Genomic DNA, 420,060 nt, shown 5'->3' with positions numbered 1-420,060 from the left:
TGAATTGCTGCTTTTAATAACATTTGTTATATTAAAATTATAATTAATGTGTCTGATTTACTATTTAAAGGCTCACTTTGAAAAACTGCCTGTCATTCCCCTAGTGAAATATCAGCTATTGGGTACCAGGACAAATTAGCTCTGGTTTCCTGGAAGGTGAAGAGGAATGGTGAGACCCCATTCTCTCTCTGGCCACCATGCCACTCCTACCACCAACACATTCTCTCAGCAATATTCTCACCTTTGCCACCAGAAGGATGTGGAACCTTTTTTCTGTGAGTACCTGACCCATGGGGGCAAAAAACATTTGCTGAGGGCCACAGAGAAGTGAAAGCTGGGGACTGAATTTAGAATGTGACCCTGTGAAGATGCTTAAGTACAGGCACTGTAAAACTTCATTCAGAGTTTGCAAGCACACAGTTGTAGAAATCTGAAGTGCATCCCTGGCCTGGCTCTGCTGGTTGGAACCTGCACTACTTTGTCAGGTTCCTTTGCTCCAGTTCCTCACCCTTCACATGCCTGGGAGAATCCCTGCTGTATTCAGCACCCCAGATATTGAGGGAACCCTCTCACATATAAATGTGATGGATTACCACCTTAAATAAACTTCTCTAAATCGGGGGTAGTAGTTTAGAGAGAGAAAAAGAGGCAGCATGAAGGGACAGGAAAAAGCTACAGGGAAGTGAAGGCTATGAGTTCAACTGAACTCTGTTTTCAGAGGTTAGTGTAGCATGTTAAACCCCGAGTGTTAATGTCTGCCCTTAAAAATCTTCTTTAACTACAGCTTCCGCTTTTTCCTACCACTCTTTCTGCTGCAACCTTATAACTGCCCTTGGAACAAAACCACAGTTGGAGCTGGGGCCGGGTAGAGGATGGGATTATTCTCTGGGCTGAAATCAGTGTAACGGAATAAAAAGTGAACGGCACCAAGCATCCAGACATCTGGGCTCTAGTCCAAGTTCTACAGTGAATCGGCCCATAGACCCTCCTGAGGGCAGTGGTCCTCCCCAAGCTGGGGAGCCCCTGTTCCTGTGCGGTCTACGTTAGTGTTTACAAATTTACAACACATATCTATCTACCTTTAGAATTTAGGAGCAAGAAATTAGAATTCTCACAAATTCCCTAAATCATAACTTATTCTTAAAATACTGCGAACATTCTTCATATTTTCCCCGTTATTACAGATATCTGAAAAAAAAATTAACAAATAGGAATATTAAGCTTAGTAGAATTTAGAAAGAACTACAGCCTCTAGGGAATACTTAAACACTGGAAAACACCGGGGAACATTACTGGATAGTATTCAAATAACGTAACATTCAAATATCCTAACGAGGTTAAGAGTATATAGAATCATGTGTCAAAACTGCCAAATTAAGAGTTTATTTTGCTTCCAAAGCTTATTTCTTGGAACACTGCTCATAGGATTTGTATAAAGTACACTATGTGTATAAACTTATCTTATTTGCAAGAATAACTCACAGTTTGCGGTAGACAGGGCTAGACACACCCTCTTATGACATGCCAACAATCACAGGCAAGACTGACTAGGTGGAAACCATTTCTCTTCTACATGCTCCTGTCCTGGTTCTCTTAGTCTTCAACTCTATGTTAGCATTTCTTGCTCTAGTTTTTTATTTGATGAAGCTGGATTCCCTCAAACCAGCAACGTCTCTATGCTTTTAAGCTTTAGTATTCACAGATAAAATTTTACTACTTTTTCACATTTCCTCAACTGACTCTCCCAGGGATTCTGGGATCAAAAAACAAGTTTCCTGAGAAACGCTGGGAAGGAATTCCCGCGTGGAAACCCTGATGCAGGTCCTAGCCCCAGCTCCCACAGCATCATCTGGGAGGACAGTGTGGTAGAGTGGCCAAACCAAGTAAGTTGGAGTCACACAGACCCTAAAAATCATTAAACTCCTCTAAATCCGTTCCCTCATCTGTAGGATTGAAGATATTATTACCAACATCCAGATCTGTGGGGAGAAGTAATGCAATATATCAATACCAACTACCACACAGATGTTTTAGGAACAAACAACTCTTCCTTAGAGTTGGCTACAGCAGGTTCTCTGGGTCTTTGGCCTACAAAGGGATACATCCAACCTCTTTGAAAGAGGCAGTAAGAGCATCAGATTTAGAATCAGAGACTTGGGTTAGGAGCCTAGTTCTGCCACTTACTTTAAGTGTCTCCTGCTCTCTGACCTCAGGTTTCAACTGCAAAATTAGGATAACATTGACGTGTAAGGATAAAATAATGTTACGAACCTAGGGCAGTACCTGGCAGAGAGGGCTGGTGTTTTGTCCCTGTCTTCTCCTATTTCCTATAGCCAGCTGTGACACTGTGACAAAGGAAGGCCACCAAGAAACAGTTTTCAATGCACAGTCAGCACAGAAAATGAACCAATGAAGGCCAGAGATAGAAAGAAAAACCTCCTTTGGAATTAGTCCCACCTCAAAAAAGTTGAAGGAAAAAAAGTTGGATTTTGCCAACTCCATAAATTAGGAAGTAATTGTGGACCATAGAGAAAGCTTTAGCTATTCAAATCCTTGAAACATCAATTCAGGAAATATCTGCCAAACCCAGTGCCAGAGACCAAATGGATTCAAACATATCCCTCACCTCGAGCAGCTCACAATCTAGAAACAGGAGACTGTGACGCACAAGGATAACAGGACATCAAGGCAGGAGAGATTCCTTCCAACCGGGGACGCCAGGCCTTGCCAAGGAGACTTCTTAAGCACTCATGCAGAAGGGTGATCAGGCAGAGGGGACAGCCTGAACACAGGAGTAACAGCACAGCATACTGGAGCACCCACATGCCAGAGTAGGTGAAGATGGAAAACTAAGTTGAGGCAAGGCTCCGAAGGGCCTTGAAATCCAGACCAAGAAATTGACTTTATCGTGAAAGCAATACGGACAGTCCATTTGGGGTCCCCAGTACATTTTCGGTAGGGTTTACTTTACACAAGATTTTCACATGCACCAGAGACATCTGTCGTAAATAAAGAGGACGTCACCATTATCATTTTCTTTCTTCTCCTGAGGCAGCCCACCAAACTCCCCACTATCACAAACAGGATCCTCTGGACCTCTGGAACGGGCTCAGCCTGAAGTCGCTACAAGGTCTTCATGGAAGGGCCCTTGCAGATCCTCCCTCATTTTATATCTAGAGGAACTAAGGTCCAAGAAGCACAGAAGGTGTCAGAACCAGAGCCTGGCAACACCCTTCCCACACACCCTTCCCTCTTGAGAAGGAAGACCTAGGATACTGCAGATGTCTGTGGACTCCCACCCAAACTGCCCATGGTGTCCCCAGAGTGGAGTCACCTTGTGACAGAGCCATGGAAGCAGCCTAGATCAGGTCTCTCTTCTCATCCCACAGGGATCTTCCCCATGGAGAAGACACCCGTGGAGCAGGTTTAGGAGAGCACCAGACAGAGTGAGCAGCCTTGGCTATCCCGTCTGTAACTCAACATGCCACCCACTTTCTGGACCTCACTGCAGTTCAGTTTCCTTTCCTATAAAATGGAGACTGGCTTAAGCCACTGGTTTACAAACTTTTAACAACAGAAACTTAGCTCAATACATAAAAATAATAAAAGCACAGTTGCACTGGTTGAAGTATGAGTAGCCCCCAGGGTACCTTCTGTGAACCCCTGGGGTTCTGTGGGGCAAGTCTGAAAAACACTTGTCTAGCAGTCCCCCTGGGTTCTTCCTACTTCAGGATGCTCAGTTTCAATGCTCAAGTGGAAAGCTTAGTATGGTGGGCTCAGAACCCATGTCTCCACTGAGCAAGGCACCAGAACCTTCTGATATCTGCCCCTTCAGGCTAGGAAAGAGTCAAGACCTACTCCCAATCCGTGAGGCTATGTCTAAGCCCTAATACTCCCCTAGTCCTACGTGCACTCAGGAAGCCCACTCCTGGTCCCACTTCCTCAGGACTCAGGAATAACAAACACCATCTTTAGCTAGAAGAAATAAAATCCTGCTTGTCCCTGAAATTCCACCATTAGCAATTCATGCTTTTGGATAAAGCACTTCCAGTTCCCCTAGGAGGTGGCATTCACCCCACACACTTCTGGGTGACAGGTCAACAGGTCCATTCTTCATGAGAGGCAGGAGAGTAATAACATACTAGGCACTCAATATAGGCTCAGTGAACATAGGTGACAAACCTCACCCTCACTGCCGCCTCCCCTTGGCCCCCATACACACTCACCCTCGCCCTCCCACCCCCAGCCACCTTTACGCATGATGCACTCAGAGACAAGATCCACTGGGTTCTTGCTTGGCCTGACTGGCCCAGCGTCCTCTTCCAGCCTCAGAAGCCTTGGACCGTCATCCTCCACAAGTTACTTAACTCCTCTGTGCTGACAGAAGCATGGAATCCAGAGATGCGAGGGAGCAGAAAGAAGCCTCCCCTCCCCCAGAGAACAGCTGATGAAGGTTAGAGTCAGCCAGCAGGAGGCACAAAGAGCCCCCACTCATTCCTCCTCCATGCCCTCCTCCAGCCACTTTAAATAGTGCACATCTCCTTGGTCCATGGGAAGACTGAAGACCTCTGGGATTTCAAAAGGATGCACCAACCTTTGGAAAGAAAGCAGAGCTCTGTGAGTGACCAGGATTAGTCAGCCTATGCTATAAAACCCAACTGGGCAGCCTCACTTGAGGCCCTCCGCAATACGCCTGCAGCCCCCTGCTCTAGCCCCACAGCCCGCCACTCCTACACCTGTTACCCATCCGTCACCAAGTGATGAGTTAGGCCGGATGGCTCTAGAGTCTCACAGACATGGGTTCAAATTCTAAGCCTGCCACTTACTAGCTATGTAAGCACGGACAAATCACTTAATTTCCCTAAAGGCCCTGCAAAAGAGGGGATAAAAATAGTACCTATGTGACTGGATTGCTGAGGATTAAATGAGACAAGGTATATAAGGCACATACCTGGTACACTGGCGCTGTATGCATTCAGTAAATGTTAGCTACTGTTTTTATTACTATCCTTCACTCATCACTGTGCCTTCCCCAAACAACTCCCCCTTCCCCTGTACCTCTGTATTCTCTTCTCCACCTAGAAAGTTCTCCCTGTTCCTGCTGATAAATCAAAAGCCTCTCTGTTCCTCAAGGCTCAACTCAACCACTGACCTTTCCCCAGGGATCTTCCCTGACCATCCAAACCCACAGCAATCTCTCCCTTTTCCCCATTTCTTTCACCTAGTCCTCGGCATAAAATGCCAGTTCTCTTCACTTTCCAAACTGAAAAAACATAAGGCCTTGGGCCTTGGTCCCATCTGGCACACAGGAGTAATAATCCTCTGCTTCTTTTTTGCTGAATTAGGCACTGTAAAGTTCTCATGAGATAGGATGCTTACTAAATCACAACATGTGTATGTATAGGTGCTTAAACATTAGCAGTAAGCTGGGTAATTTTATCTAATGCCTGAGAAAAATGAATTTTCTTATTTCATGGATACCTAGACCAGTGTATGTGTTTTTATAAGCAGACATACAGAATTCAGTGTATGTATGTCTGAATAGCATTCAGTATAAGACATTTTAATAACACTTTAGTAGTAAGAGCTGTCACTGTTACAGCAATGCATGTGTATACTTGACATAAATTCTTTCCAATATGCGTAACAACCCAAGGTACTAGTATAGTCCCCATTTTATAGATGGGGCAACTGAGGCACAGAAAGTAATTTGCATGCACTTATGCTACAACTAGCAAGTGGAGGAGCCAGGATTTGACGCTGGAGGTCAAGCTCTGGGGTTCACTGTCTTAACCCTGAAGCTGTCTTTCACCAGTCAGGCTGTAATTTCTCAACAGCACTGGTTCTACCAAAGATGCCCTATTTCCACACCTCCGCTAAGGCAGTAACATGAGGGCCTTCTCTACCAATGGATCTGAGACCCAGTATAGCCATATAACCATAGAATCCTGCCTGGTTCCCTAAGATGTGAAAGGAAAGGGTTTTATCATCCAGACAGGTGACTTGCATTCTGGCTGCACAGGAGAGTCAACCTGGGTGCTTTGAAGAACACCATATTTGATCCCCATTCCAGATGAATTAGGTCAGAATCTGAGGTGGAGCCCAAATTGGTAATTTGAAAAAGTCTCCATGTGATTATAATATGTAGCCAACATCAAAAATCACTGGTTTAGGGCTTCCCTGGTGGCGCAGTGGTTGAGAATCTGCCTGCCAACGCAGGGGACACGGGTTCGAGCCCTGGACTGGGAAGATCCCACATGCTGCGGAGCAGCTGGGCCCGTGAGCCATTGCACACCGCAATGAAGAGTGGCCCCCGCTTGCCACAACTAGAGAAAGCCCTTGCACAGAAACGAAGACCCGACACAGCCATAAATAAAAAAATTTAAAAAAATCACTGGTTTAGACCAGAGAATCTCAAGCTTTTACTGTGCATAGGAATCACCTGGGGATCTTATTAAACTGTAGTTTGATTCAGTAGGTTTGGAGTGAGTGTGAGATTCTCCATTTATGGCAAGCTTCCAGGTGATGCCAATTATTACAAAACTATACTCTGAATGATAAATAAGGATTTACACCAGTGGTTCTCAAATGGAGTCCACTGACCACTGGGGAACTCCAAGCCTCTTACAGGAGGTCCATGAGGCCAAAACTATTTTCATAATAATACTAACTGTTATTTATCTTTTCACTTATGTTGACATTTGCGCTGATGGTGCAAAAGCAATGATGGGTAAAACTGGTGGCACTTTAGCATGCATCAAGACAACGGCACCAAACTGTACTAGCTATCACTGTAGCTATCACCACAATACTTGCATTTTAAAAAAGTCAAATTCACTTAAGAACATTCTTGATAATATGGTAAAAATTACTATTTTTATTAAAGTTTGACCCTTGAGTATGCCTTTTTAATATTCTGTGTGACAGAATGGGAAGCATACATAAAGCACTTCCGCTATATACCTAAGTTCAATGTTGTCTTAAACTTGTCTGATTGAGACACAAGCTAAACTAGACTTTTCCCAAAGAATACCATTTTTACTTTCAAGCCTGAGTAACCATCATTTGTCAGTTTTACAAATTAAGGTTACTCAGGTTTGAGTATTAGGTAGACATTTTCTCAAATATGAACAAAGTGGGCCCATCACTCAAATGAAGACAATTTATATCATTTAATGCCAATCAAAAAATTCATGTTTTGGGGGTTGGGGAGGGAAGGACTGGGAGTTTGGGATTAGCAGATGCAAACTATTATATATAGGATGGGTAAACAACAAGGTCCTACTGTATAGCACAGGGAACTATATTCCGTATCCTTTGATAAACCATAATGGAAAAGAATATGAAAAGGAATATATATATATATATATATAAATGAATCACTTTGCTATACAGCAGAAATTAAACACAATATTGTAAATTAAAAAAAAAATTCATGTTTTTAAGCAAAAATCAGAAGTTTGGAAAACCTGAATTTATCATCATGAGCTTAAAAGTGTCCCAACACTTAAAGATGCTTTTGACGAGATCCAGCTCTCTTATTAAGCCAGATTTTGCAAAAATGTAAAATGATGCCATTCTTCTCACTTTTTTGTTTTTTGGAAGATACGGTTACTTTCCATAAAAATACATTACTAGCATACCTTGTTTTATTGCACTACACTTTATTACAGATACTGTGTTTTTTTAGAAATTGAAGGTTTGTGGCAACCCTACATCAAGCAAGTCTATTGATGCTACATTTGCTCACTTTGTGTCTCTGTGTCACATTTTGCTAATTCTTGCAAAATTTCAAACTTTTTCATGATTATTTTATTTGTTATGGTGATGTCATCAGTGATCTTTGATGTTACTATAATTGTTTTCTGTTTTGTATTTTTAAATTAAGGTATATACATTGTTTTTTTAGACATAACGCTATTAACACACTTAATACACTGCAGTATAGGTTAAACGTAACTTTTATATGCACTGGGAAACCAAAAAAAAAACACCACATGATTCACTTTATCGCAGTGGTCTGGAACCAAAGCTGCAATATCTCTAAGGTATGCCTGTATTTATGTTAATATGTAATTGTTCTATTACTGTTAATTTAAATTAACTAAAAATACATATTTTAAAAATTTCTCAGCTTTAATTTCTAATACAGTAAACTTTGATATAACCCATATAAACAAAGGTCTTTGGGGTCCTTAATAATTTTTAAAAGTGTAAAGGGATCCTGAGACCAAAATTTTGAGAACCGCTGGTTTAAAACTCACTTTACAGATGGAGAGTCTGAGGGACAGGGCCATACCCAGGGTCACATGGGAGGCTGGTGACTAAGCTCTAGGTCTCCTACTTCTCAAGCTCATTCACTTAGTTCCCAGCATGTCCCGGCTGGGAAGAGATTGCACTATTACCTGATGTAGCTGGATAGCATATGGACCTTGGAAGTCTTTGTCTTTATTAACTGTAAAAGAAAGAAAAAAAAAAAAATCACTGCTTCAGGAGCTCAGCCCCAGCTCTGCAGCTGCTCATTCATCTGGCTGTTTAGGAGACAGCATTCCTCCGGGTCCCCAGGCCCTGTTAGTAGCTTACAAATGAACCTAGGGCATCGTATGTGGGGCAAGAACCTCAGCTAATTGATCTTTGCTAATTTTTAATTGGAACCTTGCTCTCACTCTTTCCCTATCAAGGCCGCATCCCCCGATCCTCACTCACCAGCAGGATTTCAGTGGCTTCTTCTATTTCTCCATTCCAATAGTATCTGGAGAAGAGAACAACAACAACAAAAATTATCATGCTTACAAGATGAGTTCAGTGAAATAAACCTGGCCCAATTAGGTGACTTACTAAGGTGGAAACTTTAAAATCTTTCCAAGCCCATATAAAAAAGCCTAGAGTTGGCCAAGGCCCTACAGGTCATCTAGTCTAAACATTCTAATGCACGCTTCTAGCACCTGCCTTAACCTTCCTGGAGGTGAGAGGCTCACCATCTCCTGAAAGGTTTTCACACGAGATGGTTTTTCTTATGGTGTGCCAACATTTGCCACCCAGTTGTTTTCCCCAACTTCCACATGAAGAACCCCCTCAGGACAGCCCTACAGAAACTCCTATATGTTCTCTCCTCTACACTGGGCATCTCCAGCTTTTTCAATGCTCATCCCATACTCTTGGCTTCCAGGCACCTCCCCATCCTTTGCACTGGTGCTCTCTGTATCACTGACTCTCAAAGCTGAGTGCCCACCAATGGGTAAATGAAAAAGCACAGGAAGATTCAGGGAAGAAGCAAGCCTTATAAAATATGGAAACAGGTCCAAAAGTTAAAAACAAAGTCAGTGACAATGTTTAGAAAAGAGTATGAGAACAGCATCATGGGAAGGGAAAGAAATTCGGCCTGAGAATGCCTATGCTGACCCAGGGCAAATCTAAGATGACTTAGGCCATTGGCCTCATCTCACAGAGCTGTGGTAAAAGGATGAATTACAAGGAAGGATGAACATATGAGGGGAACAGTAGGCTAAAATTCTGTTCTAGCTCCAAAGCAGTAGCTCCCAGACTGGCTTTATGTGAATCACTTACATAACCTCTTAAAAATTCAGATTCAAGCCCCATCCTCAGGAAGACTGATTGAGTAGATCCAGGAGGGAGCTCAGGAATCTAAAGCATAGCCAAATTTGGGAGCCCTAGCTATAGGTAATGTGAGCCACTGAGGGAATGACACTGCTGGGCAGGGGAAAGCTTTCATTATATAGCACTTTTCTGTTCTGACCTTTAGAGCAGACGTTATTTCTCTCCCTCCCTCCCTCCCTCTCTCTCGCTCATCAGGGGAGGAAGGAGATGAGAAACAGGCTGATCAGAGAGATTAAGGCACAAGACAAATCCTGCACAGCTAGTACTGGGATACTGACATGTTTTGATGAGGGAAATGGTGCAGACCAGGCTTAAGTAAAGGAGCTGATGAAATGAAAGGCAGACAATACACAGAAACAGCCTGTCGCATATGCTAAACTCTCAAAGTTTTCCAGAGAATCCAAAAGTAATGGAAATTATAATCTTTGATATCCCTAGTTGGCTTACTCAGGGATGGAATGCCCAGTTTGACTTCTTTGCTAAAAGCAAGCTAATTGATTTAAACAAAGAATGTGCAGACAAGATTCACTGTTCCTAAACTGTAGATTTTTTTCTCCCTTCTCTAAACACAGCCTGTTTTTGCTTTTGTTGAATGACATAAACCCACTGGTTGATTTCCTCTGAATAGAAATTGACAGTGAACTATTGATTAATTAAATGCCTTTGAGTTGTTCTTTGACAGTTCCCCATTAGTTCAGTGCTCTTTCCACCAGGCAGGACCTGACCTAGCACTCCCGCACCCTTCCACGGGCCACAGCAAAACTCACAGTGAGGATGCCTTAGGCAGGATGTTCACAGAGGCAGTCAGCTTCTTATCCAGTATAGCCCTAAAGCCAAGAGAGAGTGACAGTTACTGGGGCAAGTGTCCAGGAGTTCCTGGGAACTACTCAGGAAACCTAATTCTAAATAGATAACCATTTAGAGTGCCCCTCCCAACTCAAACCAACATGTTTCATAACTACTGTGCACAGAACCTCTGAAGACAGAGTTGTTTATAAGTCCTTCCCTGGGTGGGGAGAGAAGTAGGGAAGGCAGTTTTAAAGGACAGGCCTAGTCTGCTTGGGGAATGGGAATTTATTAGTAATGACGGAGAACAAAAAGACCTGGATTCCAATCCAGCCCTGCAGAAGGATGGCTGTGTGACCTTACGCAAGCTCTTTCTTTCATTCCAGAAATAAGTATTTGAGCACCTATCCAAGACAGGCACGACCCCCTCACTCAACCTGACTCCTGCTGTACAATCCGAGGATTGGTTCAGTCGGTGGTTTCCAACTCTTTCCACCACCAAAAACTCCTTTTATTATGTCACCTTCTTCTCCTTTTCTCTCTCGGATATGTACTAGGCTGACAGGGTTTCTGGTCTGTAGATATCATGTGACCACATGGAACTGATATAACTCCAAGGAAAAGCAAAAAAAGGCATCCTATCCTATGTCTGTCTTTGGCAAATACAGGCTCTTTTCACTTTTTATTTTTGTGAAGGTTCCTACCACAACCCTAAGAGCACAATCATCACCACCTCTGCAGACCTCTAAAAACTTCCTTTGACAGACCACAGGTTGGAATTCCTGCTCTGATAGTCTGATTCCTGTGCAGAGCCCTGGTGAACACAATAAAAAGTGCCTGAACTAGTACAAGTGTCATAGAAACAAAAGCACCACCAAGTCATCGATGCAAAGAAGTGTCCCCAAGTATCAAACCTCAAGCCCTCGGAATCAGGCAGGCCCTGACAACCCCCTCTCAGGTCTCAGTCAGCCAAGGGGGCCCGGTCTCAGTTCTCTGAAGTGTGTGGCCCCTGCCAGATAACCCTAATCTGAGCCCTGCTTACTGATCTCTCCTTCCGTTGACCGCTGCCAAGAGAACTGACCTACTTTCTCTTCCCCTGAGTTCCAGGCTGAACAGTGCTCTATTTAAGGCTCCACATTAGTGTGGTATTACCACCACCCTCATTCCCTTGGAAAGTTCCAGGTGGTAAATAAATCTCTGACTGTAAGAAGAGGCACACGGCACAAATTTGTTTAAGCAACTGCTGCAAGTCTTGCTCACTCAATCAAATGATCTGCTGAGAAATTACACTTCATTGGTTCTGAAGGTGGCACGCAAACACAGGGAGTGAGTTAAACCTCTAGAAAAAAATAATCCATTGCCTCACGGGCCTCCAGTCTCTTTGGTAGTGTGAACTCCTCAGTGAGTAATCACAGCAACCTGTCCTTGGGTAAAAGACTGTAAAGTTATGGAGGACTGTGCTATTCAAAAAGCTCCTGTGGCCAAACAAACAAAAAACAAAAACAAACACACACACTAAAGCCCAGCAGTGAGTCACAGACGGAAAGCTCAAGCCCTCATGCTCATCTGAGTAAAGCAGAAGACAGAGCTTCTGGGGTCTCTAGAAACTGCAAAGTTCACAGACTAGAGGCTCACAGACCAGATAACATGGTTTGGCTCTCACGGCATTTAAAAAAAATCTTGATTTTGCTACCAATATTTACTATCAGGGTATTTCACATTAAAAAAATACACATTACCTAGCTTCTCACCAAAAAATGAATCTTATAACGTTTTGGACCTGTAGTCCTACAAGGTCAGATTTAGCTAGAGCTGAGCAGGGGCTACTCCCTCAAGGCATGACATATGCTTCTCAGGTCAGTCAGTTTCCACTGTTCTCCCTCTCAACACCTGGGATGAGTAAGGGTTGCTAACTACAGTCATTCTTCAGTGCGACACCCCAGCCCACTTCACTCATTTAAGTTGCCTGCTTGTGATATCTTTGTCTGTGACCCTGGCCTAACCCAATTCCCTCTCCCTACGTATGAAATCAAAGCCCAGAGAAGGAAGACTTGTCTAAGGTCATATGTGGTGTTGGCAGCAAAAAGGACACTAGAATCCAGGTCTCCTGGTTCAACATTCAGGTTTTCACCCTAGCCCCAATAAGAGATTCTTCCAGTTTAGAATGTATCTGTCAATGAAGAGCTCTAAGAACACTGCCATGAACCAGAATGGAACTGAACCAGAACTGAGAGGCAGCAGACTGAACGCTGAAGAGCACTAAAGAAGAAAGAGCACTAAACTGGAGCTGAAAGACCTGGTCCCAGCACTAGTTCCATAGGCAGAGCTGGGGTTCCTGCCGGCTAACATTTATGGGGCCCTCCCCACCATGTACCCACTTACTCTCCTTCTACAAATCCTGGAAGCGAAACCTATTTGCCTCTCTTCTACCCAAATCATTCATGAAACATACTGAACAGAAGAGCTGAGGGGAGAGCTCCACTGCCACATCACTCAGAACTCCACTTGAGACTTACAGCTCAGCTGGCGGGCTGCACACACACCGCAGCCTCCCTTTTACACCCCACACCAGAAACAACAAAACATTTCTTCGCCGTGCCAGAGCACAGTAAGGAGAACGCTTTATGTACTAGCAACTAGGAGGAGGCCCTAAAGAAAAAAGGCAGCCCTGAGACATGCATGGGAGCATGTAGGGGGACTTCCTAATATAAGAGCCTTTGAATCTTTTAAACATTGGCAGTGATCTGGTTTTCTTGGCCTCCAGCAACCTGGAGAATTTTGAAGAATATAAAATTATAATTTTTTCATTAACATAGCCATAGTTTGAATCATATAAGTTGACCATCCTAAAAATTCTTCTTGAGGTGATAAATTATTCTTAGAAACTGATTTTACCTGTTGAATACTAGATTGTAGACGTATTTCAAGAATCTTCTTAGTAAGTTTTGCCTACACCTGCTATGTAAATATGTATGCCTATTATTTTATTTCCTTTGTTCCTTATTACATTTATACTGTTCCTTTGTAAATAAATAAATGTGCCTTTTTGAACTTGGGGCAGGAGTGGAGGGAGAGAAAATGAAAGCAACAGTCTGTAATCTAGATGTAATGGGAACCAGAGCAGGCAGGAACTTGGAGGCAACCATCAAGGCAAATAGTTGGAATGCCACAGCAGGAGCAGGTAGACCCCCTAAATCTCCCATGGCCCAGGCAACAGTAATGGGATGTTTGATACAGGCAGAGCAGCGAGCGTGGGAATTTTGGACAAAAGGCAAAACACTGTCCTAGTGGCTGGCAACAGCCAAGAACAAAAGGGAGAGTGCATGCCCAGAAGACCAGTTACTTGGGTACCCCAGCCAGTAGAATGTCCACCTGCCCCACACGCGCACTGCAGAGTGCCACCTAAGGTCAATTCCTGCAGCTGTTTCTGCACTTCCCCATAAGCATAGCTAAGAAGATGAGAGAGGTTACAATTAAGAATTACAACGTATTTGAGGAAAGTCAACACCATGAGAGACTAAAATTCAACAACAAAAAAGAATTTACATGAGAAGGATAATTGAAACCAAGATTTTAAAATAAGTACAATTATGTATACTTGAAAATTGCTAAGAGAGTAGATCTTAAAGAGTTCTTATCACAAAAAAAAGTAACTGAGATGATGGATGTTTAACTAACCTTACTGTTGTAATCATTTTGTAATATATACACATATAAAATCATCATGTTGTATACCTTAAACTTACACAATGTTATATGTCAATTATATCTCAATAAAGCTGGAATAAAATTAAGCATAAAATAAGTATAATTACTATCCACAGAAAGATAAAGCAAGATTATTGCATTTATAAAACAAGATCAGACAATTACAAAACAAGAGCAGTTGGTTATTAAAAACAATCTGAAATCTTGAAAAGGAAAACTATAAAATTCAGTCTAAAGAAAACTATAAAGTTCAGTCACAGAAAACAAATTCAACATCTATCTATAAGGAGTTCCAGGAAAGCGCGATGCAGAAAGAATAGAGAGAGTAGAGAGACTATATTTAACAAGTAATACTTGAACATTAAGACAAAGAGAAACTCCTAAAAACTAGGAGAAAAACCAGAGAGAAAAAGCATTACCTATGAAGGAATGAGACCCCATTCCTGACCTCTCATCAGCAACCTTGGATGCAAAGACAATAGAGACCCCTCTCCAAGCTGATACTGATCCATTTACCTGAACTGGCCTTTCAACGACTGTATTTAGAATCCAGGCCCTAGAATCCTTCTCCTCCTGATACCCAACACCTCACAGATGTCAGCTGAAGTTGTTCCCTGACAGGACCCAGAGTGGCTAATCCAGGGGTCCAGTGAATTCAGCACAGATCCTGGGTATACCAGAAGCACAGAAGGGATTTCAATTCCTAGCTGCTAAATATAATACTAGGTCATATTTCTGGAGTAATCACATGTTCTTTTAGACAAGAGCTATTCTCCAAAAGTAATGTTAAAAAGGAAAAAATAGGGGCTTCCCTGGTGGCGCAGTGGTTGAGAATCTGCCTGCCAATGCAGGGGACACGGGTTCGAGCCCTGGTCTGGGAAGATCCCACATACCGCAGAGCAACTAGGCCCATGAGCCACAATTACTAATCCTGCGCGTCTGGAGCCTGTGCTCCGCAACAAGAGAGGCCGCGACAGTGAGAGGCCCGCGCTCGCCGCAACTAGAGAAAGCCCTCGCACAGAAACGAAGACCCAACACAGCCATAAATAAATAAAGAAATAAAGAAAAATTTTAAAAAAAATAAGGAAAAAATAGACATTCTGGTTAGGGGCAGGAAAGATGGAATCAAATGCAAAGTTAACCTGTGACCATCAGTTTGGAGGCTATGTGCCCCCAAAGACCAAATTCAACACATAAAACACTATAACTTAAGCTATCATCAAACATCAAGAATGCTGAGTTGTGTAGAGCAAGAAGAAAGGGAGCCAGGAGCCAAATCCATTACCCCTCAGCCCCACTAACCCTCTTCAAAGCTGCAGCTATAAAGGAGTGAAGGGCAGGGGAGCTTCCCTAGCAGTCCAGTGGTTAGGACTCGGCGCGTTTACTGCCGTGGCCCTGGGTTCTATCCCTGTTTAGGGAACTAAGATACCGCAAGGCGCGGCCAAAAAAGAAAAATAAATTTAAAAAAATAAAAGAGGAGTGAAGGGTGGAAATTCAGATACAACAAATATTTTTTGAGCATCTACTACATTTGAGTTACTGGAATAAGGACTGTACATATATCATATAATTTAATCCTCTCAACAACCCTGTGAGGTAGGTGGCATTATCCTATTTTATAATTCAGAAAACTAATGCTTAGAGAAGGGAAGCAACTTGCCCGAGGTCACACAGCAAGTGGCAGAGCCAAGATTCAAATTGCTCTGATAACAAGTCCAGTGCTCCTTCCACCACAGCACAGCTGCTTTTAGAAATCTGCCATATACTTGGAATTGGTCTCCTCCTCCTCTTGTCATGGTGAGCACCTCTGGGACTGAGCAAAGACTATCTCCAAAAAGAGAGCTGGGTCAGGAATTAGGATTCTTAAATTCTCAACCTGCGGAGTTCCACTGTTCTCTTAACACCTTGCGCAAGCCACCTATCTCTCTGGGTCTCATATCCCTTTTACGCCCCCATGTACCACTCAGCATTTTCAGGCCCAGCAGTAGGATCCATCCAAGTGTCATTCAGCCATGCTTCTCATATCACCCCAAGCAGACAGCTGGGTAGTTCATCACTGGATGGGGTTGTCAAAAAGCAAGCGAAGTACCCCAAAGTGGCCCCTCTGGAGCATCCTGGTAGCTCCTGGGACTCCTGGGGCAGCACCTAAGCCCCTTCACCATACCTGGCAATATCTCTGGCAATCTGCTCGTTGGGACAGTTGACAAAAACGATGGAGTAAGTGCCGGAGACATAGCTGCCAGTGACAACTGAAAGGAGCTGCTGGCTAAGGGTCCTGAGCATGGGGTATGTCAGGAAAGAAGCAGTCAGGATCTACACGGTGGGAAAAGAGAAGCACAGATCAGCAGTGACATGGCCAACTCACTATTTGCCAGCTCAAGCAGACTGGAACCAAAGCTGGGCATCATATTTTCATCCCTATTTCCCATCCATAAAATAATTCCTGGGATCTGTATTGAGTTTTAGTGCTTAAAGTTTTCATGTCTAGATTATTTGCCTCTGCATTTTACAAATGGTAAAAAAAAGAAAAGAAAATATAGAGCCTCAAAAATCAAGAAACTTGCTCAAAATCACACAGCTTTGGGAATTCCCAGGCAGTCCAGTGGTTAGGACTCAGTGCTTTCACTGCCGGGTTCGATCCCTGGTAGGGGAACTAAGATCCCACAAGCCATGCAGCGTGGCCAAAAAAAAAAAAATCACACAGCTTTTAACTGAAGCCAAGATTAGGAGTCAAGTCTGGATAACTTGAAATCCATTCCTACTGTACAAAACTGCTACTGGAGGTAACGCCAACTGGCATCCACTGAACTGCTATCATCCTATGGAGATTATTATGAATGATAAGTTCTTACACCTGTCGATGTTTTAGGGAGTTAATTTCACCTTCGTTCAATTGTGTATGTGCCAGGTGCTACAGGGAGTCTAGTGGAAAAGGAAGGCTAATTCTAAAGCAATGTGACCTGTGCTACTGTGACAGACAATTGGAGGGTCCAGGAGGAAGGCTCTACCTGTTGGGGACAGGAAAAGGCTTTGAAAAGAAGGTACTATCTAAGTTGGAACTGAAATAATAAGCAGAATTACAAAAGAAGGAGATATAATAATATGTACAAACTCAAGAGGTATTTAGGGACAGATAAGCTATCTAGTCCGCATGGGTCTTAGTCTGTGGGTAAGAGATTGGGAGGAAAATGAGACTGGCTAGAACTATAAAGGGTCAGGCTAAGGAATGTAGGGTTTGTACTCAAGTGATAAGGTGCTTTTGCAGGTTTTAAGGTAGAAGAGTAATAATATGATCAAGCTGAAGGAGGATGGGGGGTGACCAGAAGGTAGTCTATTCAAAAGGCCATTACAATGTTCCAGGAAAAAGACATTAAGATCTTGAGCTAAGAAAATGGCAGTGACACCGTGAGAGGAAAAGACAGTTAAAATATCATTTTTCTTGCTTTTTTAATGACAAACTTTTAAAATAAGAGGAAATGAAAAGAACTGGAGGACATCTTCTATTCCAGGGTTCTTTGCTGGGGGGATACAAAGGAGTCATTAATAGGGATAGAGGCAACTTGCAAGGAGTCCCACTGTGACTCAGGCAAGACTGAACAAGAGTGTGCTTCTCCTGCCTCCCAGCCCGGGGCTCACATCTCGCTCAAATAAACCTCTGTCCTCCCACTCCTATGTTATTGCCTGGCCCTGCCTGGCTCCTACTTCTTGGCAGGGCCTGAGTAGCGTTTTTATGTCTTTAGCTTCAGTTTGACTAGAAGCCTGTCTGGGGTGGGTTTCTCATTCCCTCCCACTACCTCCACCAACACCTCCAATCCAACACACTAGTCCTCTGAACTAAACCAGTGACCACACAAGAAAAAAAGAACCAGGCTTTTCAATGAAGCTTTTGGTGACAACTCAATTAGATTATATAGGAAAAAAATAAAGGCACTAAAGAGCAGGATTTAAATCCTAGTGCCAGTACTGCTGCCTGTGGTCTTCAACAAGTTACTTCCTTTGCCTTCTATAAACGTTACCTAGAAATCGGAGATTATGACATCTGTGCTGCCTGCCTCAGAGTTGCCATGGGTTCAAACAAGATAGGAAAAACAATATATAATCACTAATCCAATAAAGGAAGGGACTGTGGTTTGCTCATCACTGTGTCCCCAGGACAGTTCACGGCACACAGCAGGTTCTCAAGAAATAACTTGTAGACTGGTGAATTAGTACACCAGCAAGATGTTGATATTGAGACAAAATAGCCTTGTGAAGTAAGTAGGGCTTTTGGGTCACCCACAGAGCTTTTGGCAGAGAATCGGACAAACTAAAAAACTGTAAGGAGTCAACTACATGACTCTAAGGTGGCTTCCTGTACAGACTCTAAACAAAAGGAGTAATGGTCTGTCCCTCAACCAAAAAAACCATTCCTAAGGAAGATCTAGGGCATTTCAGCCAGCAGTTATCAGTGTAACACAGAGCTAATAGGATTAACTATAAACTCACCTAAAATGTATTGAAACTCTTGTATGAACTCATAGTCAAAAAATACTAAAAGGTACTTTGGGCCCTCGGGGATTATCTAAGATAACCCTTCATTTAACAGATAATGTCACTGAGGCAGAACATACAGAAATTCTGTGACAGAGGCAAGACTTAAATCCAAGACTCTTGCCTCCTTTTCTGGGCTCTCTGAACCGCAAGGAGCACAACCAGGAATTGATACAGTGGTCTTATTTCAGCTTCACTTAATCCAGAGCCTCTCAATTTGGGGCAATTTTTCCCCCCAGGGGACATCTGGCAACATCTAGGGACAATTTTGATTGTCATGACTGGGGAGGAGATGCCATTGGCATCTAGTGGGTAGAGGTCAGGACTGCTGCTAAACATCCTTCTACTGTACCATCAATCACACTGAAATACAGACAGTTGTTTACATGTCTCCCTCATTGGACGTGAGCTCTTTGGCCTCATACATTTCTGTATCCCCAGCACTTTATAACCCCCTGACAAGGAGTATGGGCTTGAGAAATGTTTGTGGACCATATCAACAAAGAATCAGAAGCATGAAAGGTTGGTTTGGAACCAAAAGTGGACTACAGTATATTAGAAAGTGATATTACATGAATGCAAAATACACACATCACCATATTCCCTAATAGAAACATTATAACGGGAAAAGATTTACTGTAAGTTTACAGCATTTTCATATTTATGTCTTTACTATATACCTTTTCTAATTTTACATTCTTTTAAAATATTGTATGTACCCTTTCAATTATTTCATTCTTTTTTCGTCCTGCAGTATTTGCCTAGACTTTAAGAGATTATGGTTGACTTTACGATCTGTGTTAAGGTAGAAGGGGCCTCAGAAACCACCCAGTGGTTCTAAATTTGTAATCCATCTAGTTTTAAGGAATCTGTGAATACTCTGAAATTGACATTGTGTTTATACACTTTCCTTGGGTGCAAATCCAGACTTGCACTCACACACATACACACACACACACACACAAAATCAAGAAATGTCCCCAAAATGTTGAGCCACTGATTTGTGCCAGTTAATTAAGGGCCAGAGAGGGGAAGAAATGACCAAAAAGTGAGCAGCAGGACTGGGCTAGACCCCTAGGCTTGCTGCCCTCCCACACAGCTCTCCCTTCCACCACCCCCGCACCCCACCCCACTCAGCCCCCGCCCACTGCGACCACCAGCACCACTGTGGGGACTCTGTAGCCACTGCCAACCTTAACATTTTAACATACTTCAGAGATGAGAAAACAAAGCCCCCAGAAAAATGAGATGGTAACTGCACTGGAAAGAGGGAAAGAACCTATCATGTGACCCTTACATGAGAACTCACCAGCAGACACCCCTCACCACCCCAAGGACCCTGGCAGTGAAACACAGCCCAGTCACTCCTCCTCACAAGGCAGGGCATAAAGGGGTGCTGGTAATCTTCACCCTCACACCACGATCTCCAAGACACAGGGTGGTGCCTCCAAGGATTTTACCGTCCAGCCACTACCTGCCCGCCCGCAGCTCAAAATCCCAGGAAGAGTAAAAGAGAAATGCACCTTCTTCCCTCAATCCCCAGGCTGGAGGTTTAGAGGTGAGAGGGTTCATAGCACTGTAGCATGGAACACTCACCAAGAGGCATAAAAGGACAGAGGGTCGCGGGCAGCCTGGCAAAGGGCACCGTGAGCCCAGCCTGTCCATGGCGTCGCTGGTAATTTAGCAGCACAGCCTATTGGAACTGTGGCCTGAGGCCGAGTTGCTGGCTGATGGGCGGGCACGAAGGGCCTGAACTGCCCTCTCCCCTTACCACCTGCTGCCTGCCCCACTGCCCAGCCAGGTCCCAGCCAGGCTGGCCGGAAGGAGATAGTGGAGGGGGCGGGGAAAGAGGGAGTAATTTTTCACTGGGCAACTCTCCTTCTGGAAATATACAACCCAAGCACCATATGCAAACCTCCAACCCCTGCAAAAGTAAAAATACTAATTTTCCCTTCCCATTCTAACATACACATACAAAAAAAAACATAAAATCCCCAGAGATGTACAGATTAAAAGACCTAAGTTTCTTAGATATAAAATCGTCAGCCCAAACACAAATACACATACACAAAACTCTTCCACTTTGCAGGGGTCCCCAACCCCCGGGATCTAATGCCTGATGATCTGAGGTGGAGCTGATGTAATAATAATAGAAATAAAGTGCACGATAAATGGAATTGGCTTTAATCATCCTGAAACCATCCCCCCACCCCGGTCCTTGGAAAAACTGTTTTCCACGAAAACGGTCCCTGGTGACAAAAAAGTTGGGGACCGCTGTAGAGGACCATCCCACCAAAAAAACCCAAATAAATGAAGCACACACATGGCTGCCTTCCCTTCCCTGTCCCCCACACATCACTCCCTCCTCCTAGGATCTCCCTTCCAAACCTCTGGCTTAGAGCACACACTCTTGCTCCTGACTGCTCTCCCTATGAACTCATTTGTGTTCCAGGCCAGCTGCTCTGTGCAGTCTTTCCCAAGGTTAATCCCCACAGTCCTCTCTTTCCACTAAGGCACTTTGTCCACACTTCCGTTGCAGCACTTAACATCAACTATTAAACAAATCTTTAAAAGCAGCAAGCTAAGGACTGACTGTTGCCCTTTGGGGATGCAGAGTCCACTGTTGTCAGGGTTTCCAATTTTTTAATCCAGCTTTTTAATGTGAAATATCTTAATTTTTAAATGACGACACTTCAGGGGAAGAAATTGAATACACAAGGCCATAAGTAAATTTTAAGCCAAGGAAACTATTCTATAGCTTGACTGTGGTAGTGGTTACACAAACATTAAAAAATTCAACAAACTATACACTTAAGTTGGTTAATTGTGTTGTATGTAAATAGTACCTTAAACAAAGGAGGGGGGGAATGCTGAAAACCAATTCAAAATTGTTTTAAACTGGGCAGACGAAACAAAACACACCTGTTAGCTAAACTGGCCTGCAGGCTGCCAGTTCACAGCCTCTGTGTTTATTTTAATTACCTGTTTACCTGTCTGTCTCATTCCTTGGGACTATAAATTCTTAAAGGCCTGATACACTTCCTGGCAAAGTGTCTAACAAAGTCAGCTGTAGCCCTAGTCCTATCATTTACATCAATAGCTATGTGGACTCAGGCAAATAACTTAACCTCTCTGAGCTTTTTGGGGTCTTTTTGGTAAAGGAATGGCTAATACCTCCTTCATAGGTCTAAAGTGAGGATTAACCGAGAAGATTAATATAAGAATGCTTTATAAAATGTAAGACCATGTCACCGTTTCACGAGCAAGTAGTCTCATGTCAACTACCAAACAAGGTTAACTCAGAAAATCTCCATTTGTGATTGAAAAACTTAGTGTGTGTGAAAAAAACAGGGTTAGAGAAAATGAGGCTGAGTGATCCTAAAAAAAAACCTTTATATTCAAAGTCCACTAAAATAAATCAAGGCTATGATCTTTTAAATCTATTACATTAATAAGAAAGGCCACTGTTAATGACCATTTTACCTTAGATCCTGAGATGATGTCCCAGAGTTTAGCACAGGATCCCACAGAGATTATGCTCAATAAATGTTTGTTGATTTGGTGATTATAAAGATGGTCATGATGAAGACGACGCTGGGGCAGCAGGGGAAGGATGGCAAGAGATTAACTGTTATTTGGAAGAAACCGTTTCTGGATTCTCTTCTTCCTTCAACTCAGGCACCTCTACTCTCTTCAGATTCAATTCCAAGGTTAGATTCCAAAAGTCCAATTCTGCATTTATGGCCTTCGCAGATTCTTCAGATCTAGTAAGAGCCTCAGTGCCACTGCCTGAGATTATAAGCTCTTCTTCTGGAGGCTTCTTACCCTCTTTCTCTCCTCCTCCTTACTGGATTCAGATATGGACTCAGAATCCTCTTCAGATTCTGTACCCATCTCTTTCGCCCACACTACTTCCTCTTTATTGTTTGTGTCTTCCTTCTCTTTCTTCATCTCCTTTGCTTTATTTTGAAGGTTCTTTTGGGCCTCTTTATAGGTATACAACAATTTATTGAAATCTTTTTTAAAGGCCAAACTTCAATCCAGTAAAGAACCCACATCAACTGCAGCTTCAATGAGGTCTGACACCTGGTGTAAGACAGAATTGTTTCCTTAAATTCAACTTTATCTCTGGTTCCAGAGATTTGCCTTCTTCCTCATCTACAGATATAGACTCTCTGTGTTATTGCCAAAGCTTGAAACTTAAGTAGCTTATTAATTTCACTTTCATCAATATCGATGAATTTAAAGCCCATCCATTTTCAGACTCTATGATTTTTTTCAACTTCTTCATTAGCTCTAGGGAAACATGCATAATCATTCACAACATCATCCCAAAGGTTCCACCAGGCTTTATTAAGAGAGGCTGGTTTTTATATCATCCATCACCTCTTTTATTACTACCAAAGCATCAGCAAAGTTGTACTGTTGCCATGTTTCTTTCAAAGTGAGGCAAGGGTTTTTTTCAAAAAGTCGGCAAAGTAGTCAAATATATGCTTGGTGTATTACCTCCTGAATGCTTCAATTATACCCTGATCCAAGGGCTTAAGATAGCTACTGCCCTCTAGATGGAGAAACACAATATCATCATTGGGATGAGCAAAGAATGGAGTCTGGGTGACTGAGACCTCTGTCCAAAAACAACAACACTCTGAAGGCAAAATTTTTTTCTGTTAAATAACTCCAGGTTCAATGAATAAAACAATTACGAAGCCAATCCAAAATGAGGGCAGCTGTTAATGATATTGTTAGTGATCGCCGGAAAATAGGAAGGCGTTTTATACTTTTTTCCATAAAACACGTGCTGCTTCATAAAGCAGCAATGGTTTTGTCACCTGCCGCACTGGCACAAAAAATGAAAGAAATCCGGTCCTTAGCTTCCTCTAAGCTTTCCGGATTTTTGTCTTTTTCCCCAAAAGTACGCGAAGGCAAGCACTTCCAAAACAGGCTCGTCTGCTTGGCGGTGAAGACCTGCCGAGGTACAATGCCACTAACTCTGATCAGTTTCTGGCGTTGCTTGGAATACGTGGGTGCCGACTGGGTATTTAACGGTTCTTCCTCACCTATCAACCTCGAATTCAGCAGCCTATAGCGATTTCTAAACTTCTCCAACCATCCCCTGCTCGCATGAAACTTCTCTGGGTTGCCCTTGCCAGTGGTTTCCACCAGTTGCCTGTAAACCCGTTTGGCCTGGCTGCAGATGGCCTTCAGCGTCAGAGGCTGCCCCCTCCTCCTTTGGTCTAATCCTAGACCCCAAAGATTAATTCGTCTCCATCTTCTCGATGTTTACGTCCTGAGGAATGCACAGCAGCTGGGAGCAGACGGGCAAAACACTCTCCATGCTGGTCCTGACCGCCTTCTCGTTTTGCTTAAGGGTGCGCAAACTCTTCCTCCAGCTTCTCGAGAATTTTCATCTCGTCTTCCAGAGACATGACCCTCCACCTCCTCTTAATACGTGTCTAGCCCGGGAGCAGGATGCCCACCGCCTCCGCCCCGCCCCGGGAAGCCTAAGCCCCTACCCAAGCCGCAGCGGCGTCCACCATAGCCGCTGCCGAGAGCCTCGTTTTAGAGCCAGGGGGCCGCCCCCAAGGCCGTTCAACCTTCGGCTGGTCCTCATTCTCACCACTCCGCTTGCCGGGCATTTACCCAGCCTTCGCTCTCAGTGGGACAGAAGCAAACAAACCGGAGAGTCGGACTGCAAGACCAACTGAGCAGCGCCCAACATGACGCCGCACTGCGACCCCGTAACCACCAGCGACCCTAGTCAGCCCCGCTCTCGCGAGGCTTGGCAGCCCCCGAGCGCGCGCTGCCCGGCAGCTCCGCAACTCTATTGGTGCCGCCCGGGCCGTTTTGGCCCAGCCAAAACTCGGGGAAGGGAGTCTGCGCCGGGCAGATCTCGCGAGGCTTGGAAAAGCGCGCCGGGAGCCGGGAGCCGGGCGGGCTGACTGGCGAGCCCCGGCGGGAGGGGGCATCATGGCGGCCCAGGCGGTGTCGCTGCTGAGGGAGGTGTCTCGGCTGGAAGCGCCGCTGGAGGAGCTGCGCGCTCTGCAGTCGGTGCTGCAGTCGGTGCCTCTCAGCGAGCTCCGCGAGCAAGCGGCGGAACTGCGCCTTGGCCCGCTTTTCTCCCTGCTCAACGAGCACCATCGGTGAGATGACCCTGCAGCTTGAGCGGGGGAGAGCGACACCCCCAAGTATGGAGACGGGGATGGGGGTGGTGGTGACGGGGGAGGCTTTTCCCAGTCGCAGTGAAGGTTGACTATCGCTGAAATTTCAGAGAGGGAAGGATCCTGGGCTGAGAGTCTAGAGATGGGGTTCAAGCCCAGGCTCTGAGGTGGCCGTCTCCTGGCCTCACTGCCTTCATCCTTGAAATAGGAGGAGGAAAGCAAGGTTGCCCACCTACGGGGAGGACTCCACAATCACGTATCCAAGTTCTTGACTTTTTCCTACCTCTTAAGAAGGGGTCCTATCCTGGCAATTTGGAAGCATCCATCGATATTTTAAATTCACATACCTTTGATCCAGTAGTTCCTGTCACAGAAATTTAACATGCAGATATACTTACACACAAAATGTACTGTATATACAGGAATATTCATAACAGAAGGAGGCAGCAAAAAAACAAAACAAAACAAAAGAACTAGGAACCACCTGAATATCTATTAAAAGGGGATTCTTAAATTATGACACATGACTGTAATACTATGCAGCTCTTAGGAAAATTGAGGTAGATCTATATATGTGGACATAGAAGGATCTCTAATATATGTTGCTGAATGAAAGAAGAAAATTGTAGGAGTTTATAATTCCGTTATGCGTACTTTTTAAAAAGGATTACCACCCCCCACACCCACTTGAACACAGGCCAGTGTAGCTTTTGGAATATCTGAAAGATACATCAGAAACTATTAATATGGTAGTGGGACTTAGAATGGTAGGGTGGCAACTTCTACTTTTCATTTTATGTACATCTGTAGTATTTGATTTAAAAACACTTTGTATTTGATCACCTGATAGCTTAAAAGACTGTTTAAATGTTTGTGATCCAGAAATTTAAAAGTGACTTTTCTTCTTGAAAAGATAATGAATCACTGAATCAACACTGGATGATTTCAGAGGGCTTTCTTGGCTCTGACCTTCTAAGAATCCTCCCTTTTTCATATGTGTTCTCCCTTCATTAATTCTGTTAATTAACATTATTCAGGTCTGCCTATGAAATCTCTATTTGTCCATGTTAATTCAGGCCCTCATTTTCTCCCTCTCGCTAGGTCTGTTGCATTAGTCTGACTTCTCATTACCTCTGAGTTTCCTTTTCTAGTGTGTCCTTCCCATGTTGCAACCACAGGGAACTTCTCAGGATATTTGACTCACATCTTTGCCATGGTTTCGCATTGCCTCCAGTGTAAAATCATGACTTGTTAGTCTGGCACTTGGACCTTTACAATATATTTCCATCCTACTTTTCCAGCCTCACCTTTTTCCACTCTACACATATTTCATCTGCTCCAGCTACCAAGTGGCACTACTTTCCCTTGAGCATGACTTGGCACTTTCCTAACTTTGTTCATGCCAGTCCTTCTAACTGAAATGCCTTCCCCTCCAAATCTGTCCATCTTTTAGGGCCCAGGTGAAGTGCCACCCCCTCCAAAAAGTCTTTCTTGGTCACTCCAGTTGCAAGTGACTGGCCTTAGATCTCCTGAAGGACATTATCATTACTTCTCTTAATAATACTTGACACTATTGCCTTATGTTGTAATTCCATATGTGTTTCTGTCTAGTTTGTAAATTCTTTGAAGAATTCATCTCTGCATCCCTCTTAGGGTACAGCACATAATACAATATATGCCAAATAAAAGATTAAACTCATAAATTTTAGAGAACCCACCTAGTCCAACCACTTCATCTTATAGATGGAGAGACTTCCAGTGATCTATAAGTTAACACCAGAGATGCAGTAGGAACTGAAATGAAGGGGAGTTTGAAGAATAAGGTCTGTGGGGTGGTGGTTTGCTGAATGAAGGAGCAGCGCTCTAGGAAACAATTTTAATGGAAATTTAAAGACAAGGTAATTCAGAACTTAGTACATTGTAGATACCAATTGCAATTTGTGGGAATAATTCTCTGGGTAGTGGATTGGCAGTCTCTAGATATATTGCTGTTTTCCCGCACTATATATTGGTTCGAGATCTTTTCTGATAGATGTAAACCTAGAATCTTTTTTTTTTTTTTAATAAATTTATTTATTTATTTTTGGCTGCATTGGGTCTTCGTTGCTGTGTGCAGGCTTTCTCTCTAATTGTGGCGAGCGGGGACTACTCTTAGTTGCGGTGTGTGGGCTTCTCATTGTGGTGGCTTCTCTTGTTGCAGAGCACGGGCTCTAGGCGCGCGGGCTTCAGTAGTTGTGGCATGTGGGCTCAGTAGTTGTGGCTCGTGGACTTAGTTGCTCCGTGGCATGTGGGATCTTCCCGGACCAGGGCTCGAACCCATGTCCTCTGCATTGGCAGGCAGATTCTTAACCACTGCGCCACCAGGGAAGTCCATAAACCTAGAATCTTGACCGGAGTTTTTGTGAGAGAAAGTAAGTCCTAAGATTACTGCTTTACAACATGGAAGGCAGGCAAGACTGATTGTACATTATTAATTCTTTGGCTTCTTGGTACCGAAGGGCCGCATGTGACCTTAAATCTGTGCAATATACAGTTTAACCTACCATTGATTTAAAAAAAAAAAAAAAAGCTTTATTGAGATATAATTTACCTAAAATAAACTGCACATAATAAAATATACAGTTTGACAAGTTTTGACATGTATATACTCATGAAACCATCACTACAATCAAGGTAGCAAAGATGTCTCTATAGATGAGTTTGCCTTTTTTTTTTCAGTAGTTTTATATAAGTGGTGTCATACAGCATGTACTCTTTTGTTTGCTTTCTTTCACTCAGCATAATTATTTTAAAATTTATCCATGTGGTGTGAATGAATACTTCATTCCTTTTTATTTCTGAGTAGTACTCCATTGTATAGATGAATCACAGTTTGTTTATGAACCACCTGTTGATGGACATTTGAGTTATCTCCGTGTGGGTATATTACAGTAACACTGCTATGAACATTTGTGTACAAGTCTTTACATAGACACATTTTTTTTCTTTTCTCTTTGAGTAAATACCTAGGAGTGGAATGGCTGGATCATATGGTAGGTGTATGTTTAACTTTGAAGAAACTGCCAAACTGTTTTCCAAAGTGATTGTATCATTTTACATTCCTACCAGAAGTGTATGAGAGTGGATTATAAGCTTAAATATGAAACCTAAAACTATAAAACTTCTAGAAGAAAACATAGAAAAAAAATTTTGTGACCTTGGCTTAAACAAAGATTTCTTTAATGTGACACCAAAAGAATGATCCATAGGAGAACAAATTCATAAATTGGACTTCATCAAAATTAAACATTCTGCTCTTCAGAGGTCACAGTTAAGAGAATGAAAAAGCGAGTCACAAATGGAGAAAAGTCTTTGCAAAGAATATATCTGATAAAGGACTTGTATTCAGAATATATAAAGAACTCTCAAAACACAGTAAGAAGAACCCAGTTTTAAAATGGGCAAAATATTTGAACAAGAAGATGTGTGGATAACAAATCAGCAAATGAAAAGATACTCAACATCATTAGTCATTAGGGAAATATAAATGAAAATCACATTGAGATTCTACTGCACACCTCCTAGAATGGCTAAAACAAACAAAAACATTGAGGCAACCCAAGTGTCCATCAATGGATGAATGGATAAACAAAATATGGTATACACATATACACAATGGAATATTATTCAGCCTTAAAAAGGAAGAGAATTCTGACACATGCTACAACATGGATGAACTTTGAAGACATTCTTAAAAAAAATTTTTTTTCTCTATTTCTTTATTTTCTTTCTTTCTTTCTTTCTTTGGCTGTGTTGGGTCTTTGTTGCTGCACGCGGGCTTTCTTTAGTTGCAGCGAGTGGGAGCTACCCTTCGTTGCAGTGTGCGAGCTTCTCATTGTGGTGGCTTCTGTCGTTGTGGAGCATGGGCTCTAGGCGTGTGGGCTTCAGTAGTTGTAGTACGCAGGCTCAGTAATTGTGGCGCGCAGGCTCGGTAGTTGTGGCTCATGGGCTTAGTTGCTCCGCAGCATGTGGGATCTTCCTGGACCAGGGCACAAACCCGTGTCCCCTGCATCGGCAGGCGGATTCTTAGCCACTGTGCCACCGGGGAAGCCCTTGAAGACATATTAAGTGAAATAAACCAGATACAAAATGGTAAATATTGTATGATTCCACTTATATGAGGTACTTAGAGTAGTCGAATTCATAGAGACAGAAAGTGGAATGGTGGTTGCCAGGGGCTGAGGGGAGGGGGAAATGAGTTGTGTTTGATGAATACAGAGTTTCAGTTTGGGAAGATGAAAATGTTCTGGAGATGGGTGGTGGTGATGGTTGCACAACAATGTGACTATTTAATGCCACAGAAGTATACATTGAAAAATGGTTAAAATGGTGAATTTTATGGCATAGACAATTACATTTCTTTTAAAAAAGAAAAGAAACCTGTACCTATTAGCAATCACTCCCCATTCCCCTTCTCATCTCTCCCTCAGCCCCTGGCAACCAGGAATCTGCTTTCTGTCTCTATGGATTTGTCTGTTCTGGACATTTCATGTAAATGAAATCATCACATCAAAAGGAAGCCTTTTATGTCTGGCTTTTTTCACTTAGCATAATATTTTCAAGGTTCATCCACATTGTACCATGTATTAGTACTTCATTCCTTTTTCATGGTTGAATAATATTCCATTGAGTGGATCTACCACATTTATGCATTCATTAATTGATGGACATTTGGGTTTTTTCCACTGCTATGAAAAACTGGCGTACAAATTTTTGTGTGGACATAATGTTTTCATTTATCTTGGGTATAAAAACATTCTTAATTACTCCCTTACCCTTGATTGTGCAGAGTGCAATCGCTAAGTTAAAAGGATATGTTCATTTGCTGTGTATTGCTATGTACTGCTTCATCACCTTTTAGGAAGGCACCAATTTAACCGTATACTCCTATTAGCAATATATGAGTGCTCATTTATTTGTACTGCCTATTAAGAGACAAGGAAGTTATTAGTGAAACACCTCTGTATCTACATCTGGGAGTCATCAAGTTCTGCTTAATTTGCCTCCTTAATAGGTCTTGAATCTTCTCCCTCTTCTCCATTCCCACTGCTACTTCCCTGTTTTGCTCCTTCATCACCTCTCACCATCAACTACCTTTTAACTGAAAATTATTTCTCTAAAACTGATGCACAGCGATTTCTATAAGTCAGAGCTCATTGTGTTCCTTCTCTGCTTTAAAACCACTTCATGGTTTTCCATTGCCTTCTGGGAAGAGGCTAAATTCCACAGCAGGACTTAAAAGACCTATCAGAATCCAGCTTCTGTGCATCTTTCCTGTTTCATTTCTTGTCATTCATCCTTCTCCCCACCCCATCATACCAAGCGACTTGTGGTTCCTTGAATGCATAACACTGTCTCATTCCTCTGTGTCTTTTATGTGTGACTACCCCCTCTACCCGGAACACCTCTCTTCTCTTAGATAAATCCCACATTTTAGCTCAGGTGTTACCCTCTGAGAGGACTTCCCCGAACCCTGTGTTCTTTTCTGAGCTCCCTCAGCTTCCAGACCTAACCTATAGCATTTATCTACTTGGATTATAGTTGCCTTTTTATTTTTCTGTGTCATCCATTAAACTGAGCTCCTTGAGATTATAGAATATATCTTATCCTTAGAGAATGTGTCTTATATATATTATCCTGGCACAGGCATGGCACATAATAGGTACTAGGTAAGTTTGTTTCTTGTTCAGTTTTGTTTTATTTATTTATGGCTGCGTTGGGTCTTCATTGCTACACACAGGCTTTCTCTAGTTGTGGTGGGCGGAGTCTACTCTTCATTGTGGTGCGTGGGCTTCTTGTTGTGGAGCACGGGCTCTAGGCATGAGGGCTTCAGTAGTTGTGGCACGTGGGCTTCAGTAGTTGTGGCTCATGGGCTCTAGAGCACAGGCTCAGTAGTTGTGGCGCACGGGCTTAGTTGCTCCGCGGCACATGGGATCTTCCCCAACCAGGGCTCGAACCCGTGTCCCCTGCATTGGCAGGCAGATTCTTAACTACTGCACCACCAGGGAAGCCTGGTACTAGGTAAATTTGAATAAACTAGTAGAAGCTGGTGTTTCAAAGGGAAGTCTGTGTGGAGGAGAGCCTCATTAAGCTAGGTGTCAGATATTAGGTTGTTGCTTCCTACCTGGTAGGACATGAATTGATGAGATCTGTGGTGTCTCTTTTAGGGAACAGACTACTTTGTGTGTATCCATCCTGGAGAGATTGCTGCAAGCTTTGGAGCCAGTTCACGTGGCCCGGAACCTCAGGGTTGACCTGCAGAGGGGACTGACTCACCCCAATGATTCTGTAAAAATCCTCACTCTGTCCCAGGTATGAAATTTTATTAGCACATAATAAGGGAATCAACATTTAGTGACCACCTGCCCTGGGCCAGGGTCTATGCTGGGAGCCAGAGACAGAGAGGTGAAGAAAACACATGCTGTCTCTGTAGGGAGTATCTAGTCTATTCTAGTATGCGTAGCTAATAATAACCGGCAGATACAAGCTAAAGTGAGAAGTTCCACTGAGTACCGTCTGAATCAGATGTCATCAAATACTGAGTTCCTTTTATCAGGCATTGTACCATATGCTGTTAGAGCTACCAAGATAAATAAAGCCTGTTTCTTTCCTCCAAGGATCCCCTAGTCTAGAGAGAAAGATTGCCATGGTAAGTCTTACTATAGTGGCATGAGCGAAGTACTATTATAAAGGTCACTATACCAACAAATTAAGACAGTAACTCTTACCACCCTGCTAACCAAACATGCTAGTGTTTGGGTGAAGAGCTGCTGCCGAGGATTATCTTGAAGGGATAGAAGCTGAGCAGTTAGTTATCCACTAGATGTTCAAATACTATTTTTTCTTTTCTTCTCTAAAGTATTTATTCAAGAAAAGGAGAAAGGATCGATTTATCCATTGACCATTTATGTGCAAAACTCTGTAGGAGGTGCTTTACCTATTTAGTTTCATTTAATCTTTATTACTATCCTGCAGTTAAGTATTGTATTCCCATTTTACAGACAAGAAATTAGGCTCAAAAAAAGTTATTTAATTTGGTCAAGATCAAGAACTGAAAGTTGGTAGAACTAAGATTTGTATTGTTTTCACTCACTGAGGTGTCTCAAGTCTTAACTCACCTGTTTTGTTTTTTCTTTCTTTTCAAAGATGTGACTGTACCATCTGTGTGTTTGGCTTTAATGAATTTGGGTCATTTGGAATTTTTTAATGACTCATAGCTGTAGTCAGTAACTCCTAAAATAACTGCACACTAAGGAAATTTGACCATCATGTGTTTCCATGTTGCCCTACCTTGGAAGAGTATTTCTGATTGTTTTTTTCCTTTCAGGTTGGAAGAATTGTTGAAAATTCTGATGCTGTTACTGAGATTCTAAATAATGCTGAATTACTAAAACAAATCGTTTATTGTATTGGTGGAGAGAATCTATCTGTAGCTAAAGCGGTGAGTCAGCTACAATCATCAGCCTAAACATGCAGAGACATTAATGTCCTAAAAGACAGAGAAAGGCCTTCTGGATTGAGAGGTGGAAGTTTAGAATGAATGATTTGCGTAATTGAATTTGCAGCCTCATATCGATGGTATGAAATAAATAAGTGGCGTCAAAATAAAACTAGTAAACCCCTTTTATTTTCTAGAATGCACGTTTCTAAATTAACCATCATAGAGCTTACATTGGGTTGCTTGATAAGAAGCTTTTTCTATTTTCTGTTGGGAATGCTATGTATTTTTTCCAGTTATAAGTAATTATAGCTAAAATGTAGTGAATGCTCCTTGGGTAAGCTGCGTTCCATACACTAATTTTCACATAAATCTTATGTGAAGTAGAAAGTACAGTTCGGTATTTTTATGACTTAAGAGATATTTTCTTTCCTTATAAGGCCATTAAGTCCCTGTCAAGAATATCACTGACCCAGGCTGGACTGGAGGCTTTATTTGAAAGTAATCTGCTGGATGATTTGAAAAGTGTAATGGAAACAAATGACATTGTTCGATACAGGGTGTATGAGGTAAGACTAAAATCATACTTTCTGGTGCCTATAATTCAGAATGCATCAAGGCTTACATCAGAAGGCGAGATGGCTCATTTAACATGTATTTATTGAGTATATAGTCTATGTTAGGCCATATATATACCAGGTGCTTGGGATGTAGGGATGAACTCCCAGCCTAGTGTGTGAGACAGTCATATAAAAAATATTTACACTGCACTCTGAGTACTATAATAGAGGAGATACCTTTGAAATTAGACTTTGAAAAAATTAGTGTAGTAGTGGTAGTAAGAAGAAGCTTTGTACTGAGCAGTGTGCTAAATCCTCTCATATGTATTCTCTTCAGTTCTTGCAGTAAACCTGATACTTCATTATCATTAATCTCGCTGTTGATGGAGTCATTGACCCAAGGCCATGCAATTAATAGATTGTATATTCAAAACAGAACCGTCTACAGTCTAATTCCCTCTTCAGAACAATGTCCTACTTTCCATTGTTAATATTATGCAATCTTGATTTTCCTTTTGCTTCTGTAGCTGTTTCTTTTTGGTCTCCTGGCTCCTTAGCCTCTATTGAACCTTTAATTGTTGGAGTTTGTGAAGGCAAGCTAGGCCCCTTATGCTCATGTTCAAACCAAACTCCTGATCTTCTCCATCCACCTCATGCCCCTAATCAAAACAGCAGCAACAAACTGGCCCCGTCTCCCAGTCCACGTGGCTGGCTGTTGGACCTCCAGCTCGCTCTGTGTGAGGCCGTGTCCTCCCTGCCATGTATCCACTCAGTCACCACATTGTGTCAGTTTTACGTAAACTCCTGCATTTCTCTGCTTTGCTATAGCCACCACCACCCTAGTCTAAGCTCCCAATATCTCTCACCTGGACTACTGTATTTGCATCCAAACTGGTCTGCTCCCATTTTTGTCACCATTAGTCTATCGCCACATGTAGTCAGAATGATCTTTTAAAAACCGAAATCTGATTCTGTCATTCCTCTGCTTAAAACACTCGGTGTCCTAGATCTCTCAGTAAGCCCTCAGAACATACTTGTTGAACGAGTAAGTGAATGGCCGACTGATAGAATGAATGAATGAATGATTTTTACAATCTCTTTGTTGTTGCTGATAGGGGCTTTTGTCCTGATTGATGGTTTCTTTTTAAAAAAGGGCAGATATACCCAGGTATATCTGGGTGAGTGTTTCTGTGCCGGAGTAATTTCTTGTGTGTTCAATGAAGTTTTCCTGCTTGTGGAGACAAATAATGGATTTTTAAAAATTCAATTATATTAAGTATATAATTTATACTAGTATATAATAGGACGTAATATACTTCCTAGTCCTGCATTTAACTTAAAACGCCATCTAACAAGTTTTGGGCTATTTTGACCTTTCTGCTTTTTCTGTTTTCTTTCAGCTAATTGTGGAGATTTCTTCTGTGTCACCAGAATCTTTAAACTACTGTACCACCAGTGGATTGGTAACGCAGCTCCTCCGAGAACTGACCGGGGAGGATGTGCTAGTCAGGTATGTTGACGGAGAGAGTTCTTAAAGCAAAATGTCCTTTCTTGGCGGGCCAGGAGACAACCTCGGAACTTAGTGTGATCTCCCCTAGTGGAGCCTATGCTCAGGTTGCAGTCTCATGACCGATTATGTCCTGAAGAAGGGGCTTTTTGAAAATTGCTCAACTTACATGGTGACAACGTACTGGAACTTAGCATGACAATTCAGCTACTTTTGAATAACAGTGTTCCCTGTCCTTAGGCATGTGTGCTGTTTAAAAGTTGCCAATCACATGGTAACTATCATTTTGTATTACTTAATGTGTTAACATGCACATTTTATATATATATATATATGTATATGTATATGTATATGTATGTATATGTATATAATTTTTTTCTTTTTTTTTTGGCCATGCCGTGTGGTTTATGGGAACATAGTTCCCCAACCAGGGACTGAACCCAGGCCCTCGGCAGTGAAAGCACCGACTCTTAACCACTAGACTGCCAGGAAATTCCCAACATGCACATTTTTTGATGTCGTTAAATAATAGCACTACGGCATGATAGAAGAAACATGGACTTTTGAAAATGAGTGAGAATTGGGCTTACATGCATCTCTACTACTTAGTAGCTGTTTGACCTTAGACAAATTATTGTAACCTTTCTGCACCTGAGTTTCCTTATCTCCTAAATGGAACAATGACAATTCTGTAAAGAAGATAATATGAGGATTAAGTGAATTGACCATAGAGACCAATACAATGGCCAATATAGGCTCTCAAAGAAATGTTAATTCCAGTCTCTTTACTCCCAGCACCTACTCCTTAAGTCCCCTTGAATATCTGCCAAGTGTTTCCTTGGATATTCCACAATTTACTAACGCATCCCCACTGTTGAATACTTGGTTCAAGTATTTTGCTGTTATAAGAGCACTATAGTTACCTTTGTGTACACAGGACTTTGTTTTCCTTATCTTAAATGATTTTCTGATTGTCCTGTGTTCTTTAAATGTGATTGAATTTGTTGAACTCACATGCATAAACCAGTCCTCAGTCATACTGTTTCAGAGCATTTGAGTTACATTGTTTCAAAGCCTTCCTAATAAGGAAATTATTTTGTTAAATTTCTTTAACTTGGTATCAGACTTTGTGACATAGGAAAAAACCTTGCAAATAGTCAATTAAAATACCTTAGGATCAACTGTAAAAATACTTTTTTTAGTTAATTGAGGAAATTTGGTCATGGTTAGGCTTTAGATGATGCCAAAGAATTATTTTTTAAATATGTGGCAGGGCTTCCCTGGTGGCGCAGTGGTTGAGAGTCTGCCTGCTAATGCAGGGGACACGGGTTCGAGCCCTGGTCTGGGAAGATCCCACATGCCGCGGAGCAGTTGGGCCCGTGAGCCACAATTGCTGAGCCTGCGCGTCTGGAGCCTGTGCCCCGCGACGGGAGGGGCCGCGATAGAGAAAGGCCCGCGCACCGCGATGAAGAGCGGTCCCCGCACCGCGATGAAGAGTGGCCCCCGCTTGCCGCAACTGGAGAAAGCCCTCGCGCGAACCGAAGACCCAACACAGCCAAAAATAGATAAATAAATAAATAAATAAATATGTGGCAAAGGCATTATAATTTTGTGAGAAAATATTCATGTTTGACATTTCAAAATAAAACAAAGGTTTAAAAACTCTTTGAGGAGGTAGTTGTGTTATAATGGAAACAATAATGGGCCTCAAGTCAGAAGGTCATGATTTAAGTCTTAACTGCCTTGTAAAAACAATGTGATTCTGGACAAGTTACAATTTTCTCATCCTTGTGTCTTGATCTGAAAAGTAGAGCCAGGATCAGTCACCTTTCACACTTGGTGGGAAGAATTAAATAAAATAACCTATATGAAAACAGTTCATAAACTATACTAATCATATGCAAAATCTTGGCATTTCAGAGCCACCTGTATAGAAATGGTGACATCACTGGCATATACTCATCATGGACGACAGTACCTCGCTCAAGAAGGAGTAATTGACCAGATTTCTAATATAATTGTTGGGGCAGATTCAGACGCTTTCTCTAGCTTCTATTTGCCAGGTAACAAATACTGACACTTGTGGAAATGACAGTGTATGTTTTGTTTCAGAGTTATCTCTGACAGGGGAGTCCTGGGATTGTTTTCTTTAGAGCTGATTCCCTTAAGATGATACCCATAGCCCCTTAATGAGGTGGAATCTATTGCTCTGGGAGCCATGCACTGTGGATTCTAATTTTCTGGAAATATTGCTGTTTAGAGCATTAGGCTGTTTCCCTTGAACCTTAGCCAAAAGAATCATAATAAAACTACTAGTAATGATACTTACAGTATATTTCACCGATTCATCAAATCTTGAGTTGGACTCTTTATCTAATATAGAATTATTCTAGCCATTCTGTTCTAGGACATGGTTGATTAGTTTTTCTTGAGCACTTGCAGAAATTGGAAATTAATTTTAGATAGCCTCGCTCATTTCATCGATGAACATCTCTGTTTAAAAATTTCTTCCTGATAATGACTCCAAACTTGCCTTCCTATAACTTGTATCCGCTGGTCCTTGTTCTTTGTTCTCCCTCTTGCATATGACAATGCTTCAGTATTCGGACCCAGCTCCTTTGACACCCTGGGATTTCTATTCCGTCAGGACCACACATCACAGGTCCTGCAGTATCTCCTTATGGTCTGTCTGATTTCCAGGCAACACAGTACTGTAACCTTTCTCCTCTTTCTGGCCTGAAGTTTATCACTGTCCCATGAAAACCTAGGGCCCACAATTTATGCTATCTTCTTTTTCTATTAAAATATATTCTTGTAAATATCTTTAGGGTTTGTGAAGTTTTTTGGAAACCTGGCTATCATGGATAGTCCTCAGCAGATCTGTGAGCGTTATCCTGTCTTTGTGGAAAAAGTCTTTGAAATGACAGAAAGTCAAGACCCCACCATGATTGGTGTAGCAGTGGACACGATTGGAATTCTAGGATCCAATGTTGAAGGAAAACAAGTTTTACAGAAAACAGGTTGGTATGACTTGTTTTGGCTTTCCTTAAGGATATCTCTTTCTTTTTGGGGGGGGTGACAAGAATTCATCATGTAAGTTCATTTGCTTGTATGTTAACTGCATAGTAGAAACTGCTTTTACAGATGGCAGTCTTTTTACCATGACCTTGGACTAATCCCTAAAAAGTCTCATAATTATTACGGAATTTTTTTTTAACTTGGCTGGACCAAGCACTCTTTCCCCTCTACATCTTTCTTAAATAGTATTCATAGTACAAAGGCCATAGTCTGGAGTCAGAAGGACCTGGATTCATGTCCCAGTTCTAACACTAACTTAGCTTATTGAGCTTCACTTACTCACTTCACTACTCTAGGCCTCACTTTCCTTATATATAAAAAGAGTATAACAGCTACTTCTCAGAGTTGTTGTGAATATTTAATGAAAAGACACATTTGTTTTATATTTATATGTCCAGGAAGGAAAACAAAAATATGTTACAAGATTTGATGTTAAGAGTGATACTTTCATGGCACATCCATGAGTATCTTGCAAGTACTATGGATTCTACACACAAAAGTACAGCACTGTTAAAACCCTTGTGAAATATATGTTGAAAATTATATATGCTGTTGTGTATCGCAGCTAGTATCCATGTTGTGTGTACTTTTCTAACTGCTTGTGCCTACGACATATGATCCTTTTACAATCATGCAAAGAACATACTATTGTCATTCTCATTTTACAGATAAGGTAGGTGACACTCAGAGAAGTTAAGAAAATTTTCTAAGATCATTCAGGCTGGGGCAGCTGCTACTCAAATCCAGGTCCTTTGATTCCAGAGCTCTACCCTGTAACTTATATATGCTGTATTGCATATGAATGTGTTTTAGGCCTGTCACTTGGTTTCTGACTACATGTTTATTTTTATATTGGTTTAGGTTGGTGGCAGTCATAGTATATGACAGCATACTTTTAAAAATCTCATTGTTCACTTAACACCCACTAGGATGGCTATTATTTTTTTTTTAAAAAAAGAAAAGAACAAGTGTTGACAGGATGTGAGAAATTGGAACCCTTGTGCATATCTGGTGGGAATGTAAAATGGTACAGCTGCTGTGGAAACATGGTGGTTCCTCAAAAAATTAAACATGGAATTACCATATGATCCAGCAATTCCGCTTCTAGGTATATACCCAAAAGAAAGCAGGGGCTTAAATAGATGTTTGTACATCTGTGTTCATTAACAACATTATTCACAATAACCAAAAAGGGTAGAAACAACCCAAGTGTTCATTGATGAATGAATGGATAAACAAAATGTGGTATATACATTCAAAGGCATATTATTCAGTCTTAAAAAGGAATATAATTCTGACACATGCTACATCATGGGGGAACCTTGAAGATATAATGCTAAGTGAAATAAGTCAAACACAAAAAGACAAATATTGTATGATTCCACTTATACATGGTACCTAGAATAGTCAAATTCACAGAGACAGAAAATAGAATAGTGGTTACCAGGGGACGGGGGGTTGGAAAGGAGAGTTGTTGATTAATGAGTACAGAGTTTCAGTTTGCAATGATGAATAAGTTCTGGAGATGGATGGTGGTGATGGTTGCACAACAGTGTGAATGTACTGAGCTGTATGCTTAAAAATGGTTAAAATGATAAATTTTATGTTATGTGTATTTTACCCCAATAAAAAATATCTTGTTATTCTTCAAAGGAACTCGCTTTGAACGCTTGCTGATGAGAATAGGATATCAAGCAAAGAATGCCTCAACAGAGCTCAAAATTAGGTGTTTGGATGCAATTTCATCTCTTTTTTATTTACCAGTAAGTAGATTGGGAAATTAATGAAGAACAGTGGTATATCTAGGGGAGAATAAATCTGTATAATACTAGTTAACTTACTGTAAATGTTGACCAAATAAATGCCATCTTTCTCACTCTTAGTGAAAGAAGATAACCCTCATTATATGACTAGTGACATTTTAAAAGTTAAAGTGGAATCATAGAGTATTAGAACTGGATAGGACCCTAGAGATTGCTTAATCAACCCCATCAGAAAAGAAACAAGACAAAACTGGGGAAGTCTGGGCTGAGTTGGGGAAGAATGCTCCAGACTTGGCAGAGCTCACACAGCTAGTTAATGACAGGGTATGATCAGAACCCAGGTTTCCTGACTTCCTAATGTCTTGAGGTTTTCCTTTTCTGTCTTGTAGCCTGATCAGCAGACTGATGACCTCCTGAGGATGACAGAATCCTGGTTTTCTTCTTTATCTCGGGACCCGCTGGAGCTCTTCCGTGGCATCAGTAATCAACCCTTCCTTGAACTACACTGTGCTGCCTTAAAAGTGTTCACGGTAGGCATCCTCTTCTTTTCCATGCCTTCTGGGACTCTGCCAGTTCAACACATGCGTACTTAAAATGAGCTAGTCTCTCTGCCATGCCCTGGGGATGCACAAGTGCATAGGAAGTTTCTGCCCTCTACTATTAGCGTAGACTAATTAGGGAGACAAATATGTAAACAGATGGTTTCAGTAAAAGGTATTAGGTGCTGTGGAAAAATGTTCGAGGGTGCTGTGGGATCACAGAATTAATTCCTCATTCCTTGTCTGCCATCAAGCAAGCCCTTACTACCTTAGCCCTGGTCTTCCTCAGCCTTATTTCCTGCCATTCGCTTCTGGCACCGGCAGCTCTACTGATAGCAGACTGCTTGCTTCATATCTCTGGACCCTCATGTACGCTCTACATTCAACACTCTTCCCTGACTTTGCTTGTTAACCTCTTGTTTATTCTTCAAGGACTAACTCAGGTGTCTCTTCAGCAAGCTTTGCCCAAACCCACAAGGTTGAGTTAAGCAGTGCTGGCTTTCCTACTTTGCATTTATTCATTTATTCAGCAAATATTTGTCGAGTTTCTTTTCTTTGCTAGGTTCTGGGCATATAATAGTGAACAAAAGATACAAAGACCTTCCTTTCATGTAGCTCATCGTCTATTGAAGGACCCAAGCAGTAAATATAATTATAAAGTTAATTGTATAATTATAGTTTTGGTAAGGATCATACCTCTGTGTTCTGTTTATTACACTTTGTAGAAAATGTTTATTTATTGACCTATTCAACAGAGTTTATTGAAAATAGGAGCCATATCTGATTTAACTTTGTAGCTTCAGCACTTGCTGTGGTTCCCTGGGCTCATGGAAATGTAGTCATCACTTTAGTAATCTTAATAATGGGATCTCAGGCAGCATGCTTGGCCTAGAGAGGGAGGGAACAAGGAGAGTGGGGGCGACAAGAGAGGGAAGGCTGGACTTCCCTGGTGGCGCAGTGGTTAAGAATCAGCCTGCCAATGCAGGGGACACGGGTTCGAGCCCTGGTCCAGGAAGATCCCACATGCCGCGGAGCAACTAAACCCGTGCACCACAACTACTGAGCCTGCGCTCTAGAGCCCGCAAGCCACAACTGCTGAGCCGCGTGCTTCGACTACTGAAGCCCACGCACCTAGAGCCCATGCTCCGCAACAAGAGAAGCCACCACAGTGAGAAGCCTGCGCACCACAACGAAGAGTAGCCCCCGCTCGCCGCAACTAGAGAAAGCCCGCGCGCAGCAACAAAGACCCAATGCAGCCAAAAATAAAGAAAATTAAAAAAAAAAAAAAAAAGTGGGAAGGCTTCCTGCAGGATGTGATACAGGATCTGCGTCTTGAAGGATACAGGATACCTGTCAACTTCAAGAATGTTGTTTTTAGACTGTTTCACCCTTGTCAGTAGTCACTGTGATGGTCATTTTGGCTCCTGCACTGGTATTCTCATTATTTATTTTTTTCCCACTCTTCTACCTTATGCTCCACTTAGCCATAGTTGTAGAGATAATTTTTGATTTACTGGTTTGGGCAGCTGTTTTTATTTCAACCCACCCATCCTCAACTATTGTTACGTAGGCTGATGTTTCTCAAACTGTAATGTCTTGTTAAAATGTAGATTCTCATTCATTGGTTCTGGAATAGAGCCCGAGATCCTGAATTTCTAACAAGTTCACAGGTGATGCTAAAGCTGATGGTCTGCAGAACACATTTTGAGAGGAAGACATAGGCTGTAAACTTGATTGTGCCTTGTTCTTCATTAAAATATAGTAGTGAGGTTTTTAAAAATATTTTTTATAAACGTTGCTTATTCATTATTTTTAAATTTGGAAAAGGTTGAGAAGTAGAAAGTTTTTAAAGCACATAGAGTCATACCTGTTTGGTATGACTTTAAGGTGTTTCCTTTTAGTATTGGTATTAGTATTTATCTATTTATTGATGTAATATTTCAAACATACAGTCATACCTTGCTACCTCTGCCCAATCCAATTCCCCTTCCTCCCTCTCTGAATGTAATCACTGTCATGAATTCAGGGTTTACAAGTGCACGTGTGATTTTATACTTTTACCATCTATGCATATATACTTAAATTACAGTATTTTAAATATTCTTAAACTTTGCAAATGGTATCGTGCTCTTCATATCATTCTGCAATTTCCTTTTTCTCCCTAATGTTATGTTTCTAAGATTTATCTATATTTAAAGAGGCAATTAGAAAATCCTTAGTATTTCATTGTATAGCCACAGTGTGTCATTCTCCAGTAAATGAAAATTTAGATAGCATCTATTACAAATGACACTACAATGAACATTCTCGAAAATATCCTCTTATGCACATGTATGAGAGTTTCTTTAGGGTAGTCTTTTCTTCTCAAGTCTTTGTCTTGATTTTTCCACTGTTGTAATTATGCCATATGTATAATTTGGATCTACTTTTTTCATATAACAGATTTACCTATCCTTTATAAACTTTATTCTTAATGTTTATTTAATTTATTATTGCTATATACCGTAATTTACTAACTCATCTTCCCACTATTAGGGATTTATAGTGTACCTTTCACAGTGTGATGAGCATCTTTGTTTACAGATTTTTAAAATATTTTGATGATTTTCTTAAGTTAGAGTTTCAGGAGGGAATTTACTTGGGCAAAATGTAACATTTTTAAGGTTCATGTTGCCAAATTTCTTTCTAAGGTTTGTGCCATCCCATTAACAAACTTAACTTAAGGCTCAGAGGAATTGTGTTCTTTTCCCCTTCTATTTCAGGCCATTGCAAACCAACCCTGGGCTCAGAAACTTATGTTTAACAGTCCAGGTTTTGTAGAATATGTGATGGACCGGTCCGTAGAGCATGACAGAGCTTCAAAGGATGCCAAATATGAACTGGTGAAAGCACTTGCCAATTCTAAGACAATTGCAGAAATCTTTGGGAACCCAAATTATTTGAGGCTCAGAACTTACCTGAGCGAAGGTCCATACTATGTGAAACCTATTTCCACAACAGCAGTGGAAGGAGCAGAGTGATTTCTTCTAGAGTCTAGACCATTTATTGACCAAAATTTCTCCTGAGGCATTTGACTCCATCTGTATTTTACAAAACAGAGACTTCCCTCCCACCAGAATTATCATGGAGTGTCTAATGTAATTTTATCACCAACATTTGTTGTGTTTCTACATTGAAATTCAATGTAAAGCCAGGAAAGCAGGCAAACCTGATCGTAATTGAACCAGATGTTTCTCAGATTCCTTTGACTGCCTTAATCTTTGCAAGAAGATGGAAGTTTTGTTCTTCTCCCAGAAAATTTTCATGGACTTACTCACCATCTTATTTTAAAATCCACTTTAACTAAAATGGAACCAAATTGTTTCTGAATTCTTTCTATCCACCCACTCCCTTATTTTTTTGGTCTTTTTTTCCCTTCTGATTCCACTTTCAAAGTCTTGGATATAAATGTTCTTTGAAAAACAAGTAATATGCAATCTTAAAATTATGTTCCCTATACTAAGAATAAATACTTTTAATAAGGTCTCTTTTGCTTTTTTGTTACTATTATTCCTTTGAAAAATAGATAATAAATCTTTTAAAAATGTTTCTAGTGTTCCTTGATACTTTTTTTTGCTGTTTATCAAGGCATCTTACTGTGTTGTGGTTTTGGGTGGGGAGGAGTGATAACATGCTAAACCAGAAAGGTCCCCAAACTGTTATTTTATTTATTGGTGGGTCATCGTTGTTGAGAGCTTTGCTTTTAATTTCTGAGATCCATCAGGTCAATATTGAGTTGATCAGAGAGAGGGAAACTGACTCCTAATAACTAGAGTCAGAATGGAGGGGTCACTATGCCTAAACCAGAATACCATCTTACTGATTAACAAAGGATGCACTTGCTTTTCATTTTCAAAAGATGTTCCCACCTGTTTTCCAGTGCTCTGCTCTCTAAACAGCAAAGCGATCACCAATCCAGAGGTTTCTACATGAATATGTTACCAGAGTGTGATGGTTCAGAATGGAGAGATAGGTTTCTTTCAAGCCATGGTGGTGATGTTGATAAACCAGCCCTGCTCTGTTACAAAATGATTCTCAAGTGACTGGAATTTTCTTGTCCCCAGATTAGTCATCTCTGTTCCGCCATCTCTGGTATCCGTGAGTCCCCTTTTTCCATCTTTCCATATGGGCCATTTTCCTACTGCTAATACCACTAAATTTCTGTTGTTTTAAGCCACCTAGTTTGTTGTACTCTGTTAGGCATCTTTAGGAAACTAATAGAGTGTATACGTAACCTGAAATGTGTATTTGTTGCATCCCGTTTGTAAAATACTGCCTAATTAGGACTTGATGAAAATTGTTTCACAAAAAATTAGAGATCCAAGTCTTTACACTAGTGAGATTTAAGTTAATATATACTAGGTAGCTAAAACTTTTAAGTGTAATTCCACCACCCAGATTACTAAAATGTTTCCTCTTACAGACAAGATGAACATTTTGTTAAATTCCTTATTTAGTGTTTTCCTTTAATTCTGAAAATTCTCAAAAATCAGTCACAGCTGCTATCACTGAGTCATGACAGTTCCATAGAATGTGATTTTTAGAAATCCATTAATTGTAAAGAGAAACAAGACTCTTGGTTATAATTAAATTTAATGTTCTCTCTTTTCTAGACAAAAGGTATTATTTTGAAAAGAATCATGCTACACCAACTTAAATTTCTTAAAATGAGATCTCAATTCAATGTAGTACATCAGAGCACTAAGAACACTGCAACTTGCTGAGTACAATTAAAGATTCAGAGAAACTACATAAAACACAAGGAAGGAGGGACACTTTCTGTAACAAGGTAAGAGGTAATTTTTAAAGAACACACTTTTAAGAAAAACAAAGAAATCCTAATCACCATAATATATGACATTATTTTTTATGGTACCCATGTGAAAAAGTTTAAAGCTGTCAAGGTATGTCAGAAGTTTGCAGGAAATGAGCCCATAGTAGGTTTCAAACAGCGTACATTCTTTCCCACTGTTAATTTCCTTCCATGCCAGGGGCATTTCAGCATCTGTAGTTTCTGAGGATGTGAAAATGAACTTAAAGCAACATCTGTTGTATCTGATATGGCTTTTCCCAGAAAACCTTGAACTGTGTATGGGTATTAGGCCAATGGATTTAGCACAAATTCCTACAAACACATCAGCAGGCACCATAATGGGGACTTCTTTGAAAACTACGTACATCATCCGAGCCACATCTTGGGACATAACAAAGGCCTCACCACTGCAGTAATCTGGGTAGTACTTTTCTGGGTACTCACTGAAAGGGACAAATTCTTGGCTATTAGGGTCTCTGTTGGGTGTATCCTGATGGATAACTCTTCCTACATAGATATCTTCAAGGTGTTCTTTCAGATTGAGGAGGTAGTCTACCAAACTTGGTAGATTGACAAACATCTCTTCATCAACCTTGAGAATGAACTGGGCGTTAGGGCAGAAAGTCACAGCCCACTGCGTCATGGTGATAATCTTCAGAGTTTGGTTCTCAGCACTGTCCAAGAAGATTCCTTCAATTATATCATTATTCTTTTGGGACTCTTTGTCTATCTCTTGCTGGGCAGTCACCAAAACAGGCATTCCCAAAGCAAACAGTGTGAGAATGGGATGCCCTCGGACACTGGTCACGTTACCCCAGGTTTTCCTGATGAGGTCCCGCCTTGTTCCATTTCCTGGGCTACTGAAGATAAGAGAGAGCAAAAATATGTTCTTCCCTTTACACACCTCCGACTGGCTCAGGATATAGTATTTGGAAAGATTACTTCTTAGGGGCTCCATGTTCAATTTTCTTGCCTTATCCTTAATTTCAAGAACTTTCATATCTACATAAGGCAAAGCATGCAGAAAATATTCTTCCACAAAATCAGCCCCAAAAAGCAAGGCATGAAATAGAATAACGTTAAACAGAATGAAACACCACTGGTGAGTCCGAAGTCTGCAGAATGTCACCTAAATAAAAGAACACACATTCATTCAAGCTCCATCTCCATTTCTGTTTTTGTCCCCACTGAACACTATATGTACCTCTCACAGCACTTAGCGCTACACTGTTTTAAGTGTTTATTATTTAGTTCTGTTGTTTGTCTCTCCCACTATATCATGGCCCCCTGGACAGCAGGCATCATGAATAAAATGTTGGTTGTTTTCTTGCTTGGAGGAAAGCCTACTTACTATATATGAGGCACTGTGTTAGACACTGGGGAAGCAAAGAGAAATCAGACATAGACACATGGATATAAAGTAACAAGTGCCATTGTGCTAAAAGCCTACAGGAAAATATATGATATTCTTTCTGGAATTGAAGCACTTGGATCAGTTTCTTCTCTAACTACAAATGTCAAGGGCTGTTTTTCAATGGAGTGGTAGCTTTTGTTGGCTACTGAACAATGGCTACTATCAAACATTTGCATTCTTCTAGTATGACTTTTCAATTTAATAATAAATTCTGACATTGTTTTGACAATGTCCCCTAATCCATCTGATGCGTCTATCAATATGGGCAGATTCCTGCTATCTGTATAGCACCTCTTCAGAGATCTAGGACATACCTGTGCCAAGCTTACTCCCATCTCATCAAAGGAGATGGAAACTTTCCATTTGGAAGAGCATATACAATGTAGTATTGCAATATAACAGAGCCAGGGGACATTGGAGGAATTAAATCTCTATTCATTGGAGCTTCAGTCAACAAAGACTCCCCTAATGACACATCTTCCTGAGCGCTTGCTGGGGGCAAGGCACTGTGCTAAGCACTTTACATGCCTTAACTCATTCAGCCCTGGTAATATCCCTTTCAGATATGTTATCTTCAAACTGAAGCTGAGCGTACAGGCAGTATAGGAATTTGCCCAAGATCACTCAGTGAATAAGAGGGTGAGGTAGGGCCATGATTTGAACTGAAATCTGTCAGATTTCAAAGCTCACTCTTAACCATTAGAGAATCCTGAGTTCCATCTTTTACTTTCCCGTGTCTATTGAATAGGAAAAACCAACAGAGCAAAACAAACTTTCACAATTATAATCTGAACTCCTTTCCATTTTCTCAGTTCTGATGATTTACACACAGAAGAAACTTCAGCCTACTAAAAGCTTATTTTAATAGATATAAAATACTTCAAAGATTATAAGAAACTTGCCTGCATGTTGTCTGTGAACGATTTCAGGGCTTTGGAAATTATGGAGTCCAGATGCCAAAGTATGCCCAAATGTATCTCAGGATCACTCAGTCTAACAGCAATTGAGGTACAGTACCTTGTGCCTGAGACTTTAAGGATAAGGTTTCTTGTCAATCAACCTGAGCTTTTGTCCCAGAATACCTGCTGGCTCCATAGGACAGCAAGTGCTGATCATGTTACAGCTAGAGTGAATCCAGAACAAAGACTGGAAAGCAAACCTCTTCAAATGCTTCCAACCTTATTTACCTCTTGAAAATGACCCTGGTGAAGTGCCTGGTGAAGTATGTGTGGGAGTTGAAAGAACAGTTAGTTCACACATATCATCTCTTAATAGCATCATCACAGAAGGAGTGCATCTCAAGAAACTAAACAGTTGGAGTAGTTGCTGCTCCCTGGTACCTGCACATGCAACAAATGTGTTAAATATCAAGGAAAAAAAAAAATATCAAGGAAAACTTGTCATCCTTAGTGGGTGCATTTTTTTTCTACCCAAAGAAACTTATGGTGTGGTTTGGTGTATGTCTCATCAAGAAGGATTTTGAATTCCTAGTATAGGCCATGGAAGAACATTCCTAAATAAATTATATGTCATCCATCTACCTTTCCCAGGCAACTTTATCTCAAAATGGAAAACAACGTGTAGTCCATTTTAGCCTGAATCAGAGAAACTAAGCATTTGATGTTTGCAATTTTCCTATTGCGTCAATGTGTAGGAATTACTCCAAATACCATTTGAGCAGCAGGTTTATGAAAGAAGGAAGGAAGGAAGGAAGGAAAGAAAGAAAACATCCAGCATATTTTTATGTTCCTGTCACATAAGCAGTTGTACTGAACATTCTGTCCCTACGCCAGGCCATATTTCATGTTTTTCTTTTTGCGTGTTGATCTTCCTACCTGCGATTCATAGCAGTTTTTGTAGTTATTTGGCTAGGAATAATTCATTACATTTTAAAGTTGGCTATGTTTTCTCAACAATCATTGTGCAATCTTGGAGATTTTTACGAAGTGGGAATATATATCCTAAAAAAAATTCAAATGAGAGGGAATTTTTACATATACTAAATTGAATGATTACACAGGTGTTGGATTTAATTAAATACAAATTCTATTTTGCAATTTTCTTTTCATTTTTTAATGAGCCATAAATTTTGCTCTGGATAGCCTCTAGGCTTAAACTTAGACAATTTGGTTTCTTTGTCCATGAGAGGTTGAAACAATGTTGTCTCTGGGGCAGCTCCATCTGGAATTTTCAGTTTCATTCATAAAACTCCTACCATCCTGGGGTTGAGACCATTTGCTGCAAATAGATAGGGGTGCCTGGTTTTCTTGATTACCTTAGCACTGCCTTTTCTTTCATAAAGCTTATCCAATCTGTGTACCCATGTCTTCCTAAATTTTCTTGTAATGTCATCAGTCACTCTCTGGCTTCGAAGTTCACAGAGGCTTCCTGTTGCCTACCAAATCAAATCTGCTCTCTTGAGACCTGACTTTCTGGACTCCATACTTAGTTTCCACCACAAAGAATCAACTTTTTATTTCCCATGTTTCAAGTACCCTAGATGTGCTCTACCACTAACTGGACATACGGGTGTCTTACTGTCTATATAAATGTTATGTCTATGCGTTGTTTGACTTTGGACACGTCTCTTAAATTCTCCCTCTCTCCTCCGTAAAGTGAGCATAATAAGAAAAAGTGCCGCACAGTCGGTGCAAGATCAGATTGGATGACGGACATAAACCTGCGGGGCCTGGAAGCAAGCCTTGGTCCATGCGTCACAGGTTTAAGCGGACCTACGCATGCTCCGCCTCCCTCTACGCTCCTCGGCTCTCCCACTTCCCCTTTAAGGCGGGGCCGGAAGTGCAGCCGCGTCCGCTGGGCGCCGCGGGTGGAGGGACGCGCGGAGATGACGCAGGCAGCACCGGAAGCCGCTCCCCTGTGAGGCTGCGGACCCAGAGCGGCGGCCGCAGGTCCAGGTCTGTATGTGAGGCGGGGCCGGGTCGGGGAGGGGGTTGCCTGGCGCCCGCGCCTCTGCTGACCCGCCGCGCCTCGGGCTGTTTGTCTTTCTCTCCCTGCAGGCGCCATGGCTGCGGAGCGGACCCGGCCGCTGCGAGGCTCTGGCGGCCCGAGCGCGCCTAGTCGGTGTGAGCCCGGCGCGAGGTCCCGGGCCCCGGGGCGCTCGCTCAGGTCAGTGCCGCGCGGAACACGGCTCCGGGAGCAGGGGACCCGGGAGCGACGAACGGGTTGAAGGGATCTGGAGTTGATTTTAGAGATGGGAGAATTGAGTCTCGGAGTGACTGCCTCCTAGTGCCTCAGTTTCCTTAGCTGCGAAATGAGTTAACAGTGATGTCCCAGGGCTGCCATGAGTTTGAAAGATGATAAAGTGTGGAGAGGTGGTTTATGAAGTACAAAGCGCTGTACTAATGTGAGGGACTGCGCCATAATTGTGGGTATGCCATGGAAACAGGTGTGTATGTGGACTGCTGCTTGCAAGAAAGATAACAAGGTTAATGCTGAATAATGGTAACCGGCATTTCTTGTAGGCTTACAGTGTGCGGGTACTGTGCTAAACGTTTTAAGTGCATTATCCTGTTTATTCCTCGTAAAAACCCTTGTAGGGTTACCGGTTCGTGGTTACCTTTTATAAGTGAGGAAACTGGGCTTGAGATCGGGGAAGCGATTTGCCCAGGGTCACCCAGCAACAAGTGGGGTTGCAGAGCCCTTATTTTAGAAACACTATTTGTATTCTTTCAAAGCTTTTAAAAATTCAGCTTAAAACTGAAGGCGGATTTACATAGAACTGATATTCACACGGTTTTAAATTCATAAAGGGGCCCTCACGCCTATTCCTCAGCCCTCCAGCATTCTCTGGAAGCAACCAGTGTTACTAGCTTCTTGAATATTCAAAATATAAGTATGTAAGTTCATTTAGATAAGCTCAGAGCCTCTGTACTCTGAAACTGCTGGCTATACTTGATAAGAAAAGAGAGGGAAGATGAAGCCAAGGGCAACAAGTGTTTTGCTTTCTCTCTTGATTAGGCCGGGTCCTGAGGGAGGAGAGGAAAATGCATTCATCATGTTTAATGGAGAATGTTGTATCTTTAGTAAGACCTGGGAGTATAGGTTTGGTTTGGTTTTGGTTTTGGAGGGTGGGGGCTGGGAAAGATGTTGCACCTGCTCCTTCCTGTGGGACCCTGGGACAGTCACTCCACCTTTGGGGCCATAAATTTCCTCATTTATTAGTTAAGGGCAGTTCTGATACCTTCCAGGAGGTTGTGAAAATCAAGTGAGGTAATATCTATGAGTAGTACTTTAGTCTGTCAAACCAGTGCAAAGATGAGAGTTGCCTAAGAGAACATAGGGAGTTAATGGCAGAACCAGAGACCAAACCCAGGTCTCCCATCTCCCAGTTTAGGAATCTTTTCATCATCCACCTGTTTCAGAGCTCTGTGATTGTTACTATTGAGGGCAGAAGGGCAAGTTTAATGTTTAGTCTTGAGGGGAGGAAAAAAGGATGAGACACCATGGAGTGTGGAGAGGGTGGAGAGAAAATGCACCTAGTGGGAAATCATAGCCTCAAGTCAGTAACTGCCCTTAATTGTAAAATTAATTCCCAGTAAGTTTGAGCACTTGAGTTTTTTGGTCTGTATATTTTACACCATCTTAAGATAAACTGTGGTAATGTCATAGGGTTGAAAGGGATGTTAGTGGAGCTTTCCTGCCAGCTATTCATAGTAATAAAACTTACAAGGGCTCTGTGCTAGGCATGTGCCTACTCTGGTCCTGATTCTCACAGCCCTCAAGGTGAGCTAGCTTCCATTTTACAGATGACAAAACGGAAGCTTAGAAGTTAGTTGAACATGTCCATGATCACAGAGAAAGTGGCTGAATCAGTAAAAGGTTTGACTGACTCCAGAGCATTTTCATTTACCTCATTCTGCCTCTGTATCCAGCTGTCCTTGACCATTCCCAGTAATGGGAAGCTCACCACTCTGGAGGCAGCTGTTCCATTATTGGAAAGCTCTGGTGTTTTAAAAGCTCCTCCTTCAGTTGAATTGAAATCCCACTTCCTGAAGTTTTCCCCATGGGACCTTTGCTGCCAGTACATGATATTCCTAGAGGCTCTCTAAGAGTTCAGTTTAGACCAGTGACCTTAAGAAAGTTCTCTCCAGAGTCAGTTAATTTTTTAGAGAAACAAAAGGTGATTTTTTTTAAAATAGTGCATTCTGCAAAGTTAATGGGGCCTGCTTTATTTTAAAAGGATGCCTTTTTCATGACAGGGAAAGATGAAGAACTGGAAAAGAGCCTCCCATAAAGGGTTCAGTAGCTTAAAGGGCAATTTCTAATGTAAGAGTGGGAAGAAAAATTCTTATGAGGAGTTAGGAGAGTATATAAATATCAGAAATGGCTGGGTTTTTTAAGGTGCTCGTTGGAAAACTCGTCCCATAATCTCTGTGGTGTCATGGGTACATTGATTTGGCATGCTGTATGATGTCTCTTAGTTATTTTGTAATGATATTGTTTTCACGGGTATTATAAATTTGTGTTGTGTCCAGTTCATCTTACATAAATGTCAGCGTTTCTGTGATGGACCTGTGGCATACTGTGTGTGTGTGACGGTGCAGGTGAGATAGAGGAAGCCCCCCTGCTTCTTCACTGTAAAAAATGATGCCTGGGCAGATGTTTTGGTTATGTTTTTAATTGGCCAGTATTAACTAATTAGCTGTTGTGACATTTTGTCAATGTCCACAGAAACTTTTTTTTTTGGTCTTGCTGTGAATGATTTTTTTAAAGTAAAACTTTTCCAGAAATATTACAGATGAAAGGTTGTTAGGATACAGAAAAAGGAGGAGGCTTGTTATTTTGGTTTTTTGTTTGTTTGTTTGTTTTGTTTTGTTCTTTGGCTGTGCCGAGTGGCTCGTGGGATCTTAGTTCCCCGACCAGGGATCGAACCCAGACCCTTGGCAGTGAAAGCGCAGAGTCCTAACCACTGGACTGCCAGGGAAGTCCCAGGAGGCTTGTTATCTTGTGTTAAGTTGATAAAACTTTTGGTAAAATCATCGTTTTTCGGCAGCCAAGTAAATCCTTAAATTAATAAATCCTACCTAGCCCAAACCCTCAGGGTTAAAGTCCATTCACTGTTCAGAAATATTAGACAACAGATGATGTGATTGGAAGAGGTTTATTTGCTTTGACTGCTTTTTGTCTGATGACGTTCCCGCCAAATTAGATATTGGGAAATTAATGAAAATGATTTTTACATACCATAACATTAACAAAGTTGGACGATGAGATCTGGATATTTGTGTAGATCTTGATCTAGATGACATATATGGAAAGGAGTTTATTTTCCTCTTTTACCTTAATTTGGACTTAAAGTTTTTTTTTTTTAATAAATTTATTTTATTTATTTATTTTTGACTGCATTGGGTCTTCATTGCTTCGCACAGGCTTTCTCTAGTTGCGGCAAGTGGGGGCTTCTCTTCATTGTGGTGCGAGGGCTTCTCATTGCGGTGGCTTCTCTTGTTGCGGAGCATGGGCTCTAGGCACACGGGCTTCAGTAGTTGTGGCTCACAGGCTCAGTAGTTGTGGCACACAGGCTTAGTTGCTCCGTGGCATGTGGGATCTTCCCGGACCAGGGCTTGAACCCTTGTCCCCTGCATTGGCAGGCGGATTCTTAACCACTGTGCCACCAGGGAAGCCCTTAATTTGGACATAAAGGTTTTAAATTAGTATGATAATCTGATGGGAAACTGAGTGATCAGATTAGAAGGAAAGTTTTTATTCTTTTTTTTAATCATTGAAATGTTTCAGCATATGAAAATAGAATAAAAAATCTCCATGTACCCATCACCCAGCACTAATATCTACCAACATGGCCTATCTTGGGAAAGATGGTTTTTACATGATTTGCTTTATTTTTTGTTCTCTTCCTGTTAGTTTAGTCCCCGTTGTTAAGAGTGTGTTGACACCTTGACATAGTATGTGTTGCTGGATACTTGTAAGTTTTTTTTGTTGTATTTAGCCCTAAAGGGGAAGGTGGTATATCATCAGGCTCGGTGCTCCCAGATTTTATCGCCAGCTTGCAGTTCTCCTGCAACCTGATCAGAAGAGTACTGATCTTGAGAGCACTGGCTTTCAGTCTGCTCTGTTGGCTATAGGCAAATCGCTTACCTTCTCTGACCTGCAGCTTCCTCATCTGCAAAGTGAAGATGATGGTCCCTTTCTTTGGGTGTTTTTTAAGCATCAGGGTTACTGATTTGTCTTATTTGTGCAGGCCTCCAGGACCCTCATGGCTCTCTGGGGTACATGAGGTTAAGAGTTGTCACCAGCTCATATGAGGCTTATAAAAACAGACTATGTAAGGCCAGATAAGGCCTTTGGTAATTCACGTTATAACAGGCAGTGCCATAAAGGAAGTGGAAGAACCAGAATACATGAGCCGTATAACTTACTGCATCTGCTTATTTTTCTTCCCCAGACCTTTTTGCCTGAACATCTATTGCAAAAGCCAGTAGTCAGTTCTGTGATTCTAGTAACAGGTCAGGTTGTACCTAGCATGATGACCAGTGTCTCAAATTACTGCTCCGGAGACATGCTTTCTGGTTGTCACATCCTTGTGCTTATTTTTGTGATTTTAGTGCCCAAATAAAGTGTATTAAGGAAATGGTATTATGATGGTTTTGATGGGGGTTCCATTGTATAGAATACACTGTTTCATAAGGAATGAATACTCTGTAAATCTTTTACTGTGAAGATGCATGTAGCATGTGCTAGACTTCAAAAGGAGCAAATCACACACACACCAGCATAAATTTCATTGAGTTATGTTTTGGAGGTCATGATTTGTTAAAGTATGATTCCACAAATGTATTTTCTTTTGTGTGCGTGGAAATTTTTCAGATAAATACAGTGTATTAACTGTAAAGTTGTAATGTAACTAAGCATAATGTTGTAATACCAAGTTTTTTACACTAATTTTTAATACTTCATTTGTTAGCAGTCTTGCTTGAACGGTCATTTTGAGCAGAACTAACACAATATTTTGATGTGCCACAGGTAAATTTTTCCATAACCTTATGGAGAGAAAGGACTTTGAGACATGGCTTGATAACATTTCTGTTACATTTCTTTCTCTGACGGACTTGCAGAAAAATGAAACTCTGGATCACCTGATTAGTCTGAGTGGGGCAGTCCAGCTCAGGCATCTCTCCAATAACCTGGAGACTCTCCTCAAGCGGGACTTCCTCAGACTCCTTCCCCTGGAGCTCAGTTTTTATTTGTTAAAATGGCTCGATCCTCAGACTTTACTCACATGCTGCCTCGTCTCTAAACAGTGGAATAAGGTGATAAGTGCCTGTACAGAGGTGTGGCAGACTGCCTGTAAAAATTTGGGCTGGCAGATAGATGATTCTGTTCAGGACGCTTTGCACTGGAAGAAGGTTTATTTGAAGGCTATTTTGAGAATGAAGCAACTGGAGGACCATGAAGCCTTTGAGACCTCATCATTAATTGGACACAGTGCCAGAGTGTATGCACTTTACTACAAAGATGGACTCCTCTGTACAGGTAAGAGAGCCTGGAACTTTTTTTTGCATTTCATAGAGTGTAATCTTACAAATAGAACAAAATACTCCTCAGGCTTGAGAACGGCAATTGTTAATTATATAAGATATCTCTAATGGCATTATCCCTTCATCCCTGACTGGTTTTTCTCCTCTTTATCCTTTTTCACTCTGAGAAGACAATTATTTTTATAAAATTTTATGAGAAGAAAGCTCCAGACATTTTTTTAAACGTGATGTGTGTCAGAAAGCTCTACTTGTTTCTGTGCTTTTCGTCCATGTACAGTCCTCCATGTTGGGGTGTTTTTGTTTTTTTTTTTCTATCAGCTATGATTTTAGGGGAAAAAAACAGTAGAAAAGTTGCTGTCTAGTCCTAGCAAATAGGTCATTTTGGAAGAATTATGTAACCTCTCTGTGTTTGTTCCCTTGTCTATAAAATATGGAAAAGGAGATATTTCTCTCCTGCTCTAAGATCCTGTGGTGAGAAGAATTAGAAGAGTTTGGGCATGGGAATGAAGACAGTTGGGTATATTTTAAAACTAAGCAAGTAGTTAGGTAACTTTTTATAACAAATGTAATCATTAAAATTAGAATTATGTTTATCTTCCAATTATAATGGGCATGTGTTTCTACATGTGATTATAATTAGTGCCTATGTTTTAGGCAATACATTTTGATAGGTGTTGTAAATAATTCTCAAAGTTTAGAATGGCTCTAGGCAGTTCTTCATCAATGATAGCAATGCCTATTCACTTCCATCGTATATAATATATATAGTATAGGGATACTCCGTGTTCTGGATGATTAGAAATCATCCAGAATGATTTCTAATAAGCACTTGAGTATTACCTAAATTACATAGTTGTCATTTTTAATAGTATATACTGTTCCTTTGTGTAAATATATGATAGTTATTTAGCCATTTCCGTATTATGCATATTCAGGTTGTTTCTATTTTTATAAATATTTTTGTTTGCATTATTTTTTCCCCTTGAATTATTTATTTGGGGCAGAAGCCTCAGAGTAGAATCACCAGATCCAGACGTATGAATGATTTTCTAGCTCCTCTTAAGTGTCCTTTCCAGATATAGTGGATTGATGCTATGCCCACAGCAAAGTCTAAAGTAACCTGCTTCTCCCTCAGAGTCCTACCAGACTCAGTTTTAATATTTTTAATAATTAAGAGAGGTATGATTTCTCAATATTGTTTTAAAATGGCATTTCTTTATTCATTGAGGATGTACATTTTCTCACATGGTGACATTCTCTGAAATGCTAGACACTTTGTCAGTTTTATAAAATAAACATTAAATTTAAGGCATTTCATGGTTTTGTTTGTTTGCTGTCCTGAAATTACTCCGTGCTTACATTATTTTCCCTGTCCTATAAAAAGCCTGATTACTGGAACAACATCATCTGTTCTTTTATACTTTGATGTACTTTCCCAGCTGTGGTGATGGCTTTTCAATATCCTTTTCGCCTCGTGATCACCGGCAGGTAATTTTTTTTTAAAGATTAAGATGCCATATTGCCTTTGAGCTTGGCATTTATTCACACTTGGGGCAATACTGGCAGTTGACTCATTTTCAGAACCAATTCCAGCTTTTTTTTTTCTTAATTTCTTGTTAAACTTCGCATTTAAAATGCCATAAAACCTGTTACTTGGCACAGAAGTAAATGGAATACATTCACTGAATTCCTTAACTACCTGGAGAGTTAATATCTGCAGATAACTGTGGACCCAACCCTGCATTTTAAGATTATTCTCCAGGTGGGTCTATATGCTGTGTTATTTTTAATATGATTAAATTCACCAGGTTTGCATATGGAAAATTATGCTTTGTTTATTGAAAATGATCCAAAGCATTAGTTTAAAGCAGCATTCCTGGGACTGTTACTAGTGAGAAATATTTGTTAATAGAATTAAACATGTGTTTGTATCACTTTGTTACTTAAGAGCTTGTATTTTCACTGTGGTTGAATTGGGAAATTCTGAATTTGGCAATAAATTTACAGTGACTCTCAGATTAGCCCTTAAGCAAGCAATATAACAGTATTACCAAAAAGATAGATAATGCTAAAAATTAACATGGTATGGATTGAATGAGGTGGTTATTCTCCTTATTTCTGAAACGGTAAGAAATGAAACTATTGTGCTTTGTGCTGTTCAGTAGGTATTTATTTATAAAATGCCTACTGTGTGACAGACTGTGTGAGGGCATGCATAGCTGAATTAGAGCAGTTCTTTCCTCAGAGAACGTACACACTGGGATCAGGAAGGTAACCTGATTAAGTAAAAGTCTCCGTGTGAACTGTGGCTGATAAGAAAACACTGAAGTGGATAGCTGCTGCTCTGCTGTAGTAAATTATTGTCATGTGGGATTCAGGCTCAGAGTTGTCAGATCTGACTTTTCAAGAGAAGCCCCAAGTCTAAATTTTTGTGAAATATCCTCGTTTTTTAAAAAGTATTAATTTTTAAGTATTATTCAGAATTTTAAAATATTGTGGTTGGGTCATATTCAACCTGTAAGTGGCTGTGTTGTGACCTCTGGCTTACAGTCGAATGGGAAAAACGAGAGCTATAAAAGAGGTACGATCAAATGATATATTTAACTAGGCTTACTGTGATGAACATTTCACAGTATATACAGATATCAAATCGTTACATTACACCTGGAATTAATATAATGTTATATGTCAATTATATCTTAATTAAAAAGAGACCAACCAAAAAAGTGATACCGTTGAATTGTATGAGGGAATAAAATTATATAGTTGTTCAGAAGAAGGAATGATTTCTTCCATTTGGGAAAGTAGAGCAGTGTTTATGTTGGGTCTTGAAGAATGTATAGATTTTTGGAGAGTTGAGATACACAGGGCTTTACAGTAGGAATATCAGCATTCGAAAGGGCCAAGCATGAAGCATGGAGGATGAAAATAAAGAAAACCCATATTGACTGAAATCTTATAATATAATCAGGGAGAGACTCCTAGAGTATAATCTGAAGAAATAGGCTTGGGCTGTGTTTTCACAAGCCTGGAATGCCAGGAACATGTATTTGGACAGTTTTCTATAAACTATGAAAGATTTTTGAGCAGAAAAAGGGCCGAGTTCAGAGCTTTCCATTTCAGATAAACTAGTGTTTCTTGTTTCTGTCAGACCCAGGTCCTCTTTTGATGACATATTTTACAGTATTCTCCTATCATGAAGTAAAAATCATGGAAGTAACTTATCTATAAGTACACATTTAAAAAATCAATATAATACCCAAACTTTGATCCAGAGGAGAAATAAGAGGACTGTGATTTAAAGTAATACATATTGAACACGTGCTCAAGCATGGCTTAGAAGGTGGTAAAGTAATCAGATGTTTACACCTATGTGTACTATCATTGTGAACATGACAGCTGTGAATGCAGAATGTTGTGTTTGTGTCACAGATACCATCTGTGACGCCATCTTTTCAAATGGTGAAAGACTCTTAGAGTTCCCAGGAAAGTACGTCTTTCCTCAGTTTATCTGGTTGTTACACTCACAGAAAATTAGGTATACAGTTAAACTGCTAATACTCTTTGTAAAACAGATTTTAGGCTCAGTCAGATAACTAAGATTTTCACTTACGAATATCTGGCAGAACTTTATGGAATGTCATGCAGAATACAGATTCTTTTTGTGCTCTGCAAACATTGCAGGATGTCCAGCATTCCTGGACTCTGCCCAGTAGATGCCAGTAATGTCTTCTCATTGTGACAGTGAAGCCACCCTAGAAATTTCTGAAGTGTTCCCCCTAGGAGATGATACTAATTCTATTGATACCCTTTGACATAGACACATCTTGCGCTTCCAATTTAAATTACTAGTCTGTTGCAGTTTAGATGAGCTTAAATAGGTCTAGATATAGGATAGTAAGGGTAGAGATTTTTAAAAGTAGCAGTTGCAGAGAAGAGCAGCTATTGAAATAGAATTGACAGGATTTGGCAATGAATCGGATATGTGGTAAGGAATAGGGAGATTTCAAAAATGGCTGAAGGCTTCTAGCTGCGTGTATAACTGGGAAGATAGTAGTAGTAGTAAAAGAATAGAAAATGAAGGGATAAATTCAAGAGGATAGATGGAATTCAATTTGGGATGAACTGAATTCAGTTGGCTGTCAAAGTGGAGATTCCCACAGTATCTGGAAATGCTGGGTGAGAGCTTTGGAGAGTGCTCAGGGCTAGAGAGAATGATTTAGGAGTTAGTCACATCACAGCTATGGCTGTAAGTGAAATTTTAAAAGGAGATGTAGAGAGGAGAAGATAGAGCATAGGGGGGATCCTTTGAGTGTACTCAGAGAAAGGGGAGAGGTAAAGAAACAAGGGTAATGAAGAGAGTTTCAAGAAGGAGAATGAAAGTTGCCTGACTTGAAGAGGCACTGGTAAATGTTTATTCAGTTGGTTAACAGAGTCAAATAACTCAGAGGGGTGGTTTGAGAGCTGAGATCTGTTTCTACCAGTTAAATATTTAAACTTAACTTGATAAGATAGCTTACTCCATTTGGGTTACGGCTCATTTTTCTGCTTACCTTTGTTACATTACCCATCTCTGTAATTTTTATATCAAAGACTGTTTTCACCCTGTTTTCTGAGTTGAGAGGGCTTTTTCCCCTTTTTATATAATGAACAATAGTCTACATTTAGTCCCCTTTCACTTTCCTCTACGCTGTATCATTTACAACCTCTTTACCCAACCTGATTGTTTTCTGATGTTTATTAGGGTGTAAAACTGAATGACCTAACGTTTTCCTATATAAACTAGTTTAAATAATTAATTTAGATAATCTTCCCTTTTTTTATCAGATTGTGGTAAAGTATATATGATTTATCATTTTAACCATTTTAAGTGCATTGTTGTGCAGACATCACCACCATCTATCTCCAGAACTTTTAGCATCTTCCCAAACTGAAACTGTACTCATTAATCACTGACACCCTATTCCCTCCTCCGCAGCCCCTGGCAACCACCATTCTACTTTCTGTCTCTGAATTTGACTACTCTAGGTACTTCATGGGTAGAATCTTACAGTGTTTGTTCTTTTGTGACTGACTGAATTTCACTTAGCATAATGTCTCCATGGTTCCTCCATGTTGTCACGTATGTCAGAATTTCCTTCCTTCTTAAGGCTGAATAATAATCCTTTGTATGTATAGGCCACGTTTTCTCTATCCTCCCTCCTAGTTTATAACTGGCCTTCCTGCTTCCAGTTTTGCTCCCCTTCAAACCATTTCCTTTGATGCAGCCATAGTGATCTTTCAGAAATGCAGATAAGGTCATAGTTAAACATCCTCCCGACCGAGTTCTCCAGCCTGACCTTGCCACTATTTCCCAGTCATACCGAACTGTTATCAGTGTCCATGTTTTAGGCAATGCATTTTGACAAGCATTGTAAATAATTCCTTGGTAGTTTTTAGAATGGATTCAAGTAGTTCTTTATGAATCGACCCCAATGCCTATTCACATATATTTATGTAATATATAGAGATATTTAATAGGTGCTTTAATAGTTATATTCCAGCGATTGGTAAACCACAAACTGCAGGGGCTGGATCCAGCAGAGTGGAGTAATTACCACAGAGGCTCTATGGCTCAAAAAGCCTAGTATATTTACTGTCTAGTCTTTTACAGAAATTTAGGCTGAGCTCTGGCATATACTGCTTTTTTCGGTTGGGGAGAGGGTGCTGATTACTTTATTCATCCTTTAGATTTCAACTAGTTAATACCTGAAAGTTTGGGGGTTTTTTTAAGCCATGAAATTCCTTCTTCTAACAGTCCTACACCACAGCCTGGCTTAACAACAAAGCAGAGGCTATAGCTGTGGAGCCAGTTGCTCCATCTCCTGAGGCATGTTCATGGAACACCTCGATATTGAGGAGCACGATTGTAAACTCAGCGGAGCTTCATCTGGGGCGCTTTCTCCTTTTACTCCCCCCCTTGTATTTGCTATGGGCTTTTGTACTGCCCACCACTTACTGTACTGAATTATTATTGTTTGTTTAGCCTTTTTGTCTTCCTAGGAAGACTAAGCACCATAAGAGCAAGAGCCCTGCCTGACACAGAAGTTCTCTAAATATGGGTTGAATGAATGAATGAATGAGACCCTGGCTGAACACTGGCAATAAATCAGAACCAAGCTCAGATAGGATCTGAAATGATTTCTTTTCCTGCTTTGCTTCCTAGAAATATAGTCACAAAATGCCGACTGGACCAAAAAGCTGAGAGGACCTTAAAGATTATCTAGACCTGTGCTGTCCAGTGTGGTAGCCACTCAACACGTATGGCTTTTGAGCGCTTGAGATACGGCTAGTTCAAACTGAGATGTGAAATAGGAAGTACTCACTGGATTTTGAAGACTTAGAATGTAAACTATTTCATTAATTTCTATATTGATTACATGTTAGATGATAATTTTGGCATACTGAGTTAAAAATATTAAATTATTTTCCCTTTTTTGTACTTTTTTTTAATAAATTTATTTATTTTTGGCTGCGTTGGGTCTTCATTGCTGCGCGTGGGCTTTCTCTAGTTGTGGCGAGCGGGGGCTACTCTTCATTGCGGTGTGTGGGCTTCTCATTCGGTGGCTTCTCTTGTTGCGGAGCACGGGCTCTAGGCGCACAGGCTTCAGTAGTTGTGGCACGTGGGCTCAGTAGTTGTGGCTTGCGGGCTTTAGAGTGCAGGCTCAGTAGTTGTGGCGCACAGGCTTAGGTGCTCTGCGGCATGTGGGATCTTCCCGGACCAGGGCTCGAACCCATGTCCCCTGCATTGGCAGGCGGATTCTTAACCACTGCGCCACCAGGGAAGTCCCCTTTTTTTTGTACTTTTTAAAGTAGATATTAGAAAAATTTAAACTGTGTATGTGTCTTGCCTTGTATTTCTATTGGATGGTATTGTTCTAGATCATTGGTTCTCAATGCATTGCTAATACATTAGAATCACCTGGCAAGCTTTTACGGTAATTAGATCCTACCTCAGATGTTCTAAGTTAGAATCTCTGAAGATAGGGCCTTGCACGTGTGTTTTGATAAAGCTCCGCAGATGATTCTGATGCCTCATATGCCCATTGAGAACCACCAGCCAAATCTCATCTTTCATTTTATAGAGAGGAAACTGAATCCTTAAATAGTAAAATAACAACAAATATAGTCTTCATTTCAGTATGCTCTCATAGGGTTTGCCCCAGTTGAAATTCATACTCTGCCTCTTTCATAACTGATAGCTATTTTTCCATTGTCTGAAACAGTGGCTCTTGATCAACCCTTAAAGGTGGCATTGTGGCTAACTTTATTTAGTCATTTAAGCTTTTTGAAAACTGATGAGTTGGTGCTTTTCCAAGATACCATGTCCTTATTACAGGGACTGCATTTTTGTAGCTTCAAAATGGTTTTTCTTTGTCAGTTCTTTTTTTTTTTTTTTTTTTTTTGTGGCTGCGCTCTGCAGCATGCAGGATCTTAGTTCCCTGACGAGGGATCGAACCTGTTTCCCCTGCAGTGGAAGCGCAGAGTCCTAACCACTGGACTGCCAGGGAATTCCCTCTTCGTCAATTCTTATTCTTACTTTTATACAGGTAACTTGTGAGACATGAGTTCATCGTTAGGATTTTAAATGTGATTAAGACAAGGTCCTGAATTGTCACCATAATCAGTATAATATTTTCATCAGAGGCAGAAGTAAAACCTACCCTCTTTTCTGCAGAATCTTAAGAGGCTTTACAAGCTCTTTGTTGAGTTGTTGTGAATGTCTGAGAATAATTTATGTCTAGTTTTCTTTGAAGTTCCTTCACATATTTCAAGATGGCTCAAGAAATTAGCAGTTAGCCTTTGCAGAAGTTAACCAGTGATTGGAGGCTTATCTATGATTTGCCTTAGAGTAGAACATGTTCCAGCAGACAACTTTACTATTCAACATTCTTTATTTGTTCAAAATTGTTGGGTAATGGACAGGCATGCAAGTGTACACATCCAGTCATAGGTGGTACCCACCATTTTAAGCTTAAATCAGAGAGCTCATGATAGCCAAAGATTTGGGAAAATTTACAAGTGGAAACACCAAAGGGTGCTTTAGTCTAACACCACGCTATAACCTGGAAAGTTAAGGGAAAAGGACTAAACCAAAAGGCTTGGACTCAGTCCCTGGGCTGTTAACAGTATTCTGGTGACCCAGAGCAAGTTGTGTTACTGTCTCCATGCTTTGGTTTTCCCAGCTATTAAGTGAGAGTGCTAGAGGAGGTGACTGTTAAGGTTCTCCTTTAAGAATACCATGGTTTGGGGAATTGATTTTCCTTCTTTAATGTTTGTTTTCTTACTAACCTCCCTGTTTTTCTCTTGAAGGGTCAGATGACTTGTCTGCAAAACTATGGGATGTGAGCACAGGGCAGTGTGTTTATGGCATCCAGACCCACACTTGTGCAGCAGTGAAGTTTGATGAGCAGAAGCTTGTGACAGGCTCCTTTGACAACACTGTGGCCTGCTGGGAATGGAGTTCCGGAGCCAGGACCCAGCACTTCCGGGGGCACACGGGGGCGGGTGGGTTGCCTTTCTTCAAGGGTTTCAACAGCTACTTTACCCTCATTCCTTAAAGCCAGGAGCCAAGAATGTGATCCCTTTTTTGTTTTTGTTTTTTAATTTAACCTGTCTTTCCCCCAATTTCTTTCTCAGTCACTACAGTTAATCCCTTTATTCAAGTTATTCTTTTTTGGAATTTTCCCCCTAATTTTGCTTTTCCTTGGCCCATTTTTTAACTCTTATGTCCTTTATACCCTTATGCTAGGAGAGGCAGTTCTTCTTTTCCCCTGTTTCATTTATATCCTATTGAACAGTCAGCCCCCTCTGTTTTGATCGGATTCCATACCTCCAAATTGAATAAGTGCTACACTTGTAAATTCAGTCCACTTTATTTGTAGAATTAGGACTGGAAATCATTTGGAGTGACTATACAGATTATATCAAATTGGAGCTTGGTTGACAATAATTTTACAGCAGCCTTAGTTTGTAAAAAACTGGTCATTTGAACATAGCCTTCAGATCTGAGCTTCTCCCTCTGCTTCACTGTATTTTGGAGCTCTGTGCAGAAATCATGTTGATGAAGTTCCTAGCCTCTTGTGCAGCTGCTCCCTTCTTCCTTTCTGCCCTTTACCCACTGCATTAGCCCCTGAGAATCATAGTCTATGCTCTTGAGACACTTACGAGCAGCCTTCCTGGACTCCCTAAACAGGTTGAGTTTCTCTGCTGTAGGTTTCCCAATACGTGTGTAACACTTATCATATCAATACAAGTAAGTGTGATAACCTTGTTTCCCCACCAACCTGTAAGCTCCAGAAGGACAGGGATCCTGCCTGTCTTATTCACACTTAGGTCCTGAATTCCTTGCACCGTACCTGGTACTCAGTAATTCTTTAATGTAAACCTAGCTGTTTTATGGCAAAAAACCAAGTCCCCCCACATTTTGTTTGTCATCCTGTACGTTTTTCTTCAGTCTTCTCTGCTACCACTTGTTTGTTGTAGAAATTAATATTTTGAAGATACATGATTTAACGTGGAACTTATATATCAAACTGAGTGTAATATTTCCACAGTGTCCAGGGTTGTACATTGACTTCCAAGTGATTTTATACCTGGTCAGCTTTGAGAGCCCTGTTCTAAAAAATTTCCTCTTTGCTGTTCCCTGGACATTGCTGTGGCTTTACCTAACTCCATGCCTTTGCTCTTCCCTCTACCTGCAGTATTCTCTTTCTTTTCTTGATAAATTCTACTCATCCTTCAGGGCCCATCTCCAATATCGCCTCTTCCCTGAAGTCCTCCCTGATACCCCTGGGCAGAGTTAGTCATTCTCCTTGGTGTTTCCCTAGCAAGAGGTAAACATTTATTTTTTTTTTTTGGACTTCCTCTTCCACCCCTCACTTATTCTGAGTTCCTTAAAGAGAAGAGCAGTGTCTTCATCTTTGGGTCCCCAGTGTTCCTTTAGAGCTTGGCAGGCATTTAAAAACAAATATTTGAGTACTTGCTATACTCAGACACTGTTTTAGGTGCTGGGGATAGAGCTCTAAAGAAAATCAGACAGTTTGAGAGAATGGCTTAGTCTTACCTTTAAGATCTTTGTTTTGTTTTTCTCATTACACTGGCTTTTCTTGAGTATGGGTATTGTTTTGCAGCTTATACTCTTGACATTTTATCTTACTGCAGTAAATAGTACAAATATGAGTAGGTCCACCTATGTTCTGTTTTTCCTGCATAGGCTAGATAAGTTACGTGTAGTATCAGGCAGGCAGTCCTGAGAAGAAATGCCATTATCTCCTACACTGGTTTACCTCTCACTCTGAAGCTAGTACAAGTATAAGAGATTGTATTATTCCAGGAACTTTTCATCCTTAGAATTATCAGCTATGATAATAACAAGAATTTTGAAATGGATATATTTTTTAGCATAAAATTGCTAGTTGAGAAAGCATCATTCCTACAGTAGTTCTGGTTGAGAAATTATACAGTTGGGCGGCTAGGGAGAATAAATGTAATTGAACTCTACTATGAAAGACCGACAGGCAAAGGTGTATTTTAACTTTGTGTGTGTTGTATATACTAGTGTTTAGCGTCGACTACAATGATGAACTGGACATCTTGGTGAGTGGCTCTGCAGACTTCACTGTGAAAGTATGGGCTTTATCTGCTGGGACGTGCCTGAACACACTCACCGGGCACACAGAATGGGTCACCAAGGTAGGAAGACCTACAGAAGAAATGTTGACATCAGTCTTGCTGAGGGTGGGGGAGCTGGGGGTGGGATGGGGGATGGTAGATGCTGCCTCATAAGTGGTAGATGAGTCATAAGATGGGATAGATACAACCACAAAGCATGATGGTGTATAACAGTGACCAGCATGTAAAAGACACTCAGTAAATAGTTCAATGAATGAGTGACTTATGGACATGGAAAGATGCCCACAATATATTAGGTGGGTGGAGGGAGCAAATAAAACAGGTTACATACAAAAAACTATGTAGAGTATGACGACAGTTTCTGAATGTGTTTTTGCACTAAAATGTTGAAGATGATTATTTCTTGTGGGATTGAGTACTTTTTTCCCTTTAGGATAAGCATATTTTTAAATCAGAAAAGTAATTTTCATTTTAAAAAAGAAAATGCTTGCAAAAAGTGGAAGAAAAATGTACAGGCTCTTTAAAAGAACATTGTGCTGGTTTCTAGCCACTTTTATTCAACATATAATTGGAAGTCCTAGACAGAGCAGAAAAGGAAAAAAAGGGATCCATGTTGGAAAGGAAGAGGTGAAACTGTCAGTATTTGCAGATGCATGATATTTTGATGACTCCACCAGAAAACTGTTAGAACTTGTAAACTACATGTAAAGTTGCAAGATGTAAAATCTATACACAAAAATCTGTTGCCTTTCTGTACACTAATAATGAACTATCAGAAAGAGAAATAAAGAAAACAGTCCCATTTACAATTGCATCAAAAAGAATAAAATACCTAGGAATAAGTTTAACCAGTATATAACAGAAAGACGTGTATATTGAAAACTGCAAGGCATTAATGAAGAAAATTGAAGTAGACACAAATAAATGGAAAGGTATTTTGTGCTCATGGATTGGAACAATCGGTATTGTTAAAATGTTCATACTACCCAAAGCAATCTACAGATTCAGTGCAATCCCTATCAAAATTCCAATGGCATTTTTCAAGGAAATAAGACAAATAATCCTAAAATTTGTATGGAACCACAAAAAACCTCAAAAAGCCAAAACAATCTTGAAAAAGCACAAAGCTGAAGGCATCATGCTTTCAAACTATAGGACAAAGATATAGTAGTTAAAACTATGGTATTGGCAGAACAGACACATAGATCAATGGAACAGAATAAATAGCCCAGAAATAAACCCACGTATATATGGTCACTTCATTTATGACAAAGGAGCCAAGAATATACAGTGGGGAAAGGGCAGTCTCTTCAGTAAATGGTGTTGGGAAAACTGAAGAGCCACATACAAAAGAATGAAACTCAACCACTGTCTTACACCATACATAAAAATTAACTCAAAATCGAGTAAAGATTTGAACTTCTTAACACCTGAAATCATAAAACTTAAGACTAGAAGAAGACATAGTAAGCATCTTGACATAGGTTTTGGCAGTGATTTTTTGAATCTGACACCAAAAGCAACAAAAGCAAAAATAAATAAGTGGGACTACACCATACTAAAAAGCTTCTGCACAGCAAAAGAAACTTAACAAAATTAAGAGGTAACCTACTGAATGGGAGAAAATATTTGCAAATTATATATCAGATCGGGGCTAATATCCAAAATAGATAAATAACTCATACAACTCAATAGCAAAAAACCAAACAATCTGATTAAAAAATGGGCAGAAGATCTGAACATTTTCCCAAAGAAGACATATAGATGATAAATGAAGACAACAACTAACAAGTAAATGAAAAGATGTTCAACATAATTAATCATCAGGGAAATGCAAATCAAAACCACAATGAGAGACTTCCGTGGTGGTCCAGTGGTTAAGACTCTGCGCTTCCAGTGCAGGGGGTCCAGGTTCGATCCCTGGTCAGAGAACTAGATCTTGTATGCCGCAACTATAAAAAAGATCCCGCATGCTGCAACAAAGATCCCACACGTGGCAATGAAGATCCCACATGCCACAACTAAGACCCAGCACAGCCAACTAAATAAATAAATATTAGGGGGAAAAAACCCACAATGAGATATCACATCATACTAGTTAGAATGACTATTATCAAAAAGACAAGAAATAACAGGTGTTCGTGAGATTGTGGAGAAAAGGGAACCTTTGTTCACTTTTAGGGGAATGTAAATTGGTGCTGCCACTACCGAAAACAATTTGGAAGTTCCTCAAAGGATGAAAAATAGAACTTCCGCATGATCCAGCAATTCCACTTCTGGGTATTTATCCAAAGAAATTGAAAACACTAACTCAGAAAGATACATGCACCCCCATGTTCATTGCAGCGTTATTTACAATAGCCAAGATATGGAAACAACCAAAGTGTCCATAGATGGATGAAGGGATATATGTATTGAAATATTATTTAGCCGTAAAAAAAGAATGAAATCTTGCCATATGTGACAAATGGATGGACCTCAAGGGCATTATGCTAAGTGAGGTAAGACAAAAAAGAGGCAAATACCATACGATCTCTCTTATATGTGGACTCTACAGGGGAAAAAAAAAGCCAAGCTCATAGATACAGAGAACAGATTGGTGGTTGCCAGAGGCAGGGGGTGGGATGTGGGGAGTGGGAGAAATGGGTGGACAGTGTTTTTTGGTTTTTTAGTTTAAATAAATTGCAAAGAAAGGGAAGGAGGAAGGAGGAGAAAATAATGCTCGCAAGAAGTGAAACAAAAATGTACAGGATCTTTAGAAGAATGTTGTGATGTCTTCTAGTTTTCAAAAAAGCGATTGCTGTGAGGATCAAAAGGCATTTAAAAAGTGGAAATGCCATGCAGAAACACTTTTCTTGAGCTTATCACGCTATTCTGTGAGGGGCTAAGGATGCAAGAGTGAGCAAAACAGACCCAGGCTTGATGCGAATGTTAGTCTAGTAGGAGGAATAGTTATTAGTAATTTCACAAGTTCACAAATTGTGTTAAGTGCTATGGAGGAAAAGTGCAGAGTCTAATTCAGTTTGATTCAGGGAAAGCTTTTAGAGAAGGGGCCAAATGTGAAGAATAAATGGGAGGTAACTGTGTAAATGGAGTGTTCCAGAGGGTGCCGTATGTGCACAGGCCCTGGGGTGGGAAAGAGCCTAGAACATTTGATAAGCTGATGCCCTGGAAGGTCAGCAAAGCTGTGCTGTAGTTGGGGGAGGTGTGGGAGAGGGGCCAGCACGTACGCTTTACTAGACCTCATTAAGGATTCTGGATTATTGTAAGTATAGTAGAAAGCAATTGATGCGTTCTGAGCAAGAGTCTGGTGTGATTCATGTTTTAAGAAGATAACTGCTGAGTGAAAAATGGGTTAGAGTGGGGCACAAATGGATGCAGGGTGGCCAGTTAGGCTTTTGCAGTAGTCTAAGCAAAAGAGACCCACGGCTTGGACTTGGGTGGCAATAAAGAAAGAGAAGGGCGTACACGAAGGATGTGTCTTTAAGGTAAAGCCAACTGAACTTACTCATGGGGAACAAAGAAGAAGAAAAAATCCGATGACTAGTGGGTTTTAGACTGGGTGAGTGATTGTGTGAGAAGACCAGTGATACCACTGAACTGTACACTTAAAAATGGTTAAGATTCTACATTTTATGTTACGTGTATTTTACCACAATAAAAATATTGGGGGAAAAAATTCTGTACTGGGTGCATTCAATTTTAAATAGAAAAGTTATATAAGACAAGTTGGTGTTATGTTAAAAACAGTGGACTTGGGGCCAGGACACTGACTGAGATGTCTTAGATAAGTTACTCTTCCCTTCAGGGCCTGAGTTTCATCATCTGCTAAATGTTCCTGTGAGTACTAAATGCGATGATGGGACAGAACCCAGCAAGGTGCCTGGCACTCAGTAGCAGGTCTGTCAGTTTCATTTGAATCTGCAACCCAGGCTTCTGAATGAGTGAGCCTGGCCTCCCCTCTCACTTTATGCTGATTTATTCCTAAAATAACCAGAAGCTAGTGTTCACAGATTATCCCACATGCTAATGGAATGTTAGCTTCTGTTACATTATTATTTTCATTGTTTTATTTCATTTTCACTACAATTATCTGAGATAATAGGTGCCCCATCCCCTATTTTAAAGATGAGGAAACTGAGAAACGAAGAGGTTAGATGGTCCTGCCCAAGGCTGCAGAGTCAACATATGACAGATTCTGGTCCCAAGTCGAGTGCTTTTCCCTTTATGATGCACATGCTTATGAAAACAGGTCATTTGTATCTACTATGTGAATGGACTTTTTTCTTTCCTGTCCCTCACATTTTTTATGAAGTCACGTTTTATAATTTTTAAAGTCAGTCCTAGTGTTTGCTTCCAGACTAAAGCTAAGAGTAAATGCTGGCAACATTAGACACTTTTAGGTTTGCTAATAATGTAAAGAATCTGGTAATAGTAAAACTCTTAGTAAAGGTTAACTTGTGTTTTAGTTAACATAGAGTTATAGATTACTCACGTACCATATCATTTTGAGCTCTTTTTCATATTTTAATTAAAAGGGATAAGAACAGTACTAAAAGGAGCTTTCTGTAACATGGATATTTATTATTTCTAGGTGGTCTTGCAAAAGTGCAAAGTCAAGTCTCTCTTGCACAGCCCTGGAGACTACATCCTTTTAAGTGCAGACAAATATGAGATCAAGGTGAGGTTTTTTTTCCTCCATTAATTTGCCTTATGAAAGAGTGTAGCACAGGGGGAATATTTCAAGGGAGGAAGGAATGTCTTTAAGCCCTCTTAAACCCACTGGGAAGAGAATTGTTCATTTTCCTGTGTTCTAGGCAGTTTCTAACTCTGATTTGTAAATGAAGGGGGAAAAAAAATCCACAGAAATTTATCTTCGATGCGTTCTTACCTTTTTTTAAGACATATCTCCTGCTCTCCTCAGTTCTTAGATCTAAAGTATGAAAACGTAAACATTTACTTGTATAATAATAATAGCAATTTGCAAAAAAGTTTACAGAGCACTGTTACATGTATTTTTATTGCATCTTTTAAACTGTTCCATATGGTAGGCACTAACCATCTTCACGGCAGGAACTGAGGTTCAAAGAGGTTAAATATTTTACCCAAGATTACACAACACATATGTGCCAAATCAGAATTTGAACCCATGCTTCAGCTGTAAAACCTGTGGTCTCTCCAGTTTACTTCACTTTGTATTTGACGTCAACAAACACAAGCCACATTGTTTAAGGACAGGCTTTTCTATGGTGATGTGATCTCTCATCTTTCCTAATTTTCTCTTATCTGTAGATTTGGCCAATTGGGAGAGAAATTAACTGTAAGTGCTTAAAGACGTTGTCTGTCTCTGAGGATAGAAGTATCTGCCTGCAGCCAAGACTTCATTTTGATGGCAAATACATTGTCTGTAGTTCAGCACTGGGTCTCTACCAGTGGGACTTTGCCAGTTATGATATTCTCAGGTAATATTCCCTTGGACCTTTACCTTTAACAGTTTGTTGCAGTTTAATAATAAAGACAAGACTAAATATTTCCATAAACCAGTTAGTAACTTGCTTTGGGGAAATGTTTACTCCATCAGTTCTGTGCTGAAAATCTCACACATAAAAATGTTTTAAAGGTAATAATTAAATTAGAAAGAGTTATATGTTAGAATGTAGAGGGTCTAGATTCTAAGTCCTCTTCTTACTCTGAGTTACTTCCACTTTAAGAATTTCTGAATTCCCCTTCTAGCTTCTCTGGAAAATGAAGAGTTTGGATGAAAAGATCTTTCAGATCTCCTCTAGTTCTAATATTTTAAGTTCTACTTCGTGGTCAGTTGAAATTCTGTGTTGAGGGATTGAGTGGCTTTCCGCTGACTAGCAGAAAGACAGAGAAACTTGGAGAAAGTTACAACCTGCAGAGTTTCTCTCCAAAGAAAGAAATAGAGGTCTATAGACAAATAATTTTGTGATTCACTGTATATCATAGACCCCTCTTGGATACTGGTGATATCTGTTAGCATATTGGAGGCTGTTGGAAGCCAGTGACATGGTGATTAAGAGAACCTACTTTGGTGATAAATAAACCTTGGTTTAAGACCTAGTTCTCTTTCTTATGAGCTGTGTGATTTTATGTAAGTTTCTTAACCTTTCTGTGTCTGAATTGTCTCACCTGTAAAGTAAAGGTTAAATGAAATGCGTGTAATGAGGACCTAGCAGAGGACCTGACAGGTTTTTATTACTAATAGGTGTGAGAAGTCCTACATAAAGAAACCTGTTTTAATTTGTTTAACCTACTGTACCTCACATGTATTGTGCACAGAGCCCTTGTTTTGAGGAGCACATGTTAACAGCTCACAGAATTAGTGTTCCATAGCATGCTTCAGGAAGTGCTGGCCTAGGGACAGAAACTGAACATTTTCTTCATTGGTTTTATGCATGACTGTTTGAGGTCAACTTGTATGGGATCTGATCCTACTAGCCAGCAGGACTTTGGTGGGCCCAGTCTCTCTGGTCGTAAAGTTACAACCTCATTTATGTCTTCCTGGAGTTAGACCTACATTTCTCACCAGTTAGATTTCCAAGCTTTCAGAATAATTTCTAGAAATGATTGATAATTACATTTTGACAAAAAAAGACTGGAACAGATGCCAGAAGACATTAGTCCAACCTCTTCATTTTATAGATGGGGAAACTGAAGCTGAAAGAGGATAAGGGCCTTGCCCAATATCCCACAGCTCACCCTAGTCCAGCATCCATCCATCCATCCGTGGTTGGATCATCGGGCAGGCATATGCTTAAGGAACCAGCAAGCCAGAGAGAAGGAACTTTTGAAAGAACTTGATTCTTTGCAAAGTAAGAAATTGAAGTACATTTGGCCATGGGTTCTGCACCCACAGATTCAACCAACTGAGGATTGAAAATATTTTTTTTAAAAAATGTCCAGAAAGTTCCAAAAAGCAAAACTTGAATTTGCCGTGCACCAGCAACTATTTACATAGCATTTGCATTGTATTAGATGTAAGTAATCTGGAGATGGTTTGAAGTATACAGGAGGATGTGTGTAGGTTATATGCAGATACTGCACCATTTTATACAAACGACTTGAGCGTCCATGCATTTTGTTATCCAAGGGGGTCCTGGAACCAGTTCCCCACAGATACGACCTTAGTCACCGTGGGAACATCAGATCTTTGATAGTTTAATATTGTTTTTGTTTTGAATTAAAATTTGGGAGACAGGGGTGAAGAGGTGAGATGGAATAGAGGTATTATAATCTGATTAATGCTTAGAGTTTGAGAGTCTCTAAAGGTTTAATTTGATCCTATATTCTCGTGTGTGCTTCTTACTCAGAATGGCATATAGAGTCCAGAGTCCCAGATGAAAGTTCTGTTAATTTTTGATGTTTGGATATACTAGCTGTAACCAATAAACCTGCAAGATTGTTTGCTGCTAGCAAGTACTAAGTTCAGATTTTTTTTTTTTTTTGAAAAGGGGCTATTTTATCTCTTGCTTTTTCCCCTCAAACATGAATATAACAGCCTCCTTTTGAAATCTTGGTACAAATCCTGTGGCCTCAGTTGCCAGGACCAGGTTGCATTCTGTAAGCTTTGATGCTAATTGAAAAGAAAGCACAAATAGTAGCATGTTGCTCCATAAAGCTAAGTTATGGTGCAATCCCTTGAGCTAGGTTATCTCAGTACAGCAGGTGGGGTCTTGTAGGTTTAAGGGCCCAGAGTGCACAGCAGGGATGTCTGTTTACAGTTCTAAAGTAATCAAAGTAGAAGGTGCTGTGAGCCTGTCAGGACCTGTGTTCTGTCCTGCAGCACATTTGTGCTGGGGTCTTTGGAGTCAGCTCAACTTCCTCAGGCTTAAGTCCTGTCCCCTAGCCACTCTGTTTTCCAAGTTTCTGGTCATTTTCTGCTGGTGTTGATGATGTGGGACTTACTAGACTTTCCTGCTGCTTTCCCCAGTTTCCTTTGGCTCTCTCGTAGGAATTTGTATTTTCCCACGCTTACTGCACCACTGCTCTAGTCGTTAGCAGATACTTATTTATTTAACCTGTGTGTTAGGCACTGTGATATACGCTAGGAACCAGCAGAGATACTTACCAAACGTGTGGAAATGGCTAACCAGGGAAGGCTGACATTAAACAGCTGACTACATGCAGGTGTTTTCATGGTTGGGATAAGAGCAACATGGTTCGGGGTACTTTGAGACCCTGCCTAGTTTGAGGAGTAAAGGAAAGCTTCTTTGAGGAGGAGATTCAGGCCAAGCTCTAAAGGATGAGTAGATGCATTTAACTAAGTGCCGGGGCGAGAGTGCAGTGAGGAGCATTGTAGACTGCGAGGGCAGCCTGCTGAAAGGCCCTGAGATGCAGGAGCCCGGTGCATTTGAGTGACTGAAAGAAGGCCAGAGTGGCAGACGTGCGTGCAGTAGAGAGCCGTTGAAGGGTTTAAAAGTTTAAAATCTGATAGGATTAGATTTTAGTGTGAGGTTAACTGATTGGGAGGGGCCAAGGGCAGATGTGGGGGCACCCATTGAAAACTCTTGGTAGCAGTGCAGGCACAGGTGATGTCCTGGGTCAGAGTTGGGGCAATTCAGGTAGTAGTGAATAAATTAAAGGAAAGTTTAGGAGGTAAAATCAGTAGATCTTGGTGATTGGATCTGTGGTTTGAGATTTGCATGGTTGCCATGTTTCCTAGCTTGAGCAGCTGGGTGAATGAGCAAGCAAGGAAATGAAGACGAGAAACAGGTTAAGAAGGTTGTTTTGGACTGGTTGAGTGTGAGGAACAGGTCTTATTCTTCACTGCTAAATCCCCTCCCTTCCTGATACCAGACTGAAATCTGCCCCTTTGTAACGGTCTTTCCCTTTGACCTTCGTTCTCTCTGCTAGAGCGCCTCATGCCTGGCCTCTCACACGTCCTTCACTATTGAAAGGTGATGATCGTTTATAGCTTCCCTGTCCCTGCCACTGCTTTCTCCCCACCTCAAGCTCATATTCTTCAGCTGCTCCTTGCTTGTCCTGGTTACCAGGCCCTGTCCCTTCTGGTTGACCTCTTGGACATAACACTAGTTGGTAGTGCCCTTGTTAAGCTGTAGGATAAACTGGAGTCTCACCTAGGCTCAAATATGTTGTCACAGCAGAATTTGAATATCCCTTGTCTTGTAGCTCTTTTCCTAGTGCCTCCAAAGAGGACGTCAACTTTTCGCCTTACTAAATGTGCAGATAAGAGAGACGGAGGGTTTCGTTTTGTTTTGTTTTGTTTTCATTTGTGTTCCTGTTTGGCAAGGTCCCTCGCACTTTCTGCCTTTGTTGTCGATGTTTTAGGAACTGCCAACCTGAGACGGTTAAGGCTGTCCTCCCAACTCTCCCAGTTTTCTCTAACTTATTATCAATCTATTAATAAATGTTTCTGAATTATTTGGGGGAACTTTATATTTTCAGCCTCTGCTGTTCTTAGAGAGGAACCTGTGTTTGCTACGTGCCGAATAGAGAAGCACTGAGTCTGAGTCACTTGGTTTTTAGTCTTTGTTCTGGGCTTGGGGAGGTTCCCCTAGGCCAGTGCCATCGGCTCTCCATATCCGTGTGCTCTGCATCCATGGATGTGGAGGGCCAGCTGTACTACGCCATTTTATGTAAGGGACTGGAGCATCCTCGGATTTGGGTATCTGAGGACGTCCAGGAACCAATCCCTTTGGATAACAAGGGGTGACCGTATAGTAGTTTTTACCTAGTGGTAAGAGTTGAGTGTTACCCTCTTGTTCTGACTGGTAACTAACTAGTTGTGAATGCTTAGCCAAATTATTTACCCTGGCTGTACTTTAGTTTTCACATCTTAGAAGTGAGAGTATTAAACGAGATAATCTGTAAGATCCTTTCCAGCTTAGATGGACATTTTGTGCTTTTATAAATATTCATCTCCTTATATGCCTGTGTTATATTACCTTATCATTATGAAGGGTTCTTCTCCCCGGCCTTTTTTCTAAAGGAGGGTGAGCTTTTTGTCCTCATATTTTCCTTTCTATAAAAATGTTTCATTTAATTCTAAATTTGCTTGAATTTTGCATTGGTTTTAAATGTCTCCAGAAAAGATTACAGTAGCATAAACAGAAGCACAGTTGCCTTCTGGTTCATGTTTATTAACTTTCATCCTTGTAGGGTCATCAAGACTCCTGAGATAGCAAACTTGGCCTTGCTTGGCTTTGGAGATATCTTTGCCCTGCTGTTTGACAACCGCTACCTGTATATCATGGACTTGCGGACAGAGAGCCTGATTAGCCGCTGGCCTCTCCCAGAGTATAGGAAATCCAAGAGAGGCTCCAGCTTCTTGGCAGGCGAAGTGTCCTGGCTGAATGGACTGGATGGGCACAATGACACGGGCTTGGTCTTCGCCACCAGCATGCCTGACCACAGTATTCACCTGGTGTTGTGGAAGGAGCACGGCTGATGCCGCGAGCTGCGCCGCTGACTGACTTCGGGCGCCGGGGCTGCGGGTTTTGAGTGCAACCTCTGTGGCAGCCGACTGCATGAACCAAAGTTCTCACCTAATGGTATCATCACGCAGTGCACAATCATTTATCTCTGTTTGCCAGGGGGCCAGGGCTCGGGGTGGGGGAGGGCTCGTTTTGTTGACCTACACCGCAGCATGCTGATGGGGTGCACCATTGACTTCATTCGTACTTAGTTGGTCAGTATAAGAGGCTGCATTTGGGGTTCATCTTTCTTGAATATTGGTTTTAAGTAAAGATATTTAAATGGCTCATTAATCTGCTAATTGGTTGCCTATGAAAACACATTCAGTCAATTATTAAAGCTTTTTACCATTGCCTTTTTCTCTTTTGAAGTTGAAGCAAAGGTGCTATGATGTTGTTACAGCAACTTTTCTCACATGGGGCTTAGCTTTTATAACAACCCGTGTTATAAAGACCACCAGGTTCTGTGACATTCATACTCTCCACCAAATACCAGTTCTAAAGAAAAGTTGTCTTCCAGTGCAAATCCAGTTGTATAAATTAATGGTTTGTAACACATTCTAAACCCTAGTTCTTGACAGAGTGAAGGTGGGCCATGTCTGAGATGTGAGGAAGGTATGTAGTTTTTGTTTCTAGGTGGAGCAAGCTGGTCCTTGGTCCCCCACAGCCTAGGTGACTGCACAGAGGTGACATGGTACAGTAGAAAGAGCCCTGAGCTGGCAGGTTGAAGACTGGCTCTGTTACCTAGGAAACCTGCACCCCAGGCATATACTTCTCTGGTCCCCATTTTCCCTGTCTGTATAGCTAGCTGTTAGGCTGTCACTTGGTTTCTAAGATTCCTTCTGGTCCTGTGTCTGCTGAGGTGTGCAAAAGTTGATATTTCAGTTTTGTCTGATGGCTGATTCATTACTTCTTTAGGTTTGGAGATAATATATAAATGAAATCACTGATAGAAAGTTGTCATCTATAAGGAAATCCAAACGTACAAAAAAGAATGGATAAGAGGGAATGTAGAAAATGTTACATGTTCCACTTTAAAAATGTAAGTGATTGGTAGAAGAAATGCTGAGAGCAGCTGTGGTCCTCTAGAGAGGCAGTGTGCCGTATTAGAAAGAAAGATCCCTGACGCTGACTTTCGTCCTCCTGTGCCTCTAACTTGATGTGTAGCCTCAGGCAGGTTAACTTTCTGTTGGAAATGAAGGAATTGCCCTAGATGAAGGTTCGCAAAGTCACACGCCCCGGGGAGCCACGCAGATAAACATGAGTGCAGCATGCTGCGTAGGATGGGGCTGCACCTGGGGAAGCTTCTCTGGCAGGGCAGTCATGGAGCCCTGAGTGTTAGGTGGAAACAAGGCCAGTGTTTGGCAGGTCTTCTGATTTTTCAGGAGGTAGAACTCCAGAATTGTATTTGTAATTCCCTAATTTTAAAAATGTTGACAACGACTCGAAGATCATTCAAGATGTAGTGGGCTAAACAAAGCATGTCTGCGGGCTGCCGGTTTGTATTCTCCACCCTCTCATTCCTGTAAATTAGATAATGCTGTGATTCAGCAGTGGAACTGCTTTAACGTAACTGTCACAAACATTAGGGAGAAAGTCGAGGGAGCAAGTCGTAGGAAGAATTCAGCTCTTCCCCCTTGTGTTACAGAGGAGTGAGGGGGGCATTTCATTCACAGACCGACAGGAAACTAGTTTGAAGATGAACTTAACGGGAACCGGAGTGAGAGCCTTTGCCTGGGAATATGAGGTATTCATTCTTCTTCTTAACTCTGATATAAAGCACATACGTTTTTCAGGTAGGAAAAGGGTTGCTGGCAGAGCTGAGAATGATTCAAAGTACGGTGGGGACACAGCTCTCCCAGAATCCTGTCAGCCTAGAGTCTGACAGTGGACCTCTGAATGCTGCAAAGTTAGGGTTTCAGAGAATTCTGATGGTTGGTTTCAAGGACGGGTTTAGTTAATATCCATGTTGAGGCTCTGAGGGAATTACGTAAAAGAACAATTATCTTTCTCCATCCCCCAAATCCATTTCACATTGAGTTCTGTGTGTGAGCTCTGCTCAGTCCTTCAAGAAGTGGAACCAGATTAGAAGCTGGAATCTATCTTGCAGGAACCTCAGGAGGCTTTGGGCCATGATAAGGGTAAACAACTTAACTCCTTTTCATCCAGCCAGAACAAAAAAACTGAGATTACTGATCTAATGACCATCCCTATTCCCACCTCACCATCAGATATATCCAGTAGCTTCAAAGACCAAGCGATTATAACTATAGTCATTTGTGGGAAAAATTTTTTGAAAATGACAAACCTGAAACCTGTATGGCATGTCCCATTTCAGTTTTCAGAGGTGAATACCAAAGTTATCATCAAGGTGGTACAGCTGATTTTGACAGCAGTGCTTAGAGTCCTAACTTTGATCCTCCTCACAGAGATCTTTGTTTCACCTGAGCATTTTATTTAATTGCTTTATGGATGCTAGCTTTATTCATAGTATTGTCAGCTTTTATACAAATGGAAAACTTATCCTTTAAAAAGAAATAAAGCAAGGTGGGGAGTCAGTGAGAACAGTGGGTAGGGGATAACTCAGTCTCCCTTCATGGAATTAGGGGGCTCTCTCCCCTACACACTGACTTCTGCTTCCTTAGCTCAGAGGCAAGGGATTTGCCTTTGCCCCTTCTTTTGTGAATATTCTCATTTCTGAAAAATTCTTAATCATAAGCAGATAGACTCCATCTTTCTTTGTGAGTGTTGGATTTCTTGAGTGGCCTTGGTGCGGTAGAAGCGGGGCTTCTTTCCTCTCCGGTTTGTGTAGGGAACCATAACAACTTAAGGCTCCGGGGGAGGACGGGGTCCAGGAGAGCTGAGCGAGTGTGGTTTTAGCAGACTTTGTTCCCATTCCAAAGGAAGCTAGTTTCCTCCAGCCAGCCCCATTATTTGAAGTAGTAAGTGTTGTCAAACCTGACCTCTTAGACCTATCAGAGAAGTAGGAAGAAGGACTTCCTCCAGGACAGGGGCTAGACTTTGAAGACGTTCCACAGGAAGTACACGTGTTTGAATAGCTTTTAAATGGAAGATGGAGAATATTGCTATTTTAAGCTGTGTACTTCATTTTTCATAGTTTAAAATTAATCTGTGCTGGCCACTAAAAATGCTCAGTAAAATGTGAATGAGGGTTATGTAATCATTCTAGTATTTGCTCTCAGGAGAATGATTACTGCTCTGCATTTGTAAATCTTAGGGAGAAAAGAAATACTTCTGGAAACAGTATTACATTAGACATGAAGAATTTGTTTCTGTTAGGTGAGGCTTTTCAACCAAACAGAAGTAGCTAAGGAGAGTAGAGCCTGGCTTTACACGTTGCTTTGGCCAAACCCAGCCAACTCCTTGAAGCCACGACTGTTGCCCTGGCTTCTTGGGAGCCTAGAGGTGAATCTTCCCATCGTCCCTCTTCTAGTTCTCCGTGCCTCCTCCTTGTCTGGGCCTCTACTGGGCCTTGGTGTCTGAACCACTTGCCATCCTCTGTAGGGAAGTGTGTAGTCAGATTGCTGCCCTAGGATGCAGCCTGGGCCAGGGCACACTGTGACCTTTGCCTTTAGGGCCATAGAGTTGTCAGTATAGGGGAGAGGCCCCTTAGGTCTGTCCCCTTGACACAGCCTTCCTACCTGGTTATGCTGGTGCTTGCCAAGATACTTAAGATAACCAAGACACTCGAGAATTCTGCAGTCCCCAGATAAGATGTCTCATGGAGAGAACAGGTTAGCATTCTTGACAGAAATGCCTACCAGCCATCTTTGGCAGTGTCCTGATCTGTAGCTCCCTGTACTTACTGTAGGAAAGTGAATTTCTTTCAGGATAAATCCTCACATGGATTACTGGATAGTCTTTGTATCACTCCCTTCAGCCTAATCAGGCTGAGTGATCGCGCTCAGTGCAAAAAGGTATTTTGCTGTCAAGTTGTTTCAATGCATTTCCAGTCTCCCCCAGAATGGTATAGTTGCTTAAAGCTAGTACTACAGTCTTGACCAGTGTAAACATACTTAATTATTGCAGCTTAAAGAATCCAGCTACTTCTACTCTTCATGAATATGCTCAAATAAAAATGTGTTTTTCTATGTTTAAACCTGGCAAATTATGAATTCAGATGATAAAAGCTCACAGTTGTTTGGTGTCCATATACTCACATTGTGAACGTATCTCACTCATTTAGACTTAGTACTCTTGATGAGAATGCTCAGGTTGAAAAAGGCTGGCCTCACCAATCCAACATCTGTGGCAACATGGAACTTATGTTTCACTTATTTGATGTATGTTGTGATCTAGGGGGAATGAAATGAAGTTTATATTTGAACTGTCTGTGGGGTGGGTGGGCGGGGGAGAAGGGATTGCTTAAGCAAATAGTGGAGTGATTGTGGAACAAGATGTCTCTATAAGACGAGAAGTTATTTTCATGCATCATAGAAAGCATTCTTCTACCTGTGAGTGATTGTGCTAACTGTAAATCATTTATATCTATACATTAAAGCAGGTTCCCTTGATTAGGCAACATTTGGTTAGCCAAGCCCAAGTTATTGTTTGTACTTGAAAGAAATAAAGCTGCATTTCCTTAAAAATTACGTTCTGTAGTTAAGACTATTTTCTTACTTTTTTCCCCCAACCAATTCTAAGGAAACTTTTCAAAAGCGAGTGTTTTAGAATGCATCTTTAGAAATGAACTGCCCCTCGAGTGATCTAAAGTGACTCTGTTCTTCTACTGTTTCTGCATGTTCTAGAATGTAAGTCTAACAATGTAACAATTTCTGAATGAGATCCAAGAGGGAAGACAATAAATTTAAAAGTAAAATGCAGGAAGGATTTTGGTGACCTTCATGAATAGATGCAGATGGAGGGAAAGTACGTTTATGCAGGGTCGAGACCTTGGGATCAGCTTCCTCTCTTTTGCCCTCCTCTGTTCAGCACATCCGCAAGTTGGTTCATTCTTTCTTCTTAATTTAAACTTGTAGGACTCCTTGTCATCAAACATGGTCCTGTACTTTTGATCCCCAGCAGCGCCATGACAGGGCAGATTGTCCTTCCTGTTTTACAGATGAGAAGTTGAGGCTTGCGCGGAGCAACTAAGCCCGCGAGCCACAACTACGGAAGCCTGGGCACCTAGAGCCCGTGCTCCATGACAAGAGAAGCCACCGCAGTGAGAAGCCCACACACCACAACTAGAGAAAGCCCGCGCGCAGCAACGATGACCCAATGCAGCCAAAAATATAAATAAATAAATAGATAAATTTATTTTAAAAATAAAAGGAGTTGAGGCTTGAAAGAGTGGCTAATTGCTTAGAGGAGTAGTAAGTAGCAAGGATGAGGCTGGGGCCCTGATGTTTAGCCTCTGCAGACCTGGATTTTTCCTGCCTTTCCTTGTTTCCCTTCCCATTCTCTCTACTTAAGTCTCTTCAATCCAGACCTGGCCCTCTGCCCTCTGCCTTCACCACTCATATGTGCACCTCTTGAGCCACCATGGACTCTGCTTCCAGGGCCCCTCCCCAACCACTCTTTTGAGCACGTATCTCTGTTCAACAACCTTAATGACTCCCTGTTATCAGCAGGGGGTGTCTAGATCTATCAGTGTAATTGAGTCCCAACTCATCTCTTCAAAGGACTCTTGCTCTTTCATTTCCTGCCTTTGCACCTTGGGTCTTCCCACGTCCTTGTGGGGAAGCCCTCTGTGCTCTTTCCAACCTGTGCTTGGGCCAGCCTGTAGGATCCCATTAACCTCCCACCATCTTTAAAGCCTCTGGTGACCACCACCCCCACTGGGCCTGACTCAAGTGTTTTGTTCCAGTGTAGGTAGGTGTGCAATTCATTTGGCAGTTCATCATGTAGTACCTTTTGCAGTTGGTAAACCATTAACTTTTACCCTTAAACCATACATTTTTCAAAATTTAGGTGGATGCTTTGTCTCTCCAGTAACATTTTAAGATTGAGTTCTTACAAGATGCTCAATAAATTCTTGATATTTTAATAAATTCCATGAATTATCTTAGGGGCTACATGTTATGGAGGAAAAACAACTTTTGAGAATGTCAGGGCCTTGAAGCAAAATGAAAGACCAATTACACACAGCTCTCCCTCTCTTAGACTTCCCTGCTCTGCCGTATTTTTTTTAATTAAAGTATAGTTGATTTACAATGTTGTGTTAATTTCTGCTGTACAGCAAAGGGATTCAGTTATATATAAATTCTTTTCCATATTCTTTTCCATTATGGTTTATCACAGGATTTTGAATATAGTTCCCTGTGCTATAAGTAGGACCTTGTTTATCCATCCTATATATAGTAGTTTGCATCTACTAATCCCAAACTCCCAATCCATCCCTCCCCTACCCCACTACCCCTTGGCAACCACAAGTCTGTTCTCTTTGTGAGTCTGTTTCTGTTTCGTAGGTAAGTTCATTTGTGTTGTATTTTAGATTCCACATATAAGTGATATCATATGGTATTTGTCTTTTTTTAATTTTTTAATTTTGCTTTTTTATATGCAGGTTCTTATTACCTATTTTATACATATTGGTGTATATATGTCAATCGGCATTTGTCTTTCTATGTCTTCATTTAGTATGATAATCTTTAGATCCATCCATGTTGCTGCAAATGGCATTACTTCATTATTTTTTTATGGCAACGTAGTACAGTAAGTCCCTTGCACACGAATGAGTTCCATTCTGAGAGCGCATTCTTAAGTTCCATTTGTTCGTAAGTCCAACATAGTTAGCCTAGGTACCCAACTAACACAATTGGCTATACAGTACTGTACTGTAATAGGTTTATAATACTTTTCACACAAATAATACATAAAAAACAAACATGGTTTTAATTTTACAGTACAGTACCTTGAAAAGTACAGTAGTGCAGTACAACAGCTGGCATACAAGGGCTGGCATTGAGTGAACAGGCAAGAAGAGTTACTCACTGGAGGAGGGAGAGGAGGTGGGAGATGGTAGAGCTGAAGGATCGTCAACGATAGGAGTTGGAGGGCAAGGTGTGGTTTCGCTCATGCCTGATGTTGATGGCACAGGTTCTGGTTCCTTGCTGGATTCAATTCTATCTACCCTCTTGCTTCCAGACATCCTGGGCTTGAAATAAAGATACTGTACTACTGTACTCTATTCAGGACTGTACAGTAAAGTACACAAAAGCACAACCACTTGTAGAGGATGCACGCACATTCACATCTTTGAAAGTTTGCAACTTGAAGGTTTGTGTGTAGGGGACTTAACTGTATTCCATTGTATATGTCTACCACATCTTTATCCATCCATTTTTGGACATTTAGGTTGTCTCCATGTCTTGGCTATTGTGAATAGTACTGCTATGAACATAGGGGTGCATTGTTCTGCCGTGTTCTATAAACATCTAAAGTGTTCTGAGTACACTTGAACAGAATGTTTGACGATCACTCTGTGATTAGACAAGAGTAGTCCTTGCCAGTGGGATGTTCCTGTCCTTTGCATTTTTTTTTTAATTATTATTTATTTTATTTATTTATTTATGGCTGTGTTGGGTCTTCGTTTCTGTGCGAAGGCTTTCTCTAGTTGCGGCAAGTGGGGGCCACTCTTCATCGCGGTGCGCGGGCCTCTCACTGTCGCGGCCTCTCTTGTTGCGGAGCACAGGCTCCAGACGTGCAGGCTCAGTAATTGTGGCTCACGGGCCTAGTTGCTCCACGGCATGTGGGATCTTCCCAGACCAGGGCTCGAACCCGTGTCCCCTGCATTGGCAGGCAGATTCTCAACCACTGCGCCACCAGGGAAGCCCTATCATAACAATTTTTAATATTCTCTTCTAATCCTTATGCATATATGTATAGATTTATGTAATTACAAATCATTGTTTTGTATTGTGTTGTCAGAATTGTGCTCTGTCTTTGCAATTACCATAATACTTTGTAATATTCCTTTATTACATATACTTTGCTAAACCATTCCTGTTTTGGTGAATAATTAGGTAGTGTCTAGTTTTGTTTTTTAGGTAATGCTACAGAGAACTTCTTTGCGCATGATTTCCTTAGAACAAGTTCCCAGTAGATGACTTATTGGTAAAAGCAAAGGAAATTTTTTTCTTAACATTTTTCTGTTATAGACATGGAAGAGACCATAAAACACACACAGTTTATTGAGTAGTTATAGAGTGAACGCCTGTCTAACCACTGTCCAAGTCAAGAAAGAACGTTTCTGGGTTCCCAGAAACCTCCTCTGTTTCCAGGAAGGAACACTTTATGGCTTTTGCTTCATATTTATCATGTGGCTTTCCAAATGGGTTAAAGGGATTTATGTTGTCACCTTACTGGATTGAGTGTACATGTTTCAACACAATATCATCAGTGTTGAGTGGTTATTTGAAACGGCCAATTTAGTAGGTACAAAGAAGGTATCTCAAGGTTGCTTTAATTGTCATTTCTTTAACATGTGAAGACAGATATTTTTATGGCCTTATTTGTATTTCTTCTGAACTCTGTCTTCTTCTTTTACCCATTTATTTTTATTACATTTTCAAAAACTTGGGAAACATTGAGATGAATTATAGTCACAAATAAAATTTCGCTAATCTAGGCATCACTTGAAAGTAAGAATTCAACCCAAGGCATGCATTGAAGTTTTCTTTCATTCCATAAAAAGGATCCATGTTAAGTAAACCTATCAACAATCGCTGTTTACATCCCAGTAATTAACATGATATGTCACAAACTGCATTGCCTGTCAGAGTAGGTCTAGAACTTCAGAAGAGGGCCAGTCAACAGTACTGGATATATAGAGCTGTCTTAATTTAAACTTTTCCTAATGAAGATATACCACAGGTGATTAATAATATTTAAAGGAAAATGTGGGCAATCATGAATCAAAAGGTTTTCTCCAAAACTGTGTTGAAATTTAAAATGAGGAACTAATTCAGAAGGAAACCAAGTGCAGATTCCAAGAACCTAGTCATCCTAGTGTTTTATTTTTACTCATTAATGCAGAGGGTGTTGTCAGGTGTGCTTTTATATTTCAGGCCTCTGTGAATTCAGTGAGGAGATTTTCCATCTGTGAGGTTTTGCAGGAGAGCAAACATTCCTGAGGTTGTTAGTTCAGCAGATTGAGCTTGTTGATCATTCGAGCTTTAAGGTCATAAAGCTTGATCTCTTTTTTTTTTTTTTTTTTTTTTTCTGGCTGTACTGCGGGGCTTGCAGAATCTTAGTTCCCTGACCAGGGATTGAACCCAGGCCACAGCAGTGAAAGTGCTGAATCCTAACCAGTGGACCGACAGGGAATTCCTGCTTGAACTCTTTGAGAGGGAATCAGAAAAAAAAAAAACACTTAGGAAGGCTATGTGTCAGCTTAAGCTGACAACACTAAGCATTGTTTTCTTAATTTCTTTTTTTCTACCCCATAAGACTATGTCTTGCGAACAGGAACTGTGTCTTACTCTTCTCTGTGCCCATATTGCCTAGAACTGGCTTAATATAAACTCGGAAGGAGGGGCTGGATGGATGTGTGGGTGAATGGACTTTGGATTGGTCTGCATTGATTCCTATAATCCAGTGTTCCCAATGTGTGTGATATCCTCCCAGCACATTCATATCACCTGGGAACTTGGTAGAAATGAAAATTATTGGGCCAGACCCCAGACCTAATGAATCAGAAACTCTTGAGGCTGGAGTTAGGCAGATGGTTCCTGCGCCCACGAAGGTTGAGAACCATGGCTGTTACCTAGCCTGTTCTGCCATCTAGTGGAATCCTTGGGAATAGCATGTGGCAATGAGTTGAGCAGAAGTCGGTTGCTGTAGAATACATTAATTATACTAAGGACTTTCTTGCACTTAAAATTAAAGCCACTCTGAATGTGTTCTAAAACTGGAGTTGGCTTCTACTTTATTTTCAGTTATTATAGCGCATTTCATGTCAAGACATCAGTAGGCAGACTACATAAACTCTTCCCTATTGTTTTATAAATAAATACCTTTAATTTTGTATTAAAATGTCTCTTATCATACACTGGAATAATACACAGCTGTCAAATAATGCTATGAAGAATAATTTGTGGGGGAAATGGAAAAACTTAAGGTGAAAAAAACAGGATTAAAAATGGCATACACACCCTGAGAAAACCATAATTCAAAAAGAGTCATGTACCATTGCAACACTATTTACAATAGCCAGGACATGGAAGAAACCTAAGTGTCCGTCGACAGATGAATGGATAAAGAAGATGTGGCACATATATACAATGGAATATGACTCAGCCATAAAAAGAAACGAAATTGAGTTATTTGTAGTGAGGTGGATGGACCTAGAGTCTGTCATACAGAGTGAAGTAAGTCAGAAAGAGAAAAACAAATACCATATGCTAACACATATATATGGAATCTAAAAAAAAAAAATGGTTCTGATGAACCTAGGGGCAGGACAGGAATAAAGACGCAGACGTAGAGAATGGACTTGAGGACATGGGGAAGGGGAAGGGGAAGCTGGGACAAGTGAGAGAGGAGCATTGACATATATACACTACCAAATGTAAAACAGATAGCTAGTGGGAAGCAGCCACATAGCACAGGGAGGTCAGCTCGGTGCTTTGTGACCACCTAGAGGGGTGGGATAGGGAGGGTGGGAGGGAGATGCAAGAGGGAGGGGATATGGGGATATATGTATACATATAGCTGATTCACTTTGTTATACAGCAGAAACTAACATAACATTGTAAAGCAATTGTACTCCAATAAAGATGTTTAAAAAAATTAAGTTATTATAAAAAATTTTTTTAAATGGCATACACCATGATTCAAATTAAATGATTTAAATATGCACAGGAACAAAATGAAATATACCAGAAGGGTAATAATGGTTCTCTCTTGGGGATGAGATTATAGGTGAATATTTTCTGTATGCTTTTTTCTGTGGGGGTGTGGTATTTTCTAAGTGTTTTATGATGAACATAAATTATTTTTAAGAATAATTTTTAAAAATTTTAGTATGAGTATGTAATATAGCTGCAGGCATCATTTAGCTCAAATTCCTTCTATCAGGAAATGTTAGGTCCCTACTTTGTACCAGGCATTGTGCTAGGGCCTGGGGATACAGAGATAATTGTGTATGGGCCCTGCTTCTAGGGGCTCCCGGTTCTCTGGGATAGTACACACAAAATCCCAAGAGGTGTAATGAAGGAAGCTCAAAGAAGGGAGAAGTTCTTCTTGGGGTGATAACCAAGATTTCCCAGAGGAAGTAACCCTCCATCAAGTTCCCAAGCTAAGATGAGGAGTCTAGATGCAAACATCCTGTAAATTACCAGCCTTTGTTAGAGGGCTGCAGGATACATGTGGTTGGCTGGACTGTATTACTCACAGGGGTCTTTACAATCAATGCAAGTACATATAGGACACTACCAGAATTTGAAGACAAAATCATTGTAAACAGCTGGCACTCAACACAGAAGGAGCAAGTGGTTGGTGGTAGCGGCATAGTTCTTCAATCTTTTCGAATCCCCACATAAAAATAACAACTAAATAGCAAGACCAAAAAATCAGACAATACTTACAACAAAATTGATAACAAGGTAACCCCATGAACCCCTAAATACAAGCTAGAGGGGCAAACCAAAAACTGCCACAGGAACAGCATTTGTGTAAGAGGAGAAGGAAAAAAAGAAAGAAGGAACAGGGCTAAGTATATCATGGACCTGAGAACAGAACCCAAAATGGGCAACGGTGATCACTGGAGAGTTGGGCAACCAACCTGAAAATGTCAGCTGAAGCTGGGAGAGGGTTTGTCCTCCCCAACAGTAGGTGAGTGCAAGTGCCTATGGTAAGAACACCTGAAAGGACTGAAGCAGCGTAGCCCTTATAAGCTCATGAGGCTGACCTGCTGTCTTCTGGGACTAAAATCAGAATTGAGCAGGACTGAGATGAGAGAAGAGAAACCGAGAGAGACACAGAGAGAGAGAGAGAGGCTGTATTACTCATGGGGCGCGGGGGGGCAAGGGAGGGTGGTCTTTGTAGCTGACAGAGGAACATGGAAGACACTACCAGAGTTTGAGGACAAGGAAAGAATGAGATGGACCAGACCCAAGAAGGGGTAAGGACAGAGGCAGGAAATCCCAGAAATCAAGCTGCTTTATTTTTACACTCCACACAAAAACAACAAAAGAGTGGGCTCTGTGAAGGTTGAAAATCTTTCCTGAATATAGCCTCATTCCAAAAAGGAAAAATAATTTCGCATAAAAATAAACAATAGGAAAGTATCAAGGCCAATTTCCACCCAAAATTATTAAAAGGATAAGAGGGAGCAGAATGATAGCCCCATAGACAATGAAAGCACACCTCGGAGATGTCAGAAGCAGTTCAAAACAGTTATTTAAGAACAAACGAGGGCTTCCCTGGTGGCGCAGTGGTTGAGAGTCTGCCTGCCAATGCAGGGGACACTGGTTCGAGCCCTGATCTGGGAGGATCCCACATGCCGCGGAGCAACTGGGCCCGTGAGCCACAATTACTGAGCCTGCGCGTCTGGAGCCTGTGCTCCACAACAAGAGAGGCCACGATAATGAGAGGCCCGCACACCACAATGAAGAGTGGCCCCCGCTTGCCGCAACTAGAGAAAGCCCTCGCACAGAAACGAAGACCCAACACAGCCATAAACAAAATAAATAAATAAATAAAAATAACAAAACAAAACACTAAAAAAAAACCAAAAAACGAAAATACATTGAACAAGTGGCCTAAGACATGAAAGAACTGCATAAATCAGAATTAGAAAACCTCAAAAATGAAATGAAGAATTCAGAAAAGAGTTAGAAATTATTTTAGAAGCGAAGACTAAACTAGAAGCAACATAAGAACTAAACACAACAGATGATGCCTTGTGAGCTACCACCTACTCATCCTGGGGGTCAGTGGCACAGTCCTTCACAAGGCGGCCTTCCTGGCTTCTAGGCTGGCCAAGCTCAGTGGGCCCTACTGGGCCAGAGCCCCTGATCTGAGTCATTTGATGTCTGCCTTCCGCATTAGACTGTAAGTTCCTTGAGGGCAATGGGTGCGCTTTTCTGTTTCATGTCTGTGTCCCAAATGCCGGCCACAGTGCCTGGATCAGAGGCACTTGGTACTGCTGACTTTGTCCAGTGGTAGGATCTGTAGGTGGCTGTCCCAGGACCTAGGTTACTAGACTGTTCTGTGCCTCAGGGCTAGTGACGCCAAACTTCCTGACATGCACGACATGTTCCAGCACAACAAAGAACTGCCCCATCTGGAATGCCAGGAGCACCTCCCTCAAGAAATGCCGTGAAATCCTTATAAAAGAAAAATCATCCTTTCAAAAATACAATCAGCATTCAAGTAGGCATCTCTTTCTTGCTTATAGACATCTAACATCTTCAGCACCACAACATTTTGATAGACATGATTTTGAGAAGAGCTTTGATATAGCAAAGGCAAAGACTTTTTCTAGAGAAGTATTTAATGATCTAGGTCTCAAATACAAGGTTTTTCTTTTCTGCTTCCAATAACATTATTCTAAAGACAAAAAGAAAGAAAAATTGAAATACTGTACTTTTAATTAAATGTCTTTGGAAAAGAATGTCCTTCAAATATTTATAGAGAACCTGTTAAGACCTAGGATCATCTCTTTCCCATAGATTCAAATGGATGAAGCTGGATGTTTCTGTCAGGTGACTGCTCAAATTGCTGACTTTCTCTGCTCTTCTAGGGAGTTTTCCACTCAATAGTAATTGTATTTCAGAAGTCCCACTAGAGTCTGGTTTAGCTGTATTAGATGACTTGGAGCATCTGGACCTGACTTTGGGCCTCCTGTCAAAAGTTAACTCAGGGTTCTCTCTCCTTTTAAGAGGAAATCTAGGAACTTTTTTTGTCAAGTATAATTTACTTAGCACAAAGCCCACATTTTAAATTACAGACTTACTACTTTGCCCTATTGTTTCGTCCCTCAGGAGGGGCTTTCTGCAGTGGTAAAGGAAAGCCAGCATCTGGATCTCGGGGCACGTCAAAGGAGGGACCACATCTCTCCAGGACAGTGTGTGCTGAAATTTGAACAACTTGCTTTGGTTTAACCAACATTTTCTTGGATTTCCATGACTTAAACCAGTCCTGCTCCTTATAAGTAGACTGCAGCACACTCACCCCCAAGGAGATGCTTCCATGAAGACCTGTAAAACTGGGATTTATGTTGAACAGTACTGGGGAAGACTCAGTTTTTAAACAGGAAAATCCCCCCATCCGGATGTAAATGCCTGAGCTCCCCGACCATAGCCTTCCACTCCCGGCACCTGATCTGCAGCACCGTCTCCTCAATGTCAGTGAGCAGTACAGATGGGCTCCTGTGCATATTCCCATAAATGTGCTTGCTGAGGGCTGTCCTCTGGCTGTAGTAAGCAAAGTCACTTTTCTTCAATAAGAAGTGCCAGGAAAGAGACATGTCAGGCCGTGAATTACCTCTCCTGACCCTACTGTGATGTAATACTGCAAGATTCTTCCCAGAAATTTGCTGCAGCTGGTTTTGTAAATTATCAGGTTTGAAGAGCCAGAAGTTTGCACATCTCTATGCTTTGTATAAATTGTAGAATATTCTTATAATTTGCCCCCCGAAAGAGGTGAAATGCACACAGTGAACTCTGCAGGATCCACGGGAACTGGGTTTCTGACTTCAAACCTTGGTATGTGGCTGTTTGTCATCTTGGCCCAGTGAATTGACACATCCCTGAGCCAACGGGGAGGAATTCTCAGGAATCTCACATAGCACACGAGCTGTATAGAAAATAAAGCCATTTGCTATCACTGCGGAACACCATCTCTGCTCTTATGACGGAAGTGTTACCAGCAGGCAGGCAGCGCAACAAATAATACGGCTCTTGCACTTCTCCATGGTGATCGATTCCAATGACATGGATGAGATTTGGTTGAGATGGATTAACAAAACTAGGGGCTATTATAAATGTCCTTTGATCTCTGAGAGGTGTGCTTTTATCTCTGGCAAGCTCCCCTCTGCAGCCACAGATTTCTTTTTTTTTAACTTACTAATTTTCTTTTATTAATTAATTTATTTTATTTTTGGCTGCGTTGGGTCTTCGTTGTTGTGCGCGGGCTTTTTTTCTCTAGTTGCGGCGAGTGGGGGCTACTCTTCATTGCGGTGTGCGGGCTTCTCATTGCGCTGGCTTCTCTTGTTGCAGAGCACGGACTTTAGGCGCGCGGGCTTCAGTAGTTGTGGCTCGCGGGCTCAGTAGTTGTGGCGCACGGGCTTAGTGGCTCCGCGGCATGTGGGATCTTCCCAGACCAGGGTTCAAACCCATGTTCCCTGCATTGGCAGGCGGATTCTTAACCACTGCGCCACGAGGGAAGACCCTGCAGCCACAATTTTAATTTTCCTTAATTCTCTTTTGGTTTTATCATATAGAACTGTATGATGTACAGAATCAAAATGAATTATGTGACTGTAAGCAAAATCTGTAGTAAAAAAACTAGAAGCATCCTGATTTCCTGGACACATATGAGAGAAAAAAGAGAAGACCAGGTCACCATAAATGTAGTTAAAATTCATTCCTCCCTCCAACAAACACTGGGGTAGCTTCTTCAGGATGAAGCAAGGCCAGCATTTTCTGGCAGTTGGCACTGATTGGCTAATGTTGATCATGGGAGTAGAACCTGAGATAAGACCAGAGCAGTCCTTCTCCTGAGGGTGACTTCCCCCAGGTGTAAACTGTGCTGCCTCCAATATGGGTGATGCCAGGGCAGAACCTTCATGACAAAAGTCTTGGAGATGCCAGTCCCAGGAACAGACGCCAGAGAACCGGGATTCAGAGGGATGAAGACACAGTGACACACTGGATGGGGAATTGGCAGGCTTCCTTCGTTTTCCTTTCACGCAAACAAAATGTGTGAGCTGGAAAAGTCATGTCTGCTCTCTCGGCCTCAGTTTCCCTGTCAGTAAAAAGAGGAGACTTGGGCTAGGTGGCTATTCAGAACCTGTCCAGATATAACATTCTATGAGCTCTATATTTTGGAGCTGTCAAACAATTTTTCACTCACCTCTGTATTCTGTGCCCAGAAGATTGCCTGAAAGCTAGAAGCTACTCAATAAATATTTCTGGAAAAAATAAATGAACTAAACAATGTTTTCAAGACCTTTTGGTATTCAGATACCACCCTGGAGTTTTTATCATTTTCTGCACACTTAATGTTTTTATTTGAAACAACTGCTTTTTCTTGTATGAATTTATTGTAAAGGAAAGCTATTTATCACTTGCCATCAAGTCGTATTTCTAAGAATCCCTCAGTCAAATGTCCCTTTATACACTGAAAGCTTCCTGACACCCAGGATATATTTAAAATCTTTTCCTGTCTCAGGAAAAAGGTGGGCATAAATTATGATCGTTCTCAAACTAAAATACATATGGACCTTTCTCAGAAAGATCCATTTTACATCATTGCCACAAATGAACCATGTAGCATTTGCAAAGTTTCTGTGAGAAATTTTAGCCCCCAAATTGTGCCTTCTTACTGTTTATAAAGTTGCTACTAAATAGCAGAGAACGACCTGCCCATTTAACCTGCTGGAAATGAAATAAAGGAATCATGATTGGAACTCTGTTCTTGCCTCAGATGTTATAAATGGGGCCAGGACACCTCCCCCCAATTTTGAAGCAGGTTGACAAAACTGGCTTTCCCCTCCAAATTGATGAAAGGTTTAGATCTGCTCTAGTATGGAGAAAAAAAACAAAAGCCCTCTCCCAAGGGAGGGCTGAAACCAGTGAGATAATATCTGACTTTTGTAAAACACGTTTTTGGGTAGAGAATAAAAAGCAACAGAAGTCTTGGGACCTCCCTGGTGATCCAGTGGTTTAGCCTGGGCATGGGTTTGAACCCTGTTCAGGGAACTAAAATCCCACATGCCACGGTGGTGCAGCCAAAAAAAAAAAAAAGCTATAGAAAACTCTTTAACTGGTCTCTAGTCTCTAGCTATCTTGGGGTCCGGATATTTCCACCCCATTCCTTATTTTAAAAGAAAAAGTCTAGCCTAGAGAAAGTTAAATGATCTTTGATTTTGGCAAATGCCAAAGTTAAAAGCTACTAAAAAGAAATATAGTAGGAATCAAATAGGGCTATTCATCTCTTAAATTACAAATTTTAAATTCCAATGAATTACAAGTGATAACAAATCAATTGACAAAAATGCATACCTGAAAATCAGTTCCTTAAGAGAAGGAATTGTTTATGATCAGTTAATATTAAAGGAATGTTCAGTTCAATATTAGTTGTTTTTTTAAAGATGAAGATAAATTCTTCATCAGTAATCCAATTCAAAATTTTAGTTTTGACGTTAACCAGATTGGAGAATCTCAACTCATGTATATATATTCAGCAAGGGCAGAAGATATTTAACCACAGTTTCAGATTTAACGACCAAGAATTATCTACTCACCAAAAATGATGTAAATGACTTCTTTTTTTTTCAATAAAGTTTTGTTCCAAGAAGCTCTCTCATGGGGCTTCTGTTTAAAAAGATGGCAAGTTTATCTTGCCTTTATTTTCTCCCCTTCTATAGACCCAACATGATAGTAAAGAATAAAAAACAGTCTATAAACACACAAGGGCAAAGGGAGCTGAGGGGAACGCATCGATAAATGGGAGACTCCTGAGAATATTTTTGAAGTTAAAAGCAGTTGTGTATGGAGGAGTGATGACTAATTTAGCAGATGAGGATGCTGAAAGGACAGTTCATTCAACAGTGCTAAATCCTCACGTAGGAGATGAATTCCTAAGAAAGAAATAGCTGTATAAACACACATTATTTAAAAATATGGAGTTAAGTATGTGGGGCGAGGAGGCAATCAGCTCCGTGGCTCCCTGCAGAGCAGGACTCAGGGATGGGAAAGAATAGGGCAGAAACTGCCAGTTTTATTCCAAGTGTATTATTTCATTCTGAGTGTAAAACTGTTTTTCTTTTCAAGCTCTATTTAATTTTATTTTGAATATTTAAATTTTTTTTAACATTATGGAAGGTAGATTTGGATCTAGCATGGGGAAAACTGCTTAGAACTATCCTTCAGGGTAACAAGAAAAAAGAGCCCCTGTGTCCCCAGAGACTTTCAGCACTGGCGTGTCAAAAATGTGGTCAGTGGAATTAATATTGAGTATCCAGTCTATGCCACACACTTCTACAGATGTCATCTAATGTTTTGTCCCCACTAACATTTGAGAGCTGAGGCTTAGAGAGCTAAATTTGCCCGAGACCAAGGGGCTGGTAGCAAACATAGGTCTGTTGATCCACAAACCAGAGGTTTTCCCATCTATCTCGTAGCTTCCCCATCACAGAGATTCACTCATGCCTTCCTGGGCATTTGAGTGCCTCAAGGTTTCCCTCCAGAACCTGGATGAGATCACAAGGTGGTGTGGTCCAGGTAGGAGGTAAAGGTGCCCTGGGGAGAAACAGGACTTTCTGGAACAGGATGCACTTGGGTGGAGCACTGTTGCAGATCATGGGGACAGCCCTGGCCCAAGTTTCTCTTTTCCTTGGATGCTGGATCTCTGGCCAGGCTGCCTTCCTGGGTTTCCCATTAGCGTCTCTCAACTGGGGCAGGGGGGAGGCGTGAATGCCTCATATGACTAAATACTGTCAGATTATACCAGAATGGCTGCCCCCGTCTACTCTCCCACCATCAATGAATGAGGGTTTCCATATTCCCACAATCTTTCCAACACTTGTCATTAACTTACAATGTTGTGTTAGTTTCAGGTGTACAGCAAAGTGATTCAGTTATACATAGGCCTGGGGCAGGAGAGAATGAGAAGTTATTGCTTAATAGATACAGAGTTTCTGTTGAGGGTGATGAAAAATTTTGGAACTGGATAATGGTAATGGTTGCACAACATTGTGAATGTGATTAATGCCACTGAACTAAGATGGTTAAAATGGCAAATTTTATTTTATGTACACTTTACCACAATAAGAAAAAGTACCAAAAAAGTAAGTTAGCATCACATATAATTGCAAATCTGGCTTTAGAGCTCAGTAGTATAGGCGTTTAATTATTTCATTATTTTTTTTTAAAGAAATGCTGCAAAACCAGTGCTCTTGATATCATAGGGGAAGATATTATGTGGAAAATCACAGACATTGACAATCTTGACTTGAAAAGTGATTTAGAAGAAGTGGACTCAATGTGCAAAAGTTTTAGGAGTACCTTAACCGATGTGTTTTACTGTTTTTAAATGGATAAACAAATTGAGGTATATCCATATGGTAGAATTCTACTCAGCAATAAAAAAGGAAGAATTATCATTATATAATAACATGGATGAACTTCAAAATTATTATGCTGTGTGAAATAAACAATACTCAAAAGAATGAAAACTATATGATTCTATTTATACAAAATTCTCTATGTAAAATAAAACTAACCTCAAGAGACAGAAAACAGATCAACAGTTGTATGGGGATGGAAGTGGAGGGAAGGATGGATTAAAAGGGGCAGGAGAAAACTTTGCGGGGGAGGTGATGGAGATCTTCATTATCTTGATAATAGTGATGGTTTCACAGATGTATATTTATGTCAAAACTCATCAAACTGAATACTTCCAACATGTGCGTCTTATTGTATGTTAATTACATACCATTCAAGTTGTAAAAAAATGATTTCCTGTTCTTGCTTTATACTTTAAAAGCCCTTATTTTCCTAAGTGTATTTATCAAGCATATTCTTGGCCAGTCTATTCCAATCATCTTGCTTCAGATGGTAGATGTTTGTCCTGGTAGTTGTTTGTCCTCTTTTACAATGGTTGTGTTTCTCAGGTGGCTCATTAGTCTGGTCTATGAGCTCATGGTCCCCTGGGACAGCAGCTCCTCTGTAGTGTTTTGAGGGGGAAGGGCTGAAGACCAGGCTCTAGTCTCTGTCTCTGCAGCTGGGTTTAAGGAGAGAGGAGGGGATAAGTCCCAGAACACAGGACCCCAGGACCCACAGAATCACTCTTGACCCCTCTGGTTTAATACCACCTTTCTAGGTGGGATTGATTCTCTGGGCAGGGATTTGTCCTTAAATATTCAATAGTAAGGACTGGGAGGGGGCAGTCTCTCTAGGGTGTCATCTCTAGTTCCATTTTTTTTTTTTTTCTCATTGGGGGCTTTTTGCTTTTCTGATAGGCTGACCCATGTGGCTACCTGTGCTGCTGGTTTCTAATGGGAAGGGGCAGGCAGTGTTTATCCCAAGACAACACCTGGGTGAGGCAATAGCTGACCTTAAAGGCCTCTCCTCCGGTCTATCCTCTCTGCTCCCTCCATCAGCCTTTTCCCCAGGTTGCAGGTACCCACCTCCTCGCTCCCAGGTACACATACCAGATCCAGACAGACTTCTGTCTCCACAAAGGCCTCTTCTTATGTTTTGTTTTACAAGTTCCACCCTTCCATTTCACTTAAATAATTTCTGCAGAATGGATTTTGAGGGAGATAAAGAGATTAAGGCAGTGGTCCTAAACTTTAGAATGAGTATGAGGTATATAGGGAACTTATTAAGAACAGAAGATTCTGACAAACACTTTCAACATAAATCTGACAACTGATTTAAAAAAAAAAAAGAGCAGAAGATTCCTGGGCCCCATCTCAGTAAATTCAGTAAGTCTGGTTAGGTCCAAATTTATTGAGTCCTGGGCTTTTATTTAGGCTTTGGGATGAGTGGTGCTGGAGGGCGAAGCTCTGTGTAGGCTACAGGACCCTAGGCTTAAGGGCAGAGAGACATGCATTGGAAAACAGCTCTGCCACTAATTATCTGTGCAATCTTGAGAAATTCTCTTTGTCTCTCTGGTTCTCAGTTCTCTCATCTGTAAAATGGGGTTAATGATAGCTGTTTCATAGGGTTGCTGTGAGATTAGAAATAGTGCCTATGTAACCATGCATAACAGTTAGGCCCTAACTCGATAAGTGGGGATTAATACTATTGGTGTAATATGACAGAGAGATGTCTGTGAAAACGTAGCGTGTATAATAGACATTCAGCAACCATTAGCAGACTTTAAATACTGTAAGACAAGAAGAGCAAGAACCATATCTGTTCATCATTGATTACCAGGATCTAGTGTGTCAAAAACGACATATAGCAGGTGCTCACAAATAGTTTTTTTTTTTTTTTTTTTACAAATAGTTTTTTAATGAATGAATGAAGTTCTCATCTCCTATCTCTGCCAATGTCAATGTTTCTTTTCCCAGGGTATGTTTCCCCATTAGCACTGGTTGTATCGGAAGTTTGGGGAGTGTGTGCATGTGTGTTTTAAGTTATTTTGAGTCCTCCATACACGTTTTGTTTTGTATTCACCTCAACACGGACTAAGTTGTCAGAGGTGAAATTGTTTTTAGAAATTTGAGGGAGTTATTGCCGAGGAGCCATCCTGCTCTAATGTGTTAGGATTCTGTACATCTGATTCAGCGTTTTAAATAACCCCTTTATTATAAACATAACATATATTCATTGCAAAAAATTTGAAAAATACTAAAAAGAAGAAATAAGGAAGTAAAAATCACGGCTTACACCACTGTTAACATTTTGGTGAATATTCTTCAAGCCCTTTTTATAACTCTGGATAATTTTAAGTGAAAAAAAATTGGAATTAGATGATAAAAGAAATCTTCACAGATTGAGGGATGGGGAAGTAATTCTGGCTTATACATGAGTTAACTTGAATTTTCTGCTAACTAAAACAGCCTGTTTGTACATTGTACATCTGCTTTAATTATTAAAGGAAAGGGCACATTGACCAGAAGTAAAGAATGTCCCTGTTAAAAATCAAGATTAAATGCCTTCCTTCCTGGGACACCAATGCCGGTCCTCCTTCGATAATAAGACTCCCTTCCCGGGTGTCAAGGCCATCCTGACTTGCTGTGCATGTGCTGATCTGCTTTTTTTGAAACCTTGAAAGAAATATATCCCTGACATGTTTTTTTTTGTTTTGTTTTAATATTTATTTGGCTTCTCTGTAAAATTAGCAAGCTGATCCTAAAAATAATATGGAACCTCAAAGCACCCAGAGTAGCCAAAACAATCTTGGAAAAAAACCCCAAAGTTGAAGCACTCAAAGTTTCCTATTTTAAAATTTACTACAAAGCAACCATAATCAAGACAATGTGGTATTGACAGAGGGATAGATGTACAGGTCAATGGAACACAGTAAAGAGTCCAGAAATAAACCTGTAAAAAAAACAAAAAATTTTTTATTTATTGGCTGCGTTGGGTCTTAGTTGTGGCACGTGGGATCTTCGTTGTGGCATGCGGGCTTCTCTCTAGTTGTGGCGTGTGGGCTCCAGAGCGCACAGGCTTAGTTGCCCTGCGGCATGTGGGATCTTAGTTCCCCAACCAGGGACTGAACCCGTGTCCCCTGCATTGGCAGGCGGATTCTTAACCACTGGAGCACCAGGGAAGTCCCCCTGATGTGTTTGATGTTCCTTGTTCTGACAAGACATAAAGCTGTGCTGAAAACCATGGTTCTCCAGAGCAGTTCCTCAGAGTAATCTGAGAGGCTGTCTTCTGGCTATAGTTCTCACTTTGGCTCAAATAAAACTCTTTTCTGTTCCTATTGTAGATTGTTTATTGATTATTTTCATCAACACAGACCACATATGCTCTTTTGCAATGTGTTTCTCTCAGTTAATATATTATCATAATTTTCATATCATTAATGTTCTACAAAAGCATGATTTTTTTTTTTTAGGTATCTCAAAGTTTCTTTTTTTAATTTTTTTTTTATGGAAGCGTAGTTGATTTAGAATGTTGTGTTAATTTCTGCTGTATAGCAAAGTGACTCAGTAATACACATATATATATTCTTTTCCATTATGGTTTATCCCAGGATATTGAATATAGTTCCCTGTGCTATACAGTACGACCTTGTTGTTTATCCGTTCTATATGTAATAGTTTGCATCTACTAACCCCAAACTCCCGGTCCATCCCTCCCTCACTCCCCCTCCCTCTTGGTACCCACAAGTCTGTTCTCTACGTCTGTGAGTCTGTTTCTATCTTGTAGATAGGTTCATTTGTGCCATATTTTAGATTCCACATTTAAGTGATATCATATGGTATTTGTCTTTCTCTTTCTGACTTACCAAAATCATGATTCTAATGGCTGTGTGGTAGTCTATCGTATGGATGGATGGGTCATAATTCATTTAAACAATTTCCTGCTGTTGATTATTTAGATTGGTTCAGTTTTTTAGCACTATAAATAAGGCTTTGGTGGCTAGCCTTTTATACAAATCTGTATACACACCTCCGAATTTTCCCCCTTAAATTTGTAAAGCCTTTGTGATGTATCATCAAATTGCCCTCCAGAGAAGTTGCACAAATTTACATCCTCATTAGTAATATTTGAGAGTGGCTATTTCTCCATCGTTTCCCCATCGTTGGCTACTGTGTTTGAAAAAAAATCTTTGCCAACATCACAGATGAAAAATAGTATATCATTTATTTTAATCATGTCATTTTATTCTAGCAGAACGTAAATTGCATAGACACTATTTTTACAACTTTGTAAAAAGATATGTACATATCAAGTGTGGAAGGAACCATAGAGAAATGTCAGCAGTTGTGTGAAGTAATATAATTCTATTGTTACACATTTTTTTAATTAAAAAAAAAAAATCTCTTCTGCCGATCCCTGGTTGTTCTCCCAAATCCCTCCTCTCCCTCTTCCTGGGCAGAGTAGAGAGTCCATTTATGAGCCTTGCAGCTGGATGTGGCCATGATTAAGTTCGGACTAGTAGGATATAAAAGGAAGTGATGTGCGCATTTTCTGAGTCATGTCTAACTTAAGCTCCTTATTTTAGATGCTGGCTCCTTCCTCTTTCCCAGGAGTAGCAACCCAGCTTTGATTAAGCAAATAATGACCCCCTAGGGGATGGCAGAGCAACAGAGAACCTCGTACCTGTCCATAGCAAAGTCACCTCACCAGCCCAGACTGGCCGACCTGTTTTTAGGAGAAATTAATTTCATCGCTTTTGGGCCACTCTATTTTAGTATCTCTTTGTTATAGCAGCTTAGCTGTGACCCTAACAAACACAACCTTAAACCTCTGCCGAAGATTTGGGAGATTTTGGAGGTCATTTCACAGTTCATGGAGCTGAGTAAAGGCTAGTAGCAGAGCATGGAGCTGATTGGAAGTCACTATGCACTTTACAGACTACCATAAAATATTGGTCTTTTCTATTCCTTCTTATAAACTTTGATTTCACAAAAATTATATATTTAGTATATTTTAAGTTTAGAATGTTTAGAAATAACACCTGTAATCTGTTGCTATTTATTATAACTTATAACCTAAGACATAATAGATAATCAATATAATCTAAGTGTATTGATAGAACCCATCACAAAAAAATCACAAAAATCACAACTACGAGCATACAGCCAACATCCTCCATTGGGGCTAAATTTTTCCCATTAATATTTTAAAGACTGCATGTTCATCACTGGTTTTGCTACATTGTATATTCTTTTTTTAAATTTATTTTATTCAAATATAGTTGATTTACAATGTTGTGTTAATTTCTGCCCAGTGATTCGGTTATACATATATGTACATTCTTTTCCATTATGGTTTATCACACGATATTGAATATAGTTCCCTATGCTATACAGTAGGACCTTGTTGTTTATCCATTCTATATATAATTGTTTGCATCTGCTAATCCCAAACTCCCAATCCATCCCTCCCCCACCTCTCCTCCCCTTTGGCAACCACAAGTTTGTTCTGTAGCTGCATTGTGTAACTTTAATGGCAATGACTGTAGTATACATGATTATGACAATAGAAAGCATACATTGAAAAAAAGAGATCCACATGAATACATTCACAACTGCTACAGTTGAATGTATTTGCAATCACTACTCTGGACAGTACAGTATCAAGCAGCACTCTAAGAAGGCAGCCTTTGTCCCAGATGCTGAATGCTGGCAAGAGACTCCAGCATAGCACGTGGGAAGTTCAGAGGGTACCCACCACAGCAGGTCACCCATTACCTCCACGAATGACTGGTTCCACAGCCCCAAGATGACCTTGATCCATGATGCTCATCACAGCTACACAGCCAGCTATGACCCACCCTCTGACAACACAAGGAGTTGGCATCTTAAATCTAGGGAAGGCACTGTCACTGCTGCTCCTCCACTGCTGAGTGATCCTCTCATGGCATCCTCAGCAGTGCAGGGTGGCAGTGACCCCCAGTCTGCTCCTTAGAGAGGAAGCCCAGCTTCTGTTTGTCATGGTGATGTGGCAGAGACGGGACACTTGAGGACAAAGGGCATGGGTGTGCTTCCCAGCCCCATGTCTTGCTATTGTGAGAACCAGCGTGGGCAAGTGATGCCATTTTGCATTTTGTTGTATTTTCTTTTAAATTTAAGATCATCATTAGCAATTCACTCGTTGCTCCATTGCCTTCATAATTTTCATTTTTACTGACTGTACATTATTTCATCAAATAATAGAACTTATCAAAAGAGCTCCTTATTGTGGACTCTTTAAGTAGTTCCATTTGTGTTACTGCAAAAATTGCTTCGATTAATATCTTTGTCAACATAACTTTTTGCTTCAGTTGAATAATTTCCTTAGGAAATGGGGTAAGTTTTGACTACCTGTTATGGAAGACCAGAAGGATGTTGTGGCAGCATTTTTTGCATTAGCATTTTGCACCGGCCCCAAATGGCAAAGACCAGAACTATCCTTAAGTAGGAAGTACTTAAATAAACTATGTTACATCCAATCAATAGAACACTATGCATTAAAAAGAATGGGGATTACTCAGAATAGCCCAAAAGTAAAAACAATCCGAATGTCCATCAAATAATGAATAGATAAACAAAATGTGGTATAATATCCATACCGTGGGATCTCATTCAACCATAGAAAGGAATGAAGTTCTGATACATGCTACAACATGGATGAACCTTGAAAATATTACGCTAAGTGAAAGAAGTCAGACACAGAAGGCCTCAGATGATTCCATTTATATGAAATATCCAGAATAGGCAAATCCATAGAGACAGAAAACAAGCTAAGTAGTCACTGGAGGTTGGTAGGAGGGAAGAATGGGGAATGATTGCTAATGGGTACAGGGTTTCTTTGGGGGATGATGAAATTGTTCTGGAATCATACAGTAGTGATGGTTCCATATCCTTGTGAATATTCTAAAACCCACTGAATTGTACACTTTAAACTAGTGAACTTGGGACTTCCCTGGTGGCGCAGTGGCTGATCCTCCTGCCGATGCAAGGGACACAGGTTCGATCCCTGGTCTGGGAAGATCCCACATGCTGCAGAGCAACTAAGCCCATGCGCCACAACTACTGAGCCCGCGTGCCACAGCTACTGAAGCCCGTGCACCTAGAGCCCGTGCTCCGCAACAAGAGAAGCCACCACAATGAGAAGCCAGCACACCACAACAAAGAGTAGCCCCTGCTCGCTGCAACTAGAGAAAGCCCATGCACAGCAACGAAGACCCAACACAGCCATAAATAAGTAAATAAATAAATAAATAAAATAAAAAATAAGTGAACTTTATGGGATGTGAATTCTATCTCAGCTAAAAAAAGAATGAGGAAGATGTCTATTGACATGATCTCTTATTCATTGAAAAAAGCAAAGTTGCAGAGCAATATCTAAAGTATACCATTTTGGTGAAAGTCTTTTTTTCTATCTGTAGCGGTTGATATTGTGAGGCTTCCCCAGGACTATGTCGGTCCTGCCCTGATTCTGCGATAAGTTCAGCTGCCAGAGCAGCCCCTTATTCTTTTTTTTTTTTTAATTTTATTTATTTGGCTGCAGCGGGTCTTAGTTGTGGCACTCGGGATGTTCATTGCAGCGTGCGGGATCTTTTAGTTGCAGCATGTGGGATCTAGTTCCCTGACCGGGGATCAAACCCAGGCCCCCTGCATTAGGAGCATGGAGTCTTAGCCACTGGGCCACTAGGGAAGTCCCAGCCCCTTGTTCTTGAAAGCAGGGTACCTGCTGTGTGCTGGGAGCTGAGATGGTGTGTAAGGACCTCTACATACTGTGTCATTATTCCCATCGTTTCAGATAACACAACTGAGAGGGTAGAGAGACGAGGGGCTTGCCAGGGCTATACAGCAAGGAGAGCGGCTCCACCGGGAACGAAACCCAAGCCTGTACAGCTCTGGGGAAGGTGAGCCAGAGGCTAGGATGCCTGGAGGAAGCTCTGAGCTTCATTTATTCTCTGTAGACCAGCCGGCCAGGGGCGTGGAGGCTGATTCCCTCAAGGTAGCACAGATTGTAAGAATGCTAGTCTATGAACTTACACTAAGTCCATGAGGGTCCTTTATTTGAGAACAGTAGAAAGGGGATTTCAGAGCGTCATCTTGCCTGAGGCAAGGCCCTTATCTCTTGATGGGAATATTTCAGTAGTTCCTGACTGGTCCTCTTATGCTGCCTGAACATTCCATGCTCCTTCACGAAGCTGCTCTTGCTGTTGTTCTAACTAGGAAACTCTTCCTGCCCACCAGCCACTCAACAGACTCCTACTTACTTGTCAAAACCCAGCTTATAAGTCTCTTCTGTTGTTGTCTCCTTAAAAACACCATTTATAGTTGCCCCTCCTAGAGCCTTTACAATAATGCTAGTAATATTAATACTAGTAATTATCATTCAGTGAGACCCCACTATGTGCTAGGCAGTTTTAAGTATTGATGTGCTTTGTCCTTTTCATTCTTACAGGAATTATGCAATAAAAACATAATTATTTACATTTCTTTCAGATGAAGAAACAACCTATGTGAGGTTAGGAAATTTGCCCGAAGTCACACTACCAGGATGTGAGGAAACGGGTCTTTCTGACTCCAAAGTTCATACTTTTCCCCTTTCCCCACATCCCCTCTCCTGCAACAATCACCTTGAATTGCAAATGCTACTTGTCACTGTCTCCATCATTGCCTGTGAGCCCTAGAAGGCATTTGGTGGCTCTGATTCCAGGACTGTGACCCCACTGCCCAGTACAGGGTCTGCTGCCAAGTGCCCAATCCTAAAAGTGTAGTAGGAGTGAATTGTTCCATTTGCAGAAACCCGGCCTGGAAAGTAAAAGCAGTAAGTTTGTCCAGTCTCTACAGATGGGACAGGCCCGCTATCTCCTCTGGAAAGGCGATAAAGGAGCAGGTCTTGCCTCCTTGAGGACTTGCAGATGTTTCCTGAGGCCATGAGAGCATTTCTGCTTCTTGCCAGTTCATGTGGCTGCTGGGAAAGCTGGTTCCATGGTTCTGCTGGTGGGAATGTCAACAGCCACCTCTAGCCAGCCCTCTGGAAATTGCCCTGAAGTATGAAGGCCAGGAGAGGCCCCCAGAGGATGGAGGCCCCATCGCCACTTTGGTGGATTCTTGCTGAAGCCCAGAAGGACCTTTGTTGTCGAGAGAGCAGGACCTGGCAATGCAGACCTCCAGCTTTGTAGTCTGTTCTAGCTTTGAAAACCGTCTCCACCACTTACTAAATCTCTGGCCTTGGGGCAAGTTTCTCAACTTTTCCAAAGCTCGATTACTTCATTTTCACCAGAGGAATTGCCTCCTTTTCAAAGTTATAGATAAAAAGAAATAATGCATTGAAAACCCTTACCACCAGGCCTAGCAAGTGCCCGCATATAACAGCCGTGACACTAATGATGAAAATAACAATAATAATAGTTGTTATTATTAAACTATCCAGGGTAGATTTTTGTTGTTTGCAGCTAAGAATCCTAACTGATACAGTTAAGGTTATTACTTGGGGGAGCAAGGCAGTTTTCTAGGAGGACAGGCCGCTTGGGCCGGATGGGCAGTTTCCCCAGGTCCAGCACAAGTGTAACGGAGAAAGCGACCTCCCCTCCTTTGGGTGTGAGCATGCGCTATTTCTTCTCTGTAACCCAACTCCCAGAGTAACCTGGGAAGGGGAGGCCTGGTCAAGACTCCATCCCCACTCTTCTGAATCTTGGGTAGCAAACGATCATTTTTCTGTCCCAACCACCTAATGCAGAATTGAGCAATTAGCAGTTATTAAAGTGATGTTTTACTTTTTGAAGAAAGGGAATAGTAATTTATATTGAATAACACTTAAAAGTTAGAAAGCATTTTCACAGGGATTATTTTATTTACCTTATCTAAGCACACAAATACCCATGAAAAAGAAGATGGGCTTTATTTCAGTTTTATTTAAATCTTTCTTGAGCTCTTCAGGTTTCCATCTATAAGCCTCCAGTCAGCTCTCTGTATCCGAGGATGGGAAACTTGTAGATTCTGAGAGCTGTTTATTTTTTTTTTTATTTTTATTTTTTTAAATTTTATTTATTTATTTATTTATTTTTGGCTGTGTTGGGTCTTTGTTTCTGTGCGAGGGCTTTCTCTAGTTGCGGCAAGCGGGGGCCACTCTTCATCGCGGTGCGCGGGCCTCTCACTATCGCGGCCTCTCTTGTTGCAGAGCAGAGGCCCCAGACGCGCAGGCTCAGTAATTGTGGCGCACGGGCTTAGTTGCTCCGCGGCATGTGGGATCTTCCCGGACCAGGGCTCGAACCCGTGTCCCCTGCATTGGCAGGCAGATTCTCAACCACTGCGCCACCAGGGAAGCCCAAGAGCTAACTGTTTATTAAGGACAAGTCTTAGACATGGTAAAAAGTAAATTGGAATTGGTACTGGCTGTTTTTCTTCATCCTTAAAGAAAACTCTAGTCATGGGGCCCAGTTCACACGGGGCAATGTCTCCCTGAATTCAGCCATGAACAAGAGGAAACTTAGAACAGTAGACAGGTGGCCTTTCAAGGGCCTCTCAAGGGCACAGTGAGGAGGCTTAAAAAAAAGAAAAAAAAAAAGATAGACTTGTACAGTTTGGGTTTCCAATATTTTCATTGGACATTCCTTCACATATATTTTTCCATGTCTCGACTAGATTTATCTTTATCATTTTTAAGCTTCTCATAGTATTCCTTCAAGTGAATGGGTCAGAGTTTGTTCATCCACCTGTCATTTGGTGCCTGGGTAGTTCTAACTTTCTGCTATTATATATATACTATCAACCTTTATTAAAACAAGATTTTCAACCAATCTTTGTAAGTATGTCCTTGGCATAAATTCCTGGAAGCGGGCTGAGGAGGCAAAGGATAGGAATAGGGCTTCTTGGCCTTTCCTGAAGGTTAGATCATCCTGAAGGAAGATAAAACCAATGCGTGGAGATTGCCCACATGTTCTTTCCAGTCTGAAATGGGAAAAAAATGCAGAAGCAGTGCCAATGAGGTGACAGGACAATTTGCTGAGCCAGGCAGAATTTTCTGGAAGGGGCTGGATTTTTCTTTTCTGTGAGAACATCCTCAACTGATATCCTGGTCCTTAGACCCTCAGTCTATCCAGGGCCACTCCACCTCCTCCACTACCTCTGCTGGAATTGTACCTTGGCAGTTAGCACAGAGCTGGGTGCTCTCTAGAATTTCCCGTGAATTCCCAAGAGAGAGTCAAATGCCTGTTTGGGGTGGGAATCAATGTTTTACCAGAACAAGGCAACATGGTGGAGGGAGCACAGCACCCACCCCGGAGTGAGGAGCCCAAGCTCCAGGCAGGGCCTTGCCATCAACCTGTTGACTCAACAAGCGCTCCCTCCCACCCCAACCTGGGAGTGCTGATGACTGAAATTACACAATTTCAGATGCATTCCTCTGGATCAGGACTTTGACTCTTGATAAAACACAGGAGAGGGCACAATGCCATTTATACCCCAGGGTGAATGACTGTATCATCTCTGGCTCTGAGAACAGGCCTGATGGGGGAAGGAGGTGAAGAGTCCCAGTGAAGACCCTGAAAGCAAGAGAAAGGGCCCCAGGAAGCAGGTGAAGCTGAGTCCAGCGTTTCACAAAATCTCTTAAAACCTAGGCTTCCTTCTCTACTGCCTCTGACCTGTGGGACTCCCCCAGGAGTGCAGTGCCCCCAGGGGAGTTGCAGACAAGGCCCCTCAGGGTTGTTGGGCTTCAACAGAACCCTGGGATGGATGTTTCCTGTTGGATTTGAGACTAGAACCGCAGGCCCCAGTGGAGTTTTCCAGTGACCCCATCCCAGCCACATTGCGTGTGAGCACCTGGCCTTCACCGTTATCCTCACAATGATGCTGTGATCCTGCTCTGTGGAGGCTCTGCTACTCTGGCAGGAGACCTGGCACCGTGATTTAATCTTTAGCCAAGCCCAGTGCAATACGCTGTGGCTCAGACCACGACTGCCTCTCAGATTTTATCTCCTCCCTCGCTTCCCATCATTCATGATGTTCTATCCTGGCTTTTCTCTTCCTCAAATACACTAAGCTTGTTCCTGCCCCAGAGACTTTGCATGCCGTGTTCCCTCTCCTTAGATCATCCCATGCTCACCTCCTTGTCCTCATTCAGCCTTCAGTTCAGTGGGCACCTTTCCCAAGAGGTCATGCTGCCCCTTGGGTCCTTTTACTATCCCGTCATCAGCCTGTGTTTTCTTCTTAGCACTGTCATTTCCTCAAACAATTTTATTCATTTATTTGGCCACATACTGTCTGACTCCATAACCAGAACATCAGCTCCACAAGGGCAGGGTCAAAGGCTATTCTGTTCTCTGCTGAGAGCTGGCAAATACAGGGGAATCCGTCCAAGAATCCCAGGCAGAGCTGCCCCCACTCTTCTTCATTCGGTTTTCTCATTCCTCTCCCGAGTGGGATAAACCAGGTGAGAGAGCCCTGACTGGACGGCATGCAGATCGGGGTTCCTGCCTAACTTGGTAGTTTCACTTACGGGGTGACTTGGGCCACCTCCTCTACCCAAGTCTGAAGAAGCAGCAGACTGGACCCATTGGGCAGAAGCTCATAGGGACAGACTTGAGGTGGATGTAAATCGTACTTTTGAACAGAGCTGCTGGAGGCTGAAAGATTATGCTGCTGCTTACCTCGGCTAGCTTTACACCTGGTCCATCCCTCCATGGCCCATTCGCAACCCTCTGTGTCCATGGGGCCTGCCTGCCAACCTGCAAGCTCGCTGAGCTCACAGGTACTTGGAACTGGCCTCAACACGGATGCTAGGGACTTTGCATTGCTGAGGGAACTAGATCAGATGATCTTTTTGAGCCATTTCATCTCCAACTTCAGGGCCTTGGCAGAGAGGAGTTTATTTCTAATCCTCGGCCTGTGGCCTGCAGGGCCTTCAGGGAGTGACAGACTGGATTAAGATGCTAATTTTGTGCCAGGGTTAAAGTTTGGTGACCCACAGCGCCAGTGCACCGGTGAGTAACCACATCTGTCCCACCTGCTCTTTGCTTTGCACTGAAAAGCTGATTAACTGAATCAGGAGTGCAGCACCTCGAAAAAATATGAGTTCCAGACCTGGTTCTGTTGCCAAGTTACTGTGTGAGTTTGACTAAGTTCTTTCCCTCTCTGAGCCTTGGTGTGTATTTCTGGAAAAACGAGAATATTTGGATTAGACCTAGATGCTTTCTAAGGGCCTCTCTTGGAATCCTAACATTCCAGGAGGCTACCCAGTGAACCTCAGACCTGTGGCCAGGGCTCGTGCCAGGCTCCAATTCTTCAGCAGGACATCTTTCTTAGTGGGCAGCCTGGCAAGGAACCAAAACCCCCGACGTCCGTCATCAGAAGGTCAAGTCTTCTCCGAGTGTCTGTGTTTAGTCACAGCGTTGGCTGGGCAGATGACATCGGCATGCAAGCTTCTCAGTGGACAGAGCCCGGGATGTCCATCAGGAGAGAGATGAGCTGAATCTGGTCCAGAGTCACCCTGGAGGCTGTCGCTCCAGCGCCCCCTGACTGGGCTGCTCATCCAAGGGGCAGGAGAGGGAATTTAAAAAAAAAAAACTATTTTTAATTGGTGTATAATTGATTTACAATGTTGTACTAATTTCTGCTATACAGCAAAGTGACTCAGTTATACATATATACATACATTCTTTTTTATATGATTTTCTGTTATGATTTATCCCAGGAGATTGGATATAGTTCCCTGTGCTATACAGTAGGACCTTGTTGTTTATTCTAAATGTAATAGTTTGCATCTACCAACCCCAAACTCCCAGTCCATCCCTCTCCTTCTCCCCCTCCCCCTTGGCAACCACAAGTCTGTTCTCTATGGCTGTGAGTTTGTTTCTGTTTTTTAGATAGGTTCATTTGTACCCTTTTTTTAGATTCCACTTATAAGTGATATCATATGGTATTTGTCTTTCTCTTTCTGACTCACTTCACTTAGTATGATAATCTCTAGCTGCATCCATGTTGCTACAAATGACATTATTTTGTTCTTTTTTTTTTTTTTTTAAATAATGTGTATATTTGATTTTCTGATTTAACAAACTACAGCTAACCTCAGGTCTGTTTTGTTTATTTATTTATTTATTTATTTATTTATTTATTTATTTATGGCTGTGTTGGGTCTTCATTTCTGTGCGAGGGCTTTCTCTAGTTGCGGCAAGCGCGGGCCACTCTTCATCGCGGTGTGCGGGCCTCTCACTATCGCGGCCTCTCCTGCTGCGGAGCACAGGTTGCAGACGCACAGGCTCAGTAGTTGTGGCTCACAGGCCCAGTTGCTCTGCGGCATGTGGGATCCTCCCAGACCAGGGCTCGAACCTGTGTCCCGTGCATTAGCAGACAGATTCTCAACCACTGCGCCACCAGGGAAGCCCTATTTTGTCCTTTTTTATGGCTGAGTAGCATTCCATTGTACATATGCACCACATCTTCTTTATCCATTCATCTGTCCATGGACATTTAGGTTGTCTCCATGTCTTGGCTATTGTGAATAGTGCTGCTATGAACATAGGGGTGCATGTATGTTTTTGAATTATAGTTTTGTCCAGGTATATGCCCAGGAGTGGAATTGCTAGATCATATGGTAGCTCTATTTTTAGTTTTCTGAGGAACCTCCATACTGTTTTCCATAGTGGCTGCACCAACTTACATTTCTACCAACGGTGTAGGAGTTTCCCTTTTCTCCACACCAGGAGAGGGACTTTGTGCCTCTGTCACTGACAGCGTAGGGACTCCTTGGGTGACCTTTAGCCCAAGACCTCCCTGGGTGTGGCAGCCTCCCTGTGTTCCTGCATCTGGAGTGGAAAGGGGATGTTGTGAAAAGGAGACTTTTCATGATGCCCTGTGGTGATTTCATGATGTTTTATAGTTTCATTCTGCTTTCCTGAAATTCATCTGAATTAATCTTAAGCACAACCACTTTGGAAGAACAGGAAAGCCTAGCACTGGGTTCCTGGGACCATTCTCTGTCCTGAGCCAGCTCTTTCTTTCACCCTGTAGTGTTCTTATAAGAGTGAGAGGCTCAGAAAACCCAGTTGTTGAGTAAACATTTCCCAAGTATCTTCTCTGAGCTAACTCCAGGCTGGGAATTGGGGATTAAAAATGAACCATTACTTTTTTAATGCTCTGTGTAATACACATACCTATGCAAACATGGGGGTTAGATTCTCAGAGGAGAAGACTTTTCATAGTACATAAATCTTTCAGATCACCACTAAAGGAACTGATACACTGGTTTCATGAGAATATACCTCTCCTGTTTACAAAATAAATGAATACTAAAATTTTAAAAATGAATCAGACATAGTCCATGCTCTCAGGGAGTTTGGATAAATACTTTCACCCCACTGAGCCCCAGTCCTGCAAAATGGGGTTAATGTTCCCTGTCCAGGGTTGTTAGACTTTGCAACAATTTGAATTTCAGATAAACAATGAGTAATATTTTAGTATAGGTATGTCCCGTACAATATTTGTGATATACTTATGGTAAAAAAATTCTTCATGGTTTATCTGAAATTCAAATTTGACTGGCATCTTGTATTTTATCTTGCAACCCTACCCCTGTCCAAACAGTTGGAATTTTATGAGGTACCAAAGGAATAATATGTGAATTAATAATGTATGAATGTGCTTTACAGTTTACAAAATTCTACGTCAGCAAGACAGCATTGGATTGCATTGCTTTGATGGAAAAGGTTCTCTTGCAGGCCTGTGAATCTGTTCTCACTATGGAGATCCCAAGACGTGAGGAGAAAGATCCCATGCTGCATCCAGATGCACACTTTTTACTCCAGGGCAGTGGACCCAAACCAATCATGCAGATGGAGCCTGGAGCAGCACATGCAAAAAAGCCCTGAGGGTTTGGTTCACAGAAAACTCAAAACAAGACCCCCTAGGATGTAAAAGCATCTTCTGGCTGCATCCTCAGAAATATACTGTCTAAAATGCTGTCTGTGCTTCTCAGACCCACCCCTGGAAGATTAAAAAGGATAGGAATGGGCTGGATTTGGGCTGGGCGGGGTGCTGGAAACCAGCATCCTGGCAGGGACAGGAGGGATGAGAGGGGTTTAACTCAGAGGTCTGTGGACTCAGGAGACATATGTCATAGGCTTCTCATCTAGCATGGGTCCTGCTTTCTGGAAGGTGCCACTCCCATCTGAGGTGTCATTTTTGCTTTGGTAAAGGGCTCCAAGCAGACATTCCTTTTTTGTCTAGTCAAGAAGCAGGGCACCAATAGCAACAGCAATTGTTCAAAATGTGAAGACTGGACAGGCCCTTGGAATCCCCACTCCTCCTTCCTTCCGTCTTCCAGACGGGGAAACTGAAGACCAGGCTGAAAAGTGACTCACTTGAAACTGTGTAATAAGTCAGGGGCAGAACTGGGGCTGGAACCCACACCTACTGCTTCCCAACTCAGGGTCGGATTCACTTCAGCCCATCCTCTCCTGAGATCCCCTCTCTTTGGGCAGCCCCCCAAGCAGCCACAGTCCCCCAAGGCCAATAATCCAGAGACACTGCTGAGAAAGCTTTGTCTCTCACACTGTTTAATCGCAGTGGTGATCATACGCTGGGGGACAGTACTTACTAGTTTGCAAAATACTTTCAGGTCATTTATCTCCCCTTCCATCCACTCCTACCTTCCTACGCGCTATACTTTCTGCACTTGTCAACCCCTTCACATGCAGTGCTCTCCCAGGGAGAGGCAGTTTTTGTGGTGGTAGGAGCCTGACCTCTGGAGCCAAACTGCATGAGACTGAAGCCTGGTATGAGATGGTGTGGCCTTGGGCAAGTGATAGAACAGGGGTTAAGTATGCCTCAGTCTCCTCATTCATGAAGTGGACATGATTATAATAGTATCTACCACACAGAGTTCTTATGTGAGGATTAAATAAGTTAACTTACACCCATTTTTTTTAAGGGTTTTTTTTTTTTTTTTTGGCTGTGTCACTTGGCTTGTGGGATCTTAGTTCCCTGACCAGGGATTGAACCCAGGCCCTCGGCAGTGAGAGTGCACAGTCCTAACAACTGGACCACCAGGGAATTCCCTTAACTTGCACTTACAACAGTTCCTAGCACATTGTTAGGGCTTTACAAATATCACCTACCATTACTATTATTGTTGTTTTTGTTGTTGTTATTTCAGAGCTCTGTTCCATGACCCCAGAGCCCTTCTCCTCCTCATTTCTGTTCTTCCTTCAAGATCCAGCTCAGATTCCTCTCCCCTAGGAAGACCTCTTTGATCCTTTTCCCTTAGCAGAGTTAGATGTTCTCTAACATCTACTAAACTTATTTAAATGCATGCATTTGCCTATTTTCCGGTCTACCTCCCTGACTAAGCTATGCTCTTCGTCCCTGTCTTTGTCAACAACACCAAGCATAGGGTCACGCAGATCTACGTGCTTCATTGATGATTGTGCAATGAGTGATCCTATTGATTTCCCCATCTAGGAATCATTCTTGTTTTCTTTCTTTCCCCCACCCCACACCCAACCCAATAGCAAGTCTTGACACCCCACGTCTAAAATTGATCCTGGATCTCCTCTAGGCCAGTGCAGGCCACCGCCTTCTCACACCTGGACCACTCAGCCTTCTCACCGTGCTCCCGCCCTTGCCGCCCTCTGATCCACCTCCATCTCCTCCTGAAAATTCTCCCTGGACTTCAAACTGCCCTTAGAAGAAAATCCAACCTACTTACATGGCTACAGAGCTCTGCATTTCCAGCTCCCACCTTATTTCGTACCACTTAATATGCTCTCCCTCAATATGCTTTGTCTGTTCTGGCCTCCTTTCAGACCCTTTCCCACCTCATGGCCTTGCACTTGCTGTTCCTTGTGGTTTTTGCAGAACCAGCTTCTTTTGGTTTCGGATTGAATGCTACATCCTCAGAGATGCTCTCCTTGACCACCCTAAGGGAATGTTTCCCAGTTTCTCTGTGTCACAGCACCCTTTCATCTCCCTTGTAGTATTTATCATAAGCTGTAAATACCTTGTTTATTTACCTGTTTATATGTTAACTGGTTATCTCACTTGATATATTGTAAGTACCATGAGTGCAAGGTACTCTCCCTTTTTTTGTGTTGTTCGCTAGGGTATCTCTCGATCAGTGTTTAATACATTTCTGCTGAATGAATGAATGAATGAATAAATGAATGAATGGATTGAATCCTCCTAGCAGCACAATGAATAGACCAGGCATTATATGCTCACTTTACGGATGTCAAAAATGAAGCTTAGAGAGGTGGATTCTTGCCTTAGTCACATAGACTGGAAGTAGCGTAGCCAGGCCCTAGATTATGAACTCTTCCCGCTAGACTATTTCACCTTGAGGGGAGATAGACTCTGGGTTGGGAACCCACCTTGGCTGATTCATAGACTAATTCCACAACATGGGACCAGATGGCAGAGATTCCAAAGTTCCTATCTCTAAAGAGGTGTCTGTATGTGGCTAAGGATTACAATCAATTCCGAATTCCAGGCTGCATTGAGGCATCACACATACCTAATAAACACCCAATGATCACAAGAAAAGTTCAGTGACTGCTTGAGGAAGAAAATCAAACCCACAGGCCTGAGAGCTGGCCTGATCTCCCAGGGTCCTCTTCAGAGCTGTTCTAATTTAGGCCTGATGGAATGGGAAAGATGTTGTTTCTAGTTCCTTCAGTTTCATGTGGCCTAATTTGGCAGATTTTGCCATTCTTGAGGTCTCAAATACTGCCTGAGAGCAGACCTTGATTATTGTTATCATTTAAAATACTGCCTTGGCCATTGGTAAAGAGCTGACAGCAGGGTACCATTTCTTTGATTCCAGGAGTAAAGTTCCTGGCGAGGGAGCCTGGTGACATAAAAAGCCCTGGACCAGAAGCCAGAAGGGCAGTGATGTGGGTGGGCAGGCCCTGGATTTCCCAGCCAGCAGACACTTGGTCCCTCGCTGGCCCTCAGCTGCCTCCTTTGTAAGGAAAGATTTGGGTCTGTTGGTGGCCTGAGAGGCAGAGGGTTTGGATCTGACCCCAGCTCTGTCACTAATGTGCAGCATGGAATCTGGTCAAGGCCCTTTCCTTCTCTGGGTCTTGGTTTATCACTGGTCCAAGGACAGGTTTGGAGGGGCTAATTCCTGAGTCCTCTTCCTGCTCTGACATTTGCTCTTTCTGTGGCTTTTTCAGGAAACATTTGCTCCCCCCTAGGACTGGGTTTCCTTATCTTCCAGCCCTCAGAAGTCAGCATGAAATCAACATGGCTACCTTAAAATAATTCAACAAAGAGCATCTTAGTCCCAAAGGCCTGGGTTTCTCAGGGACACCCGGGGAGTCAGGTGTGCACTCCTGCCACTCTCCCAGCCCTAGATACTAGGTATACGTTCCAATGACAGGTACTCACTCCAGTGAAGGAGGCTCTTCAAGGGGGCCGAGGTCATGGAGAGTATGAATACTGGGCATTGACCCCCAAGGTCATTGTATTCTCCTGGCCTTGACCCACTATGTGAAGAGACAAGGTTTAGGAAAATCAGATATGTTCCAGTGTCTTCTGAGTGTTTACTATGGGGCAGGCTTTAGCTCAACACTTTGTATACATTGCTTTGTTTGACCTCGACCTGTGAGATAGATATTATGATCCTCATTCTACAGAGGAGGACGTTGAAACACGGAGCTAAAGTGACTTGTCCAAAGTTATACAGCTAGAAAGACCAGGATTGAGCCAGGCACTCTTTTTTTTTTTTAGATTTTATTTATTTATTTATTTATGGCTGCGTTGGGTCTTCCGTTGCTGTGCGTGGGCTTTCTCTAGTTGCAGCGAATAGGGGCTCCTCTTTGTTGTGGTGCGAGGGCTTCTCATTGCAGTGGCTTCTCTTGTTGTGGAGCATAGGCTCTAGGCGTGCAGGTTTCAGTAGTTGTGGCACGTGGGCTTCAGTAGTTGTGGCTCGTGGGCTCTAGAGCGCAGCCTCAGTAGTTGTGGTGCACAGGCTTAGTTGCTCCTCGAGCCAGGCACTCTTTTTTTTTTTTTTTTTAATAAATTTATTTATTTATTTATGTATTTTGGGGTGTGTTGGGTCTTCGTTTCTGTGTGAGGGCTTTCTCCAGTTGCGGCGAGCGGGGGCCACTCTTCATCGCGGTGCGTGGGCCTCTCACTGTTGTGGCCTCTCTTGTTGCGGAGCACAGGCTCCAGACGCGCAGACTCAGCAGTTGTGGCTCACGGGCCTAGTTGCTCCGCGGCATGTGGGATCCTCCCAGACCAGGGCTCGAACCCGCGTCCCCTGCATTGGCAGGCAGACTCTCAACCACTGCGCCACCAGGGAAGCCCAGGCATTCTTTACTTCTGCACTAATGTCTCTCTTAATAACAATAGCAATAAAAATTAAAGTTGAGGAAGTTCAGTAAGCAGTTGTGGAAATCACTCCGGACTTGAGGACAAAAAAAATGGCTATGAATCCTAGTTCTTCCATTTATTAGTTTGGTGACCTTGGGCAAGTCATTTGAATTCTTTAAGCAATAGTTTACTGACCTATAAAGTGGGGATAATCACTCCTGCCTCACAGTATAAGATTAAAAGGGATAGTGTGCATGAACTGTTTTGCATGGATGTGTGGCATATAATAAGTGCTCAGTAAATGTTAGTCACTATATTATTATTACACTACTACTAATATTACTACTACTACTACTAATACCACCACCACCTTCTCTCCAGAGTGGTTGCAAAGCTCGAACAACACAATGATTAGGAAAGCTTTGTGTGTTCTGCACCTGTCAGTAATCCCCTGTATTACAATTATAGCAACCTAAGGGAAAGAGTTATCTGTGAAGCTCTGACCCCATTCCTTCTCTAGATGGTTCACATTCTTTGCTCTGCAGCCAGTGCTGATGACGAGTGAGGGTTTGATTTGGTGCCCACTGTGAATGACGTCCTTCAGTGGATCTCCAAGAACTGCAGCAAATGCTTTTCTGAGCTTATTTTAGCATCAGAAGGACTTTGAAGCAGGATTTCAACATTTAGCTTCCTTGGGGAAGGCACTTTGCTGTTAATGTGAGTTTACAACTTAAAACTTTCTCTTCCTCATTATCTTGAGAAGAGATACCATGAAGGCAGATCCAGGATGTGGTTGGCAAACATATCCCCAGATCCAAATGAGTTCTATTGTGGGTTATTTCTGATTATTTAAGTAATATGTGCTTACTGCAAAAAAAAAAAAAAAAAAATTGAAAAATGTGAAAAAGTATGAAGGAGAAAAAAATGTAAATACCCATAATACAATCAGAGACAGAGATTGTTAATGTTTTGGTATATTCCCTTTTAGTCTTTTATTTTATGTATATATAAAATGTTATATTCATATTAATATATAGTTAATACTATATATAATTAATAATATATTCATATTATATATAATTAATAATATAATCATGTTATTTATACTATGTAAAACAATATATGAATATAGTAATATATGAATATATATTTGCATATTATTTTACATAATTGAGATCATAGTACAAATAACCATGTAACCTATTTTTTAATAAAACTGTTTTTTTATTGCAGTTTTTGCTTCACAGCAAAATTGAGAAGGTATAGAGAGTTCCCATATATCCCCTGCCCCACACATGCATAACCTCCCTCACTATTAAGAGAGAGCAGTACACTTGTTAAACTTAATGAACCTACATTGACACATCATATTCACTCAGTCCATTATGGTTTACTCTTGGTGTTGTACATTCTATGGGTTTGGAGAAATATATAACGACATGTATACATCATTATAATATCATTCAGAGTAGTTTCGTTTGCCCTAAAAATCCTCTGTGCTCCACTTATTCACCCCTCCTCTCCCCACCGCACCCTGGCAACCACTGAACTTTTAACTGTCTCCATAGTTTTGCCTTTTCCAGGATGTCATGTAGCTGGAGTCATACAGTATATGGACTTTTCAAATCAGCTTCTTTCACTCTGTAATACTCATTTAATTTTCCTCCATGTCCTTTCATGGCTTGATAGCTCATTTCTTTTTAGTGCCGAATAATATTCCATTGCCTGGGTGCACCACAGTTTATCCATTCACCTACTGAAGGGCATTTTGGCTGCTTCCAAGTTTTGGCAGTTATGAATAAAGCTGCTGTAAACATCCTCGTACAGGTTTTGGTATGAACATAAGTGTTCAACTCCGTTGGGTAAATAAGTGTTCAACTCCGTTGGGTAAATACCAAAGAACACAATTGCTGGATCATATGGTTAGAGTATGTTCAGTTTCGTAAGAAACCACCAAACTGTCTTCCAAAGTGGCTGTACCATTTTGCATTCCCACCAGCAGTGAGTAAGAATACCTCCTGCTCCACAACCTCTCTTGTATTTAGTGTTGTCAGAGTTTTGGATTTTGGCTATTCTCAGAGGTGTATAACCTATTTTTTCCACAATTTTATATTGCAAGCATTTCCTTCGTGAATATCATTTTTTATAGATGTATAGTGTTCCAACATAGGGAGGGCATAACAGCACAAAGTATTTAACCTCTCCCTTACTGTTATCTGTTTATTTATTTATGTTTTGGCCGAGCCACTTGGCTTGTGGGATCTTAGTTCCCAGATCAGGAATTGAACCTGGGCCCTCGGCAGTGAGAGCATGGAGTCCTAATCACTGGACCGCCAGGGAATTCCCTGTTATCTGTTTAGATTTTTCTAATTTTCATTATTATCCATAACACTCTGGTGAACATTTTCATACATAAAGCTTTATCTACATCTAATTGTTTATTTCTCTTGAATGGATTCTTAAAAGTGGAAATAACGAGTCAAAGAGTACAAACACTTTTAAGGCTTCCTGGAAAGGTTGTATCATTTTACATTCTCATCAATTATGTGAGGCATTCCCTTGCCAGCAACAAGTATTACCAGTTTTAAAAAATTCTTGCCAAATCAATAGGTTAAAAAAAATGGTAACTTATTGTCTGTTTGCAAATCTTTGATGACTTAAGTTGAATACACAGTGCTTTATGTGTCTTAGCCATTTGTATTTCTCTTTCTGTGACTCTGCTGAGCAGACTTTGCTAATAGTGGCCCCAGTAACTAAAGCTGTCTGCAGATGATGCCAAACCTTGCATCTGGCCACATCTTATAGGAGCCCAGGCTCTGGCAGGATTAGAAATAGTCCATGACACAGACGTAGAGAATGGACTTGAGGACGTGGGGAGGGGTAAGGGTAAGCTGGGATGAAGTGAGAGAGTAGCACTGACATATTTACACTACCAAGTGTAAAATAGCTAGCTAATGGGAAGCAGCTGCATCGCATGGGGAGATCAACTCAGTGCTTTGTGACCACCTAGAGGGGTGGGATAGGGAGGGTGGGAGGGAGATGCAAGAGGGAGGGGATACAGGGATATATGTATACATATAGCTGATTCACTTTGTTATACAGCAGAAACTAACACAACATTGTAAAGCAATTATACTCCAATAAAGATGTTAAAAAAAGAAAAAAGAAATAGTCCATGTCAGCATTGCTGTTTCAATGAAACCAGAAAGGGGAAAGTTTCTGTGTTTTATTGAAATCTGGAGATGAAGTTATTTTGCTGATTATATTATTATGCCTTCTTTCCTTACTCTCAAAGCTTCTCTTTTCTTAAATGCTGCTCTAGCAGGAGGGTTTAATTTGGTGTATACCTGTTCTTTCTTTGTGTTCCTTGAGCTCCTACTATGTGCAAGGCATAGTAGCCACATAAATGGCCTGTGGAGTCTGGAGAAGAGCCTGGATTTTGGAGCTGGGCAGATGTTGGGCAAGTCCCTTAACCTCTCAGAGGCTCCGTTTCTCCTTCTTTCAAGGACAGATGATAGTCCTACCTTTGGGGAATAAATGGGTTACGAATGCAAAACTCCTGGAACGGTGTCTGCCACATCATAAGGCCTTGTTTAGCTCAACATACAATTCACTTCTCTGTGTTTGCCACTGTGCTCGGTGCCGAAGATACAAAGAGGGATCAGCCCTCTCTGCCCCCTGCTGTTCTGCGCCTCCTAACCACCCCCCATTAAGTCCAGAGGCCCCGGATACCATGGATGGGTTGACAGCTCTCTTTAGAGCCCTGGGCCTCAGCTGCAATTCTGGAGCCAGAGGCAAAGTACCAAACGACATTCTGTTACACAGAGAGTCATAGCTCCAATTTTTATTTTCAAAGTTTCTTAAAATTATTTCATAAGCATTTTCCCTTTAGAGCAGAGTTGTTAAGGGTGCCGGCTAGAGCCAGCCAGCCTCAGTTTGATTTCCGGCTCTATCATTTACTCAGTGACCTTGGGCAAGTTGCTTAACCTCCTTGTGGCCTAGTTTCCTTAGCTGTAAAATAGGGATAATAATAGTACCTACTTCCCGGGGTTGTTCTTAGGATTAAACAAAAGAATTAATGTGTAGCTCTTAGTATAATGTCTAGCATGTAGTAAGAGCTCAATGGTCGATTATTAATATTCACTATAATGTCTTCAGAGCCACCCTTACAATGACTTTATATGATTAAATTGAAGAGATTTAATAACAACTTTCCCTGATTTGGATATTTGGAGCATTTCCAATTTTTAAACACAAAAATAAAATACTATTCCTAAGAAACAAACAAACAAAAACGTTATCTTGCACTTTAGAGATAAAGGCAGAACAGGAAATTTAAGGATTAAATGTTGAGTGGATCAACGTTAATACACTTAAATCACCTTTCCAAAAAATTCAACATTTTCTATACTTATTACAGGGTAATTAACTCGTTTTAGAACCCATGGTGGGGGTGATCCCTGTCTGAGGCAGGGAGCTGGCCTGGATTACTTTGGCAAGGCCTTCTAGTCTTTTCTCTGTGATTCTCCAGGCAAAGAAGCTGCATCAGCTTTTCTCTCCTAGTGCCATTGAATCTCTGATATAGCACAGCTTAGGGCCAACCCAGCATTTTTCAGCTGTCACTTGGGATATCTGGTAGGGTGACTGTCAGGCCATGTCACCTGATGGGGAAGTTGTTTCTGGTTGTGGTCCTTAGGCCAACAAGACTCAAAGTTAGCACTGGTATAAATGAAATGACCCTCCACAGATCGGACAACTTCTGTGTGCCAGGCTCTGTAAAAACATTCTCTTCAGGCCTCAGCTCAACTAAGTGAGACAGAATTCATTGGTCCCATTTTATAGACGAGGAAACTGAGGCTCAGAGCGGTGAAAGGTTTCTTTCAAGGTCGCACAGCTGGCAGAATCATGACCCAGATCTGTCTGACGCTAAAGATACAAGCTCTTCCCAGGGCACCACAGGATCTCTTTTCAATTTAATTCAATTTAACCAGCATGGGTCAGTGCTCACACATATTAACCCTGCTAAGCACTGAGAACAGAGAGAACAGCCTAATGGGAGAGACAGACACAGAAATCACAAGTTCTAGTATTCCCGCTGATGCAAGCCTGTGAGAAGTAATAAAATCACGTGGGCAGTTCTATTTATCCTGTTGTATGTATTTCTGAAAGCCATCCTTAATCCTTTTAGGAAGAGGCAGGGGAGAGATAGATTGATAGATCAGGGCTATAATCAATGAACAAACAAACAGCAGTGGGAAAATGGGGAGGGGGAGATTAATTCCCACTCAGAGATCCAGAAGAGTCTCTTAGAGGATATGGTATTTGGGTTGGGGTTTGAAGGGCTAGAAAGATTCAGCAAAAGAATATAGGAAAGAGGCATGACCTGTCCCCTCCCTTCCCCAAGAGAAGTAAAAACAGAATCTTGATTTGTGCTTCCTAAATATTGGTCTGAAACCAGAACCCATACACAGCCCTCCCAGTTTGCCCTCTCCCCTTACATATATAGATGGACCTACCAAGACACACTCATAGGTACTCACAAATGCAAAAACACACAGAAAATACACATAAAACACACATCAGAACACATGCAGATACTTAAAATATACAATATGCAAAAATAGATACTAGCTCCCATACTCATAAGCTCATACAAATACACATAATACTCATACACACAGACTCACAAACATGTTTATGTTTTCATTACACAAGCACAAAACTATCCTCTCCCCACCCACTCCTCATGCAGGTAAAGAAATGCATTTTTAATTCACATATACACGGGTTCGCACGCAAATCTCATCGCCCCGTTCTTGCTGGAGGCCAGTGACTAATGGAAAGCCATACACAAAGCGAGCATCACGCAGGGGAGGCCAGGAATGGGTTGGCGGTGGGGCTGGGATTAAGCCCTGTCAGATGACAAACGCGCCCTGCCCGGCTGCCACTAGAAGCTGCTGAGCCGAGGCTGCAGCGCCTGAGCGAGCTCTGAATCCTGGGCGATGGTGCGAGGCTGCGCACCGGAATTCCAGCTTTACACAGGGTTGAGTGTCACCCAGGGTCAAGCTCTGCTATCAGACCCACCCCAAGAGGCAGGCGGCTTTGGGTACACGCAGGGCTGCGGCATGGGTCTTGTCCTAACACAGTACACTGAGTGTAGTAAGCATAAATGAGGGTTTACTGTGGGCCAGGCACTGCGTTAAGCCCTTTCAAATCATTACTTAATTCTCACATCAGCTCTGTAAGAGGGGGATGGGGGCGTTGGGAGTGTTAGCTCTGTATCCACTCCTTTTTAGAGGTGAGAACACTGCGCTCAGGCCACAAAACCACTCAGCAGGAAACTTGGAGCTGAGGTTCAAGCCCACCCGATCCCACTCTCCCCGGGGTTTTAGGGTAAAGTGTGCATGTGAGCCTGTCTCCCCCACGCAGAAAGCTTGCACCTCCGGCTCCTGACGGGTCTCTTAGAACCCCCGTCCTGCCAGGCACAGCACCTGGCCCACTGCAGGTGTCTGATGAGGGCGTGGGTCTTGGTTCGGTGAGGTCCTCAACAAGGACCTCAGTTTCCCCATCTCTGAAATGGGAATGCAGCGCAGACCTCGCAGGGCCGAGGCCAGGTGCTCTCGGGCAGCAGAGGTAATGCTGGGCTCCACATCCTCACTGCAGCCGCCCTCACCCATCGCTGGGGTTCCAGCTCCGTCTCCACCCGAGCCCGGGCGCGCCGCCGGCGCCCCATTGTTCAAGAGGGCGGGGAAGCTCCCGAGAGCGGACTCCCCGCTCCGGGTCGCGCTCGCCGCCCAGCGGAGCAGACGACTTGGCCCGGCTTCTGCCGCGCGGGGCGCGTCCTTTGTCTGCTCCGTGGCGCCCGGTGCCCGAGGCCCGCGCCCCGCTCCTTGTGCAGACAAAGCCGTGGCTGCCGCTAGCCGGACCGGCTGGTGCTGTGCTCGCACCACCCTCCTCCCGACTTAGCACCGCCCCCACTCCTTGACGTCCTCTGATTGGCCCGCGGGGCCACAAAGAGGCCGGGAAGCGGGTGGGTCACGTGAGTTAGCGTGGCCTCCCATTGGTCGGGTCAGACTGCCAATCGGGGAGGGCGGGCTGTCCGCGCACGGCCCGGTCGCTCCCTCCGCGCTGGGGCCCGCCCGCGGGGCCGGCCGCCTGTCAGAGGGAGGTGGCGATGGTGCGCCCGGTGGCGGTGGCGGCTGCGGCGGCTTCCCTGGTCCGAGTGCAGGGAGGAGAAGATGACTGACCGACCGACTGACTGAATGAATGAATGGCGAAGCCGAGCGCGCCATGAGGAGCCTGCCGAGCCTGGGCGGCCTCGCCCTGTTGTGCGCCGCCGCCGCTGCCGCCGCCGCCTCAGCAACCTCAGCGGGGAATGTCACCGGTGGCGGCGGGGCCGCGGGGCAGGTGGACGCGTCGCCGGGCCCGGGGCTCGGGGGTGAGCCCAGTCACCCTTTCTCTAAGGCCATGGCTCCCACGGCCCAGGCCCCGAGGACCGGACCCCCGCGCGCTACCGTCCACCGACCCCTGGCTGCGTCCTCTTCAGCCCAGCCCCTGGCGACCACCCCTTCTCGGGCCAGGGCCGGACCCGCTCCGACCACCTTTCGGGCGCCGCTCGGCCCCTCGCCGATCACACCTCCTGCGGTGGAACGTACTCGGACCACCGCTCGGGCGACGACCAGACCCGCGCCGACCACCATCTCGACGACCACTGGCCCGGCGCCGACCACCCCAGTAGCGACCACGGTGCCGGCGCCCACCACTCCCCCGATCCCGACCTCCATTCTCCCCGGTGGCGGCAGCAGCAGCAGCGTCCCGCCCACCCCACCTGCCACCGAGGCCCCCTCGCCGCCTCCCCCAGGTGAGTCTCAGTGCTTCCTCGCCCGCCGGACCCTCCCAGCGGCTGCCAGTGCCTTTCCCCAGCCCCGGCCTCTAGCGCTGGGCTCTTGGCTGGAATGGATCATTTCTTGCCCCAAAGGTTCCCCAGATTTCGACTCTCAAGGGGAGGTCCAAGCTCCAGCTAGCCTGCCCCCCAGCCCCCAATCTGGAAAGTCTTTTGTCCCCCCTTGGGCTGTGCTTCCTTGGGAGGGGGGCGGCTGCTGCGTGGAAAGGCATCGCACCTCCTTCCAAACAGGGCTCTCTGGCCTTTGTCAGACAGGCTAATGGGCGGAAACTTTTGCGTTCGGTTCGCTCACCTTGCCTCTCCGCCTGGGTGATTTGGGGAAGTTTGAAAGCCAGCCCAGTACCTCCTGAAACCAACTGGTCAAAAACTGAGTCTAAGGGATTCCTCCTATAGCTCCACTTTCCTTGTTCATTTCTCCTTGTTTATGTAAATATCAGATGTGCATGTGGCAGGTGGAAAAGATATTGAGAGGATTTTGTTTACAAACAGTAGTACAGACCACATGAGGCCAAAAAAAAGACATTGTAATCCATGTTTTCCCTGCAAATAAATAGATTCAGTAGGTCATTTGGGGCAGGTGTGTATCTAGGTTGAGCACATTTATAAATTAGGTTAAATCCCTTCCTTGCACCATTTTTTTTTTCCCTTCCTCAATTACAAGGTCAATATGTTTGGACAAATACACATTTTAAGCAGGGATGCCAGGTTTTTTCCCCCTTAAGGGGAATGTTCAGTTTTGCTGATGCTGATAAAAGCCAATTTCTGTCTGAGTCCCCGTAGAAAATAAAGCTCTTCTTCCTGCTGATTGAAGTCTTCAAGCAAAGTTAGAGACAACTTCTGTTCTTTCCCCCTTGAGATCTAAAGTGGGCCTGGAACTAAACAAATAAAACCTACCTTGTCAAGATGTTAGTCAAGAGTTTCTGAATTCCTTTGCTTTGAGTTGGGGTTTGATTTGTCCAAACCATTTTGTGTAGCTGTATTTATATTAATGGATCTCTGACCTAATTCTTAGGCTCAGTGATTTACTGTGGAGTCAGGTATGGACTTTGGACTATAATTGAATTTGTAGAGAGTTTTCCCACATGATTATGAGCCTTAATACAGTCACATCTTGGATTGGAGCTTGGCATTGACATAAGAAGGAATGCAGATTATTCACCCATAAAAAGCCAAGTTTGTATTTCTTCCAGCTTCAAGGGCTGTACTAACTAGCTGGATTTTGACTGTAACCATTTTTGGCCTTCCTATAGAGAGACTGACATATTACTGAGAGGCAGGAAGCATAGAGGTTGAGAGTATGGACTCTGGGGTCCATTCTTAGGTTTGAATCCTAGTTCTGCCCTTTATTAACTGTGTAATCTTGGGCAGGTCACTTAACCTCTCTTCATCTGAGAAATGAAGATAATGATAGTACTTAGCTCATAGGATTGTTGTGAAAATTAAATAATTTAGTACATTTATAAAGCTTAGAACAACCGTTCCCCGTGCAGAGTAAATAAGCACTGTGGGTGTGTGTGTTAGCTATCCTTATGACTAGGTCTTTTTTTTTTTTTTTTTTTTTGTGGGATAGAAAGCATTTGAGAAACGTAGTAGAGACTTGTGGTGATTTTTATTTGTTTTAGTAAAATATAGTAGAAAAGGATGAATTAGATTTTCCGAAGTTTGAAGCACACCGTAGTGTTTATGTAGGAAGATTGCTTATTTTGAATGGTTAGTGTATGTCTGTGTAATTGATGTTATTTTACCTTAATAATTTTTGTATTGTTATTTTTAAGTCACAAGGGTAACTTTTTCCTTTTTAAGTTGCTTTTTCATTGTGATATAATATACATAACATAAAATTTGTCATTTTAACCATTTTTAAGTGTACAGTTTAGTGGTATTAAGTACATTCAAATTGTACAGCCATCACTACCATCCATCTTCAGGACTTTTTTATCTTGCCCAACTTAAACTCTGTATTCATTAAACAATAACTTCCCAACCCCATCGCCCTAATTCCTGGCAACAACCATTCTACTTCCTGTCTCAGTGAATTTGCCTACTCCAGGCTCCTCGTACAGGGGGACTCATACAGCATTTGTCCGCAAAGGTAACCTTTACTTGCAAAAATTATAAAGAACCAGAAGTCTACAAAGGAAAGAGTGAAAGTCACTCCTTTACTGCCTCCCAGGTCCAGTCAGTTCCTAAAGGTCACTACTGTTAGCAGTTTGATCTTTTCTCAGACATTTTTCTAGGCATATATGAACATAAACACAGGGTTTTTAAAAATAGGTTTTAAAAACTCAAAATGAAATAATTATATATATGTTACATATATTAATTATATATGGTTATAGCAAGTCGTAGAGTTTTGCGACTTGCTGTATCCACTTAACTATGTATCACGGACTGTTTTTTTCATGTCAGTACCTAAGGTCTACCTTATTCTTTTCAGCAGTTGCATTTTTCGTTGTAAGTGTATACCATAACTTATTTAACCAATCCCTTGTTTATGGACACTTAGATTGCTTCTGGGCTTCACTTTAAAAAGCACAGGGAAGAATGTGTTCTTGTTCAGTCCATCACGTATATATTATATTCTCTAGTACTTTGGCTGGAGTTTTGTAGACTCCAAATCAATTTCAAGAGAAGTAAAGCTGGATTGAGTAATATTTGCCATCTGAGCTGTTTAAGGCTTTTAGTTACTTCCATGGACTACCATATATCTATGTCTATGGTGGTCTTTGAGCAACAGAAGTTTTAGAAGGATGTCCAATTTTTTTTAAATTAATTAATTTATTTATTTATTTGGCTGTGTTGGGTTTTCGTTTCTGTGCGAGGGCTTTCTCCAGCTGTGGCGAGCGGGGGCCACTCTTCATCGCGGTGCGCGGGCCTCTCACTGTCGTGGCCTCTCTTGTTGCGGAGCACAGGCTCCAGACGCACAGGCTCAGTAGTTGTGGCTCACGGGCTTAGTTGCTCCGTGGCATGTGGGATCTTCCCAGACCAGGGCTCAAACCCGTGTCCCCTGCATTTGCAGGCAGATTCTTAACCACTGCGCCACCAGGGAAGCCCAGGATGTCCAATTTTTGTAGCTCTCCTGCGTTTAAAATTTTTCATAGCTTGTAGTTTTCTGTGAATTCACTATGGATTGCCCGTGTCTAGTTCTCAGAAGCTGAACTGCCTCTGTGGACCTACTGATGGGCAGTTTTAGCTTTACAGTAATGTAATCGAGTATGGCCTTTCTATCTGAGCATGGGTTCTAGTCTACTTCAAACAGTAAACGCATCTCTTTGACAGAAGGAAAACTTCTAACTGAATTTGAGAGACCTAGTTAGGTTGGCAAAGTTGGATTCTCTGGCATTTGGGAAGACGGGTACAGGGTGTTTTATTTTAATGTTCCTGTAAGGGCTGAACACCATAGATAATATATTACGTGTTTGGATGGGTCTTCTAGCTGCTCCTTGAATTAATAAGAATTTCTTTCAAGGAGGTCTAGCTCGGAGCTCTTGCCTGCCCCTCAATTAGGGCTGTCTTTTGTTTATAGGGACACTGATCTGCAAACTGAAACTAATTGCCCAGCAAGCAAGCATTTTCCTCCCACAGACCTGGCAAAACATTTGACTGATTGGTTGGCTGGGTAGGACATTCTAAGAAGGGTGAAGGCAGAAGCTGTGATACTAGAGAATAATAGTTATCAACAGTAAGAGACTGAAGAGATGACAAATGTTTGATTTTTAAAATTACGGACCTTCAGGGCTAGATACGACTTTAGAAGCCACTGCGTCCTAACGTGGCTCTACATTGCAAGAAACACTTCCATGGACTTAGCTGAAATATTTCTCACTGTGGTTAACACCAGCTGGTTCTGGCTCTGCCCTTTGGGGCCATACAGAACAAGTCAGCTCTCTCTGGGCCATGACAGTTCTTCAGGGATCTGCAGACAGTGATCATGTTCCCTCTGAGTCTGGGCTAAATAACTTCAGCTCCCTCAACTGTTATGTGAAATGGTTTCAGATTCCCTTACTATCCTGGTTACCCCTCTTCTGGACTTTTTCAGTTTTTCTGTGTCTCTCCTGGAGTGTTGAGCACAGAGCTGAACGTATTGCTCCAGATGTGCTCTAACCAGCTCATAGTAGAGAGGGCGGTTACCTTGTTCTTTCTGGATGCTGTACTACTGTTGATACAGTTAGTTCCTCATCACAGTAGCTTTTTTTTTTTTTTTTAAATTAATTAATTTATTTATTTTTGCTGTGTTGGGTCTTAGTTTCTGTGCGAGGGCTTTCTCTAGTTGTGGCAAGCGGGGGCCACTCTTCATCGCGGTGCGCAGGCCTCTCACTGTCGTGGCCTCTCTTGCTGCGGAGCACAGGCTCCAGACGCGCAGGCTCAGTAGTTGTGGCTCACGGGCCCAGCTGCTCCGTGGCATGTGGGATCTTCCCAAACCAGGGCTCGAACCCGTGTCCCCTGCATTGGCAGGCGGATTCTCAACCACTGCGCCACCAGGGAAGCCCCCACAGTAGCTTTTTTAGCAGCCACATTATGTAGTTGACTCATTGAGTCCATTAAGATAGTTAAGTCTTCTTTTTTTTTTTTTTTTTAAACATGTAGTAGATGAGTCTTTCTTCATTCTGGACTTGGAAACTCTTGTTATTTTCTTAAGTATAAACTGAGACATTTGCCAAGCATGTAAGATTTATTGTGTTAGATTCAACCCATCATTTTGGATCCCGAGTCTGTCAATGTACCCCACCCAGTTTATTCACATTCACCTACAGGGTGTTCCTATAGACAGAGTCTAAGGACAAGTTAGGGCAGGTTGTTCTTACCTCATAGGGGAGAGTACATTTATGGATGATAAAACAGTTTGGAAGGGAGGGAATAATGATTTAGATTAGTTCTCAAGGGTCTCTTCCAGCTGTAAAGTTCTGTGATGATTTGGTACCCATGATTCAGGGCACATGAATGCCCCCGAAATGAGCCTTAATCATTTATTTGTGATCTAAGTTAAGAGAATAGGCTTTTTTTCAAACAAGTCCTAGAATTTAGAGTTTGAAAGCACTGACTACTATGGTGTGTAAATAAAATATTGTGAATGGATTTTATTTGAAAGGAGCATTCTGGGAATTCAGGGCCCTCCTACCTGTACTGGGAAATGTTTTCTTCATCCTAAAATTCTGTACAGCTAGGTTCAGGGTGTCGTTTGCTTATGGTTGTTTAAGAAGATACCATTCATTTTAAGGAAATAGAAATTGTTCAGGCTTCAAAGATAATGTATGTTCATGATCTTTTATCAAAAACCTGTGGGGCTGGGTGTGTTTCAGAATTTAGAATTTTTCAGATTTTAGGAAGTTAATAAATACACCCCAGTGAAGTCTAGGGCAGCATCCTGTAATCAAACACATGAAGATACTTGCAGCAAAATGCATGTATATTCACACTGAGTGGATTTTTAAAAAAGCTATAAATAGCCTTGCATTTGTTCAGGTCAGGTTTTGCTGCCAAATGAATAACAGAAAAAGTTTTGGTTTTTTGGATCTTCTGGTATTTACATCAGGTCTGAGGGATTGTGGACCGCTGTAATAGTAATTGCAAACACATATAGTACTTACTATGCTACATGTGCTGTTCTGAGTGCCTTACATATGTTACTTTACTTAATCCTCACAACAGTTAGGTATAATTGAGTTAGGTACTATTACTATCTTCATTTTATAGATAAGGAAACTGAGACTCAGAGAAGCCCAGCTATGGTGGAGCCTAGATTCAAACCCAGCCTTTGTGGTTCCAGAATCCATATTATTGGCATTTAAAGAAATAGTTATATAGAAGATAAGAGAAGGAAACCATTTTGCTAAAAATATTTGCCCTTGGATACTAGTCTGAAAATTTTTCACCTGTTCTTTGGCATTTACTCTCTTCATTCTCTTGTGTGCTATTCAGTCACCTCCTCAACATTTCTGTTTTACAATGTTGTACAATTATAGCTCTAACTCTTCCTTTGATTAGGTTCTAATATGGTGTGTGATAGGGAGGATTGTCTGTAGTCTTTTTAGGGCTAGGCCCAGGGACTTCTCAAATTCACTATATCTTATTCCTGGCCTGAGTGCCTAGCTTTCTGCAGAAATTCCTTAGTCTGATTAGTTTCTGGAACAGCACAGTTAAACTCCAAAGCATTAGTTTCAAATCTACTGAATTATGTCCCCAGGAAGCCTTCTGGCTAGTTGAAAATTTACACATTGAAATAATCTAACTAGGTCTTTTTATCTTGATTTTTTTTAAAGATCCATAAAATTAAAGTGAGCATTACTTTTCATCTCAGCATTTCTAAGCATGTATATATTAACTTCCAGACATCTTGGCACCCTTATAAAAAGAATAGAAGAAAAGTATCATGGTGCTGTTTTTACTGATGGGTAAATTATGGGTAGAGAGATTACTGCTCTAGGGCGCTTAATAGATCAGAAGAGAATAGAAATGTAAGATCTGTTTGGCTGAAAGACAGTGTTAGATGATATTTTTAGTTAAAAATAGCTTTAATTCATGCTTTTTGCCTTGATCTTTATTTTTGTTTGTTTTCTTTAGATGTAATATAAACATCTTTAATACTAATGTTGAGATTATGTTATAGGTATCTCTTTTGGTCACTTAGTCTTTTTTAAAAAATTTTTTAAAATTTTATTTATTTATTTTTGGCTGCATTGGGTGTTCGTTGCTGTGCGCAGGCTTTCTCTAGTTGCGGCGAGCGGGGGCTACTCTTTGTTGCGGTGCCCGGGCTTCTCACTGCAGTGGCTTCCCTTGTTGCGGAACATGGGCTCTAGGCACGTGGGCTTCAGCAGTTGCAGCACGCGGGCTCAGCAGTTGTGGCTCACAGGCTCTAGAGCGCAGACTCAGTAGTTGTGGCGCATGGGCTTAGTTGCTCCGTGGCATGTGGGATCTTCCTGGACCAGGGCCTGAACCCGTGTCCCCTGCATTGGCAGGCGGATTCTTAACCACTGCGCCACCAGGGAAGCCCCTCTTAGTCTTTTTTTCAAGTATGCGTTTTGGTATATCTGTTTTTCACTAAAAGCAACTACCCTAACTGCACTCGTAACTTTGAAGGGAGATATTTTAAAAATTGTCATGAAAAAGATAAAGATTATGTCTGGATACATATGTGTTTGAATCACAGTAAAGGTTTACTCAACTCTTTTTAACTGTATCTATTTAAGTACATGTGATAAATGTGTGTCAGAATAATCCCTCTAGTAATGCCACTGTTCCACAGATAAGTATTACTGTCTGAAAAATCTTTCCCTATTACTTTTTCTTCATTAAAATAAAATCTTCTGTTCTCCTTGCTCATTTTTTTTCACTTTAAGCTCCTCTGTATGTTCTTCTTACTCCTGTCTCTTATTCTTGAACCCATCCATTCTTTCATGTTCTTTAAGGAACCAAATTATCCTCTCTACTTAACAATTTCCCATTTGTCCTCCTTCAATGCCTCCTCAAAACCTAATTCTTCCAAGAAGTCTTTCCAGGGGAACAAAAGGTCCTTGAAGATGTCCTGGTAACAGGGTGCACAGGGTTGAACACTTTGCACTCAGAACAAAACCTGTCTTTCTTTGTGACTTTGACTTTTTCCCTATGAATTTGTTTTTAAAGTCTGTTTAATTTAGATTATTAAGCCCACTTGATAAGAAAGTGACATAGTTTATACAATATTCAAGATATGGTATTAATTCTTTCTTTTAGAAAAAAAAGAAAGAAAAGATTTTCTTTTTGTTCTGGATCTTCTTTATTGTCCAGTTCTTGTTTTTGTTTTTTGTTTTTTGTTTTTGTTTTCCTTCTCCTGAGGAACAATACAGAAAAAAAAAACTGTCATAACAGAAGTTATCTGCCTCCAAAAAAAAAAAAAAATCCAGTACTTTGAATAAGTAGCAAATTTCTTTTTCTATTTATGAATAATATGAGCAGTTTTTGTTAGGTAGGTGGATTTGGGCTAAATAGCAATATAAAAGGTTTAATTTGGTTGAGAAGCAAATATTTGATCTTTTGAATGACAGAATTTCCCCTGTAGAAATCTGATTAAAGTTAATAGTGAACAGAGTGCTTCTAATAATTAACAAGTGTGCAGTGCTTTATGGTTTACAAGGTGCTCTTAGAATCTCTGAGACTTCGGCATCCATATTTTGTAGATTTCTGGATATTATATGAGTCAGTAAAACCTCAGATTCTGACCTCTGTTGGTACTTATGTTGGTGAATATAGACGAAAACTTTATAGGTTTTTGGTGGGTTTCACATTTGGTATTTTGTATTTCAAACTGTTGTCTTGGGGAACTAAGATCCCACAAGCTGCATGGTGTGGCCAAAAAGAAAAAAGAAAAAAAATGAAATCAAACTGTTGTCTTTTTTTTTCCTTTTTATTTTATTTTATTTTATTTTATTTATTTATTTTTTTGTCTGCATTGGGTCTTCGTTGCTGCGCGTGGGCTTTCTCTAGTTGCCGCCAGCGGGGGCTACTCTTCGCTGTGCACAGGCTTCTCATTGCGGTGGCTTCTCTTGTTGCGGAGCATGCGCTCTAGGCCCGCGGGCTTCTGTAGTTGTGGCACGTGGGCTCAGTAGTTGTGGCTCACGGGTTCTAGAGCGCAGGCTTAGTAGCTGTGGTGCATGGGCTTAGTTGCTCCACGGCATGTGGGATCTTCCCCGGCCAGGGATCGAATCCGTGTCCCCTGCATTGGCAGGCGGATTCTTAACCACGGTGCCACCAGGGAAGTCCCAAACTGTTGTCCTTTAAGTTTATTTTGTTGAATGTAAATCTTTGACTGGTTTAGCTGCCCATATTTATGGGATGGAAAAATAGCATTTTGGGAAGAGGATTACTTACTTTATATATTTTTTCCTAAGTACTGTATGGGGCTGAATGTTATGGAAAGAGCCCAGTAATAATTGAAAGTAAATGGTAATGGAGGTAGCAATGCAAACTACAGAACTTGATTGGGAGAACTCATGTAAATTTCATTTCTTCAGATGGAAATATTATTTACTTCTTTCCTAGTGTAGGAATCTGTTTGGAATTATTTTAACATACTTGTTCTGTTGCCTCAAATCAGTGTGAGTAGCAAAGGAACTTGGTACTCTCTCACCTCTCATTACCAATCTAATATTTAGCGCTCTGGGAGGAAAGGTAATTAATGTTAACTGAGCACCTATTATATGCCTAGTTACCTACCAGGATTTTTTTTTTTTACTTACATCATGTTATTTAATTCTTAGACAAAGCAGTAGTTAAATATTATTATCCTTACTTTATGGGTGGCAAATACTGAGGTTCAGAAAGAGAAAGCAGCTTGCTCAAACGGTCAGGCTTATGAAGTCCATGAGGGCAGGGACTTCTGTTTGTTCTGTTCACAATTGTATCCCCAGCGTCCAGCCCAAAATAGATTCTGAATAAAAATTTAAGGATTGAATGAGTGAAGAAGAAGGAGTGGTTTGTAGCTACACTAGATGTGTAGTGTATTCTTGAGGAAAATAATGTAATCTCATGGCCTTTTCCTTAGTTTAGAAACAGACTTTTCTCCTTTTCTCCATTACTCATAGGAACAGTATGAGAACCTACTTAGGCAAGTGGAGTTCTTTGAGATCTAGCAAATTACATTAATTATTCATTTTTTGTTACATAACTTTGTCCCTTCTATTTTTCTTAAAGGAAGAACAGCAATATACAGATGTAAATCTGATGCCTTTTGTAGAGAAAGTAGCTAAAGTTGGAAAACAGAGCCCTTGTATGTAAGACATGGGACCCTAAGGTCTTTCACAGTTCTCTTACTGGTTCTGTAATCTTGGGCAAGTAATTTCATCTGTAAAATGAGAGAGGCTAGATTTGTTGTTTCTAAACTGTATTATTTGGGAAGCCAGGGTTCCTTAGATGTGTTTGGGAGCCAGTATAGGGACTCAGGAGGCCAAGTGGGTCTACTTCCGGGCCCTCCACCCCCACCCTCACCTCACACCCCCGCATCACCGCCCACACTTTAATCAGCTCTACTCTCATCTGGTTTATATATTGGGTTTGTTTTTTTCAGTAGAGATATTTGAAATAGGAATTTTTCTACTCTAAAATTCTATAATAAAGAAATTATGGTAATCTCTGAACTATTATGCATCTATTAAAATGCTTACATTATGTTAAGTAGCAGTATACATAGAAGGAGAGAAATACACCAAAATATTAAGTGGCTAAAGCTAAGTAATGGGATTATGGGTCTTTTTAATTTCCTTCTCTGTGTTTCTTTGGATTTTCCAATTTTTTGTTTTCAATGAATGTATCCAATTTTAATTTTACAATCATAAATATAAATGAATAACATGAAAAAATGAATAAAAAGTTATGATAAGCTTGATAAGCCTCCACTTATATGAGATCAACTCACGCGATATTACCCTGGGCCACTTTCTAATTTCTGTGATTGACTCACCAGTTTTGATCTGCATCAGAGATATTTGCTTAGTCTCAGTGAGTTGTGGTTCTGAAGAAAGGAGATTGCTGAAGACAATACCCAAGAAAGGAAACTGTTCCTGACACCTGACAAGTCAGGGTAGTGAAGACACATCTAAGATTTGGTACCTTTAGGGAAGGTTTAACTGAGATCTTAGCAGAGGCTGAAAACAGAGCTGATTCTTTATCCATTTCATTCTGTCTAGGGAATTTAAAGCATAAACTTAAAAGTTAATTAAAGTAGCTTTTTGAAATAGATCTTGCTTAAATTGTGCAGAATTTGAATTCATGACATTGTTCACAGCCTTTACCAATAGATGGTCTTTGGTTATCTCTTCCTTTAAAGATACAGAGCTCCCAAAAGTTTGGTTTCAGTCTATCCATATGTTTTGCAATTAGATCAGATGGGATTGCTTTTATACTGGTAATACAACAGCTGTTCTATATGATATCCTTGCCAGGGAGACAGCTAAGCTCTGAGGGAAGGGGAAATATATTCAGTTGGAAAAAGGAATGTGTTCTGCCTAGTCACAGGGAAAATGATAAGGGGTAGGAATGTTTTCAACCTGGCTGGAGAATGTTAAATAACCTTTATTTAGTAAATTTTACACTCTTTAGATAACTGATTTTGGAAACTTTTGTTTCAGTCTTGCATGCTTCCTAGAAACTGGCATATTACCAGGGATCTTATTAGATTTTTATTGTTTATTTTTTAAAATCTATAGTTTTTATTTGATGTATTGAGCAAAAAGAAGAGGTTAGGAGTAACACTGTTTATTGTAAGGAGAACATCATATTCTCTAGTTCCTTTTAATTTTAGAATGGTCTTTAAAAGTGAAATTCCTTTAAACATATTCTAGGGATAGTTGTCTCCTCTGAAGGAAATTACATGAACTGAGTAGCTTTTAGGTTCTCTTCAGTCCTATCTGCTGTTTATAGGGATGAAATGGCAGTTTGGGAAGGGTTAACGGTAATAATGAGGGAAAAGATGGAATGCTTCGTATTCCAACATATTTATCCTGTTTTATATCTGTATTGAGGCTTGATTAGAGGAAGGCATTGGGCTTTTTTTGCTGTAGATTTCTCATTTGACTTCATATTCCTTATAACTCTACAGCGTGTTTTGATTACCTGTTCTATATGAACTGCTTTAACAAGGTAGCCCCACCATCCCTTGATGTTGTGTGGGTTAATGAATGGTTATAAAATGTACCAAAACCACAAAGCAAGCTAGCTGTTGGGTATTTATTATTATACTGAATTGTTGGTGTATTGCCTACAAACCTATCCTGTTCAACTGGTTTTAGTTTTTAAGTTAGTTTGTTGCTTCAACTTGTCCACAAAGGCAGGGCTGAATGGTCCAGCTAATCAGTGGAATAGCAGTCACAAGAAATAAATTCCAGTCTTTCTTTTCATTCACTTTGTAAGTTCCGTAGCACATTTATTTTTTTAATGGCTCTGTGACTTAGTTTCTCTAACTATAAAATGAGACCTGTTACATGCACAGACACAGGGCAAGTCACATAATCTCCCTGGGCTTCTATACTGTTTTCTGTAACATGAGTATAATAGTACCAACCTAATAGGGTTCTTGAGTGTTGACCTAGAATTCAAACCCAGCTCTGGCTGACTTAAAAGTCTGTGTTTTGCTTTTTTTTTTTTTTTCTTGTGACTAAACTGTGCTGCATTGCCAAAGCAGATGGGAGTAGCAGAAAATGAAATGAAGCATTCAGTGGTTACAGAGCACATTTTGGGTTCCATTTTTGTTGCCTTACCTAGCCTCCCAGAGCCTCCACCAGCAAGCCCATACATTGTCCTTCTCAGCGCTTGTTCTGAATAACACAGTTTTGACTCAGGTTTGATTTCAGTAGCTGCTGTGAAAATCAAACTTAGATCAAAGAGTGTTTCTCAGAGGTAGATATGGGTGTGGAGTGGAGGTAGGGAGAGGAGATAATGGTAGAAATTAGATGAGGGTAAGCAGGTAGACTACATGTAAATGTAAAGCAGAACTGAACAGTAACTATGAGATTGTCTACTCAGCGCCAGAAGGATCGGGGCTAACAGAGACAATGTGATGCTTATTAGCATTTGGCAAGAAATACCACACACTGCAAAATGATAGTATTGATTGTTCTTGACTTGACAATAAAACCTTTCATCTTTAACTTAATATGGACTCTAGATGAAGATGCTGGTGCAAAACAACATGTTGTAAAAAGTGGCAGGTGATATTTGATTATACAAAAGTCATAGAAGAATCTCAGACTTGCAAATGTGATTCATACTTCTGCCAGTCACCCGAGGATGCATTCCCCCTCCCCATTTTATAAACTTCCCTCCTCACTGAAGGGCTAGTTGTCTCTCAGATCAGGCAAGGAGAAGCTATTATTTCAAGTATAGAACCAACCTCTTCTGATCCAGTTGCAAACATATTGACAGAGGATATACACAATGTTGGAGGATTTGATTTAGAATCAAATAGCTTCAGTTTGTATGGCATCAGGACTCAACAGTAGCAATGTATAATATATTATTACATCCTGCAAGTGCACAAGTACTATGGTCAAGTAGAACTATATAACTATAGCTGTGGAGAATACACATACAGCGCAAAACCTGGTCACATCAGTCTCCTAGTTAATAATTTAATACAATATTTATACTTTAAGATAATTCTCCTATGTGTTCACCATGAGTGACCCCAGCGCGTAATGCTCAAGTTTCCCAATGTGATTTAAAACTTCTCTGTAATCTGTCTCTGTCCTCATTTCCTACCACCCCTCTCCTTGTGCTTTAAACGCCAACAGAATCAGATTGCTTTTATTTACCCCCGAATATCATGGTTATTACATCATCAGTATTACTAATAAAACAATTATCTGTGGAGGTTTTACTCTGTGTGAGATACTAAGAGCTTTAAATGAATTATCATCACCTTGTTTAATTCTCAAAAGAACCTATAATAAATATGTATTATTATCTCCATTTTACTAAGCAGGAGTTGAGGCTTTGAGAGTTTAAATACATTGAATTAGGTCTCACAGCCAGTAAAATGTAGAACCTTGATTCAAATTTAGATCTATCTAGTCTGAGAGGCTCCTCTCTTAATCACTAAGCTAACTGGCCTCTCGTTTACTTTGCTTCTGCTCTTCCCTCAGCCTGGAATGCCCTTCTCTTCAGTTTTAATACAGGCCTTAAAACAGAAATGAATGCTTGTTGATTTAATCAGAAATGGACTTTACTAAAAGATTGTTAAAGGGTTCACAGAATCTCCAGGGGAACCGAGTTCAGGACATGGAGCTAGAGATAAGGCCCAGTCATACACAGAGAGGTGCACTGAATATGCCACTGCCATCACCACTGAGCATTAGATGCTCTAGTTTTGCACCATCAACATTCCTAACACTGGGTACTGGATGCAATAGCAAGTACTACTGCCACTTGTCATACTGCAGCCATCACCCCCTCTGCCACCAGAGAAGGGCCTCATGCTCATTCCTTAGAATCATTAGTTTCTAATTACAAGCCAGGTGAGGGTGCTTGTGCTTACTGGGGCCTCAATTACTTGCTTATGCCCTGGATGTAGGGGAGGCAGGGAAAACAATAATCTGGCATTGTGAACCTTTGTGGTGGGATAGCAAACCTTAAAAGATGGAGAATTTCCCAGAATACGAAGGAATTAGCAGGATGCCAGAAAGAATGACAGATGTCTACCATATCCCTTTCTTTTACCTGAGAAACTTATTTGTCCTTGAGAAACATCACCCATGCAGCCTCCCATACTGTTCTACCTTATACGTTCTAATATTACTGTACGTATTTTTTGATTACTTGCTTTTTAAGGCTTCTTGTTTTAAGTGTTACTTGTTAATGTAACTGACTTCTCTATAACCTATTCTCAAGGTTATAGGCTATATTCTCATAGCTCATAGGCTATGTCTTATTGATGTTTGTACTAACATCTACCTACCTAGGATAGTGTTCAGCATTCAGCACATAGTAAGTACTCAATAAAAAGTTGAACTGAATTGAGGCGTAAATCCTCCCTCCCCACCACCACTAGAATGTAAGTTCCACAAGGGCAGGGATGTTTGTATTTGTCTCTCTTTCTGTTTTTTTTTTTTTTTTTTTTAAACCACTGTCTCCCCAGCACCTAGATGAATTACTAACATGTGCTGGGACCTCAGTAAGTGTTTATAGAATAAATGAATACTCCTAAATAGTACATTCTTTATTTCTGGGAATGATGCTGTCAGAAAAACCTTTGAATGTGAATGGCAGATTCAAAGAACTATATCATAATTTCCAACTAGACCACATACAATATGAAGCCAGAAACTGCCTTGTTCATCTCTAGTTACCTCTTCCTCCTATCCAGAAGCATAACCAGAAAAGGGCAGTTTGGAATTCTTTCCCAGACCTACCGCCATAGTCACTAGCCACAAAAATGGCCTAAAGTACAATACCTGCTTGACATGAAATCTTTTTTGTCTCCTTTTGTATAACCAACTATGTCTTGATAGATGCAGTCTATTCTGGGAAGAAAAGGCTTTTAGGCAAACTGTCTTGTATGCTGTTTTAAAAAGTTTAATAACCTATGGTGGTAGCATTTCATTTTGAAGAAATGAAGACCCATAATTGTGGAATGATTTATACAAGGGTAGTGGAGTAGCAGAGATGTACTATATGTAGACCAGAGTTCTGTAGCTTTTAGAGGTTCACTTTTTGGAGGGACACAAGCATAATTTTGTCAAGCTGAAAGAGAACTTTTGTTAAAACGAACTGAAGAATTATTGTTATGTGGTAACTATCAGCTCTGGAGCCAGGTTTGAATAATTTTTCTACCACTTACTTATTGTGTGACCTTGGGATGTGTCTCAATTTCCTCATCTGTAAAATGGGCATAATAATAGCATCTACCTCACAGGGTTATTACAAGGATTAAATGATAACATATGTGAAGTACTTAGGCTGCCTGGCATAAGTAGGCCTTCTAAATATTAGCTGTTCTTTTCATTTGTATATTTTGAATACCCATTTACTTATTGGAATGCTACTCACAGTCTTTTTAATTCTTCACTACTGCTAATCCTTTCCATTCTGAATTAGTATCATCCCATTTTACAAAGAACCTGAGTTTGAGATGAGGTTAAGTTGTTTGCTCAATAGTCACAGAGCTTGGAGATACTAGTTAGCTGGAATTCAAACCAAGATCTCTCCTTTTTGGAAGCGCTTTTTTTTCTATCATGGCAAAATAGTATGCTAAAAGTAGATTGTGCTCTGTTATATCCTTCTAACCCCTGTTAGTTTTTTTGTTTTGTTTGTTTGATTGTTTTTTGGCCGCACCGCCTGGCATGCAGGATCTTAGTTCCCCAACCAGGGGTCGAACCTGTGCCCCCTGCAGTGGAAGCATGGAGTCCTAGCCACTGGACCACCAGGGAAGTCCTTGTAACTCCTGTTAGTTTTAATGCCTCTTTTTTCCCCTGCCGCCTTCACTCTCTTTCCTGACTTGTAGTCATTGTTTTTCTGTTCATACCGTAGGTCTGTGTACTGCCCTCTTTGGTGTTCTTCTTGATTCTTTTTGTAGTAGAAAGTATGTATTTTATTTGAAAGATCAAAGCATATCCTCACATACTACTATGACTGTTCATTTTAATTTCACTTTCATTTTTTTGTTAGCTTAATTGATCTGTACAGTGGATTGTTGCCAGAAAAGAAGACGTAGTGTTATGAGTCAGATGAGTAATTTTATACATTAGCGAGGGTGGCGTTTAAGGACAAATAGAATACGCCCAACTGAGGGCCATTTCAGCTGGTGCAACAGGTGAAACACAAGATTGTCAGAAATAGAGACAGTAACAAATAATGATATTGAGTTGCTACAAAAGCTTTGCAGCCTAGTAAAGTACTTTTCTGTGCATTAATCATTGTTTAACTTGTGCATTAAACTTCTATTGAGAAATTAGAAATGGACTCCAGACATTTGTTGCAAAAAAAAAAAAAAGTTTACTTAAACTTAGTTTGAGGGAATTCTTTTTCTTAGCATATGATCTTTCTTGTTAACAGCAGTCGTTTTAACAGTTTATCAGAAAGTAAGCATTTATCTTTGCTATATTTCTTTTGGTTGATAATCTCATATAATAGATCACTCGTTTAGAAAATCAGTGATTAAGTAGTCTTCAGGGAATAAAGCCACAAGTGTCACAAGCTGTTACTTTGTACTTCCTTATTGCTTAACCAATCTGCAATGGTATCTTCCTCTTTCTTTTCTTTGGTTCCTTTCTTCCCTCCCTCCCTCCCTCTCTCTCTCTCCCCCTTTCTTTTTTTCCTTCCTCCTTCCTTCCTCCCTCCCTCCCTCCCTCTCTCTCTCTCTTTCTTTCTTTCTCTCTCTCTTTCTTCCTCCTTTCCCCTCCCTCCCTTCCTTCCTTCCTTCCTTCCTTCTTTCCTTTCACTGTTAATCAGACAAGATTTCAGATCCTTTTTCACTTGGTTTTTTTGGGGGGGTGGGGGTGGTCTCACCATGCTTAAACTGGCCTTCACCTGTGTTTCACTAGATGGTTCAGCTTAAGACTTTGCATTCACTTTTATTTAAGTAATAGGGAAAAGGGTATGCTTTTTTAAAAAATTAATTAATTAATTTATTTTTGGCTGAGCTGGGTCTTTGTTGCTGGGCACGGGCTTGCTCTAGTTGCCGTGAGCGGGAGCTACTCCTCGTTGCGGTGCGCGGGCTTCTCATTGCTGTGGCTTCTCTTGTTGTGGAGCACGGGCTCTAGGCGCGCGGGCTTCAGTAGTTGTGGCTTGCGGGCTCCAGAGCGCAGGCTCAGTAGTTGTGGCGCACGGGCTTAGTTGCTCCGCGGCATGTGGGATCTTCCCGGACCAGGGCTCGAACCCGTGTCCCCTGCATTAGCAGGCAGATTCTTAACCACTGCGCCACCAGGGAAGCCCAAAGGGTATGCTTTTGTCAATAAGTTTACATTGGGCTTTCTATGTTAACAAAATAAGGTTCTTTTATTCATCTATCTGATCGTCGTTAATCACTTGCTATGCACCTAATGCTGGACTGGATAGATGCAAGAGAGACAAATGAGATGTGTTTTCTGTCCTTGAGAGCATAGTGGAGGATACAGAAAGTCAGACTACAGATGGATAAGTTCCACCATAGTGGTATGCATGTACTACAGGAGCAAAGAGAGGACTCCTCACCCAGACTTTTGCGGGGGCGGGGGGTGAAAGATGATGTCCTTTCTGGAGGAAGTATTCTCTGAGCTGAGTCTTAAGAACAAATTGGAATTAGCCAAGCGGAGGAGGGGAAGGACACTCCAGGAAAAGGGAACTGCACATGAAAAGTATGGAGCTAAGAAAGCACATGCACGGCCTGTTCAGGGAACTGAAGTCTTGGATGGCTCCAGTAGGAAAGGCGAGCATATGTGAGTGTGGAATGGGGAATGGTGAGAGTTGAGGCTGGAACAGCTGGCACTTGTCAAATCATGAAGTGCTTTATGTGTCACGCTCAGAAATTTATTCTAAAAGCAGCGAAGAGTATAAGCCCTGAAGTGATATGGTAAGGTTTGAGTTTTAGATCAGTATGGAAACTGCAGGGTACTCCTAAAAGTGATCCCCAGCAAAGATAATTAGAGGCCACTGACTGCCCCTCTAAATCTTTCCCATCATTAATTTTGGATTAAAGGGTTTAAATGCTAAGATAATGTAATAATAGGAGGGGACATGAACTAGTTTTCTATTCTCTCTTATTAAGCAAACATTTGAAACCTATTTTGCTTGTTGGTATAACACACAGACCTAGATGACTGAAATTAGAGACTTGACAAAGTCAGTAATTGGTGCTGGACCTCTTAATGGATCTGGTGTAAGACTGAACAAACCCAAGTACTTCCTGTGTGACGGGCACTGTGGAGCTGAGGATAAAATGGTGAATGACTTAGGTGTTTACAATCTGGTGGAGGGATAGACTTGTATACAAATGCTTTAGGATACTTATGTATTAGATTCCTTTACTTACATTTTCACTTTCTATCCTTATTGCTTTCTCAAACCTTCAAAGTATGGATGAGGAAATCCAGGATAAGAGAGAGATTTTTTTTCTAGCTTTATTAAGACATGATTAATGTATAACATTGTCTAAGTTTAAAGCCAGAATGTGATGATTCAGTGCACATTTATATTGCAAAATGTTTACCAGGATAAGGTGAGTTAACATATCCTTCACCTCACATAATTACCTTTTTGTTGTTATTATGGTGAGAATTTTAAAGCTCTACTAAGAGAGGTATTTATGTAATAATGAATGGTAAATAGCTACAATTCAATATTCCATCTACCCAGCTCCAGAGTGTTTCTTACCCTCCATCATATATTTAGCTTTCTCTGACAAGATAATGCATATATATTATTTTCAAGCCTGAAGTAGTTTTCTTCCCATATTTTCTTAACTCTTTCAAACACTACCCAAACCAGTTGAGCCTCAAAAGATCCAGTCATTGGTGATTAAAAGTGCAGGCTCTAAAGTCATATTGTCTGTATTCAAATCCCAGTTCCATCATTTACCCTCTCTAAGTCTGTCAGCCCACTTCATAGAGTTGTGAGTACTGTTATGAGATAATGTTAAAACAGTGGAAGCATAAGGAAAGAATTACCTAAATGTTAGCTGTTAAAATTGTCTTTGGAATAGCAACTCATCTTTTTCCAAACATTCAGGAAATTTTGTTAAAATGCATTTAAATCAACCTACCTTATTCAAATTAATCTCGGTGAAGAGCTTTTGCCTAGCATGCATGTTTGAAATCTGACCTCTGGTTCAGGGGATCAGTGAATGACCTTGGTATCACAAACACCTATGAAAATATGCCTGTGAAACTAGCATAAAGACACTCTAAACTTTTCTTTATTATGGAAAATTTTGAAAATAAACAAAAGTTGACAGAACAGCGTCCTGACTTCTCTCATACCTATCACCCATCTGGACAACCATTCAGGCCAATCCTGCCTCATCCGTACCCCATCCATTTACCCCTCTCCTATTTTATTTTGAAATAAATCCTAGACATCATATCATTTTGTCTGTGAATATTTCAGAATGTGTTTCTAAAATATGTCTTCTCTTATTTTTCTTAAATAGCCAGAATACTGTTATCATATCTAAATGAAAAAATGAACAATTTCTTAATATCATCAAAATGCTTTCTTTATGATGAGGGGGAAAATCTTTCCTTTTTTTTTTTGGCCATGCCACATGGCTTGTGGGATCTTAGTTCCCCAACCAGGGCTAGAACCAGTGCCCCCTGCAGTGGAAGCACCGAGTGCTAACCACTGGACCATCAGGGAATTCCCCTTTCTATTTTTTTTTTCTTTATTAACATTTAAAAAATAATTTTATTTATTTACTTAGGCTCCACTGGGTCTTAGTTTCGGCCCGCAGGATCTTCGTTGTGGCATCCCGGATCTAGTTCCCTGACCAGGGATCGAACCTGGGCCCCCGGCATTGGGAACACAGAGTCTTACTCACTGGACCACCAGGGAAGTCCCTCCCGTTTCCATTTTTTAAAGCTAAATCTAGAGACTTGATCGATCAGTTTGGGGGAGTAGTAATGAAAATTGGTAGTCTTTTTGTTATCATTTCTGACATTGCTAAATACCTCATATAACCCAACTAAGGATGAAAACTAGCAATATGAGGACTCCTTGAATTGTTTGGGTAGAACTGGATGCAGATTATTATCTAGTTTTTACGTGTGAGTAAACTGACTCAAAGAAATGGTTTGTCAGTGGTCATATAACCTGCAAACAACTTGTGCTGAAATTTGTCATTTGAACCATGGTCATTCCATAAATATTTGAGTTCAAGAAACTTACTATTTATATTTCTTTTTAAATGTCTATGGCCCACATTATTTTTATAACAAGGACATTCTTCCCTTTGATCACCTAATTTCTTTTATCTTTTGTTGTCTTAGAATTTTAAAGTACTTTCTCCCTCCTCTGTCCTATCCTAATTTTTAGCTGGTGGAGTGACTTTAGGGCTAATACAGGGAAAATTTTGGTCTCCAGCAGAGGATCAGTTGCAACTATGAAAACAACTCAAGCAAATGGTCTATTGATAGTAGAACATTTCATTATAAAAAGTTCTTTTCAAATTCCAGGATATTGGTTGCTTGGTCACTGAAGAGTGTGTGCTACCATTCACCAGCACCCTGGGTGTCTGAGCAGACCTGGTTAGGAATGTACTGCTCATTTTGAATGAGAAAAAAGGATAGTGAAGCTGCCTCAAACATTGCAACACAAGTCAAACATTTTACATCTGCTGTATAGGTGATATAAAACATTAGTCTTTTAGAGTATACCCTAACATAAAAATAACTTCCATTTTGAGTGGTGCCAATTTTGATTACAAAATACCCCAGTATACAAAACTTTTTTATTTCTGTTCTTTAATTTTTAAGCCCTTGGACCTCATAATTTCCCCAAAGTTTTATATACCGTCGAGTCAACAATTAACAGAAATGATAGTGCTGCTGAAATATGTCTTTGATATTAGTTCAGTTATATATCTGGAATGTTTATTCCCCTGGGCTTTCCAGCTGAGGGAGCCCAGCGTGAACTCCTACTTTGGGAAATATCTGAGTGGGCAGATTTGTTTGCCACATTGCCCTCATTGTCTGTCTTTGTTTATTCAGCTGAAAAGCTGTGCTTGTCTCTTATACAGTCAGGCGTGAATCTCAAGGTCTCAGAAGCTGTTAAAATAGGTGGAAAAATTGTTTTGGGAAGGGAAAGGATGAAAATTGTTATCAGATATTGACATGATGTGCGATGAACGCGCTCTCTTAGGGAAGAGCATAATGACTTTAAGGTTGTTATCAAGCACAACTCTGATAACATTTTCATAGCCCTGTTTTATTAGGGTCTTTGATTTAATGCAATTTTCCTGTCTTCTGGGTAAGAGACATTGATAATTCATTGGCACGTATGATTTGTTTTTGCAACAATAGAAAAGCAGGTTTTTAGGACATGAGCATACCATCTGGCCCAGGTAACGATAAATTTTCTCTGATTATAATAGTGTTCATATGCTCTTGGCACTTACTTTTCTGGCTATCTTTGTCTGTCAACTGGATTATTTCATTTTAGCAGGCTGCTGAAAGACCTCTTTGCCTTCATTCTTTCCCAATCCATTCTTTGCATGCAGTCAGTTATTTCTAAAATGAAGGTATGATCATGTTATGCTCTTTTGTATAAATCTCTTCCATGGCTACCCAGTTGCCCTTAAGAAAGCCCTTAACCTGTCACCACTCCTGCCTCCTATTCTATGTCAGAGCTATAATGAACTTTTCTCAGTTCTCTGTGCCCTGTTTTACTTCCAGGTCATTACACAAACGTTGGCGTTTGGGATATTCTTCCTCTCTACTCTTAGCATGGCTAAACCTCCTCATTCTTTATGTCCCAGTCTAGATTTCTTCCTCTGGAAAGCCTTAATTAGGTGTTTCTCCCTGTGCAGACATGTACCCTGTTTTCCCATAACATTGTGGCATATTTCCATTTTAGTACTTATCACACTATATTGCTACTTTGTTTTTCTCTCTATTAGACCTTAAGCTGTATAAGGGCAGGAACCTTTTCTTTTTTTTCCACATTGTTGTATCTTCAGCATCTAGAAATTATACTACTCATTTCTGGTACAAAACTAATATGTTGAATGATTGAATTAATAATCATGTGCATTGCCAAGAATCTTTAACAACATCAGAGAAAAATTATGATTTCTCTGTTTTCACGTTCTTGATATTTTTCTTCTCATCTTCTAGTCATATTCATTCATTCACTTATTTATTCATTTAATTATTCAACAGAACATTGCTTTGAACCTCTTCAACCTCCATACCTTGCCCAGAAGCATGTGGAAAGTACATGTGTGTGCTTCCGTTGTCCATCCTATCGAAACTTGGACTCTTTAATACACACATATATAGTCCTTCCTCTCCCCGCCACAACCGCTATGTTTTGCTTCCTTGTATTGCTTTCCCTCGTTACTATTTAACTCTTCTAACATACTAGATATTTAACCTGTTTAAGTTACTTATTGAATGTCTCCCCCTGCTACGAGGTGAGGGCTATGAGGGCATGAATTTTGGTTTGTTTTATTTACTGCTGCATCCGCAACACCTAATACAATGTTTGGCACATGGTGAACCGATATATATATATTTGCTGAATGAATGAATACATTCATACCCTTAAGTGTGCGTCTCTTTCTTCTTTACTCTTTCGGTGCCCCTGATTCAGTCCTGCTTCCAGTACTGTGCTGTTTATTTTTTCTGTCTTTCATTTTTGGGACTTTTACATTTAGTCCTATTTTTGAGGCCATAATCTTGGCTACCCCAGGCAAATCCTGTTTATCCATTTTATAGCCTCAGGTGACCATTACTCAACTTAAATCTGACTTCTGCATCTCCTAACCTGGTATCTGAAGCCCAAAGAGCCATGTATGTGTGTATTGGGGAGGGGTGAGTATACATTCAGAGATAGATCGGATGTGAAACCTGTTCTTCTAGAACCTAAATATGACAAGTAGATAAATAACTATAGTACAAGGTTGAGTAGGATAATATTAATAATGAGGAATATTAATCATTGGGGAGAAATGTATGTCTTGTATATCATATTATATTCAATACAATATTTCATATTGTGTGAAATATATCAAGCTTCCAGAAAAGCATAGAAAGTAATGTGGTAAGCATCCCCTGTATACCTACCTCTCAGCTTTGTAATATCTGAATTGTCTCCCACATTTGCTTCGGGTTTTTTTGTTTTGTTTTGAATTAAAATACTAGATATGACTAAAGCCTCCAGTGTTCCTCTTTTATCCAGTTTTCTTCTTTCCCTACTTAGATGTAACTGCTATTCTGAATTTGGTTCTGTGTGTGCTCGTGCGTGTGCGCACACATGCATACGCACACGCACACAATATAGGGTTGTTTTAATGTTTTAAACTTTGCGTAATGGCATCTTCCCATGCTTTTTTCACTCAACATTTTTTTTCGAGATTTATCTTTGCTGGTTCATGTAACTCTAGATTGTCTAAGTTGCTGTGTAGTTTACCACTGTATGTGGTAAACCAATACACCACAGTGTAACCATTTTATTATTGATAGCTATTTCAATTAATGCTTTTCTTTACTATTTCAAATAAAGCTGCAATGAACTTGCCCATGTCTCTTTCTTCACAAATAGGAGGCTTTCTCTGGGGCAGTGTGTCGCAATTAATGTGCATAGGAATCACCTGGGTATCTTGTTAAAATGTAGATTCTGTCTCAGTTGGTCTGAGGCGGGCCTGAGAATCTGCATTTCTTACAAGTCCCCAGGTGATGCAGATCCATGGACCACACTTTGAATTGCAAGGCAGTAGTTGGCTGTGGCACATCATTATCTTTCTAGATACTGCCACGCTGTTCTTTGACGACGTCATACAGGTTTATATTTCCAACAGGAGTGTATGAGGGATTTGGTTGTCCCAGGAGTAGCCTCTTCTAGGGAACTATTTAAGTGTAATCTGCAGCCATTCTCTTCTTAAAATTAGAAAGATTTTTGGGTGGGAAAACATGAAATAATAAAATTATTTCAGAGGATAGTTAGCTTAACTACAATATTTCTTAGGAATTGATCTAAATTATATAGATAATAGATTTTAATTAAATAATTTTCTAAAAATTCACTTGTTTCTTTTCAAATACACCATTTTCCATTGTCAACCCAGACAGGGCTCAGGCTATAAGATGGACTATCCCAGATGCTGAAAGGGAAGGAGAACTGTGTGTCAGGCACCGTGCTACATTGTTTCATTTAATCCCCACATTTGTACAAGCTCTCAGCTAAGTATTACAGCCAGTATTTGTAGTCTAACCTGTCTGGCTTCAAGGTTTATATGGGAAATTAGTTTACTGCTCTTAGTTTCAGTTACCTGTAAAAAGGGAGTAGATCAGATAATTAGATCCTTAACTCCCAGCACTTAAGATTTCCTAGCTTCTTTGATAAATTAAGAAATGCATACACACATATTGTATGATGATAGCTTCTACCCACCTGTTTTTTCTGTTATAATTAAAAAGCACACATAAAATGTACCACTGTAACCATCTTTTAAGTGTACAGTGTCAGGAGTGTTAATTTACATTGTTGTGAAACAGATCTTCAGAACTTTTTCATTTTGCAAATTTGAAACTCTGTACTCATTAAACAGAACTCTCCCTTTTCTCCTCATCCCTGGTAACTGCCATTCTGCTCTGTTTCTCTGAATTTGACTCCTTTAGATACCTCTTATAAATGGAATCTTGTAGTATTTGTCTTTTTATGACTGATTTCATTTAACATAATGACTTTGTTTCATCCATGTTGTAGTATGTGACCGGATTTCCCTGCTTTTTAAGGCTGCATAATATTTTATGGTATGTATAGCCCACATTTTGTTTATTCATTCACCTGTTGATGGACGTTTGGGTTGCTTCCACATCTTGGCTATTATGAATAATGCTGATATGAACAGAGGTGTGCAAATATCTCTTCAAGACCCTTCTTTCACTTCTTTTGGATATATACCCAGAAGTGGGATTGCTGGATCATATGGTAATTCTATTTTAAAATTTTGGGGGAGCCTCTATACTGTTTTCCATAGTGGTTGCAGCATTTTACAATTCTACCAACAGTGTGGTGACATCTTTTAATGGCACAGAAAGTAGCGAATGGGATATGTGAAATCAGAAGTGAAGTAGGAAGAATAGGTAAATTCTACTGGTGTGAAGGTAAATTTCACTTTGCCAGCATCTATTTCCCTTAGATATTTTAGCTAACATTGCTTGCTTCTCCAAGACTATTATTAATACTTTAGGAGTGGTGGAGGAAGCCAAATTATTTCTTTTTTTTTTTTGGCTTATTATTGACCACTGGTCCCTGAAAATTTCTGAGATTGTTAACTTCCAGTAGTGCTTTAGCAATGATTAGGAAAAGTTTGAAAGTTGTGTTTTGTATTGTTTGCAAACTTGAACAAGATCTTTGACATCTTGGTGCTCCCAAATTCTTGTTAAAAAAAAAAAAAGAAGAAGCCTCCCAATCCATGTTTTAGAACTGTGACTTCTGACCATTTCAGTTTTCTTTTGAGGATCCTGTGAGTGTATGCGTGTGTTTTCGGAAGGAGGGACAATTGGATTCCACTAATGGTATGTACAGGAAGAGCAGGAGTGAGCAGTGGAGTTGGAAGAGGAGTTTCTTCTCTCTTGTGCCCTTATTTTTGAATCTGAAGTGTTACCCAAATGCTTAGTCATGATGATAAGGCAAAGAACTTCACAGCTTGCAGTGTAGAACAATGCTGATACTGTATAAGTGTTTGATAATAGTGAAGTGTGGCAGGAGAGTGGGAAGAATTTGTCAACATGTTTTGAGGAGTAAGAGGATTAGATAGGGAACACAAAGTAAGATAGCCCACATCCAGTTCCAAAAGAAAAAAGTGCTTCTTTCAAGTGTCCTTTGGAATAACTCAAGGCTCAGCTATTTCACTTGGCTCTTAACTTCAAATCTTTTAAACTTTTAGCACTGCAGACAGCTGCAGACAGGTATATTTTCCACCTTGCAGTATTTATTTATTCTGAAAGCAAGCAGACTTAATTTCACTTTATGACATACAGACAGGTATCTGTATGTTTGCAGAAGCAATTTTTACTAGTGAGACTGCCTCAATTCAGATTTTCATGTTAGGCTGCTACGATATTTATCAGTAAATCTATCATCTCCAGTCTCTCCTCTCTAATCCTTCCTTCACACTGCTGCTAAGGATAACCTAATCCCAGCTGGGCTCCTTATGGCCATCTGACCTTGAGGAAATTATTTTTCTGTGCCTTCATTTCCTTATCTTATCCCCTGTATCACCTTATACCTACCTACCTTATTGATTCCTTGAAAGTTTTAAATGTCAGTGTATGTAGAGTACATGAAACAGTGCCTGGTATGTAAAAAGTAAATAAGTAACAAATAATGAATAGTAGTAGAGAGTGTTACTATTGTCATTATTATTGTTGCTATTTTGTCTTTGTTGTTGTTTTTACTTCTGAAGCCCAATGCTGGCCACATCATTACTCTGCTCAAGAATTTTTCATAGTCCCTTTTGCTTATAGCAAACTTTTTGGGTACATCAGAATCACTTTGAAACTTGTAAAAAATGCATATTCCTGAGTCCCCTGTCCCCTAAATAGAAATAGAGGTTTCTATTCAGTAGGTCTAGGATGGGACCCAGGAGTCAGAATTTCAATGTGCTCCCCAGGGGATTTTGAAGCAGATGGTACTGTGACCTTATTTGGAGAATCATTCCATGTAGGATGAAGTGCAAACTCCTTAGTCTGGAGTTCAGGGCCCCAGTAAACCCTTTAGATATGTATTTTCTCCTATGTTCCTTCCTATTAGTCTGTTGAAACCATAGTAAGATTTTCTCTCTACTCATGCTTCCCTGTATACACCAGGTATTTTCCCAGGATGGTATGGCATAATTTTGTGATCAAATATATATTTCTAGTAATCCATAAACCATCTATTTAATAACATGTTTAAAAATTGGCTGGGGATGAATGTTAAACTATAATATGGGACCAACCTTCCCTTTTTTGAAAATTAGGAAACAGTTCCTAGGTTACATCACTGGGTGCCTTAAGATAGTATTTTTAAATTGACCTTTCCTCTTGCTCTGTTTGCACTCCTTTTCTCTGAACTCATTTTTCAGGTATTATAATGAGCAAACAGTTCTAGCCTTTAAGTTGCTCAGCTGTGCTCTGTAAATAGAGAGCAAATCTAAGTCCCAACCTCAGAAGCAATCAGCAGTACTTGAAGTTCTTTTATTTTTCTTACCTTTTCTGTTCTGTTGCTACAAAATTAAGGTATTAATGAAATTATTTAGGGTAATTTGAGTGCATTCTGAGATTGCTGATCCCTTTTAGTTCTCAATTCTTGCAATTTTTAGTAACATCTAAGAATGCTGCTTTGTTAAAAAGATTACTTATAATAAAATTGTAGGATGGGGAGGAGAAGGCCCTGTCATAGGTGTTTTCTTTGCCCTGTCTCCTCTAATTTTTAAAACATTCTTATAAGTTAGGTACCATTATCCCAATTTTATGAAAAGAGGTCATGAAATTTAAGATCATAGAGCTTATAAACGGTGGTTTCTGTATTTGAACCCAGGTCCCTTCACCTCATAGACTGATCTTTTTCTACTATGGCCTGGAACTAGATTTCACATGTTAATTCACTTTCTGTATTTGCTCCCCTCCCCACTCCTTACCTCCCCTTAAACTCAAGGATACTGTAAAAATGCTGTAAATAAAAAAGCTCACAGAAATTCAAAGTTTGATAGAATAGTTATTCTTCCAAGCCATATGGGCAGTATTTGGTTAATTCTGTCAGTGCATTCTGAATTTGATGGTGGCCTGAAAGAATAAAATGCACTTTCAAAAAGTTAAGCAATTGACTCTTATTAAATGGCAAAATTAGGTTTTTTTTTTTTAAAGGCTTGAAAAATGCAAACAAATGGGAAAATGTTGGCACATAAAGAAAAAATTGTTGTTTAGGTTCAGGTAGCAGTTTGGCAGTTTAGCATAGTCCATATCCATAACCCTTGACTCCTAAATCACTATACTTCTTTTAGAGAGATACTGGAAATATTAATTAGCAGTATTCTTTTAGCTATGAGAAGGCATTTAAATGAACAGATCCCAAATACTAAATCATGAGCATGCATGTTTAACTTTGAGCAATATATTAAGACTCTCCAGCCCAAAGCATATACAAGGTGTTGTGAGTCGCCAGTTGATAATTATTTTTGTAGCTGGAGCAACTGTTTCTCCCTACCATACTGTTTGGCAGTCATTTGACTTGATGTTACTTTCTCACAAGGAAAACAGATTGAAAAAAAAAAATTGCTTTTAACAATACTAGGTGGAATTTCTTTCTTCTTCTTCTTCTACTACTACTACTACTATTATTACTGCTACTACTCCTTCTCCTTCTTCTTCCTCTTCTTTTTCTTCTTCTTTCTTTCTACCCTTCCTCCTTTTTTCCTTTCCCTCCTTCCCTCCTTTCTTTTCTTTCTTATTTCCTTCCTTCCTCCCTCCCTCCCTCCTTCCTTCCTTCCCCCCTTCTCTACCAAGGAAGAAAGCTCTGTGGTGAAGTGGAATGAGGAAGGGCATTGGAGTAAGGTGAACCTGTGTTTGAATGCTGTCTCAACCACTTACTGTAACTCTGTGGCCTTGGGCAAGTACTTACCTTCTTTAAGTTCTAGTTTTCCTATTTATAAACAACCTTTGCAAGGTTGTTGTGAAGGTAAATGTTCATACAAGTAAAATGTGTGACAAAGCCTGAGACATTGTAGGTAATAGTAAGTGGTAACTACTTTTATTATAATTAATAATAAAGCTAACCTAGGGATTAAGATAAGAAGTTATATGAAATGGCCTGCTCTATTTTACCAGCAAACTATTGTGGTTGAGGAACCTCAGAATTGTATCTATTTTTAGCCAAGCAAAATATGACTTTCAATGGAAGACCTCATTCCACGTAGCTTAAAAATAGAGGCCTTACTCAAAAGAATCAATGGAAAAACCATTAGAAATAATGAGACTTCATCAAAATAACTATGTATATATACCAAGAAATCCAAGTTAGTAAGTTTTACTAACTAAAACTAATTAGAAGAGATAATGGAAAAAAAGATCACAGTTCTAACCACTACTGCTATCACTACCACTAATGATAAAAGGTTTAGGAATAATCTCACCACCATAATTTCACACTTATCTCACCACCATAATTTCACACTTATGTGTGAAACTCATATAAATATATTTTTAATTATGAAATTTCACTGAGAGATTTAAAAGAAGACTGAATAAATGGAGAGGCATGCCAGTGCTCATAGATGGGAAAATTGAATATCGTAAAGCTATCAGTTCTTAACACATTAAGACACATTATTTAGAATAAGTTGAATTACTGGAAAAATTACAGTAGGGACTTTTTTGGAGGAAATGTGGCAAACAGAGTTCAGATGAAAACATAAGTACTATGAACTGAAAGAAAATGTAAAGAAGAATAGCAGTGAAACATATTATAAAGCTGTAGTTATTAAAACCTTTTTTTTTTTTTTTTTACTGTACTGGCACAAGAATAGATCAATTTCAAAATCAGAAACAGATTCTGATGTGAAAAAATATATTAATATATGTTATAAAAAGGACCATGGTTTATTTAACAATTCACTGGTTGAAGGACATTTAGGTTGCTTCCAACTTTTAGTGATGATGAAGCAAACTGCCATAAACATTCACTTACACTGATGTGTGAACATAAGTTTCATTTCTCTTGGGTAGATCCATATGAGTGGAATTGCTGGGTCATATGGGAGGTGTAAATTTAACCTTATAAGAAACTTGTTTTCCAGGTATTCCTCTCAGCAACATATAAGAGTTCTAGTTGCTCAGCATCTTTGTCAGCTCTTGGTATTGCCAGTTTTTTGAAATTTAGCCAATCTGTTAGGTATTTAGTAGTATGTCATTATGGTTTTAATTTGCATTTTCCTAATGAAAGATGTTGAACATCTTTTCAAGTGCTTATTTGCCATACACACATCTTTGGTGAAGGGTCTATTCTGACCTTATCCCCATTTTTAAATTACATTGTTTCCTTATTGAGTTTTGAGAGTTCTTTGTATATTCTTGATACAAGTCCTTTGACAGAAATGTGATTTGCAAATATTCTTCCAGTCAGTGGCTGTGTTTTCATTCTCTCAGTAGTATTCCAAAGAGCAAAAGTTTTAAATTTATTTTAATAAAGTCCAATTTATAAATTTTTCTCTTACGGATTTTGCTTTTGGTGTGTATCTAAAAGTTCTTTGCCTGACCCAAGGTCAATCAGATTTTCTCTTATGTTTTCTTGTTGAGGTGTTATAGTTTTACATTTTACTTTTAGGGCTATGATCTATTTTGACTTAATTTTTTACAGGGTGTGAGGTTAACTCAAGGTTCAGTTTTCCACATATGGATGTCCAGCTGTTCCAACCCCGTTTATTGAAAAAAGCTTTTTTTTTTTAAATTTTATTTTATCTTTTATTTTTGGGTGCGTTGGGTCTTCGTTGCTGTGTGTGGGCTTTCTCTGGTTGTGGTGAGTGGGGGCTACTCTTCATTGCGGTATGCGGGCTTCTCATTGCGGTGGCTTCTCTTGTTATGGAGCACGGGCTCTAGGCGCGCGGGCTTCAGTAGTTGTGGCATGTGGGCTCAGTAGTTGTGGCTCGCGGGCTCTAGAGCGCAGGCTCAGTAGTTGTGGCGCACGGGCTTAGTTGCTCCGCGGCATGTGGGATCTTCCCGGACCAGGGCTCGAACCCTTGTTCCCTGCATTGGCAGGCGGATTCTTAACCACTGCACCACCAGGGAAGCCTGAAAAAAGCTATTTTTTCTCCATTGAATTGCCTCTGTGCTTTGTCAAAAATTAGTTGATGATATTTGTGAAAGTCTATTCTTGGGCTCTCTATTCTATTCCGTTGATCTTTGTGTTTATTCTTTCACCGATAACACATTGTCTTGATTACTGCAGCTTTAGATTGTCTTGAAATCAGTTATTGAGACTCCTCCAACTTTATTTCTCTTTGGCTATTCAAGTTTCAACCAAAAAATCCTGCTGATATTTTGATCAGGGTTCATCAGCTCTGTAGATCTAATTGTTATGGTATGTCTCTCCATTTATGTAGGTCTTTCTGGTTTCTTTCATCAGTGTTTTTCAGTTTTTAGCATAAAAACCATACACATACTATTTTACTTTATATCTAAGTATTTCATATAGAGAGATGGCAAGAATTATCCATATTTTATAGACTGAGACACTGAAACGCAGAACAGTTAGACTTACTGAAGGTCGTGGAGATAGTTAATTAGCAGCATATTCTGGTTTTCAGGTGTCCTGGGTCTCTCTAGTGTTTTGTTTTTTTAATTTAATTTTATTTACTTTTTTATACAGTAGGTTCTTATTAGTCATCCATTTTATACACATCAGTGTATACATGTCAATCTCAATCGCCCAGTTCATCACCCCCCCCCCACCCCTGCCGCTTTCCCCCCTTGGTGTCCATACGCTTGTTCTTTACATCTGTGTCTCAATTTCTGCCCTGCAAACTGGTTCATCTGTACCATTTTTCTAGGTTCCACACATATGCGTTAATATACTATATTTGTTTTTCTCTTTCTGACTTACTTCACTCTGTATGACAGTCTCTAGATCCATCCACGTCTCTACAAATGACCCATTTTCGTTCCTTTTTATGGCTGAGTAATATTCCACTGTATATGTGTACCACACCTTCTTTATCCATTCGTCTGTCGATGGGCATTTAGGTTGCTTCCATGACCTGGCTATTGTAAATAGTGCTGCAATGAACATTGGGGTGCATTTGTCTTTTTGAATTAGGGTTTTCTCTGGTTATATACCCAGTAGTGGGATTGCTGGTTCTGTCTAGTGTTTTTACTACTCGTTTTCATAGGCAGAAGCTTCTTTTTTTTTTTTTTAAACATCTTTATTAGAGTATAATTGCTTTACAATGGTGTGTCAGTTTCTGCTTTATAACAAAGTGAAAGCAGAAGCTTCTTATAGTGAAAAAACGTGTACTTTGGTGTTATTTAGTTTGAGTTCCAGTTTGTTCTCCTGTGCTGGTTAGTTGTATGATTTGTTTCATCTGTCTAAGACTCAATTTCCTCCTTCAAAGAATCTTCCTCACAGGATTGTGGTGAAGACTAAAGGAGGCCATATGTGTAAAGTTTCTAATGTGAAGTTTGAGATACATACAACACATGCTCAATAACTGGTAATATCATCTCTGTTACTATTTGTAGTAAAAGGTAGTTGTTATAGCCTTTCCCAGAACTTGCTGTCTTGTCTCATTAATTAGATGAATTGTCTTTGAATTGTGGAAAACTGGCAGTGAGCCAGGGACAAGCACTAACAACATGGTCCTTAAAGCATGAGACAGAAATTTTTCAACAAAACCTATGTCATGCTACACTTTTTTTTTTTCATATGTCTACCGTAAAGTAGAAGAAATCTTTTGCAATAGTGAATTGTGATTGGGAATTTTAATGGATATATTTTTATTTTAAAAGGTAAAGCTTTCTTTAAAAGTGGTGGCTTTAAAACTTTCCATATTTCTACAAAGCCTGGTTTAACTCAAAAACTCATCAACTTTAATATTGTTTCCCAGCTTTGCAAAGATTTGTGACCTTACACTGGCATAACATAAATGTGAAATATAATTTGAGTATCAGTGTTATGCTAGAGTAGGACCTTTTATAAAAATAAGAACTCTATGTTGATAATTCCTTTTCCCTAGAATGAGGCCTTTCTGAGATTCCTGTACTCTAAACCTACAAAGATGAAATATGGGCCTAATAAAAACTACGTTTTGAAATAAATACCCCATACACTTAGGAAATCAGGTCTATAGTCAAGACAGTATAATTTGTTGTTGTTGTAATTTTCTGTTCTTTTGATGTGCAGGCAGAGGTTTGAATTAAGTATTCCTATTCTTGTTTCCAACAATTATTTTTCCTTTTCTTTTCAACTTGAACATCAGGAGAGATGTTATTTTTGTAGATGCTATCCTAGGTTTGTGAAAAAGAATGAAGTTTTATGTTGGATAGATTCAAAGTTGTTTTCCTGGTCTTTGTTTAAATAGAGTAGGATTTTTAGTGATCAATCTCAAAGGGAAATAAGCAATTGTCTATGAAAAGGGGTTGGAAATCCTATACATCTTTATCTTTCATTTTTTCCCTCTTCTCCCTCATTCTACACAGGAGCAATTACAATCCAAGGCTTTAGTTGAAGCCAAAGGAAAAAGGAAAATTCTACTTCTTTTAGTTAAATAGCATTTTAAATCCTAAAATGTTCCACAACTCCTTATGCAGTGATCAGCTGAAGCGTTAATCAGTTCTCGCTGTCTTAATTGTAACATTAGCTTTGAAAAAGACTGAGTTATTAGTTGGGTTCCTTGTTGACTTTAGTGCCACAGTCCAGCTAAAATCGTTGCTTGTGGTACAACCATGGCTTCCCTCTAGCAAAATTTAAGAATCTAGTTTAGTAAAACCTCATTGCTTTTTTTAAAAGTTTTTTTTTAATTTTAAAATTTATATCCAATAAAATTTACTCATTTGGTTCTCGGTTTTATCAGTTTTGACAAATGCACAGTCAAGATACAAAACAACTTCATTACTCCCTCAAAATTCCCTTGAGCTTGTAGTTAGCCCTTCTCCCTACCCCCGCCCCCCCCCCCCCCCCAGTTCCTGGAAAACCCCTGATCTTTTCTCTGCTCTTATAGTTTTGCCTTTTCCAGAACATCATGTAAATGGAATCATATAATACGTACCTTTTTGAGTCTGGCTTTCTTCATTTAGCATAATGCATTTGAGGTCCATCACATCCTTGCATGTCAATGCTTCCTTCCTTTTCATTGCTGAGTAGTATTCCATTGTAAGGAAGTACCACAGCCTATCCAGTTCACTAGTTGAAGGACATTTGGGTTGTTTCCAGATTTGGGTGATTATGAATATAGCTCTATAAACATTTTAATACAAGTTTTTGTGTGAACATAGGTTTTCATTTTCCTTGATAAATACCTAGGAGTAGAATTGCTGAGTCATATGATGAAGGTATATTTAATTTATAAGAAACTACCAAACTATTTTCCAAAGTGTCTGTACTATTTTGCATTCACAGCAATAGTTTTTGAAAGTTTCAGTTCCTCTGCATCCTTCCCAGCAATCGATATTGTCATTTTTTTGTTTTGTTTATTTAACTTGAGCCATTCTAATAGGTGGGTATTCATTGCCTCTTACTGTGCAATTTGCTCTTTGACTTCCATTCAGTAGATGCTGTTATAATGGTTGCATTGTGTGTGTAGAGAATACTTTTAAACATTAGAATACAGTTAATAGAGAGAGAGAAAAGAAGGAAAAGGAGAAAGTAGAGGAATAAGAGGTTATTCTTTGGGAAGTTGGGAAGATGTGTTTTTTTTCTTTGGCTTTAGGGTACAAAGCAGGAGGTGGTGACAATTGTACCAGTATGATGAGTGCCGACGTAACTCTTGTCATATGACCTCCGTTCATAAAGCTCCCCAAATATTTTATATCCTGGAATCAGCTTATTCCCATCTAATGATAAGCCTGAGAAACTCAATTTCTCCATAATTATAAATGACCTCTAGTTAGTGCCTTACAAAATAATTATGTTTTCCTGAAGGAGATACTAAAGTGTATTTATTTTTTACTTAAGTGTATATTTTCAGATAATTTTAAACTTACTAAACTTGAATTTTTAATGTTTTAAATTTTCATTATAAGATTAAGTACTGAGTCTTAATATATTTTAAATACTTATCTTCTAGTTTTTGCTGCTTTGAGATTGAACAGAAGATGCCATCATTATTATAGTACATTTACTATGTCTTCTGAATATGGGGAAGAATGAAAAGTTTTAGAATAGCCCAAAGCAGTTTTTCTTTCTTTCTTTTTTTTTTGGTATTCTTAATAGATATATTTTTTGTATTCTTTCAATATCTGAAGATACTGAAAAGCAAGAGTGAAATCATTGTTGAAGGAATGGAGTCAGAGATTGAGTTTTGCAAAGGTATTTCCACAGTTTTGCAAGAGGCTATAGATAGAATTTCAGGCTATACTCCTGAATCAGATTCCTGTGAGTGCTCTGTGTTAGTTGTATTTACAAGTATTTTTTTCAGTATCTATGCTTAAGTGCAATACTTGTTTCGTAATCATTTTAGTTCAGCAACAGTGCTGCTATCAATGAACATTTCTTTATGAGATTTGCATCATGAATTGACTGAGGACACAATGTTTTTCACTTTCTTCTTCAATCTTATTCAAATCTTTCACTTCTTTTATAGTTCTTTTTTATCTGCAAAAGGCTAACACACTATTGTATCAAACTGCCTTAGTCTTCAGACATCATAGTTAATTACAGCACTCAGAAAGGACTTCAGAAACAGGCACAGAGAAACAAAGGACACATTAATTAGGCCATATTACTACAATTAATATTTTTCTAAAAAATCCCATCGAAGTAGCTGCAGATACCAAAACATAATTAAAATTCTGTAGATGATATAATGGACTTTTTACTGAGCTAAGGACATGAGTTGGTTAAAAGTTGAATGCAGAGAGAAGCCTACCAGGTGTATGAAACAGGTGTTTGATGAGTTACAAAACTCATCATTTTTCTTTAGTGCTAAAATTTTCATCTTTTGGCTTTGGTAAGGGATGTTTGAAAAGTGCAGTGTTTAATTAATTAATTAATTTTTAATAAATTTATTTATTTATTTTTGGCGGCGTTGGGTCTTTGTTGCTGCGTGCAGGCTTTCTCTAGTTGCAGCAAGCAGGGGCTACGTTGCGTTGCGTGGGCTTCTCACTGCGGTGGCTTCTCTTATGGCGGAGCACAGGCTCTAGGCGCGCAGGTTCCAGTAGTTGTGGCTCGCGGGCTCTAGAGCATGGGCTCAGTAGTTGTGGTGCACGGTCTTAGTTGCTCCATGGCATGTGGGATCTTCCCAGACCAGGGCTCGAACCCGTGTCCCCTGCATTGAGGTGGATTCTTAACCACTGCACCACCAGGGAAGCCCTATATTTCTATTTTTAAACAGTTTGGTTCCAGATTTTAGTTTCTTATTCTTCTTCGGGGTTCAAGTCACTGTATTTCATTGTTCTTCAGAAGCCGAACAAAAAGAAAATGTCTCCCTGCTAATATATATGTTACTCTTCTCTATTTTTCTGTAGAGTTTTCCTAAGAATTATAGGGCACTGAAAGGAAACATGCTACTCAAATGATGGCGAGTTTATTCCATATTTACTCATAGGCAACCAAATGAGCCTTTTGGCATTTCATTCAGACTTGTCTGTGATTAGTGTTTTGTGTCCTCTTCATGTTGTTTCACTCCCATTAACATACACACTAGTGCCTTACCATCAGTCATGTCACAGACTCCTTTGTGCCGCTCTGGTGTCTAAGATTCTACCTCATTAAAAAGTCAGCACTTCATCTCCTGTCTTTGGCTATAGGTCCTTCCCACTGCTTTTATCGATTGACATGTCTTTTCTTTTTTCATATTGCCAGTCTCCTAGAAAATTGCATTGTTTCTGCATTAACTCCTATCTGGTTCCGTATGAATGTCAAGAACTGTGAAGGCTCTGAGAGTTTACTTACAAGCTAATGAGTTATCCTGACACAATTTAACACATGTTCATAGTCCTTTATATTTATTACTGTTGCTTATACTATTCATTTAATTTGGATCATTTCATTTGAGGTTAAACACTGGGATAGGGCCTCAGATTCTGAGCTCCAAACCGAAAAGATGCATATGTTCCCTGGCACTTGGTATGCTTCACTTTAGCTTCCTTCCCTTTGGTTAATCTGGGGAGGAATGTTAATGTGATAGTGTATTTTTGTCTTGCTGTATCAGGTGATAGCACTTCACCCTGGCACTAGGTGATCTTCTCTTCTCTTGCTGAAATATTTGCAATTCACCACACTACTGTTAGGATGATTAGTACCAAGGGCATATAATCAATAATGCTCCTTTTTTCTCTCTGAAGCCATGTCCTATACCCTTTTGTTTTCATCGTTGTATTTGTAGGCACCCATGTTGGTAATGTATGGAGCCCAGCATATGAAGGATACACTGTTCTTCTCTACCTGACCCACAGCTTGAATTCCTGAATGTCAGGACACTAATTCTATTTCACAGACATTGTCCAAAACTGCCATAGTAATAAACCTAATCCCAGGCTTTCAGATCTCACCACAAAGCTGTGGCCTGTGAATCTGGCCATCTAAATTGTGTTTCTATTATTTTATTTGGAATCCCTTTCTTCCAGCTATTGTAGTAATTATTTCGGCTTTCAGATCTCACCACAAAGCTGTGGCCTGTGAATCTGGCCATCTAAATTGTGTTTCTATTATTTTATTTGGAATCCCTTTCTTCCAGCTATTGTAGTAATTATTTCGGCACTCCAAACCACTTCCAGTTTATGTGTTGGGCCTGAGTGTTATAGGTACTGTATTATGCCTGTTTACGGATGAGAAAAGGAAGGCACAAGGAGGTTAACTAACTTGCCCAAGGTCATAAAGTTAGTAAGTGATGGAGCTGGATTTAAACCTGTAGCTGTCTGCTTCTATAGTCTGTGCTCATATCTGCTTCACTTTATTGCCTCTTTAAATTACTGTCGTATGAGGGTCATAGGTGGTAGTTGTTGTTATGGGTTCAAACAAGGGGCAATAGAATTAGAGTTTATGGAGGAGTAAATTTCAGCTGATTCTTGAAATAAGGGACAGATTTAAATATGTGGAGAGGAGAGAACATTACAAGCAGCACAGAATGGGACTGAAAAGAGTATGTTCAGGGGATAATGAAAAGGCTGAATCAGTTCTATAGAAATAATAAATAACCAACAAACTTGGTTACTACTTTTTATCCATAAGACTTGATTGAAAAAAATACTTAGTTTTTATCTCAAAGTTCTTAACAGTTTTACTAAAAATGTTATTCATTGGGAACACTGATTCAGGTTTCAGATGGAAGCACATTAGTAAGGAAATAATAGAATAAAATTCTCAGTCTTTATTATAGAGTTTTTTAGTCCATTCATTTTTCTTGAGCTAATTCTGCCCATACCAGCACAATTTGCTTGGTTTAACTTGTGATGAAATTGGTCCAGCAGGAGGAATTGAATGTATGTTGGAATCCTGCCAGATTTTGGAAGAAAATGTTATTTTTAGCATTCTGGTCATTTTTGGTAGAGTGAAGGCCTTGCCATGAAGTTGTTATTGGCAGGTTTACAGACCACTAAACACGGCTTCCTTATTTACAAAAACCACACACACACACACACACACACACACACACAAACCCAGAAACTAGAAATAATGTGAAAACATGTAACTCTATCACAGAAATGTCATGCTTATGTAGCTTATTAGTAAAAATAAGAATCCTGACTGAGATGGGAAGCTTATTCCTTTCCTAAGTTTGGGGCTGAAGAAATCTGAACTCTCCTCTGGGTTTTGTAACTAATTCACCACTCAAGCTTAAAATATACATAAAATAAACAAATCACTTACATATTCATTCATTTGGTATATTTACAAATTAGAAGAGGTGTGAAGAGCAGGGAGATAAGCTGACACCAAAGGTTAGGAACTGAAGAAGTGTGGGCCAAGAGTTGGCCAAGTGAGAATATCTTTGTGGAATCCTTTGTTTGGACTTGTGTGCATAAGCTATTTGTGATGACATAAAGAATTTTGAAGGTTAATTTCCTTGTCTAGAATAGAGAAGCAAACTTCTTTATAGCTTTCTTTTTAAGACTCTGGATCCAGTTTATCCAGTATCTTTTTAAAAATAATCAAAAGTTATGTTAAAGATTTTTCTTCAAGCTAAACTTTTATCTATATGTATAATGTCATTTTTTTTTAATAGGGTTTGTTGGGTTTTTTTTTAATAATCTTTTATATTATGTAGTTACTTTTATTTATTTACTTTTGGCTGCGCTGGGTCTTCGCCTCTGTGTGAAGGCTTTCTCTAGTTGCGGCAAGTGGGGGCCAGTCTTCATCGCGGTGCGCGGGCCTCTCACTATCGCGGCCTCTCTTGTTGTAGAGCACAAGCTCCAGACGCACAGGCTCAGCAGTTGTGGCTCACGGGCCTAGTTGCTCCGCGGCATGTGGGATCTTCCCAGACCAGGGCTCGAACCCGTGTCCCCTGCACTAGCAGGCAGATTCTCAACCACTGCGCCACCAGGGAAGCCCATAATGTCATTTTATATATTGATAGTTCCTTACTTATTCAGAAGTATAATTTGTCATAGATTTCTCTGAGCTTTAGGTCCATAGCTACTTTGGAATGGGGGCTATTCCTAAAATATGTACAAGGTTTTATCTGCAATTGACTTTAACTACATGTTTCTGTATATGGTTAGAAAGTCCTATGTTGATACTTTGTCAAACTATGTTGAAAATACTTTCTTCTTAATAGAATGAGTATAAATAATAGCAAAAAACAAATCCTAACTGACCTTTAAATGTATCTGCATTAAAAAGCTAAAGCCGCTAACACATATATATGGAATCTAAATTAAAAAAAAAAAAGGTTCTGATGAACCTAGGGGCAGGACAGGAATAAAGATGCAGATGTAGAGAATGGCGTTGAGGACACCGGGACGGGGTTGGGGTGGGGGGGGGGAGGGAAGCTGGGACGAAGTGAGAGAGTGGCATGGACATATATACACTACCAAATGTAAGATAGCTAGTGGGAAGCAGCCGCATAGCACAGGGAGATCAGCTCGGTGCTTTGTGACCACCTAGAGGGGTGGGATAGGGAGGGTGGGAGGGAGACGCAAGAGGGAGGGGATACAGGGATATATGTATACATATAGCTGATTCACTTTGTCATACAGCAGCAGCTAACACAACACTGTAAAGCAATTATACTCCAATAAAGATGTAAAAAACAAAAAAAAGCTAAAGCTGGGACTTCCCTGGTGGACCAGTGGTAAAGAATCTGCCTTACAATGCAGGGGACATGGGTTCAAGCCCTGGTCTAGGAAGATCCCACGTGCCGTGGAGTAACCAAGTCCACGTGCCACAACTACTGAGCTTGCATGCCACAATGAGCGAGCCCGCGTGCCACAAACGACAGAGCCCACGCGCTCTGGAGCCCACGAGCCACAACTAGGGAAGAGAAAAACCCACAGGCCACAACTAGAGAGAAGCCCGGGTGCCACCATGTGGAGCCCGGGTGCTGCAACGGAGGATCCCGCATGCTGCAACTAAGGCCCGATGCAGCCAAAAATAAATTAAATAAATAATAAAATAAATCTTAAAAAAAAACTACGGAAATGATTTTTTTTTAAAAAAAAGCTAAAACCAACTACTTCTAAATATTTTCATTCAAAAAACTGTTTGAAATATCTAAAGAAAATGTTTATTTTCTAAATCTTTTAATTTGGGAAAGAGATTCAAATTGTGATTGGTTTTAACCCACTGATCAGGATGCCCCTGTAAACGTTCTTATCTGGGATTTATTGTTTGTCATTTCCTCACCTTAAAGTTTCAATTCTCCATTAATTTCTTCCTGGGAAGAACATACTAGTTCATGATTCCAGCTGTAGCACAATCTTGTCTGACCTGTATAAGTTACCACAGTCAATCGTCTGAGCTCTTGCTGCTATACAGCGGGATTATTTATTATTTAACGTGTTGTCATTTCCAGCATGTGCTCTCAGTGCCATGTAGATAAGCATAGGCCCTGCCTTTGGAGATTTCTAATCCAGAAAAACTAGTAATATACGGACCCACCCACACATTGGAGTATAGGGTAAGAGGGCTAGAAGATGAAGAGTGCTGAAAAAGAAATTGAGAATGTTAGTTTTATAATTAGTTTATGTACTTTACTGCATATAATTCCCAATTTAAATAAACTAAATAGGATAGAAAGTGAATTTGAACTAGACTTAATTTTATCCATCCTTACAAAGTTGTCATGAATATTTATTAAGAAAAATAAAATAGAGCTCATTTTATTAGGAAAGCATTAAACCTTAGTTGATATCTCTTTCCCTCTTTTCTTTGCAGGATATGTGTGTAACTGCTCTGTGGTCGGAAGTCTGGACGTGAATCGCTGCAACCAGACCACAGGACAGTGCGAGTGTCAGCCAGGTTATCAGGGTCTTCGCTGTGAAACCTGCAAGGAGGGTTTGTACCTGAATCGTACTTCCAGGCTCTGTCTGCCATGTGACTGTAGTCCACATGGAGCCCTCAGCATACTCTGCAACAGGTAAGCAGCAGAAGTTGAAGGTAAAATTAATTTTATTTTATCACACACACAAAAAGGCCTCTGCGGGCTTCCCTGGTGGCGCAGTGGTTGAGAATCTGCCTGCCAATGCAGGGGACACGGGTTCGAGCCCTGGTCTGGGAGGATCCCACATGCCGCGGAGCGGCTGGGCCCGTGAGCCACAACTGCTGAGCCTGCGCGTCTGGAGCCTGTGCTCTGCAACAAGAGAGGCCGCGAGAGTGAGCGGCCTGCGCATCGCGATGAAGAGTGGCCCCCGCTTGCCGCAACTAGAGAGGGCCCTCGCGCGGAAGCGAAGACCCAACACAGCCATAAATAGAAATAAATAAATTAAAAAAAAAAAAAAAAGGCCTCTGCTCTCAAGGACCAGACTGGTTTAAATAAAGGGGCCATAGATTTACAAAATATTTCACATATTTTTATCATTTTGTGAATTATATTTAATGTCAAGATTTAAAAGCTTCTAATTTACTGATTTAGTTCTTCAAAAGCACCTTGGTAACCAATTTTGCCTTGTAATAGTTTCTCTAAATTTCATGGAAAAAAAGTATTGAGAAAGCAGTCTGCTTCCTGGAAACAATAACTTCCAGGCATTTCCAGTGAAAATGTCCTTGTTATGTTTATTAACATACCATTAGAGTTTCAGGAAACTTATTCTTTGGTTTATCTTTTCTCTTTTCAAAATTCTAAAGCTGTTTCTTTGCACATGTAAGGCTTAAACTTGGTAATATCCTAATTTCTTTAATTAGTGTGAAAAAGACTGGTTTCACTCTATGTACCAGTATATACATTTTGGGGGACCAAAACTAGATTAAGCAGAAATTGTCTGGAAATTACCTTTAAAATAGTAAATTATTTGTAGGTGACTTAATCTAGTAGAACAGTGCCCTGTAATCTAAGGATTTGCCTTCTACTCCACTGAAAGTAATTATCATTTGACCTTGTGTGAAGTACTTAGCTTTCTGTGGACCCCAAGTGAAAAAGCTGAAGAGGCAGTGTTATGTGATGAAAAGAACAGAGCTTTAGGATCAATCTAACCTGGGTATGGATCCAAGATCGGCTGCCACTTAGGAGCTTTGTGATTTCAGCAAGTTATTTCACTTCTCTGCACCTCAGTTTCTTCTCAAGGTTGTTGTGAAGGTTAAATGAGTAGAATCTATGTAAAATACCCAGCACACATCACTCAATTAATTCTGGTTTCTTTAAATTTCAGAGGAGTATTGTTGGCTTGATGAGGGAGTATTTTTTTTTTTTTTTGATGAGGGAGTATTTTAAAATAATTTTTAGCTCCTTGGCAGAAAAGTTTCTTTATACTTAGCAGTAGATATTTTGGATGCTTTATAAATCATATAGTACAGGGACTTCCCTGATGGTCCAGTGGTTAGCACTCCGTGCTTCCACTGCAGGGGGCCTGGGTTTGATCCCTGGTCGGGGAACTAAGATCCCACATGCAGCGTGGCACAGCCCCCCCAAAAAAATCATATTGTACAATACTGTATCATATTGTACTTCTATTAAAAATATAGATGTGAACTTAAGAAGTTTATAATTTCAAATACAACAATAATCGATGTTTATGATGCTTGGTATTTTTAAATAGTTAACTATCTAAATCCTCATAGCAACTCCTTTTATGTAGGTTATTAAATCACAAAGATAGTAAGTGGCAGAAAAGGAATTCCAAATTTGGTCTTCCAGTACTAAGTCCAGTGTTCTTATCATCATGCTGTATAGCTTCTATAATGAGAAAACTGATAATCACTTTGTTACTTGAGTTTGAGAATATAACGGTTGCTTACCATTGCTCCCTTTACTCCCCTAAAACATGCCGACACAAGTTATATTCAGAAGGCCCACATTTCTTACCATTTTAAAAGGTGAGATTTGCATAAGTTTGTTCATTCTGGTATCTAAAGACATGTCCACTACTTTTTTTTTTTTTATAATATTTATTTATTTATTTATTTGGCTGTGCTGGGTCTTAGTTGCGGCACTTGGGATATTTGTTGTGGCGTGCGGGCTCTTCGTTGTGGTGTGCGGGCTCCTCTCTAGTTGCAGCGTGTGGGCTCCAGAGCACGTGGGCTCTGTAGTTGCGGCATGCAGGCTCTCTAGTTGTGGCACGCAGGCTCAGTAGTTGCTCCATGGCATGTGGGATCTTAGTTCCCCGACCAGGGATCGAACCCGCGTCCCCTGCATTTGAAGGCGGATTCTTAACCACTGGACCACCAGGGAAGTCCCCTGTCCACTACTTCTTTTAAAATAAGATTCCGCAAACACATTTGCTTTGAGTACTTTTGGAAAGATAAAAAAGTGTTTACTTCTAGGCCAAACTACCTTATTAGAGGAGAAAGAAATGAGAAGAGTGAGAGAGAGTTTGAGAAGCTGGAGAAGAGGGAAAAAAGTAATACTAATGTTTATGTAGTATACTGCTGTTTTCATAGGTCTTTTACAAATTACTTTTTATTTATCTTTTCCCTGACAGTGAATGTCATCAAGTGACATAGGCTAAAACACCATTCTGAAAATAGGTAGTAACTATGAAGTAGTGGAAAAGTGCACTGGACATTCGAAGGTCTAGGGCAGGGGTCTGTAAACCAAATCCATGAACCAAATCCAGTCCACTGCCTGTTTTTGTAAATAAAGTTTCATTGGAGCACAGAAGCCTCATTTCTTGATTGTTTTGGCCCCAAGGATAGGCATATTAAAATTTTGAGATAAATCCATAATTCTTTTCTATGAGTTACTACAGAGTAATATTTAATTAAAATTTTAAAATAATATTATTTCAAAATGTCAGACAATTTGTCAGAGCAAGCAGTGTATCACAAAAGTCATTTAAAAACTTGTACTTAAAGAAAGTCATTAAAAGGAAGGCGTGGGAGCTCAGAATCCAGCTCTAAGCACTGCATTTCATTTTTTTTTTCTTTTCGACTTTTTATTTTATTTTATTAAAAAAATGTTTTTAACATCTTTATTGGAGTATAATTGCTTTACAATGGTGTGTTAGTTTCTGCTTTATAACAAAGTGAATCAGCTATACATATACATATATCCCCATATCTCCTCCCTCTTGCATCTCCCTCCCACCCGCCCTATCCCATCCCTCTAGGTGGTCACAGAGCACCCAGTTGATCTCCCTGTGCTATGTGGCTGCTTCCCACTAGCTATCTGTTTTACATTTGGTAGTGTATATATGTCAATGCCACTCCCTCACTTCCTCCCACCTTACCCTTCCGCCTCCCCGTGTCTTCAAGTCCATTCTCTACGTCAGCGTTATTCCTGTCCTGCCCCTAGGTTCTTCAGAACCTTTTTTTTTTTTTTTTTTTTAGATTCCATATATATGTGTTAGCATACGGTATTTGTTTTTCTCTTTCTGACTTACTGTCACTCTGTATGACAGACTCTAGGTCCATCCATCTCACTACAAATAGCTCAATTTTGTTTCTTTTTATGGCTAATATTCCATTGTATATATGTGCCACATCTTCTTTATCCATTCATCTGTCGATGGACACTTAGGTTGCTTCCATGTCCTGGCTATTGTAAATAGAGCTGCAGTGAACACTGTGGTACATGACTCTTTTTGAATTATGGTTTTCTCAGGGTATATGCCCAGTAGTGGGATTGCTGGGTCGTATGCTAGTTCTATTTCTAGTTTTTTAAGGAACCTCCATACTGTTCTCCACAGTGGCTGTATCAATTTACATTCCCACCAACAGTGCAAGGGGGTCCCCTTTTCTCTACACCCTCTCCAGCATTTATTGTTTGTAGATTTTTTGATGATGGCCATTCTGACTGGTGTGAGGTGATACCTCATTGTAGCTTTGATTTGCATTTCTCTAATGATTAGTGATGTTGAGCATCCTTTCATGTGTTTGTTGGCAATCTGTATATCTTCTTTGGAGAAATGTCTCTTTAGGTCTTCTGCCCATTTTTGGATTGGGTTGTTTGTTTTTTTGATATTGAGCTGCATGAGCTGCTTATAAAGTTTGGAGGTTAATCCTTTGTCAGTTGCTTCATTTGCAAATATTTTCTCCCATTCTGAGGGTTGTCTTTTTGTCTTGTTTATGTTTTCCTTTGCTGTGCAAGAGCTTTTAAGTTTCATTAGGTCCCATTTGTTTATTTTTACTTCCATTTCTCTAGGAGGTGGGTAAAAAAGGATCTTCCTGTGATTTATGTCATAGAGTGTTCTGCCTATGTTTTCCTCTAAGAGTTTGATAGTGTCTGGTCTTACCTTTAGGTCTTTAATCCATTTTGAGTTTATTTTTGTATATGGTGTTAGGGAGTGTTCTACTTTCATTCTTTTACATGTAGCTGTCCAGTTTTCCCAGCACTGCTTATTGAAGAGGCTGTCTTTTCTCCATTGTGTATTCTTGCCTCCTTTATCAAAAATAAGGTGACCATATGTGCATGGATTTATCTCTGGGCTTTCTATCCTGTTCCACTGATTTATGTTTCTGTGTTTGTGCCAGTTCCATACTGTCTTGATTACTGTAGCTTTGTAGTATAGTCTGAAGTCTGGGAACCTGATTCCTCCAGCTCCATTTTTCATTCTCAAGATTGCTTTGGCTATTCGGGGTCTTTTGTGTTTCCAAAATTGTAAGCACTGCATTTCTTACTACAAGAAAGGAAGTTAAATTGACATGAGACTTGAGGAACAGAAATGGGAAGTTGTGGGACTATGTACTTTGGCAAGAACATTTGGGTGAACTCTGAGGAAACACCTCTGTGTTCTGCTCTGCTATAAATTATATGTGGGTAAGTTAAGGGAAAAAGGAAATTGTAGGCAAGTAATGTGATATGTAGCAGAAAGGAGGTGGAATCTGAAATTAGTACTTTGATTCCATTCTTGATTTAGCCACTTACTAACTGTACAATCTTGATTAAGATATTTGACCTCTCTGAGCCTCAGTGTTTTCATCTGTAAAATAGGATTCATAAATGTAGCATGAAGAATTTTTGTGAGAATTAAATTGTGTGTGTGTATACCCACTTACATTGTAACTGGCACCTAGATTCAACTCAGTAACCCCCCAGTAGTTGAGTCTGTTTTTAAATTTTTTTTTAATTTTTAAAATTTATTATATTTATTTACTTATTTTTATTTTTGGCTGCATTGGGTTTTTGTTGCTGCACACGGGCTTTCTCTCTAGTTGCAGCGAGCGGGCCTACTCTTCATTGCAGTGCAAGGGCTTCTCATTGCGGTGGCTTCTCTTTGTTGCTTAGCATGGGCTCTAGGCGCATGGGCTTCGGTAGTTGTGGCACGCGGGCTCACTAGTTGTGGCTCGCAGGCTCTAGAGCTCAGGCTCAGTAGTTGTGGCACATAGGCTTAGTTACTCCGCGGCATGTGGGATCTTCCTAGACCAGAGCTTGAACCCGTGTCCCCTGCATTGGCAGGCAGATTCTTAACCACTGCACCAACAGGGAAGTCCCCTGTTTTTTTTTTTAAATGAGGAATAGAATTGGTGACTCACAAAAGAGAAGAATTAAGTCACCCAGTCTTGGGTATGAGTAGGGGTTGGGATATCTGTTTCTGTTGGTAGGCTAAAGAAGAAATTGCTCACTGTAGAAGAAAAAAAAGTTTAGCTTATTTTCTTCCATTTTAAAGAAACCCATATATGCTTTTTAAAATTGGACATTTCATGCTTTAGAATAATAACAGCTAAAATGAATTGAACACATGCTAGGCACTATCCTAAGGCCTTTGAATGTAGTGATTAATTTAATCCTCACAGCAACCATATCAGGAAGGCACTATTATTATTATTCTCATTTGTACAGGAAAAGAGTTGCAAGTTAGGTAATTTGCCTAACTTATGATATAATAGCCAGTAAATAAGAGTTGGAATTGAAACATATGCAATCTGGATCTATAGTATATATTCCTATCCATTGTGTTGGTATAGCCCCTCTCAAAATCTCAGATATTGAGCAAAGTGACTGAGTATTGTAAGAAACTTTGATGCTGTGGTGCCAACTACTTGATATTTTATAGGAATTTCTTCTGATTATGTAGTTGGTGCTATATAAATAGCTCTTCTTGGGAAAGAGTAATCCCAAGTAGACATTGAGAACATTACAGGAAGTTTATAAATATATGCTAAATTTCTAAGTAGAGTAGTTTAGAGTAGGAAAAAAGCAGGAATACTTAGGAAAGGATTCCCAGAGGAGGTAGGAACTGAGTTGTGCCTTACAGGTTATGATTTGGGAAGAGAGATGAGAAGAGAAAAAAACATGTGAATCTAAGAGAATTTCCTAAGTTTATACAATGAGATGAGAAATATGATCTCCTAACACATACGCAAATTCTCTTCTGTCATGACCTTCTTGTTCTCTTTTTTTTAAAAAAAAAAAATGAAAGTAGAAATGTGGACTCAATTCTATCCAGATTCTCTGATACATCTACTGTCCATGAATGAATAGCTGGCTTTTTAAAAATTTATTTGCCTGTTCTTTTTTTTTTGCCTGTTCTTTATGCCCATATATTTCAGTGGGAGTTGCCCCAGTGAGGGTAGAATTTGGCTGCAGGAGCAAGATGTGGGTTGAGCAATGTCTTTGTGTGCAAACACAAGTTCCTTTATGTACTGACAGATGGCCACCCCTCACATCAACAGTGGTGTTCCAACCTGTTTAATTGGGAAGGATTTGGTCTACAATATCTATCTTTTCACTTTTGCTTTTGGAATACATTTCTGATATTTTCCTGGTTCACATTTGGACATATGTTTAATAAATGAATGGAGAAATCAGATAGCATTTTATCTCAATAAAGCAGTATGCCTAGTGAGAGCCTGACTCTCTTAATATAGCCTTAGAATGTCGTCAGGGTTGACTTATATGTAGGCAGTCATATACTGATTTGAGATTTTTTAATGTATCCATAGTAGGTTAGTATACCAGGTGCATCATTTAAAACTGTCTCTGTGAGATAACGAAGTTCTGTCGTTGCGTAATATCCTTTCCCATAAAACCTGTGGTTGCTGCTGTATAGTGTATGTTGAAATATTTACTACTTTGCATTTTTAATTATGGGAATATGCCCCAGGGCAGAGGGCAAAATTTTACTCATGAAATAAACTTAGGCTGAAATAAATGTCAAATAGAAAGATGACAAAATCGCCAAGACTTAACATTCATATGGGGCTCTGAAAATCATCTGTTGTGTAATAAGGAGTAACAGTTGCTTGTGTAAACTCTTACTTATTACTTTGCCTGTAATTCTGGGACATCAAGAAAAAGTTATTTGATCATTAGAAACAATTAAAACTTGAGGAAACCTTTGTCATTTTATTCACTTACTTCATTTAACAGACATTGCATTTGCCAACTATATGTCAAAAGATATTATTCCTGTGCTCAAGGAACTTGAAATGGAAAGATAGAAACACAAACATAATATGAGTATTTATAAAGTACACAGGAGATTCAGGAGGTCTTGAGAGAGGAAGTTGCATTTAAATTGAAATTTGAAGGATGAGTAGAAGTTTGCATGAAAGAACAAGCCATCTTTTAGTAGACTGCAAGTGGCTCACTATTTCTTGATGGCAGGGAACACTTGGCAGTGGTAGAGAGGAAAGGTTGAAAAGATGAGATTTTTGTCTGTTTGTTTACTGTTGTATCTCTAATACCTGGAATAGTACCTGGTACAAAGTAGACTCAGTAAATACTTGATGAATGAACAGAATGAATGAATGGTTAAGAGTAAACAGGGCCAGACCACGAAGGGCCTGATATGCCATGTAAATTAGTTTGTCCATTGAAGAATACTGAGTAAGGAGTAACATTGGATTTGCTCGTTAGAACAATTACTCCATCAGAAGTCTGGTGGATAGAGAGAGTGAGCTCAGGCAGAGGGACCAGGGAGAAGGCTATCGTGTAACTCTCGAAGCAAGAGAAGTTAAAGGCATTGACGCTGATCTAAGGCATTGACACTGGCATTGGCAATGGTGCTGGAGAGGAGGGAACCAGCGTAAGACAGAAAATCTACAGAACTAGATGGTTGATTGTATTTATAGAGTAAGAGAGAGATAGATATGACTCCCATGTTTCGCTCTGGCTCTGGCTCTGGCACAGGCACATGAGTGAAGAGATACTCTATTAACTAGATAAAGAATACAGGTGGATAAGCAAGTTGGAAGGAGATGATTATGATCTTAGGCTTCAACATGTTCATTTTCTATGGGACATTCAGATAGTGGTGTCTGGTAGACAGCTGCATGTGCATTGTGTGCCAAACTCAAGAAATCTTATAAACTAGCTAGCATATTCTTAGGAAAGGAAACTACCATATTCTAAGGAAAATAAAACAAAGCCTTATAGCTTTAATTTTACTTAAAAATAACTTTATTCTATACCTCCGTTATTATTCTTGCAATTATACCAATCTCTAGTTTAAATTACCTTTTTTTTTTTTTTTTTTTTTGGTACACTTCAGTAATTTTTTTCCTTGAAGGTAGAATTTTAAAAGGTAGCTGTCTTGGTCAGAAGCAGGTAACTGATCTCAGCCCTTATCCTATATCGTGGTTCATTTGTTTCAATAAATGTTTCTACAGTTCCAAATGGTTTATACCTTAGAAAATAAATCATGTAAAGTTCATGGTAAAACAGATTAGAATAAAATTTGAATGTTAATAAATAGCCAGACAGGGGCTTATTTAGAAAAGGCACTGAGTGCATTGAGGTTTAAGTGTAAATAATGCATGTCTATTACAGTTTGGAAAGCTTTGTATGTTTTTCAGTGCACTCTGTCTTTAATCCTCCTTTCAATACAGAGCATGATCTGCCCTCCTGGTCTTCTAATTATTAACTAGATATCATCTGTAGTCAAATGAAAAAAACAAACAAAACACTTTTTCCTCCCAGCTATTGGTGACCTTTGTGAACATTAACGTAACATGTCACAGTGAATTGATGTAGTTGCTGTTGATCAAATGCATAATTTTTCCTAAACCATATTGCAGAATCCTCTGCTTGTTTCATTTTATTAAGCCAGTTTTAGGTCAGTTTGGAATTTTTAAAAGAAATCTTTTAAAGTTAAAGTTTTATTATTGATAATATTAAAAGATTATTTATTGTGCTTCTTTTGAGAAACTCCCCCAAATCTGTAGTTATATATATGCTAATAGTACAGATAATCAAGTTCATATAAATGTAGTATTTGGTACCAAGGTATTTATTTGTTTAACAGATTATGTTCAGGATACTTTAATAGACCTTGTGGGAAATAAATAAGACAATGCGAAGACCAAAGGAGCTTCTGGTCTAGTAAGATCATTAAGAAATACATATATAGGGCTTCCCTGGTGGCGCAGTGGTTAAGAATCCGCCTGCCAATGCAGGGGACACGGGTTTGAGCCCTGGTCCGGGAAGATCCCACATGCCGCGGAGCAACTAGGCCCGTGAGCCACAACTACTGAGCCTGTGCGTCTGGAGCCTGTGCTCCGCAACAAGAGAGGCCGCGACAGTGAGAGGCCTGCGCATCGCGATGAAGAGTGACCCCCGCTCGCCACAACTAGAGAAAGCCCTCGCACAGAAACGAAGACCCAACACAGGCAAAAATAAATAAATAAATAAATTAATTAATTAATTAATTAATTAATTAAAAAAGAAAAGAAATACATATATACATACATATATACATACATACATATATATATATAAATAGAAAGATAAAATGTTAAGGGGATTAAGAAACTGGGAGATATCACTTATAGCTGGAAAAATCAGAGATGATTTCATTGAGGAGATAGCTTTTGACCTCAGTTTGAAGGAAGGAAAGGATTTAGACATACAGAAATGCAAAAGGTGGAAAAGAACGTTACAGAATAGAAACAGCAAGATTAACATCTCAGAGATGTGCTTACACAGGATGTAAGGTGGAAGAGCAGTGGGGCAGAGGAGATAAATCTGGCAAGTCCTGCTGGGGTCAGGTCCCAGAGGGCCTTAAGGGCCAGACACATGATTTGGATTTTATTCACAAAGCAATTTTAAGCAGGTAAAAGATCAGCACTGTGTTCTAGCAGTAGTAGATTGGGTGGATATAAGTAGGGGGAGATCAGAGGCAGAATGAAAACTGTGAGAATGGAGAGACTGCGGAGAGAAAGGAGAATGGTGATCTGCCCCATGATAGTGTTTCCGTGCATAATTCTCTAGAAAGTTTATGATTTTTGCATTAATACATACACACAAATCTAAAGGCAGTTTGTGTTTCTAAGTTGAATTTAGGGAAGTGCTCAGTCCCAGGATTCCTTCTTAGGCCCGTACCCTCACTGTATGCTTACCATTCTTCCTTTGTTGCAGGCTGCAGGAATTGAATCTGCTTTCCTATGCTTCAGTAGTTGCTACCACCCACTGTATCCCATGGGATTTTTATTCCCTCATAAGCCTTGCTGCTAAGTGTCAAGCCATGTCCCCATACTCATGTTCTTTCTGTGTTGCTAAAAATAAATCCAGGGGCCTTTTGCCTTTTAAGCATTTTAAAAACTATTCGTCTTTATAGAGAGGCCTGTGGGGGTAGCAAACAATAGATATGGGGAAGTTGAAAGCTTATACAACTGATAAACTTTCCGCAAACGCGCTTCAAAAATAGGCATACCTCTTTTATTTTACAATTAATTACTCTGACACTCATATGCCTCAGTAGCATAAATCCAGTGCCCTCTTTTTGCACCAATCCATTCCCCAACAATTAATTACTAATTTTCCGGTAGCTCTAGGAGTCAATCCCCCTCTAATGCTGAGTATCAGGGGAACATGATTCTGATCAGTTCACTGATCTTGTTGTTTCTTACTCTTATATTGAATTTTGGGGTTGAGGCCTGACCCTGAACAACCTGACAGATGATGCTTGCTCACTACTGAGATGATGCTTTTACTGGTCCAGAATCGTTGGCAGCAACGCTTCTTTGAGGTAGGATGAACCCACTCCCTTGGTTCCAAGTTCCTTCAATTATACTCTAAATTGGGGCTCGGAAGTTATAGAGATTTAACAACTGGCTCCTTCAGTTTATACGTGCAGCTACATCCCAGTGTATAAGCCAGTTCCAAGAGTACTGGTTGAGGACATTTTGTAGACTCTTTTACCTAACAAACTATAAATCTCCCTTCTTCCGCAACACAAAAGGTCTTGATAAACCCTTCTCTCAGGACAGTGGGGCCTCTTCACTCTAAACTTACTAAGGGAACCCTAACTTAAATGATTCTTTTTTTATTTTATTTTAATTTTTAACATCTTTATTGGAGTATAATTGCTTTACAATGGTGTGTTAGTTTCTGCTTTGTAACAAAGTGAATCAGCTATACATATATCCCCATATCTCCTCCCTCTTGCATCTCCCTCCCACCCGCCCTATCCCACCCCTCTAGGTGGTCACAAAACACCGAGCTGATCTCCCTGTGCTATGCGGCTGCTTCCCACTAGCTATCTATTTTGCATTTGGTAGTATATGTAAGTCCATGCCATTCTCTCACTTTGTCCCTGCTTATCTTTCCCCCTCCCTGTGTCCTCAAGTCCATTCTCTACGTCTGTGTCTTTATTCCTGTCCTGCCCCTAGGTTCTTCAGAACCTTTTTTTTTTTTTTAGATTCCATATATATGTGTTAGCATACGGTATTTGTTTTTCTCTTTCTGACTAACTCCACTCTGTATGACAGACTCTAGGTCCATCCACCTCACTACAAATAACTCAATTTTGTTTCTTTTTATGGCTGAGTAATATTCCATTGTATATATGTGCCACATCTTCTGTATCCATTCATCTGTTGATGGACAATCAGGTTGCTTCCATGTCCTGACTATTGTAAATAGAGCTGCAATGAACATTGGGGTACATGACTCTTTTTGAATTATGGTTTTCTCAGGGTATATGCCCAGTAGTGGGATTGCTGGGTCATATGGTAGTTCTATTTTTAGTGTTTTAAGGAACCTCCATACTGTTCTCCATAGTGGCTGTATCAATTTACATTCCCACCAACAGTGCAAGAGGGTTCCCTTTTCTCCACACCCTCTCCAGCATTTATTGTTTGTAGATTTTTTGATGATGGCCATTCTGACTGTTGTGAGGTGATACTTCATTGTAGTTTTGATTTGCATTTCTCTAATGATTAGTGATGTTGAGCATCCTTTCATGTGTGTGTTGGCAATCTGTATATCTTCTTTGGAGAAATGTTTCTTTAGGTCTTCTGCCCATTTTTGGATTGGGTTGTTTGTTTTGTTGATATTGAGTTGCATGAGCTGCTTGTAAATTTTGGAGGTTAATCCTTTGTCAGTTGCTTCATTTGCAGATATTTTCTCCCATTCTGAGGGTTGTCTTTTCGTCTTGTTTATGTTTTCCTTTGCGGTGCAAAAGCTTTTAAGTTTCATTAGGTCCCATTTGTTTATTTTTGTTTTTATTTCCATTTCTCTAGGAGGTGGGTCAAAAGGGATCTTGCTGTGTTTTATGTCATAGAGTGTTCTGCCTATGGTTTCCTCTAAGAGTTTTATAGTGTCTGGCCTTACATTTAGGTCTTTAATCCATTTTGAGTTTATTTTTGTGTATGGTGTTAGGGAGTATTCTAATTTCATTCTTAAATGATTCTTTACCCAGTCAGTAGGATCTGCTTGAAGGTTATTTTCTACCTCTGCCCAAATGGCAAAGCAATTGCAAACTTCTCTTGCTAAAGAAGAAAAAACCCACATATTTAATCTCTAGTTAAACATCTCTCTGATAGGACATTTTAATACACTTAAAAAGTTTAAAAATCTTATAAACACGTAGTATTTTTCTGGTCTGTAGTTTGACTTCCTTCTGAGATGAAAATAACACACAACACAACTTGGCAAATACTACTAACATTATTACTACCACCATCAACCCCAGAATGAACAGCATTAACATTTATTGATTATTTACTATGTGCCAAGCTAAGTGCTTTATATATACTATCTTGTAAGGATAAAATAACAACTGGTTGAAGTGGTATTATTCTCATTTTACAGGTGAAGAAACTGAGACTTGAGTAATTTGCCCCCCAACAGACAACTAGTAAGTGGCAGAAACAGACTCAAACCAACACCTGTTTGACTATACTACCTTCAGTAGTTCCCAGAGTTTCTTAGTTGAGCAGCTGAACCTTTGCTTATTTTCCAAATAAGGGTGGTAACCATCCTAGGTTTAGCTACCATATAGACAGATTCCTAGCATGAAAAATTATCCTTTGAGTGGTAAAGATAACATCATCAGTAATAAGTCACGTGAGTATCCTGTACTCTCTGATATGATGAAATGAGAAGGGCATGTTACCTCTATGATATCCTTACCCCAAATTCATAACTTCAGTCTAATCATGACAAAACATCAGACAAACTCAAATTGAGGAACATTTTACAAAATACCTGACCAGTACTTTTCAAAAGCTTCAAGGTAGTAAAAGACAAAGAAAGACCAAGAAACTGTCAAATTGGAAGAGGCTAAGGAGATGAGTAAATGTAAGGTAATATCCTGGATTGGATCCTGGAACAGAAAAAGAACCTTAGTGTAAAAATTAGGAAAATCTGACAAAGTCTATAGTTTAGTTAGCAGCAGTGTAGCGATGTTAATTTTCAGTTTTGATGAATATACCATGGTTACATGAGAAGTTAACATTAGGGGAAGTTGCATGAATGGTATACAAGAACTCTCTGTACTATCTTTACAACTTTTCTTTAAATCTATTATTTCAAAATAAAAAGTTAATAGAATTGTTATTTGGAACAGTCAGTCAAGGGAATATGGATAGTATTACTGTCTTATTATGAGGGCAGAATTGGTCCTGGTGACAATTTTTAGCTTTAGATCCATAAGAGGAATCAGGATAAGGAAATAAACTTACTTTGTTGTCGTGGAGATCTGCCATTTTAGATGTATGACGTTGTGGTTAGAATATACGATCAAATTCGTAGCCTACTTTAATATTTTAAATATCTTCTTTCTCTAAAGTTTTAAAAGAAGAGCTTCTAAAATGTTAGTAGACTTAGGCTAAAATAGAAGGATGCTTGTTCCCACAGAGAAGGCTTTGTCTTCCCCTGTGTCCCTTGAAAGAAAACTAAATCAGCATGACTTTCTCCGTCTCAGATGGTTTTTTCATAGCAAGAAATATGTTTCCTGTAGGGTAGAGAGAAATATGGGACTATTCATCTTTTTTCTCCTTGGATTTGATTTACACTCAAAATATCTAAATTTCTCAATCCCAGTTAGAGATTTGGGCTTGAAGTTTCTCAAGATTTCCTTTAAAAAGGAGCATAAGTGCTTCAGCCATGATTATTTTGACATTCAAAGTGTATAGGACTAGTTTAAAATTATTAATTTCATTATTATTAAAATCATTATTATGCTTTTTTATTTATTAAGATAATTCTCTGGTATGATATATTCCATTAGTTTCAATAATTTGGATTTTCAAGCTTGCCCCTGTGTTTATAAATTCAGTAGGTTTCCAGAGAATGTTAATAACTAATATCTGTAAAGTCATTTACAAGTAATAGTGTTCTTTTCTCCTGTACATTTTCTCATTTGATTCTAACAACAACCCTGAGAGGTAGGTAAAAATTGTTATCCACCAAATTACAGATGAGAAGTAATATTTGAAAGGTTACATGATAAGCCCAAAGTTGGATATCTATTACATACCAGAGTGAGAAGAGTCATCTCAAGGTCTTCTGACACCATATCCCATGTTCTTTCTGTTGCATTAAACTCCCATGGCTTGCAGTTCTGGGTAAGTATACTCCCCTGTGCTCGAGGTCAGGAGTTCTTAACCTAAGAGGGGGAAGCACATGAAATGTAATGGTGAATCTGTGCATTTTTCTGTGGAGAAGGTCTGCAACATTCAATCGATTCTCAAAGGGATCTGAGATACCATCAAGTTAAGAAGTTTTCTGAATACTATACAGGAAGGGCATAGATGTTCTTCTCACATTGCCAAAAGCAGTAATGAAAATATGGCTTATATTATCAGTACCGGAATCCCTTTGTCTCTTCTGCCAATTCCCAACACATACACTACAACCATCTCTTTAATTTTTATTTTTCCTGGTCTTGAGTTGATTTTTAAAAAGTTCTACAGTTAAATAGAATGTCCAGTAAAACAGATACTATAGGTATTTGAAAGAAAGGTTTTTGCAGGGAAATAGTTTTAGCCTTCTTGACTAAACCGTTTACCTAAGGAAGCTGCATAATTTAGCAGGAGGATCAGAAGGAAACTAACATCTAATGAACACTGTTGAACCTCTATGCTTGATGCTTTACACATATAACCTTGCTGACTTCTCAGAACAACTTAGCTATCTTGCTCTTAGAGGCTAAGTTACTTAGCAATATGGCATAACTAATAAGTGGCAGAGCTTAGATTTGAGACTAGGTCTGTCTGACTCCAAGGTTCTCCCCACTGTACCCTAAAATAGAATGGGCAAGATTAGATATGGCAGCAGCTCAGTGTAAGTGAAGTTCTGGGTGTGGTTAGCATGATTCATCCACCTAGGAACTGGCTCATGGAGACATAAATCTAGAAGTCAGATCTGGGCACAATGAAAATAAATATTGCATAGAAGAAGACAATTTGAAATAATGAGAGTATGTGTAGAGAATCATTTGAAAGGTAGGATTTAGCACATTAATGAATATCAAAGCTGAGTCCACCTGACTTGCTGGAGCCTAAATGGCAGGCATTTGACATGCAGGAGAGCTAAAAACAAGTGTCATGGACCTAGCCATTGAGGTGGGAAGTGGGGAGGCAGGGCAACTGGGACCAGGAGCCAGGCATTGAGAAGCTAGGGACAATAGTTGTAATTCAGTCATTGAGAATATAGGGGACTGAGGTCAAAGGAACCAGTAAGCAAATGGAACTTGATGACAGACATCACTGAGGTTGATTGCTGTAAGTACCCTCTCCTTAGGTCAGAACTGATACCAAATAAAGGGTTCAGCACCAAGCCTAGAGGTGGAAATTAAGTCAGGGCTAGGAGTATTAAAAGTAGGGAGTGAAATAAGAACAATGATATTTTTCCAGTTAATCTAGTGCAGTGGTTCTCCAAGTATGGTCTTCAGACCAGTATCAGCATAACCTAGGAATTAATTAGAAATGAAAATTCTTGGGGCCAGCCCTAGACCTATCTGAATCAGAAATTCTGGGATAGGGCCGGGCAGTCAGTGTTATAACAAGCTTTCCAGATGCATGCCTAAGTTTGAGCACCACTGATCTAGTGGACAACGTTGCCCCCTAAAACCTAATGTCAACTTATATGCAGGAGAAAACCAGAAGGCATTCTAGCCTCTGTTCTTTGTTTATATAAGGGTTATAAACATTAAAGAGGCCCTTTTAGCAGGGTCATAATAGAATACTGAAGTTAAGTAAAATAGCATTTTCTTTGAGGGCTAGTAATTTTATTTTTATCTGCTCTTCTTTGTCCTACTTTAAAGAACAAACCCAAGGGATCACTGTCTTCCAAGGTTGATTGACTCATCATGGACCAGTCATTAAATGTCTCATTTTTCTCACCTAGAATAAATATCCTATTTCTAAGATTCTAAGAGGTTTATTTAAATGTGATATAAAGCCTCAGGATTAGGTGCTTGGAAAATATTAAATGGACTAAATTGAAGACAAATAGTGCACTCAGAAGGCATCAGAGTTAATGAAGAAAGGTACATAGATTTTGGAGCCAGATTACATAATCATTAAACAAAAAATTTGAGTGTCTGTCATGTGCCAGGCACTGTGCTAGGCCGTGGGAATACAGCAGTGGAAAAAAACAGATAAAACACCCTGATTTCATAGAGCTGACATTCTTTTGTTTTTTAAGAGCTGACATTCTTGATGGGGAGAGAGAGAATAAACAAGGAAATAAAATATATATTATGTTAAATAGTAAGAGATATTATAATTTTAGATAGTGTAGCTAGCCAAGGCCTTGTTGAGAATATGACATTTGAATAAATAACAAAAAGAAGTTAGGGAGCATGCCATATGGATCCCCTAGGGAAAGGGTATTGCTAATAGAGGGAACAGCAAGTACAGGGTTCCTGATGCAGGAATGTGCCTAGCATATTTGAGCAAAAGCAGGGTGATTGTGGCTGAAGTGATGTGAGTTGGGAGAAGGGGTTAGGGGAGTACTAGGTAAAGCAAAATATATACACAGATACTCAAAATACTGTTCTTTCAATATATCTATATTTTCAAAAAATTTCATGTGAAAAATGGGGGGGAGGGAAATAAAGCTATAGTAATTAAGACAGTGTGGTATTGGTTCAGGAATAGACAAACAGATAAACAGAATAAAAAAGAAAGCTCAGAAACAATCCATGATTGTGAAGACATTTGACATATGGCATAGGAAGTATTAAAGCTTAGGGATAAAAGGATGGACTTTTCTATGAATTGTACTAGAGCTTTGATTATCTGTAAGGAAGAAGATGAGATTGGACCTCTGACTTTCTTCATATGCAGAAATAAAGATGAGGTGGATTAAAGACCTAAATGTGAAAGGCAAAACATAAAGCGTCTTAATGACCTTGAGGTGGGGAAGGATTTCCTAAACAATAATGTTAGTGTTATGACAATACTTACATAGTCTTTACTATGTGTCAGGCAATGTACTATATGCTTGACACATTAACTAAGTTAATCGTCACAACAAACCTATAAGAGAGGTACTATTATTTTCTCCATTTTATAAGTGAGGAAACTGAGGCACAAAGAGTTTAAATGATTTACTTAAGGTCATATGGCTAGTAGGTGATAAAACCAGGATTTGAATCCAGGTGGTTAAGCTCCAGAGTTCATATCTTAACACTTCATTAAACTATGAAACTTGTGAAAAGAGTGAAAAGACAAGCCACAAACTGAGAGAAGATAATTGTAGCACATTATACTGATAAAGGTTTGCTTTTCCAGGAATACATAAAGAATGTGTACAAATCAATGTCAGAAATACTTGGGCAGACTCTTCATAGAAGAGGAAGCTTAAATGGCTAATAAACATGAAAACATGTTCCATCTCATTAATAATCAGGAGAATGCAATTTAAAACCAGAACGTGATACCACTTCAAGCTGCCAAATTGCCCCAAATTTAAAAAGCTGACGACATCAAGCGTCGGTGAGGATACAGAACAATGAGACCACTATTCCACTGGTAATGGGAGTGTAAATTGTTGCTACCACTTTGGAAAACAGTTAGGCATTGCCTAGTAAAGTTGATCATGCACAAACTATTACCTTGCCGTTCCATTCCTTGGTAAATACCCTAGAGAAAAGCATGCTCATGTGTACCAGAAAGGACATACAAGAAGGTTCACAGAAGCCTTTGGTATCCATAATAACAAATGAAAACAGCCCAAATGTCTAGAAGAATGAATAAATACATAGGGTTATATTCATATGATGAAATATACAGCAGAGAAAAATGAATGACTACAGCTATACAAATTTACAGTGATGAATTTCAAAAACGTAATATTCTACTGAGCAAGAAAATAGTGAATCGAACTGTACATAATTATTTTTATTAATGAAGTTTAAGAGCAGGCAAAACTATATATTATTTAGTAATGCATACAGAGATGGTAAAACTCTTAAAAAGCTAAAGAATGATTAAAACTTAGTTGCTTCTGGGGCAAGAGAAAGGGTGCAGTTGAGGAGGGCCACTTAAGGGGCTTCAAATGTCTCACTAGTGGGTATCAAAGTTTTAAGTTTATTGTTCTTTAAATAACTCAAAGATGATTGTATTGTCTTTAAATTTGTCTACTTCTGTTTTTTTTTTAAATAAATTTATTTATTTTATTTATTTATTTTCGGCTGCTTTGGGTCTTTGTTGCTGTGCGTGGGCTTTCTTAAGTTGCAACGAGCCAGGGCTACTCTTCGTTGCGGTGCACGGGCTTCTCATTGCGGTGGCTTCTCTTGTTGAGGACCACAGGCTGTAGGCACGTGGGCTTCAGGAGTTGTGGCTCGTGGGCTCTAGAGCGCAGGCTCAATACTTGTGGCGCACGGGCTTAGTTGCTCTGCGGCATGTAGGGTCTTCCCGGACCTGGGCTTGAACCCATGTCCCCTGCATTGGCAGGCGGATTCTTAACCACTGCGCCACCAGGGGAGCCCTAAATTTGTCTACTTCTGAAAGAATATTTCATAATTTAAAAATGAAGACTGAAAAACTTTTGCAAAATTATATCAAAGTTGGTAGGGGGAAAAAGAAAGCTTTGCAAGGAAACTGGCTGTTATGGGGGCATTTGCAAATAGTGCTAGATACAGGTAGGAAACAAGAGCTCCTAAGTCTTGTAATTGTATTGAGACAGATCAGAAGCAATGTCTTATTTCTTTGGCAATTGTTTTAAAGTCTCATTCAACTGAGGAGATATTTAAATGACTGACGACTGAGCCAGGAGAAGATCAACATAAAAAGCTTCTAGGAGTTTTGCAAGTCTATAGAGATGGGCACATTAAATCCTTCTGAATTGCTTTCATTATGTACATAGAGGTAATCTGTAATATAGAAGAGAGAGAAAAAAACATTGTATTAGTAGGCAGAAGACCTAGGCTCTGATTCTGATTACTCTCTGGCTGTGTGACCTCGAAAACTGAGTCGTTCACATTGCTGATTTTCTAACAATTGGGGATGTTGACAATATTAGTATTTTACCATATATAGAGCTACTAATATTTGGAAGACACTTAAATATGTAAATTTATCCAATGATTACAATCTTTTGAAACAGGGCTTATTATTCTTATTTTTCAGATGTGGAAACTTAACTTGCCCAATAATCAAACAGCAAGAAAGTGACAAAACTGAAACTAATGAATGTCATATTGTAAGGACAAAATTAAGTAATGCGTAGATAAATATTGCTCTATGCACTTTATTTATAACCCCATAGTAGGAATTCAATAAATGTTAATATTGCCCCCCGACCACTCCACCCCCTACAGGTTCAGAACACAAAGGCTTAGTTAAGACTTGGGTATAAAGGACTTGGTTCTCAGTACTGTTGATATCAACATTTTGAGTTAAACAGGTTTCTGTTCGCTCATCTGGAAACTAAGCCACCACTTACGCTGTCATTTCTGTGAGAAAATGAGTTCTAAATTCTAAGCTCTACAAGTTAGTTTTTAGAACTCAGCGTGAAAACAAATTAAGTATTAATAATTGTCGTTTTACTAAGCAAACCTTTTACAATAGTTACAAAAGAATACAGATGTTAACATGTGAGAAGCATCATCTTTTCAAGAAGATGATACTGGGACTTCATGCTTTTTCTGTTTTCAAAATGACTTCTGAAATGCAGAAATCACTATCAAATAATGGAGTAATTGTGTGGGTCTGCGAATTCTTATGGCTATATTTCTTCCATTAAAAAAAAAAGTGAAGGAAATAAGAAATAACTTTCCTAGTTTAAGTTTGCCCTCCCAAGTTGTGGCTCTGGAAATATGATACTTTTATTTTTTTTACCATTAAGTTTTACTTCTGGCTTTTCAAATAAACTTTTAAATTTGATTTTGGTAAGACCAGCTATCAGAAAATATTTTTACACTTAGGCAATGCCCTTTTTGAGTATTAAGAATTTCTGTTCAAATATGAATTTCCTCTAAACATATTTTAGACTCGAAAAAACAAGGAATGTTTAGCATAATAGCCCAATGTTTTCAATAATGAAGCTATCTTCTTTTTTCCTCCAGAAAAGGAGCTTTGCTCATTGCATAGTGGTCTTTTCCATGATGGTAGAAAGACAGAGGAACACTAAATGCAAATAGTCTTTTGCCAAAATGTCTGATTATTGAGTTTCTTTCACAAAAAGGAGAAATTATTTTTTTCATTACCTTTACAAACCATGAGCCAAACATGAAATTAAGGATTGTTAATAACTTTTCATGTTGTTTATTTTCCCATGTACAAGCTTTTTCTGGTTAGAAAAACTTTTGCTAGCTGCCTTTTAATATTATTTTTAGTATATTGGGAAAGCTTGCAATCAGCAATTTTCTAATTTCAGACTCTGTTTTAACTAGTAGTTTAAGTCTCTTCCTAAACTAAATTGCTTTTAGTTATTAAAAGAGGCAGAAGAAGAAAATTGATACATTTAATTATCTCTCTTTTTCTGTTTCTTGTTTTTTCCATGTCAGAGTGCCAACATGTAAGCTGTCTGAGGAAGAAGGAAGGAAGAAAAGCAAGGCTTCTGAATAAATTAATTTCCCCTAATTAGAACTATACCTTTGTAGTTACTCTGTGACTGTTTGAATTAAAATTGATAACATTATATATAAAGGTATGCCATGCACATAATTTATACCTTGTACATCTTAGGAAGAAAATAGACAATGTTTTTGATAATGTAAAACATGTCAAGACATTTGGCAATTTAGAAAAAAGTTAAATCAATTAGCTAGTTGGTACAAAAGCATATCAGTTCTTGCTGGCTTTGGTCCCACCTAATGTAGGATTTTGCTGATTCTTTCCCTTCTCAATTTTTAAATTTTCTTTCCAAAAACTGTTTCTACCATGTGTTCATAATGTGCTCTCTTTTCCTAGCCACATTTTTGCTCCAAACTAGTAATTACCCCATAAATTCTTGCCATTTTTCTAGGTTTGTTAACAGAATTTTAAAAGTAAATAATCTTGTCTGTTTTTGCCTAGTAGAGATTCTAACTCATTCTCTTTACAATTCACAGAAAAAATTAAAGATCTAGGACCATTGTCATCATCTTCGTAGTTCTTTCATTTTTGAGTACTGATTATGTGCCAGACACTGTGCTAAGTACCCTGCATATGTGATCTTTAATCCTCACAAGGACTTTACAAAGTTTGGTATAATTATCTTCATTTTACAAATGAGAATACTGAGTCCAAGATAGAATAAGAACTTAGTCCCAGCTAGTTACTAGCAGAGCTGGAATTTGAACCAAGCTCTCTCTGTCTCCTCAGGCTATGAATTTTCCATAGACCCTGATACCTCCCTTCCTGTGTTCCACCCTTCCTACCCTAGTAAAATAATGGAAATTCTGAAGATTCTCCACCCACTCATCTTAAAACAGAACCTTTAAAATGATATTTTGGTTAGTACTTGTATGATATAAATATGTACAATATCTTGAGATGACACACCATTGAATTTCCTTTGAAAAACGAGTAACTTCATGTCAGAAAATACATTCTTTGTTTACATTTTAAGAGAGAAATTTTCAAGTGTTTAAACCTTGTAATAGTTGTTCACACCTGTGAGTGTGATAAATTCTATAACTAAGCACTGACACCATAAGAAAATCTGATAATTCTGTCTGGGATAATTTAAGAATGTATAATATATGTTTAGTTATACTTAGTGTAGCTTAGTTCCACAATGTTTGTGCTTCCTTTATAAATAATTCCATATTCTTCTTTCTGATATAATTATCCATACTTCATTAGTTCTTTACTAGCAACTAACTCATGTCTATAAAAAATGATGCCAGATGAGGAAATTCCATCTTAAATTCTTTGCTAGTTGATCTCAGTAGTATAGATTTCTGACTTTTCAAAATCCAGCTCTGTGCCCTTATTCTCCAGATATGAAGATGTGAGTCTTTGGTTCTTTCATTTTAGACCTATGGATAAGCACAAGTGGTCTGTTAACAGGCCTTTTTTTTCTTTTCTTTTTTTAAAAAATTTCATTGCATTTATATCATTGACCTTTGCTTCAAAAAGCATTCAACGGTCTTTAACAGAGGGAGACCATGAAAAGCGGTGTTGTAAAGGCTTTATTCTATAAAAGAAGTCACACAGGGAAAGCTTTATATTTGCTGAGTGATTTAATTCTTATACATGCAGAAATTGGCCATGGGCCATGAGTAACATGATGGAAAAGCACTACTAGTTGCAGGCTCACAACCAAACTTCCCCACTCCATTCTATATTTTTTTTAAAAGAGAGAAAAAACACCTCCTTTCTTGTTGTTTTAAAATCTACCCAGGAAAAGTGATGCATGGTATCTAGACTAGTCAACCACCTTATCAAGATTCATAAAGCCACTTTTTTTTTTTTTTAAATGAAGAACTAAGGAGCATATTCTCCAGGGAGAAAGATGCCTGCTTAAATCAGTCTTCCGAGTGTCTAGAGCAGAACTATGAAGAGAAAGGTCACTTATAGGAATAGCAACTACTTTGGGAACACTGGCTGTATTACGGTTATGAGATGTTATTAGGTGATTAGGTATTCCAAGGTAATACCTTTTTCTTATAGATGGTGGATTGGGCAGACACTGTCATTAAAAGTAACTGTTTATTCTTTTGTATACCAAATAACCTAATGTCTATAGAGAAATGGGGAGCAAGCATTTTTTTTTTTTAATTTTTATTTATTTAGGTGATCAGCGGGGTTGTTTTTTTTTGTTTTTTTTTTTAATTTATTTTTTACTTATTTATTATTTATGTTTGGTTGTGTTGGGTCGTCGTTTCTGTGCGAGGGCTTTCTCTAGTTGCGGCAAGCGGGGGCCACTCTTCATCGCGATGCGCGGGCCTCTCACCATCGCGGCCTCTCCTGCTGCGGAGCACAGGCTCCAGACGCGCAGGCTCAGTAGCTGTGGCTCACGGGCCCAGCCGCTCCGCGGCACGTGGGATCTTCCCGGACCAGGGCTCGAACCCGTGTCCCCTGCATTGGCAGGCAGACTGTCAACCACTGCGCCACCAGGGAAGCCCGCATTTTTTGATTAACATTTTTTCCAAAGCCTTGGAAATTGGCTAAGGCCAGTCTCCAAAAGGTACATTATATCGTTTATAATTTTCTGACAGTATAGTGAGACTTAAGTTGACTGATTCCTTCTTGTTGAGTCATAAGATAATCCTGAACTTCATATTTGACGAATACAGATTTACTTTGCTAGATCTTTAAATACCTTGGGGTATTCTGGTGTAAGACTGCGTATATGTATGCAGGTGGGCTTTTGGGGTTTTTTTCAGTTGTTTTCTTTTTTGCAAAGTTACTTGAGAGACTTGGAAACGTACATTTCTGTTGCATTTTTAAAGAGAATAATCATCTTCTATAGTATGATCGATACAAACTTTAATTAAGTTTTAACTAAACATCAAAATATCTGGGCTTGTGTCTCTGAGAACCTTGGACTTTGTTAGGCTGCAGTCTCTTCAAGCAGAAAGAACTCTCAGCTTTTGTTAAGGAAGACCTGAAACTTACTGGCAGTGAGAAAAGAGACTGGGATTTATTCTGGGCAAGGCAGAAACAGCTCACTGGGGTCAGAACCTAAATAAATGGTGAATTTTGGTGCTTGGAATCTACAGAATGAAGCTTGATACGCAAGTAGGTATCAGGTTATTTGGCAGTCAGATTTCCTGTACAAATATAGAGTTAAACTGAGGAAAGGGTCGGTAGCAGAGTGGGAAAGTCTGGCTTTGTATAAATAAACCTGCCTTTACTAGGTGTGGACAGTAACTTTAACCCTCTGAATTCCCTCAGGAGTAAAATGAGGGTTGTGACCGCCACCTTGTAGAGTTATTTTTAGGATTAGAGAGAATATATATTTATTGACATAGACCCTCAATAAATGATGACATTGTTTTTATCATCATCATCATCACTCCTGCTTTCAGATGCTTCCATTTTACATTTTCTGTAAAATTATTTGTAAGTCAAGAAATTACATAACCAAGTATATTAGGCAGCTTTAAGATAGAAATACAGAGTTTGATAGGTGACTTCTCAGGATATAAGGCTTTAAGATATGTTAAGTATTTATAATTTACATAAGCCTGGCTTTCTTTCCTTTCTGGAATGGTTTTGAGTTATGCCTTAAAAATATACCATGTAGAACTGTTTTTCTACTCCTTTTTGGCATACCCTGGGATATTGCAAAGAACCATGGTAAGTGGGAGAGAGAAGTAAACTTCAACTCTAGCTGCTCAAAATAGTTTTTTAGGATAGGAGGCAAAAGCCTCATTATTTAGCCCAGGGCATGCTGATAAACAGAGAGGCACATCTCAAATTAAAAAAATAATTCTTAGGTTTGTATGCTACAAGTAGAATACACACAGCTGAAAATTGCTTTACTTCCATTCTGCAAAGTTCAACCCAAAGTTCCAATAACTCAAATTTAGAACTTCTATTTTTATTACAGAAATAGGAATATGGGAAGCAGTAGGGGATTACTTTAACTGACATGTGTAAGAGCTGTGTAAGTATTAATAATTTTAGCTTAGTCTTCTGAACTAAAATGAACAACCCCATGGGGGCTCATTATTAGGAGCTCAGTCTCTAAAATAATTATATTGAAATGCAGTTCTACCTTATACTGTCTCCCATCCAATATGACTGGTGCCAAAATGTTACTGAGATGAAGTCTAAAAACTTGATGTCCAGAATGAGCATATAAAGAAAGGTTGAAAAAGAGAAAGTACTTTAGCTGTTTTGAGAACTCTAGTAATTAGTATAGTCTTTCATCTTTCTTTCTCCCTTCCAGTGCTTAACTCTAAAACTCAATTTGTGTATTGAGCATTTATTTATCAAGCATATATTAAGTGCCTACAGCAAACCAGGAACTATACTAGAATCTGAGCATACCAAGATGGCTAAGATATGGTCCCTGAACTCAGCAAACTTACCGAGTAAGATGTATGACATGAAAATAGTTAGAGTACACTATTCCTAGGCGCGTGCTAAATCTTGAAGATAACCTTTTAAAAAACTGCATGATATGGCCTTTGCCTAAGGTCTTTACCAATCTAACTAGAGAAACAAGAGTTACATATATGAAAGAATATAGAAAAGTCCATAATTAGGAATAAAATGTATGGTATAGAGTGTGTGATATCAGGAGGCCAAAAGATCTCTGTCGACCAGTCAGGGAAGAGTTTCATGGGAAAAGATGAGCCTGAAAGCAGGAAAAATTTTGAGAGGTGAAGAAGAGGAAAGATATTCTAAGAGGGGTGACTATAGAGTAAATAACAAGAGAAAATTTGAAAGAAAATTTGACCGAAATTGGTGATATATTGGATTTGAGGGAGTGATTGGAAGAGTATGGGGTAGAGAGAGAAGAGGTGAAAATTACAACAAAGATGTAAGTTTCACTGAATAGAGAGAGATGATGTCACTGATGTAATTGACACCTAAGAAAACAGGTTAATAGGAAGAGATGGGATACTAAATAAAATATTTTTCTTACTTTAGATTTTTAGTGTTCTTTTTGGGTTGACCATCTAGAATTTTTATATGGATTTAATTCAGAAGCCAATAGAGGTCCCCATTATAGTCATATTTACTTAGTTGTGAATTCCAGTTAATTATCAGAAATATTTTAATAAAGCATTGACCTAAAGTAGAAAATCATGTTGAGTTTCCAGCACATTCATTAAGGTCCTGGCCTTCATATTCTTCAGCCAAAAGCTAGATTGCATGAGGGCTGGGTGGTATTTCTTCTCCAGATTGGGCAGTGTGGGTGCTGAGGGAACTGTGGAATGATTCAGGAATGAGATGTAGCAGCAGTGCCAGTTCTATGCCCCAGTGCTGTTAGTAAATAAAGATTTTGAAGGACCAGGGACTTGTACTCTCCATGGTTCCTTTATCATCTATTATAAACTACCCAAGTGCAGAGGATTAAATTGTCAAAAATGATTAGTGTTAGTACTATGTTAATTGAATTAATATAGTCATGAAGCTGCTCAACTTCCAATTCAAAATAAAAATCACTCAGTACATCTAGTGAATAGAATCTAGTTGAAACTATTTCTACATTAAGATCATCTATGATGGGATGTTAGGCAACAAAACTTTCAAACTTATTTACTTTTGTTCATTGTCTTTGCTTTTATTTGCAGTTCTGGGAAATGTCAGTGCAAAGTGGGTGTCACCGGCTCTTCATGTGATAGATGCCAAGATGGATATTATGACTTTAATAAGAATGGCTGCTTGCCCTGCCAATGCAATAATCGGTCTGCCAGTTGTGATGCCCTCACAGGTACACACTTTCCTTACCTTTTTATATAATTAGTGCACTGTTCTTTTCACTTTGAAGTCCTTCATCTATGAGTTGATTCTCCCAAATAGTTTGTAAGGGTCTTTCTTTTCTAAGTAGGATGTAATAGGTCATAGCAAGCCAAACTCCTGCTACAACAACTTAAAAAAGATATATAAATTTCAAAAATCATATTGGTTGGAGATCCATGGAAGAAAGGAAAACTATATGCACTAAAATTCCAGACAGGGTATTCCTAAGTAAGCTGATGATCAACCAGCCTTTTTCCTTTCAAGGGACATTGCTGATTCTGGGCACAGACTAAGGAGCAGGCTTGGTCCAAGTAAAAGAATTCTTCTTGAGGAAAGAGATACAAGAAGAGCTTCTGGCAGTCATTTGGGGCTCGCATGATGAATTGGAAACTAGAGGAGCCCTAAACACAAGGCCAATTTTCCCACAGGACATAAGCTGACTGTGCAGGAGATGGAAGGCTGTTCCAAAAGGTAGAAAGAAATTTCTCAGTCTTGTGGTGCTTAGGAGACAAAATCTCTTTAGAAAGAGAGGACCTGCTACAACATACAACCATCTCTCTCTCAAGACCTTGCCAGATTCAAAGGTGTGTGGAGTGGGACTTAGGCTCACATTACTTAAGGGAAGTACTAATCTGTTGCAGTCTTTCAGAGCTGAGGAGACACATGCCTGCTAGGTTTTCAGTCAAAAGCCTTAGAGGGTCATGACCAAGAAGTAGTGATGAACCGTAGGTGAACTGATTCATACTAAAATTGCAGTCCATCCTCAACCTATCTCAATTTTTGATTGAATTGAGGTGATCCTCTCATTGTATCTGTCTAACAGAGGAAAGGGGAATCATCTGTGGTTCTTTGTACATTGTGTCTGGCAATCAAAACACTAGACAATGCTCAGGTAGGAAAATGTGACCAATAATAAAGAGAAAAACAATGGAAGCAGACCCACAGATGACCCAAGTGTTAGAGGTAGCATAAAATGACTTTAAAATAACTAAAATTAATATTTTAAGAAAATAGAGGAAAAAACAGACAAAATAGGTGAAAAGAGGCAAAATTTCAAGAGATTTGGAATCTATAAAAAATAATCAAAAGAATAATCTAGAACTGAAAAATATGTCTGAAATTAATACCTCATTGCATGGACTTAACAGCAGTATACAGTATATACTGTGAAGACAAGGTTATATACCATTGTATACAGTGAAGACAAGGTTAGTAGATTTAAATACAGCTCAATTTGAAATATCCACACTGCAGCATGGAGGAAAAGAATGCAATGTAAAGAACAGAGCAGGAAAGACATGTGGGAAATAGCCAAAAGGTCTCACATAAATGTTGTACTTGAAGGCTCAGAAAGAAAGGGGAGAGATATTGGGACAGAAGCAAATATCTAAAGAGATAATGTCCAAGAGTTTTCCAAATTAATGAAAGACATCAACCCACAGATTCAAACAGCTCAGCAAACCGTAGGCAGTATAAAAACAAAGAAGGGCTTCCCTGGTGGCGCAGTGGTTGAGAATCTGCCTGCCAATGCAGGGGACACGGGTTCGAGCCCTGGTCTGGGAAGATCCCACATGCTGTGGAGCGGCTGGGCCCGTGAGCCACAATTACTGAGCCTGCGTGTCTGCAGTCTGTGCCCTGCAATGAGAGGCCGCGATAATGAGAGGCCCGCGCACCGCGATGAAGAGTGGCCCCCACTTGCCGCAACTAGAGAAAGCCCTCGCACAGAAACGAAGACCCAATACAGCCATAAATAAATAAATAAATAATTTAAAAAAAAAAAACAAAAAAAACAAAGAAAACCACATCTAGGCAAACTTAGTTAAACTGTTTAAAACTAAAAACAATTAACTTTTCTGCTCTTCAGTTTTCCTGAGTGTAAGGATTAGAGATACTTCCTTGGAAATCTTTTTTTCCCCAACAAAAAAAATCACAACATACTAGTCTGACAAGTACAAGTGTTTTTATGAGACCAAGGTAGCAGAATATTTGAAAAGAAAGTACCCTGGAAAAATGTGTTGAAATCTTATTCTTCATTCTAATCCTGTAGTCTGTGGTGAAACAAATTGATTTAGAAGAAATTGTGTTTTTTTTTTTTTCAATTATGTGATCTGGTCCCTGCCTACTTGCCAGTTCTATTTTGTGCTATTCTTTTTCTTTACTGTTTGTGATCCAGTCATACTGGCTTCTACTCCTAACACGTGTTATGTTCCCCTGTCCCAAGATTCTCATACATGATCTTTCCTCTGCCTAGAATGGTCTTTCTAATATACCTGTACCCCCACCCCTGGCCCCTTTGCCTTATTAAACCATATCCTTCCTTCAGGCCTTCAGTTAAAAGTGACTTCATTAGAAAGCAGTTCATGCTCCAGGCTAAATGATAATTCCCAATTACACACTCTCATATACACTTGTATTTTTTTCATAGCACATATCACAGTTTGTAATTATATATTTATTTGTGATTATGAGTCATATATGGTTTATTCACTACATTGTAAGTTTCATACCAGTTTTGTTCACCATTTTATACAATATTTAGCAAAGATATTTGCACATAGTAAGTATTTGCTAAATTTTTGTTGAATAAATGAACAAATGAATGGAGAAACTTACAGAGCAAAGATGAGTTTCAATCCTACAGAACGACAGAAATGCTTCATCATGCTGAGTTGATTTAAATTGCTCCCTAGGTCGTTTATGGTACCAGGAAGCAGTCTACATTGCTGGTTCTCATTTCTAATTTTCCTTGCAGCAGCGAGGTAGCTTTCTTTAGTGTCACATAAATCCCAACCTGTTTTTGCTCAGGAGATAATTTAAGGCAAAAGAAATCCTTTTCATGGTTATGATTTCTAAAGCAGCTAGTAATAAGAAATAAATGGTTTCTCTGTTTGGAAATATAAAAAAAGTGGAATCTAATGTGAAAGAGTGCAAACACTTAATATAAAACTGCCAGCTTAATATAAAATCAGTCTTTCCTTTTGTCTCAAATTTTGAAAAGATTTTTTTCAACAGTGTTGTGATACGGTTGCCCTCTGGTGGCCACTTACTGTGTTTTTGCAGTTCTTATTTCCCCCACCCGCCTAGTCTTTATCTATACCTTGTGTTTTAGATTGAAGTAGATTTTTAAAGTAACCTTTTCATGATACAATATATTGAGAAAAATATTTTGGAAAGCAATATGTCTTAAAAATATTTCCCTGATCCAGTAATTCTGTTTCCAGGAATCAATTCTTAGGAAATAATTTGAAATTCATAAAAAGCTTTATGTTCAAAGATGCTCACTACAGTGGCAGTTATAATTCTAAAAAATAAGACAACTCTATTTGTAACAGCAGGGAATGAAGCAAATTATGTTATCTAGGCAATACATGATAAGAGCACAGAAAGTGAAATCTTGACTTACCTTGTACAAATTACTTAGCCTTGTTTTTTCACTTAGAAATTTGGGATTATAACAGTAACTGCCTAATGGGATGTTGTGAAGATTCAATGCAATATGTTTATACAGTGCCTGGCTAATTACAAGCAGTCAATAAATGGCAACTATTGTTATGTTGCCATGAAAATGTTTTAAAGAATGAAATATAACGACATGAGAGAGTGAAAGAAGCAGGGTATACAACGACATGTGCCATATGTCTAGACTATTTAAAAAGCAAAACCCAAACTTCTCTATATAAGGAGAGATGCAAGGAAAAGTATTCAAAATCTTAATAACAGCTTTCTTTGGGTGATTTTTATCTTGTTTCTATTCTCCTGTATTTTTCTAGATTTTCTTTATTGAACACAGACTTCCCTTAAAATGGAGGTGGGAGGGACTGTCATTTTTAAGCTAAAACTTTATGTTCACATAGAGTACTTCTTTTTAAGAATTTAAGGCGACTTTGTGTATTCATAGTGTCTCATGGTGAGTACCTTGACTGGTCAGTAGCTTGACTGAGTTGACCACTCCTTCATCCTTCATTCCTCAGTGACTTTCTTCACTTTAAGATATCACACTTTCCTGTTTTTTTTTTTTTTTCCCTCCTCAGTCAGCTCTGCTAGATCTTCTTCTTTTCACCTATAAGCACTGGAGTGCCTCAGAGGTTTGTTTGTCTTGACACATTTGTCTTCTGCATTTATACTCTCCCTAAATGATCTCATTCAGTCCCTTGGATTTAATTTAAATGCCATCTACAAATGAGCTAATTACCAGATTTACATTTCTCCCTTGATCTCTACACTCAAAGATCTAACAGTGCACTTGACATCTTCATTTGAATGCTCTAAGTCAGGGATCCCCAACCCCCCGGGCCGTGGACCGGTACCAGTCTGCCGCCCGTTAGGAACCAGGCTGCACAGCAGGAGGTGAGCGGCGGACGAGCAAGTGAAGCTTCGTCTGCCGCTCCCCATCGCTCCCCGTCGCTCACATTACCGCCTGAACCATCCCCCCACCCCCCCACCCCCGTCCATGGCAAAATTGTCTTCCATGAAACCAGTCCCTGGTGCCAAAAGGTTGGGGACCGCTGCTCTAAGTGGCAAGGTAGCCTTAACACATCCAAAACAACTCCTCATTTTACTATATAAGCTAAGCCCGCTTTACTCCTAGTGTTCTAGTGTCCTTCACTTTGGTGACTGGCACCATAGGAGTCACATTTGCTTCTTTTCCTTACTGCAGATCCAGTCCGTCAGCAAGTTCTGTCAGCCTGACATTCAACATGACCTTCTTTGCTATCATCCTTGTCTAAGCAGCTGTCATCTCTCTGAACTACTTTGACACGCTCTCATCTGACCATTCTGCCTTCTCTCTTGTCCTCTCATCCTCTGAACCCCACCCCACCACAGTCCAGTCTCACATAACAACCAGCGTGATCTTTTAAAAATGTAAAACCAAATCATGTCGTTCCCATGCTCAGACCCTCCAAAGTCTTCCTTTCCCTCTTGGAATAAAATTCAAACTTCCTTCCATGACTACATTTTTTTGGCCTCTGCCTTTCTCTCTGACCTTATCTTCTGTTACCCTCTCCCTTGTTTGCTTAGGCTGGCCTTCTTTCTGTTTAACAGGTTGAAGTTTGTCTTCTGTTGCATAGAGAAGATTAGGCATTTCTTTTTATAACAAAGTACCTTGCTGCATTTCTGACAGGTTTATATGTGAATTAGAGGTAATGAAATAAATAAGGAAAAGGCTTTTTACAGGTGGCAATTTATGCTTTCAAAGCTTTGTCACTGAATTTGGTTGGAAAAGAACCCTACATTCTTTTCTTTGACCAGTTATTTTCTTGGTTACCACCACCAGATTTTTTTGATGCTTAGCCAAGGAGCATGAGATCATCTTCAGGAAACACTTATTCTTTTTTTTTTGGATTTGCTCCTTTGGCCATCTTTCAGCAAAGAAAATGTGAATTTTAAGGCAGTATTGTTATATTTGGGAGGTTCCAGGCAGAGCATAATGAACAAAGTTACACTTCGCCTAATTTTTATATGTCATTTATCATAAAAGATTCTCAAATTTCAGATTTTAAAGGGAACTTAGATCTCATCTAGTTCAGCTTTCCTAGTTTGTAGATGAGGAATCTGAAGCATTATATCCTATGGAATATTTACATATACCCTCTGAAATGTTTACATTACATTAAATCATTGGGCAAGGAATTATTATCCCATTTTACATATTAAAAAAGTGAAACTCAGAGAAGCTATTTGCTGAAGGTCACATAGCTGTAAGAGGTTCAGCTGAGAATGGAACTCATATCTGACATGAAATACATACCATTTTTCTTATGTTATGTTGCCTCCCAAAGAGGAGTTGTAAGCTGTTAGAAAAGCAAATTCGGGCTTCCCTGGTGGCGCAGTGGTTGAGAATCTGCCTGCCAATGCAGGGGACACGGGTTCGAGCCCTGGTCTGGGAAGATCCCACATGCTGCGGAGCGACTAAGCCCGTGAGCCACAATCGCTGAGCCTGCGCGTCTGGAGCCTGTGCTCCGCAATGGGAGAGGCCACGATAGTGAGAGGCCCGCGCACCGCGATGAAGAGTGGCCCCCACTTGCCGCAACCAGAGAAAGCCCTCACACAGAAACTAAGACCCAACACAGCCATAAATAAATAAATAAATAAATAAATAAATAAAATTAAAAAAAAAAAAGCAAATTCATATTATTAGTTCCTGCTCTATATGGACTTTAAAAGTTATGATCTTTATTTTTATTGTAAAAATCAATCTTCAATTTTGTACATGAAATGTTTTAAAATTGCTTGAGTTTTTGAAATATTTTACAATATACATGTGATACATTTTACAGTGTATTAATTTTGTAATCAGAAAAAAATTAAGATAGTAAAAATAAAAGTGCTAAGTTCATAATAGAGACAATTTAAAAATTAGAGGGGAATAAAACACTTAAAGGACTGTTGCCCCTCACAACTATTGTTAGCATTCTGGTGTATTTATGTCTTACCGTCTTTAATTTATTAATTTTCTTTTTCTATAGCTGTGTTCCAGATGCATGCTATTTTTAAAGCAATGTAGAGTGATGAGTTTTTAAAAACTGATGAGTTTTATTGTTATACTTGTTTCCTCCTTTACTTTTCAGATAACATATTTACCATGTAGGCTTATTTTTTCTTATTGATTTCTCATTGCGGCTTGTCGCGTAAAACAAATTGAAATAAGAAATTCTTCTGGAAAAAAATATTAAATATTCTAATATAAATGGTTTAGGAGAGTGAAGCTGTATTGTGATAAGCACAACAACAAACGTTTGAAGGTCTTACCTAGAATAGTAGAAAGCCCCAAAATAATAAGCATGTAGGTCCAGTAACATTGTAGGAGCAAAGTATTAAAAGTGTATATATATATATATATATATATATATATACTGTTTTTTAATAAGACCTTTTCTTGCCACATTGCAAATGGCGTGTTATTGGAATGCATCCTTATTCTGTTTCAGAACTATTAATTTTTGAGATATTTTTATATTAAAGTTTAGGACATTATCAGAAATTTTTCTTGAAAATTATTTCCATTGGACATTTTTAATAGGGGGAGAGCAGGTAGACAGATTTTATACATAAAGCAGGTTTTGACTTTTCCAACCTGCAGAACACTTTGACATTTATTTTATTTTTAGAGCCCAGATCTACAGTTTCCTAGTATGTATTTTTCAGCTATTTTTATTGTCACAATGATACATAGCTAAAGAGGGATCAGGATATAAGAAGATCTGCGAAGAAATCAGTACCTTAAGTGTTTATCAACGTATGAGGATATACTACTTTGTTACATATATGAAATACATCATTAACACTATCAGGCCTTAAAAAATTCTATAATTAAAAGTGATATTTACATGCAAATTTGATTTAATTCAGAGTTAAGTGTTCATATAATAAACTTAAAAAAATGTCTTTCTGAATAAGTTCATGAAGTTTCAAGGAACTTTGCTGTAATCACATAAGAATTGAGATTTGAGATGTATGTTAATAATTTCCATTCTTTTGGTTTTTCAAATCTTGTTCCAGTTGTCAGACCATTTTATTCCACAGCCTCATTCTCGCTCCCCTTTTTTGTAAATATTTCACTAGTAAGGAAAAGAAATCAAATAAAATTACTTATGATACTTTTGCACTGAACTATATTTAGCTTATCATGTAAAAATTTCATTGTCTTCCTAGATTTCTTTGTCGAGTTTACTCACTTATTTCTGTAATAGGAGTTCTGAGTGTCCCTTTGAATCTTTGTGGAATGTAAATTACACTACACATTTTTGTTTCCTGTTTGCAGATGTTATGCTGCTTCAGTGCCTGTAGAATGTCCTTACTAGTAGGGAACCAAAGGAGTATTATTAAGAAACACATAACTTTGCTTGCCTCCTTCCTTTTCATTTTCTTTATTAATTGTTTTCATTTTTATTTTGAATTTTTAAATATAAAACCATATGGAGAGGGACTTCCCTGGTGGTCCAGTGGTTAAGACTTTGCTTTCCAATGCAGGGGGTGTGGGTTTGATCCCTGGTTGGGGAGCTAAGATCTCATATGGCTTGGGGCCAGAAAACCAAAAACATAAAAAACAGAAGCAATATTTTAACAAATTCAATAGAGACTTTAAAAATGGTCCACATCAAAAAAAAAATCTTAAAAAAATATGGAGAATAATATAACAAAGAATTAATAAATATTAACACTTTGGTATTTTGCTTAATATTTATACCTATTTATAATTACATATTTGAAATAGAAAATTTCAAATAGAGTTGGAATTCTTCCTCTTTGTTTTCTTCCCTGCTCTCGTTTTTCTCCCTCCCTCTACAGAGACATATAACAGAGCATATAACTTGCCTGTACCCTCTCAGTCTGGATTTAGTTTTTACTGCATATGTATGTATCCATCTGCCTAGAGTATTATGTATCCATTTGCTTAGTATTGTTTAGTGTGGTTTTTAAAATTTTTATTTCAATCAATCAATTTTTACAAAATAAGTAAGCACTCTTCTTCTTTATGTATCATTCTACAGTTTGCTTTTTTCAACCAACATTGTTTTTAGGATTTATGTGTGTTCATACATATGGTGTAGTTCACTAATTTAACTACAGTATCCCAACTATTAAAATAATACAATTTATCTATTCTTTTAATAGGTCTTTAGGTTGTTTTTATTTTTTCTTTGCAAATTGTTGGCCTGCTTTTGGTATGTAGTCAATCAATCAACAAGGGCTTATTGCGACTCTAGTCATGTATCTAGCCTTTCCCTAAAGAGTTTACAATCTAGTAGGGGACACAGAACTGATAGGCCTGTTTAGTATAGAAATAAGATGGGGTAGAAACTGAACTCTGTGCAATCTCTGGTGGATAACTTTTTCTGGTTAACTCTTAAGGTTTTTTGGTTGCAGGTATGATCTATTTAAAGTTAACTGTGCTTTCAGAGTAAATCTTTAACTTCTTGAAATGATTTGCTTCTTTTAGGTGCTTGTTTAAATTGCCAGAATAATAGCAGAGGGGATCATTGTGAAGAATGCAAAGAAGGATTTTATCAGAGTCCTGATGCCACTAAAGAATGTCTTCGCTGCCCTTGTTCAGCAGTGACATCTACAGGCAGTTGTATCATAAGTAAGGCCTTTCCCTAAATCTTCATTTTTAGAGGAAAAATCAGTGAATCAATTATCAATAGGTAGAAAGTGTGTTGATAAAGTTCTAGATGCTGTAGGTGAAAGGGAGTTATAAAAACAGTATAGGTTTTCCTTTCTAGGAATTTGCAGTTCAAATCCAAATACATATGTGAAATGAGACATGAGGGAGGGATGAGCAAGTTTTTGTTAAAACTGTATTTTGTTCCATCTGACATGACTGAAGAGGAAGGAATAAAAAAATTTTGAGTGCCTATCCATCTCATTACTCAGATTCTTTATGTAGGTACACTTCTTTCCTTCTCTACCTAAATAGATTTTCTGGGTGGCCCTATCATTCTCACAACAAACTGGACAATTAATAAATAAGGTGTAAATTATTAGTTTGAATTCCATGTGTTTCTTAAGTTTGAGAGGAGATAGTAGGCAGGGTGTGTAAACTGTTCTGGTGGGGGGACTAGTAGTAGTTTTGCATTTTCAATTGTAGCTTGAAATTTTACTAAATTATTTTGATGTTCTCTCTCTTTCAGAACTGGGTGAATTGAAACCTGAATGTGTCCGGTGTAAAGATGGTTACATGGGCCAGAACTGCAATGAATGTGACAATGGCTATTACAATTCTGACAGCATCTGTATGGAGTGCCAGTGTCATGGCCACGTGGACCCAGTTAAAACTCCAAAGATTTGTAAGCCTGAGAGTGGTGAGTGCATCAACTGCCTCCATAACACCACTGGGTTTTGGTGTGAGAACTGCCTAGAAGGTTATGTTCAAGACCTCGAGGGAAATTGCATCAAGAAAGGTAAAGCTTCACCTAAAGTTGTAAATTTAATATTTAAACCTAGCAGTGAAAATTTCAGGACAGCTACTTTTAGCTTTGTAAAAGCTTCCAATCCTACCAGAGAAGTTTTCTGGAAATAGATTTTGATAGATATTTGCCTAAAGAGATTTCCTTCTATTCCTGTTGCTCTCCTGAGACTCCAGAGTCAACTCTAGAAATCTGAGGACCAAGACAAAGTCATTGCAGTGTTCTCACATTTTCTCTTCATCTATTTTTTTAAAAATATTTTTAAAGTCCTGTCATTTCTTTTATCCTTTGCTTCCTGTATTCTCATCACTTCCAGTGATCATCAAAGGTCTTTTTAAGTAGAAATCTATATCTGGTTAGAAGTTCCAGCTGAGAAACAAGGGTTTATTCTAACTTCTGTCCTAACTTTGGGCTTAAGTTTTCCCAGGTGTGATGGAGGAAACAGTAAAAATATTCCTCAATTTTTAAAATAAAAAGTTATTCATATGGCAAAATGTTTCTTACAGGGAAGTTCAGTAAGGGTTTAGATAAAAATTAATGATTAGAAATTTAGGCTGAATTAGGGATATTCAGGCTTTATTAGGTCATAGAGATTAGGCCATGCTCTTCTATAAACCATTCTTTGATATTCTGACAGATGCTGAATACTGGGCTGATAGGCAGTTGGTCTGTGGCAAGGGTTATCCTTCTGCCATTTTCTTGATATCCTTATTCTGCTGTTATCAAGGCTAAAAAGCTCACATTGAACCCTATCATTAGCCTGGAGGTCCTGTCACTCAATTCTCTTTCCCACTGGAGGCATACCTTGTCCATACTTAGCTGACAGGGCTGTGATGATTTTTCTTATTAGTTATTAGGAAATGTAAAACATGCCTCTTTTTAGGATAGATTGATGTGTCTGACTGTAGTGATGAATTGTAATGATAATAGTAATCATTTTGTTGAGTGCCTACTATGTGCCAAGCACTGTAAACATTAAATGTGATAATGTTATATAGTACCTTATCTAATTTAATCCTTCCCAAGAACTCTGCAAAGGAGATATCATTATTCCCATTTTATTGGTGAGGAACCTCAGTTTTAAAAAGATTAACTGACTTATTTATTACCACACAGTTCTACTTGATTCCAAAGCTTTTGGTATTTCTACTGAGCTATGCTGCATTAAAAGTACAAAGTATAGTACCTTAGTTATAAAATAGCTATAATCTACATAAAGGAAGAATCACTACGCTTGCAATGGCTGTTTTCTGTCTTGGCTCATATCAACTTTGGATATTTAAATTGTGTTTTTCAGAAGTAACTAGAAATACAATTTTTCCTATTTTGTTTTTGCCTCCATTGAAGAGAATTTTACCTTTATGAAATGCCATCAGACATGTTGAACTTATCTTAGTTCAAATGATTATTATCTAAATCACTTTTAACCAAGTGATTTAGAAGTCTCTAGTGACATATTTACTACCTTTTCAGGAATTTGTATGAATCTATACAAGAGTACAGAAGGTTGGAAAACTCCAACATTAGAATTTTCCCAAAGATTGTAGCATAGATATTATACATTTTGGATAACAGCCATGGATGTAATAATCTAGCTTTCTAGACCCTGATTCTTTTCATGATATTTCTTAAAAAGTTATTTTTAACTTGCATTACCTTAAAGCAGAGTATCATGTCAACATCCCATATCAATTTCCACTCCCATGTGTATTTCTTTTATGGTTTCTTAAAACAAGATGTTTTGTCTTTTACATTTCATTCTCTGTTTTTATTTTCAGAAGTTATTGTTCCAACACCTGAAGGTTCTACCATTTTGGTTTCCAATGCCTCTTTGACCACATCAGTGCCCACCCCTGTTATAAATAGTACATTTACCCCTACAACCCTGCAGACTATCTTTTCAGTAAGCTCTGCTGAAAATAGCACATCAGCTTTAGCTGATGTATCATGGACCCAGTTTAACATCATCATTTTGACAGTCATCATCATCGTGGTGGTGCTGCTGATGGGTTTTGTGGGGGCCGTATATATGTACCGGGAGTACCAAAACCGGAAACTCAACGCCCCCTTTTGGACCATTGAGCTAAAAGAAGACAATATCAGTTTCAGCAGCTACCATGACAGCATTCCCAATGCAGATGTGTCAGGATTGTTGGAAGATGATGGCAATGAAGTGGCTCCCAATGGGCAACTGACCCTGACGACACCAATACATAACTATAAAGCCTAAGGAGCTAGAGCTGTTCTCCAGGATTGTGAGACCACAGTGCTTACTAAAACAGCGTCCGCCCCTGGGCCAAACAAAGCCTGGGTAGAGTCACTGCGATGAGAAAGCAAAGGCATATAGTGCATCTGAAATTTTCAGGTACAAATTTATAATGTACTAGCCTATTACTCTTAGATTTCCCGTGAAGATCTGAAGCAGTCACTGACAATAAGGACTTGAAGTAAAGTATATTTTTGTACCAAACCACATGGGAGTATAGAAAGGCGGAACCGCATAGTGCAGCCCAAATCCACTTTCACCTCCAAACAGACTCCTGGGGAAGCGTTTATCAGACCAGCGGAAACAGGATGATGGATGTGGAGTGGGAAAGGACTGCCAGAAGACTTCATCTCCATTCCTGAAACACATTTTTTTAAAGGAGGGGTCAGGGGTGGTATTCATTGAGGAAAAGCTGATGTTGGGGCTGTATCACAATAAACAACCTTGATTATTTCCAGAATAGGGGCAGAAAAGTCCCAAGAAGATCTTTAGAAGGTTTGATTTTTCCTTCCAGAATTCTTGCTCAATGATAAGATTAAAGCACAGGATAAGCTTCTAATGGTAGAGAGAGGAAGGCAACATCTGGGAGCAGGAAGCTGATGGTCCTCCTTAGGGTCTCAGTGTAAATGATAAGTTGTCTAAAAATAAGGAATATTCCTGCCTCTAGAGAAATAAGGTGTATATAGTTAATGTAGAATATCTGGTCAGCATTGTATTTGTATCTATTTGTAAAAAAAAATCATGTCATATTTTATCATCTAGAATTTATTTGTACAGCAGTTAATGGAGTTGTAAAAAGAAAATATGGGGTTAAAATACTGTAACATAGATGGCAATATTGCTAGAGCTGGGACTCTGGTGAGCATCAGTCATTTTTAGTCCCTCTTTGGACACTGTTGAAATTTATAAGAGGTTGGGTGTTTCTAATTTTTCTTTCCCTTTTTCAATCTAAAAGTAGAGTTCTATGGTCTTGGCTTCCTATAGATTCAAGCAATAGATTTTGAAGACAGTGTTTGTTAAGCTGGGACACAGGCTGCACTCTCCAAACTACTCACCTAATTAGACATTAGCCTCTATATATTTTACATAGATTAATGTAGAACATATTCTCATTAAAGAATTTTTTTTAATGTAAAACATAGTCTTCCAAAGGAATTAGAAATATTTTAGTTCCAAAAGAAAAGCCATCATATTACTTGGGATCCCCTGTGAAATATCATGCCTGTGAAATATTTATATTCTCCCCCCACCCCAAAATACTTCCTACATTTGAACGTAGCCTGTCACTCACATGCCATGAGGTGTGTACCATCTCTCTGCAGTGCTACAGTTCTTGTACCTTCTTCTTGTCTGGTTAGAGGGTAGCTCTGTGGTTGAGTGGGTATAGTTAGTCCTTGCTTTTAGACGCAGTTTTTTCTTAGAGGCCCTCTCTACCTTTGCTCTCATCTAATTATGATATTGACAGATTGTAGATTAAGCAAGCCAGGAAAAGCAGCCAGAAGTCAAATATAGATATTTATTAGGAAGGAGAGCAAACTGTCAAGTGGTTAGAAAAAAAAAAGCAAAGATTAGACCTAGGAAATCCAAGTTGATACCTTTGCCTAACTTCCCCAGAGAAATGCCTGAAATTCGGTCATCCCTCTGTAGTTGTTCTCAGGGTTTGGAGACGATGCTCTGGAGGACGCACAGGCAGGTAACCTGCTTCTATTAACCTTAGGTGCTCCGAATATTTGGCCATTGTTCGTGAAAGTAGAGATTACATTACATTAAAATTAGTTACTATCTCTGTAGCCCTTTGCAGTTTGCAAAGCATCTTTCTATATGTGTGTCCTTTGTTCCTCACCATAGGCCCCTGAGGAAGTAATTGTTGTTCCCATTTTATAGGTGAGGTTAAATGTCTTGTTCAAAGCTATATAATATGTCATTATTAGGCTTGGAATCAGGACTCCTAACTCTGAAGCACATGTTCTTTCAACCATATGCTTGTGCAGAAACTGCCCAGCCATGAACACAAGAAGGCTGGGAGGAAGAGTCCCATCTGTGAACGTTTCTAATTTTTCTAGGTACAAGGTACAATCCAGGGCCATACAGCCATGAAGGACTTTGTGGAAAGAACACAGGAGGATTACTCTCTGAAGCCAGTATTGGTGATAAGAAAATAAAAATACCAGTTTGTGCTTCATTAAAGTGAACTAATCCTTCCAAGCAGGGAAAGAAAACCTGATTTCCCCAGCAGCTGCCACATATGCGTGTATAGACTGTGCAGTGCATAGTTCCAAGGAATTGTGTGAAGTGACATACCTGCCTTTCCCCCAGATTACTACCCCCTCAAGCCAGGGATTGAGGATGGTGAGAAATAAGCATTTGTTAAACAGAAGTTAACCGAACAGAGAAAGAAAGAGTTTGTTGGGGTCTAAGAGCCAAAGCCAAATAGTCCGGATTCTGGCCATGTAGAGATTCCATGAAACACACTTTAAAAGATATTGCAAAAACTGAATCACAAAGAACGTTTACCTTTAAATATTTATGAACAGCTCCTAGGTCATGTTCTCAATTTGTCCTGATGGAAAAAATTAAGGTCTTAAAATCTGTTTTAAATAATATTCTTTAGTGTCCCATGCTTCTGCTGGTGGAAATAATTTTGCTCTAAAATGAAATCAATCATGAAGTGATCTACCACCAAAATCAGACTAGGAAACCAGTATGGAATACATTGCACAATAGTCATTTCTCTAAAGGCATGATCCCCGTGAACTATGGCGTTTAGCACCAGGATCCCATACGTCCTTTAGAAAGACTAATATTGGAAGAATTTTTGTCTAAGGATTAGGAATGTGTTTATTTTCAAATGACATAAGACTAGTATGAATCTTATTGATGAATGACAGATACTGCTATTAAGTGATACTTTTATCTTCATTAATTCGTTTTAGTAAGCCCTTCCGCATTTCTGACAGATGCCCTCGGTAGTGTTGTTAAGTATGTCTGTCCTCCCTTACTTTCCCCTCCCTCCTTCCCTCCCTCCCTCCATCCTCTACCTCCCAGAGGTCTCTTCTAATGGAATTTCTCCAGTTATAGAGAAAAATGATAATAAAAACTAAACCTCATTTGTACTAAGGTCCTATGGACCTACTGTGTTACTCTTAGGGATACCTGAATTTTAAGAGAGGAGAACAGAGCAGATGTGGAATGGGAGGAGAGAGATTTGGGGGGAGAGGATTTGTGGAAGCATCAAATTATACGTCTACTCTCTAGCCCCAATAGTCCCAGAAAATTGGCCACTAAAGCAATACTCACTGACCCACTAGTTCATTTTGGTCAGCTGAGTGCCTTGAGGACACTTAGTCCTTCTTGTGCTATTTTGGAGCCAGAGAGCTGAAGCAACAATACTTCTTCCTGACAGCCTCAGTTTGGACTGGGTTATTAAATCATTCACCTTGGTCCTGTATTTTCTGTAGCACATATGGTGAACATAGCACCACTTATAATGAACATTCCCTGGTTCTTGTATTTTGAGGTATGTGGGAAGGAGTTGAATTTATATATGTCAAGGAAAGCTCTCTGACAGAAATGTCAGAGAAGTAAAAAGCAACCCAATGTAATCTGTTAGAGCAAAGAAGGCATTTCTGGCCTCATCCACGAAGAACCTTTGGTCTATTATGATCATCTTGATAGGAATTTGGAAGCTAAAATGAGTTTGGTGTGTGCAGGGGAGTAACGGAAGGTTAATGCAAGTTTTCCCTTCAGCCCCGAGCCAGTGATTATGCCAAGGGGAGAAGCAGGAAGAACACACTGATTCAGCGGAAGAAGTCAAATGACATCCCATGGACTAGAACAGTTCTGGATCATCACAATGTCAGTGGTTGAATGATGCTTTTTCAAAGGCCATTGGGAAACTTTCTTACTTATCATGCATACGCAGTAACTGAACCAGCAGCCCTAGAACGTGAGCCCAGGCTTTAGGTCTAAACTAGTCCAAGAGCGAACTGATTTACAGTGATGTTTTCATGCTAGGCACAAGCACTCTGTACTATGTTAAATTTCAGCCCAAGCAATTGGGGAGTGTTTCTGAAACATTAAACTTGTGTTTATGTCACTAAAATTCTAACACAAATTTTAAAAACATGTCTCATGCATATGCTGTACTAGGCTTCATGATGCATTTCTAAATTTGTGTATGATTTGAATATATGAAAGAATTTATACAAGAGTGTTATTTAAAATTATTAAAAAATAAATGTATATAATTTGTACCTATTGTAGATTTGTTGTTTTACTTTTTTATGTGGTCAGAGTTTTTGGAAGTCTTTTAATATATGTCACAGATTACTTATTTTCAAACCACTTCATGAAAGTCTTTGAACCCTTCATTTACTGACCATGCTTTCTGTTTTAAGAAGTTCCTTTAAAGAATGTTTTCCACTTAGGAAAAGAAATGCCACACGAAGAAGATTACCCCCTCTCAGAACAAAACAAAACACCCTGAGAAAAAAGCATATATTAACATATATTCTTGTTTGTGCTTTTACTTGTCTCCAATGAGATCCATTGGGTTTTCCATGAAAATATTACAGAAAAAACTTGCTCCTTTTGGATTTCTTTTTCATGCATGTAAAAAATGTCCTTTCTTTAGAATATGAAGGGAACCATGTTCTATGTGTTTGTTAGATAACCTGTAATGAGAATACATCGTTTTACTCTTTTGAGGTACCCTTGGAGATCCTCTATTTTGACAAAGCTCAAAGGATGCCATCTAGAGATCCAAGGGGTACCCTGAAAAAGAAGAAAAAATAAGTCAGGCCTTTGTCCTGAGAGCTTTATAAACTTCAGTTGGTTTATTCAGCTTCAGCTGGTTGACATTTGAACTTTAAAATCCTGTTTTTGGGGCTTCCCTGGTGGCGCAGTGATTGAGAGTCCGCCTGCCAATGCAGGGGACACGGGTTCGAGCCCTGGTCCGGGAGGATCCAGCATGCCGCGGAGCAACTAAGCCCGTGAGCCACAACTACTGAGCCTGTGCTCCAGAGCCCACGAGCCACAACTACTGAGCCCGTGTGCCACAACTAACTGAGCCTGTGCTATAGAGCCCATGCTCCACAACAACAGAAGCCACCTCAGGGAGAAGCCCGCGCACCGCAACGAAGAGTAGCCCCCGCTCTCCACAACTAGAGGAAGCCTGCGCAGAGCAACGAAGACCCTATGCAGCCAAAAATAAATAAATAAAATAAATAAATTAAAAAAAAAAGAATACACGTTGTGTGTTGAACACTGAACTTCAGACAGTTGCAGAGAAAACAGGCAAAATGTTTTCTTTCTTTGTAATATGAGTAGGTTTGGGTAATAAAGGAAGTGTTTGGGAGGAGATCTTCTTTTGTGGTTTCCTTTGTGTTGTCAGACCAGTTGCTAAAGTCCTGTGATGTCAATAGGTTTTTCTTAATCTCTGCTCCAAATAAGGAAGAGTCTTCGCCCTTCCTTATGCTCACTACCATTCTAACCCAACTGTACAAACTCATGTATAATTTCCTATATATGCCAGGTTATATGATGTCTTTCTCCCTTTGCTGGTACTGTTTCTTCTATCTATAACATCCTTGAGAATGTTTATTCATTCTTTGCAAACCCTTGATAAAAGAAGGTTGATAAGTCCTTAATTTATATCTCCAGTTGCCTAATGAAGACCTATTATTGCACATATTTTGTTACAAATACTTGTTATATTATGTCTTCCTCAGTAGACTGCATTCCTTGAAGCCAGGAGCATCTCCTCTTCTGTCTCTTGTATCTGGCACAGTGCTGGCATGTTATGGGTACTCAGTAAATGGTGGTTTAAAACGGAAAGTATTTGACAGATACAACAGTTGGTCTGTGAACTTATTTGGTGAGGTATTATAAGAAATTTTATATTCAGTGGGTAAGACAATGTTTCTTATTTAATAGAGATGTCAGCATACAGGGTTCAGAGGGTCTGAGAAACTCTTGAGATTGTATGCTTACTTGTGAATATAAACAATTTGTGTGTGGTTTTTTTCCCTGGAGAAAAGGTCCATACCCTTAATCACAGTATCTAAAGGATCTATGATCCCGAAAGGATTAACAGCTATTGGGATGGGGATTACTTTATGTATTTCAGCAATAATCCCCTCCCCCACTGAATGTAAATTGGTACAGCCTTGATTCAAGAAATCCACTTCTGGGAATCTCTCATAAGGAAATGACCTAAAAAGCAGAGACTTCTGTGCCAAAAAAAAATTTTTTTTCCCCCAGAGTCGTGTATAAAGTTCAAAAAAATGGAGACAAACTCTAGATGTTCAACAACAGAGACATGGCTTAGTGCATACACCTGCTGAATTAACATATTGTCATTAATAATAAGGATGAAGGGGCTTCTCTCGTGGTGCAGTGGTTAAGAATCCGCATGCCAATGCAGGGGACGTGGGTTTGATCCCTGGTCCGGGAAGATCCCACATGCTGTGGAGCAGTTAAGCCCGTGCGCCACAACTACTGAGCCTGAGCTCTAGAGCCTGCAAGCCACAACTACTGAAGCCCGCGTGCCTAAAGCAACGTGCTCCGCAACAAGAGAAACCACTGCAATGAGAAGCCCGTGCACCACAACAAAGAGTAGCCCCCGCCTGCCGCAACTAGAGAAAGCCTGCATGCAGCAACAGACCCAACACAGCCAAAAAAAAACAAATAAATAAATTTATAAAAAAAAGACTAAGGAAGAATGATTAAAAACAATTAAAATTAAGTGAAAAAAATAGGGCTTCCCTGGTGGCGCAGTGGTTGAGAGTCTGCCTGCTAATGCAGGGGACGCGGGTTCGAGCCCTGGTCTGGGAAGATCCCACATGCCGCGGAGCGGCTAGGCCCGTGAGCCACAGCTGCTGAGCCTGCGCGTCTGGAGCCTGTGCCCGGCAACGGGAGGGGCCGCGATAGTGAAAGGCCCGCGCACCGCGATGAAGAGCGGTCCCCGTACCGCGATGAAGAGTGGCCCCCACTTGCCGTAACCAGAGAAAGCCCTCGCACGAACTGAAGACCCAACACAGCCAAAAATAAATAAATAAATAAATAAAGTAGCTATAAAAAAAAAAAAAAAAAAAAAAAAATTAAGTGAAAAAAATAGAATATTTTGAAAATGTGCATGCAATTCTACTTCTGGTATACAGTTTAAAGAAGCTCTTATGTATGTGTACCAGGACCTGTGTTTCAGACTCTTCATTGCAGTATCATTTGTTATAGCAAAATAACTGGAAATATCCCGATTGTTTGTCAGTAGAAGAATGGATAAATTGTGGTCTATCCATATACTCTGAACAGAATTTATACAGTAGTTGAAAATGAATGAATGAAGTACAGGTATATACATCATGGATGAGTCTCAAAACATAATGTCATGCAAAAAAAGCTAGTCATAGAATATATACAATATAATTTCTTTTATATAATGGCCAAAAATGGGAAATGGAATATGTTGTTTAAAAATACATTATGTGGGAAAACTGTAAAGGAAAACGAATGATTAATACAAAACTAAAGATAACCTTGGAAGGGAGAGGGGCATGCACACATGACTCCAAAGGTATTGGTAATATTCTTTCTTAAGTAGTATGTGTGTACATGGGTTTTCATTGTATTCTTTTTAAACACTGTGTGTGTGTATACACACATACACGTATACTCTGATATTTATGTAACATGTTATGGTGAAAATTTTTAATAGGATAAAAACTGATGGATACACATGATTTCAACTCTTGAAAAAATGCATATACAGAAAATGTTTAGACAGAAATATCATAACTTGGTGATGTCTGTACTAAAGAAACAAAGCAAATCCACTACATTTTATTTCATAATGCTAAAAGAATAAATTCATCAGGAGGGTATAAAAATCCTAAATATTTATGCACTTAAGAACAGAGCTTCAGTACACATGAAGCAAAAACTGATAGTACTGAAAAGGGAAATAGGAAAAAGCACAATTACAGTTGGAGATTGCAACCCTTCTCTCAATAACATATAGAACAAGTAGAAGAGTAGTAAGGATACAGAGTACTTGTCACCAACTTTACCCTAACTGACATGGAACACTCACTCAACAATAGAAGGATATACATTCCTTTCAACTGTACATGGAACATTTACCAAGATAGACCACACACTGGGCCATAAAATAAGTCTTAAATTAAAAAATATTAAATCATACAAAATATGTTCTCTGCATGGAATTAAATTAAAAATTAGTAACAGACATATCTGGAAAATTCTGAAATACTTAAAAACTAACATGCTTGTAAATAACACATGGGTCAAAGAAGAAATGAATAAAATAGAAAGTATTTTGAACTGACTGAAAATGAAAACACAACATTTCAAATTTGTGGGATGCAGCTGAAGCAGTGCTTAGAGGGAAGTTCAAAGCACTGAGTGTTTATATTAGAGAAGAAAGATCTCGAATCAGTGACCTAAGATTCTATCTTAAACTAGAAAAGGAAGAGAAAAATAAACCTCAAGTAAGTAGAAGATAAGAAAGAATAAAAATAAGGGCAAAAATAAATGTAAAAGAAAACAAAAGATCAATGAACTAGAAGTTGAGAAATTCAATAAAATTGATAAATTTCCAGCCAGAATGATCATGAAAATTTTTTTAAAAACCCAGTAATAAGGGGATGTCACTATAGATCCTACAGACATTAAAAGGATAATAAGAGAAGTTTATGCCAATAAATTTGATGACAGGTGAAATGTACAGATTCATTGAAAGACACAGATTACCAAAGCTCACTCAAACAGATAACCTAAGGAGCCCTATAACTATTAAAGACATTGAATTTATATTTAACAACCTTCCACAAAGGAAACTCCAGGCCCAGATAGCTTCGCTGGTAAATTCCATGAAACATAATATCAATTCCACACAAACTTGGTCCGGAAGATTAAAAAGGATATAATACTTCCCAATTCATTCTATTAGACTAGCATTACCCTGATGCCAAAACCAGACAGACATCACAAGAAAAGAAAAACTACAGACAGAACACAGATACAAATATTTCTAAGAAAACTTAAGCAAATTAAATACAGCAATATATAAAATATATTTAATATATAATTTAATAATTATATATATATATATAAAAAGATAGTATTTCACAACCAACTGGAATTTATTCCATGAATGCATGGTTGGTGTGATATTTGAAAATCAATGAAATTCACACAGACTTAAAAAAATCTTAAGATGACTATCTCAATAGATGCAGAAAAAGTATTTGACAAAATCCAACATTCATTCATGATAATAACATGATGTTAAAGAAGAAGATGATGATGATGATACTCTCTACTATCAAATTATCTGTTCAGGTTGAGGGCTGGGACTGTATACATCTTTTAATGCCATTGCCAAGCATAGCCCTGGTACCAAAAGGTGCTCAATAAATGTTAGTGAATGAATGAGTGATGGAATCTGCTGTACTGCAGGGTTTACTCTGGTAAATATGGTAAAGGCATGTAAGAACTGCAGTTTGTAAGCTTTAAAGTAATGCAAGCCTAAACCAAAAACCAAATAGACTGTTATCTGGGGCAGCACCAAGTCATTTGTAAATAGGGATGTTTCTGAGTGACACTGGGAACAAACAGCACAAAATTTCCTTCAGCGGAATGGTGCCGATGAAGCTCACGCCTATAGTGCAGAGAGAGATCTCGCCCACAGACTGGATTGCATATCCTCAGACATTGTGACCTGTGCTGACTGGGCAGGAAGCAAACTTACTCTGATATATGGATGCTTTTGTTGTCCTCCCCTTCCTGCCTTTATTTTCAATAGCTTGCAGAACAGGCTAAATCTCAGCTTTTTAATTCCCCCAAAACATTTTTTAAATGAGCCATTGTTACCTTTAATCACCATGGCCAGGGGATTATCCAGTTTCATTTGAAGAAGCTATTTTTGCCAAGAGATGAGATTCTTCCAGACAAGGATAAAGACATTAATGGTTGTCTCTTAAGATTCTGTTTTAGTTGAGATAATAATTTGGGGGCAATTAAGCAAATTGTAGAGACTCCAATGGGCCATTAATCCCCAAAGCAATTGTCTGAAATGGAGAGGCCTTTGTATGCCGGAGCAAGGATCAGAGTTTGGCAACAGTTACATTTTGAATCTCCTTCAGTTAAAATGAAAAGGTAGCAGTGTTAACAGGTATTGGTCCTGAGTAAAGAATGAACTTCATTTACTTATAATCCATACCTCACCTTTTGTATTAAAAGACAGAGATCATTAAACCACTAAATAAAGGATGAAAGTACCAGTTTAGTATACCAAAGAGGAGGTAGAAGTATACCAGCAAAGCTAGGCTAAGGCTACATTAGTAATTGGCACCTAATTTAGCTGAGTTTCCCAGCAAACAACAATATAGATTACTTAGCTATTACTAATGAAAGGATGCATCCTGGAACATCAGTAGAAAAGCTCTTTAACTGAGTTCTAAAAGACAATAGGTTGTAGTACAAAGAGTATCAGCTTTGGAAGCAGAGAGGATTCCAGTGCAGGCTCCACACTGTAGTATTCTGGGCAAGATAACTGATGGCTCTTAATCCTACTGTCCTTACCTGTAGAAGGAATAATGATGCTGACCTCTTAAGGTTGCACTGAGGTTAAATGAAATCATATGTGAAGCACCCCAGCACATGCCACATCTATAATGAATGGTAGGTCCTTTCCTCTCTCCCTTTTATTTAGGAGGTCTTCAATAAAAGTGTTACCCCCCCCAAAATGCAGTGTTATTCTTTCTCTATTGAGCGGTACCAGGTGGCTTGTTTTCTGAGCAGAAAACCAACCCACAGCCCAGTATTGGAGGAAGGTCACTCCTAGGTTTTAGGTATGCTTGGAATGAAATGAGATACTTTTCTGAGTTTAATCGCTGCTGTTTCTGTGCTTCGGTAAGTGATCTGGGGCCAGGATGGCATCCACAGGAGGCTGAAGTAGGCAGCATGGCATCTTGCAGGCATCCCTGTGGTCCCATGGGGATTCACAGAGTTGCCATGTTTGCCTATGGGAAACGGATGGGAGGTGGGTATTGGGAAGTGAGAAGAGTACAAGCCTTGGTGTCTGCACATGTAGGCTGTAACCCTCGCTCTAAGTTTACAGAGTGAACTGGGACAGGCCATGGAACCCATCTGGGTCTCAGTATTTCCATTGGTTCATCCAAGAGATTTAGTTAAATGGTCTCTGTGAGGGCCTTTTTCACTCTTGTATTCTATTAGGTGGGGAAAAAAGAGTGTTTGGGATAAGATCATTAATTCTAATTAAGGTTTATAATTCACTCTTTCACCAACATTTATTAAACACCAATTATCTGCCAGGCACTATGATAGACTTTAGGATATAGAATTAAAAGTACCTGTTTTCAAAAGAAGCCAGGCACAGAAAGTGTACATACTGTATGATGCCAGGTACCTGAAACTCTAGAAAAGGCAAATCTTTAATGATAGAAAGTAGATCATGGTTTCCTGAAGTGGAAGGGAGATTGACTGGGACTGGATCACAAGGGAACTTTTTGGCATGATGGAAATGTTTTATATCAATGCTAATACAGTTGCCACTAGCCTCATGTGGCTATTTAAATTTAAGATAAAAATTTTACAAATACTTAATGATATCACTTATATGTAGAATCTAAAAAATAATACAAATGAATCCATTTACAAAACAGAAACAGACTCTCAGTCCTAGAAAACAAACTTATGGTTACCAAAGGGGAGAGGGATGGGGGAGGGACAAATTAGGAGTATGGGATTAACAGATTCGAAATAAAATACATAAAATAGAGAAGCAAAAAGGACTTACTGTATAGCACAGGGAATTATACCCAATGTCTTGTAATAACCTATAACGGAGTATAATCTGCAAAAAAACAAAGCAAAAAATGAATTACTATGTTGTACGCCTGAAACTAACCCAATATTGTAAATCAACTATACTTCAAAAAAAGATAAAAACTGGGACTTCCGTGGCGGTCCAGTGGTTAAGACTGTGTGCTTCCACCGCAGGGGGCATGGGTTCCATCCCTGGTCGGGGAACTAAGATCCCGCATGCTACAAGGTGAGGCCCTCCCCCCACAAAAAAGTTAAAAGACTTAAGTTCCTCATTCCCATAACCACAATTCCAGGGTTCAACAGCCACACGTGGCCAGTGGCTACCCTATTGGACAGTGCTAATTCAGAACATTTCCATCATCCCGGAAAGTTCTTTTGGAGAGCACTGCTCTATACCTTGGCTGTGGTGGTGGTTACATGGGTGTACACGTTTGTCAAAATACATCAGAATGTATACTTAAACTGGGTGCATTTTACTGCATATAAATTATATCTCAATAAAATTGATTTAAAATAAAGTCCTGTTCTCAAGGAGCTCAGTCTAATAGAGGAGACAGGCAAGTTAATGGACAGTTACAGAGCTGTGTAAGTGCCATAAATAAGACCAGGGTGTTCTGGAAGTTCAGAGGTGGGGCAGCTATACAGATTGTGGCCCAGGACATTCTCTTCAACTATGGTTGGGGAAACTCTGGGAATTAGACAGAGAAGAGGAAGGAAAGGTATTCTAGACTCTTAAGAACCACTAGCACAGGGACACCCCTGGTGGTCCAGTGGCTGGGATTCCACACTCCCAATGCAGAAGGCCCAGGTTCGATCCCTGGTCATGGAACTAGATATCACATCCCGCAACTAAAGATCCCACACATGGCAACAAAGATCCTGCGTGCCGCAACTAAGACCTGGTGCAGCCAAATAAATAAATATTAAAAAAAAAAAAAAAGAACCACTAGCACAAAGAGTTCCTTTGGGAGAGTTAGGAAGAGATGCCCCTGCTTTGGAATGGACTCAGCTTGGGAAGCAGAGCCCACAGCCTGGCAAGCAGAGCATGGGCTGGATTTCAAGCCTCCACCCGTCCTTGGCTGGGTGTCCTCAACAGGGCACAACCTGTGCAGTGTACCTGGTGGCTTGCCACACAGAGGGGAAGGCACATGCAAAGGCAAAGGGCCTTTACATTGATCCCTTTGAGGAAACAGGTGCTGCAGCCACCTCTTTGAGGTCCACCTTCGCTAGGTCCTGGTCTGTTCTTTTATTAGGAATTCACCACATTTAATCACTATTAAGACATCAAGATTCTTCTAACCTGCAAAATGTCCAGACAATTGATTAGTTCAATTATCCTTCTTTGCCTACAGCTGTTGCTGTTTTACATAGTCAAGTGTGCAGCTGGGAAGGGTGCTTGAAAGCTTTCCCTGGTACCTTAGGACAGTTTTCCCAGAAGTCTTTGACTCTCTTACAGCCAAGCCTCTGGGTTTAGCTGCGTGGGGATCTGGCCATGGTACTGAGCAAGATCAATTTAGGCAGGGAGATCTTGATTTGCGATACCTTCTGTAAGTTTCAAAAAAAAAAAAAAAATTCAGGAGCACCACCTTTTGGGAATTAGAAAACTGAGGTCCAAGTTTCTTTCTCTGTCACTAGCTTATTGTGTGACTTTGGGAAAATCAGTTCGTCTCTTGAGAATCAGTTTCCTTATTCATAAAGGATAACAAACGTCTGAATTATGAGACAGCATCAAAGAAAGTGACATGGGCTTTGTAAATGGCGTCGCATCAAATAGCAATTTTATTTTATTTCTGCTGGCGTTAAAAAGTGAGCAGCTGGTGTCCATATGGAATATACAGGTTTCTACCCTGCTTCTGCAGGGCATAGATCTTGCTCATAAAACACCTTCCCCCAACCTCTCAGTCAGAATGACTCATCTCTTTTCTTTGTGTCCCTAGAATCTTACACTTATTTTTCTTATACTAACAAAGTACTTAAAATGTTTTACTTTGATTTATAATTGCTTATCTGCATTTTAACCAGCTGGTGACTGCAGGGATACTAGTAATTCAGTGAAAGGCAAATGGCATAGTGATTAAGAGCCTGGGATTTAGAATAAAATTTGGGTTCAGCTCCCAGCTCCAACATTTCGCAGCTGGATGGCCAGACAAATCCCTCTCCTCTCTAAGCCTCAGTTTTGTCAACTATAAAATTGGAGCATAATCAGTCCCTGTTTCAAATGGTTATTGTGAGGATTGAATGTAAGGTTTCAACATAGTGCCTGGCACACAGAAAGCACTCAGTACATGGTAACTGATATCAGTTATTCATGGAATGTCAGAGCTGAAGGGAGCCTTAATGTTTTTGTTTAATGTACTGAGTTTACAGGTAAGAAAAGAAGCTCAGAAAGTAGAATTGGCAGGTCTGAGATCATATGGTGTTGATGTGTATTACCCTCTCTAGCCTAATAATCTACATGCTCTTCCCTTGGTATGGGGTATTTCTCAGTTTTCTTCCCATCTTGAGAAGAAGTTAGGACTTGAGTTAATTTGGCAAACTGGCATTGAGCTATGTGCACAGCCTGGGGTTAGACGCTGGTCCTAGAAGGCATCACTGGCTTAGCGACCGAGCACACTACGGGGAAGACAGTGGGTAACAATTGGGAACTGGTCAGGGACTGCTGGTGGTGAGGGTTGGCTGGGAAGAGTTCTTGTGAGCAAGGGGGCAGGTGACAAGCCAGAAATACTGCTGACCTTGGGACCAGACAGACCTGGGTTTGAATCTTGGCACACCTATGTATTCAAAGGGTGACTTGGCCAAACCTAGGACAATTTGGGTAACAAAAGAAATAATGATAGTAATGTATTTTAACTCACAAAATAAAGCAAATATCCACGAGTTCATACTGGTTTAAATAACAACTGAATAAATGGAGGAGAAGAGAAAGCTCTTCCTTATAGTAGAGTTCCAATTAATAAAGATAGAAGGAATGATGAAAACAGGATATCATCAACTGGCAAACAGCACAGTGATAATTGTTTTGGGTAAGAATTATCAATGGGGACTTCCCTGGTGGTGCAGTGGTTAAGAATCCGCCTGCCAATGCAAGCGACACGGGCTTGAGCCCTGGTCCAGGAAGATCCCACATGCTGTGGAGCAACTAAGCCTGTGCGCTACAACTACTGAGCCTGCGCTCTAGAACCCGCAAGCCACAACTGCTGAGCCTGCGTGCCACAACTACTGAAGCCTGTGCACCTAGAGCCCGTGCTCAGCAACAGGAAAAGCCGCCGCAAAGAGAAGCTCGCACACCGCAAGGAAGAGTAGCCCCCGCTCACTGCAACTAGAGAAAGCCCGTGCGCAGCAATGAAGACCCAATGCAGCCAAAAAAAAAAAAAAAAGAATTATCAATGGATGCTAAAATAAGTGGGTGAAAATTTGATGAAAAACGGGATATGTACATAGTTTCAAATATCAACACAAGATTTTTATCAATTATAAAAAAATAGTAATTTTACCATGGAGAATCTTGGCAGATACCACCTTACGCAAGAAAACAGAGTTAACAGCACCAATTAATGAGACATATTAACATCATCTGCCTCCTGGTACCTGAGAAAGGCACAGCATCACTTTCGTGGTACTTTTGCCAAAAGTGCACAACCTCAGTTTTATCATGAGGAAACACCACACGAACCCCAAAATAGGAACATTCTATCGAATAACTGGCAAGAACTTTTCTGAAGTGTCAACATCATGAAAGGCATGGACAGAGGAATTGCCACAGATTGGAGGAGGGTGAGGAGACATAACAGCTAAATGCAATGTCAAATCCTGGGTTGGATCCTGAGCCAGAAAAATGGCATTAATGGGAAAATTGATTAAATTTAAAAATGTTTGTAGTGAATCATATCCTATCAATGTAATTTCTTACTTTTGACAATTGTGCTACGGTTATGTATTGGGTTGGCCAAAAAGTTCATTCGGGTTTTTCTGTAAGCTGGCACGGAAGAATCCAAACGAACTTTTTGGCCAATCCTAAAATGTTAGTAATTTAGGAAGCTGGGTGAAGGCTACACAGGGAAATCTTTGCACACTTTTGCAACTTTTTTCTAAGCCTGAAATTATTTCTAAACAAAAAGCTAAGGAAGAAAGAGAGAAAGAGAGAGAGAGAGAGAGAAAGGAAGGAAGGAAGTGCGGCCTTGGGCAAATCTCTTCCCCTCTCTGAGTCTTGTTTCCTGACCTGAAGAGCAGGGCAGTCATCCCAATCTACTTCACAGCGTTCTAAGGATAAAATGAAATAGTGCAAAGTAGCAGTGTGTATGTATTGATGCTATAAAAAGTTACTCTTGCCGTTGGTAATGGCAGCTCCTGTGTCTTGAGGGTTCTACCCTAATGAGAAACATCTGGCTGCAAGCGACTTCCTCCCAGCCATTCAATATGACCTTGCCCAAGGAAATAATGCCAGCTTTGTGGCTGGGTGGCTGTCGTCAAGGAGATGGCGCCAGAGAGCCCAAACAGCTGGTGGTAGTGACGTCACCTCCAGGCTTGGCAGAAAGAAAGGCCATGGTGAGACAGAGACAGGGCAAAGGGCTTCGTCCCTGACCATGAAAACAGGAAAACAACTTCCCAAATAGCCCATCTTTTGTGCAATTGATTCTATTTTCAGTTTCCAGGTTCACTAAAATGTTTAGCACACAAGCCAGGAATATGGCCATTCACCGAATGGGCAATGGATTAATCATAAGGAGAATTCCTCCCCGGCTCTTTCTCCTTTATAGATTCCAAAGTATCTAATGTAACCATGTGAGCTCAGCATTGTCTGTCCCATTTTACACAGGAAAAACCAAGGAGGAGCAGGGCGAAGGGACGCCAGGTCCCAGGATAAGTTGGAGGACTTTCCAAAGTCAGAATCCAGGCGCCCAGACCTCCCGTCCTGAAATTATACTGCCCACACTCAGGTTCATCTCGTGCCCGCCCTGAAGCACATGCCCAAGGAGTAGAGTCTGGTGAACACACCCCTGAAATACCATTGTCTGATGTAGACCTCACCTCTTAATCCTAAATTCTAAAGTGGAGAAAAACAAAGAGAGAAGACAGGCTTCCTGAAACAATTAGGGTTTTGGGGTTCAGAGGGACCTGGGCTCAAATCCCAGCTCTGCCACTTAGCAGCAGGGAGACCATAAATTATTTTTACCTCTTTCAGCCTCAGTCTTCTCATCTGTGAGAGAAATGGGGCTAACAGTAACACCTATGCTGAGGGTGGTTGTGAGGGTGAGATGCGGTGGTGCCTGTGATATACCCGGTACCAGTGTCACGTAAGGAATGTCAAACTGTGCACATCCTCTTCCTTGTGTCCTTTCTCAAGAACTTTCATCTGCTGGATGGAAAGTTAGTTCCTTCATCTGGGAAGTGATGATCTGGAACTCAGACTCCCTCACCAGAATAGAGCTCGCTGTGCGTTAGTAGCTTTGAAATCGACACAAAGAAATCTGCTCCAGCGCTGTGAGGTCCTGAGACATCCATCCAGTCCCACCCTCTTGTTTTACAGCTGGGGAAACTGAGGCCCAGAGAAGAGGAGCAGTCTGGCAAAGGTCACAGAGAGTCAGTGGCAGAACCGGGGCAGGAATCCTGACACCCCAGCTTCCCTGCTTTTGGATACAGTCATCTCATTGGTTGAACTTAGCATTGGCAAGGACTGCTGGTTCCAGGGATTCAGGGACTGCCCCTTCCCTGTGTGCCAGCTGGTTCCTGCCCACTCTCTTTCAGGCTGTTATTTTATTGCTGATTCTGGGAGTGGTTGAAGATCTGGGAATGGAAGAGGGACAGGTGCAGGACCATGAGTCTTGTAGCCTTCACTAAAGGGGTGTGTGTGTGTGTGTGTGTATGAGAGAGAGAGAGAGAGAGAGAGAGATGGGATTACCATTGACTGAGCTACTAAAGGTATCTTAGGTCATCTCCACATTATCACAAAAACCTTGCAGGATAATATGCAAACTATTTTTTATAGAATGGATAAACAACAAGGTCCTACTGTATAGCACTGGGAAATATATTCAATATTCTGTAATAAACTATATGGAAAAGAATATGAAAAAGAATATATATATGTATATACATGTAACTGAATCACTTTGCTGTACAGCAGAAACTAACACAACATTGTAAATCAATAATTTTTCAATAAAATGGATTATAAAAAACCCCTTGCAGGATAGGTATTAGCCCCATTTTCCAGATTGATTGAATCATTCACTCAACATATCTGTTTAAACATCTGCTGGGTGGCAGGCACAGTGCTAGGTGTTGGGGATACAGCCGTGAACAATTCAGAGCACAGTCTTTGACCTCACCGAGCTTCCAGTCTACTGCAAAAGGGATACAGTTAAAAAAATTATATACGTAAGTATAGAACTGCAAAATGTGGTAAGCGCCACAGAGGAAAAGCACAGATTGCTAAGAATACAAGAAAGGGCTTGATGTAGACTGGAGGATTAAAGAAGGCCTCTTTTGGAAAGAACGAGCAAACTGAGGCTGACGGAGGACACGTACATCTACCCAGTCACTCATCTTTTCAAGTTATTTTCAGGCAGCACTGAGAACAGTCCTGACAGTCTGCAGAGAAAGGGTAGCAACACTGAGTGAAGAGAGGAAGGTCGATTTCACTGGCCAAGCTCTGCCAAATTATCTAGGTGTTTGGTGATTGCTATTTGCTTTAAGAAAGGCAGCCAGGGTTATGCAGAGAGCTCGGATATAGTTGGCAGGAACCACGGGTCTGGCTCCAGTTGACCGACTTATGGTACATGACCTTCGGCGAGACTTTCCTCTCTCTTGGGCTCAGTTTACTGATCTCAGGTGCATTTGAGCCCTAACGGTAATAAAAGTTCACCAGGTGAGAGATTGGAGAGGGAGAGTCCCTGACCACTAGGCTCATAGGGATGAGCTTCTTCGTTTCAAACTAAGTGTGCAAATTACTGCTTTAGGTCGGATTTTTCTAAAGCGAGGCAGCACCGGATTATCTGAGTTTCAACTCAAGGCGGAAGCCTTTGGGATGCCCAGACCCTAAGGTTCGGGGTAGTTATTCTAGAAAAGTACACACCTGGTTAGGAACTCTGCGGGTCCCGAGAGGTGCTGGATTCCCATCTCCCGCTTAAATTAACGGCCCAAGGCCGATTCAGCCCTCAACAAAGATGGCACCTGCCCTGGCCTCGGGCCGAGTGCCCTCACTAAAAATGGCATCCTGCCTCTCTTTCCTTAAGTCTTGCTGGCGCAAGTGCAGACGCCCCCTGCCATTAGTTAAGATGGCGCCCGCCCGCGCTGCCCGGCCCGGCCTCGGGGCCCGGCCGGTCGGCTTCACAGCGCGCGCCTCGGTGACCCCGCCTCATTTCCGTAGGAAGAAGCGCCGGGAAAGATGGCAGCGGCTGCGGTTTGAATTCCAGCGGCGCCGCCGGAGTCCGAACGAGACCTGGGTTGGAGGGGGCGGGGACCTGGGGAACCGGGCGGGTAGCGACCGGGGGCGTGGGTGGGGAGGGAAAGCAGTGGCGACGCCGCCAGACATCAACGCCACCACCTCCTCTGTGTCCATGATGGACTCGGTGTTGGAAGAGGACGTCACCCTCCCCGGGATACGCAGCGGCTGCAGGTGCGGCCCGGCCTTTGGGGGTTCGCGGTAACCAGGCCGGGGTTCCCGCTGATGGGGGTTTGCTCCATCCGAGACTTGGGGTTTGCTCTTTGGGTGTTTGAGGGTTCTGGACGTGGGCAGTATGTGGGATGGGTTTCTTGGGGGGGGATCTCTTTGGGGACCCGCCCACTGATACTGAGTGTAGGTGGTTGGGAGGTCCCGACCTGCCCCACGCCCGCCTCTCGCATTTTGGGACATACTTTGAAGAGGAGGTGAGGGACAGGTAAGGGGTTCTCTGAAAGGGTGGGAGATGGGGACCTCTTGGAGTGTGCAATTAGTGGGGGCTGGTTGAGGGGCGGGGACCTTGAGGGTACTTGATGGTTCATGCTGGTTTGGGGATTTGCTTTCATTATGGGGAGTGCAGTTGGTCTGTCCAGACTTTGCTTATGGGGTCACATAGTGGCCACCAAGACTCGGGCTATGGAGTGCAGTGGTTAGGAACCTTGGCTGGAGCTGAACAGAACTGGATTCAAATCCAGCCCTTTAAACTAACTAGCTGTATGACCTTGATAAAATGGTTTAATCTACTTCCCCATCTGTAAAAGGAGGCTGGTAGTAATATCCACCCAACAGAGTTGGGGTGAGGATCCAAAGAGAAGATGCCCACCCAGCAATTTGCTTGGCAGGAGTAGTGCCTGGCATATAATCAGTGCTTAAAAAATGGGCTCTCTTGGGCTCAGTTTACTGATCTCAGGTGCATTTGAGCCCTAACGGGGGCTCAAATTGATTGATTGATTGATTGTCCCCCCTCATTGATTCGGGGGACTTCCCTGGCGGCCCAGTGGTTAAGACTCCACGACACCAATGCAGGGGGTGCGGGTTCGATCCTTGGTGGGAGAACTAAGATTCCACGTGCCACGGGGTGAGGCCAAAAGATAAAAAAAGAAAAAGATTCGGTGTTGTCATTATCATCAACAGTAATACAAATTGGGGAATAATGTCTGAGAGTGGCCTCCCAATGCACCTGTCCCAAGAGGCAGTTGGCGTCCACATTGCTGGTGCGGCAGGGGTCTCTCCTGGTAGGAAGGCCTGACAAAGCCCTGCACTGCTGCAGGGTTGGGGCCCTTTGGTTGTCCTGGGCTCCTTGTTGGGGAGAGGGTAGAAGGGCTCAGAGGTGATCCCTAACTGAGAATCTGCAGTGTTTATCCAGCTCTGCTAGGGACAGGCTGCTTCTTGTAGTCAACAGATCCTAACTGAAACGGTGACATGTTATTTGTTGTGCAAATCTGGACGGTTTTAAGAGTAAAATGGGCACAATTAATTTATGCCCGAGCAGCAGGCATAAACAGGTCCTGTCTTGGGCAAACCTTGGACAAATGGTTACTCTGTTTACTGAGAACCTACTAGTTACCAGGCACAGAGCAAGGCCCTTTGCAGCTCCTGCTAATTGGATCCTAAGGTAGTTCCTCATGTCCCTTTCTCGTCATCTTTCTGCCACTGCCCCAGTATACTGCAGTACGACCTCTCATCTGGACTGTCCTTGCTTCCTTCACACCTCTGATAGCCTTTTATACTACAGCTTCAAAGCTCTTTTTAAGATATAAATCTGATTGTCACAGTCTGCTGCTTTACATGTTTAATGCTTTTCATTGCCGTTAAGGTAAAGTCCATTATTATTCTCTCAGACAGCTTTTCACGTCTCAGCACCAGTTGGCCAAGCAGTTGGGTTTTGGGACCTAGACCTAACTGGGTTTCAGTCCCAATTCTGCCACTTAACAATCCTGTGACCTTGGGCAAGTCACCCTCTGTGAGCCTCAGTTTTCATTATCTGTAACATGGGTGAGTCTAAAAGGGTTTAAGCCTAATGTCTGACCCAGAGTAGCAGCTCAACAGAACATCAGATATTCTCCTTTCCCTCCTCTCCCTGCCTTTGCTGGTGACCCTGGTGTTGCATACATTCCTGGTAACTAATCTCTTACTCACCTGCTTCATACTCTCCCTGGCTCCTCTCTGCCCTCAGGATGAAGTTCTTTAATATGGCTTCCGAGTTCTTTATACTCTGGTGCATCTACCTCACTAACCTCCTGTCCTCCCTCTACCTTCCCTGTCTCCTCCCCAAGCCCGTCACTCTTGCTGGCTGCCAAACTGTTATGAATGATCTGCCTTGTTCTTTCTTACAGCTGGGCCTGTGCACTCGCTGTTCCTGCGGCCTGGATTGCCCTCCCTCCCCCCTCCCCCCTCCCCCTCCCCCCTCCCCTCCCCTCCCCCCTCCCCTCCCCCTCCCCTCCCCCCTCCCCCCCTTTGCCTTATTATTTTTCAGGTCTCAGTTTAGATGGTACTGCCAGGAAGTCTTCACTGATATCCCCCTATCCCCACCTGGGCCCTCTGTTCTCCTCTAGTCCCCCCATCACTGACCTGTTCACAGCCCTCATTGACTTCACTGAACTTTTTTGGTTTTTTTTGGCCACGCTACGCGGCATGCAGGATCTTAGTTCCCCGACCAGGGATCGAACCCACACCTCCTGCAGTGGAAGCTCAGAGTCTTAACCACTGGGCTGCCAGGGAAGTCCCATGACTTCACTGAATTTTATTAACTAGTGTGGTCCAGTCAGCATATAATTTGAGCCACGTATATAATTTAAAACTTTCTAATAACCACATTCAAAAAGTAAAAAGAGACTGGTGAAATTAATGTTAATAATATGTTTTATTTAACCCAATATTTCCATATATTGTCATTCTAACTTGTGAAAAAAATTATTAATGAGATATTTTACCTTCTTTTTGATCTTACTAAGTCTTTGAAGTCCAGTATGTGTTTTACACTTACAGCCCTTCTCAACTTGAATGAGCCACATTTCAGGTGCTCAACAGGTCCAGGTGGCTGGTGGCTCCTGTACCGGCCACTGCAGGTATGACTGTTAACTTGTCTGTCTCCCAGGTTAGACTCTGACCTACGTGAGAGCAGGGGCTGCATGTTGATCATCTTTGTAAGCCGACTTCCTCATCCGGTATCTGGCTCGTAGTAGGGGCTCAGTAACCATTTGTTAAATCACTGAATAAACAATGATCTGGTGGGGTGACAGTTTTATCCCCCGTTTACAGGTGAGGACCCTGAGGTCCAGAGAGGTGACGTAAACGGTCTGGGATCCCACAAAAAGTACATGATCGAGCCAGGATTTAAATCCAGGCCTACAGACTCCAAAGCCTGGCTATCAGTACCATGTCTTGCCTTCCAGCCAGTTCTCTGAACCAATTCTGAGAGGATTCTGGGAGGATTTTTTGGAGCTTCTGGTGCTTGAACTGGCCCTCAAAGAGTGGCAGAAATGTCCTGAGAGAGTCCGCTTCTCCGTCAGGTGGTCACAGTAGATGAGAAAAATCCCTGCAGTAAAATCTCTTTTTATGCTAACATGAGTACTCTTCTGCTTGCTTACGTCCAAGCCCCAGTTTTAGAGACTAGACCAGAGTCCAGTTTGTCCTTGGACTTCTGTTGAATTAGGTCAGTGTGTGTTATTCTCTCCAAACCTGATCACCTGTGGGTGCCCCAAGAGCTCCAGCCCCTGGAGCCTCGCCTGAGCTAAGGCCCTTCATTAGGTCCTGCCTGATGGTGTCGAAAGAACCTGCACTTTGTAGGCAGGATGTCTGCGTCTGCATCCTGCCTCAGCCAGTCACTAGCTGTGCTGCTTGCGTAATTCGCTTAACCCTCCTAATCCTCAGTTTCTCTTCAGTGATAATATCTGTTTTGTTGGGTGACTTTGTGGATGAAGCAAGATTGTATGTATTAAGTACCTAGCACCGACTGGGGAGTACATTAAATGTTGGCTGTTTTTGTTTTACTGTTACCATGTTGTACTGTTTCCTGGACAAAGTCCTCTGTGCCCACACCCCTGAGTTCACTCGTTTGTTTTCAAGCCCAGGATTCTGCCTCTCCCTGTGAGCTTCCTAAGGCCTGGCCCAGGCTTGTACATCTATGGGTTCCTCAAGTACATGGCCATTAAGTGCTTGCTGCCCAGTTAGGGGCAGACCAGAAAGACATGTTTCTTATAGCTTTGTACAGTTTGTACTTTCTCAGGCAAAGAGTGCCTTTATGGATTTTGTAGGAGGAGGTTGAGAAAGAGGATGGTCGAATGAAATTTCTGGTGAAGGCTTGAAAGCTTAATCCAAGGCCGACCTTGGACCAGAGGTACCCCTAGGCTGTGAGGTTTGAGGAGGTGCTCTCTGTCGCCAGTGTTAGCTCAGTGAGAGCAGGGAGCACATCTGGCTTCTTCCCCCACTGTATCTGCCCTAAAACTGTGTCTGGCACATGGTAGAGGCTCAACAAATATTTGTTGAATGAATCAATTTTGTTCAGTCTCCTTTTGAAAAGATAAATACCGTGAATACAGGCTCCATATTTAGTAGTAAAATGCTGCTTTGTAATCACTGTGTGAAAAAGTGCACAACAGAGTGTCAACTGGTACAGTCTTCGTGGAACACAGTTTGGCATTAAAAATGTGCCTTGTGTTTTTCTTCTAACAGCTTTACTGAAATCTGATTTGTATGCCGTAAAGTTCACCCATTTGAAATATACTATTCAATGTGTTTTTTTTTAGTATATTTACAGAGTTGTGCAGTCATCACCATAATCTTAATTTTAGAACATTTTCATCATCCAAAAAAGAAACCCTGTGCCCATTAACATTCACTCCCTGTCTTAGCTTGGGCTGCTGTAACAAAAATACTATAGACTGGGTGACTTATAGACAACAGAAGTTTATTTCTCACAGTTCTAGAGACTGGAAGTCCAAGATCAGGGTGCCAGCATGGTCAGGTTCTAGTGAGGACCCTCTTCTGGGTTGCAGACTACCTATTGATACTTCTCATTGTATCCTCACATGGTGGAGAGCAGAGAGAGGAAGCAAGAGCTCTGGGAACCCTTAAGGGCACTAATCCCATTCCCGAGGGTTCCACCCTCATTACCTCATCTAGACTTAACTACCTCCCAAAGGCCCACCTCCTAATACTATCACTTGGGGGGTGGGTGGGTAGGGTTTCATCATATGAATTCTGGGGGGGCCACAAACATTTAGTCTATAACATTCCACATTTCTCCTCCTTCCCCTTCCCCCAGCCCTAGGCAACCACAATCTACTTTTTGTCTATAGATTTGCCTATTCCGGACATTTCATATAAATGGGATTTTACTATATGTGGTCTTTTGTGAGGTTCATCCATGTTGTAGCATGTATTAGTACTTCATTCCTTTCTGTGCCTGAATAGTATTCCATTATATACATGTATTGATCCATATTTTGTCTATTCATTCATTGGTTGATGACATTTGGGTTGTGTCTGCTTTTTTGGCTGTTATGAATAATGTTGCTATAAACACTTATTTGCGTACAAGTTTTTGTGTGGACATAAATTTTTGTTTCTCTGGGAGTAGGGTTGCTGGGTCATATGGTAATTCTGTATGTTTAACATTTTGAGGGAACTGCCCAACTCTTCCAAAGTGGCTGCATCATCTTACATGCTCACCAGCAGTATATGAGGGTTCTTATTTCTCCATTGCCGTGTCAACACTTGGTATTGTCTGTCTTTGCTTTTAGCTATCCTTGGGGATGTGACAGGGTATCTCATTGTGGTATTGATTTGCATTTCCCTAACGACTAATGATGTTGAACATTTTTTCATGTGCTTATTAGCCTTTTGTATATTTTCAAATCCTTTGCCCATTAAAAAAATGTGAATGTGTTTAGACCCAGCAATTCCACTTCTTGCTATCTATCTGACTAGAGAAATCCTCACACATGTGCACAGTGAGACCTGTATAAGGAGATCCAGCATTGTTTGTGAAAGGAATGATTTAGAAACATTGAATTATCATCAGGAGGCCTGGTAAATACACATCCTTTTACAAGTGTCTTTCAGACTGTGACCCATTGGCAACTCATGAAATTGAATGTAGTAGGTTGCAATCAGAATTTAAAAAAAAAATTGAGTAGAACAGAATAGAAAGAATTTCAAGAATGAAGGGTAATATATTTCCTTCTGTGGGTTGGGGTCAATAAAATTTGCAAACACTGCTGTACAGTGCTTTGTAGGAGTTAAAAACACTGAGGTAGATCTGTTTGTACTGTCATGAAAACATCTTTAGAACACATTAGTGAAGAAAAGATGCTGCATATACAATTACATACATAGGGAAAGGTTTGGAATGTCTTGCTGACAAGAGTGGTTACCTCTTAGGAGGAGACCAAGATGGGAGTGAGTAGTCAAGGAGAACTTGAAGCTTGTCTGTCTATTTTGTATTTATATATATTTTTCTCTCATTAAGAATACATGACATACAATGAAAAACAAGTTGTTGAAAGACAGACAGGACTGTAGTTGGTGTAGTTGTTTTCTGACTGTGATGTCCAGTCTGTCCGCGGCTCTCAACGCTTTGTCCGTGAAACGTTCCATCCTCGTTGGGCCTTGCGTGGAGGGACAGTTGTTGGCTGCCATGTACGGGCTCAGGAGATCGCCCCTTTTGGGGGGCGGTGGAGCGAGCTAGGAGGATGAAGTGGTCGGTGAAGCACAGGTGAGCGTTCGTTCATTTACCCGACACATAGTAGACAGGAAGCAGCCACGTGGCCGTGCGCTGTGCAGACTCTGGAAGGCCCTGCTTCGATTCGTGGGGGCCTCACCACAGCCCCTTGAGGAAGGCGCTGGCGGGGGCCAGGCTGGTGTAGAGGCTAAGAGCATGGGCTTTGAAATCAGGCCAGCTTGGTCTTTCAGCTTATTAACTTTCCTGGGCCTCCCTTTTCCTCATTAAAAAAAAATGGTAACATCTAAAAACTACCACCTACCACTGGAGGGCTGTGGTGCGGAGTAGGCGGGAGGCAGCCTGTCCCTGAGCGTGGTGTCTGTTTGGCGCGGGGCCCCTGCAGGGTAGTGGTTACGGCTATGCTGTGTTTTGCATGCGAGGAAACTGGCCCTGACTATGTGCCCCACTGAGTAGGAGCTTTGGGCAGCCCGGATGCTGGTTAGCGAGTGGCAAGGGCACGGAGACACCTGGATTTTGGTCTCAGCTTTACTACCAACCGCTTGTGATTTTGAGCACGTATGTTCCTTCCCTTTCTGGGCCTTAGTCTTCCCCATCCATACCATGATAAAATCATATCTAAACCCTTTTCCTTTGCTTGTCTAGTTTTGACTTCGGGTGGGGCCCCATGAAGCCCCAGCTTTAGTTCTCAGGCCTAGAGTGAATGATCAGAATGGGATACATAAAGGTGAATTCTTAAAGGTGGAGGTGTGGCTGGAACTGACTGAGACTGCGGATGACAGAGGTTCATGGCATTTAAGAAGTGGGCAGGTAAAGCCCAAATGGAAATTTGGCAGGAACCAGGCCAGAATTGCTGCATTAAATAGTGGTTTCTTCTGAGTTGCGGTGTCAAATGTCATTTTTCAAACTTCGCTCTCTGCCTGTTGGAAATTTGCCTAAGACCAAATTCTTTGGCTTTGCCTGCCATGTGGTTTTCAACCGTGCTTGATCTTGGCTTGAGTAATTGATGGGCCATTTCCTCCAATAGTAGTAAATCAATGGCTGTGATGGAGAGAACCCCAAACTTGGGAATGTAGAGACCAGACTGTAGGCTAAGCTTGACCAATAACCTGGTGTGTGATCTTGGGCCACTGGGCCACCATCTGCAAAGGGTGGTGATCGAACTTGATTTTAATTTTTACAATTCAGTTTAGAAAATGGAGTTTGTCCTTCTAGTGATACTTATTGGAGGAAATTGAGAATTGTAGAAAATTAAAAAGGAGGAAAATATCTCTCATTTCCCTGCAAATTATGATTTTTAATATTTCAGTTGTCTTGTTATATATATTTAAAGCCCACCTAGTTTCCAAGAAGGATTTGAGGTGTCTTTAGTGTACATGTATTTTTTTTTTTTCAATAATTGAAGGCGTATTCTACTTGAGTTTTTTTTTTTTCTAGCTATCCTCATAGTAGACACTTTTAATGTAATCATTTTCTTTTTTTTTTAATTAATTTATTTTATTTTATTTATTTATTTTTTGGCTACGTTGGGTCTTCATTGCTGTGTGCAGGCTTTCTCTAGTTGCGGTGAGCAGGGGCTACTCTTCGTTGCGGTGCGCGGGCTTCTCTTTGCGGTGACTTCTCTTGTTGCAGAGCATGGGCTCTCAGAGCACGGGCTTCAGTAGTTGTGGCCCAGGCTTAGCTGCTCTGCAGCCTGTGGGATCTTCCTGGACCAGGGCTCGAACCGGTGTCCCCTGCATTGGCAGGCGGATTCTTAGCCACTGCGCCACCAGGGAAGTCCTGTAATCATTTCCTTGATGTTGGAATTTTACGACATCCAGTTTTTGGCTTGGTTCTGATCTTGAAGCTTCATTCCAACTCCAAAGTTTGGTGATCAGGCAAAATTGTCCTAGGAACAGAATGGATCTGAATTTAGAGGCATGGAAAGAGCAAATTGCCAAAAAGTCAAGCTGCACTTCCATCAACTCCTAGTTTACAGCTTGGGACAGGGAACCATTATTGGGGGTTAGACATAAAAGGCTCGGATTCTGGACTTGGTTCTCTATTTAACTGCCATGAGACTCTGAGTAGGCCGCTGAAATTATCTGGGCTTTAGCACCTTCCTTTGAGAAATACATAGACCCTCAGGGAATTGGGCAATTCTCATGATGGTAAATCTTTTGTAAGTTATCGAGCATTGTATGTTTCAAGGTGACAGGGGTGTTTTGCTCCCATTTATGGAATACTCACAATATGCCAGGTACTTGCTGGACACTGGTTGTCTTATTTAATTGCCAGTTGCTCTATCAAGTAGCTGCTGTTCTCCTTTTACAGATGAAGGAAGCGAGGCTGGGAGAGGTACGTGGCAGAGCTTAGAACAGAATCCAGGGAGGTGTGTTTTGTGTTGAACCACACCTCCTATTATGGTTTAGTTTTCTGTCAGTGTCTCCAGGTCCTCACTGAACCTATTTTTGTAATTCAACCAGTAAAACTTCTTGAATCAGTGAATTCTGCATTTTTGTTTGATACTCTTAAAGCATCTGAATTGGTGCCTGATTCTTGGAAGCTTAATTTTTGGTTGTGATAGGCATATTAATAATGATAATAATAGTAATGATGAAAACAACGCTAGATGCCATTTAGTGAGCACTTACTATGTGCTGAGTGTTTATATATTGATACATTAACTCATTTAATCTTTACAGCTAGAGGGTGGTATCCCCATGTAATGAATTAACAAAGTAAGACTCAGGAACATCAGTAGCTTATATTTGGCATGGTGCCTCTGCACCTAGCCCGTCTATGGCCCACAGAACCCTTGGCGTGTGAATGAATGACTGACTTTACTCAGCTGTTAAGTGTTAGAGCGAGACCTCCGCCCCAAAGCCTGAGTTCTTAACCTCTGCACTGCATGCCTCGCAGGTAGCTGGCTGGCTGTGACCTGATGACGGACAGTCCGTCTGATAGTCTCTGCTGTTCAAACACTAACTCTTCTTTTATCACACGTGTTCTCTCCTAGTGGCCTTGTTCCCAATTTACCAGATGACCTGGATGGCATCAGCCCCATTGCTGGTTTGGGAAATGGTGGTAAGTACACAAAGTAAGAACAAGGGAAGTAGATGCTAGGCCACGAGGGCCTTCAGGCCTTGAGCCTGGGCCTGAGCTTTGATGGTTCCAGGGCCCAGAGCTAGCCTGGCATGGCTTGGTGCTCCCAGGAGGTACACAGTATTTTGTATACATATTGACCTGTTACTTACTCCTTTCATAAACACTGGACTAGAGGAATTGATGTCCTTTGGGCCGTATTTCATGTTTCATTTCTTGCTACCACGCTTATAGGGGTTCAGCCAGTGTTTGCTGAACTGAGTGACCAGTGGAGGCTGGATGTTGAATTGGTGACTCGGTCGGGTTCAGAGGATCTGTTGGTCCCTGCTGCCGAGTGGCTGGAGGCCCCTGAGGGCTGCTGTCCAAAATTCAGTGTGCAGAGTCCTTCCTGGCAAGCTGCTGGATTCCAGTTGCCCGCTGAGGCCCAGCATTCCTACACGGGCCTGCCCTTTGGAGACAAATAGTTGGTTAGACCACAGGAGACAGCGCTGAGGAAATAAGCAGTCTGCTGTGTTGAAGCTGGGTCATGAGGAGACTTTCTGTTTTGCAGTTTGGGTTTTGCTAAGCATTCTTCGTAATTTTTGTCTCTGAAAAAAATGGATGCTATCATAAGTATCTGTGGGAACTGCTAATAATTTGCCACGTTGAAATGTCTTAGAGATATTTTGACTTGTTCCCCCCCGACTCCACCCCGTCTCCAAAATGATGAGATTATGTGCAAAAGGAAGAAGGTTTCAGAGCAGACAATGTAAGTTTCACAAGGTTTATTTCTGGAGACTCTTTTAACTTACAGGCCACCCCCAGGTTTTCCTTTAGAACCTATTAACTTTTACTTTAAACATACAATCCAGCAGTTCTGGTTTCTCTTTTTCCTGCCCAGGCAGTTAGGAGCAGAAAATTGATAGGCCTCCTCCTTAATTCAGCCCATATTATACATCTGCTTCATGCCAGGCTCTGGGCTCAGTGCTGGGATTCCGATCATGGTTCCGATCAAGCCTAGAAGGCAGAGAGCTAAAGAATCATCAGGATAGATCACACGGTCAGTGTAACGAGCAAAGAAGTGAAAGGAGCTATGAGAGGGGATGAAAAGGAGATTTACCCTCAGATGAAGGAGGTGGGGTGGGCCGGAGTTTCCCAAGAAGCTGAACTGGAGCCAAGACTTGAAGAATGAGTGGGACCTAGGTGGGGACGCAGACACAGGTGACAGAGCACAGCCCGTGTGAGAAACAGGAAGGCAACCTGTGTGCCCTCGGTCTGGCGCACGGGGCTCTGCACAGTCCCCCGCTGCCCGGCTCCTGAGCCGCTTGTCTGCTGAATGCTGAGCGCCACGCCCGCTCCGTCCTCTGGGCCTTTGCCCTCATCTGCCTGCTGCCTGCCTGAGTCTTTATGTCTCAGCTCAAGCCCACCGCCTCCTTGGCTCTCCCTAGGTTGCCTTAGGTGTGCTTTCCTCTCTGAACCGTATGTATTTCACTGCATTTCGTTTCATCTGTTCCCGTTGGCTACTTAACAAGTACCCAGAATCAGACCCCTTCTCACCCTCCCTCCCTGGTCTAAGCCATCAGGGCCTCTGGCCTGGATTCTCCCAGTGTTCTCCTAACTGGTCTCCTTGTTTCTCTCGAAGTGCCTTTTAATCTGTGCTCAGCGAGGCAGGCAGAGGGAGGCTGTGGAAACCCAAGTCCCATAAGGCTACTCCTGAGCTCAGAATCCTCGGCGTCCTGAGAGGAGCCAATGAGGCCGTACAGAGCCCGTCCGCCAGCACCTGGCTCACCCACCTCTTGCTGTCCCCCTTTATTGCTCCCCCGTCCATCGGCCTCTTGGCTGGTCCTCAGATCCACTGGGCATCTCCCACCCCAGGCCTTTCCCCTGTGCCTTCTCCAAGTTTGCCCGGAGGTCACCTCCGCAGTGAGCCCTTCCACAGTTTAACCACCTTATTCGAAACTGCAAGTCCTCACCCCACCCTTGCTATTGGTATTTCCTATCCTTGCCCACTGTATTTTTCTCTGTAGCATTTATCACCTTTGAACGTACTCTGTAATTACCTATTGTTTTGTTTATCGTCTGTCTCCTCTTTCTAGAGTGTCAGCCTCTTCTGTTTGTTTTGTTTCTAGAATGGTGCCAAGCAGAGAGTAGGCCCTCAGTGCATTCTTGTGGGAAGAGTGAATTCATTCATTCACTCAGCACACATTTCCTCAACACCTGAAAAGCGCCACGCACTTGTGCAGCGTGGAACAGTTTGCTTACATCTCCGTCTTGCCCACGGGATCGGGATCCTCTTGGGTGCAGGCTCAATGTCTCTCTCACCGTTGCTTCCCCAGCACCTCGCGTGGTGCTTGGCGCAGAGGAGGGGTGTAATAAATGTTTGTTGAATTAAAGAAGCTGTGGAAAGATTTGGGTACTGGCAAAGTCTTGAATCACTCTGAAGCAGGGATTGGCAGTTTCTGACCCACTGCCTGCTTTTGAAAATAAACTTTTATTGGATCACAGCTTCTTTGTTTTTGAATTGTCCTTGGCTATTTTTGTGTTGAGTGGTTGTGGCAGATTTGAGGCTTTGTGTAGGGCCTGCAAAGCCTAAAATATTTATTGTCTGGCATTTTAAGAAAAAGTTTGCCAACCCCTGCTGTCAAGTCAGTCAGATATGGTTTGTTTTAATTGCTGACATGTGAAGATGATATCCTGTTCAGCAAAATAATTTTATGACAAGCAGTAAGGAAGTACATAGCGGGGCAGTTCTGCTTTGTTTGCCCCATGCATTCTTTGGGTTCATCTTCTGACATTTACATTGTTACACTGGGGCTAGTTCAAGTAATTCGTAAATATTTGAAGTATAATGGCTTCAAATTCTCACTGTAGACTCAAATCACAAGACAGAATATATTGTGGAAGCTAGTCATTTTTTTTTTTTCTTCTCTAGTCGGGATGCTGGGCAGTTTGCATACTGTGACGTTTTCCTGTGTCTGTTTTCCCTTTTTATAGTGCTCCCACGTGTGTCGGAAGAAACGGTGTCTCCCACCAGAGCCCGGAACATGAAGGACTTTGAAAACGTAAGTGGAGATACCAAATTACCATCCCTCACAAATCACGTCTGCAGCCACTGTCCAGCCAGACCCAGGAGGGAGCGGTATTTCTTAAGAAGCATCCAAACTGGATAAGGCCAGGGTTAGGCGGAATGCCAGAGCTCGTGGGCGCTCTCTGGGTGACCCTCACATTCCTACACAGACGGCCCTTTGCACACAGGCCAGTTACGGGTTCCAACAGGATCAGTGGTTTCCAGCCTTGGGGAGTTTGGTGTATTTCTGGTGTCCCAAACGAGAGGATGTCACCATGTAGCACAGCTGAGAGGCACTAACATGTATTAAGGGCTTTCCTGTGATGTAAGTCGTGTTATTTATGGTCCCCATTGAATCCTCGCTGTGACTGAGGTATTTTGTATTATCCCCATTTTACAGGTAAAGAATCTTAAGACTAGGGGAGACTCGCTTACGGTCACATCATACTTGAGTGACAGAGCTGGGGTTTGAATCCAGGTTTTTAATGACTCCAAAGCCGTTATTCTTTTTGCTGCACTGTGTGGCCTCCTTGCATTTTGCAGGCTGCATCTTTGTTGCTGTGGAATGAAACCAGAGCGGCCTGTTCCCACTGCTGTGTGGTAATTGTCTAAGAATGGATTGCTCAGTGATGGATTTGGCTTCAGTGCTTACTGTCTTCCAGCATCGTGTGTTTCATTTGTTAGTGGACGGGGTTTGTTGTCAAGTAACAGGAAAAGAAGGTTATTTTCCCAATTCCATTTCTCCTTAACAAGTTACCTGCTCAGCGCTCTCATTTGTCATGGGAAGATCTAGACTCTTCTTCATTTGTAACCAAATGAAATCCATACTATGCAAGACACGGGAGATATTTATCAGAGAGAAGATGGAGGACACAGAGGGAAGGACATACCACCATCATGTTTCTCTCTCTCCAGTTGTCTTTCCTGAACAGAGTGGTACTGTCTCTGGATTTAATTTAGAATACTCATTACTGCTAATAGTTATCTGCAAACCACTAGTGACCAATTGAAGAAATGACTTGTCAGATCTCTAATGGAAACAAGTAATTTCTGAGCTTTGAGTTGTTACAATTTCAACTGTACAACCCGGATCTATGCTGTGGGGCCTGGGGCCTGAAACAGATGATATTTGATTATTCCACATCATGTGTAATTAAAATGTACTCTACTATTAAATGGTTGTTCCTGTTTTATCATAAGAGTAGTAATAGCTACTGTTTATTGAGCTCTTGCTCTGAGCTGGGAACTTGAAGCATTAAGCTCTTCATATATATGACTTTAATATTGAAGCAGCTCTGCAAGATACAGAGTTATTTAAGTTTTGAAGGGCACAATTTTGATTTTTATTTCTAGATGGAAAAATTTAACAGAATCTTAGAATTTTGGCTTCACATTTTGTTGTCTGCCTTTTGAACTGGGAGAAATCTCTGAATTGAATCCAGCCCTCTTTATTATATGTAGCAGAAACAGAGGCTGAGGGATGCGACATGGCAAAGCTGTTTTCAGAGGCAGCCTGTGCTGCCTGAGGACCACGGCCTCTGGAGCCAGACTGCCTGCTCATCCACTTCTGCTGGGTGACCTCAGGCCAGTCACTTAACCTCTCTGTACTTCCTTTGTCTTTAACATGGACATGTTACTAGTTCCTACTTCATAGGGCTGTTGTGTGGATTAATGAGTAAATATATGTGAAACACATATGCCTAGCACAGAGTTCATTCTGTGTGTTACCTATTTCTCCTTCTTACTGTTCTATTTATTGTTGTTATTTTTGTCTACTCTGCCATGTGATTCACGTTTCCCTTGCTCAGATGTGTCCTTGATGACCCAAATACTGATTTTCTTAAAGGTGAGGGAGAGCCTTCTCTGCCAGTATGTTTTAGGATTCATGTTTTTTCTTCATGACTGTGGTCCTTCGGCTGCTGTTAGGTTTTTTATGGCATTGATATTTTATTTTGTAGCATTTTCAAGAGCAAATTCTGCAGTTGAAATTGAAATGACCACACTGTTCTCAGTGTCTCGCTTTCAGGTCTTTATAAAACCCTGAAAATTTTCATCTGGCCTGAGCTACTAAATGCATGATCTCTGTGTTGGGATGCTTGTAGGAAATGCTCTTGGCATCTGATGCTAATTTTAAATTTTATTTATTTATTTATTTATTTATTTTTGGCTGTGTTGGGTCTTCGTTTCTGTGCGAGGGCTTTCTCTAGTTGTGGCGAGCAGGGGCCACTCTTCATCGCGGTGCGCGGGCCTCTCACCGTCGCGGCCTCTCTTGTTGCGGAGCACAAGCTCCAGACGCGCAGGCTCAGTAGTTGTGGCTCACGGGCCTAGTTGCTCCGCGGCATGTGGGATCCTCCCAGACCAGGGCTCGAACCCGTGTCCCCTGCATTGGCAGGCAGATTCTCAACCACTGCGCCACCAAGGATGCCTCCTGATGCTAATTTTAAAGTCCGCGTGCATATTAAAGAGGGGGCTAGAATACTTCTGATTTAAAGGGGAAACTCATGATTTCTTTTATTCTTGTCTTAGATGACAGATATCTGAACATCAGAGTCTATTAGCAAGAGTCTAGCAAAATACGGGCCTCCTGGTTTTGCTTAGAGTTCATCCATCCATCAGTGACTATTTTCAAATACACGTCCTGTGCCAGGCTGTGCCAGGGGCTAGGGAATTTGCAGTAAATTAAGACCCTGTAAGTCTCCCTGTCAAGAGGCTCGCAGTCTAGTTAGGGAGATGGATAGGAAAATAGTGCAGTGATAGGGGTTAAGTACAGGGTGCTCTGGGGCACAGAGCAGGGGCCCCGAGCCTGGCCCAGGGGACTTAGGGCAGCCTCCCTGGAGGAGGGTCATCAGGACAAGGAGGGATTAGGGTTAGCCAAGGTGAGAGGACTGGGAGAGCACCCCGGGCACAAGGACTCCCATGTGACGACGTAGAGAGAGGCATGACAGGGTGTGAGGAGGTTGGGAATCTAAGTTCCCTTTGGCTGGAAGGAGGCGGTGGGATGGAGGGCCGGAGAGAAGTGAGGCCATTGAAGCAGGCAGGGGTCAGATTCTGCAGGCTCCTGTATGCTACACTGCTTCTTTTTAGTTTCGTCCTGAAGATGAAGGGGAGCCGGTGGTGGATTTTAATCTGGGGAGGGAAGTGACCGGAATCATGCTTCAGAAGATCAGCCAGGCTGGTGACTAGATGGACAGAGGAGGGAGCGAGGCTGGTGGCGCTGTGATCGGTTGAAAGACTGCAGTGAGTGGTGGTGTGGGGGAGGGATGATGCCTGAGAAGGGGACGGGTCCGGAGGTGTTGGGAAGAAAGTCTGCCGGCATCTGACACACGGGGACTCAAGCCCAGAGAGGCAGAGGGACTTCTTTGGGTTCTGAACCCAGGCCTCTGGCACAGGAGGTCTTTCTGTTACACTCTGAGTCCTCTTCTGACATGTAAAAGCCGCACGCCTTCTTGTGGATCTTTAAACTGGTGATCAATCCATTGTCTAGTGCCCTCATCAGCTGAGGTGTAATCACCTGCACAGCAGGCCTTATAGCAGGAGTTTGGCAAATTAGTTATCAGTTTGGTCTTCAGTGGGAGCCTGTCTTGTTGGTCCTTTCTAGATGATAACATAGTGGGGAGCTCCCCGGACCAGAGGAGGCTTGGCTGAGATGTGTTTTGTAAAGGACTGTGCTTATCTGGTGTGATCTGTTTCAGAGACTACAGTTTCTCTCTCTCTGTCTTTCTCTCCCTTTCTTTCAAAATGTTTTGAGTGAGTGGGGAGACCCAGAATCTGGTTCAGTGTGTCCAGTCTGGGTAGCTATCTTTATCCGTATGTAGAAGAGTTTAATTCTGGCTTTTACTGTGACAGAGAGTGACACGTGTAGCTTTCCACCTCTGTTGATACAAGTGGCTAGTATTATTTAATGACTGTCTTAAGTTCATAAAGACTTATTTTAAAAGGGATGGATTGAACCATAATTTACGTAATCTCTTCCTGTGCGACGTTCAGATTGTTTCTAATTCTTCACTATTATAAACAAAGCTGTGGTGAATATCCTGGTGCATGTGTCTTTGTACAGTTATGTGGTTATTTCCTTAGGATAGACTCTGCTTCTCTTGTTTCAAATCCACCTACCCCGAGGTGCTGGTGTTCTTGTATCAAGGCCCTTATTCCTTTTTGTTGAAAAGTCTTGGTCTGAGCGGAGGCAGTTGGTCAAGTTTAATGTTTTATCTGTGGTATGGCCAGGAGGTTTGCATCTTCAGATTTGCTCTGTAACCTCCATGGGGTGAGTTACTTACTACCAGAGAATAGCCCCCTCACCCTCCACCCCCGCCCGGTTTGTACGGCCCTTGAAGCTTCAGAAGCACGGTGGTACGAGGACACGACACGTACTTGGAAATGACCAGAACTGGGTTTTAGGTCTTGGCCCTGTCACTAACTGACCTGGGGGCTGATACGGTCTTTCATTCAGAATTGTCATGAGGGTTATATGAGTTCTGGTGTGGAAAGCGCCTAGCGTGATGCCTGGCACACAGTGGGTACTCAGTACCTGCTGGTGTCCCCTCTGATCTGAGGAGTCTATTACAGCCAGCTCCCTTGGTTCTGCCCCATCAGTTGTCAGTTTCGGCTGATCCTTCTGTGATGTTCCTTTGACTTTGGAATGAAATCCCTAACTTCTTGCCACGGTCCCCGACACCCTGCCCTGTGTCTTCGGCGGTGCGCTTTGTGCTCCAGCACGCAGGCTGCTCTTAGCTGCGCAGTTGGGCCTTCACACGTGCTCCTCCCTCTGCTGGGACTGCCCTTTCTCCTCCTCCCGAGTGGCAGGCCCCTTGACCTTCATGTCTCAGCCTTAATGTGGCCTTGTTAGAGAGGCCGTCCCGAACTCCCTTCCCCAGCTCACTAGGGACCCAGCAAGCCCTCGGGACCCAGTCTTTTCCACCATGAGTCTTATGACTCTTTGTAACTGTGTATTTTATTGGTGTGGTTGCTTAACACATGTCTCCTCTACTTCGTCCCTAGTGCTCAGCACCCAGCTGAACAAGATGGTAGTCACTTAATAAATCCTTGTTGATAAAATGAATGTGTGACCTTGTATAGGATACTAAAGCTGTAAATTTTGGTTGCCTTATCTGTGAAATGGGAAAAGTAATATTTAACTCCTAGGGCCGTGGTGAGGATGAAGTAAGGTATGCCAGGACAGTGCCTGGTGTCCCGGGTCTTAAGCAGATGCGGGTGGCTGCTATGTTCTTGTGAATCAAGTGGCTGGAGCAGTGTGGCAGGAGGGAGGGAGCACGCAGACGCCCCAGTCTTACGAGAGCAGGCAGTGGTGAGGGCAAGGGGAGGCCGAGAAGGAGAACAGGGACGCCTTTAGAACCAGGCAGGAGAGCAAGAATCGCGTGGGGTGCAGGCCAGTGGGCGTGGTTGAGGCCGAGTCTGGACCTGGCAGAGTGGGTGTCGCCGCCACCCTGGGGTGCTGGCTCTGCAGGAGATGGGGGCTGTCAGTGCCAGGGGTCTTGGGAATCAAGTTGGGCTTCTGGCTGTGGGATGTCTGTGCCCCGTGCAGAGGTTCACTTGTGTGGTAGGGTGGCCTCCTGCGTGCCGGATCGAATGCTCTGAGTTCTCGGACCTCTGCACGTCCCAGCCACGCCCTCCAAAGACCTGGCCAGATGGCGGGTTGGGCAGTGTAAATTTTTACAATCTTTTCTTTTCTTTTTTTTTTTTTTTTATGAAGCAAAACTCAACTTTTATTTGTTACTTTTTACAAGTAACAATTTAAAAGATTTGTGGAAATGATCCAAAGTGATGAATTTTGTCTATAAATGTGATCCAAAAATGATGTTGCAATTTTATTGCTGTTTTCTAAAATGGCATAATGCTCAAAATCCACTATTTTAAAATTATTTTTATGTGAACGCTTTTTTCTCTTTCGTAATTTTAAGCAAGCTACTATAGGTTTTAAAAATTTCAAACGGTGACATACAACTTAAGCATTACACAATAACAGGAAATCTTTACAATCTTTTTTTTTTTTTTAAACATCTTTATTGAAGTATAATTGCTTTACAGTGGTGCGTTAGTTTCTGCTTTATAACAAAGTGAATCAGTTATACATATACATATGTTCCCATATCTCTTCCCTCTTGCATCTCCCTCCCTCCCACCCTCCCTATCCCACCCCTCTAGGTGGTCACAAAGCACCGAGTTGATCTCCCTGTGCTATGCGGCTGCTTCCCACTAGCTAGCTATTTTACATTTGGTAGTGTATATATGTCCATGACACACTCTCACCCTGTCACGTCTCACCCCTCCCCCTCCCCATATCCTCAAGTCCATTCTTTAGTAGGTCTGTGTCTTTATTCCCGTCTTGCCACTAGGTTCTTCATGACCTTTTTTTTTTCTTAGATTCCATATATATGTGTTAGCATACTGTATTTGTTTTTCTCTTTCTGACTTACTTCACTCTGTGTGACAGACTCTAGGTCCATCCACCTCACTACAAATAACTCAATTTCGTTTCTTTTTATGGCTGAGTAATATTCCATCATATATATGTGCCACATCTTCTTTATCCATTCATCCGATGATGGACACGTAGGTTGCTTCCATGTCCTGGCTATTGTAAATAGAGCTGCAATGAACATTGTGGTACATGACTCTTTTTGAATTATGGTTTTCTCAGGGTATATGCCCAGTAGTGGGATTGCTGGGTCGTATGGTAGTTCTATTTTTAGTTTTTTAAGGAACCTCCATACTGTTCTCCATAGTGGCTGTATCAATTTACATTCCCACCAACAGTGCAAGAGAGTTCCCTTTTCTCCACACCCTCTCCAGCATTTATTGTTTCTAGATTTTTTGATGATGGCCATTCTGACCGGTGTGAGATGATATCTCATTGTAGTTTTGATTTGCATTTCTCTAATGATTAATGATGTTGAGCATTCTTTCATTTGTCTGTTGGCCATTTGTATATCTTCTTTGGAGAAATGTCTATTTAGGTCTTCTGCCCATTTTTGGATTGGGTTGTTTGTTTTTTTGATATTGAGCTGCATGAGCTGCTTGTAAATCTTGGAGATTAATCCTTTGTCAGTTGCTTCATTTGCAAATATTTTCTCCCATTCTGAGGGTTGTCTTTTGGTCTTGTTTATGGTTTCCTTTGCTGTGCAAAAGCTTTTAAGTTTCATTAGGTCCCATTTGTTTATCTGTGTTTTTATTTCCATTTCTCTAGGAGCTGGGTCAAAAAGGATCTTGCTGTGATTTATGTCATAGAGTGTTTGAAGGCCATTTGAAAAGAGATTTTGATGGTCATACAAATAATATAACTTTTGAGCCCGATAATCCATTTCGGGGAAATTTGTCCTGAGGAAACAACCCAGTGGAAGGAAAAAAGCTCTGGGCATGACGGTGTTTGTTGCCACATTGTATGTAATTGGGAAAAATTGGGAACAAGGGAATTATATTTTACGTTTGTTATCTCTTTGGCTTATTGCAACAAGCTTGTGATGAAGGTATTTCACAGGTGAGGAAGTGGAGGTTGGAGAGATTAAATGACTTGCCCATGAGTTTAGCGTGATTGAGAAACAAAAAGAAGGCAAAATTGGGGCTTCCTGGTGGTTCAGTGGTTAAGACTCCATGCTTCCAGTGCAGGGGGCCCAGGTTCGATCCCTGATCAGGGAACTAGATCCCACATGCCCCCAACTAAGACCCGGTGCAGCTAAATAAATAAATAAGTAAAATAAAACATTTAAAAAAAGAAGGCAAAATTCAAACCTGGTCTTTCTGGTTGTAAAGCCTGTAGGCTTTCTCCTAGAGCACACTGGACCCATAAATGCTCAGTAGAGAAAGGGTTAAGTAATTGACTGTGAATCAATTCAGTGGAATTTAGTGCAGTCAATTTAAGTGATAATTATGTGAATTATGCAGCAACATGAAAATATTTAAGATATGTTAGGGGAAAGCAATGGATTATACAAATTCACTTATGTTATAATTTTACAAAAAAATGTGTATTCATGAGCAAAGGCTGAAAAGAATATAAATAGAGTTGCTTTCGTAAGATAGTTGTATTCCAAGTGTTATTTGGGGTTCAGTTTTAAAATTCTGTTATTGCTACAGTATTGTTTGTTAATAAATAGATGTTTGCCTAGTAACAGTTTTCTGGATGATTTGAGGACACCGGGAGAGTACTGGAATCAGAAACTAATTCCAAAGTGTCTTCCTCATTGTATTAACCTCACTTAGTTGCTGCTGGCAGAATTGTCTTACATGTGGTACTGTTTGCCGGAGATGAACTCTGGGCAGCAAGATTTCATGGTTTTTGTGTTGTCTAGGTGAATGGTCTAAGAGTTTTTGGACTTTCAAAGAGGATAAAAAATTGACAGTGGCCCGAAGATCTGCGTATTGAGGGCTTGAGTGAGAAATGGATTCCTTTTGAAAGCTGTCCTGTGTTTTCTGCTTGCTCAGTGCCAGGCTCTGCCAGGTACTTTAGCTCATTAGTTGTCACAACACTCCTGTGAGGTAATTGATTTTTATCCTCATTTTATAGATGAGCCAACAGTGACTCAAAGGTGTTAAATAGTTTTCCCGAGGTTACGCACCTCACAAGTGACAGCACTGGGAGTTCATCCGTTTCCTATTCCGCTGACCCCAGGGCCCTTGCTCTTATTCCTTGTGCCTTGAATTGAAAGGTGATCTGGTGGGTGAGCTTCAGCTTTGGAGGCCCAGGCTCTTGCAAGCCATTGAAACTGATTGCCAGAGTTAGGCACCTTGCTGAGAGTTCAGTTGGTTGGAGTTGCCCTGATTCTTTTTTATGTTGTTGGCTTTTGTTTTTCTTCCCTTTTTTGATGTGCTGTAGGCTAGGAAGGCTTTTGATGGGGGTGGGGGTGGGAGTGGGAATGGGAGGAAGCCATAATGACCAACTAGTAGCTCCTTCTGGGTCTGTCCCGCCGCTGAGCTGCGGCTGTTGCAGCTTCTGAAAGCTCCACCCCATGATCAGGTTGGGATGGTTCCCATTTCAGATGTTGCAGCTCCACAGTCACACTTGAGTCTCAGGCGCCGGAATGTGGCAGGTACAGCCTTGTGTCAGCTTACTTTTTTTTTTTTTTTTAAAGTACTATTTTTATTTTTTTAATTTATTATTTTATTTATTTATTTATTTTTGGCTGCGTTGGGTCTTCGTTGCTGCCCGCAGGCTTTCTCTAGTTGTGGCGAGCGGGGGCTACTCTTCGCTGCGGGGCACAGGCTTCTCATTGCGGTGGCTTCTCTTGTTGTGGAGCATGGGCTCTAGGCGCGCGGGCTTCAGTAGTTGTGGCACATGGGCTCAGTAGTTGTGGCTCACGGGCTCTAGAGCGCAGGCTCAGTAGTTGTGGCGCACGGACTTAGTTGCTCCGTGGCATGTGGGATCTTCCTGGACCAGGGCTCGAACCCGTGTCCCCTGCATTGGCAGGCAGATTCTTAACCACTGCGCCACCAGGGAAGTCCCTAGCTTACTTCTGAGCATTGAGTTTCTGTCATATTTGGTGGGGTTTATATTTTGAGGTATTTATTACTGCTGCATGGTAAGCTGTTTCCAGTGTTTCCACTCAATTTTTTTTTTTCCATTTCTTGAACTTGTTTCAAGTACAGATGAAAAGTACAAATGAAAAGAATATTAACGTTTTAAGTTCTTATGCTGTGCCAGGCACAATACTAAACATCCCAGTTAATTTCCTTTAATCCTTATAATAGCTCTCTGAAATAGCCATTATTATAATCCCATTTTTATAGATAAAGGAACTGAGGCACACAGAAAAATGAACTTGACTAAGGTCATACGGCTAGTAAGGTAGTCAGGACTGTATTCATTCATTAATTTATTCATTCATTCAACAAATGTTGAATGTCAACAAATGTCAACAAATTCAGCAAATGTCTGCTGTTTTCCAGACACTGTGCTAAAACCTCAGGGGAAATAGCCATGAGCAGATAGATAATAAGGTCCCTGCCCTCTAGAAGTGGATTATATTCATATGACAAGCATGATAGTAAATAACACACGTGTAAATAAATAATATGAATACAGATTGTGACAACCTCTAGCAAGAAAATAATAGGTCTGTGTTAGAGAGTAACTTGGTGGAGGTGGTGGAGACAGGTCTGCTTTAGAGCAGGTGGCTAGGGAGGGCGTCTCTGAGGTGCTGACATTTGAGCTGAGATGGAAAGGCTGAGACTGAGCCACCCCAGGAAGTGCTGCAGGAGGAGCTGTGCAGGCAGACAGGGTGGCTTATGTGAGGACCGGAAGGAGGCCAGGGAGGCTGGAGCATTGCGGTGAGGGTGAGGGCTCTACCCGAGGCCGATAGCGGAGCCAGATCACACAACCCTGGGGCCACGGCAGGAAGCTTTGTTCCAAGAGTGATAGAAAAAAAGCAATGGAGTGATGTTAACCAGATTTGTCTGACTCTGAAGCCTATGGGTCTCTCCTTGCATCACTTTGCCTTCAAGAAATTCTTAAGTGTGTCCGTCCATCCGGCCATTGGGTATTTAGCGACCATCTCTTATGTTTTAGACTAGAATACGTACAAAGATATGGTTCCCCATCTCTTAGAGATGTATTGGGTAGAAAGGCAAATAACCCAACTGGTACAATGCAGTGTGATAGTTGCCATGATAAAGAAATTAGAGGGTGTGTGGAAACATTTAGAAGGACCCCAGTACAGCCTGATGGGGTAGTCAGAGAAAACTTCGTGAGGGCAGTGGTATTAAGCAGAGAATGAGACTGGCATTGTTGCAGAAAAGATGGTGCCTGTATTTCATTGTATTCATTTGGGCTTGTCTGGCATTTGCAGTGACCTTCTGAAGGCTTATTTACCTTCCTCTCATTAAAAAAAATCAACAAAAACTTCTTTACCTATAAATAGGACAAATATTCTTTCAAGTGTTGCTAAGAATTCTAGCAGTGCGCACAATGTGGGCATTCTAAGCCCACTCCATAAATAATTTATTGGTAGCCGAGTAATAGAATAAGGTTTCTCTTTATAGGAAGCATCTGGTGGGGTAGACTTTTTTGTTTGAATGAATGTTTTATGTGCTGTTTCCTTAAAACATTTAAAAGGAGGCTTTAATGAACCTACCAATTGTTTCTTGCACTGTTCTTCTTAGCCACAAAATTGAAGCCTTAAGTGTTAACAAGGGGCCAGGGGCAGAAAGTTTGAAATATACTTAATGTAGAGTATGTTAATCACTTTCTTTTATCAGTCATAAAAGTATTAAAGAGTTTATTAGAAAGAGTATTATATACTATTACCAATTATTTTTAAAAATGCTGAAGAAAAATGCCGATGAATGTATATTTATGGTGATGTATTAGCATTCAAGTATGGCTATTAATATTTTGCTATATTTTATTTTACTTATTTTAAAACCAACTTTATTAAGATATAATTTACATGAAATGAAACTCACCAGTTTTAAGTGTTGGCTGAGTTTTGACATTTGTATAGTCCCTTGTAACTTTTGTCATAATCGAAAAAATATATATATATTTATTTTTAATTTTTTTGGTATATGTGTATACAGTTCTAGGCTCATGTGACTGTCAGCCACAATCAGAATGTTCCGTAATGCCAAAAAATGCCCATGTGTTGCCTCTTTGTGGTCAGACTCTTCACCCCAGACCTCTGGCAGCTAATCCTCTGTTCTCAGTCCCTATAATTTTGCTTTTTCCCGATATGATATAAATGGAAGCATACAGTATGTAATCTTTTGAGGCTAGCTAGCTTCTTTTCCTCACCGTAATATCTTTGAAATTCATTCATGTTGTCGTGTATCACAGTAGTTGAATATTTTTCCATCATATGGATGTACACTTTATTCCTTCACCCTTTGAAGAACATTCAGGTTCTTTCCATGTTTTGGTGGTTATTAATAAAGCTGCAGTAAACATTCCTGTACATGTTTTTTTTTGTGGACATAGGTTTTTGTTTCTCTAGGGAAAATACCTAGGACTGGAATTGCTGAGTCATATGGTAAGTGTAGTTTGTTTTTTGGTAAGAAACCGCCAAACTGTCATCCAGAGTGATTGTGCCATTTTGCATTCCCATCAGCAAAGTATGAGAATTCTGTTTGTTCCACATCTTTATCAGCATTTGGTATTGTCAATTAAAAAAAATTTTTTTAATCATTCTAATAGCTGTGTAGTGGTATCTCATTGTAGTTTTAATTTGCTTTTTCCTAATGGCTGAAGATGTTAAAGATCTTTTCTTGTGCTTATTTGTCATCTGTATATCTTCTCCTGTGAAGTTTCTTTTCAAATCTTTTGCCTGTTTTTTGTTTTTTGTTTTTTTTTAATTTGAGTTGTTTTCTAACAATTACATCTTGGGAGTTATTTATGTATTCTAGATGCAGTTCCTGTCTTGGATTTGTGATTTGCAAATGTTTTCTCTCAGTGTGTAGCTTGTCTTTTCATTCTCTTAACACTGTGCCTTCCAAAGCAAACGTTTTAAATTTTGATGAAGCTCAGTTTATTGATTTAAAAAAAGTTTTTTATGGATCATGTTATAGCTAAGAACTCTGCCTTGCTGTAGGTCCCAAAGATTTTTCCCTGTGTGTTCTTCTAAAAGATACAATTTTACGTTTTACATTTAGATCTATGATCGAATTTGAGTTAATGCTTGTTTAAGGTATGATAGATCAGGGTTCATTTTTTTGTAAATAGATGTTTGACTGTTCCAGTGTCATGTGTTGAAAATGAAAACACTATCCTTTCTCCATTGAATTGTCTTTGCACCTTTGTCAAAAATCAATTGGCCATAGTTGTATGGGTCTATTTCTGTATTCTATTTCATTGGATTCTTTTTCAAAATTGTTTTCACTCACCTAGCTCTTTTACTGTTCCAAAAAAATTTCATAATCAGCATGTCTTTATCTATAAGAACTCTTGTAGGGATTTTGATTGGGATTGTGTTAGATCTATAGATCAGTTTGGAGAGAATTGACTTTATTATATTGAGATTTCCAATCCATGAATTTGGTAAGTAAGTCTCCTCACTTACTTAGGTTCTTGATTTCATCAGCATTTTGTACTTTTAAGCATATATAATGTCTTATTAGATTTATACTTAAAAATTTCATTTCTTGGAGATATTGTAAATGGTATTTAAAAAATTTTCAGTTTCTGATTGTTCATTGCTAGTGTATTGAAATATGATTGATATCTGCAAGTTGACTTTGCTAAACTCACTTAATGAATTCTGGGAGCTTTTTTTGTAGATTCCTTGGGATTTTTTATATGTATGGTCATTATATGCAAATAAAGATGGTTTTATTTCTTCCTTTCCAATCTGGATGCCTTTTGTTTTCTTCCCTTGCCTTACTGCACTGTCTGGGACTTCAAATACAGTGTTGAATAGGAACTGTGAGAGCCAATATCCTTTCCTTATTCTTGATGTTAGGGGAATAGCATTCATTTCTTCATCTTTAAGTAAATATGTTTTTTGTAGATGTGTGGGTTTTTTTGTAGACGTCCTTTAGCAGATGAAGGAAGTTTCCTTTAATTCCTAGTTTGCTGAATTTTTATCCTGAGAGGCTGTTGAGTGTCAAATGCTTTTTCCTGCCTCTTTTGATGGGATCGTATGTCTTTTTTCGTCTTTAGTCTTTTAGTTTGGTGGATTACATGGATTGACTTTGGAATATTGAAGTAACCTTACATTCCTGGGATAAATCCCACTCATGACGTGTTAATATGCTTTTCCAACTCGTTAACATTTAGTTGAGGATTTTGTGTCTATCATTCCTGAAGGATTTAGTCTGTAGTTTTCTTGTAATATTTTTGTCTGATTTTATGAGGGTAACGCTGCCCTAACAAAATGAAATGGGAAAGTTCCCTCATCTTCTATTTTCTGGAAGAGATTGTGTAAAATTGGTAGAAATTTAAGTATTTGGTGGAAATTGCTACTGAAATCATCTTGATTTGGAATTTTCTTTTTTCGAAGGTTTTTAATTACAAATTTAAGTTTTTAAATAGCTATAGGACTATTCAGTTTCTCTTATTTCTTCTTTGGTGAATTTTGATAATTTGTACCTTTGAAGGAATTGTGTTGTCTCATCTAAGTTCTCCAATTTACATGCATAGATTTATATGCATTATTTTCATATTATCCTTTTAATTACTGTGGGATCTGTAATGATAACTCCTCTTTCATCCTTGATATTGGTAATTTATGTCTTCTCTTTTTGTTTTTGTTTTTGCCAGTCTTGCTAGAGGTATCAGTTTCATTGATCGTTTGAAAAGAGCTATCTTTTTTTTTTTTTAAACATCTTTATTGGAGTACAATTGTTTTGCAGTGGTGTGTTAGTTTCTGCTTATAACAAAATGAATCAGCTATACATATACATATATCCCCATATCTCCTTTTTAAATTGACTTTTCTCTATTGTTTTTCTCCTTTCCATTCATTGATTTCTGCTCTTATGTTTATTATATCCTTCATTCTTTTTGCTTTAGGTTTATTTTGCTCTCTTCACGGTTTCTTAAAATAGAAACTTAGATTATTGATTTAAGATACTTCTTCCTTTTTAAAAAAATTTTTATTGGAGTATAGTTGATTTACAATGTTGGGTTAGTTTCCGCTGTACAGCAAAGTGAATCAGTTATACGTATACATATATCCGCTCTTTTAGATTCTTTTCCCATATAGGAATGCAGAGCATTGAGTAGAGTTCCCTGTGCTATACAGTAGGTCCTTATTAGTTATCTACTTTATATATAATAGGTATATATTTCTTCTTTTCTAAAGCATTTAATAATATAAATTTCCCTCTAAATATTACTCTAACTGCATCCTACAAATTTTGATTTATTTTCATTTTCATTTATTCAAAATATCTTTTGATTTTTCTCTTTTACCCATGGATTGTTTAGAAATGTGCTATTTAATTTCTAAGTCCTTGGGAATTTTCCAGTTTTCTTTCTGTTATTGATTTCTAGTTTATGTTCATTATGGTCAGGGAATATAGTTTGATTTTAGTTCTTTTAAATTTGTTAAGGTTTGTTTTATGAGCCAGGATATCTTGGGAACTGTTCCATGTTCACTTGAGTTGTTGGGTAGAGTATTTTTATAAATTTATTTATTTTTGGCTGCGTTGTGTCTTCGTTGCTGCGCACGGGCTTTCTCTAGTTGTGGCGAGTGGGGGCGACTCTTGGTTGCGGTGCGCGGGCTTCTCATTGCAGTGGCTTCTCTTGTTGCGGAGCACGGGCTCTAGGCGCGCGGGCTTCAGTAGTTGTGGCATATGGGCTCAGTAGCTGTGGCTCATGCGCTCTGGAGCACAGGCTCAGTAGTTGTGGTGCACGGGCTTAGTTGCCCCGCAGCATGTGGGATCTTCCCAGACCAGGGCTCGAACCTGTGTCCCCTGCGTTGGCAGGTGGATTCTTAACCACTGAGCCACCAGGGAAATCCCTAGAGTATTTTATAAGTGTAAATTAGATCTAGTTGGTTGATGGTGTTGCTCAGCATTTTTATATTTCATTTATTTTTTTGGTCTACTTTTTCTTTGAGAGAGGAGTATTGATGTCTCAAACAATAATTGTGGATTTGTTCATTTCTTCTTTCAATTCTGTCAGTTTTTGCTTCATGAATTTGAGGCTGTAATGTTAGGTACATACACAATTAGGATTGTTATTTTTCATTATTATGTAATGTCCCTTTTATGCCTGAATACTTTTCTCAGATATGAATAACCATTCCAGCTTTCTTTTAATTAGTGTTTGCATGGTACATCTTTTTCTAACTTTTATTTTTAATCTACCTCTATCATTATATTTGAAGTGGGTTTCTTGTATACAGCTTTGGGTTTTTTATCCATTCTCATAATCTCTGTATTTTAATTGTTGTGTATATCATTTACATTTAACATATATCAATGCATTTTAATTTAGGCCCACCATTTTCTTACTTGTTTTCTGTTGTTTCTTCTGTTTTTGATTCTTCTGTTTCCCCTTTTAAATCTTCTTTTGGATTATTTGAATTATTTTACTGTTTCATCTAAATATATCTATTGAGTTTCTGAACATATCTCTTTGTATAGTTGATTTTAAAACATTAAAGAATTTTTAGTGGTTGCTTTAGAGATTATAGTAACTTTTCATTTCACCATAAGTGAAATGTAAAAACGTTGCCACACCTATCCCCAGTATATTTTATATCCGAAAACATTGAAAATACCACCAGACTATGTTTTAACTTTTGCTTTACTGTCATAAATGTTTTAAACAACTTGAGGGGTTTTCATTTCTACCGTTCTTCTAGATAGTTATCTAGATATTCATCATTTTTTAAAAATTGAAGTATAGTTGATTTACTACCATTTGCTTTTCTCTTCCTTCATTTCTGAAGTTTCCACCTTTCTCTCTAGTATCATTTCCCTTTGGTCTGAAGAACTTCCTTTAGCATTTCTTTTAGAGCAGATCTTTTGGCAGTGGATTCACTTGGTTCTCCTTCATTTGAGAATGTCTTCATTTTACCTTCATTGCTTAAGAATTCTAGCATGACAATTCCTTTCAGCATTTTAATAATATTGTTCCACTGCCCTCTGGCCTCTATGATTTTGACTGAGAAATTTGCTGTTATTTGAATCATTGTTCCTCATATATGTGTCATTTTTCTCTGGCTGCTTTCAAGAGTTTTTGTTTGTTTTTTGTTTTATGTTTTTTGTCTTTATTTTTCAGTGGTTGCTAGGTGTGAATTTCTTTGAACTTATCCTGTTTGGTGTTTGATAAGCCTCTTTAGTCTGTATGTTTTATGCCTTTTTCAAAAATTGGAAAGTTCTAAGTTATATTTCTTCAATTTTTTTTTATACTCCACTCTCCTAATTTTCTCCTGTTTTTCTGGGACTCTGATGAAAGACCTTTTGGTATTGTCTCAGAGGTCCCTGAGGCTCTCTTAAGTTTTTCTCTTCTAAGTTTTTCCCCCCTGTTTTCATATTGGATAATTTTTGTTGATCTGTCTTCAAGTTCGCTGACTCTTCTGTCATCACCATTTTTTGAGCCCATCCAGTCCATTTTTATTTGGTTTTTGTATTTTCCATTTCTAAAATTTTTATTTGGTTCTTTTCTACGTTTTCTGTTTCTCTGCTGAGACTTTATTTTGCCCTTCATTTCAAAGACAGTTCACCCTATGTCTTGGCATTTTGCCAACATCTTAATCACTTGGCTTTAAGCCATGTTCATGAGTCTTTTTTTTAAATTTATTTATTTATTTATTTTTGGCTGTGTTAGGTCTTCGTTTCTGTGCGAGGGCTTTCTCTAGTTGTGGCAAGCGGGGACCACTCTTCATCGCAGTGCGCGGGCCTTTCACTGTCGTGGCCTCTCTCGTTGCGGAGCACAGGCTCCAGACGCGCAGGCTCAGCAGTTGTGGCTCACGGGCCCAGCTGCTCCGCGGCACGCGGAATCCTCCCAGACCAGGGCTCGAACCCGTGTCCCCTGCATTGGCAGGCAGATTCTCAACCACTGCGCCACCAGGGAAGCCCCATGAGTCTTTTTGTAGTTAGAAGTTTAACATTTTGATATAGTCAAATCATATAATTTCTTCTTCATTCTTTGTGCATTTTGTTGACCCTGTCTTAGGCATCCTCTATACAGTATTTTATTTCATTTAGTACTGACAAAAGCCTATTATCTCTATAAGTGAAGAAACTGAGGCTCTGAAAGGTAACACATCTAGGGTTACTCTATGAGAAGAGTTAGGATTGAACTTAGTGTTGTCTCCAAAGCCCCTGATCTTTCTGCTTTGCCTTTGAGAACTGAGCTGGAGTAGTGACTTGGAGAATGGCAGGGGAACAACAGATGCATGAGTTATGGCCTGGGCAGACACACTGGGTTTAATAGAACATCATCAGCAGTCTCTTCGCAGTTCAAATAGTCTTCAAAAAGGATGCCTGCATCTAATATTATTTTTAAGTTATTTTTTGTTAGGAAATTTATACTAAAAAAATTCAAAAGGTAAAAAGGTTATATAGCATATACTTCCAGATACATACCATTTATATCAAGCAAGTAAGCATATCTTCCCCTTACTCTTTAAAATGGTAGCCTGCCACATATAGTATTCTATACCATAGTGTTTTTGTTTAACAGTGTGTCCTGATAACTTCCTTTGAGTACGCAGAGTGACCTCTTATTCTTTTTAGTGGCTTCCTAAGATCCTGTTGAGTGGCCATATCATAATTTACTTATAACCATGGACTATTTACTTTCAAAAATGTGAAAAATGAACTGTAACATACATGTAGGAGCACGTTTAAATCGCATAAGAACGGTTCAATAAATTGTCAAAAAAGTGAACATATAAGTAGCTTTAGTGTGTATGCTAATTTCTGTTCTTGGAGTTGCGTTAACCTGCTTCAGAAAGCTTGCTGGATGATACAAACAAATAAATCAGGTGTTTTCTATAGGCAGTGAGGTTTACTTGACACATCATAGTCACTAGAGCCAGACAGAGCAGGATATGAATCTCAGCTTTTCCACTGGTTGTGTGATTTTTGATCATGTGTATAGCGGGGGTAATCTGCTCTCAAAGTTGTTTTAGGGATGGAGATATTGTATTTAAATTACCTAAGCTCAGTGTCTCTTACACAGTAGGGTCTTGATAAATACCAGTTTTCTTAATCTGTTTTTTTTTAATTTCCAACTTTTAATTTTAACAAATCTTAAACTTATGGAAAAGTTGAAAAATAGTACAACAAACAACCATATATTCTTCATCTAGATTTATCAATTAATATTTTGCTACATCTGCTTTATCTCTTTTTTTTCCCTCCCTCCCCACTTATTAGAGAACTAGTTGCAGACATGTGACAGCACCCTTAAGTACTTCAGCATGTATCTCTTACTTAGGACATTCTCCTACAAAATCATAATACTCTTACCTTATTTAAAATTGTTATTCAGATTCCCCCAGTTATCTCCATATAGCTTAAAAAAATTTCAAGATTCACTGTATGATTTCACTGTACTTAGTAGTCAGACCTCTATTACTTCCATTTATTTAAAAGAATCCCCCAGCCACTTTTGCCTTAAGATTGCCATTAAAATTTTTGAAGAGTCCAGGCCCGTTGTTTGTAGAATGTCTTTCAATTTGGATTTGTCTGATTGACAACTCTTGATTAGATGCAAGTTAAATTGTAGGCATTTGGGGAATTCCCTGGCGGTCCAGTGGTTAGGACTCAGCGCTTTCACTGCCAGGCCTGGGTTTGACCCCTGATCAGGAAACTAAGATCCTGCAAACGGTGAGGTGCAAAAAGAAAAAACAAAAAGATTGTAGGTGTTTTAACATTTTAAATGAAATTCCTTACTTTCAGTGATTTAGTTCAGGAGGCATGAGATGTCATTTTGTTCCACCAGGGAGGTGGTATTAAATATATTCTCTTGATTAGGGTGGTATCTAGTAGGTTTCTAAATGGTGAAGATACTCTCCTTTTGTAAATAACAAGCCATCTGTGGGGTGATATCTTGAGACAGTGGGAATATTGTGTCTTCCAGTGTTCTTTCACCTGATGCTTTACGCACTGATGATTCCTGCCTGAGTCAGTTATTACTATAGCAGTTGTATAAGGGTGATTTTCTCTTCCTGTTATTCTTCTACATTTATTAACTGGATTTCTTTTGTAAAGAAGAGCTTCCCCTTTTCCTTTCCTTTTCTTTCTTTACCTATTCACTCACTATCAGTGTGGAGTCATGAATTCTCTCTCCACTCAGTCATCATTCATTTCAGTGGTCAGATTGTCCTGAGTTTGGCTCTTAGTTCTGGGTTAGTACAGTTATAGCAAAGGTAAGCTTTTACTCCATTTGTAGCCTTGGAGGCTGTGGAGATTCATGCAGGTATTGTCCCTTAGATCTTACTTTTGGTGACCCATCTGTGCTTATTTTCCAGCAAATCACTGAATTGAAGAAAGAAAACTTTAACCTAAAGCTCCGCATCTATTTCCTTGAGGAAAGGATGCAACAGGAATGTGATGGCCCCACTGAACACGTCTACAAAACTGTGAGTGCCCTGCTTCTTGCCGCCCTCCCCAGTGTCTTTTCTAATAGTCATTCCAAGCAGAAGTTTGATTAATATTTGTTCTCTGAGTTGGCATGCGTAGAGAGCACTGCTTTCACTTCATTTGAATTGATTACAGGGAGCACAAAGATAATAGGATGACCTTAATATTAAGCAAGGCGATACAAGATTAATTTTAAGGGAGTCTTTCTCTCTTCTTAAAATGGGAATTCTGATTTACCATATCTCAATTGCCTTTTTCTCATTATTTATAATTTAGACAAAGACGGTGAAATGGTAGAATGTTTTTGGAATTGAATCTTGCTGTTACTAACTAACTTGTGTAACTGTAGGCAAGTCACTTCAGTTCTCTGGGCTTGCTTCCAGAGTTAAGTGATAATCCCTCTGTCTTGGCGTTATTTGTGTGGATTAAAATGAGTTGACAGATGAAAAGCCTCAGCACCCAGTCAACGCTTGACAATGATCATCATTGTCTTATTGGGGCTTCCGTGGGCAGCCCGAAGTGAGGCTTGTCATTTTTCCTGTGATCTGACTCTTCTGTATTCCTTGTGTGCTTGCTTATGACTGTCAGAAAAAGAAGTCTATTCCTATCTCAAGTCTTGACCTGGGAGGTCTCTGCCTGAAAACAAACCTTGGTTCTGAAAGTTGAAAAAAGAACTTGGCTTTCTTGAAAAGACATGAGTACAAACAATATTTTAGTGCCCGTTTCTTGACTTTCTCTAGGAGATTAGCGCTTGGCCTGAGAATTCTTCCATTTTTTTCTCTTCGGAAGTTTGCACCAGTGGAAACTTTCGAAGGAGGATAAAGAACTCTCCTTGAGTTTTAGCGGATGGACTTAAATGGGCTTGTCTTGAAGAGGGATTGTACTGTACTTCTGAGCCTTTTCAACAGTTGAAAAGCTCCCTTGTCCCTCAAGACACGATTTCTTTTTCTTTATTGTGGGAGAGAAAGACAATGAGGATCTCCCCTTTTCTGGAAGGAAGTGGTGGTGCAATCAAAATTTTAAAGAAAAACCAGTAACCTAAATTATTTTGTATGTAAGTATGATTATCATGTATCTCAGAACGAATATGGGTGTCAGGAAATCAAAGCAAGTTAATTGCCTGCTCCTGGTCAGGCACCTGTCCTGGGCATTTGTGCATTCATCATCTTATTTTAATTCTCAAGACAGTCCTGTACAATGGAGATGATCCTCATCTTGCAGGAGAGGCGGCTGAAGCTCAGGGAAGATCAGCAACTTGCTTGATGTCGTATAGCTGCTCTGTGAGATGGGTTTTGGACCCGGTTCTGCCTACCTCATTCTACTACACAGTTTCAGCTCTTCTTTTCCATTGTTTGGCTAGATGACTTGATTTGATTGCACCTTTATTTAAATTTTAAGCTTTGGATAGGTGTACATGGTTCAAAATCAAAAAGCATAAAAGGTATATACTGGAAAGACTTTCTTCCACCCTTGTCTCCTAGATTCCCTGGATCTAACCAATATCATTAATTCCTCAGGCAGAGACATTTTATGTGTATACAAGCAAGCATTGTGTGTGTATGTATATGTGTACAAACCCCCTTTTTACATAAATGCGAGCATGTTCTGCTTTGTACCTCACATTTTTCCTTAACAGTATCTTGAATATCTTCCCTTAATAGTGGTTTAAGAGCTTCTTCATTCTTTTTTATAGTGATATTCCATTTTATGCTTATAAGGTGTCTTGGTTTTTGGTTTAGACATTACGGTCGCCATGTATATAAGTTTATAACTTGAAGTATTGAGCTTGCAAAAAAAAAAGTCTAGTGGACATGTTAGCAGTCCGTTCTTTTAAATTTGCTGGGCTGGGGTGCCAGTTGGTTCATCAGAAAGCAAAGCACTTAGAACATATGATATCAGCTGTTACATAGAAGCTCTCTGCCCTTCAGAGAGCTGGAACAGGAATCTTCTCTTTGAAGGGTGTTTCTGCAGTTTTCACAAAACCACAGTTGAAGACATTGTGCACTGTCACTCAGTGTCCTTTATGCGAAGATCAGTTTCTTGTAGAAAAAGTTCTGCTGCAGAGATGACTTCTCGAGTTCCTGTTGTTTGACAGTGAAAAAAATAACACAGTCTGAGCCCCGTCTCGTAGCCTCTTCTCATTTGTTAGTTCATTCAATCCTCAAATCCACCACGTCAGGTGGGCTTTCTGTTTTTCGTGTGACACCTGAGGGATCCGAAAGGAGACCCCTTGCTTTCTGACCTCCCGGGCTTGTGTTTCTAAGGACAACTACAGGCTCGCACTTGCACTTTCATATTGGATGTGAGCAGGACGGCAGGGCCTGTGTCTGCCTTGTCTACCGTGGTGGCCTTGGTGCTTAGCCTGTGCTTGGCCTGTCACAGGGGTTGGTGGATGTCTGTGAAGTGAAGGAATGAGTAAATAAACGAGCATCCACTGACTTGCCACGGTTTCCTCCCGGGAAGGAGTGGAGGCAGAATTTGAAGCCAGGTCCGTCTAGTCCCAAGGCTGTGGCCTTTCCATTCTGGCTGACTTCTCAGTCAGGGGTGCTCTTCCCCCGCAGGGCTCCTTGGCTAAAAGGAGGGAGACCTGTCCTTGGAGATTGTAAATTTTACTGGAAATGTTATTTTTCTTTAAAATAATACACAGGTAGTATGGAATAAAATGTAAAGTTGGCATAAATTATTAAAATAAAGCAGGAGCAAGATTAGAGAAATCTTGGATTTACAGCAGTCCTCTGCAGGTTGCGCACGCAGACCTTCCTCTTTACTGCATGAATTCACCTAATATTCCGCCTGGGGTACGTCTGTGGACTGGTTTGCGGAGCCGATCACTCCCTGCTGCCTCATGTTGTGATCCGTGTGCCAAAGATTCTGTCTTTGGATTCTCACGTGAGTTACAAGCCCAAGACCATGTGTGTCTCCCTTTGTTCCAGTCACTTAAGAGGAAGACGGCTGGGGAGCACTGCGGTGTCCCCTATAGACAGCTGGCCCTGTGTGGTCATGGCTCTTTGGGAAGGGAGCACCCTGAAACCTTATACGGAAGTGAGACAGGCAGTGAGGTGGCCTCCTGCTTATCCATCCACAGGTTTTATTTTTTTGAAGCTGTAACACATTCCCACTGCTACAACCACCACATGCATGATTGCAAACAACCAGAAGTAATTGCCTTGGAATGGTAAAAGCAAGCTGCAGAATTGATTGTAAATTTGCCTGGTGGAGGGCAAACAATTTTTAAATCAGCCTCACTTGTATGACATTTATGCCTGAATGTTTGAATGCTCTGGCTGTTAGGAGCTTGGAAAATTTACATAATTGTTCCAAGCCTTGAGAAATCCAGGGCCTTCTTTGGAGCCCACCAGTGTTCAGTAATTCCCTTTTCCCTGTGCCCCGAGGCTAATGAGGGTTTGAATCTAATATCTTGTCTATTATGAGCACCACGGAGCCAGTCCGTGCTGAAAGCAGGTTTCCCACTATAGGCATTCGGATGTCCTGTGCTTCACACTGTTTCTTTTCTTTCCTAATCTTGCCTGGAAGAACATCGAGCTCAAGGTGGAAGTAGAGAGTCTGAAGCGGGAGCTCCAGGAGAGAGAGCGGCTGCTCGTCAAAGCCTCGTGAGTACCTGTCCCCCTGCCGCGAGCTCACAGGTCGCCCAGGGTTCTGGTGGCGGAGGCTGGGTGCGTCGGTACAAGAGAACCTTGTGTTTCTAAGCCAATTCTTCTCCAGCGGGGCTCTGAGGACCGCGAGGAAATTTTCATTTTTATTTAATTATTTTTCAACAAACTTTTAAAATGTAACATACTTACAGGAAGATGAACCGATCGTAAGTGTACAGCATGATGATTTTCACAAAGCAGACACAACTGTGGGCCACCTTCCAGATCAGAAACCAGAACAACCACCAGCCCCCCGGACGCTTCCTCTGTGCTCCCAGAACTTACCATTCTCCCGCAAAGAGAACCACTGCTCACTGCTGGCATCCGCGTTGCTTAGTTCTGCCTGTTTTTGAACTGTGTAGAAAAGGAATTGTACGCTGTGCACCCGCCCTTTTGTGTCTGGCCTCTTTCCTTAGCCATGTGTCCATGAGATCCATCCCTGTTGTCAGTTACATCAGCAGCTCCTTCATTTTCATTGCTGTGAAAGGCTGGGGGGCCTCGGGGTCCTGAAGGACTCCTGCGGTGGGTGAGGCAGGGGGGCAGAGGGTGGGGCTTCAACCAGAGGAACTCGTTCTTGTATGTGTTTTATGTGCTAGGGTCCCTTGTAATACTTCGTTTATAAGAGGGGTTCTACTGCTTTAAAAAATTTGAAAACTATTATTTTAGTCAATCAATCAGTTAATTAATTTAAATATTTATTGAACAACAAGCACAGTTCAGAAGATACAGTCTGTGACTCAGTTGGTCATTCATTCATTCATAAACATTTCTCACGTAAATGTGCCACACGCTGAGGATTTGAGAAGAGATGTCCCTTCACTCAGGAGCTCATTGGAGACGGGTGAGCCTGTGAACAGGGTGTGCTGGAGGTGCAGTGACAGAGGGCGTTTGTGGGCACGAGGTGAGGCACCAGAGTCTGCTGAGTTTCGTTTGGTGAGAGAGGAGTAAGACTTCCCAGAGTTGACCCACCAAGGACCTGGCTGGAAGCTAACGTGGAAATGCTTCATCTGTCCTAGCAGCAGAGCTCCTGCTGGATACGGCTGCCCAGGGGCGTGGGGCCTTTGGCCTAGGGCACAGCTGCACTGCTCTGGGCCGGGCCACACAATTCCTTTTATTGTCACACAGCCAGCAGCCGGCACGGACTGCTGTGGGCTCTGAGTAGACTAGAGGTTCCCTGGCCCAGGCTTCTCTGAGTTATGCTGACTGTGCACACGTGGTATTTTCTGAGTGAGTGAGTGAGTGATGAATGAATGAATGAACAAACTAGATTGACACTTTTTTTTTTTTTTGGCCATGCTGCTGGGCTTGCGGGATCTTTGTTCCCCATCGAACCCGGTCTCAAGGCAGTGAAAGCGCCGAGTCCTAACCACTGGACTGCCAGGGAATTCCCTTAACACGTTGTTTTTGTTGGTTGCTTTTGTTGTTGTTGTTGTTCGGAAGCACATTGTTCTCTGGGCAGGAAGTCAAATTGACTTTACCAAGCCTAGAAGTCAGTAGCAGAATTCAGTCTGTTTCCTACTCTGTTCACCCTGCCTGCTGCAGATCTCAGCCAGGACTTGTTTCTAGCCAGGCGTGTGCACGTGGAAACCCAGACTCAAAAAGGCCACGTGCACGCCTCAGTACCAACGCACCGAGCTGAACGTTTCGGGGCTGGTGCCCGTGTTTGTTTATATGCATAGATTTTCCAGCTGCCCAGACTGGTGTCCAAGGCCCTTTTTGGTCTGACCAGCTTTATTAATTTATTCAGAAAATATTTATCAAGCAGTTGTCATGTGTGGCAGTGGCCTAGGTTCCTGGAAATAGAGCCATGATCCAAACAGACACGTGGGGCTTACATTCTGGAAGGAGTGATGGGGATAAAATACTTGGAGTAATAGATATATAAATACAAGTTGGGAAAAGAGCTGTGAGAAAAAGGGAGGAAGCTATGAGAGTTAGAGCAGCAGGAATAGGTCCGTAGCTGTAGGTGTGTGGCCGGGAAGGTGGCATTTGAGATGAGATGGGATCTGGGGGTAAGTAGGCCTTGACCAGGGGAAAGGGTGGAGAAGGTGTTGAAGGAGGAGGGAATGTGCAGGTCTCAGGAGATACGACAAGCCTGGGGGGCTCGGTCTCGTCTTGCAGGGTCTTGAGGCCTCACTAGAGATTTTGGTCTTTATCCTGAGATCAGATGGAAAACAGTCATGGGTTTTAAGCAACTGACACAATCAGGGCTTTGTTTTTTAAAAGGTCACTCTGTTTGCTGAGTGGGGAATGTTTTGTGGAGGGAGCAGGGGTGGAAGCAGGGAGTCGAGTTAGGAGGCTGGGCCAGTAGTTTAGGCAAGAGATTCGTGATGAGCTGCATGGGGGGACTGGGGAGATGGTTGGGAAGCAAAGTCCACAGGGCTTGGTAATGGTGGGAAGGGCGATGTCAAGGATGCCTTCTAGGGCAGGGGTTCTGTTTAAGAAAGGCACAGTGACTTCACTGCTCCAGCTTTCTCTCCACCAACACTTTATCCCAGATAGTGCACAGCTACTGAAAATGTCCTGCCCCAGCTGCTCTAGCTTTGCCCTGGCAGATCTCTTCTGCTTCCCGTCCCCTCCTGGCCCAGATGCCTTTCCTGTCGCCTCCCCTCCATAAAGGCTCATGCTGAGTCCCATGGCTGCCCGTGGTCCACATCTCAACCTCTGTACAGACTGCTCTGGCATATAATGACAATCCCATGTGTTTGTAACACTTCACAATTTATAAAACGCTTTCACATCCATTTATTGGTACATTCCATCATTATCCTGGGAGCTAGGCAACTTTCTAGGAAAACCTTTTGTAGCGGGGGGAACTTAGGCCTGGAGACGGGAAGGACCGTGACAAAATCACTTAGAAAGATCAGAGCTGGCATTAGAACTCAAGTCCCTGACTTTTAGCCTGGCACTAGGTTTCATGTTCTTTATTTTGCTGTATGTGATTCTCATTTCTCTAACATGACTGTGCATCTTGTGAGGCCAAGAGCCTGTTCCCCTACTTGAGTGGAGATGGGGCCAGTGGAAGGGGCAGGGGCTCTGGGTTGGCTCTGCCAGTAGGTGGGTCTTTGGCTTCTGAGTCTTGGCTTCTCAGCTGTTCCTACTTCATGGGGCCTTTGTGCGGATTAGCTGCCACGGGCTAGGCGCTCTGTCCACCACACGTCTGCTAAAGGTGCCTTTCTTTACCCCGAAGTGCACAGCACCTGTCACAGGAAAAGCCCCTGCTTTTCCTAAAGAACTATAATTAGAATGGAAAGAGTCAAGAGGAAATGTTGAGGGTTAGAAAGGGTAGCGAGGGTGGTGTTTATAGAAAGTTCTGTCTTGTATTGGGTGGAAAGCTGGATTAGACCAGTTTCTGTAAACCTTTCCTCTCCTTAGGTCTTGCTGTCTATCTCATCTGTTGCCCCAGATTCTATAAAGAGAGAAAGGGTAGAAGGAGAGAACGAATGTTTACTGAGATCCTGCTTTGCCCCAAACCCTGTGCCTGGCACTTGACATGCTTTATCTCAGTTGATTTTACGACAGCTATTTGAGGCAGCCAGTGTCCCCATTTGAGTGAAAAGAAAACTGAGGCTCAGAGGAGTAGGAAGTCTTGCCCAGGTTGGTAACAGAACTCGGACCGGCCTGGTCTGGAGCTCGCTCTGCCTTGCTCTGGAGTAAATGTATAGTTTGCTGGCTTTCTATGATTATATTTCTCACTTACAGTAAGGGGACATTAAAAACAGAAGCAGACATATTGTCGGGAGTAAATTTTGTCTCTGTGGCTTTCAAACACAAACAAAAACAATAATTCCATTAGTAGGGGAAAATTGCGCCATACTGCTGAGTATAAATTTTATTGCTGCAGAGATACAAAGATGATAAACGAAGAGTTGGAACATTTGTTATTGGGAATATATTTTATTGGTATAACTGAAGTGCAGCCAAACTGAATAATACCAGTACTTGTTAAAAATTGTAGTCAGCCCCTTGACAACGTATATGATTCAGACTGCAAAACAGAAATGTTTGATCTGGGCTGATAGGAGGGAGCCGGTGTATCTGCACTTGCTGGGTGGTGGAGGCGTGGGGAGGGGGAGGTAGTCGAGCGGGCCATTTTCTAGAGAAGTCTCTATAAAGCCCAAGGGCTAAAACATTTCTGGTGGTTAGTAGAAGCTTGGGACTGGAAAAATCCTGTGTCCAAGGCTCAGGAGGGAGAAGCTTCTAGTACAGAAATCTTCCAGCCGTGTATAATGCCTCTTGAGGAGTGGTGGAAATGATTGCGCATCACTGTGAATTCCAGACAGCACTGATCAGGAAATGAGCTGAGGGAGGGGCGGCTCATTTCTGAGGACGTTTCATAGCATTAATCAGGAGGTGGCCATGTGGTCTTAGTTCTGGCCAGAGAGGATCCATTCTCAGCTCAGATGCCAGCAGAGGGGGTGGAACGAGGCCTCTTACAGCAGCGCAGCAGGGGCCAGTGCTGCGGTGGCCTCAGGGACAACAGGCTAGCAGGCAGCACTCAGATCAGAGAGGAAGGGCACCGCGCTACGGCCACCACCACGTGTGTTAGCACATGAATTCTGAGAGGTAATCATCTCATTTTTCAAATGAGGAAACTGAGGTGTAAGAGGTAATTTACCCAGAGTCACACTGAGGACATAATAGAGTCAAAATTTGGAAGCAGATCTGTTCAGCCTCAGAGCCCCTGTTCTTTCTTTCCAATTGTTCACATTGAATTCCATTAAAATGATATCATGACACTGGGGCCTTCTGAAGGCTTATTGGTGAAAGGAAACAAGATATGAATAAAGTCTTTATTTGCAGGCGACTCATGTTCGAGACAGCAAGTATGGCCCTCTTGACTTTCCATTGTTCTCAGTCAGAAATTCACATGGCCTGTACATGTGAGTGTCTGATCACGTGGCCCCTGGTTGGAAGAATGTTATATACCCTTAAAGTAGGGCATGGGAGGCTGGTGGTGAATAGATTTATCCTTTTGCAGTTTTTCTGAAAAACTAGCTTTAGGTGGAGCCATTTCCTTCATTATTCTGCCTTCTGGAAACCCGCAATCATTTTAGAAATCTGATGAGAACTGCTCTGAGTCTGTGTCTCACAAATTCACATCCGACACTGTTTTTCGAGAACCAAAATGAAAGGCGTCTGTGGTCGTAGCGCTATGTCTGGTGTTGGTGGGCCAGCCCCACCATGCTGGTCAAGCAGAGAGAATGTTCCACGATGCCCGGCGATGTGAAGTCTGCCTTTTATGTTAGAGGTCGTGGAGGAATGTGGAGAGTGGGTGACCTCCTCTCCTCAGGCCCTCAGTTGCCGCTCGTGCTCGCAGAGTGGTCGTGCTGTGTTTGAGACGCTTCCCCCTCCAGTGGCAGAAGACCTTTACCCTCAGGTTTATTTTCGTTGTCTCCTGCTCCTTGCGCACTGGTTTGTCACACCAGCTCTCTGCCTTTCCTGCTGCCGGTGGAGGTGTACTTTATCGGAAGTTTCGTGGTGGGGAATTTGGCAATAGCTGTCGAGTGTCTTAAAAACGAGCTTATCCTTTAACATAGTAATTCCCTTTCTAGGAGTTGACCCTAAGGAAATCACTGGATAGTATGCAAACTATATGTATATATCATATATCTGTGTTTTATTTATTTATTTTTTTAAAAAACGTATTTATTTATTTAATTTATTTTTGGCTGCCTTGGATCTTTGTTGTGGTGCACAGGCTTCTCTTTGCGGTGGCTTCATCTTGTTGCGGAACACGAGCTCTAGGCGCACGGGCTTCAGTAGTTGTGGCACGCGGGCTCAGAAGTTGTGGCTCGTGGGCTCTAGAGCGCAGGTTCAGTAGTTGTGGCGCACGGGCTTAGCTGCTCCGCAGCATGTGGGATCTTCCCGGACCGGGGCTCGAACCCGTGTCCCCTGCGTTGGCAGGCGGATTCTTAACCACTGCGCCACCAGGGAAGCCCCTATATATGTGTTTAAATTGAGGTATAATTGGCATATAACATTGTGTAAGTTCAAGGTATACTGCACGGTTGACCTGATACATTTACATATTGCATTATCTGTGCTTTTGAATTACAAATCTTAATTAAAAAAAAAAAAGCTCAGTACAGGTCTGTGGGAGAAGTGACCAACAAATATTCTTTGTCTCTTTGGAGGAGCGGTTGGAATCACCATCTGACTGTCACTCGTGTGCATTTTACGCCTTTGCCTCTTTTCGCAGGAAAGCAGTGGAGAGCCTCGCCGAAGGGGGCGGCTCTGAAATGCAGCGGGTGAAGCAAGAGGCTCAGAAGAAGGTGCGGCAGGTCGAAGAGCTCCTAACCAGGAGGATGCTCCTCTTAGAAGAGGCAAGTCCGGGGCTGCCCTGGCCGTCCAGTGCTTAACACTCTGCGCTTCCGCTGCAGGGGGCTTGGGTTTGATTCCTGGTCGGGGAACCAGATCCTGCATGCTGCGCGGTGCAGCGGGAAAAAAAAAAAAAAAAAAAAGAGGCAAGTCTGGAAGCCCTGAGGAGAACGTGTTTCCTACAGCGGGTTCATAACCGAGTGGTCAGAATTTTGTTCCTCTTGTCATAAACTGTCAGGGTTTCAGCAGAGACAAGAGCCCCCCCCACCCCGGCTTGCTGAGCACCTCTTGGGCTCCAGCCCCGTTCCAGGCACTTTGTGTATGGAATTTATACCCTTACACCCTGCACGCTGGCCTTTATTGTCTCCATCCTCTAGATGAGGACACGGAAGTACAGAGAGAAATACTAACTAGTCCACGTTTAGTCCTGGATTTAAGTTACAACAGCTGATTTTACAGCCTGTGTCCTGACTGCAACACCACCCTTCTTTTTATCTAGTTTAGTTCCTTTACTTTACAGAAGAGGGAGCTGAGGCCTGAGGCCCGGAGAGGGGAGGCGACCCGCCTAACACAGCTAAGCCTGGAGCCAGGTTTCCTGACTCGTAGGCCATGCGTGGCCACGCAGCCCCTGTCCCCAGAGCCCAGCCTCCATCCCTCCATCCCACCTGTGCCCACTGCCTGCTTCCTCTCGGGGAGCCGCTGTGTGTAGCTCCTCTTTCCCCCCATTCTCAGCCTGTGGTGGGAGTCAGGACGCTCCTTGGCCAAAAAACTTTATCTCCTAGATGTTGAAAAGCTTTCCTCCATATTAAGCTCGTCATCGAGTGATACCAGTTCCTTTAAATTCTTGATCTTTGAAGTCTGTTGTTTCTCTACCCAAAACCCTGATTCTTCTTGGCAGATAAGAGGAGAAATGACACCACAAAGCACTTCTAGATACAAAGAGCAGATTCATTTGTACTGTATTTTACAGCTTATAATGGTCTTTTCCATTTGTCATGTTCACATCAGCCCCATGGGGGTGTGTAGATCCTAGGTCCAAACTACAGATGAGGAGACAGGCTCAGAGAGCTGGGAGACTTAGTCTTGGTCATAAGCAGTAGAGCTGAAACCAAAAGGAGGGTCTTCTGAGCCCAAATTCTGAACTTTAGTTAAAATGTAATTCTGAGACTTTTAAGAGACTTAATCTGTTGGTTCAGTCATCTTATTTTTCCCGGTAAGTGCTTCCCCAGGTTTTAGGGTAGCAGCGTAACTGACAGTACTGGGCTGAATCCCTGCTCTGTCACTAGCTTGTCACCTTGGAGAAGACATTTGCCTTCTCCGCGCCTCTGCTGCTTCATCTGTGAAATGGGGCCAGTGGTGTCTGCCCTGCAATAGTAATTGTAATAACCGCGGTGAACTAACGATTTATGGAGGGCTTACCGTGTCTGAGGCACCCTTCTCAGCCTTTTCATACACTGACTTGGTTCATCCCTTCAGTAAACGAATGAGGTAAATACTTTTACTATCCCTTTTTAAGAACAAAACCAAAAACATGATGACACAGGCACAGAGTGGCCAAGTCACTTGGCGCAAGGTCACCCAGGTAGTAAATGCCAGGTGGTCTGGCTGTAGAGCCTGCATTCTGGGCTGGTCGAGTCTCTCTGTCAGTATGTAACTTTCTAGGATTGAGTGAGGATCAAAGATAGTATAAATAAAGCTCCTTGCTCAAAGCCCGGCATCAGTAGGCCCTCAGTAAATAATAGTTTTTGCTGGTTTTTTGTCTCAGAATATGGGGAAGTGGTTTTCCCCAGCTATCGTTGATATTGACAGGCTGTCACCCTCTTGGGGAGACGGTGGTGGACGAGGCACCGTGGAGGGAAGGGCAGGGAAGAGGAAGCCAGCGTTTTTTGAGCTTCCTGTGATGCAGCAGGCATTTGACAGAGTCTCCCAGCAACTCTTTGAGACAGCGGTTATCCCTGTCTTATAGGTTGGGAAACGGGCTCAGGGAGGTTAAGGGACTACTCAAGGTCACCCAGCAGATAAGTGGTGGGAGAGCTGGGTTTTGAATCCAGTTCGATTTGCCTTTCATCTTCGTGATGCACTCAGAGGCAGTGGCATGAGGGCTTGGAGACTCACATCTACTATTCGGACACTTTCCCGAGCACCAGGACCTTTTTCCCTAACACAGACGCTGCCTGCGTGATTTAGGCAATTTCCTTTTTGGCTTCTCTGAGCTCTCAGGAAGAACATAGAGTTTTTTACCACCTAAATCACCTTGGAGATACAGAAAATGCACTTTAGAGTTGTGTAGTCATTATCTTAAAAATAGTGAGGGGGCAGTGGGGTGTGGGATGAATTTGCATGGAGATTATGGTGACTCCTAGGAATTTATGTATGTTTAGGTATTGAGAGGCACATTTCTCCTCGTTCTCATTGAAACTGTAAATATTGATCGGATTTTTCAAAACCCAAAATACGGGTCTTGTAGAGTCTTTTCCATTGGAAATGCCTATTACTCTTCAGGATACAAGAGGGGAAAAATGGCTGGTGAATGTATTTATTACTGATTCTCCCCATGTGTAGTACAATTCAGGGAGGGGAAATGTGCTGGAGAAAAAGTCATAAATATTTATATTTTAATCCAATTTCCTTTCAAAGTGTTCCCAATTGTATTGAAAAATTGCATCAAATGCATTTAATTTAACTCTAGGATGTGAAAGCCGCCCAAGCAGAGCTGGAAAAGGCCTTTGCTGGAACAGAAACAGAGAAGGCTCTTCGGTTAAGCTTGGAAAACAAGCTTTCAGAGATGAAGAAGATGCACGAGGGGGATCTGGAGATGGCTCTGGTCCTGGAAGAGAAGGACAGGTCTGGCTCTTACCCCTCTGATGCTCTGACATCCATTTATCTGGCAGCATGATCCAAAAAAAACGGAAAGAGTTGTTGCCTTCCTACCCTTTTCCCCTTCTTTTTCTACTTGTTCCCCATAGTGAGAAAACTAGGGATAAAATCAGGGTGAAAGGGAAAGGAATAAGGTAGTGATATGAGGACAGAGATAGAATTAGTAGACAGAAGTTCATGCTGAAAAGTTCTACTCAGATACTAAATTTAGCATTCAGGTTTTGGCTATAAGCTTCCTGGTAGCCAAAGGAAAAAGGGAAAAACAATTTTGGTGGACATAAGATTCACATTGCTCGCAAGACAAAACAAGCTAGTAACTCAGGAGAAGCCCAGTTTTACTTGTCATTGTCAGAGAGACATTGCTCTTGTAGATTTTCCCAAAGGGAACAGTAAGTGACTCCATCCCCACAGTAAAATACTAGTGAATTTTTTGTGACCCGTTTTCCATCATATCTCTTAATGCAGGCTGAGGGCCCAGATTAGTACAGTGCGAGGGACCAAAACAATGTAGACCAAGTACAGAGCTCTTCAATGGTCCAGAAATAAAACGTGTGCCATTTGGTCCAGAGAAGTGGGTGGACCATACGGCTTTTCGGCAATCTTCAGTGCCCTTTATGTCTTGCAACCAAACTTTGAATCAAAACTGGTCAGGAGAGAGTGGAGGTTTAATTCTTTACCGTTCTTGCATTTTGATACTCTTGCCTTGCTTTGGTGGTTACTAAGTGGAAGGTTGAGTTAACTAAATAGAAGTGAGACTTCGGCTAACCTCTGGCCCATCCACCGAAGAGCCAAGCTAGTTTGGAAGTCGACAGAAGTTGTTCTAAAGCGTGATCAAGGAACTGAACGAGTACAGCCTGGCCGAGTGTCGTGTTCTGGAAGGCGGTGGGGTAGGAGGAGCTGGGGAGAGGGAAGCTGGGGCAGGTCCTGTGGGCCTTTTGGTAGAGTTTGGGTTTTGTCCTCAGGGCATGTGAGGAGCCACTGAAAAGCTAAGGATGGGGCGGGGGGATGACAGGATCAGGTTTAAATTTAGAGAGATCCCTCTGGCTGCTCCCTGGAGGATGGATTGGCAGGGGGGATGGTGCTGAAGTCCAGATAAGAGGTGATGGTGGCGAGGACCGAGGTGACAGAACTCGGGTTGGGGAAGAGCAGGCAGAGAGGCTGGGAAGGTTGGGTTGGCATGATGGCTTGAAGGGCTTGATGGCTGCTGGATCTGTGGATGAGGGAAAAGGCCGCAGAGGTCCCCCTGACCCAGGTCTTGAGCACGAGCAACCGTGGGGTGGTAGGGCAGTTTGCTGAGTTTGTGGGAAAAGGGGAGAAAGCGGAGATGTTTTGGGGTGGAGGAGGTGGGAAGATGAGCTTTCAGTTGGGACACACTGGGTTGAGGGATTGCAGGCATCCAAGAGGAGAGTCCAGGAGATGCTGGGCCTATGGAGTAAGGCCTGAATTAAAGGAGACGCAGAGTCCTTCCTCCACCAGCTGCTGAGTCTAGCCTCGGGCTGGGCGCCAGGAACGCAGAGGTGAACACTGCCTTCCTTATAGGGAGCTCCCATGTGGGGGAGGGAACGTGCGTTAAACACAGAAAGTCACGATTGGTGCTGGAGGTAGGTTCTGGGTCTGGGCTGTGACAAAAGCCAGGGAGTGATCAGCTCTGCTTGGGTGTGGGGCAGGGAGAGCTTACGAGAGGAGAGCTCTGGGCTTGGGGTGAGGCACCCTCAAAGGTGGGACGCGTGGCACAGTTTGGAGCAGCCTCGGTCCCTGTTAGCATACGCTGTAGAAGCTTGGCTGCTTATCGTTTTGGAAGAGGGAGCCCTTTTTGGGAAGGGTTAATGCTTGCTGAGTACTGACTGTGGTCCGGGCAGTGGGGTCTCCATGGACGTGGGGCCTCCCTAAGGCTGCCTGCTCCTGGGGTCTCCTACCGGTCCGGCTGGGGAGGCACCGAAACCTGGTGCGTCAGTCCTGCAGGTGCACCCGTCTCTCAGGGATAGCGGTGCCTCCGCCACACTCCCGGCAGCCAGCTCTGGGTTTCTGCCCGCTCGCTTGGGTGTGGCCCTCTGTGGTGGAACTCTCCTGGGCCTAGGATCAGTGTGTTCCCTCCCTGAAGGCAGGCCTGCCCAGGAAGCTAACTTGAGGTCAGAGGTGTGAGTGAATTGGATGGAGCAGGGGCCCTCGGTCACGCGCTGGTGAGCTGGATCCAGATCTGCCACGCGACTGACCGCCGCTGAGCAGGGCCCTCACCAGGACGGGCACTGCCCGTGTCCTGGCCTCCCGCCACCCTTTTCAAAGGTACATGCTTTAGCGTCTTGATTTCCTTCAACTGGACCTTAGAGCTAGTCCGTATCTCTAAGACAGTCAGCCTTGAGGAGCCCTGCAGGTCAGTATGGCCAACAGACATGTTTTATTTGACCCAAACAGTACTTTGAAAAGATGGAATTTGTTGCTGATGTTAAAAACAAACAAACAAACCTAATTTCACATCAAAGTCTAGATTTCCAGCTTCTCTTGAAAACCTGGAAGGCGTGGCAGGACTGGGCCAGGGTCTTGCTGGACTGAGGCTGCTCCCTTAGGCGGGTGCACCAGGCTGGCTACAGTCCCCACAGGCCTTCCCTGCTCATTTCCATCCCTGTCTAGAACTTGCTTTAAGGTAACTAAAGCAAATCAATTTTATCGAAGTGTAAGTTGCACGCAGCACGACACATCCATTTTTAAGTGTATAGTTTGGTGACTTTTTACCTCTCCAGTTGACTGTGTGATGATTTCAAAGTTGAACCCCTAGAGGGCAATCTTACTCCTCCAAGTTGTGGGGGTATCGCGCCGGTGCTGCCCGGTTCCCTCTGTACCCAATTATTTTAGTCCTTTTGGGGCGCCCTAACAAAATACCACAGATTGGGTAGCTTACAAACAATAGAAGCTTATTTCTTACAGTTCTGGAGGCCGAAAGTCCCAGATCAGGGCACCAGCATGCTTGGGCGAGGGCCCTCTCCCAGGTCGCAGACTTCTTATTGTATCCCCACCTGGCGGAAGGGGTGAGGGATCTTTCTGGAGCTCCATTTGTGCTGTCGTTCATGCGAGTTCCACCCTCATGATCTTATCTCCTCCCGAATGCCCCACCTCCTAATCCTGTCACCTTTGGGGGTTAGGATTTCAGTGTAGGAATTTTGGGTGGACACAAATTTTCAGATGCTCAAATACGCATTGCTAGGCGCTTTAACTGCTTTTCGCTCACTCCTCACCTTCACCTTGGGAGCTCGGGAAGCTCTCTCAGACTTCCAAGCCTTTTCTCTTTCTACCCTACTGAGTTGCCTTCTAGGCTTAGCTGGAGAGACTCTTCTGAGGGTCCTTTGACAAAATGCTAATTGCTCAGTGTTTAAAAAAAAAGTAATTACAGCCATATAGCCACTGTTACTTGTTGAGTTCTGCTATGTGCCTGGAGTTGTGCAGCATTTTAAATAGCTTATCTCCATTCCACATAAGCAAGTTATGGCCACTTTATAGCCGGGGCAGTGCAAGCTCAGAGAGGTTAAATAACTTGGCCGTGGTCGGGGTAATTCGGTGGCCCAGAGAAGGGTGTGCTCAGCTCTTCCTGAGGGGGCCTCTGGGGTCTTGAGGGGAGGTAACGCCTCACTGGCGGGGGCGGGATGCATGGGTGTGTATCAGGTGGAGGTGGGAGCAGAGGTGTGAAGGGCATTCTGGGTAGAGGGAGTGGTGTGCGCAGGGCCGCCCGGCTTCTGGAGAGGCTTGGGAGGGAGGCTCTGAGAGCCCATGAAGAGGGTGACCGTCTCCTGTGAGAGGCGAGACGGACGCCGTCAGCAGCACCTCTGATCTCCTAGGCCCGAAAAGACAGGGCTGTGATCGCCTTGCTGAGGAGTTTGGCCTTTATTTTGGAAGCCAGTCTGTTTTAGACTTCGCCCTGGGAAGCCTTGGCGAGACGCTCTCCGGTTTTCACGCTCACTGGAACCGTTCTGCTTGACTGGTCATGTTCGTTGAGTCTCACTGACAGATTCCTTTGGGAGAGATTTCTTGCCACCCCCTGGGCCCCCCCACCCCCCAAATTTGTAATCCACTGCTGTCGATGGTGGGGGCCAATGAAAGTCTTTGAGCGGGAGTGTGACTCGATCAGACCGTAGTCTGGCAGCTCAGAGGATGGATTGACCAGGGCCAGGCTGGAGGTGAATTCTGGCCCCAAATCTCCCACCTGCAAAATGCGGTTCCGTTTATGTTCGGTCGTTGGACGCATCTACTTTGAAGATGTCTGGCCCTGTTTCCTACCTCCTTCTGCTCCACTGAGCTAAGAGAACAGCTTAGAATTAATATTTAAATTTTGTTCTCTTTCAGACTGATTGAGGAGTTGAAGCTGTCTTTGAAGAGCAAAGAAGCTTTAATTCAGTGCCTGAAAGAGGAGAAATCTCAGATGGCATCTCCAGATGAGAACGTGTCATCTGGAGAGCTCCGAGGACTTCCTGCTGCTGTGAGGGGAGACGAGGAGAGAGAGACCGAGGTGAGGTGACGGGACGTGGAGGGGGACTTTATTTATTTATTTAAGACTTTCTTTTAATTTATTTATTGGGTCTTCGTTTCTGTGCGAGGGCTTTCTCCAGTTGTGGCAAGTAGGGGCCAGTCTTCATCGTGGTGCACGGGCCTCTCACTATCGCGGCCTCTCTTGTTGTGGAGCACAGGCTCCAGACGCGCAGGCTCAGTAATTGTGGCTCACGGGCCCAGTTGCTCCATGGCATGTGGGATCTTCCCAGACCAGGGCTCGAACCTGTGTCCCCTGCATTGGCAGGCAGACTCTCAACCACTACGCCACCAGGGAAGCCCCTTGGAGGGGGACTTTAATTAGCAGACCTGATCCCCCTGTGGGAAATGGATGCACATTCAGTCCCCAGGGTTCGTGCACAGTGGCCTTCAAAATATTAGCTCCCTGTTGTCTGCTGAGGAATTACTAGAAACCTCCTTTGTCGGGGGCCCTGGCATTTTTTTTATCCTTCCAGTCTTGTGTTCATGTAGAGTCGGTTGAAAAAAAACAGTCCAGGGACTTCCCTGGTGGTCCAGTGGTAAAGAATCCGCCTTCCAATGCAGGGGACGCGGGTTCGATCCCTGGTCAGGGAACTAAGATCCCACACGCCGCGGGGCAAATAAGCCCGTGCGCCGCAACTACTGAGCTTGTGCGCCTCAATTAGAGAGCCCGCGTGCCACAAACTATAGAGCCCATGTGCTCTGGAACCCGCACGCCACAACTAGAGAGCCCACACGCCCTAGAGCCTGGGCGCCACAACTCGAGAAGAGAAAAACCCGCCCGCCACAACTAGAGAGAAGCCCGTGTGCCGCAATGAAGAGCCTGCGTGCCGCAACTAAGACCCGATGCAGCCACGCAGCCAAAAAAAAAAAAAAAACAAAACCTTTAAAAAAAAACAAAAAACAAACAAAAAAAATAGTCCACACCTGCGCGCCTCTGTTTTCCTATGGGTTAATTTGTCTATGCCTGGGAACTTTGCACCCACTGGGTTTGGTTTGTCTCTGTGGTTAGAGGCAGACTTGAGGCCACCTTCAGTCGGAAACTTCAGAGGGAGTGGGGAAGGGAAATAACTTGTATCGGGCCTGGCAGCACTCGAAGGGTGTCAGCGTGCACCTGAATTAACCCTGGCACCTTGCAAGGCAGAGATCATGGTCCCCTCGTCGGGTAGAGAAACACGCTCAGAGGCGTTGTTATATTTTCCCAGGCTCCAAGAGGTGGGTCGCTGGTAGGGACCCCAAAGCCCCCCCTGGACCCCTGCCCCCCACTAGGCCGCCTCCATGCCCAGCTGTTTTGAAGCGAGTGGGCGGGCCTGGAGGTACAGGCAGGCCTGGTAGTGGCCTTCCGGTCCTGGTTGGACCCAGAGTGGCTGCCGCGTGTGGTCCCTAAACGCCAGGGGACGTTTCAGTGCTCATGGAACGTCTCAGTCGCTTTGTGGAGCAGGATCTCCTTCGTCCCGACCACAGCAACGAACCCTCTAGCCTCACCGGTTAGTTTTTGGCTGTGATTAGCCCGCGTCTGCTCCTCCTCCTGACCGTTCTCGCTCCCCGGGCGCTGTGCTTTAGTGGCTTTTGCACCGTCCCGTAGCTCTTTGGTTCATGCTCCGTGGGGCTGGTGGTCAGCCAGTGCGGGTTGCTTGTCTTTACATTTTCTTAACTCGGGTGGATTTCCGGTGAGACAGAAGGAGTGGATGCTTGTTTTCATGAGTTCCTCAGCAGTGGGGTGGGGAATAGAAAGTAAATGCAGTGTTCATTCTAACTGTTCTGGGGAAGCTACTGGATTGTGGGTCCCTTCCGGGCACCAATGAATGCCTTTTCTTAGGCTGCACAAATGGAGCAGGAGAAGGAGAGAAATCGCTTTGAAGAGAGGATCCAGGTATGTTGATACAGTTTTTACAAACATATTGAGGATTTATCCCTGCCTCTTGCTTTCTTCTGAGTGCAACAGATAATTCTGTGTGTCAGTAGCTGTCACTCATTGAGTCAAGCTTTAGGTGTGTCTGAGAGGGTTTCGTAACCTTTGCGGTAACTCTCTGGAGTAGACATTCCCATTTTGCAGGTGTAACACATGGCGCTCAGAGAGGTGAGGTTCCGTCCCCAGGGTCGCAGAGTTGGAAGAGGTGTAGCAAGGATTCAGACCTGCCAGGCCAATCGCAGAGCCACTGCTGCAGGGTCCCCTAGTCACAGCGGCCGCCATTTGTGTAGTGCCTGCCAGCGTAGAAAGTGCTTTCACGTCCATTATCTCATTTGAGTCTCACAACAGCCCGGGAGGGAGGCAGCGGTGAATATCTTTAGAAATGAACTCAGACTATAAATGTATATATTCGGTCTCCGTCAAACCAAATTCTCTGCTGGCTTTTGTAGCATTAAGGAGTGAAATTAATGATCTGTTATTTCCCCTAAATAACCTGGCACGGTTTCAAAAGCTCTGCTGTGTCTGTATTCAAATTCCAGAAGGCATTGGAGTCTTTTCCACGGGCGTAGCTGTCATCGTCTTAACTGATCTGATCCCCTTCCTACACCCAGCCCTGTTGCCGCGAGCGGTAGAACAGTAACTTGGAGCTGATGCCATGATTCTCAGCTCTACTTGGAAACATTAATCACAGGTTGACAGGAATGATAGAATAACTGCGTTTGAGTGTGCTCTTAAAGATACATTTACAATGCATTTTGGTTAGAATGCATCAACTTAGTGAATCTTTTTCTAATCTAATTTAGGCACTCCAGAAGGACCTGAGAGAGAAGGAAAGAGAAATTGCTACGGAAAAGAAAAATAGTTTAAAGAGGGATAAAGCCATTCAGGGTCTAACCATGGCATTAAAGTCGAAGGAAAAAGAGGTATGTCTGATACACCTGATGTAAGACTTTTCTTTATTAGCTTCTGTGACAGGCCTGTCTTACCCTGAATTTTTAGCTTTAGGTAAAAAGTTTATGAGAGCTGAGATGAGTATAGAAAGTGGGGAAAGGGTCCTGTAGTCAGTTAGAAGTTCTTTTGTAGAGTCTAATTCAGCGCTGTCCAGTATGACTATAATGCGAGTTATGTATGTAATTTAAAATTTTCTAGTAGCCACATTAAAAGAAGTAAAAAGACACAAGTGAAATTAACTTTAAAATACATATATGCCAGATGTTATCATGTCAACATGTAATCAATAAAACAGAAATAGCAAGGAGGTATTTAACATTTTTAAACTCTGACTTTTGTCACCATATTGGACAGTGTAGGTCTAATCTTTTGAGAGACAACAGAAAATCGAGATAAAGGAGTTTTGGGAGGCAAGGCCATGACTGCGACATCTCACCTGGGTGATCTGCAGGCTCCTCAGAGCCGGTACTTTCTCAGCAGACCCATCACCTCCATCGCCGCCCCCATCTCACCATCCTACTCCATTTTCTCTGCTCTTGTCTGCGTTGGCGGCACCACCGTATCCCTAGTCGCGCCAGCCAAAAGTCGCCCTTGACTTCTGCTACCTGGCTTGTTGCCTTTGGGATCCAAGGTGGTGGCCCACGGTTCTTTGCGGTTCTCCTGTCACGAGTATAGCCATCAGTTATGTCTCAGTAACTCCTCGGCACAGATACAGAGAAGAAGACACAGCTCTGCTTGCCAGTCTAGCGGGGAAAAACGATGGCGTGAAGGTGTTGTGACTGAGGGAAGCGCAGGGGGCTGTGGAAGCAGAGGGAAGAGGACCTAGTCCAGGGTAGGGTGTGGATGCGCGGAGCGGGGAGTGCTTCTTCCAGGAGGAGGCGTCTGAGCTGAATCCTAAAGGAGGACTAGGAGTTAGCTGGGAAGGGAGGCGGAGGCCAGGAGGCCATTTCGCGCAGAGGGGAGAATGCTGGTCAGAGCCTTACGTTAGGAAAGAGCCCCTTGTGTGTTTGTGGAAACAAAACGTTTGAGGTTCTCAGAGCATCAAGTGCAGAGCTGAAGTGCGGCGAGAGAAGAAGCTGGAGAGGTTGCAAGGGGCAGTGGAGGTGGTGGAACTCAGAGGGTAGCAAGGCCACTGAAGGCTCTGAGCGGAGGGGTGTGGTCGCGTTTGCATCTGAGAGCAGCCTGGGGCTGTATTGGGAAGGGGAATGGCAGAAGGGCGAGAACGGAGGCAGGGAGGCCAGTAGCTGAGGTGAGAGCCCCCTAATTCAGAAAGGCTGAATTAGAGCAGTGGTCACAGTAAGTAGGAGTGGAGGGGTGGGGCTTATTCAAGAAATGCAATTAGAAATAATTAAAAATTGGAAGTGAATTAGGGGAAATTTGATGATTAGATGTAGGACTTGAGAGAAGGAGCAGTCAAGCGTGACTTCTGGCTGCATGACTGGGGATGTGGGGTGCCACCACCTCCCGTAAAAGCGTAGAAAACGGAGGTGATGGGCCAGTTTAGAAGGTCCCGACTTTGAGGAGCCCGTGGACCGTTCAGGTGAGAAGTCCAGGAGACAGATAGGTATGCGAGTCTAAAGCTTGGAGAAGGCCCGGGCCTGGAGGTATAGATCTGGGAGTCAGTCGTATACAGATACGAGTGAAAATTCTGAGCGTTGATCTACTCATCCAAGGATAGCGTGGGGTGGGAAAGGAGGCTGAGTGTCGGGCCTCAGGGGACAGCAGGTTTCAGGAATAGAGAGAGGAGTGCACAAAGGGGGCAGGAGGAACGGCTGCAGGAGTGGGGCGCTAACCAGGAAGCTGGGGTTGAGGAAGCCGAGGAGGTAGGAGTTTGAGTAACCACCAGTGTCAGCCGCAGCGGAGATTTGGTTCCTAATCGTGGTCCGTGTGATTTGTCTCGTGTGTTGGGACTTCAGGGCCCAGTGGTCGTCGGAGACCCTCTGCTGTGCAGGGCACCAGTGGTAGGACAGTTCTGGCTGCTGGCAGAGTCCAGGGTGTGGCCAGGGGAGTTCCTGGCTGACTCTGGGCCAGAGGAGAAGGTCACTGGGGGGTGAGGAGTTCTGGGAAGAGCCAGGCTCGGTGGTTGGGTGGCTCATCTCTGTGGACAATAATAGTGACTCAGCGTGAGCCGGGCAGTACTTTAGCGCCCGTGCCTATTAACGTTGTTCAAGCCTAACAGTGCTGTGGTGGGATGAGTGGTCGTATCCTCGTTTTATAGTTGAGGGAATTAAGTCTCAAAGAGATGAAGTGCCTGGCCTGAAGTCATCCAGCTAGTAGACTGCCAAACTAGAAATCCCACTTTTCTGACTACAGAGCCCTCAGTTATAAGCACTCCCCAGTTCAGCAGGAAAAGCTTTTGGGCTGAGCACAGAGAGGAGAGCCCAGTTGCATACTTGGCTGCTCTTCCTTATTTTTACCCAGATTGAAGAACTGAACTCTGAAATTGAAGAGCTCAATGCTGCCTTTGCTAAAGCCCGAGAGGCCCCCCAGAAAGCACAGACCCAGAAATTCCAGGTAAGTGTTGGCTTTGTTTGAAGTGGCTCTCTCCATGATGCTTACTCCTGGTGAGGTCAGGGCTTTGCAGCTGAAAGGAACCAAGGGAGCTCTGAGTGGTCTTTTTTTTTTTTTTTAATTAATTAATTAATTTATTTTTGGCTGTGTTGGGTCTTCGTTGCTGCGCGCAGGCTCTCTCTAGTTGCGGCGTGCGGGGGCTACTCTTCGTTGCGGTGTGTGGGCTTCTCATTACGGTGGCTTCTCTTGTTGCGGAGCACCGGCTTGAGGCGCGTGGGCTTCAGTAGTTGTGGCTCGCGGGCTCTAGAGCACAGGTTCAGCAGTTGTGGCGCGCGGGCTTAGTTGCTCCGTGGCATGTGGGATCTTCCTGGACCAGGGCTCGAACCCGTGTCCCCTGAATCGGCAGGCGGATTCTTAACCACTGCGCCACCAGTGAAGTCCTCTGAGTGGTCTTTAGTAGAAGAGTTCACTCAGTCTAATTAAAGGAGCGTCTTCTGCAGCTTTGGGTGCTCCTCCAGCCCCTTCCTCAATATGACAGTGATGATGGTGACAAGTACGCCCACAGTTAGGAGTGCTGAGCTTAGGCTGTGCCAGGAGTAGACCGTGCGAGATGTGTGGATTATCTCATTTAATCTTCACCACCCTGTGGGGAAGGTAATTTTCACCCCCCTTGTATTTGAGGGGTTTTTGAAGTTCAGTGAGGGTATACAACTTACTCACGGTCACACAGCTTTGCAAATGACAGGACCAGGGTTTAAATGTAGTAATTGCTGCTAATAAAAGCTGGCATTTATTGAACATGTACTATGTGTCAAGCCCTGTGCCAGGTGTTCTCCGTGGATTAGCTCAATAAATCTGTACAACAGCGCCATGAAGTAGGCACTGTTAATATCCTTGTTTACTGCTGAGGAAATCCAGGTTCAGAGATTCAAGTAGCTTGCTCAGGGTCACAAAAGCGGTAAGTGAAAGTGCTAGGATTTGACCCCAGAATCAGTCTCACTCCCAAGCCTGTGCTTTTCCCTTCACCCCCTACCTCTCCTCACCTGGCTTGCCTGCTCCCTGCCAGGTTTCTGTTCCAGGCTTTGGTTATTTGACCCGCCTTTTTTTTTATCCCCGCCAACGTTGTGCAGCAAGGGCTCCTGGTGGTCATCCCCTTGATCTTCCCTCTTTCTTGCTACTTTTAGTTCTGTGTTTTGAATTAACATTTTCTGCCCATGTTTCTAGTTTCCCTCTACAGTGTATACCTGTTACTAATGACTAATGAATCAGTAATGCTCCGTCATGGGATTAAGCCCATACTGCCTTAAAGCTCCCCCCTCCCACTTTTTCCTCCCGTGTTGTTTTTGGTGATAAAGTAGAAGTTAGGAGTTAAATCTAATTTAAGACTGTTTGGTTCCTCAGATTCATATCCCATGCCTTATCTTTTCAGAGCTTTGGTTCACAGTAAGAGTAATTGAAGTAATTTGGTTTAAGTCCGGGCGCACTAGAAGCAGAGACAAATCTGTCTTTGGACTCTCAGACTTGCCTTCCCACCATTTTGACAGTGGTTGATGAAATGGAGCTGAGATTACACTTTACACTGAGGTTTTTTCCCTTGCTTAGAAAATAACAAGCCTTAAAAGCTGAGTTCTTAGCAAAACCGTCCGTATTTCCCATTCCTTGAGGGAAAAAAGTGTATGCTGGCAATTGATAAGCAGAGACCAGACATCCTTACGTGTTGTGATAGTTTACTTGTTGTTGGGCCTTGAAGGAAAGAAAAGAGTCTTATACGTTTACGTGTTACCCAGACTTGTTACATCCATTGATTAATTTCATAACCCTCAGTCCTAGTCTAAAAGTGATCTTTGAGGTCTTGTAGTTTACAGTGTTGGCCGGGTTTCTCATCTTGCAAAGTATGGAGATCAGACACTGTTGAAATTCCTCAGGTTCTGCGTGGCACGTTGGCTGTTCGGAGAGCACTCATTTAATCCTTACCCACGGAGGCAGAGTGCTCACCCGTTTGACAGGTTGCCAGTACTTGAACTCAAAGTCCGGCTCCAAAGTCTCTGCTCTTTCCATTTTTCTGATTATGTGTGTGAGTCAATACACACCAGACCCTTATATCGGCTAATTCATTGCGAGGTATGTATAGTTTGAATATTGCACAGACATTTGAAAATGCATTGTCTTTCACATTTTGGGACCTTTTTGGGATGTCACATGATTTGAACTAATTGCAGCATGAGTATAAGAGCTAAAGCTCACAGGGGTGGCATCAAGCGTGACAGTGAAGCAGCAGCAAGTGGTATTCAGACTCTTGGAGCAGTTGCCACAGTGCAGAGAGGTAGATTCTAATCACAGGTGTGACTCTGTGAAGGTTGCAGTGTGGCCTGCCTGTGCTACCTCGGAAGCCATTTAAACAATGTATTTTCAAATTGGAAGCAGCGGTCATGTCTCCTCCCCTCCCTGCTCGGTTTTATAAAAGTAAAATTGCACATGGCAGGAAACTCATAAAATATTTAAAATGGTAGAAAGAGGTTGATAAAAGTCACCAGTAAACTCACGTCTAAAGATGTTCACTGTTAGCACCTTGACCCTTTTCAAAGCATATTTGTACATATATATATATCACCTTTGAAAAATTAAATAGCATTATAATATGTATTTTGTTATATAATCTCTTCTGTTTTCATTTAACATTCTTTCCCTGGCAATATATATAGAGCTAACCAATCTTTAACAAAATATATTTTGAGATAATTGTAGATTCACATGCAGTAGACTTCTGCATGTATACTCTTTACCTAGTTCTCCCAAAGTTAGCATCTTATGTGACATAGGACAATGTCACAACCAGGATATTGGTGCAGTCTGTTGACCTTACTCAGATTTCAGCAGTTTGACATGCAGTCATTTGTGTGTGTGTGTGTGTGTTGTGTGTATCTCTGTGCTTTTTATACAGTCTTTTTAAACAGCTGCATATAGTCCATTATATGTATGTATCGTATTATTTTTACTATGAAGAACCTGGGGTGGGACATGAATTTGAATCCTAACTCTGCTTCACTAACTTGTATCATCTTGGGCAAGATATTTGCACTCTCCCAGTCTGCTTGCACATTGTAAAATCTAGATAGTCACATTTATGTCACATAATCCTTACAAGGATTAAATAAGAGCATGCATCTGGGCACAGGTGGTAACTCAGTAAATGTTAACTCATCCTTAAGTTGGGTGATGTAGTTCTGGCATAAAAATATAGTAGTTTTTACTTTGGTCTATTTTCAGATTCTCAGTTAATGGTGTTATACACATAGCTTTTAGTTTGAGGAAACTCTCCATATTATCTCTTGATTGGGAATGAAAGATAATGGAGTAAGTGATGGAAAAGGGAACCTAGATTTATTTATCCTGCACCTGCTGAAACGGGACTTTATGTGTCATATTTTATTTTCACAACAACCCTGTGAAATAGAGATCATTCTCACGCATGAGGAAACAGAACTTCAGAGAAGTTAACTTCTCCCAAATCACACAGCTAGAACTGGTCTTTGAACTCTGGGCCTTCTGACTCTTTCTTTATTGAACTCATCATGTTTCTGTACTGTGGGGAAGAACAATTTGTTTCATATTATTTGGGCTTTAGTTTCTTTTTTTGGGGGGGGGTAGGGGGGTGCTTTAGTTTCTGACCATGTCTAACTGGGTCAAGTATTTGCCACCTGATTTATAAGCACCTGACTGGTGTTACAGAATCTGAAAGTCAGGGTGTCTTGCAGGAAAAGGTAAAAAAAATTCTCCAAAGAAGTTTTCCAGAGGGCCATCTAAGGGAAAATTAACATGGAAAGTATTTTTTTTTAAATTATTTATTTGTTTATTTATTTTTGGCTGTGTTGGGTCTTCGTTTCTGTGCGAGGGCTTTCTCCAGCTGCGGCAAGCGGGGGCCACTCTTCATCGTGGTGCGCGGGCCTTCTCACTATCGCGGCCTCTCTTGTTGCGGAGCATAGGCTCCAGACGCGTAGGCTCAGCAGTTGTGGCTCACGGGCCCAGTTGCTGCGTGGCATGTGGGATCCTCCCATACCAGGGCTCGAACCCGTGTCCCCTGCATTGGCAGGCAGACTCTCAACCACTGCGCCACCAGGGAAGCCTGGAAAGTATTTTTATGAAGTGAATCGAATGTATGAATTTGAATTCTTCGAGCTTAGATTTTTAAAGAGGCTTTGTTATCGTTATTTACATGATAATCCCACAGAACTTTGATCACTTTATAATATCTATTATTTTAGTATCAACCATTTCTATCCTTTGTTTAACAAGCTCCTAACTGGTGTTCTCCCCTTGAATTCAGTCTGCTTGTTTTAATTTTTTGTAGTTTATTGGTGTTAATTGGAATCTTCTCTGGAATGGGCAAGACAGAATAGTGCTCTGGGAAGAACACAGGCTCTGGAGTCGTTTGAATCCCGGATTTAATCACTTATGGTCTGATGATGGGCTAGTCATTTAACAGTTTTGGGCCTCAGTTACTTAAATAGGGATAATAATGTGTACTTTGTAGGGTCCTATGAGAGACTGAGATATAATATGTGTAAAAGTGCCTGGTTTAGCCCCTCATGCATAATCAGTGCTTAATAAAAGGTAACTATGAAAATTGTTCAAGGTGAGCGTTTTCCCAAATCATTGTTTATCTTCTTTTCTCTTTTTTAAGTTTATTTAAATAAGCACTGCCCCAGATACATTTTTTGGGTGGGCCCGTGACCTAGGTTTCCCATTTCTTTTTATTTATTTTAATTTTAAAGGAAACTAAAACAGAAGCTTCTATAAAACCTACTTTGGAATTTGAATGGCTTTCTCCCTCAGCCTCTGTTGCTGTGTCCTAGAAAATAGTGGGGAAGCATGGGACCAGATGGCTGGGTTGTAGGGGCCCGGGAACAGCGGAACCCCTCTGCCTCCGGAGTGACCGTGGTTGTACCCACCTCTGCTGAACAGCTAGGACTTCACTGTCGACAGAGGCAGAGATGGATTTCTTGGGAAGGCCCGGAAGCTGGGGCCAGTCCCTTTACTCCACAGTCTGAGCTGCGACCTTGACAGCTTGAGTGTCCCTTGCTTTAAAATTTTTAATCTTGTCCTCAATCTAATTCAAAAGACAGATTTTTTAAAAAGTTAATTTTCTTCTGAGTATAAGTATTATATATGTTTCAAAAATTTTTTCAGAAGACTGGCAAGAAGGGAAAAAAGGGAAATCAGGAAGTCCCCCAACCACTATTAACGCCTTGTTTTTCCTTCTAGGCTTTCTCCTATGCATAGATTTTATTTTTTAGATCATTTACAGTTTGATTTTTTTAAAATTTATTTATTTTTGGCTACGTTGGGTCTTCGTTGCTGAGCGTGGGCTTTCTCTAGTTGTGGCGAGCGGGGGCTACACACTTCGTTGCGGTGCGCGGGCTTCTCATTGCTGTGGCTTCTCTTGTTGCGGAGCACGGGCTCTAGGCGCTCGGGCTTCAGTAGTTGTGGCTCGCGGGCTCTAGAGCGCAGGCTCAGTAGTTGTGGAACACGGGTTTAGTTGCTCCGCGGCATGTGGTATCTTCCCGGACCAGGGGTCGAACCCGTGTCCCCTACATTGGCAGACGGATTCTTAACCACTGAGCCACCAGGGATTTCTTTTTTTTTTTTTAATGTAACATAGTGACTTAGAAATATTCACATATTATCAACTTTTTGTAGATATAGTTTTAAGGTTTTATTGTGTGGCTTTGTCATACTTTATTTGTTTTCATATTCTTGCACATTTAGGTTGTTTCTTATCTTTCACTGTTTTAAGTAATTCTTTGATGAATGACTTTGTATATAAGGCTTTTCCCCCTTATATTTTGGATTCTTCTCCGAGATTGAATCCTAGGAATGGAATTATTGGGATGATTGTGAACATCTTTATATATATAACACACATATATTTGATGTACATAATCTGTCCACGGGGAGTTCTATCAATGTACATTCCTGCCAGCATATTTCTTGGCTTCTAGATGCTTGGTCAGTTCTTGAAACGTGAATGTTAATTGTGCCATTTCCCAATAAGCTTGCCAGCACTGGATAGTCTCATTAAAACAATCTCACTTGTTAAGTGAAAGCCTGTTTTAATTCGCTCTTTTTTATTATTGGTGAGTTATGACATTTTTTCATATGCACGATAATCACATATATATTTTCTCTAATAAACTGTATTAATGAAATAAGCATGTTCTTGACACGTGTAGACCTCCGACTCTGCTGAACTTGTAGCCTCTTGAGGTGGTTATAGATTACCAGGCTGACTACTCCTTTTTCTCTAGATGACTGTGGGTTCATCTCTAACAGAGATGGACATTGCCAGTGCTTGAATCCATCTCTGATTTTCAAATAAAATTCTTTATTTTCTATCTTTTAAAAATAACTTAATTAAATTGTTTTTTAAACTATTACAGAAATAACATGCTCACTAACCTTACAACATTTGAAAATACAGAGAAGTAAAGGAAAAAAAATCATCTGTATTCCCACCCTACTAAATACGGTTACTATTAACATTTTGTGCTTTTCTTTCTCATCTTTAAAAAAATAATTTCTTTTACACAATAATTGTAGCCTTTTCCCCCTTAACATCACCGTCATAACATAAACACTATCCTGTGTTATTTCAAAACTTTCATATTATTTGTGCTGTGGGTCCTGAATGTTATGTTAATCTCCACCTCCCCCCCACCCCCCGACCAAAAAAAAAAAACTGGTGAACAAGGAGCACCGATTTCTTGGTTTGTTTACTGAGCTGTGAAAATCAGCCCAGCTCCCCTTCCCCTCCTCTTCTTCTAGGGGTCTGAAGATTACGAGGCTGCTCTGTTAGAAAAGGCAGCCCTTTTGGCTGAGCTGCGCTCAGAAAACCTCACCAAGAGCACAGAGAACCACAGACTGCGTAGGAGCATTAAGAGAGTCACCCGGGAGCTGAGCGACCTGCAGCAGGAGAGGGAGAGACTGGAGAAGGAGCTGGGGGCAGCCCACCGAGAGAGGAGCAAGGGAGACCGCATCACCCACGTGAGTGCCGCTCGGCCCTCAAGACAGCGGGCAGGGCGCTTGGGCTGGCCGGGGCTCTTTGGCTGTTTTAGGGAGACAGATATTCATCGCCGAAAACTTAGAAAAACCGGAAGAATATAAAATATTTCACTCACCATCTCATCACCTAGAAATGACCAGTCTTAGCTATTTGATGTTCCGGTCCTTTTATTCTCTCTCTGTCTCTCTTTCTGTCACACACACGCACACACACACACACGTGCACATTATTGGTGTCAAGCTGAAAATGCATTTTTGTATTCTGTTTCTTTTTTTTTTTTTAATTCAGTGATCTCCCTTTGGTGTGGGGCTGTCATGAGTGTTCTTCAAAAACATGTTTTTTTGTGTGTGAACATAATGGTTCATCACTTGAATGTGCTACAGTTTATTTAACTAGTCCTTACTATAGGATGTTTAGTTCATTATATATATATATTTGCCTTATAACAAATGCTGCAGCAAACATCCTTGTACCTAAATATTTATCCACTGATTATTTCCTGATAGAGATATAATTACTGGGTCAAAGAGTATGAATATTTTAAAGACTATTTTATAGATACACCCAAATTGTTCTCCAGAAAGATTATACCACATTTCCCTAGGTGAGAGTGATCTTTTTTTAAGACTACTCTATTTAGCATTGGATGTTAGTATTTAAGAAATTCTCTCTGAACTTGGTAGACAAAAAAGTTTATCTTTTACAGTTTCTGTTATGTTTAAACGTAAGTATTCAGCATCCTGAGGTCACATCCAGATCCACAGCCTCGGTGCAGTCGGGTAGCACAGGGACTGAGTCTGACTGATCGTTGACACTCAGGTTAAACGAGTTCCCTGCACGGGAGCCTGGGGCAGGCAGAGTCATTGGAGTAGAGAGCTCGAAGGAGAGCCTGCAGGTAGGTACCAGAGGTTAGTTCTCTGGTGGCTGCTGTTGGCAGGGACGGGACGTCAGGACCATAGTTTGAAATCCTAAGGCTGGCACTGACAAGAGGATTGAAACATAAATGTTTGTCTATTTTAACAGAAATTTTTTTTTTTTTTTTAATTTTATTTTTATTTATTTATTTATTTATTTATTTTTGGCTGTGCTGGGTCTTCGGTTCGTGCGAGGGCTTTCTCTAGTTGCGGCAAGTGGGGGCCACTCTTCATCGCGGTGTGGGGACCGCTCTTCATCGCGGTGCGCGGGCCTTTCACTATCGCGGCCCCTCCCGTTGCGGGGCACAGGCTCCAGACGCGCAGGCTCAGCAGCTGTGGCTCACGGGCCCAGCTGCTCCGTGGCATGTGGGATCTTCCCAGACCAGGGCTCGAACCCGTGTCTCCTGCATTAGCAGGCAGATTCTCAACCACTGCGCCACCAGGGAAGCCCTTAACAGAAATTTTAATGAACGTCAAGAGAGCAATAATGGAAACTTAGGAAAATAAGAAAATGTCGCCTATAATTCCACCACCCTCATAAAGTAACTCTGTTTTTCAGTATCACCCTTTAGTCCTGGTGCATTTGGGGCCCCAGTCCAATCAGAGGCTAAATACTGTTGTGTGTTCTTTGATCACTTTCTCTCTCGTGGCCATCTCCCCGTGTTGTGTAGGCACCAGAGCAGTCATGCTGAATGATGCATACGCTTCATTGAATAGATTTCACACAATTTACTTAATAATTTCCTGCTCTCTTGGACATTTTGGCTGTTTAAATAATGCCACAGTGAACATCTTTGGGCATAAAGGCATTTTTTTTTTTTTCTTGAAATCCCAAGGATAGATTCTGAGGAGTGAGATTACTGGGTCAGATGGTACAAATATTTTATACTAGTTAATCATGCTGCCAAATTATTTGTCCAAAGGGCTGGCCCAGTTTATGATGCCACCAGCAGTATTGGCATTTACCAGTTTATTGCATGTTATTAAAAGACCTGTTTCATATTTATTCAGTGTTACTGAACACCAGATGTATCTAGTTGAGATGCTGATGGAAATACATGGCATGAGCCCTGAATGTTTTATTTTTTCCTTAAGGGAGGTGAAAATGTTATACGTGACAAAATGCAAAGCAGTGTAAAACCCAGAGCTAATTCACGCAGCTTACATAGTCAGTGCGAAAGATCCTTGTGGGACAGAGTAGTCAGGGAAACCTTCTAGAGGAGATGACACTTAAGTTGAGTGAGCGGTGTGAGGTCTGAGTCGTGTGCCTCTGTGGATGAGGTAAAGAAAAGACTGGCCAGAGGGTCCTTCTATAGAGGTCAGTTTTCATAACCAGTTCTTAGATCCTTCACTGTTGGATAACATTTTTTTTTTTTTCAGTTTAGTTTGTCCCCTCCATCCCCCTGTATCATATAAAAATATTTATTCAATAGAAATTGGATTCGGATGATACACACACACACACACACACACACACACACCCACACCCACACCCACACCTAGGTGTATAAAATACGTAATTGTTCCTTTACATTATAACTTACACTTGAAATGGCTTTATAACATTACATCAAGTGGATACGCTGTAATTTATTTACCAATCCCTCTATTATCAGACAATGTTGGTTCCATAATTCACTTATTCATGAAAACCCTAGTGCTTCTAAAAGAATTTTGGACTGCTGTTGATGAGAAGATTTATTCCTAAGTAACACGCATACGTCTTCATAAGGAAGCAAGGAATGCTTGGCAAGGAATGGAAGGGGCATGTGACAGTGAGAGGGAGAGACTGGAGTGAAGTTTACTACGGGTGAGTTTTTTTTTTTTTGCTGGGGACAGAAACCCAGCTTTAAGTAACTTAGGCAGAAAGGGGAATGCATTGCCTTGGGTAACTGAATGGCTGGAAGGACAGGGGTGACAGAACTCTGCCGGGACCGAGTCTGTGTCTCTCTGAGAGCTGGCTTCTCTTTCTTGCGTCCTCTTACTCCAGCTCCAAGTGGTTGGACCCACCATTGCCAGCCCTGCTGGGATCACAGCTCCGCAGTTTAGTACATGAGATGAAGGAGGACTCTCACACCCCACTACCCCTGTCGTCCCCTGGTCGGGAGGGCCAGATGGGTGAGGTATCGAGAGGCCCAACTTGGGTCACATGCTCATTCTTTGTCAGAAGTGCGTGCGTGTGTGTGTGAGCTCGTGTATCATCACTGGCAGCTTCCCCTAGAACCACATGTTCAGAGGGAGTGAGCAGTTATCCAGAGAAGGCGCTGCTTTGTTTCAGGGCAGTGGGCACCAAAATAGCAGCTGTGCCTCTGGATGCTCACCTCAGGTGAGCGTGCCTGTGACTCAGGGCTTCCTAGTGTCTCATCACGGCTGCTTTTCTACATTGAGTCATGCATGTTTCTGACAAGACGATCTGGCCGTGGTTTCTTTCTTTTTGAGCATGTATTGCATCACAATGCTATCTCTGCTTAACTTCTGGTTTTATCCTAAGAATTTGACTGTGTCCATATCGTGAGCATGCTTTGCACCTGATCTTGGGGGCACTGGCCTGTTCAGGGTCTGGGGAAACCTGCTGGGGTGACTTTGCCTCATTGTGCTAGGACGCATGCAGAGGTAGAGTGTAACCCACCAGCCTTGCATGGCTTATCAGCTGGTTCTGGTAACTAGGCTCTTTAACTAGAGCCTCCCACTCACCAGCTGCTATTGCTGTTGCTTTTGGATTGAAAGAAACAAAACCCCAGGCCTTTTGGTGGCCTCTGTGTCTGGCTTGGCAATGGAAAGGACTCCATTCATGCATTCAGCCACATGGAACGCTTTGTGCAGGCCCTCAGCTCTGCCTGGGGACAGTTCCCGGACGGAGGTAGGAACAGAGTAACCACGGGAGCACAGAGCAGGATCGGAGAAGGCTCCCCGGGAAAGTAACTTTCGAACTGGTTCTGAAGTGTGAGTTGAAGGTTACGAGCTAGGCGAAGCAGAGGAGAGTTTCGTGTAGGAGGTGAAGGTACACAGATGTAAGAGAGTATGGTGTTTGGGGGAAGAAGAGTTTGGGGCTGTAGTGAAGGGTGGCTTTAACCTAGAGAGAGGTTGAATTGTACAGGGCCTTGGATACAGAGTTTGGGAGTGTGGACTTGACCTACAGGCAGTGGGGCCCCTGTCGAGGGGGAGTTAAGCAGAGGATTGTTGCAGTTTAGAGAGACTTGTCTGATGGAGGTCTGGAGAATGGGTTGGCTGCGGAGAGCCCGGAGACAAGAAGATGAGAAAAGGCACGTGACGTGTGTCAGGCTCCAAGAGGTCGGGGATAGAGGGGAAAGAGGAAGGACCTGCTCCTCTGTAGTGAAGCCGCTCAGGTGTGGCTTCTGGGCTGCCTGGGTGCATATACTAAAGCTCCCCTCCAGGACTCGGGAACACTCAGCATTTACTCAAACTTCACTGCATCCCACAGGCAGGGCTGCAAAACACCGGTAAGAAAATGTGTTCCAAACACTGGTCTTTTTCTCAGTCCACATTCAGCTCAATCCTCAACACCCTGTGTTAATGAAAACTGCTGTTACAGAGTGATAGAAATAAAGCAGATACGATTTCTTAGGTGTATTCTTCTTCAGTGTACTTTACAGTTAATCCAAGGACTGCCTGTCTTTCCCTTGGTGCTCACAACCTGTGATTGGGCATACAAAAGGTTTTTCCCATTTTACAGATTAATCAGAGCCTCAGAATTTTTTTTTTCTGTAATAAATTTATTTTTTTATTAATTTTTCGCTGCATTGGGTCTTCATTGCTGTGCGTGGGCTTTCTCTAGTTGTGATGAGCCGGGGCTACTCTGCATTGAGGTGCACAGGCTTCTCATTGCGGCGGCTTTTCTTGTGGAGCACGGGCTCTAGGCACACAGGCTTCAGTAGTTGCAGCACGTGGGCTCAGTAGTTGTGGCTCGCGGGCTCTCGAGCGCAGGCTTAGTAGTTGTGGCGCACGGGCTTAGTTGCTCTGTGACATGTGGGATCTTCCCCGACCAGGGCTCGAACTCATGTCCCTGGCATTGGCGGATTCTTAACCACTGCACCACCAGGGAAGCCCCGGAGCCTCAGAATTTAAATGGCTTGATCATGGTCACATAGAAAGTGATAAATATGTGACATGGATCCAAGTCTGTGGACTCTCAATTTCAGGACTTTGCCTAAGATACCACGCTGAGGCTATGCCAAACAATATTTATGTTAAGAACATTGTGCTTTTGGCAAAAAGGAAGATTGATACAATTTCAGCTTTTCAGCGGACTACAATAATCCATGTTCAAGACTGCCCAACTTGAAGTATTTTGGTTATTTGAAGCTTTCAGACTTGTAATTTCTTTCTTTCTGTGTTTCAAAAACATTTTCAGAGGTTTATGGAAAGTCATAAAATTAAATGAGATTAAAGGCATTAGGGTCACGGAGCAATAAGGGTGACCAGCGAAATGGAGGCAGGTGAGTGAGGAGAAGTGCCACTTATGAGAGCTGTCACAGCGCTGAAGAGGGGGACTTAAAATCCAGCTGGGGCTCCTGGCAGCAAAAGTAAAAAGGGAAATTCAGTTACAAGGTCTCCGGTGTCTATAAGAAGAACACGTTAAGATAAAGGGACAGCTTTTGCTGGCAGTGAGGCCTGAGGGAAGTATTGCCTCTGGTGGGTTTTTATAAAGAGTTCTCTGAGCAGTATACAGACTCTTCGACAATACCCCATTCAGTAGAAGCAATTTTGCACAGGGCCAGATCAATGTCATCCAAGTCGGTTAAGCTTGTAAGTATTAAGGTTTTCAGTCCCCAGGACTCTGTCTAGCTGTTTCCCATTATTCCCGTTTCTTGGACAAGAATTTCAAAATAAGTGGGAAATACTGCAGCCCTGTTGAGAGATGATCCCCAACTCAAAGCCTTTGCAGTGGTCCCCTGTCAAGCAGTATGGGCTTTTGTAGCATTCCCTGAATTCTTTCTGATGGCAAGCCAGCCTCTCTTGGATGTGATCAAACCATCCTTTGCTCATGCCAAAAACATGTATTGCTGTCTCATTGTGCCTGCTCTTAAGCATTTTGGAGGGAGACAATGCCTGTCTGAAAATGCAGCTTGGATCCGAGGCATCTGAATTCACTGTGTCTGATGGTGCGTGAACACTGAGACGTTCGGCTGTGAGAGTCAGTTCTTTGTTTGTTTGTTTTAATTGCCTGTGATTGCAGTGACCTAGTAGTGCCAGGCAACTCAGCATGTGTGGTAATTTGCAGTTTGCTCATTTGTTTATTCAAGGGACATTTACTGAGCACTTGCAGTGGTGCAGGCACTGTGGTAGGCTCGGGTGAATCCAAGCTTTGGCTTCTACCTCGTAGTCTTTTACGAAAAGAAAGGTCAAAAAGTGAGGGTCTCATGGATGGATTCCCTTTATTGTGTTATACCTCCTTGCCAGCAGAGGGACCCACATCCCTTCAAAGAAATTCAGGAGGCCTTTGCAAAAAACAAACAAAAACCCCCAGTATTCCCAAGTCGGTGTCCTAACTGTGATGTTTAAAATGTCCTAGCTTCTGTGGCCTAACAGGAATGCCGCTTGGGTTCTCACATCCTTGCCCTCACATCTCTGGCTTCGATACCTTGTTTGGCTCCAGAGACTCAAGGCACTTCTGTGTGTGTGTGTGTGTGTGTGTGTGTGTGTGTGTGTGTGTGTGTGTGTGTGTGTGTTTGGTGGAGGGTGATAGAGGTAAATCTTGGGTTTAGATTTGCTGTCTCTGGTTCAGGCGTTCTGTGTGCTGCTCGGGGTGGGTGCGGGGAGGAGAGGAGCAAGACATAGTCTTTTTCTTCTCCTTTATACGCACCGTTTATTAGACACTGGTTTAGCCTGGTTCCCAGACTGTCTCATAATGCTCTCATCTGTTATGAGACCTGTCACCCACTACTCTGACAAGTGTGTGCTTCAGTACCTGCGCCCTTTGCTCTGTGGGGATGCATTTGCTGGCTACAGCCCAAAGATCTAATTAAAGTTGTACCCGTCACCCAGCTGGCTAATCCTGTGTGCTTTGACAGGAGCGGGTTTAATTTCAGGGTGGCTCAGCCTGAACCCCTCGGGTTCTCACATGTGTTTGTTGACGGATAGCTCCAGATGAGGTTGCGACAGCATTCAGGACATCTTTTGGTGAACCGTCATCAAAACCTGGCATTTGGAGACAGCGTCTGTAGGCTGTAGGCTAGTTGGTGTAGGGCTAAGACCACAGACCTGAGGTAGTGTTGATTTTTACCAAGGGTCAAAGCTCCCCCTGCCCTTTTTCTTAAGGTCAGGTGTAAAGATTTTGAGTCAGTATCCTTGTAGAATGTGCAGTTTAAATGACCTGTGTGGGAGAAGTTTTGTCTTTGCAAATTCCAGTTTCTCTTAAGAGAGGCACAATGCAGAGACTTGGGAGTCAGACCGGATTTGAGTCCCGGTTCCATCGCTTGCTAGCAGTGGGGCTGGGAACCGGCTACTTTGCCTCTGCAGACTGTGGTGTCCGTTTCTTGTCAGAAAAGCAGACATCAGTCGCGAGGGTTCTGTGAGATAAGGTATAGCACTTGGCCTTACACCTGGCGCATCAGAAGCGATCAGTAAATAGTAGCTGTGTTGTTGATGGTGATGACGTCACTGCCTTGGGTGCTAGAAACTTAGCAGTTTAGTGGGTATGTTTGGGACAGGGGAAAACAGTGCCGGACTTGGGTTGGAATCTCAGCGTCAGCAGGTGCTTTAACTCTGAGCTTCCAAGCCAGTTACTTAATTTTTCTAAACTAATGTTTACTCCCCTAAAATGGGGTTGATGATATCTAATTTAGGATTAAATAAATGGATAATAAAATTTAATGCAGGAGTAAATGCCCACTGCGGTTCCTGGCTCACAGAGCGCGATGCTCATTACATTAGATTCCTTCTTTTCTTTCCTCTTTTCCTGCTTTTAATGGGGTGGCAGGTGCTGTCTCAAGACTTGGGGTGACACAGCCCAGCCCACTAGACTCTCTAACAGGCGCTGCTGACTAATGAATGTGTTCTGCCTTTTCACCAGTCCAGGCAACAAAGCTGTAAATTTCTTCGTTGATCAGCACTCACCTCTCCTCTGAAGAAAGTGCTTGTCTGTTCCTTTTCAACCGAGTAATCCCTCTAGGAAGGGCTTTTCGAGGGACAGACCCTGGGGTGTGAGTGCCTCCTGCGTGGGCCTGCTGGGGAAGCTGGTTTAGAAGGCTGTTCCCATCACTTTTCACAGGGAATTGCTATTGTCTCTCTGGGGTGCAAACAGAGAGGCCTTCCCTTATCTCCGGTTCTTCCTTCATAATTTCTGTGCTAGGCTCTGTCCTGGGCACTGAGAGTACAGGACTGAATCAAGTCAGACACAGTCCTGAAGGAATCTAGTAGAGAAATATAATAGAAACGCAGACAAGAGCTAATTAAAGTATAGCACGATGAGTGCTGATAGAGGGATGGCCCAAGTGCTTTGGGAGCACAGAGAATGCAGCTGTGCTGAGAGAGGTGCCGGGGAGGGGGAGGCAGGCTTCACAGAAGAGGTGGGTTTGAGCTGAGACCCGAAAGATAAGTAGCAGTTTGCCTGGGGGTGAGGGGAACAGGAGGTGGAAATGCATTCCTGGTAGAGGGAAGGCCTGTGCAAAGGCTGGGGCATGAATGAGCCTGGCACAGGGGGAGCGGGGAGGGGGCTGGAGGAGAGGGCAGGTGTGTTCTGCTGCATCGTTCAGGTGGGCTTTTAGAGACGTGTGGTGCCTCGCCTGCTGCCTGACAGCTGGGCCTCGACCCCTGCGCAGCTTGCGCTTCCCCGCCTTTGTCCGCTCGTTCTTGCCCAGCTTCCCGGTGGAGCCAACACGGAGCTCCCTGCTCAGAACTGCACCGCTCGCAGCCAGTACCACGCATGTTTGTTGGTCTCTTTGGCAAGGACTGTCTCATTTCAGTGGTTTCTGTTTATTTATTTTTTGAGCATATGAATTCTTTGTTCAAATGAACTCTTCTGGAGAGAAAACAGAGAAAAGTGGCGCTGCTCAGGGTGGGGTGAGGTGAGGTGGGAGGCCTGGGAGCCCCTCTCTCCCCACCTCGTCCCGCTCCTGCCTCAGCCCCCAGGAGCCACGAGGCTCCACAGAGCGTGGCTGGAATGCCAGTATCTCCTGCTAATTCTGGAGATACTTACATCACTGAGTGTCTGTACCTCATTAAGATTTTGGAGAAGTTTCCTTTGTATATTTAAAGGTAACCACTGAGCACTTTGACAAGCTTTCTCACAGTGAAACCTGATAAGATGGAAATTTGATGGATGAGAACCTTCTCATTCTCCATCTGGCTAGAGATAAAACAAACCAGCTGCCTGGAGAAGGAAGTGTGAGGGCCTGGCTTTTCATTTCTAACGTGATTCTAAGATTACAGGGATATTTTATTTTTCGTACAGCCCACTTTAAAAAAAAAAAACAAAACTGCCCTAAGAGAGCTCTGATATGCAAAGGCAACGCTCAGCTCAGTGCTGGCCCAGAGTGTGCCTGGGGATCTTCAAGGAATATGGCCCATTTGGGTGGAAATTGAGGCAGCTCAGTTCATGGCATCATGCAGACTTGCTGGGGCCACTCTCACTTTAAAGCAAGATGGTGGTCTGGTGTAGGATAGGGGTCTTCAAACTTTTTCCCCTTGTCTCTTTGTTCAGAAGCAAATAAACAGATGTACGTAAGGGAGCTCTGCAGATTCCTGCATTAAAACCAAATATAAATTTCCATGCTTTTCCCCAGCCAACCGACTCAGTTTCTGGAGGAAGGCCCGGGAACATGTAGTTAGATGATGCTGATAGCCGGCCAGGCTTGGGCATTGCTAATCCGAGGGCTTCGCAAGCTCGGTTTGAAAAACCACTAGTTTAGTAAAAAGAACACAGATAGACCTGGCTTTAAATCCTGATTCCACCACTTTTTACTTTGGTTAAGTTGCTTGAGCTCTCTGAACTGCAGTTTCCTGATTGGTAAAATGGGTGTAATCAGAACCTCTACTTTGTAGGGCTACTGTGAGAGGTGGATGAGGTGTGATGGATGTAAAGTGCCCAGCACTCTCCGAAATGCTGTAGAGGTTTATAGAAAAAAGTGGTGGGTAGCATTTTGGGAGGATGATTGCTGAGGGCCAGAGTAATCAGGGAGGGCCTTGTTCGAAGGGGTGGCCCTTGGATTGGCCCTTGTAAGATAAGCGTGCTGTCTCCAGGCAGAATTGGGGAGATGTTATTATTTTGTTTCCAGATGGAGGGGACGGGGTGGAGGCAGGTGGGGGCCTGGAGCGCTGATGGAGCAGTTGGGTGCGATAAGGCTAGATAGAAGGTAAGCTGGAGCCGCTGGAGGGAGCCCACCGGAGGGAGCCCAGAGTGACTGCTTGTTAGGTAGCTTCGTCCTGCAGTTAACTCAGAGTCCCTGAAGGGTTCTGGGCAGAGATGTAATGATCAAAGGAATGCATGTGGTTTGGTGGGTGAAGGCAGAGTCAGGAGAGCACTTAGACAGCGGTTGCCGTCGACCAGATGGGAGCCACGTGCTGAAGAAGGCAGTGCGGTGGGCTGGAGGGAGGGAGGGGATACTTCTCTCTCTGCCCCCAGTGCTTCAGCTTCGCCCGTCCTCCCTTCTAATGCCTCCTCCAGGGAGGAGGAGGGGCTGATCTGCTTAATCAGAGTCCGGGAGATTCATGGGGCCGTCCTTGCTCATGGGTTACTGGACCTTAAGAACCCAGCTTCTGGATTCTTCTGCTTTCCTGCTGCAGACCTAGCCGGGCTTGGCCCTTGCTGGGCCGGCTGACGTCCTCATTTCCTCAGTCGTCTTCTTTTTCCACTTCTGCCTCTACTTGAGTAAGAGGACTCGGACGGCTCCCTTAAGCTGCATATCCTCTCCCTGTTCCCCCCTGCTCCTGCCCCCACCCCCCAAAAAATAAACAGCCCTCAATTTTATTAGAAAGCTCTACTCTGGATATGAGATTGTCCAGACTTGTACTTTGCTTTCCAGTCTGCGATTGTTTCTTATGTTCAGTGCCTCTGAGAACTCTGGGGGTGTGGGGAGGGCAGTAGGAGTGGATGGCAGGGCAGGACTTGGGCACTCGTGGCCGTGTGGAAGCATCAGAGCCTCACTCTTCATCTCTCACGGGCTCTGTGTGGAGGCTGCGCTGGACCTTCAGGCCTGGGCCTCCTGTTGGATGAGGAGGTGTGTGTGAGAGGCCGGGGGAAGAGCTGAACCTTGGATGGCGATGCTGTGCCCAGACGAGGAAGCGTGGGAGGAGAGGCCATTCTGGAGCGGGGGGTTGTGGGGGCTGTAGGGAGAGGCGGAGGTGACACAGTATCGTCTCCTGGGCACCTGCTTCTGTGCCGGGCACCCATCTCTCAATTAACCCTCCAAGGATGCTAGGAATCTATATTAGCATCTCCATTTACTGCAAAGGAAACAAAGATTTAAGTTATCCATCTCTGGCCGCACAGCTAGTTAGCAGTAGAGCCAGGATTCAAGGCTAGGTCTGCCTGTCTTCACAGCCCAGAAATATTGAAGGAGGTTTGGGGAAACCACCCAAGTTTATCAATTTTCGTTTCTGATTGTTTTGCTCAGGTGAGACATGCCGTTTCCATACCTCCCCTAAACATTTATTATAACTCTGCTGGTGCCGAGCCCACGAGCCCATCAGCTGTCTCTGTGTTGCCATGGCAGCCACTCCTCCTCAAGGCCACCTTGGCACACATTTCCCCCCTCCCTGCAGTGGTCCTTTGACTTCAAGCCTTCTCCGACTGCTCTTCATGTGAGGTCCGAGATCCTTGGTCCTGCCTCGTTCATTAGCTGGTTTATTCCATCCATCCCGAGTCCTTGAGAAACTATAAAGTTAGCTCCGGGGAGTGGATTATTGACCAGTGGAAGCCCGTGTCGCAGGGTGGTTTTATACTTTCTTTGGTTTTACCAGTAGTGCCGCTGAGTGGGAAGAGCACAGAATGTGAGGTCAAACTGACTTGGGTTTGAATTTCAGCACCGGAACTTTCTTGTTGTAAAGCTTTGTGAAAATCTTTTAGTCTCTACAAGCCCTAGGTTCCTCTCTGTAAACACAGGACTAATAATACTTACTGTGTAGGCAGTTTTAAGAGTTAGAGATGTTTTATGTAAAAATGCCTTGGCCCTGGTAAATAGTAGTTCTGTTACTAAGCTTATAATAAGAGAAACAGTTTGTACTCTTTGGTGTCCTGACTTTCCTTGAACTCCTGATTTATGCTGAGAGCGCTCTACCCCCCAAAATGTACAAATGAACAAATTTCCATGGACTCCCAGGGACCTGTTCAGTGGCCCTCAGGTTAAGAACCCCCCAACCTGGAGGTATGACAAAACTACACGTCCTTGGTGGGATCCTGGAACAGGTACGTTGTTTTCATGTTGTCAGCTCTATTAGGTTGAGGGATATGTGAGGGAGAAAAGCAACAACATAGTGGCTTTTATCACTTAAAACATGTAAGAAGTTGTTAACCTAGGTTGCTGAATTAAAAAAAAAACAAAAAACAAACAAGAACTGGAGAATGGAATAAACGATTGCCGAACACACGCACATACACAAAAACTTGACCAGACGTCAAAATACGGGTCTGATAGGTGTTTTATAAAGGAGGGAACTGAATCTGGGAAATGATGTAAGTGGACCTGTAATTACTGTGCACATGAGCAGTGTATACTTTTTACTTAGCATAATAACACATTTTAAAATTAAAAAGTAGACAGGATCTTTCTAGGATGGCAGGCGAATTTATTGTGAATTCAAAGATATACCTAAGTGGCTTAACAAAAGATTTCATGGTCCCTTTCTCAGCAGTGTTCAGGGGGAGGTTTGTTTAAAAGCAAGTGTCAGATGACCATTGAGTGGATTGGGATCATTGCATTAGTGGCTGATAACGAAGAAATCCAAACCCTTGTCATTGTGTGGAAGTGAACTGAGAGGCTTGGAATCAGACAGGTGCTGTCCCTTAGTGACTGTGGTTTTGGGAGAATTACTTTACCTATCTGGAGCTGTTTCCTCGTTCATAAAATGGGAGCAGTCCCATCTCCCTCCTTCATTTATTCAGTCATCCAACAAATATTTACTGAGTGCTGTTTTGGTTATCTATTGCTACATAACAAATTACCCCTGAACTTGGTGTCTCAAAACATTGCCATTTTATTATATCTCATGATCTTGTGGCTTAAGGGTTTGGGCAGGGCTCAGCTGGGTGATTTTCTGCTCTCCATGGCCCAGGTCACTCATGGCATTCAGCTGGTGGGTGGGCTGGTCTGGAGGATCCATAACTCCTCACTCACATGTCTGCTGCCTTTTGGGGGATGGCTGGAAAGCTGACACAGCTGGGATTGTCAACCGGAGCACCTGTGTGTGGCCTCTCCAGCATGGCAGCATTAGGGTAGTCGTGCTTTTTGGATGGTGACTCATAGTTCCAAGAGACACGAGTTAGAGGCTGCCAGTTTCTTAAAGCCTGGACCCAGAAACTGGCTTAGTGTCACTTCTGCCATATTCTATTGGTCATGGTAGTCACCACACTGCCCAGACTTAATAGGAGGGGACACAGACGCCACACCTTTCAGTGGGAAGGTCAAAGAATTTATGGCTATCTTAAATCTGCCATGAGTGCCCACTATGTGCCAGGTACCATTCTAGGTGCTGGAGGTACAACAGTGAACAAAATACACAAAAATCCCTGTTTTCATGGAGCTTACGTCCTGGTAGGGGAGACTACAACCAAAACATACACGTAATTAAACACCGTATTAGCAGATGCTATGAGGAAGAATAATGAAGGGAAGGGCTATGGGGAGTGAGGTTGTGGTGGGACTCGTGGTGGTTATTTTAGGTGGCACGGGCTTGGGAAGACTGGACTGAGAAGTTGACATCTGAGCTCAGACTTGATGGAAGTGAGGGAGCAGCCTTGGGGAATTTTCCAGGCAGAGGAGCAAGTAGAAGAGCCTTGAGCTGGGAGTGTATGTGGCATGTAAGAGAGACGGCAAGAAAGCCGGGGTTGCCAGAGCGGAACAAGTGAGGGGAGAGCAGCAGGAGAAGAAGTCAGCGAGGTAGTGGGGGTCCAGGTGGAGTAAAGCCTTGCAGGCCACGTGGGTTGCGAAGGTTACGTGGGTTAATGTGATTTGACATACCGCAGCTTTTCTTACCAATGGAACCCAGGTGTGGGCGGTCCCGGGTGTGGGCGGTCCCGGGTGTGGGCGGCCCCAGGCTACTGCTCACCAGCCATGGCTGCTCCTCTGCGCTTGCGCATGTCCTCGTTCGGACTAGGACAGCTTGCTAAGCGGTCCGGAAGGCAGAACGATCACGAAACGTTCATCATCTGCCTGTTCTCTGGTAGCATTAGTAAGACAGATGGACTTTGTCCTGGTGGCCTTTCTGATGTCGGGGGACTGTGAGAGAGTGTGCGAGTGTGTGTGTGCTTGTGTACGCTCACCGTGGGCGATTCTTGAGAGATCGGCTTTGCAGTAGAACCGTCCTCGAACCTATTTTCATGAATGGCTGAAGACAGTTTGCACAAGGGGAAATCCAGATAGTCAGATATATCAAAGCTGATGGTGGGGGCCATCAAAGACATGCGCATTCAAACTCTTGTGAAGGACCACTTGATACCAATTCAATTAGCAAAGATTTAAGAGAATAGCAGTGCTGGTGAGGTTGTGGTGAAGCAAGAAACTTAGGCATTGTTGGTGGCATTTCACAGCCACTGTCTTTTGGGAAGAAAGTGAATTCTTTTGTAGAGAGAATCCTCGAACCATGCTTACTATTATTACTCTTTGGCCTAGTAATTCCACTCTTGGAGATTTAGCCTAAGAAAACAAACCAGAAGTTAGAAAAAACCTGTTTTATGCACAGAGCTATTCTTTGCTCTATTACCCGTAAGAGCAGACAGAGACGGTGGGGAAATAGGAGAGGCAGGATACTCTCATTACAATGGATAGATAGGAAGACTGTGTGGTATCTTTCACTCAGCATCACCCGGTGACCTCATCTAGCCTTTCTCCTGGACTCAGAGGAGGAGAGCCAAGTTGTAAGCTCAGGCGCAGCAGCTCCGTGGGCCTCCGTCTTTTGTACTTCTTTTTTTTAAACAATTATTTTCTGGACGTTATACTCTTAAACTTTTCTTTTTAACTTTAAAGATTTTTTCTTTATGTGTCATCATTGTTTAACTGGTGTGTGCTCTTTGTAGCTCATGGTGTAATGGAATAAAGTAACATTTTTGGGAAAAAATCCAAACCAAAGTTAAAATTGTATAAAAATTATGGCTGCAGATGGACAAGGGCTGACAGGAACGTCTGCAGTGGGAAAATGGCTTAATTTGTTGGCCCAACTGTATTGTGGGAGAATGTTTTTATTCTTTAGCGTTAGAATTCTGTTACTGTTGCCTTAGTATTATTTGTGTAATGAGATCTTCTTTCCTCCCTCTAGAATTGAATTTCTATTTACATTTATAATTCACGATAGGTTCTTGGTCCCGTTGTTTTGGATTAAAGGCTTAGGACAATCTTATCATCATCTGTTTGCCCAAGAAAAAAAGTAACATTTAATTTTTGAAGTGGTTTCTCTCTTTTTAAAAAACGTTACTTTAGGGCTTCCCTGGTGGCGCAGTGGTTGAGAATCTGTCTGCCAATGCAGGGGACACGGGTTCAAGCCCTGGTCTGGGAAGATCCCACATGCCGCGGAGCGACTGGGCCCGTGAGCCACAATTACTGAGCTTGCGCGTCTGGAGCCTGTGCTCCGCAACAAGAGAGGCCGCGATAGTGAGAGGTCCGCGCACCGCGATGAAGAGTGGCCCCCACTCGCCACAGCTAGAGAAAGCCCTCGCACAGAAACGAAGACCCAACACAGCCATAAATAAATAAATAAATAATATTAAAAAAAAATTACTAAAAAAAAACAAAACAAAAAAAAAAAAACGTTACTTTAAAAATGTTTACTTTATCCCCCATTATGAATGTGGTCTATACTTAGTATAAAATACTTTGAAAATTGAGAAAAAAATAATTGAAAAGATCATCCATAATCATGCGTTTTGGTAATTTCTTTCAGGTTTTTAATCATTGCTTTAAAAAAAAAAGTACTTATTAAAGAAAAACGCAAATGCACAGAAAAGGAGAGAGGGGCTTCCCTGGTGGCGCAGTGGTTGGGAATCCGCCTGCCAATGCAGGCGACATGGGTTCGGGCCCTGGTCCGGGAAGATCCCACGTGCCGCGGAGCAACTGGGTCCGTGCGCCACAACTACTGAGCCTGCGCTCTGGAGCCCGCGAGCCACAACTGCTGAAGCCCGTGTGCCACAACTGCTGAAGCCCACGCGCCTAGAGCCTGTGCTCTGCAGTGAGAAGCCACCACAATGAGAAGCCTGCACCCCACAACAAAGAGTAGCCCCCGCTCACTGCAACTAGAGAAAGCCCGCGTGCAGCAGCGAAGACCCAATGCAGCCAAAAATTAAATAAATGAATAAATAAATAAATTTAAAAAAAAAAAAAAAAAAAGAAAAGGAGAGAGGATAGTACATTGACCCTCTGGTACTTGTCACCCAGCTCAGCACTCATAAACTCATAGCCAACCTTGTTTCATCTATAGCCTCCTCCCAACTCCCTCACTTTCAACACTCAAGTATTTTAAGCAATTCCCAGGCATATTATTTCGTCGGTTTTTCAGTATGTTAAAAAAAAATTTTTTTTGTCCATTTCAAAAAGATTAATAATTTCTTAATATTACCAACTAGCCAATTAATGTTTAGATTTCCCTGTCTTATTTAAAAATTGTTGTAAACAGTTTGTTCAAATCATGATCTGGACGTTGTACTGATTGATAAGTCTCTTTTTTAAAAAGTTTTACTTTTGAAATAATTTTAGACATAAAGATTCGAAATAATAACAGAGTTCCCATATATCCTTCGTCCTGCTTCCCCAATGTTCACATTTTACATAACTATGGAACACTCAACAGAATCAGGAGTTAACACTGATACAATATTGTTATCTGCAGACTGTATTTGAATTTTGCCAGTTCTCCCATTAATGCCCCTTTTCTGGTCCAGGATCCACATTGCCTTTAATTGCCATGTCTCCTTAGTTTTATCTAATCTGGGACAGTTGCTCAAGTCATTATCTTTTGTGACCTTGACTCCTTTGAAGAGTACTGATCAGTTATCTTGTTACTGTCCCTCAGTTTGGGCTTGTCTGATGTTTCTCTCGTGATTAGATTGAGGTTATACATTTTTGGCAAGAATAGCATAGACGAGATGTGTCACATCTGGAGGTGCATAATGTCAATCTGTCTTGTTTCTGGTGAAGTTAGTGTTGGTCACTTGGTTAAGGTGGGTGTCTCCTGGGTTTCTCCACAGTAAAGTTACTATTCTCCATTTGTGATAAGTATTTTGGGGGGAAGTACTTTGAGACTATGTAAATGTCTTGTTTCTCCTCATACTTTTAAGAATCTTATTGATGACCCTTACCTACAACGGTCATTACTGTGGTGTTTGCTTAGTGGTGATTTTCCATCATTCCTTCTACACTTATTAGTTGTAATTCTACTGTAACAAAGGGCTGCCCCTTCTACTGCAGTTATTTATTATATAGTTGTTTATATCAGTATGGACTCATGGATATTTGTTCTATTCTGTAGGTTGTTAAGCCGTTACTATCGTGTTTTATTTTCTTGTTCAGATTGACTCAGATATGGCCATTGGGAACTCCTTCAAATTGATTCCTGTGTCTTTAACATTTCTTGAGCACTTCCACACTTGTTAGGGTCACAGGATGTCCTGGACTCTTCTTGTGTTTTCCCTAACCCAATCCTGGAATCAACCATTTCTCTAAGGATCTCTGGTTTCTTTTATTGGATAATGATATTTAGGAACCAAGATCTGAATGACAGGTATCCTCATTACTACTGGGGTGTCAATACTTCTAAGCCTTGGCAGTAGACAGAGCTTGAAAATATGTTTGCATTCATGCACATACATATCTGTATTTATTTCTATGCCCATCTCTGTGCGTGAGCGAGTGTGTGTGTGTGTGTGTGTGTATTAAGAAAGGGAAGCTAGAATGAACTCAGAATGAATCAGTAGAATCAGTATGAATTTGTGAGTTCACAATAGCCTTCCCTAACTTTCTTAATTATTATTATTATTATTATTTTTAAAATTTATTTATTTATTTTTGGCTGTGTTAGGTGTCCGTTGCTGCGTGTAGGCTCTCTCTAGTTGCGGCGAGCGGGGGCCACTCCTTGTTGCTGTGCACAGGCTTCTCATTGTGGTGGCCTCTCCCACCGCGGAGCATGGGCTCTAGGCGCACGGGCCTCAGCAGTTGTGGCGTGTGGGCTTCAGTAGTTGCAGCACATGGGCCCAGCAGCTGTGGCTCGCAGGCTCTAGAGCGCGGGCTCAGTAGTTGTGGCTCGCGGGCTCTAGAGCACAGGCTCAGCAATCGTGGTGCACAGGCCCAGCTGCTCCACAGCCCATGGGATCCTCCTGGACCAGGGCTCAAACCCATGTCCCCTGTATTAGCAGGTGGATTCTTAACCACTGCGCCACCAGGGATGCCCCTTAATTATTATTTAATCTACAGGTTCTCTCTCCTTTTTTTTCTTTGAAATTTATTTGTTGAATAAGTTGGGTCATTTGTCCTTTATTGTTTTCCACATTCTGGATTTTGCTGATTGTATTTTTGTAATGTCATTCAACTTGTTTCTCTGCTGACTTTTATTTCTAGTAAATTGGAAGTTAGATAAGGTGCACGATCAAATTCAGGTTTATTTTTTTGGCAAGATTACATCATAGGTGGTCCTTTGTACTTCCAACAGGAGGTACATTGTATCTGATAGTCCCTGTTTTTGTGATGTTACTAGCCATTGATGATTGTTTGCAAAATGGTGATAATTTAATTTCATCATTCCTTCTTCTTTTATAGCTGTATACTTGTATGAAGAAAAATTTGTTTTTCTTCATCTATTTAGTTACTCTGGGGTGTAGTTCATACAAGAAAGACAATGGAAGAATGCCCTAAAATCTTCCAAAGGCGACTGTATTAGTTTCCTATTGCTGCTGTAACAAATCACCATACCCTTGGCTGCTTACCAACACAAACCTACCCTGTAGTTCTGGAAGTCAGAAATCTGAAATGGGTCTTACCATGGCAGGGCTGTGTTCCTTCTGAAGGCTCCAGGAGAAGATCCATTTCCTTGCTTTTTCCAGCTTCTAGAGGCTGTCTGCACATCTGGACCCGTGACCCCCATCCATCTTCAAAGCCAGCAATGGCTGGTGGAGTCTTTTTCGTGCTTCCCTCTTCCACTTTTAAGGATCTTTGTGATTATATTGGGCCCACCTGTATAATCTCTCTATTTCAAGGACAGCTGATGAGCAACCTCCATTCCATCTTCAAATTTTATTACCCTTTGCCATGTAATTCAGCCTAGTCAGAGATTCTGGGGATTAGGATGTGAACATCTTTGGGGAGGCCATAATTCTGCCTATCACAGTGACCAAAAGGTTTTTTATTTTAAAATTATTATGAACTCATAGCTTTTTAAACATTTTTGACGTATTTTAATTCATTGTCATTATCCTTGATATTCTAATTGTCCTATCTTTCGACAGTGAAAAAGCTTATTCGAGTTGATTCCTGAGTTCTTTGGACGTGAACGTGTAGTCTTTGACAGCTTCCTTCCTTTCTGACATGATAAGATGTCTGGGCTCATACTATATACCCTTGCCCCAGGCCTGGAATCATCCCTTTCTATAAGGCAAACTCTGGTGTGATTTAGAATCACCTGGAGGGCTTATTAAAACACAGATTGTTGGGCCCTCCCTCCCTCCCTTCAGCGTTTCTGATTTAATAGGTGTGGGTTGGGGCCCAGTGATTTGCATTTGCGGTTCCCAGGGGGCGCTGCTAACTCTGTTGTAGGGACTACACTTTGAGAACCACTGTTTTAAAGAACCACTGTTGTGTTTTTGTTTTTGGTGAGAGATGATATTTAGAGACTACAGCCTGCGTGCTAGGGAGGATACTGATTCTAGGCTTTTTCAGTGAAAGGAAAGAAATAACAAAACGTAAGTTCATATTCGTATTTCCAATTCAAATTTAGAATTACCTGTTTTAACTTCTTTTGTATTTGTATTTGTTTTCTCTGAGGCTTGGTTCTTATGATAGTGATAATTACTTATTTAATAAATATGTATATATTTATACACACACAGTTTCAGAGTAACAATACGAATATTATTTCCTGCAACATGATTACTGAAAACAGTTTTACGATTTTTGCAGCAGACCCTTTGACCCTGGAGAAATATCCCACTAGGGGGCGTACAAATTAATCTGCTTTTACGTTACTGAAATCATTCCTCTCTGGCTGGTTAACCAGTCAGCTTGATACACAGTTAAATTCTTTTTCTGTTTCTTTTGCTTTTAGTTTTTTTTTTTTTTTAAATTTTTTATTTTATTTTATTTTTATTTATGGCTGTGTTGGGTCTTCATTTCTGTGCGAGGGCTTTCTCCAGTTGCGGCAAGTGGGGGCCACTCTTCATCGCGGTGCGCGGGCCTCTCACTATCGCGGCTTCTCTTGTTGCGGAGCACAGGCTCCAGACGCGCAGGCTCAGTAATTGTGGCTCACGGGCCCAGTTGCTCCGCGGCATGTGGGATCTTCCCAGACCAAGGAACGAACCCGTGTCTCCTGCATTGGCAGGCAGATTCTCAACCACTGCGCCACCAGGGAAGCCCTGCTTTTAGTTTTAGGAGATTATTATTTTATTTTTAAAATAATTATCTAAACATTTAAACAGCTTCACTGGCACGTCTGTAAAATGAGTCGACTCTCTCCTGTACCTTGTTCTCTCCTTTTCCGTACAGGCAGCCATTATTTATGGTTAAATAAATGGCAGTATGCTAGACATACTTCTTTTTTCTCTTGGGGTCCACACCACCCTCCACCCCCCATGCCCACCTGAGCAGTATACTTAGAAGATTACTTGAGGGCGGGATATTTGTAGAGTCCCTTATTCCTTTTCCTTTATAGCTTCAGAGTGCCCCACTGTGAGAATGCACCAGAGTTTGTTCCTCCGTGGGTGGACATCTGGGTTGTTTCCAGCCTTTTGCTGTTATGAATAGTGCTTCAATATTATAAATAGTACAGATTTTGAGGTAGTTAAAAATCACACTGTATACTGTTTGTTTTCTGTTTTTTTCCTTAACATTATAACATGAGCATTTTCCATGTTATTATAAATGTCATTTTTTAAGACAGTTTTTTTTTTCTGATTATGAAAGTAATACAGACTTACTTAGAGATTTTAGAAACTCAGAAAAATGAAAATCAATGCAAAGTCACCCATAATCCCTCTACTTGGGGATGCTGTCATTATTTTGGTGTGTTTCCCCATAGCCTTGACAATATTTTGTATAAACGCTTAGAAAACAATCAGCATCATATTACATAGTATCCTGCTTTGTTTTTACTCATAATTGTGATTTTTTTTATACCATATGCTTTTTATAATTAATTCTCTGTTGCTAGACATTTAATTTCTTTCTGGTTTTTCAGTATTGTTAATAATTTTGTGATACGTGTCTGTGCATGAAGCTTTCCCCAAATTTATTATTCTTAAAAGTTGGTTTTTATAAGACTTTAAATGAGAAGGAAGCTCACGTTTGTTAAATATATCTATTTACCTTGCTCTCTTACAGCAGTAAGGTAAACAGGTAAAAGATTACCTTGAAATTTTTGTCAAGTAAATTCCATTCTTTCTTTTTCTTCTGATAGGACCTTAGAAATGAAGTTGAGAAATTACGCAATGAAGTGAATGAAAGAGAGAAAGCAGTGGAGAATCGTTACAAGAGTCTTTTGAATGAAAGTAATAAAAAATTGCACAGTCAAGAGCAAGTGATCAGAAGTTTAACAGAAAGTGCCAGTCAGAAGGACTTGTTGCTTCAGGTACCACAACATTTTTTCTTTTGTATTTAAATCTTTTGACTTCGGCATAGGTTGTTTTTGTTTTGCTTTGTTTTTTAAACTTTTTTACAGAATGCTTATAAAAAGGTAAGGCTGGGCAAAAAAAGAGTGTGGTCTTCACTGTTATTTATCGGAGCACTGTAGAGCTTTCTTTATGTCATTTGGACCTCAGCCACCAGGGAGGTAAGTTTGGAGAAATGAAAGCTTCGAGAAGAGAAGGGAGTTGTCCTGGGTCACGTGACTAGTAAATGGCAGGGCCTGATTCAGACCCCGGCCTGCTTTGCTCTAGCGCCAGCCTTCTTCTGCTGCGGTACTGGCTTTCCTTTGTGCCATGCTCTCTCACTCCTCTGTACTTTTCTTCTATCTGTTCCTTTTTTGTCTTGGACTACCCTTATCATTTGATGGTATATTGGAGTTTTGATTCAGCTCAGAATTACAGGTAACCATGATGGAGTGAACATGCGTGTTTAACACTGCTTCCTCCTGAAGCCTCATTAATGTGACGGTGAAGGGGTGAAAAGGTATAAACTCACAGGACCAGGAGAATGGGAATGGTGGAAGGGCAGGTTGCTGTCTGAATGATAAGTGGTAACTACATAGGATTCAGCTTTCTCCCCTCTGCCTCATGCCTTGGGGCTGAAAAGCCAACAAGAAGAAGCTGATTAATCCTACAGAACCCAGAAAGGCTCAGTGGGCAGTGGGGGTACCTGGTACCTTTGTCAGCAACAGAGGTTGCTGGAATGCTGGGCAGTTAGGTGGCCTTATTGTCCCCAACAGTATATGGGAGGTTTACTCTGTGGGGACCTTAAACCAGAGAAGCTCTGGCCTGGGGGTCACCAGGTACGGCTGAAAACAGGAGTGGATCCCTCAGTGAGAAGGAGTGGAAGTGTGCGTACCAGCACGGAGAGTCCTCTGTGGACCGAGAAGACTGAAAGATGCTGACTGACAGTAGGGGGTCCTTCAACAAAACAGCCGAGTCCCCACCTGATCACCTCACAGTGAGGCCGCCGCTGATGTACCTTTTCCACGCTCACAGAGCTTCTGGACACTTCTACCCTTAAAGATACGTGGGTGGCCCGAATTCCCCAAACAGGATAAAAGCGTCTAAGAGGAAAGACAAAGACAGAACAAAGCTACGGAGAGGAAACAGAAACAGTGGAGGCGGAGAAGAAAACTAGACAGCTTTTCAAAAAACTCAGTACTGTAACATCTTCAGATAAGAAATGAGTTCGGGATCTGATAAAAAAGATATTTGGGAAAAAGAGGAATGACCTTATTGGAAATTGGAAGTATGATTACAGATATAAAAAGCCTAATAAAAGAGTTAGAAGAGTTGCACGAGAGTCAAGTACATCTTCCAGAAAATATAGTTAAACACAGAAACAAACAAAAAGGTGAGCAAATGAGAGAAGAAAGATAAGAAAATCAGAGTCTCGAGTCAAGGGCTCCAATATATGACGAACAAAAGTTCCAGAAAGATAGAAGAGGCCAAGCAGAGGGAAGGAAAAGTTCAAAGTAATAGGAGAAAACTTTTCAGAATGCAAGGGCAGATATCTCTACCTTGAAAGGGCCTGCTCTGTTTCTGGCACGGTGAATGAAGAAAGACCTCTATCTCAATTTCACAATCCTGTGTCATTGTGAAATTTCAGAACACAGGGGCAAAGAGAGGATCTGAAAGGCTTCCAGAGAGAGGAAAATAATAGGTCCCATACAAAGGACCCAGACCCGAAATGACATCAGAATTCTCAGCAGCCACACTGGAAGCCAGGAGACAGGAGAGCAGTGCTTTCAGAGTTTTGAGGAAAAGTGGTTTCCAATCCAGCATTCTGTAGTCAGCCGAGCTGGCAGCAAGAATGAGGGCAGAATAAAGGCAATTTCAGATATTTGATGCCTAAAATCATCTGCCTCCATGTGCTCTTTGCAGGAAACTGCTGGAGGACGAGTCCGTACAAATGAGGAAGTAACACAGAATGGGATCCAGAAAGTAGGGAATTCACCTGGGATGTGGGGAAGGGAGATCCCAGCCACTTACGTAGAAGCCCGGATTTGAGCCGTTGAGGGAGGGCTTAGTTGGGAGTTTTTCAAGAAACTGAAATAGAGCCCATCGTTTACCTGATGCGTCTTGACTCCATGTAGAAGAATTTATAAGTTTGGAGATAAATTAACACTAAGTATATAATTTAGTTTTATGAAATAAGTAAACGGAACAAAACAGTTGTTGCTAATTCCAAGAAAAGCAAGGAATTAAACACGAACGGAAATGTCATCACGGAACACCATTCGGCTGGGCTGTGGACAGTATGTGCGTGGCCATAATCACGTAAATGCAGAATGTTGATTTAACCAAAATCGTGATGTAACTATTAGGAAAAGCGTTGGGGGGGGGGTAGATGATGTGAGAGCTACGTCCTTAAACTTCTCTGACAGGAACCAGTTAATAAAATCTAACCTTAGGAAATCAAGCAATGTGAGCGTAGGAGCATAATGTAGGAACGTGGAAGTAAATAACAGAAATCAGTAGAGTCAAAAGCTGGTTTTTTTCTGCGAGTGGGACTCAGGTGAGAAGTGGAGAGCTAGGGGCGGCTGTTCCCTTCTAAGCCTTGTGGGCCCGTTTGTTAATGTGTATGTGTAGTTGGACTTGTAAGAAATAGAAATGAAAACTGTAACTCAAGCACAGCTGTGTGATGGTAATTTCTAGAATCTCTGTTTTGGTTATTTGATTCCCAGTGCTCCCTGTAACAGTTCAATGGGTTTTTACAAAAAATTGCTTCCACTTTCTTGTTTGTACTTTCAGCTTTTTTAGAAATGTTTGACATGATGAATTAATTCTGATGGGTGGTTAGGAATGAGTTGAGGTTCTCACCCTTAATTTCCCACAGAGAGTGGACGGACACCTAGTTCAGGAGGTACCAGGTTTTAAATAGTTAGGAATAGATTCTGTGCTTGAATTTGGCCAAAAGACCAGAGAAGTGGTTTCCAGGCTTGTAGTAGTATTGTTGGATGTCACCTCTTCTGAAGGGCTTGGTGAAGCGGGCTGTATTGTGTCTCATCGTGAAGGAGGAGCTTTCACCTGTGACCAGACCCCCAAAGTCGTTGCAGTCTTGCCGTTTTCTTCCTGGAAGTCAAATCTCCTCGTAGATACGGACGGTTCAAGTTTTGTCAAATTTGTAATGTTTCGGGAGCACCTAGACTTTGTTGGGTTTTGATACACAGTCCCTCTAATCACTGCACTAACCCTGTAGCATGGGAAACAGACTCAGAAATCACACCCTGGCCAAGGAGGACCCAGGATTGGAGCCTGGGTCGTGGGGCCAGAGCCTGGGCTTTGTCTTTGTACCCGCTGGGAGGTGTCCCAGTGGTGGCAAGAGGGGAGGTTTGTAATGACTGCTACTGTCCTTGCCTGTGCCTTGCTGGCGTGCTGCTCTCCTGGTTGTAGTAATGCACAAAGGGATTGCATTACCATTTGTAATTGCCTAATATTTGGGGATGGTGGAAATTGTTTAAATTGTGAAAAACAGTAAATCTTCCCTTAAAGAGTTTGGGACCATCTCTTAGTATTTTTTTCTTGTTGACGGCTTCCTTATGATTTGTTTTCTTCCTTAGAAATTCAATGAAAAAGAATTGGACGCAATACAGCAGAACCGTTATTTAATGACTGCGGAGGATCTCGAGTTCAGGAGTGAAAACTTAATAACAGAAAAGTGCTCTTCTCAGTCACCAGGCAGCAAAAGCATCTTCTCCGAGGTAAGCTCGACTGAAATTGGACATTCACATGCAAATTCATATCCTTTCCTGACACATACTTGATGACTCCTCTGACCTAAAGATCCTCCAAGGCCCTTGTGCTGGTAAATGAGCTTACAACAGGTAGCAGGAGGGGTTCTCAGTCTTTCCTCCTTACAGATTCGTATCCTTCAGCTGAGTGTTAGTATTTGCACTGCCCAGGAAACCGAGAAAACTAGAGCTTGTTCAAAGATGAGCCTCATGTTTGCCCTCCTGGGGGCAACTCTCTCAAGAACTATGTAATCTCGAGGTAAGAACATTTTCCAGTTGAACATTTCCATGCACACCTACAATTGCACAGCAGGCCCTTCGTGATCTGGCCCCAAGCTAGCTTTCCATTCTCCTTTTCTTTCATTCCCCATCATCTCTAACAACACCTCACTTCCTGCAGATTCCCGAAAACGCCGTTTGTACCTCTCTGTGCCTTTGCACACGCTGTTCCATCTGCCTGGAATGCCTTCTTCTTCCTTGTTGACCTGGTGGCTCCTGAACACCCCTAGGGCTGCCATGCTGGTGTCACCTTCTCGGGGGCTCCTTCCCTGGCCTGCTGAAAGCGATGTCTCCTCGTCCTCCCCCGTCTGCGGCACTTTGCACACCCATCCACCGTAGCGCTTAGCCCTTGGGTTGACGTTACAGAGCCGCCTTGCTGCTTCCCCTCCCTCGAGCCCTGCGCACCCCAGGAGGCACCTCAGGGGAAGGGAACTGGTGTTCGTGTCTGAATCCCAGTGCCTGGCTCAGTGGACGTTTGTTGATTGAATGACTGATGATATTGGTTTGTGGAGATAAGTCCAGATTGTTCTGACGTGCAGCTTGCCTGTAATACAGCTAGGCAGCCAGAGATGGGAAAGAAAGGCGTTCACTGTCGGCCAAGGTTTGCTGTTTTCTTTTAAGCCTGGCTTTAATTAAGTACATACGTTCAGAAAACAGGGAATTCTTATGCAAATTAGTTCTCTGATGAATGACTCTGATCATGCCTTGTGGTGTTTGTGAAGGGTGATTCTCAAAGTAATTAACAACCAGGGCAGCACGGGCACAGCCATCAGAACAGACTCAGGCGCTAGGGCTGCAGTGGGGTCCCGGAGGCCTGCTCTTGTGCCAGGCACCAACCCTGTAGTTCCTGTAGTTCCTGAGTCTTGGAGAGGGGCTGGGGTGGTTGGGGTGGATGGATCAGGGGTTGGTTTACAGCTGGTGTAGACGTGTTTCAGTATTTTAGCACCAGTACCAGCCATTGCACTGTGTATCCGCTCCGTATCGGCTCTGGTCCTGGAGGGCACCGTTGCCTGAGTGGTGGGAGCTCCTTCTTAACTCTGACCATTTGTGGATTTGCGTTTTGCCGTCTCTCTTGAATAAGAATGTCAGTGAGGACTTGGCCATTGGGCTGGGCCAGAAGTCTGGAGGCCTGGATTCCTCTCTTGGCTCTGTCACTTCACTTGAGTGACCTTGGGCAAGTCCAATAACTAAATCTCAGAGGGCTAATGTTTTGTGATTTAGTTGCTTTATTTTGTGAATAGTTGCTTTATTTTGACCAAATTTAGTTGGGTATTAAGATGCACGTTAACCCATAATCAGACACAGTCTTGTTTTTTTTAACCGTTTTTTAAAAATTGAAGTATAGTTAATTTACAATGTTGTGTTAGTTTTAGGTATACAGTGAAGTGGTTCAGTTATACACCTGTGAGTGTGTGTGTGTGTGTGTGTGTGTGTACATATATTCTTTTTCAGATTCTTTTGCGCTATAGGTTGTTACAAGATACTGAATATAGTTCCCTGTGCCATATTGTAGGTCCTTGTTTATTTTATGTATAGTAGGGCGTATCTGTTAACCCCAAATTCTCAATTCATCCCTTCCCCCCTTCCCTTTTGGTAACCATAAGTTTGTTTTCTATGTCTGTGAGTCTCTTTATGTTTTGTAAATAAGTTCATTTGTATCATATTGTTTTAGAGTCCACATATAAGTGGTATCACATATTTGTCTTTCTCTTTCTGACTTGCTTCACTTAGTATGATCATCTCTAGGTCCATCCATGTTGCTTCAAATGGCATTATTTCATTCTTTTTTTATGGCTGAGTAATATTCCATTACATCTTTATCCATTTAGCTGTCAGTGGACATTTAGGTTGCTTCCATGTCTTGGCTATCGTGAATACTGCTGCTGTGAACATTGGGGTGCATGTGCCTTTTTGAATTAGAGTTTTCTCCAGATATATGCCCAGGAGTGGGATTGCAGGATCATATGGTAGCCCTCTGTTTAGTTTTTTAAGGAACCTCCATACTGTTCTCCATAGTGGCTGCACCCATTTACATTCCTACCAACAGTACAGGAGGGTTCCTTTTCTCCACACCCCCTCCAGCGTTTATTATGTGTAGACTTTTTGATGGTGGCCATTCTGCCCGCTGTGAGGTGCTACCTCATTGTGGTTTGGATTTGCATTTTCTCTAATGATTAGCAATGTTGAGCGTCTTTTCGCGAGGCACAGTCTGTTTTGAAAGAAGATAGCAGCCCATCAGGTTTTTTAGATGGACAAATCATCACTAATTTGAATACATTTAGTTAAACTTTACTATTTTGAATCATGTTTTAGTTATGTAAAAAGTGTCTGGATGTTGAACAAAAAGTTTCTAAATTTACTGAACAGAGTATTTTAATATTTCATGTCACTAGTTTGATCATCTGTACCACATTGTTTTTAGTTTTTTTGTGCTGGCCACTGTCTCTTAGAAACACAAGTATAAAGTCATCCCATGGGCATTTCAGTCATATTTTAGATCCTGGTGAAGCTTAAATGACTGTGCAAAATACCTACATATTTTAGCAAAGGTTTTAATTCTGTTCTGCAAGAGTAATTGCAAATCGAGGATAAAAGATTATAAATGACCATTTAGGAATTGAACATTTCTAGGTGTCAGTTTAAGAAATCCCAGCTGTTGCAGCCTACGGTATTTTCCCCCCGAGAAAGGTGTACTTTTCAGGTTGTGGTTCTTTCTTTGTAGAAAACACGGATTTCTTCTGCTCTGCCCTTGGCCATTTTGTGTTGATTTAGGGTTTATCCTCTGCCCATTTCTACGAAGAACTTGAGGCTGTCATGATGTCTCCGATGGCTCTGGGCAGTCTGTTTTCCTTCTAATCGTGTGTGATCCTGAGAATTAATGCTGGATGACCAGGGAATTGAAGAACAGAGAGTAAAACACACTGACCATATTTAACTTGCTGCAGCCAGAGATTTATAGTTTGGCTATTGACGTGGTTGGGACATTGCAGCTGAATTTCCTGAGTATTAAAATAAATGTCTTTGTTGCAGAGCTGTGACACAGCTACTGAAATAGACACCATCTGTCTACCAGGCCACTAAATTGCCCTGATGACCAAGAAGTGAGCCATTAAGGTTTCTCTTTACATATCTGCTGCCTCTTCAGATTGTGGTCTGCCCATTACATGTGTTTCCTTCAAGTCATTGAGGAAACTATGGTGGAGTAGAAAATGCCTCGGCTTTGGTGTCAGAATGTCCATTCTGCCGCTTATTAGCTCTGTGACCTTGGGCAAGTCACCTCCTCTCTCTGAAACTCACCTTCCTAATCTGTAAATGGGGAGTTACATGCCTACCTCCTGAGAGGATGAAAAATAACGTGAGTGTATTTGTTAAGGTTCTTTTGATTGCAAGCTGTAGGATCCAACGCTGAGGAGTTTGAGCAAAACAACAATGAAAGGGAGTGTTTACTGGGAACATACTGGAGAGTCTCACAGATGCCAAGGGTTGTAGACTCTTGGGCTCTGTCTTGTTTGGAGAGGCAAGGTGGAGGGCGGGGGTGGAGAGTGGGGATGGAGGGCAGAGGGTAGGGGACAGGGGGGTTGGTTGCTCCTGCTGAGCAGGGGCCCCCTCTGGGCCGCTTGGCCCTCTGCCTCTGTGCCGAGAAGATCCACTGGTTTGCCAGCTCTGCCGAGGGAGCCAAATGACTTCATTCTAATGGGGCATGATTCAGCGCAGGGGAACAGGTGATTGATGAAATGGGACCCAAATGGCTCTGAAGAGTTCATTTATTTAACATGGGTGAGCAATTTGCTTCTAGGAAGACGTTGACTCACTCTGACTTCCATTATGCAAAATATCCACAGGAATCTGTGCTCTGAAGAGTCATATTGGTCCCTGTGTTCCCCTCTTACCTTTGTAATCATCATTTCAGCGAGCGTCTGTGGCAAGCACCGTGCCTGGCTTGGGATGCTGCTGCCCGCAAGGGGTCCCCAGGCCTGTGGACACGTGGCTGGTACACGAGCTCCGGGTGAAGGTGAAGGTGAACCAGGGTGCCGTGGGGCTGGAGGAGGGTCTCTGTAAGGGACCACGGAGGGTGTCAGTGAAGAGGGCTCGACTGATGGAGCGTGGTCCCTGAGGAGGAGGAGGGAGTTTGCTGGTTCCACGGAGGTGGAAGGGCAGGAAAGCAAGCACAGGTGTGGCCGGCTGGCAGGTGGAGGGTGGGGGCTGAGGTGAGCAGTGACCTGGAAAACCTGGTGAAGGTTTGGAATGGCTGCCTGAAAGGAGGGGAGGGGAACCAAGCCGGGCACCCAGGCCCTGCACCGCAGTGGGCAGTCCTCTGGGGCTTCCAGCCAGGCCCACGGTGAGCCAGTTAAGATACCGGGTCGGGATTCTTTCACTGGATATGTAGATCCCACAGCTGAGTCTCCCCCATCCAACCGAGGTCCACATTTATTCATCTTTTTTCCTAGTCTTTCTTGGTTGGTTACGTATCTAAGCACAAATTCTAACTGCCACTTATTAGCTGAATGGACTCAAGTACATGACCTGTCCTCTCAGAGAATCAGTTTATTCATCTGAAAAGTGGGAAGATTAATATACCTCCTTGGTTGTTATTATGATTAGAGATGACCTATGTAAAGGACCTGGCCTAGCACTGGAGCGTAGGAATGGTAGTTATGGTTGACACTCCTTAAGTGTTTACTCTGTGCCAAGCATCTGTGTGAGAATTTTGTATAGATTAGCTCAGTTAATCTGTTTCACAACCCTGTGAGATATGTAGAATTATTACCTCTACTTACAGGTGAGGGTATTGAAGCACGGAGAGGTTGAGTAACTTGTTCAAGGTCACACAGCTAATAAGGTCACACGCTCTTAACAATCCCTGCCCTTGGTGGTAGATGCTCAAGAAGCAGTAGGTTTTCTTATTTTCATTGTCACTGTTGGCTGGCCTTTATGTGGCTGACAGTGACTGTGTCACCTTTGTCAAGCTCCCAGTGCTTTGCATCCATCATGGGTCGTTCACGGGTGGACCGAAGAGCACAGGCCCTGGAGCCTGGCTGCCTGGGTCCACACCCTGCCTCACCACCCTGACTCCGTGCCTCAGTTCCCTCATCACCAAAATGGGGAGAGTGGTAATGCTTGAGCTCACTGGCTTGTGAGGATTAAATGAGAAAATGCTGGAGAGCACTTTGTACCACGACTGACATCCTGAGGACATGGTAGCCTCTTCCTCTTGATCCCTGGGTGAGTTCCTCCCAGGCGCTCCCGTGGGGCCCTCTGTCTACGTGCGGTGTGTACGGGTGGGAGCTGACAGTGGTGACTGTGTACAGAAGGCAGGTGGGAGCTCCTTGTGCCAGTGTCATGTGACACGATTTACAAAAGGGCCTGACATTTCTAGCAGTGTGGGTGGCCAGCTTCTCATGATCAAACTGGTGGGTTAGCATTTAAAACCCTCAGTTGGCAGGTGGTGCCTTGGCCTTGTTTCATTCAGGGCTAGAAGCACAGCAGCGTTCTCCTGGGTCAGGGGCTGCTAACCTTTTTGCCCTCTGCATCCCTTTAGTAGTGTGCTGGAGCCAAGGACCTCTGCCCTGGAAAAGTGTTTAAATGCACAAAATATGTGCACAGGATTATAAAGGAAACCAATTATTTTGAAATTTGGTCATCAAAGTATAAAAAAAGGGGCTTCCCTGGTGGCACAGTGGTTGAGAACCTGCCTGCCAATGCAGGGGACACGGGTTCGAACCCTGGTCCGGGAAGATCCCACATGCCGTGGAGCAACTGGGCCCGTGAGCCACAGCTACTGAGCCTGCGCGTCTGGAGCCTGTGCTCCGCAACGAGAGGCCGTGACAGTGAGAGGCCCGCGCACCGCGATGAAGAGTGGCCCCCGCTCTCCGCAACTGGAGAAAGCCCTCGCACAGAAACGAAGACCCAACACAGCCAAAAATAAATAAATAAATAAATAAATAAATTAAAAAAAAAAAATATAAAAAAAAATCAGCTGTAGAAATGGTGCTTCTTTATTAATGTGTTAAATAACAAGATCTAGTGGTGAACAGAGTGACTGCTGTAGTTTTGAGGTAGTGATGAGAATAAATATTTTGAGATACTTGCAACATATACAGAGTAACTATTTCTTTTGATGACAAAATCTCAGGAAAACACGAGTACTACTGTGGTTTGTAGCAGTAACAGTGTTCCTTCAACCCCTAAATGAAGGAGATGCTAAATTTCAGTTACAGGTTAGCGGAAATAAAGATGTACCTTTTTCGCCTCGTTCATGTTTGAGTTTTCGTCGGGGTCGGAAGCCCTGTCCTAGGTCGTTATCTGAACTTTGGGCGACAGGCTGAGTCCACATGAGATGCAAGGGCCGCTTGCAGCCCCTCTCTCTCCACTGACCCAGCGTCTCCCTGGCATTAAGGAGCTTCTAGTCTGTGCCAGGCGCTATGCCAGGTGTCCTGCACACTTTACTTCTTTATTTTAACGTTTTCTTCTTATTTTGAAATAATTTCAGATTTATAGGCAAGTTACAAGAGTAAAGGGTTTTGCTTGTCCTGAGCCATCTCAGAGTAAGTTGCCTGTGTGAAGCCCTGTCAGTTCTGAGTACTTGAGTGTGTACTTCGTGTCAGCAGGGACCTTTTCCTGTATGACACGGCACAGCCATCACAGCCAGGGACTGAGCAGAGACCCTCAGACTGCCATCGAACCCTCAGACTCATTCGTGTCTCACCAGCTGTCCCGTAAAGCCCTTTGTAGTAGAAGGAGCCAATTCAGGATCTTGTGTTGCATTTGATAGACTTTAGTCTTCAGCCTTCCCTTGACTTTCACGGCCCTGAGACTTTTGAAGCGTCCAGGCCGGTTCTGTTGTGGAGCGTCCTTCAGTCGGGTCTGTCTGATGCTTCTTGGTGCCTGGATTCAGGGGAGGCGTCCTTGGCAGGAGTGTCACAGGACCAGAGCTGTGTGTCCTCAGTGTGTCCTATCCGACAGTACATGGCTTAGGTTTGTCCCATTACCGGCCATGCTGACTTGGGTAACTTTGTGAAGGTGGTGTCTGCATGGTGTCTTGACTATGCAGTTACTCTTTTTTCCTTTGTAATTAGTAAGTATTCGAGGGGAGGTCTTTTGAGTCTATGAAAATACGCTGATCTTCTTCAAACTTTCACCCGTTAGTTTTAGCCTCCTTTTATGTTTCTTGGGTGAATAATTCCTTACCATGATGGTTAGCAAATGGTGATTCTTCTAATTCCATTATTCCTTCTACATTTGTTAGTTGTTCTATAAAGAAAAGCCCGTTCTTCTTCCCATGTACTCATTTACTCATGTCCGTGTGGACGTGAATGTCTGTTTCACTCAGTGGGTTATAATCTGTTACTATCATTATTTTGATGCTCAGTTGTCCCAGGCTTGGCCTTTTCAAACTGGCTCCTGTATCCTTTTGACAGTGCTCCATTATTTAAACACTTCCTTGTTTTCTGGTGTGACAAAATGCTGTAGACATGGATTGCTTTTGAATTTCATTGCATCAGTACTGGAACTGGCCATTTCCCCTGGCATCCTTGACTCCTTCCAGCGCACAGCTGAACTTCTATCTGCTCTGTAACTCCGTACGGTGGTGGCTGTTGTCCAGCATTTCACAGGGGGCTCCAGTAAGTAACTTCCTGAGGCCCCAGAACTGGTATGCGACAGAGCCAAGATTTGAACTCTAAAAAAATTCTCACATTCGTGAAATTCACAAAATTACATCCTCACTTCATAAATGAGGAGCCTGAGCCTCACAGAGGTTTGTTAAGCTGGTTAGCTGAGGTCACATAGCTAGTACGTGGCAGAGATCCACCTCAGATCTCTTTATCATCAGTCTGTTCATGGTGCCCTGAAAGCGTGCCTCACCCGACCTCTTCTATTTTAATGTAAGTCCCTTGTCCCTAAAACTTGTCAGGTTTTGGTTGATGAATTTCTTTTCTTTGTAGCAAGAACAAGCGTGGAAGGGCATTCTGTGTAGTTTTGTGAACACAGTGACCAGCAGCTCTGAGCTGGGTTGTGGGGGGGGGGGGGGAGGGGGGAGGAAGTTCCAGGAAGGGCAGTTGGGTATTGTCGGGAGTACAGCGCTCAGCTTTCTTCCTCTGTGAGTGATGGGCGGTCATTCCCCACTCCCCCTGCAGATGGTGCCCTCTGACTGCGGCCTGATCTGGAACCTGGCACAGGGGATCACCTTTGTTTGGATTTGTAAACCAGAACTATCCACATGTGTTTGCATAATGTAAGGATGTGCGCTTTCAAAATTCTTCTCTTAATGTCAGATGCCCATTGTCGTTTTCAGGAAAAGCAACCATTAGGCTATGAAGAGCTGATTCAGGTCTTAAAGAAAGAGCAGGACATCTATACACATCTGGTAAAATCTCTGCAGGACTCAGACAGGTAAGGGTTTCTGTTTGGACATCACGCGCATGCGTAACACACGTATTTTGAATAAATGCTGGTAGTTTCTGAGGCAGTGAAGCCTTCCCACTTTGCTTAGGAAGCTTAAAGTGCTTGGATGGCGATTGCCTTATTTAAATCAGATATACCTATTTCCTAGCAGGAATTGTCTGATTTTTTGGGCAGCAAATGTAGGATAAAAATATCATTAATACTAATTACTCAGGTTTTTATAATACTTTATTATAGATTTAGAAAGTGCCTTCGCGTGTATTATCTCTTGTAATCCTCACTGCTGTTCTGTGAGGTAACATTATTATCCCTGTTTTCCATAAGTGACTCGGAGTGACTTGTGTCTTCACAGAATCGCCGAGGTGATTTGGTGCAATGAGATGTGGGGAGGAGAGCTGATTATAGGCTAGTGGTCTTGCCGCTGCCCTGCCTGTGACCACGGGCAAGTGACACATCTGGGCCTCTCTTTGCCCAGCACTGGGTTGGCCTCAGTGATTTCTCCCGTGGAGGAGTCACCTCTCTGCACACTGGGATGGTTACAGGTGGAAGGATATGATGTCTGGGGTTCATTTCCACACTGCACAGCAGCGCAGGGAGCGGGCGGGGACACCGATGGAACAAGATTGGCCACGGCTCCCTGGTTGTTGGGACAGGGGTGTGGGTAGGTGTCGGGGGGCTCATTATACTGACTTGTCTTCATGTGCTAATGTCTAAAATTTTGCATAATAGAAAGTTAAGAAAACCCACCCCTCTCTGCCGCTTCTCTTCTGCCCTTCACTCCAGCCCTAACGGGGTCCTCACTGTTCCGGGGCCGGGTGTCTCCTGTCTCTGCCTTCAGCAGCTGTCTGCGCCCTGCTCTGCGTCCCCCTCATCCTTGAGGATTTGCCTCAGGGGTTCCCCTTGTCAGGAGGCCCGCTCTTTTGCTGCCCTCACCTCCCTTTGTTACTTGGCTGGTGTGGCCTGCGTCGCGGCCTGGACCGTGCGCCCCCTCAGGGCAGGGGTCCCGTCTTGCTGTCCGCATTTCCCAGTGCCTGTCACGGGGGCTGGTATGGAGTAGGCACTCGGGAGATGTTCAGTGGATGGACCCCCTCCCAACTCTTCTAAGTTATGAGTTTTCAGGATTTTTTTTTTTAAGGATTTTCTTTTTAATTAATTAATTTATTTATTTTTGTCTGTATTGGGTCTTCGGTTCGTGCGAGGGCTTTCTCCAGTTGCGGCAAGCGGGGGCCACTCTTCATCGCGGTGCGGGGACCGCTCTTCATCGCGGTGCGCGGGCCTTTCTCCATCGCGGCCCCTCCCGTTGCGGGGCACAGGCTCCAGACGCGCAGGCTCAGCAATTGTGGCTCACGGGCCCAGCTGCTCCGTGGCATGTGGGATCTTCCCAGACCAGGGCTCGAACCCGTGTCCCCTGCATCAGCAGGCAGATTCTCAACCACTGCGCCACCAGGGAAGCCCAGTTTTCAGGATTTTTAATCTGAAGCGAGTTTAAGGAAAATGAAAACATGCTGATGCAATTCTCTGAAAGTGAGCTTTTTCAAGAAGCCTCAGCTGCTCGTCATTTTCACTTGGGGGAGGGGTTGAGTAGCGCCGGGAACCTCGGAGGGGGAATGGGCACAGCGGGTTTAATTGTGCAGCTACTCCGATGGGAGCCAGTTCTGACTCTGGGCACCGAGAGGCCCTGGGGTGGATGTGGCCGCCGTCAGGCTTCCTCAGCGTCACGGATGGCGGCTCTGCGTTTCATAGGCTCTTCCTTAGTGAATAACAAGGTGCATGGGACCAAGGTGGCTCAGGGCTGTGACTCACAGGGATGCTTAAAAGGTTTCCTGTTCACCTTCAGAGTCAAAATACATTCAGCAGCTCTGAGCTCTTGGGTAAGTCACTTTTCACCCTGAGCCTCAGGATATGTATTTGTGCAATTGAGATTGGCCTGCGTACAGACCTACCTGTTTACCTACCTCCCTATCTACCTTCCAGGGTTGTTTGAAACGAGATGATAATGTGTAAAGTCCTAATTCTCCCTGGCACGTAGTAAGCACTCAATAAATGGTAACGTTTATTAAGACTAACAGCAATGTGAAAAGCCTCCGTATGTCTCAGTATGCCACTGTACATAAACTCAGCTTGTCGGGGGTTTTGAGTCTTCAGACCTTGCCATAGCGAGAGGGCAGAATTGTGGGCTAAGGCCGGTGGAGTCCCCTGGGGTAACTCCAGCATTGCTCACTCTCTGGAAACTGGCAGTGAAAGCTGGATGACTCTGGAGACGTATGATGTACTTGTAACTAAAGTTGGAAAGGGGGAGCGGGGAGGGAGGAACTGACCAAGGGCAGCTGTGTGCCTGGTCCTTTCCCTTTACGATTTATTCCTCACAGTGACGCTTCAACCCCATATCACAGAAGTGGAAATCTGCTCTTGGAGATGTTGAGGGTATTTCCCAAGCTCCTACACTTAGGAGTTCTCAGAGCTTAGATCTCCGTGGCTCCTGAGCCCAGGCCCTTACTGAGACAGCGCTCATCTGGAGGACTAGGACAGTTTATACTTTGCCTGTAACTCAGGCTTTCTCAACCTCGGCAGTGTTGGGATTTGGGGCTAGATAACTTTATGTCTTTTTGTTGAGGGGCTGTCTTGTGCATTGTAGGATGTTTAGCGACATGTCTGGCTTTTGCCACTACATGGCAGTAGCACCCTCCCTGCCCCAGTTGTGACAACCAACGATGTCTCCAGAATTGCCACATGTGCCCTAGGGGGGTTTAAGTCATCTCCAGATGAAAATCACGCCTGTAACTCAGGAGTAGCAGAAAGCTTGGCATATAAATATCTGCTGTATGGGAGTCATTAGAATACGTGGAAGGAAGGAGGTGATGTTTGTTGAGCGCCTCGTGTGTGTCAGGCACTGTGCTAAGCTCTTTCCCTTATAACATCTCATTTAATCCTCAAAACACTCTTGAAGGAAAGGCACTGTCCCCACTTCACGGATGCAGCTAGCAGGACTCGGGCAGTTGAGCTGACCGACAAGGTCATTGAGCTCGTGAGTGGTGGCACTGTGGGGGCGTGCGTCCTCCAGCTCCTCCCCCACTCCGCTCCAGAAAGAGGAAGGCTCAGGGCTGTCCTTTCTTTCTGAGCGAAGCTCCTTTTGTTCCACCGACTCCTCACACCTTGCAGAGATCGTGGAGTTGGGGAAACAGAAATGACAGACGCAGGAGCAGCAGCTGTGTACTTTTCACCCTGTCAGAAGATGGAAGAGGGAGTGAAGCAGTCAGCTTTCCCCAGCCCTCACTGCAGGAGCTTCGCTAAAACAATCTCCTTTTTTTTCCCCCTGGTTAAACGTGTCTGCGGCATGACCGCATCCGAGCGAGTGCAGTGCTGTGACACCTCTGTAAGGTTTCCATCAGCCTTACAAATTGATCATTATGATTGTCTTGAAATGGAACTAGGTACAGGTTGCTGGGAGGGCCCCTTCCCTTGCAAGGAGGCTGCTTCACAGTGAACCATCTTCAAAGCAGCGAGCATAGAAGATTAGACATAATGGTTTATTTTCCTTCCAATAGATGTTGATTTATATGTGCAGTTCGATGGATGGAGCTGGAAGAAATCGCTGGAGGATAAGTGGGGCTTGAGTCTGTGGCACACGTATTTTAGAGCGATGGCTCCTAACCATTTTGGGGCTGTGGACCCCTCTCGAACAATCTGATGAAAGCTCGTGGACCCTCTCCCTAAAACAAATCCACATTTTCATACACTTTTTCCGACAGTTTCAAAGTGTTGATGGACCCTTTCAGGGAAAAATAGGTCAGACGCTGGACAGAGTGACGTATTTCTTGGTATTTAAAAAAGGAGGCTTTCTGATATGTTAAGGTGTTTCGGTAGTCTCAAAAAACGTTCACATACTTTGACCCAGTAATTGCACTGCTGGGAATCCATCTTAAGAAGCTAACCCTGAGTGTGAAACAAGGCTTTAGGCGCAGAGATTTTCATTGAAACATTTACGTTACTCAGGTGTCTGCTGGAGCCTCTGTTCCTCTGAGAACCGGTTCAGATCCCTGCCACGTGCACATCAGTAGGAGTCCGGAGCCCTGCTTGCGGAACTGCACCGCCTAGTTCAGTAGGCACTAGCCATGTGACTACATACGTATAAATTAAAAACTTAAGCATTCAGTTCCTCAGCATGTAGCCATATTTCAGATGTTCAGTAGGCACGTTCGGCTAGTGGGTACCGTATTCAGCAGCGCCGACAGAGAACATTTGCATCATTGGAGGAAGGTCTGTGGGACAGTCCTCCCCCCGTCAGTGCAGGTTCTGGGAGGTGTGCTTTTTCATGGCCTCCTCTGAGTTCTGGGTTGCTGGTTTCATGCAGGCTCTCTGTGCAGGTCAGCACCATATTACACTGACCCAGACGTGATACTTGACATCACCACCCCTCCAATAAAAATCCATTCTACTCTGCATTTGTGAGTGGCCAACCTATCACTGTAGACTTCTTTTGACCCCTAAATTGATCCTTCTCTTCCTTCTATTACTGACTCCCAGTCTTCTCCTTTTCTTTTTTCTTGTGCCTCCTGCCCCTCACCTTTACCTCCAGTGCCACCTCTTTTAGGGGTGACATGGCTGACATTCTCCTTGTCACCTTCTCTTCTGTGGAGAGCCTTCCTTCCATACCCAAGCCCATGCAAGGCATTATTCCAGAGAAACGTTCTGGGGAATTAAATGACTTCCACCTAGCTACATCTGTAGCAAAAACTTGGAAATGACCACTAATAGGGGATGAGTTAAATGGTGGGACATTCACCCGATTTAATGTTATATAGTCATTAAAAATGCTGTATGCAAATTATTTCTGAAAATGTAGGGAAATATTTAAATGAGAAATGCACAACTTAGTATTTTATGTCCAGAATTATTTCAACCTTATAGAAATACTCAGGGAAAAAGATTGGGAGGAAGTAGTCTGCCATGTGTTTTTTGGTAGTCGGGTTATGGTAACTTTTGCTTTTTTTTAATACGTTTCTATTTTAAATGTCTTATAAACATGTATTTACTTTTATAACCAGAAAAAACCCCACAAATGACATAAAAATCAAAGGAAGGCTTGCTGGGCTTTGCATCTTAAAGCACGAATAGATCTGTTTTAAAATTCTGGTGTCTTGTTTTACCAAGTGTCAACAACCTGCAGGCTGAGTTGAACAGCATCTTTGCCCTGCGGAAGCGGCTGGAGCGGGATGTGCTCTCCTATCAGAATCTGCAGAAGGCCCTGGAGGAGCAGATCAGTGAAATCCGGCGGCGGGAAGGTACATGCTCCCTTGTATGTATTTCCTTTTGGTTTTCCCACTTGGAGGGCCTTGGCCGAACTTTAAGAGAGTCCTAAGACTGCAGTAGGAGACGAGACACCCCAGGGATTTCAGCTGGGAAGCCTTTTTTGCAGTGAAGGTGTTACTGTTGCTCTCCTAGTCTGTACCTGGCTGGCTTCAGCTTGCGGAGTCGAAGGGCCCCACAGGTAGTGTTAATTCCGCAGAGGGCCTGCTGCAGAACTGCTTCCTCGCTGCCTCTGCTGTGTTCTGCATCGTTTGACTCTTCTAACTCCAGATAACCCTGGGGCCTTGCCATCCCCTTTCTCTGGTCAATGGCCGTCATCACCCTAAACATCTGGGCTCTGCCTACCACGGCAGCCACTGCAGAGAGCCCCACTGCACAGACACGTGTGGGTGAAACCGCTCTTTCCTGCTGAATCATCGCTTTTCACACTGTCATGACCGCAAGTGGATTCAACTAGGGAGGGTCCTGTGGTACGTGCGTTGCTGTGCTCGTGACAGCTGTATTTGGCTCCCTCCCTTGGTAGAACCTGAGCCCCGTGGAGTCTGGGTTGGCGTTTTCCTTTCCTTATCTCTAGCCTTCCTTTCCTTTCTCTTCCTTATTACTGATTGTAATTCCTGCTTACAATCAGTAATAGCAGTGGTAGGTTTGACATCTCCTGAGCGCCTGCTGTGTACCAGGCCCAGCGGCAGGCACTTAACTTCTCACCTCTGATCCTGACCGTTGTCCCATTGGATCGAGTAGGCAGTGACATCACATTACAGGTGAAGAAACCGAGGTGGCAGTGGGGGTTGATTTACCCGGATTGGAGGCAGGACATCTTCCTTCGAAGTCTAGCTCTTTCCTTTATACGAGGCGTTATCAGCTCTTACCCACATGTGTTGAGTGAGATCGTGCTTGTGGATATGCTCTGCTCAGTGAATCGCGTGACCCTTCTCTGCGCCTTTGCTCCCTGTGAGAGTGTGACCTTTGCTGCAGAGGAGGCCGACCCTTCCGTGGGTGACCCAAGAGTCCCTCATCGTAGATCTCATAGGCGGTTTCTGTACTCGGTGTGATCACTCCCATGGCGGGCTCTGGGGCCGGTAAAAAACACATCAGGCACTTTAGAGTTCTACACTTGAGGGTCACATCTAATTTTCCTGTATTTTCACCTAAACGGAATCACTCCCTCATTTAAATTGAAAATCACCATTTGCTTGTGCCACTCAGAATGGTCTCCAGGTATAGCACTGGATATGCCAATTTTAATTCAGAGTTGGCCACAGTGAAAGCCTACAGCCCACGATGAAACCATACATTGAGATACCAGCCTGTAGAGAAAGAAGAAAATTACTTTTGCTCCAAAGGTGGTGCATTAAACTCCCTGTGTGTGCTTATCTCCCTTTCCCCCGCTACCTGATTCAAAGTGCCTTAGATGGATTGCATGGGGAATTGTCTGGGAAGGATCTACTTCTGATGTTCTTTTTCTCCTCCTCCCCACTTTTTTTTTCTTTTGGTGCAGAAGAACCATTTTCGTTTTATAGTGATCAAACATCTTATCTGAGTATTTGCCTTGAAGAGCACAATCGGTTTCAAGTGGAACATTTTTCTCAAGAAGAGCTTAAGGAAAAGGTATTGACCTATTAACTTTCAGTGCTTTGTTGGTTATTTGTTGTCTCTTGGGTTCCTGATCAGAGGTGTAAGATTCTGAAAGCCCTTCTCCCCGCCTCTCTTCCGTCTCTCCCTGCCTGTCTTTATTCCCCCTGATGTACGTTCCCTGGAGTCCCTACCCCGTGTCTGATGCACACCTTCTGAGGCTTGAGGACCCCGCCCAGGCTCCATCTCCCCTGGGAAATGCTCTCTATCCCCCCCTAGAATTAGCCACCTTTCCCTTGGGTCATTTTCCTCTCTTCTTGTACCTGACTGCATTGATGTCCTTCTCATACTGACCTATAATTATCTGGTTATTCTTCTGTATCCCCACTAGGCTGTGAACATCTTAAAGCGAGTGAGTGTATCTTATTTATTTCTGATTTCCCAGTGCCTGGCACACATAGTGGGAGGTAACTGATGCTTTTTGAAAGAATAAAGGTTCAGGTTTGATCAGTAAATCTTTTCTAAAACTGGAAAGGTTTTTCAATCTGTTGAGCATTGGTGTGGTTAGAGTGGCTTAGTATTTCAAGGTTCTAAGAGCCATTGATAAGAATAGGAAGTGTGAGCTCAGAGGACACTGTGATTTATTATAAAATTACCATCTATGTATGACAGGTTCAGTTTCTGTCTGGGAATAGCTCACATGCCGGTAGAGTAGACAGACGTGTGAAGGAGCAGTGGCAGTGTGGAGTGCAAGGGTGGCTGTAATAGGCAGAGGTGCGAGGTTTAGGGGTAGCCGAGAAGGAGAGGTTAGCTGTCGGGGGTTGGGAGGTACTCACTGGATCAGAGGAAACTTCTCAATAGAAGTGAGACCTGAAGTGGGTTTTGGAGGTTGAATAGGAGTTTATCTAGCTGGAAGGCTTTTTCAGCAGAGAGAGAGAGAGGAAAAACAGCAGGTGTAAGATGCAGAAGAAGTAAAAAGGAGAACTATAAAAATGTTGGTGTTTTGGGAGGAGTGGAACAAGAAGCATTGAGGCATCTGTTGGTGTTTTGAAGATGAAGAAAATAGAGATGGTGATAGCCGCTGCTGGTACCGACTGTGGTTGTGTTAAGGGCAGGAGCTAGTTCCCTTTGTTGGCACTTCGTGAATGTTTGTAGAATCAGAATGTTTTCTTCTAGAACCTCTATGATATAACCTCCTTGAGGTTGGGTCCGATTTGTGTTCATGTTTTGGTGCAGTGGACACCTGCTGTGTGTGGTCAGGGTGGGATTTCCCACTTTATTTGAGGGGCTAATGGTTACCCCCTTAAGAAGGGTTTGGAAAATCACTAGCCATTGCGATTTGAAGCTTGCAGGGAATGAAGGTGGTGTCTGCTCAGATGCTTATGTACCTGGCCTCGCAAGACCTGTGCCTTAAGGAGGAGCACTGGACTGGGAGTCCAGGCCCGGCTCTGCCTCTGTGTGGGCAGCTGCCCCTGCCCACACAACCGGGCACGTTGGCTGTTGTTATATGTCACTTAATTCTCCAGGCACCCCAACTCTGGGACCTTGGGCAGTGAACTTCTTTGTGTCTCGGGCTTCTTGTTGTAAAACGGGGACAGTCATACTGCTGTCCACCTCCTCGGGATTTTTGTAAGGAACGATTGACTAAAGCTTGTGGGAGTATTTTAGCAGCCGTGAATTGCTTTATAACTGAGGACTGTTGTTATTACGGACAGTGCTAGATAGGCATAGAAAGAGGAAGGTGGATGCTGTAAAATACGCCTCTGACAAGCCTCAGAAGTTTCAGTCTTGGGGGATTTTCCTCCCCCAAGTACAAGACAGAGGTCATATTTGCTGTCATGGACTGCGTACTTAGACCGTGCCGAGGGCTGTAGTGCGCTGTGACCGTGATCACGTTCAGTTCTCACGGGAACTCATTCCACAGATGCAGAAATGGAGACTTAGACCAGGCAGCTTGCCCAGGATCTCTTTGCCTTGAAGTGTGACGCTGGGGTTAGAATACAGAAATGCTGGTGTTTTTCTCACTGTACCCAGGGTAGCCTGAAGCCTGGAATCAGGCCACCTGACTCTCCGTGACTGTGATGCAGGACGTCTGCAGGACGTCTTCTCCATAGCCGTGGCCCCGGGAGGCGGCAGTGTGCCCGTGGGTAGTCAGTCCTCTCCTGCTCTTATCTCCCAGGTCGGTGACCTTATCCAGCTGGTGAAGGAGCTGTACGCGGACAACCAGCACCTGAAGAAAACTATTTTTGATCTCTCCTCCATGGGTTTCCCCGGAGAGGACAGGCCTGAGTCGGTAGATCAGATGGAGGTAAGAAAGAATATTCTCGTCCTCGCGTGCTAATTACAAAGAGCAACACCCCCCCACACGTCTCCAGGCTGCATCTCTTCTGGGGAGGTCTCTGTTAAAATTCCCTTTGCTGTGGATGGGGTTTGAGGGCCCTCTTAGGTCAGCAGGTCTGTCGGAGCGTTCTGCAAGTTTGGGCCATATCTGTGTGGACACACTCGATGTTCTGTGATGCTTTGGACTCCAAGTCCGGCCCTGGGATCTGGGCTGTAGGTTGCACGTCTGGATGGTTGGTCTGGTCTCAGGGGCCTGGAGAGCTGCCACATCACCCGCGTAACTTGGGTAGTGTAGATGCAACCTTAATGAACCCATTACCATGGAAAAACAAACGAGAAAACGTACTTTTCATTTACTTTTTGTATTAACCCTCTAAATGCATCTTCTCACTCGCATGGCATCTGGCTTCTGGATTTGACCAGATATGTGCAGTTTATTCCCACGTGTACCCAGGAACCGCTGCACTCTGCCGTGTACCGACGACCCGACGTTGAGTGAAGAGTCGGTGTCCTGTGAGCCCACAAATTCAGCTTCCTGACTGTGGGAGTTTCCCACTGGTGGCATTTGAAAGTCTGGAAGGGCCACGGAAGGTTAAATCTGGTGTCTGCACTAAAGAGCGTGTGGTCCCTGGGCTTTTGTACTCACTGAGGGTGTGGGCCCGTTCCGTTAGCCCACCCCAGGGAAAGCGCAGGGAGCTGCTTCACCCTGTGACTCTGGCTCTCTGCTCAGCGTTGTGGTGTGTTGTCTCCGATTTTCTCTGTTCTCGACCCGACCGCACAGTAGAGGGCCCTGATGTTGTGACAGTGGGGAGGAGCTTGCCATTTCCTCCCTCTAGCCCCTACCTGGCCTGACGCGCCCCCAGGAAGCGCCTTGCTCCATGCCTGTGTTATGCTAGTTAGTTTCAGAAGACTGGAACCGTTCTCCTCATGAAATGCACTAGGGCCTTTTTGTACTTGGATCCCCCAGAGCCTTCCTGGTTGGGGTTGTCTTGAACTCAGCCTGGCTTGCCAGGTAAATGGAGGTCTCATCGCCACACCATTTCTGGGGAAAGATTTGTCAGCCTTAAGCTGTCTCCTCCCACCTTCAAGGTGGGAAACGCTCAAAGGTGTTTATGCTGCGCTCTGGCCATCTGCTCCCTTGGAGAGAGGGAGTGTTACTGAGCTTAGTCTCCAGGGCTCCAGATAATTTTGAAAAGCAAGAATATCTGCAGTCCATTTAGGGAGAAACAAGTCTCTTGGTTTGTTTTTCCCAACGTGGCATTTTTAATAAGCAGCCCATTCGTCACCTGCTTCATTTGAGTGTCAGATGGCGAGTGTTTGTTCATTTGCCCTTTGAAAGAAATCTGTTAAATGTCCTATTATGTCCTTTGGAGAACAGAGGGATTTTCCTCTTGCCACTCTGAGATCTTAATAGCAGTCGATTCAGATTGGAGTCATTTGTCAGGTTGCACATCAATTTGATGTTCCCTATGAATAGTCGTGTCCTTTGCAGCACAGGCCCTGTCTTCCCCGGCACGCGACGGGAAGATCCGCACCGGCAGGATGCTGCTCCCACGATAATCTTGAGCTGAGGGAGGAGAGCTTGTTCGGGATGAGGGTGGGATGGCAGCAAGGAGAGGCTGCTGTTCCCTGGGAGTGTGTGTGGCTCTCCTTGGATGAGCAACGAGGCAGAGACGAACGGGAAATGCCTCCGTGGTCCACAGCCTTTTCTGGGCAGCAGGGCTTGCAGAGTAGGGGCTGGCACTGCTCTAGTGCCCTGGGAGCCTACAAATCAGAAAGGGGAAAAAAAAAGACAGCAAATATATTTTGTATTTTTAAAATTCAGTAGTTTTTCCTCCAATATTTAATTAACCCACAGCATTGCCTAAAACTTGGAAAATAAAGAAATGACCCCTAATCCTGTCACATTAAAACACAGTTAATTAACATCCTGGAGTCTTTCCTTCTCTATTTGTGTATTTGGACGTGTGCGTGCCCGCCCACAGTACATACACAGTCCTGTTTCCTGTTTCTTTCCAGTGGCTGCTGTATTATAACCTCTTACTCCATCTTAGGGATGCCAGCTGTGTCACTATTGTCGGACATGTAGATATTTCTGGTGATTCACTATTTTAGATTACCTGATGAATGTCTTTGGACACAAATCATTTTCTGGGTTTAGGCTTTTTTTCCTTAGACTGTGTTCCCAGATGAGTAATGACTAGGTCAAAGGTACAGACACAGATAGATATGTGTATAAAATAGGCATGTGATTTATTTTCATATTACACCCCCCTGCCTCTGCAACTTTTAATTCGACAAAGGCTATAAAGAGTAGGAGGTCCTTGATTCATTTTGGCAGCTGTGTCTTCAAAGCGGTGGCCCTGGGCTGGATTCCCTCCTGCCGGGCACACAGCGCTTATTCCCCGCATGCGGGCATGTCACTGAAAAACCAGCCAAACCAACAAAAGGCCAAGAACAAGCATCCTTTTATTTTAAAGTACATCAAAAAAAAAAAAAAAGAAAAAATCTGGAATGAGGTTGCCCCTATTTCTTTGTATTTATTTACTGGTTATAGTTTATGTATTATAGAACGGTGTGGTTGAGAATTGACGTTCAGGAGTGATTTGAGCGGACTGCAGTCGGGGGGGCGGTGAACATTGTAAGCCATGAGCCGTGTGACGTGCAGTTGTCACCCCTGGGGGATGGGATTCGCGGGCGAGCGCTCAGAAACGGTTAGTCGCTGTCATTATTTACTTATGTTGTCATTTTTAGGGGATGGTTAGAAAACTGGTTTTTTTTTTTTTTTTTTTGGCATGGAGAGGAAACATGGATTAAGGGGCATAATTGAATTGAACTCAGATATATGTAGGGCTGTCCTTTTGAATAAGAAATAGACCTTGTGTGACTCAGAGGACAGAAGTGGTACTCAGAAGTAGAAGGTGCTTGTTAACATCTGTTATTAGCAACAGAATAAAATTTGGTTTGTCAGAAGCAGATTGAATTTCATTGAAAGGAGGAAGTTTCTAACATTTTGACTTCATAAGTTATTATGAGTTGTACCCGATTTATAAAGCCCTTGGCACCGTGCCTGGCATGTAGTAGGCACTCAATATGTAAAACACAGCTATTTTAATTTTACTTTTTTAGTAAATTAGTGGCAGAGTTGGAACTAAACCCTTTTCTGACTCTGTTCAGTGTTGTTTTAGCAACACCATAGGGCAGTGCTTCTAAAGTTTACCGTGCGTGTGAATTTCCTGGGGACCTTGTTAACGTGAAGATTCTGGCTCAGTGAGCCTGGCACGGGGCCCGGGAGTCTGCATTTCTCACAAGCTTCCGTTCCTCCAAAGACTACACTTGGAGTAGCAAGACCGGGGTAATCCCCAAAACCTGTTGGTTCCAGCTGTCATTTTGAAAAAAATCTTGCTTCATTTGTTTGTCCTTTTAGCAGTGTTGTCTTGAGCACCGGGCACTGGTGTTAAAACTGAACACAGACACGGTCCCTGCCCCGTGGAGTCCGTGGTGCAGAGACGCGGAGCTTGGCGAGGGCCTGGAGGAGCGCACGCGGGCATGGAGACGGGCCCGGCCTCCTCTTCTGAGGTCAAGGGAATTTCCTCCTGGAGGAAGCAGGGGGGGCCTGCAAAGGTCAAGAGAGAATAGCTCAAGAGGCAGGGGGAGAACCAGGCCCGTGCACTTGTTAGGGAGCGACGCTTAGGGAGGGCGTGCTTTACAGTGTCACGTACTCGGAGAAAACAAGAGAAAAACGGCTGGGAAACCGTTCGTGACGTGAGCAGTTTCAGCAGAGTGAGGGGGGCCGAGGCCATGTGGCGGCGGAGGGAGGAGCCGTGAGGGTGGGGAAGTGAAGGAAGAGCCGGCGGGCGCGTGGAGGTGTGGGGCACTTCTCCAGTTGGGGGCGGGCCCGAAACAGAGCCCACCCCCAGTGATGCATGGGTCTCTCTGGGATCTTGCCTTTGAAAACTGATAAGTCACATGTGGCACACGGGACATTTCTCTGTATCCACGGCATTGAATTTCTTGATCGTTGCTGGAAACTGACTCTTAATTTTAACCACCTCAGCAGAGGTAAAGAGAAATGAAGGAGAATTTTTATTTCAGTCTGTTGAGTCACGGTGTGGTTGTGGTTCTGGAAATGAAGAATAACTCGGATGCTTTTGCTGCTTCAACTGGAATGGCACGGGTTAACAGTACTCTGCTCGGCTGAACTTCAGGGGGACCCTTCTCTGATGCACAGGGTTGGGGAGGAGCGCCTCGCTGCCTCTTCCCTGATCCCAGGAGGGTTGGTTCTATCTCCTGCATTAGAAGGTCTTGGGGAGCTTTCATGCGCAGTTTCTGGAGAGCGTTGGCAGCAAAAGCCACGTTGCAGAAGGTGAGGATGGAGAGTTCTTTCAAGAAGCTTGGAGAGAGGCAGGCAGCACTCAGTGACCAGAGCTGCTGGTGAACCAGGAAGGAAAAACGTAGTTATTTTGCTTTTTTTCAAATGAGAGGGGCTTTTCCCCAGCATTTTATTATGAAAAAATTCAAACATAGCAAAGTGAAAAGAACTTCACGGTGGACACCCATATACTCACCCCTTAGATTCTACTACTAACCATTCCCACCAGCCATCATATCTTTTTGATAAATTTTAGTCTAAATCACAAACATCAATACGCTTCCCCCTAAATACTTCAACACGTATATCTTTTCCTTCAATATGTGTTTATAATTATTTTTTCTTTCAAGTTTAAATTTACGCACGATGAAATATAGAAGTCGTAAGTCTTTGTTTGCCAAGTTTTACAAATGTATGTACCTGTGTAACCCAAACTTCTATCATGATCCCTCGTGTCCCTTCTAGTCAATTCCCACTCGTCCCCACTCCAGCCGCTCTTCTCATTTTCTTCCACCATTAGTTTTGCCTGTACTAGACTTTCATAGAAACGGAATCATAAAGCATCTTCTCTTCTGTGTGAAGCTGCCATCACTCAGCGTGTTTTTGAGATTCATCCATGTTGTTACGTGAATCAATAACTTGTTCCTTTTTATTGCTAAGTAGTATTCCATTGTATAGATATATTCTAATTTCTTTATTCATTCTGCTATTGATGTACATTTGGATTGTTTCAGGTTTTGGTTATTATGATAACAGCTGATGTGAACATTCATATACAAATCTTTATGTGGACGTATGTTTTCATTTCTCTTGATGAATACCTAGGAGGGGAATTCCTGGGTCATAGGGTTATTAGCTTTATAAGAAATTGCCGGTACTTCTTCTAAAGTAGTTTAACATTTTTTACTCCCACCAACAAATTTGATTGTCCTAGTTGGTAACTTGAGCATGTTTTAATAATGAGGGAAGAAACCAACAGAGGGAGAGAAGTTCCTCATCCATATTTAGAAACTTTTATGCCTTAGGAAATACACTTACACATGCTTAGCCTATTGAATGCTGGATAGTGTAGTAAGATTTGTAGACTCATCAGTCCTCTTTGATCCTGATTAGGATGGTTGGGTTGAATGTATTCTGATCCTGGGAAGTTTTCTATAAAAGACTTTGTGAAGTCAGTTTGCTTTGTTTTGTTTTTCTTCCAAAAAAGGGTTTCTTTTAGAAGGAAGATCAGAAAAGTTTAAGTTGGGCTGGGAAGATTATGGGGTGATTGACTAAATGTGGGAATTCATGAAATCACGGTATGGAGATAGAACCTTAGATACGTCGTATGTACAACATGCCCAGCAGGCGGCTGGGACTCAGCTCATGCTTTAACGCTTTGGTGCAGTGGTCACTACTTCATTGGTGAGATGAGGTTTGGTACAATTTTTGAAACAGCGTTGGCTACCCTCCCTCTCACTTTTTATTTGGTTAATCCGGGTGTCTCATGCCTAGAATTTTCCCTCTTCCCGAGAGCTGAGATCTGGCCCTCTTGAGAACACTGTATTGTCTGTTCTGTAGAATGCAAACTGCAGAAGCTTTGGGGTTTACACTTCTTTAGAGCATTAGGGATTTACGCAGTCTTTAGAAATAACTCCCCTTCATTTTCAAAAGCATAAAGTTATTGTCAGGGAAGCTTGATACTCTACTCATTAGCGATGAGGACCTTTTTGTCAGCCAAATGGCGGTGTGGCTGAGACTGCCCATCTCAGATGTGTGACAGTCCGAAAAGAGGTTTATCCCCTGTACTAAATAGAAGGGATGCATGAATTGGGCACACCATAAATTTCATTTACTGCCTTCTCGCTATTTGATAGTTTCAATTCCATCAATAGCTGTTTTCCAAAATCTTGTTACTTGCATATGATCTGAAAGTGAATTCAGCAATGGCAGGGATGGGAGCGGCACACCGGACAGCACAATCAGTTTCCAGCAGCTCAGGAAGGCCGTGCGAGGACAGGGGGAAATGGCTTTACTTATTTCTTGGGGAATTTTTCCTTAAATTATGCCTGATCCCAGGCAGCTGTGTGTGATTTGCCAGAACTAGCAGCTCTGACTTTGGCTAATTTTTATTTCATGGCTTTGGCATTTGTCTCTGCCTCTTTTTTTGGTTTGTTTTTTGTTCTGCATCTTTTAAAAAAGACATCACCGACTTATTCATACATATTCATGCTGCACTCATTTTTGGGTTGCATTTTCACACCATTCCATGCTCCATGTAGCTTCTGGCTAGCAAGGAGGACGAGGACTCAAGCAGAATTGGAGAGGATGACAAGAATCATTTGCTGAGTGGCGAGTGTCTGGAGCAGAGGAACAAGGTAGGAACATCTGCCCCTCTCTGTGCCCAAGCCCGCCTCCGGTCTGGAACGAGCCTGACGGGTTTTCTGTTCCTTCCATCTGTGTGGAGTGCCTGCCATGTGCCAGCGGGGAGCAAAGAGAGGAGGTCTCTTCCTTTTTGGAAGTTACAGACGGGGTGGTAGAGCCAGTCATGAACCAGGAAAACAAACATATAGTTGCAAATAAAAACGAGGCTGTTACAGGAGAGTCGCAGGCATTGGACTCTGGACCTGGGCAGCTCTTTAGAGCTCTGACCCAACACATTCATTTTATGCATTGGAACTGAGGCCTAGGAGGGGAGATGGTTTATCTGGGGCTCAGAGTAAATCAGTGACAGAGTTGGGACCAGAGCCCTTGTCTCTGGACTGCTGTGAACTCCCAGATCATCTGCGTGCAGTATAAGGAGCCACTGATAGAACCGGACTTTCCTCCTCTGGGTCCATCTGCAGTCTCCTGACCTGAAACCCAGCTTAGTGTCATCTGGGCGTTGTTGAGAATTTCACTCCAGGCACACTGAGGCTGAACATTTGGAGCAAATATTCTCCAGGGTTGAAAGAACCGTAAAGACTGGGATGTGGTGGGAGACAGGAGGCTGCAGATTGGGCGTTTGTGGCCTTCAGGGTGTTCAGGTTCGTGGAGTCTTGAATGAGAGATCATTCTCATGAGCGTTTTGGAGAGCAAAGCAGTTAAAAGTGGGGGCTCCGGAATCAGGTCTGATTTTGAGTCTTGGTCACGATCTCTGTGACCTTGGGTTAACCCTTGCTTAACCCCCAAGTCCGAGTTTCCCCATCAGTGAAGATAATAACACTGCTTCCTGGTTAGAATTGTTGTGATATTTAAGTAGAAGGTATGTACTAAGTGCTCAGTAAATGGTAGCAATTGCTCTTTTTATTATTGTATTCTAGACTTTTCCTTCTGTGGAGGTTGCTTATTTAGGTGGATTTAATAGCTAGATTGGTGGCAAACAAGACCCTATAAATGACCCCTCATCTGTGTGGGTCTTGTCTTCCGTTTAAAAATCTTTATCATTTTACACATGTGGAGAGAGGGGTGTGATGGGCAGTGTGTATATCACCAGCAGTAATGAAGTCAAGAGGAGTTATTTATAGACTGGTAGAAGAAATTTACAGCTTTGGAAAGTGGGAGAAAGAATGCTAATTGCAGCACCTCAAGACAAGCCCAGCACAGGCTTTAACTAGATGTTTCCTTGGTACCACTCCTCTGGGACCCTCAGTGACCCAAGAAGGTGGATCTGTAAAGAACACGTCTCCATGGGAATTAGGAACTCTCCACCGTCCTGATGAGACAAATCAAAGTCACAGTAATTAGGATGTGTCTGTAAAGAGGTTGGCTTTCTGATATATAATGAGGAGGATACACTGCAAGAAGCATATAATAAATGTCCAAAGCATTGTTAATGGCAGTTAACAATGTTCCGGACCCTTCTTAGAAAGAATTTACAGGCAGTAGGCCGTGGGCTGGGGGAACACAGCTGCAGCGGGTAAGACACTGTGCCAGGGACTTACGTGGGCCAGCCATCTCATTTTGTTCTCGTAGCCGCCATGGGAGGTGGCGTTACTGTGCCCAGTTACGGATGAGGAAACTGAGGGTGAGAGGAAGTGACGTAAACATCTCCGTGCCGTCAGCTGAGCGTGTGTGGACCGCGTGCACCCTCCCCCTCCCCTTTCATTTTCTCTCAGGTTTACTTGCCCTCACTCATCACTGTTTGTCTCCATCCTTTCTCTCTTTTCCACGTAACCCCCTTTCCCTCCTTTGTAGTCCATTATCTGACCACATGCTTTGATTTGCAGACTATGGAGGACAATTCCAAAGGGGGCTGCAAAAATGGATATTTAAGGCACACAGATTCCAGCATTTTAGACTCCGACGGAGCCCACAGATCCGGCTGCCCCGGAGACCAGAGTCTGGAAGAAGGCGAGCTCCTGAGCCTGCTTGCCCCGCTCTTCAGCGAGAAGGCCTTGTGGTTGCTGGAATCCAGGTAGACATGGGGCCCAGGCACTGCAGTTGTCTCTGGTTTGAGGGGAGAACAAACTCATTTTGCTAAATGGATTTAGATGGTGGTGCTGTGTAATTTACCTGGGAGAGCTCCCGAAATGGCTTGGAAGGAATCTTGCCAGTCGTGCAATTAAGTAATTAGGCTGCCTGCTCCGTGGCTGCGAGGGGACCGCATTCAGCAAAGCGGCATGCAAGACCAGCATAAAGAGGAGGGAGAAAGCTTCCTTCAGAATTGTTCCTGGGAGCCCGGAAAGGGCTGCCTGGCTGTCAGTGCGAGGAATCAGCCCTCCCGAAGTCCCTTCCAGTTTCTACAACAGCTTAAAAAACTGTCATTGTGCTTGTGACTCTGCTGTTTTATGTTGAGCTTGAATTACAATTCCCTTCTCATTATATCTGCCGGGAGACTTTCCTATGTGAGGAAACACTACAGGGTGTTTTCCTTAAAACAAAAAAGGAGAAATATTCAGTACATTTGTGTTTTTAAAATTAGTCCTTTAGGAGCAGATTTCCCTTCTTTCCCATTCTTTCCAGGCCACGGTAGCAGCTGCTCTGGGCTTTGGAGCCAGAGGGAGCTGTGCTTGCTTTCCTCTCTCAGTACCTCCGTTTCTCTGACCACTTCTTGGGGTTGCTGTGAGGAGTGGAAAAAATGCTGTTCAAGGAGAATGGCTGGCATGTGGCATGTGTTCAGTGAAAGCTTTCATTCTCCTCCAGCACAGACAGAGAAAGGGAACTGGTACCACCACCCAGGACGGCTAGCCAGAGCCTAGTAGTTCTCATGTCCTTGGTGGGCTCAGCCTCGTAGACATTTCTTCAGCTGAAAAAGGATGGTGGTGTTCTGTGAGCTCCGGGAGGCTACCCTCCCCAGCCCCTGACATCTGCTTAACATTTTTCTAGCATGAGTCCTCATGCTAGGGGGACACGCCCAGCGGCTGTTCTGGTATATTATCACAGGGAGTTGGGTGACCATAATGACACTTGAGAAATGGAGGATTTCCTCAGCATCAGGGGCTCCTGTGTTAAGAGTTAAAAGACACACCTCGCTCTCTCTGAGGACCACCTAGGAATGCACTTGGGTGATGTGACCTGGGAAGGTACAGTGGACTGTGTTGGGAGTGCAGGGAATTGGGGCCCACGTGCTCCCTCCTGGCAGGGAGGAGCTTTTCAGCCCCAAATCATTGTTGTCATGCCAGCACGTGGCCTCAGAGCTTCCAGTCTTTCAGTGGAAGCCCCAAAATTTGTCTGCTCAATCTCCTGATTTTTGAAAATTTAGACTTCATTACATTTTTAAAGAAAGCGCTTTACGGGCCGACACTCTGCAGGCAAGCTTGGGACATCAGCCATTCAGTTACCTGTTCCCTTGTAGGTGTCTGTTCCATCGGCTTCCAGGCCATTGTGGGCCAGTTCTAGTGTTAGAAAAGGCTTTCTTAAACGCTGGCCGGGGTCTGCTGCCCTGATCCTGCTCTGTGTGCAGCTGCCTTTCACGGTGCACCACTGAGCCCCAGGACGGCAGGGTCACGGCTCCGAGGGCCCTCCTGAAGGCCCAGCTGTGGTCTTTTAAAAAGACCGCTTGGGTAACTAGGATTCTCATTGGCCAGGGAAACACTAATTTTCTGCCCAGAAAGTCTCTCCAGGAGTTTGGTGTTTTGATCCCCCAAAAAAGCAGGGTATTAGAGTCAGACAGACCTGTGCTCCGGTCCAGCTGTACCGTTTAGACCTTGTGACTTATCTCCCCATCTTGGTTTCCTCACCTGTAAAGTGGGGGGTGATGACACTTATCGACCCTGTAGGGGTCTTGTGAGGATGAAATGAAATAATGTGTGTACATATGGATCCAGGTTGGTATTAAGTGGGGCTTTGGTGATATTACTGCTTAAAATGTGCCTGGCCAGTTACTCCTACCCTTTCCCGTTACCCTCAGGTAAGATTCATACCATATGCAAGATACGTCGGCCAGCCCGTGATTCAGGCCTCTGTGTTCATTGCTGAGCCCGTGTCTGATACCCTGGTGTGGAGTGCGATAGGCTTAGGCCTGAGACTTAGGCCTCTGAGCTCTTCCATCCTCTAGCCGTCCACCCTGGGGCCTAACAGGCTAGCAGAGTAGCTGGGCCCCAGGAGTAAATCTGATTCAACTTACCCATCCACTGGGATGGAATAAGGAAGCAACTTAGCCTTATTAGCTGTCTTGCATTCGACCAAGCCGAGCACTCGTTCACTGGGGATGGAGTGAAGGGTCAGCTCGTGGAGGACGGGCTGGCTGGCCCTGCTCTCCCATGGTCTTCACCGTGTGTGTGGTTCCCAACCCTCTCTTCATGTGCTTCTGGTTCGTTTGCCCCGTTCCCTAGAGGACATGGTTTAGGATTTATTACCTAAGTTTCAGTCTTTGTAGCTAAACTTAGGTTTGAAAAAGTCTAAAAGTGGAGCCCTTGGGGATTTTTTTTTTTTCCAAGGCTAGTATTACATTCTTGAGCCATACCTAGTAGAAGTAGAGAAGCTAACTCTCCTAAAGAACCTGGGTCTGCTCTTCTGGGCCTGGTGAACGGACAGGTAAGGGACCACCAGAGCGTGGAGCTGGCGAGCGGTCTGAAGAAGATAGAGAAAGAGCCAAGGAGACTTGGGTGTGCGGGCAGGGGAGAGGACGCGGCTAGTGCTTGCAGGCGGATCCTGTGCTACAGAGGGACTGGGTCTGTGGGCTTCGGACAGAAACCCAGGGTCCTCCTTGACCCTCCCCTTTCCTTCACCTCCCAAACCCAAGTCCTGATCCTTCACCTCCTAAAGGCGCTTCTCCCATCCCTGTCTCCTCCTCTCCACTCCTCGCTTCCGTCACACTTCTCCGGCATCCCCGCAGTTGCCCCCTAACTAGTCCCCTGCAGCCATCCGTCCCCCTTCCAGTCTGTTTTCCATGCTGTATCCATAGCGGTTACTTAAAATGCAGTGAAGTCACTCCTCTACTGAAGACCCCTCGGAGACGCTGCACTTTTCTTGGGACCAGAATCCTTAGCACAGCCTGCCGGGCCCCGTGTGATCTGGCGAGCCCCTCCGTCAGCTCTGCTCACACTGTCCCCGGCGTGCTTGCTGTGCTCTGGCCCCGGAGCACACTCCTTCCAATCCCTGGAACGAGACCCCTTTCATCGCGTTTCAGAGCCTGGGCACATGCTGGTCCCTCCGGATGGGCACTCGCGGTTGCTTCCTCCGCGCTCCCCTGCCCCGAGCAGGGCAAGGTCCTCAGCTGGGGAGGGGAGAAGAGAAGCTGCCGGGCGGTGCTGAGCGCTTATTTTGAAATGAGTGACGATCAGTACAAAGCGTGACCCGTCCCGAGAACGCGTGTAGCACGAGTAGCTGACCAAGCCCAGGTCTGAAGGCAGGGTTGGATGGGACAGGTGAGGGTTTACCTAGGCCTCTTCATCTCAGTCCAAGTGCTTCCATACCCTTTGCTTCACTTATCAAGGTCAACGCCACTTTGCAAGTTGTGAAATCCAGTGGCCAGCATCCGCTTTCCCGCAGCGGTGGCCACACTCCCCGGCCTCTGTTCACACCTCCCCTCTCTAGTTTCCTTCTCCCTCACTGGCCTCTCTTCCTCAGCCTCCTTTGCTGGCTCCTCTTCCTCTGCCGGATGCTGGACACTGGATGTTGGAGTGTCCTGGAGCTCCGTTCTAGCTCCCTTTTCCTCGCTGTACCTCCTTTCTCCACGGCTGCAGAGTATGCTGTGTGACTTCCAAATTCATACCCACGGCCCAGACCGCCCCCTTCAGATCACACGTTCAGCTGCCTACTTGCTGTCTCCACCTGTGTGTCTGACGGGCGCTTTCAACTCTAATCGGTTTATTTTCTTATATTTTCTTTAATTTTTAATTTTTAAAAAAACTGTATTTATTTATTTATTTTTCACTGCGTTGGGTCTTTGTTGCTGCGTGCGGCCTTTCTCTAGTTGCGGCGAACGGGGGCTACTCTTCGTCGTGGTGAGCGGGCTTCTCATTGCGGTGGCTTCTCTTGTTGCGGAGCACGGGCTCTAGGCGCGTGGGCTCAGTAGTTGTGGCTCGTGGGCTCTAGAGCGCAGACTCAGTGGTTGTGGCTCACAGGCTTAGTTGCTCCGCGGCATGTGGGGTCTTCCCGGACCAGGGATCAAACCCGTGTCCCCTGCGTTGGCCGGCGGATTCTTAACCACTGCGCCACCAGGGAAGTCCCTCTAATTGGTTTAAAACCCAACCCCCTGTTCTTTTGTGCTTCTCTGCTGTCCTTCCACGAGTCACTTAATAGCACTGCTGTGGCCGAAGGTCCTCATAACTATCAGTAAGTCCTGTTGTTCCACCTGGAAAATGTATCCCTAATCCACCCACTCACATCTCTACGGCTGCCCTCTTAGTCCAGCTTAGTCCAAGCTGTCACATCTCGTGCCTGGACTCCAAAAGCACAGCCTTCTAGCTTGTCTCCGTGCTTCCGTTTTTGCCCCTCTGTAGCCATTCTCCACAGAGGAGCCAGAGCCAGCTTTCAAAAACTTAGATGAGATTATGTTTCTTCTGTGCTTAAAGCCCTCCAGTGGCTTTCCGTTACCTTTAGAGTAAGATCAGAGCTCCTTGGCCTGGCCTCTGCCTGTTTCTGTGTCTTTATCAGCTACCTCTGTTGTTCACACTCACCTTTCTGTTCCTCAGTCATCCAAGCTTGTTCTCACCTCAGGGCCTTTGCAGTAGCAGTTCCCGCTACCTGGAACGCTCTCTTCCCGGGATGTGGTGGTGTCTCAGCTCTGTAGAGAGGCCTTTCCTGACCACTTTGTCTAACAAGAATCCCTGCTTCTACACTTTGTCTCAGGACTGCCGCCCTCCTCCCCTCCTTCTCGTCCCTCCTTCCTTGTACTTCTCCTTGCCTTGCACTGTCTTATTTAGTTACCCGTGTCTGTATGGATGTCTGTCTCCTCAGTGAAACGTCAGCGCCATGATTCTTTTTCACCATGCATTTCCACCGCCTTACGTGACAAATGGGAGAGGCTCAATGAATATTTGAATGAATGTGCAGACAATTAGAAGCTCAGCATCACAGCAGAAGGTTTAAGTTTAGAAAACTAGAAAGAATGCAGTGCTTCTTTTTTTTTTTTTTTTTTTTTTTTTTTTTTAAAGATTTATTTTTTTATTGATTAATTGATTGATTGATTGATTGCTATGTTGGGTCTTCGTTTCTGTGCTAGGGCTTTCTCCAGTTGTGGCAAGCGGGGGCCACTCTTCATCACGGTGCGCGGGCCTCTCACTGTCACGGCCTCTCTTGTTGCGGAGCACAGGCTCCAGACGCGCAGGCTCAGTAATTGTGGCTCACGGGCCCAGCCGCTCCGCGGCATGTGGGATCTTCCCAGACCAGGGCTCGAACCCGCGTCCCCTGCATTAGCAGGCAGATTCTCAACCACTGCGCCACCAGGGAAGCCCCTGCAGTGCTTCTTTGGAGTCAGAAAGGTCTGCGTCTGCAGTCTTTGCTCTGCCACTTTGCTGGGAGATCGTGAATCTTCCCGAGCCTGTTTTCTTCATCTGTGAAATGGGGTTAGTGACAGCCCCCATCTCAGTCTTACTGTGAGGACTAAAGCTATTTAGTGTATTTAAGGGATCTGGCACACTGTTAAGTGCTTAGTAAATGTCAGTTCCTTTCCCCTTATGCCTTCTATGTGGCAAAGATGCTCAGGGTATATAAACAACGTTTGGGCCTCTGACAGAACCCTTGGACTGAACCATTAAAAAGGTCCTGATTATGGCGACAGCTTAATGAATTTGCTGTTCAGATTTCTAGCAGAGTAACACTTGAAATGTTAGCAGCTCTACCACTTTAGTCTATTATAATGGCCTCTTTCACCACCTTTTACTACCCATTTGTAAGTCTTTTTTCCTGGATTTTATTGTGTGTTGTTTGGTAGTGAGTAATGGTCCTCCTTTGGCTAGCTCAATAGCAGCTGTTATTATTTTCAATCTATATTAAGGGAAGGAGAGGAAAGGAAAATTTAGTTTAACGTGCTTGAAATACCAGAAATATTTTTTGAAGTCTGGGTTTACTAAATTTTAAGATGGTTTGTGTAGTCTAGATGATTCCGTATTAGAAGTGAAAAATGTACCACACGTTTTAATTTTGTTTTTCATACTTTTAGTTTTTACCCTATTTCAGTGTGCTGTAGCTGTTTAAGTTGAATTAAATTGATTCTACCCCAGAGCTGGATGTTAGGAATCCAGATAAGGGTTAAGGCTTCATCCCTGCCCTTAGAGGGCTCAGTGGGAAGACAACATGAGGGTACCTGTCACTTCCAGTGGTACCAAAGATACAGAGGAAGGGGAGGCCAAGGTATGTTAAGGCAGTCAATCGTTCCGGTCTCTGACAAGGTTTTTTTGAAATAATGCAGGCAAGAGAAACTGCGGAGAGGAGAAGGATCTAGCACCGATGAGGGCCTCTTCTCTCCCCCCTCTCTCTCCTGACTCCACCACCTCATCCTGACCGCATCTTCTTTTTCCCAGAAGATAGCAACAGCTTTCCAGTTGGCCCTCCCTCGGTGCTTGCCCCCCTCCAGTCTTTTTTTGTTTTATAATTTTCTGTCTCAGTTTTATAACTTCCTCTCATTTTTATGAGTCTCTTTTTCTCCTTTATTTTTTAGATGATTGACACATACTTATCTTAAGTCTTCTTCAGATTGCTTTATTATTTTTATTTCCTTGAGTGTGCACTCATCCATCAGATTGCTGTCTCTCATAATAGTGGATTTTGTTTGCAACAGTGGTTTGTCTGTGTCAGCAGCCCTGCTCTGCCCGCCACCCTTGCTGCTCCCTGTGCGGTGGTTTTGAAGTTGCCTTGACTTGTCTCTCTAGGTCTTACTTTAGGGGCAAGAAATTTGCATGGGTCTTCTTCCAACCGTGGGAGTTATATTTCTGCTTTCTGCGGATGCCCTCATTATCATGGCAGTGGGTCTCCTCCTCTGTTTCTGACCTTTGGATACACCTTATTTGATTCTGAGTCCTGTAGTGCACCTTGACCATTTTTTTGTCTTGTCTGTTTTGCTGTCATTTACATATGTTTAGAGCAGATGGTAGGGGCTCTTGAGTGTCCTCTCACCACCGTCCTGATGGGAGATCTCTCCATTCATTCTCTGCACATGACACGTGTGTGGCCATGCACCTCGTCACACAGAGCCTCCCAGTGGCTCTCCTTTCCTTAACATGGCTGAGGTCTCCCTGCCTCACCTTCCAGCCTCACCTCCCTGCTCTCCACACTGTGTCTTGACTCCGTTCGTATTGTTTTCCATGCTTAGAAGGTTCCATTTCCCTTCCCCCAGCTAACCTCTCATCAACTCTAGAGGCCCTTTTTTGGCGTTCTTCCTGCCATCCCCAGTCTGGACACCCTGGGATGCTTGCCCGTAAGCTTCCCAGACTTCCACGGTGCCTGTGTTTCTCTTTTTAGCCTGTGGAGTAGTGATTTGTTTACACATCTGCCTCTAACACCAGGCCCTGCAGGCACTTCTGCAGCCCCAGCGCCCATTATAGTGTCTGGCCCAAGAAACACACTCACAAGGGATTCTTCTGGAGCTGCTCCAGAGTCTTCTACATGTTGGCTTATTTTGAGTTCCTGGGAAAGCAGAGCCTGAGGTAACCACTTGGGTACAAGTGGTTTATTTGGGATGTGACTCCCGGCAGAAGGAAGGAGGGATGAGGGAGACTAAGGGAGGGATGGAGGCAAAGCCAGGAAGGCTGCGTTATGATCTGGTTACTGCTGTGGGCAGCTGGGCCTCCGCCCCGCCGGCCACCCTCTGAGGGACGGTGTAGACCCTACGTCAGTGCTGGCCCTCTGAAGGACGGGAGACTGGGACATTCACCCAACAGCTCTCTTCCTCCACTGGTTAGGGTTCCCCCTGGAGCTGTAAATGGGTCTGCACTTGCCCGCTGCCCTGCTGGCCAGCTCAGAGAGCTCTGGGAAAGGGCCCAAGGCAGCAGAGACATGCTGTGGGCGCTGGCGGAGGGACTGTCTGTCTACAAGAGCTGTCAACGCAGCCGCAGCTGAAATCCCAGGAAGGCCCAGGCCGTGTGGCAAGGGGCGTGAGAAGCATCTGCTACCCATATATACTCTCGTTTAATCCTCACAGCATCCTGTGGAGGAAAACTCACCTTGCTTTCCAAGAATCACAGAGTTAGAAGCTGAAGCCATTTTGTCTGATTTCAAAGCCACTGCTCTTTTTATCCAGAGCAGTTCCCAGCATCCCTTCATTCGATACCTTTGCTGAGCACCGACTGTGCACCGTGATGGATCCGGTCGCTCATGGATCTGCCAGGTTGGCTAGATTCATCCGAAGCCATACTTGCCCCTGGATGTAGGGATGGGCCCAGGGGGGTGGGCGGACCTTGCAATCGTCATGCATACCTTATGACTCTGTTTGCTCTTCCTACGCCCAGCCTGCATCCAGGTAGCTGTGTGCCCCCCTCACTTGCTGTGCACCTGTGTCAAATCAATTCTCTCCTTCTCCTCCATGAAGGAGACATGTGGTACCTAGCTGGTGTGGTTGTCCTGAGGTGACCTGGATAACATAGTTGGCGTGGGTCCTGGCATGTGGCAGGTGCTCACTGTGTTTAAATTCAACAGAATCTGGGCCAGAATCGATGGGGAAAACTTAGGAAAGTGGGTCGGTGACAAGGCCATAGTAGAAAGCTGAGTCCTCCCACTTCCTTCCCTTTTGGCAAAACAGGCCGGACCTTCTGAAAGTGCTCCGAGAACTGCTTCTGGAACAGATGTGCTTGAGAGAGCAGGAAGCTTCGGGAGAACACCCTGATGGTAAAACAGAGAAGACACTTGGGCAGATGGCCGTTCAGCTAAGAGGTGAACTCGGACATTTCATCCAAGCCAACTTGTCTTCCAAGCCACGTGATGAACTCAAGTGGCCTCCGGGAGCCCAGCTAGCAAAGGCGGCGGAGGCGTCCGAGGTGGAACAGAAAGATGCCTCCACACAGACCATGGCTGTGGAGGGCGACACGGTCAGATTCAGACACGAGGGCACGAGAGAGCCTTGGGGAGAGCAACCAACAGACGCCGTATCCAGCGCCGAGCGTCAGCCAGAGAGCTCGCGCAGGATGCCAGGGCGGCAGGCCGCTGCCCTCTCCTTCCCCAGGGGGACCGAAAAAGTAAGTTTTCCCACATGTTACTTACTTAGTTACTTATTAAATGTAGACAAAAAACTTAAAAATCACCTCCGATCCCACTACTTTTTTTTTTTTTTAATTAATTATTTATTTATTTATTTATTTATGGCTGTGTTGGGTCCTCGTTTCTGTGCGAGGGCTTCCTCTAGCTGCGGCAAGCGGGGGCCACTCTTCATCGCGGTGCGCGGGCCTCTCACTATCATGGCCTCTCTTGTTGCGGAGCACAGGCTCCAGATACGCAGGCTCAGTAGTTGTGGCTCACAGGCCTAGTTGCTCCCCGGCATGTGGGATCTTCCCAGACCAGGGCTCGAACCCGTGTCCCCTGCATTGGCAGGCAGACTCTCAACCACTGCGCCACCAGGGAAGCCCGATCCCACTACTTTTTAAAAATTTGTATAAAGTCTGGTGTCTCTCTCTGCCTGTACTTATCTTGGCCTCTACCTAGAGGTGTGTGTCCATCCTAATCTTCCCCAAAGTGTTACCAACATTTCCTCCCTCCCTCTCTCCTCCCCCATCCCAGCCCTCTCTTATTTATCTATAACTCGTGATATCTGTGTGTTTTCATTATAAAAGCAGAGTCACGTGTGTACATCTGTCTGTAGCTTACTGTTCCGTGTTATGTATCAGGAACACCTTTCCTTATAATGGCTGCTAAGATTCCATTGTGGGGAATGTACCAAAGTTTACATAATTTTCCCCTGTTGATGGACCTTTACTTTCGCCGGTTGCAGTAAAACTGGAATGACCTGACTTTAGGGGTAGGGACGAGAACCTAGGTTTTATTTTGTACGGACTTTGTGTCTTAGAGGTACCGTTCTGTGGGCTTTGTCTCCATTCTCTTATCCTTACAACACCCGTCAAAGGTGAGGAAGCCAGGTCCCGAGTGCCCATGGTCAGCCAGCTGTGAGGGGCCTGACTGCACAGCCGTGCCCTTTCCCTGGGTCAGGCTCCTGTCTAGCCTCTGCTGGCCCGAGTGGTAGGGTCTGGTTTTGGTGGGTGAATGCCTGCGTTTTGCTTCAGTCAGGATGCTTTCTCTAGATGCTTCTCCTCAGATACCATCAAATATGCCAGATTATGAAAAGCCAGGCTCTCCTGGCAATGTTTGATCGGACCTTTTACTAAAATCCTCCTGGGGAGGAGGGGTTGGGATTGAGGAGCCCCGCAGCAGGGAGATGGGAGTGGCGTGGCAGAGAAGGAGAGAGGTCGTGTTTGTGATGGGGCTGCAGCGGCTGGTCTCCTTGTTTGTGGTGCGTGTTTTGTCGCTGAGAAATCAGCCGTGCACACTGCTTCACAGCATCAGAATGGAGAATTAAGTTTATTTTCTGACCAGTAAATTACTGCTTTTGTGCATACCAAAGAGAGTTAGATATATCATTAGCAAAATTGCTTTTGATTGTTTTAAATTATGCACCAAAACTGTAATTTCTAGAAAAGGGTTTTCTAAAGATATCAGTAGAGACCAAAAAAAAAAAAAAAAAAGACACTGCCATTATATTAACAGTACTCGAGATGCAAATTTGTGCAATTTGGATAGAATAGAAATGCTCTCATCTGCCCCAGCTAGTTTAGTTTGTACCTGTGTATTAGGAAAACTAGATGTTGTGTGTGTGCATGTGGTTTTTTTCCCCTGCTATTTGTGAGGGAGATAGCATCCTATATTCAGGAAAATTGGATAATCAAATGAACTTAATTTCCCCAAATATATTGAAAAAATTTTTCCATTTGGAACTATCTTCCTGCTGGTATCTTCAAAAGGAAGGCTACTGTGTTTATTTTTTTAGCATCTGCTATATATGCCAGGATTGTGCTAGATATTCTATCCGTGTATCACCACAGTTCTTCACCTTCTCACCAAGCATATGAGTTAGGTAGGTATTACCTACATTTTGCATGTGAAGAAATACAAGCTCTGAAGGGCTCAGAAAATTGTCAAGAGTGGCTCAGCCGTTGAGAGGAGTAGCAGGGGTGCAAAGTGGAGTCTGGTTTTAGAGGCAGACAGGGATATTGTAACCCCACCTTTCTCAGGAAGGGAGGAGCTCTCTCACCACCAGTTTGGCCTCCGGTCTATGCAACGTAGAAGAAAATTTAATGGTCTTCTCTATGGTCTTTGGTTAGTCAAGGAATCAGTAATCCTTGAGCTTAGGCTAGAACTGTGGCATCCTGTTAAAAAGAACATCTTTTCTGCCCAGGGGCGAAACAGGGAGACGGGACATACTTCTGGTTTAGTTACAGAGGCGAGATGCTGGGTTGTACAGACACACCTGTGATTGCATTGGGCCTCGCCGCTCACCTGCTCTGAGTCCTTGGGTCAGTCACCTGACTTTCAGTGGCTCCAAGGGGATGGATCATTGTGACCTGGCACCCGGGGCTGGCGTGCTGGCTCGGTGAGGCAGTGTGTGGCGAGTGCCTCGGGCCGTGTCCGTGGTAGGAGCTCAGGGTATGTGCATTCCTGTCCCCCTTCCCTCCCCAGGTGAGAAGTTCCAGGATGCCATCTTTAATAAGGTGGTAGGTGGGATTCTGTTCGGCATCCATAAGGTAGCATTTTGTGTGGTGTTATTTTGGAAGCGGCGTTAGGGTGACTGACGGCAGCCTTCCAGCCTGAAATTGGCTTTGGCATTTGTGCACTTGCAGCTATCTTCTCTGCTGCCATATGACACACAGATTTGGATCCAAGAATAGAGATTGGTGGAGACTGAGGACCAAGCAAGTGACTTATCTTCCAGCCCTTTTTGATGAGGCGTCCACCTCCTCCCGAGTGGTCCCTGGCACCACCGCAGACTGCTCTTGTCCTTGAACCTGTTCTCTCCTCTTGCGTGGAATTTCAGGGCAGAAAGGCTCTCACTTTTCTTAACTGGGCAGTAGAGGTTGAAGAGCTAGTCTGAGGCTCAAATCTCCAGCTTTCTTATTGTATGGTACTGGGCTGGTTGTTTGACGTCTCAGTTCTTCATCTGGAAAATAGGTATAATAACTTTTGTAATCCTGTGAGCTCCGGGAATGCAGAGTTCACCCGAGGATTACGGGAGTACATGCTTGAAAGCATTTGACATCCTAGAACGTGCAAGAAGGGCTCCTTCTTCTTCTTTCCTTCTTGAGAGGCTTTGCTGATTTCCTCCTTTCCAGGGTCCCAACCATTATTGACTACAATCAATTTTAGAACATAACCTTATCCCAGGCAGAAGCCCCGAACGCATTAGCAGTCACCTCCTATTTCCCCCACCTGCGCACCCCTAGCTGAGGGCAGCCACTAAGCTTTTTTCTGTCTTTATAGATTTGCCTGTTCTGGATATTTCATATAAATGGAATCACGTAGTCTGTGATCTTTGGTGACTAGCTTCTTCCACTTAGCGTAACGTTTTCAAGGTTCGTTCATGCTGTAGCAGGTATCTGTAGTTCATTTCTTTTTATGGCCGAGTGATAGTCCGTTGTATGGATATACCACATTTTATTTATCCATTCATTAGTTGATGGACATTTGGGCAGTTGCTACCTTTCGGATATCATGAATAATGTTGCTGTGAACATTCATGTACAAGTTTTTGTGTGTACATGTGTTTTTATTTCTCCGGGGTATAGATCTAGGAGTGGAATTGCTAGGTCATGTAGTAACTCTGTTTCACGGTTTGAGGAACTGCCAGACTCTTTTCTAAAGTGGCTGCAGCTGGTTTACAAAAGTTTTCACCAGCATGTGAGGGCTCCAATTTCTCCACAACCTCACCAGCAATTGTTATTATCTTTTCGATGATAGCCATCCTAATGGGTAGGGAGTGGTGGTATTTCATTATGATTTGATTTGCATTTCCCTGATGATGAATGATTTGAACATCTTTTCATGTGCTTATTGACCATATGTATATCTCCTTTTGAGAAATGTCTTTCAGATCCTTTGCCCATCTTTTAACTGAGTTATTTGTGTTTGTTTATTTATTTATTTATGGCTACGTTGGGTCTTTGTTGCTGCAGGCGGGCTTTCTCTAGTTGCGGCGAGCAGGGGCTACTCTTCATTGCAGTGCGCGGGCTTCTCATTGCGGTGGCTTCTCTTGTTGCGGAGCACAGGCTCTAGGCACGCGGACTTCAGTAGTTGTGGCACGTGGGCTCAGTAGTTGTGGCTTGCAGGCTCTAGAGCGCAGGCTCAGTAGTTGTGGCGCACGGGCTTAGTTGCATCGCGGCATGTGGGATCTTCCCAGACCAGGGATCGAACCCGTGTCCCCTGCACTGGCAGGCGGATTCTTAACCACTGTGCCACCAGGGAAGTCCTAGGCGTCTTAAGTTATTATTTGTATGTTCATTCCACAAATAGTTGTTGAGCACCTACTATGTTACTAGTTCTTGTGCTCGAAGCTGTGGATAGAGTATGAATAGGAAATGCAGAATCCACGAACCCTAAAGCTTATAGGCTGGTGCAGAAGATAGACAAAGAACAAGTAATTGCATAGGCATTTAATTATTATGGTCCTAATGTTTTTCCGAGGAGAATTCCGAGGGGGCAGTGAGTATATAACAGGGAAATCAAGACCCATTCTCCTGAGGAAGGCACATTTGATCTGAGTTCTAATGAATGTGTTGGGATTAGTGGGAGAGGTGGGGTGGGCAAGAAAAAGTATTCTAGGCAGTGGAGATAGCATATGCCAAGGTCCTGAGGTGGAAGGAACAAAGCATTTTGAGGAACTGATAGGAGGTCTCTGTGGCTGGAGGATGGGGGGGTCGGGAGGGGCAGTAACTCAGGCTGCAGTCGTGCACAACACATGGGCTGTGGTAAAGACTGTGACCTTTGCCATACGAGAACTGGGGAACAATTAAAATAGTTTTAAGCAGGAGCGGGGGGGTGTTGCCTGTTTTGGTGCAGTATGGCAAGTGGGTTAGAAAGGGCAAGAATGAGTGTGGGGAGACACCTCAGGAGGCTGTTTCTGTGACCTGGATGCGAGCTCACAGCGTCTTGGAGTTGGGTGGTGGCCGCGGAGGATGAGAAGCGACAGAAGAATTCAGAGACACCTTGGGAGTTGGAGTTAGTGGAACCTGGTGAGTGATGCAAGTGGGTGAGGCGCATAAAGGGGATTTTATTTTATTTTATTTTTTATCAGCCCCCTCCACAACTTTCCCCCCTTGATGTCCATACGTTTGTTCTTTACATCTGTGTCTCAATTTCTGCCCTGCAAACCGGTTCAACTGTACCATTTTTCTAGGTTCCACCTATATGTGCTAACATACGATATTTGTTTTTCTCTTTCTGACTTACTTCACTCTGTATGACAGTCTCTAGATCCATCCACGTCTCTACAAATGACCCAATTTCGTTCCTTTTTATGGCTGAGTAATATTCCGTTGTATATATGTACCACATCTTCTTTATCCATTCGTCTGTCGATGGGCATTTAGGTTGCTTCCATGACCTGGCCATTGTAAATAGTGCTGCAATGAACATTGGGGTGCATGTGTCTTTTTGAATTACGGTTTTCTCTGGGTATATGCCCAGTAGTGGGATTCCTGGGTCATATGGTAATTCAATTTTTAGTTTTTTAAGGAACCTCCATACTGTTCTCCATAGTGGCTGTATCAATTTACATTACCACCAACAGTGCAAGAGGGTTCCCTTTTCTCCACACCCTCTCCAGCATTTGTTGTTTGTAGATATTCTGATGATCCCCATTCTAACTGGTGTGAGGTGATACCTCATTGTAGTTTTGATTTGCATTTCTCTAATAATTAGTGGTGTTGAGCAGCTTTTCATGTGCTTCTTGGCCATCTGTATGTCTTCTTTGGAGAAATGTCTATTTAGGTCTTCTGCCCATTTTTGGATTGGGTTGTTTGTTTTTTTGATATTGAGCTGCATGAGCTGTTTATATATTTTGGAGATTAATCCTTTGTCCGTTGATTCATTTGCAGATATTTTCTCCCATTCTGAGGGTTGTCTTTTGGTCTTGTTTATGGTTTCCTTTGCTGTGCAAAAGCTTTGAAGTTTCATTAGGTCCCATTTGTTTATTTTTGTTTTTATTTCCATTACTCTAGGAGGTGGATCAAAAAAGATCTTGCTGTGATTTATGTCAAAGAGTGTTCTTCCTATGTTTTCCTCTAAGAGTTTTACAGTATCCAGTCTTACGTTTAGGTCTCTAATCCATTTTGAGTTTATTTTTGTGTATGGTGTTAGGGACCGTTCTAATTTCATTCTTTTACATGTAGCTGTCCAGTTTTCCCAGCACCACTTATTGAAGAGGCTGTCTTTTCTCCATTGCATATCCTTGCCTCCTTTGTCGTAGATTAGTTGACCGTAGGTGCGTGGGTTCATCTCTGGGCTTTCTATCTTGTTCCGTTGATCTGTGTTTCTGTTTTTGTGCCAGTACCATATTGTCTTGATTACTGTAGCTTTGTAGTATAGTCTGAGCTCAGGGAGTCTGATTCCTCCAGCTCTGTTTTTTTCCCTCAAGACTGCTTTGGCTATTCGGGGTCTTTTGTGTCTCCAAACAAATTTTAAGATTTTTTGTTCTAGTTCTGTAAAAAATGCCATTGGTAATTTGATAGGGATTGCATTGAATCTGTAGATTGCTTTGGGTAGTATAGTCATTTTCACAATATTGATTCTTCCAATCCAAGAACATGGTATATCTCTCCATCTGTTGGTATCATCTTTAATTTCTTTCATCAGTGTCTTATAGTTTTCTGCATACAGGTCTTTTGTCTCCCTAGGTAGGTTTATTCGAGGCATTTTATTCTTTTTGTTGCAATGGTAAATGGAAGAGTTTCCTTAATTTCTCTTTCAGATTTTTCATCATTAGTGTATAGGAATGCAAGAGATTTCTGTGCATTAATTTTGTATCCTGCAACTTTACCAAATTCATTGATTAGCTCTAGTAGTTTTCTGGTGGCATCTTTAGGATTCTTTATGTATAGTATCATGTCATCTGCAAACAGTGACAGTTTTACTTCTTCTTTTCCAACTTGTATTCCTTTTATTTCTTTTTCTTCTCTGATTGCCGTGGCTAGGACTTCCAAAACTATATTGAATAATAGTGGTGAGAGTGGACAGCCTTGTCTTGTTCCTGATCTTAGAGGAAATGCTTTCAGTTTTTCACCATTGAGAATGATGTTTGCTGTGGGTTTGTCATATATGGCCTTTATTATGTTGAGGTAGGTTCCCTCTATGCCCACTTTCTGGAGAGTTTTTATCATAAATGGGTGTTGAATTTTGTCAAAAGCTTTTTCTGCATCTATTGAGATGATCATATGGTTTTTCTCCTTCAATTTGTTAATATGGTTTATCACATTGATTGATTTACGTACATTGAAGAATCCTTGCATCCCTGGGATAAGTCCCACTTGATCATGGTGTATGATCCTTTTAACGTGTTATTGGATTCTGTTTGCTAGTATTTTGTTGAGGATTTTTGCATCTATATTCATCAGTGATATTGGTCTGTAATTTTCTTTTTTTCTAGTATCTTTGTCTGGTTTTGGTATCAGGGTGATGGTGGCCTCATAGAATGAGTTTGGGAGTGTTCCTTCCTCTGCAATTTTTGGAAGAGTTTGAGAAGGATGGGTGTTAGGTCTTCTCTAAATGTTTGAAAGAATTCACCTGTGAAGCCATCTGGTCCTGGACTTTTGTTTGTTGGAAGATTTTTAATCACAGTTTCAAATTCATTACTTGTGATTGGTTTGTTCATATTTTCTATTTCTTCCTGGTTCAGTCTTGGAAGGTTATACCTTTCTAAGAATTTGTCCCTTTCTTCCAGGTTGTCCATTTTATTGGCATAGAGTTGCTTGTAGTAGTCTCTTAGGATGCTTTGTATTTCTGCGGTGTCTGTTGTAACTTCTCCTTTTTCATTTCTAATTTTATTGATTTGAGTCCTCTCCCTCTTTTTCTTGATGAGTCTGGCTAACGGTTTATCAATTTTGTTTATCTTCTCACAGAACCAGCTTTTAGTTTTCTTGACCCTTGCTATTGTTTTCTTTGTTTCTATTTCATTTACTTCTGCTCTGATCTTTATGATTTCTTTCCTTCTGCTCACTTTGGGTTTTGTTTGTTCTTCTTTCTCTAGTTCCTTTAGGTGTAAGGTGAGATTGTTTATTTGAGATTTTTCTTGTTTCTTGAGGTAGGCTTGTATAGCTATAAACTTCCCTCTTAAAACTGCTTTTGCTGCATCCCATAGGTTTTGGATCATCGTGTTTTCATTGTCATTTGTCTCTAGGTTTTTTTGATTTCCTCTTTGATTTCTTCAGTGATCTCTTGGTTATTTAGTAACGTATTGTTTAGCCTCCCTGTGTTTGTGTTTTTTACGTTTTTTTCCCTGTAATTCATTTCTAATCTCATAGCGTTGTGGTCAGAAAAGATGCTCAATATGATTTCAGTTTTCTTAAATTTACTGTGGCTTGATTTGTGACCCAAGATATGATCTATCCTGGAGAATGTTCCACGCACACTTGAGAAGAAAGTGTAATGTGCTCTTTCTGGATGGAATGTCCTATAAATATCAATTAAATCTATCTGGTCTATTGTGTCATTTAAAGCTTCTGTTTCCTTATTTATTTTCATTTTGGATGATCTGTCCATTGGTGTAAGTGAGGTGTTAAAGCCCCCCACTATTACTGTGTTACTGTCGATTTCCTCTTTTATAGCTGTTAGCAGTTGCCTTATGTATTGAGGTGCTCCTATGTTGGGTGCATATATATTTATAATTGTTATATCTTCTTCTTGGATTGATCCCTTGATCATTATGTAGTGTCTTTCCTTGTCTCTTGTAACATTCTTTATTTTAAAGTCTATTGTATCTGATATGAGTATTGCTACTCCAGCTTTCTTTTGATTTCCATTGGCATGAAATATCTTTTTCCATCCCCTCACTTTCAGTCTGTATGTGTCCCTAGGTCTGAAGTGAGTCTCTTGTAGACAGCATATAGATGGGTCTTGTTTTTGTATCCATTCAGCAAGCCTGTGTCTTTTGGTTGGAGCATTTAATCCATTCATGTTTAAGGTAAGTATCGATATGTACGTTCCTGTTACCGTTTTCTTAATTGTTTTGGGTTTGTTTTTGTAGTTCCTTTTCTTCTCTTGTGTGTCCCACTTAGAGAAGTTCCTTTAGCATTTGTTGTAAAGCTGGTTTGGTGGTGCTGAATTCTCTTAGCTTTTGCTTGTCTGTAAAGCTTTTGATTTCTCCATCGAATCTGAATGAGATCCTTGCCAGGTAGAGTAATCTTTTTTTTTTTTTTTTTTTTTAATGAGGATCTTGAATCAGATGCGTATGTTTTGATTGATTGATTGATTGATTGATTTTGGCTGTGTTGGGTCTTCGTTTCTGTGCGAGGGCTTTCTCCAGTTGTGGCAAGCGGGGGCCACTCTTCATCGCGATGCGCGGGCCTCTCACCGCCGCGGCCTCTCTCGCCGCGGAGCACAGGCTCCAGACGTGCAGGCTCAGCAGTTGTGGCTCACGGGCCCAGCCGCTCCGCGGCATGTGGGATCTTCCCAGGCCAGGGCTCGAACCCGTGTCCCCTGCATTAGCAGGCAGACTCTCAACCATTGCGCCACCAGGGAAGCCCCGGTAGAGTAATCTTGGTTGTAGGTTCTTCCCTTTCATCACTTTAAGTATATCATGCCACTCCCTTCTGGCTTGTAGAGTTTCTGCTGAGAAATCAGCTGTTAACATTATTGGAGTTCCCTTCTATGTTATTTATCGTTTTTCCCTTGCTGCTTTCAGTAATTTTTCTTTGTCTTTAATTTTTGCCAATTTCATTACTATTTGTCTTGGCGTGTTTCTCCTTGGGTTTATCCTGTATGGGACTTGCTGTGCTTCCTGGACTTGGGTGGCTATTTCCTTTCTCATGTTAGGGAAGTTTTCGACTATAATCTCTTCAAGTATTTTCTCAGGTCCTTTCTCTCTCTCTTCTCCTTCTGGGACCCCTATAATGCGAATGTTGTTGCGTTTAATGTTGTCCCAGAGGTCTCTTAAGCTGTCTTCATTTCTTTTCATTCTTTTTTCTTTATTCTGTTCCACAGCAGTGAATTCCACCATTCTGTCTTCCAGGTCACTTATCCGTTCTTCTGCCTCAGTTATTCTGCTGTTGATTCCTTCTAGTGTAGTTTTCAGTTCAGTTATTGTATTGTTCATCTCTGTTTGTTTGTTCTTTCATTCTTCTAGGTCTTTGTTTTTTTTTTTTTTTTTTTTTTAAAGGATTTTCTTATTTATTTATTTATTTATTTATTTATTTATTTTTGGCTGTGTTGGGTCTTCGGTTCGTGCGAGGGCTTTCTCCAGTTGCGGCAAGTGGGGGCCACTCTTCATCGCGGTGCGGGGACCGCTCTTCATCGCGGTGCGCGGGCCTTTCTCTATCGCGGCCCCTCCCGTCACGGGGCACAGGCTCCAGACGCGCAGGCTCAGCAATTGTGGCTCACGGGCCCAGCTGCTCCGTGGCATGTGGGATCTTCCCAGACCAGGGCTCGAACCCGTGTCCCCTGCATTAGCAGGCAGATTCTCAACCACTGCGCCACCAGGGAAGCCCTAGGTCTTTGTTAAACATTTCTTGCATCTTCTCCATCTTTGCCTCCATTCTTTTTCCGAGGTCCTGGATCATCTTCACTATCATTATTCTGAATTCTTTTTCTGGAAGGTTGCCTATCTCCACTTCATTTAGTTGTTTCTCTGGGGTTTTATCTTGTTCCTTCATCTGGTACATAGCCCTCTGCCTTTTCATCTTGTCTGTCTTTCTGTGAATGTGGTTTTTGTTCTACAGGCTGCAGGATTGTAGTTCTTCTTGCTTCTGCTGTCTGCCTTCTGGTGGATGAGGCTATCTAAGAGGCTTGTGCAAGTTCCCTCAGGGAATTTTTAAAATGGCTCCCAGTTTTGGTCTGTGCAGCAAGTGGAGGGTGGTCTGATTCACCGAGACAGAGGTCGTCGGAGTGCTGTAGCTGTGGGTTGCAGGCCTGGGGTGATAGAATGAAAGAGCCCAGCTTTCAGTTGACTTGGGAGGGCTGGTGGGCCATCAGAAATGTGTAGGTTGGGCAGGTTCGGAGCTCTGGGCCTGCGAAATAGCCACGGGACTAGGCACCTAGTGACCCCCGAAAACCATAGTAAGGGGTGGTTCTGGTGGCCTAGCGGGGTGAGAGGCAGATTGACTTAGGCTTAGGAAAGGGTGGAAAGTGAGGAAATAGATAAGGAGCTAGAAAACGTTTCCCAGAAGGTTGTGTGGGGAAAAGGACTGCTGTATAGGGAGCATCTGGAATGTTCAGAGAGACACGGCTGGGCTTAAGAGGGTGTCGAGGAGGAACAGCTTGGCACTTGTCAGTCAGAGGAGGGACCTGCCAAGACACAGATCTGCAGGCTGGGGGGATAAACGGAGGCGCCGTTATCTGGACAGGCACTCTGAGTCCTGTTTTATAAGGTTGGCACGAGCGTGTTGACTGTGCGACCCGAGGAAGTGTATTCATTGTCTCCCTGGGTGTACTTTCAGGACGTGAAGAAGTCCCGCTTGCCCATCCTGATAAAACCATCGCGGTCACTAGGGAGCGTGTGCCGGCTCCCTGCCCCCCAGGAGGTGGTGGCCCAGCAGCAGGGGGAGCTGAAGGAGTTTAAAATTCGCAACAAGCAACGCCACCAGAAGTTAATTCTGGCTGAAGCAGTGATGGAGGGGAGGCCAGCGCCAGACAAAGCGCTCCTGAAAGGTAAGCACCAAGGAAACCGTATCCTCCGCGAGAAGATGAACGGCCTGACAGGACGGCCAGAAATGTCAGCCGCGTTGTTTGGAATCGCAATACGTTTGAGTATAAATTTCATGAATTGCAGGGACTAATCTTGACTCTTGACAAATACACAGTCGAGGGAACACGATAAGGAAAGCTCATTTGTTGCTTTCATTTTATTCCAGAGGGGGCAGAGGGGGACTGGTGGTGCTCCCGGGCCTTGTGAGGTCACTGCCCCCCTCACTTGCAGTTGTCTGGGGGCTCCATCTGTGGAGGCCTCAGTCCTCTTCGCGGGGTTCTCTGGATGGCCAGGCCGCAGTTGTTCGGGCCCTTCGGGGCTCATTCCAAACCCTACTGCCCTTATGGCTTCTAGAAGTGACCTGCCTCCCTACTCACTTGAAACCTGCTGTCTTTGCTCTCCTGGGAGCTGCCCAAGTAGAGAGCCTTGGGGTTACAGAGTATCAGGGTGAGACTCCTGGACTTGGAGGGAGCACGTCAGTGGGATCCTCTAGCCCGAGACAGTGGTGCTTAAGCGATGTTGCCCCTTTGAGAGTCTGAGGAAAGCTGAGGGCCTTCTCATGCGTGTAGCACCGTCCACCATCTTCAGCGCGCTCGTGAATCCACAGGAGCACTTCTGTTGACTCCTGATTTTGAACTTCTGCTCTAAGCGAATGACAGCAGCACACAGTAACAAGAACGGCAACAGTGATCTTTTATGTATTTATTCGGAAAGGATGTATCAGGTCCTCCTGTGTGCCAGGCACTGGGGAGATAGTGAACAAAAGAGACCGAGTCTGTGTCCAGCTTGTATATCACAGGGGGAGGAAGACAGTAAGCCGTGAGCAGATGTATCGTGTGTGAAATGATCGGTGCTGTGGAGGGAGATAAAGCCGGTGAAGGACACGGGTAATGTGGAGCGGGGGTCGGGTTTGCTAAGGTACGTGGAGTCGTAGAGAGTGCTTCCCCGATGAGGCGATATTCGGGCAGAACCAGGAGGAGAAGGGGTCAGGGAGGTGGTAGACCCGCTAGGCCCTCATAGGCCAGTCTAGGACTTTGTCTTTTACTCCGGGTAAGATTGGAAACGGCCAGAGGGTTTTGAGCAGTGAAGTCACGTGATCTGACTTATGCTTTAAAGCAGGGATTGGCAAACTGTGACCTGTGGGCCAGGCTCGCTGTGGGTTTTTGTAAAGTTTTATGGGAGCACGGCCCCCTGCGTTCATTTGCGCGTTGTCTGTGATGGCCTTTGCGCTGTGATGCAGGGTTGAGTAGTCGTGATGGAGACCCTGGGGCTTGCAGTCTCAAATATTCGTTATTTGGCTTTTGAAGAAATGTAGGCTGGCCTCTGCTTTAAAGGGTCACTTTTAACGTGAACCATGGGAAGGATGGAGATGTCATACCCTGAGATGGAAGGATTGAGGAGAGCCAGACTCGGGGGGCCTCAGGGGTCTGGTTTGGAACTCTTGAGATGCCTGTTGCAGGAGAGGTCTGGGCCAGCTCAGCATGTTGCTATATCTGAAGCTCTGAGGCTTGGAGACAAAGGAGGGCAGGTCTGGGAACCGAGCCTGGGCCTGAGAACGAGCAGCCAGTGGGGTGGGCGGCCCAGGGAGCATGGCCTCCCGAAGCCGAGTGGAGAGCAGATTAGCTGTGTTGGATATGCTAGTGAGACAAGTAAGTCAAGGACTGGGGCTTGGCCTTGGGATTTAGCGCTGGGGGAGTCCTTTGGGGACCTTGAAGGGCGCTGTTTCCATGGAGCGGGCAGGGCTACTGGCGTGGGTTCCGGAGAGAATGGAGGAGAGAAATTGGATACAACAAGAATAGGCAACTCGAGGGGGGGTTTGCCATAGAGGGGTGCAGAGGAGCAGGGCAGTCGGGGGCCACAGTGGCCATGAATCTCGAGGGATTCCATGACTCGGGACGGTGGGTGTCTGCAGGAAGGTGGGTGTTGTCAGTGGTGTAGTCTCACGGCATGAGCTGCGAAGCCGGAGTTCTTAGGGAAGAGAGAGAATGGTCTGGAAGTGTCAGTGAAGAGCGAAGGTGCTCACACATTTCCAGGCCCGTAGTACAAGGGGAAGAAACGTCCACTCCTGGGGAGCTCGCAGGAGAAGCAGTGTTTGCTGAGGAAGGGTGGAAGACCGAGGTGGACGACTGCGTCCGAGCAGGGGGTTTTCAGAGCGGTTCAGGCCTGGGAGGTGACTGGGGGCCTCGGCCTGCCCGTGGTGGTAAAATAAAACGAGTGCCCGTTACTTACTGAGCCCCGCTGTCCACTTTACGTACATGATCTTGTTGAATCCTCCTAACAGTCCTCTGAGGCAGGGACGCTAATTATTCCCATCTGATCGTTGAGGCAGCAGTTTCAGAGATAAAGGGACTTGGCTACGGTCACACTGTCGCTGACATCCCAACCCGGATCGGAACCAGCCTGCCTGATTTCAGAGCCTTTACTTTTCCCCTCCTGTTTCTGGGAGCCTAGTACATGATACCGTGCGTATGGATTTTACGTTGAGCCCCGTAGCCAGAGGTATTTTCTGTTTAATCTTAGGTTCTCGTTTGGGTGTACCACAGTTGAGGTTTTAAGATAAGTTGGGCTTTGGTACGATTGCTCTTCCCTCCTTCCTTTCCCAGCCTCCTTCCTCCATCCATCTACCCATCCAGGCACCTGTTCACTCACGCAGTGAATATTCCCCGAGCGCCTGCTGTGTTCGTGGTGTCACGCACAGGGTGTAGGGGAGAGAGGGGAAGAAGATGCAGTCTCTGCCTTCTGAGGGCTCCCTGTCTCCTGGGGCGGGGACAGTGCAGTGTGAGCAGGACAGGGACCGCGGCACAGGTGGCTGAGCCGCACAGAGGCCCTGGCACCTTGCCCAGGGCTTGCCATTTGCGCTTAGCAATGTTTTGATTTCTTGCTGAGACCCTGGGGTGCCTCAGCCAGGGGCTACTTCTGCAGCTGCCTGGAAGGCCCCTGAGGCCCCTCTTCTTGGGAAAAGCGGGCATGAGTCTATAGAATTCATTTTCTCACTCACGGTTTTTCAAGAGCCTGGACTTCAACCATTTCAGACAAGCTGCAGTATATTTATGCTTTTTATGTCCTGTTATGGCAGCTCGATAGATTAATTTTATCTTATGAATTGCATTTTGCCTCCCCAGTGTTTTTATTTTCCCTGTTGTATCTTTGTGTTCTTATTAGTTGCTTGGCTAAGTTTCAAGCCTATGGTTTTATCTGCTTTTCTTTCTCTTTGTGGATGCCTGTAGCCCAGCCCCTCGTGGGAGCAGCCTACCGGGACAGCCCGGGAGAGCGAGAAGGACCCCAAGCCACGCCCTGTGTCTGGAGAGACAAGGAAAGGGACGAGGATCAACAGGCCAGCTGCGAGACCGGTCAGAATTCACCCCCTATGCCTATTGAACCGCTACTTTGTGCTGGGCGCCATTTGGGGTGTTTTATTACAAAAATTATTACTAAGCCCTGCAACAGCCATCCTAGGGCGTCATCACTGTGCCCATGTGACACTTGAGGAGGCTGAGGGTTTTGAGAGTCAGGGTGTAGTAGGATGTCGGAGCTTGCAGTCCATTTGTCTGGCACTTTTCTACCAGGCAGCGGCCTGGGCTCTGGTGGTTCAGCCTCAGAGGACTCAGTGCCTGCCCGCAGGGGCCTCGCCCTCAGCCAGCCGTCCTCAGCGTCCCCGCAGTGCTGGCTGGTGTGAGGTGGGCACGGTCGGCCTCCCGCCTCCCGGGGGGTGGGGTGGACGAGGGGCAAGCCTGAGCTGACACCTGGTTTGGGGGTTTGTCAGGTGGGTCAGTGGGAAAGGTACAAAGACGTGAGCGAGGCCCCAGGCAAGCTGTATCCTTCTTAGAATTATGAAGTATCGCAGGCATACAAATAAGCACAAAGAATAATAACAATATTCATGATCCCATTCAACCACAAACAGATGCTTACATTTTTTCTTTTACCTTAGATTCTTTTTTCCCCCTTAATTAAAAAAAAAATCACCATTAAGGTGGCCCTGATTCACTCTGTAAGAAATTATTGTCTTCAGGATCCTAAATTTGTCATGGGGAAATCCAGTCTCTGGGGAAATACTGAGCTGTGGGCCCTGTTCCCAATGGCGTATGCTTCCCAAGGCCTCCAGTCAGTGCGCTGAATACGTGGTCACAGGCTTCCGCGTGTTCTGGGCTTTGAGGAGAAAGCCACTCTCCCAGATAATCAAGTGCCCTTTAGCTGAACTGTAGGAAGGTCCAGAACTGCACTGTTTCCTATAATGTAAATAAATGGGCCTGGGGACATCTTTTGATTTCTCGTTCGTGGTTAGTTGGTTACTAAAGGCTTCTTGACTGATTGGCAGTTTCCCCTTTCCTCTCAAATCCCCATCATGAGTGACCTTTTTTCCTTTTTCTTATTGTGCTTGCCTCCGCCTGAATTTCCTCCCTTTAACTGTTGCCCAGCTGATGCCTCATCCTTCTGGTCTCTGCTTAAACGTCACTTTCCAGGGAAGGCCTTCCTGAACATTCCCATCAGCCCGCCATGTTTTGGTCTCGTAGCGACTTTGCTCAGTGACTGCCCTGAACGAGGCTGGTACTGCCTGTGATGGCTTCACTGCTGGCTCTTCCTCAGTAGCTCCTGGACAGAAACTTGAGAAATGGGTGAAGGGGGGGCCACAGTCATTACTGGCCTTCACATCGAGGGTTGAGGACTGTCTTTCCTTGTTATGCCCCCCTGAGATGGGGACCCCAGCTGCAGGAGGGATATATCAGGAGGCAGTATTCAGACGGTTGGACCACCAGGCTTGGACAGGGGGCTCTGCTGCTTACTTGCCCTGAACCTTGGGCAAGTTCTTATCTCTAAACCTCAATTTCCTCTTCTGTAAAATGGGGTTATGAGTGACGCCTCACAGGGTTGTTGTGACGATTAAATGGACAGCATAGGTGAGGTGCTGGGTGCCTGGGCCAGGCCCCAGCACATAGTTATGTGTCCTGACGCCTTGATACACCTGCAGTTTCACACTGTACACTACGGCTTATAATCCTCCGTCTCTCACACCCTCTCACACCTTCTCAAGTCAAAATTATGAGTGTCAAGTGTCTGAGTGTGTTGTAAGGAGCAGAGTTTAAAGTGGAGGTCTAAGTGTGGATGTGAGGATGACACCTCCCAGTCATGATGAGGGTGTGTGTGTGTGCGCGTGTGTGTGTGTCTAAACAGTCTGTGTCACAAAAGGACACATGTACAGGGCTTACATTTGTCTTTGCCTCATGATTACTTAACGAAAGTCATCAGAACTGATCTTTATTCCCATGAGTGAAATCACTTCTTGCCATGAAATTCCATTATCATGAGGTTGTTATAGCAAAGATATTTCCTTATCTTGGAGTGTGATTCCCTGGAAAAAAGCCTTGTTGAGATTTCTCCCTCTGTGTCTCTTACACTCATTCAGCCAGCAGGACTTACTGAGTACCTTCTCTGCTCCAGGCCCCATGCCAGACACTGGAGAAACAGGTGAATGACATGGTCTCCACCCTAAAGGACCTCAAGAGCTGAGTGTTTCTAACAAATTTTGTGCACTAAAAATGCTCTATCAGGAGTGCTTCCTTGAGGTCATGCAGCAGCAGCTTTCTAAAATAAAAAAGTTTATTTTATGGTATTTGCATCATGAGCAGAGAGACAAGAATGGGCTTAAAGCCACGAGGAGCAGCTGCAGAACCCAGAAATTGGAATATACAGTCTGACAAGGATTTGTATGTGCCTCTCCTTCTGAGAGGTCGCCTAGGTCATCTCGTCCAACCCACATTGCTGCCCTGGCAGCGTTTCCCCAAGCCCACAAGGCTTTGTTCGCGGGCCTCCTGTGATAGGCGTCCTCTTCCATCTTTGAACAGTTTCAGGGAAGCAAAGGATATTCATATTAGTTGGTCTCCTTCGCTGCTGTGTGCCAGACACTGTTAGCCTTTTTGCGGATATTGTCCCATTTGATCCTGAAAACAAAACAGAAGCCTTAGCCTTCGCAGTAATTGATGTTCTCTCCATTTTGCAAATGAAGCTACTGAGGCTCAGAGAGGCTAAGTCACTTGCCTAAGGTCACACAGCTAGTAAGTGGCAGAGCCAGAGTTTGAAACCAGATCCGTTGGATTTCAGAGATGGGTTTTTCTACTATATTCTGCTGCCTCTTAAGTATTTAAACCACTCCTTGTATTGAGCTGAGCTTTCCCTGGACAGCAGGCATTGTGGTATGTGGTTAAGGACAGAAGCTCTAGACTCAGGCCTGACCTTGAAACCTCACAACAAGCACATAAGACATCTCTTTGGGGAAACTGAGGCTCTGGGCAGTGAGTTACTTGCCTAACGCTGTGCAGCCAGCAAGTAGCAAAGCTGGGTATGCGCCCTCTTCTCTTTGGCTTCAAAGCTGCGTATTCTTTCTGCAGTACCATTCCGCCTCCCACAGGAGTTTGGCCACATACCTGGGGATTTAAACTAGCTGTAAGGAGAAATTTCCTGGTAGGATTGTGAGTCAGTGAAACAGCTTGCTACAGGGGACATCATGGCATCTCCGGAAACTTGTCGATGTGGAAATGAGAGGACGACTCTCATCTGCTGTGGATTTTAGAATTATTGGTTTTTGATGTTCCTTCACTCATTCCCCAGTATTTTTTCAGCCCTTCATTTACACCAGGTCTGGGCTGGGTACTGAACGAGGCACTGAGAATGTGAAGATGAAAGGCCAGTCCCTGCTGGGAAGGAACTTGCAGTCCAGTGAGGGAGAGAGGAACCCAAGTAACTAAGTGCTGTGTAAATAAATGAATAAGCCAATTGTCAATCACATGCTAGCACCGAGCACGTGGTACGTCTGTCTCTGGTGTTATGTATAAGGTGCTGTGGAAGCACAGAGGGGAGTGACTGTTCTGCATAGCTTGAAGATGGGCTTGCAGAGGAGAGAAAATCAGATCTAGGTGTTGAAGGATGAGGAGGAGTTCGCTGAGGAGGAGTTAAGTAGGGAGCCAAGCGTATTCCAGGCAGCGGGAACAGCACATGCAAAAGCATGGAGGCACGAGCAGCCTGGTGTGTGCAGGGACTTACGGTTAATTTAGTAGGGACTGTCCATAGGTGGTGCCAGGGGATGCTCCTGAACAGGTTGCCTGGAAGTAGGTCAAGCAGGGTCTCAGATGCTGTGAGAAGAAGTTCCGATTTAATCCTCAAGATAGCGGGGCTATGGATGAGTTTTAGGTGGTGGTTATCGTGGTTGAATTCACTTTTTAGAACAGTCGCTCTGAGGAAGAGGATGGATTGAGAGGGAAGAGGGAAGGCCAAGAGCCAGGCGGGCTTGGTGGGAGGCTCCCGCAGTGGTTTCTGCTTGGCGGTGGCCGTGAGGAAGGACCGAGGGGATGGATTTCAGCAGTGGAGATGGAGACACCGACATAAATGTGTTTTGATTTTCAGACTCCGAAATTTACCAGCCTGATGACCTTGCCATCTTTCCACCATGCGAAGAGCATCCTTCTGAAGATTTTCCAGGCCCCACTTCCGTAGCTACATACTTGAGTCCTAAGAGTCAGTTTTCCGCTAAAGTCAGCGTGGTTGAGACCGATCAGCTGGAGAACAGCGATACCTCAAATGATAAAGAAACCTTAAAACGGAAAATCTGTGACTTGGAAACCGAGCTCGAGGTCTACCGGAACTTCATATTGCAGCTTCAAAAGCACTCCCAGTTCAGTGAGGCCATCGTCACAGTTTTGTGTGGGAGAGAAGGGGCCCAGGACGGCTTGAACAAGTCCAAGGGCAGTACCGACGAAGAAGAAGTGACCTTTTCACGTTTGCACCAAGTACGTTACGTGAAACACATGAAACTCCTCCACCTGCTGGCCCCAGAGATGATTGACGGCAGGGCGCTGGAGAGCCTCCGGCTGCAGCTGGTGGACCGGGAATATGAACTGCAGAAGGAGCAGAATTTGAACCTGGAACTTTTCGGTGAAATCCATAACCTGCAGAATAAGTTCAGAGATCTCTCACCCTCAAGGTACGTCCCACCTGTCTTCTCCCACGTTTAAGCCTGCAGTTCCCCAACTTGCCACTAGGTCGGCGCCCCTGAGCTAAAAGGGAATGCTGCCCTGTGATGGGGGTCCGGTGTGTGCTGGGGAAGGCTTGAAGGCACCGTTAAGGCAGCTACGCCTGCGGGGAAGTGACATGTGAGGCCACAAGGAACAGTGGCTGTGCACATACTAGTCTGTGTCTTCTGAAATTGGCCAAGCAGGTTTTGCCCTCCTCAGGCTGGGGACTCGGGGTAAAGGTTTTATACCAGTCACTTGGTGAGTTATAGTAAGTTTGCCGAATGGCAGTGTTTACCCCTGACCCTGTTAATGGCTTTTACTGTGATGGCGGGAGGGGAGGTGGTGAGGTGGAGGGGTTCGGGGGGGAGAGGGCGGTGCTGAAACTGATGTCCTAGGCAGGGTGGGAGGAAAAGAAATACCGGCCACATCTTTACCCTTCAAGGTCATCTTAGAGAAATAAGCCTGTGTTGAAAGAGAAGAATCTTCAGGTCACGAAGATACATTTTACGGGCATAGATATATATAGTTTTGCTTCACGAGATTCGACAAACATGGGATCATTTGTAAAGCTGACCTTCATTCGTCACTAATTTGAGACAAACACATTGTTCTGAATTGTCAGGAGCCAGAGTGCATGTTTCAAGACTTCCCAGACAGTGTGGTTGAAGGCAGCTGGTATTTAGTGAAAGGCAGTTGGGTCAGACCCCTGGTCAGGCACTTTTCTTACTTAATCCTCACAGTCACCTGAGAACGAGGTGTTCTTAAACCATGTGTTTGTAGGTGAGGCAATGGGGCCCCAGAGAGGCTGCCGTGACTGAGAAGGTGGCCTGGGGGGTTCGCAGAGCCAGCTGGTCCAACCCACGGTACCCCGTGCTGATGCTTGGGCTCTTTCCCGTCCATTAAACCGGCCCCACCTGCAGTGCTGCTGTCGCGTGATCTCTCTGTGCTTACATGGGGTTGAAGGTGGTCGCCAGTCATCATTGCAGGGAACGGGGAGCATGGCGAACGGAAGGGTCAGGGTCTCTGGCAAGCCACTCTGTGGCCAGCTTCCTGCGCCCACAGTTGGTAAGGAAGACAGAGCCACGCTTTCCTGAACTTGCGTTTTTCTCAGTGCCGACTAATACTTGTGGGCTCACATAGGGAAAGACGGATGTTGTATGGACAGAGTTGGGCTTTTTTTTTTTTTTTTAACACCTTTATTGGAGTATGATTGCTTTACAGTGTTGTGTTAGTTGCTGCTGTATAACAAAGTGAATCAGCTATATGTATACATACATCCCCATGTCCCTGCCCTCTTGCATCTCCCTCCCACCCTCCCTATCCCACCCCTCTGGGTGGTCACAAAGCACCGAGCTGATCTCCCTGTGCTATGCGGCTGCTTCCCACTAGCTATCTATTTTACATTTGGTAGTGTATATAAGTCCATGCCACTCTCTCACTTCGTCCCAGCTTACCCTTCCCCCTCCCCGTGTCCTCAAGTCCATTCTCTACGTCTGCGTCTTTATTCCTGTCCTGCCCCTAGGTTCGTCAGACCATTTTTTTTTTTCTTTTCGGATTCCATATATGTGTGTTGGCATACGGTATTTGTTTTTCTCTTTCTGACTTACTCTGTATGACAGACTCTAGGTCCATCCCCCTCACTGCAAATAACAGAGTTGGGCTTTGAAGGCAGAGCTGTGTTTGAGTGAGAAGTCTTCACTGTTTAACCAACCTGCCATCTCCAAGAGTCAGTTTCCTCTCCTGTAAACGGGGTGTTCATACAGTTGTTGCGACATTGAGAGGAACAGATAACTTTTAAAAAAACACTTAATTCAGTGGCTGACAGGTCATAGACCCTCCGTAAATGGTAGTTAGGATTATGATTACCCTCTGACCTTTCACGTGAGAGGAGAGAGTCCTGTTTTTGTTTTCCTGCCTTACAGTTTCTTCTCTGTCCTTCGTGAGAATTTGTGCTGGGTCCCCTGACCCTTGGAGCACTCGTTTCTACAATTTGGAGGAGTATTTTTGAAGAGTGAGTGGAAACTAATTGATCTCCCGAGTACTTGCCAATCTGTACTTTAATTGGGGGCTTCGTAAGGTTAAAAATATTGCAGAACAGCCTTTGTTCCAGCATTTGTTGGCTGTTTTGAAATCGAAGGAGGAGTGACCTTGTACAGTTGCAATTTTTCTAAAAGTATAGATACTTGCATAGCTGCAGGCTTTTCAAAATTGTGCTCTGTCATTTCTCCAGTTAAAGTCATGGAAATTCAATTATAAAACGGTCCAAGCATTTTCTTTTCCCTCCTTTTATCAGATATGATTCGTTAGTTCAGGCCCAAGCCAGGGAGCTCTCCCTTCAACGACAGCAGATTAAGGACAGCCACGGCATCTGTGTCGTTTATCGTCGGCACATGAACACCATGATCAAGGCCTTTGAGGAGCTGCTGCAGGCCAGCGACGTGGATTGCCGCGTGGCCGAGGGTTTCCAGGAGCAGCTGAATCAGTGCGCGGAGCTGCTGAAGCAGTTGGAAAAGCTGTTTCTCAAGGGTAAGTGGGGCGGGGGACTGTGGATCTTAAGACCCATCAAGACTTGATCCAGGACTTCTTGGAGGGGCCCAGGAGGAACGGACTCCTTGGCCTCACCTTCCGCCCCTCTGCCCTGGTGAGGTGATGGCAGAGCCCCACTGGCCGCAGCTTCCTCCTGGTGGCCACTTCCGCGTGGTTGGCAGTCTGCAGTGTTCCAAACCTGGGGTCCAGTGGAGGGGTCTCAGGGGCCAGGCTGGCGAGGCGTGGCCACGTGGTTGCCAGTTCCTCCAAATTTTCAAGAGAAGATGGAAACCGGGGTTTGGCAGGTAAAGACTTGTGGATTTTAAATGTTGGCAGCAACAAACAAAACAAGCAAACAAGAAAACCCAAACTTTCATCGGTTAACAACATATTCAAGGGTCAGAGGTGGTCAGAGATAGGATGAAAGAAAACCTTTGCTGCGTGCTAGGTACTTGAATAGATGTTATCGCGTTACAATTAAAAAATAATAATTTGCACTTTTTTGAGATCTCAACAAAGATCTCCCTTATACCTTCATCCAGCTTCATCCGTTTTGCCATGTTTGCTCTCTCATTCTCTTTTTCTCTCTAGACAGCCACACACATACATATATATACACACACACATTACTGACAATCTTTCCCAGCCCTCTGAGAGTGGATGCGGTCGCTCCTTCTTCCCTGGGGAATCTGGTCCTCCCTTGGCTCCTAAGAGGACACCATTCAGAGTCAGTACTCCCGCCCACCCCACTGGCTGCCCCTTTGAAGCCCTGCCTTCAGCGCCGGTTCCAGATCTGAGCGGGTTTCCCCCTCCCTGCCGCCACGGCTCCAGCTGGCTGCCGTCACCTCGCCTGGGTGCTTGCGGTCCTCTCCTCTGGCCTCTGTGCTTCCACCCTTGTCCCACAGCAGTCCGTTTTCACTGTAGTCAGAGTGGCCTTTACAAAGTGTAAGTCAGGTCATGACCGCTCTCTGCTCAGAATCAAAGGCTTTCCTTTGTGAGTCATGAGGGTCAAGTTAAATCATGGATGTAAGGCCTTGGCAGAGTGCGTGGCTCGTTGCACGGCCCTGGAGTCCTGAGTGCTCACTCGCATCTGTACTTGTGAGCCTGGGGGCTTCATCCTCAGAACAACTTGATTTATGTGAGGAACTTGGCCTTAACAGAGGGAGGTCAGTTGCTCAAAGTCACAACTGACATGGCAGAACCTGGATTTGACCTCGGTCTTCGTGCCTTCATATATCCACACAGATGGGTCACGAGGGTCCACGTGTGTTCAGTGTGATGCCAAGATAGAACATGGCCTTCTGGGCCCAGGGAATGTTTTTCCTCCATTTTTAAAAAGGGCCCCACCGCTTAGGCGCGTCGCAGGCTGATTTTCTAGTACCAGCTCCCGGGACCTCTGACACAGGAGCACTTGACTTTTTCCAGCTTTACGAAATCCACTTTTTTTTCTGGCTAAGGTTTTCCAAATAAGCTAGTTTCCATTTTATTATTGGAGGGATAAGTGGGTCCTCAAGAGAGAGCTGTGTCTTCCCGGCCCGAGGCATTTTCCATCTGTCTCTTTTCTTCCTACAGGCCCTCAACCTGGGGGTGGGAGGCTGAGAGAGACTGCCTCTGGCAGCAGATGCCCTCCCTCCCTCATCCACCCGCCTCCCCTTGATTTATTTTTTAGTTATTTACCTTGACAAGCCCAAGGAGATCTCACTTCTTGTTTCCTATGGGTTCTGGAAGCAGAAGCATTTCGGGCTTAGCAGACAACACAAACACAGAACTTAATTCTCTTCTACAAAAGGCATAGAAGTCTCAGGAACCTCCATACAGCAGCTCTTTTTCTTAGAGAATAAAATGTAACAGAGGTGGGTCTTTCTGGGATGCCATCTGAAGAGTCTGGCTCCTGAATTACGAAATGAGCTTACCATAAGGTAATTTTATATTTGAGGTAGTTGCGTAGCATGAGTTCTCAAAAAATTTAAATGTAGCCCTTTTTTCTTTTAGCCATGTTTTTGTCTTCAGGTATTTTTGAGTGAGTGCCGAGGAAGGAGATGGTGAGGTAGTCCCCGTCCTCAGCGAGCTCACCGTGTGTGTCAGGGTTTAGCCACGTGAGTAGAAGACAGTGCTGGGATCCCTTCCCTTGGTGCTCCTTTGCCACAGGGATGAACCCGAAGCATCCATTTCTTTTTTTTAAATTAATTTTTATTGGAGTATAGTTGCTTTACAATGCTGTATTAGTTTCAGGTGTACAGCAAAGTGAATCAGTTATACATATACATATATCCACTCTCTTCTGGACCAAAGCATCCATTTCTTTCAAGGGCTTCCACGGTCTGCCTTTTCCAGCCCTCTGACCTTGGAATGATAATGGTTATTATGAAGGAGAACCAATGAGGGGGGCTGGTCTTACTGTATGCCAGGCATTGTTCTCATCCTACTATTTAATATCCTCATTTAATAATGAGGAACAGAGAGGTTAATTTACTTGCTCAAGGTCACACAGGAAGTGGCCGAGTCTGGATTTGAGCCCAGGCAGCTTGTTTTCACAGCCAGACCTGACCCCCATGAGGTCATGCCCCCTCACACTCCTGTCAAATTGGGTGTCCTTGTCAACCATTTCCATGGGCCTGGCTTTGCATTTCCCCACTTCTGGGACTTTGTTCAAATAAGTCCTTTTCTAAAAGGCTTTTACTCCCTCTCCACTTCTAGAAATTCTGCCCGTCCTCCAGGAAGCTTCCTTTGTTCACTTCAAGTAAAAGCAAACCTATTCATTTTCTTTGTTTCCGGGTTGTTTGTAGCTCGCATATGGCATCACGTCTGGCCTTGTGATGGGGGCCATGTGCTGGGGTGGAGAGAACAGAATCTTTGGAACCAGACAGGCCTGAGTTCAAATCCCAGCTTTGTGGTTAAGGGTCAGATTTCCTCTGTGAGGTAATAGCACCTGTCTGGCAGAGTTATTGGTGAGGATTAAATGAGATTATTAAAACATCTGGTGTCCTGCCTGGCCAGTAGTGGGAGCTCAGGAGGTGACAGCAATGATTTCTTGTGGGCATATTTTATTTCTTCAGAGCATAAGCTCCTGGAAGGTGGGGGGCCTGGTCTTGTCCGGGCCTCCCAGCCTGGGAAGGGACCAGACAAGTAGTGCCCGGTCAGGATTTGATGATGCTGCCGGGAGTTTTATGTGGTATGAACCTGGCTCTGGGGTGCCCTTGGATGAAATGTGCTCTGCCTCTGTCTGGCCCGCATAGTTGAGCTTGGAGGGGGGGGCACTGTGGACTCCGAAGGGAGGCTTCCAGGAGGAAAGGATATTGGAGCTCAGTCTTCCACACTGGGAGGATTCACAGCTGGTGGGAAAGGGCATCTTAGGAGTGATGATGGGGCGTGCAAGCTCTGGTTAGCTATGTGAGCCAGGCTGTCCGATAGAATGGAGGACTTTCTCTCCTGAGTATCTGTGGAACCTGGCCTCCACACAGCACCTTAGCTTCTTACCTTTATAAAGCAGTTCTTTCCTGCCTGAAAGATCTAGATCAGTTGTCACCTCCTGTAAGTTCTCTGGTGGTCCAGGCTGGATCGTGCTTGTCTCCTCTGGGGGTCCTCCCCCAGCATCCGATGCTGCCTCTGTCACAGCGCTGTCGTGTAGTTGTCTTTTGGGTCCACCGTCCCCACTCAGCTGTCAACTCACTGGGGGCAGGCCCCTCATTCATCTCTGTATCCTCAGTGTCGGGCACAGGCACCGGGGAGGAGGACTGTAAATATTTAATATGAATTACCAGTGAGATGGAAAGGAAGAAACATTTGGGTCATGTAGGAGATGCCAGGCTCTGATATTTGAACTTAATTTTGTACGATTGATGGGTTTTGACCTAGGGAGTACCATTTCAAAAGAGGCTTCTTACGTGCTGGCCGAGTACAGAGGGGTCAGTGAGGGGAGGGGACTGAAGGCGGGTCCATCAGTTACAAGCCTGTCCTGCATCGTGATTCTCGTGCTTGTTCAGCTATGTGTCGGGTAACTAGATGTCTCTTTATTTGGAAAGATGAAACCCCCCCACTGCCACATACTATACAGCTTTTTAGGTGTAGCAATAAGATTTGCCTGAGAGATGGGAGAGTGTTTCCATGACGTGCTTCCTAAGCTTCTGGAATAGCCTGACAGATGGTACCCTGTCACCTGTGTGAAGGCAGATTCCACCAAGAAATTCAATGCATCAGTTGTACCAACGATCTCCCTGTGAGTCCCACAATAACACTTTGTCACTTGGTTTTAAAGAACTCTGTGGTGGAAGCGAAACGAGTGGAGTACAATTGTTGAGTCATTACAAGCTCCCCAAAGCATCTCTGGTTTGAAGAAGGGGAGCCCAGGGTTGCTGGTGGCATCCGGGTCATGGACTCCCTCTGTGGTCGTGGACTTTGTTAGGAATCGAGGAGAGTCTTTTTGCTGGTTTTAAGATGAGTTTACGGTTAGCTGAGCCAGAACGCTTGGAGCCTGTGCTGGGCCAGTTGTAGTTCCTGAGGCACGTGCCTCTAAAGAACAACCGTAAATGTGAAGCAGATGTCGCGTTATTGCTTGCCTGGCTAGTACATGTAGAGCCCTGAGCTCTTTGGAAGGCTAGGCTGGGGCAGACGGCCCATCCTTAGGGTCTAAGGGCCAAAATCGTATCATTAACTGAACATCAGTAAGCAGCCCTGTGCAGGTGTGAGAGGAAAACGCCAAGTGAGTTCTTCTTCTAAGGTACACTCATCCATGCCCGTTCATGTGGGACTTGGAATGTCAGGGTCTTGGAATCTGACCAGTCAGGGGTATCAGATGTAGATCCCCCCCCTTGAGGCGGGATGCAGAGGACAGAGAGGGGGAACCCTTGAGAGCATCCCCTGGGGTGGAGGCCTGTCAACCTCTCCCTACCTCTTGGGGAGTCCAGATATCACACCAGTTTCGGTCGGGATGGAACCAGAGGATGGAGATACAGATTTGCGGTGGGGCAGCTGTGAGAATGTCTCCATTGCCCTTGCTTCACCGAAGCAGTAAAGTAGGTGAGAGTGGGAAGTGGGGAGAGTGGGAGAGTGGGAACATTCAACCTCCTGGATTTCACGTCTTTACCTTCAAACGGAGATCCGGACACTGTGCCCGTAGGGTTGTTGTGAGGCCTGAAGGAGACGGTGGCTGCCGAGGAACCGCCCTCAGCGCCCATTCCCGGAGCCCGTGCGCCCTGCGTGGTGCTGGTGCCCAGGGCCCAGCCCGGTGGGTGGAGCGGGAGTCCTGGCAGCCACCCAGCCGGCCTGGGGAGCTAGTGGGTGGGAACCACAAGATACAAAGCAGATGTGCGTGTCTCCCGTGATCTTTTCCTCCGCACTGTGGTGTTCGAGAACTTTTCCTTTTATGAGTAGTTTTGAAAATGGTACATGTGGGTGCAATTTAATTATAGTCTCATTTTTCCAGTACTGCTATAGAAGGTTTGTTTTTTTCTTTAGCCGCACGTTCGTTTCTTCAAAGAGCTCCTCCCAGTCTGCAGTTTCCAGCGTTCTGAAGTATTTTTAAACTAAAGTTGTTCATCTCTGAAATCTGGGCTCACGTGTGCCTTTCAGACGGCGCATGATGACACACAGGGGGCGCAGAGCATTGTCCCCGACTGCGTTCTGAGCCACTTATTTTGTTTTCTTTTGTCATTTCTTCTAGTCATTCCCCCTGCTGCAGGCACCAGCTTTTTTAGCTGCACTCACAGCCTCCTTGTCCTAGGAATCCCACTTCTGAGAGCCTTTCCGGAGGAGATAGTTTCAGTGTAGATAGGGCTGCATGCACAAAGATGTTTATTTTATTTATTTTTTAAAAGTGAAAAATTGGAGAGGGCCTAGACATCAGCTAGGGAACTGGCAGAAACTGGTCCACGTCCACCTCCAAGGGAATATTCATGTACTCAGTAAACACGCCGTTACTAAGGCAAATTTGGTAAGTGAAATGCTCATAATAAAGGCCAAAGTGAAAAATTAAGTCGTAGTACAGTATCACCCATGTCAAAATGCGTGGAAGAAAGAATGGAAGGAAAGCCAAGTAACACATCTGTGGTGGGTACCTGGAGGGTAGCGATCTTCTTTCTCTTGATTCTGTTACCCATTTCCTAGAACAAGCCTGTATTCTGTTAGTATCAGAGTTTTAGAGAAGGAAGAAGAGCCCGCACCCAGCAGCGCCTTTGCGATTGCTTTTTAGATTCAGTGCTGTCACCTTCCTCCTGGAACTAGCGCCAGAGCAGTGATAAAGGAGGAGTCTAGAGTCTGAGTGGTATTCTTGGTAATCCTACTTTAAATATCCAGGACTGTTATGAAGAGTGTTTAAACAAATGGAATGGTGCCTCTGCAGATGGATGAGGAAGAAATTATTAGGGAGCACTTTTTTTTTTTTTTAATGTTTTCCTTCTTGATGTTATCTCTGCTTCCAGGAAATTCAGTTGAAGTGGCAATGAACACCCAGGAAGAACTGAGAGAGAGGTGAGTGTGTGGCATTTTGGTAAGAAGACGTTATGGATTAGGTTTGTCTGCCGGCGTTTTGAGTGTTCTGCTCCCTCCTGTTCTATTAGTTTCCTGCGTCTTGTAAATAAAGCAAAAACACCTATGAAACTGACAATGGGCATACAAAACCAGAAGTTCATGCCGTGTGCCCTGCAGCCTTCATTCATTTGCGTTAGGTTGCTCTTGGCGTTTCTGTCGGGTGATTTGACCCAGATGACACATTCCTTCTGTTGGCTCCTGGATACTTGCAGGATGAATTCCAGACTCCTGAGCCTGACCTATCTTTCCTTTTCATCATGTACCCCATGCTTCAGTCTTAATCTTACTTTTGATTGTTCTCCAGACCATGCCTGGACACAAGAGGTACACTCTGCCTTCTTCCTCTTATAATTTAAAAATCCTTCTTCAGAGTCAGTTCACATGGAAACGGACCTTGCTCTCCCCGACACCCCCATCTCTCCACTGCATCCCAGCATCAGTGGTCCTTCCTATAGCAGTTGGCACATAATTACACTACAGCACTTACCACATGGTATTATAACATTTTCTGCATTTATCTTTCCGTGCCCAGGATTCCTTGAAAGAGGTAAGGAGACGGCATTAATTAGGTATGGTATGTGCCAGCTGCTGCCCTAGGCATTCACATCTGTTATTTCTGACCCTACAAGGTGAGCATTATTGTTCCCAGTTTAGGATGAGGAGCCTGAGGGTCAGAGTTGCATACTTGCCATTAAGAGGCAGAACTGGGATTTGAACTTGAATCTGTTATACTCCCAACACCTGGGCTCTTATTGTTATTCCGCATTGCCTTTTGAGGGCAAAGACTTCTTTAATATCTGCAGATCTGCTCTAGCCCCAGCTATCTGGCATGTGGTTGGAATTTTTTAAAAATGTTCATGGAATAAATGGATTGCAAACACTCTTAGCTTGCCTCTGTGGCCACCTGGAAACGTCAAGGTCTCTCCCTCCTCTGTTGACTTGTTCAAGGTTCTGACTGTCGTTAGTGCTATTGACGTTTCCCTCATCTTTGGAGCTGCTACCCTTTGGACTCCTGGGGGCCAAGTAAAGAAATAAAGACCAGTCTGGGGTGCAGAGTTTGAGTTTTACTGGCATCGTGAAGGCCACCAGCATCATTAGAGTGAGCAGGCAGGGAGGTATCACAGCTCGCTGCAGGACATTTTAATCAGGGCTTCTGTAAGTTTAGAAGAAACTCTCCTCTCCCACTGCAGTATTCTCAAGACCCCTCCCAGTTCAACCCTCCACTTCCGTCCTGATAATAACGGTGGGTCATGTCCCACCGGCAGGCTGCGGAGAGGGCAGTAAGGGCCTCCCCGAGTGGAGATAGTCTTCGCTGAGATCTGAAGCATGAGGCTCCGGGGCGTGGCTTGTCGGAAGAGCGTCCCCCCTCGAGGTGACGGAGACACGGCCCCTTTGTGCTGCGTGGCTGGTGCGTGGAACGTGAGGCTAGAGAGGCAGGCAGGGCTGCCTTGGGCTGGTCCTCAGATACTGCATTAAGAACCCAAATCCTGTTCTACAGGAAGAGGGGAGTCTTTGAAGGATAGTAAGCTGGGACTAGACATGATCAGATTGGCCATTTTGAAGGCCAACCGTGGTTGCTTGGAGAATGGCAGGGAGCCTCTTTTGGCCTTCCTTAGCCACGTGCCACCCTTCCCTTTCTGGCAGGTTTGTTTCTGTTCCTTCTGTTCTGCTGTTTTCAGCTGTAGGCTTAGTGCTCATGCTAATTAAATGGGTGCCCTCGGCCCCTTCTGCACTTTGCAAGGCAGCAGCAAGCCATTCCATCCATCACGCTGTCTGAGCACAGTTGCATCTGCTGTTTACCTGTTAATGAATGCGTTGCAGCTTTGGAGTCCTTGGCTCTTGTCTGAGCTCATGAATAATGAGACGAGAAGTAATAGGAAAAAGTGGGAGAAAAAAGAGCTTAAATTAAGGAGCTTATCTGTAATGGGGATTCACGTGGGCTCTCCACAGAGTTCAGGGTGGTCTTCCTCCCGGCTTAGGTGGCCCTTGGGAAATACAGGTCAGTAACCAGATGATTGCCTCAATGGTGATACCGGAATCTGCTTGCGGACCGTGAGGGTTTTGAGGTTTTTAAACCCGTAAGTCCACCTCGTGGGTTTGGGTTGGCCCCCCCCCCCCATTCTCCTGGGGCCTTGGAGCCAGACAGACGTGGATTCAGATGTGGGCTATGCCACGTACAAGCTGTGAGACTGTGGGCAAGGGTCTGATGCACCTCCGTCCCCCGCGGCTCTAAATGAGGATGGTCCTCCCTACCTCAGAGGGATTCTGTGAGGACCAAGGAGGGCAGTCTGTCTAAAATGCCTGGTACAGAGTGGCCAGCTGATAAGCAGCTGCCACTGACTCATGCCCTCTCTCAGGGTCCCTCCACTACCAGCCAGACGGTGGCTTCCCCTCCTTCACTGGCTCCAAATCAAGCCCCCTGAGCCCTTTTTTTGTTTGTTTTTAGAATATCCTTGCTAAAAAATGCTCTAGGGAAACAAAAAGCCTCCAGAACACCATTGCAAATATGGGTAAATCACAAAGAGCCAGTCATCTTAAGTGTTCCTAAGTCATGGTCCTGGTTTGGGATCTTAGTGTGGAAAACGATTTCTCTTTCAATCCCAACGGTCAAGGATTGAGGAAGACAACTTAAGCTACCAACACATTCTCCCTGAGTCTCCTGCGCCCTCAGCCTCCCGCGCGCTGTCCGACTGTCACGTGCTGTCCGACTGTGAGATGTCCGAGAAGTCCTCCTTCTCACGAGAACAGAAGCAAGACAGCGAGACCGAGAAGACTTCGGTCCTGGCAAACAATGTTTCTCACGGTAAGCCAAGCTTCACTGAGCGTCGTAAACCTAGCCAAAGTTTCCTGCTTTGAACGATAATTTGCTATCTTGCCTTCGTACTAAAGCAGAGTGTAGTGACATTTGAATAGTTACCAGATGAGAGGAGATCCTGCGAGGGCCCAGGCCCGTTGTTCAGAGTATCATTTATCACCGGGGAAAGCTACAGTTGTTGAAAGTGTTGGAGATTGGGGAAAAGTCATTTTTATTTTTTAAGGATGACGTGTTATATGACTTGCCATTCCTTATCTGGCAGGCTGGAAAGCACTGGGGTTATGGATCAGGTCTAGGTCTGGTCCATTTCTTGCTGTCTCTTTCGAGCTCTTCCTTAGGTGGTGTCACTTTGAGGACCGTTGCTTTGAACTGTACAGGGGCCCGAGAGTACCTAACCCCCTGTTTGGAGATTTTGAATTCAATAAATCTGCTGTGTTTCTCTTTAGTGTGACCCTCGGCCCTTTCCGTCAGCCCCTTGTCCTGCCTCTGGGCACGGAGCCGTGGGCTCAGTTGGCAGAATCAGCCTCCCGTGACCCCACCTGCCTCTGAGCTCCCCTTTACCCCTTCTGTGTTTGCAGTCTTGATTGCTTCCTGTTGGGCATTAGGTAGGGCTTATTGTTCCTAAGTTCAAGGACTAGTACAGACCAGAACAGACAGACCTTTTCCAGTAAAAGGCTGGATACTATGCACCTTAGGCTTTGCAGAGCATATGGTCTCCGTCGCAGTTACTCAGTCGTGCTGTCGCAGCATAATGCAGCTGTAGAAAATACGTAAATGCATGAGTGTGGGTATGTGCCAATAAAACTTTATTTGCCAAAACAGGTGGTAGGTGGATTTGACACAGGGGCCATAGTTTTCTGAGCCCTGGTATAGACTCTGGACCTCAGCTGACATCCTCTGGTCTCTCCTTTTTCCAGTGGGTTGTTTGCAAGGTGCCCAGAATGGACCCAGGGAACAAATCAGACACCTCCCTGCTAAAAACTCTTTGTTGACACCAGATCACATAGAACCAGGGTTTCAAAATTTTTAAATCTTTTTTTTTAGCAGCAGAAATCCCCCCTCCCTTTTTTTTTCAGATGAAACTGAATATATATAAAAGATATATAAAATATATAAAAGATACACATTTTTTCCAAAGGAGTGGAGCCTTTATCCCCAGTGGCGCCTCTGAGGCTCCTTTAGGATACGCAGAGGCCAGAGGAGCACAGTTTGAAATCATACCTAGAGCATGAAGCGTACACGTTTGATGTAACTCAGGTATCAGCTGGGGTCCTCCAGTAACCAGTTACCTAGATGTGCTTTCTTTGGATTTCTGGCCGTATCCCTCTGCAGTTTCTGTGAGTTTCTGTGTACTTGGTTTCTCTGGGTTATTTCTGGCTCTCCTCTCTGCCTTCTCCTGCTTTGGGTTAGACCATGAATGGTTTCCCTGTCCCTTGTGCTGCCTTGTGCTGCCTCCTGCTGCCCGAGACCACTCCCACAGGGCCTTTGTGGGAGGAGCAGACTGAGGTGTCAGGGACTAGAGGGGGCGGGGTTTACAGTGCAGCAAGCTTGATCATTGACGGGATATTTGTGACACCTGTTCTTTAAGACCCTCCTGCTACAGTGGTACCAGGCACTTCCTCTTTCTCCCCCAGCCTGCCCTTCTTTTTTTCACTCTAGACCCCATCCGCCACCCCAGCCTTGGTTTATTTCCAGTGTAGAACCATTTAGGCATCTCTTTTACTTCTTATTCCTCTGAGGACCTATGACCTTGGGCTTCTCAAGTGGATTATCAGGCACTTTCCTGAATGGGGACAGTGCTCTCTGGAGCTGTCCTAATTAACCCACTGCTAGCTTTTTGGGGTTTGTTTCTCTTCGGATGTTTGGTCTCTGCATCTGTTTTTCCTTTTGTCATGCTTATAATCTGAGCAGAAAGATAATTTAGTACTTGTCCTTTTTTCCCTTAGCATTATATCATAAGTTTTCCGACGTGTTACATAACACTATTTTCAGTGGCTTTGGAATAGTCCGTTGAATGGCTGAACTGCAGTTTTCCTTATGTTCCCCTGTTGCTGAACATTTAAGTCATTTTCTAAAATTTCACAATTTGTGAACAGTGCTGCAGGGAGTATCTTTGAACATAAAGCTTTCCCCTTATTCTGGGGCATTTTCTTAACCTAGATTCTATAAATTGGAACTACTAGGCAAAAGATATTTATACTGTCGTTATTGGTGGCTGCTTCTTGCAGGATTTATGGGTTTAAAGAGTCGGCGTTTGTCAGAAGGGTATTATTGTAAGAGGGACAGATATTTTTCTCCCGTGTTAAGATGAGTATAGTATTTCCTTCTGCCCAGTTAGGGCTGCATAATTAACAAGCGGTGTCCAATTCGACCGGGAATGTTTCCTTAAGGCCAAGGGATGATTCCAGCTTCCAACCAGGCTCAGTAGAAGATATGTTGTACCGATCGCTGCTGAGCGTTTTTGCCCCAGAAGCCGGCAGTATGTGACGTGGATAAACCAGCAAGGAAGGCTGCAGTCAGAACAGATAAGTTCCTGACTCACTGAGACCTGACTGGCCGCTGGAGGATTTGCAGGGCAGCAAGGGAGGAACGGGAGGTGCATTGCCGTGCTGCTTCAGTTTATTGCAGGCGGGGTCCACAGACAGTCCGCCAAATGACTTGCTGCGCTCCTGGCATTAATAGGAGATAGCTGAAGATCTGGGAATTAAGTCATCTCATAAACATTCAAATTCATGGCAAAATTACTATTTAATTAGGAAAAGATCTGTAACATTGTGATACTTTTAAATGAAAGTCATTTTGGAGGAATTAAAACTGGGTCATAACATTAGTATAATGTCTTAAAACAAACATTACCAAGACAAAACTGAGTATACCCTAATTGATGAATTAAAGACATTAGTTTTGCCTTTGGATACTTAATGTGATTATGCTGTAAACACTGATACTAGAAAGCTACCTCTGGACTGGAGCTGCACTTCTTTCTTTCTTTGTTAAAGTGAGATGTGGCAGAGGCTGAGAAAATAAAAGCATGCTCATCTTAGAAAATTCAGAAAATTTAAATGTCTATATATTGTTAAATATTATGTTAAGATGTAGTATTAAAGTTTTGAGAAGCCTAAGATCTACCACCTAAAGGCAACCTCTGTTAATATTTAGGTGTATTTCCTTCTTTTGCATATATGTGTCTTTCCTGTCTGCAGATTTTTAAACAGAGTTGTGATTATGCCGAATAACCCATTTTGTATCTGTATGTTTTCATGATATTATATGGTCTTCATAATATAATTTTAATAGCTGTGCAACACTGCATCATAAGGGATGTAATGCAGTTAATTTAATCATTTGCGTTATTTTCAGTTCTGACTGTTATAAATAGTGCTAAGATGAACATTTCCAAACATTCTGACAAATGATTGTCTGCATCTCTGGTGATCTCTTTAAATAGATTCCTAGAAGTAGAATTATTTGGTAAAAAAACATTGGAAAGAACCTTTCTAAGGCTAATGATAAAAATAGCCCCCAGAGTCATACACGTTTCTACTCGTGCTCACAGGATGTACTCCTGGAGAGCACCCCTCTTACCATTCTCACTAGTGTTGGGATTATTGTTTTGCTTTGTTTTTAAGTCTTGAATCAGGAAGTGATAAATGGTTAACATATTCCACTCAAAGGATTAGTCTCAGAAATATCTGAGTTCGTTATGAAGGTGGCTTAATCAACTCTCAGGCAATTCAGGCGAACTTGAAAGTGATCTTTTAGTTTTACCGAAAGGAAGATTTTAAATTAATATTTGATATTTAGAAGAATAAAAGGCTGTATTAGAGTTAGCATTAAAATTGTATGGTGTGTAATTTTTCCATGTGATATGAAGTATCTTCTTTGTAGAGGGCTGCAGGGAATCATCACAGACTGGCTGTGGGCTGTGGGCAGTAGCTCAGCCTCCCCAGGCCTAAGGAAGACTCTCTTAACACATCCAGTACTATTTAGAATTTCAAGATCACTGTGTAGTCTATAAATTATTCAGTTCGTTGGGGGCTTCAGACTTTAAATTAAAAATGTCCTCCTTCCCGTAGACTTACTAATGGAACATATACAAGAAATTCGAAGCTTGAGGAAACGTTTAGAAGAATCTATTAAAACAAATGAGAAGCTACGGAGACAGCTGGAGCGACAAGGCTCTGAAGTTGACCAAGGTAAGGTGGACCTTCCCAAAGGGCGGTGAGGGCTTCCTTTGTGGCGCATTGGCCTGGATAAGCGCGCTGTGTATTGGGAAGAGCTTTGGACTTGTGGCCAGAGAGATTTCAGTTCAAATCCTGACTTTGCTGTTTACTTCACCTTGCTGACTCTCAGTTACAGTAATTTATCTGTTAAGTGAGGATAATAATTCCCATTTTATTCTGGTGGTGATGAGAATTAAGTGCGCTAACTTAAGCGGAGTGTCCCATAGCCCCTGGCGCAGAACAGGTACTTGATTAATGTTTGTTTCCTGGTCAGTGGAGGAGTCTGCCAGCTTCTGGTATCGTGAATTGTGGTTGGCTCCTCATTTGACTCTAGAAGCTGAAGCAAAATAGATAGGTATGTTAAAATAAAACAAAGCAGTATTTTGTCTTTTTGTTAATAATACATTTTGGCAATCTGGTGACTCCCACGTGCCAATCGCGAGGTCACCAGTGTTCTTGCATAACCACAGTTAGCTCAGAATGGAATATTCTTCCATGAAAAGCTTAAAAATACATATTTTTTCCCATAGGCAAGACATTCATGTGGTTCAAAAATTAATATCGCCATTCTATACCCATTAGTCCTGTTCTCCCTTCTCTCCTCCCACTTTTGTTAGTTTTCTTCTCTATCCTTACAGTCTTAATGCAGATACAGATGTATATTCTTATTCTCTCCTTCACCTGCCCAAAAGGTAGAATGCTTTATATCACTGCTCTGTTCCTTTTTTCATTGAGTAATCTGTTTTGGTCATCTTTCCTTGTTGCTCCAAAGAAAGTGTCCTCACTCCGGTCAAAATACATCTTGAGAGCAACTTTGTGCACCAGGAAAAGCCTGAGTTTGTTTGGGAGCTGGACTGGCCTGGGTAGGGACCCAGCTCTTCTGTTGATTAGCTTCATGACTTTGGGCAAGTCACCTCTCCCTTCCAGTCTTCATTATCTTATAAAACGGGGTCATTGTGAGATTAAATGAGACAGTGTTATAAATAGGGCCTTGCTCAGTGCCTCACTCAAGAGATGGTGGTTTTCTTCATCATCATCAGTTTTATTTTACTGTTTTATTTTGTATAACATTATTAGTTTAACAGTGCAAAGCTCTAAGCTCTGCAGGGGGTGGGGACACTAATGTCATTGCCATTTCTAGGGATGAGATAACTGAGTTCTAGAAAGATGTAGTCAGTGGCAGCACTTGCTTCTTTGGACCCCTAGTCACTGCTTTCTAGCCCATCATAGCCATCAGCTTAGAAGGACATCTTTTCAAAGTACCATATGTGCTGTAGCTTGCAAGGTAAACATAAAGGTTCCATCTCTCTCTCCCTCCGTCCGTCCCTCCCTCCCTCCCTCCCCCTCTCTCTCTCTCTCTCTTTCTCCCCCCCCTCCCCCCCCCCCCCCGGGGGCATCCTCCCCCTCCTCCCCCTCCCTCTCCCAGGGAAATTGATTAATCTGAGTTATTAGTCACATCAAACACAGGAAAGAAATACACGCCTGGGCCCATCACAGTCACTCTTGGTGATGCCTGAATTAGATTCATTCTGTTTTACATTTTCCCTGACAAATCCAATTATAGAATTATTTGGGGGCTCAAATGGCCACCAGCTACAGTGGAGCAGGCAATTGCTCTGGAGAGCAATTCACTCTGATGGGAAGGTTTACAAAAAGGCATTCATAAAGTATTTATGCTGGTGGGAAGACGTGCTGTTCTCACCATGTTGTCACAATCCCTGAAAAGACAAAGAAATAATAGTGGTTCTGCCTCCCTCCTGCTGTGAAATGTTCATCTTGGGAGCAGGTTTGAGAAAGGCATGGCTCCTTGTAATGTTGAGGTGGAACATTGTTAAAAACTGTCATCTTATGTGTTAGATCTTCCGGCTTGTCACCAGTTATACAAGCTTAGAGTGATGGTGTTCAGAGGAAAGACGGGCCTCATAGCATCCGAAGTGGACGCTGCTAGCTCAGGCTTCGTCAGGAGCTGTTCCTTGGCCTGATTATTCCTTTGGAAAGTGACCACCTTAGCTGTGGTTGTAGGAGACTTCTTCTGTAGAATTTTTCCTGTTCATCCAGATTGCTCTTTGGTCTTCTTTTGGCTCCAGCCTATCATCAGTCGTGTATTAACAAATGGTAATAGCAGTAACAATAACATCCATCCATCATTTTTATTGAGTTAATAGAGGCTTAGGGAAGTTATGTGACTTGCCTGAGATCATGCAGCTACTAAGAAGCCGGAGCCATGGTTCAAACCCAGGTGTCTCTGGAAAGACACCAGAGTTCATAGGGGAGAGTGGAGGAGGATAGTGGGGAGAGATATACGTGAATTAAAAAAAAAACATATGACATTGTAATCAGTGAATCATTAGCATGAGAAAAAGGTAGTGCTTGTAGAGTGGAAAGAGAATGAACTCTGGCTTCCGGGAGGCACAATACCATACCTTCCTTAGAGGGAGTTTGAATATTACAGGTCATCAATTGTGTATCAGGATGTTTTCAGCTGCGGATAACAGAATATGAGTAAAAACTGGTGTAAACAATGGGGATTTATGTCTTCGTACATAACAAGAAATCCAGAGGCAGGCATTTCTAAGGCAGGTCTAAAGTCTGATTGATCGGTAGCAGGGCATGGGGTTAGTACCTGTGACGACTGCAGCATCCCTTCCTCTCAGGACAGAGTCCAGACCAGGGAAAGAAGAGGGTGGGACCTGCTCCTGCCTGTTCTTCTTTTTTCATCCGGGTGGAAAATCTTTCCCAGGAGCTCCCAGCAGGCTTCCCGTCAAGTTTCATCGACCAGAAGTGGTCACACATGACCGTGTGCTAGCCGTACTGGAAGAGCAGGTGTCTGGCATTTGGGCTCTGCGGTGTGGTAGACTCCATCAGTACGGAAGGCCGGGAAACACCTGCCTGCCAAGTGTAGAAAGTGCCTTGCACACGACAAGCGCTCTCCAGGGGTCGCTGTGAACATGAACATCATATATGGTGCAGCCGTAGAAAGTTCAGAGCATGGGCAGTGCGGAGGTGGCGTATCAAGGGAGCTGCCTGGCCAGAGGAAGGGCCAGGATTTCAGGAGACAGACAGTACCCGGGCAGGTATTTACAGATAAGGAGACCGATCAGAGCTTGTAAGTTTCCTCAGACCCAGTCTGTCTAGCTTTAGAGCCTGGTCTTTCTAGTCTACACTTTGGGGCGGTGAGTATGAGCTAAGAGTTGAAAGGTGAGTGGGATTTTGACAGGTGAGGAAGGTGATAGGCATTCTAGGCAAAGGGAACACCTCATCCTGTAAAGCCAGTGAGGTGTGTGACCGTGTGTGTGTGTGTCTTTGGAGCACGCATGGCTCAGTTTGGCTGCGTTTGAGGGCACCAGGGTCTAGCGTGAGAGGGAGTGGGGTGTAGGCCTTGAGATTCGCGCTAAATAATAGAGATCTGAAGTTTGGACCTTGTGTTTGGTTGTGTGATTGTCTTTTGCCAATCACACAACCAAACACAAATACGTGATAGTGGGGCCATCACGTATTTTTGAGCAGAAAAAAACCTGAATGGACCGTGTTTAGGATGATAAGCTCATTGGCAGAGGCAGCGGGGCAAGGTATAAGGCTGAACTACAGGGGCAGAAAAGAGGGGGCCAGCGTCTGAGGCATTTCGGAGGAAGAGTCAGCAGTCATGATTGCCTGACTGGGTGGTGGAAGAGAGAGGCCTTTAGGCTGGCTCCCAGCTTTCCGGCTCCGGTTAGGGATAGAGGCGAGACCGTCTACACCGGCAGGAAACAGGAGGGAGGGCGGGTTTGGAAGCGTTGGGGGAAAAAGTGAAGAGTGGACCGGAGCCTCAGTGCAGAGGTCCCCCGAGGGTTTGGACCTCAGGAGAGAAATCGTGGAGGTTAAGACTGTCACCTGCTCCCCCAGCCCGGTTCCTCCTTTGTTCACCCCGACGACGGGTAGGATGTGGGGAGTCCCCTCCGTCTCCTCTTTCGGGCTCACTCTCATCTCCCTTTGGGCTCTGGTAATACCTTAGACGGTTCACAGGAGTAATTTTCATCGTGTGTTGCGTTTCCTCATTATTTAAAACTGTTTTCCAAAAACTTCCATCCATACGGGCCTGGAGACTATCTATAAATTACTATTTATGTGTGTTTTTGTAGGTTTTTCAAACATTTTTGCTTATGGTTCAGAGCTACATAATTCTCTGACATCAGAAATATGTTTCCTGAGGAAGCAGAACGAGGCCCTCAATGCCATGCTCGCTAAAGGATCCAGAGGTAAAAACTAGAGGCGCCGTCTGCAGCCTGGAGCTCCACAGCCCTCTGTGGCGTGGAAAGAACGCAGGCGCTGGAGTGAGACCAAGTCCTGTGGCTCTGTGACTTTGGGCAGGTCACTTAACCTCCCTGAACCTCAGTATGTTTTAGCTGTAAAATAGGAATGCCTCAGAGGGCTGTGGTGACAACTAAGCACCGCAAAGCCCGCAGCGTGGTGCCTTGATAGGGGCTTAGTAAATGCTACTTTCTTCACTTGTCACCCTCCCCTCTGTGCAGCCATCTCTCAGCTTGGCTTAGTTCACAGTGGGAGAGAAGGGCTGGAAATATATTGCTCCCCCAATTTCAGAGATTTCCTACTATCAGGAAAGTTTTTCCAGCATTTTAAAGATCGCTTCTTTTAATTCCTTCTGTTTGGAGCTTAACCCCCAAAGAGCTTTCACTTATATTTTCTCTCAACACTTAAGATGTTTCTGGAATGACGTTATTGTTAGTCCTATTTTACAGGTAAGAAACTGAGGCCTGAGGAATTGACTGGCCTGCGGTCACAGAGCTAGAAGGCGGTGGAGCTGGAACTTGGGCCCGTTTATCCCACTTTCACTCGAGGATACTGATGCTGATTCTGGCTTAAGAGATGAAACTGGGGCTTCTGCAGATCATTCATTCATTCATTCAGCAAACACTTCCTGGTTCCTCTTCTGTATCACAGCCTGTGTAGATTCTGATACAGAATTGAGCGAGACCCGGTTCCTTCCCTCAGGGGTTCATGGTCTGATGGGAGAGAGAGCCAGGCAACCCATGGCAGACCAGGGTGAGGATTAGCCATGATAAAGGCTCAGGGAGCGCAGGACCCCGGAGAAAGCTTCCTGACCCAGGGGAGGCTGGTCTTTAAGAGCTGAGTCTGGAGTATTAGTAGGGGTTAGCTGAGGGACCTAAGGTTTAGAAGAGCCAGGGCATTTTAAATAGAAGAGAGTGGACAGAGGCCCGAGGGTTAGAGGCAGGGGGGAGTCTGGACCAGTCAGGAGTTATAGGAAGCTTAGCGTGGCTGCAGTCTGAGGGAAGAGGAGAAAGCTTGCTCAGAGATGATCATGCCGTGGTTAAGAGTAGAATCAGAAAACCTGGGTCTGAATCCTGGTTCTGCCACTTAACTGGCTGTGTGACTTCGGTGAAGTCTTAGGCTCTCTGATCCTTAGTTTCTTATGTGGAAAATGGGGAGTCAAAAAGTACCTACATGGAGGTGTGCTCTGAAGAGCAAGTAGGATGACACATGGGGAGGTGCTAAGGTAATGCCTGCAGTGAGCACGGCGGCGACGTCAGCTGTTACCACCACCAGCACGGCTAACAGCCTGCCGGAGTGTTGGCAGCCTTCAGCGTGCTGTGAGGCCCTGCGCGAAGCCCTTACACGTAGTAACTCAGTTACTACTCCCGGCCACACATATGAGGAAACTGAGGCACAGAGGAGTGAAGAGCCTGGCTCAAGGTTGTGGGGTCAGCGACCCCACAAGAGTATGGGGTACTCTTGAGTAAACGGAAGAGCCTCACTCCAACATGCCCCTCTGCCTCCAGGCTGTGCCCTTGACCATTGGTCCCCGTGCCCCCGTGTTCCTCATCCCTCAGCAGGCGTGCTGGCCTCATGGCCTGAGAGTGACGGCTGGGTTGCCATCCGCACAGCCCTGCTGGCCTCCTTAGGAGGCTTTCGGGCTTTCCCAACACCCGTCGCCAGAGTCTGGGGCCCCGTTTCTTGCCTCCGTCTTTAGTTTCTACCCACTGTTTGCTCTGTGAAGGCAAAGTAACTAGGTTTGCACGGCCCATTATTTAATAGAAGACTAAACGGGCCCATTTCATCCCAGTGACGTTTATCTGCACCCTAGATGTTGACAGATTTATCTGCCCAAAATGCAGGAGATAATTGGAATGTCACAATCATAAATGCCAGATGAAATCTCGTTCTCTTTTGTATTCTCTGAGCGCTCCAGCCGAAGCGCCGTATTTGCATAATAAGGTTGGAAAAAACAAATGGTGTCTCCTCTCAGTGGTGCTTTTTTGTGCACGCAGATCAACAGAAGGAGAATGAGAAATTGCGCGCGTCCCTCTCCAGGAAGACCGCCGGCCTGGAGCACCTTCGGCGGGAGTTCGCCTGTGTGAGGGCGGAGAATGACAGACTGCAGAGGGCGGTGGGCGAGAAGGAGAGTGAGAACCAGCGGCTGCTCCGGGAGGTCTGCCACGGCCGCAGCGAGCTGAGCAGGTAGGGGGCAGGGCCCCCCGGGCCTGCTGGCCCTGCCCGGCGCCCGGGGACGGACACTAAGCACACAACACGTGGCATGTCAGGTGGGAATAAAATCCGAGGAGCGAAGTCATCTAAGGAAGGGGGACAGGGCCTGGGGGCGGATTGCGTGTTTTGTCCCGGGTGGTTCAGGGCCGGCCTCTCGGAAAGGCTGCCGTCTGAGCGGCCATCTGGAGGCCGTGAGGGCGTGAGCTCTGCAGATCCTGGGGGAAGATCCTTTTCCTTGGAAAGGGTCAGGGCCCCGAGGCGGGGTGTCCTTGGCCTGTGCAGGGCAGAGCCGGCACCCAGTGCAGCTGGAGGAGAGGCCGAGGTAGAGGAGGGCATGGAGGTGACTGGAGGCCGAGTCCCGCAGGCCCCCGAGGCCTGGTGAGGACCTCGGTTTTCACGCCGAGTGGCTCAGGAAGCCACGGGAGTTTCTGCACAGAGGAGTGCGGGAGTCTGCCTTAGACTGTGAGCGCGTCACGCTGACTGCCCTCTGCAGTCCCCCGGAGACTCCCATCTTGTCCCCCGTGTTTCGGTGGTTCCGTCAGCACTCCGGACGCCCCACACCTTTAGTTCCTGACATCGCCCTCGCTTCCCCAGGGTGGTGCGGTGATTTGCAAGGTCGCTCTCTTTGCCATCACACAGTGCTGGCTTCTCTCCTGGGCTGTGCACCCCTGGGTGAGACATAACCTTTTTGAGCTTCACTTCCTCATATCCGTGAATTGGGGGTTAGAGAGCACGTACCTTTTAGGGTGTCTGTGAAGACGACATGAGATCGCGTCTGTAAAGGGCTGGGCCTGGAGGAGCCCTCGGCGGGCAGTGCCGTGAGGGGTACTCCTCCCCGCGCTGTCACTCCTGCCCACACTCTCTGGCTGGCGGTGGAATTGCCCGCCCTGGGGGTCAAGTAAGCCCCTGCGCGAGAATAACCTCTCCTCCCGTGGCGCCGGGGCCTTTCCAGGGTGCAGGAGGAGGTGAAGGTGAGGCAGCAGCTGCTTGCGCAGAACGACCAGCTACTGCAGTCGCTCAGGGTGGAGCTGAAGGTGTACGAGAAGCTGGATGAAGAACACAGGAGGCCGCGAGGTACTGGGCGCTCCGGCCTGTGAGCTCCCCCGGACGGCGGGCGGCCCCTCTTTCCTGAAACCCCAGGCTTGCCTCCAGGGTGGAGTAGGTCGATGCTGAGGCGGGCTCTCTGGGCCCCCCTTCTTCTCAAGTGGCAGCGGGAAACGTGGAAGGACTTAGGCTCCGGAGTCTGGCGAGCGGAGGTCTGGGTCCTCTCGGCCTCGCGTCCCAGTGTGTGCCTTCCACGGGTCACCTCATCCCTTTGGGCCTGCTCCTTCCTCTGTAAAGCATGTCTACTAATCTCTGTTGTGTACAGTTGTGAAAATTAAATGAAATCATTTATTAAGTGCGTCCCAGCACAGTACCTGGCACTTAGTAGACACTCAAGAGATCACTTTTATGATAATTTTCCTGCTAGTGTATGTTCGTTTTTTTTTTTGCCCATTCATTCAGCAGATAATTATGGAGCACCTACTACGTGCTGAACGTTGCTCTAGAGATGGTTGCTGGCCCTGGGCCTCGCTATATCCTAGAGAGATACCAGATCAGAGCGACTTGACTGTAAACTCTAATGTTTTAGAATCAGTTTTGAGGTGTGGTGGGGTTTTTTTCTTTTTTTTTTTTTTCCCGCAACTAATTTTCCAGATGGTTTCTCCCTATTGAAAGTTTATCTAGAAAAGGGTCACCTCTCAGCTCTCATTTTCTCCTCAAGTTGCTTTTCTCATTCTTGCTGTTGTGTCTTTTTAATATACCGTGGCTCTTAAAATCAGCCCTTTCATTATATAATTGCAGCCCAAATAGATTTTATTACTACTAGACATAATTTCAGGGTTTGGTGTGCAATTTGTTAGGCCTTTATGGCCAGAAGGGAAAATTAATTTCCAGCTCTTATTTAGCCTGTGGAATAGCAGCAATTAAGTCTGCCAGTATTTTTGTTTTTCAAGTCGAGTTGTTACGTTCCATGGTACCTAGGTCTTAGGCAGGGGAGGGTGGTGATGGCAGCGGGTGGAAAGCGCCGTCACTTGTCTTCGACGGCTGACCCTCTGGCGGTTGACAGTGTCGAGGCTTCCCTTTGCTTGTGTTTGCAGAGACCAGGGCAGAGGCATCGGGAGAAGGCTGGAGGGGACAGGACCCTTCGGGCCACCTGCATGGCCTCCTGACAGAGATCCAGGCTCTGCGGGCGCAGCTGGAAAGGAGCATCGAAACCAACAGCGCGCTGCAGAGCAGGCGGGAGGAGCAGCTGGTGCAGGGCGGGGAGGAGGCCCAGGAGGCAGATCTCACTTTGGCTCTCCAGACCCTGTCTGTCCCCGAGCGGCCCCTGCAGCTGGACAAGCCCGGTACTGCCCTGCCTCGCCTCACTGTTTGAAATGCAGCCCTGCGCGTCTGCGCGGCACGTGTGAGCTTCTGAATCCCGCCCTTGCCCCATGGAGGTGTCTTCTCACTGACAGCAGACACGCCGCGTACCCTGGGAGCTTGGGACCTGACCGCTAATTAGCCATCACCTTTGGCAAAATGGTGTCATCTCTGGGGCCTGCTGATTCTCCAGGCAGTGGAGTTGGGGCCTCCAGCCGCCCTTATTGCCTCCGGCCCTGTTCCCTCCCATCCCCTTAGTCCTGTCCACATCACCTGCTGCTGGAAATCCTTCTTAGTCCCTCTTACTGCCTTTAAAAGAGAATCTTCACCTCTTCTTCCGGTTGTCAGTGTCTCAGGATCGCAAAAGCTTCCCGGCAGGTTTGCAAACTCGTTCAGTTTGGCGTTTACTTCTGGGTTTATTGTCTAGCCCTGCAGAGGCTGTGTAGGGAGCAGGAAGAGGACAAACTGGGCCTCCTCTGCCCCACTCCTGCATAGGGCTGGGCATAAACCGCCAAGTGGTCAGGCTCAAATCAGTCAGCCAGGCCATCCTCTTTGCTCTTTGGATGAAGGAACTAAAACCCAGAGAGGGTGCTGGACTTGCCCAAAGTGACACAGCAAGTAGGTGGCAGAGCTGGAGCTAGAAATCATTTCCAGCTCCAAGCCCAGTGCTGTGTCTGAAGTACCACCTGACCTTCAGGAGCCCTGGTGTCTGGGGGTCATCATCCTAGTGCCCAGGTGGGTGGGTGTGCGCATTCCAGGGGACAAGGAATGCCAACAGACTTTATAAACAAGTAGTGTAGAGAAGTTTGGACTTACCTTTACTTAGATTGGGAATTACGTCTGTCACCTTTAATTTAAAAAATTAAAATCTCTCAAAGAGCACCTAGTCACCCAGCTTTGGAACTTACAGTGACTGGCTCATGGGTTTCTCCTTGGTGAGGATTTTAACATTTGAACCAAAAAGATGATGTGATGATATGAAAAAAAAAAATCCTTCATGGTTACAAAATAATAATTTTTTGCTTTGTATGTGTCTCTTCATTTGGTAATCAAATGTAGGTGTGAATTTATAATGTTCAAATTGGTTTTTGTGCCATTCTGTGTCCTTTCTTCGTTTTTGCCCAATATTACATCATAAATGTTCCCCCTTGTTTCACACGGGCTTCCTAATTATTGTTTTCAGATGATTGTCAGTGACCAAACCATTGCCCTGATGATTATTAAAGTGGTCTCTGATTTGGAGCTTTAATAAACATCAGCGTTAACACGCTTTTTCTGTTAAACAGTATTCTTAGGATAAAATCCTGCAAGGGGAACCTCACAGGGTTGGGAAGGGGCCCTATTGCCGCCTTCTGCACAGGGGGTACATCAGCAGTGGGCCTTGCCATATTTAAATAGAGGTCTGCTCCTGGCCCTTCTTAGGGCTTTGAGGAGATGGGACCAAGGAGGTTGTCGGTGTGAGCTAGGGAGATTGAAGCAGGGAGAACAGTTCAGTGATTGGGGCACCCAGGAAGGAGCTTTGGGGCAGTTGAAGTGAAGCTGTCGAACAGCCTTTGCCTGTTTTTGAAATTTGTCCAGGGTCAGCCCTGGTGGGGGGGTCTCCAAAGAGGCATCTAGGAAAATGTGCTCAAAATTCACAGCGCCGTCTCCGTGGAGAAGTTTTCCAGTTTCCTCAAGTGAAGATTAGAATTAAATAGTAGGCAGCAGCATTTCTTCCTTTGCAAAGGACTTTTCAGGACGATATTTAAATGCAGCTGTCTGAAAGTTCTGGCCTAAAGACTGCTGTTTTTGCAGGAAGTGATCGCTCTCGGGCCAGCTCCACAGAGCTGACCCCCGGGCTCCTTGGCCCCAAAATTGAAGTACACTCTTTGGAGGGGCCTGGGTGGGGAACAAGCTGGGCAGGACACCTTGAGGCCTGGACACAGTCCTCTCTCTGCCACGGACACTCTGGGTGATGCTAGGCAGATCACTTTCTGTCTCTGCCCATTGGTCTCCTTTTCCAGGAAACCTGAATTACAGTGCCATCCTGCCCCCGAGCTACTGAGAGTTCAGATGTGAAAGTGCTTTCCTGAATTATAGAGTGTGGCCCATCATCTCATCCCGCATATGATTGGTTTTGCCTCCTTACATTGTTTCGAATGCATCACCTCCCAAATCCTACTTCGGGTCACTCTTCTGTCTTCTGTGGGTTACTGCAGCCGCCTCCAGGCTCACTCCTCCAGCCCAAAACAGGTCTCGGCCTGACATTGTCCCGCCTGACGTCCCCCACTTCATGCTCCCTGAGTGTGTCACGAGGGCTCCCTCCTCTGTGCCTTGGCATCCGCTCCTTCCTCTGCCTACATTTCTGTCCCTCCTCGGGTTACCCCCTCACTTGAGCTCCCACAGCCCCCCGTGCCTCCCTCCCTTAGCCCTGACCCCTGAGGGGAAACAGCTTGTTTACTTGTCTGGACAAGAGGGTCCTTCCGGGGAGGCAGCCGGGCCTGCTCACTCTGTATCCCCCGTGTCCTGCGCAGGGCCTGGCGGGAGAGATGCCCAGTGAGGATCTGAATGAACGCTTGTGTGTGTCTGGTACTTCACTGTGTTTTCATTCAGTTCTCTCTCAAATGCTGATGAGAGTGAAACTAAAACGTTTGATGGTTTATTTCCCTTATTTTGCATTTTGTAGATGGTGACAAGTGTCCCGTGGCAGCTGACAATTCATATGATCTGTTTGATTCCACCCCAGCAGTGCCACCAAGATCAGGTACAAAGCTGAAGTCTGGGTAACTGTGGCACAGTTGGGTTTGGCAGTGGGACTTTTTTTTTTTTTTTTTGGCAGTGGGACTTTTTAAATTGGAGGAAAGGGGGGTCCCTGGTCCCAACTCAGGGTATTTGGCAGGATTTGGGGGTTTGTGTTCTCAGCATTTCTAGCTGGCAATCTCGTTCTCCAAGCCTAGGTGTTGCCAACCTTAGCGACATTATTGGTTTCGCTCCCTGTTGCCCTGGATTAAAGTGTGACCGCCTTATCGTGGCTTTCAAGGCCCTGCAGCATCCAGCCCGAGCGGGCCCGTCCAGCCACACCCCTCTGCCCTCCTGGTGCCACACGGATGGGTCAAACCATCCTGCAGATGGGCCTGCACTTGCCTCTCGCTGGGACTGTGCAGTGTGGCCCCTGCCTTTGCCAGACCGACTTTGCCCGCTTCTGCGCCAGTGAAAATCCTGCTGCTTCCCGAAGACTCATCCTGCATGCAAACTGCCCAGGGAAATGTCTTTCCTGATGGCCCCGGTCAGGATTATCCATCCGTGCTTCTGTTGATCCAAAGATAGAAAGCGGCAGGCTTTCACCTCTGTGTAGCATAATTCTTGCTACCCATTCAGCCCAGCGCAGTTGTTGCTTCTTCTAGGAAGCCGTCCCTGATCTCCCTTCCCGCACAGAGGCTTGATTATTCTGTCCGCTGAGCCCCGGCTCTTTGTCGTCATGCTGTTACACCTCCCACACGGCATCTGTGTTCCGATTAGACCACGGGCCCCTGAAGCGCAGGCCCAGGCTTGATTCGTCTGTGTGAATCAGGGCTCTTCTGCAGAGCCGGTGCCTGATGAGTGTTGGTTGGATTGAAATGAGCTTCTCCCACAGGATGGATAAGCCCACGGCGGGTAATACACAGACTGAGGTCCTGGCTCCAGGCCACTACCCCTCGGGGCTGTGTCAGGTGGCATTTGGGCCCGAGGGCTCTTAGCCCTCCTGGCTGGCTAGACGTCGTTGAACGCAGCTCATCGAGTGCAGGGTGCCGCCCCAGGTGGGTCTGACATCTTCCTTCTTGTTCTGTAGCTTCAGAGACTCCTCCACTCTCTGCAAATGACATGGACACCCTCTCCTGCGACAGTGGCGGCTCGATCACCAGCGCCTCAGACATGTCCCGCCTGGTCCCTGGCCACCGCCTGTGGGCCAGCACGAGCGGCTGCCACGTCCTGGGCCTGACTGAGGACTACGATGCCTTGTGCGAGCAGGTTGGCCGGGGCCAGAAGCTCCTCGCCGAGATGGACATGCGGATCCAAGAGGCTCCCAGCCCCACGAGTCAGGAGCTGGCAACAAAGGTAACCTGAGCGACAGAGCTGGAGGGAGAGGGACGCACAGGGGAGCAGGAGGTGGAAGGTGTTGGCCGAGGGCACTAGGGGGCGAGGGGCTCACGAGTCCTCAGTAAGGCCCTGGGAAGAGGGGCCAGGGAGCGTAGCCCATGAAACTCATGAGGTCAGGTCCGGGCTGGGAGGCTGTTTGTCGTTCTGTGGGCGGGACACCTGCTGAGGTTTGTGCCTGTGTTACCGCGGTCGCTTCGCTGGGCTCCGCTGCACTGCCCCCCTCCACGGCCTGTCCAGTCTCTCGTCCATCCCTCTGTCCTTCGGTCCTGCAGTGTGTCCATCCCTTCTCCCGCCCAGTCCCCTGTCCGTCACCCTCCTGGCCTCTGTGCTCAGGCTCTGGGGCTGCTGTGCTGAACAGGACGCCTGAGGTCCTGATCCTCACGCGGCGCGCGGTCTGCTCAGCCACGCTGCCACCTGTGACGCGCTTGCCAACGCGAGCTGCCCTGCACCCGCCTCAGGATGGTTGGTGGCCGCTGTTTCTTCTTGCCCAGGGCCTTTTAGTGTCGTATTTTCTTTCGTCCCAGAGCAGCCTTTACAGTGGGTGCTGTCATTCCTGCTGTGCAGGCGCCGAGGTAGAGTAACTCGGAGCGGTCGGCTTTGAACCCGGGGCTCTGTCCTCCAAGGCGCTCTCCTCCGTCATCCTGCTCCCTGAAGAGCGCTGCGGGCACCTCCGCCTCCCGCCGGTGCCGTGCAGACCCCAGGGGAAACATTCGTGTCGCGTTGCTTGCCGTTGGCGTCGTTCACCTTCCGGAGAGGCTCCGTGGCTGCGGGGACCCTCTTCTTGGCATAGTAAATAGGGTGAACTCAGGTGGCCATTACTCATGCTTATTGACTGGGCTAAAATCACCACCGAAGTTCTCTCATAATCTGTAAGTCACCGTCTTTAAGGACAGTGAATTGGTGTCGTCCGGCAGCAGGCTCTTGCTCGGCGTGTGCAGCGCCGGCCCTGCGGTCTGGGGGTTTATGCTGCCCGTTACAGCCGCTCGTCCCTCGTCTTTTTCAAGACCGCACGTAACCGCCTTCTCATCCCCCCGCGCAGCGGCCACACGCGGCGCCCCGGAGCAGCTTCGTCGCCGGCGTCGGTGCGGCCAGACTGAGCCTGGATGAGGCCTCGAGGTTACTGACGCTCCTCTGGAGGGTCTCACTGCCCACCAGCGGCCAGGGCGCGCTCCGCTGTGAACAGGTGGGTGGCGGCACACGGGTGCAGAGGCTCAAGGGTGCCGCTGGGGCCTGTGTCTCAGGCTCCTCCGTGTCCGGCCCAGGACCTGGCCCCCAGCAGGTGTGCCCTCAGTTTGGGGAGTGTGGCGGGGGGCAGGGAGGGCGCCACGTTGGTCGAGTGACGTGTCCGACACCGCGCTGGCTGCTCCAGGCCGGTTCTTACCTGATGCCCTGGGGCCCTGCAAGCTTGGCCTGCCGCCCGGACCCGGCCGTGTCCCCACTGCCAGCCCATCTTCGTTGAGGGGAGCCCTGTCCGTGTTCTGCACGTGAGGAGACAGGTTCGGGGAGTGAGGCACACACTCAAGGTTACAGAGCTGGTTTTGAAGGCACAAGTGTTGAATCCCAAGGACAAACTTTGATTTAGAGGCTTTAAGTCCCAGGTTTTCCTCATGGAATAGGTCATTCCATTCTGCTCAGAATGTCTTTCATTTCTGATGCCTTTCTCTGGACTGTCTGATCCCTTTTGATAGCTTTCAGCATCCTATTTTAGTGCGGTTTGTAAATCTATTTTAACTACTTAGAAACTACTTTTTTTTTTTTAACCAAACAAAATCACTTATTACAAAACCACTGAAATTTCCCTTAAAAGCTAGACGTTGCAGCAACTTGAACATGACTGAATGAAGAACAATTGCTCCCATCTCCATCTGCATCCCCATCTGTCACGGCACAGATCAGGCGTCAGGCAGAGCAGAGCCTGTCCCCCGGGTCTGTGTGTGTGGGAAACATGTCGTATTATGACAAGGTGAGCACCTGCTCTGGTAATCAGGGAAACCTCCCTGGAAGAAGGAGCCTGCTTGTTAAGGAAGAGTTAGAGCTCTTTGCTTGGTGGTCTGATAGGTATTTCCCCCTTTATCTAACCTATAAATTTTTGCCAAAGGCCAGCAGGAAGGCAGAAGGGAAATGTGCATTCCACGTCACCACTCATCTAGTTCACTCCTCTGACAGCTCTCAGATCTCCCAACCATGGCAGAGAAGTAGCAGTGAAGCAGCTCTCTCAACTCGGAAGGTTCTGCTGAGCCTGTGCTTAGGTTTCCGTCCCGGGATCCTAGGGAGGAAGTTTGGTGCCGTAAGCTCGGGGAGGTACACGAGCAGTCATTGTGCAGGGAAATCTGTGCACGGAGTGGAAGACGGCGTGTTGGAGAGGAAGGGCGGCCCACTGGGTTCCAGCCCCACACTGGCCTTGCCTTTCCTCCTAACCCACCAAGCCCTCTTCCATCTTGAGCCCAGAAGACACAGGTGCTCCCTCCCGGCCGACTGGCTCCTTCTCACCTCTCAGGTCTCAGCTTAAATGTTACTTCAGGGTCAGAGAGGGTTCCCATTCACTTTATCATAGCATCCTCTTCTGCTTCATCCTAGCCCTTATCACAAGTTATAATTACATACTTGTCTGTTTAACGTCCGTGTCCCTCTGTTTTCCATGAGGGGCCATGTCTGTTTTGTTCATATTTTTGAATGAATGAATGAGTAATTTCCTCTCATCCTCCCAAACTGGTACTTGCCCATATGATTTTTAAAGCATGTGTCTGAACTAAACATTTCACCCTTGATGCAGTGTTTTTGACCTCAGTACATAGTAATGTCTGTTAAATAGATGGAATACAGTTCTTATTTCTATTATGTGAGTGTGTATAAATACAAATTAGAGTCACATTGATATCCCCTGCTAGCAGATTAGTCTAGGGACTGGTCAGTGCTTGTGATGATTTGCCCCTTATTTCCGAGGGTTTCTCGGGTAATTGATTACGCTCACTTTAGCATCACAGAATTTTAGAGCCAGAAAAAGGACCTTGGAGATGCTCTGATATGGCTGCTGGTGTACACAGACCCCTGTGTGGTGTTAAATTGCCTCTAGCCACTTTTCTGTCCCTGTCTATGTTTCATACAGTGCCTTTTTCTTGGTGTGAAACCTGTGCAAAGCAGATTTCCAAGTTTCCACCAGCAGCTCCAGTGGTTTTTTACTACCTGGTGTTTTCTCTGAGTGTCATTAAATTGCCTTTTGCATCTCCTACAGTCAGTCCCTGGGACTACTCTGGAAAGTGTGTATCATATATATCAGTTTATCTAAGAAAGTTGTGGGGAGAGATACAAATATGTACACATATTCATTTATACAAATGTTTTTAAGTGGAAGGATAAACAGTAACAGAACAGTCTACATGTAGGGGTGGGAAGGAAGAGGATGGAAGGACAGGGATAGAGGGTAGACTTCTCCGAATTGACCTTGTTTCACAAATTTGACTTTGAAACTGTATAAATGTTTTACATAATTATAAATAAAAATAAATCCAAGTGGGGAAAAAAACAATTTTTAAAAATTCGTAACAAGATGAAACAAACCAGCTTTCCTTTGTATAGTATCGGAGGCATAACCACACAAAGAGGAAACATTTCAGGAATTCCCTTGGCGGTCCAGTGGTTAGGACTCTGTACTTCCGCTGCAGGTGGCACAGGTTCGATCCCTGGTCGGGGAACTAAGATCCTGCAAGCCGCATGGCATGGCCAAAAAAAGAAAAAAAAAAAGAGGAAACATTTCAATGACTAAAACACAGTAATTTGACTATGTATTCCTAGTGGGCAAAAAGAGCTGCCAGCATTTTTTAAACTGTTTTCAGTGATTATATTGTTAGTAATGATATTTGTATGTAAGTTTTGGAATTATTAAATTTTATCATAGGATTAAACAAATAACTTATTATGTTGAAATTTTTACTGTCAGGGAAGAGATACAAATAAAAAAATCAAAGAAGTAAAAATCCTGTAATCCCTAATTTGAATTGGACATACCAGTTTGAACTCATGATGTATTTTCTGTTTTAAAAATTTACTAGTTCTTTCTACTTAAAAGGCTCTAAAAATGTCCAATCCAGTGCCAGTGAGCACCTCTGGCGCCAAATTATGGTTTCTAAATACCTTTTCTTACTAAAAGGAACTAGGACTCCTTGGAGAAATGGCTTGCTTCTAGGTCTGGGGCAGGAAATGTACAGTATGAGCTTAGAACATCTTTTCATCCTAAGGAAAAAGAGAGAAAAGAGAGCATGAAACTTGTACATTTACAGTGGTTCTCAGATTATGGTCCCGGACTGTCGGCACCAGCATCATGTGGACACTTGGAAAGGCAAATTTTCAGGCCTCAGCCCCGACCTACTGAATCAGAAAGTCTGGGAGTGGCCCCAGTGGTCTGTTTTTTACAAGTCTTCTTGGTAGCTCTGAGACCCACTGGATTAAAAGGAACTGGAGACATAACAGTCAAATGCAAAACGTGGCGTTTATCTGGATGCTGAATCAAACCAGTTGTTTAAAAAAAAATTATAAAATTATGAGGCAATCCGGGCAATGTATCTACTGACATCTAGTCGGTGATACTAAGCAGTCATTCTCATTAGTTTAGATGTGATAATGACATTGTGGGTTTTTTTTTTTTTTTAAGAATCTTTTTCTTCTAGAGCTCTGTACTAAAATATTTTATGGATGAAATATGATTGGCTTCTAAGATTGATTTTAAAAATAATTTTAGGGTGAGGATGGGCAGGGATATAGATGAAACAAGTTTGGCCATGATTTGATAGCTGCTGAAACTGGTGGTTCATTATCCTATTCTTTCTACTTTTGTAAATGTTTGTGATTTTTCATTTTAAAAAACAAAACAACCAACCAAAAAAAAAAAAAAAACACCAGTTCCAGAAGTCGGGCAGCACACTCATGAGTAAGTCCCAGCTCTGAGCGCAGCTCTGTGGCCCTGAGGAAGAGTTGCTCTGTTGAGCTCCTGCTGGGTGTCAGGTACTCTGCTATACACTCAGCAACTCCTTTTATCCCTTACGGGAGCCTTCAGAGGGTTAAGTAGCAGTATTCCCATTTTCTGGAAGTAAGAACTGAAACTCCCTTGCTCCATCATCTTAGCGGCTAGAAGCATCGGAGCTGGGCTCTGGAGCCCTGCTGTCTTTACCATGGTGTCTTCACCCTGTAACAAGGAAGATTTTAGTTCAGAGGAACAGCACACACGTCAATAATGGAAATTCCTCGTCCTCAGTGCAGGATAGAATTCAGGGCGTTCAGGGTGTTTTGAGAGCACGAGTGAACCCACCACTTGACAGATGGTCTCACAGCACCTACTCCATGGCAGACGCTGGGGGTCAGAGGGAAGAATTGAGCTCTGCCCTCAGGGAGCTTGTAGTCTAGGCGGGGAAGCAAACAAGTAAATGAGCAGTTACAATCCGCCATGAAATGGGCAATGTTAGAGGAAGCACCGGGCACGATGGGTGCCCAGAGGAGCAGTAACCAACCTCGGCTCCTGGTAGAGAAGGGTATCAAGGAGACCTGGAGGGGGTCATGCCTAAGCTGACTTCAGAAAGAGCAGTAGAGGTTAGCCAGGCGAGGTGAGCAATAATCATTCTCCCTGTCTTCAAGCATCCTCTCATCTGAGTCTCACTGTACTGCAGTGTGACGAGAGGGTCAGGCGTCATCCCTGTTTTACAGATGTGGACCTAAGGCTCTGAATGTCGAGTGACTTTGTCCCAGAACGTGTGGCCTACAAAGCCACCACCAGAACACAAATCTTGGGGCTCTCAGCTTGAGGAAGAATCAAAGAAAACCTTATGTTTAAATTAGGATCTGTTTTGGAAGCACAGTTGAAGTCCTTGTAGCCGACACAATTGGTTAATCTTAAAAGTAGGTTAAAGTAGGGAATCAAAAAATGATACATACCTTAAACATTTCAGTTTAACTTAAAACAGTTAAATGTACATTCATTTGCCACTCTTTTGATGTAGGGCCAGGGCCTTTTCTTTGAATATGGGTCTGCTGATTGAAGTTCCACATCTTCTTTCTTTCATAAACTACATCCATAATGTATGTCTGTCACTTCCAATTTCCGTTTCTTTAAGATGAAGAAAAAACTTAGGCACTTGCAAAGCAATTTGAATATAGAATCCTTCTAGACTGTGTTCCTCCCACATCTTTTATTCACCCGCACCTAATTTGCCAGAAATGTGGTTTTTTTAGTGACTCGTCTTTATCAAGTCTTTGCTGAAACATATGTTAGTTTTCATTCAACCGGTTCTCTCTTTTCATACACATATTTCATAGGTTTACTTAATTCTTAATTAAATCATATAACTGATTACAAGTACAACAGCCATAAACAAGTTTGGGGACAAACTAAAGTGGCTCTTCGTAAGCTGATAGCCCAACATCTCCCCTCTTGGGAGCAGAGGTATTTCAGTGTAGCACAGGTGGCCTGTGCCGGAGTATCTGACAGTCCAGGTATTTTATGAGAAAGGGAGTGTCCTTAACCCCGTGAACGAGTTCAGTGGAGATTGGGTAAGACAGCCGTGATCGTGTTCACATTTCACTTCAGGGGTTTGGGGACTCTTGTTTTGCCACCCATCCACTCTCCTCACCTCTGGTTCTCCTAATAGATCATACTCCCCTAATAATACCTTTATATTCTCTTTGTGTAAAATAGATAGCTAGTGGGAACCTGCTGTAAAGCACAAGAAGCTCAGCTCGGTGCTCTGTGATGACATAGGTGGGTGGGAGGGAGGGAGGCCCAAGAGGGAGGGGATATAGGTATACATACAGCTGATTCACTTCATTGTACAGCAGACACTAACACAACATTGTAAAGCAATTATACTCCAATTAAAAAAAAAAGATTTAAGCATTAAAAAAAATCAGCATTATAGTTTTTGGAAAAAAACCCTCAATGCTGATAAATTAAGAAAATGATTATTCCAGATCCCATCTCTCAGAAATGAAACACCATAAACATTTTCATGATGTCTCTCTCATCAAATAGTTTAGACATCTTGATATACACACCTGTGGATAGAAGTATATGTGTTCAATTTTACGAAACAGGAGTGCGTGGTGCACAATAGCTGTTCTGGGCTCTTTTGTCACTAATTATGATCATCTTTCAATGTCAATAAATGAAGTTCTACAACATCATTTTTAATAGCTGCAAAATCCTTCCATTGTATGCAAGTACCGTAGTTGAGTTGTCTAAATCCCCAGTGAAACAAATCAGGTTTTGTTTTTGTCCTGCTGTGAACAGGGCTGAGGTGGACATCCTGGGGCGCAGGCATCTTCTCGTGCCTGTGTTACCATTCCTTGGGGTAAATGCCCAAGTGTAGAATTGCTGGGTCAGAGGGCTGAGCACATTTTACATCCTGCTGCATCTCGCCGGGCGTGGTTCCACCTGGGCTGTGCCAGTTCACAGCTCCACCAGCAGTCGTGAGAGGGCTTTGCCCGCACCCTCACCGCCATCTGACCAGCGGAACATGGCTTCTAGTTTTTATTCAGATACCTTTGTTTGTAAGGTTGAGCACTTTTTATGTGGTTTTGTAATTCTTTCTGTATGATCTGACGTTTATATCCTTTGTTCATTTTTCTAATTCCCTTTCTCTTTAGACTGGAGAGTTGAAGGCAGAGATCAGCAAACTACACAAAAAATTGTTTGAACAAGAAAAGAAGTTGCAAAACACCATGAAGCTGTTGCAGCTGAGCAAGAACCAGGAGAAAGTCATCTTTGATCAGTGTGAGTAGTTGGGGGGTGGCCACCATGTCTGACCACTGCCTGCCTCTGAGGACTGAAAACCCAGCCCTGGGTTGTCCTCACACCTCCTGTTTACGGGTTTCCTTTCATACTTCACCCTTCCTGACCTGCCCAGACAGATGAGTTCACTTAACAGACCTCTGTGGAGGGGCCGCTCGGTGCCAGGGACTGTCATCTCCCTGGGGAGACAGGTGTGTGGCCTGCAGTGACGGGAACATGTGTAGGGGCTCGGGGAGCGCCGAGGTGGGATGAGGAGGGGGTCACTCTGTCCTGGGAGGTGGCTTCTTGGAGGAAGAGACACCGGACCTGAGTCTTCAAGGAGGAGCCGGTGTTGGTCCGGTGGACAGGGGACAGTGCGGGCAGGGGCAGAGGGACAAGGAGTGAGGCTGCCTGTGAGAAAAGCCGACAGCAGCGCATGTTGCGGGAGTTGGAGCTGCCCGTGGCAGGTGGAGGTGGGAGGGGCCTGGGGGACCGGGGCCGCCGCGTGGGAGGCCTCGGGTGGCAGCCGCGGGGGCTCCCACTCAAGCGGACTGTCCACCCGCGTCGAGAAGGGCTTGCTGGCGGCTGGTCCAGGCAGGTGAGGAGGGCCTACGGCCGGGCAGCGGGATCCAGAGGAGGGCACCGATTTGAGAAAGACATTCCTAGACAGACACGGAAACGCAAGGCTGGAGACATCCAGTAACGCTTGTAAGGTTGCCCCAGCCCTGGCCTGGGGGCTTCAGAGGTGGAAACCACCTCCCCGCTTTCAGCCCCCGGCTCCCGTGCCCTCGTGCGCGCGGCGGAGCCTCCTAGCATCACAGGCCCCGCCAGGCCTCGGGGGGCCAGCCCCTCGACATCCCTGAGTCACGAGGGGCCTCGTGGACCAGACCCGAGAAGGAGCCGCAGGGCTCACGGGGCCTGTCGTGTGTTAGGTCCCCTTGGCTGAGCGCAGAGGGGCCGGGAGGCGGGGAGGCCTCTTCGGGGGCTGCGCAGGGCCACGGAGGGCGGGGTGGGGCTGAAAGATGGTGAGGAGGCAGCTTGGCAGACCGGTGGGTGTCCGTGGGGTTCCCACCTAGGGGTTCAAGCCACTGGCAGAGAAGAGGAGCGCTGGAGGGGGCGGGGTGGGGGGAGGGCCATCGAGGCCGTGTCTGAGGTGGCTGTGGACCAGGTGGGTCGGGCTCCTGGAGCAGTTTTGAGGTGGTGGGAAGAGCGATTTTGTACAGCCCCCAAGTCCAGGGAACACGGGCGCTCTCGGCGTTGGCGTTGCCCTGTAGCCGTTGTCCCGGACAGTCACAGGGAACGTGAAGTTACCCCCCTTTGCAGGTGAGCATATTTTGGAAGTAGGTTCAGATGGGTGAGTTACCACGGCAGGTCCAGAGGACAGAACCCAGCCCTGAGTCCCGGGTCGCTGAGCCTGCCATCGTAAGTGAGCACGGCTCAGATCTCCGCTCTCCCGCGTGACCTGGAATAAATGACTTGAACTCTCTGAGCTTTAGATTCCTTATCTCTAACCGGAGACGGTAATTCCAGAGGGCTCGGACTGGCCGGATGGGCCTGGATTTCTCATCACAACTTTATAAAAAAGTGCCCCTGTTCTCTCCTCTGTAAAAGAGGGATGGTAGTGATACCTCAACTTTCTGGTACTCTTCCTGGGACAGAAGGGGTGCTCAATAAGTGTTAGTTCTCTGACTCCTTTATTCCATGAGGTCAGACTGAATTCTATGCGTGCAGGTGGCGGCAAACCATTAATAGTCAGAAAAACCTCAAACGTGTCGCAGCGTCTCCCGCGCTCAGGACGGTGCCACCCTCTCCGCATCTCCCTCCGAGGCCCGACGCAGAGTCGGCGTCGGCCGAGGGGAGGGCTTGCCCTAGGTTGCACAGCTGGCCACTGAGCCGGGCCTGTGACTTGCCCCAAGGACCCCAAACCCCGCCAGCCTCCCAGGGTCTGCTCCGGCTCTAAGGGACTGAGTGGAAGTTGGGGTAGTGTCCCCTCCTCTCCCTTCCCCGCCTGGTGACGAGGAAGAGCGAGGGCCTGGGGCTGCTCCCTGCCTGGGCCAAGGCGAACACTCCAGCTCCTCCCAGAGTCTGCAGGGAGAGGAGGGAGAGGGTGACTGTGAGACCCTCCCCACGTGACCTGGAGCCGCCCACTTCACTTCCCGCCCGTAGACAGGAATCCCTGGGGGGTGTGCACTGAGGTCACAGCTGGCAAACCACCTGTCACCGCTGGACACCACTGAGGCTGGTGTCTTCCTTGCCAGTGCCCTGCTGAGGTGGAAAGAGCGGGTGCTGAGTCAGACAGACCTGGGTTCTGGTCACGCCTCTGCCTGGGACCAGCCTTGATTTGGGACGAGCTCTTCCCCACTCTGTCCCTCAGGCTTCTCATCTCAGTGGGAGTTTCTGGCTCTGAACGTGGGCAGTGCAGTTCAGACATGGGGCCCCTTCACACTTGCGCCAGGTGAGACTTAGATCGCTCTGTACTTTTAGTACTATTTTAACATTATTTTTAACTTCCGCAGCCATGGTACTGAATCTTTTCCGGATCACAGGCTCCTTGGCGAATCTCAGGAGAGGGGATCTCTCTCCCCAGAAGGATGCACGCATCCTTGTACACACCAAGATTTGCACATGGTTTCTGAGGATTTAGGACGCTCCAATGCATAGCCTTGGGCCCAGGTTAAGAATGTCTGCCCTGCGGCGTGGGGCTGGGGAAGGGCACAGAGAGGCAGTGGGCACCTCTGAAATTCACTTTGCCCAGTTAAAAACAAAGCCCACACCATCTGTCCCCTCCCACGGTGTCACAGATTGCAAACAGACTTCGTTACCTCCAGATGGAAATTTTCGTGAGGCAAGAAATATTTTCTCAAGGCTACCACATGGCACCTATTCTGAATAAGCCATTGGGTAGCTGGGCCGTGTGTACCGACGGGGAGACTCTCTCAGCCTTGGGCCCCACTGGCCAAAGGCCCAGTTCCGGAAGCCTGTGTGTCCTCCCTGGGGGTAGCCGGAGTCCCTGGCCATCACCAAAGCCTGTTTCAGGTGGATCCCTTATCGGGCCGATCTCCCCTCGGTGCCTCAGTGGCGGCATTCCTGCTGCTGCTGGCGTTTGTTGGACAAGACAGGGACTGAGGGAAGAAGCCACCTTACTTTACAGTTGCTGCCCTGAAAGCGGGCACTCCGCCCCGCCCCGTGGGTTCTGATGCGCTGGGGATCTGCCTCACGCAGCTCGGAGGGCATCAGTCAGATCACAGGGACCTGTGAGATCATCCCGCCCCGCCCGCTGCTGTCCAGGTAGAGTGTGCCTGGCCCAGGGGGCCACTGGAGGGCAGCTCAGGAGAGAGACGCCCACGGTCCGGTCCTCCTCCCCGTCATTAGGTCCCCCGCTCCGAGGACTGCTGTGCCCTCGACCCTCGACTTGGCCTTCACGAGTGGGTTTGCTTGGAGCGGGCGCACCCCCTTCCCAGCGCTGCTTCTCCGGGGGGCTGAGGGGCGCTAGTCAGGTGCAGGCCTCTCCCCTGCCCGGCACCACGAGCCCAGCCCGCAGAGGCGGGCGCTGGGGGTCCTGCTGGCCCTGCAGAGCCTCAGTTTCCGTCTATAAAGTGGTGTCGCTTGCTCTGCCTTCTAGTATCGCCGAGGTTGTGGCTTAGCGTGGACTTGAGGCAGGGTCTCTGGTCCACCCTCTCTGGTGGGTTATTTGATCCTGGGGTGTGTGATGGGGCAGGTGGGGCCTTACACGTCTGGGTCTGGATGCTACAGGGCTGACCACATACCTGAACCATGTGGGGCTTGGGGGTCCTCCCTGCGTTTGGCTTTTACACTGTCTTCCTGGGCATCTATGTCTAATCATCCCGTTCTTTGCTCTTTCCTTAGTGGTTGTAACGCACAAAGTCCTTCGGAAGGCCAGAGGAAACCTGGAGGTGATGCCCCTTTGAGAAAGCCATTTGGGGGATGGGAATGGGTGTGGGGCTGGCAATGGCTTCTTTTGAAAAACGAAGTTGAAGGTGAAACCCGGTCACATGTTCTCTGTCAGTTGTATTTTTCTGCCAGCAGCACGTGAAAAGTTTCATTTTATCATCCCATGTTTTTGATGGTTGTTCTAATTATTGGTTTGCCGTTTTTACCAGTGAGAAATACAGCAAACGATGCCTGGCACATAGTAGGCGTTTGATAAATATTTCATTATCATCTGGTTGTATAAATATTTACTGATCAAACAGTATGTCTTTGAGAGTAGTTTCAGAATAGCATTCTCACCATAATTCTGTCAGTAGTCTTACTCCAGAAACCCTCCGTGGGACCTGAAATTCTCATTTTTTCCCCTCCCTTCTCCTAGCTTAGGCCCGGGAGTGCCCATCCTGGAACGTCCAGTCCCAGCAGGCCAGGCTCCTGAGGAGAACTTTCAGCCAATAAAGCTTGTGGTTCCCCACTTAGCTCGTCCTGTCTCTTTGTTACAAGCGTGGTTCCCGCTTATTGAGGGGAGAAGGGCTGTCTGGCCAAAGGAGACCCATCTTTCACCTTAAGATTGGCGTGGAGTTGTTGTCAGATAGGGTGGGAGCTTCCAGGGGCCAGGCCTGTCACCTCCGGGGCCGGCGCGGAGCTGAGGCTTTACTCTCAGGCATGGGGTGGGCTCGCGTTTCCCCCCGCCCCCAGCTTTGCTTGGTGCTCAGCCAGCCCCGCAGTTTGAAGATGCTCATTAAACGACTCATTTCAACCTGGTGATGCAGTTATTTTGTGCAGAGCCTAAAGCCCAGGACAGCCTGGGGGTCTTGGGGCTGGCGTGGCGCTCAGAGGTCGCCTGAGCTTTGTGCTGAGCCCACTCAGTGACCAGAGAGGAACGATGCCACGTGGTGCGGCCAGGGTGCCTGGTGCGCCCTCGGCACTGCACAGTGACGGCACGGTGACGTCCGGAGCAGCGCCCTGCGGGGGTGCCGCGCCCAGCGTGGGAAAGACCCAGTGAGGCCTGGGCCGGGGACTTGGCATCGCAGTGTCCTGACGATGGTGGTGGTCTTTCCTCCCCACTGTCCTGCCTGGTGCATTTGCCACACCTGAGCTGCATTTGTCCTGCCCGAGCTTCACGGTGTCCCCGAGAAGTAAACAGGGCAGGGCTTGGCCCCGGGTTCAGATGAGCCCGCAGACTGGCCCAGGGCACCCCAGGAGGCACTGCCCAAGGCGGGGGCTCCCCGGCCATGCTCTGACGCGACGCTGCGTGCCCAGCTCTGCTCTCTCTGCCTCGCGGCCCCGTGCCCCGCACCTCGGAGCCACTGAGCAGCCGGGCAGCTGGGCCTCGTTTGTCAGCCCACAACTGGGAGCAGTTTGAATCCCGACTGGGTCTCCTCTCTGTCCCTGTTCCTGCCCTCATCCTGGGCCTTTCTGCATCCAGCCTGGTTTGCTCTCCCTGTGCGTCACTCATGCTGACGTTCTGACCTCCGTCCACCGCCTCCTGTCTGTCAGCCTGCTCGCTCCCTTGTCCCCCCCTCTGCTTGGACCGCTTGGAGACCCTCGTCTCTGCTCCCTTTACCTCTGTCCCCGTCCACAGGCTCCTTTCTGTGGTTCCTTTTCCTTTTCCACCTGGTCCCTCCTTGGCCCTGCAGCAGACAAGGTGTAGAGAGAAAGCCCGGGGCTGACCACCGCACCACCCCGCCCTCACCCCTAACAAGTCTGCCGGGGCCCAGGTCTGCTCCTGCGGCACCTCCGGCTCCCTGCCTCGCCCCCTCGCCTCCGCGTTCCAGGCAGACTGCGCTGACGTCAGCTCCTGGGAGCGTCCCAGCCCCGGCCCGGGATGCTCTCTCTCTGGAATGCTCTCCCACCATTTCCTTGCCTAGGCGGCTTCGAGTGGGCCTTCAGGAATCCGCCCCCCACCGTGGGGATGCGGAGTGACATGGCTTCGTCGCTCAGTCCGGCACGGTCTGTGGGCTCCCCCGCCGTGACCATCCTGGAGGTGGGGACTCTGGGGAGGTCCGGACCACTCCCGTGTCCACAGGACAGCCGAGTGACCCGTCCAAGGTCCTTAGCTTATGAGTGGTGGGGCCGGGCCTTGATCCCGCCTGTCCTTCCAAACCCCGACCCGCTCTGCGCTGCTGCCCCTGCAGCTCCCGAGACACGACGGTGACCTGAGGTGACGTGATTGCATCAGCTGGAGGCGGGGGGAGTAGGGGAGCAGAAGCCCGGGCTGGGAGTCGGCCTGGGCCTCTCATCCCAGGGCCGCACCTCTTCTCCTCTTACCCATCAAGTGATGGGCGGGTACGTGGCCAGTAAGGACCTTCTCCGCTTGGGTTCCTGTCATCTGAGTTCTTGTCGTGAGAAATACATGGACACGTGTACCTCAATACATTCCAGTGTGGGAAAACTCAGATTTAGGTATAAAGTACTGTGGCAGCTCCTTTTTCTAGAAGTCAACACCGTTGAGTTCCTCAAGGGAGTCTCCGAGCTGCGGCCGAGATGGCTCAGCGCGGTGCTGCGGAGGGAGCGGGAGGCCGGGATCTAGACCCGAGCGGGACGCTTCTGTTACAAGTCTCTACACCTGGAAAATGGGGGTTACCTTTCAGCCCAGACCTGCTCACACAGGGTGAACCTGTGTAATTTGGAAATAGCTGAACAATAAGAGCCTTTCAAAAATCAGTGACTCTTCTTCTGTTTTAAGTTCCCATGGTTGATGTGCAAAAACGCAGGAGTGTAAGTGGGGGGTAGGGCTGGAGTTGGGGGTTAGGTGGTGTAGTACAGTGGTTAGAACTCAGGCTAGCCTTGGAAGCCAGACCCCGATTCAGATGCACCCACAGTTAGTGCCTGCTTCATTGCTAGTTCTGAGTATATTGCCTGGCACGTGGTTGGCCTGTGGGAGATGGAAAGGCTGTGAGGGGGGATCATGGTTCATCCCCTGCCCATTGGGTGGTAAACCCAGGATGCCTGAGAGCAGGGGCTTCTGGGAATCCAGCTGGCCATTTGCTCTAGTCACCCACAGCTTTTCAGGAACACAGTAATCCAAAGCAAAGTGTATTTTTATCCCCCAGTTTGGAATCGTGTAAGATATGCCCAACCTTGGGCTAGTGAAGGCCCGCCCTCCTCTGGGAGGTGGAGGAGGAGCCCGATGTGTCTGGGCTGGATTAGGGCCAAGAACAAACTCCACAAATAAAGACAATTTGGACCTCCGGGAAAGTTCCATTGTCGCTGGTGAGTTAATTTTACCAGCAGCTGAATTCTGGAGGCTCTGAAGCCCTAATCAGAACCCCCATCAATTTCCCCCCTTGGTGAAATTAACCACCACGTGTGCCTGAGGAGCTGCACCTGAGAGAAGCAGCTGCAGGGGCTAAATACCCAGCGAGAAGGAAGAGGGGAGAGAGGCACCAGCCCTCTGCCGGTGGGCCCGCTCGCCCCCCACAGGCTGGCGCCCACCTGATTCGCGGTAGTCACACTGGGCATCGTCTCGTTTATCTGTACCACCTGCCCATTTTACAAGGGAGAAAACTGAGGGGTGGAGCGTCGTCACCTGAGCACGTGCTGGAGCCAGAATCTGAACCCGAGTCTGTTGAAACCTGTTCTCAAAATGATCCTGTCCTCTGAATTATACAGGGTCTCCCTGAAATGCCGTCTCTTCCAAAACCTGCAGCCCTTCCCTGCGTTACAACCCAAGTATTCTCCCTCTGCCCTTTCCACCAAGACATCTTTGGGTGACCAGAGCTGGAGCCCAGAGACACACAATTGAATTCTTCGCCACAGCAGCCCTGAGAACTGCTTGTAAATGGGGGGCTGTGGAAGGGAGGAAGAGTGATCTTGTTAATAAGTTCTCCGCGGTGTGGAGCAGAGAAACCTGCCTGGGGGCTCCGGACCCTGCCAAATTGCCTCTTCAATCTTGGCCATATTTTAAGTCTAACTCAAAAATTCAATTATCAGAATTACTCATCCCGTCTCCAGAGAAGCCCAGGACGCTACCTTCGGGGCCAGTCGTGTTTACCTCTTGCCGCAGATGGGGCCTTCCCAGCTCACTCTGCTGGGCGCCAGGTGGGGTGGGTGTGGGCGGGTCCAGAGGCCCAGGGTCTTGCTGTGGCCCTTGGGGCTCCTAATAGAACCTGCTTCCATTCCCTCATCTGCAAGATGATGATGGGGAAGGATAAAGATTTATAACGGCTGGGAGGCCCGGACATTGGCCACATCACTGGGGTTTGCTTGTTCGTTCATCTCCGTGAAGGTCCTGCCTCTGGCCAGCAGCACGTGCTGGAGGCATCCTCGACACCTCCTTCTCCCTCACCCGCTGTGTCTCGTCCACGACCATGGCCTCACTATCCACTCTACCTCTCAAGGCCATTCCTCACTCATCTCCAGATGGTCCACCTTGGACCATCGTCTCTCACCTGGACCACTTGCTGCAATGGCTTCCCAACTGGCCTCCTCACGTCCACCCCTACCCTCTGCAAATGTCCCCACCCATAGCTAGAGCTCAAAGTGTAAAGCTGATCCTATTATCTTCTTGGTTTAAAATGTTGAATGCTTCCCATTGCACTTAGCATTGCCTGCAGGCCCCGGGTGTGCTGAGCCCTGCCCATTCCTCCTTCCCCACCAGCCGCCTGCCCTCTCAGCTCCCCATGCTCCAGTTTCATAGGGCTGTCCTCTCTCCAGCCACAGGGCCTTTGCACATGCTGCCCCCTGCCTAGCACGCTCCCGTCCACTTCCCTGGCTTCTCTTGTTTCTCTTGCTAGTTGCCTAGTCAGAGGATTTTTTCCGATCAGGAGACCCTATCATTCACTCTCACATATGATGATTCCCTCTCACTGGCACTTGGCCACAGTTGTGGCTTTGGATTGTGTGAGTGTGATTTTGGGGGGCTTATGCCCCCCTCCTCCCGTCACTAGCTGGGAGGGCATGAAGGCACAGACCCCGTGTGATTGCTCACCACTCTGGCCCCAGTGCCAGCCACAGGCCAGCAAATATATTCACTCATCAGACATTCCCAAAACTTCTCCCACCGCCTTCTGGAAGGACTCAGATTGATGGGGAGAACAGACAAGTAATGAGGCCAATAGGGAAGGCTTGTTCAGGGGCTCCTGTGAGCTGGGCAGGCATTGTAATATCACAGGCCATCATGTGATACCCTATGGGGGAGATGCTGCTTTTCTCAGATAAAGGACTGACTGGGACACAGAGTGACCCGCCCAAGATCACACGGCCAGTCGGCCGTAGAGCTGGATTCAGACGGAGGCCAGCAGGCTGCAGAGCCCAGGTCCCCACCACTGTGCTACGTGCAAGCACTGTTCAGTATGGTAAGTGCAAGGGGGCTCAGGTGGGCTGGGGTGTGATCCTCGCTGGCAGGGTGTCCAGAAGTTTCCTGCCTCCAGTTGCAAAGCCCGCCCTGTCCCAGGCGTGGCCTCAGCCTCTCCATCCTGAACAGGAGACGGGGAGCTGGAGCCATCTCTAGCTAGCTCACCCCTCTAGCCTCCGTCCAGGTTTCCCAGGGCCCCTCCAGCTCATTCATTTTGACCCCATCCTTGGAGAAGCGGTTACCCCCACCTGACCCCAGAGGGCAGCACTGGGCCTGGTGAGCCCCTCTCCTGCTGGATCACGATGTTAGTAAAACCACACAGTGTTTTCACCGGCCGCCTTCCCACACGCTCCTCTCTCAAATGCCGGAATCACATCATTTTTAACAGGCATTCACATGAGAGCATAATTACAGGTTTTCAGCTTTTAAAAGATCCTCTGTTTGTATTAATGCTATTTTCTTCTTCCAAACAGAACAACGTATGGCCCCAGCTCATTTGTGGCGCTGGATGCCGGTGACGGCAGACAGCAGGGAAGAAAGAGAAATGGCCGTCCTGGCTCCAAAATGACGGCGGGGTCGGGGGTCACAGACACGGGGAACCAGATCCTGAGGCTTTTTGGCTGCAGAAGCCAATGGTTGGAAGCCTGAGTGTGTGTGTGTGTTTTCTTTTCTTTTCTTCTCTTTTTCTTCCCCTCTTGGAGCCTCAGTTTTCTTCTCTGCAAAATGGGCAAACTGATTTTGGCTTCCATTTCACCACGGTTCTCTTGGCAAGGGTCACTTTATTTTGATGACACTGGTGTTTCTGGTAATTCAGGGTCCCCTCATATTCTCCCCCTAGAGTATTCAGAGAACCTAGCTGATGCCGTGGCCTCTGCCTGCAGGCAAGACCATTTCTCGGGGGGTCGGGCCTGGACTCTCAGCATAGGAAGGGTTTCAGAGACATTTGTTTTTAATCGAATTCACCATCTTCCGTCACTCACCTTCGCCCAGAGCTGGTGGGTGAGAGGGCAGCATCCCGTTATGTTACGTCATGTAAATGATAACAACAGGGGCACCTGGAAAAAGGCCTTGCAGGTGGGCAGGGAAGATGCCCTGCATGCTGTGGGCGAGTGGCGAAGGCCGGCTGGGAACCTGTGGGGACAGACGGCTTGGAGAGGTTGACGAGGCCTCAGGTGCCAGCAGCCCCAGGCAGGCGGGCATCCTGGGAGCAGCAGGGCTCCCGGGAGGGTGTCAGGGCAAAGGCCAAGCTGGCAGGGAAGGGACAGCGTCGGGGGGCAGTCGGGGGATGAGGTGAAGCTGCTGGGAGGATCCAGGCCAGGGCCAGGCACAGGGCAGCGAGGTGGATTCGAGACTCTTAGGAGGACTTGGGGAGCTGTGTGTGTGCACGGATGTCGGGGGCTGTGCGTGCATGTGTGCCAGGGGTGAGGGTGAGGGAGAGAAGTCTGGGTCTGGCTCCACAGTGGGGAGGGTGTTCACGCCGCCTGTGTCCTTCAAAGTAGGCAGAGTGTTACGGGGCGAGGTGTAGGGAAGGGGCGCTCCAGGCAGAGGGAACAGCCTGTGCAAGGGCACAGAGGCCACCAGGAGACCCGTGGTGGTGACTCGAGGCCAGGGTGTGAAGCGTGAAGTTGTACACAGGATGCCCAGAGTTGGGGCCTTTTATTTTGTGGCCTTGGGGAACCAGTGGTGATGGTTGCAGTGAGAGGAGGGAGAAAGCCCAGGGAAAGGGGGACAGGCAGGAAGAGAAAAGCTGGCAGTAAGGCTGGTGGGGGACTCAGGTCATCTCCAGGCGGGGGAGCCACGGCTCTGGGGACACGGGAATCCCGCTCTCTTCTTGCTGCTGCTGCAGGAAGCCTGGTGCAGGGGCAGTGGGGAGGGGACCCGCCTGGAGGTGGCCTCCCGGGGACCAGCTGGGACTCTTGTTTAATCCGCCGACTCTGCATGTCGCCCTAGAGTGACCTGGTGACCCGAGGACGGTAGGACCAAGCAGTTGTGTAGGAAGGACCCGGGATTCAGCCCCATGACTACCAGCTGACCTCGCCGAGGGGTCTGAACGCACCCGGCCTCAGTTTCTCATCTTTAAGGTGGGGGTAATATGCATCCCTTTCCCCCCAAATCGATTCCTCCCTTGGGGGCTCCCTGTCTTTGAGATCAGCTCCCTTGACCCCCTAGATACTTCAGTCTCCCCAGAAGGATGTCCTCTCACCAGCCCACCCAGCCTCCATCCTCTCCTCTCCATCTGCCTCCTCCTTACTGGCCTGGGTCCTCACGGGTCTCCCTGTCTCCTGCCCCTGCCTGTCCCGTCCAGTCTCTGTGCACAGCCCAGGTGAGCTTGTCAATCACAAGCCCCATCATTTCACTCCCTGCCTGCACACACCCTCCCAAGACCGAGTGCCCCTTCCTCCTCGGCATGCAAGCTCTCCCCAGTCGGACCCTGGCCTTCATCTCCAGTATCTTTGGATGTTAACCCCACTCCCACCCATGAGGGCCAGACTTGCCACACTCCTCACAGGCCCTGAAGGCACCATCTGTTCTCTGCAGCTCTGGACTTTGCACATGTATCTACCACATCCTCAGCCTGACTCACTCCACTCATCCTTAAAGACTCATCTCAGCCGTCACCTCTGGGTCTCCATCTTTAAGCCTCAGTTTATCCCCCTTTAAAATGGGCATGATCTTATTTGCCCCTTGGAACCGGAGACAGATTTAGGGTTTTAACTGACTACAATCAGCTAAGTTAACTGAGACCGAAGAATAAGGGACCTCAAATGCTAATGGTACCTTGGCTGCATTAATAGAGGTATAGAGTCCAAACAAGGGAGGTGAATAGTCTTACTCTGTCCATGACTTGCCATACTGCACTGAGAGCCTTGAGATCATTTCCCATGACTTGCTTTTGGAGGGATATTGACAAAGTAGATTATCTCATTGATACTTTCACCCTGGTTCATTGAAGTTGTTTTCCATTCATCAAGCATGTATATGCCATGCTCTACACATATATTGTCGCACTTAATCCTACAAACTGTCATGTCCTTTTACAGGTGAGGAGGAACTCACAGTCTCTTTGGTATTGTAATAATAAAATAACGCCCATGGTAGGCAGAACAGTGTCCCCCAGAGATGTCCAATCTCTAATCCCCAGAACTTGTGAATATTTACATTACATGGCAAAAGGGAATTTACAGATGTGCTTAATGTTAAAAACCTTGAGCTGGGGAGGTTATCCTGGATTATCCAGGTGGGACATGCTAATTACACGAGTCCTTAAAAGAGGAGAACTGTTCCCAGCCACGGTCAGAGAGACGTGACAACAGAAAAGGGGTCAGAGAGTGGCTGGCTTTGAAGGTGAAGGGAAGCGGCCACTAGTCAAGGAGTGCAGGCGACATGGAGGAGCTGGAAAAGGCAAGGAAGCAGATGTGCTCCTAGAAACTCCAGCAAGGGGCACAGTCCTGCCAACTCCTTGATTTTAGCCCAGTTGGACCCATGTCAGACTCCTGATCTATAGAACCATAAGAGAATAAATTTGTCTTAAGCCACTAAGTTTGTTGTGCTTTGTTATAGCAGCAATAGGAATCTACTATAATGCTTCAAATAATCAGTACAGATATGATCATATGAATTTAGAGATTGAGTGCCATATGCATGCAGTAGTGTAATTTCTTAATCACAGGGCCCTTCCAATAGGTAGCCTGGGGGTGAGCTCCCCGTGGTCCCTAGAGGTGTGGTGTGAAGTGCCGTTGGGGATGTCAGAGAGGGGATTCCTGCCTACATGGGCAGGTGCTTGGACAAAGGGCCTCCTCTGAAGAGCCTCCGGAGAGCAGAGTCACAGCCAAGCAGCCCTGGGCTGAGAAGATGATGGCTCTCCCGGCCGGCTAGGAGGCCTCTTTGTCACCCTGTTACCACCCACGGCATCCTCCCCTTAGGTGATTTATTATATATGGTTCCAGGACTCCATTACTTCAGAACGCTTCTATGTAACACATTGAAGGAATTATTGAAATGTGTAATTACAGTGTGCATTGTAATATAAAACAAGTCTATTATATTCATTTGATGGAACTGTGCTCCATAATATCTATTCTAATATAAAAGATTCTGCCATTAGAGTGTTATATTGGGTTGTGATAATTGTCCGTCTTCACCCGGTTCCCACACTTCCTTCATGATGGTTCTGCCGGTGTGAAATCAGGATACCCGAGCTTCCGAGTTGGGAGGACACTTTGGGATCCTTTGGTCCAACCCTACTTTAGACAGATGGGGAGGGTGGATCCTTGAGGGATGAGGCGATCCATGCAAGATGCAGACCTGGCAACGCCAGCATCTCCCGTCCCAGCCATCGTCCTGCCCGTGGTCCCCAAATACCTTTTGGGGGAATTGGAACCCCTTCTTCTGAAAGAATCTCATATACAAGCAGACCGAGGGGTCAGCTCTGCAGGAAGCCAGGATGGGCTACCCTGGGTCTTGACCACTTTGGGAGCCTGCTACCCCTCCACGCCCCTCTCTGAGGCCTCTCCACAAAATACTGGGGCTCCAGGGGACCCCCTTTTGCAAACCAGTGGCCCCACGCCTTCTTTGTCCAGATGGGGAAGTGCTTGCCGGAGACCATATCCCAAATTGGGCAAAGCTGGGATTGGCACTCACGTCCTCTCACTGGTGCTCAGACCCCTTCTCAACACTCAGTCATGGGCACTTGCTAACTATCCAGGTGGGGGGCCCAGCCCTAGGGGCTGAGCTGTGGTGGGTCTGTGGGGAGATGCGGGAATCCCTAAAGGGCACTGAGTTAAGAAGGCTTCCTCCCCGTCATGCTCCTCCCTGCCCTGTGCAGGCTGCCTGACGGATCTGTGAGGTTAATTCACTTGCTCAGGGTCACATACCCAGTGAATCAAGGAGCTGGTCACGCTGCCATGTCAGGAATGTCGGCTGAACTGTGGACCAGGGGTGTGGCACGTTGGGCTGGCTGATTTAGAACCCTTAACAGGCCATCGGAGCCCGTTATTCAAATCCAGCGACTCCTTCTTTACACTAACCGTCATCAAAGGCCGCTGTTAACAGGAGTCTGCATCTTCCTTTGTGCATCTGAAAAAGTTCCATCTCAAAGCCATCACCGTGCAGTGACCATGGAGCAGTCAGTTGGAATTAAATCGGGAGCCAGGAACAGGGAGAAGGAGAAGGTCATCTTTTGAAATGACAAAGAGGTGCTGTCCTCTCAGTTGGGTAGGCATGGCTTTGGTAGCACCAACTGGGCTGCAAATTTTAATTCTAATCTCTGCAGCTGCTAATGTGCTTGTCACTCGGAGAATAGACACTAATTGACAAGCAACTAAATAAATAATGCGTAACATGAAAGCAAACGCAAGTTGTAAAGGAGAAGAAAAAAATAGCAAAAAGGATGCAATTAAAAGCGCAAAGTTGGGGTGGGGGGGTTGAAGGGGGGTTTTCTGCACTCCATCAGGGTGACATCAAAAGGCTTTCATGATATTTGTTTTATGGCGAAGATACAGTTTGGAGTCATCTGAGCTCTTTTCCCCATGCCGCCTTGCCGGAGATCAGAGGCGGTGCAGTGAGGGGAGGGGAACAGATTCTTCAAAAGGAGGGAGATCAGCTCGGGTGCTTTGTGACCACCTAGAGGGGTGGAATAGGGAGGGTGAGAGGGAGGGAGATGCAAGAGGGAAGAGATATGGGAACATATGTGTATGTATAACTGATTCACTTTGTTATACAGCAGAAACTAACACACCATTGTAAAGCAATTATACTCCAATAAAGATGTTAAAAAAAAAAAAAAAAAAAGGACTTGGAGAAACACAGGCAGCACCGGAGGGGTGGTGTGCCAGCCCCTGTCTTACAGGAGGACAGGCTGAGGCCCAGAGAGGGAATGGGCACAACCAAGGTCACACAGCGCGTCCCTGGGGGGTGTGGCCTCTGGTATGGGTGGAGCTGTGTCCCCCCAGAAAGATACTTTGACGTCCTAACCCCCAGTATCTCAGAATGTGACCTTAGTGGAAACAGCGTCGTTGCAGATGTAGCTAAGATGAGGTCATACGGGAGGGGGGTAGGCCCTTAACGCAAGGAAACTGGTGTCCTTATAAGAAGAGATGAGAGAGACATGGGGGGAAACACCAAGTGAAGACACAGTGACACACAGAGAAAGCCATGTGACGACAACAGAGGCAGAGGCTGGAGTGACGCAGCTGCGAGTAAGGAAGGCCGAGGATTGCCGGCCACACCAGAAACAGAACGGACGGCAGGCAAGGATTCTACCCAGAGCCTCGTAGGGAGCCTGGCCCGGATGATGCCTTGATTTTGGACCTCTAACCTCCAGAATTGTGAGAGGAGAAATTTCTGCTGTTTTAAGCCACCCAGTTGGTGGTATCTTGCTACAGCGGCCCTCTGGGGCCTGTGGTCACGCTCCGCACTCGGCCAGCGTGACACATGTAGACACGTGTCCCCAGTCCCGGCTCAATCACAGCCTCTGAGATTCCCCTGGCTTATTCCACCCATGTATCCCCTGATCACCATATAGCCATGTCAGGTCATCTGTGTTCCCCAATTGTAATTATCTATGTAGCTCTTGCTGCCTAGACTATAAGAACCTTCTCAAATCACAATTCAGTTTGTTCGAGCACATCCTGAGCTTTTTAACAAGATAGGCCTGAATCTTCCAGCCTCCCAGAAGGCCTTCTGGTGGAGGTGTGGTCTGAGATGAGTAGGTGGGCGGTGGCAGGAGGGCCTGGCTGAGGGAACCAATGTGCAGAAGTGTGGCAAGATCTGGTCCCCACGCTGCTGTGGATACGTGATGAGGTGAGGCTGTGTGTGACAGATACTGGGGTGGGAGGTGAGCTGGAGGAAGTGTGGGCTGGAGCCTGGAGGGCCTGGCATAGCAGCCTCCTACTCGTGGCTTCCTCCTCCGGAAGGGGGAAGGGACAAGCAGACAGAGACATTCCTGGGTTTCAGAACATCCACTTTTAGCCCCTTAGCCCACAGTGTTTGGCGTCACTGACTAGAGGCAGTTCCTGGACACATCAGGCTGGGCTCCTATTTTCTTCCAGCTCTACAAGCCAGTCTATGCCCGTCAGACCCCCTAGGGCAGCAAGTGACAGAAACCCCATTCAGACCAATTTGGACCACAAAGGAGGTTTATCGTCTGTGTGCCCAGCTGGGAGGCCACGGGTGGAGCCCGCCTGGGGAAGAGCTGGAACCAAGGACTCACACAACTTAGCATCACCTTATCTCTGTGGCTGACCCCCTCCCTCCTGGGTGGGCTGGAGGTGGGGGACA

At 43.4% G+C, this 420,060-nt stretch overlaps 6 protein-coding genes and 1 long non-coding RNA gene across 26 annotated transcripts; 4 read left to right on the top strand and 3 right to left on the bottom strand.

Annotated features, from left to right (window-relative positions):
- Positions 1–1,205: 1,205 nt before the first annotated feature.
- On the bottom strand, positions 1,206–24,446 carry LOC103012115 (protein CutA homolog). 3 transcript variants are annotated; one of them, XM_007178115.2, is made up of 6 exons: positions 20,239–20,479; positions 16,277–16,425; positions 10,386–10,445; positions 8,707–8,752; positions 8,406–8,455; positions 1,206–4,594 (listed from the first exon to the last, which is right to left on the bottom strand). In XM_007178115.2, the coding sequence occupies exons 1-6, from the start codon at positions 20,305–20,307 to the stop codon at positions 4,492–4,494; spliced, it is 477 nt and encodes a 158-aa protein (XP_007178177.1). In that variant the 5' UTR covers positions 20,308–20,479; the 3' UTR covers positions 1,206–4,491. The 3 variants fall into 3 exon arrangements, with proteins under 3 accessions (XP_007178177.1, XP_007178178.1, XP_007178179.1); XM_007178116.2 differs by lacking the exon at positions 20,239–20,479 and adding an exon at positions 22,126–24,446 and having other exon boundaries at positions 1,207–4,594; XM_007178117.2 differs by lacking the exon at positions 8,406–8,455 and having other exon boundaries at positions 4,458–4,594; positions 20,239–20,485.
- A 106-nt stretch (positions 24,447–24,552) lies between these two features.
- On the top strand, positions 24,553–43,803 carry PSMD5 (proteasome 26S subunit, non-ATPase 5). 3 transcript variants are annotated; one of them, XM_057548390.1, is made up of 10 exons: positions 24,553–24,785; positions 31,010–31,154; positions 32,170–32,283; positions 32,721–32,849; positions 34,241–34,350; positions 36,268–36,410; positions 37,176–37,367; positions 39,079–39,188; positions 39,578–39,718; positions 43,647–43,803. In XM_057548390.1, exons 1-10 carry the CDS (start codon positions 24,613–24,615, stop codon positions 43,659–43,661), a joined length of 1,272 nt encoding a protein of 423 aa, XP_057404373.1. In that variant the 5' UTR covers positions 24,553–24,612; the 3' UTR covers positions 43,662–43,803. The 3 variants fall into 3 exon arrangements, with proteins under 3 accessions (XP_057404373.1, XP_007178180.1, XP_057404372.1); XM_007178118.2 differs by lacking the exon at positions 43,647–43,803 and adding an exon at positions 42,490–43,315; XM_057548389.1 differs by lacking the exon at positions 43,647–43,803 and adding an exon at positions 40,713–42,633.
- Positions 43,804–44,537: 734 nt separating this feature from the next.
- On the bottom strand, positions 44,538–46,328 carry B3GALT9 (beta-1,3-galactosyltransferase 9). The gene is made up of 2 exons (XM_057549169.1): positions 46,308–46,328; positions 44,538–45,708 (listed from the first exon to the last, which is right to left on the bottom strand). The coding sequence occupies exons 1-2, from the start codon at positions 46,326–46,328 to the stop codon at positions 44,605–44,607; spliced, it is 1,125 nt and encodes a 374-aa protein (XP_057405152.1). The 3' UTR covers positions 44,538–44,604.
- Positions 46,329–48,702: 2,374 nt separating this feature from the next.
- Positions 48,703–80,250, top strand: FBXW2 (F-box and WD repeat domain containing 2). 3 transcript variants are annotated; one of them, XM_007178120.2, is made up of 8 exons: positions 48,703–48,908; positions 49,011–49,119; positions 53,992–54,501; positions 62,859–63,053; positions 65,107–65,240; positions 69,775–69,861; positions 70,473–70,642; positions 75,324–80,250. In XM_007178120.2, exons 3-8 carry the CDS (start codon positions 54,012–54,014, stop codon positions 75,610–75,612), a joined length of 1,365 nt encoding a protein of 454 aa, XP_007178182.1. In that variant the 5' UTR covers positions 48,703–48,908; positions 49,011–49,119; positions 53,992–54,011; the 3' UTR covers positions 75,613–80,250. The 3 variants fall into 3 exon arrangements, with proteins under 3 accessions (XP_007178182.1, XP_007178181.1, XP_007178183.1); XM_007178119.2 differs by lacking the exons at positions 48,703–48,908; positions 49,011–49,119 and adding an exon at positions 49,151–49,399; XM_007178121.3 differs by lacking the exons at positions 48,703–48,908; positions 49,011–49,119 and adding an exon at positions 49,154–49,399 and having other exon boundaries at positions 54,084–54,501.
- A 42,068-nt stretch (positions 80,251–122,318) lies between these two features.
- Positions 122,319–207,892, top strand: MEGF9 (multiple EGF like domains 9). Its single transcript, XM_057548992.1, has 6 exons — positions 122,319–123,072; positions 164,278–164,479; positions 191,292–191,431; positions 200,402–200,545; positions 201,093–201,362; positions 203,147–207,892. The coding sequence occupies exons 1-6, from the start codon at positions 122,478–122,480 to the stop codon at positions 203,596–203,598; spliced, it is 1,803 nt and encodes a 600-aa protein (XP_057404975.1). The 5' UTR covers positions 122,319–122,477; the 3' UTR covers positions 203,599–207,892.
- Positions 179,162–222,627, bottom strand: LOC130708469 (uncharacterized). Its single transcript, XR_009008714.1, has 3 exons — positions 222,578–222,627; positions 215,474–215,530; positions 179,162–179,267 (listed from the first exon to the last, which is right to left on the bottom strand). It is a non-coding gene; the product is annotated as an uncharacterized LOC130708469 (long non-coding RNA).
- A 177-nt stretch (positions 222,628–222,804) lies between these two features.
- CDK5RAP2 (CDK5 regulatory subunit associated protein 2) lies at positions 222,805–407,958 on the top strand. 14 transcript variants are annotated; one of them, XM_057548351.1, is made up of 40 exons: positions 222,805–223,120; positions 232,624–232,691; positions 235,683–235,750; positions 236,299–236,355; positions 255,633–255,743; positions 259,279–259,355; positions 265,600–265,723; positions 268,408–268,562; positions 272,928–273,090; positions 274,927–274,980; positions 275,823–275,942; positions 278,392–278,484; positions 285,304–285,522; positions 307,219–307,389; positions 311,011–311,151; positions 319,754–319,851; positions 325,015–325,145; positions 326,669–326,778; positions 328,922–329,050; positions 335,716–335,811; positions 337,642–337,829; positions 346,536–346,968; positions 358,417–358,627; positions 361,892–362,014; positions 366,063–366,639; positions 368,964–369,196; positions 375,613–375,661; positions 378,334–378,524; positions 382,613–382,732; positions 386,878–386,994; positions 389,044–389,233; positions 390,213–390,334; positions 391,402–391,650; positions 394,332–394,409; positions 395,475–395,740; positions 396,822–396,965; positions 403,412–403,538; positions 405,910–405,990; positions 407,403–407,449; positions 407,866–407,958. In XM_057548351.1, the coding sequence occupies exons 1-40, from the start codon at positions 223,062–223,064 to the stop codon at positions 407,920–407,922; spliced, it is 5,847 nt and encodes a 1,948-aa protein (XP_057404334.1). In that variant the 5' UTR covers positions 222,805–223,061; the 3' UTR covers positions 407,923–407,958. The 14 variants fall into 14 exon arrangements, with proteins under 14 accessions (XP_057404334.1, XP_057404333.1, XP_057404343.1 ...); XM_057548350.1 differs by having other exon boundaries at positions 375,613–375,663; positions 378,330–378,524; XM_057548360.1 differs by lacking the exon at positions 285,304–285,522 and having other exon boundaries at positions 375,613–375,663; positions 378,330–378,524.
- The last annotated feature ends 12,102 nt before the right edge of the window (positions 407,959–420,060 follow it).

Source organism: Balaenoptera acutorostrata, chromosome 6, assembly GCF_949987535.1.
Source record: "Balaenoptera acutorostrata chromosome 6, mBalAcu1.1, whole genome shotgun sequence".
NCBI classification, from domain to species: domain Eukaryota; kingdom Metazoa; phylum Chordata; class Mammalia; order Artiodactyla; family Balaenopteridae; genus Balaenoptera; species Balaenoptera acutorostrata.
The sequence above is the reverse complement of the archived record's forward strand: the minus strand, read 5'-3'. Positions and strand labels throughout refer to the sequence as shown.

What these genes read in the sequence shown, in the direction of transcription:
- CDK5RAP2 (XM_057548350.1), top strand. Translation starts at nt 223,062, where the DNA reads ATGATGGACTCGGTGTTGGAAGAGGACGTCACCCTCCCCGGGATACGC. An exon ending in CGGCTGCTCGTCAAAGCCTC is followed by an intron (nt 259,356 to 265,599) that starts GTGAGTACCTGT and finishes CTCTTTTCGCAG; the next exon opens with GAAAGCAGTGGAGAGCCTCG. An exon ending in TGAAATCCGGCGGCGGGAAG is followed by an intron (nt 325,146 to 326,668) that starts GTACATGCTCCC and finishes CTTTTGGTGCAG; the next exon opens with AAGAACCATTTTCGTTTTAT.
- B3GALT9 (XM_057549169.1), bottom strand. Translation starts at nt 46,328, where the DNA reads ATGGGAGTAAGCTTGGCACAG. An exon ending in TGGGAGTAAGCTTGGCACAG is followed by an intron (nt 45,709 to 46,307) that starts GTATGTCCTAGA and finishes TCTTTTATTTAG; the next exon opens with GTGACATTCTGCAGACTTCG.
- LOC103012115 (XM_007178115.2), bottom strand. Translation starts at nt 20,307, where the DNA reads ATGGACAGGCTGGGCTCACGGTGCCCTTTGCCAGGCTGCCCGCGACCC. An exon ending in ATTGCCAGAGATATTGCCAG is followed by an intron (nt 10,446 to 16,276) that starts GTATGGTGAAGG and finishes TCTTGGCTTTAG; the next exon opens with GGCTATACTGGATAAGAAGC. An exon ending in CTGCCTAAGGCATCCTCACT is followed by an intron (nt 8,753 to 10,385) that starts GTGAGTTTTGCT and finishes TCTCTTCTCCAG; the next exon opens with ATACTATTGGAATGGAGAAA.
- PSMD5 (XM_007178118.2), top strand. Translation starts at nt 24,613, where the DNA reads ATGGCGGCCCAGGCGGTGTCGCTGCTGAGGGAGGTGTCTCGGCTGGAA. An exon ending in AAATCCTCACTCTGTCCCAG is followed by an intron (nt 31,155 to 32,169) that starts GTATGAAATTTT and finishes TTTTCCTTTCAG; the next exon opens with GTTGGAAGAATTGTTGAAAA. An exon ending in CATCTCTTTTTTATTTACCA is followed by an intron (nt 39,189 to 39,577) that starts GTAAGTAGATTG and finishes TCTGTCTTGTAG; the next exon opens with CCTGATCAGCAGACTGATGA.
- FBXW2 (XM_007178119.2), top strand. An exon ending in CCGGGGGCACACGGGGGCGG is followed by an intron (nt 63,054 to 65,106) that starts GTGGGTTGCCTT and finishes TGTATATACTAG; the next exon opens with TGTTTAGCGTCGACTACAAT. An exon ending in CAGACAAATATGAGATCAAG is followed by an intron (nt 69,862 to 70,472) that starts GTGAGGTTTTTT and finishes TCTTATCTGTAG; the next exon opens with ATTTGGCCAATTGGGAGAGA.
- MEGF9 (XM_057548992.1), top strand. Translation starts at nt 122,478, where the DNA reads ATGAATGGCGAAGCCGAGCGCGCCATGAGGAGCCTGCCGAGCCTGGGC. An exon ending in CCCCTCGCCGCCTCCCCCAG is followed by an intron (nt 123,073 to 164,277) that starts GTGAGTCTCAGT and finishes TTTTCTTTGCAG; the next exon opens with GATATGTGTGTAACTGCTCT. An exon ending in TACAGGCAGTTGTATCATAA is followed by an intron (nt 200,546 to 201,092) that starts GTAAGGCCTTTC and finishes TCTCTCTTTCAG; the next exon opens with AACTGGGTGAATTGAAACCT.